The sequence below is a fragment of the Sarcophilus harrisii genome, chromosome 3 (genome assembly GCF_902635505.1).
Source record: "Sarcophilus harrisii chromosome 3, mSarHar1.11, whole genome shotgun sequence".
Lineage (NCBI taxonomy): Eukaryota > Metazoa > Chordata > Mammalia > Dasyuromorphia > Dasyuridae > Sarcophilus > Sarcophilus harrisii.
In genome coordinates this window covers 482,249,894-482,826,609 of record NC_045428.1, presented here as the reverse complement: position 1 = coordinate 482,826,609, position 576,716 = coordinate 482,249,894, and the positions used below count along the sequence as shown (strand labels likewise).

The window sequence follows — 576,716 nt, the reverse complement described above, 5'->3', positions numbered from 1 at the left end:
AAATTCATTTGGGAAAACAAAAGCTCAAGGATGACAAGAGAATCAATGAAAAAAAAGATACAAAAGAAAGCAGACACCACCAGATCTCAAACTGTATTTTGAATTGATAATTATCAAAACAATATGATACTGGCTAATAGAGGAATAAATCAGGGAAATAGATTAGTTTCAAATTACATTATGTTAAATGATCATAATAATCTAGTATATGATAAATCCAAAGATTCAAGGATTTTTTAAGTATAGACTAACATCTCACAAATATACCAAGTTAAGGTCAAAATGAGTACATGATTTACACGTATAAGGTGATAACATAAGCAAATCGAGAGAGTATGGAATAGTTTATCTGACAGATTTATGGATAAGGGAAAAATTTAGGACAAAAAAAAGATATAGAACATTATAAAATGCAAAATAGATAATTACAAAATATCAGTTTGACTAATATGAAAGAAAAGAAAAATGATCAATATAAGTGAAGAGGTAGGAACACTGGTACACCAATTCACTGCAGGTTGAGTTGTAAATCAATCTAACTATTCTGGAGAGCAATTTGGAACTATGCCCCCAAAGCTATAAAACTGTGCATATCCTTTGATTCAGCAATGCTACCACTGGGTCCATATCCCAAAGACATCAAAAAAAAAAAAAAAAAGGGAGGGGGCTATTTGTACAAAAATATTTATAGCCACTCTTTTTAAGGTTGTTAAAAATTGGAAATCAAAGGAAGACCTATCAATTGGAGAATGCCTAAATAAGCTGTGATTTATTATTGCAATGAGATATTATTGTGCTAAAAAATGACAAGCAGAATGATCTCAAAAACCTGGGAAAACTTACATGAACTGATGCAAAGTGAAGTGAACAGAACCAGGAGAATGTTATACATAGTAACAGCAATATTGTTCACTGAAGAATTGTGAATGACTTAGCTATTCTTAGAAATACAATCATTCAAGATAATCCTGAAAGACTAATGATGAAGTATATTATTTGTTTTTAGAGAGAGAACTGATATTTTTTGAATACAGATTGAAGCAGGCTATTTTTACTTTATTTTTTCTTGTATTCAAATCTTCTTGCACAATAATCACTAATATAAAAATGTTTTTTACATGATTACACAATGAAAAAATCTTATTGAATAAAGTGGAATGGAATGTGGGGAAAAAAAGGAAATAGAATAGTCAAGAAGAACATATTTAGAAGAGAAGAACATAAATTCGATTTTGAATATATTTGAGTCTGAGATGCCAATATGATATAAAACTAAATATGTTCTTCCAGCAATTGATGACAAAGAATTGACATTCAGGAAAAAGATTATATCTGGACATAAAAGTTTGCTAATAATATATAGAAAAATGGTAATAGAACCTATGAGAAAAAAGATCAATATGGGGAAGAGTATAGAAAGCAAAGAGAAGAGTGTCTAGGAGGTCAAAGAATTTCCAGACAGTAAGGAAAAGCAGAAGAGAACTTCTTAATGGGGGAAGGTAGGTAATACATTGAGTAGAGTGCTGGGCTTGAGGACAGAAAAAACAGTTTTCAAATCCTGTTTGAGATATTAATTAGGTATGTGACCTTGGATTTATTCTGCTTCCTAATATATAAATGGAAATAATGAGAGTAGTTGCCTCACAGGTTTGTTATAAGGATCAAGTGACATATACATACACATATATAAAATGTATATAAAGTACTTTACAAACTTTAAAGCATTATGTAAATTTAATTGCTCTGTTATTATAATGAAAGCTAAGGGAAGAGGAATTCAAGAAAAAAGTTAGATACTACAGAGAGTTCTAGTTAGAGGAGTAGAATGAACAGGACACTGAATGTAGTAGTTAAGAGATCATTGATAAGTATTGAAAGAAAGATGGGGTCAGAAGGCAAATTGCTCATGATTAAGAATAAAGTGAGTAATCAGAAAGGTAAGACACAGAGCACAAAACATTTTTCTAGAAATTGTGCCATCAAAGTTCAAAAATATAAACAGTGAAGAAGATATAGGATTGAATGAATAATTTCTTAAGGATGGGGATGACCTAAACATTTTATAGTAGAAAAAAGCTAAGTGAAGGGCAGAAATTGAAGATAAGAGCAAGGGAATGATGTATGCCATAGGCTGCTATAAGTAGGAAAACAAATTTTGGAATGTAGGCAGAAGTAGAGGGATTGATCTTATTAAGGAAAATAATTCCTTCTTTCTTAGTTGTTGGAGCAAAGGAGAGATGTTTTTTAAGAGAGGAGTGGGAGATGTGAGGTGCTCAAAGCAATCCCAATGGACAACAGAGATCATAAAGAGGTAGTAAACACATATTTTTCTTGTTTCTCCTACCAAGATGAATGATCTTTAAATTATTTATTGTTAGGAGATTGAAATCCAAAGGAGGAAATCAAAAAGACAATCAGGTATTGAAAGATATTTGTAGATAAGATTGCTGAATTTCTTTTGATAATAATAGTTCAAGGCCAAAAAGAAAAATATTGAAGAAATTGGTGAAAACATATATATGTGAATATAGTTTTCAGAACAATTACAAAATCATGGCAATTATCCCAGGTGAAAGTTGAGAGGTCACAGTGGGATATTAGAAATGGTAGTAAAGAAATGAAGTTGAATGCAATCTGTTGAGAAATTTGAAAGGCAATCATGGGACAATGTGCACTTATCTTGTTTGGTCCTAGAAGGCACAACTAGGAACAATGGATAAAAGTTCCTGAAAGGATAAATTTTGCTTGATAGAAAACTTCCTAAGGAAGATAAGATATATCATATAACATATAAAGTCAAGAAGACTTGTGAGGTTCCTTTCAACTCTGAGATCCTTCAAATTGTAATCCAGAAATAATACTAACAGGTGAAAGTTGTAAGGCTGAAAATTCTAACCAACTTTCAAATGACTAAAGTTGTACAACAATGGAAAAACTATTTTCTGAACAATTTGAGAACAGGAACTATTTTATTTTTGGATTTATATCCCTAACATCTAGAACAATGCTTTGATTAGAACCTTTTTTATAGTGTATTTAGTCTTAAGGAAGTGCTTAGAGCACTGAGAGCTTAAGTGACTTGTCCAATAAATATATCAGAAGTGGCCCTGGTTCTTCCTCTAAAACTGAAATCCTATTTTAAAAAGGCTAAAATTTTTAACACCACTAGGCTAAAATTCTTATCAAACAGCATTTGCCATATTTTGAGTAAGTCCTTGTGAACAATTGGTTTGACTCTTTTGATATAAACAAATTGGGTCATTTGTACTTGACTGATGGGTTGGCTCAATTAAAATGGATGACATATCTTGGGTATGATCAACAACCTACTTCCTAAATGGGAACTTTGTGTGTACTTCTTGTCTTTCCCATGACATAAATTGATAGGTAGCTTATGTAGATGTAGAATTAATTAGATTTAGAATTTGCATTTGAACAGACATAACCTTAAAGAGGATGGGTACAAGTTTATTGCTGCTCAGAACCTAGATTTAAATAAGACATAAGGGAAGAAGAGGCTGGAAACATAAAAGTAACACAAAATTAACACAGTGGCTACTGTAACAAACAAACAACATGCAACATATATCATCACACTGAGGAAGCACCAACATCTGCATTTCTTGACTGGGAGGACTCTTGATCACAGCTATTCAGAGTCTCAAGTGGGAGCCATTGCTAGGCAAGATGTACAAAACTTCTTAGCCCGAATCCTCAAAATCCCTTTCCACTAAAGAGTTTTTATATCTGACAATAAAGAAGGCACTAGGCTAAGTATTTTCATTTGATATGTGACTCTTGAAACGTACCAGCATCCTGGGTACAGGATGTTCCATCACAGAGGCCCCCAAGGAGAATATTTGTTCATTCCTTTAGGAGGATTGTTTACTTAAAGAAATGGACAGCTTTCCAGGATTAACACAAGCCTTCAATAATGGATACTCATTGATTAGTGCACAAGAAAGGATGGCCTTACAACTTCTTTGTGCTTTCCTGTTATTCTAACATGTAAACTACAAGTATGTTCTCATGTTCTCATCAAAAAAGTTATACAAAAGATATGGCCAAGACTTACTTAAGATTCCTTACTCATTATAACTTCTTACAGTAGGCAGATCGACAGATAGATCTACTTGTCATATTTATAGATAGATGTAGAGATGGATAGATAGATCTATAGATAGGAAGGTTGAGATAGACAAGGTATTAATAAAACATTGCAAGGTGCCAGTCACTGCACAGGGAAATAAAAGCAAGCAAGCAAGATAATCTTTGAGCTGAAAGAGCTTAAATTCTATGAGAAGAAGATTACATAAAGGGGAGCCAGAAGCAGAATTGCATGGAGATGACCAAAAAATGACATGCCTGGTTCTGGGCAACATAAGGTAAGAGCTGACCTGTCAGCACTTAGAAACACAGTGCCAGAATTCAAGGTTCTAGTGGGAGCTAAATGAGAAAGTGGACTGGAGGTCAGGCTGCACTGTGTGAGGAAAACTGGGAAGAATATAAACTGTTACTGACTAGAGATTATTTCATACTTTGTATTTGTACTCCCAGCACCTTAAACAGTGGGTCTGGCTGTAGGTGCTTAATAAATTTTTCTCGATTCATTTATAATATTTTTCACATGTAGTTCCTGTAATATTGTCTCCTCTTGTGTGAAAAGAAGAAATAAGAAAAGAAATTCAACAATGAGCTAGAACTGAAAAGGGAATTAGGCACAATGTAACTATATCAACTGAAGTTTTTTTTTTTTTTTTTTTTTCTTATAATAGCTATTGCTACCTAAAAGACCTTGTTTTGGCTTTAGCATCTCATCAACAATAACAACAATCACTAAAATTTATATAGTACTTTTACTATGTGCCAGACAGTTATATCTCATTTGATCCTCACAACAATGCTGTGAGGTAGATACTATTATTATTCTTTTCCCCTGTTTGTTTGTTTGTTTGTTTGTTTCTTTCTTTCTTTCTGTAGCTGGGGAAATTGTGGCAGAGTAAAAAAAAAAAATATATATATATATATATATATATATAGCCGAAGTCACACAGTTAATAAATGTTTAATTCTGGATTTGAATTCAGTTCTTCCCCATTCCAGGCCCAGTTCTCTTATCAGACTCTACTCACACAAGGACTTCAACTTTTGCCTCCTTTCCAAACAAGGTTTTATACTTCAAAGAATTTTTATATAGGTTGCTCTTTAGTTCTTTTGTTTCAAAAACTGTCCTTCACCAAGAGTTTTTTTTTCCTTTGGTGTTCTCTGTTTTTGATGATGTTTTATCACCCTATCATCTGATGTTTGATACCCTTCTTCCCTGTGTGGCTAGGAAGTAGCTATTACTCTTTTTGTTTCCTCTGAGGAGATCTACTGGCACTCATACTTCTGCTCTGCTTCTGAGACATGACTTATAATTTGCATAGGAATGCAACTGGGAACTGGAAACTGGGGAACAACTTGTATAGGAGCAAGAACTTTGTGTAAGATACAGAGCTGCAACTCCCTAAACTAAGTCTACTGTGGAAATCTTTTCACTCACCATACTGATCAGTAAGTGTCAAGAAGCCCAAACAGGTTAGGAAAACATAAGATAGTTTATAGATAATACTTCTTAGATGTAGGAGGTTGGCCTTTAAAACTTCCTTAAAGTCACAGAATCATAGATTAGCACTGGAAGGGATTTTAGAGACTTTCTCATTCAATTCCCTCATCCTAGAGAAAAGGAAACTGAGGCTTAATGAAAGTACAGTGACATGCCCAAGGCCATATACATAATAAATATCAAAGTCAATAATTGAATCCAAGTACCTTCAGAGCTAGTATACTATGAGTCCTAGAATTCCATCATTGCATGCTTAGGATCATAGATTTGGAACTAGAACCACATCTATTATTTTGTTTAATGATTAGCAAGGATAAATCAATATTGGAAGAATGCCCACAATAATAATTTGGAAGTAATACCGTAAATTCTTTTTTAATTGAAGAGATGAACTGATTGTTTCTAGTAGACTGCTTTCAGAACTAATTTCTTAAAAAGATTATACTTGTCTTTTTCAAAATTAAAAAAAAATTCAATATCAAATACAACCACAAGGTAGATGTGTTTAGTGGTAGCAAAAAGTCCTTGTGTATGTGTTTTTAGTAGTAACAGATCTCCAGAACAAATATTAATGGTATTGGTTATTCAGGCAAACAAGTTTGTCTGGCTAAAAGCCATATGTTCCAAATAGCCATATTACAAATTACAACGGGTAGTGGTCAAGAGGTGTACCTGATGAATTTTAGCTTGTTAGATGCTTAGGACCTACAATTACATTAATTGAGAGAATATTCTTTGCTGAAAAAAATGAAGTGCATACATTCTCAGGGGAGAAACTCATAGCCTATATATATATTATATATATGTATATTTTTTCCCCTTTTCTTTTCTTATTCTTTCCCTTTTTTTTCCCTTTAATTTTCTCTTTTTAAAATTTGAAATGGCATTTTGGATGAAAATAAATGGAATGGGGATGAAGAATAACCCCACATTAAAGAGGGAGGTCTGACTCTTAGAGCATAATTGCCATCTCTTTGATGTTGGAGCCCTGGAAATTTATGGTTCAAATGCCTTTTAACTTTGGATGTGAAAAATTGAATGTTGGCAAACCAGATATTGGTTACTATGGAAGAAAGTTTAAGATTTAAATAGGTAAAACCTGAGATAGTTAATTAGAATAAGTGTTGCTGGGGAAGGTTCTCCTTTGAAGTATTGCCAGGAGGTATGATTAAGGATTTAGAAAAATTAATTTTACATTCAGGGAAAGGTAAAAGATGCCCAGTGATTTCTTCAGTGCTTGTTAAAGATTTTTTGGCATCTGAGCTATAAAACAAAATAGCAACCATAGCTAAGTTATGTTCCCCTTCTTGTTTTCTAGTTTCTCCTGGAACTTCTGTTAGTTTCTCTAACAGATTCACCAGCTATTCTTCCTTTCACTTTCCAAAAGCTAAATTAATGACTTAAGACTGAAATGGAATGGAATTCATATATATGTAGAATAAATGGGTAAGATAAAGTAAGGTCAGCCAACTGTGCTAATTATGGAGATAGAAGTGTTGAAGTTGGGAAGGGGACCTCAAAACTTTGGGGTCACAGACAAATGTCATGAGGTATCTCAAAATACCTCTTTTGCAGACCTGAACTCATTTCCCAGTCAAGAGGCAAAGTTTATTGTAATTGTAATGCCATTGCAAAGCAGACTGAATTCCATTATGGAATATTACTGTTCTGTAAGAAATGACCAACAGGATAATTTCAGAAAGGCCTGGAGAGACTTACACGAACTGATGCTGAGTGAAATGAGCAGGACCAGGAGATCATTATATACTTCAACAACAATACTATATGATGACCAGTTCTGATGGATCAGGCCATCCTCAGCAACGAGATCAACCAAATCATTTCTAATGGAGCAGTAATGAACTGAACTAGCTATGCCCAGAAAAAGAACTCTGGGAGATGACTAAAAACCATTACATTGAATTCCCAATCCCTATATTTATGCACACCTGCATTTTTGATTTCCTTCACAAGCTAATTGTACAATAATTCAGAGTCTGATTCTTTTTGTACAGCAAAATAATGTTTTGGTCATGTATACTTATTGTGTATCTAAGTTATATTTTAATATATTTAACATCTAGTGGTCATCCTGCCATCTAGGGGAGGGGGTGGGGGGGTAAGAGGTGAAAAATTGGAACAAGAGGTTTGGCAATTGTTAATGCTGTAAAGTTACCCATGTATATATCCTGTAAATAAAAGGCTATTAAAAAAAAAAAAAAAAAAAAAAAAAGCAGACTGAATTCCAAAAGAAATTAGCAAAGAAACAGAAGCAAGGAGACATATTTATCCAGCTTTTTATCATTAATATGCTAATTTTATGGCTCATAGGTAGGATGGAGGAGTGGTCTCAGGAATTTGGTTCTCACTAACAAGATTATCAGTCAGCAATGAATTGGGGAGTTATCTGGAATTTGGTTATCACTGACCAACAGATTATCTATCTGATAGTCAGCAATGAGCTGAGAATTGGTCTATTCACTATTATCTCAGTAGTTTGATCCATGGGATTATCCTGAGGCCAGAAGCTATCTGCTTGAATCTGACAAGTCAGAACTAGTCAGAAATAGCCATTTCTAGGTTGGGTATGTGGGGGGCAAAGCCAGAGGATTTTGGAATCAGATTGCCAGAACAGAAGCCCTCTAAAATTGTTGAGGTCTAGATTTGGGGTACCTAAATGAAATTAGGGTTTTAGTTGATGTCTAGTGGCACGTTTGGGGTACAGGGAGTCAAATGGAGCTCCCCTGCAACCCCCTTGGATTCAGCACAAGGATATGGCGGTAAATGAGGTCTAGTAGCGCCACGAGTCCCCAATAAAAGCATTTATTAGTCTGAGAGCTAGATTGATAAAAGAGATTTATTATTGAGTTTAGAAGTAGGAGATAGGTGAAGGTAGAGATAAGGAGGGCACTGGACAGACGGTCCAGTGGACAGAGGGTCCTCACATGGCTAGCATGTTTGGAATCTCTTCAAAGAGGGGTTCCCAGCGTGGCCCTTTTATAATAGGAGACTTAGCTCGAGGGCCTTTTCTGTATAGCCCCAAAGTTGGCTCAGATCCCAATGGGGCTGGGACAGGTCTGGATCTTCTATTGGAATTCAAAGGGACCAGGATTTGTGAGTCAAAGGGCAATTACATTCACTAGAGGGGTTTGGAAATCAAAGATAAGAATCTTTTCCACATCAAAATCATTGCTACATATGCTTTCTAGAGCTCCCACCCTGGGTTGCCAAAATATGCCATCTGGACTAATTCTATGGAGGACCTCGGGACCACCTGGAGTCCTTGGTCTTAGTGGAGGAATGAAGAAGATCCATGAGGATGGTCAAAGATGGAATCCGTTTATTTCAAGTCCTCTCAGCCCTTAAATACCTTAGTACAATTACATCACTACAATACACTGAGCATGTGCTAACTATAGAACCATCACCTCACCACAGCACACTGCACAAGTACTAATTATGGTAGCATTACATCACCCTGCTATTAATAAATAAATGCTTCTCTTTACTGTAAGTATCTCTTGCTTCAAGTAGAACACAGGTGGTCATGCCCTCCTTGACTTCTCAGGAAGGGTGAGATCACCAAAGGGAGGTGAGGAGCCAAACCAGACATTGTCAGCAAGTTCCCTCTGGGCTGAAGGTCTTATACTTTACACAGAGTTCCCCCACTATCTGCCACTCTCGCTCTCAACATTCAGCAGCAGAGGAGTTGCTGCTATTCTCATCTGTGACTTTTAATTTGAGTACAATAGCTTTCTCAACCTATGCCCTCAATGGTTTTCTTCTTGGCATTAAAGAACTTCCATAATCTGGCTTCTTACTACCTTTCCAACCTCATTTCTCTGATACCTGGTCTCCTTTATGAATTTAATAGTGTAGCCAAATTAGATTATTATCAGTTCTGATCAATTGATTCTCCAAATCTTAACTACTGCTCTAATTTTACATAAACTGTCCTATAGGGCTTAGATTTCACTTCCTCCTCATTTCTGCAGGTTGGAATCCCCTAAAGGTTCAGCTAAACAACTGCCTCCTCCAGGAAATCTTTTCTGATTCCTTAAACTGTTCACTTTTCCTTCTCTATTTTACCTCTATTGTGCTTCCCTATATGAGAACTATACTTATCTATGTAAATAAATGGTAGATCCCAGAGGGAAACTTAATCTGCTTAAATTGACGATTGTTTGCAGCTTTCTAACCCTATCACTTGGCAGGGGGATTTGCACATAGCAGTCATTTAATAAATGCTTGTTTAACTGAATTGAAGTGAATGAAGAAATCACACAGAAATAATAACAAGAAAATCCTAGCCCTTTTCTGTACAGATGTCATTGTGCTTGTGTGAGGATTTATGGAATGAATAGGCAAGTGAACCTACAAACACCATCAAAAATAACAGAAAAACAATAGAGTAGGTTTTTGGTAGGTAATAGATGTCTTCTCTTACCAAACTACTCTGGGCTTCCTTAAGGTCCAGTTATCAAATGGCCCAGTAAAGAGATTATGGAAAGCAAGATTATTCTATGGGAGAAGCTGGTCATAGTCCAAAGAAGAAATGCTAGAGGGGCCAGAAGGAAGTTGTTGGTAATTATATCTCTCTGCATATGGGACATAGCTGCCAGATAGCTAACATTTATACAGCACTTTAAGACTTACAAAGCACTTTACAAATATTATCTCATTTGCTTTTCATAATACCTTGGCAGGTAAATGCTATTATTAATTCCCATTTTACAGATCAGGAAACTGAGATAACAGAGGTTAAGTGATGTCGTTAGGGTCACACCTTTAGATTGGAATTGTCTGAAATTGGATTTTAACTCTATTATTTCCTTATACTTAGCTGTTATAAGGAAGCCTTGTAAAACCTGTGGCCCAGAAGCTAGAGCTTCAAGCATTCAATTCCCAAATCCAAGTGAGCTCTGGAAAAGTTGTAATTTCAGCTAATCACACAAAAGATATTTAGGGAGATCTTTCAGAGATGTCTACATATGCAGCAAACACTACTCACATACATTACTCACTTTAGCTAAATCTCCTAATTTGTAGAAATCACTCACTTGCCCATAACCAGTCACTTTTCTTGGGGAAGGGAGTGGCTAATTACTTTGATCTGCATAGGGATTATGTAGAAATTGAGAAAGAGAAAATAGAGTCAAGTTAAGGTAAATAATTCCCTCCCTGATGCCCTCTATTTCTTACTCTGAAGATTGTGTATGTGTGTGTGTGTATGTGTGTGTGTGTGTGTGTGTGTGTGTTGCCTCCAGCCTCTCTCACTATGAATTGAACTATCTTGAGCACTTCTCTCAAAAATAATAATCTCTATGATTTATTTTTTCCAATTAATGTTTCTTTACCCAGGAAACAGAAGAAATTGCTAATTTCTCTCTCTCTAAAGGATTCAAGTTCCTTGCAAGAATTTGGACTAGTGCAATATAAAATAAATAATATGTTATTTAACCTGACATATGAGCAAACCTGACAACCTTTCTGAGTCTTAATTTGTTCATCTGCAAAATGAGGTAATAATTTTGTATTTGTTCAGTTGTTTTTCAGATGCATTTAACTTGTGTGACCCCATTAATATTGTCTTGGTAGAGATACTGGAGTGGCTTGTCATTTCCTTTTTTTAACTCACTTTATAGTTGAGGAAACTGAGGCAAACTGTCTAAAGTGACTTGCCCAACGTCATTCAGCTACTAAGTACTGAGGCTAGATTTGAATTCAGATCTTCATGATTTCTGTCCTGCACTAGAGTGTAATAATAGCTAGCATTTAAATAATTTAAATTATCATCTGCAATGCACTATGTTTACTAGTTTACAATTATTGTCTCAATTGATTCTCTCAACAACCCTGTGACAGAGGTGATATTATTATTCCTATTTTTCAAATGAGGAAGCTGAAGCAAATAGAAACTAAAGGACCAGCCCAATGTCACACAGCTAGATAGATTTGAACTTCTTCCTGACTCCAAGCCAATTCCTCTATCCAGTGTGATGCCTCTCATATCCACTTTGCTGTGGCTGATAATTGTAATGTTTTGGTTGGTTTTCTGGAGGTCTTGGAGCAGCCTTCATTTCAGCAGATTAATCACTACAAGAATAGCCAGGTGCTAAAGTCCAAATTCTTTATTGTCTCGTTGCCTGGGGCCTGGGTTAGTTTGGTCTCAGTAGGGAAATTCAGGAGGACTGGCCAGCCACCACAGTGGTGTGAGGTGGAGTGAATCTGTCTCTGAGTCTGAGGGCTTGTGCTCCAGCCTCCAGCAACCACAAAGGTAGGAAATGGAATGAATGATTCTCTGAGTCCACCTTGGCTGAGTTTGTCCCAGTTTATATGCTCTATTATAATTAGATCATTTATATTATACTGAGTATAAACCAATCATTATAGCACTAGGGAACCATCATTTGTTGTAAGATTAAATCAATCATACTGAACTAGAGAACTATTAAGCACCATGCTATACACATAACTATTGTCTTATCAATTCTACTGAATTAGCACCTTGTAAGAATCCTTGTTTCAAGTACAGAGTTCTGGCCCATAACAGATAATAGCTGTGGTATTTTTTTGACCAATAGTTGTACAATTTAAATGAGATAATATGTGGAGACAACTTTGTGAAACTTAAAATCATATTATGAGGCAGCTAGATGGTCTGGTGAATAGGGCTCCTTAGTGAATGTTCCTCTGCTATCTCAATCCTTCTTTCCTTGGAAGGTATAGATGATTTGATCAGTAAGCTGCTTTTCATGTCAGAAAACTCATTGATTTTATCACAAGTTGGAGCTTACCTGCCACACAGGTAATATATAGGTCACCAAACACAGAGGTTAATTATACATTATTATAATTATGATTGTGAGGGATAGAAAATCCTATCCAAAAATGATTACTCAGAGACCTATTGAAGTAAAAAGCAGAAAAGTTGTTTATTTAATTAATTCTCATGAGAATGAGCAATTCCACCGTGAGGAGGGAAAGAGAGAGAGAGCTCACGGTAGAAGGTCTAAAGAAGGGGATAAGGTATACAGTTTTTATAGGTTTTAGAAACAAAGGATTACATCATGAATTGGAGAACATTAAGAGATAGGTGCCCCCCCCCCCACCCCTTAATTGGATGTTATTCGTGCCAAAAACATGAGATTCCTAGTTCTGGGAGGAACCATACATCAGGCAACTAATTGGCCAGATGTTGGTAACTTGAACAGTGATAAATGTCATCATTTGAGGTTAAATACATATGTCTAAAATCAAAGTACATGTTGGCTACCACTCAACATACTCATGCAGGTCACAGAGACCTAGAGAAACTAAAAATACAGAAGAGGAAGTTAAATGTCCTTGGAAGTTCAGCTGCTGGAAGTTCTTCACCTTATCTTTACTACACACAGCTGCTGGAAGTTCTTCAACTACATACACACACATAATGTTACTATTACAGTAGGCAAGTATGTATCTGCTATAAATTTGAAGGATTTAGTTGCATGAGTATGGAGTCCTAATCTCCTTTTCCATCTTCTATTATTGAAGGTTTCTTTTTCTCACTAAAGCTCTATTTCTTCTTCCACATTTTTGTTCCTCCCCAACCCTTGGAGAGACTTGATTCTCTTTGGTGTTTGCATGGTTTCCAAAGCTTCTCTCCAGGTCTGTGCATAACCCAACACTTCTCTGTGTCTTTTTGTTCTCTCTCTCTCTCAGGAAAACATCACTAGAGTTTTTTGTTATCTTTTCCTTAAGGAGAGGATCACAGAATCATAGTTTTTGAACTAAAAAGGATTTTGAAATTGAAATTCATCCTCCTAACCCATTTTGCAGACTAGGAAACTGGAACACACCATGGTTGAATAATTTGCCCAAGGACACACAGCTAGAATGTATTTGAGGCAGTATTTGAAGGAAATGTCCTTAATGCCATTGTGCCTCTTTGATAGTCTAATCTGTCTGTGATTAGTATGTCTTTTTTGTCTCCCTCTTGTTGGGTCACAGATTACAGAATAATATTCTTTGAAAGGTCAAACCCTGAGACTGACCAGTTGAACTATGACTTATAGGAAGTCTTAAAAACATAGACACTATATATATCTACTTCATAAACAGACATACATGATAAAGACATAAATTGACTTATATTTCTATAGCACATATAGGTTCAAGGTATAAATTATTTCATTCAGTTCTCACAACACAATGATTTTAAAGTGGGAAATGCAAATATTTACCTTAGAATTGCAGTGTGAAGTCATTTTAGAGTCCAATGAATCCAGTGGTATCAAACTCAAATAGAAATGGATCCCTGCAGGCCCCAGATTGATCTAGAAAACACACAAATTAACATTATTTATGTTGCACTGTATTATTTATTTATTTTGTTCAACATTTCCCAATTACATTTTAATCTGGTTTTGTCCCACTAGGGAGTTTTCCAACTAGGGCTCTGACATCTATGATTTAGTCCACCCTGTACTTTAACAGTAATTTCCTTTTCAATATTCCAATAAGTAGTCATCTAAACTTCATTTGAAGACAGTAAGAAGGAAACCATTGTCTCCTGAGACAATCCATTTCATTTTTAGATAACTCTAATTGTGAATCTCTTTCTTACATTGAACCTAAATCAGCTTCTTCTGCAACTTGCCTTCATTGGTACAGCATCCACCCATCCTCTGAGGCCAAAATGAATGTATGGAAATCCTTTTCCACATGACAGGTTTACAAATTCTTGAAAGAGAATTATCTTGCTGATTATTTTCGCTTTATAGTTGAACAAACTGAGATTCAGAGGATTTATCATGGAGCTAGAAAACAAGTAAATTGGTATCTAAACCTAAATCTGCTGACATGAACTCCACTGTAGCACATGGCTAACACCTTAGGGATCATAACTATAATGGTCTCTTACCATATTGTATGTGTTCTCAACAGTATTCTCTTCATTGTAAATTGAGTTCACTGAGTTTAAATCTGTTCTCAAATACATGTTAGTTGTGTGACCCTGGGCAAGTCACTTAACTATTTATTTTAGTTTTCTCACCTGTAAAGTGAGCTGGAGAAGGCAAGGGCAAAGCATTCCAGTATCTTTTCCAAGAAAACTCCAAAATGGGATCACAAAGGGGCTGATATAATTGAAACTACTCAACAACAATTAAAAAGACTTATTAAGAAAGCTCCCTATGCAGTAAACTTACACATATAACTTTTATTCTAACTGTAAAAGAGAATATAACTTTTTACCAAATTAAACGTTCTCATTGTATTAGAAAATACATGTAAGTGAATGCAATTAGTAAAAATACTAATCTGACAAGTCATCAGGTTTTTTTAAAAAAAGAAACAATAGCATCAGTGTTCCGCTTAGAATGTGTTCTGTTGCTCTAGATGCCAATTAGTATAGTGTATAAATTGGTGGAACAAATGAGGAGTGTAAATGTCGGGACCATTAATTATGTCTTGCTTTTAATTAAATAGTAGATACATCATCAAGAAGACCCAGCATGTCCTGTAACAGTTATCTGAACCTTTGTATCCTAATTTTACTGCTTAAATAGAATGATCAGCATTTGTGGTAGCTAATGCTAAATATACACTGAAGCTTTATTATAATGCTCTCTTTGGGTTTACTTTTTAAATGAAACTATCTACCATAATGTCTTTTTGGGAATTCAGCAGCAAAAGTTCTCTGATTTGGTTTCAAATTGGATCAACCTTATCCTGAAATTTATTGTCTAAAAGATTGTGTTATTGTGAGGTCCTACAGAATAAGAGGATGCCATACCTGGGAATGAGCAACCTCCTAAGGACTTTGAGACATGATTCCCATGAAGGCATTTGAATGGCTTATGAAGCATCAAGATAAGCAAGTCTAGGTGTATGTACCATTCCAGGAAACTGGTAGTTGGCCCAAGATAGAGGGTCAGTTTAGAAGGTAGGAAAGACTTCTCGTTGCTTTTGGGAGTGTCATGAGCCAGGAAAACTCAAGAATGTAAAGGCAGAAGTCTTAAAAGTTCCATGGGAGGAAGGCCCAAGGAAGGCCTAGGTGATACTTACAATGAAAGTGTGCCTAGACTATTAATTGTGATATAGGAAAGGGTAAGGAAAAAGTTAGGGGATAGACTGAGAATAGGAATGTGGAAAACTTTCTTTGGGAGTTGTGTTAGATCTATAGTTTTATTATATCTATTTAAAGACAAGGTTTTTGTGCTCTCTAAACTTATCAAATACCCATTTTTGAAAACTTTTCATTTTACTTCTTTTTTTTAAGAGAAAAATGTTTCATCAACTATTGTTCTAGTTGAACTAAGAGAAGAAGGAAGGATTGGTTTATATTTTATCCTACAAAATCAGTGGTGAAAGAATATTTCCATACTAGATATATAATGACTATCAGGGAAAGGGACTGCCAACCCAAGCAGAACTGAAGGGACTGATTTATAAGAAAATGAGGAATACCTCAAGCACAGTAAGTAGAGCTCAGGAGTTTTCTTTCTTTGTTCTTCTCACCTAGTTGACTTAAATGAGTAAGAAGCAGTTTTGTGTAGTTCATAGATTAATAGACTTAGAATCAGGAATATTCTAGGTTTGAATCTCTCCACAAGCACTTGCTAGTCAGGTGGCTTTGGTCAATCCATTTAATCTCTCTCAGTTTCAGTTTCAGTTTCCTAATCTGTAAAATGGGGGTGATAATAGCCCTAATATCACAAAGGTTTTTTGAGGATTTAGTGAGAATATATATATATATATATATATATATATATATATATATATATATAACCAAGGTCTCCCACTGCATCCAGAGCCATCTCTAGTTGTCCTGATCTATATCTTGCCACTGGATCCAAATGGCTCTAAAGGAGAAAGTGAGGCTAGTAACTTTGCAGACCCCCCCCCCCCCCACTGAAATCCAGTTTACTTGCATGTCATAGTATCACCTCCCTGATGCCATAATTCTCTTCAAGAATAAAAGACAGCCAACAACAATGACATTTCCTTACAGTAATTCAGCCATATAGTTAGGTAACTAAAAAAACCCAAAACAAAACATAGAGCATGTCCAGCAGTCTTTTCTAGACTCTCCCCATGACATTATAATTTATTTATAAATAGGCAGTCTAAAGTGACTTACTCCACTTATGATTATTGATATATGTACAATAAAGGTGATAAAGGTGAAGTACAAGGTTTATCATTAAGAAATTGTGTAACTGATAATCACAGAAAGCACTTGCTATTGCTGGTAATTCTATGCTCTAGGAATACTCCTAACATGATTCAGTCTTGTTCTAAAAGGTCATAAGAGTGAGAATTTGGGGCTTGTAATTTATTGTTTTCCTGTTAGGCTTAATTATTTGGTATTTTAAATATTTCTAGTACCTGATTATTACCTTTTCCTATCATTGGCCTACATGGGACTTTTTGTTCATTCTTTGTTTTTGAAGTGAACCAAGGACATCATGGGGTGGTATTTTGACTTGTGCATGAATTATATTTGAGTGAGGTATTGTTGCATGAAGTCATCAGACTCATTTTTCCTGAATCATTAAATTCTAATGGCAAGGCAAAAGTCAAGATTATTGCTGATGATATGGGGTGAAAGTAAAAGAAAGGGAAAGATGAATTCAGTTTTGAACATCCTGAGTTTATGATGTTCACAGGATGTCCAATTTAAGATATATAATGTGGCAGTTAGATATACAAGACTAAAAGACAGGAGAGAGATTAGGGCTCAGTAAATAAATCTGCTAATCATCTGCATAGAAATGATAAGTGAATCCTATATCATGAAGCAAAATAGGGTGAAGGTGGAAGACAAGAGGATATTCATCATTAGTGAGCTTGATCTTGATGAAGGTCCAACAAGGAAGATTGATTAGAAAGTGGTAAGATATGTAGGAGAATCAGGATAGAGCAGTGGCACAAAAACTCTGAGGAAAAAGGGAGTCAAATAAAGAATGATCAACAGTATCAAAAATTGTAGAGCGGTCAAGAAGGATAAGGATTGAGAAGAGATCAATCAAGAGATCATTTTGTAATTTTGAAGACAGCTGTGTCAAATGAATGATGAAATTGGAAGCCAGTAACAATGTTCAGAAGAGAGAGTGAAAGAGAGGAAAGGATGTGTAGTCACCAATTGTAGATATTTTTCTCAAGGAGTTTAGTAAGAAAAATGAGTAGTCCCTTATAAGGGAAAATTTTTTTTCTGGGACAGAAGGGAACAATATGATTAGCTAAGCCAAAAATTAGCTATCTCAGTATGGACTTTAAATGGCTAAAGTTGGGCAGTAAAGACTGAGAAGCACTTGGTAGAGGAGACCTTTGCAAGGAAGAGAAGAGGGAATTTCTTACTATTTCCCCTACTCACATAAGCATGGTGTCTAGCAGCAACAAAGTAAAAGCAAAAGACAAAAGAAACAAATAAAATGAAGAAACAAAGAAGCCACCCTCTAATACCCAGATAAGTAGTGTACTGAGACCAAATTTAAGTAGGAAATTGGACTGGATCACATTTGGAAAAGTTAGAAGAATTCAATGATTCCAAGTTTGTTTTCTGTCACAGAACCCCATATCTTTAATGCCAATATTCTGTTGGTAGTGTTATATAGCTGTGGATCACAGAAATTCAATAAGCTGAAGATCAATGAGAAGTCACGTGCTAGGTATAAGTAGACAGCATGGTATGAGAAAGTAACTATCCAGAACAAGCAAGAATTTAGGGTGTGTGTAGGAATAGTTACAAACTAATATAATTGATTTTCTTGTTTATTGTCTTGCATGACACTAATTTCCTGTCTCTGGGTCTTTGGACTGATCAAGAAGCATTCCCTCATTATCTCCACTTCCTAAAATTACTGATTTCCTTCATGATTCAGGTTAAGAGCCAACTTCTTTATTGAATTTTTCCTGGTTCATCCTTCCAGCTGCTGGTGCCTTCCAAGTTAAGGCTGCCTTATATATGTTTTGTTTATACCTTACATATAATCTCCCCAATTAGAATGGAAGCTCCTTAATGGCAAGAACCATTTAATTGTCTTTATTTCACCAGTGACTAGTATAGTACCAGGCATATAAGAGGGTGCTTTGATAAATATTGCAGATGATTGATAATGGGACAACAATCTTAATATCACTTCAATGTGCCTTCAATGTATTAATTAGAAGGACCAAAAATAAAGAATACCTTGAAGGACTAAACTATGCTAATTGAAGCAGTACATTTAAAAAATCCATAAGTCAAAGAAAATCAAAACATGAAAATGTTTATTTCAAAATAAAATTCTAATATGTTTAATAATTATTTGTATTTAAAGTTCCTTTGCACAGATAAGAGAAAATAAAGTAAGTTATAGTTAGACTATGGAATTATAAATAAATTATATATAGTAATTATTTTAAAATTTATAGCAAACTACAGAAAATAGAATTAATTTATATTCTTGGTTCTTCTAGTATTAAAAGAACCAGTGGAAGACCTGAGGGAAGTTGGATTACTCCTTATGCAGGAGTCTCTCCATATAGATAAAAATTATGGATGAGGAAGCATGAAGAATATATGATTTATATCAGTGTAGAATTTACCCCCACTGATGAAATCATCAATATGTCAAAGTGTCTTCCTCTCCCTATTTTATAGAAGAAATCTTTGAATAAATGAATGTGACTGACTGACTGAATAAAAAAAACCAGTTATTAAAACACTGGGGATACGAAGTAGAAAAAGTTGCTTTTAAAGAGCTTATATTCTCATAGGGAAACCAATATGTACATGTATTTATACATGGACACATATATAATAGACTTAGAAATCAACATGTGCATATAAATGAACCACACATGTATGTACACAATGTTTGTATATGTTATGTGTCTGTACAAGGATATGGCATCCTAGGAAAGTATAGGCATTAGAGTTAGCCAAGAGATGAAAACCAACAGTTTTTAAAACAACAGTACTTGGAGGGCAATAATTGGTAAAATTGTTAAGGCTATATGTAATATTTATACAATGCTTGAAGTTTTATGAAATAGTTTACAGATATGATCTCATTTGATCCTCACAACAGTCCAGGGAGAGAAGTGTGGGTATTAATCTTATTTTATAGATAAGGAAACTAAGGCAAACATAGATTAAGTGTCTTGCCTAGGGTTACATAGCTAGTAAATATCTGAGATAAGATTTGAATTCAGATCTATCTGACTTTGGGACTAGTACTTTGTCCATGGCACTACCTAGTCACCAAAGGTAGGAAGAGCCAGCTTCTTTATTTAATTTGTTTTATGTAATGGGCTGAAGCTCGAGTTGATGCACTGAGGTCTCAAGCACATAAGGCTAAATAGCAATTGGACAATACTCTATTAATATATGCTTGGAGAAAGAATGGCCCCACCCACTCTGTACAAGTTTTGATGTGTTGTATAGGAAATGACGTAGAGACGATTTGGTGGGTGAAGGGAGAGAGGCAGAGGCACTGCTGGCCAGAGTTGTGGAGACTGCTCTCACTTCGTATCTCCATTCCCCTTCACCTCCCCAAAGAATAAAGCTCAAGGATTTTCCCTTATTCTGACTCCAGCTGATTTTAATATACTCTGGGTGCTAAACGCGATCATCACAGTTTTAAATGATATAAATAAAACTTTATATTTGATCCTGAAGAGAACAGAACTCATCGAAATGTATTGAATAGTAGAGAATTATGGTGAGACCTGTTTTTTAGTGGAAAAAACAAATTTTGGGTCAGAGTGAGGAGAAACTTGAAACAGGAATTAGGGAAATTATTGCAATAGTCCTGAAGAAAGTGGATAAGTGGATAAGAATCTGACTAAACTTCCTGAATAAAGACAATGAAGTGAAAGATATAATGGTAATGGAAAGACTAAAGTGATTGATTATGGATATAAGAAGAGTGAGAGGAGGAGGAGAAGATGATTTTGAGTTTAAAAATCTCGATAACTAGAAAAAATCACCATGCCTTTCATCATAATAAGGGAATTTGGAAGAGGAGTGGGTTGAAATAGAATCATTATGACTACTGTGCTTGTTATCTTTGAATTGCCTATAGGCTATTCAGTTCAAAATGTTTCTTAAGCAGTTAACAATCTGGGATTGTAGTTCAGAGGAGAGAATTAATCTATAGATCTGGAAATCATTATATGATAACTGAGTTACTGTTATCTAGAATGGTCACCAAGTGAGAAAATATAGATAAAAAAGAGAAGAGGACCAAAAACAGAGCCCAACATTTGTAGGTGTGAAATGGATGTTGATGATCCAGCAATGTTTTGGAGTTATGATATGAAGGAGGAAAATTAGGAGAAAATAGAGTCAGAAGAGGTAAAGAATGATGAAAAATAAGAAAAGATCTTAAAATTTGGCAAGTCAGGGATCAGTGACACTCTTAAATACCAAAGACTCCTGATGGAACCTACTCTATATTACATGCCTTTGGAAGAATGGGTATTCCTGAGAGTAGAAATCAACTCTGATTACTTGATCAGTAATGAGAAAATGAATATTATAAATAGGGTTGGATTTATTTTAATAAGAGTCTGTGGGATGTAAATTTGATCATTTAGACTTAGTCAGAGATTTATTTATACCTATGTCACTCTTTTTAGGATAATCTACACAAAAGAGAAATCCACTTTTTTACCCAGTCTTGTCTAAACACAACTCAATGGGCCAGAATCCATCAATTCACCTAAACTAAAATTTCTTTACTTTTTGAACAGATCTGAGATTTTCCTCTCATTCCTGCACTTCAAAGATTGCCTAAATAACCTACAAGGACTGATTCCTGAAAGATAAAGTAGACACTGTTATAATTTAATAATTGATTATTAATATGAAAGAAATGATAATTTATTTTGCTGATTAGAAAAAGCACTCTCGGGTAAGTGATGAAATTTAGGTGGTATTGTTCAGTCTCCTGGTTTTCTTGGGATTTTCTTGCCAAAGATACTAAAGTAATTTACCATTTCCTTCTCCAGCTAAACTTGCAAATGAGGAACTGAGGGCAACAGAGTTAAGTGACTTGCTGGGGGGGGGTCACATAGCTAATAATGTGTCTGAGGCCACATATGATTTCAGGAATATGAGTCTTCCTGACTCTAGCTTTAGAGTTCTATCCACTGTAGCACCTACCTGCCCATAACCTAACTGATATTTCTTAATGAGTTCTGTTTGGTTGTTGTTGTTGATCCTTTGTTTTTGAAGAGGAGCCATAATATCACTGGTGATATCTTGACTTGTATGAGAATTGGATTTAAGTGAGGTAGTGTTGCTCTATTTCCTGAATCATCAAAGAACAGTGGCAGGATAAAAGTCAAGATGATTGTCAATGACTGGCCCTGTTCAGTGGGCAGTTTAGAGTTCTCTACAGAATAGGATTTAAAAACAATGCAGTTATGTGCTGAGGAGAAATGGGAGAAAAAGAAAATGTATGATAAAATACTCATTACTCTTTCAGAGCAAAACTTATTCAATACAGAATGTCTGACTTTTAGAAGCTTTTCTTGTCTTCCTAAAGAAGATGCATTGGGGCAGCCTAGTATGTGGCAAATGATAAAGCCCAAATGTTACAAGAACAGTCTAAATAAAATAGAATCTTACTGCTTTGAAATGTAAAAAGATTGTTTCTATTTTTAAACTTGCCTTTTTATTTCAGATGTTCTTTAAATTTTTAGCATAATTCTGAGCTCAGAAAGATGCATATCAAAAAAGATATTGGGGAATAGAAAATGTGACTGTCTAGTCAAGCAGTATAAACAGACATCCATGGATAGAATTTCATTTAAAAAATTTACTTTCTGGCCCTTTAAATTTTTTCTCTTCTTACTTTATTAGCTGCTTCTCTTTTTTTATCATTCTACTTGAGCCTATATAAATAGATGGTTAGTCTTTCATATGTAGAAAGAGACATTTTCAATGTCTGGCCTGTACTGCTAAATATTGACTCCTGACTTAAATGAAAACAAAGTGATTTTTTTTTAGACATTTCAGTGTGATTCTGTATATCCCACCTGAGATTATGAAGTCATGCCCTGGAGAAGATCAAGCCTATGGTTTTTTCATATTCAAGGAAAAGTGTAAAGTAGATTAGCCTCTAATTTTGAACTCTATTAAAATAAATACAACTGTCACTTTATTAACCTGCATTTAAAATACTTTAAAACTATTACTTATTCTCTTGCAAATACATAAATAGGTTCTATAGGATCTCACTCCCATGTCCCAGCACAATTTTTCTTTGCATTGTAGACTGTAGAATTTCTATTTTACATCTGCTGCAATAGATTTCCTTTGGGAATGATGGGTCAATAAGATTGGAGTTAAGGAGTGGCAGAGAAGGAAAAAGAAGAAGAATTGTTTTTTTGGAGAAAGATAATGAATTATATTTTGGATAAGGTCAGTTTTGAACACTTTTGGGACATCCAGTAGGTAGCTGGTGATATGAGACTAGATTATTAGGAGAAAAAGTGAGACTTGATATGTAGATCCATGAGTCATCTGTATAGAGATGATAATCAAGTCCACAGAAAGATATGGGATCATCAAAATTAGATTCAAAATCTAGAACAAGGTGAGAACTCAGTGGATATCTTTTCAACTCCATCATTTTCCAAATGATATACTAAAGTCAGTGAAAGAACTCTGACCTTGAGTGCCTTGGGAGTCAGAGGACCTGAGTGAAATTCCATCTCTGCTCTTGTGTGGATGACTTTGGGGAGAACCACTTCACATTGTAAGGCCTCAGCATCCTTAGTAAAATGAGGGGTGCTATTAGATGTTCCCCGAGGTCCTTTCCATTTGTAGATCTTTGATCCCAACACTTGAGAAGAATGTTGATATGTAGCTTAAATACAACTGCTGCTAGGGGCCAAATATGAATGGTGAGTCTTTCTATGAGATAAGGAAAATTGGTCAGGAAGACAATGAGTTGAAGAAGCAAGAGAAAGTGTTACAAAAGTCCAAAGACTCCTACATTTGCTCATTTGATGATCTCACCAGCTAATAGTAGAGAGGAAAGATTGTCCAGAAGAAAACTATGTGATCTACAAGTCAACGCTGCCAAGTATTACAAAGTAGTCAAGGATGAAGATTGAGAAAAGGCAGTTGGATCTATCACTTAAGAGGTGATTAAGAGGTAACTTTGGAGAAGGCAGTTTTACTTGAATGATGAAATTGGTAGTTTCTATGTTGTATCTCATTCATGACATCAATGAATATTTTAGGTGAACAAGTGCTTCTGTTTTGTTCCTCATTGTCTGATCATGTCAATCCCTCTCTTCCTAATACCTTCTGGATTACATACTAATTCTTTTGTTTGGTATTTAAAGTCTTTACAACCTGCATGCAACTTACTTTTCTAAACTTATTTAATTATAAAAAGACACAAGATAATTTTTGAGCAGGAGCCAATAGTGGCTGGAGATATTTGGGAAACAAAGTCTAGACAGGACATCATGCCATCTATCATGGATCTTGTATTCTAACACTTTTGTACACAGATCTCCCAAGGTTTCAAAAATCTTTTCTATGTGTATAATTCACAGATAAATTTATTGAGCCCTAATCTTTCTCCTGATCTTCAGTTTCATATCACCCACTCCTTTGTGGACCTCATGAAATGGAAGTCCTATAGATAGCTCAAATTCAATATGTCAAAAATAGAATCCTTAATTTTTGTTCAAAATCTTTCCATCTCCTAAACTTTCCTATTAATCTCAATGGTATTACGAGCTTCTTACCCTAGTTTGTAATCTCAGCGTCATTCTTGACTGATAGCTTATACCCACTGCATTTATCTGTAGCAAATCTTGTATCTACATTCATAACATTTCTACTATATCTCTACTATAGTGTTTTCTTCTCTCTACTCTCAGAGCTATCATCTTGGCACAAGTCTTCATTATTTCACATCTGGACAATTACAATAGCCTTATGGTTGATCTCTTTACTTCAAGCCTTCCAAGGTCTTCTATCCAACTACAAAGTTAATCTTCCTAAAATAATTTTCTCCAACCTATAAACTTTAGTAGTCTATTGGAGATCTCTAGGATTAAATATTAAATCTTCTATTTGTCATTTAAAGTGCTTTACAAACTGGTATCTTCCTAGCTCTTTTCCATGCCTACTATAATCCATTAATATTAGCCTTCCTGCTGTTATTAGAACATAGCACTCTGTCTCAAAAATGTGTCTTTTAACTGACTGTCTCCCATACCTAGAATGCTCTTTTCCCTTATATCCTTCCCTCCTATTTTCTTGGCTTTCTTCAAGACAGCACAAGTCTCACTTTTCACAATTGATCTTTCCTAGTACTCTTCACTACAATTACCTTCTTTCTCATGTTACTTCCCACTCTTTCTCTTTCTCTGTAGAAACATGCACATAAGTATGTCAAAGCTGTTTGCATTTTGTAAGGGAAGGGAATGTTTTTCACATTTGTTTGTATCCATACAACCTGCCATACAGTAAGCACTTAATAAAGATTTATTGATGATTCATAAATTGTTTTTGAGTGAATGAATTTATGAATGAATGAAGATGTTATCATACTCATAGGCAGCAAAAAGGACTGTCCTTTGAAGATGTTCAGTTTACCAAATAGCATTTATACTACCCAAGCGAAAAAAAAAGATAGAGCTGCATCGGTGACATAGAAATATGGATTAAGTTGAAAACACAGATTGAATACAGACTCTTCAAAACATTAGTTTAGAATATAGGCATTTTAGATGACCTTGCTGTGTGTATTTTTCAACCAACAAAAATTTATTTCATCAAGAACTACACTTTTTACTAATATTCAGATGAAGCAAAAGAATTCACACCCTGAATGATATACTAGACAATGGGATATCAATCTGAATCATCTGAACATTGATAACTGATGCATTGGGTGCTTTACCATAATTTATTAGAAACAATGAGCTGTATCCTCTATTGGCCTCTGTTTAACAATGCAGAAAGTTTAAACTGATTGAAGAGTGAAAAAATTCAAAATCATCACCATTTGGTTTTGAAATTGGTCTAATGGGTATAAATGTGTTTTTTTTTTTTAATTCAATTTTCCTGACTGGGCAAAGGGATCTGGAGTCAGAGGACACAGTTTTAAATTTTGGTGAAACTCTTCATTTCCTTTCTGATCTTAAGTAAGTTATGTAACTATTCTGGAATTGAGTATTATCTGTAAAGTGAGGGAATTGGATATCATCTTCACCATAGCATTCTAGGACTTTAAGGTTTGCAAAACACTATACATTTTATCTCATTTGATTCCTGTTATCTTTAAGTTCTATCAAAATCCTAAGATTTTCAACATAATTTAAAATTATGAGAGAATTTTTTTTATTTTCATGTAATTTGATTTTTAAATTGAATCATTTAAGACTGATATATGTGTATATTTAGAAAAAATGCATATATATATATATGCATGTGTATATGTGTATTGTCTTTAATTATCTATTTTGTTTGCTTGCTATTTGGCAATCTCAATTTTACTCTAACCCATGATATACTGGGTTTGCTCTTCAAGGAGTAAGGTATGAGAGCACAGTGGAATGAGTAACACATTCAATAGGTTAGATTTATTATGATACTCTCAGGTTGCTAAAAGTGACACCCAGATTTGCAATCTAGGCATTGTCCTTGGTTTCTGACTAATTACACCCCAATCCAATCAGTTGCCAAATCTCATTGATTTTCTCTCCTTAAAATTTCTAACATCTCTTCTTCTCTTGATTTCTACCAAGGCCTCTCTAGTTCATTTCTGAATCTTCTCTCATCCATACTGTGACAATAGCCATTTTATTAGTCTGCCTACTTTCTGTTTCTCTTATCCTTAACATATTCTTTCTTGCTAAGAAATTAATCTTCCTAAATATAGATCTGAGCATATCAAGAGATTTCAGAGGCTCCCTCTTGCATATAGGATAAAATGTAAACCTTTGGGGAACATTTAAAGCCCTTTGCTTTTTGATTCCAGTTTACCTTTCCAGACTGATTACACATTATTCTCCTCCTACATTCTCAGATCCATCTAAACTGGCTTCCTCAGACATGAAATTCCATGTCTTCCCTCCCTTTCTTCCCCAATGTATACAATTGCTTGGGATGCTTTTCTTTCTTACCCTGGAAGCGCTATTTTAATGTTTTTGGAAATTTAATCTTAGAATTTTTTATCACTTTGTATATATTTTGAATATATCTTGTATTTACTTTCTATTAACATGCTATAGCTCCCAAATAGAATGTAAACTCCTTGAGTATAGTCTCTTTACTCAACCTTTTGTATTTGTATCCCCTAGTGTACAGAAGAAATCCTGGGGTATCATAGATACTTAACAAATGTTGAATGATTGAATGATAAATTGATAAAAATGCCCTTCCTTGCTATATAGATATCCTGGGTGGGTAAACTTTTTTAGTTCAATTTGTTGTTGATATATAAACATGGCCTAAGTGAACATTCAGACACTAGAGAATCCACTGAAATTGCCAACAAGGACATCAATTAGTACAAATTGTAGCAGTAATTGTAATGAGAATTTGTTTGAAAAAGACTAGATATTGCCAATTCATTTCACAGAACCTCTAGTGCATATAATGATGCTCAATGAGTACTGGCTCAGACATGAGAAGACAAAGTACAATTTTATAAACTCATTTTATCCAAGTATATTTGCTATTCATGATGCTGTTAGTCATGCTTTTGACATATGTTTATTAGGCATATTTTCTTTGTGTTTTACATAAAGGATATTATCTTCCTTCAATCTCTGATATTCTGTGCATCTCTTATTCTATGTGGTTTGGGAGATGGGAGGAAAACCATGACAGCTTAAGTTCTGAGGGAAGTAACTGAAGGAGAGGAACCAATCCAAATGTAAGAACATGATCAACCTTAAGTACTAAAGAGAAATCAGGGATGATGAGAAGAGAGAAAAATAAATTGAGTTATTCATTAGTGGCCTGGGAATAAACTGGTGGAGATGGAAGCAAGATTGCGAGAGGGTAAAGAATAAGTGAACAGAGTCAGTTAATATAAACAACTTTTCTAGAAGTTTAACAATAGTTATTAGGAAACAAGATGGCGATTTAAGTTGATAGCAGGATTGAAGGAAGATGTTTTTAGAATGGGGAAAACCTGATTTTATTTGTAGACTAAGGAAAACTTTCTAATAGAAAGATTCAAGAAAGATGAACTACACACACATACATAGACATGCAGAGAGAGAGATACAGAGAGAGAAAAAGACACACAGAGAAAGGCAGAGAAAGAGAAGGAAAAGGGATTTAAATTGAGTATTGAGTCAAGAGCATGATACATAAATCACAAAAGCTCATGAGATCTTAGGCTGTATCAAGAGAAGCATAGATTCCATGTATAGATTCCAAGATGAGATTTCAGTATTCTGTCCTGGTGAGATTACATCTGCAGTACTATGCTCTAAATCTACTTGATTTAGGAAAGACATTGGTAATCTAGTGAGCTGCAAGAGAAAGGCATCCAAGATAATAAAAGTCCTTGAGTTCATATGCAGATGAAGATTATTTGGATGCACTGAGAATAGTTGGCAGGGAGAAAGAAAGATTCTTGGTGGAAGGTAGGCATTAGTGTATTCTTCTTTCTGGATTAATCCTCAATTTAGTTTCTCACTGCACAGGGCCCAATCTAGTCACCCTGATCTATATCTAGCCACTGAACCCAGATGGTTCCAGAAGGAAAATGAGTCTGGTTAACTTGCACAGCCCTCCCTCATTCAAATGCAATTCACTTGCATCCATGGCATCCTCTTTCTCCACCTCACCCCCCTTCCACTGATGTCATAATTGTCTTCGAGAATGAAGGAGAAACAACAATAATAGCAAATACTCAAGTCAATACTCAATTTGTTAAGTTTATTTCTTTGAGGTCAGCCACTACTTTCACAATTTCCTGGATATATTTTTTTAAATGGAACTCTACTGTCAATAATATAGCTTCTAAACTTCAACTAGTATGCTTTTACCTTATTGCAATCCCAGCAGACAAATTCATTTTCAGAAAAGATATTTACTCAAATGGAATAGCAAGAACAGTTGCTAGAAACATTTCCCCATAAACCTGGAACATATCTTCTTAGAAATACATGTAATAGGCATAAGAAGAGTAGACTCAAGCTTAGTACATAATGAAAGCAATACAAACATTCATGTAGCCAGGGCAATTCTACCAGGAAACCAAATTAAACCCAATTATTGAGATAGTGCAAATGATTAACTCAGAACAAATGAGAGATTTAAAAGAATAGATTTATTTAGCCTATAATGATATAGTTGTTCAATACAGACCAATGTTACATGTTGACAGTCCTTTTTATTGATTTATTTTATTGATGGTCCTGGTTGCTACTAACTTCCCCATGTTTGCTCTTTACCCCAGTGTTCATTTAGATAAACTCACTATGATGACTAACATAACCTGAATAATATAGCAGACTCTCCTAGATCCGATGAGGCACTGTATCCCCTGCATTGGGTGGTTTTTTTTTTTTTTGTTTTTTTTTTTAGGTCTGCAAGATTGTTAAATATAACTTTACTAATGCAAAGTTTGCTTTCCATCTGCCTAGATGGCAAGAGACTAATACTGCTTATCAGGCCTCTTCAGCCCCCAGTGCCTTATACTTTCATGTGCTCTCTAGGTTGCAAATTTCTCCTTTGAAATTTTATGCATGGTAACTTAGGAACTCAGGTCTAATGTGAACTTGCTTTCTCCCTTGTCTAAATCTGAATATAACTTTTTCCCTACTTACAAAGAAGAGGGAAGACAATGTAGAGGTAATTTAGCCAAGGCTTCATAAGTTAACTAGCAGTAGAATTAGTTTTTTAAAGTCAATATCATATCTCTAGATCTATATATCTTTTTACAACAGATATAGGCAGGAGATGACAGCAAGGCAATAACAAAGAGTAAGTTCGAGATAATAATCCAGCTGAGGACTAAAACTCAAAATGAACTGAGACTAGTAAGGAAAACTAAGCACATCATTTTCTCTACATTGACCTAACCACACCTAAACTATCTTTCTAAATTATGAGTACCACTGTTTAAGAAGGACATTAATAAATTGAAGAGCAACCAGAATGATGAAGAGCTTTGAGTCCATGAAGCTCACTTGAAGGAATTGAAAATATTTAGCCAGAAGACTCAGAGTTGAAATAATAGCTCACTTCAAGTATTTGAAAGGTGGTTATGTGAGAGAGAGTTTAGATTTTGTAAAAACAGTTGGAAGAAGTTGTCAAGAGCCAATCTAGGTTTAATACTAGAGAAAAGTTTTTTTTTTAAACAATGAAAATTGTCCAAAAGTGGAATGAATTGAGAAGTCTTGTGAGTTCATAGGTTTCCCCTTTTGAAAGGCTTCAAACAAAGGCTATTTTATTAATTTTTATAATTGTCATAATGGAGACTTACCTTCTAACTTCGAAATTTGGTGACTCCATGAATTTGGATTCAGAATGGCTAGCATGAACAAGATAGAATTCCAGAATGTTGAGTCGAAAGAAACTTCAGAAACTATTGTTTCTGAACCCTTCATCTGGAAGCAGCTGCTGTTTGGTATTCTAGAAATGAATCTTTCAAGCTACATTTGCAAACAGAGAGTCTAAACATCAGTCATTAGGGATTTTTAAAAAAAATTACTGGAGAAACATGAGAGGCAGGGTAGCAGAATACATAGAAACCTGGCTGTGAATTCAGCTCACACAGAGCACACATTATAAAATATAAACGATATAAATATTGATTGGTTGTAGTCCTTTATTCCCAGAGGACCAATATGATATCACTATGTTAAAATCAAGTTACAGTATATCTGACTATAGTTGATCAGACCAATACAAGTTTAGAATGCTGTACCACACGCCAGATACAAATAGTCCCTTTGGACATTTGGGGCTAATTCTCTAAATTTGGGCATTTTTTATTTTTCAACTACATAATTCTGCTTTGTTCATAGAGCACAATACCTTTTCTTTTCTTTTTTTTTAATTAAAGCTTTTTATTTTCAAAATATATTTATGGATAATTTTTGATATTCACCCCTACAAAATCCTGTGTTCTAATTTTTCCCTTCCTTCCCCAGTAAGCAAATGATCCAATATATGTTAAATACGTGCAATTCCTCTCTACATGTTTCCACAAATATGCACAAGAAAAATCTGATTAAAAAAGGGAAAAAAAAAACTGAGAAAGAAAACAAAATGCAACCAAATAACAACAAAAAGAATGAAAATACTATGTTGTGGTCCACATTGTTTCCATTGTCCTCTTTCTGAGTGCAGATGGCTTTCCTCATTACAAGATCATTGGAATTAATCTGAATCACTTCATTGCTGATGAGAGCCATATCTATTAGTATTCTATCATCATATAATCTTGCTGTTGTAAAGTATCTTCTAGTTCTGCTTATTTCACTTAGCATCAGTTCATGTACGTCTTTCCAGGCCTTTCTGAAATCATCCTGATGATCATTTCTTACAGAACAATAATATTCCATAACATTCATACACCATGATTTATTTAGCCATTCTCCAACTGATGGCCAACCACTCAGTTTCCAGTTTCTTGCTACTACAAAAAGGGTTGCCACAAACATTTTTGCACACGTGGGTGTCTTTCCCTCCTTTATGATCTCTTTAGGATACAAGTCCACTAGAAAACTGCTGGATCAAAGAGTATGCAGTTTGATAGCCCTTTGGGCATAGTTCCAAATTGCTCTCTAGAATGGTTGAATCAGTTCACAATTCCACCAACAATGTATTAGTATTCCAGCTTTCCCACATCCCCTCCCAACATTTGTCATTATCTTTTTCTGTCATTTTAGCCAATCTGATAGGTATGTAGTAGTACCTCAGAGTTTTCTTAATTTACATTTCTCTGATCAATAATGATTCAGAGGACCTTTTTATATTACTAGTAATGGTTTTAATTTCTTTATCTGAAAATTGCCTGTTTGTATCCTTTGACCATTTATCAATTGGAGAATGGCACAATACTTTTCTGATGAGGGCACATCATTCTGGGTGGTCCTGTGTCAGTGTCTCTCACATTAGGCAATCAATTCTGAAGTGGTTTTTTGTAGATTATATATAATCTTTTAAAAATATATATTTCACATTTGTTGTATTGCACAAGAAAAATCAGACCAAAAGGGGGAAAACATAAGAAAAAAACAAACAAAAAAACCAAAAATGGTGAAAATACTATGATTCAATTCATATTCAGTCTCCATAGCTCTTTCTCTCTGGATATAGATTGCATTTTCCATCCCAAGGCAATTGGAATTGTCTTGTATCACAATATTGCTGAGAAGATCAAAGTTCATCATCACAGTTGATCAACATTTGCTGTTACTCTGTACAATATTCTCTTGGTTCTGCTTGGTTCACTTAGCATTAGTTCATGTAAGTCTTTCCAGGCTTTTGTGAAATCAGCCTGCCCATCATTTCTTAGAGAATAATAGTATTTCAGCATCATCACACACCACAACTTATTCAGTAATTTTCCAATTGATGGGCATACTCTCAATTTCCAATTCCTTACTACTACAAAAAAGGTGCTACAAACATTTTTGCACATATGGGTTCTTTTCCCTATTTTATCAGCTCTTTGGGATAGAGACCCTATAGTGGCAGTGTTGGACCAAAAGGTTTGTACAGTTTTATAGCTCTTTGGCTATAGTTCCAAAGTGCCCTTCAGCAATTCTGAAATTCTTTTTCTTAAAATAACTTTTTATTGACAGAACATATGCCTGGGTAATTTTTTGCAACATTATTCCTTGCACTCACTTTTGTTCTGACTTTTCCTTTCCCTCTCTCCACCCCCTCCCTTAAATGGCAAGCAGTCTTATATATATTAAATATGTTGTACTATATCTTAAATTCTGAAATTCTTAAGAGAGACCTTCAAAGTATTTTTGTATGGCTTTTTTTGACCATCATGTAAGTGCTTACCTTGAATGAGTTCTCTGTGAGATATTTTTTAGGCAAGCATATGTTGTGAAGTATAAGCTATACAATGGTCATCAAAACCATTTGGTACTGGCTAAGAAAAGAAGAGTAGTTGGTCAGTGGAATAGGTTAGATTCACAAGATAGAATAGTCAACGATTATAGTAATCTAGTGTTTGATGAACCCCCAACCCCAGTTTCTGGAATAAGAACTCACTATTTGACAAAAATTTCTGGGAAAATTGAAAAATAGTATAGTAGAAACTAGACACTGAGCAACACCTAACACCCTATATATATAGCAAGATGAGATCAAAATGGGTTCATGATTTAAACATAAGGAGTGATACTATAAGCAAAGTACAAGAACCAAGGATAGTCTACCTCTCAGATCTGTGGAAAATAAAGGAATTTATGTCGAAAGAAGAAGTACATTAAGAAATGCAAAATAGGTCATTTTGATATTAAATTTAAAAGGTTTTATACAACAAAAATTAAGTAAAATTTTATTGTGAATGCTGCAATGTTGGTGACCAAATTTTTCATAAATGATTTTTCTTATTGCATTTGGATGCATGATATGCCCAATACCTCCCCAAAAAAGAAGTTATAGAACATCTTTCTAATTATCCAAAAGTTCTTATAATTAGATAATCACAAATTTGGAAAGGATCTTAACAGCTATCTATTGCAATCAATACCTAAAAGGAATCCTCATTATGATAGATAAGTGGTCATCAAAATTCTGCTTGATGGTGTCCAATCAGAATGAATCCACTACTTCTCAAGGCAGATAATTCCATTTTGGAAAACTCTAATTGTTATGAAGCTTTTCTTGTGAGAAGACATTTTTGTGGCTTTTCATGTATTGCTTTTGGTCCTATCCTTTGAGGCCACACAGAACAAAATATCTGTGAGATAGCCCTTCTGATGTTGAAAACATCATGTTCTACCCTGAGTCTTCTCTGGATTAAACCTCTCCAGTTCCTTTAAGCATTTCTTCTATGACCTAGACTCAAGATTATCTACCAGTTTGATAGCCCTTCCCTGACTGTCATCTTGATTATCAACAACCTTTTTAAACTGTGGTATTCAGAACTGAACACATATTTCAGATGTAATTTGACCAGAATGGTAGAACTGCTATCTCCTTATTGCTGGAAGCAATGGCATCTTAATGTAGCCCCAAATGACACTAATTTCTTATGGCTCTACATAATGTCACATTGCTGACTCATATTGATCAATCTAGTGTTGTTCATAAAGATAAATATGAAATATTATTCCTGAATTCAAGAAATCAACTTCACAAGAATGGAGAGGCATAATGAGCAGTTTGTCTTAAAAATTATCATTTTTAGTGATCTAAACGTAATACTTAGAGATAAAGAAAGGAGAGTTTTGGTAGCAGCCTGTCAGAAGATAGAGCAGGGAGCAGGATCAAGAAGGCTAGCCTTAAGGAAAAGGGTTACATCTTTATCGAAACTGGAGTGAATGAAAAAAGATAATGGGAGATAACGTCAAGGGCTTTTGAGATGTAGAAAGGGAGAGAGGTAGTAATTCATGGCAAATGGCCTCTATTTTCTCCAAAGTATGAAGTGAGATAGTATGGGGAGAGAATGGCATATGAGGATTCAAGAGAAGAGGTTCAAAATAGTCTTCTGGAGAGTGTAATAGAGAATCAATTCTAGTGGAGTTAAGAATTGTCATTCTGCAGTGAGGGCCCAGCAGAGATCAGATGGACTAACTTTGTAATGGATCTAGTCTGTATGGTTATATGACTTCCATCAGCCACATATGAACAGGAGAAGAGGATGCAGATGAGAGGAATAATACAGGGTTGAGACTTGAGCTGGAATAGAATAAGGGGTAAAGGGATTCTGGGGATTTGATCCATATTTAGCTATATAGATGGGTCTCTGTGTGTTCTGTTGCGTGCAATGTCTTCTAAGTCCTTACAGGTATAGAGTATTATAGTTAGCAAATATAGGTGAAAGAAGCCAATTAAGAAACCCAGATTTTGCTCTGATCCCTCTCAAAATTAACAGAAGCATTAGAAAAACCTCATGATTTAGTTTGACCCAAAATGTGATAGAGCATCTATCTTGAAGATGGTACTTCTGAATTACTTGTGTGCCCCCTATACATACACATATATATATGTGTCTATGTGTATGTATATATGCGTATATTTAATCTAGGGTATATAAAATAAGGCTATTTATTATATACATATGTGTATATAAATATATCCATATATATGGATACATACTCTCACACATATATATGAACACATGCATGTGTGTGTGTGATCTTTAGCTATTTCCATATATTTTTCATATTTTACTTTCTTTGGTAGGTATCTGAGTTCAGTTCAACTGTTTAAAGAACAGAAAAAAAATTCCCTTAAATTGATTGGGGGATTGTGATATCGACTTTGATCTCAAAAGACATGTTCCCTCTAGCTTTTATTCTTCATTCTAGTTTATCTATTTTATGGTGATTTGTTGGCCTCTCATATGTAATAGTAATATGTCTCTTCTGGCATTTGTTGCAAAGATATAACTATCAAATTAGCAGTGTTTCTTCAGCTGGTTATCTTTGAATTGTAGTGGCATTTAGATCTCATTTCTAGTTCTCTCAGTACAATTTTAGAAAGGAAAAAAAAAATCATTGCACAATGTACTGTTACCAAGAACTAAGAACTTACTATCAATTTAAAGGGCACTATTCACTTTAGTCATCAAGTCTCTTCTGTTATAAATTACTACCCAGAGTAGTAATTTTAACTTTTTTCATTCCAGGAGAAGAACACTTAATGATCTTCAACAGAAAATGCACTAAATTTAACGTACTCATTTCAGTAAATCAATCAATTAACCAATCAGTAAACATTTATTATGTCTATATTGTGTTGGACAATGTATAAAGTGTTGGCGATACAAACACAAAAATGAAAAATGCTTCTGTCCTCAAGAAGCTTGTAGTCTAACTAGATAAAACTTGGACACATGCTTAGATATAAGACTATTTTGGTTGGAAGACATTAATCTTGGTGGCAATGAGGGTGAGAAAATCAGGAAAGGCTTCTTATATAAGATGACATGAATTGAGCCCTATAAAAAAATAAGGATTTTGAAAGATGGAGACAAGGAAGTGGCTCATTCAAGGAATGAGGACCAGGCAAGGGAAAGGCACAAAGACTAGAGATGAAATGAGAACAAAAAGCCTAGTGAACAAGCTAATGGTCATGAAGAGTCTCAGTTTCCTGATTGGAAGGCTTTTGGTGACACAAAGTATAATGCTGTATATGTGAGTGTAGCTAAACTGCCTTAGAATGGGAAAAGATGGAATTTAGACATCACAGATTATATAATAATGTGGCTTTGATCATGGAATCTCCATCATGTCCAGTTACCAGAGTCCTATATAATTACATGTTTATATTAGGATGTAGGTTATTTGTGGATTATCATGTGAAGCAAAATGATATATTTCCCAAGTTTGAACTCTTCTAAAGAGCTATGGATAAATTCTGGGAGTAACTAGCATTTTTTTTAACCTGGAGTAAGAGGCATAAAATGGGTCAAGAGGTCTTCAGATGACCAGAATGGGGTGGGGAAAATGTCATTTAGTTTTTATCCACTAAGAGAAGAAGCCTCTTGCAAGGTATTAAGTTTTGTTGTTAGCAAGTCAGTGCTAAAAGATGGTAAATGTTGAACTTCCACATGCTAGGGACATAGCCTCAGTAAGCTGGCCTAATTATGGCTCCTCTGGGTAAAATTGTACCTTTTATACACAGAAGAGAAAAGGGAAAAGCCAAAAGGAATGATCTCCCATTCCAGAAACTTTATCTGCTGGTATGCTATCATCATAGTAATTTGTTTTGTTTGTATAGGTCACCTTCCCTTGGCTTTCAGACATAGTATTCTCATTTAATAACAGTATTTATGTACTGTGTTAAGGCTTGCAAAGTCTTTCACAATGACCCTGTGAAGTAAGTACTATTATGAACCTCATTTTACAGATGGGGAAACTGACAAAGGGATTATAGGATTAACTAGAGTCACACAGCTGATAAGAATGGAAAGTACCATTTGCATTTTGGATTTATTGACCCAATTCTCTATTTATTGTGCCACTAGCTACCTGTATGTCATTTATCAGAAAATATATGTCTACTGAACATTCTGGATATATTAAAATATAGTAATGTTCATAATTAAATGAACCATTCTCATAAAAACTATGAATCTAGATCTTTAATGATTGTATATTGGGATAAATTTGATCTCTCTTCTAAAGATTGTTATTTTTGTTCAGTCCTACAGGATGTAAACAAATTGGGATGAGCCTAGGCAGACTTCCAGGGTCCTAAACCATTCCTGTCTTTTAGGATTCTCCAGGGATGAAGCTGGTCTATCTCAGGGCTATAAGTGAATGAATGAAGCAATTTGAGCAGAATACAACAAAGAATTGGAAAATGAAAGCGGACAGGTCTTGACTGCCCAGACAAAATGTACTAGTTGACATTATATTTTTCCAGGATCCAATTTTTACCTTTGATGGTGGGTGATGGTGGAGGATACAATTGCTCTGAAATCTGATTTAGATTTCTTGCCTTAATGTTTTCCAAGTTTGGACTTTGGAGTGGGAAGTTGCTATGAATCTAAATATGCTTTTCCTTAGAGCAAATCATTCAATTCTCTGCTAAATTCATTTATATGTAGGCTTCCACATATCCTATTTCTTTCTGTTTTGCTCACCAAAAATATCAGTGACAGCTTTTGTAATTAGTTTCTTTTTTCCAACTGGTTACAATTCTTATGAAATTAAATTTGAATAATTATAGCCTTTTGAGATTTATTTTTTAAAAAAAAACTTATGAAGTATCAAGCAAAAATTTGTAATGCCTCATTTAGTCTTGATGAAGAAAATCAGAGATATTAAAATATTTTGAGCTAGAAGTTGAGAATGACAGACACAAAAACCCCTTAGACACTGACTAATAATTATACATGTGTTCAGCATTAATAAACTAGGAGAGTTTACAAAGCCATTGAACTGGTTTTAATCACTAGGATTTTCCACTGAACAGCAACAATGCCTGTCTTTGGTTGGTTATGCCATTTAAGTCAATGAAAGCTTAGCTTCCCAAACCTGAGATTCTATTTGTCTTTTTTTTTTTTAAATTAAAATAAATTGAAATGAACTCAAACCCTCTTCAAAGAACTATGTATACTCCACATTAGAAACCCCCCCCCAAAAAAAAAATTCATGCTGTGAATCCACTGGTTATATGTATATCTTATAAATTCATGCTCTTGTATTGCATTCCTAAGTAGACCTTCAGTGCTATTCAGGAATCTTTTTATTCATCTCTATTGATCCTCAAAAAGAGGCAGTGTGCTATATTAGTGAGACCTAGGTCTAAGTATTGCTTCTGACATGCAGTCTGTTTTGACTGTAGGTACATCATTTAATTTCTCATTGTCCTCAGATTTCTTTTTTATACTATAAATTACTGATGAGTTGCTGATCTTTATTAGTGGAGGGAGTTTCTACATGGAAAACCACAACTGTGGAATGAAGTAGCTGGGGATGGGAGAGGTTATGTTTCTTATTGCAATTCTTATGTCAGTTAACTGAAGTCAGTGGTGGGATCTGGGTCTTAATAAATGCTAATACTTGTCACAAACTAATTGTCTTAGGTCATGTTGTAAATGCATTCTCACTATATATCCAAAGACAGCAATCAGTAGCATCTTTTCTGAGTTACCTACATTTTACCAGAGACATGCAGATTAGCCCTTTGGAATTCAAATGCCATGAAAGGGAACCAAAGTAATACAAGATTAAATTAATAAATGGGCATTTGCAGCCTCTGTATATAAGTTATCTATCTTGAGTTCTTGACCTTGTCGCATTCTATATATGAAGTGCACATTAGTGCTTCAGCTCTACTGGCTTTTTTGTGGTATTGCTTTCAATCATATTTCAGAAGGCAGCTAGCTCCAGGTTACTGACATTTTCCAATTGTTTGTGCACAGACTTTCTTTTTTTTTTTAACATTGGGAAGATTTTATCTCATTTTTAAAAATAATAACTTTTTATCTTCAAAATATATGCAAAGGTAGCTTTCAGCATTTACTCTTGCAAAACCTTGCGTTCCAAATTTTTCTCCTTCCCTTACCCCCACACTCTCCCCTAGACAGCAAGAAATCCAATAAAAGTTAAACATGTAAACACAGATCTTCTATGTTAAGAAATTCCTATGCAATGTTTGGTCAGTCTTGTTTTCGTGATAATACTTAGTAGTTCAACTGTAACAATCCACAAAACTGTTTAAATTCTCCTAAAGTCACCAGCTTTTTCCTTAGTCCCAGCCAATGATCTCATCTGTTTTCCTGAGAAAGTTGATGTCATCTAAAATAAATTATTTCAAGACTCTTTCTCCCTCTTTTATCCATTCATCCTTTGCATTCTTTGCACTTATTGTAGTGCCCTGTATTTAACTCTGATGAAGATTTTTTTTTTGATAGCCCCTGTGACCTATAATTTCACTAAATCTAAACCAATGTTAGTCCTTACTTTCTCTGCAATTCCTAGTCTTGGTGTTATCTGGGGGCCAAGGAAAGATTAAATTTCTTGACAAGACTCATGCAGCCAGCATGCATCAAAAATGGTACTAAATGCAAGTCTTCTTAACTCTGAAGTCAACTCTATATCTACTATGGCAAACTCTCTAACTGGTGAGTATACAAAGATAAAACACAATGCTAATGCTCAAAGAACTTGAAATTTAGTAGTGGTAAAACTACATGAACCTAAATAAATATAATACCAATTACCAGGAATATAACTATTAGGCTTAGGAGAGCAATCATTCCCTGCTTAGAGTGAGGTAGGAGGGAATTCAGGGAAATTTTTTAGACAAGTGACACTTGATACCTCAGAACTCTCTTCCTATCAAGAGGAAATGATGAGTCCTCTTTCTTGTCATGTTTAATCTATCCAAATAGAAATTGATCTCAAAGGTCATCAGTGATATGCCAGTCATTAAATCCAGGGCTTCTCTCTTATCTTCCTTGACCCTTTAACAGAGACAGCCAACTTCTTTTCTTTTCTGGAATGCCATTATCTTATTTTCTTCTTTATACTCTTTCTGTTGTCAATCTTAACCAGTCCTATGGCTTTACTATTAACTATTATTATTATTTTTTTTGGCTGAGGCAATTGGGGTTAAGTGATTTGTCCAGGGTCACACAGCTAGGAAGTGTTTAGTGTCTGAGACCTGATTTGAACTCAGGTCCTCCTGACTTCAGGTGTTCTATCCACTATGCTATTTAGCTGTCCCTTTCCTCTTCCTTTTTATCTTCCTCCTCCTCCTCCTCTTCATTATTATTATTATTATTATTAACAAACATGACATTAATCATTAAATAAAGTACATATTCCTTAAACTGACATTTAAGGCCCTCTATAATTTGGCTCCAACCTACCTTCTTAGCTTTATCTCATAAAATCCCCTTATGTGTACAATAAATTCTAGCTAAACAAGATGTATATCCCATGATTTCTTGAGTCTGTTCCCTTTACTATGCTCTTGTTTTCTAAATCTGTAATACTGTCCCTCCATTTCTACCTTTTGAAATTTTACCTTCTTCAAAGCTCACTCAGAGGCTATTTTCTCCATGAAGGCTTTCTTATTTCTTCATCTCAGGGCACTCTTCCTGCCTCCTCATCAATTTCTTTCTTTTTTTCATTTCCTCTTCCTTTCCTTCCTTTCTCCCACATCTATGTGAAAGGTCTATGTGGAAGACTTAAAAGCAGGAAAACCTGAGTCTGAATCCTTCCCTAGATACACTTATCAGCTGTGTGACCCTGGGCAATCACTTAGGCTCTTTCAGGCGCAATAGGATGCTATGAGGAAATATATTCAAATCAATGTGCAAAACTTAAAGGACTGTAGAAATGCTATCATCATCATCACCCATCATCATCTCTCAAAACACATTGCCATACTTTCTTATGAACTTAACACAATTTGCTTTGTAGCACAATTATGTGTATATGTCTCTTACTCTCCCCTACAAAGCTTTAATCTTAAAGGGAAAAACTGTATTTCCTTTGTCTGTGTGCCTTATTCATCACCTAGCACAATTCCTTACATGGTCTAGGCATTCAGCAAATGTTTGTTAAATGAATAATGTACTTTATAAAACTCCAGATAATATAATAATGGTCCAGAGTATTGTTCATGACTGAATTATTAAATGAAATCAACTATGACAGATGTGGCTGATCCCTGACAGCAGAGCAATCAATCCTGACTACACATGTGGTATATAATTGATTTGAACTCAAGGAGGTATTTGAAGTGGGAACAGAAAAGCCACTTGTTTAACTAGAGGGTAAAATCAACTAGACAATTGGGCAGTTTTTAATAGCAGGACTTTACTACATCTAAATGGCCAGGGCTTCATCAATGTGGGTGCTTCCTCCATTGATAAAAAAGAAAACCCTTGCATGCTTTAGAAGAGAGCCTTTATGAATAGCAATAGAAAAAAAAGTTATCCACTATCCAACCTCCTGGGGAGGAGTTACTTCTTTATAAATCCAAGATGGCTTTTGAGGTTTGGTATTGATTTAAGAAGGCAATACTTATTTAAAAAGAAGGCAGCAATTTGAACTATTGATAAAAGTAGACAAAACTGCTTGAGGAAGGAAATGGACTGGTAGCTATATGAAATTATAGAGAAAAATCCGACAGTAAACATGGGACAGTGGAACACAAACTAGGTTTAAATCTTGGCTCTCACACAACCTTTGACAAGTTGTTTTTACCTTCCAGTTTTCTCATCTGTAAAAAAAAAAAAAAAAAAAAAAAAAAAATCTCAGCTTTCCCATGTATAAAAATTGGCTAATAATACTAGTATTGTCTAGCTGTTGGGTTGTTTTGAGGAGATAATTGATATTAAATATTTAAAAGTCATAAAGTAACATACAATAAGATGTCCTACAAGTCTTAGTACAATTTTAAGCTTTAATAGGTTAGATCTATTTTCAGACCCTGTGTGTATGTGTGTGTGTGTGTGTGTGTGTGTGTGTTTTGTGGGTGCATGTGTGTAAATTAAGTGAGCTTCTCAATACTAAAATCTTCAAGAGAATAGATGTATAATATCATTAATATGAATATTTCATCCAAGAAAATGAAACACAATCCAACTATGCCTGACCATCCTGTGTGAATAGGATTCATTTAATTAAATTGAATGTTATTAAATGAAATTATTTACTTTATTATTAAATAAATTATTTGTTAATTTATTAAATTAAATATTAAGTTATTGAATTATTTATTTTGTCAAATTAAATATTAAATTATTAAATATCATTATTTATTTTATCATTCTTATCTAAAGAAGGTAGCATAGTATAGTGAATAGATGGCTCAAAATCAAGATCTGGGCCCAACTCCTATTTTGTACTTACACCGCTAATGTGTATTTAACCTTCCTTGCTAACCTAAGCAACTCTCTAAAACTACCATTTTCAGATAAAGGGCCAACCTAAATTGTCTTGGAAATGAAATGCCATGTCTGGTCCCTATTTAAGAATTCTTATCTATGAAGGATAAGTTCTGACTGAAGGAAGAGGAAGGAAAATTTGGAAAGCTACTTTAAAATTGGATATATAAATTAGGCTATTTTAGAAGCAAAGCTTATATTTTTTGAGGCAATTTGGTGGCCTAGTGGATGCTGGAACTGGAGTCAGAAAGACCTGAGTTCAAATTCAACCTCATACATTCACTAGTTGTGCCACTCTGGGATATTCACTTAACCTTTGTCAGCCTTAGTATCCTTAGGTATAAAATGAAAATAAATAATATCATCTACCTCAAGGATTGTGCTGAAGATAAAATGAAAAATATATTATAAGGCATTTTGCAAACCTTAAAATTCTAAATCATGCTATAAATAAGGATGATTAATATTACAAATAATGGCATTAATAATAAGTAATTATTATTATTTAGAATGCTTTGACACATAGAAATTAAGTCATTTGCTCAATATCAATGACATGCTATATATAGCCCATAGGTTTGGAATCAAAGGACCTGGATTAATATTACTTAATATAATTCTGGACCTTCCTGGGTCTCAGTTTTCTCATCTGTAAAATAATGGATTGGATTAGATGATATCCATCTAAGGTGGCTTCCAGTTTCAAATCTATGACTCCATGCTTGTAATCCTATTTCATTCCTGGATTAGGTCATCACTGTTCCTCTGTATGAGCTGTACAATTTGGAGAACACTTTTTATTCTGCAGTGGTATGTTGGCTTAAAGCTCCAAATATTGATTATTAGGTAGGTGCTGCAAATAGATGTGCCACAGGAAAAAAAAAAATGTCCCTAGACATTCATTTTTCTAAAAGACATGACCAAATTGGTCTACTTATCATTCAAAAACTCTCTAAAGTCCATTAAGCTCTCCAGGGCCTGTTTAGTGAAATCAATAGGACAGACCATATTATTAAAGAATTATGAAGGCTCAATTGAATGGCTGAATGCTTCTGGGTACGTGGCCAAAGACTTGGACAAGATGAAGCCAAAGGAATATTCTTTTCCTCTTTCTATTCTTAATGAATTGTGTCCCAGTAACCTCCATTGAGCGTATGCAGAAAAATTGGTAATAAAAAGAAATATAAAATAAATGCATCTAGGTCTATGCAACAGCCTTTAGTTGAAATGAGCTATATAAAGAGTTCCCATGAATCTTGTCAACTGTTGTAGACACTATTCTCTGGTATTGCCTTTTACTCTTACTGGCACATACTGTAGTATAAGTAATTGTAATGGGCTGAGGCTTGAGTTGATGCACTGAGGTCCCAAGCATGTGAGGCTAAATAGTAATTGGACTATACTCTATTAAGATACATGCTTGGATAAAGAATGGCCCCTGCCCACTCTCCCTGCAAGTCCTGATGTGTTGTATAGGAAATGACGATTTTGGTGGGTGGAGGCAGAGAGACAGGAAGAGAGGCTGGGGGAGATTGAGCCTGGGTTCCATGCTCCTAGCTGCTGGTCGTGTGGCTGCTGGTCTAGCTAGCTTCTTGACTCAGCTACACACATTGCTATCACCCATTCTCTTCCACCTCCAATCTTTCTTCACTGAGAATAAAGACTGACGATTTTTCCCCTAATCTGAATTCCTGACTCCGGCTGATTTTAAAATACTCGTTCTTCACAGTAACTCAGTCACTTTGATGAGTTTTTCAGTTGTCTGGCTTAAAGAAAATTCATATTCACATTAAAAGTAAATAGTTACTGTGTAATAGTTACGTGTATTTTTAAAATTTTAAAATTTTAATTAATTTTAATTTAATTTAATTTAATTAATTTTAAAATTAAAAGGTGAAAATCAAAAGGGGAGGTAATCTCTAAGGCTCTTTATCTCTGTGTTTTAAAGTTTTTTATTGATTTTATGAACATTTTGTTTGGGGCTTTCATATTATAAAACTATAATGTAGGATTTCCGCATCTGTCTCAGTGGAGATGTGGGAAGACTTACTTTTTTGTATGACCTTTCTTCCCTTTGCCTTGAAGTTGGGATGTAGGGGAGGGGGAAAGCTGTGTTGCCAGATGTAGGGTTAGAACCAATAGCTGCCAATTCAGGCCATTTGTGAAGTGTGAGTCAGAATGAACAAAAGACAAACAAAAATAGTTTGGTTTAAAAGGTTAAATAATCTGTTTGCAGTGTTGACACTTCTGTTGGAATGTGTAAAAGCTCCTTGGGTGTAGGAAAAAATGAAGCAGAATATTTAGACATTGTATCAAATGGTAACAAAACAAGCCGAACAATGTTGGAACTACCCTGTTAACTGTAATACATATTTTTTTTAAATTAGGGAAGTAATTAAGTAATAGAAGTTAACACTCTTTCCTCTTGTTAAATTTATCCACTCTTCCATAAGAGAAAATTACTTAGTTACAAGCAAACTGACTCAGAGGATTTCTATGCCATCTTCAAGAGCCCTTTGTTTTTGCCCTATCAATATTTCTATGCCCCTCTGTCCTATCGCTGTAGTTGGCTTGCAACTACTTTCCAACCTAGTGGAGACTTTCAAAGGTCAATTGTATATAACCTCCCTCACTGGAACATGTATTCCTTTATTTACCCAATAAGCATTTATCAAACATCTATTTGATATGATAATAAATCTATCATTAAAACAATAAAGCTGAAAATATGTTCCTTCCAGGACCCAGGAATTACAATTTAATAATTCCTGGGAAAGGAATTTTTGTTTTAGTATTTTTATTATTTTATTTTAGACTTCTTATCAAATCTTCCTTTTCAGTTAAAACTTAAATTAGAATAGTTAACATAAAAACAAGCCACCCAGGGGCAATTAGGTGGTGAAGTGCATAGAGTAACAGCCCTAAAGTCAGGATGACCTTCTGATCTCAGACACTTAACACTTTCTAGCTGTGTGATCCTGGGCAAGTAACTTAACCATAATAGCCTCAGAAAAAAAAAAAAAAAAAGGAAAAAAAGAAAAAAAGAAAAAGAAAAACAAGCCATCTCCCCCCAAAACAAAACAAAACAAGATGTTGAGCTACTTCCAAAAAAAAAAAAAAAAAAAAAAAGAAACATAATTAATTACATTAAATTAAAACCATGGAATTATAAAATTTATAATTGGAAGTTACTAATAGTAACATAGAACATGAATTCCTTTTTCCAACATCCAATATAAGTACTTACATAGCTTCTGCCTAAAAACCTTTAATAATTGACAAAACAGTCCATTTTTGGACAGATTTAATTGCTAACGAGTTTTTTATTTTAATTGAATCAAAATCTGTCTTCTAGTAACTTTCACAATTAGTCCTAATTCAATCTTGTAGAATCAAGGAGAATAAATCTAATCTCAATCCCTTTACCAAATAAAAGCTCTTCAAATTTTGAAAAGAATTATGGTGTCCTTTCAAATCTATACTTGGGCCAGTGAAACATTTCCAGGTTTTCAACCAGTTCTTACACAGCATGATTTCCTATTTCTTTATCACTCCTATTCTGGATATTATCTCATTTGTCATAGGCTTTTTTAAAATGTGGAGATGAGGTGATCAACTTCCAGTTGACCTTTTTAAAATTCTATAAGATGATGCTGTCAAAGTGCTACACTACAAAGTGCCAGCAAATTTGGAAAACTCAACAGTGGCCACTAGATTGGAAAAGATCAGTTTAAGTCCCAGTCCTAAAGAGAGGCAAGGCCAAGAAGTGCTCTAATTATTGAACAATAGTGCTCATTTCATGTGCCAGCAAGGTTTAGCTTAAGATTTTGCAACCTAGATTTCAGCAATATGTGACCTGAGAATTGCTAGAAGAGCAGACTGGTTTTCAAGGAGGCAGAGAAATTGGATTATGGAGACAGCAACAGAGTTCAAGAAAAACATTTACTTCGGCTGCATTAACTATATTAACTGTCTTTAACTGTATGGAAAATAACAAAATGTTGCAAATCCTCAAAGAAATGGGAATAATGGGGCATTTTACTTGTCTCCTAAAAAAAATATGTGGACCAAGAAGCAACAATTAGAAGCAAAACAACTGATTTGGAACAACTGATTGGTTTAAGATTGAAAAAGAAGTATGATAAAGCTGTACATTGTTATCTTATTTATTTAACTTTTATGCAGAATATTTCATATGAAATGACAAACTGAATGAATCAAAAGCTGGAATTAAGTTTGATGAAAGAAATATCAACAGCTGCTTCCATCACTTCTTGGAAGGAAATCTATATCAAATCTGGACTTCATACTAAAAAAAGAGAGACATTGACTTTCTGACAAAGGTTTGTGTACTGAAAACTAAGTTTTTTGCCACCCCAATAACAGCATATGGCTATGGGAGAGTTGGACTATACGAAAAGCTGAGTCTCACAGGATAGATGATTTTGAATTGTGGTACTTGAGAAGGTTTTTGAGAGTCCCTTAGAAAGCAGAAATCAGATCAGTCAATACTTAAAGAAATTAATTCAGACAGCACTGGAAGGTCAAATGGTGAAGCTGAAGTTGAAATATTTTAGCCATATAATGAGAAAATTAGAAAAAAAACCCAATGTTGGGAAAGACTGAAGATAAAAGGCAAAAGAAATGGCAGAGATGAGGTGGATATATGATATAAGAAAAAATGAACATAAACTTGGACAGATTTTGAAAGTAGTGGAGTAGAGAAGAGCCAGGTGTCTTATAGTCTATGGGATCATGAAGAATAAGAGTACTAATCAATAAAAACAAAAAGATGGGGAAAAGTATTCTTATTTTCTGTTTCTATATATGTATATTTGTGTGTGTTTAACTAGCTAGAATGTTATTTTCCTTGTTTTGGATAATTATAAGTTTTAAATTTGTCTTAAGTTCAAATGAGCTTTTTATAAATTACCATGTCACATTGCTAATTAGTTCTGAGACTGCAAACCACTAAAAATTTTCATTTTCTCCTCACAGAACTATTTTCTAGCCATAGCTCTTCCGTTCTACATTTGTGCAATTGAGCTTTCAAGCCCAACTATAAGATTTTACTTTTATCCTTTTAAACCTCCTCTGAAGTTTAGTCCAACTTCTCTAGTCTGACAAGATCTCTTTAGATTCAGTCATACAAAGTATTTGCTATGTCTCTCAGTTTTATGTCATCTATAAATTAAATCATTATGTGTTTTTTCCTCAATCATTGTTAAAAATGTTGATTAATTCAAAGAACAAATTATTGTATTCCTCCACTGAGAACCTTCTACCAGACTAATATTGATCCATTAATCAATACCCCTTGGATTTAGTCAGTTTCTCAATTTTGAACTCACCTAGATGTTTCATTATCCAGTCCATAAATCTACATTTAGTTATTAATACTAGTTTTTGTAGGATGCCTTTCTAACAGACAGTTTATACTTCATCTATGACTCCTCTCACTAGTCTAAAATGGAGAGGAGAAAGACAATAAGAAAGAAAAAATGAAGGCACTATAAACTGTTTAAACTTCTAGTTTAGTTGGGTACCACATGCTTAAACAGAAATTGGGTCTAGAGATTACTGACTCTCTCCTGCTGGAATCTTTACAAACTGTTAAGTCATTAGAGTTGATAGAGACAATAATTATCGAATTTAGCATGGTTCAGTATGATTAATCTGATCCTACAAGGAGATGTTATGGGCCAGAACTTGAAACAAGGTACTAAATACAACTGATAGACAATAATGCTTGTGTTCACACCTCCCTTGAAGTTCTTAGGGCCAGAGAGCACTCTGGGAGAGAACCCAGAATCCCATTCTTTCGGAGGAGGAGTTAACCTTTGGGAGATCATACATATAGAGGAAGCTCTTAGAGCTTCAAGAGACTTACTTTAGAACATTGACTGGGGTTGAAGAGGAGCACTCTGGGAGGAAGCCCATAAGCCCTCTCTCTGAGGCAAGAGAGATTCATTTTCATCTTCCACCTTGGTGCTGGCTGGAGGCTGAAGAAAGCAGAGGCAGAAGCAAAGGACAAAGCTGCAAGGGCTCTTAGAACCAAGCAGAGAGATGGGCTTCTGAGCTAACCGGGCTATATTGAAGGACATAATAAAAGATCTGAACTTTTATCAGCTGGCTGCGATTTTGGGTGATTATTTACTTGTAACTGAAATTAAAGCTGCCTCCCAAAAACCTCCCCGAGAAACCCTCTCTCCCAGAGAGAACTCATCTTATTATTTTAAAGAAGAAAAAACACCAACACTCTCCCACTTCCTCTGCCTCTCCCACCTTGTTTTTGAGTCATTCTCGTAGTCTGAGTTTAATTCTGGGTTATTTATTTGGAAAAGCAAATAAAGTTTGTCTACTTAGAGGGAAAGCCTGATCTCTCTGAGTTCTAAAAGCACATGGTGGTTTTCTGTTAGCAGAGATTTGGAATTAATTGAAAATTGCCTCTTATTCTCAGGTGGCAATGCTCTTTTCAGTGAAACCTCTTCCATAATTCCCTAGCAAGGAGTCAGTCTAACTGGGATCTATACAAACCATCACCCAGGTATTCTTTCATACACTGGGCCTTCATAACGTCCATGGATTCCTTTAACACATAAGATGATTCTACTGGAGGTTCAGATTTAAATTTCCTCCTTTCTCTGTGCCATAGGGCATCCAAATTTTCCCCAAAGAACCTCTTCTCCTACATCAGGGAAATCCAAATGGAATTCTAAGTCATCTATTAGTAGCATAAGTAGCTTAAATTAAAGGGAAAATAAAATTTTAAAAGCCCCAAAGAAGTGTTGAACTCCTCAAATGACATTAATATTTGGACTTGGATTGTCAGGCTTTTTTAAGATTGGCAGAGGAACTTTATGTACTATCTGCAGTTCATTAAGATCTCAGATCTTATTACATATTCTTAAACTCATATTATAATAAGTCAAACAGTCTAAGTCTGCTTAAAAGTAAAATAGAAAAAACAAACAAATATTAATAAACTGTTTCATTAAACTCTAAGTGAAACACTAGGCCTTTGTATTTTAAGGCTACAAAAATCAATCATGCAAATTCTAAGCTGTCCATTGTAGTTTCAACACATAGTTGGGCAATCTTGATCAAATAAAAAGAGTAGTACAACAAATATCAGAACTTAAGAATTCAAATATGCAAAGATTATCATCAAGAATCAGGTCAGATTTGTAAGGAATCAAAAGAAAAAATGTTGATTTCTATTCACTTGTAGTCTAAAAGAGAAAAAATGCAAAAAAGAGCAGGGAGCTAAGAATGAAAGTCCTAGAAGGAGAATCTCTCTGGTGTGTGCTTGCAAATGTGAAAGACTCTCAAATTATTCCACACAAAGTTCTTACAGTGTAGCATGTTCTTTGGGTCTGTTTCTTCAACTCCATTCTCATTGTAGGCTAATCAGTATTTCTTAAACTTTTTTTATATGTGATCCCTTTGTGCCTGAGAAATTTTTGACTCCTTGGAATATATAGGTATATTAAATAAATATACAAATCAAACATTTACTTATAATAAAGTATAACTTCATGACCTCCATATTCAATTATGTGACTCCATATGGGGTCACAAACCACAGTTTAAGAGCTTTGAGATAAGTCACTAGAGGTTCATTGCTATTTTCCTCATTCAGGATTCTATTATCAGAGATAATTCTGTTTAATATCTAATAATTCTATCATTGAGTAGAATACTGAGGGAAGATTACCTAGAATCCTGAGGGTTATATTAGTAGTAATGTTGCTCATCAAACCCCATAAGCATGCTTTCCATTGATTATCAATCAGACTTAATTTACTTTTAGAAAGTGTTTATTAAATAGGGTTTTCATGAGACATAATACAAGGAAAATATCCCAAATGTCTGGGGCACATTCTACCACAAATTCACATGGGATTCAAGGAAAGTGTGAGTACAAACTTAAAATAAAACAATTGTGAAACTCAGGTATAGAAAACATATGTGGGCAACATGTAAACTCATAAGATTCTTTAGATCATCTGATGAGATAAGATACTGGACACTGAGGTCCTTTCTGAAGTTTAATTGATAAGGATTCAACCCCTACTACACAGAGGGTAATTTTGAGGAGCTGGACGTATTGTATTATTGCCAAAAGTATGTTTGCTTAAAAGATTTTTTTTTTTAGGATAACTCACACAAGGCAAAGACTCACATAGAGATCAGAAGAAGCATTGCAAAAACACTCTCAGGGTATCTCTGAAGAACCTTGGGACTGATTTTGAGACATGGGAGATATGGGCACAGAACTGCCCAGCATGGTATTTTTACATCAAAGAAGGCACTATATGAGCAAAGCTTAAAAAAATATGAGATGCACAGATTTAGAGACATCTCCATTCCAAACGTTCATATGGATTATTTGTGTCTGACTTGTTATGGAGCCTTCTGATCTCATACTGGTTTGATCAATCACAGTTGGACACACTGTACATAGTTCTAAACATAGTGATATTATTTGGCTCTCTTTGACTGCACCTATCACCCACTTTTCTTGAGTCCATTGCCAGTTTTTTTTTCCTAGTGGGACATAGGAATCATGTTCCCTCAAGTTTATACTTTCCTCCACTGGCTGTCTTTCTGCACCTGTGTTTGTCCACAGTCCATCCTGTGGATGGATATTTGTTACTAGTTCATTCTCTGACGACATAGTCAATATGGAGTGTTCATGTGTGTGTATGAGTGTATACATTTAATACACATTTCAGACTCAGCATCCTCTCTTTACTCTTATCTTCTGGTATATGTATGAGGGTTTTTTCCTTCTCAAGGCAAGCCCAACTCAGACAGGAAGCTCCCTAAAATTGGACTGCCTTCTATTGAAATTCTAGGTATTTAAAGCCCCACAGAGGTTTGGTCACCTTGTTAAGTTAGCCAATTTAATGTTCCAAAAGAGCGACAATTAGCTAGTCCTTTCCTTATCCAAAGAGATTCATATCTCATCAAAGGATGATAATGTATAAACCATGCTGTTCATACATATAAAACTTCATAAAGACACATGAAAAACTATTTAAAATATTATTTAAAAACCCCTATAATTCTAAAAAGCTTTGTAATGAAATTACATTTTATTAATTGAGATAGGGGTGATGAATACCTATAAATACGGAAATTTTTATCTATAAAAAAGTCATTTGAGCTCAGTATTTCTGTAATTCCTTGATTATATTGGATTTAAACTCCAAATAGTGGGATCAAAGTCATGAATTTAATCTCTATTTGGTGTAGTTAGTATCATTTTATTATGTGGTCCCAGACTGCATTTTTACAACTGTTTTATAAATGTATCTTGGTGATTGTGTAAATGAGTGTGGAGGGATTTAAATAAAATAATCAGGAATTGCCTTGTAGAAAGCAATTTCTTTTAAAAATTCTTTTCCCTTGCTTTTGCACACTTCTTACTATTTCTGGAGTAGAAGTAAACAGTTTTTCACTCAGTCCTTTTTTGTGAAGTCAGAGTAAAGTTTTATTTTGAAGCACAATATGTATATAGGTGAGTACGCACTGATCCTAAAGGCAATTGAATTTGAAACCTAGCTTTGTCATTTATTAACTATGCAACTTTGAGCAAACCAACTTACCTTCTAAGTCCTTCATTTCCAGTGGCTAAATGAGGGGGACTGGAAAGCATGTTCTCTTAGGTTCTAGTTTTGAGATAAAAAACATATCATCTTTGTCACTGTCATCATCATCATCATTGTCATATCATCATCATTGTCATTGTCATCACCATCATTATCATTGTTGTTATCATGATCATCATTGTCATCATTATCACTTTAAAGATGAAGACAAAGCTTAAAATTTATGAGAAGCTATGTGGTGTAGGAGAATGAATCCTGGATTTGGAATCATAGAATAAGAGTTCAAATCCTTACTCTGCCCCTTACTACTTGTCTGACTTTCTGCAAAGCACTTAACTTTGGGGGGTTTCGGTTTCCCCAAATGTAAAATGATAGCATTGGAATAATGGTTCCAAAGTCTCTTGGAGCTTTAAATATATGATCCCATTATCCTGTGACTTTATGGAAAAAGAGCTTTTCTGAGCTCAGGATCAATTCCACTGAATCACCTGGCTATTCTTGTGGTGATTAATCTGCTGAAAGGAAGGCTTCTCCAAGACTTTCAGAAAACCAAACAAGAACACTACAGTCTCATCCTCTTTCTACTTCTCTTTTGTTTTCTTTTCTTTTTTCTGTGGGGTTCTTGATTTCCCTCCTTGCCTATGCAAACTGTGTTTTCAAGTTCTTACCTTTTCTACTTAGGAGGTTAATCCTGATAAACTCAATCATGCTGAAGAGCTCATGAATGATAAGGAGTTTTTCCATTTTAATAGGTCAATACCTTTACTCAAAGGAAGAGGTAATATGCTGTGAAATTTCAGGCATTATCTAGTACAAGGGAGGATTTGTTAGTGTATAGGAGAACCTCCCTAGACTGATATATTAAAGTTCTTGTTTATACTATATTCCTATACTAGAATATAAATTCCAGCAAAGTATTGAGAGGATAAACACCTTGCTCATAATCAAATAGTTGCTTTGTGTCAAAGGCAATACTTGAACCTAGCTTTTCTTAACTCTGAGGATGATTTTATTCATTATGCCATACATTATTATGTCACAAATCTTAAAACTATACATGTATGTAATTATTATAAAAGACCTAGGTTTTGGTAAAGGGCAAAGTCCTTGAGATCTATTTAAAAAGCATTTTGAGCTCCTCAAATGTTCTTGTTTTTGGTTAACATTTCAGCATCATTTTGATTTATATAGACCTTATTAGTAGTAATATTATGTACTTTTGTAGCACCATTAGGAAGAAGCTATTTCTTTTACCACTAAATCCCTGGGCAAACAGAACTTCACTGGCGATCATTGCCTATATCATCTTATCCCTATGTCTTCTAACTGTGTGAGTTTGGGCAATGCAAGAGGTACAGTCTCCCTTTCTTTGTCTGTGACCATAAAATATATAGAAAGATTAATGATCACCAGAGATGTATAATTATAAGGAGCTTACACTGATGTGGCATTATGGTATAGCCATGATCTTGGGTTCTTTAGGGCTAAATCAGCAAACTACAAGCTGTGGAAAGTCCTATCAAGTTGGCAAAGCTTCAAATACCCTAGAGATGAGGAGCTTGCAAGACAAGATCAGCCTAGCTAAAATTGGAAAATCTAATTACCAGATTATCCACAAATCATAGCAGGTCATGGAAACTGTCCCACATGATTCAGCTCTTCTCCTAGTCAAATTTTTCTGAGTTTTTGTAATGCTCTGGCTCTAGGTATCCTTTCTTCCTCCTATGGTTTTCAATTTCCTATTATGTGTTATCTTCCCCCATTAGATTGTGAGCATCTTGAGGGCAAGGCCTGTGTTGTATCCTTTTTTCATCTCCAGAACTTAGCACAGTGGTTGGCACATACTATCTGCTTAATAAATGTTTATTGACAAAGCATAGAGGGATTGTATTCTGTGTTGTTGGAGGGAATACCCACACTGATGTAAACATGTGTTTTTGAAGTACTAAAGTATTCCATTACTAAATACATTTTCATCATTTCCAGTATTACCAGTAACATTACTTTTTTCCTGACCTAGAAGCTTAAAATTTTTTTTCTTTTTTTTTTTAATTTTTATTTATTTATTAAATAGCCTTTTATTTACAAGTTATATGTATGGATAATTTTACAGCATTGACAACTGCCAAACCTTTTGTTTCAATTTTTCCCCTCCTTCCCCCCCCCCTCCCCTAGATGGCAGGATGAGCAATAGATGTTAAATATATTAAAGTATAAATTAGATACACAATAAATATACATGATCAAACTGTTATTTTGCTGTACAAGAAGAATCAGTCTCTGAAATATTGTACAATTAGTCTGTGAAGGAAATCCAAAATGCTGTCAGGCAAAAATATAGGGATTGGGAATTCAATGTAATGGTTTTTAGTCATCTCCCAGAGTTCTTTCACTGGACGTAGCTGATTCAGTTCATAATTGCTCCATGGAACTGGTTTGGTTCATCTCATTGCTGAGAATGGTCAAGTCCATCAGAATTGATCATCATATAGTATTGTTGTTGAAGTATATAATGATCTCCTGGCCCTGTTTGTTTCACTCAGCATCAGTTCATGTAAATCTCGCCTGGCCTTTCTGAAATCATCCTGTTGGTCATTTCTTACAGAACAATAATATTCCATAATATTCATATACCACAATTTATTCAGCCATTCTCCAATTGATGGGCATCCACAGTTTCCAGTTTCTGGCCACTACAAAAAGGGCTGCCACAAACATTTGTGCACATACAGATCCCTTTCCCTTCTTTAAGATCTCTTTGGGATATGAGCCGTAACATTGCTGGATCAAAGGGTATGCACAGTATGATAACTTTTTGAGCATAGCTCCAAATTGCTCTCCAGAATGGCTGGATGTATTCACAATTCCACCAACAATGTATTAGTGTCCCTGTTTTCCCACATCCCCTCCAACATTCCGCATTATCTTTCCCCTCTCATTCTAGCCAGTCTGACAAGTGTATAATGGTATCTCAGAGTTGTCTTAATTTGCATTTCTCTGATTGATAATGACTTGGATCATCTTTTCATATGGCTAAAAAGAGTTTCAATTTCTTTGTCTGAGAATTGTCTGTTCATATCCTTTGACCCTTTATCAATTGGAGAATGGCTTGATTTCTTATAAATTAGAGTCAATTCTCTATATATTTTGGAAATGAGGCCGGAAGCTTAAAAATTGCAATCACTCCTCAAGAGGCAGGAGAGAAAACATTGTATTAGTTGTATGATCTGTGACAAGTCACTTAGTCTCTCTGAATTTTAGTTTCTTCATAGGAATTATAATATTTGTAGCACTCACTTTACGGCATTACTGTGATTTAAAAATCTTTGTAAACCTAAGAAAATTATAGAAATGTGATTTGTTGTTAACCTCTACTTTCCTTGAAGACATCATTAAATCCTGCTGATTCTCCTTCAGTAATGTTTTCTGGATTTTCCTCTTTCCTATTCTTTTCTAGACAGGATCTTAGAATAGCCCTAATGAATTTAAATTTGAACTCTACCACAATAGTAAACTCACCAGGACTCTTAGGAGTGTTCTTCTATTGAAGATGCCTTAGTCCCAAATGAAAATAGCCTTTTATTTCTTCTCCCTAACTAAATATTCATGAAATAGTAAAGAAAACCTTAAGTAGAAGTGTTTGTTTATTATTGTGCCACCATTTGCATACAGGATGGCTATACACACAGTGTTCATCCTCAGTTGCTATTTAGGACCAGTTTTTTTGTTGACTTAAGAGAAACAAGTTTAAAAAAGATGATTCACCCAGTATCTTCCAGTATTCCTGAATCCCCATCACTACCTGGTTATTTATCATATACAGCCAGGAAGCTATAGTAGAGCAACTGATCCAAACCACAACTGGCTGGTGGGATGCAGATTGATAGGGTGGGAAAATGGATCACCTATCTAACTTAGTAAATATATGTAGTATAATGTAGTAAGAATACATGTTTTTATTTGACTTTAAGTTATAATAGAGATTCCTTTAATATCAAATTACTGTTTAGCCTTGACTGCTGCAGATCTCTAAGTGGTATTCTGTCTTTCATTGTCTCCAACAAACCATATGCCTTCGCTATATAATTCCAGAATCATCAATTCAGTGAAGCCTTTCCAGATCTTACCCATCCTATTTTGCAGGTATTTTAGTCACTGTAGTATCTGCCAGAATTTAGATACAAATAGAATCAGTTGTATGTTTCTGTTTCTGTGACACATGTTCTTGTGTTTTTAGCTGGTGTCTATCCCAACTCCTCAGATAACCCATTCCCTTTCAAAATTAGCTTTAACATAAACTGCCTAAAATTGTATTCCCCAAAGATATTCAATCATACTTGGGAAAAATGGCGTTTCTTAAAAGGAGAGGTAGAAATTAATGGGGTCAGTGGTCATCCCTAAGGGTAAGGACTCTTATCATTTATAACCCTGTATATTCTTATTAGAAATAAGATTGCTGTGCAGCAAATTAGGGATTGGGTGACTCATTTAAAGTAGGTGCATATATAGGCACAGCGTATTGTACATAGTAGATATTCAACAAGTGGTTTTATTTTTGAATGACAGAATGAGTAAGTAAATGAGTGAATGAATGGAGGTATGAATGAAAGAAGGAAAGAAGGAAGGAAAAATTTCCTTCAGAACTGTCAGTATCCATCCCTCAGTGCAGCCGGAACTTTATCATCATGCCATGGGTTATATCTTTCTTTACTTTTGATGAGCCAGATGGTATGCATATATCAAAGAGAATTGGGCTCGATATCCATTTGAGTCACACTGAATATATGCTTGGTTAAATATTTTTTCATTTTCTGAAAATCTTTCTGAGTATATGCTCTAGAGAGCACAGCTTTCCTTTCCCTCTCTAAAGCACAAGTCAAACAGTGAGAAGAAATACTGAAGTGAAGGGAATGAATAATGAGGCATGAAGAGGCCTGGATAGCCATTTGGAATAAGACTTCAAAGAACCCAAGCCTCATCCTGAACTGTGAGCTTCTCTTCACTATAATAGGCAATGGAGGTCAAGAGTCAAATCTTTGCAAAATGATGTTGCTTCTTAGGAAAGGCATTCTTTGACCCCATTCTTCTGTAGTTGCACACATTTTGTTAAATTGCATACGATTGAAGCAGGAAGTCCTTGGTGTTGGTGATGAAGATTATATTCATAAAAATATATTACATTTATAGAGCACTTGGGAACAAGTCCTTCATATTTTATTTCATGATCCACACAATCACCTTTGTCAAGGAAATTGAGCAAAGAACACCCACATTTTATAGATGAGAAAGCAAAAGCAGGGAAAGGAAAAGTGGTGAATTATTAAGTCACAGGACCAGAACTTGAATCCACATCTTAATGCTTAGGCCACTGTAATTTCTAAGACATCACAAAACTGTACTTAAACATTACAATGAATTTCCTAGAAATGAAGACTTTTTTGTTTCATTATTATTATGGATAGAGAACTTTATCATCTCTATACAACATTTTATAATATCTTTGTAATTTCCTTGACATAATTTTTTTCTTGTCAGATAAGTAAGTCAGAACATGAGTAAATATTTATTAAGGACCCACTATGTGTCAGACACTATGCTAAGCTCTGGGAATATAAGGATGCATAAACACCTGCTTTTTTAGATGCACCAATTTCTAGCTAAACAGCAATCAATACAACAGTAGAATGTAATCTATGAAGATGTGTTCCATCATTTAAATTGTAAATATTTGTAATTTTCCCATACAGAACAATTTGAATAAGTAAACATGTTTAACTAATATAGAGTTCATTTCTGAGTCATATATTTAGGAATGTATGTGAAAAATTTCACATCTTAATACAATTTTGTTTGGATGTTGTTCAGTCATATTTGGCTCCTTGGGACTCTTTTTTTTTTTTTTTTTTTTTTGGAAAATTAGAATGGCTTCCCATTTCCTTCTCTAGCGTACTTTACAGATAAGAAAATTGAGGCAAAAGTGACCTGGCCAGGGTTACATATCTGTAAGTGGCTGACGCAAGATTTGAATTAAGAAAATGAGTTTTCTGACTTCACAAAAAGTACTCTATTCACTGTGCCACCTAGAAACCTTTCCTGATAATAGGATATCCCAAAGAAGGGAACTACTTCAGTCTAGGCAGATTGACACCACTTATGACACTCTAGGTATGTCCTAAGGAACTGCCAGTGATACACAGAGATTATGCAATTTACTCAGAGCTATTATGCTAATCTCCTAATTAATTTTCTGACTCAGTTTTTCTCCTTTCAAATTCTTTATAAAGGCCAACAAAATAATCTTAAGACATGCCTGATTACATGTCTACTCTACTCAAAACTCTTCAGTGGTTCTCAGTTGTTTTAAAAATAAATAAGGATAGAGTTCTGGGATTGAAATAGTGAGTTCTATTTTTACAGCCAAAAGTTCTGATAAAGGCCTCATCTCCAAAACATGTAGAGAATTGACTCTAATTTATAAGAAATCAAGCCCTTCTCCAATTGATAAATGGCCAAATAATATGAATAGACAATTTTTGGATGAAGAAATTGATACTATTCCTAGTCATATGAAAAGGTATTTCAAATCATTGTTGATCAGAGAAATGCAAATTAAGACAACTCTGAAACACAACTACACACCTCTCAGATTGGCTAAAATGACAGGAAAAGATAGTAACAAATGTTGGAGGGGATGTGGGAAAACTGGGACACGGATGCATTACTGGTGAAGTTGTAAACAGATCCAACCATTCTGGAGAGCAATTTGGAACTATACTCAAAAAGTTATCAAACTGTGCATACCCTTTGGTCCAGCAGTGTTACCACTGGGCTTATATCCCAAAGAGATATTAAAGAAGGGAAAGGGACCCCTATGTGCAAAAATGTTTGTGGCAGCCTTTTTCACAGTGGCTAGAAACTGGAAATTGAAGGGATACCCACCAATTGGAGAAAGGCTGAATAAATTGTGGTATATGAATGTTATGAAATATTATTCTATAAGAAATGACCAGCAGGATGAGTACAGAGAGGTTTGGAGAGACTTACATGAACTGATGCTAAGTAAAATGAGCAGAATCAGGAGATCATTATATACTTCAACAACAATACCATATCCTCATTCTGATGGAAGTGGATTTCTTTGACAAAGAGAAGATCTAGCTCATTTTCAATTGATCAAGGATGGACAGAAGCAGCTACACCCAAAGAAAGAACACTAGGAAATGAATATAAACTGCTTGCATTTTTGTTCTTCTTCCTGGGTTATTTATACCTTCTAAATACAATTCTCCCTGAGCAACAAGAGAACTGTTCGGTTCTGCACACATATATCATATCCAAGATCTACTGTAACCTATTTAACATGTATAAGACTGCTTGTCATCTGGGGGAGGGAGTGGAGGGAGGGAGGGGAAAAATCGGAACAGAAGTGAGTGCAAGGGATAATGTTGTAAAAAATTACCTTGGTATGGATTCTGTCAATAAAAAGTTATTTAAAAAAAAAAAAGAACTACATTGATGAGATTAAAATAGATATATTTTCTAAAACAAAACAAAACAAAACAAAAAAAACAATACTACATCCTCTCTTCAACAATGAGAGCATCCAAATCAGTTACAATTGATCTGTAATGAACAGAAGCAGCTCCACCCAGAGAAAGAACACTGGGAAATGAGTATGAACCACAACATAACATCTCCACTCTTTCTGTTATTGTTTGTTTGATTGCATTTTTGTTTTTTCTTCTCAGGTTATTTTTATCTTCTTTTTAAACCCTATCTTTCTTGTACAAGAAGATAACTATATAAATATTTATATACATACTGTATTTAACATATACTTTAACATATTTAACATGTATGGGACTCCTGCCATCTAGGGGAGGGGGGGGAGGGAAGGAGGGGAAAAGTTGAAGCAAGTTTTTGCAAGGATCAATGTTGAAAAATTACCCATGAATATGTTTTGTATATAAAAACTATGATAATAAAAAACAAGAAATAGTGAGTTCTATATTTAAATCTGTTCCAATTAATTAAATTTTAGGGGTTAAGTGACTTGCCTAGGATCACACAGCTAGGAAGTATTAAGTGTCTGAAGCCAGATTTGAACTCAGTTATTCCTGACTCCAGGGCTGGTGCTCTATCCACTGTGTCATCTAGCTGCCCCAATTACAAATATTGTAATAAACATTTATTAAGTGTCTATTAGGGCTAACTTATGCTGGTCAGTGAAGATACAAAACCCCAAAGGAGGAAGACCCTACTCTTAGAGAGCATGTGTTCTCCTAGATGGATCTAACATGAACACGAACAATTAATTGAAGAAAATTTGGGGTGGGAGAAAGAAATAACATCTGGAAATGGTAATCAATAAAGATTTCCATTATGAAGTGTCAACTGAACTGAGTTGATAATTCTATGATATAGATATGAGGTGACTGAATCAGGGCAGAGGGTATTATGCAAAGACTCCATCCCCCAAAGGAGATATAATGCTAAGTTTGGTGAAAACTAGTAGACCAATTTGGGTTGATTGTTGACTATATGAAGGACAATAATATGAAGTAAGTATGAAAATGTAGGTGGAAGTTAAATGACAGTCTTAAATGCCAGACTGAAGAATTTATATTTAATCTTAGTAGCTACAGGGAGTTACTGAATATTTTTGAGTGGATAAATGACAGGAAGTTTTTTGGTAGTTGTCTGGAGAATGGGACAGCCTAAAAGCAAGAAAAATAACAAGAAAACTATTGAAATAGTCCAGGAGACAGGTAATAAAGACCTCAATTAGAATAATGGTCATGTAAATCAAAAGAAGAGGATAGACGTGAAAAAAGTAATGAAGCATAAGGCCAGCAAACTGTATTACTTAGCAACTGATTAAAGATGAGGGTTAGAGAAAATAAAGAGTCAAAAGTAATGAGTTACTGGAAGAATGATAATAGTGGTGTTTGATAAACCCAAAGATTCAAGCTTTAGGGATAAGAACTCCACATTTGACAAAAAATTGCTGGGAAAACTGAGCAGGTTGGTGAAAACAAGGCCTAGAGCAACATTTCACACTATATAGCAAGATAAGGTTAAAATATATAAATGACTTAGACATAAAGGTTGATATCATTGGTAAATTAGGAGAGCATGGAAAAACATGCCTGTCAGATCAACGGATTAAAGGAAGAGTTTATGACCAAAGAAGAGGTAGAGAGCATAACAAGATATAAAATAGATGACTTTGTTTACTTGACATAGAAAAGCTTTTGAACAAATATATCAATGCAACCAAAATTAGAAGGAAAATAGAAAACAGAATATTTTTACAGCATTTCTCTGATAACACTAGGTCTATATTTCAGAGAGAATCAAGAATAGGGAAAAAGTTTTCTGCAAAATTTTTAGAAACATATTTATAGAAGCTTTTTGTTGTGGCAAAGAATTGGAAAACAAAGGGATAGCCTTGGAATATTATATTGGGGAATGACTGAACAAGTTGTAGTATATGATTCTGACAGAATGGTATTGTGCTATAAGAAATGATGAACGGGATGGTTTCATAAAAATCTGGAAAGACTTATATCAACTCAGGCAAAATAAAGTGAGCATAAATAGGATATTGAAAATAGTGTTATGTTGTAAGGATAACCAACCTTAAAAAATTTAGCTAATCTGATCAAGGCAATGAACCAAGACAATTCCAAAGTACCCATGATGAAAAAATGCTATCTACTTTCAGAGAGAGAGAATAGAACTTTAAATGCAGATTGAAATATACTTTTCTTTATTTTTATCCTTTCATTTTATTAATTTTTGCAATATGAATAATATGGAAATGTTTTTGCATAATTTCACATGTATAATAAATATTGAATTGTTTGCCTTCTTGAGTTGGGGTGAGGGGGAGAAAGGAGGAGAAGATTCAGAACTCAAAATTTTAAAAAATGACTTAAAAACATTTTACATGTAATTGAGAAATATTTAATCAAGTAAAAATCATAAAAATACCAAAAAATAAGAAAAATTACAAATTTTTGATGGAGTGAATGTAAGTAGATAAGACTTCTTATAGAAGCTTCAAAGCAAAATGTCAGTTAAAAAAATTTGATGCATTAGTTTGAATTGAGAGAAGGTTAATGTCCAGAATAAGGGAGGTGATAGTCTCAAGGCATGCTGCCCTGTTCAAATCACTTCTATAATATAATGTTTAGATTTGTGTACTATGTTTTGTTCACAGTTTTGCAATGCTACTTTGACAAACTGAAATACATCCTGTATAATGAGTGGACTGGGTATCATACCATAACTATATTGGTTGAAGGAGGTTGGTATATTTAGCTTGGGGAAGAGTAGACAGGAGGAAAATAGAAACTTGCCTCAAATGTTTTGAAGTGTTCTTATATGCATATATTTAGCTTGGCCCTAGAAGGCAGAATTAAGTGCAGTATATGACTTTCAAATGGGCAGTTTTAATGTCTAACAACCAAACTTTATCAAAGTGGGTTGAACTGCTTCTGAGACAGTAGGGTCCCTCTCACTAGAGCCCTTCAAAAAAGATCTTGGAATTATGATAATAGAGATTCTATTCAGTTGTAATTTAAACTAGATGAGCTCTGAGATTCAGTGACTTATTATGAATCTATTGTATATAAGGCATTACATTAACCTGCTAGGCACTAGGCATATCAAAAAACAGTATAATCCCTGACTTTCAGGTGGGGCAGTGTTTAACACATATGAATTGGGTAGAAAGTGACACAAAGCAATGCTCCACACAAAGTGCCCAAGGGAAATTGGAGGAGGAAGAGATCTGTTTAAACCAGGAGGGGGGTGTGTGTGAGAGGATTCTGGGAAGATGGGAAGATGGCAGAGTAGGTTGGTAAATTTCAAGCTCTCCAGATTTCCCCCACAAATAGAACAAATTTGCACCTCAGAGCAAACATAGAATGGTGAAAAACCATTCGGGGAATGAACAGGGGTCTTCCTGATCCAACCTGAGAAAATCTGAAGACACCAAATTGGGGATTAATGTGTCTGAAATGCAAACACCTCTGAGCTAACTGTGCAGAAACAACAAGTGGGGGACCCCTCTAGTTAGCTGGGTATAGCTGAAGCCTCAGCAGGAACTACAGAGACTTTCACCTCCCAGACTGTTTGTGGAGTGGGGGTTTAAGTCCTGCTGTGTTGTGGAGCCACAGACTTGGGTGAGGAAGAATCAGTACTCCATGAGCGCAGAAACAACTGGTTAGGGACACTGCTGAATGCTGGCATTTGCAGGAGGGTGGAGCTCTTGGTTTGGGCTTCCTGATCAGAGGGGAGAGCTGCAGAGAAGCTTGAGACACCACCCTTCACCCCCTATTAAAGGTTCTTACACTAATACCTCTTATAAAAAAAATGAAACAGAAAAGAAGAATCCCATCATTGAAACATATTATGGGAACAGGGAAAAACCAGGGTTCATCTTCAGAGGAGGCCACTTTAGTGTAAAAAAAAAAAAAAAGCTTCTATTCCAAAGAGTAACATGAAATACCCCCTGCCCAGAGAGAATTTATAGAAGAATTCAAAAAAAGAATTTAAAAATCTAATGAGAGACATTGAAGAAAACTAAAAAGAAAAAGAAAAATCATTCAAAAAAAGATTATGAAAAAAAATTAAGCAACTAGAAAAGGAGATAGTCTTGAAGATGGAAATAATTCTTTGAAGATTAGAATTAGGCAAAGGGACGCCAGTGATGCTATTAAAGACCAAGAAATAACAAACAGATTACAAATAATGAGAAAATAGAACAGAATGTGAACCATCTTATAAGAAAAACAACAGCTAGATCAAGAAGAGAAAATATAAAAAATAATTAGACTACTTTAAAGTTGTGACCAAAAAAAGAGAATCTTGACACACCAATGCAAGAAATAATCCAAGAAAATTGTCCTGGAGATATAGAACACGAGGAAAGAGATTCTTTGTGGAAAACACGCAGAAATATTATTGCTAAATTTTAAAACCCCTAAATCAAAGAGAAAATTTTGCAAGAAACAAGAAAAAAGTAATTCAAATATGCTTCAACTATCTAATTGTACAATTAGAATTGTATAAGACTTAGCAGCTACAATAAAAGACCACAGGTCCTAGAATTATACCTACCAACCATCAAAAGAACTAAGCCTGTGGCCAAAAATATCATATGCAGCAAAATTATTTATAATTTTGAATGAGAAAAAATGGATATTCAATGAACTTGTAGATTTTCAAGACTTTCTATCAACCAAACCCAAACTTAACAGAAAAATTAACACATAAAAGCCAATATGAAAGATAAATTTTAAGATACTTAATATGAACAAATTGTTTAAACATGGATACATTATTTATGTTTTTAAATGTTTATTAGATGTTTAAGATTCACATCAACAATAGGGTAGCTCAAAAGAAAGATTGGCAGAGTTAAGCTAAAATTAGTGATTGTGTTATACAAATGAGGTGTAGAAGGACAATAAACAGAGACATTAGAGGAGGAAGAGGTCTCATAGTTCTGAAAACCTACTCACATCTGGAATGGGTTTGATAGGCAGCACTACATATATACCAGGAAGCACCCTCCAAAATCTATAAAAAATAATTTCAGGAGGAATGGATGGATAGGGAAACAAAGGGTGAGAGAAGAAGATAAGGAAGGAATCCTTGGATAGGGGAGGTTAAGTAATAGCAAGGCAAGCAATGGAGTAGAATTTAATTAAAAAGGCAGCAGGGACAGTGTTATGCCCCACTTTCCCTGCCTCAATTTCCCTGAATTGTTCTATCTCAGTTTTCCTGATGACAACCCTACCTTCCTGGCCATTAGGACTGAGATAATTAGGATTGTGGAGCTCTGGCCACTCTGGCATTCCAAAAACTCATAAAATTCCAGATGACTTAACTCAAATACTTAGATGGCCCCCCCCCCCCCATCTCCTGGTCCAGACTTCCTGTCTCTAGCTTCTTCACTTCCAACTTATCAGAATTTATGATCCTTCCTTCTTCCCCCCAACCTGTCAGAATTAAAAAGTAATGGTTCTTCCTGGAGTTTCTGCTCACCAGTGCTCTGCCTCCCCTTGCCTTTGTTTCCCTGAGAGTTGGAGCCCTATAAGACTCTCTGGAATCCCTCACTCGTGGATGGATGCTTTGAGACAAGAGTCCAATTCAACTGGCTGGCTGATTATGGCTAGTATGGCCGCCAGTCCAAACTTTCTACTATTAAAATATTTAAAAACATTCTAATCTCTGTCTTGCCTCAGTTCCTCCAGCATTACAATAGGAAAGACATATATATGTCTAGGGTGTGTGTGGGTGTAAGTGTATGTATGTATGTGTGTGTTTATATATATATACATATGTATACATAAATATCTTTTCTTAACTACTGCTTGCTTGGGGGTAGTGGTGGGGATTAAAGGGGGTAAAAAGAATAAAGTAAAAAAGGTGCATAGCAAAGAACCACAGAATAATTTATTAGAAAGTAAAGAAAAATGGACATTCATTAATATAATTTCTTCTACTAATATATATATATATATAATGTATATATTATATATATATATACATATGTACATGTATATATATACATATGTACATGTATATATATATATATATATATATATATATATATAGATCTGGTAATTTGTTGTTATATTTTTTGAACCTCCCTGATATTCTGCTGGACACATGAAAATGTTCTCTTGTTTTGTTTTATATTTCTTTTTCTGTTTTTCTTTTTTTTTCTTACTCTATTTTGATCAAATAAAATACAATTTTTAAAAAGCTAGGATGGTGATGGAAGACTTCACAGAGGAGACACTTGAATTGTAGCTTGAAGCAAGAAAAGAATTTCAACTAGTAGAACTAAGAATCTGGATTCAAGTCATGAATGAATCTACAAATATAGGAGAGAGCAGGATGAGATCAGGGACTGCTAATAGCCTAATTTGGCTGGAACATAGAGTTCATGAAGGGACAAAATGTAAAATAAAGTTAGAAAGGTCAGCTGGAGCTAGATTGTGGGGAAATTTTAAATGCCAGATTGAAGATCTTGTAACAAATAGTAATGTGATATAGTGGAAAAGTGGGCTACATTTGTCTTTAGGGGAACTGGATTTGAATTTTGTCTTTCTTACTATGTGTTACCTTTGATGTCATTTAACCTTTCTAGGTTCAGTTGTCTCATTTGTAAAATCAGTGAATTGCATTAAATGATCCACTTTTAATTCCTATTTTAGATACTAGCTACTGAAGATTTTGAAGTAGGAAACTAACCCTGAGATCACTCAGACCAGTTCATTAAGAAATTATAGGGCTAAGTAGTTCAAAGGTAATTTGAAAATCTGCTAAACTCTTATGGTCAATATTACTTGGCTGTTTGGCTGTTTTAGAATATAAAACTCAGGAGCTTCATCATGATTCATTGCAGTGCTGCTGTTTTCTTGGCTCTGTGCATTTCACTGCTGCAGGCAAGAAGTGAGATCAATGTGGCTTAGGTGTTTGTTTCATTGTTGATGTTCTGTGGTCTGTCACCTTTGTAGGACAAGGCATGCATACAGTAGACAAGGAGCCAGGGAAGATTTGGCACATGCCAGATGGGGATTTGTGATACAGTCTCTCTGGACAATGGGCACGACTAACTAAATGGCATGCTGAGGAACAAAGCATCTATCTACCTATTGCTGAGTTGAATTAATTACACTCAATCAGCTGCGTGCCAGCTAAAAATAGCTATTGATTTGACTACATTTCCATTTTGGAAGGCTTGATCTTTGCCCAACAAAAGCATCTTCTTTTTGCTAGTGTGTTTCTTAGAAAGTAATACAGGTGCTATCTCTCTAAAGGAGATACAAGTGAATTTTCAGCAAGACATTGGCATTTTTAATACATTTTTATTCCAAGAAATTTTGTCTAGTTGGTAGTGACTGAGCTTTTGTTGTCTTACCTAACATGTTTAACTGAGCTTTATAATGGGGTTTTATTTTGTGAGCAGTCTGTATTCTATGAGTGTTCAGCAAAATGGATTGTGAAACATTGCTTATTATTCACCATTATGTTTCATGTGACTCCTTTTTTTTTACTTAAAACTAATTTCTCTTAATAACTCAAGTATTATTCTAGTGGCTTCTTAATACTCATCCTAAATGGAAATAAATTATTTTCTTTCCCCATCTAGAATTTCTAAATAGGATGTTCATGGCTTCCCTCAGTGATTATAGAGAATACTTTTTCAGTCACCCCTCTTCCTTCTTCCTAAAACCTCGCAGTCATAACGAAAACATTATTTTTCTAAATTATTTATTTTTAATGAGCAATTTGACCTAATAAACATTTGTAATTTCTGAGTCTAAAAAGCTTCTAGATAGTTCAGTGGATAGAAAGCTGGGTCTGGAATCAGGAAGACCTCACTTCAGCCTCAGCACTCGCTAACCCCTAAATTCTAACTTCTGTCTCTTTCAGTTTCCTCAACTGTAAGATGAGGATCATAATTATAGCCATGTCTTTAGATTACTTACTGTCTGTTCATAGCAGCGATTAAATACTTGCTGCCTTCTTACCTAAGTACTCTAAACCACACAAATGTATTGGTTTCTGGATATTTAGTATTCAGTTTACTTGGAAAATTATTCAGATGTATATTAAAGCTTTTTCAAATGGATAGCACATGTAGATTTTTGTTAAGCTATTTTTCAAAGTTCCCCCTGCTTTTGTACCTACAAAATTGTAAATAAAGGGCATCAAAATTTTAGAATCCTACTTTGAAATCTTCAAATGATTTCAGATCACAGAGCTCAGAATTTATAGTCTAAATATTTTTCTTTATTGTTTTTAGTTATTTTCCAATTGTCCTTGATTTGGAGGGATCTCTGGAAGCATGATCAATTCTCTGGTGACTTCTGACACTGCTCTTTTAGAACTGGAGTGGGTCTTAAAGATCATAGGAGAAGGCAAAGTGGTATACTCAATAACAAACTTATATTAAGTGTATAATGTGTTCCAAGTATCATTCTAGGTACAGGGGATAAAACAAAAATGAAAAAAGAAAGAAAAGAAAAAAGAAACCATATCCGACCAAGAAAAATAAGACCATGGAGTTTAGAATAAAAGATGCTAGAGTTCAAATCTTATTCAATTTATTACCAGGGTGGGATCAGGTAAGTTACTTAACCTATCTGGATCTGAGTTTCCTTTTCTATAAAAAGAGAGGATTGGATGTTATGATTTCTATGATACATTTCAGATCTAACACTATGATGCTATCCTAGCTTAATCCATTGATTTAGCAGAGGAAGAGCTTGAATCAGAAGTTACATAACCAAGGTAACTTTCCAACCATTGACAATTAGAATTAGAATTTAGATCTTCTGGTACCCAAAGCTTTCCATTACACCATGCTTTTATTCCATATCAGCTTTGGTTTTGCTGAAAGCCAATGGTTTCCTTGGAATAATTCAGTTATTAAAACAGTGACCTTTAATAAATTTGTCTTTCCCTTTATAAAATATCAGGATTAAATGAATGTTTGTTAAAACCTGTTGTCAAAATCTAGCAATAAACAATATAAAACACTATAACTTGGACATACTTCAATATTACAATAAAAAGGAAATCTATAAAGCTCAGTAAATACATTAGAGTAAAATAGATTAAATACTGAATTTATTAAATTTCTGCTCATCAGTGTCATGTGCCAGTACTGTCTGTAATATTATTATAGAATCAAAAGACAGAAAGAAATCTTCCAGAATTATTTAGTGTATTCTCTTGGCCAACTGAAGTTGGGACTAGGTGAGGGGAGGGAGGGATGGAGGGAAAGAGGGAGACAGAGACAGAGACAGAGAGACAGAGAGAGAAAGAGAGAGAGAGAGAGAGAGAGAGAGAGAGAGAGAGAGAGAGAAAGAGAGAATATCCAGACTAGCTAACAGTCAAAAGCTGAAGATGACCTGTGGGTCATGTATTGTGATAAGACATTATTCTGGCTCTTATCCTACTTCTCTGATAGTTCTTTCTCTGTTCCCTTTAGAAGAAGAGAAAGCATACTATAATAAACAGCAGAGTCAGTCAGTTAATAAGCATTTATTTTTTACAGGTTATAATGCCTTTATTAAAAAAAAAACCAACAGAAGAAGAAAAAAGGAAAATGAGAAAGGAATACTGTGACCACCATGCTAACACCCAGGACACCCCAGAAACACTCGGAGTCAGGATAAGCAAAAGTCCTTAGTCTTTATTCTTGGTCTTTAGACACAGGATTGAACAGTATGGAAGCAGAATCTTCACGACCATCTTCTCCCTTGTCTACCGCCAAAGTGTGTTTCTGGCTCGTCTTACTTCACCCCCTAGTCCCACTTAGAATCCTCTGTATACCCCAATCATTGAGCCAGCACAGGATAGTGGAAAGGACCATTTTTCAAGCATATGCCCATAGGGTATTGTCCAATCAGTAATTAGCCCTAAGTGTTTGAACTGACCTCAGTGCAATGACTCAAGAGTTTCAGCCCTCTAGAGAATGCCAAAACAAAACAAAAGATAAGATTGCCATGTGTCCAGCAGAACATCAGAGAAGATTCAAAATATATAACAAATTACCAGTTCAAGAAAGTATATATAAATGTATATGAAATTATATTTATGAATAACCATCTTTTCTTCATTTCCTGGCAAATTGTTTTGTTGTTGTTGTTGTTGTTGTTGTTCTCTGCTGTGCACCTTTTTAATTTTATTCTTTCCTTCCCTTTCATCCCCCCCACTCCCAACCAAGCTATAGTTAAGAAAATATATATTTTTGTATAATTATGTAGATACATACATACACAATCATACATACACACATCCTGCTCCCCTCACATATCTTTCCTATCCCAGCTGACTCTTTGCTTCTGTTCCTTAACTTGCCTTGCTATTAATATCTTCTGAACCATGGATCCCTTCCTTGTCTTTTTCTATCACCCTTTGCTTCCCCAAGTAGTACCTACCTCTCCCTCCTTATTTGTTTGGAGATTTTGGGAGGGTACTTCCTTCAGGTTTTACATACACACACATATATACATATATATGTATATGTAGTGTTGCCTGTTTAACACATTCCTAATGTGAATAGGTTTTCAGAACTACAAGCCTTCCTCCTGCCTCTAATGTCTCTGTGTCTATTCTTCCTCTGCAACTCATCTGTATACATAATTACTGCTTTTATCTTAACTCTGCCCCAATCTTCCTTTTGAGCTACTCTATTGTTTATGTCAATCTTAAGCATATGATATACATTTCACACATATATATGTATAATACATATGTATATACATATATATGTGTGTCTGATATATATATACCTAAACAATTTGTCCATTTTGAGTTCCTTGAAAATGATCTTTGATATTGGCTGTTATGTTAAATTTTCTATTAAATTCAGGTTTGATTGACAGATTGATAGAAAAATCCTGAAAATATATGTTTGTTTTTATCATTCAATATTATAGATAATATTTCTGGATATGATATTTTGGCCACAGGCCAAGCTCTTTTGATTGTTGGTAGATATGATTCCAAGACCTTCAATCTTTTATTGTAGCTGCTAAGTCAAAGTTTTCTCTTTAGTCTGAGACTTTTTAAATTTGGCAATAATATTCCTGTGTTTTTCACAAAGGAATTTCCTGATTTGTCAAAAGTAAGGGTTGATTGAGTACTGTTTGAAAACATGGGCACCTAGAATGCTGCTACTACTGCTTCTGCTTCCAATGGATTTTAGAGATTAATTATCTATGGGGATGTATTAATAGCAGAGCAATATACGGCACTAATATAGCAATATTTAGAACTAATCAAAAAAGCAAGATTTTTCAGTAGGCAGTTCTTTAGTTATTGAGTATTAATTAAGTGAGGGGGGCAATGGCAAAGGAGAAAGAAAGAATATGGAACTTTAAAAAGTGTTGAAATTTTTTGTTTACATATAATTGAGAAAAATAAAAATTAAATGTAAAAAATATTAATTAAGCATTTATTATATGCCACATGCTTAGACAAGTACTGGAGTTACAAAGAAAGGCAACAGCAGTCTCTGACCTTAATGTGCTAACATTCTTATGGCAGAAACATGTAAATAATTATGTACAAAATACATACAAAGAAGATGGAAGTTAATCTTAGAACAGAAGGTAAAAGCAGCATAACCAATCTCTAGCACCCTTTCTTTTATTATGTATATACACAAAGAGTTTTAAGCTTTTAATGACCAGAAAAGTTCACTAAGATTTTTGGGACATCTGATATGTGTATGTATGTGTATATATGCATGTACATGTATACAAACTAATGTGTGCATGTATACTTATTGAGGGTAAAGACCCTGATTTTTTTCTTCAAATCCCCAGTGTTGGGTATGATGCTTGGTACCAAGTAGGTATTTAATTAATGCTTGTTGATTGATTGGATTGACCAGCATGTCAATACTCAACTATATTTTTGCTCTTGGAAAAGTAGAAGCAAGTATATTAACAACTTGGGATTTCCTTAATATGAATGTATAGATACTGTTTGAGTTAATTAATTGAAAGTTTAGCTAGAAGTTAGAGCTTTAGAAGGAATCATTTAGAAGAATTAAAATGTGTTTTTTAAAGGAGCATTGACATACGTGCAATGAAATGGAAAATTTGGAAATAGGGTCATACTTTATATGTTTCTATTCAACTATATTTGAATATTTGTTTGTTAAAGAATTTTTATGCCCTAATAAATGTGGAAATATGTTTAGAAGAATTGTACCTGTTTAACATATATTAGATTACTTGCTGTCTAGGGGAGGAGGGTGGGGAGGGAGAGAGAAAAATTTGCAACACATAGTTCTGCAAGGGTTAATGTTGAAAGTTATCTTTTCATGTATTTTGAAAAATAAAAAACTATTTTTATTTTTAAAAAGAATTTTATGCCCTTTTCAAATATGCTACTAAAGATATTCCGGAATTGCTAAGCAAATAGAGTTTGTATGATGGCAGATTAAAATTTAGCTAAGTATTGTTACTTAAAAAATATATCAATGAGAATAATCAGCAACTATTTCTTAATCGTGTACAATGTTCTAGGCCCTCTAGTAGATCCTGAGGAAATGCAGAAATGAAACAGCTCCTGGGCTTCAAAAGCTTATATTGAAATGATTCTATTTTGGAAAATTTCTCCAGTCAGTTCAAAGACAGTTTGCAAATAATCCCATTATTGACAAATAAATACAAAGACATAAAAGTGAAATTCTATTTATCCATGGAAGTGTTTGAGATGATGATTTCTTCTGAGAAGACTGTGTATATTTTGAACTCTCATTGTAATGTCTATTTCTGGAGCAAGGCATATAAATTCCCTTTTTTCCCTTCCAAGTTCTTCTACAGACACGGATGGGGTATGTGTACATGCAGCATAAGGACTGTTGTTGCTTCTGTACCTAGAATGATGGATAAGAAGTCCAACTTCTAGATAATAACAATTGTGAGTGACTGACACTAGCTCCAAATTATGTTGAGAGCCAAGATATCAATTATTCTCTGAACCAGACTCCTGGACTTTTCCCCAGCCTCTCCTCTTTTCCTTCCTTTCCTTCCTTCCTTCTTTCCTTCTTTCCTTCCTTCCTTCCCCCCTCCCTCCCTTCCTCCCTCCCTTCCTTTTTCCTTCCCTCTCTCCCTCCTTATATTTCTTTGTCTGTCTCTCTCCATCTCTGTCTCTTGTCTGTCTCTCTCACTCTTCTTTACATTTCTTTCTCTCCTTCCCTTTCTCTTTCCTCCTTCTTTCTTGCTAGGAACTCTATTTTTATTTCACAGTTTGTTACTCCAGTTACTACATGCTCTAGTACTTTTAGGAAAACCCTAAATTTGTAAATACATATGTAAATACACACACACACACACACACACACACACATATATATACACACACACACATAGAGATATAGATAGATATGTATAGATATATGTTTGATTTTTGTGTGTATACATATTACTTCTATAAATTTAACAAACTTTCTTCATCTGAAGAATCAAACCCATAAAGAATTTAAAAAGCTTGCCATCTTTTGTAAAATTTAGAAAAAGTAATTTTTATTAATTTCTATCACTTACACTCTATAGTATCTTACGTTATGGCTGCCATCCCTATGCTAAAGAAAGAAACAATAGAGTATGACCTTCTAACTTCTAAATCTGATGACATTATTTCTACTTTCCTATTCCTTGATAATATTGAATATAATTTCTTTTTTCATACATTTAGCTTCCTTACATGCTCTTATGCTTCCCTATTTACCTTAGTGAGCAGTATTTCTCTGTAGGTTTTCTTTTTTTGTTGTTCTTCATTTACCCCTTGCCTTTTAAGCATGGTTATTCACTTTGATCTCTTCTTTCTGTACACTGTCTCCCTTTGCAAGCTACTCACTCCCATGGCTGTTATCAATCTGTCCAGAAGATGCCCAGATCTCCATTTTCAATCTCTTTGCAGAGTTTCAGTTCCACATTTCCAACAATTGTTGTTCTTATTTGTGCCTGTCCTACTCTATGGATCCACCTAAATATTATGCTAGCAACTTAACTTCAATGTATCAAAGATGACCTCTTTTTTCCTCCAAACCTTTCCTTTTCAATAGTTACTCTATTTAATTGGATGGCACTATTGTTCATTGAGAAAACAAGACTCATCTCAAAATCATCTGACTTTTCTTTTTCTCACTTCTCATATCTAAACTGTTGCCAAGAACTGACAATTCTACTTCCACTATGTGTTTCACCTATCTCCCTTACTCTTTATCACAATCACTCATTTAGGCCCTTGATTTCTTTTTATTTCATTTTCTGTAATCACTTTTGAACTAATCCCATTACTTCCTGGCTTTCTCCTCTTTAGGCCACCATTCACAGCACTGTCCTTGTAATCTCCCAAAATGTACTGCCAATGATTATGTTGTTCTTCTAGTCAGAAAATATGTAGTAAAACTTCCCAATCCTGAGATGATAATCTGATTCCAATCATCCTATCTAACTCTAGCACATGTTGCTTCTCTCCACAGATTCTATTTCCTATTCAAAATGGACATGGGGTATACTCCCACCCTCCTTTTTTGCCAATTAGAATGTCTCCCTTTCTTTCAATATTTCAGTTATGTTTTGTCCTCCTCAATAAAATCTTCTCTGATCTTCTAAAGAGAAAATGATCCCTCAAATCATCCCTTAAAACTGTCATGCTATTTTGCCTGGATCTCATCTTTGTGCTGACCTCACTCTCTTTGTGATATAGTTATATTTATACTTGTCTTTCCCCATCAAAGTGTAAGTACCTTGAAGACAAATATCCATACTGTATTTGTATTTCAACCCCCAGGACCAACACATTGCTTGCATGCACTAAGTGAGTAATAAATATTGATGGATTGTATTAGACCTATACTGGTATGGTTCACCATTTACATTTATCTACATTAAAAAACAAGATCAACCTTCTATCAGAGTTCTCATATGTTATATAAGTGGAGTAAATGGATTGTAAATTGACTTTTTGTCATACTAATAATGCGGCAAATAAAAGAAACTACTAAGGAAAGTTTTATCATTTGTGCTTATCATGAAGACTATACATTTTTATTCATTTTCCAATCTATATCCATTCTGAAATGATTTCATAGCAATCATATTATAATTGAATATGAAATTCAGTGAAATCTAGTTTCCAAACTGTAGTTAATTCTCATTTTGCTAATTACATCTGAGTAATTACTAAATTCAGAAAAACACAATGGCCAACTTTTAAAATTAGATAAAAAAGTAATAACTATATTGTACAAGATGGGATAAGTTTCATTTAGCAAAAAGGTCAGGCCAGCCGAAGACAGTTCTAAATGACATTTCCAAGAACTGTGAGACTCTTATTGCCAAAGTTAAATGAATAAAAGACATTTTTCCATAATTGTGTACATCTAAAAATACATCTTTCATTCTTTTAACTGAATGTCCCTGATCATCTTGAATATTTGCCTGTTTAATAACTTTGTAAACTATTCATTTCTCCAAAGGCAGTAATTGTTGTATTGGGCATTTCCCTTTTCCTTTGGAGTGGCTTATCAAACTCTGTCTTTCAGAATCTTTGCTGCCTTTTTAATACTTAATGATCAGGGTCATCGAAGGAAAACCTCTGGTCCTCAGGCTACTTGGTAGCAGTCTTTTCTACTCTTCCCCAAGGGATCTCAAATCATATCATGAATTCTTTCTAGTATCTTCCTAGTGTATAGAGAGATAGGTGGGGAATCCTCACCCATTACTGTGCATTTAACTGCTCTTGACCTAAAAATGCCAAAAGGTGATGTCATTAGTGCCTACAGTTTCAAAAATACAATGAACTTTTAAAACCCTTAACTGCAATATCTATAATGACCACAAGATGGCAATATAGTTCACTGAAAGTCTGCACTACTTACTTTTCTGGGCAGGAATTCCAGAATCTTTGAAGGAAAAAAAAATATTATATTGAGAATATGTGTGTTTCACAACTTTATTATTTGAAATAATTTCAATATAAGATTATATGATCACTTATTCATTTAAAAAGTCTAGATTAAATTTTTCATAGAGCATTGCTAATACAAGATTTAGATTTTAGGTATTAGATTTTTGACCAAGAGCCATGTTGCATTTTTGCAACAATAGGCACAATGGACTATTGTGATCCTTTGTTGATGTGAAATATTTGCATCGAATTAAATTACTATTAAGGAAATAGGATTACTATGATTTTTGTTGTTGTTTGATATGAAATTTCTCATTCACTCTTGCTTTGTGTTTCTCTTCCCACCTTTTCTTTCCCCTCCCATTCTCCTCCTGGTTTTTATTCTACACTTCCCCTTATACTTCTAGAATTGACAATCTCATCAGTATATTGTTTACTGATCGAACCCACTCTTCTTTCTAGTAGATAGTCATTGTAAGATGACAGTTGTATTAGAAATGTGGCAGAAAAAAAAATTATTACCTGGTGGCCAAAATTCTGATCACTAATTTTTCCCTATATTTCTTATCTGAAGATGGATGCTTGTCACTGGGCCACTACTTGAAAACTTCCCAACTTAGTAGGACCTGAAAGAGTTCTACAATATTTTGTCTTTGAAAATAGTTTTTACATATCCATACCATATTAAGACTTTCAAACAAGATATCAGGGAAAGTGTTTCCCCTTAATTGGCAAAATATATTCCAAAATATGTTTTAAAGTAATTGGTTGGATAAAACTTTATTTTGTTTTTTAATGGTAACTAAATGAAGCATTTTGCATTTTACCCATTATCTAAAAAGAAAAGCAAATTCAAGTTGAAAAACATGTTTAATGGTTTTTTGTCTCTCAAAAGGTGTGTAAATGTGTATGTGTGATGTGTAGTGTGTGTGTGTGTATGTGTGTGTGTATTTTGGAGACACAAAATACTTCTGCTTTAGGTTTTAAAAAAATCAGTGTTGATAATTGGGGGCTGGAATTTTTGTAATAAAAACAATCTATTTGCATTACTACAATATACAGTTATATCAGGGTACAATTTCAAGGAATTTTTTAGATTATCTTTTCTATGCTGTGCTTGAAGCATGAATTTATTCTATAATATTCCCCACTGCACATCTACAATAATACCTCCAGATCAGAGAACTGAGTCTGCAATACTATCCCATTTAATTATAGAATCATAAAATCTCAGTGTTGAAAGGGGAGCTAAGAAGACATCTTATTTGAGTTTTTCATTAAACATTGATTTGTTTTATATCATTCTAGATTTAGGTTTCACTTAAAGACTTACAACAACAGGGAACTATGGAGGCAACCCTTTATGCTTTTAAATAGCTATAATTATAAGTAAACCTTACTCTGTGTTGACTTAAATCCTGCAACTCTGTACTTTTCACCTATTGGACCTGGTTAGCTTCTCCATCTCTACATGTTAATCTTTTAAATATTTATAATAATGACTCATATCTACAGGCCATAGATTTACAAAAAGACTTTCTTCACAATAAACCTGGGAAATTTGTAGTGCCAATATCATCAAGTTCATTTTATATGATTAAAAACTGAACTACGGAGAGGTTAAATTACTTGCTGAAAGTTACATGCTAACAAATGTCAGAGCCAGGCTGAAGTATAATTCTGGTTTCAAGATCATAGCTACTTTTACTACATTATATAACCTCTCATGAACTCCTTAAATCATTTTCTTTTTCCCTTTCTCATAAGATCATAAAATTATGGAAGTTATGGAAACTAATCCCCTCATTTTGCAACAAAGTCTGAGAAAGGTTGGATGATTTGTGCAGGGTCATACAACTAGTATCTGATATGGAATTAGAACTCACATTTTCCTGATTCAAGCCCAGCAACTCTATTTAGTGTCTCACCTACCTGTTATTTCTATTTTCTTCATATAATCTTTGTTCAACTAGTGTTTTATCCTTCTTAATTTAGTTTAAGATGTGGGGACTTTTCAATGGTATTTTATCTTTCTGATTTATTTGTCCTTATCTAATTTGATGAAAACAAAACTGGAAACATTTGATGTTAACTCAGATCTAGATTCAATTTTCTACATTCAAAGATCTAGACAGTGGATAAGATTGAAATAGTAAAAAAAAAAAAAAAAAAAAAAAAGGACAGAAAAAAATACTAAAATAAGAAAGGATGCAATATTGGCACACATTCCCAAATATGAACAGTACCACATTTGTTTTTCTCCCTGAATAGTTTGGGAAACAAGCCCCCATATTTTTCATAACTCTAGAATGTGTATGTATGCGGTGGGGAGGAGTGTGAAATCTTTCTATTGCTACTTAGAACTGTTCTTGCTTGTAGGTGCCATTTGTCTCTTACTTATTGCTTTTATGCTGTTACCTATTTGACAAGTTTCAAACACTGATTGTCTGCCCAGTCTTAGTTTCTTCCAGATTCTTGGGCTCATTTCTCTCTATATAAGGTCACAAAGCTCAATAGAGATTTAATAATTAGCATTTTTAACATTCTTCTTCACCTGAAAGTCTTCTTTAATACCATCAAATGGGAAAGGGGCACACACAACTCATGGGACTTGGGGTTCTTGTTTTTTTTTTTCTATGTTGAGTTAATTTCTAGGCCCATGCATCTTTGAAAATGTAACACTTTCTTCCACTTCAGTCCTTTTTGTTGTAGTCCTTTGATGTGTTTTCAAGGCCCCTCATTATCTTAATTGCCTTCTGTTTATTTTCCAGGACTCAGTGTCCCTTCCTCACATGAAGTTGTTGTTTCTCCTTTGCTAATTAATTTCCTAATATTATCTAAATAGTTATTAATTCATCAGTATCAACAACCTCATTGATATCAGTTCCATATGACTTAACATCAATTAGCATTTACAATGGAATATTTATTGAGAAGATATGGCTAGAACTAAAGCATAAAACCCTCCAAAAATGGGGACCCATTATCATCTATCATCTGAGTGCCTGAGAAGAGTGAGATGCAATTTTAGTGTTACAAACATTTTCCTCAAGTTCACTTTGGGGTGTAGCATGGCCAATGGGAGAGTTACTCTATTGCTGAAGGATATGGTGTTTTCAAGACTGGGTCAATTGGCTGTTTGGCTAGATAAAAGAAATTACTCCTAAGAACTGATTCCTCATTGGATTTAGCTTCTACAACTGTGTTAATCTCTATTGTACACCAAAGTTTCTGAACCTATAAAGACTGTTGACTCTTTGAAGGTCATAAATTCATTACTTGCTTTGTTCCATATCTGGTACCCATTTCCCTAAGAGCAAAAATCCATCTAGTCCTGGGATGTTTTTTCTTAGGTAGCTCATTTATGGCTTATTTAATTTCTTTTTCTAAGCTGGAGCTACTTAAGTATTCTAATTCCTCTTCTGTTAATCTTAGCAATTTGTATCTATTTTTAAAATATTCATCCATTTCTTTGAGATTATCAGTTTTATTGAAATATAGTTGGTTAAAATGGTTGGTAATAATTGCTTTAATTATATTTTCATTTGTTGTTAATTTACTACTTTCATTTTTTTGAGATCATTATTTTTTTCTTCTTTTAAAAAAATATCAAATTAGCCAAAGAATAATCTTTCTTATTGGGTTTTTGTCCATAAAACCAGTTTCAAGTTTTATTTATTAGTTCATTTTTATGACTTCTTGATTTTTTAGGATTTCTACTTTGGTGCTTAATTTTTTTTTAGTTGTATATCCAATATATTGATCTGCTTTCTCTCTCTTTTAGTGATGTAAGCATTTAGAAATCTAAAATTTCCATTAAATACTATTTCAGTTGCATCCCATAAATTTTGGTATGTTATTTCATTGTTGTCATTATAGTTAATGAAATTGCTAATTGTTTCTATGATTTGTTCTTTGATCCATTATTCATTAGGATTAGGTTATTTATTTTCTAATTAATTTTAAATTTATGCTTACATGGTCCTTTATTGAAAGTAATTTTTATTGCATTATAGTCTGAAATAGGTGTGCATTTAATTAGTCTCCTCTTCTGCATTTGTTTGTGAGGGTTTTTTGCCCTAATAACTTGTTAATGTTTAAAAAGTTTTCAGATAGCTCTTTCTATTCCCATTTACTATTCTCTAGGGGTTTGTCATATTTAACTTTTCTAAATTCTATTCATCTTCTTAACTATTTTCTTGTTTATTTTGTGGTTAGATTTATCTAGATTTGAGAGGAATAGATTGAGGTCTCCCACTAGAATAATTTTATTGTCCATCTCATTCTTTAATTCATTTATTTTTTTCCTTTAAAAATTTGGATGTTATATTATTTGACACATATGTTCAGAATTGATATTATTTTATTGTTTGTGATACCTTTTAGCATAATGTACTTCCCCTTATTATTTCTTCTAATTATGTTTATTTTTCCTTTTACGTTTTCTGAGATAAATTATTGCTACTTCTATCTTTTTAAATTTTGGTGAAGCGTGATAGATTCTACTGCAGCCCCTTATTTTAATTCTGTTTATTTCTCTTTGTTTCATGTATATGTATAAGTCTGGGGTTTGATATCTATAAAAGATGTGTGGTAAAATACATAAGCTCATTGATTGAAAGACCTTGTTCTTGAGGACCAAAAATAACAAATCAGCAGGAAGGTCTTTGATTGGGTAAAAGATGGGGCATCTCCATTGACTAAGTGTTCATAAGATGAATGGACTTCTCCTTAGATTAGATGAGGGAAGTTGGTATAAGCTATAGATATGTTCCAAGAACATATCATGGGGCACAAAGTTGTGTACTTTCCAAGTAGCTGACTTACCTCTGCTACAGTAGATTTAGTCACTATGACAAAGAGAAACAAGTTAGCTTCCTGTGATTAGGCAAATGAACTTACAATCAGTAACTCATAGCTTGAAGATCTAACATATATATATAACATAATCACTACTCCCATAAAATCATTGATTATCAAATTTGAATAATACTGAATAGAATATAATAGGATCCAAATGAATTATTTCTCACACTATTATGTTCCTGATTTTCATTTTGGGACCTTTTTCAGAAGGTTGTTGGTGAATTCTTTTAATTTATATTTTCTCTTCTGAATCTAAGCTATTTTGGCAGTTTTCCTTAATAATTTATTTAAATATAATGTCTAGACTCTTATTTTTGGTCCTGAGCTTCACGATAATCCTTTTGTTCCTCCTCAATTTATTTTTCAGATAACTTGTTTTCCTTTCTTCTTTGATATATCACAAAATTATTTGTTTCCACTTGACCAATTATAACTTTTAAAGAGTTATTTTCTTTAGTGAGGCTTTGTACCTTTTTAATTGTTTGATTTTTAAAGGATCATTTCTCCTAGTATTTTTGGTCCCTTATTCTGTTTGTTGTTATTGTGCAATAATTTTAGCTGAATTTAACCCAATTTGGGGTTTTCTTGGCAAAAAATACTAGAGTGGCTTACCATTTTCTTCTCCAGTTCATTTTTACAGATAAAAAAACTGAGGCAAACAGGGTTAAGATTGCCCAAAGTCACAGAACTAGAAAGTATCTGTCCTTCACTTATAAAACTTTCAATTCTCTTTTCATAGTTTTCTTGCATTGCTCTCAGGTTCTTTTTTGTTACTGTTATTATTTGTTCATTTTTTTGTATCTTATTTCTTGATTTTGGATTTCATGCTAAAATTGGACTTTGCTCATCTCTGAGGTTGGAGTTAGCAATGTGTGAACTGATTCTCTGTGTGTATGTGTGTGCGTGCGTGCATGTGTGTGTGTGTATGTGTATGTGTGGTAGTAGAATTTGGAGCAAACAAGAACAGAGATGTAACTAGCTTAAGGAAATAGTCATTTAGTCCACAAACATTTTTTAAGCACTTACTATATGTTGGGCTGGAGATACAGAAAAAAGGAAAAACATAGTCTCTACCTCAAGGAGCTCACATTTTAATGGCAGGGAATAACGTACAAATAGCTACATTTAATATATATACATGTATAAATAATCTATATTTAACTATATACATATAACTATATAAGTAACTATATAATTATACAGCCGTGTGTGTGTGTGTGTGTGTATGTGTATGCACATATACATAAACACACACACATATATATGTAACTTCAGCAGGAAAGGTACTAGCAGGATGAGAACAGGAAAAGCATGCTGCAGAAGACAAAAGTTAAGATGAATCCTAATGGAATTCTGATCCTTTATCTTATCTCAGGATCCTATAGAATTATGGGGTAGTAGTACTCCAATTGCTATCTTCAGGGTCTTGTCATCTTTATGCCCACACCTTAGGGGCCCTTCCCTCCAATCCCCATTACAGAAAAGGCCAACATTCTTAAGATGTCACTCCTTACTAATGTTACTGCACCTATGGTTAAAGAGACTTTTTTTTTTTTTTTTTAATGCCACCTCCAGTGAAATTTGCTCTCATCATAGTCAGATGTAATTATGGCTCTGGCTATGACTGTTACTTGCTGTGTCATTTTTGACAAGCCACTTTATTTTTCTGAATGTCATTTTTCTATTTTATAAGATGAGGTAGGAGAACTAAATGATCTCTGAGGGACCCATGATTTTCTATGATTCTATGATTTTGTAACAGTGCTTGGTTTCAAATGACCATTTCTAAGGTACAGCATGGATTATGAATTTCCAAAAGTTAGCATTTCAGATGTGACCTTTACTCTAATCACACTAATCCTATCCAATTCTTTTTATAACTGAAAGATAATCTTATTTCTTTATTTCTAAGTCGCAGATATTTTTATCCCTATTTCAGAATCAGCTAAATCTTTAACAGTAAAGCACATACTCCATACTGTGTCCTAAAATTCTTTATAAAATTATAGAATACCATAATTATCCAAGGATATATAATTATTTAAAACTATAGTTTCCAAGGATAGTCAGATTCATAGTTAGAGGCAACATAGTGGACTAGAAAGCTTAATGGGCTTGGAGTCTGCAGGATTTGAATCTGGACCTCTCAGACACTTCCCAGCTGGGTGATACTAAGCAATTCACTGAATTTCTCCAAGCTCTGTGTTCTTTGTCTGTAACATAGGGATAATAGGCAGAGCCAAGATGGCAGGGAGGACACACATTTCTTTTTGACCTCCTACCATGACCCTCAGACTAACTATGAAATCCAGCCTCTGAATTAGTTATGGACTGGCAGAACCCACAAATATTGGGGGGTGGTGGTAACAAATTACCAGAGGAAGATAATTTTGAAGATCTCCAGAAATGTCTGTTCCAAGCACAAGCAAATCGAACACAGATACTGGGGAGCACAGACAGCAACAGGGTCTGAGGGGTAAGGGGGATGTGGGCTCCACACACCAGAAAATCTACAGGGAGGAATCTATAGCAGTGTTGGCTATTCTGACCTGGTTGCAAGCCAGTAGATCAGCAAAGGAGTTATAAAACACCCAACACAAACACAAAAGGTAAATAGTGAACCCCCAAAAGGCCAGAAATTCATGGGAACTGGCCATGCCCATCCACCCAGCACCAGAAGTCAGTCAGCTTGGACTCAGTGCAGCTGCTGTTACTTGTAAAGGAAGCTTGGACAATTTCTCTTGTCCTAAAAACAGATCTCTCTCTTTTTTAAATGAGTAAAAAAAAAAAACAAAAAGAACTCTGACAATAGATAGTTTTAATGGTGAAAGAGAGGAACTGATTTCAAACCATAACGAGATTAAAAGCAGATTGTCTCCAGATGAAGCTCCCAAAGGGGTTATAATCTGATCCCCATCACACAAGGCTCTCCTAGAAGAAATTTAAAAAGATCTTAAAAGACAGCTAGAAGAAAAATGGGGAAAGGAAATGAGAACTTTGGAAGAGGGTTTGGAAGAGGAAACACAGAAATTATCTGAAGAAAATTCATTACAAAATAGACTTAGTGAAATGGAAAAAATAATATATAACTCCTTAAAAAATAGATTCGATAAAATGGAAAAAGAAAACAACTCCTTAAAAAATAGAATTTGTGAAATGAAAAAAATCCATAGAACAAAACAACTCATTTAAAAATTCAATTGGACAAATAGAAAAAGAATTTTAAAAAAACAAATGAAGAAAACAATTCACTAAAAATCAGAACTGAACATATGGAAATGAATGACTCAATGAAACATCAAGAATCAGTCAAGCAAAACCAAAAAAATGAAAAAATTAGAAGAAAATGTAAAACACCTACTTGGGAAAACAACTAACCTGGAAAATAGATCTAGGAGAGATAGTCTAAGGATTGTTGGATTTCCTGAAAACCATGATAATAAGAGCTTAGATATTATTTTTCAGGAAATCATCAAAGAGAACTGCCCTGATGTTCTAGAATCAGAAGGTAAAATAGACATTGAAAGAATTCACTGAACACTTCCTGAAAGAGACCCCAACACTAAAACTCCAAGCAATATCATAGATAAATTTCAGAATTAGCATATCAAAGAGACAATATTGCCACCTAGGGAAGGGCGTGGGGAAAGGGGAGGGGGATTGGTACACAAGATTTCTTAAGGGCTGATGTTGAAGAATTTTCCATGCATATGTTTTGAAAAATAAAAAAGCTTTAATAAAAAATAAAAGCTTAGTAGCATTATAAAAAAATCATTGGGATAATAATAATAATACCTATTTCATATTTCTTGTGCATCTTGATTCTCCTAGATGAATAATTTGATATAGATCAATGAAACAAGATACTTAATGTCAAGTGATAGTCAATATAACAAAGTAGGAAAAGTTGGCCCCACATTCAGAAACATTTGAATTCAAGTCCATTCTCTGTCACAATCATTGATGAAGTCATAGGTCTGATTTTAAAAAATGGAGCACTATGCGAGGATCTGAGGTTAAAAAGATAAAAATAAAATGGTCCCTCCCAACAATGAATTTATAGTCCATTGTCTATTCTATATCTAATCCTTAATGAGCTAGGCAGGTTAGTTTGAATTTCAATGACAATCATAACATTAAGAGTGTTAAGATAAGACAGCTAGAAAGTACAGTGGACAGAGCACTACCCCTGAGTTCATTTAATCTTTCCTAGTCATGTGACCCTGGGCAAGTCACTTAACTCCAATTGCCTCAGCAAAGAAAAAAGTATTAAGGTGCTAGCAGCATATAATACTTATTATGAGCCAGGCATAAATATTATTTGATTTGATTTTCACAAAATCATCAGAGGTAGGTGTCAGTATTTCCATTTTGTTGTTGTTTGGTTGTTTTGGTTGTGCTTGATTCTTTGTGATCCCATTTGAGGTTTTCTTGGCAAAATATAGGAATAGTATGCCATTTTCTTCTCTAGATCATTTTTTTTATAAATGAGGAAACTGAGGCAAACAGGGTCACACAGCTAGCATGCAAATTTATGAGGTAAGATTAGAACTAAGACTTCCTGATTCTTGGAGCAATTCTATACTATTCCACCTTTATTCCTTTGTTAAGTTAGCTGCATATTTGTATTTTCACATGTAGCAGAACTATTGTTATTTCTCAGTCAGTCTTTTGGGACTTAAATTTCTAGTCTTGCCATGCTGAGTATTATCAGGGAGCTACTACAAGACAATAAACTGAAGGATAACTTTTATGAACAATAAACAAAAGAGCTGTAATTCTCAGTGAAGGTTTTCTTTCTCAAGGCTGAACGAAGAGAAACTTAAACTTCTTTAGCAAAATTGTATTCTAAATATGGGAAGTGGGGATGATGCCTTATACAAAATGAAAGGGTTGGCCTCAGTGACCTTCAAGGTTCCTCCTAGCTCTAGTTCTATAAAACTAAACCAAGTATTTTAAACATGGGAGGGATTTTATTTTCAATTTATATCTTTGACCTTAGGGGAAGCTGGGTGGCACATTGAATAGAGTCCTGGACCTTGGCTCTTCCTGAGTTCTTCCCGAGTTCAAATCTGGCTTTAGCAACTAGTTGTGTAATCCTGGGCAAATCACTTAACCCTGTTTGCCTCATTTTCTTCATCTGTAAAAATGAGCTGGAGAAGAAATGGCAAACCATTCCCATTTCTTTGCCAAGAAAACTTGGAATGATTCATAAAGAGTGAACTGCACTGAAAAGACTGAACAACAACAACAATTTGATGGATATTAAAATGTAGTTTGACATATAAAAAAGTACATCATAGTATGGCTCAATGTTCTAATTCCTATTGCCTTATTTTCAGTGTAGATATCTTGCAAATCAGCTTTAATAACCAAGTGCTAAGTATATACACATTTTCTTTTTCTCCTTAAGATTAATTCTTTAGGGAAAGCATTGTTAGTAATCATGGTTCAAATATATATATATTTTAAGCTGCTGTTAGCAGCCAAGGTACACTTTGTATCTTGCCTCTGGAACTTTTATTAAAGATTAGAAAGACTGACTCACTTAGTGATTTTAAATCCTCTTTGAAATCGAACTTGTTCAGATTCTTTCACAGGGTAGGCATTTGTCTGATAATTGCTTAGAAAATGACTTATAATAAAAATATGGCAAGAAGAAAGAATTCTTACAAAGTCAGGTTTTGTTGGAAACACCCTCCTTTTGCCAAATGATTTTCTTTTGCAATCCTTATGTAGGCATTGCTGAGTGGGCCAGACTAGAGGAAGTGTCGACCAATTAATTTCACAGTAAGATACACTTTTGTTCATTTTTTGGAATAATTAATTCTTTTTTGGGTAAATATTTTCCAAACATATTTCCTGACCTTATAAACATCTTACTTTAAACTGCAGGTCTCTAATTCTGAAGATCCATAGGTTTTTACAAACTTTTCTCTTTCTCTCTGATTGGTTACTACTGTGCCTTCTCCACTCTCCTATATTTTTCTTCAATAAAATAACTCGACTCTATTATAATTTCATTTTTAAAAAATCAATCTATAGTGGAGAATTGTAGGAAGAAGGTGGAGTAGGTCAGTAAATTTCAAGCTCTCCAGATTTCCTCCAAATAAAGAACAAATTTCTTTCTTCTTTTTTTTAAATAAAGCTTTTTATTTTCAAAACATGCACGGATAATTGGACAACATTGCCTTGTGTTTCAGATTTTCCCTTCCTTCCTCTTATCCCCTCCCCTAGATGGCAAGCAATTCAATATATGTTAAACACGTTAAAATATATATTAAATCCAATATGTATAAGAATTTTTATACAATTTTCCTGCTGCAGAAGAAAAATCAGATCAAAAAAAGAAAATAAATGAGTAAATAAAAAAAATGCAATTGAACAACAACAGAAAGAGAGAATTTTGTGGTCTGATCCACATTCAGTTCCTAACAGTGCTCTCTCTGGGTGTAGATGGCTCTCTTCATCACAAGATCATTGGAACTGGAAGCAATCATCTCATCATTGGAAAGAGTCATGTTCATCAGAATTGATTGTCATATAATATTGATGTTGTCATGTACAACGGCTCCTGGTTCTGCTAATTTCACTTAACATCAGTTCATGTAAATTTCTCCAGGCTTATCTGAAATCATTCTCCTGATCATTTCTTATAGAACAATAATATTCCATAACATTCATATACCACAACTTATTCAGCCATTCTCCAACTAATGGAAATATGTTTTAAAGGATTACACATATTTAGCCTATATCAAATTACTGGCTGTCTTGGGGAGGGGAGAGGTAATTTTCCTCTGATTTTCCAGTTTCTTAACACTATGAAAAGGGCTGCCACAAACATTTTTGTACATGTGGGTCCCTTACCTTACTTTAAGATCTCTTTGGGATATAGACTCAATAGAAACACTGCTGAGTCAAAGGGTATGCACAGTTTGATAACTTTTTGAACATAGTTCCAAATTGCTCTCCAGAATGACTGGATCTGTTCCCAACTCGACCAACAATGTATTAGTGTTCCAGGTGTCCCATATCTCCTCCAACATTCGTTCTTGTCTTTTCCTGTCATTTTAGCCAATCTGAGAGGTGGGTAGTGGTATCTCAGATTTGTCTTAATTTTCATTTCTTTGATCAATAGCGATTTAGAACACCTTCTCATATGATTAGAAATAGTTTTAATTTCTGTACATGTATATTGTTCCTATCTTTTGACCATTTATCAGTTGGAGAATAGCTTGGATTCTTATAAATTTGAGTCAATTCTCTATATATTTTAGAAATGAAGCCTTTATCAGAACCCTTAAATATAAAAATGATTTCCCAATTTATTGCTTCCCTTCTGATCTTGTCTGCATTAGTTTTGTTTACACAAAAACTTTTTAACTTAATATAATCAAAATTATCTATTTGATATTCAATTATGAGTTCCAATTCTTCTTTAGACACAAATTTCTTCCTTTTCCACAGATCTGAGAGGTAAAATATCCTGTGTTCCTCTAATTTGCTTATAATAGCACTCTTTATATCTAAATCATGAATATATTTAGATATTATCTTGGTATGTGATGTTAGGTGTGGATCAAGCCTTAATTTCTTCCATATTAGTTTCCAATTTTCCCAGCAGTTTTTGTTAAATAGTGAGTTCTTTTCCCAAAGGCTGGGGTCTACTCTATTTCTTAGCCAGGAACAAATGGTTTTGATGACTGATGATTTATAATATGGTTTTTGGAATGGCACAGCTAGGCCACCTTCATTAGCATTTTTTAAATTAATTCTCTTGAAATTCTTGACCTTTTGTTCTTCCATATGAGCTTGTTATTATTTTTCCTAGATCTGTAACATAATTTCTTAGGACCTTGATTAGTATGGCACTAAATAAGTAGATTAATTTAGGTAGTATTGTCATTTTTAGTATATTCACTTGGCCTACTCATGAGCCACTTGATATTTTTTCAACTGATTAGGTCTAACTTTATTTGTGTGGAAAGTGTTCTGTAGCTGTGTTCATATAGTTCCTGATTTTCCTTTGATAGACTCCCAAATATTTTATACTATCAACAGTTATTTTGAATGTAATCAGAACAAATTTCTACCTCAAGGTGAACATAGATTGAAAAACCAAGAAGACTTGAGCCAGAACAGGAGTTCTCTTGGGTCAACCTAAAACCAAAAGAAAGATCTCTGGTTTGAGACTGATCAGTGTAAAATGAAAATACCTCCAGCCTAGCTCCCCAGAAACAGCCCTGGAGCTAGCTGAATTCAGCTGGTACCTCAGCATGAATGACTGGAACTTTCAACTCTTGAACAGCTTTGGGAATCAGGGATCTGAGGCCTGGAAGACCAAGAGAATCTCTATTGATTAGGAATGGTGGGCCCAGATATGCTGCAGTGACAGCACCATGGGTCAGAAGGAAATCAGCACACCCTGTGAATGCAGAGGTAGTAGGAAAAGAAAGCTGCTGGATGTGGACCCTTGCAATAGGGTAGAACTTTTTATTTGGGTTTCCAGGTCAGAGAGGAGAGATGAAGTGAAACTTAGAGGCACCATCCTTCCACCCCAGGATTAGAGATGCTAACACTAGTAATTCTTATTTTTATTTTAAATAAACAAAGAAGTCATGGATAGGAAACATTGGTGTTCATTTTCAGAGGAGGAGAGTGAAGTAAAAAAAAAAACAAAAAAACCTCTTCTATTGCAAAGAGTAATGTTAATTGACTACCTGCCCAGAAATAATTTATAGAAGATTTCAAAAAAGACTTTAAAAATCAAGTGAGAGAGAGACTGAGGAAAAACCAAAAAAAAAAAAATTAAGAACCAACAAGAAAAACAAGATGATAGTGGGAAAAAATTAACAAACTAGAAAAGGAGATACAGAATCTTAAAGAAAAAATAATTCTTTGAAAATCAGAATTGGGCAAAGAGAATCCAAGTGAAGCTCTAAGATAAAGAAAAAACAAAACAAAATGGAATGAAAAAAAAAATAGAACAGAACACAAAACAAGAAAAACAACAAACCTGAAAATAGATCAAAAAGAGAAAAATATAAGAATAATTGGACTACATGAAAGCTATCAATCGATCCATCTCTCTGTCTATTGATCTATCTATCTGTGCTTAACTGTAACCTGCTTCAGAGAGATGAGGGGGACTAAAGGGCCAAAAATAAAGTAAAAAGTGCACATCAAAGAACAAAAGAATAATCTACAAGCAAACAAATAATATAATTTCTTCTATTATTGTAAATGCTTTCTTGAAATGGAAATTTATTGTATATAATTGTTGGTGGAATTATGAATACATCCAACCATTCTGAAGAGCAATTTGGAGCTATGCTCAAAAAGTTATCAAACTGTGCATACCCTTTGATCCAGCAGTGTTACTACTGGGCTTATATTCCAAAGAGATCATAAAGAAGGGAAAGGGATCTGTATGTGCACAAATGTTTGTGGCATCCCTTTTTGTAGTGGCTAGAAACTGGAAACTGAGTGGATGCCCATCAATTGGAGAATGGCTGAATAAATTGTGGTATATGAATATTATGGAATATTATTGTTTGGTAAGAAATGACCAACAGGATGATTTCAGAAAGGCCTGGAGAGACTTACACAAACTGATGCTGAATGAAACAAGCAGGTCCAGTAGATTATTATATACTTCAACAACAATACTATATAATGACCATTTCTGATGGATCTGGCCATCATCAGCAATGAGATGAACCAAATCAGTTCCAATGGAGCAGTAGTGAACTGAACCAGCTATGACCAGCAAAAGAACTCTGGGAGATGACTAAGAACCATTACAATGAATTCCCAATCCCTCTATTTTTGCCTGACTGCATTTTGGATTTCCTTCACAGGCTAATTGTACACTATTACAGAGTCCGATTCTTTTTGTACAGCAAAATAACAGTTTGATCATGTATATTTATTGTGTATTTAATTTATACTTTAATATATTTAACATCTACTGGTCATCCTGCCATCTGGGGGGGGGGGGGGGAAGGAAGGGAAAAATTGGAACAAAAGGTTTGGCAATTGTCAATGCTGTAAAATTACCCATACATATAACTTGTAAATAAAAGGCTATTAAAAAAAAAAAGAAAAAAAGAAATTTATTGTATATATATATATATATTTTTTTTTTTTTTTGAATCCACCCTGATGTTCTGTTGGCACATGACAATGAATGGTGTTTTTTAAAATTTTCCTTTTTTTTTCTATTCTGTTTTTTAAATTTTGTATTTAGTTCAATTCAAATTATCTTTTAAAGAAAAATATAAAAGATTGATTTGGGAATAGCTAGGTGGTGCAGTGGATAGAGCATTAGTCCTGGATCAAAAGTTCTTGAGTTCAAATTTGGCCTCAGATACTTGACACTTATTAGCTGTGTGACCTGGGGAAAATCAATCAACCCTGATTATCTTGTCCCATCCCCCCAAAATGATTCATTTAGCCACATTTACTCTTATGTTGCTTAATATATATTTATTCATTTTTTGTTTAAATTTTATTTGCAGTTCCAAATTCTCTACCTCCTTTTACCCTTCCCTCAATTCATTGTGAAGGCAATAAATATGATTTCAATTGTAAATATATTTCCACATTCAATATGTTCTCCCCTCCAAAAAGCAAGCAAAATAAAAAAAAATAAAAAGTATTTTTCTATCTGTATACTGAAATCATCAGTTCTTTATATGAAGGTTAATAGCATTTTGCATCATGAATCTTGGAATTTGTGATAATCTGTTATATTGATCAAAACTTTTAAGTCTTTCACTGTTGATTACCTTTGCAATATTGTTTCAATGCTATAGATTTTTTTTGTCCTGGTTCTGCTTACTTCATTTTGTATCAGTTCATACAAGTCTTTCAAGATTGTTTTGAAACAATTCTTCATCATTTCTTAAAGCACAATAGTATTCAATTACATTCATATACTATAACTTGTTTGCCATGGGCATTCTCCCAATTTCCATTTTTTGGCACCAGAAAAAGAGTTGCTACAAATATTTTTGGATATATATACATCTATATCTATATCTAATCTATCTATCTATATACACATACATATTTTCCTTAAAAAATCTCTTGGGATATAGACCTGGTGGCAATATTGCTGAGTTAAAGTATAGATATAGATATAGCTTTATACCCCTTTGGGCATAGTTTCCAGAATGATTAGACTAGATCAGAGCTCTACCAATAGAGTATTGGTGAATATATATTTCCATACCCCCTTCATCATTTGTTATTTTCTTTTTCTGCTATCTTGGCTAATTTGATGAGTATGAGGTAGTATCTCAGATGTGTTAATTTATTTTTCTCTAATTGTTAATGATACATAGCAGTTTAATGTGTGTGTTGATAGCTTTGATTTCTTCTTCTCTTACCATTTATCAATTGGGGAATGATTTATATTTTCATACATTTGGCTCAGTTCTCTACATTTTTGAGAGATGAGATCTTTTTTTAGAAGCTATTTCTTGTTTATTATGTATTTTTCTCATATTCATAGCTCTGAGAGATAATTTCTTCCATGCTCTCCTAATTTGTTTATAATATCATCTTTATGTTTAAATTATATACCCAATCTAATTTATATTTTAATATATTTAACATCTACTGGTCATCCTGCCATCTGGGGGAGGAGGTGGGGGGTAAGAGGTGAAAAATTGGAACAAGAGGTTTGGCAATTGTTAATGCTGTAAAGTTATCCATACATATAACCTGTAAATAAAAGGCTATTAAATAAATAAAAAATAAATAAATAAATTATATACCCATTTTGAATTTATTTTGGTATATGAATTGAGATGTTGATTTATATCTCATTTCTGCCAGAGTACTTTCCAATTTTTCTACAGCTTTTTGTTCAAATAATCAGTTCTTATCCCAAATAACTGGGATTTTTGTGTTATCAAATCCTGTGCTATAGTCCTCATTTGCTTCTTTATCTTATATATCTTCCTTTTGGGTATTGGTGGTAACATATAGAAGTGCTGATGGTTTGTGTGGCTTTATTCTATATTATACAATTTTGCTAAAGTTGTTCATTGTTTCAACTAGTTAGTCAGTTAATTCTCTAGAGTTCTCTTATATACCATTATATCATCTGCAAAAAGCGATAATTTTGTTTCCTCACTCCCTATGCTTACTCCTTTAATTTCTTTTTCTTGTCTTCTTGTTATGACTAGCACTTCTAGTAGAATATTCAGTAATAAGAGTGCTTATGGACTTCCTTGCTTTATCCCCGATATTACTGGAAAGATTTCTAATATATCCAAATTTTGGATACAAATACAATTATGAATAATGCTTGCTCTTGATTTTCCAGATAATACATATAATTTTAAGGATTCTATTTATTCTTAAGCTTTCTATTGTTTTAAATAGGAATAGATGTACATTTTGTCAAGATTTTTCTGCATCTATTGGTATAACCATATAATTTTTTTGTCATCAATATGGTCAATTTTGTTTAAAATTTTTCTAGCATTGAACTAGTCCTACATTTCTGATTGAATCTAAACTAGTTATGATATATGTTCTATGTGATATATTGCTGCAATCTCCTGAAACAACATTTTTTCCAAATTCCATTTTCTAATCTATTCTGTTATTATAAGAATCTTAGTGATAACATGCATCTTCCCATATAGGAATGCAAACAGTTTAACACTAATGTAAATAATTTCTTAGGATTTCTTCCTGGTGTTTAACTTTTTATGCTTCACTTGAATCTTGTGTTTGAATGTTAAAGTTTCTACTTTGCTTTAGTCTTTTTGTTGCTATTGTATTTTTTCTCATTTTTTCCAGTCTATTTCTTGACTTTGAACTCCTTGTTAAAGTTGGGGTCTGATATTCTTTGTGGTATTTTGGGGGATATGACTTGCTTAAGCCCCAGTATTTTATATCCTGCTGCTTTTTCAGCTAGGTCTTGGGGCCTGTAATATTTTGATGCTTTCAAAGTGGTATTATTTGACAAGTGTTTTGATCCTTGCCTTCTATGTGCTAGTCTTTATTGACATAGGACTTCAGCTTCCTTTTGATTGCAGCTGTTTCTCTTCACCCTGGAAATGTTACCTGGAAATGGGCAATAGACAAAGGGGTTGCCAAATGATGCCTGATTCGATACCCAGTGCTAGCACAGAGGTCTCCTGGAGTTTCTTTCTGACTAGGTGTTCAGTCTCCTTACCATCTCTGTATACTGGATGCTCTTAATACTTTTGAAGTTGCTGCCACTGCCACCTCCAAGGCTCATATCCAGTGCACTTTTACTACATCAACTTTTAAGTGTTCACAGATCTCTTTCTGTCCTCCTAAGCTTCCTTGGAATGATTAGTGACTCACTGCAAAACTTTTTTGTTGGCAGTTTTTTTTTTATTGATATGGGGTTGAAAAAGGATATAATGGCAGAATTCATCTGGGTGATGTGAGATGGGAAGGATGTGAGAAGAGGGAGCTCCTGGTCAATGACCTAATTTCTTTCTCTAAAATATGAGACATGGTTTTCAGCTGAGGCAGTTAGAGTAGGAATGAAAAGAGTTGGAAAAACTGTTGTAGAAAAAAGTTTCTCCATATTAGATGAATTGGGGATGCTCTAGATAGAGCATATATACAAAATATGGTGTTAGACTAAGTTTTAAAGGAAACAAATTTACAGAAGTAGAGGTGAGTTGAGAATACATTCTAGAACTATGAGACAGTCAGTGAAGAAACAAGGATATATAATTATCTTTAATGGATAGTATCAAACATAATTTCTTATTCATGTTGCATCTTAGTATGAGAAGAGGAAGATCAAGAAGGTCAACTGACTGGGTAGTGTCATGGTAGAAGGAGATTAATATATAAAGAGGCCAGAAGGATAGATTGGATCTACATCATAAATATCTTTTAATACCAGATGGAGGAGTTTGTTTTATTCTATAGGCAATAGGGAGCTACTAGAGACTATTAAGTGGGAGTTGTAGGTTGAATATTATATGACCACATCTGAACTTTGGAAAAAAATCATTCTGGCATCTGTATGACAGATTGATTGGAAAAGACAGGGAAACCTGTCTAGAGGCTGTTGTAATCATTCAGGTAAGAAATGATGAGGTTCATAAATGGCATGGCAACTATGAAAGTGGAGAATAGGAGGTAGAAATGGAAAAAATGTGCATCTGTTGTGGAGATAGAAATGGAAAAAATGTGCGTCTGATTGAATATGTGGGCTGAGAAAGAGTGAGGAGTCATGAATAATGTTGAAGTAGCAAATCTGGGGAACTGGAAGGATGCTGGTGTCTTTAAAAGAAATGGGATTATTGGGAAGAAAAGCTGGGATGGAGTGAGAAGATAAAAAAAATTCTATTTTGAATATATTAAGTTTGAGATTTGTATATATAGCATTTCAAGTTTGAAATGTCCCCAACAAGCAGTTGGTGAAGCAGGATTGAAAGTTAGGAGAGAGATTGGGATTGTGTTCAACAGACTAATTCTCACTCAAGAAATATCTAGCTTGGGGAGGGAATAAATTGGTTTCACTAACAGTTCTAGGGCTGAACAGTCATCCATGTTTTGTAAGCAAAGCAGTTAACCAATTGCAGCCATGCTTTGCTGAGCTCCTTTATAAAGTGAAAATTTGGTTCTGAAAGGAATTTATCAAAAAAAAGTGCCAACGATTAATGACTAATGTGTCTTTTGATTTTCTATTTGTCATTTTGGTTAATGAAATGTCAAATAAAGTTTATATTTACTTTAAGAAGCTATTATCTTCAAATCCTTGGATGTACTCATTGTTTTGGAAGCAACTGCCAGTTGTCTGAAGAACATAGAACCCTGACTGAGCAAATGCTAATAATGTACCTAAAATAGATTTGCATTTTAATAAAGATTTGTAATATTTGAATTTATGAAAATTAACCATAAACCTGAAATGAACTCTGAATGGAAAGAATGATAACTTTCATGAATATAAGGAAGTACTTTTTAAAAATCAAATCAAATTAAATTTTGGCCTTATCTAACAAAAAGTTTGAAGTTAGTGAAGAAAGCATTTCAAAAATATTACAAGCAATAACTGAGATTTTTTTCATATGCTTAATAGGAAAGGTAAACATGAATATGCATAAGTGTAGAGGGCCACACATAGTGAGGGAACTCTGGTAAGTTATAAGACCTTTCAGCAAAGAGGGAACCTGCTGACAATGTCTGGTTTGGCTCCCCAACTCCCTATGGTGTTCTCATCCTTCCTGAGAAGTCAAGGAGGGTGTGACCACCTGTGTTCTATTTGAAGCAAGGAATTCTTACAGTAAGAGGTATTTACATCTCAATAACAGGGTGCTTATAGTTAGCACAATAGTGTGTTGTGGTGATGTAATGCTACTATTTTAGCACTTACTCAGTGTGATGTGATGATGTAATGTTCTCTAGCTGGCACATACTTAGTGTGCTGTAATGATGTAAACATACTAAGATATTTAAGGACTGAGAGGACTAGAAATAAAGTACTCCATCTTTGACCATCCTGGTGGCTGTCCTGCCTCCTTCACTGCTCCACTAAGACCAAGGCTGGTCCCAAGATCCTCCAAAGAGCTAGTTCTGATGGCATATTTTGGCACCCCAATTTGGGGGCTCTAGAAAGCACACTTCATTTTGATGCCTGAACAGGGACATCCAGAAGGTCACTACATTTTGGCGCCCAATGTAGGGGCATTAGATGTGAGGCTCTAGACAGGAGACCATACATTCAGCAGATTCACTGATGAGATTGCCAAGTTCATTGGAGAAGTCCCCATCTCCTGGAAATAGGGTGAGTACAAAAATAGACAAGCAGGAAACTTTGTTAAGGGCTAAACTAGTTACTTTAATTTTTTTTTTTCAGCTGAAATGGGTTAGGTTAATAAAGAAACAAGGTTTGTTGGTAACTCAGAAGCAGATCATTGGGCTCTTAAATATATTAGAGTGCACATTTCCTTGGCTGTCTAAGGAAGAAAAATTAGAACCAGAGATGTGGAAAATAGTGGGAGAACAACTAATTGAATATTACAAATCTGTGGGTCCTGATTCAATTCCTGAGGAAACATTCCTTATGTATAATATAATACAATTGGCTTTAAAGAATCCCACAAGTTTTAAAACAAGGAAAGATTTTAATGTGGGTAGCTAGACAAAGAAGTATAAGGAGAAAGAGCAGGAGGGGGATGGTACTGACAAAGCAGCTGGAGGGCATAGTCAATTGAGCCAAGGTAAGTACCTTAAGAACAGTGCTGATGAGCTTATGGGTGTGGAGCTTCTCACTTTCTCAGCTCAGTTTCATTTCCACCTAGACCAAAGTATGCACCTTAGGGCATTCCTTATCTCCTGACCCTCCCCCCTCAATTTCATCTTTGTGGGCAGAGAAAGGAGGAGGAGGAGGAGAGGCAGTGTCACCATCAGCACCTTGATGCAGCAGTTTTGCCCACCCCCCCATGTCACCATTACAAGAAGCATTAGTTAAAAGTTAAAGAGGAAGAACAATATACATCTGGTTTGAGAATAGAAGCATACCCTGTGAAAAAAGAGCTTGATTCTTCAGGTAAAGTCAGGAGAAGGTACACTCCTTTTAATCTGGAAATCATCAAAGATCTGGAAAAGGCTTTCATTCTTTATGGGTCTACATCATCTTATGTAAAGATATTTGTTAGAGAATTTGGCTTATGAAATCTTAAGCCCTAATGATTGGAAATCTATAGCAAAGACATGTTTAGAACCTAGACAAAACTTGTTGTGGCTTTTTGAGTATAATGAACTCTGTAGAATACAAACTCAATGAAATAAACAACCTGAAGTTAATATACCAGTCACCTTTGAACAACTATCAGGTGTAGGTCCTTATGCAGATACTTCAGCACAGATTAATTACCCTATAGCAGCATATGAACAAATTACTTATGCTGCTATCAAAGCATGGGGCAATGAAACAGAGAGGAAAATGAGATAGAGGGGAAACCTTCACAAAAATAGTGCAAGGTCCAAATGAACCCTTTGCTGATTTCATGGGATGTCTGTAGACTGCTGTCATATGAACTTTTGGTGAAAATGTAGCAACAGAAATTATGATAAGACAACTTGCTAGAGAAAATCTTAATAAGGATTGTAGAAGAATTATACTAGGACTATTTTAGGTGAGATCATAAGACACTGTGCCATAATGGACACAAATATCTTTTATGTCCATAATATGATGCAGACTTTTCAAAACTTGAACATAGGAAAACAGGGTCCCTCTTGGGAAGGGACTTCCAAAGAGACTCATCATGCTTTCAATGTGGTAAGACAGAGCATCTGAAAGCTCAATGTTGGCAAAAAGATAAAGTGAAAAAACAGGGTGGGAGAAAAAGACCCAAAACTCCATGTCCAAAATGCAGCAAGGTCTTCCACTGGGTGTCAGAATGCAGAGTGACTCAGGGAAAGTGGAAGTGGGGCTTGGCTCTAGGGCCTCAGGCAAAAAAAAAAAAACAACACATCTGGGTCATGATGGCAGCCAATGTTACACCCAGAGAGTCTTTAAAAGTTCAGCACTGTAACATGATCAGTCAGCCAAGAAGCAACCTGGTGGGGGAAGGGGATTGCAATTGGGGACAATAGAATTGTATGCAACTGGGATTACTGAGATATCCTCTGGAGAACTGAAATCTGTCCCTGTCCGGCTTATAGATCTCTTGCCTCCACAAAGAGTAGGCTTGACCGTTTCATCTTCTGAGAAATTTACAAAACAGTGTACTGATTTGGAAAATTGGGGAATGTGTAGCTAATATCCCAGTCACTAACATAGGGAGACAATGTGTGATATATCACGCAGGAGAAGTAGTGGCATCAGATCTACTGATACACACTCCTGATCATTAGATTTAAGGTACAGTCATTAGAGGTTTCAGTTGGCCCAGCCATTGACCAAAAATTATGGTAGACACCCATATGTCTGGTATAAGAGGATCAATAGCAACTGAAGTTAGTGCTACCCCTTTGAGATGGAAATTTGAAGATAAATTAGGAGTTTTTACTCCTTTTGTAGTTAAAAAATATCCCCATCAATCTGTAGGGAAGAGACATCTTATAACAGTTTGGATTACAAGTGAATAAAAAATTTAGGCCTTATTAGCTATAGTACAGGAGCAACTTGACCAAGAATACTTATAACCTTCTCTAAGTCCTTGGAATTCCCTTGTATTTGTTATAAAAAAGAAATCTGGAAAATGGAGGATGTTGACTAATTTGAGAAAAGTAAATGAACAGATAGATGGAAACTATGGGAACTCATCAGCCTGGATTTCCATCTCCTACTCAATTGCCTAGCGAATGGCCTCTTTGGGTTATAGACGTTAAGGATTGTTTCTATTCTATCCCTCTGGATAAGGAGGATATGAAAAGATTTGCCTTTTCAGTGCCCAGCGTTAATATATCTGAGCCTTATAAAAGATTTGAATGGATAGTTTTGTCACAGGGAATGAAAAATAGGCCTACTATGTATCAAATATATGTTGCTGGTGCTTTTACTCCAGTAAGAAAAGCATTTCCAAAAGTTATGTTATTACATTACATAGATGACATCTTGGGGTGTGCAACTAAGGAGCAAATGTTAGAAGCATATCTACAAAAGACTATAGAAACATATAGCCCCACAAAAATTTCAAAGGCACATTTCTTTTCAATATTTAGGACATGAAGTATATCCTAAGGTGCTTATAATACAAAAACTGTCTTTAAGAACAGAGAAGTCAAACACCTTAAATGATGTTCAGAAATTGATAGGAGATATTCAATGGATGCATCCAGTTTTTAGGCTTAACTCCCTATCTATTACAAGCATTATATAACATTTTAAGGGGAGATAGACTTACCATGCCAGCCTTCAAAAGAAGCTCAAGAAGCTTTGAGAGAAATTGAACTGGCTTTATCCAGTGTGTTTGAAAGAGTTACTCAGAAACCCTTGAAAATATCAGTTTTTGCTACAAAAGAGGCATCCACAATAGTCATTCATCAAGGAGACAGTGTGATCGAGTGGATGACCCTCCCAGTACAACCAGACCAAAACCTTACTCCTTATCCAGTGCTTGTGGGTAGAATTTTATTAAAAGCCATTAAGTGAGTAATACAATTATCTGGGATAAGACCTGACAAGATATACACCTTTTTTATACCAATGCACAAATTAATGTATACTGTGAAACCATTCCAGCATGGCAAATTTTATTGGCCATAGCTTCAAATTTTACACACAGGTCTCCATTAAAGATAACCAGTTATTAATTAATTGACAATGGATTTTTGAAGAAAAGATTTCTAAGGGTCATCTTAAAGGACCAACTATCAGAAAATCGGACTTCCAACCAAGATGGTGGAGAGAACGCACACATCTACTTAAGCTCTGTGTTTTCTCTCAGAATAATTTATTTCATGACAAGCCTCAGAATTAGTGCTCGACTGAAAAAAAACACACACACACACAAATAATTGCCAAGAGAAGATATCATCGAAATTCACCAGAAAAGGTCTGTCATTGCTGTCCTGCTAGTGTCTCGCTGCTGCCCCCTGCAGTCTGTAGAGGAAGCTTGGTAATACCATCCAGCCCTCCCCCCCCCCCCCAAAAAAAAAAGCAGACCATTTGTTTTTCTTATTAGTTAGTTTTTTTTTGACTCTTCTTTGACAAAATGAGCAAAAAATTAAAGTGCACTCTATTGATAGCTTCTATATGGATAGAGAGCAGACTTTAAACCCTAAGAAGACTAAAAACAAAATGTCTCCAGATGAATCCCCAAAGGAGGATATGATCTGATCCTCAACACATAAGACTCTCATAGAAGAAATTAAAAAGGCTCTCACAAGAGAGATAAAAGAAAAATGGGAAAAGGAAAGGGAAGCTTGGCAAGACAGTCTGGATAAGTCATCCCACACATTTAAAGATAGAATGGATAAAGAAATCAAATGCTTGAAAAACAGAATTAATGAGTTAGGAAAAGAAAATAGCTTTCTAAAAAATAAAATTGGCAAAATGGAAAAAAAATTCCATAGAACAAAATAACTCATTTAAAAACTCAATTGAACAATTAGAAAAAAGATATAAAAAAATAAATGAAGAAAATACTTCATTGAAAATCAGAATCAAAGAAATGGAATTGAATGACTCGAAGAGACATCAAGAATCAGTCCAGCAAAACCAAAAAATGAAACAATGGAAAAAAATGTCAAATACCTTCTTGGGAAAATAAAAGTCCTAGAAAATAGATCTAAGAGATCTAGACAATAGATTGTCTAGAAAGACAATCTGAGAATTATTGGACTCCCTGAAAAATATGATGAAAAAAAGAGTCTGAACACTATTTTCCAGGAAATTATCAAAGAGAACTGCCCAGAAGTTATAGAAACAGAAGGTAAAATAGAAATTAAAAGAATTCATCAATCACCTACTTAAAGGGACCCTAAAATCAAAACAATAAGAAATATAGTAGCCAAATTCCAGAACTATCAGATGAAGGAAAAAATACTGCAAGCTGCTAGAAAAAAATCAATTCAAATATAGAGGAGCCACAATAAGGATTACCTAGGATCTAGCAGCATCCACATTAAAGGATCAAAGGGCCTGGAATATGATAGTCTGAAAAGCTAAAGAACTTAGTATGCAGCTAAAAATAACTTACCCAGCCAAACTGAGCATCTTTTTCCAGGGAAAAAGATGGACATTCAATGAAATAAGTGAATTTCATCCATTTTTGATGAAAAAAACTGGAACTAAACGAAAAAATTTGATCTACAAATATAGAACTCAAGAGAAACCTAAAAAGGTAAAAAGAAATCTTGGGAACTATTTTTCTGCTATAAAGATATATAAAGAACACATGTATACTTTGTTCTAGAAACTAGAGGTGGAAAGGAAATTGTACATGGGAAAGGGTAAAGTGGGGGAACTACATTTCATGAAGAGGCAAAGGAAACGTATTATATCTGAGAGAAAGAATGGAGGGGGATGAACATAGTGTGTATCTTACTGCCATCAGAACTGGCTTAAAGAGAAAAATATTAGACATATTCGATTTATGGTGAAACTTCTCCCACCTCATTGAAAAGTGGGAGGGGAAATGTGAAAAGGGAAGGAATAAGCTAAGCAGAAGGGAATACAGAAATTGTGAGGAAAAGGGGTAAGATAGGGGCAGGAACTCTAAGGTGGGGGGAGGGATACTAAAAAGGGACGGTTGTGAGAAACAACTGGTGCTCACAAGTTTAATACTGGGGAGGGGGATAAGGGAGAAGGAAAGGAGAAAAGCATAAGCAGGGGTGACAAGTAATGACAAGTAATAGAGAATTGATAATTTTAACCATAAATGTGAATGGGGTAAACTTCCCCATAAAGAGGGAGTGATTAGCACACTGATTTAAAAGCCATAATCCTACAATATGTTGTTTACAGGAAACACACCTGAAACAGGGTGATACAGAGTAAAAGTTAAAAGGTTGGAGCAGAATCTACTATGCTTCAAGTGAAGTAAAAAAAACCAACGCAGGGGTAGCCATCCTCATTTCAGATCAAGCAAAAGTAAAAATTGATCTAATTAAAAGAGATAAGAAAGGGCACTATATTTTGCTAAAGGGTAGCATATGTAATGAAGCAATATCAATATTAAACATATATGCACCAAGTGGTGTAGCATCTAAATTCTTAAAAGAGAAATTAAGAGATCAGCAAGAAGAAATACACAGCAAAACTATAATAGTGGGAAATCTCAACCTTGCACTCTCAGAATTAGATAAACCAAACCACAAAATAAACAAGAAAGAAGTCAAAAAGGTAAATAGAACACTAGAAAAGTTAGATATGATAGATCTTTGGAGAAAACTAAATGGAGACAGAAAGGAATATACTTTCTTCTTAGTAGATCATGGAACCTATACAAAAAATTGACCATATATTAGGACATAAAAACCTCAAACTCAAATGTAGAAAGGCAGAAATAGTAAATGCATCCTTTTCAGATCACGGTGCAATGAAAATTACATTCAATAAAAAGCCACGGGAAAATAGACCAAAAAATAATTGGAAACAATAATCTCATACTAAAGAATGATTGGGTGAAACAGCAAATCATAGACATAATAACTTCAACCAAGAAAATGACAATAATGAGACGTCATACCAAAATGTGTGGGATGCAGCCAAAGCAGTAATAAGGGGAAATTTCTTATCTCTAGAGGCCTACTTGCATAAAATAGAGAAAGAGAATGTTAAATGTTAGAAAAGGAATAAATTAAAAATCCCCAGTCGAGCACTAAACTTGAAATTCTAAAAATAAAAGGAGAGATCTATGTTGTAATAGAGCCCTTTTCAGGATTTACTTTTGCAATACCAGCAGAAAAAGAGACTACTCGAGTGGTTACTGAATTCCTTTTGCAAGCTTTTGCAATTATGAGTGTGCCACAAGCAATAAAAACATACTATGGACCTGCGTATACTTCTAAATATTTTGCACACTTTTCCATACAATATTAGATTTTACACACCACTGGCATACCTTTTAATCCTCAAGAAAAGGCAATAGTAGAGAGGAGAAACAGATACATCAAGACACTCTTCCAAACACAAAAGAAAGGGGGAGCCACAGGTAACCCTAAATTTAATCTTAACCCTGTATACTATTAATTTTTTGATTTTAGATGAAGATGTACTGGCTCTGGCAGATAGGTTTCATAACCCATCAAAAGGGCAGTGTCCAGTGTGAGTAGCTCCACTATCACCTGGTGATATGGAAAGATTCAGAAAGTGATGAATGCAAGGGACCAGATAGGTTAACTGCTTGGGGAAGAACTTTTGCTTGTATCTCTACAGATGGAGAAAGAATTAGATGGGTGCCAATGAGCCGAATCCACCTTGTCCATCAGAGAGAGACAGAATAAAGAGAAGACACTTGAAATGAAGGAGAAGACCTAGGAAATATCTGGTGGTTCCATCTTTGACTACACGTGTCACTGAAAGAGCATGGTTGTTAACCCAATGTGTATGGTAATTGACTCATGAACACCAAAAATTGTTAATTGTTAATGTTGCAGGACTTCAAAATCTGCAGGAATTATTGGATTCTCTGAGATATGATAAAACTGTTGCAGGACTGCAAAGCCCACAGGAATCATTGGATTTCCTGACACATGAAGTATGGACAGTAGATTGGTTTTGGACTAACTCTTGGCTGCTGAAGATGTATGTGTGATTGTTATTTATATACCCTCCTTCTAGGACTCATGGAAATCTTTTATAATACTATGTTGATTCATATTGTTTGTTACATCACTACTAGCCTGTGTTATATTACTACTTACTTGTGTAATACCTCCCATGCTGATGGATTTATGCATACTGTTTCAACTAAAACAAAAGAAAGCAGGAGATGTAGAGGGCTGCAGATAGTGGGGGAACTCTGGGTAAGGTATAAGACCCTTCAGTCCAGAGGGAACCTGCTGACAATGTCTGGTGGTATTCTCACTTTTCCTGAGAAGTCAAGGAGGGTGTGACCACCTGTGTTCTACTTGAAGCAAGGGATACTTACAATAAAGGAATGCATTTACATATCAATAACAGGATGCTTATAATTAGCACTTGCACAGTGTGTTGTGGTGATGTAAAGCTACTATAGTTAGCATTTACTCAATGTGATGTGATAATATAATGGTTCTCTAGTTGGCACATACTTAGAGTGCTGTAATGATGTAATCATAATAAGATATTTAAGGGCTGAGAGGACTGGAAATAAAGGATTCCATCTTTGACCCTCCTTGTGACTCTCCTGGCTCCTTCACTCCTCCACTAAGACCAAGGCTGGTCCCCAGATCTTCCAGAGAGCTAGTCCTGATGGTATATTTTGGCACCTCAACTTGGGGGCTCTAGAAAGCACACTATATTTTGGTGCCCAAACAAGGGACATCCAGAAGTACACTATACATAAAAATGCTAATTTAACCCAAATTAGGACTTTAATCCCAAAATTATTCTTTCTCTTGATGATTCAGAAAAATGGGATCCTAACCCTGGTTTACCTTCTGTCAAACTATGAAAAGTACACAATTCAAAAGTGATAATTTTTCTGATATATCTTTCCATCTTTATTCTGTCCTCCTTTACTGTCTGTCTAAAAACATGTGTAAGTCTCTAATATCATTAAAAAATATCCTTCACTTTTCATCTCAAGCTATGATTCAGTACCTTTCTTCCCTTCACAGCCAATGCTAGAAAGAATAGTTTCTACTTTCTGCTTTCAATTAATTAGCACTCATCAATTCTCTATATTCTTATTTATAGATCCACTATTTGTATCAAAACTGTCCTGTCCTGGGTCACCAGTAGTTTTTATTTCCAAATCCAGTAGTCTTTTCTCAGTCTCCATCCTCTTTGGCCCTTTTATAGTATGTGCTATTCTGGTATAGCATGCTGGCCTTTGGGTAAGAAAGACATGAATTCAAATCTTACTATAACCACTTACCCATTGTACCTATGCCTGGATAAGTCATTTAAACTAACTGTATTTCAGTTTAGACACCTGTAAAGTGATAAGGTTTGACTCAATGACCTCCAGTGTTTCTCCAATGATAATCTAGGGTATAATCCCATGAACTATTTTCACCTTATCATCCTTGCCAATCTGATGAGATTAGTCTCAGTTGAAGTGTGCTTCAGAATGATTTTAATTTGCATTTCTATTATAGTTAGTGATTTGTGTCACTAACTATATTTTTTCAATTTTTCAATTTTTGGATAGTTGTTTCCTTGCTCATTTATTGGAGGAAGAATTCTTAGTCATATATTTGTGTCAATTCCCTATAGATTTTGGCTATAATTCTCTCATGAGAAATATTTAATGGAAAGAGTCTGTGAATGCATGAAGAGAGATTAAAGAGGACATAAGAAGTATATGAAATAGAAGAATGAAGAAAAATAGGTAGACAAAATGGGAGAAAAATGCTGGGGAGTTAACTTAGAAAAGAGAAGATTGAGAGAAGGATGTGATATGACAACTGTCTTTCAGTATTTATAGGGGTGTCACTTGGATGACTTGTTCAGCTTGACTATAGAGGAAAGAATTAGAAATAATGGATGAAAGATGAAAAAATACATTTAAGTTTATGATGGAGGAGCAAACATTTGCTAAGTGCCTACTACATGTCAAGTATCATGTTAAGAGTTGTACAAATATTCTCTTATTTCATCTTCACAACAACCCTTTCAGAAGTAGGTGCTATTATTATTACCATTCCCCTTTTGTAGTGGGGGAAACTGGGAGAGAGAAGTTAAGTGACTTATTTAGGATCATATAGCTAGTAAGTATCCAGGGCTCAATTTGAACTCAGTTCTTCCTAACTTCAGGACTGTATACCATGTGGCTACCCTTAGATGTAGAAAGACTTCCTCATTATCAAAGCTAATTGAAGTTCTGACCTGCCATCTATATTCTAGGATTATATTTACATTTATTTATAAAAGATTATATCTTGAATGTCCTAATTTTTTTTTATAGTAACTTTTTATTGACAGAATCCATGCCAGGGTAATTTTTTTTTTTACAACATTATCCCTTGCACTCACTTCTGTTCCGATTTTTCCCTCCCACCCTCCCACCCCCTCCCCTAGATGGCAAGCAGTCCTATATATGTTGAATATGTCCTAGTATATCCTAGATACAATGTATGTGTGCAGATCCTAACAGTTTTCTTGTTGCACAGGGAGAATTGGATTCAGAAGGTAGAAATAACCTGGGAAGAAAAACAAAAATGCAAACAGTTTACATTCATTTCCCAGCGTTTTTTTCTTTGGGTGTAGCTGCTTCTGTCCATCATTGATCAATTGAAACTGAATTAGGTCTCTTTGTCAAAGAAATCTACTTCCATCAGATTACATCTTCATACAGTATCGTTGTTGACATATATAATGATCTCTTGGTTCTGCTCATTTCACTTAGCATCAGTTCATGTAATTCCCTCCAAGCTTCTCTGTATTCATCCTGCTGGTCATTTCTTATAGAACAATAATATTGAATGTCCTAATGTTGCTTCAAATTCAATATTGGATTCATCAAATTGAACTTATCATCTAATCTTCCAATTATGCAACTACTATAAGTTGTATCACAATCCTTTGACACTTTGCATTCCTTCATTCAGAATATCCAATTGGCCACCAATTCCTGTCATTCTAGGTGTGAAATCTTTCTTAGACTTGTCTTTTTCTCCTCTCTCTCACTTCAACAACTCTCATTAAGGTCTTTATTACCTCATACTGAGATTATCAAATTTCTTATTTTCCCTATTTCCTATCACATCTTCTTTTTCTTCTGATTTAAAAAGTGAAACAAAAATAAGTACTTTCTTTGTTCACAGTGTAGACTCTAGACTCCTTATACTGGTACTCAATGCTCTTTGCAGTCTGGACTCCATCTATGTTTTCAATTATACTGTTTATTGCTCTCTAACATCCCTTTGCTTTAGCAAGAACAATGAATAGACCTTTGTTTCTGGTTACTTGACATTTCAACTAGTCGGAATTTTCTTTCTCTCTTCCTTTTTTCCTCTTTGATCTTTATTCATCCTTCAACTGACTGCTTATGTTGCATTTCTTCTATTGAAATTTTTATGACCCCTTTTAGTCCATAGTTTCTCTCTCTCTCTCTCTCTCTCTCTCTCTCTCTCTCTCCTTGTCATTTGTCAAAAATCTTGTCTCCTCAAGTGTTCAACACAATGCATGATACTTATTTGCATGTTCAATCATTTTTCAATTATGTCTGACTCTTTGTGACCTCATTTGAGGTTTTCTTGGTAAAGATAATAAATGGTTTGACATTTTCTTCTCTAGCTCATTTTACAGATGAGGAAACTGAGGTAAAGAGGGTTAAGTGACTTACCCAGGATCACATATCTAGTAAGTGTCGAGACTGGATTTGAATTCAGGAAGATGAATCTTCCTGACTTTAGGCCTGGCACTCTATCCACTGTACCCCTAGATACTACATTGTACTTAACAAGTCCTTAATGTTAGCTGAATGAATTCATCACAGCTAGACATGCAGTAGGTTTTCAACATTTTTCTTTCATGGCTCAATACAAAGTAAATTTTCAATAAATGACTGTTGGATGAATGAGGTAAGGAAGAAATGAATATGGTTTATATGCTTAATCAACCACAATTGGCAAGGTTAAACTAGATGGGTGAATTAGTGCATATTTGTCATCTCAATGGGAAAAACAACTCAGAAGATATGTTCTGCAAACCATAGCATCTTCTATGTATGTGAAAAATAACTGCCCTAGAGATATAAATGTTGTGCTCTATTATGAGAAAAGAGATCTCAGTTAATCAATCAACCTATCAACTCATGTTTATTTACTGTCAATAGCAAGGGCTTATAGAAAATCTTATCAAAATTTGGTACATCAGAGAAATTCATCAGTATAGACCTCAATTTCATGATGGCATGCTTGCCTGAATTCTGGAGAATGGACAATGCTCTTGAGTTTTTCCAGTCACCAATAGAGTGTGCTTGCTCCCATGACTTTTAATATGGTGTTTTCAGCCATGTTGTCAAAAGCCTTCAATGAGAATAAATATGCCATAAAAATCCAGTTACTGTACTGATAGTAAATTCTTCAACCTGAAAAGGCTACAAGCCAAAACTAAATAAGTAGTGTTGGTGCAGGGTTTTGTTTGTTTGTTTGTTTTTAGATGATGGTGCACTGAATGAAGTCTCTGAAACTGAGATGCAACAAAGTATGATTGATTCTTTGTCCCTTGGGTTAATTTGGGCCTAACAATTAACACCAAGAAAATGTCTTTCATCAGTTAGCATCACACCGTCCATATGTGGAGCCATTAAATGAAGAAGTTTTGAATGCTGAGGATAAGTTCATTTACTTTGTCAGTATATTTTCCAGGGATGTATATATCAATAATGAGATTGACACATACATTGTCGGAGTTAACTCCATGTTTGGGAGACTTCAAAAGAAAGTGTGGGAGAGAAGTATTAGAGTGACTACAAAACTAAAGGTTTACGTAGCTGTTATGCTGAGCTAATTGTTGTATGCTTATAAAACCTAGAGAATATGGCACTGGTGTGCATTGCCAGGAAAATGAATTCTTCCAATTGAATTGTCTTAGGAAGATTCTGAAGATCACGTGAAAGGATAAAACACAAGATACTGAGGTCCTTTCTTGAACTAAACTGCCAGGCATTGCAATTCTGTTACAGAGAGCACAACTCCATAGGGCTGGCCACATCATTTGAATGCCAAATGCACACTTGCCAAGAAAGACTATTTTATGGAGAACTCACATAGGGCAAATGTTCACAAAATAGTCAGAAAAAAGGGATTCAAAGACACTCAAAGTTTCTCTTAACATTAAAATTGCTTTATTAAAAGAACAAAGGATAGTCTATCTCTTAGATCTGTGGTGAAGGAAGGAATTTGTGGCCAAAAAAGAACCAGAGTACATTATGAAATGCAAAATAGATAATTTTGATTATACTAAATTAAAAAGGTTTTCTATGAACAAAAACTAATGAAGACAAGATTGGAAGGGAAGCAATAAAATGGGGAAAAATTTTTTTTACATCCAAAGGTTCTAATAAAGGCCTTATTTCTAAAATATATAAAATATTGACTTGTTTATAAAACTACAAGTAATTTCCAATTGATAGTCAAAGAATACAGACAATTTTCCCAAGAAGAAATTTAAACCATTTATAGTCATTTGAAAAAATTCTTTAAATTATTATTGATCAGAGAAATGAGATTAAGACAACTCTGAAGTACCTCTCAAATTAGCTGAGATGATAGGAAAAATAATGATGAATGTTGGAGAGGATATGGGAAATCTGGGACACTAATACATTGCTGATGGAGTTATGAACTGATTCAACCATTCTGAAGAGCAATTTGGAATTACGCCCAAAGGACTGTCAAACTGTGCATTCCCCTTGATCCAACAGTGTTTCTAGTGGGCTTATATCCCAAAGAGATCATTAAAAAGGTAAAAAAAAAAAAAAAAAAAAAAAAAACGTTCACAAAATGTTTGTAGTGGCAAGAACCTGGAAACTGAGTGGATGTCTATCAATTGGAGAATGACTAAATAAGCTATGGTATATGAATGTTATGGAATATTATTGTTCTACAAGAAACGATCAGCAGGATGATTTCAGAAAGGTCTAAAGAGACTTACTTAAGTGACTAGAATCATGATAACATTGTATATAGCACAAGCAAGATTATAAAATGATCAATTCTGATGGACATGCCTCTTTTCAATTGCGAGGTGATTCATGCCAGTTCCAATAATCCTATGAAGAAGAAACCCATATGCACCCAGAGAGAAGACTGTCGAAACTTGCTGTCTAGGGGAGAGGATGGGGGAAGGGAGGGAAAATTTGGAACAAGGTTTTTCAAGGGTGAATGTTGAAAATTATTTATGCATATGTTTTGAAAATAAAGTTTTAATAAAAAAACTTTAAAATTGCTTTTATGACATGGGAGATATTGGAACAGTACTGCCCAGCATGGTGTGCCATCATCAGAGAAAGTGCAATGCTCTATGAGAAAAGCAGAATTCAATTAGTGCAGAAAAACTTCAAGATGCATTGTTAGAGAATTCACCTCAAATGTTCATAGGGACTATTTGTGCCTGAGCTGTGGCACAACTTTCCAATTCATATTGGTTTGATCAACCACAGTTGGACACACTAACTTGACTTTAATATAGTGATATCATTTTGGTCCTCTTCAAGAACAAAGGACAATAAGCAAACTAGTATCTACAAAAATATCAGATATTGTGAGAAGTATTAAGAATATAAAGAAAGGCAAAAATAGCACCTAGCTCTCATGACATTTAAGAGTTACTTGAAAGCAAGGAAGGCTTTTGATCTTTCTTTGTACCCTTACCATTTAACGCAGTGCTTAGCACATAATAGGCACTTAATAACTGTTTATTGACTAACTAACCCTATTGAACTTGCATTATGAAATAGGTAAGTATAAGATAGAAGGTAACTTAAGAGAGGAAAACTCTAGTAAGTAGGGAATAGAGGGACTTCAAGATTTACTGCAGAAGGTGACATTTAAGAGGAATATTGAAGGAATTCAATTATTCCAAGAGAGAGACAAGGTGAACAAGAGCATTCTGAACATGAGGGAACAATCATTCTAAGAGAGGGACTGTAATTTGTGAAGAATTGCAAGTAGGTCAATATAGCTGGATCACAGAGTTTGTGGAGTAAAGTAAAGTATAAGAATACTATAAGAGTAGAAAGGGGACAGCTAGGTGGCACAGTAGATAGAGTGTTGGTCCTGAAGTCAGGAGGACCTGAGTTCAGATCTGACCTTAGGCACTTAATACTTCCTCGCTGTGTGACCCTGGGCAAATCACTTAATCCCAATTGCTTCAGAAAATTTAAAAAAAAAGTAGAAAGGCTCCTGGTTGTGAAGGGATTTAATGCTAAATGATGGACTTTCTATTTGATCTTGGAGGTAATAGGGAGCCACTGAAATTTGCTGAATCAGGTTGGAGATAACACAGTTCCTCCTACACTTTAGGCCATCACTTGGACAGCAATTGGAAAGTAGATTGTAATGGAAAATCAAATCAGGGAGACCAAATAGAAGCTACTGCAACAATCCAGGTGAGAAATGACAAGAGCAAGAAATAGAACAATGTCTATGTAAGTGGAGAAAATAGGGTATATGTGAGAAATGTCATGGAGTTAGAAATGACTAGATTTCACAGATTTGATCATATATATGAAATGAGAAGAGTGAGAAGTTGATAATGACATCAAGGTTGCAAACCCAGATGACTAGAAGGATGATAGCATTCTTGATAGTAATAGTAAAGATTGGAAGAGGAGAGCATTTGGGGAAAAATAATGAATTCAGTTTTGGATATGGTGGTAATAAAAATACATATAGATCATCCACTTCAAAATATCCAGTAGGCAGTTGAGTATTCAGAACTGGAGTTTATCTGCCTCAGTTTCTTCATCATCAAAAATGATACTTTTCTTTCTCTTCTGAGGTAGGGAAGTTAAATAATATAACTAATAATTAATATAACAACCAAGATTGTAAATGTAGATCTGGGAATTATCTGCATATAGAAATTAGTTTAACATCATTATTAACTTTATGAAGTAGTATTTTGTTTTCTCTTAAACTTCAATAGTATTTTATTTTTCCAATCACATGTAAAGATAATTTTCAACATTAAGTTTTATAAAATTTTGAGTTCTAAATTTTATTTTCCTTCCTTGCTCTCCCATGACCCTCCTTCCCAAGATAACAAACAATCTAATATAGGTTATATATGCATGATTATTTTAACCATATTTCCATTTTAGTGATGTTGTGAAAGAAAAATAAGACAATGGGGAAAAATAATTAAAAAAAGGAAATAAAAAAGTGAAAATTATTTGCTTCAATCTGCATTCAGTCTCCATAGTTCTTTCTCTGAATGCAGATGGCATTTTCCATCCAAGAATTTTTGGAATTACCTTGGGTCACTGAATTGCTGAGAAGCCTGTTGTAGTCGATCATCATACAATCTTGTTACTATAAACTATATTTTCCTAGTTCTGCTTGCTTCACTCAACATTAGTTCAATATACATTTATTCAACCATTCCCCAATAGATGGGCATCTGCTCAATTTCCAATTCCTTGCCACCACTAAAAGAGCTGCTACAAACATTTTTGTTCGTATGGGTCCTTTTTTTTACTCTTTTATGATGTCTTTGGGATATAGACCCAGCAATGACACACCGACAAAGGCTAAATACAGTTTTATAGCCCTTTGGCTGTAGTTCCAATTTACTCTCCACAATGGCTGGGTTAGTTCACTACTCCACCAACAATATACTAGTGTTCCACTTTTCCCACATCCCCTCTAATTTTGTCATTATCTTTTCCTGTTACCTTAACCAATCTGATAGGCATGAAGTGGTATCTGGGAATTATTTGAACAAGATAAAGTCATATCTACCTCAATTTCTCCTTCATCAAAAAAGATAATTTTATTTCTCCTCTGAGAAGTTAAATAATACAATAAGTCCTATCTCCAACTTCCCCATCTTTTCCCTAGATATTGTCAAGAGTTGATATTTTTTCATAGCAAATCACTAATTTATTTAAAAAGAGAAATCTTATTATTTAGAATTTCTTTTAGGTTTTCTTTCTTTTATAACAATAGTTTAAGAAATATTCCACAGATCTGACAGGTTACAAACATAATGACTTCTATGGCAATGAAACCATGCAGGATATGTAGAATAAGTACCTAAAGGTAAAATAAGCTATTGAGGGAAGTTGATGGCTAGAATCTAGTAGAAAATTCATGAAATGGAGCATACCAAAAATCGTAGAAACAATATATATACTTTATGTGCTTTATATAAAGCAATATACATATGTAATATGTCACATGAATATATTCTGCTTTGATATAATTTTATGTTATAGTTTTTAATATTGATTTAGATTTATGAAAATTTAAGAGAGAAAATATCAAAATGCTTACAGAAATATAGAAATGGCATGCCAAAGTGCATAAAGACTAAGTAGATATATATTTGTATTTGTTCTGTTTGCTACAGAATTAAATTAAAATTTTATTTAGATTATATATATCTATATATCTATAAAAGTGCACTTCCCTGGAACACTGAAGTAATTTGTAGTATGGATGGCTGAGGCCTGGAAACATGAATCTTTTCATTTCCATGTCATCAAGATGGTTCCACAAAACACAGGACAAGAGATTGTTTTGATCCTAGTCTGATCTGGTCACAGAGACCTTATCTCTAATTTTTTGTCAATAGAAAGAATAAAATAGTTGACATATCTCATCCCTAGTTGAGACATCTTTTGCAGATGCAGTAACAATATTTTATTCTACTTTGCTATTAGATTTCTGATTTTTCTTTTAGGAGAAGGACCCCCCTCCCCATTTAATTGATTTTGAGTTATACAAATATTTTTTTTTTGATTTAGTTTTGGACTCACCACTTCCTAAAGCTACTTGTGTCACTCTTTTCTTTGGAAATAAATTTAGTCCAACATTTAAGTATTTCAAGCAGAAAAGTAGCATGAGTAGCTTTAAGAATATAGGAGTCACTGAATGATATTGTTATATTCTGACAATTAAGTTATCTTTGTTTCATAGACTGAAAAAGAAAAATTTAATTGTCAAAGTATTGAAACTAATTAAAGCAGATTTTTCTTTATCAGAAACAGAAATGCTTATATTCTTAAAATTAATTATCATCAATTGTTTCTTATAATCTTTTACTTAGAAAATTAGCACTCTGGCTTACATTAAGCCAATAATGCTTAAACAATTACCATGTTTTCATGACTAACATTTTTTAATTTCCTTTTTATTGTAAATTTAATTATAAACAAACAAAAGTATTGCAATGTAAAATAAAAATTGAATTGTATATGAAACCATAAGCTGTTGTCAATAGTTTGGGTTTTTTAAAGTGCATATTAAACATGAAAATGCACATAAAATATAATATAAAAATCAGTGTTCATAAAAAAGGAAGACTGATTGAGAGTTGAAAATAGCCTCAGAAGTATATAGTCAAACCACTTCAGTTTTACAGATGTAGAAAATGAAGCCGAGGAAGGTTATGTCTTTTTCAAAATCCTCAAAATAGTAAGCACCAGAGGTGGATAGTACATTATTAACATTTTACTAATATAATCTTACTTTGTGTCTTGTGAAAAAGAATATAAAAGTTTATTCTTAATTTGCACACTTTAGAAACTTTTAGCAATTTTCCCAAATTGAATGTTTAGTAAAAATACAAATTATATTTAAATAATAGATAGTACATTTCCTACAAATTAAAAATATTTGAATAAATGTCTATTAACAAAGTTACAAATCACATTCTTATTGGTAATGAAAATTTATTATAAGTATTTGTCAAGTGTGTTGTTACAGTTGTTGAATAATAAAGACATAGCCACAAAGATGTGATTTCTTCCTATAATTGAATAGAGGAGACAGACGAATTAGGTTACAAAAAGACAGGGAGTTGGTGAGTAGCTCACCAAATACAATTGAGTTGAAATGTTTCCTTTTTTCTTCCATTAAATATTGTGGATTCTCCCCATGGTGACACTGGGCAAAGAACAGCCTCAGGTAATTAAAGAAAAGATTTTCAGGGGAATTAATTTTAGGGAAAAAGTTTTGCAGAGGAAAAGAAAAGTCACCCTCGTACATGTATGAGGAAATAATGTTTCAGAATTGGGAGGCTTTAGGAAATAATGCATGTACTAAGAAATGGGGATGGCAATACATACTTATTAAGCACCTAATATCAGACACTTATAAGCATTTTAAAGATATTTCATTTGATCCTCCTGACAAACTTGGGAGGTAGGAGCTATTATGATAGCCACTTTACAATTGACAAAATCAAGAGAGTCAAAGCTTAAGTGACTTGCCAAGGATCACACAGCTAATAAGTATCAGAGGTCATATTTGAACTCAAATCTTCCTGATCCTTACGCCACAGTTCTATCTACTGTGCCACATAAGTACTTAAATGGGCAAGGGAATGCATAGAAAGAAGGAAGAATGTGGGGCATTTGTTGGCTATTAATTATTAATGTGACCAACAACTGATATAATTATTTTATTTGTTCATATTCATTTTGAATGATGTGAAAAGCTAAAGGAATTGGGCTTATTAATCTGTAGAAGAGAAAGCTAAGGTTGTATGAAAAGTCCTTCATCATGGCAACTTGCTGTGGCAATTTCAGGTCCCTTCCCCTATGATAACACTTTGAACCGAGTCCCAAAGGGTAGCTACAGAGAAGATTATAATGGTATGGAAGGGTAGGGTAGATTATTTATGACTGCATTTGCTAAATAATGCTGATTTCATTTATTTTATAGAACACAATAATCAGTGTATGTGAGGCAGCTAGGGAACAATGTATTAGTCTAAGAATCTACATTTATGATGGGTTTTAAAGCCAGTGTAGCATTGATTCTTCAAGGAACAAATTATTAAATGAATTTTGGGACCCATACCCATAGTAGTTGCTACTGAAGATTCATCTGGGAGCAATTATACATTTGAATATGAGCTTGGTGCAACCAAAGTTGTGTGGAAACTGCATTAAATTTGAGCCCACTCTCCCAAGAGACTGAGGTCCCATAAGGGCTTCTTCAAAGCATTGCGGAGGGGGGATGTTTATACTTCTCTTCTTGCCATGCTTTTAAGGCAAATATACCTTTATAAAAATGAATTAATATTAACTTAATAAATGGAAGTAGAACATGAGTAGGGTGTCTAACAGCATGTGTGTATATGTGTGTATCCATAATGGGGACTTGAGCAATGGTATCAGAAAAAAATTACCTCTGTACCACTAAGGAACCTATCTACCCCTGAGAAGATATAGGCAGCCTGAAACAAGGAGCTCAGAGAGAGTACTTGCTGTAATTAATACAGTAAATTTTAGACCAGACTTTCAGTAGAATTTTTTATATTTTTTCTGAATTATGTGAAAACAAATAAAGAAAACCCTCTTCCCTTCATTACAAATGAGGGGATTTTTAGGAGTAGAATAAAATTAGGTCAATATTACTTGGTTTCACTAAACTTTCTTTTTCTTTTCTTTTTTTATCTTTATAGCAAGGGAAAGCTCATTGGATAATGGAGGAATATATCAAAAAAGCAAATGGGTTATAAAAACAAAAGGCATAAAACAAAAACAAAGAAAATTTCAAAAGGTCAGACTTTTCCTTTATTGTTGCTCTTCCTTTTATTTCTCTCCAACCATATAGTTACTACAGTATTCCCCTAAGAAAGTGTCCTGATATGGGGACAAAACACCTGGATTCTAGAATTGGCTTTAAATGTGTAGTTATGGGCAAGACAAGGCAATACACATTTATTAGGCACTTTCTATGCACCGAGCACTGTGTTAAGCACTGGGGACACAGATACGACCAAAAAAGAAAGGATTTATAATCTAATGGGAGAAGATGCACAAAAAGGTTGAAGGTAATCTGATGCAGAGGTATGGGAAATCTTTTGACATTCAGTAGGAAAATGAACACTGGTTCCCCTGAGCCCTTACCCAAAATGGAAGCCCTCAGGAAGACCTCACCAGTAGGAAAAAGGGAACAGTGTGTGGGAAGGGTAGGGCAGTTAGTAGGTAAAACACTAGAGTTGGGGTAAGGAAAACTCATCTTCCTGAGTTCAAATGTGGCCTTAAACACTTAAGTGGTGTGAACCTTAGCAAGTCCTTTAACTCTGTTTGACTCTGTTTTATAATTTGTAAATTGAGCTGGAAAAGTAAATGACAAAGCCCTCTAATATCTTTACCAAGAAAACCTGAAATAGATTCATGAAGAGTCAGGACTGAGTAACAAAAATTACCTAAAAAGTATGAGGGGAAAGATGTACCAAGGTGAGAAGTTTATAGAAGAACATGGATGTTCCAAGATTAGGAGGTTCCAGATACTGAGGGACATTCCAGGGTGAGACTACTACTCAGACTTGGTTTTGAATTCTGAAAAGTAGAACAGAAAATCACTTCCTTTGTGTGGGCCTCAATTTTCTTATTTCTAAAATTGAAGTTGAAGTGGGCAACCTCCAAATTTCCTTTTAGAATTAAATCTAGGATTCTGTGATTCTCTAGAGAAGAAATTCTTAATCTGGAATCCATGAGCTTAATTTTTAAAATTTTTAAAATTCAATATAATTGATTTTCCTTGTAATTCTATGCATTTGATTTTATACATTTAAAATATTATTCTCAGAAGGGGGCCATAGCCTGTCAAAGGGATGCATAGCACAAAAATGGTTAAAAGCCTATGCTCTGAAATCTATTTCCCATGAATGCCTAGGGCTTCCTGTGACATAAAACTGTTTTTCTACCAGATAAAAGGTTTTTTTTTTTTTCTCACAGAGGAGCTCTGTCTACCTCCCTAAAGACAGAACACGAGAACATGGTTCATGGGGTTTAGACAAAGGTTTTAGATGGAATGGGAGGATATACGCTGAAATCATACTTATTTTTTAAGAAGACTTGAAGATGTGCTGTTTCTTTCTTTCTCTCATACCTAGCATTGGAATTAAGTTCAATTTAAGGACACATTTCCTAGCAGTGAGAGTTGTTAACCATTGGATGGGTTACTAAGGGAGATTCTAATATTTTTGTTATCTCATTAAAACAGCATTGAAAATAATTTGTCCAGGATAGTAGAGAAATAAATTAGCTGACCTTTCAGACTCCTCTATTCCTCTCATCATTGAATGACTCCCTGAGGATTATGTAGGTGTGTTTGCTATTTCTCCACTAATGTTTCTTTTCTTTCCTTTAAAAATGTTAGGTGCAAGTATACATGTGTTATACAGAAATACATATGATTTATTAATTCAAGAAATTTTATTAAATATTTTAGTGTTACCTAGGGGCTGGGAATTCTGAATAGTATGTTTAAGTTCACACTAGAAAAGGGAACTGTATTAAGGAAAAGAGGAACGATTAAGTGGTGTAATGGATAGAGAGCTGAGTCTGGAATCAGAAATCAGTTCAAATGAAACCTAAGACATGTACTACCTGTGTGACTCCATGTAAGTCACTTAACTCTGCTTGCCTCAGTTTCCTCATTTGAAAAATGAGTTGGAGAAGGAAATGGCAAACTATTCTGTTATCTTTGCTGAGAATGTCGAGAATTGCTCAAATGAGTTAATGAAGGGTTGTATATGACCAAAAAGTGACTGAACAACAACAAAATTCAGGATGCATAAGATTATTTTGTAGGAAAGGCTTAAGGTGAGTTAAATGGGTTAAATTGGATGAGAGAGTTGGTATAGAGGGAAGGTCTTAGAAGCCAGGGTTCAAGTGTTGCTTCTGATGCCTATACTCTTTGACTACTGGTACATTTCTTAGTCTCTGAAAGCTTCAGGGAGCTTTCTTCTTAGAGAAATATAAATTACAGAGTTGAATTGTATCAGTGGAGGAAGTTTGAGGAAGTTTCAATACTGGGAATTTCCAAAAGAGGTGTGTGGGATCCTTGTCTTCCCATTCCCAAACACACAAAAGAATTAGACAAAAGATCTAAAAGATTTCTTGTATTTTGAGTTAATTCTTTAAAAAGGGTTTTTGAAAAAAATATAGATAATAATTGCACAAGATGAGAAGACATGGGCAGAGTACAGTCCGTACTAATCCAGAGGGGAGCCATGTTGGGGGGAATGAGTAAAGGGAAAAAAGATTTATAAAGCACCTATAATGTTCTAGGTACTGTGCTAAGTCCTGAACAGGTATTATTTTACAACAGCTCTGTGAGATAGGTACTATTATGATTTTTATTTTATAGTCGAGGAAACCTAGGAAGTCAAAATTAAAAACTTGCCCACAGTTGTACAGCTAGGAAATGTCTGAGGCTGATTTTGAATTTAGGTCTTTCTAACCTTATCCACTGGACCATCCAGCTACAATTTTTCTTTCAATGGGCTGAATGATTCATTGATCTACTTAAGTATTGAAAAAAATGGTAAATATGTTAAAAAGCCATAGCAAGGTCTTTCAAGTTGGTATATATTGGGGAATTCTGATTACAAGTACCCTTTTTGGAAATATAAAATGAATAATTGATCAGCTGATGAAAGATCATATGAAGGGAATATGTATTTGACAATATTTGCAATAGGATGGGATGAGAAAATCATCTTAGCTGAAGTTTAGGAAACTTTGTAATATTCTCTCTAAAATGTAATCTTCTCTCTAAAATGTAATATTCTCTTGTTGGGATTTTCTTGGGGTTCTCTGGGAACAGCCTTCATTTCAGTTTAGTAACCACCACAAGTGCAGCCAGGGATTAGAGTCCAAATCCTTTGTTGTCTATTTCCAAGTCTTGGTTCCTTTCCTGCAGCCTGGTTAGCTTTCTTATAGTCCAGATCCTTTATTATCTCCTTCCTGGGGCTGGGCAGCTTTCTGTAGAGCCTTTCAGTCGGGCCTTGGTTCCAAGAGCTTGAGCTCCCACCTGACTTGTCTGGCTTCTGAATCTCCCTAACTGAATCCTGGCTGAGGCTCCTAGCTTATATGCCCCACACTGAGTATAAACCAATCATTATATCACTAGGAAACCATTATTTGTTGTAGGATTAAATCAATGCTAAACTAGATTTAACCATTGTCTCCTCAATTCCACTTAGTGCCTTATTTCAAGTTCTGGCCCATAACATCTCCTTGTAGGATTAAATCAATCATACTGAACCATGCTAAATTAGATAACTGTTGTCTCTATCAATTTTACTGATTTAGCACCTTGTTTCAAGTTCTGGCCCATAACAAAACTTACTCCAGATAAGAACCTGAACAGTCAAAAAATTTCCACAGGAAACTTCGTTAATGTTACCTTCATATTTCCTATGGGTTGTTAGTTTTATATTAAGTTTGGATATAAGTACATTTCCTCATATACTGAACTTGTGGAGGAGCTAAACTGTGGAAGTACCTAACCAAATGTTTTTAACCAAGGGTTTTCTTGATAGGGACTTGAAATGGAATTAGAAAAAAAAAAGCCAGTTTTGTAATATAAAAAATTCTGGCCAAGGCATAATAGCAGTTTTTATTTAAAGCTGATAAAACAGATCAATTTCCTTCATACAAAACTAGAGCAATTTTTCTCTTTTAGAGGAGGAATGATCACCATTTTTAACAAGGTGAGAAAGGACTATTTTCCAAGACAGTTCTTCCCAAATGAGAAGATGATCAGGAAGAACATTGAATGTCAAGGCAAATATTCTGGATTCTAATTCAGCCATTTCCACTAAATAGATATGGAACTTTTATCAAGTTGTTCAGACTTTCAATTGTCAGGTTCTGCAACTGTGAAATGAAGGTTTCAATATATAAGTTCTAAATGTTATCAAATTTTAAGTAGATATTTAGATAATCATCAAAAGACAGGTTGGCATAGTAGAGAGAGAGCTTGGTCTTGAAGTTAGAAAGATCAGAAGTCAAGTTGGCCTCTTCACTATATTTGCTGTATAACCCTGGAAAACCTGTAAGGTTTCAAGCAACTTTCTAAGAATGTAAATTGCCAAAATGGTGCAGACCTGGACCTGCATTAATGATACAGTTACTCACTGACATTTTCTAGATTAACGCAGCTAGATATCTATTGAGACAGTAGGGAAGTCGATTCCAGTTTTTCCATTTTTAATGCAGGACAGTGTTTTAAGGAATAGTTTTCTTTACCTTTTATTACAGTAAACTCCAATAAGTCCAGAAGCTACTGAAGTAGTGAATGAGTTTCTGTTTGTGTGGTTTTAAGTAAGTTATATCTATATTTATATCTATGTATCTATCTAAAACAAGAGTCCAGGATATTAATTCACTCAGTCTTTTGACTTATTGATAAGTTTTTTTTACTTGCTTCTAGTGTTTTGACTCTATTTCCTATTTTCACATATTATAGGAAATTTTACTACAAGTGATGAGATTTTGAAAATATTTCATCAAGTCCTATTTCACAGAGTTCCCTCAATTATGATCTGTTTACTATGCACATCAACAGGATTATACAAGAAAAGAACAGGAACTATGTTTATCTTCCACAGTTCTCCATATATTTGCTATCAGAAGTACAGTCAAAAATTTTACTTTTCTGGTAAAATATATAATAATAACAGCAAATAATTTGACTTTATCTCCTTAAAAGTTTTGATTTAGCTGGTTTGTGTATGCACATATACATATTACTCACAGGTTCAGAGTTATTGTTGACAACAAACTTACCCTGAAGAGAAAGATTAGTTACTTAGAACTCTTCAATGATTAGAAACATGTTAGATTTATGACATTCCACTTAGTGATTTTGACTTTGAGAAAAACACTAAGATGATTAATTAAAGAGTCCCAGTTTTCATTTTAACCATAAGGTCAATAACCATTGTCATGCTGTATCATTTGTGTCCAAAAATAATCCACTGTATAAATGTGGAAGGCACAGCCTTTCTATGTGAGTATAAGATAACATGACAATTGAAGTTCATCACTCAGAATAAAAAAGGCAATTAAGGCCTGCAGGCTGCTGTGTTCCAGATGATATAGCACAGCAAGAAAATTCAACACTTTCCTAAAGTTGGCATTTTACTCTCTACTGAGGTTTTTTCAAGGCATCTATTTACAACTATTCAGCAAAGACAAAACCTGCAAACATTTTAAAATTTATATTGAAGCCTATTCTAACCATAGAAAAATATAGTTTATGCATGACTTTCATTGCAAATAGTACAAAATTAATTGAAAATAAAGTATATAGTAGTATAATAATTTAATTCAATTCTACTTTTAAATTTGAAAAGGATGAGCTTAGGAAAATTATTTCCCCACATTTAGCTCAAGACAGTATATCAGAGAGCAGTTGAGGTGTTATGGAAGGAACAAGAATAAGACAACCTAGGTTGGAGTCCTTGTCTTGCCATCTGCTGATTGTGTAGCTTTGGAAATGTCACTTTTAACATCTTAGTTTTCTTTGTTTGTAAAATGGAAATAATAATACTTGCATTAATTAGCTGAGAGGACCAAATAAGATGCATGCAAATACATTGCAAGCTCCAAAAAAGCATATATAAATATGAGTTATTATTGGCAAAGTCAGGCAAATAATTTTGTTTGCCAGATATGGTAAAGCAAACTTTTTTTTAATCCATAACACTTATTTCTGGGCCTTCTGATGGGGCTTTCTTCTCCTTGTTGCTGTTGACAATTGTCCCACCTGCTGAACTCTTCATGGAGGACACTCACTTATTTGACTGTAGTGGAAAATACTTTTCTTCACAGTCACCCCGATCAAGGTCAAAGTAGGTCGATGTTTTTCAGGGAGAAATGGAAAGCAACATTGAGCAGGTGCTTATTATCAGTGCTTGTTAACAATGACAAGGAAGTTTCGAGAGAAGTGAGTACATAACCAAGTGCGCAGTGATCAAACAGCAGTGAAAACGTTATCATTCTGTCTTACATTCACTGGAAACGCAAAGAGATTTTACCTGAGAAGTTAAAAAAAAATGAGTGACCAAAAAGCTCTACCTTCCTGGCCCCTCTTTCCTTTCTCCCACCTAGGAATCAGTGAACGTTATGGAGCTGTGTTCGATCTTTTCTCAGTGGCCAATGAAATCTGAGGCAGGTAGAAAATGGAGCTGTCCAGCACTTGTTCAGAGTGTGAGAGTCCCTGTAACGGCTTCAGAGCTCTTTCCCTGAAGAATCTTGCCACCCAAGTTAGGGCCCAGGTTTTGGCTCCATACCTATCCAGATCTCCCTCCAGCAAGACAAAGCACTGATTGTGGAACAATCTAGTCCCTAGCACAGGTCCTTGCCAAGAGTTGTATCACAGTGTTTGTTCCTTTCTTCCTTGTCCTGGGGTTCCACAATTTTAGGGGCGACAGGTGACTACTGGGGATATGAAAGTATCTTAAAGTGAAAAACAGCTTTTCCTTCTGCTTTTCTCTCACCTGTTAAGTGTGGCAGCAAGATCCCAGAAAGATGCAATCAAATGTCTACTTACTTCCAACCCAATCTAGTCTCCATTTAACTTTATTCACACATTAAATATTCCTTTTCTTGCCCCAAGAAAGTGTCTTCCTTGTGTCTTTTCAGATTCTCACACTCAATTCGAGGGATTTCGTTCCTGAGGGCTTTCTTACTGACGTTTTGAAATGGAGGGGATGGAAGTGGGGTTGTCAGAGGTTTGCTCCAGTGACTTTCCACCTAGTCCATCTCCATTTTATCCTCAATTCTTCTCCCCGCCCCATTACTTCTTTCTATGCCCTTTCCAAGAGTTAACTCTACTCCCGGAAAGTCTCTCCTAAGTAGGAATCCAGAGATTTTTTAATAATATAGTCAAGAGAAAATTGGGTGTGGGGTCGTTTTGTATCCCTTTTATCTTGAGGTTTGCACCCCACCCCCTCGTATCCCCAGTTTTAGCCTATCCAGCTGGGAGGGAAAAGGAGGAAAGCAGAGTTAAACACCGGGGGGTTGGGGCGGCGGGGAGGGAGAGCGTCCTCATTGCTTCTGAAATGTGGCGACAAGCTAGGGAAAGACTCCAAATGAGTCTGATGGCGACACGTGATACCGTCGGAGGGAGGGGGGAGAGAGAAGAGGGAGGGATGGGGGTGGGGAATGGAGGAGGAGGAGATGATAAAAAGAGAAGGAAGGGGGAGAGTGAGAAGAGGGAAGGGAGGAGAAAGAAGAAAAAGACTGGAGAGGAGATTGAGAAAAAAGGAAGACAGAAGGGTAGCAGAAGAGTCTGCTTTCAAAATCACAAGGTCCCCTAACCTCCTCCCGCCCCTTCTCTCACACACGCACACATACACAGGAGCGCGCGCATACACACACACACACACTCACACACTCACACACACACTCACACACTCCACACACTCACACACACTCACACACACTCACCCACCGCCCTCCCTCCCGCCCCCCTCCCCCAGAGCGCAGCAGCAGCCGGGGTAGAAGATGCGCTGAGGCTAAAGGCAGCAGCAGCCGTGGTGGCGGCAGCGGGAAGCAGAGGAGGAGGTGGAAGCAGGCGGAAAGCCCAGCTCCGGCACCCGCCACCATAGCTAGAGCCGAGGTACTGTTGAGCTACCGGAAAGGAGAAGGTGACCAGGGCTCCTGAAGTTCCCGCCATGAGCTGCCGATTTGCGGGGCTCTGCAGCCCCTGGAGTTCCTACTCGTCTGAGCCGGCTGGTACCTTGGCGCGGCCACGGCACATCTAGTTCTGTCAAGCAGGTTCGCGGTCCCCAGCGCCAGCCGGCGCCTCCGCCGCCGCCACTGCCATCGGCGCCTCAGCTGCCGCGCTCCCGACACGCTTCTGTACAGCGCCTTGGCTATCGCCGCAGAGGCAGAAGCAGAAGCAGCATGTCTCGAAGAAAGATTTCTTCCGAGTCCTTCAGCTCCTTGGGATCGGACTATCTGGAGACCAGCCCAGAGGAGGAGAGCGAATGTCCCTTGTCCAAGCTCTGTTGGAACGGCAGTCGGAGCCCTCCCGGCCCTCAGGAGCCCAATGCAGTCGCTACAGCCACAGCTGCCACGGCCACTGCCACGGCTACAGCCACTGCCTCAGCCACCGCAGGGGCTAGGCGTGCACAGCGCCGGAGACGGGTCAACCTGGATTCTCTGGGTGAAAGCATCAGCCGCCTGACGGCGCCCACGGTGAGCGCCTGGCAGCAGAGGGGTGGGGGCGGAGGAAAGGGAGGGAGGTGGGCATAGGGGAAGTGGGGAAAGTTGGCTGGGGCGGGGGTCGGGGTGGAGGAAGCGCTATGGGACAAACTTGGCCACTGGAGGGGGCAGCGGGACTTTTCATCCTGAAGTACTTTTGCATTGCTTTCCATCTCTTTCAATTTAAAAGCTTCTAATTTTGAAAAGATGGAATGATAGAAATTCAGGGAACATGATCATTGTTTTCTTGTCTCTCATTAGGCTCTTGGGCTGTTCTTATTTGCAACCCTTTTGAAATTTGTTACCTAAAGAGTTTGGTGCCCCTGTTCTTCACACCCTGCTACCTCTCTTAACATTCCAGGACTTCTGCTTTATCAACCCTTAAACTTTATGAGCTTTTCCTTAACTACTTCCTTCATCAAAGTCTTCTTACTCCACTACTCACTTAATTTCCCTATTGTTAAACATTCTTTTGTTAACATATCCACTATTAAACATTCTTCTCCCGAAAATCTTTTTACAATTCTTTACCATCCTATCTGTCAGTAGATTAACCTTCTCTTTTCTGAATCTCACACCTATTATACAGGCTGTTTTATTTTCCCAGGTCGTCACTGACTTCTCCCCAAATTACTTTAAGAAGTTGCTTCTTGTCCTGGAAATCTCTTATTAACTTATGTATAAGTCTGCCCACCTTCATAGTTCTCATTTAGTTGGAGACTCAGTGATAGATCTTTCTCACTCTTTGTTGGTCTCATTTCTGGTAATCTCCCCAATTTTTCTGATTATTTTTATGTCATCTCTCTCCCTTCATTCCACTTTCATTCTTATATCTTTTCCTCATGTCTCTCTGGATATGTCCTATATCTCCCTATTTTCAGATTCCTCTATCTTCCATCTCAAATTAACATCAGATTCTTCCTGGTCTCTGAAATCCTTAAAAAATCTATTCCGTTTTATGAAGAGTCTTCTTCCTTGGTCAGGGTCCTTTTCTTTCTGAATTTACCAGGTCTTATCCATACTTTCTTATTGGCAAATAACTCTAGATCATTGTCTAGATAACAAAACCTCCTGAATTATATAGTTTCTCTTAGTGTATCCACTCCTTAAACACCCACTCTAATGCAGCAAGGCAAAGAGAGAGAGAGAGAGAGATAACCCCATTCTGGTTTCCTTGAGTTTCCCAATGCTCTATTCAGTCTTTCCTCTCTTTTTCCCCTAATATTTACTTGTTTGTCACCTTGGCTTTGAGCACAGATCAGCCTCCTGACTGAAAAGAACTTTTCCTTGCTGTCCAAATACTTGCAGTTGCTTTAGAAGTTACCTGAGTGACCATAATAAGCCTGAAAGCTACATACATATACAATTTGGCTTAATTTAAGCCCTGTGGGAGGATGGGGAGCTGTGGGATTTGGATAATTGATGTAGGGCAACAGAGTATTGAGGAATCAGGGTTTCAGAGGTCTAGATTAGTCTGGAATCCAGGAGCTTCTGGTAATTCATTATAGAACTTCAAGCAAGGGGACATAATAAAGAACTATTAGAAAATTTTATTTAAAATAAAATTTAAAATTAGAAAATTAAAAAAAAAATTAATATAAAGGGAAGCATGAAAATGCTTCCCCTCCTTCCCCTTTATTTTTCTTTCTCTTAATTTAACTAATTTCCACTTCTGAAAGGAAAAGCTCAGACATAAAATCTAAGCAAGGTTATTTTCTCCTCCAGAATTAAATAAGTGTACAATTCTCAAATAGGAACATCAACTTAGTAGTGCACAGCCTTGGGGGCGATGTTAGGTCACAAATCAAAAGTGGAAGCCCAGAGAAAAGAGCTTAAGATACACAGATAGCAACATGTACTCCTGTGATTTATGCCAATACAAAGAGGAAATAAGAAAAACATTTGTTTTCTTTACACACTCTTCATAGAAGAAGTTTTAAATTTCCACAAAAGTAATAGATTTTTGATACAGTGATTTTACTGTCATTTTGATTAAGATAAATGTTTGACTTGGTTCAAAAGCATTTTGCCTCTCTACAGTTATCCCAGATTGCCTAGGAAGAAGGAATTTACAAAAGACTCAAAAGTAAGCCAAGACACTCTTACCTAAAACCATTCAAACAACTTCTTTGGGGTATGGAGAAATCAAATATTTAACAGAAGAATGAGAACCAATGGGAATCTTTAGAATTCATTATTCACTGACTTTCATTGATGCCAATGTAAATATATGTACCAAATAGGAAAGCTTTAGTATCAGGAATGTTTTTAAAATGCAGGTTTTTAACAAGATATGTATGACTATTTCATTAATGATTTAGTTTTGTTTGTGTTAGCAGATGTTTAGCAGCCATTTAAAGTCTCATTTGGAACATTAAGTCCTTTTGAATAATGGTCTAATCAGTATTAGTTGGCTAAAGGTGTCCCCACCAGAGTCATTGAAATTCAGTCATTGAATGAATTAGGTTTTGAATCTACTTTGATTTTGCTACTCATGCTCCCCTATTCCCTTGCTCTGCAACATGGAATGCATTGTCCCAAAAAGTTCTATTGGAGGTGTTAATGAAAAAATCATACAACAATTTAATTTTCCGACTCAGCCAGAAAACAGGATCTCTCTGAGAGACTCAGAGAAATCCCAGGCATTTTCTTTTTTCTTGCAACTGAGTATTCCAATGCTTCTGAATAATACTGATAACCACCTCACTTTTACTTTTGGATTTATACTAGGGATTAATGTGGTGGCACTACTAGCAGGCTCCTATGCTATGTTTTGAAATGATTGGTAATGGGCTCTGATAACTCTTTTCTTCCTCTAACAGATCCATACTGAAGAAAGCAAGTAGGTAAAAGGAGATGAGTTTAATTAGGATATAAGATAATTGAAAGTGGTTAATATTAGTAAATGATTCAGCAACATTTAATTTTTATTCCCAGGAGAGAATCTTGTAGATTTTTCACAGAAGATATTTTAGTAGCTTAGATTTTTATAGCACTTTCCAGTTTTCCAAGTGTTTTCCCATTCTTGATTCCTTTGCCTTTTTGCGCTTGATCAGTCAGTTATCTCCAGTTTATGGATGAGCAAACTGAACTGATCACAGTCATCTTGTTATTACTAATATATCATTGTGTAGTGGAAAGAGTACTGTTCTTGCAGTCAGGAAGACAGTGTCAATTGCTAGCTCTTTCATTTACTAGCTATGTGACTATTGAATTCACCAATCCTCTCCAAACCTTACTTTCCTCATCTATTAAATGAAGACAATATTATCTCTAGTCTCTAACTCAAGGTACTTTTGAGAGACTCATCTATAATTATGTATGTGTATGTGTATAATTGTGTAGTCATTGTTATTTAATTGATTAGATAAACATTCAAAGGTAGCACAGTCTTTTTATAATATAAACTTAGCTTTTTGAATTATTAAAGGGGTAGTCATAAATATAACTAACAAAGAACAAAATATATGCTCTATAGGGGGCAATGGTTCTATAGAATGATCTTAATAGATAATGTATAACATAATTTTGAGATGATTTGAGAAAAGATTGCCACATTGGCATGTTAATTGATACATTTCCTATTCATCTAGAAAATTGGTAGGCAGGTATATTATCCTCATTTTGTAGAGGAAGAAATTGAGGCACTGCAGAGTTAAATTATTTCTCCAAGGTACACAAGTAACTCATGATGGATCCAGGTCTTCCATCTCTTTGTCTTACACCATAAGTGTATCTTGCATTAAGGTGGCACAGTGGATTGAGTACTACATTTGGGGTTAGAAAGGCTTCAGTTCAAATGAAGTAAGTTCATGAAAAGAAAGGTGGCACAGTGGATTGAGTACTACATTTGGGGTTAGAAAGGCTTCAGTTCAAATGAAGTCTCCAACACTGTGTGACCCAGGGCAAATTTCTGAGGGTCTGTCTGCCTCAGTTTGTTTTGTAAAATAAGGGTAATAATAGCACCTAAATTCCATGACTATAGTGAAGATAAAAATAAGAAAATATTTGTAAAATAATTTAAAAACCTTAAAGCAATCTATAAATTCTAGTGATAATGATGATGAAAAACCCTATAGTTGTACAAATAACCTTCTATACTTGGTTAATCATGATTTCTTAGGGCACAGATATTATCGTTACCATCTTTGCCATCATCGTTCCCATAAAAAAATCCTACAGGACTGAATTAAAAATGAAAACTGAATTAGAAGTTATTTAATTTGAAATAATTTAATACTTAGGAACACATATGGAGAAACAGCTGGGCTTTTCACATCTAGAGTGAATTTAGTAACTCATTTATTCTCAATTTTTTTTTCTTTACAACTTAAGGAACTTTGAACATTGGCATTAGGCATTAGTTTTAGGTCTGCCCTACAGGGTCAGCTGGCTACTGAGAGATATTCCATGAGATCAGAAAAGGTTTATTAGGTACTCCTTGCAAGACAAAAACTAATAGTACTTTTGGTACAATACTGCCTAAAGCAGAGGGATTTAGGAATCATCAATGAAAAGATCTGCAGAAATAGAAGTATCATAAAAAGAAGATTGGCAGGTTGAGCAGGGCAAAGATGTCAATAGAGAAAACCCATAGAGAACATCCAAGAAGGAAAGATGAAAGCAAATTAGTATTGAAGGAGCAAAAGTCTTCAGCAGTTAGAAAAAGCAAGTTGCATTTAGTCAAAAATGGAAGGAAGGAATAAATAAGATCATATTTAGCCTCTCTTAATAGGAGGTATGAATAGATTAGCACCACCTGGAAAAGTAATATAGCAAGCATAGAAGTAATGAAAAAGTAACTTTAAAAACACATATTAGCTTATTTTACTGTATATTTAGAGTAAATCCAGTTTGAATTTTGCTATTTTGAATGTGAAATTTGATACCTAATTTCAGCAAAAGAATTGTTATACTTTGAAAATTTGGATAAGTTCTATTTTGGTGGATTATAGGTTTTTGGTTTTGTACATGTTGGAAGATATATTTCTAATATACACAAATGTATTATCTATCTATCATCACTTGCTATAGTGATTCTAAAAGAGATTGAATTTTATTAATTTAAGTCAATCATATTTGAACATCTTTAAATCATCTATTTCTTTTAATGTTTTTGAAAATGTATTTATTTAGCTATTGACTATTAAGATTTATAGAATATGTTAAAATCAATCAATCAAAACTATACACTCTGTGTACACACACATATAAATATATCTGTATATACATATATATATATAAACACATTAGAGACATAACATATACAGAAATATACCACATTTTAGATGGCATTGTGTTTCAATCAATTAACAAATTAACAATTGAACACTTTTTTATTACATTGTCTATTGCTATTATTTTTTAAAGGTTCAGATTCAAATATTCCCATCAAGCTACTGAAAAATAAACAAACTCATAAAAATAATTTCTACATTTTCTTTCTTAAAAATAACTAGGGATAGACATTTTGAAGAATGGATGTATTTTTAAAATAGCATAATATTGAATAAACATAGAAAAAAAGAAAATTGCTTACTTAAACTGCTTTATTACTCACAAAGTTTTTTTTTTTCTGTTATATACAAAATATTGTCTGTTCATGTTCAGGAAATCCTAAATTGTGAAAAGAAGCAATTACCCAATTACCTAGACTGATGCTATATGTGTTTTACATAAGTGTGCTATCCTGTGTAAGTATTTTCCTGTTAGATTAATTGTTAAGCCTTTATCCAGATGATTAATTTTGACATTGGAAAATGCTATAAATTAAATGAGCATAAGTTAGCATAAAGAAATGAGATGAATACATATTTTCTGCTAGCAGCACATAATTTATCTGCTTCGAAGGACTATGAGATGTGTGAGAAGAACATTTGTTCCATTATGTATTTTTTTCCTCCAAATCTTTATTGTCTTTTGTCATTTTTCATATTTGTTTTAGGATTATTGTCCATGAATATACACATGCATGTATATATATTTGTATATATATACATGTGCCACACACAGTATTCTAAAAAGGTTTTTGAATTCTCAAAACTCAAAACTGCACCAAAACTTTTAGGACAACATATACTGTTATATAAATATTTATATACTCATATATACACATCTGTATACACACACGGATGCATATATCATATCTTTTTAATATTGATGTATAATGTATATGGAGATGTTACATGAAGATGAAAGAAAAATAAAAAAAAAATTAAAGGATTTTGTTGTTGTTGAATATTTTAATAGGATTGTATTCTCACTATTATGGATAACCCTGCAACAAAACACATTGCAATTCATCTATGCCATTCTGTCTCATCCTGTGTAAAAGTTGTCCATATCAAACCAGAAGTCCTCTTCGTGATTTGACTCAGTAGTTCAGAAGTATTACTAGATATTGTATAGGTATCAAAGGAGCATACCAGCTCTCTATGCAATCATCATCCTTTACTATTGCTCCCCATTGGTAAAAATATTAAAAAAGATGATCCTGAGTTTCAGGGAAAAGCTTAAGGATATTAAAAGCATTTCTCAATTCCCCAAAGGTAATCCAGTTTACTCTTTGTTCTCTTCTATTCAACACTATGTCCAATTTATTATCTCTCCTCAGTCAGTGCCTGTCAAAGATCTATATGCTCATGTTCCAGCTCTATGAGACATCAATACAATGTAGACCATTTTCTGAATAGCATTCTTTTTTGACTTAGTTTTTCCTGTGTAGATAGTTACCTTTAACTTTTTTGTCATACTAGAGATCTCATTAGAATCCTCTGTAATGTCCTGAAGTTGCTGTAATCAGTATGTTGTGTTCTTCAGTTAGGAGTCTTTTTTTGTATCTCTAGTACTTACTACAGTGTCAGTAAGTACTTTATGAATGCTTCTTTACTGATGGTGGCTGAGGAGAATCTAAAAGACCTCATCATTTGTAAGGGATTACCCTTCCATTTGTACTCTGTTCTGGACACGCTCCATGAGAATAGCAAATATCTTTGGCAAATTTTTTGAATGTGGCAGTAAAATAATTGCTTTTTCTAAAGGAGTATATTGCCCACTGTATATCTTTAAAGAGCTTTAGTCATCCCTATTGGAATTATATACACATTTAGGAGCAATTTAAACATCATGTATTCCAGTACTAAGCTGTGAGAATATTTTTAGGTGCAACATGTGGCTGCCATATGGACTTCAGTTTTTTCCTCAGTTTTTGTAGGAAGTGTGATCTAGAGATTCAGCCCAAACCTTTAAGTTTCCACTTGAGAACCTTTGCTCTAACCTTGATTTTTATAGCAAAGCTTATTATCTTCACATTATTAAGGAAGTTTATTTAGTTTTACTTTTTATTTTTGCCCCTTTTATGATGTTTGGTTATGTCAAATACAGTATTTATATTTGCATTCACATGACAGGAGACATGCTCAAATGCTTAGGCCTGTTTTTTTAAGTGTTTTTTATTTTTTTTTAATTATAGCTTAATAATACATTATTAATTAATTAATACATCCACTTAGTTTTCAGTTTCTAGCCACAAAAGAGGGCTGCCACAAACATTCTTGCACATACAGGTCTTAGGCCTATTTTGACTTTATAACAAGAACTTTTGAATAGAATTTCAGAATAAAGTTTTTTTTTTAATAAATAATAAATTAAATAGTATCTTTTTCCTATTGGTCTTGAAGAACAGTCTCTTTATATTTATTATATCTTGTAAATGGAATGGAAAGTACTTAGGCATCATGAGGAGCTTAATATACCCATCTGGATGACTCGTATCTAGTATAACTTGGCTGAGGTAAAAGATAATCAAAGAGAGAAATCTTTGTTAGGAACAGGGCCATGTGAATTACAAAGACTTTCCTCAAATGACAGGGTTAGCAGATCTAGGATTATGAAGTGTAAATTTCTGTATAAAACCAACAAGAAGACTGCATGATTCAGTTTCTATCCCTGTCTGATTGATAAATTTTCTAGGGGCCTGTGTTTTATTAACTATAACATGAGCAGATATATACATTTAAAATTTTGATAATCAGTTTGCTCTATGGATTGGCACAGCTTTTTCCCTATTGACACTAAGATTTGTTGCTATCTGCACTCTCAGATTGTTACAGGCATGAGTTTGAATGTTATAAACGCTGGTTTCTTTGTGGTTCCTATAATCAACATGCAACAACAGCTTTCGGTTAATGGAATCAGGTAGGGAGAAAAGAAGGCAAAGTAAAAGAAGTGATGGATAGAATGGGAAAAGCAGTAGATACACACAATCAGAAGACCACTTTCCTTTAGTCTTTTTAGGGTAATGGGAAGTTCTACTCATTTGCTGTTGTGCCCTTCCATTGAGCAGTCACATAGTTCCCTCTTTTTTAAAAGGGGTATGTAGAAACAAAGGTTTATTTTGAATATCCTAGATCCTGTTTGAATAGCCTGGATCCTGTTGTAAGGTTACCTATGGTTATATCCTCAAATTAAATTCCATAGTGAGTACTTGAGTTGTGATTGACTGTCCCCTCTTTGATCAAAAAGTATGAGATGGCATCGACAAGTCCCACAGTATATTTTTCATTCTCTTTTTTTTCATGCTTATACTTTTTCCCATAGGGTGCAGAAACTATTTGGGAGCAGGAACTGTTTCTTTTTTGTCTTTGTATCTCTCCTGCCTAGGACAATCCTTGAACATAGCAGAGTTTCTTAAAATCTTATTGGATTGAATTAAAAAAAATTGACTTCAAATTTGTTAATTGTCAAATGTATATAAGACTAAAATAGTTTTTATAAATATTTATTATGTAATTAGTAATTATTTCATTTTTCCCCCCCACAATAATCCTTCATAGAAGGTAATTCAGATGCTGTTATCTTCATTTTTATAAATAAGAATACTCTTTATCAATGGATTTAATTAACTTTTCAATGATCCAATGACTAATCTATACTAATAAATAGCAGATATAGGCCTAACATGTGTCTTTGGATTTTAAAATCAGTCATTTTCTCACTATCATGAACAGTTCCTTAGCCTAGAGAATTCCCTTGACCTCTTGCAGTTCTTATCCATAAATGTGAATACTAACACTCTCAAAAGTTATACAAACCATCTCACAATATTTCAATGAGAGCTAAATGCAATAAAGTATGTGGAGTACTTTGGAGCAGTAAAGCACCTTTCCAGTATCAGCTATTATTAGTATTATTATTCTAAACTTTAAAGATCTATAATTTCAGCAATGTATATATTTCCTCTACTAATGCAAATAGTAAACCTTCTGTAAAATATTAGATGGTCATTTTTCAGAATTCTTAAAAATTTTATTTTAATAGTATGTTATTTTTTCAATTACATATAGATGGTTTTCAACTTTTATTTTTGTAAGATTTTGAATTCTAAATTTTTTTCTCCCTTCCTCTCTTACCTCCCTCTTCCCTGTACTAGAAAGCAATCTGATATAGGTTATATATGTATACTCATTTTTAGCATATTTCTATTTGAGTCATGTTGGGAAAGAAAAATTATCACAAAAAGGGGAAAACCACAAGAAAAGAAAAACAAAAGGCAAAAAAATATGTTTCAATTCACATTCAGTCTTATAGTTCTTTCTCTGGATGAAGTTGACATTTTCCATCCAAAGTTTATTGGAATTGCCTTAAATCATTGAATTGTGGGAAGAGCTAAGTCTCTCATAGTTAAACATCACAAAATCTTGCTGTTGCTGTGTACAATGTTCTGGTTACGCTCACTTCACTCAGCATCAGTTCATGTAAGTCTGTCTTTCCAGGTTTTTCTGAAATCAGTCTGTTTAACATTTCTTATAGAACAACAGTATTACATTACATTTGTATTATTAGATGGCCTTTAAGAATTACTTGATCAATTGATTTATCACCAATAGCCAACTTGTTACTGTTTTTCCAGATTTATCAACTTTGGTCCTTTGACATTAACATAGTGTCCTTTAATGGGTAAGTGCCAGAAGTCTGTCTAATTTTGGGCCTAATAGGCCTCTTGTAGCCTGATTTGAAGAGTCTACTTGGCTAGTGGCTAACACTGTTAGGAAGCATTGATGTAGAAATTTAGAAAAAGATTAATGATAATAATTCATTCTTATTAAACAGTATGATAAAGTAGAAGGAATATTGTGGTTGGAGCTATAGAGAATGGGTTCAAAGCCTCCCTCTGACACTTACTAGCTGAGTGATTGTGGGCAAGTCATTTCTGGGTCTCAAGCAAACCATTAAGGGTTTTAACAGAAAAAAATCTGGCACAGAGAAGGTACTTAATAAATGATTAGTAATTGATTTATTTAGCAAGTTGTTATTGGGTTGTGATCTGCATTAGTATAGAGAGCCCACAGTAAAAGTTCCTCAGTCTGATGAAATCACAGGTTTCTTAGTATTAATATTATTTATTGATAATAACTAATTTTCAATATATCCTGAATTCTACATTAGAGAATGTAAGCTCCTTGAGGGGAGGGATTTTGTGTTCTCAGTACTTATTCTGTCTTTAGGATAAAATTCATATTCCTCAATTTGGTATTAAAACCCTATACAATCACCTCCAGACTGTTTCCCAAGTACATACACATTCCTCTTTACCTTCTCCATGGTCCAGTCAAATGGATTTGCTTGCAATTACTTTTTTTATATAACAATAGCTTTTTAGTTTTCAAAATACATGTAAAGAAAGTTTTCAATATTCAACCTTGCAAAATTGTGTTAAATTTTTCTCCCTCCCTTCCCTGTTCCTTCTTGCCCTTGTCACTAAGTAATCCTATACAGGTTAAACATGTGCAATTCTTCTAAATATATTTCCATATTTATCATTCTGTACAAGAAAAATCAGATCTGAAGGGGGAAAATGAGAAAGAAAAAAATGGGCATTGCTTGCAATTCCTGCATAGTTCTCCATCTTTCTTCCTTTGTACAGATTGTCCCCATGCCTAGGGGACTTCTCCCTCTTCTATGAATTACAGTACTTAGTTCTGATCAAAACTCAGCTTAAGTGTCACCTTTCATATAATCATAAACTGCTAGTTTACTTTTTTCTCCACACCCTCTGGCAAGTTAAATTTTATTTATCATTATTATTATTAGTTTTATGACACCTGTGACTTCACTGGTATGATAAGCTCTCAAGTAAGAGACTCCCACTTCCAATGCAGATAACCTTGTAATTACTTTGTTTTCTGTTTTCTAATTGTGTACATGTGTTGTTGCCATTTGTAGAACATAAGCTACTGCAGAGCAGGAATTGTTTATTTATTTATTTTTGCCTCTTCAGTGTCTGGCACAGTACCTTACTGACATTTAGTAAGTTTTTTAAGTATTCATGAATTGGCCAAATAATTGCTTAGTCCCTGGTTGTTGAATGCTGAATGAGTGTTATTGGTCTATAGTCTACACACTATGACAACTTTCCTGCCTGGTTAAACTGATACTTTTGTTTTGGCAGCCCCATTGTAGCCTGTTTCTGTCCTTATATTAGATTCATCAGTAAGAGTGGAAATCAGTTCATCTATTATTATGACATTATAAAGTATAGTACTTTTAACTTTGCAAACACTTCCACATCTATTTTTAAAAATTTGATCATCATAATGACCCTGTGTTTGAGAAAGAGAGTACATAGTATTCTCCCCATTTGAAAGAAAAATAACTGAGCCACTGAGGTTATGATTAATTAACCAATCAAATATTTATGATATAATTCTTATATGTAAGGCATCACAACATTATGCAAAATGCTGCAGGGTATGCAAAAAGTACACGAAATCATTTCATTTCTCAAGTTGTTAACAGTCTAGTTAAAAAGATGACATTTTTACTCAAATGTAAAATGAGGGATCAGATATTTTCTAATGTCTTTTTCAATTTTAAACCCCTACAAACCTCTGATCTGATGTGAAAAGTTAAATAGCAATTTGAGATTAAATAACAGTTTTAAAAGACAAGAGAATAAGAATATATTAATAAGGACTTATTAGATTCTTCTCATGTGCCAGGGACTGTGGTTAGAGCTGGGGAAAGAAAAAACATCAAATGTCACAATTATATTCATTTAATTCAACAAATTATTTTTAAGTATTTTTAGTTTTGCAAATAGCATCAAGTAATGACTGTATTTTAAAGGTTTCATGATGATTGGATGTCCTTCTCCCTTTTATTGTTGTTGCTTAGCTGTTTTTTTTTTTTCCATTAGTCTTCTTGACTTCATTTGGGGTTTTCTTGGCAAAGGTATGGAAAAGACTTTGCCACTTTCTTCTTTAGCTCATTTTACAGATGAAGAAACTGAAGCAAACAGGATTAAGTGACTTACCTGGGGTCATACAGTTAGAGAACAGTTTTTGAATTCAAGAAGGTGAGTCTTTCTGACTCTAAATCTGGCGCTTTATCCACTGTGTTACCTGGCTGCTACACTTTCCCAGAAGATGTAAAAGGCTCAAACTCTGTAATGAAGGGGCATATGATAGGGCAGTTTGTGAGCTTATCTTACTCTACAAAGTGCCCCTGGGCCTGTGTAGCTACAGGAAATCTGGTCATAATAGCAAGTGCCACACTATCTTGGAACTGACCTAGAGATTTTGACTAGGGTCTATACTAATTCTGGTTTCTCTGATTTCCTTTAGTAAGTGAGGCAAGTCCAGAATTATCTTGGAAATTTGTAGCCTAATTTGAAGAATTTAAAGAAATGTTTGACCAAAGAATCCCCATAATTGATCATTTCATAAATTTGTATGGAACTCAAAGGAAAAAAAAGTTGAATAACTATTTCACTTGTTCACTGTACCTGGGTTGGGAACCATCTGAATTAGTAAAAGAAGTCTGCCTTTCCTTGCCTTTTTCCTACCATCTCGTGGTGACCTGGAGCACTCTTAGAAGCAGTGTGATGAAGTGATTGGAGTGATCAACTTGGAGTCGGGAAGATCTGAGTTTGAATTAAATCTCTGATACAAGATACAGACTGTTAGATGATATGGTGAATAGAGCTAGTGCTTAGAATCTGGAAGAGTCATCTATCTCTAGATAAGGATAGCCTCTTTCTTCATGTGTACTATGTAGTAAATTTGGATATTTTAAATATTTAAAATGGCTGTCACTCAAAATTCTTAAAACAATATTGTTATTAAATGTATACAATTTTGTCTTGGTTCTGCTCATTTCACTCTTCATCATTTTGTGAAAAATCTATCCATATTTTTCTAAGATCACTGACCTCCTGAATCTAGAGGGAAAAATGACAAATAGAAATATGTATAGAATGGTTTTACACTCAAATATTTATATTTAATGGTAGTCATCTCTAGGTTGGGGAAAGAGAAGAAAAGTAAGAAAAAAAGTTTAATATTTTATATTTAAAAGTAATAGCAAATTATGCATAATAGATTCGTAATTTCATATACAATCATCTTCTCTCCCCCCCCCCATTCTACTATGTAATGAAAATGCTTGCTTTATTTCTCAACTTCAGAAAAACATAAAATAAAATAAAGTTTAAAAGTACCTTGGGGGGAAGGAAGACTCATCTTTAGGAGTTCAAATTCAGTCTCAGACACTTATTAATTGTGTGACCCTGGGAAAATAACAAGACAAAAGAAACCCACTAGAATAGAGTCATTCAACCAATTGTACCAAATCACTTGTATAAATAGGCAAAGTTAGAGTTAAAAATTAATCAAAAGCATGTTTTAAAGACTTAGATGTAATATCAAAGTATCTGGAGATCTGTCATGTGGAAAATATTAGACTTGTCTTGCCTGATCACAGATGGTAGAACCAGGAGCAGAAAATGGCAGATTTAGATTTCAACTTGATAAAGAAAAATCCCCCCAAATTAGAGCTGTTTTAAAGTGACATGTGTTACCTCAGGATTTGGAAAGTAATTCTTCAGAGGCCAAATGATTGCTTCTAAGGGATGCTGTAAAAATTAGGATTGAATTAGATGAAATTCTGAGGTTCTTTCCAGCTCGTGAATCTGTGATCCCAGAGGACTAATGTGTATCTAAGCAGAATTCCTTATAAGATGTGGCCAAATGCAGCTCTGTCCTCTGAACACTTTCTGTACTTTGTAACATCTACACTTGCTTCCTATGCTTGGAATATCTTCCATCCTCTTCAATTATTAAATATGTCACATTTTTCCCACTCAACTCAAATGCTATTTTTTCCATGAAGCTTTCCCAGATGCCTCTGCCTATTAAATCTTTCATGTCAGATAATATATGACATTGTATGTCTCTTATGCACATATATGATATTGTATGTTATAGTTATCTATATTTTATTTCTTTTCCCTCTTTTAGACTATATATCCTATACAGACTGAGAATGGGCCTTATTTGATCTTTGTGTTCTCTTCAGCATTGTGTGTGCCTAATAGTAAATGCCTAATAAGTATTTATGAATTTAAAATGAATGAAGCCAAAAGGCTGCATATTATTATTTATTGTTAACATTAAACTAAAATTTACTGAATAACTATCACATGTATTACACTGTGCTAAGCGTTTTAGAAAATACCAGAGAAGTACAAGGTAGAATTCATAATTCCATAACTTTGGGCCTTCAATTTATTCAAGAACATATAGAAATGTAGAACATATAAATAAGAATAGGAGAGAGTATTTCATTAAATGTTGAGCTTAGAGGCACATACAGTAATATTGTAGGAGTACAGAGAAAGAGGAAATCCATGTAGGGAAGGGATGTTGATGGAGAGAAGAAATAAGGGACATTTCAGATAGGCAGTACAAGATGATCAAGGATATATAAATGTGAATTAGCATAATTCAGTCTGGGCATAATATGATGTATAAGATTAGTATTGAGAATAGTGGGAGATAAATAGAATAGTGAGAAATAAATGGTAGAATGATAGGCCTGGGCCAGATTGTAGATGAATTTAATTGTCAGTGTTGGAACTTTTATATCTTTTTTATGACATTTTCCAATTTTCAAATGATAGATAAGGATTCACTGAAGCTTTTCAGATGTTTAGGGAATGTCTAGCTCTTATTTTCTGAGTGTATATTTTTTCAGTTGATTTTCTTGCTATTTTAGACTAAATCTTTTTTTTCATAAACCAGAACCAAAAATCCTGATAATACTTACTAGTATTTATCAAATGGAGTTTGGGTTTTAGATTTAGATTAGTCTTTAAAAAGTGACAGGATGAAGTTTTAGGGATGATTTGCTTATGTATGATGATATATTTATTACACAAGTAGGATTAATTCATAAATCTAACGAGGCTGATTTGGTTCATTGGATATTCATTATATACTGTCTTTTAAGCCATTGTTTCTAGGAGTTTATATCTTTGATGATGTGGACCAGATAATAATACAATTAGGTGATTTGGAACTGGCTAGATGACTGACTAGTAATAATGATGATCCAGAGCAATGACCTAAGTTTCAGAATAATAAGACTGAAGAGAAAACACTGACAAAATACAATATACAGCATTATTTTTAAAAATTAGAGAGCATAGTAGTAAGTGGAGTTTTCCTTAAAATGATAAGTTATATCTATTTAAAACTACCAGCAAACATTATATGTAATGAGGATAAGATAGAAGCATTCCCAATAACATCAGGGGTGAAACAAGGATGCCCATTATCACCACTGTTATTCAATATTTTACTAGAAATATTAGCTTTATCAATAAGGAAACAAAAAAATTGAAGGAATTAGAATAGGTAATAAGGAAATAAAACTATCGCTCTTTGCAGATGATGTGATAGCATACTAGACAATCCTAGAGAAATAACTATTAGAAACAATTAACAACTTTAATAAAATTTCAGGATATAAAACAAACACACATAAATCATTGGGATTTCTATATTTGTTGTTACCAACAAAGCCCATAAACAATAATTAGAAAAAGAAATCCCTTTTAAAATAAATATAAACAATATAAAATATTTCAGAGTCTACTTGCCAGGATAAAGTCAGAAACTATGTGAACACAATTGTAAAATACTTTTTAACACAAATAAAGTTAGATCTAAACAATTAGAAGAATATCAATTGCTCATGAGTAGGACAAGCTAATATAATTAAAAATAACAATTCTAACTAAATCAATCTACTTATTTAGTGCATAGCAATCAAACTGCCAAAAGAGGAGGAAATAATATCAAAATTTCTCTGGAAGAACAAAATGTCAAGAATATCAAGGGAATTAATGAAAAAAAAATTAAAGGAAAGTAGCTTGGTGGTACCAAATCTAAAAAAACTATATTATAAAATGGAGATCATGAAAATACTTTCTCTGACCAGAATTTCTTTGGAAGATGTAATCATCACTGACAGATATTTACTGAGTTCTATATTTAGGGCATCATGCTAGAAACTGAATACAAAATAGTTATACAGAATCATCCTTGTGAAGGAGTGGTTTATAAACTTATTGGACAGACAAGACACATGTAAATCAACTAAAGTTAATATATTTTTCTTGCAAAAAAGGACCTGTATCTCTCTATCTTATCTATCACTCATCTATACCCATCCTTTTTGTCTAAAATGCTTTACAGTTAGAGACATCACCAAATAAAGTACTGGACATTTCAAGATTCCAAACATTGTTGCAACCTATTTGATTATATTTTAATAAGAAATAAAGGATGGGATAATTGGAATAAAAAACTTCAAATCAATCCCTGTCCCCTAAAATTTCAGAGACAGCATAGTTCAAATCCAAGTTTTCACCCCCATGATCTTATGTTTTTTAAAATAAAATGATTCCTTTTTAGAAATTCTACCTTTCCCTAGCTGTACCAGACCTAAACATATATTATAAAGTGTTGGTTATCAAAACCATTTGATACTGACTAAGAAATAGAGCAGTGGATCAATGGAATAAGTTAGACTTATAAAACACAATAATCTATGCTTATAGTGATCTAATGTTTGATAAAGCCAGAAACTCCAGCTTCTGAGATCAGAACTCACTCTTTGACAAAAAATTCTTGGAAAATTGTAAAATAATATGGTTGAAATTAGGCATTGACCACATCTAACACCTTTATCAACATAAAGTTGAAATAAGTTCATGATTTAGACATAGTGATATTTTAAGCAAATTAGTTGAACAAGGAATAATCTACCTCTCATATTTATGGAGAAGGAAGGAATATGGCCAAAGAAGAGCTAGAGAACATTAAAAATGCAAAATGGATAATTTTGATTGCATTAACACTAAATCAATTTTTGCATGAACTAAATCAATTCAGCCAAGACTAGAAAGCAAGCAAAAAGCTGGGGAATTTTTTTGTATCCAGTGTTTCTGATAAAGGCTTTATTTCTAATAGGGAATTGACTCAAATTTATAAAATACAAGCAATTCCCCAATTGATAAATGACCAAAGGATATGAACAGATAATTTTCAAATGATGAAATTAAAGCCATCAATAGTCATATGAAAAAATGTTCTAAATTACTATTGATTAGAGAAATGAAAATAATGACAAGTCTGAGGTACTATTTCACATCTCTCAGATTCACTATGATGACAGGAAAAGATAATAGTAAATGTTGGAGGGATATAGTAATCTAGTATTTGATAAACCTCCAAACTTTAGTTTTGAAATAAGAACTCAATATTTGACAAAAATTCCTGGAAAAACTGGAAAATGACATGTCAGAAACCCGAAATAGAGCTACATCTCATAGTCAAAATAAGGTCAAATCATGGATACATGATTTGGGCATAAAGGATGATACTATAAACAAATCAGGACAACAAGGGATAATTTACTATTATCAGATCTTTGGAGAAGGGAGGAATTTGTGACCAAAGAAGAACTAGAGAACATTTGAAAGGTAAAATAGACAACTTTGATTACATTACACTAAATTTTTTTTTGCCATTTTGCCCTTCCCCAATTGATAAATGGTTAAATGATATGAACAGACAATTTTCAAATGACAAAATTAAAGTCATCTATAGTCATATGAAAAATGTCTAAATTACTATTGATTAGATAAATTCAATTAAGACAATTCTAAGATACCAGTTCACACCTCTAGGATTGGCTAAGATGACAGGAAAAGATAATGATCAATGTTGGAGGGAGTGTGGGAAAACTGGGACACTAATACATTGTTGGTGGAGCTGTGAAATGATCCATCTATTCTGGAGAGCAATTTTGAACTGTGCACAAAGCGCTACCAAAAGTGTGCATATACTATGATCCAGCAGTTCCATTACTTGCTCTGTATGCCAAAGAAATCATGTGCAAAAATGTTTGTAGTAGCTCTTTTTGTGGTAGCAAAGAATTGGAAAATGAGTAGATGACCATCAATTGGGGAATGGCTGAACAAGTTGTGGTATATAAAAGTAATGAAATATTATTGTTCTATAAAAATGATGAACAATCTGATTTTACAAAGGTCTGGAAAGATTTATATGAAATGATGCTGAGCTAAACAAGCAGAACCAGGAATACACTGTACACAATAACAGCAAGAATGTGCTATAATCACCTATGAAAGACTGGTTTCTTCTCATTGGTTCAGTGATTCAAAGCAATCCCAATAGATTTTGGACAGAAAATGTCATCCAGAAAAAGAACTAAGGAGACTCAATGTAAATCAACACATGCTATGTTCAATTCTTTTTTCTCTTTTTAAATCTGTCCCATGGTTTTTCCTTTTTGCTCTGATTTTTTTCTTCCAGCATGATTCAAAAAGCAATGTTTAAAAGTAAATTTAAAAAAATGTTGGAGGGGATGTGGGATTGCATTGTGGGTAGAGCTGTGAACTGATGCAACCATTCTGAAGAATAATTTGAAACTATGCTCAAAGGGCTATAAAACTGTGTATATTTTTTGATCCAACAGTGTCTCTACTTAGTCTGTATCCCAAAGAGCTCATAAAAAAGTGAAAAAAAAAATCCACATGTGCAAAAATGTTTGTACCAGCCCTTTTTGTATGGCAGGGAACTGGAAATGGAGTGTATGTTCATCAGTTGGAGAATGGATGAATTAAGTTATGGTAAATGAATGTAGTGGAATAATATTGTTCTGTAAGACATTATGAGCAGACTGATTTCAGAAAACCTGGACTTATATGAGAAGCAAGAGAACATTGCACAGAACAGTGAGGTTATATGATCACCAGTTGTGATGAACTTGGTTCTTCTGGACAATGCAATGATTCAAGGCAATTTCAATAGACTTGGGATGGAAAAATGCCAAGTGTGTCCAGAAAGAGAACTATGGAAACTTAATATGTATTGAAGCTTAATATTTTCACCTTTTTGTTTGTTTATTTTTCTTTCTCATGGGTTTTCCCTTGTGGTCTTATTTTTCTTGCACAACATGAAAGATATGGAAATATGTTTAAAAGAAGTGCATATATTTAACCTATATCAGATTATTTGCTGTTTTGGGGAGGAGGAATTAAGGAAGAGAGGGAGTAAAATTTGGAACACAAAGCCTTACAAAAATGAATGTTGAAAACTATCTTTACATGTATTTAAAAAATAAAATACTATTGAAAATTAGAAAGAAATCATTTCATCATCAATCTAATCTATCATGATTTGTTTCATTCATATTTAACTGGATATATTCATATATATGTAAATGTAACTGGGTACATTTAACCTAGAAAAATAAATACACTGGGAACTTATTAGCTATCTTCAAATATTTAAATAGCTAGTATTTGGAATATGGTTGAGCCTCAAAAAACAAAATGAAATAGAGTGTAGAAGATTTCTGTCTGACTTAAGGAATAGCTTTCTAACAATTAGAACTATTCAGTAGTTTAGAACAGGAGGTAGTGTGCTCTCCACCAATGAAAGTCTTTGAATCAGGAACTCTTAAATTTTGTATCCTCAGTAGGTAGCACAATGCCTGACTCATTGTAAGTGCTTATTAAATGTCAGTTAACTTATCTTTGGCAGCCTATTGAAGTCTAAAGACCCCTTTTCAGAAAGATGTTTTTAGATGTATAAAATAAAATTGTTGTTGTTCAGTTGTGTCCAACTCGTTTTGACCCCATTTTGGTTTTTTTTTTTTTTTTTTGGCAAAGATACTGAAGTGCTTTTTGGTTTTCTTTTCCAGTTCATTTTACAAATGAGGAAACTGAGGCAAATGGGGTTAAGTGATTTGCTCAGCATCACAGATATAGTAAATGTCTGAGGCCAGATTTTAATACAAAGATGAGTTTTCCTGATTTCAGAATTGGTACTCTATCTACTGTACCACTTGTCTGCCCTTTAATAAAATATATAATATTAGAAAAGAAATAAATTATATTGAAATAGTTATTAAAAATGCAAAAATTATGATATGGTAATTTATCTAAAGGAAGATCTAATAACTATGTTCATTATAAAGCAGCAATCCATATTTTAAGATATGTGTAGCATCATTAATGTAATATAAAATATCTGTGATTGTTACTGGTCTAAGTTATAGGTACTGTTCATATTGCTATGATTTGTTGCCTACATTTATAAGTTAGAGAAACACTCATTTTAACTTAAGATCAGTGAAAGTAAAGATATATTTTTCTCTTCCAGATTCATAGAGTTCCTGAAAGCTATTGACCATTTTACAGATGAGAAAACTGAAGCAAACATGTTTAAGTGACTTTCCCAGGTTCACAAAACTAGTAAATGTCTGAGCCAAGATTTGACTTCAGTAGAAGTATTTCCTGACTCCATACTTGGACTACACCCTGCAAAGAGGATAGACTAGTTATCCTCCAAAGCCCCTTCCTGATAGGAATTTGTCTAACTCTATCAGTCCCTGACATTCAGTGTTGTGGGTAGTTTTCAGAGTCTCGATGTCATCTCCACCTGAATGTTTTAGTGGCTAATACTTTAGATTCAACAGATCCTACACTGAATTCATCATCTATTCTTTTCCAACTACCAGTTATTCCAATTTTTCCACCTTCTAAACACTCTCTGCATTAACTAGACTCAAAATTTTATGGTCATCTTTGTCTTTTTTCTTTCCCTAAGTTCCTATTATAGATATTCAGTCCAGTGCCATTCCCTCCAAAGTATATTTCACAACTTATCTTCTCTTTCTCCCTATATCATCTTCACAGGATTTCAGAGCCTCTTTACATTTGTATCATAGTTACTCTTCCTACAGACTTTTTCCTCTCCAATTCATGCTTCACATACCTATCAAAATTATTTCCCAGATGCCTCTGCTTTTCTTACAAACTTTCAGTGCCTTCCTTTTGCCTAGATAAAGTAGAGAACTCCTTGGCCTGTCATTCAAGGCCTTCTACAGTCTTACTTCTGCCTATCTTTCTCTCCTTATTTTACTTTACTCTTCATCCACTTTATATTGCAGTGGGACTGGATTCTTAGCTATTCCTTATCTTGTCTTGCACTTTCCTGCCTCCATAAATTGAACAGACTGTCATTCAAGAAAAAACAGCAAATTCAACCTCCTGGAAATGCAATGATATAGTTAACTGAGTTAGCATATGTAGATCAATTAAAGAATTATAATACGACGATGTATACATAACAGTAAACCTACAGTCCCTGTAATTTGGATTTTGTTTGGTGATTTTGAATTTTTTTTGAGATCTTGTAGTATCTCAAACTAACCTAACAAAAGTTTATTTAATTATGAGTCTGAAATATCACTGTAATTCAAGGACTGATAAATTTACTCAGAATTTACTATATTTTACATAATGTATATAGTAAATGGCACTCTGGTGGTCTACACAATTTAATTTGCCCTTTGTCTTGCATTCTGTTAATGGAATTATTTGGGCCTATGTAGTGGAAGTCCATAAAACAGGAGTCTTTATACGTTTGTAACTTTGTCTGTATGTACTTGTGGTGTTTATAATGTTTTCCTTGAAAAGTACTTTAAAACTTAATGATTTTTTTTTTTTTTTTTTTTTTTTTTTTTGCTGCAGCCTTTACACTGAATTCTGATTCTGGATGGTTTTGACTTGACTTTGGGGGAAGTGGCTATTCTTTTCTGTCCTTCTTTCCCATTTTGGCAATTGTAGAAAATAGCACTAATCTTTCATTCAGAAATGAATGTATAATAAGATGTGAGCATTGGCTTGAAGACTTTGTGTTTGCTATTGTTTTTTGTATTGCTATCTCATTGCATGAGGCTATAAAATATCGACTTGGTTAAGGATACATATATCCTCATTTGTCCTCTTCTCTCTATTTATAAACTCTGCCAAATTATGCTTTCATTTAATTTAATGCTCTGTGTATCTTTAGTGAGTCTTAGTCGATATATCTATGTTGTTTCAAGGAAACTTCCCAACAATTCAATATCTCATTCAGTGTTTTATGAATTTTTTCTGAATGTAGAACTATACTATTTAGTGAAGTAATCAGTAATGACAAAGCTTGTAAATATTGCTGTTTTTTTTTGTTTTCTTTACATTTCTAGTCATCAGTTTCATGTTTTTATGAGAAAACATCTTCAACATTTTTTTCTTATTTGAATATGTAGATATCCACTTACTGGTTGTTTCTTTGGCCTGGCACTAACTTGTTTTTGTTTATTTACTTATTTTTCATTCATTCACTTGTTTTTTGTTATGGGCTGAGGTTTGAGTTGATGCACTGAGGTCCCAAGTACATGAGGCTAAATAGTAATTGGGCTATACTCTATTAATATACATGATTGGATAAAGAATGGTCCCTGCCCACTCTCTGTGCAAGTCCTGATATGTTGTGTAGGAAATGATGAATTTGGTGGGTGGAGGCAGAGAGAGACACAGGAAGAGAAGCTGGGAGAGATTGTGCCTGGGCTCATACTTCTAGAAGCTGCCCGTGTGGCTGCTGGTCTAGCTAGCTTCTTGACTCAGCTGTACACATTGCTATCGCCGATTCTCTTCCATCTCTGATCTTTCTTCACTGAGAATAAAGACTGACGATTTTCCCCTAACCTGTATTCCTGACTCCTGCTGATTTAAAAATACGCGATCTTCACAGTTTTTGTTTATTTTTATATTCCTATTGATACAGGAGGCTGATGACTTTGTACAACTCTGCTTCACTTAAATCCAATTCACACATGAATGAAGACATTATTCCATGATATTATTGGTTCTCTTCGAAATGAAGAACAAACAAGAAGAAAGACTTTTCATAGAAATTTGTGAATAGTATTCTATTCACCACTGCATGAGCAGAGTCTTGGAAGAGGGATTGTGCATAGTATGTTTTGAGAACATTTAGGAGACTTGGCATTGCAATGTAGACTCTCATTTTGATGAAACCCATTTAATCAAACAGATCTGTTATTTATGATCAATCTTCTCAAACTAGGACTGTATTACAATGTTAAATAAATAGAAAAGGAAAGAAAATAAAGTCTATTTGCTCTACACAAGTCTTTCCAATAGACAAAACAAGAAATGGGTTGAATTTTCTCATTTTTCTCTTGAATAAATTGTCATTTAATGAACATAGCCTAAAATGAAAAGGAAAGAAGTATCAAGTGGCCACCAAGACATTGTGACATAGCATGAATAGAAGAAAGGGAGTATTTTAATCTTGGTCCTATTTGTTCTTGGTCTAATTTATTCTTGATCTCTAGAACAGTCACTGGTCTGCAATTATATATATGAAGTTAATTGAAAATGGCACAATGCATTGAATTTCCACATTACCTAAACTTCTCTGAACATTTTTTTCATCCTACTAATTACATTCACTTTTAAAAAAAAATGAATTCTGAAATTTTAGCACTTGGTTTTATAAAATTCTCCTTGCTTCAGTCATTTTATAGCCAAAGAACAAAGCTTATATCTTCCTATGAGTGCCTATATTTCATATCTAGCTTATGGTTGACTTAGACTTGAGTATTTTTCTTATCCATTTAGTGATGAAACCTATGCAAATTAACACCATATGGAAAACAATATCTTCTGAAGAGTATTTGTATTCAATTTTTCTCTTTCTTATTTTAAAGGTAGTTTAATAGTTTTCCCCACAGTTCACTGAATTTTCTTTGATATTATTGGTAGGGCCACTTAGGAAAGAGACCATGGAAGTAGAAGAGAATTGGGCTTGCTTTGCTGGTCTTTTAAATATGTAGACAAGTACAAAGGATATAAGTAGCCAATGGAGAAATCTTCTTATTAGATATCTTTTGTTTTGTTTTGGGAATTCTGACTGCTCCATTTCTTTAGTTTTTCATCTGTAAAATAGGGACAATTGTGAACTCTTTGGGCATCAAGTTCTTTCTCTGTAAAATAAAGGAGTAGGATTTGATGTCCTTTCAGATCCTTTTAATTTCTAAATTTATGATCCTGGGATCCATATATACCCCAGAGGGATACTGTAAAAATCAAAATTAAATAATAAATGTGAAAATGCTTTGAAAAAGTAAAAAAAAAAAAACACATTAAAATTTCCATCTAGAAATAATCATTTATTTATTTTTCCTCTTGTGATTTTCCAGAATCCTGGGGAGATGAGTATTACTTCCTTATCCCACCAAGATACCGTTGACTGAACACTAGATCAGACATAGAAACTCTGTGTTTTGTTGATCTGGGGGGTTAAAAGATGGCATATTGGACATGTGTTTTACTATCCCTGAACTGAATTGTAATATAATACTCTAAGTTAATGTTATCTTATATATATATATATATATAATATATATAAATATATATATGAATAGAATAATAATTTATTACAACCCACATGGATATTTGCGAATACACTATAAATGACCTAAACAAAAGATTTATTTTTGAAATATCTGCTTGTCTTTTTGTCTTTCTCTTTCTGTTTTTCCCTGTCTTTTTCTTTCTTTCTCTCAAGGCTAAATTGCATAGAAAGTGTCACCTAAAAATGGTAGAGAGCTATCCATATTGGCTCTGTGACTCTGGGCAAAGCACTGAATGTCTCAGTACTCTGACTATCTCTAAGACTTAAGTTATAAAGAAGGTGCCACTCTGCTTTGAAAAGGGCAATGCCTATCCCAGTGAAAATCAGAGGTATTGTCCTTATTTCTCCTCCTTTATTGGAATTTTAATACATTTTAGTCAACAACAAACAAAACAGTAAAGTTCATGTTTTTTATTATAAAAATAGAAAATAAGAAAAGTCAACATTATCTAAAGAATAAATTTTAGAAAACATCATATTTCTAATCTAAGAAGTATATATTAAATGCTTACTGTGTGCCAGACTCTGTGCTAAGCCCTGGAAATTCAAGGAAATATTAAAAAAAACAGTTCTTATCCTCAAGGAGAATATATTCTATTTTTTGGGGGAAGATATATGGTAAAGAAATAAAACATTTATTAAATGCTTCATATGATCCTAAGCCTGATTTAAATGTAATTAAGAAATATTTTAAAAATACAGATAAGTTATAGCATAAATGATATTAATTTGTGGATTTTTAAATCAATATACAGCAAGCATGGATCCCTCTTAATTTTTTTTAATTAATTAAAAATTTTTGTTATGCATGTGCATTATTCTTTTTTTAAACATATTTCTTTAAGGATCATGTTGAGAGAGAAAAATCAGAACAAAAGGGAAAACCCACAAGAGAAAAATAAAATCAAAGAAAATGAAAAAAGAAAGTGAACATAGACTGTGTTGATTTGCATTCACTCTCCACAGTTCTTACCCTGAATGTGAATGGTGTTTTCCTTCCAAAGTTTATTGGCATTGCCTTGAATCACTGAACCACTGAGAAAACCTAGTTATCCTAGAAACATCCTAGAAAACAGTTATCGTCCTGTAATCTTGCTGTTACTATGTACAATGTATTTCTGGTTCTGCTTGTTTGAAAGTTTACAATTCATGTAAATTTTTCCATCATTTTTATAGAACAATAACATTCCATTACCTTCATATACCACAATTTATTGCTGTTACTATGTACAATGTATTTCTGGTTCTGCTTGTTTGAAAGTTTACAGTTCATGTAAATTTTTTCATCATTTTTATAGAACAATAACATTCCATTACCTTCATATACCACAATTTATTCAGCCATTCCCCAATTGATGGAAATCTATTCATTTTTCAATTCTTTTCCATCACCAAAAGGGCTGCTTTTTTTTTTTTTTGCACGTGTACATCCTTTTCCTTCCTTTATTATTTTTTTGGGCTACAGACCCAGTACTGGCACTGCTAGATCAAAGAGTATGCATAGTTTTACAATCCTTTGGGCATAGTTCCAAATTACTCTCCAGAATGGCTGGATCATTTCACAACTCTCCACCAACAATACATTAGTGTCCCAGTTTTCCCACATTTATCATTATTTTTTCCTGTCATCTCAGCCAATCTGAGAGATGTAAGGTGGTATCTCAGAGTTGTTTTAATTTTCATTTCTCTAATCAATTGTGATTTAGAGTATTTTTTCATGACTATAGATGGGTTTAATTTCATTATTTAAAAATTCTCTGTTTATATCATTTGACCATTTATCAATTGGGGAATGACTTTTATTCTTATAAATTTGACACAGTTCTTTATATATTTTAGAAATGAGGCTTTTATCAAAAACAATGGCTGTAAAATTTCTCCCCAACTGTGTGCTTCCACTTATATTCTATTTAAAAGATATTTCATTTTAGCTCTAAATCAGCCTGCTAAATACTAAAGTCTTTCTCTCTCCACCTCAAGATTTCTGTCTTTCATTGAAAAAATATCTTTATTTTGACTAAATCCTCCTTGGTCTCTCATCACCTCTAGGTGCCTCTGCCAATTTCCTTTTTCATGTGATTTGCTCAAAGTATTTATGTGAAATGGCCTTTTCTTTATGTTGATTAATATTACATCTAAAATGGAGATGATGGAATAGATCAATGTCAGATGCATATACAAAGAGGGAAACACATTATGATTTCATAAGGGCAATGTATTGAGTTAGTTTTAAAGTATGATGTTACCTGTGTTTTATTGCATTTTTAGTTTTGTTAAATATTTCCCAGTTACATTTTCATCTTGTGTGAGCCCAGTAGGGAAGAACACTAGGGAGTATTGTCAGCTGCATGGGCTGTGTGTTTTCCACTTCTGGAATAGATGATCTGTGGGGTTTCTACCAATTTTAAAATTTTGTGGATCATATAACTTGTTCTTTGAATGCTTGAACTTAGAGAATTTGCTTGAGCTATCCTCTTTGAGAACTAGCATTAGAAGAAAAAGGGCAATTATCAAAACTCAGAAACTCAATGAGGAGACATTTAAAAAATTATGTTGTGACTCTTTCCTTACAAGATCATAGAGCTAGAAATAGGATGCACCTGAGAAGCTATCTAGTCCAATCTCTTCAGCTTCAGGAATCTGAGAACCTGGGGAGGTTAATTTGGAGGAGGGTTTGATCCTAGGTTTCTTGACTCTAGGTCCAATGCTTTTTTCTACTGCACCACACTGCCAAAATTTATCTTTATCCATGTAGAATATCCATACAGGATGCATATGATCACCCTTTCTTGCCTAAGCATGTGCTTTTCATAATTTCTATGGTAAAATATTTCCCTCCTTCCCTCCCTCTTTCTCTCTCTGTCTCTGTCTCTATATCTCTCTGTGTCTTTCTGTCTGTCTCTGTCTCTCTGTCTCTCTCTCTCTCTTTCTCCTTTCTCTCTTTTCATCTATCTATCAACCTTCTAGCAAAAACCTTTTCAGTAACATCTGGATCAGTCCTTGGATTCTGGTGTTGTATTCTTACTTGAAGTCTTTTCAACTTGGTTGGGCATAACAGATCTTGAATACTGAGAACAAATAGCTTTTGAGAAACAAACATTATGAACAAGCATGATGAGTAGAGCTTCACTAGAAGTAAGATAGCTAATTTTGCACAGGGTTTGAATAACAAAAGTAGCTGACTGCTAAGGACAGGAGGAAAAATAACTTGCTGTCATTACACTCTGAACAACTAATATAATTTCATAGAAATTTGGAGTAAGCTTAATTGTCCATTTCTAACCTTTTACAAAATTAGATGCATGTAATGAGAATATCTTTTAATTCTTGGATAAAGGAATCTTCATCCAAAAGCATTCATTGTATGAAGTCATAATGAAGGAATGATTGTGTTGTAATGGAGCAGAGAATTAAAGGAAGAGTAAATCTTAGTGCTATACTATTGTAATTTCATCTGAAGTTTCAGATAGAAATGAAGCAGTTTCTAGTGTGGTTGCTGGGTATGAGTGATTTATCCCCACTTCAAAAAATCAATACATTTTTTTGGGGGGGGGTCAGATAATAATGTTTGCAAGCTGGAAAATCTTTTTCTCTCCAAGCTAACTATAGGTGCCATTAAAATCACCTCTTCCAGAAAAGCTAGTCTTTACTTTTGTGCCTTAATGAAAATTCCTTCTTCAAGATGGGTTCTTATAAAGTACTCATCTAACTTCCTCTCTGACAAAGAATTGCATGGAATTTGCATTGCTCAGAGAAGCCAGTTAGCATCAAGTATAGTGTGCTAAACAGAAATCACCTCCTTCATTTGATCTTGGAATAGGTTCTGTCTTATTTAGGGATACACTTTAGGAGCGATACCAGCTTTAAATCAAGTTATAAGTGAACTTGCAATGTAAAAACTAGTTTTCGTTACAAACAAGATAATCCAAATATTCAGGTCTTGAATGAAGTCAGGGAATAATTTTATATTAGAATGGTCTGAATTATTTGAGTAATTGTCTCTGTCAATCTTCTTACTTCAGTCTTAGAAACCTAATATGTTATAATAATGATTACTAAAAAAAGATCATAATCACAATAATTATTAAACTAATGAAACTATTGGAACACATGCAATTGGAGGATACATAATTTTGCTTCAAATTATATCAATAAGCATAATAATTTCACTAAGATTATACATCTGAATTAGTTCTCAGTAGTGGAATGATAAAAAAATCAACACAATTACAAAATTATAAATTTATATTTTAAAAAATAACTATGGGCTTTTCATAGTTAGGGTCATATTAATGTAACAAAAGATTTTGTCCAATATATGATACTGTTTGCCACCTGTTATTGCAGCCTTGAAATTTATTAATTTAGTTGAAATATAGTTTACATACCTAATACCCTGTATCAAGATAAGGTCGAAATGGGTTTATGATTTAGAAATAAAAAGTGATATTATAAACAAATTAGAAGAACAAAGGATAGTCTGCTTCTCAGATCTGTGGAGAAGAAAGGAGTTTTTGATCAAAGAACTGGAGTATATTATGGAATGCAAAATGCATAATTTTGACTATATTAAGTTAAAACATTTTTGTACAAGCCAAAGCAACGTAGACAAGTTTTGAAGGGAAATAATAAACTGGGAAAACATTTTACATTCAAGGATTCTGATGAATGTGGCACTTTTCAACAATGAGATGATTCAGATCAGTTCCAAAGGTTTTGCTATGAAGAGAGCCATATTGTGTTTTCACTTTTTTGTTGTTGTTTGCTTGCATTTTCTTTTCTTTCTCATTTTTTGACCTGATTTTTCTTGTGCAACATGATAATTGTAGAAATATGTATAGAAGAATTGCACATGTTTAACATATTTTTGGATTACTTGCTATCTAGGAGAGAAGAATTGGAGAAGGGAGGGAACAATTTTGGAACATAAGGTTTTGCAAGGGTGAGTGTTGAAAATTACCTATGCAAATGTTTTAAAAATAAAAAAGCTTTAATTAAAAAAGAAATATAGTTGACATCTCAAAGTGATGTAATACCCAGAAAACTGAAGATTACAGTACATTTGCTATATTAAAAAAACAATTTATGAATTATTTCATGTAGTGTGAACTATGGAAAATATAGTTGACATTAGAAATTTCACAAGAAATTTATTAAGATAACTGAAATAAGTAGTATGTGATTCTGGCAGAAGAGCTAATGTAAAAATGGAAGCCAAGGAACACTGGAATTAGTAGTAACATTCTGATCCTTAGAATAATTGATCATTTGATAGAATAAAGATTAGAGTCTAGGAGAAATTGTGCAAGTAACCAAAATTTATCAAAATGTGCTTGAAATGGCATGAGATTTGAGCCATTATGCCTTAGTGTAACTATAAGTCAATACTTTAAGTCTCCCAAGGGTACTTGTATCCAACCTTATCTAATTGTGGATTAAAAGGATTTTTCCCACTATGAAAGGAATTCCAAGAATCAGTCAGCAGATGGAATATTTCTGTTTTGTTTTGGGTATGTGCATTTGTGTATGTGAAAAGGTTCCTAGTATCTCAAAATTTTTACTACTCAGGAAATTACCTATTCTGTCTTTGAATATGGCTAGCTTGTATTTATTCTGTAGGTACCTATTTATGTATAAATTCTTTCTCTTTATAGAATGCAAACTTCTTGGGGGCATGGCACGATTCATGTTTATCATTATATCCTAAGAGATCTTGGAGTAGTGGGTAGAGAACTATTCAGAATTAGGAATATCTAAGATCATATTCTACTTTTGACACATCCTAGTTGTATGACCTTAAGGAAGTCACTTAACCTCAAAGCGACCTAGGCAATCCCTAAGATTATAAATTACAGAGAAATTGCCACTTTGCATAGAGAAATTTCCTCTTCTAGACGTTCATGTCAATAAAAATTACAGGTATAGCTCCTATTCTGTATCTCCAGTGCCAGACATATAGTAGAGCTTTAATAAATACTTGTTGATTGATTGGTTACCCATATTTGACAACCAGATTTTAGACATATTTAGTGTTTATGATACTAAGAGCTTTTTAGAATATAAGATCATTGTAATGTTCTTGGCTAGTAGGGTTCCTGCTGTTATCATGAAATAATGCCAGTTCATCAATGGATAATTTTAGTTAGCATTAACAAATTATTATTTTACCCACCATAGACTGATATTTTAGTCATTAGGAACTACTTCAACTCCATGGGAGCTCATTGTGCTAAATGGGATTGAGGTTTTTTCAAAGGGATATAATATCGAGAGAATTTTTTTAGAATTACAGAGAATTTGCTATTTAAAAAATGAACAAATGAGTTCATGTGATGTGAACTATGGATACCCCTATGTTAGGTTCTCTAAACAACTTCCTTTTTATGGTTCTTAATATTTATATATATATATATATATTTTAATTTAATAGCCTTTTATTTACAGGATATATACATGGGTAACTTTACAGCATTAACAATTGCCAAACCTCTTGTTCCAATTTTTCACCTCTTACCCCCCCACCCCCTCCCCTAGATGGCAGGATGACCAGTAGATGTTAAATATATTAAAATATAAATTAGATACACAATAAGTATACCTGACCAAAACGTTATTTTGCTGTAGAAAAAGAATCAGACTCTGAAATATTGTACAATTAGCTTGTGAAGGAAATCAAAAATGCAGGTATGCATAAATATAGGGATTGGGAATTCAATGTAATGGTTTTTAGTCATCTCCCAGAGTTCTTTTTCTGGGCATAGCTAGTTCAGTTCATTACTGCTCCATTAGAAATGATTTGGTTGATCTCGTTGCTGAGAAGGGCCTGATCCATCAGAACTGGTCATCATATAGTATTGTTGTTGAAGTATATAATGATCTGGTCCTGCTCATTTCACTCAGCATCAGTTCATGTAAGTCTCTCCAGGCCTTTCTGAAATTATCCTGTTGGTCATTTCTTACAGAACAGTAATATTCCATAATTTTCATATACCACAATTTATTCAACCATTCTCCAACTGATGGACATCCATTCAGTTTCCAGTTTTTAGCCACTACAAAAAGGGCTGCCACAAACATTCGTGCACATACAGGTCCCTTTCCTTTCTTTATAATCTCTTTGGGATATAATCCCAGGTTCTTAATATTTATAAAGGAATTCAGCTTAATTTTTTTTTTTAAGGAAAATCAAATGATATCAAATCAATTTCTCATTCTTATGTATTATCAAAATCCTTTGTTTAGGGTATGTGTGTGTGCATGTGTATGTATGTATGAGTGCATATTTATTTACATACCTTATATGGTTTAGAGTTTGGTTGTTATATGTGAAGATAAAAAACAGGATGAGAGTGAAAATTGATTTATTGTTCTAAAGAGGAAAGTTTTGAAAAAGAAAAAGTTTCCATTTCCCATTCTTAGACAGCTGTTCTCAATCTCCTCTTTCTTACTCACATCCTCTCTCACTCCCCCTCTTCCAGTTACTAATTTTCCATTAGAAAAGGAGAGATAAACTACCACCAGTATAGTAATGGCTGGTTCAGATGAGACAGTATAGTAATGGCTGCTTCAGATGAGACCAAGTTTAATGGAGGTCTTTTCCTTTGATAACAATTTAAATTATAATGACCTTTTGTATAATTAAAAAAATGTTTTTATTAAGGAAATTTAAGGAGGATTCTGGATGAAGTGAGAGACCTTGGGCTTTTTAAGCCAAGTTCTTTAATAGGTCTGAGTTTGACTAAAAGAATTTCCCACTGAGTAATTAAGAGAAGGTAAGAAGAAATGAGACAAAGAAAGTCCTTTTTAAATATCAAAAAAAAAAAAAAATCAATCAGGAAGGAGATTTCTAGGCAAAACAGAAACAATTGCTATTTATTTTCTCCCTGAGGTAATTTGGCCCAAAGACCAAGTGGGGCTTTTGAACTATTCAATGAAAACCTGAGTGATTTGGGTTTAAGTCATGGTCCTTAAGAAAGATATCTAACCCAACCACTGTAATTGGGAGAGAACCCAGACTCCTTTGCAACTTAATTATCTCATCTAACTACACAAACCTAATAATATGTGATGTATAGAACCATTCTCTTGCTTTCCTTGTTTTTTCAATCTTAGACTTTTTTGAGAATTGATAAATAGTTTCCTGTTAGTTACCTGGTAAATATTCTAGTTTATGTTATTTAATTTCTGACTTTGCTGGGCATTTATGTTTCCAGCCTATGAATTGGGAGTGGTGTCCATTTTTACTATAATTCACTAAAGACTCTTTCAGAATGTTATTTCTACATGTAATACATCTTTTCCTTTGTCTATTTCTCCTATATAGGGTTCTAGGCATTGGATGAAAGAATATGAATGGTATGGTACCAGCCATCACCACTATTGACAGTTTGGAAGATAGTAGGAAATATAGAATGAATGAACAATGATCTTGGCAGGAGTTTCATTTATATGATCTATTCTAAATAGAAGGTTATGCAATTAATATAAGAAAAGGAATTCCAATTATAATATACTGGACAACTAATCTTTTATCTTTGACTTGAAGTTTGGCCAGAAGGGAGAAGCTACTACCTCTTAAGTTAGATCAATCTATTTTTGGATAGCTCCAAATATCAAGCATACTTTGTTGATATCAAGCTAAATTTGCTTCTTTTCTAGGCCATAAAAATGGTCATTTTTTTACAGTAGATTCTTATATGACATGGATTCAATCCCCTTCTTTAGATATTCTTCACCTTATTGATATTTTTCTTATTCAGTGATGCCCCAAATTGAACACAATTCTCCAGATGATGTTTGTAGAGGACAGAATTGACTGGGACCATCAACACCCTATTTCGGAAAGTCATACTTCTCTTGCTCAAGATGGCATTACTGGTTAACCATGACTTCCTCATTTTGTATTTATAAGTTGACTGTTTATAGCCATATGTAATATTTTACATTAATCCCTTATTAAATTTATTTTGTGAGTGTCATACCAAAAGAATGGAAAAGATAATATATAATATTTTAAAGAAAAAGGCAATAGAGAAAGCATAAACAATTATAACCCCAGTACTCCTGCTTTCCCTTCACTATAAGAATGGTCTAGGCAGGAATCAATGATAAAGAAAATTATCCATCCTTTGAAAGAGAGGTAAAAAATTAAATTCACAAAATGAGACACATAATGCAATTTCTTTTTCTTGACAATGTATATTTGTTACAAGTATTTTGTTCTCTTTTCTTTTTTCCCTGGTGGCAGAGGTAAGTGTGAGAAAGAAAATAAAAGTTTGATCATTGAAAAAAAGTCTAACTAAAATAATTTGTTAGAAAATATGTAGCTATATTGTGAAGACTGTGTATTTTAAAATCAGCCGGAGTCAGGAATTCAGGTTAGGGGAAAATTGTCAGTCTTTATTCTCAGTGAAGAAAGATCGGAGGTGGAAGAGAATGGGCACTAGCAATGTGTGCAGCTGAGTCAAGAAGCTAGCTAGACCAGCAGCCACAGGACCAGCAGCTAGGAGCATAGAATCCAGGCCAATTTCTCCCCGCCTCTCTTCCTGTCTCTCTGCCTCCACCCACCAAAATCATTTCCTATACAACACATCAGGACTTGCACAGAGAGTGGGCGGGGGCCATTCTTTATCCAAGCATGTATATTAATAGAGTATAGTCCAATTACTATTTAGCCTCACGTGCTTGGGACCTCAGTGCATCAACTCAAGCCTCAGCCCATTATACTATATGATATTTTAAAATTTTAAAATATGTGATATTTTCATATTGGTAGAAAATATTTATTTAAAACTGTAAAAAATATGACCTGTTAGCCTTCCTACTTTAGTTTCTTCACAAAGTTTTTTGCATTTGAGTGTGAGTTGTTGTTTATCTGTTGTTGATATCATGGGATAATGTCCCATGACTTAAATGAGGCAGAAGTGCACAAAGTCATTAGCCTTAATTTTTCTTTCAGGGTTATTAAAGACCAATGATATAAAGTGAGGGAAACATTTTTCCTGAAAATGCCATCTCAGTAATAGAGGATCAGAATTTATCTGTATAGCTGACATGGATGACATTTTGAAGATGTCTTTAGTATGATGGTTTCTGACTAAGTACAGTGTTTCCAAATTAATAGCTGACATTTATATGGTGCATTAAATTTTAAGCATTATATATGTTACACACACATAGCAGCTATACATAGACTATAGTATGTATATGTATGCACAGGTGTATATATGTATGCATATATATGTATATTTATGTAATCTTATTTGAACCTCACAAAAATTCTGAAGGAAGTACTACACAGGTATTACTAAATTCATTTTAAGATGAGGAAATTGAGGCTGAAGGCTTTAGTGATTTGCTCATAGTTACGTAGACAGTATCAGAAACTAAATTTGAGCACAATCTTCCATACAGTAGGTCTCCCCAGAACATTCAACTTCCATGTTTGAATTATTGGACTATTATTTAAGAGGTGTTTAAAGGGAGACCCAAAGGTGTTATAAGACTCTTGAAGTTTTGTATTACCACTGGGTTTTTTGTTTCTCTTTTAAAAAAATTAAATTTCTTTTCCCCTCAATCATCCAAAACCTTTTTTCTTTCTCTTTCACTTTCTTCTAATCTATTTGAAAAAGAAAAAAAAGAAAATTTGCTTTTAAGCAAATATATAATCACGTGTAAAAAATCTTCTACTAGTCTTGTTCAAATAAACATTTCAGTCTAAACTCTGAGTTCATCACTTATCTGTTGGGTGGTACTTTCACCATGAGTCCTTGAGAATCATGGATGGTCATTGCTTTGATTAGAGTTCTCAGGTCTTTCAAAATGGCTTAGGTTCATTGGTTGTCACAATGAGGTCATTGGGGAAGAGAATCATTTCATGGCTTTGTACTATCTTACAATCAGATTATGTTTTCTGTAAGATATACACAACTACATTGCTTGATTTTAGAATTGGGAAGTTGGACAATATATATCATACTCTATTAATATGTAGTATAATTAATTTCTCCATTCTCTATAGGCTGAGTCAGTCCTGGATCAGTAAAAGGATTTTTATTTAATCATAGTAGATTCTTAGGTAGAGAGGAATGGGGGGGGGTATTGGACTTCACCCATACCCCCAGAAATTAATATGGCTCACTGTTGAGAGTTCCTAGAACCAATCCATGGGAGTCCTTTATTGTTGAACAACCTGACTCAGAGAAACCTTTTTGGCTCATCCATACCTAGTTTTAGAACAACGCAAGGATCCTTAGGATGGGCATATCCCTTCATATGACTGATATAACATGAATGACTCCATTCTGTGCTGCAAAGAATGGAAAAAACATGGACTCTTTTAGCACAGCAAAGCCAAAATAGCCCAGAATACACATGAGCTAATCACTTCTAAATTGTCACAGGAAAAAAAAAAGCCCTCTTAGGAAAAGTTAAAGATATAGAGATGATTTAGTTTGGAGAATAAAAAGGTTGAGAAGTGCCATGCTAACCATTTACAAACATGGGAATAAGGCTTTATGCAGCTGTTTTCCATCTTCAGTAAGAGCACAAGAGGAAATGAGTCTAAGTTGGATCATAAGGGATTTAGGATTGACATACAGAAAATTTCCCAGACATGAAGGTTTTAAACATTGGAAGGAGTTATCAAGAAGTTTGTGATACTGTCTCTGAAAGTGTTTGCAAACAAGATAAGTTTTTGTAATCTGTTAGATTGGAACTGGTCTTGGGATCCTTGTTACCTAGGATAGTATTTGGCAGATATGAATATTTAATACATTTTTGTTGATTAGTTGATTATCTGTGACATAGTCCTATTTTGCCAAAGAGGGTAATATTAGGTAATATTTCAGGGTATGTCCCCTTCCTTTGTTACTTTGAACTTTCATAGAAGTTTTTGATGAACTGAATTGCACTGAATAGGGAGAGAACTAAAATGAAATAAAGGTCAAATTTTCAAAAACATTGACAGCAAAAAGAACTAAACATGGGAGAGTAGTTATAAAGTTGATACATAATAATTTTGTATCATTTGGAAAAATAAAATGATGACTTGGAACAGTTTTCTTAGCTAAAAGATCATGATTTTAAATCAAACTAAAATTGAAATTTTGGTCCCCCCATGTGTGCTATTTAATTTTGCCTTGTTTTCTGGACACAGTTGACATCTCCCATGCTTTTCACTTTTAACAGAAATGCAAACTACTAGGAATAGCAGGATTCAGGTTGATAATGTGAGTACATTACACTATCTATCACTACTCTTAGACAAATAGTTCAAAGAGAATGCTATTTTTTGAAAAAGGGTCAGTAGCCTTATTTTCTCATACCAAAAATAGTACATTTATTTTTTTTAATTATTTTTAAACAATTCTGAATCCTATTAGTAAGTTGCTACCGTCCTTTTAAATAGTGTCCCCAGGTTTCCTTCCACATAATGAGTAGTCTAATAGTTTTAAGAGATTGGGACCAATAGGAGAAGAATGTCATATTTTTTTAAATGCTCAGGAATTTTGTTGTAATTCTACCTCATCATACTCTGGGAATTATGAAAATATTTGCTAGTATTTTCCAGATGTGGAAGTGAAGGCATTTTCCCAAGGCTTGTTGGTCCCAGGTGAAGCTTTTTGACCCCCTGAAAAATTTTAAAAGGTCAATTACACAGCTGGGACTAAGACAGAGGTCCTGATTTCAAATGATATATGTAGTTAACAGTCTATATTTCCTTTCTTTTTATGTTGCAAATAGACTCATAAACTGGGAAAACCCAGAGGTTCAAAACATTAACCTACTTTGACAATTGCCTGTTTATTCTCATTTCAAAAAGTATTCAATCTACTGGTTAGATTGAATTGACTGGTATCCTAATGGGTTTTATTGATGTTTTGACTGCAAGTAATCTTTAAACATTAAAGCATTGCCCTAGCTCCACACAATGGAAACAGTTCAGCAATATAAAAGCTATTCCTATAAAGAATTTTGTATTTGGACTTATTTTTACTGCTATCTCCACTAAACAATTACTTACTTACCTAGGGGCAGTGAAGAAACTAGGGAAGAGTTGAATAAGGCATCACCTGAAGAAGGCAGGTCTGTGTAGAGTTCCACTGATGGTTGGGGAGGGCTTGGGGCAATAATAATGTTGAGAAATTGAGGAGAAAAAATGTTTTTTTGACAGTTGAAAAAGAACCAAGAAAATGAAAGTGGAAAGATACTGAAGACAAACCACCATTTTTATTCTTTAGTTAAGGATGGGCATACTGATATAACTTTGACTGAAATACCTAGAGGCAATCATAATGAGCTAATGATAAAGCACTCATGCTAAATATTTGTAGCAGTTTTGTGTATAATATCAATTTAATCATTTAATCTTAAGAAATAAAGCCATTGCTACTATACTTAAAGAAAATGACTTAATAAAGGTGTGTTAAATCACTTAATCTATCCTACTCTAAGAATATATGTTGTGTTAGGATATTGTTTGTATTATTTAAAACCAGATTAATTTAAGTGGACATTTAGCAAAGTCTAACTGAGTATTTGTAAGAATCAATTTTAGGGTTGAAAGATACATTAGAGCCTACCCCTTCATTTTCTAGAAGAGGAAAGCTGGCAAAGTTAAGTGGCTTGCCCAAAGTCATACAGATAGTAACCATCTCCCTTGCCTTTTTGATTATCCTCATATCATATTATGTGAAAAAAGCCTTTATTTAGGTGCACTCAATGTTCAAAACATGGTTACTTTCCTAATTGATAATATTTGCTTTCCGATTCACTTAGGACATCATACCTAAATCTATGTGCTAAAGAATTTCCAAAATACTTTCTTATATATTTTTCTATTTGCAATCATTTCAAAAATTTCTGGTAGTTAATTTTAATCATAATTACTCTACAACAACATAAAGAAAAGAAAGTTGTTTATTGTCTACAACTTAGAACTAAAACTATTTTAGTCACTTCAGTTTAAAAAATAAGCAAACATGGTTGTGATATATTGATATTATGATTTATGCAAATTGCTCTATGCTTATACCCCCTCATTATGAATAATAGTATTGTGAAGAGTCTGAAAGTGATAGTTTTTAAGGCACTTTTACAATTTTTTTCTCAGTTGAACGTCACAACACCTCTTCTATGTTTGAAAACTCATATAAACTCTTCTCTTCTGATGACCTGAATTTATTTTACTAATGACATTATAATATCTCTCTGCTCTGTGTCTTGCAATTGTCTGACTAGAAGCAATAGTAATTTGACTTATCCATAAACACTAGTACACTGAGTGGCAGCTAACATATAAGAAAAAATCTTTATGTGTCCCCTTCACTTATCTAATTCAATTGGTTTTTCCTTTATTATAAGGATGCATGTGACTGTTCGATAGGAAAACATTATTAACATTGAACAGTTAAGTTTGAATTTCCTATGTATTAGACTTACCAATAAGTTTCACTTGATTATCTCCCAATAAGAATACCTCAAATAAATGCTCAAGGAATGATTTAAACAAATATTTCTCAAAATATTTTACCTCAGACCATGGTTGGTTGATGTACAATTATTTTTTAGGGAGCTTACAAAATGGTACCTTAAAGGACTAATGTATAAAGCATGATTGTTGTAGTTTACATATTTATATGTCATAGATCAGGGGTCCTCAAACTACGGCCCGCGGGCCAGATGCAGCAGCTGAGGATGTTTATCCCCCTCACCCAGGGCTATGAAGTGTCTTTATTTAAAGGCCCACAAAACAAAGTTTTTGTTTTTACTATAGTCCAGCCCTCCAACATTCTGAGGGACAGTGAACTGGTCCCCTATTTAAAAAGTTTGAGGACCCGTCATAGATTATCATAAAATATCAGTTTCGGAACATTTCATCAAAAGAAAATGATTCTTTCCATGTCTTTCTGGTGTGTGTGTGTGTGTGTGTGTGTGTGTATGTGTGTGTCTATGTGTAATGTAAAACAGAAATACATGAGATTAGAGAATAATGGAGTCTTGTGCCTGGTTAAGTCACTTATTAATTTTCTGTTATTTGTTCTTATGTAGCATTTGTTTATAGTCTGTTCTAATGTCTGAATTCAGGTCATTATGCATTATCTATCTATCTATCTGTCTATCTGTCTATCTATACTAAAAAAAAAAAAAAAAAAGAATCATCACTAGGGATAGTTCCCTGCATTTGGAGTCAACACCTGGGTTCAAATTCTGGATGATATCAAATCTATGTGTTCTTGGAAAAGTTATTTCCCTAGTTTTCATTTTCCTTATCTGTAAAATTAATGGTTGAATTAGATGGCCTTTAAGGTCCTTTCTAGCTATAAGTATATTATGCTATCACCTTCAACAATTCTAAAAGTCATGAACCTATAAATATTTATAGTGGGAATGCCCAACACTTGTTAATAACAATTATAAGAGATCATTATTTGCTAGGCTTAAGCATGGGTCTCTCTCTTTGTAAACTATGGAACTCCCAATAAACATGCTAATGACATAAATGCATTTCTGGCTCACACAAGGTAAAATTGACTTGCTAAGCTAAGCCTCCCACCCAGAAGTTCTTCCTTTGGTGGGTTCTTGTATTCTAAGTGATTCATTGACATTCAGTTTAGTGTCCTTTCCTCTTACCTTGGGCTGCTTCTAGCTTTGCTGGAATTCCTAGAAAGAGGGTACACTTAAGAATTACTCTGACTCCTCTATAGGCTTCTGGACTTTCAGCTTATGCTTTTGAGTCATGATTCTGTGGATCTCCCTGAACAGAATGACAAAGGCCAGTATCCTACCTTTGCTATTTATAATATTTTGTAATCTTCTGCAATTAATTCTGCATCTATGTATCTTAATCTTATAATGAAAGGATAAGGTAATACATTGCTAATGTCTCTTCTAGCTAAACAAAAACCAAACCAAACCAAACCCTATAAAATGCTCAGCATCAGTTATTTCATCATTCACTGGATTAGAGAATGGTCTCCTTTTGTGGACTTTAATTGACTCTGATGTTTATTCTCTAGCTATTTTGGCAATCCTCTGCCTAGCCCCACTTCTCAGTTTCCCTTCCTTTCCCTGTAACTATTTAGATGTGGAACTGTGTAGAATATTAGGGGTTATTTTCCTTCCCTTTATACCAAAATAGAGTACATGACCTGACTGTACCTCTAACCTGAAGTCTCAAATCTTCATTTTGAGAATTTTTCTTGTGTAATCTTTCCTCTATTCCTCACCCCCACACCATGTTGGTGATTTATATGTGTCAGGAAAAGCTTTCATTCCAATTGTACCTATTGTCTCTATTCTTGGGCTGGTGGAATTGGTGCTATTCCCTTTTGAAATCAATCATCATCACCTTCATCATCATCATCATTACAATCAACAACAAGAAGCTTTCAAAGTACAGAGGCCAAAATTTTGGAGAAGCATGATGTGGCAATTGCATTCCTCAAATATGTATATCCCTATCTCTCAGTTTAAGAACCATATCAACTCTATCATTCATGGGAGAGAGATGTCAGCCTCTAATGGCTCCATTCACTATCTCTAGAAGTTTCTAAAGTTCCTCTCTATGCCATCCCTTTCTTATGTGTAGTGTCTTCCATTATTAAAATGTAAGATTCTTAAGGACAGAGACTGATTTCACTTTTGCATTTTTATCTCTAGGGCCATAGCATATACTGAATACTTAGAAGTTGTTATTCATTTACTTATGTCTCTGCGTCCTGTCTTTTAATGGACTTGTTTCAAGGATGTGCTCAGTGAACTTACAAAGATGAACTAATATTTTCATACTTTTATTCAAGTACAAAAAGCCATTTTGTAACTGGTTTAAATTAGGCAAAAAGTTTGATGGATTTTTATCCATCAGTGTAAAAGTTTGTGGAACATTGATAATAGCAGGATATCTCCTTGTTCCAGACAGACAGGCAGAGACAGAGATAGACAGAAGCACAGAGTGAGAACAAATTATCTGATCCCCATAAAAAGAAAGAAAACGAGGTAACAGCATCAATAATAGTTGATATATTTATAGTGGGATTTGTGAAATATTTTATATATGATCTCCCAATTAATCTTCATATCAACTTGTAAGGTAGAAACTAAAAATATTAGTCTTATTATTCAGATAAAGAAATTGATATTCAGAAAAACTGAGTGACATTCCATGTGATGTCAACAAGCATTAATAAGCACCTACTTACTTACTATGTGCCAGGAACTGTGCTAAGCCCTGGAGATACAGAAGAAAAAGCAAAAACAGTCCCTGATTTCAAAGTGCTCACAGTATTTCTCTAGGCAAGACAACATGAAAACAGCTCTGTGTAAACAAGGTATATACAGAATAAATTGGTCATAATCAACAAAGTAAAGACATTGGAATGAGGAGGACCAGAAAAGGCATTTTGCAAAAAGTGGGATTTTAGTTAAGGTTTGAAGGTAATCCAGAGACAAAAGGAGGAAGAACATTCTATACTTGGGGAGGCAGCCTGTTAAAATGCATAGAGTTGAGACATGTCTTGTATGGGAGTAGCATGAATGAAGTCAGTGTCAGTCCCTAGAATATTATATCTATTTCATCTGTATTTCTTGAATCTGCATCCATTTCTCCACTTACACAAATAGAACCCTAGTTCTATGGTTAAAATTTCACAATCTCTTCTCTGGACTTTTGCAATAGCCTTCTAAATGGTTTTCTGGCCCCAAGTTTCTACTATTTCTAATGTATCCTTCCTTTGTATTGGCTTTCTATGGTTGTAATGAACTCTCTTCTTACATCTCATCTTAAATTCCAAGTTTCTTTCAAGGCTCTTTTATAAGAGCCACCTTCTTTGTGAAGTCTTTCCTAATCTCCTCAACTTCTAGTGGCTTCCCTTTAAAATTATCTTGTATTCAGTTTGTGGAAGTCTATATAATTCACATGCTGTCTCACCCAGATAGACTGTAAGCTTCTCAAGGGTAGGGACAATTTCACTCTTTGTATTTTTAGCACCTAGCATAGTGCTTAGTGGATTGTGGGTACTCAATAAATGTTTGTTGATTGATTAGAGGTAAGAACTGTCCCTAACCAAGAGATTGTAGTTTATTTACATTTATTCTTTTGGCCAATTTTGCTCAGTTATGGAATTTTTTCAAATGTGAGAATTTTTCTTTCACTTAGTAGTCAGGTCCCTACACAGAGTGATCTTAAATCTTGAAAGGCCTCTGTGAAATGAACTTTGATAAACCAGGAGATAAAGACATTTTCTGTCTGACAGCAACCACAGAGGTCTATTGGTGCGTTGGAAAAGGCACACTGGTCCTGGTTAACCATAAGGTTGATATAGAATGGCTTGGATTACCTGAAACGCTGCAGAATGTTCCCAGAGAATATTTTCCTTTTAATGCATTTTAGAGGCAGCAAATTTAACTCCTGCTGAGAGCAGGAGTAATTGCTTTACACAGAGAAGAAAAAGTTCTTAAAAGGCTTAATTTTTCCACAGGAATGTGCTTTCTGACAACCATTTGAGTTTTAAAGATGGGAAATTCTTGGTAAAGAGAAAAAATTATGTTTTGTACAAATGAGGCTTGAGTAACTGACCCCATGTACTCTGGTATCTATTGCTACATATTTTGTGTCTAGACCTATTGCACAAGCCAATCTTGCCATGGTATTCTCCACCCTTCAGACATATTGCCAACGAGAAAATTATCTTGGCTTAGGAATTGTCAGTCCAGTGCCAGAGATCTCGGAATCCCAGGAGTCCTGCCAATGACTAATGATGGTTTGGTTTAGGTTATTCTTGAGTTAAACCATTAAGGCGCATTTCCCCCTACCCCTTCCACCCTCCACTATCCCCTGTACACTACTGCAAGTATTATTATGCTTATATCTACCCATTCATATTAAAATCTATAATACATATGACTGTGCTGCAGTAGCCAAAAATCTCCTCTTTAGGGTTATCTATAGTTTGGTTTCCATGTTTTCCATGTGTAAGGATGTCTTATTTGCCCTTGGTTTATTGCATGGAGCATAAGTTGAAAAGAACACTCTGCTACTCTAAATAGCAGGAAGATGGAACTGATGTTTATCTAGTTCTATAAAGATAAAAATGTTCTCTAGAGACACTATCTCATCATTTGGGTCTTAAAATAATCTTTTTATTACTGTTTTATAGATGAAAAACTGGGGTTAGAGAAGTTAAGTGACTCCCTTATGGTCCCCAAACTAGTAAGTGTCAAAGGAACACAGATCTTACTCCCAAGTCCATTACTTCAGTCACTACACTCTTTTTTTTTTTCTGTGTCCCTGACTTTGGTACTCAGATACTTTTCCAATCTTGTTTAATGAAATTAAGCTTCTATCATGGGAAAACTTTTATGGATTGATTCAGACTGAAATAATCAGACCCAGAAAAACAATATTGGAAAGAACTTCAATCTCATGCCCAAACTATCATCTCTTCTTTTTCATTTCACAATTTTGTGGGGATAGCTGAATTAGGAGGTGACATAAACTAGGGTATTGAGAACATCAAATCATAAGTCCCAAGATATTTACATGAAGCAAGTGAGCAAACTGTCGGTTGCTGATATATCATCTCCTCTCTTTCTACTGTAGTATTTTCCTGATTTTGCAGCAAGGTGACATTTTGTTGCAAGCTGCTTCAGCTTTTGACCTTTGCTCTTAGAATGATTTATTGACTTCCTGTTTGCTCGCTGGATCAGTAGTTTTTGTAAAGCCCTAGTTTTGGAGCTTAGCTGTTTCTTCATTCCTTGGTTCCTGTGTCTTTTCTGTATATCTTTAATTTCCATCCACAAATTGTCCACTATTCCCTTAACAAACAAATGAATTGATAACCCAGACAAACCCTATTATTTTCTGAATACATGATACAATGGAGAGAACACTGGGTTTTGGGGTAGAGGGTATGGGTTCAAATCTCTAGCTCTACTACTCATTACCTTTGTGATCTTAAAAATGTTATTTCATCTCTCTAAGCATCAGTTTTCCTATTTATAAAATGAAAGAACTGGACTTGATAAATTATTGGTGAACTTTATGATTATTCCAGAGTTTTTTGATACTTACCCAACACAAGCCTCAATAGTCTATGTAGAGAAAAATCATCCTTGTGACAAATCATTCATCTGATAGTTTTAATGACTGATATCATGATTTCCCCCCTCCCTCATTGATTTGCTCAATATTTTGCCCATCATTATTTTCAATTACTATTTTATTAGCAAAAATACTTTTTTCTTTTGTTCTATTTTGTTTTGAATGTTTTGTGATCTTTTTGCCTTTCCTATAGCTTCCTAGTTTTGAAAACCCTCCTTGAACTGAAGAATGTTAAGAAATTTATTGATTGTCATAGGAATTAAAAAAATTATTCTGAATTATCAGAGAGAGGAAGAGGATTATAAAGTTTTGTCAGGAATTATTTGGGAGTTGGTAGCAATTTAATGTCCTGCCTCCAAGTCCTTGTGACAGTCTCAAAAATTCTCTAGTGTTTTGCTAACAGCCCAATGAGCTTGAGAAAATTAGATTGGTGGTTACTCTCTGTTCATGAATAGGCAGGATCATTTAAAATGACCTTCTCCCCTTAGTCTTATGCTAGACTCATACTCCTAAAATTGATTTTCAAAGCCCTTTTATAATAAAAACAAACAAACAAGAAAATTAATAAATCTCTTTATAAAAAAGAGAATTCCTTTCATTATCTTATCTTCATCATCACCTCCTCCTCAAAAGAAACTCCATTCCTGGAATCATCCTGGCTTCTGATATTCACCTTATCTTGCTAGGCCATCTCACTCTTGTCCTATCTGCAGCCTCCCTCATTCCCACTTTACCTCCATTTTTAAAAATCTTTATATTTTATCTTCACCTATTAGCATATAAGTTCCTTGAGATCAAGGATCATCTTTTTCTTTCCTTGTAATTAAAGGCCTTAGTAAAGTGCTCAGCACACAGTAAATGCTTAATAAATGCTCTATCTAGTTGGCTATCATCTTTTGTTTATCTATTTCACTTTATTGTCTCTTGACTGAACAATCTTTGAAATTTTGGTTGAAATAAAATAGCAGGACTTGTCAGAGATCCCTACTGGATTGGACACCGTTTATTATGGTTATATGTCTCATTTCTTTAAACATATTGTTAATTCTTTGGGGGAACTAATAACCTCATCATCTCCAGTACTAAGCACATTGAAGGAATTCAATTTTGAATTAAATTGAGTAACTGAAAGAATCTTGAAGAAAACACTAGAAATATAATAGTGTATTTCACATGGAAACTGCCTGAGATGATGGAGGCCTTCTTTTAGTTCCTGTAGGGAAAACACATGGCAAAATGCAAAATGGGTAATATTCTAAAACAAACAACATTATGTGGTAAATCAGTAGCTACTTAGCTGTCTATGATGCTTGGACCAGGACTGGCAATGATTTGCTGATAATATCTTTTTTTAATTATTATTCTGCAGCCTCAGATTATACAGCAGACTCTCAAGAGGACACTACAGCATTATGAGCATCAAGTTATTGGGTGAGTAAAAAGGATTTTGGTGATTATCGGGAGGGGGGGTAGATTGGTGGTAAACTGCTCACTAATTGTTGAGCAAATGTTTTTCTGCCACCTAACCCTTGGTCTGAATGATGTGACCTATTTTCTGTTTCAGTTTCTTGATATGCCTATCTGGTAGTCAGCTATTATGGACAGTAGAAATGGATTTTTCTAGTGGTTTCTTTATTTCCTTGACTTATATTTAATCATTTGAAGATAAATTCCTTTGTAATATTACTTTTCCATCCTTCACATGTACCTCTCTCTGTCACATGTACCTCTCTCTGTCTTATCTCTTACTATCTAATATTTCATTCAGTGAAGTATATTAGAATCCTAGTGATGGTTTTTGGATAAGATTTTGTAATCTGATAATATACAATGATAGCAATTAGCATTTTATAGTATTTTAAAGTTTTCAAAATCCTTTACATATATTATTCCATTTGTTTCACATAACAATCTTTTTAGATGCTATTGTTAGCCCCATTTTACAAATGAGGAAGCTGAAACTGAGAGAAATCAAGACACTTGCCCAAAGTTACAAAATTGGTAAGTGTCATATAATTTGACTTGAGCATACATCTTTCTGACTCCAAATCTTTCACCCTTTCCACTGATAACCACTTACCAATGGAAAACCACACATGGACCTAACACAGTCCTCTTAGATAAAGGTAGCTTAGTTAAAGCTAACTCTCTTATATTATCATCTTTCTTTTTTGGTCCCACCTTCTCATTTTCCAAGTTATGTCCATAATGATTGTTAGCTCTTCCAAATGTATCAGAAACGCAACTGTAGCAAGATCTTAGATATTATTGGGAAATATAAAACAGTTCTGAAGTCTACTTGTTTATATATCATAGCTTTTTATATTTTACTTGACTAAAGCTAATGTATGCATAAATATACATATACATGCATATAAATGTATTTATAATTCACACTACAATTCAGAATCTATATTTCCACAGAGAAAATCCCTTGTAAAATTAAAACCCACTTGGTAGTAGAGTCAAAATTCAGAATGCACTTACTCTTTTTTTTCTGAGATTTGTAGCAAAGAACTTGGGAAAAGTCTTTGTGGTTGGGATAAAAAATATTTTTTCTGGCTTTTAGGGAGTTCTAATATTTAACAAGGAACTTATGAGAAGAAAATCTTCCAAAAAAAATCAAGAGAATGCCAGGGACCCTGTGGACATACTCTATAATGGTTTTAATGATTATGTTAGTTTTCATTATAGAAGGGATTTTTTGGGAAGTTGCTATATCAGTACTCTAGTATGTGCAGCTGGAAAAATGGCACAGTAAAAATGTTAATGGAAGAACATTAGATATTTTAAACTATATATTAATTAGAACATAGATCCATTAGACAACCCTATTAAGTATAAATATTTTGTCAAAATTAATCTCCCTTCTCACATTCCCAAATAAACTTGATCTCTTATATTAAGCTTGCTGCTTAAAGTATACTTTTCCACCTTTTGTAATACATCTACAATACTTGTTGTCCTACAAATGACATTATTCTGTTTATTGTAAAATCTGATACCAGGAGATGTTCTAGTTTTTATTTTGTGGCTGGATCTTTAAGGCAAATTAAATCAGATTGCTGATAACTTCAATAGCCATAGGCAGCCAATTTAAATTATTTTAATTAAAGCCAAAACCTATAAATTTTTTCCTGTATCACTATTGTCCATGCAACTCAAAGAAAGCAAACAAGGAACTAAACACAATGCAATGTGAGTATAGTTGACTGTGTGGTAATCATTTCAAAAGACCTAGTTTCTAGTATCTCCTAGCTCACTTGCTCCAAGTGATTTTCTCTGCTCTGGATACTAGGTATGCTCCATTTTCCTGCTTGCTTTGGCCTCTTCTTGCCCTTCTGTTTTTGGAAATTTCCATGTTACATCCTTGTCCTCTCTCTTTGGTCCAGTCAGTCTCCATGCATCAACTAGTCATCAGAATTTTTTTGTCTATGACAACAGAAGGACCCAGGTGAGAACTTGCCTTTATTCTACAAAACTTATCTCCTACAGTGGTTTCAACATCCTCTACCTGTAGTAGTGTTAAGGTGAAAATAATTCTAGCATCCTGCATACTAGGTATGGAAAGTCTGAGAAGTGCTCAGTGAAACTATGTGTGCTGAATTCAATTGCACTCTCTTCAAAGAGTCGTTGCTGCCTACCCTTCTTTCTCCTGCTGTAGCCTCCAGTCTAATAGTGACCAGAGTCCTGGTGACTGGTCTGCTTTTTTACCTTCTCTCATTGTCCCTGTTTCCCTCCCCAGTGAATGTCTATTAAGGATTTGACTCCACACTTCCCCCCCCCCCCCCCCCCCCCCCCCCCCCGAGACAATTGAGGTTAAGTGACTTGCCTAGGGTCACACAGATAGGAAGTGTTAAGTGTCTGAGACCAGATTTGAACTCAGGTTCTCTTGACTTCAGGGGTGCTTCTCTATCCACTGCATCACCTAGCTGCCTCAACTCTATACTTCTGTGAGTTATAATAATATCACGAAGGCCTGTTTCTTTATTCTTTATTGTTCTTCTGATTTTTTTGTGAAGCCTTGCTTAAATTTCATGCCTCTGTATAAGAACTGAATCACTAGTCAAAACTGCTTTAGCTAAATAGTTCTTGCTTGGTTGCATAGGAAAGTAGACCTTAGGATAATAAATATGGAGCTAGAAGAGACTCCAGAAATATCTAGTCGAACTGTCTTATTTTATAAAGAGACTAAGGTCCAGGGAGGACACCATGATGGAAGTACTTTTATTTGTAACTTCTGTCTGATCCTGCTATTCTACTGATAAGCAAAGCTAATTTGGTACTAATAAAGCTAATTTACATTACATTTAAATTATGTTATTTATTACATTATGTAAGGTAATTATATTACATTCTGATGTACTTGGTCTCACTTTTGTGCCCCTTTTCCTTCTCCTCATCTCTTCTAACCCATCCAATACATTATTTCTTTCCTACTAAGTTTCCTTCCAGAGGACAGTGCCTTTGAATTTTTCTTTTCCCCTTCTCCACTAATGCAGAAAAGAAACTGAAGTGATAATTTATGCTTTGTAATTCATTTATGCTAAAATGTTAATAATTTTAGGTATGTTTATTTTATTTAAATCTTTTTGTTCTATTGCAGAATATAAGTTTAGTTAAAAGGAAGTATATCTTTAAAGAAGATAGGTGAAATACATATCTTATTCAAACAGAGCAAGTTAGATAAAAGGGACAGTGACATTTTATATCAAGAAGAAATACACATACCTTTAGAAATTATTAATAACTGATAGTGATTAGTTTATCAAATATTATAAAATAATTTATAAATTATTAACTATTATTAGCAATTGTTAATAACATTTCTAAATCATTCTGACATTTACAAAAGAATTTCTCCTAAGCTTTATGAAATGATAGAACATATATTAATACCCCCATTTTACAGATGAATCAAAATTCAAAGGAGTTATGTGACCTTCTCCAGGTTACACAGATAATGAGTTAAAACTGGTATGTTAACCCAAGTCTTTTGACTCCAAATTTGTTATTTTTCCATCACAGCACATTAGCTGATATTAAAAGCTTGCCCTTATGTCCTCTTGCCATTCATTTAGTCTTGCCAGATCCCAATCCTGGATCTCTGCCACCATCTACTTTTCTCTAATCCTACTCACATACTGCTCAACAGAATTGGAGGAACTCATTAAATCATATTAACTGGTCCATTGTAAATTTATGTTCCATAATTTTAACTGAGGCTTCACAAGCAATCCTTTTACTTCTCCCTAATTAAATCTCTAACTTTCTCCATATAGTGACTGGTCCAAATCTTCTCTTCTTTCCCCAAGCTTCCCATGACAACTTTTCCTGAATCTCTCATTTAAGGATCTTAACTTCTGATTTACTGAGCAATCAGAAGTTATTCTTCCTTCTTTAGTCCAAAATTAAAGCTCCTTCTTTTTCTTTTCATCTCATACCTTCTTGGAATCATTCTCTATTCTTTAGACCAACATTTGATAAAGAGATTGTATGTTTTGCCAATGTTTTCTATGAGTACTTTTGATCCCCATGTTTTCTATAGTAAATAGCTCCCTTAATTATTTTCTCCCTCTCTAATGTTTAGTCTCTTGCTACTTATTAGTTGCTTCTAAATAGCCTATAATTACATTAAAGTCTTTTTTAATCTTCAGAATCTGCAGAAGTTTCTTCTATCCTCTCAAACTCTCATCCTATACCTCTTCTATCTTTCTCAGAAAAAACTTGTGCAGAAAATAAAGTGTCTACCATTACTGTTTCCATTTTTCTCTCATTCATGGGAGAGATTTTTTATATCCCAAAGGGAAAATATTAATAATGCCACTTCCTGGTACATTTTTATTCAAGGTACCTCTGGGGAAAATAGAAAACTAGAAGAAATGTGAAATAAGGAGCAGGACTTACTTCATGTTTTGGAGGATTCTGCAGGAACTGAAAGCTAATGATAATGTCTGACACACTTGGGATTACACATTGGGAATAGTCCATGAAGCTGCTACTCTTCCATAGTCCTATACAAGATGTAGCATTCTATAATTATATACTATACACATTGGACAGATGGAGAAAATGTAGATGAATTATGGAAACAAATTACAAAGGTGATAGAAAGAAAAGACGTTGTAATGGGAAGTTATTTTGGCTTGGGTGATAAGAAAAGAAACTCAATATGAAAATTTTCCTTTAAAGGGAATAGAGTAGAGTTCTGAACTACTTTGCAGAGCAGAACTGAGCCTGTTGTATGGAAGAACCCCAGGGTGGGAGAGAATGAAAATGACTCAGATTTTGGTTTAACATTAGAATTAAAAACAAATAAATAAACAAACTACTTTATTTTTATTTTTTTTAATTAAATAACTTCTTATTGACAGAACCTATGCCAGGGTAATTTTTTACAACATTATCCCTTGCACTCACTTCTGTTCCGATTTTTCCCCTCCCTCCCTCCACCCTCTCCCCAAAGATGGCAAGCAGTCCTATACATGTGAAATAGATTACAGTAGATCTTGGATACAATATATGTGTGCAGAACCAAACAGTTTTCTTGTTGCTCAGGGAGAATTGGATTTAGAAGGTATAAATAACCTGGGAAGAAGAACAAAAATGCAAGCAGTTTACATTCATTTCCTAGTGTTCTTTCTTTGGGTGTAGCTGCTTCTGTCTATCCTTGATCAATTGAAACTAAGTTAGATCTTGTCTTTGTTGAAGAAATCCACTTCCATCAGAATACATCCTCATACAGTATCACTGTTGAGGTATATAATGATTTCCTGGTTCTGCTCATTTCGCTCAGCATCAGTCCATGTAAATCTCACCAATCCTCTCTGTATTCGCCCTGCTGGTCATTTCTTACAGAACAATAATATTCCATAACATTCATATACCACAATTTACTCAACCATTCTCCAATTGATGGGCATCCATTCATTTTCCAGCTTCTGGCCACTACAAACAGGGCTGCCACAAACATTTTGGCACATACAGGTCCCTTTCCCTTTTTTAGTATCTCTTTGGGGTATAAGCCCAGTAGAGACACTGCTGGATCAAAGGGTATGCACAGTTTGATAACTTTTTGGGCATAGTTCCAAATTGCTCTCCAGAAGGGCTGGATGTATTCACAATTCCACCAACAATGTATCAGTGTCCCTGTTTTCCCACATCCCCTCCAACATTCTGCATTATCTTTCCCTGTCATTCTGGCCAATCTGACAGGTGTATAGTGGTATCTCACAGTTGTCTTAATTTGCATTTCTCTGATCAATAGTGATTTGGAACACTCTTTCATATGAGTAGTAATAGTTTTAATTTCATCATCTGAAAATTGTCTGTTCATATCCTGTTCATACCATTTATCAATTGGAGAATGGCTTGATTTCTTATAAATTAGAGTCAATTCTCTATATAGTTTGGAAATGAGTCCTTTATCAGAACCTTTGACTGTAAAAATGTTTTCCCAGTTTATTGTTTCCCTTCTAATCTTGCCTGCATTAGTTTTGTTTGTACAAAAACTTTTCAATTTGATATAATTAAAATTTTCAATTTTGTACTCAATAGTGATCTCTAGTTCTTCTTTGGTCATAAATTCTTTCCTCTTCCACAGGTCTGAGAGGTAAACTATCCTATGCTCTTCCAATTTATTTATGATCTCATTCTTTATGCCTAGATCATGAACCCATTTTGACCTTATCTTGGTGTATGGTGTTAAGTGTGGGTCAATGCCTAGTTTCTGCCATACTAATGTCCAATTTTCCCAGCAATTTTTGTCAAATAATGCATTCTTATCCCCAAAACTGGGGTTAAACAAACTACTTTTGAGGACAGTTCAGTTTGCTGAGTGATTTCACTTAGATTGGTCATAGAAGTTACATGATTGTCAAGAATGATATAGGTGGGATTTCCATACCAAGTCAGAGACTAGAATCCAAGGCCCTCTCCATCTCTAAAACTCTATGAAGCTATATAATTCAATAGTCCATGGTACCAGAGAAAACTAGAAGCATTGATGCTAATTTCAGATACTGGAGATCTAATAAAGAACCAAAAATATGGTTTGGCTGTAAAAAAGTAATATTAATTAAAGTAATTTTATATGACCTGTATACCATTTATATTTAATCACATTATAACAAAATAATGATTATGCATACCATTAAACATATATTCACATTACCCTTGTTGTCACTTTTATTTGCTTCCAAAGAGAATAATATTTCTATACACACAGGTTCACTTATTTGTATGTATTATTATGTATGCATAATTTGCTCATATAATATGATTATCTTTTCACAATCTAAAAAATTATAGAGAATATTAATTGTAAGTATAAATTTTAGGCTAGCATCTTGTAATCTTGGGTTTTTAAAAAACAAATCTTTTTTGAGAGTGGATGAATGGCATGAATGTTGAATAGGCAAAAAAAATAGATGCTACATAGATATATGAATAGATAGAACATTTGTCAGTCATTTACTATATGTCCGACATTATGCTAAGAATGCAATTATTCTATTATTACAATTATTATACAAGAATACCTTATGCTGTGGATACAAATAAGAACTAGAATACAGTCCTTCTCTCAGAGACTGGAGACTCAGGAATAGTGTTCAGGTTTGAAGTAGGAAAGATGAGAATAATGGTTAGAGTGAGGGTAACATGATATGGAATTGGTAAAGAAGTGGCATAGAATCTGTGTTCCAGATAAGATAACTCAGAAAAGAGGAAATATACACGAGGATAGACAAAACACAAGAGTTATTATAGGACTGGAATCTGAGGAGAGCCAGAGATGTAGGGATAATATGATTCATCATATTAATTGACTTCGTTAAATTACCATTGTTCTTTCTTCAACCTCTCTCACCCTTCAAACCTTTAAATCTTTTCAGCTTTGAGCTCTTTAAGCAGAATCCAGAAATGGAATCAGTTAGCTGCTTGGAGTCTTAAAGATGCAATAGTAGAAACTAGATATACATGTTCAGTATTTTCTCAAGCAGATGTCCACATTTGTAAGAGTGGTAGCTAGTAATTGGGTTTCACTGGCTGTAGCTTCCCTGTTATGGTCAAATGTGTGTTTAGGTTTCAGATTTCTCTATGTAAAATGGATTCACACTTCTCTTAATATGTTACCAGAACACATTGTTTTAGTTATTATTAACAATCAGCCCAGAATCTCATCTATGGACTGATTTCTCACAAAAATTCAGGACTGGTTACTGTTGAATCATGAAATCATAAGATTCATAAAGAATCTTAGAGTTTTTTTCTCATACATTACCTAATTTGACAGAGTAGGATCTTGAGGTCTATATTGGTTAAGTGTAGGCATCAATGAACCAAGATTTATTAGATTACTCTGTGTTGAGTACTTTGCTAGACAAAACATGGACTAACTCCTTTTTAGTACTGATTAGGAAGTAAGTACCATGAAGTCTGAAATGAACTGCCTTCTATAAAATTATACAGATATATTTCCACACTGAAACATATATAAGAAGATACTCAAAATATCAGAATTTATTTTCTCCTTTATACCAGAATAACTTTTTGCCTAGACACTAGAATTGCATCTGAAGCTTGAATTTTCTAAACTATGTCTTTGACAAGTGATCATCCACATTGTACTTATAGACCTTTCTTAGTGAACACATTATACCCAATATAATTGATTCCATTTAAAAATAACTTCAGTCATTAACAAATATTTCCTTATATGAACCAGAATTTTAGTTCTCTATAAACAGCTATTCATTAGTTGGTCTTTGTTTTTCCCTCTGGGAATAAATAGAGTCAGGGTAATATAAAGATGCAGATTATTATATTGGATAGAGGTCTGTCTTTGCAATCAGTTTTGTTTTGGCTTTCTTTTTCTAACACATACTGGATATGTAACAAATAATTTAGTCATCTGTGATAGTCAAGAGAGTTTGTGACTCTTTTTCATGGCAACTATTCAAATATTTTAAGACTGCAGTTTTTTTTTATGAAGATTAACACCTCTTATTCCTCTGTCCTGTTAAGAGTCATATAATCTCAGAGTTGGAAGGGACCTTAAAGGTCATCTAATCCAACCCATACCTTAACAGGAATTTTTTCTACAACATCCCTGACAAGTGATCATATAATCTCTGCTTCTAGTGATGGGAGACTCTTGGTTTCCTTCAGCTAAAGGAATTACTTCTAGATCCATTATCATCTTGATCATCCTATTCTGGAATCTTGCTTCATCTCATCAATCTTCTTTCCAAAATGGAGTCCTCAGAATTAAACACATTTCATCAGGTGTGTTCTGGGCAGCACAGAGATATATATATGTTAGACTCTCCCCTCAGTCTTTTCTGGGATTATAATTCTGTTCATGAAGTTCATCATCTGGTTAGCATTTTTGGCCACTCACCATTGTTGTACTTCATTTCAAGCTAGCAGTCTTCTATTTCCTTTTTATATTTATTACTATCTAGACATCTCTCTCCTTGTAATTTTGAAGTTAATCTTTTGGATTTAAGTATAGGCCTTTACATTTGTCATTATTAAATCACCTTAATAATTTAGAATAATGGGCCAAATATAATATAAATTCAATAAATTAAAATGTGTGAGTGTAAAAACCTAATGCATACACTCAAGCAGCTGCATAGATGTAGCATTGGGGAAGAATATAGATACAGTTCATGTGAAAAAGTTATTCAGCCATTTCTGAATCATCTAATGATGTCATCCAAACCTACCTGTCTATGATTCCCATAAGGTTACTCCTGTGAGATGTTTTGCCATTGCTTGCTACAACTATGGCATTTCCTAATCTACCAATCAAATAAATTTGTTTGGATAACTGAAGTTCCCTATCATAACTTTATTCTTTCACTATGCCAGCCTTGTGGTCTGCATGAGAAACTTTTTGTTCCATTCTTCCTTTTGATCAAAGGATTCATGTACTTTCCCCCCATTATATCATCTTCAGTTTGTGATACTTTCTTTTTATCTTTAACTATTTGCTCTCCTATGCTTACTCTTATGTTAGTGAATTTATACAAAGATATTTCTTTCCTTAATATATAGCACTCCTCTGATTTTTTTATCTAGTTTTTTTATCTTATTGACAATATCAATTACTTTTTTCTTGATATTCTTTTCATTTTAGATTTTTTTGATACTATTCTATCATGGTTTGCCTATCTATCTCACCTCTTCTTCTCTATATCTCCTTTTCTGGTTCTTCATCCATTTCACTTACACGAACAGTGTCTATTTTGGAACCTCTGTCCTTTTCTCCTTATATTATTTTTCACTTGGTGAACTAATCAACTCCCCTGGTTTCAGTGATGATTTATATGCCAAAGACTCTCAGATCTTTTTGTCTAGCCCTAATCTCTTTCTTATCCTCCAATCTTACAGCTCCATCTGCCTTTTAAGACATATCAGATCTATAAATATCTTAAACTTGCAATATAGAAAATTGAACCCATTATCTCCTCTCACTTCTTGCAGTTTCCCCTTTTTCTAACTTCTTTCAGACTTGCAACTCAGATGTCATTCTTAACTCTTTACTCTAACTCATGGATCTGAGTTAGATCCATCTAACTCATCCAAAGTATTACCAAACCCTGTCATTTCTACTTTTGTAACATTCCCCCTTCTGTCTTCTTAAACTGCAACCACTCTGTTCCAAGGCCTCATCATTTGCAATAATTTGTTGGTTGGTTTTCCACTTCAAGTATCACCCTGTTACAATCATGTTCCTTGTCAGTGTCAAATTGTTATTCCCACATTGCAGATCTGACCTTTATTAGCCCCCTTCTTAATAAACTCCAATGACTTCATGTTCCCTTCAGGATTAAAGATAAAACCCTCTAAATCTTTATAATGTTACATTTCTAGTCTTATGCTTTATGTACTCTATGATCCAGTAGCATGTGGCCTTGTCTTTGATGCTCTATCTCTTGACTGAGTATTTTTGCTGGCTGGCCCCCATACCTGCGATGTTCTCTCTCCTTGTCTCTGATTCCTGTTTTTCTTGACTTTTTTCATATCTCAGCTAAAATCCCATTTTTTATAGGAAGCCTTTGCTAGTCCTCATGCTTAGTGCCTTTACTCTGAGATGATTGCCCTCCTCCCATTTTTTCCTGCCTATATCTTGCTTGTTATTTGCATGTTTTCTGCCTTCATCAGTTTGTAGGATACTGCTGATCAGGGGCTATTTTTTCCCCTTTCTTTGTATCATCCATGCTTAGCACAGTGCCTGGCATATAGTAGATGCTTAATAAATTTTAGTTGACTGACTTTTGAACAATTTTTAATCACTGCTATATTCTATAGCTGTGTTGTGGGCATGGTATGCATCTGGTCAAACATTTAGCAGTTTACTATAATTTCATATTTGGTTTCTTGCAATATTGTTTTAATACAATGAATAATTTCTGCCTATTAGATGTTAGAGTGGAAAATATTTTCTCATTGCCATTTAAAATTAAGTCCATTATTCTTAGTATTACTGTGTAAAGTATTCAATTTCACACACTTGAACTTTTATTCTTTCCCCATTTTTAGTCAGTTTTTAGTTGGTCTAATTATTGTTTTATTTTTAATCCTTGATTTGTTCTCCAGATCTATTGTTTTTCTTACAATGTATCTCACATTCTCAGCTATTGTTTAATTCTTTATATTTTGTTTTATTATTTCTTCATTCTTTATAATTTCACTGGCTTCCCCTTGCCTAATTCTAATTTTCAGAGTCATTTTCCCCCTGATTCTGGATCTCCTTTTCTAAGCTGGTTGAATTTCTTTTCATAATCTTGTTTTTCTTGGGTTAGTCCTCTTCTTCTCCCTCTCTCTCTCTCTCTCTCTCTCTCTCTCTCTCTCTCTCTCTCTCTCTCCTTAATTTTCCCCTTAATCTCTCTCATTTGATTTTTAAAGTTTGTTTAGTTTATCTATGAATTCTTTTTGGGTAGATAATCAACCACTTAACATTATTCTGGAGTAGAAGGGTTTTTTTTTTTTTTTTTTTTTTTTTGCTTCTGTATCCTCCTCTAAAGATGAACCCCCCAGTCTTCCCTATACCCATAGTAATTTTCTAACATTGGGTTCTTTCTCCTTTGCCTGTTCATTTTTTTTTTTTTTTAGGAAGAGCTTGTTAGTGTAATTAATTCTAGTCCTGGGGTGGTGGGTGGGGAATGATGCTTTTGACTTTAGATTTTTCTACAGTTCTCCATCCTAGAGCGTTTCTTCTCTCAGGTTGTCTCAGGAGAACCACTGTTTTGCTCCAATTTTTATTTGTTTTTCATGCCCTGGTATGCAATTTTGTTTTGTTGGTGGGGGAAATCTGAAAAGCTTATAATATTCTGACTTACTCTGCCAATTTTCCAGAATGCTCTCTCCTATAAAGGATGGATTACATTAGGTTGATTTCAATAGGTATATTGAATCTATGACAACTTATTATAAGGATCATCTCTAGGTATTGCAGATAATAAGCAATGGACCTCTTTGATAGTTTGTTTAAATCTATGAATTCCATGGAATAATGTCTTTGAATGCATAAAATAACATCTATATGATTGTCAAGGAAAAAATTATATTGAAATATAGTTATCAACATACTTTAAAAAACAAATCCACATGGGAAAACTTTGAAACACATGGTTTTGTAAGGGTCATTTTTGAAAAATTATTCATGTATATGTTTTGAAAATAAAAAAAAACTTTAATAAAAAAAAATCCATAGACCCCAGGTTAAGAAGTCTGATTTAATTTACTCCATGCTGCTTCCATGTGATGAGACCTCCAAGCATGATTTTAGTGAGGTTGTTTATCTATGGGTATTTTCATTTATTATTCTTTTTTTATTTTTATTTTAATTTTTAAAAATTTTTAATTGCTTTTTATTTACAAGTTATATGCATGGGTAACTTTACAGCATTGACAATTGCCAAACATTTTGTTCCAATTTTTCCCCTCTTTCCCCCCACCCCCTCCTAGATGGCAGAATGACCAATACATGTTAAATATATTAAAGTATAAATTAAATACAAAATAAGTATACATGACCAAACCGTTATTTTGCTGTACAAAAATAATCAGACTCTGAAATATTGTACAATTAGCCTGTGAAGGAAATAAAAAATGCAGGCAGGCAAAAATATAGGGATTGGGAAGTCAATGTAATGCTTCTTAGTCATCTCCCAGAGTTCTTTCACTGGATGTAGCTGGTTCAGTTCATTACTGCTCCATTGGAACTGATGTGGTTCATCTCATTGCTGAAGATGGCCAGGTCTATCAGAAATGATCATCATAAAGTATTGTTGTTGACGTATATCATGATCTCCTGGTCCTGCTCATTTCACTCAGCATCAGTTTGTGTAAGTCTCTCCAGGCCTTTCTGAAATCATCCTGTTGGTCATTTCTTACCGAATAAGCAGGAAGAGAATTAATTAATTTTGATTTGATTAAAGTGGAAATGGTGGGAAAGTTGCAGTGATAAAGGGGCTGCTTGACCATCATTTTTTATCTCTCTGGGAGAAAACAACAAGCAGTGCTTTTTAGCACCAAAATGATGCTAAATTTTTAAACCAAATATGAAAGCATTTTTGCATCTTTGGAGGATAGCACACCTACTGAGACTCAATTTTTCTTTTTCCCTCTAGAAGATTTGGGAACCTCATTGTAAGGTCTATGCAGTATGGCTTAGATTTGCTAATAATTTAAATCTAATTCCACCCTACTTTCAGGAATGTTTGTACATCTGAATCTGCTTTTAAAACATCTGTTAGAGATTGCATCAACTTAGTTGTAAGAAATTAAACTGGCACTAATTAATTGGGTGATTGTGTTCACATAATATTTATTGTTAATTTTTTTCACAATTTATTGACTCATTTCTGTTTGATTTCCTTATTTATATTAAGCCAGAAAGTGCCCCCAAAATCTATGTGCTTCCAAATTCTTATTAAATATCTACCCACCTTGTCTGTTTAGCAAATGTCAGTTCATTCATTAAAGCTGTTTTCTGTAAAATTCTATTGATCATGTTCTTAAAAAGTCCTGAGTTACTTGCTTAAAAGGTAAGTCCCATCTTAGAGCAGTTTTGGTTATCTTGTAAGGAATAAATTGGTTTTAGGAATATCTACTTCAGTTTGGAAAGATTTATTGCCAGGGTATTGCCTATAGAATGAGAAATACTTTTGATAAGATAATTAATTAAGATAGATAAAACATTTATTAATAGCTTAAAATACCAGATACTGTGTTAAGCCTTGGTGAATAAAATACAATTAACTAAATTCAGTTCTTGTTCTCCAGGAGCTTACATTGTAATGGGGAAAGAAAATGTATATAAAAGAGATCTGGTAAAAGATGGAGAAGGTAGCATTATATGGGAATTGTCCTAGAAGCCTGGTTCCTGGCAAAGTGAGGCTTGGCTCATCTATGAGAGCCAAGTGTCCCAGGAGTTCAAGGTTTCCATTTAAGTTTCTTAGCAGAGAAGTTATGGGATACAATGACTAAAGAGAAGGCAATATGATATTGGAATTGGGAATTCAACTGTCAATAAGATATTAAAAAATTGTAAGGATGTGTTGTAAATGATAAAATCACTAAACTTTGAAGTACATACCTAGATGTGACAAAGAAAGAGAGAAAGAGAGAGAGAGAGAGAGAGAGAGAGAGAATAAAAGTCTATTTAAACCCACAAGATGGTTGTCAAATGAGATAAGATGTCTCTATCCAACAATGATGTCTCTGTCCAACAATGATCTGTGTCTATTTGCCCAATGAGACTAGGTTTTACCTCACAGATGCTGGACTCACCATCTCCTGCTTTGTATGTACCAGGCAACTTCACTAGATAATCACATTGCCAGCAGGGATGACGCACACAAATAGTGATGCATTTGCTAACTGCTAAATTTTGGTTTTCTTTTCTCCCCTCTCCCCCCTTATACTGTTGCTTATTAAGGAATGTCTCCAATTTCATTCCCATGCTGTTCATGCTGATGCTAATGGTGGGTTTTGTCAGAAACTATGTCTTAAAGCGTCAGTTATTTAGGAATGCTATTGGGCTAAAAGGAAGGAGTACAAGGGGTCTGTATGTTCTTGTGAATGCACTTTCAGAGATGCTTTAAAATTTCCATATGCTCATTTTTTTTTCCATTTTAGTTACAGGGATGCAGAAAAGAATTTCTACAATCTCTCTAACAGATGCTCCTATGCAGACCATTCCGGTAAAGAGGAAATTGAGGATGTCTCAGGAATTCTTCAGTGTACCGCTAACATGCTTGGTATATTTTATCATTTATGTTGAGAGAGAGAGAGAGAGAGAGAGAGAGAGAGAGAGAGAGAGAGAGGGAGGAGAGAGAGAGGGGAGGAGAAGGGGAAAGGGGGAGGGGAAGAGGGGGAGGGGAGGGGGAGAGGGAGAGGGGGGAGGGAGGGAGGGAAAGGAATGAATATATATATATGGTGAGGGTTGTTTCCTTTTCTTTGGATAAGAGACCTGGAGGGTAGTAAAGACTGAATCTGTGAGGTTGTCCTTGGAGACTTTTTCATAATATACTAGAAGTTGGCAGAGTGAAAATTGCAAATTCACTTAAAGACTGAAAAAGTTTATGATGAAAATTTTTTCCTTTGAGCTAAAGAATCCCTATATGAAATATTAACTTTGGATTCAATTATCATTCTGTGTCACTGGATTTATAAAATTCTGGGATACGAATTTGGACCTCTATTTTCCAGTGGAAGAACAAAGTTCTAGTATCAGGGGTCCTCAAACTTTTTAAATAGGGGGCCAATTCACTGTCCCTCAGACTGTTGGAGGGCCAGACTATAGTAAAAATAAAAACTTTGTTTTGTGGGCCTTTAAGTAAAGAAACTTCATAGCCCTGGGTGAGGGGGATAAACATCCTAAGCTGCCGAATCTGGTCCTCGGGTCTTAGTTTGAGGACCCCTGGTCTAGTTGGTTGTTTAAAGTAACAAGAATAGGATGCTGTTAGGAATTAAAGGATATACTAAAATTTCTTGTATCTCTTAGTCTGAGTGACTCCAACAATATTGGTTCTACCGAATTAAAAAAAAATACTTTTTTTTTGTAGAAGAAGCTCATGAATGGAGAATTATTCCATTTATAATGAACAAAGAATGAGGTGATATCTTATGGAATTTTGGGAGGGTATCTCAAATTTTAAATTATATAACTCCAAAAAGCTTTGCATGTGCCCTGACAAAGTGATTTCACCCTGGTTGCTCTCTCTCCTGCTTTCCTATTAAGATAAGGGCACCAAAGATTCTCAGGATTAACATGTTGAAATATACCTTATCACTAAATAATGGTAAATGCAAATACCTGAAAATTAAGTATTGCCAGAGAATCACAGATTGCATACAAAGAGTTCATGGTCAGATAATAGAGAAGAGGTTCTTTAAGAGAATTTCTTTCTATGTCTAAAGTGATTATAACTTTTTTTTCTCTTAAGTATTGTATCTGTTGAAAGTCTGGGCTCACTGGCAATACTTCATGAGCTACAGGTATAATCCTAGGATAAAAATCTGACCCCTTCTCTTCAGAAGGCTTGTCCAAAGTCACACACATAAGAAAAAATTAAAAATGAATGCTTTCTCCTGAATTGCTCCTTTCATAAATTCTTGGATGGCAACTATCTCCACTCCTACCCCTTTGTCAGTAGACCTTCAAACTTTACTGGGCCATTAAAAAAACATATATTATAAAACTGTATATATAAAACCATAACAAATGATTGAAAGATTTTTCATTTTCTTTCAGGCAACTTAAAATGTTACCAGAATTCTTTTCTTACTTTGTAGATAAACTGATAATATGACTGCTTTGGATTATAGTTTTTTGTTAGTTGTAGTTAGTATGAACATAAACTTAGCATTACTAATCTTTTTGATTTGTTCATGTAATAAAAATGATTCCAATCAACCTCTTTTCTTCTCTAGATATTGTAACCTCCACTCAAGGCCAAAGAACATTAAAGACACAGGATGCAAAAGAACACTGCTCTTATGCGCGGGCACTTGTGTGCTTGTGTGTGTGTGTGTGTGTGTGTGTGTGTGCGTGTGTGTGTGTGGTGAATGTGGTATTTAAACAGTGAGGAGGAAAACTGAGTGTGTGGGAGGAGGCTGTCTGTGAGGATACTAATTTTCATTCAAATCAAGCAGTATCTTCAATTTACAGATAGATTGTGCTCCCAAAGTTTATTTGTAAGTCAGCTGTTTTCAATTAGGAAAAGATTTTTCTTGTAGGAATAATGTTACATTTGTGGATTGTTTTTTCAAAGTGGCCTACAGAAATCTGTTTAAACCACATTTAAACTAAAACAATGCAGAAAACACCATAGTATACAACATATGCATATATAATATATCATACACATACACACATGCGCACACACACACACATATATACACACACACCGAGAAACAAAAGTAATAAGAGATGGAATTTTATTTTTAATCCTGGTATTCAAAAATATGAGTTTAATTTTAAAAATATTAAGAATTTATGTGGTAGATAGCAAAATTACCAAGGCAACTTTTGGGCATATTTTAAAGCTATAGAAGTAGATAGTAATAGTCCTTTTAATGTTTAAATAATTTTAAAAAATTATGACTTTCCTTATCCTGATACAGATAAATCATTTGTATTTCTAAGTCTAGGTTCAAAACCTAGTTCTGACACTAGGCATGTGACTATAATAAACAAGTCACTTAAACTGAGATGCACTTTTTTCTATAAAATGGGGATTATAACCTAGCTCACATAAAATAAAGTAGATGTAAGAAACTTTAAAGAGTTATATAAATGTAAAACTATTATCAACCATAATTAGCAGTTTTTAAATAATCAGGAGTAGAAAAGTAATAATTCACACTTTTGGTTTACATTTCTTATGATAAATATGTAACAAAGCTATGTATAATATTAATACGTCCATTTCACAGAAGAGCAAATAATATCTCAATGAAGTTAAGTAATTTCCCTGAAATCAAATAGCCAATAGTGTTGTTGCTGGAACTCAAATCCAATTGGTTTTGGCATGGTACCTTAATGCCTTCCTAAATGCATTCTCTTTATGGCATTCTCATCCACTTGGTCTAACAAGTCTGACCAAAAAAGATGTTTGCTTGATGAGAACTGTCCTTGATGAATTTATGTTGTCTCTCAGTAATTCTTGATTCCCTTTATAAATGTCTACAAACCATTCTTTTAAAAATATACCCTAAAATTGGTCAGAAATGGAAATCGAGCTTACTGGACTTTTTTTTTTATTGGGAAAAATTTTGCACATAATTTCTGTTTTTTAAACAGACAGCAGCTCTACAATCACATCTACAAATTCTTTCAGAGCTCAGAGATTTAGTTGATCTTGACCAGCGGATTTGAAATCATTGGAGGCCAATTGGTGCTCTTCTACCACCTTCTCTTTCTCTTTAGTTTTGATGTCTGTTAGTCACTTTGATTTTATCTTTCCAATCCCAATTTTTTTCCTTCTAAGTAGCCAAAGTGGGAGTATTTTAGAGTTCAATAGTTCTTTCTTTTCTCTGTCTATATTATCTCATCTCAGGCACCTGAAGCAACAGTCCAGTTCTTTATTTCATCTTTCTCTTGTCCTCAGAAGAGTTAACTTAAGTAGAATGAACATGATTATTTTAATGATAGGAGGTTAGTCTAGAGCCTGGATCTGCCCTTGATCCTATGCTGTTCAACATTTTTTAAATCAATGATTTAGATGAAAGGATAGATAGTGTGCTTGCTAATTTTGGAGGTGGTACAAGATTGAGATTAGAAGGGGAAAAGGATGAAAAAAGAGTATACTTCAGAGTAAAAATTGGGTGACATGGAGAGAGTAAGAGGCCAAATGGGTCTTCATAATAGCCAAAAGAATTATTTTCAGTTCAGCATAGCCTATTTGGTGTCCAGAAGGAATAGGCCTGACAATGGAGTATCTTGAAGACTAGTAGAGAGAACAGAGGCACTGAATAAACAAATGTCAAAAAATTTATGCTATTTTTCAAGTCAGAAGCTTATGATGACAAGAGGAAGAGGAAGAAATTTTTATATTTTTCATAGAACTAATATTTGCTAGAAAAGGTTGCCATTAAATCCTCCCTTCCTCCTTTCTTCCTTCCTTCCTTCCCTCCTTCCTTCCTTCCTTCCTTCCCTCCTTCCTTCCTTCCCTCCTTCCTTCCTTCCCTCCTTCCTTCCCTCCCTCCCTCCTTCCTTCCTTCCTTCCTTCCTTCCTTCCCATTTTTTGGACCAAAAAATCCATTTATTAAGCAGTTATATTTCTGAACTGTGTTGAACACTGAAATTATCGTTTTAAAGTGAAATAATATTTCCCTTCAAGGAGTTTATATTCTAAAAGATAACTTCGAAAGTTATAGAGATGGAGAATAGAATAATAGCACAATTTATTGACAATCATTTTTACAAGTAGTGATAATATTGATTTGTTCCCATTTCCTAGGATAAGAGGTAAGAGGAGGATATGCATGTAGAGGTAGGGAAGAATATGACTGGAATAAAAATATATGGTTATATGTTTGTAGACCATAAGTAGGTGAATTAGTGCTTTCTGGACCTGACAATTGAGGGTCTGATTTAGTTAATGAAGTAACCACAGTGGCAAGGAGAAGGATGGCTGAGATGAAAAAAGCATAGTCTCAGGCCAAGTGAGAGATGAATAGCTTAGTAAGCATGCTAAGGGCATAGTTGCTGGTGCTCATACAATCTATTTTTAGTAAATGGTGAAAGATAGTATAGTGCAATGGAGAGCACTGGATTTTCAATCAAGAAGAATTGGGTTTGAATCTCAGCTCAATCATTTACTAGCTTCTTGACCTTGTACCAATCACTTATTCTTTAAGTCTTTGATTAAAGCAACCTTTGATTTCTCATTTTTAAAATGAAGATTAAAAAGAGAAGCTATCCCATGGGATAATTGTGAGACTAAATGAAGGTAATGAATATAGAGTGCTTTTCAGACTATCATGTACTCTCCATTTGTGAGCTATTGCATGAGTTCTTTTAAATAATTAAAAATAAAAAAAATATTGAAATGAAAACTGGCTTTTGAAAAAGAAAATACTATGTTTTACACATTATTCCTTAAAGATCTGCCTGACTCCTTTGGACTCTCCTCCATGGTGAAACTTAAGCAGCTTTTCTAGACACAGCAAACAGAAGCTGCCTTTTTCCTGAGGCACTGAGCTGTGGTTTATTCTTGACATCCCTGTGCTTGATCTGTTTTGTTCTTGGTTGCCTTTTAAATTGCATGGTGTAACATATAAAAGAATTTAGAGATGGATTCAACCTCAAACAGGGTTAAATGAGTCAGAAATTCATTTTCTTTCGAAGTGGTGGAGGAGAGGGAAAAAGTAGAAGAAAGACTGATAAAAAGACTTAGAAATGTTTTCAATGGCCTGAGATCAGTAGTGTTAGGAAATAATTTCTCTGCTTAGAGAATTCTTAGAATATATGGATATGGTTATGGCAGCTGAAAATGAAGTCTGGGAAAACATTTTTCTCTCATTTTTTTTTAACTGCCTGGGTCTAACAGAAGTAGGGAAGATGGGGAGAATAACATGAATTTTTTGTTGGAAGTTGAACAGAAGGGGAAAATTGAACAGAAAGAAAATTATTTACTTCACTGCTGTTTGTCTCAGTTTCCTTATCTATAAAACGTGTATAATAAGTGCCTCTGTTTCCAAGAGTTGTTGTAAAGAAATAATGAGATATTTGTGAAACACTTTGTATGTCTCAAAGTGCAATATAAATGGTAGCTACTGTTATAATAAGAACTTTTTACTTGTACTAGCTTCTCCATTCAGTTATTGTTTATGGTGAATTGCCTACTTCAATTGAAGCTCCAGGCCAAAGATGAGGATTAGAGGGAAAAAAAAGGAAACTCAAAGGAAGCAAGTATATGATGAGTATGTAATACCCACACATCACACACACACACACACACACACATATAATTTTCACGCTTTTTATCACTCATATTCTTAACAATCAATATACTATGAGAGTTGTTAATTCATTTCCCTTTCTAAATTAGCCAGTATTTTGGTCTTTTAGTACTTTTCCTCTTTTCTTTAGGTGGATAGCTTTATTTTCTACCAAAATTTTTGCAGAATGGAGATAATAAGGTACTTGCTTTTTTGGGAGGCTTTGAAAATTGAATGCAACAATAAGCTACAGTATTTGTAAGAGGCACTTAAAGCTTTAAATCGGGATATTCAAAGAATAATTTGAAGCAAAGAATACCATCTTTGAATTCCAAGGTGACCTGATAAAAACTGTTGTTCAGTAAAGAAATGCTTGACTAGATCATATCGACATTATTAATACAAAATACATTTAAATTTTAGAGTAGCCTAAATTTGTGTGCATACAATTCTTTTTTCAGTTTTAAAGGTATTATAGTTAGTTTTCATTAAAGTAATGAATTTAATAGATTAGTATGATGGAATAATTGCTTCATCTATGTGAACTCTAAAAAACCAGGTGTTTGCTTTTGGAAAAAGACAATAGTTATTGAGGGTCTTCTCTGTGCCAGGCATTGTACTAAGCATGGGGGAAATAAAGATTAAAAAGACATAGTCTTTGCTCCCAAGGAACTTCCATTTGAAGGGAAAGACAGCAGTTTGCATATGTTGGCAAAAACAAAGTCAAGGAGATCATGTAGGCATCAGTAAGATGTTGGTTGGGGAAACAGGAAAGGTGATGAGGGATTGAACCAGACTGAGAGCTATATGAATGGAGAGAGGATTCTGTGAAAGGTGTGGAAAGAGAAATGAAAGGGATGGACAACTGATTGGGTAGGTGGGATGAGTGAGAAGGAACAAGCAGTGCAAGAGTTTTCATGTCCTTGACAGTAACAGGGAAGTCTCAAAGAGTGCTGGGTGCCATCCGGAGGAAAGATAATCATTTTCACTTTAGATGTGTTGAATTTGAGATACCTACAGACAGCATAGAATGAAAAATATGCAATTAGTGATAGGAATCTGGAGCTCAGAAGAGATTAGGAGTAGATAAATATATCTGGAAATCATCTTCATAAAGATGATAATTAATTTTATATTAATTGATCAAGTAAACAAGTGAGAGTATAGAGGAAAAATAAAGGAGGATCCAATTCAGATTCTTGGCATATAATCACTTTTAAAACTGTGATGCAGATGATGAATTGAAAGAAAATACTGAGAGGGAGCAGGCAGAAATGTAGGAAGAAAACCAAGAAAAAAGCACAATCATGAATACCTAAAGCATAGAATGTCCAGGAGAAGATTGTGGTCCAAGGTATCAAATATTGCAGAGGTAAAAAAGGATGAGGAGTGGGACAAAGCCATTAATTTGTCTTTGGTAACTTTGGAGAGAGCAGTTTTAGTTGAGTTTTGAGGTAGAGAGCTAAGTTGCAGAGAAATAAGGAGTGGCGTGCAAAGAAATGGAGGCTACAAGTGTAGAAACCCTTTTCAAAGTATAAGAAAGAGACAGAGAAAAGATTATAGCTAACAGAGATGATCAGGTCTAGTTATATTTTTATTGTTTAAAGACAGAGAAGCAGGCAGCAAGAGAGAAATCTAGAGATAGGGAGAAACTGAAGACCAGAACAAAGAATGGAAATGAAAAGCATTTACTAGTCATTCTATGTCACTTATTGTACCATGTTGACTCTTGTCTCAAGCAGAATAGTATTTTATATTTTTCAAATATGTATAAAGATAGTTTTAAACATTCATTTTTGTAAGGTAGGGTACAAATGTTTTTCCCTCCCTTCCTTACCTCCTCCTCTCCAAGATAGCAAGCAATCTGATATAGCTTATACATGTACAGTACTTTTAAACATATTTCCATATTTGTCATGTCATATAAGAAAAATCAAAACAAAATGGAAAAACATGAAAACATGAGAAAGAAAAAGCAAACAAACAAAAAAGGATAAAAATACTATGTTTCAATTCATATTCAGTCTCCATAGTTTTCTCTCTGGATGCAGATGGCATTTTCATCTTAAATCTACTGAAATTGTCTTGGATCATTGCACTGCTGAGAAGAGCTAAGTCTATCATAGTTGATCATCGCATAATCTTCCTGTTACTGTGTACAGTGTTCTCCTGGTTCTGCTCACTTTACTTAACATCAGTTCATGTAACTCTTTCCAGTCTTTTCTGAAATCAGCCTATTAATTTCTTATAGAACAATAATATTCCATTACATTCATATGCCAAATTGATAGACATTCACCCACTTTCCAGTTCCTTGCCACTACAAAAAGAGTGGCTACAAACATTTTTGCACATGTGGATCCTTTCCTTTTTTATGATCTCTTTGAGATACTTACCCAGTAGTGGGACTTATATATTGTAATGAGGAAAAGAACATATAAATATAAATATAAATAAAGAATCTACAAGAAATAGAAAAATTGGAAGGTGGTACTTGTAATGTTCTTGGTTGGTCTTCTGGAGAGCCTTTCATATTGGCCTTGGTCTCTGGGGGAAGTGCAGGAGGCCAGGCCAGCCACCACGAGGCTGGTGAAGATGGAATGAATGAATCTGTCTCTCAGTCCCCCAGGAGAGCCACTAGGAGCCTGACTGAAGATGAAATGAATCTTTTCCAGTCCTTGCTGGCTTATATACTCAATTATCATAGGTGTGAATCTTGTGGAACTATATTAAGTACTAAATACATGTAGTGAACTAGAGAACTATTAAGCATCATTCTAAACTAGGTAACCCTTATCTCATCAATTCCAATGACTCAACACCTTGTAAGAATCCTTGCTTCAAATTCAGAATTCTGGCCCATAATAAGTATTGAAGAGAAAATTATAAGCAATTAGAGCCTGGAACATCCTCTGGCAGAAGGTGGAATTTAAGAAGGGATAATCTGAAAAAGACATAATAGAATTAGATCAAGAGAATATTTGCATCTATGTTGAAATCAGATGTTGAAAGCTGGAGTTGGGGTTGAAGAGGGAGATTGAGAATCAAGTACTGAATCCATTGATAACAAGGAGTATATCTTTATACACACACACACACACACACACACACACACACACACACACTGTGATAGATTTAAAGTGAACCTCAAAGAAGAAAAGATTGATGAGTGATGGTGATAGTGGGAAAGTCTGGAAAAGACATTGAGAAGCAAGGAGTTGAGATTGGAAGGCAGCATGACAGAAAGAAAAACTAGTTCTGTAAATGATGGCCAGAGATTCGGTGTCATCTTTAGCAAGGCTAGGTACCAAAAATTGGAAAAACCATGAGAGAAAGGTCTAAAATTAAGGAAAAGCTGAACAAACTTACATGATATTTATCAAAACTGTGCAGAGTGGCAACTGAGATCATATATAGCACTTTATTGTGCCACTATTTGATCCTGGCAACAGCTCTGTGAGATATATATTATGGGTATTATTATTACTCCTGTTTTATACATGAAGAAACTGAGGTTAAATAACTTGCTTCTTATCACACAACAAATAAGTATCAAAAGTAGGATTTCAATTTAAATTTTCTTTCCTTCAGTATATAGTATGTTATTTTTTATCAGCCAATGAGTTTTTATTAAGCACATACTGTATTAAGTGTTGGGGATACAAAGAAAGGCAAAAGATAGTCTCTGCTTCCAAGGAGCTAACATTTCTAAGGAAGGACACAGTCTCATATAATTTGGCTTTTTATCAGGTAGGAAAAAAGTTTCGTTATGAATTTTTAAAATGTGTGTTTTGAGTTATTCCTGTAATTGCTGAACAAGTCAACCATGCCCTAGTGTAGCAACGTCACACAGGCAGAATCCCATATTTATACCACTATATTGTTATGTAAACATTGTGAGCTGAGATTTCACAATAAATTTCTTTTTTAGGTGACCATCCATTTTGAAAAAATAACTTTGTACAAATCTTTGTTATGGCATTTCATTTAAAATTTAAAAGAAATTTTATTGAATTCACTACTCATTATTGTGACTGTATCTTAGTAGTCAGAGACCAGTTGCAACCTTGGATTTAGATTTTAAACAAAGGATAAAACATTCTCTCTTGTCTCTGTTCTCATTCTTTCTTGTAATAATATGATGCTTCTATGTAGTGATAGATAAACATATTTAGGCAGTCAGATGAAGGCAGGTAGGCCTTCTTTACACAAGCACAAAGTTGTCTTTGATTTATTGTTAGAAGCATTTTCTGAGGCCATATATTTATTAAGGTTTTTGTAACTTTTGAAATTGTTGACCATTCTCATGGGTTGACCTTACTTTATTTCTTATTTTCCAAGATATAGTCTCCTGGATCTCCTATTATAGCTAACAACAACAATAATAATAGCAATAATAATTACCTTTTAAAGTTTTTTAATATATGCTAAGTACTGTGCTATTTTATGATTATCTCATTTCATCCTTACAACAGCCCTGTGAGAAAGGTGCTATTATTATTCCCATTTTTACAAATAATTAAACTAAGGCAGACAGAAATTGCTACTTATCAAGGATTACAACCTAGTAAATTGGATTGGACTCAGATCTTCCTGATTTTCAACCCTCTGTCCACTGTGGCCCCTAGCTCCCTCAGTCATACTACCTGTCTGATGCCTCCTTTATACTCTTTGCTGGTTCCTTTTCTTCCTTTCACTCTGTCTTAGTGCACTCCAAGATATTGCTTTTATCTTGCTTTTCTTAATGCAAAGCTTCTAATTTCTTATTTTCGTTCTAAGCTATTTCACACACTCCTATGACTTCAAGTATTACCTTTATATGACCACTTTTTAACACGTGGTAGGAACTCTATCTGCCCAAGTTTCCTCATTTACAATATGGGGATAATAATAGCACCTATTTCTCAGAGTTTCTGTGTAGATAAAATAATATTTGTAAAGTGCTTTTAAATCCTTGAAATACTATTTAAATGATATTTTTTACTTTTGTTTTCATTATTACTATTATTGTAAATGCAATTTCACTGACTCCATATAATTCCTAAATATGTTTGTACAACAACATTTTCTTCCTTAAGTTCCAAGTCTACATTTCCTACTATTTGTGGACATACCACTTGATTTTAAACAATATATTTCAAATAGAACTCAACTTTTCCCTTCTAAAACATATCCTTCCTTCAATTTTGCCTACTTCTGTTTGTTTTTTTTTCTTTTCTTAAAATTTTTTAATTTATTTTAATCACACATTGGTTTATGAATCATGTTGGGAGAAAAATCAGAACAAAATGGATAGACCATAAGAGAAGGGAAAACAAACAAACAAACATGAAGCAAACATAGCATTGTTGATTTACGTTCAATCTCCATAGTTCTTTTTCTGGATGCAGCTGATATTTTCTATTGAAAGTCTATTGAGATTGCCTTGGATTATAGAAACACTGAGAAGAACCAAGTCTCATAGTTGATCATCACACATCCTGGCTGTTATGGTGTACAGTGTATTCCTGGTTCTGCTTGTTTTGCTTAGCGTCAGTTCATGTAAATCTTTTCAGACCTGTCTAAAGTCAGCTTTTTCATCGTTTTTAATAGAACAATATTATTCCATTACTTTCGTATACCACAACTTCTTTAGCCATTCCCCAATTGATGGACATTTGCTCATTTTCAATTTTTTGCTACCACAAAAAGAGCTGCTACAAACATTTTTGCACAAGTAGGTCCTTTTCCCTCCCTGTAGGATTTCCTTGCGATACAGACCCAGTAATGCTACACTTTTTAATAGCCCTTTGGACATATTTCCAAATTGCTCTCCAGAATCGTTGGATAATTTCAGGAATTCCAACAATAATGCATTAGTATCCAAGTTTTTTCACATCTCTTCCAGAATTTGTCATTATCTTTTCCTGTCATCTTAGCCAGTCTGAGAGGTGTAAGATGATACTTCAGAGTCACTTTTTGTCAGTTTGATTGATATGGCACTGAATAAGTAAAACAATTTAAGCAGAGTAGTCATTTTTGTTATATTAGCTCAGCTTACCCATGAGCAATTCTTATTTTTTTCCAATTTTTTAGATCTATTTGTGTGAGAAGTGTTTTGTCACTGTGTTCATATAGTTCCTGGGTTTGTCTTGGCAGATAGACACCAAAATATTTTATTTTGTCTACAATTATTTTTAATGGAATTTCTCTTTCTATCTCTTGCTGCTGGGCTTTGTCAGTAAAATATAGAAATTTTGATGATTTGTATGGGTTTACTTTATATCCTTCAACTAAAGCTGTTAATTGTTTCTAGTAGATTTTTGGTGATTTTCTGGGATCCTCTAAGTATATCATCATTTCATCTGCAAAGAATGATAGTTTTATCTCTTCATTGTCTATTCTAATTCCTTTAATTTCTCTTTTATTTTCTTATTGCTAAAGCCAACATTTCTTGTATAATATTGAATAATAGTGGAGATAATGGGCATCCTTTTTCACTCCTGATTTTATTGGGAATATGTACAGCTTCTCTCTATTACAAATAATGCTTGCTGTTGGTTTTAAATAGTTACTGCATATTATTTTCAGGAAAACTCCCCTTTTACCTATGCTTTCTAGTGTTTTTTAATAGGAATGGATGTTGTATTTTGTCAAAAGTTTTTTTCTGCATCTATTGAGATTATCATATGATTTCTGTTAATTTTGTTATTAATATGTGTGATTATGGTAAAAGTTTTTCTGTTTTTGAGCCAGTCCTGTATTTCTGGTATAAATCCTACTTGGTCATAGTGTATTATCCTGCTAAAAGTTGCTATAATCTCTTTGCTAATGTTTTATTTTTTGTATCAGTATTCATTAAGAATATATGTGTGTAATTTTCTTTCTTTGTTTTGGCTATTCCTGGTTTAGGTTTCAGTACCATATTAGTGTCATAGGAGGATATGGTGGGACTCCTTTTTTTTTACCTATTTCCCCTAAGAACTGCTTTGACTGCATCCCATAAGTTTTTGTATGCTATTTCATTATTGTCATTCTCTTGTATGACATCATGGATTGTTTATGTAATTTGTTGTTAAACCTACTCATTTTTTAGAATTAGATTATTTAATTTCCAATTGGCTTTTAGTCTTTCCCTGGCCCATTATTTAATATAATTTAATATAATTTTTATTGCACGGCAGGTCTGAAAAGGAAACATATACTATTTCTGCCCTTCTGGATTTGATTATGAGATTTTTATGCCCTAATACAGAGTCAATTTTAACGTACATGCCATGTACTGCTGAGAAAAATATGTATTCCTTTCTGTCTCTATTCAATTTTCTCCAGTGTTCTATCATATCTAGGTTTTCTAGAATCCTTTAACCTCCCTTATTTTTTCTTGTTTATTTTGTGTTTAGATTTGTGTTTCTTTGATATCATCACATCAGAATCCATCCAACCATACTCTCCATGTATGAGGTACCCCCTCTTTCTGCCTCCAGAACATATAGTTCTCAAGAATTATAGATATCATTTTCCTATTTAGGAATGTAAACAGTTTAAACTTTAAATAATGTATATTTTCCCCTGTTTACCTTTCTATTCTTTTCTTTAGTCCTGTATTTAAAGACTGCATTTTCTGTTTAGTTCTGTTTTTTTTTTCAATAGAAATGATTGAAAATCTCTTACTTAATTGAAGATCTATCACCTCCTCTGAAAGATAATGCTCAGTCTTGCTGGGTAGTTAGTTTTTCGTTGTAATCCCAAGCCCTTTGCCTTCTGGAATATGTATTTCATACCTTCCAGTCCTTTATTGTAGAAGCTGCCAGATGCTGGTCATTCTGTCTGATGTTTTTTGACATTTGAATTGATTTTGTCTGGCTTGCAATAATTTTTCCTTGAGATTGTAGTTCTGGAATTTTGCAGCAATGTTCCTTGGATTTTCCTTGTGTGACCTCTTTCTGTAGGTGATTGATTGATTCTTTCAATGCTATTTTCCCCCTCTTTTTCTAGAATATTGGGGAAATTTTCCTTGATGATGTCTTGAAGAATGCCATCCAGGATCTTTTTTTTTTTTTTTTTTTTTTTTTGTCATGGCCTTCAGGTAGACCAATAATTTTTAAATTGTCCCTTCTAGATCTATTTTTCAGGTTGGCTGTTTTTCCAATGGGGTATTTTACATTTTCTTCTATTTTTTTCATTCTTTTTAATTTGTTTGACTAATTCTTGATGTCTCATAGAGTCATTAGTTTCCATTTACCCTGTTTTAGTTTTTAATGTGTAATTTTCTGTAGTTAGATTTTTGTATCTCTTTTTCTATTTGATTAATTCTACTTTTGAAGATGTTTTCTTCAATGGATTTTTTTTTTTTTTTGCATCTGCCCAATAATATTTTTTTAAGGAATTGCCTTCCTTTTTCCAAGATGTTGATCTTCTCTTGCATATATTTCATTTTCTCATATTTTTCTTCTACTTTTCTTATTTAACTTTTAAAGTCTTTTATGAGCACTTAGGCTTGAGACCAATTAATATTATTTTTGAAATTTTCTCTATGGACAGTTTGTCCTTTTTCTGATTTGTGTTTTGGTCTTCCTTGTCATCATAGTAGCTTTCTCTGATCAAGTTCTTTTTTGTTTCTCACTCCTTTCCTTTCCTTTCCTTTTCTCATTTCCTTTTTTTTTTTTTTAATTTTTACAGTTGAGTTCTTCTCTTGGGTTGGAAGGAGTGTTGTCCTAAGTTTCCTGTGCAGCTCAGAACCTTGACTTTGGGCACAGGGTCCCTTTCATTTGATGGGGGTAACTTTATCTGCTTTTTCCAGGAAGCAGCCTGACTTTAAAATTTTCCATCTGAGCTGGTATTGGAGACTGCCACACTGATCTGTTTCTCTATTGAGCCAGGACTGAGGGTCTCATTTGCTGATTTATTGTGATTAAGATCCTCTCACTGTTTTTCCCAGACTCCTGGGCTGAACAGTGAGTTCGGTGAGGCTAGTGAGACTAATCTTTCTCAAAGTTTTTCCAATCTATCTTGAGCTGGATGGTGGTTTTATTTTGTCAGACTCTGTTTAGAGGCTTGGTTTCCTGTGGTTTTCAAGGGAAACTGGGAGAGCTTGAGCAGCTTCCTGGCTTTACTTCACCATCTTGGCCTCTACCCCTGTAAGTCCCTATTTCTATTAATAGTTTTCTAGTTACTGAGACTGGAAATACCAGGGTACCATTCTTTTTTTTTTTTTTTTTAATAGCCTTTTATTTACAGGTTATATGTATGGGTAACTTTACAGCATTAACAATTGCCAAACCTCTTGTTCCAATTTTTCCCCTCCTTCCCCCCACCCCTCCCCCAGATGCCAGGATGACTAGTAGATGTTAAATATATTAAAGTATAAATTAGATACACAATAAGTATACATGACCAAATCATTATTTTGCTGTACAAAAAGAATCGGATTCTGAAATATTGTACAATTAGCCTGTGAAGGAAATCAAAAATGCCGGTGGGCAAAAGTATAGGCATTGGGAATTCAATGTAATGGTTCTTAGTCATCTCCCAGAGTTTTTTCTCTGGGTGTAACTCGTTCAGTTCATTACTGCTCCATTGGATCTGATTTGGTTCATCACATTGCTGAGGATGGCCAGATCCATCAGAATTGGTCATCATATAGTATTGTTGTTGAAGTATATAATGATATCCTGGCCCTGCTCATTTCACTCAGCATCAGTTTGTGTAAGTCTCTCCAGGCCTTTCTGAAATCATCCTGCTGGTCGTTTCTTACTGAACAATAATATTCCATATTATTCATATAAGGGTACAATTCTAACTCTTCAGTTCAACAAACATTTAATTTAGATTCTTTCCTCTATTTTGTACCATCTCACTCAATGAGTTCCTAATTTCTTCAGTTCGCCCTTTATATCAGAGTATTTTTTTTTAAATCACAATCTACCCTGTATCTTCTTTATCTGAGTATTCCTGTCCCTCTACATAGAATAGAATAGACGGGGCAGTTAGGTGGCATAGGATAGAGTGCAAGACCTGGAGTCAGAAAGACTCATATCCCTGAATTTCATTTCTTTCTCCTGACACTAGCTGTATGACCCATGGCAAGTCACTTAACTCCGTTTGCCTCAGTTTCCTTATTTGTAAAATGAGTTGGATTGGGAAATGCCAAACTGCTCCAAACCACTTTGCCAAGAAAATTCCAAATGGAGGTAATGACGAATATGATAGTATTTAAAAAGGACTGAACAACAAAAAAACAATTAGAATAGAAACTCCAGAAAGGCAAGGACTTTGTTGCTTTTCTTGTATCTCTGCACATTTACTTAGTGTATCAGTAGCTGCTGTATTCATCTTTGTGATTCTGGCCAAGCCACTTAACCACTTAGTTCTCTAGGCAACTCCAGATTGCAGAAAAAAAGTCTATCTAAACTAATAGAGGGAATTTTTTCTTCTAGTAGTTTACAATATCAAGAAAATCACAAATTTAGACTGGATCCCTTTTCTGTGTCTTTATGTCCAGTATATTTCAGTTCTATATTTCAGTTCTGCTCATTTAATTTCTCTTTTCAAGATCCTAAGAATCATTTTTGTTGCTCTTTCCCAGGTTGTTCTTATATATTCTATTTACTAGCTGCAAATATTTATCCCTTAAAAAAAATAAAACAAAAAAAAAAGTCCACCAAACCCAAAAACATTCTTCCCAACACATCTGCCAGAACTTAGAAGAGGCACCATAGGACAAGGAAGCTTAGCCCAAGGTCGTGCCATGAACTTGTGAGCTTAAGGGGAAAGCCTCTGAAGTCTGAGCCTGCTGGTTGGCTCACTGACCCTTCAGCAGAAGTATTTAAAAAAATATGTTAACACTAATTATTTTTGGTTTTCTCTGAGTCACACAGAAGATAGTTTGCCATTTTTTTGCTATGTGATAAGACTGGCAGTATTCCTCAAATTCTTAACTATTTTGACCTTTTTCTTTCGCCTTGCCATATCATGGAATAAACTCACAACAATTTGTCATGTGCATTGTCATTTTCATTCTATTTCTGATAATACTACTTTGTCAGTTTCTTTACTCCACTGGCTATTCATCTTTTTCCCTAGAGAGAGCTTGCATTTTTCTCAGGTTCTTGCAGTGTATGTATGTATTTTTGTATGTATGTATATATGTATGTATATGGATTTGTATTTTATCATTCCTGATAATTTAATTCTGGTCCTTTGTGTTATTTTTCTTTTAATTGCTTTTTGCCTTCTTTTGGATTAGGATCTTTTGGATCTTAATTAATTTGTTATTTACTTTTGTAATGCTGGAAAAACTGAGACAAGATAGAGATTAGAGAGTTATAATATTTTATTTATTGGAGAGCTATTTAATTGACTGGATCAGACACTCCTCTTCAAGTATCCAGTATGGGATATGAGATTCCAGAGATTCTTTATAGGATTTTAGTGATAAAAAAGAACAATGAAAGAAGGGGGCGGGGAGTAAGAGTGAGCACTGGTCATTCTGATAAGTTGGGAAGGTCTGGAGTCATGATGTCTAAGACAGAAGGTCTTTCTCCTTATCTGGATTAAATATTTACAATTTATAACTTTAAAATAGCCAGCCCTAAATTATATCAGTCCTAATGGTCAGGAGGGGGAGAGTTGCAAACAGGGGGATTGAGGCAGAACAATTCAGGGAAATTGAGGTAGAACCATTAAGGAAACTGAGGTAAGACAATCAAAGGATACTGTGGCATAACACTTAAATGATCTTGATTATTAATACATTTTAAAAATAAGATTAAGGGTAAATTCAACAACTCAGATATCATAATAGAATTGTTGGTATTGCCATTACCGTTTATTTCTTATCTTCCAGATCAGAAATTCCAGATTCTGATCTTCCAGATAATATTTAGTACTTTTGACAATCCAAGTCAATTTAGATTAATTTGAAAATAAAGGTGTTACTGTAATCAAGGCACTTTGTGTTTACTGAATTCTTTTCATTATCTCATCCAGTTGTTCCTTTCTTTAAAATTGTAAAAAAAAAAAAAGTCACAATTTGCTCCAAACCTTTTCAGTTTTGTCCTTAAATTTCTAACTGTTTTTTTTTTTTCTATTCTGCATCTATGGCCTTCTGAGAAGTATGGTAGATATCTTCTGTTTTAGTACCTGGCCCATTATATTGTGAGCTCCTTAAGAGTAGGGACTAGATTTTGACTCTTTGTATCACCAGGTTAGCACAAGCCCTGGCATAAGGTAGGCCTTATTTACTGATAGTAGAGATTAATGTTTATTTACTGATAGTAGAGATTTAAAAGACTTAACAATTCAAATTCCAAGTGGCTAAGCCCCAGAGGTACTGATTTTTCATTTTCTGACTTTCCTTCCCTAACCACTTTTTTTAAAATTTTTATTTCATTTTATTTTTTTTTAATAATTATAACTTTTTTATTGACAGAGTCCATGACTGGGTAATTTTTTTACAACATTATCCCTTGCACTCACTTCTGTTCTGACTTTTCCCTCCCTCCCTCCAACCCCTCCTCCAGATGGCAAGCAGTCCTATACATGTTAAATATGTCACAGTATATCCTAGATACAATATATGTGTGCAGAACTGAACAATTCTCTTGTTGCACAAGAAGAATTGGATTTAGAAGGTAAAAACAACCTAGGAAGAAAAACCAAAATGAAAAAGTTTACATTCATTTCCCAGTGTTCTTTCTTTGGATGTAGCTGCTTCTGTCCATCATTGATCAATTGAAACTGAGTTAGATCTTCTCTTTGTCAAAGAAATCTACTTCCATCAAAATACATCCTCATACAGTATCATTGTTGAAATATATAATGATCTCCTGGTTCTGCTTATTTCACTAAGCATCAGTTCATAAGTCTCTACAAGCCTCTCTGTATTCATCCTGCTGGTCATTTCTTACAGAACAATAGTATTCCATAACATTCATATACCACAATTACCCCAACCATTCTCCAATTGATGGACATCCATTCATTTTCCAGTTTCTAGCCAATTCAAACAGGGCTGCCACAAACATTTTGGCACTTTCCCTTCTTTAGTATTTCTTTGGGGTATAAGCCCAGTAGTAGCACTGGTGGATCAAAGGGTATGCACAGTTTGATAACTTTTTGGGCATAATTCCAGATTGCTCTCCAGAATAGTTGGATTCATTCACAACTCCACCAACAATTATAGCTTGTTAGTTTCAAAGAATTTCACAATCAAAAGGTGCTAGAAAGATCCCTTGAATAATCCCTTTATTTTACAAAAGAAGTAGTAGCAGGCCAGAGTTTAAGTGATTTGTTTAGTGCTTAACTTAGTGCCTGGGACATAAATGGGCATTTAATACATAATGCTTGTTGACTTAATTATTAGAGTTGACCTACCCAAGGTCATATAGTTAAACTTGGCACAAGTAGGAAGAGTATTGGTTCTGGAGTTAGAAGACCTGAGTCCAATCCTGTTTCTGATGCTTTTTTTCCTATGTGAACTTGGACTAGTCACTTAAGCTCACTTTTTTTATCTGTTAAATGAAGAAATAGGGTGGCTATATGGCCTCTGAGGTTCCTTCCAATTCTTTATTTATGAGCTAATGGTAGACCTACTATTAGAACCCAGTACTCCTGATCCCCAGCCACCCCACACTGTCTTAAGATTGGATTCTCTTTACACATATAATGATTCATTCTGTTTTTAAAGATCCTTATGGAAGAAGATTCTCCATCTTTTTTTTGGTAAATCTTCCTATCTTTAAAAACCTTAATTGTTAGGCAATTTTATTTTGTATTTAATCTAAATCTTTCTTAGTGATGTCTACGTCAATTTCCTTTATTTTCTCCTTAATGAAGATGAAAGATATCATTTATGGATTCTTCAGGAGCCCTTAAATAACCATTAAGTTGCCCTTGGGACCACCTCATTTCTAGACTACAAAGCTCCAATTTGCCCACAGGAACTAATTTCCCTTTCATCAAGTTCAAAGATCTTCTTTGAAACTGCTTCATTTGGGGAATTCAGCAGTGAACTCTAGACTTTGATAAGATCTGTTTTGTTCTATATTAATAGGATTATTTCCCTGAATTTCTATAGGACTTTCTGCTTGAGTATTGCGAATCAGGAATTTTTCATTTGGATATAATTTGAATCTTTCCTTTGGGGAGGCTTCAAAAATTAAATAAAAAAATCAAAGTGAGTGAGCCATCAGAAATATAAAATTATTCCTCACTTCTTTTGCATCACCAGTTAATTGTAATAAATCACTTTCATCCTGTAAAAATACATTTTGTTCTCAAAAGAGAAGCATCTTCTTTTACTTTATGAGGAGTTAACATCTTGTTAAAATGAAATAAATATTCCACATCTATGAAAGGAGCCATTGGACAAAAATTCCAAATAGAATTTTAATGACAAAAAAAAAATTCTTAAAGAACAGACATCACCTTTTTTCCCACTGCAAATGGTATCATTTCCCAAGGTATCAGCTACTTTTCCTTGTTTTTCTAGTGTGATTATTCACATTATTATGTTAAGATCTCTTGCTTCCTTTCTTGATCCTCCACAAAAGAGTATTTCATATGTCAGTGAAACATCTGTATTATCCTAATCATCTTGGGTTTCATTTGCTTGGTTAAATGGAGGCAAACCAAGGGTGATTTGAAAACTTTGTGAGGTGTGTGTGTGTGTGTGTGTGTGTGTGTATCTCTCTGTGTGTATCATTAATGTTTATAAATGACTTCAAATACATCACTTTGAACTTCACCGCAACAATAATAACAACAACCTTATGTAGTAGGTATTAACGGTATTAATTCCTCCATTTTATATTTGAGAAACCCAAGACTCAAAGAGGTCTGACAAAGTTACACAATGTTAGTGTCAGAAGCAGCTTTTGAACTTTGATCTTTCTGAGTTTAGTCTAGCACTCTGTCCTCCAAATCCCATTTTATTTTCTCTTTCAATATTCTTTCCTCAAGATCCATAATTTTAAATGGAGAATAATGCAAGAAAACCAGTCCCCTCATAATTCAACTTTCAGTTGAATATTCATGGATGTAAAGGGCTGAAACTATGAAAAGGTGTACTTGAATCAGACAACAGAGCACTTAAGGCTAATTACCTATTTGATGTGAGATAATGACTCTATTAGCATATATTTTGGGTAAATGGCTTTTCTCACTCTTTGGTGCTTACTCAATGTTTGATGTTAAGATAATCATAGGCAAGGATTAGAAGGTAGGGTGACAGAGGCCAGAGACTTACTTGGTGACAGGATGAGAAGGAGAAAGGTAGAGATTCTGGGCTCCAGAATGAAGAAGAGATCTTTGGCAAAACTCCTGACTATTTGCCTGCTTCTTTCACTCTTCCCCCTAAATACCAAGGACTTTTACTTATCCTGACTCTGACTGATCCTGAGACCTCCAGAGAGCTAGCCTGGACTTTATATTTTGGTGCCCAATGTGGGGCCCCTCCCTGACTTCTCAAGAAAGGAGGTGAAAATACCACAAAGGAAGTGATCACTCCCCGACCCCCGACTTCTTAGAAGGGAGGTGAAAGCACTACAAAAGAAATGGTCACACCCTCCCTGACTTCTCAGGGAGAGAGATGAAAAACACTAAAGGGTAGTGGGGAGTCAAGCCAGATATTGTTAGTGGGTTTTCAAGTCCTACAAAAATCTTATCATGTCTCAGGAATTCCAATGATTCCTGAGGGTTTTGAAGTCCTGCATCAATCTCATTAACATTTTTTGATGCCCATGAGTCAATTGCCATAACTGCCATGCTTTTTCAGTGGTGGGCACAATCAGCAATGGAATCACCCAATGTTTCTTGGGTCTCCTTCATTTCAAGGGTTTGCTCCATCTCTCTCTGATGGACAAGGAGAATATGGCAAGTTGACACCCATCTGATTCCTTCTCCATCTGTAGAGACTCAAGCAAACCCTCTCCCCCAAGCAGTTAATCTATCTGGTCCCTTCCATTCACCACTTTCTGGATCTCTCCATATCACCTGGCGATTATCTCAAGATAGTGGAGCTGCTTGCACTGGATACATGGAATTTATTGTTTGTTAGGTATAATAATTTGATCTCCCAAGTTCTGGAGGTAGGTAACAACTCCATAGTAGTTCTAATGTGTCTTGGTTTCTATGGGGGAGGCAGGAGGACCACTACGAAGGTTTCTGTCTTGAAGTCTGTCTCAGTCTGAAATCTTGTGCTCTAGCCTCCAGCCACTGTCTTCTCCGAGTCTGTCTCTGGGCCCTTCTGACTCTGTCTCTGAGCCCTTCCAAATCTATGTCTGGCCCTTCAGGAGAGTCACCAGGAGCCTGACCAAAGATGGAATGTCTCTCTCTATCTCTGTCTTTGTTGGCTTCTTATATATTCTATTATAATTACATCATCATAGGTGTGAATCTTGTAGAATAGGTGTTAATCTTGTAGAACTATATTAAGTACTAAGTTCATATATTGAACTAGAGAACTACTAATCACCATGCTAAACTAGATAACCATTGTCTTATCAGTTCCACTACTGAATTAACACCTTGTAAGAATCTGTGCTTCAAGTACTGAGTTCTGGCCCATAACACATATCCATAGTTATGAAACAAAAACTATTTCCATAGTTTTTTTTTTTTCTTTTGTTTAATTTATTATAGGACTTGGGTTATCAGTTTCCCTAGCACTTATAAGTCTTTTCACCTTACCATTAGTCAAATGGCAACAGTGAGGGAATACTTTCTAACCCAAGGTAAAAATATAGCGATAGAGTAGTTTGGTCCTACTATAGAACAGAAATTATGAAAGAGGGAAAAAAAAACCCACCAGCTATTTATGTGCTTAGCATAGGACAAGTCATTTGGACATTTTACATAGGTAAGGCAGAGAGGTGGTCCAATTTAGGACATAGCAGTTAGCTAGTTTTTCACTAAAACTTCCTCTTTACCACCAAATGTTTTGTAGTTCATTCTATCTTGCTTTCTTATGAATTGCAAACCTCTGCATTACCTCTCTTCAACTCTACTTCAACTTTCCTAATTCCTGATGTTTTTGAGTTATCACTACTTCTGTTTGCTGTTTCTTACCTCTTTGTCAAGCTCTTCCTCTCTACTTTATTAGCGTGTCTCAAAAGACCCCAGAATAAAGAAGGGAAAAGATTGCTGAAACATGTTACACATTAAAAACCATTTTTAGCATTCACCATCATATACACTGCTTTATGCAATTCTATGCTTAGATTCTCTTTCAGATGGCAAACTGTATGAGTGGAAAGAATCTGCCTTATTGTAAAACCTCATTAATTCTGGCCCATTAATTTGAAATTCATGATAATTGGGATTCATGCTGGGATTAAATTTATTTTTGTTCTATCTCTATAAAAATATAAGTAAAGCATTGTCAAGTCAGTTCTTCAATGGGTTTGAGATCTTCTCAATGTGGATTCTGAAAGACTCATCTTACTGAATACAAACTTGGATAAATTCCAACACTGTGGGTGAACTTCACTCTAGTTTGAACAAATGGTTTTCTAAGAATTAATGTGGCTAAGGATGGAAAGGATCCTTACCAGTAGTCTGGTCATTTGGGGATGACTTCTTGACCACTGCAACCATAGAACCAAAAATATGTAGCTCTTTGTCTTGTAGAAATAGAAAGTAAAGACTGATTTTTTTCCCTTTGTACTTTGAAGAGGACCAAAATCACCACAACGTGAGGGGCAATGTACAGTGTATCTAACTGTGGTTGATGAAACCAATTTAATCTCAGAAGACTCTCACAGATCAGGCACAAATAGTAGGAATATTTTGGAGGGAGACATCCTCTCTCTTTTTTATTATAGTAAGTTTATTTATTTTTAAAACACATGGGAGATGTCTCTAAATTTTTGCATCTCATGTTTCTTTTGAATTACTAAAATTCTGTTTTGTTGATCAAGCATAGTGCCTTCTTTAATGTGGGTTCACCATGCTTTGCTGTTTTGTGCCAGTGTCTCCCATGTCTTATGATACCAAATTTCTTCAGAGAGGTCTTCAGAGTGTATTTGTATTGCTTCTTCTGACCTCTTTGAGTACTTACTTTGAATTGTCTAATTCTTCTTTCTTTATGTGTACATAGTGACCCTTCAACAATTTGAAAAATAACCTTTAGGAGTTGATGTCTCAGGCAAAGTTGATCCATTGGTTAATTTTGGTGAATTGTTTGTCTCTTTTTATTTGTCTTTTAAAAAGATGGGTAGAGGGGGTAGGTTTATTTTCAAATGAAGATTATAACAAAAAAGTAATACTAATAAAAATTTACAACAGCTAAAGTGGCCAAATAATGATCATCCTACACATAACCTGGTGACAAGCCTCTTCAAACTTACCTAGTCTGGTACTTGGATGCCCAACATAAAGCCTATCACTGACTAGTACTTGAAGCCTCTTTATGGCCTAAATCTTGGCTGAATTTGTTGTCTTAGTATGAATCTAGGATCATTTCTAGATAGTGGAGTCCAATTAGTTATAAAATATTAATATACTAATTATAAAAATATGTTCATTCAAGTAGATCTGGCAGGATCTATAAATGGCAATAGTTCATGTTACTATAGTGATACCTCTAGGGAAGAAAATTTCTTGGATTCGTCTTTAGTCCAAAGGGAATTGAATAAATTACCTGGCGTTTTAAATATTCCATAATCTGTCTCAGTTAGATATGATTGTGGCCTCTTACAGAAAAGATTTTCTATTTAATACTTGCATTGACTGCAGCTCAATATGTTGTTATATGTAATTAGAGAAAAGGAAAAACTACATGTGAACCAGAACTGAGAGCTGTTTATTATGTGTATGCTATTTTAGAAGATGATATGAAGCCCTATAAATCTTGATATCACAATTATTGCCCAGATTGATATTCTTCTTATCCAAAATAGTGGAGACTATTTGAGAAGTATTGTATGGATATCTATTGTCAGATATCCTAGTTATCCAATAGTTTTGGTTTGAAAATAATAAGAACAAAGATCAAACCAAATAGAATGTTTAGACTATTATATATTGAGCTCCTTCTATGTATCTGCAGTGCTTAGTACGAGGCCAGGCATATGGTAGGCACTTAAACATATTTATTAATTACTTGAGAATAAGAACATTTTTAGTTATGGGAGAACTTCATGCAGTTATAGGAAGACTTCAAGTGCTTGCATTTATTGTGCCTAATAATTGTAAAAGATAGAATGAAAAGGGATGACAATGGTTTGTGAAAATGCATGGAGAAGGGAAATATGTTGAATTTAGGTGGCAAATAAGTGTCTGACTTGGCAGCAATGCAAGCACAATAATGTAACATAAGTTTGGAAAGGTTATTTAGAGCTGTATTGTGGAGGTTCTTAAATACCAGGCTGAGAAATATTTTCATTTTATTCCAAGGACAATAAATAACCACTGAAGGCCATTGGACAGTATCACAATATGCCTAATTGTCAGATCTAAGTTTTAGAAAGATTATTATTATCATTTTGCTTTATGAAAGATGACTTGGAGAATTAAGAGACTAGAGGCAGGAAGAAATGAAGACTCAATCAAGCCAAAATATATATATTGAGTTCTAGTGATATGCACAAATGTTTCCAGACACCATAGTAGGGAAACACTTGTCATTGCCCTTGAAGAACTTATAGTCTAATTGAGGGAGATAGTTAAGACTAAGACTAATGAAATATACATTGCTATATAAATTGTGAAGTACAAATAATAAGCATTGTATAAGGAGAGTGAATTCACATGAGGGCTAGAGTAATTTGAGAAAGCTCTATGAAAATTATTGAAGAGCTTTGTGGCACATTAGATAGGGCACTGGACTTGAAGTCAGGAAGACTTAGATTCAGATCTTGTCTTAAATTCTTATTATCTGTGTAATCATGGAAAAGTCACTTCATCTCTCTGTGACTTAGTTTCCTCATCTGTAAAGTTATAAGGTTGGACTTGACCTCTAAGGTGCCTTGTAACTCTAATTCTATGGTCTTTATGCACTGGGGCAATGAAGTATGAGTAAAATTTCCAATTTTGCATGAAAGTTTCTCCTTGAGACTTGAAACTGGGGTTTTTCAACCACTTTCAATCCCCTGGTTTTATTGCTTTATCAGTCTCTGAATGAAATTTACATACATTTTTCAAATAGGTGATATAGACCTGGGTACTTTCTCTTCCTTGCTTTGCATCCTTCTGCTTTGGCTCCAGTTTCTAATTTCTAACCTTGATTAAAGGCACAATTACATAGAACAATAGCCTGTTCATGTTCCTTAGCACTTTGAGGGCATGGCTTTTATTTGGAGATTATGCTTCAAAAACTAAAATTAAAAAAAAGAGAAAGCTTTTTGTTCAAGAGCTCATAGAAACATCAGAGTCCTTTTAGTAGAGAAAACCAGCAAATGAAAAAGATTGGAGTCGCTGTTCCCTTGGAGCATAATGAAGGAACTGAGGCTTATAATTTTCTTCCTCCCTCAATTTTAAAAGGTTATGATTTCCATTAGCTCTCACCTTTGTTGCCCTCAGCCCTTCTTCCAGGATGTGTCCCTGTGTGGCAATTACAAATAACACAGTGTGTGAGTGTCAGACGCTTTTCAGAATTGGCACAGTGGGAAAAAAAAAAAAAAAAAAAACTGCTTTGCTCCCCATGTTGTCTTTGACTTTGCTACTGGATTACATATAACTTCCATATGTGAAGGCAGCAATGTATCAACAATTCACTTTTGGACCTATGGATGAGAGGCAGGATTTCTCACTTATTTTTCTATAATTGATTGACATCAAAACAAAGGATATTGGGAGTACATATGCACTTTTATCAACATTATCATGGATGGATCCTAGATCAGGCTGCTACAATGATACATTAGCTGCACATAACCAATCAAATTCCAGTCACTGCCAGGATACTTTGAGTTACCCTACCCTCCCTCTCTCCTAAATGTAAGGGGAGTATGTTTCTCAGTAAACCGAACTTTTCAGGCTGGTTTTTACAAATATACCAGTGTAAAACAAGCAAAAAGGTGCACCTATGAATAGAGTGGTCATCAGTCAGTCAGATAAGAATATACACAAAGATTTAAATTAATTTCACCAACAAATATTAAGTATCAGGCATATTGTTAGGAGCTGTCTTTGAAGTATTAATGGACTTTTCAATAATTCCACTTACCAATTTAGTACTTTTCTAAGCCAAGGTGCTCTTCCCTGGGCCCCATAACCTATGTGTGTAAACCTCTATGATAGGGAGGTTTAATCTTCTTTGTTTCATAATTTTTTTGTGAAAGCCCAAAACAGCCTATGGGCCCCTTCTCTGAATGCCTTTAAATGTATAAATCAAATACATTAGATCATATAGAAAATTAATTATGTTGAAACACAGTTATCAAAATCGTTTTGAAAAGCAAGTTCACAAATCCAGATTAAGAACCCCTGTTGTAATAGAATATAAACTTCTTGAGGTCAGGAACTATCTGTACTTTTTTATTTGTATCCAGCACTGACACATAGTAAGCACATAAAATAACTTTTTGTTCATTTAATGTATCCTTCCCTGGTTATATAGTATTTAGAATATTGTGTGAGAATTTGAGCTATGCCAGATCATCTAAAGAAAATTTGTGGGTGAAGGTGGAAGAACAATAGAAACATTCAAAACCAGTTGTAACCAGAAATGGGGAATGAGTCAATCAACATTTGAACTTCTAGATCCTTAGGTAAGAAAATGACAATTGCTTAAGACACTGAAGTCAGGAGAAATGACCGTGTTTGACCAACTCTATGTGGAAGAAAACAACGCCAGAGATTTCATAGATTAAAAGGTGTCTGGAGATTGATTTTTCAAGGTATTTCAAAGTACATGTTTCCAAAAGTGTTTTTTACCCCATATTAATAATAGATAACTAAAAGATATCAACAACTACCTATTGTTATGCCTGAATTTCTCATCTCTAGAAAAATCTTTGAAAATAGTCAATGTATAAATCAAAGGTATTTTTGATAGAAACATGAGAAAGTAACAATAAGGCTTTCTTTTGTATTAGATTGTTTTCACAGTTGTTCAATTGATGGAGGGATAAAGAATATAAAAAGCCCACTGTTGTCGATTTTTTTTTAGCTTTTTGTTTTCAAAATATATGCATAGATATTGTCAACATTCACCCTTGCAAAACTTTTGGTCCTAATTTTTTCTCTCTCCCTTCCCCCATTCTTCCCATAGATAGTGAGGCAGCTCTTCTATACATCTTTCCACAATTTTTCATGCTGCACAAGAAAAATAAGATCAAAAGGGGAAAAAAAATGAGAAAGAAAACAAAAAACAAACATGTTTGTTGATTTAAAAAAAATTATCATGAAAGAAAAAAATGTTCTTTTAAAGACTCAAACAAGTCATATCATATGCATCTGTTAAAATAATACATGGTTTTGTGATAGATGCAACAATATATATGATTTTATTTGAGAAAAAGCTTAGTATTAATGTCCAAGTTGTTTACTGCAGTAAAATCTGTTTCTTCATTTTCTCAGTAATACTATATATGGATGCTAATAATGGAGGGGCAGCTAGATGGCCCTCTGGAAGAACTAAATTCAGATCTGGCCTCTGGCATTTACTAGCTGTGTGACCCTGAGCAAGTCACTTAACTCTGTTTGCCACAGTGTGCTTATCTGTAAAATGAGTTGGAGAACAAAATGGCAGATCATTCCAGTATCTTTTCCAAAGAAATCTCCCCCGCCCCCCCAAAAAACAGTCACTGTTTAAAATAGCTGAAAAACAAACAAACAACAAACACAAATAATGGAAAACAGATCTTTGAAGAGTAAAAATTAGAACTAGTCTAATGTATAGTGGAAAGTTTAGTAAGAGGTATAAATAGGCTGTATCATATGTTCAAGATTAACTCATATGTGTGAAATTTGGCAAGAACCAATATTCCATTGTTACAATTAAATGTAGAAATCAGTTGCTTTTTTTGTTTATTTGTTTTAATTTGTGGCTTCACATAGTTGTTGAACAACTTTTAATCAGTCTTTTCTTTCTTTTTGCAAAAGAAAAAAGAAAAAAAACTCTCCAAAGAAGATATCTCACAATCTATATAATTTTTGAAATTTAGTGACAAAATTATCTAGTATTTCAAATACTCAGAATAATAAAATCTTAGACCTAAAAGAACCCTTTGAGAAAATGTAGTCCAAAATTCTCATTTACATAAATGAGGAAACTGGAGCTCAGAAAGAATGAGACTTATCCAAATTCAAACAGCAAATTAGTGATAAAGCTGGTATAAGCACCCAGTTGTCCCAACTCCAGAAAACCTTCTGGTAGGCCTTTTAAATTATTATAATTGGAAATGGGCAAGGCATTAGGAAAAAAAAGGTTTCCTTTACCTTTCCAAAACACTTAATCACTCACTTTTTTCCCATTTCATAGACATTTGTATATATAACATCTCCTAGACTATACTAAAAACTCAATGGTGACAGTTACCAGTCTTCTTTATATTTCTCATGGCACCTACAGCATGATTCTACTTTAAAAAAGTATTCAATAAATACTTGATGAGTATGTGAAGCAATGTATAGTACAATAACTCATTTTAACAAAGATTTAGAAGCATAGAAAAATAGCTGAGTTGGAATGGTCTTTAAGAAACACTTAGCTTAAGGGGACAGGAAACTATAGTTTGTGAGTTATATTCTGCTGATCCCTGAGTTATCCCAGTTTCACTTTTAAAAAAAGGAAATAGAAGCCCAGAGAGATGGAAGGACATTTCTAAGATTACACTGTAAAACTTGACAGGGAAAGGGTCTTGAGAATCATCTTGATTGTTTTACATTCTGGAATTCTTTTTTAATTGTCTATTATCTGGAAGAACTGATTTTTTTTTTCTGTTGTATCCAAATAACCAGCTTTTGTAAAGTTTGTTTTTCCTAGATTTGTTTGATTGTCCATCATGTTTATTTAGACAATGGAAAATGAAAACATGTATTTTTCCCGCTCATTTTAGAAACCTGCCTTCTTTCTGTCATAAAGAAAATTTTCATTCATTACTTTCCTTACATATGTTCATTAAAAATATTCAGTGTCATAACATACTCGTTTAGCTCAGCAAACAACAAAGAATGGTTTTCTCCTAGTGTTTATTAGTATTCATATGGCTTATATTTTAAAATCTGAGTCTATTTTGAATATTTTGTAATCCCTTAATCCTACTGTGACTGCTCTGATTATTAAGCAAGGCTGTTCCTTTAGTTTATTCTGCTAAACTGCAAAACAGAAACCACTTTCACTACTTCATTTCTGGACCTCACATTTTATTACTTTCTTTAGAAAGAATAAATCAAATTAAGCATATGCTGTTGCTTTTCTGGGATCAGTGTCCTCTCTACTCTCGTTGTCAGAACGGAAATGTATGGCTTTGGAGAAAAAAAGTTCTTTTTATTTCTGTTTTCTTCCCATCTAGTCAAATAAACACTAGAAAAATTTTTTTAATCTTAGTTAGAGCTAGCAAAAAAGGAGAAAGAAAAAAAAAAAGATCTGTACCTGTAAAATATAAGACTTTTCAAAGACCTTGAAAAAAGTTTTAAAACTATTCTACATGGTCTAGTGGAAGGTTTTCTGGAGTTGGGACAACTGGGTGCATATATCAGCTTTACCACTAATTTGCTGTTTGAATTTGGATAAGTCCCATTCTTTCTGAGCTCCTATTTCCTCATTTATGTAAATGAGAGTTTTGGACTAGATTCTCTCAAAGAGTTCTTTTAGGTCTAATATTTTATTGTTCTGAGTATTTGAAATACTAGATAGTTTTGATACTAAATTTCAAAAAATATAGATTGTGATATATCTCTTTTGGAGAGGTTTTTTTTTTTTTTTTTTTTTTTTTTTTTTTTTACTTTTTGCAGAAGCAAAAAGAAAGAAAAGACTCTGATTTTAAAAATCTACATTATCCAGAGTGTCATTTATAAGGCATGAGAAATAAACCAATTTGGATTGAGCATGTAGGCTTTATCTACTGTGCCACCTAGCTGTTCCATTCAATGTGGTTTTTAAAATATAAATTTCACTTAAGGGCATCAAGCTATCATAAACTCTTACTTCATTGAAATCTAACTTCTTAGTCATCATCTTGTTTATAAATGTGTAATTTGGTAAAGATCATTGGTCTTGTATAAAGTAGTGAGTTTAGGTAGTAACTCTTCCACCTTTTCATAATATGCCTTAGCCTTACTTTCTCTTTCTATAAAATAGGGATAAAATTAATACAAGTTTCCTTATATTCCTTTTATTTCTTTCAAATATATATATATTTCCTTCAAAATATTTTCTTCAAATATATAAGGAATATATATATTCCTTAAATTTCCTTCAAATGAGACAATGGCTATAAAATGCTTTGTGATTATAGAGTAGTAAGCTATGTGGCATGGTAGATAGAGTGCCAGGTATGGAGACAAGTTCAAATCTAATCATCAGACACTAGGTATGTGAACCTCAACAAGTCATTTAGCCCCATTTGACTTACTTAGTTTCTTCATCTGTAAAATGAGCTGGAGAAGTAAATGGCAAATCATTTCAGTATTTTTGCCCAGACAACTGAACAACAAAACGATTATAGACTGTTATATGAAAAGATGACTATATTGTCTATTATGACAATTCTAAGAATTATTTAGTTAATAAACACATTTGTCTTGTCAGGAAAAATATTTTTTTCTAATAGCTTGTCCATTTCCATTAAAATAAGTTAAAAATCCCTTTTCAAATGATGAATTTGGAATGTTTTCATTTTATTATACTGATCAAAAGCCCTCAGACATCAATCAAGTTCATTCAGCCTGAGGAATGGCTCAACAAGTAGTGTTGAAAAACTGCCTCCAAATACACAGGGGATAGTGAGTGGAAATCTCTTTCTTAACAAAGGTGTCAGTAATTTGAAGGCAGAAATACTACTTATCTTTCTTTTCATGGTAGTAGATATTGAGTAATGGTAGTAGGTATTGGTAAATGTTATTCCTACAATCATTACTTCAACCATTGTACCTATGACCAGGCCATAAGCTCTTTCATTTTAGAAATAGAAGAGATCTTAGAGGAAATTGTATTCATTTTACAGATGGGGAACTGAGGTAGATAGAATTTAAATAATTTAGTCCAAATACTTATTATACATATGGATAACTCCTTCATTTAGTCAGTTAAAAACATTTATTCAGAGTCTTCTATGTGTCTGGCACTGAGCTATGAATTTTAGCTACAAAGAAAGCGAAAGACTACCTTTGTCCTCAATAATATAACAATTTAATAGGGAGAAAACATGTACCCATGTGCAGATAAGATATATACACAACAAATTGGAGAAAATCAACAGAGGGATGGCACTAGAATTAAGGAAAATTGAGAAAAGATTTTCCTGATAAAGTTAGGATTTTAGCTATGACTTAAAGGAATCCAGAGAAATTGGGAAGTAGAGATGAGACAGGAGAGCATTCCAGACATAAGACACAGCCAGGGAAAAATACCTAAGTGAGGAGTATAGAGTATTTTGTGTGCAGAACAATATGAAGGCCAGTGTGACTGGATTGTAGAACAGATATAAAGGGTAAGAAGAATGTAAAGGTGTATGGATAGGATAAGTTATAAAGAACTTTGGATGCCAAATAGAGGAATGGGGAGGCACTGGAATTGATTAAATAAAAGCATAATGTGTCAAACTTGTTCTTTAGGAAGATAAATTTGACAGCTAAGTACATTATGTATTTCAATAATAAACATCACTTAGTTTTTCTCAAGTGATTGAGAAAACACTTCATCATCTTGAAATACCCCAGGGTCACCTTTATAGTCTTAATTTCTATTGTATTGTTAACCCCAGAAGTGACTTACTAGTGTAATAGAAATTTCCTGTTAAGAAAATATGGGCTTTGTCAGTTTTTATTATATCATCTCTTACAGGTGCTTATTTTGTTTACTTAATGATGTTTGGGTAATGTTTTGAGCTGCCAGGGTAGGAAGCACATAAATGCTCTTCATTATCTTTATATTAGTAAGCTTTATTCAATTACTTCAGTGACACTTTAGTATTTTACAAAATATAGATAGGTTAAAAGTAGTTCTTCATTTCTCTCTTTTACCTAGAAGCAACATGCTTTCTAGCTGATGAGGTTGAGATCTGGCACCAAATGATGGGGTTCAGTAGCAATTCTTAGTTAAAAATAGGAGACACAAGGTACAAGGCACATGGTATATGTGAAAAATTTACAAGGGAATTCTTTCTGTCAAAAAGTACCTTTAATTTATGAGAAGAAGCTATGGACAAAATGAAGAGATAAACACTAGGAGTGATAAATATGAAATAGTATCAGGAAAGCATATAGTTGGTGAGGAAAGGGATTTTAGCAATTAACAATGGAAAAGACAGGTTCCCCATTGGAACTCACAATTAATCAGGAAAAAGGGAATACATGAGAAGATGGGAATACACCATTGACTGACAGGCTAATCCCATAGAAGAGATAAGGAGAAAGACATGAGGCCTGGAGAAGTGAGAAAAAAGACACCACGAGGCATGGAGGAGAGGGGTGAGAAGAAAGACACCATGAAGCGTTACTCTGTGGTGGGCTAACCCCAATAGTGATTCAGCAAGGATGGCATAGGTCATGGACAGATTTATAGAGGAAATTTAACTCCAGGGGGTTGACATAACTTTCCTTTTGATTGGATGCAGTAAGGAGGGGTTTCTGGAAAACCTCCACAAAAATGGAACTATAAAACTGAGCTGATCCCCATCAGTGGCTTTCCCTGCTTGCTTCAGGAAGTATTATAATCTTATCAATATTTCAGACATTTTTGCTAATACCACCTAGTATTCAGGATCTCATCATGATCCTGAACTTTGGATGCCAAATAGCTTTCTGAGCATCATAGTATTTGGAGATTCAAATGGTACTATTAAAATCAGAGGAACTTAATACTTTTGTGGGGACTTCAAATATGGCCAAAGATACTTAGTAGTTGTGTTTTTCTTGAACAAATAATTTAATCCTATTTGCCTCAGTTTCCTCAAATGTAAAATGAGCTGGAAAAGGAAATGGTAAGCCATTCCATTATCTTTGCCAAGAAAGCCTCACATAGGGACACAAAGAGTAGGACAAAACTGAAACAAATGAACAACAATAATATTTTTCTAAGAACCTGATTTTAATTTTGAAGAAATTCATTCAAATGCTCAAAAGTAATGAAAGAAACTATTATTTAAGAAATGGCAATTTAATTGATTTAAGATATATATATATTGCCCATAATGACATTGATTTCCAATTGAATTGTTAATTTCTTTAAATTCAGATTCCTAATAATGTGGTGACCTCAACATTGCAGTTTTTTTCTCCCCTTTCACATCAGATAACTGAATTAGACATTTTTGTAAAAAACAAGGCCTTTGAAATTATTGACAAGCAAAGATATTTAAACATCATTTAAATAAAATGGCCAGGAGATGAATGGTGGTAATCCTTTAAATAGGCGACTTTCCTAAATTGCCTTGGAGATCAAAGCTATCAAGCCAAAATGGAAAGAAAATAGTTTGTTCCCAAGAAACTTCCTTCTATTGACCTTTCCAGCTTTATTTTATGTTTGACTTTATGTCTTTTCTGGACACTCGACCCTTAACTCTTTCTCTCTATAATTTTGAATTTTTGTGATAGGGTTTTCCCAAGAAACATTTCCATTGTGAAATATGTGCCTATATATAGATTTTAGATAATAGTGATTCACACATATATTTAAGTAAATATATATATGTATATATAAATACATATATATATTAAATTAATAGTGGTGTAAATTTTTGTTTGCTTGTTTTGGCAATACTAAGGATTTTGTTTCAGGAAAGAGAAAAAAAGAGAGACTAATTGTGTAATGGAACCCTTTTAGGAGATGGGAAGTTGAAGTGTATGATATATTGAACTTATTTTCAGATGCTTTTGGTGTATTGATTGGCTATACTGAATTTTTCCCTCATAGTTCCCTTTTTATTTTGTCTTTAAAATATTATCTAGAATAGGAATCTAAGAGGGAGAGAGAAGGGAGACTGGAAGGAGACTAATTGTGAGACAAATTGTGATTACTATAAGAAGAATTAAATAAGAATGGCAAAGCTTCACATTAGACCAGATAATTGAGATAAGTTTTGTTGCTGATATGTTAGAGTTATTCATACCCATGAATTGAAATCAGCATCTATGGTTTAAAATTGAGGAAAGGTCATAGAATTAGGGTTGGAAATGCCTGAGAGGCCATCTTATCTGACTTCCTCATTTTATTATTGAAAATACTGAGGCCCAGGGAAGTGATGTGACTTAAGTAAAGTTGCAAAAATAGTAAACTTAGAGGCAATACTTTAACTCAGGTACCTTGACTCTTTTCACTGTACTACACTGGGCAATTTAATAATCTTTTACGAAAAAAAAAATGAGAAGTCTCTTTTAGAATACAGAGTGTTGTATTAAAAAGAGGGCTGAATTTGGAGTCTCTGTAGTTGTTCTTCACTCTCACTGTCAAAGAGGAGAATGATATCAGGGAGGTGATGCCATGACATGCAAATGAATTGGATTTGGACTTCCGGCCAAGATGGCGGTGAGGAGGCACACAGCTGTGTAAGCTCCGCATTTTCTCTCAGAATCCATCTCATTACAAGCCTCTGAATTAATGCCTGACCCAAAACCCACAAACAGTTACCAAGAGAAGACATCCTTGAGATTCTCCAGCAAAGGTCTGTTTTTGCTCAAGGGCGGGACAGTTTTAGATCAGGCACAGGCTGAGGGCAGCGGCAGCAGGAGCTCGGCAGGCAGCTCACAGACCGGAGGGGGTTGGGGTGTGATTTCAGCTGTCTCTGCGGGGAGAGCTTCACCACAGGATTGGATACTTTGCCCTGACAGCAAATCAGTAGCCCAGCAGAGAAGCTAAAAACACCAGGGATGAAGAATACAACCCCAAACAGCTGGAGTTTCTTGAGACCGGCCACCCCTCCCCCACAGCTTCTCAGCATGCTCTCAGAATCTCAGAGCGCAGGTGCAGCACAGTTCTGCTAGTGCCTCGCTGCTGCCACCTCAGTCTGTAGAGGAAGCTCGAACGCCACCCAGCTCCTCCCCAAAAAGCAGATTCCATTTGTGTTGTTTTTTTTCCCTTTTCTTTTACTATTTGTCTCTGATTCTTCCTGACAAATAGCAAAAGTTAAAAGACTTAACGATTGACAGCTTTTATACAGACAGAGAACAGACTCTAAACCCCAGGAGACCAAAAACAGATTATCTTCAGGGTAATCCTCAAGAAGGAGATCATCTGCCTCAGCACAGATGAATCTATAGGAAAATTAAAAAGGCTCTCACAAGAGAGCTACAAAGAAAAATGGGAAAAAGGAGAGGGAGGTTGCAAGAGAGTCTGGAGAAGTCATCCCACTCCACTTAAAGACAGAATGGATAAAGAAATAAAACTTTGAAAAATAGGATTAGTGAACTGGAAACAGAAAAATAGCCACTAAAGAATAAAATGGCGAAATGGAAAAACATTCCATAGAACAAATTGGACAATTAGAAAAGATAAAAAAGTGAGGAAGAAAACACTTCACCGAAAATAAGAATAGAACAAATGGAATTGAATGACCTGGGGCAAAGAAGAATCAGTCAACAAGACCAAAACCAAACAATGGAGAAAATGTAAAACCTTCTGGGAAACAACAGACCTGGAAAACAGGTCTAGGAGAGACAACTGAGAAATGATTGACCCCCAGAAAAATACGATGAAAAAAAAAGAGCCTGACACTATTTTCCAGGAAATTATCAAAGAGAACTGCCCAGAAGTCATAGAAACAGAGGGAAAATAGACAGAAAGGATTCACTGATCACCCACTGAAAGGGATCCAAAATCAAAACACCAAGAAATATAGGCCAAATGCCAGAACCCCAAACAAAGGAAAAATACTCCAAGCGCTAGAAAACCCAATTCAAATATAAGAGGAGCCACAGTAAAGATCACCCAAGATTAGCACTCCACATTAAAAGATCGAAAGGCCTGAAATATATTCCAAAGGCTAAGGAACCTCGGCATGCAACCAAAAATAACTTACCCAGCCAGAATGAGAATCTTTTCCAGGGAAGAAGATGGTCATTCAATGAAATAAGTGAATTTCACCTATTTTGTGAAAAACCAGATTAACAAGAAGTTTGATCTGCAAATATAGAACTAAGAAAACCTAAAAGGTAAAAAGAAATCTTGGAACTATATTTATGCTGTAAAGATGTATAAAAATACATGTATACCTTGTTCTAGAAAATCAGAGGTGGAAAGACATTGATCAGAAAAAAGGTAAAGTGGGGTACCTATATCTCACAAAGAGGCAAAGGAAACCTATTAATCTGAGAGAAAGAATGGAGGGGATGAAATAGTGGGTATTTAAGCCAAAGAATTGACTTTAAGAGAAAAAAACTGACATCAATTAGGTGAAACTCTCCCGATCTCATTGAAAAGTGAGAAGGAAAAGGAAAAGGGAAGGAATAAGCTAAGCAGAAGGAATACAGAAACTGAGAGGGAAAGGAGAAGATAGGGGAGAACTCTAGGGGGAGGAGGATACCAAAAGGAGGGCTGTGAGAAGCAAGTAGCTCACAAGTTTAATACGGAAGGGGGAAGGGAGAAGGAGAAAAGCAAAATAGGGTTAACAAGATGGCAAGTAATACAAATTGGAATTTAACATAAATGTAACGAACCCCATAAAAAGGAAGTAGCAGAATGGATAACCAGAATCCCACACAATGTTTTACAGGAAACACACCCAAGCAGGAGATACATGCAGAATAAAGTAAAAGATGGACAAATCTACTATGTTTCAGGTAAAGTCAAAAAGGGTATCATCCTGATCTCAGATCAGCAAAACAAAATTGATCTAATTAAAAGAGATAAGGAAGGCACTATATCTTTTAAAGGAGTAAATAATGAAGCAATATCAATATTAAACATATATGCACCCAAGGGCGTAGCATCAAATTTAAAGAGAAATTAAGAGAGCTGCAAGAAGAAATAGATAAAGCAAAAACAAATAGAATCTCAACTGCACTCCTAGAATTAGAACAAACAACAAAAAAATAAGAAAGAAGTCAAAGAGGTAAATAGAATATAAAAAGTTAAATGATAGACCCTGAGAAAACGAAATGGAGACAGAAAAGGAGTACACTTTTTCACCAGTTCATGGAACCTATACAAAAATAGACCATATTAGACATAAAAACCCCAAACTCAAATGCAGTAAGCAGAAATAGTAATGCATCCCTTTTAACCATGATGCAATAAAAATTACACCAACAAAGCCAGGGAAAGTAGCCAAAAAAATTGGAAACTAAATAACTCTAACTAAAGAATAGGTGAAACAGCAATCAGACATAATTAATAACTTCACCCAAGAAAAGACAATAATGAGACATCAATCCAAATGTGGATCACCAAAGCGGTAAAGGGAAATTTCATATTCTAGAGACTTACTTGCATAAAGCAGAGAAAGAGAAGGTCAATGAATTCACAACAAAAATGCTAGAAAAGGAACAAATTAAAAACCCCAGTCAAACACTAAACTTGAAATTCTAAAAATAAAAGAGAGATCAATAAAATTGAAGAAAAACCTATTGAATTAATTAAAAAACTAAGAATTGTTCTAGAAACCAACAAAATAGACAAACCCTTAGTAAATCTGATTAAAAAGGAAAGAGGAAAATCAAAATTGTTAGTCTTAAAAAAAGGAGAACCTGCCACTAAAAGAGGAAATTAGAGCAATAATTAGGAAATTACTTTGCCCAACTTTATGGCAACAATTAACAACTTAAATGAAATGGAAGAATACCTTCAAAAATATAGCTTGCCCAGATTAACAGAGGAAGAAGTAAATATCCTAAACAGTCCCATCTTAGAAAAAGAAATAGAACAAGCTATTAACCAACTCCCTAAGAAGAAATCCCCAGGACCAGATGGATTTACATGTGAATTCTACCAACATTTAAAGAATAATTCACTCCAATGCTATATAAACTATTTGAAAAAAGGAATGAAGGAGTCCTACCAAACCCTTTACGACACAGACATGGTACTGATACCAAACCAGGTAGGCTGAAAAAACAGAGAAAGAAATTTTAGACCAACTCTAAGAACATCGATGCTAAAATCTTAAATAAAATATTAGCAAAAGATACAGAAAATCATCCACAGGATAATACACTATGATCAATAGGATTTATACCAGGAATGCAGGGCTGGTTCAATATTAGGAAACATAGCAAATTACATATCAATAAGCAAACTAACAAAACCATATTATCATCTCAATAGATGCAGAAAAACATTTGATAAAATCCAACATCCATTCAATAAAAACACTTAATATAGGAAAAATGGACTTTTTCTTAAAATAGTCAGGAGCATATATTTAAAACCATCAGTAAGCATCATATGCAATGGCAAAAACTGAATCTTCCCAAGATCTGAGTGAAGCAAGTTCCACTGTCACCAATATTCATATTGTATTAGAAACACTAGCCTCGGCAAAAGAGTCCAGAAAAGATTAAAGAATCAGAATAGGCAGTGAGGAAACCAAACTATCACCTTTGCAGATGATATGATGGTATACTAGAGAACCCAGAGCCCTACAAAAGCTATTAGAAATAATCCATAACTTTACGAAGTTGCAGGTTATAAAAACCCATAAATCCCCAGCATTTTATACATCACCAACAAATCCAACAGCAAGAGATACAAAGAGAAATTCCATTCAGAATAACTGTCGACAGCATAAAAATATTTGGGAATCTATCACCAAAGGAAAGTCAGGAATTATATGACTAAATTACAAAAACTTTCCACACAAATAAAGTCAGACTAAACAATTGAAAAATATCGCCTGGATAGGTCGAGCTAATATAATAAAGATACAATACTCCCTAAACTAACTCCATTTATTTAGTGCTATACCAATCAGACTTCCAAGAAAAATATTTTAATGATCTAAAAAAAATAAAACAAAATTTATATGGAATAATAAAAGGTCAAGAATCTAAAAGAATTAATGAAAAAAATTAAATGAAGGTTCCTAGCTGTACCCACCTAAAACCATATTATAAAGCAGCAGTCACCAAACCATTTGGAAATTGGCTAAGAAAAGATTAGTTCAGTGGAACAGTTAGGTTCACAAGACAGAATAGTCAACTATAGCAATTTGTTTCACAAACCCAAAGATCCTCACTTTTGGGATAAGACCATTATTAGACAAAACTGCTGGGAAACTGAAATTAGTATGGCAGAATTAGCATGGACCCACACTACCACTGTATACCAAGATAAGATCAAATGGGTCCATGATTTAGACATAAAGAACGAGATTATAAACAAATTGGAGGAACATGGATAGTTTATCCTCAGACTTGTGGAAGAGGAAGAAATTTGTGACTAAAGACGAACTAGAGACCATTATTGATCACAAAATAGAAAATTTTGATTACATCAAATTAAAAAAGCTTCTGTACAAACAAAACTAATATAAACAAGATTAGAAGGGAAGCAACAAACTGGGAAAACACCTTCACAGTTAAAGGTTCTGATAAAGGCCTCATTTCCAAAATATATAGAGAGCTGACTCTAATTTATAAGAAACCAAGCCATTCTCCAATTGATAAATGGTCAAGGATATGAACAGACAATTTTCAGATGATGAAATTAAAATCATTACCACTCATATGAAAGAGTGATCCAAATCATTATTAATTATTAATCAGAGAAATGCAAATTAAGACACCTCTGAGATACTACTACACACCTGTCAGATTGGCTAAGATGACAGGAAAAAATAATGATGAGTGTTGGAGGGATGTGGGAAAACTGGACACTGATACATTGTTGGAGCTGTGAATGAATCCAACCATTCTGAGAGCAATCCTGAATTATGCCCAAAAAGTTATCAAACCGTGCATACCCTTTGATCCAGCAGTGTTTCTACGGGCTTATACCCCAAGGAGATACTAAAGAAGGAAAGGGACCTGTATGTGCCAAAATGTTTGTGGCAGCCCTGTTTGTAGTGGCTAGAAGCTGGAAACTGAGTGGATGCCCATCAATTGGAGAATGGTTGGGTAAATTGTGGTATATGAATGTTATGGAATATTATTGTTCTGTAAGAAACGACCAGGAAGATGAATACAGAGAAGCTTGGAGAGAGTTACATGAACTGATGCTAAGTGAAATGAGCAGAACCAAGAGATCATTATATACGTCAACAATGATACTGTATGAAGATGTAATCTGATGGAAGCGGATTTCTTTGACAAAGAGACCTAATTCAGTTTCAATTGATCAATGATGGACAGAAGCAGCTACACCCAAAGGAAAAAAAAAAAACACTGGGAAATTAATGTAAACTGTTTGTATTTTTGTTTTTCTTCCCGGGTTACTTCTACCTTCTGAATCAATTCTCCCTGTGCAACAAGAAAACTGTTTGGATCTGCACACATACATTGTATCTAGGATATACTAGGACATATTCAACATATATAGGACTGCTTGCCATCTAGGGGAGGGGGTGGAGGGTGGGAGGGAAAAATCAGAACAGAAGTGAGTGCAAGGGATAATGTTGTAAAAAAAATTACCCAGGCATGGATTCTGTCAATAAAAAGTTACTATAATAAAAAAAAAAGTTCTATAATAAAAACATATGTAATTAAATACATATTTTTTTTCCTCCTGTTCTATAATATCCCTTATTTGGTCATGAATTTGCTTCTATCTATAGATATTATTTGTCAATGATGTTATCTTTTATATCCAGTTAATGTACTAATTTAGAATTTATCTTTGAATAAAGTGTAAGAATTTGTTTTAATATAAAAAAAATGAATTGGATTTAAGTGAGGGAGGTCTGTGCAAGGTCATCTGTCTCACTTTCCTTTCCAGAATCATCTGGATCTAGATATGCATTGGGATGACTGGATAGAGTTGAACACCTTGCTCTTTTTTATGCTAAGGTCTTCAACAAGTCTCAGTTTGATGGAGGCCACATACATTTAGTGATTAACTTTAGGCAGAAATTGAGGTAAGAATGATCTCTTTACCTAGTAAAAACTACATCCAAAAAATTCCAAATAAATAAATCTGGGAGGGAAAATCTCTCATGGTTTCTGGACCAAACAGAAATGACTGTTATTTGTATTCATTCTGAGTCAATTAGGATCCAAACAATTTGACCACTTGGAGCTTGACCTGAGACCTATTGTTGGTCAATATAGGAGAGTTGAGTGGTTTTGGTTTAAGGCATGATCCTTAAGAAGGAAATCTAGCCAATAAACCCCAAGATATCTTGGGAAGGTTCAGAGATCTAAAAGAAAGAGAAAGAAAGTTTTTTTTTCAAATATCTTCTCTCCCTCCCCCTTTCTTTTCTTTTGGGTTTGGAGTCAGAATTAAATATACAGAAAACACTCCTATTTACCAAAATATTGATACCAGCAATTTTTTCTTGTGATGGAAAAGAATTGAAATCAAGAGAGATGCCTGTTGACTGAGGAATGAATAAACATTGGCACATAAATGTAATTGAATATTACTGTGCTATAAGAAATTATGAATGTGATAAATACACGGAAGTATAGAAAAGTCTATATGAACTGATATAGAAGAAAATAAGCAAAGCCAAAAAAAAATAGGTAAAGTGACTACAATGATGTAAACAAAAGAGCAATCACAAAAATAATCAAGAGGGAATATTATAAATTACAAAGAACAAGTATAGCCTAAAAGAATGGATGTGAGAAGACATCCTTTTAAAGGAGGTGGGAAGTTGATAAGTGTGGTTTATTGAACATATTTTCAAATGCTTTTGATGTATTGATTGGTTATACTGATTTTTTTCCTGTTGGGTTTTTTTTTTATTTTGTGTTTAAAATGTTATCTGGATCTCCCTGGGCAACAAGAGAACTCTTTAGTTCTACACACATATATTGTATCTAGGATATACTGCGACATATTTAACATATATAGGACTGCTTGCCATCTAGGGGAGGAGATGGAGGAAGAGAGGGGAAAAATAGGAACAGAAGTGAGTGCAAGGGATAATGTTGTAAAAAAATTAACCTGGCATGGGTTCTGTCAATAAAAAGTTATTACAATAAATAAAAAAAAAAAAGAAGAAAAAAATGTTATCTGGAATTGGACTCTGGGAGGGAGAGATATTGGAGAGAATTAAGAGAGATGCAAAAAATGATACCAATAAATATTTTAAATAAATAATATAAAAAGCAATTAATTCATCAATTATAATTAAACAATTTATCAGTGCCAGACACTATGCTAGCTGCTGAAAATAAAAAAAAAAGGCAGGGAGAGAACATAGTTCATGGCTTGAGAAAGCCTATACTCTATTATTGGAAGACCTTATATTTTCATGTATTCAGTACAATGCAGAACTAAATTTTTTTTTCTCAACTCTCCTTTCTATTCATGATATGTTATTTAATTTCCCTATGTCTCAGTTGCAAAATGAAAGGTTTGGACTAGTTCAAAGAATCATGAATTTGAAGCCATAAGAATCATAGGCCTATAGCTTAGAGACCATGGAGTACAACCTCTTCATTTTACAGATGGGAAAATGAGGAAAAGAGAAATAAAGTGATTTTCTCGGAATCAAATGGCTATTCAATATCTGAGCTAGGATTTGAATACAGATCCTCTGACTTAAAGTTCAGGGCTCTGTCTACCATATTGCATCTGAGAAGAGCTTTAGTATCCTTTCTACTTTTGTGACCTTCCTTGTGTTTAAGTGACTACATCCCCTTCTTTGTAAATAACTAAAAATTAGTGTAATACTTCCCCTACAGAGGGTAGTAATGGCCTGGAGCTTCTTAAATTTCTTGAATTTGAAAATTTAAAAATCCTCCAAATTCTACCAGTCTATTTCAGATATAGGCCATTCTTACTCCTCTAAGGTGACAACATTAAAATAGTTGCCAGGAAAGTCAAACATGCAGGTAGAGAAAAGAGCTTTTGCAACTTATTTCTCAGTTAATATCTATTCTCTTTTTGCTTTTAGGTTTGAAGTTTGAAGAAATGCAAGAAAGATTTGGGGAGGAATTCTTCAATATTTGTTTTGATGAGAATGAGAGGGTCCTTCGGGCCGTAGGCAGCACCTTGCAGGATTTCTTTAATGGTTTCGATGCTTTACTGGAACATATTAGAACTTCATTTGGTCGACAGGCCACTCTGGAATCTCCATCTTTCCTATGCAAAGAGCTTCCAGAGGGTTCTCTAATGCTCCATTACTTTCATCCTCACCACATTGTGGGGTTTGCAATGCCTGGAATGATAAAGGCTGCAGGAAAAAAGATCTACCGACTGGATTTGGAGGTGGAAAAAGTGACCCATGAGAAGCTGTGTTTGGAGGGCTCAAATCCAGGGAACTGCAGCTGTCTCACATTTGTCATTAAGGAATGTGAAAATTCAAACATCACAAAAAACCTTCCACCTGGAACATCCCAAACTCCTGCTGACCTCCGAATCAGCATCAACACATTCTGTAGAGCTTTCCCCTTCCACCTGATGTTTGATGCCAGCATGCTGGTTCTGCAGCTGGGGGAAGGACTGAGGAAACAGCTCCGATGTGACACTCACAAGATTCTGAAGTTTGAGGATTGCTTTGACATAGTTTCCCCAAAGATCAGTGCCACCTTTGAAAGGGTCCTGCTGAGGCTGTCCACTCCATTTTTGATTCGGACTAAACCAGAGGCTTCTGGTTCTGAAAATAAAGACAAGGTAAGGAGAAAGGAGTTAAAAGGGTTGTGAATTTTGAGAGATAAATGTTTTAGCAAATTATATGCTGACTTTACTTGGAATTATTTAGGGAAAAATAACTGAAGTGCCATTCAGAAAATCAAGAGGCCCTGGATGTATAGGAAAACATTTGGCCCAACTCCCAGCCAAATTGTATCGTCTCCCTGATGCATTTATATCAGTTTATGAAACAACAAGATGCTTAATAATGACAGCCATAACAAGAGTAGCAATCATAGTATTCATTTGATTTTCTAATTTTCTAAGTTTGTTGGAAGAAACTCATTGATTAAATTAGACAAACCTCATGACACATCTATTGAGACCTTTGCAAAAATTACCAGGGATTTGGTTATGTTGTCTTCATTGATCACGTCTTTCCCCCCCTAAAATTAAGTAAATTGCTGTTATCTTAGTGCAGCAAAATTTCAAATTTAATATTCTAGTCAAACTTCATTTTGGAATTAGAGATGTATTCCTCTTGCAAACTACTTTCTCCTAAGGCAATAAAATCATAATAAGTAAAATGCCTTTAGTTAGAGGAAAAATATTTTTCAGAATAGATAACACTAGTGTTGTAAAAAACCATTAGATATAAATTCAAAGTAGCTAGAGATATTTCAACTTGAATCTTAGAAATTTACTGTTGAAAGTAATGCAATCCTACCTTTCACCTATTTTGCAAATCCCTTTTATAAAGTAATCTTCTAGCTTTTGCTTGATCATTTACAATAAGAAGAAATCTCATTAGCTCATAAACTACTATTTCAGTGCCTTATTTCTCTTTCAGACAATTGTGAATTTTCTTTTTGATATTGATACTTAGCCTTTTCTTCTCTAACTTTTGTCCATTGGTCTTATTCTGCCTTTTGGAGCATCACTGGATGGATTTGATCTCTCTTTTTAAAGTATAATTTTTAAATTATTTGAATATAGCTATTATCTTCCAAGGGATTCATTTAAGCAATCGTGATATGGTAGAAAAACTTTGCTTTTCTAATCAGAGGACCTGTGTTCAAAATCTGTCTCTGTGTCTTATATTTGTGTGACTTTAGGCAACAATATATTGTTAGGCAACAATATAGGCATTCAATATATTACTTAATCTCTCTGAGCCTCAGTTGCCTTACCTGTAAAACCAGCAATTTGGATTATTGACCTTATAGGACTTTTCTGGCTTTCTAGTAAATGATTATCAGAGCTATGTGCATTCCCAGCTAATGAAGGTGTGAAATAAATAATGAGCTATTTTCTGATTGTTTTTGTTCCATACAGCTGTTGAATTTTATTAATAGGTATTTTAGTTAGTTGGTAAGAGTTGAAGTGATTGTATTCCATGTATTATCACTATATAAATGATGTTCTCTCTAGACTTGACAATATGTATTCCAAACTTCAGTGATTACCTTAATATGAATTTAAATCATTCTTAGCAGTGAAAATGAACCCTTTTTTTCCCTTTGCCAAAAAAAAGCATTTGCTAATTATGTAGTCATATGACAGTGAAACTGACTTTAGCTTTCATTTCTATGTGTCTGCATTCTCTGTGAGCCATTTTTATTTTACTGTACCTGTGATTTCATGGGTATAGGGAGTTCCTAGCAGGAAATTCCTTCTATCAAAGTAGATTAACACCTTTCTGCAACTTAAAATCTTAAATAAATTACTTGGGGCACTGAGATGTGAAATGATTGGGTAGCATAGTCTTTGTTTAACAGAATTAATACTGCCATGTATTCCCGAGATTTTTAATCCTGAAGTCAGCAATCAAACTGCCGTGATACTTAATAGGAATATAAATACACTATCCTTGTAAAAGAAAATAGTTTGTTAGACCAAATACTAGTGGCATTATGGCATTGCCTGATCATGGTAATAAGAATATTAAGTTTAAACAATGAAACAATCCTTTCTCAAAATGATTTTGCAAAATCAAATTTATTTACAATGATAACAAGTCAGGGGAAGTTTTCTGAGACTTCGTTGATTTTTGTCATTCATTCTTAAAGAGGACCAAAATGATATCATTATGTTAGAGTTGAGTTACAGTGAGTCTGGAATGCTCTGCCACAGGTCAGATACAAGTAGTTTATATCAACATTAGGAGTGACTTCTCTAACTGCACATCTTTTATTTCTTTTGGACTAATTCAATTCTGATTTGCATAATTCCTTCTCTAATGAAGCACAGCACCCTCTCTGATAGGGGCATGCCATGCTAGGCGTTCTTTTGCCTGTGTCTCCCATGTCATACAATCAATTCCAAGTTTGCAGATGACTGTCTGAGGCTCTAAAAATCAAGCAACTTGCCCATGATCAAGTATTTAGAAGATGGCTAAGACTTTGGATTTGAAGCCAGGATATTTATTTTTTCAAATTCAGCCTTCTGTCTACTAAATTAGGAGTTCTTAAAGATTTTTGTGTGTTATATGCTCCTTTGGCAGTTGGCTGAATTTGTGGACTCCTTAGAATAATGTTTTTCAATGCATAAAATAAAATACACAGCATCAAAAGGGAAACCTATTATGCTGAACTAGCACAACATTTTAAAAAACAAGTTCTGCTCTAGACAATGTTACCTCTCAATGTTCTTGTGGTCACAAATTAGCTAGACTTGTGGAGTAGCTACTCTACTCAGGACTTAGAACTCTTCTTGCCAATTTGGGGACATACCAAAGAAAAAGTTGTCATGCTTACCTTTGAGAAATTTATAATCTAACATAGGGATTAGCAGTCTATGGTTATGGGTCAAATCTAACCTGCCATCTATTTTTGTATGGTATATGAACTAGGAATGGTTTTTACATTTTAAATAAAGATTTTATTTTATTTTATTTTAACTGTTTTAAAAATATTTTAAATAAAATATATTATTCAAAAACATAAAAGTCATTCTTAGTTTGTGGAACACCCCCCCCCCCGCCCCCCACATACACACAAGAAATAATTGGTGACATTCAACTATTACTAATTGCATAAGTGTTCTTTAAGAGAAATATTTTACCTTGCTTACTATGCTTTTTATTTTTCCTGTTTCCTTTTTTAGTAAATTTTTAATCTGTATTTGTGACTTAAACTTATCAGTGACACACATTTTAATTTAGCTATTGGAGCAGAGAAAGAAAAAGCTGCTGTTGTAGGAGAACAGGAGGGTGGAGAGATTGGGCTGGAAGTTGCCGATTTCTGTTGAGTCTTGAAATTTGTCAGGTATCAAGAGGAGTGAGGGATTCTCTTTTGCTGCTTCTAAGAATTCCTGTATCTTTCAAACAAGCATTTATTAAGTACTTACTGTTTAAGTGCTAATATGCTAAGCTATGAAGCACCATTCTTTGTCTAAACAAAGACAAAATAGTCCCTCCCTCAGAGAGTTCTCATTCTAATAGGGAAGACTGCCCAGAGTAGCTGGATTGCATAATGCATGAAATGGGTAAGATATAAGAAATCTGGAAATATAGGAATGGGCCAGGTTATATTGTTTTAACATTTTGGTTGATGGTTTACCTCAACACCCTATTATAACTTTGTTTCCTTTCTATTTATTCTCCTTTCATTGAACAAAGATCAAATTTCATCCAGAGTCAGAAATAAAGATTAACTGAGCTAAAGAATGCATATGAATTGGTGCTATGGTGTTCAGTATGTTAACATTTAGGCATTAGCCTAAGAGCTTGAGTGCTTATCACATAAACTTTTTTCATGCCCTTGCCCATATAAGGTGCTTTAAGAAATATTTTTAATTGAATTGAAGGGCAGCTAGTAAGAAAAGCTTTTGTATTTTCTGATTTCTGATTTCTCATGAGGAGTTACTTAATTTCTAAGGGTCATTACTACTTTGTAGGGAATATATCTTGATTTATAGGGAAAGATTATGAATATTATAGGAGTGATAATTTTTTTCTTTTTATGATGTTGAGGTCCTACTTTCCAACTATGTAGGGCATATCCATACTATGTATAAATGATAATTTAACACTCATCTCACATATTACTTTCTGCATATAGCCTTACTTGAAATGTCCTCTCACTATCTGCCTCACTGTTAGTCTCCTTCCCTTGCAAAGGTTTCCTTTTGTATTTATCTGTATAGGTATGTATTTTATTTATATATATATACATTTATGTTATGTATAAATAAATCTATATTTACATATGGAAAGAGAGAGAAAGAAATTGAGAGGGAAAGAGAGAGAAGAGAGGAAGAGGAAAGGAGAGGAGAGAAAAGAAGAGGGAGAGAGGGAGAGGGAAATGGAGAGGGAGAAGAGAGAGAGAAGATAACTGTGAGAGAAAAGAGAGAGAAAGAGAGGAGGGAAGGAGAGGGAGGAATAAAGAAGAGAGAGAGAAGAGGAGAAAGAGAGGAAAGGGAGGAGGAGGGGAAAGAAGAGAGGGAAGAAAAAGAAAAGAAGGAGGGAGAAAGATAGGGGAAAAGGGAGGGGGAGGGGAGTGGGAGAAAGGAAGGGGAAGAGAGAGAGAAGGACAGAGAGAGGGAGTGAGAAAGGGAGGGGGAGAGAAGGGGGAAGAGGAGGAGGAAAGGGATAAGAAGAGAGGAAGGGAGAAAGAAGACTGGAAGAGAGGGAGAGGGAACAAGCACAAAGATAGATGGTATAATGTATAGAATACCAAGCTTGGGGTAAGGAAGACTTGGATTCAAGTTCAGCCTCGGACACTTATTAGCTGTGTGACCTTGAGGATATCATTTAACCACTATTTACCTCATTGTAGTAATTTATAAAATATCTCCAAGAGTTGTTAGGAACAAATGAAATAATAATACAAAGTGGCTAGTATCTGGCACACAGTAAGTGCATGATTGTTAGCTATTTTTAGTAAAATACACACACACATATCTGTCTGTCTATTTAAATTTGTCATTATATGTTTTTCTATTCACATTATTTCCTTGAGGATAGAAACTATTTCTTTTCTTTGTATTTCAAGCACCAAATACATGCTGGTCCTTGGTAGGTATGAAATGAATGTTTGTTGATTAATTGATTGATATCTGGGATTGTTGACTATTTCCCTACTTGCTCCCTCTTATCCTCTTTCCCTGTGTAACAGTTTTGAAAATTCAAGAGGAATTTCAAATCTATCCTGTAAAATCAGAAAACAATTAGTCTCTGATTTTTATTTTAAATTAGGTAGTATATAGATATCAACAATTCTACCCTTTATCATCTATTCTTGAGGAATTTTGAGTGATCCTGAAGTGATTTTGTCTAATTATATAGTACTTAATTTAACACTAAATGATCCTGTTCTATATTTACAAACTGTCAAAACTTTTGGAGACTCCATTTTAAAAATATTCTGTGCTTTACTAATAACTTTTGTGTTTGCTTATTTCAACTTCTTCTTGTGCCTGTGAGATCTAAAATGAATTGGTCCGGCTGTGTTAACAACAGTCAGAAACTGTGATGAGTTTTGAGAAACAGTAGATGATATGGATGTTTCTTCTTAATCTTACTAATGGCAATGCTTCAGAGAACTTTAATAAAGCTGTGAAATCAGTTCGCATTTTAAAGATATCCTTCCTAAGAGCAATATTGTTGTCAGTCATCTCTTCTGTTCTCAGTGATAAAGCTTGTGGAAAAGCATAACAAGAGTGAAAGAAAAAGAAAAACCTATAATTCCAAGAAAAATCCCTATCTTTTGTTGAATTAATTGAAAATTGTAGAAGTTGTCAGAAAGTAATTTTCAAGGTACAAAGTGGTATTGACCTTTGATTTTCTTTGGTTGAGTTCTCTTTTTGGTGATGCTTTCCCAGCAGCTGAATTCTCCTAAATACATTCCCTTTATACCAGTTAGTAATTTCTCCAGTTAACAGTGTTTATAAAGACAAAGACAAACATTTAAAACAAAGAAAGGTAAACAAACTTTCTCTCTGCTGAGAGAGAAAGACTTTAGCTTTTCATGATAGACCCAAAGGAGAGAAAGTCTATACAGAATTTCCCTGTTGCCATCTGTTATCTGGGGAATTTCACATCTGTCTCAACACTCCTTATGACTTCCGGCCCACACAGCCTCACTCTGGAGTGCTGACCACATTCTGACTTTTTCCACAAAAAGTTTTTTTGCTCCTCCAGTTCTATGAAGTCTCTTATAGTCCCCTCTGTACAAGCTTTGTGCACCATTTATACATATTAAACAAACAAACAAACAAACAACAAAAAAAAACCACTTCTCTTTGAGTCTGATTTCTTAGACTGATGAAACTGACTTTTTAATGTTGGAGGTAGGGAAAGACTGACCTATTCCTTTTCAATGCTCATCCCATTTTACCATTTTTCTAATTCACTTAAAATATTTTTTTTTATACTCTATGAAGAGATCTCAAGAAATTATTGAAATTTTATTTAGTAAAATAATATTTTTGTTGTTTGTCCTTTTTTTCTGAGATTATTTACTAGACTTTTAAAACCAATATCCTTGTACTTGTAAACAGAAATACTCAGTTTAGAACTTCCAGCTAATTCTTGTGGGAAAAGAATAGGATCAATTCTATTTGTTTTTGGAGGATAAAACCAGAAAAAGTTTGTGGAAACTGCAGAGAGGCAGAAAGTAGTAACTTCTCAATAATTACAACAGTATCAAAATGTAATAGTTTTCCTCAGGAGGTAGTGAGTTTCCTATCTCTGGAAATCTAAAAGCAGAGGTAGAATGATAATTTATTAGGGATTTTTGTGGCCTCGCCTAAATTGGGAATACAGACCACAAGACCCATGAAAACCATTCCAAATTTGGAATTATCTCTGTATTATTAATATCTTGCCATGTTAAAGCAATTTAATGTTATTTTAAGTTATTGTCTTTCTTTAGCACTATTTTCTAAGCTACTTTAATGTTGTCTGGGGAAAGTGGGGAAGCTTTGGGTTTTATTTGTGTGTACTAATCCAGAAGAGTTTTCCATTATGTCCTGTTTCTTTAGATCTAAAATCAAATTTGCATGTGAGCACACTGGAGACACTTGTATTGGACTCATGTACAATATTATGTGAATTTGACCATTGCAGTGCAGGATAATGAGAACAATAGGTCTGACTTGTCAGATGAATTGACTTCAGAAGAAACTAGAGACTGTCTACACAGAACCAGGCAAAAAACTAATGCACACACACACACGTGCGCGCACACACACACACACAGACATACACACACAGACATACACCACCTACGAGTGATGAATTATTATCAAATGATAACACTTTACAACTGGAAAGCTTATCTATTCCAACTCTTTCATTTAACAGTTTGATAAGAAGCATTAAGGTAATAATAAGCAGAGCTCAGATTCATGCTTTTTCTGCATGCAATTGAGACAACATTATTTCAGCACCTTTTTCCTTCCCTGCTACTGAATTTATTGTAATCTGAATTTTGCCTCTTATTTCTTGATAACTCCTTATGAGAATTTATCGGAGTTCCTTATTTTGGTTCTACATCCAATTTAGATGCTGCCTCCTGCCTCTGGACTATTTTTTTTTCCCTCAGATCTACAACTGATCTATTTGATCTGGTTTTGTTCTTTTGGCTCCATGATCCTGACCTGCCCTTAACTTGTACAAGAATTTCTGACTGCTCTCTTCTCTCTTCTCTCTGGGGATATAAACAAACAAAAAGAGAGAGTTTAATATAGATCATGGACCTCACTAAGTCCCTGCTCTTAATCCTCCCCAACTCCAAACCTGCACTTCTTTTTCTTTCTATACAATAGTATATCCACTGTTCTTACACCCATAAGGTTTTTAATTACCCACTCTGATGCCATGGGGGCAAATATAGCTTCGTTTTTGAATTACATATAGGGATTCTTTCAAAATGACTGAGCTATTCAATGCATAATATGAAACAGAACATATCATAGTTATTTGATTTCTATAAACAAAAGAAATAATAAACACAAAACTTACAGGAGTATATTTAACAAATATATAATAGGTTATCAGTAATTTAACTTCTAATTGTAACAGTCTTCATGGAAACTGATATTTAAATCTAATCAAAACATAAAGAAGTTTGAAAGAGTAACAATTAGGCATTTCATATTTCATATCTTCTCTGCACTGTCCAAGTGACTTGTAGTAAAAATCTTCTGCTAAAATGGCCAGGAAGGCTAATTATCTCTTTTATCGAAGTTTTCTCCAAGGGCACTAGAATAATTGCCAACCATTACTCTTCTGCCATCATTCAATTTCAACTCACTAGGATCAACTCAGAATCTCTTTAACTGACATGGTCAACTCCAAGCCTCAACTTGTGTAACTCATGGATATTCACTAAGATTGGGGGGGGGGGGGGGGGAGCAGACAAACCTGACAGATTTAGGTTGGACATTTGGAAGCTTCAGGGTCAGTTTTTAACCATATTTGACTCAGTAATATAAGGCTTATACTTTGAGGGTGATGAAAAGTTTTTTCATTGGCTCCAAAGCCAAGAGAGCTAATGGCCCAAGAGAGATATAAAACTGAACAACTGTCACGACTTTTATCCTTCTCTTTCTTTATGGCTGAGAACTACATGGAAAATGAATGCTTAACACTGATTTCAGAATGGATAGTGGGCAAGGGAAATCTTAATACAGCTTTCCCTAACACTAACTAACCCAGGCAGGCCTTCATGCAACCATAAATACAGGGTATCTAAAGTCCTTATTTTGCTTAATCAAGCTGCCAGATTTGTCAACTAAAAGTGAAAGTGAATTTCAGTCTGGGTGACTTCTTTCATTTTTTTTTTTTTTTGTGTTTTATTTTTAATCCTTATTCTCCTTATTTTTAAAAAGAGAACCAGAATTAAAATTTCACTTATAGGTGGCTACATTTTAATTCAACATTCCTTCTTCCCTCCAAGGCTAAGAATACCTGTTTTAAAAAGTAATGTGAAATAGCTTTTCATCTGATAAAAGGAAGACTGTTGTGAAAACTAAGAAAGCTGGTTAGTGTATATATCATCCTATAAATATAATTGATTCAGTGTTAAAAGATCATAGATTTAGAGTTGTAAGCTATTTTAGAAGGCATCAAGTTCAGCTTTCTCACTTGACCTATATGGGAATTCAATGTAACCCCAGCATTCTATCCACCAGAAGGGCTTCTTCAACTTTTTCTTCTTACAACCCCTTTTCACCCAAGAAAATTTCATGTGACCCTGGGTATATACATATATAAAATAGGTATGCAAACCACCACATTTACCAATAATAAATCATAACTTTGAGATTCTCACATTCAGTTATGAGACACGTTATTGAGTCATGAATTGCATTTTAAGAAGCTGATCACTACAGGACACAGGTCTACAGGTCTAATTTTACATATTATTTTGCTTCTTTTAAACAGGGGCTTTTTGACAATGGATCTGAATCAGTGTCAACTCTATTACTAACCACATGTGGAGTTCTGCCTCATTCATAAATTAGTTTCTTCATCTATAAAGACTATAGTTACAAAATTACATATAAATTAACTTTAAAAAAACATCAATAAACTAATTTTTAGATGAAAATAACTTGCTCTGAAAGGTTAGAGATCAATTGTAATTTCTAGATATAGGGATCTCTTACTAAGAAATTTACCCAATAAAATGGTTCTTTCTCTGTAATTTATAGTCTTATAGAGTTACCTAGAAAAGAAATATCAACCATCCAGCCCTCAGCCACTTCCAACTGTGGGATTAAGATTTAAATGGAATTGAAAAATATTTAACAGGATAAATAAAAATGCAGTAGAACACAGGTGGTGTTTGGATATGGTTTTTAAATTAATATGTGTCCATAGAGTTCATTATCTATAGTTTGGGGTCCTCAGTTTCCATTTGAATTTGACAGCACTTCCCTAGAGGACTAAAAGTTTAAGTGATTTATCTCTACTATGTTACATAGCCAGGATATTCTCTGAGGATAATTGTCTATTCACTACTCTAACCTGTCTCAAATAGCTAGGTCTGAAAGCTCACCTACAAACATATAGCTTATTTCTTCCAGTCACTTTTAAATCAAATATTTATTTTTCTATGATTGTCTGTTCTGGGTTACTCCATGTTACAAATGGCATTGTTATGCTTCATATGGCAGTGGAGCTGGGAATAATGAATGAACACTCTAGGAATCTGATTATTAAATATTTTAACATTATCTTAATTATTATGTATTCATTTGAAAAAAGTTAACTTAGAATATTTGTTGTTTTCCAGGGAAACATATAAAGTGAATTTCCTCTGAAAGAAATTAAATCTTTGAATAGTTAAAGCATTTTGACATTCAATTGTGAATTTCACATTCTTATTGAATATCTCTGGGGCTTTGAACAGTTATTTCCCATTCTCATAGAGGTATCTCTCTTCATTGCTTATGTACCATTCATTATGAATCTCTTTAACTATTATTTAATTTATTTTCATTTGTAGAATTTCTCCTAGTTTTCCTTTGTTTCATTTTGAACCAACTACTAAATAGATGAATAACATGTTTTGGTATATCTGCCACCCCCACCCACCATTGTCATTTCTACTTTAGTTATTTTGTTTGATTTTCTGCAATTTTATTCTCTTAGGGGGAAGATTTTGTGGAAAATTTAAATGTTCAAATTCCAATGGATTGAAGAACATTTCTATGCTTAATAACTACCTTGCTGACAGAGTCTAGGCCATCATACTTTTCTATTTCATTAAAGTCTTTAAACCACTGGTAGTTTAGGCAGGGATGGTATTTTTTGAATCAGTAAATGTTATTTATTATAGATATACCCATCATTTACTAATCAGAATCAGAAGCTTTTAGAAATGTAGAGGCATTCATTAACTTAGAGTAGGCAGTTTGTACATCAAAACTACATGAGCCTAGCAGATAGAGAAAGGGTCTGGGCAGCTTGAATTGGGCATAACTTTTCAGACTAGAGGGCCAATATACTAGTTGACATTCTTATCATTTGGTCATTTAGCAATTAAGTCACAAGACTTATGTTTGCCTGAAGATACTGGCTCTTCACTATAAAGATGATGACTCACCTCTAGGGTCCAGTCATTTGGAGAATGTTAGGGAAAAGATTATTGATATGTCAGTATTTCTATAGCAACACCACATGATGTATCACCACCCATGGAGACTTACCAGTGGTTACCTTAGCAACCTTCACCCTAGACATATAAAAAGAAGACTCCAAACCTTGACTGTTGCTGTGGTAACCCCTCAGTTATCCATGTGTTGAGAAGAATTGGTTCAGGTGACCATGGCAACTACTTCCTGTCTTTTGAAAGTATATGCCAGAAGGAAAAGGAATACCAAAGTTGTGGCCATGTCACTTTTTGTTATTCCCTTATGTAGTACCCTATTCCTCACCCTCTTTGCCCCCTCTCTCACGCCCTTCAAGGACAATACTACGTGGGATAAATAGGTACCGAAACCTAGATGACATGGCTACATTCTTTTTCCTCTATGAAACATAAACTTCAAGTTGCTGTAGAAATTCTTTGATAATAATTTGAACCAAGTACAAATATAGAACAATTTCCCCTTCTCCTTCTGTTAAATGGTTTTGATGATTTTATCTAATTTCTACATAGCTCATTGAAATAAGTAACTTCATGCTGAAAATAGGTTAGACATATTCCTTATCTAAATACACAGGGAGCATTGATGGTAAATAATGAATATGCATACAAATAGGACAATAATATTCTTAAGCAATAGAATCATCAGTTAGGTGCAGTCACCTGGGCTTAATAATCTGCCAATTCCAAAAACTCCATAGTGAGAACCACTTTTGATGTCTTTCTTAGTAGGCGTTTCCTCTTTAAATTTTTATATCCATGTCTCCTTTTAATTCATTCCCCAGAGCCACAAAGTGTCTTTGTAATATTTAACTTAAATTTAAAAGTAATTTAAATGTCATGTTTTCACTTCTCATTTTACTTTCACAAATAATTATAAACTTTTTTACTTCAAATGTTGCCTGTAAAATTTAGTTTTTATCTTGTTTTTCCATCAGGCTATAAAACTCTTAGTCCTTTTTCTTAATAATATTTTTAAAACATAGAAAACAGAGTCTCTTGTATGTAAGCATTGATCAACTATATTCCTAAATAATGTGAGCAGAATGTGTTTGGAGGGGGTTTCTGAATATTGTTACTAGAAGAGGGAAGATAAGAGGAATAATAGCTGTCTTCATTTAGGAGATATATTTGACTTATTCTTTGTATCTTGAGAAATTAGATATTATAGGAAAGTACTTCTTGACTCAGTATGAAAGGAAAAAATTCTAATTAAGGTTATGAAAAATAGAATGGGCAGTCTTGTGAAAGAAATAAGTTGCCTATCATTTGAATTGTTTGTACAAAAAATAGATGAATTCCTAGGATCAAAAATATAGAGAAAATGTGTGCATTAAAATGGTCTGAAATGAATTGTTCTTTGAAAATCCTTCCAATTTTATGATCTTATAATTAATAATAATGAAAACAATAATTTAATTCAAATATACAAATAATTATTAAACACTAAGCAGAATCATTCTAATTCTGGGAATGTAAAGACAAAAAAAGAGTTACCTTCAAAGACTTTGTATTCATTTGGTCAAGCAAGTTGTATAGAGATAAAATAATAAAAACTAACCTTTACTTTAAGGTATGAAAAGTGTATGACATGAATTATCTATTTTGGTTCTCACAATAGCTCTAAGTGTTATTGCCATTTAAGCTGAAGGACATTAAATTAAACCTTGAGGTTACACTAGTTATTTTGATTTCAAGTTCAGCCCTCTTTGCATTCTACTGCGCTGCTGCCATGTGTTTTAGCTAATGTAGAAGGAGAAAACATTTGGGGGTATTCCCCTGAGAGCAGACACCTAAAATATACCTTAGACTTTAAAAAATTATATTCTTCAAACTTTTTAAAGTTGTGATTCCTTTTCACTGAGAAATTATTCTGGGACCCTGGATCTATTGGTATATAAAATATTTATAAAAATCAAACATTAATGATAATAAATCATTATTATGCATTCTCCACATTCAGTTATAATACCCCATATAGTATTTCTTTGAAGCTTAGTGATTATGTCTTATAATTTTCACAAGCCATTCTGATCAAGTGTCATTAGACTAATTTAAGCAGATTATAATGGTCAACTTTTTTAGAGCATAGTGCCAAAATATTTTCAGGAGGTGGCATCTGAATTGAGCACGGAATGGAACTGAGAATTCTGAGTGAAGTAGGAGGATATTATAGGAATAGCAGACAACCTGTGTAAAGGTAAAGAGATGGAAGATGAGGTAAAGAATTCAGAGCCAGTTTGATTGGTAGATAGAGAATATGAAAAGTAATTATATGAATTCATTTTGGAAAAAGTAGCTTCGATCTCAACATTTCCAAAAGTATTAAATATCTTTGTATGTCCTATATTTATATTACATGTTAAAATGAAGATAATATCAAAGTCACAGGGACCTGGCCAGTTAAGTGAATACAGTGTTGGACTTGTAGTCAGAAATACTTGAATTCAAATTCTTCCTCAGACACCTAATAGTTGTAAATACCTGGTAATTCATTTAATCTTGGTATGTCTCAGTTTTTTTTTAATCTGAAAAATTTCCCAGAGTTACTATGAGAACAGTATTTTATGAATTTATAGTGCTAAATAAATGCTAATTTAGTAGTAGTAGTAGTAGCAGCAGCAGCAGCAGCAGCAGCAGCTAGTATTAGTATTAGTAGTATGTTTTACTCTGTCATAGAAAGTATGATGGGAATTATAAGGACAGGAATTTGATTTAGAAAAGCTGTCTTTGAACCCAGCAGCAACAAATAGCCTCCAAAGCAGGCCCATTGCACAATGTTTTCATGAGAACTTCTCTTTTTATTCTTCCAGATTTAGGTTTTTCTGTAACTGTGAAACTGGATCTTATAAAATGATGCCATACAATGATTATGAGGGCTTGTTTAGTTTCTTAAAAATTGAAAAGCTAATTTTCATATTTTCCATAGCATTAATGGTGAATTCTTTACTCATAAATCAGGACTACACTCTCATTTCTTTCACTTAAGAGAAGTATTTTGCTCATGAGCAATTAAGTATGTAGACTCTAGACTGAGCCCATTTGTCCTTGACAGATGGAATCTTTTCAACATTTCTCTCCAATGAGAGAACAGCACTAACATTTTTTCTTTCCTATAAAAAGTGCTAAATTTTCTCTATTTAAGATGTCTAGTGGTCATGGCTTGATTCTCCCCTTTCCCCTAGTACTTTGGTTGGCTGGGGACATTGTATTTGTTTTCATGCAGTCTCTGGAGAGTCAAAATCATATCTTGTTCCAAAGTAGAGGGAGAAAGTTCAATCTAAAGCTGTCCCTGCTCCAAGATGGTCTAAGGAATAGAGTTCTGGACAGGAAAGTTCTCTTTTTTGCCAAGAAATTCCAGTGTGACAGGATTGGGAGTTACTTTCAAGAATGCTGGTGACACCAAGTGTAACTCCATAAAAGGATAAAAAGGTTGTGATTTCAATAGTTAAATGTCTAGAGATGTTGGGTAGATGAACAGGGTTAAGGGACAGAGATAATTAAAAGTTGAGCTTTCCTCTAGAACCTCTATTGTAAGTACAATAATGTTTTTTGTAGCTATGAGGTGTGGTGGGTGAAAGATGAAGTGACTGAGAAGGCAAAGGTTTGATCTTCGGAATACATTGATTTATTAAGCAATACCTGTCACTTGTCCAACAAATTGAGACAAGACTCCTTCCTCAGCTTAGACCTGGATTCTGAATACAGGGAGAGACAGACTTTTATACATTAAAAGCAGTTAATTAAATAAGGTCAATTAATTGAAAAAGAAACAGTACAACATTAAGCAATCTGATTTCTAATTGGATGAAAGATTAGGAGCTTTCCAGATTGGAAGGGGTAGAGCAAACAGGTGCAATTCCCTGAATTTAGGAAAAAGACATGTTCTACTCCTTCCAAATGCCTGTGAAATGACTATAGATCATGTAAACATTAACTGATCAGTATGTTACCAGTTTTCAGATAAGACATATGGGATGCTTGAAATATGAAATTGTGAGAAAACTTGGATCAATCTTTGGATTTGACTGGATTTTTTGATTGGCATAATCTGTGTCTTTGGTTAAAGGTAAGTATCAGGGAGAGGTAATCCAACTTCCTAGCTACATTGAATCATGTTCAAACAATACAAAAAGGTTTTTTTTCCTCTGTCTCTCAATTGAATAAAGTTTTGTTACAAAGCAGAGGTAGGATTATACTCATAATTGAATAGAAAGGGAACTAAACTAGCTCCAGAATTGAGTCACAAGATGGAGCCAGTGTGATTCACTCAGTTCTTACAATTAATTCATTTGCTGTCGTAGAGTTCTAGTTTCAACCAACCATGAACATGAACAAAGATGAACTTTTTTGTTTGGGTCTCCAATACACAATCCTGTAGTAGATAAATGAAAACGTTTACTGCTGTCTCTAGACATAGGTACTTTGGAGCCCTGAAATCTAGGCACTGGCCTTAAAAAGCTAGTTTCTCTTTTTAGCTCTATGCTTTTATCCCAGAATTCTCCAAAATAAAAATTTGATTATAGTGCATGTCTAGGCTTCTGTTAGATATTCTGCTAGATACTCAACGTAAGACATGGGTTTTGAATGTGGGGAAGTCTTTATTTTATTCTTACAGAAAATGTCTAAAACGCAAAGGCTTGACAGCTCCTGAAGAAATGCAAACACATAAAACACTCAAATAGATTCTTAGAAGGAAATCAAATTTGAGATTATTTTTGAGGCAACACTTTGTCATTCAGATGAGTCTCTCACACAGTCTTGTATAATCTTCCCAAACCTTTTAGTATACCACCTTGTAGTTTTAGCTTCCCCCAGAATGTAAACATACTCTGAGAATGATGAACAAGACAATTGTGTGTATGTTTTTTTTTTTTTTTAACCAGATTTGTATTGTGTGAATAACTTTTTGTTTTTTCCTGCTTTATTTTTCTTATTACTTTTTGATGCCTTTCTCTTTGTGGTTTTCTTAGGAACTAGATCTCAAAGCATATCAGCTTCCTCCCACACTTGCTAATTAATAGTTCACTAGCCGGGGTTTTTCTTTGCCCTGAATGAATTCTTGGTGACCAGATCTGGCTCCAGCTAAATCTGTTGTTAATATTTCCCTCAGGCTTGGTGGAGTGCTATTCAGCCCCCTTTTATCTCCAAGGATGATTTCCTGCCCTTGTGACTGTCTCACTGTTTTTTTTTTTTTTGTTGTTGTTGTTTGTTTGTTTGTTTTGGTTTTTTGTTTGTTTGTTTTGTTTTGTTCGTTTGTTTCTCAGTTCTCTGATTTTGAGAGAAGTTTGAGAGTTGTGGGGACCCAGCAATGTCTAGTATGCCATCTTTTTTCTTCTGTGATATAGAATCCAACACATAGACATTTATCTCCAAGTAGATTGCTGCCAAGGAACCATGTAGACCATCATCTTCTTTCTCCAGAGAGTATAGTGCATCAGAATATGTTTTTCTACAGAAATCTGGATCTAATGCATAATTTTAAATAAAGGAATTGTTGAAAACATGGGATTACACTCAAAGAAATTCCTAAAGTTGTTCTGGAGATCTCCTTTCTCTGTATAAAAGGATAGATTCCAGGATCACTGGAAGGTTTCAAAATCTTATTTCCCCAAAATATGGATGGGAGATTGAGGATTAGGGACAATGTCATTGAACTCCTTCCTTTATCAGGAAATATGAAAATACAGGTTTACCACTGTCATGTGCTTCCATTGAAATCCTTCATCAGATGATCCTAAGGGAAGAAAGCTGCACATCAGAAATAACTTCTCAATTCCATACTTCCTTTGCAGGTCTATACTGCTTTGCTCCAATTTATATTTTGAGCATGAAGGATAGGAAAAGGAAAAAGAGAGAGAGAGAGAGAGAGATAAGGAGTGACAGAGAGAGACAGAGAAGAAAAGAGGAGAGTGAGAGTATGAAAGATAGAAAGGAGGACAGAGAGACAGAGACAGAGGAACAGATAGAAAAGAGCTACCTAATCAGTGTAATACCAGTCAACATGCTCATATTCTATTGGCCTCTGTAAATTATTACATCCATTGGAGAAACTCTTTTATTGACAATGACATTCTGTTCATCTCCTTTATACTTGATTGTCATTGTATACTGGATTCAAAAAATCTTTAGAAAGTAGACACATACTTCTTTGGTAGGTTATTGTCACATTTTCCCAAAAGAATCCATGTATGGTTTTGTGTGAACTCCCAATGTTCAATTTTTAAATCTATTTCTCACCACTATCATTTGTAAGAAAATTGTGTATAAGAGTTAAAATCTAAACATAAATGGTATAGGTTGTTTTGTTCATCCACTAATTCTATAATTCTATGGAAGGGGAGTGATTAAATTAGTCTGGTATGAAATATTCTTCATAACCTAACCAAAAGGCCTATTGCTTATGATTCTGTAAACTTGAAAAAGGAAAAAATCCTTATAAGTTTCTCAATGTTTTATGTTATTTTTGGTAGTAAATATTGACTCAAGGGAATTTCACCCTGACTTCTCATTTTCACCAATAATAATTACAGGCTTTTTATCCTCTAACATTTTTCTTGGTTTCATTCACCATTCTTTCACCACTCAGAAAGAAAGGGTAACCTAAGTTCATGAAATCTATCCATTCTTGTTTAGTGGGAACTGAAATAAAAATATAAAAAAAATGGATGGCTATTCTCAGACTTCATGTTGCTTTTTTTTTTTTTTTTTTAAAGCTAATTTATTGTTCCATTTGACCTCCCTTTTTATTACATTATGTGCATTCATTGTTTGGGTTGATTTTTCTAGACTTGACATATTTTGACTTAGAAATAATGTTATTTTCCTCATTTTGCTATTCCTGTCTCTTTTCTAAGACTTTAGAAAAAGACTTTTACTTTTTATTTTAAAACATTGAAAATAAATTTAATCCCCCAAATACATTCTTAGCAAAAAAAAAAAAATATTTGATTGAATGTTTATTTGCACCGATATAAATGTAAAAAAAAATGCTTCTTTTTCTTATCTGAGCTTATAAACTCAGAGATATTTCTCATTTTATAATTTTTAAGAAGTTTAGTTATGATATTTTAAAACTATTTAGGCATCCTATTTTTTCATTCATTAAATGAGATGGATCTATTGGTCTCAGTATTTTTCTCAGAAGCATAGGTTATCATCTTATTACTTCAGCATGATCCAAATTCATTTTCTTCCATTAATCCTCCATAGAAGAACTGGGTTCACACAAGTTGCTGGTGGTTTTCTTAATGAACTGCAGTGAAAAAAATTGGTAACCCATGAAATAATTTTTCTCCCGCTTCAGTTTATTAATTGGAACATTGCAATCTCATCTTCTCCTCCTCTGACAATCCCATACCCCACACCCAACCAAGCACTCTTAGCTTCTGATAGTTTAATTTGGCACTTGCCAGCCTTTTGGCACATTAGTCACCCATTAGACTTGAAGTTGATTTATAAATTTTGGTCTCATATACTCAAGGGGAAAGAGTTGGTGAAGCATGAAGGAACAAGAAAACCTACCCACTACTTATTCTATAAATATTATTAAAATCTTCCCCTCAAATAAAAAAGGAAAATTTTCTGAAAGAACATGTATTCCCTCCATTTGATTCAAATCCATTCATTCTGAAACTACAAAATTGATATCTGATCCAACCCCAGATTCTTGCTCCTTTATTTCATAGCTAAAAGCTTTAAATCATACTTAATTAAATAAAAATTATTAAATACCTACTATCTCCTAAGCCCTGTTCAGTAGCCTAAAGGAAATACTTCTTGTACTTCAAAGATGTTTATGATTTTCTTGGCAGTGAACATGGCAGTCTTCCCTTCCTCTGAACCTTAGTAGATGGACTGTTTTCTTGAATTACTGAGCTCAAAAATATCAATCCTTGGTAATGAATATAAATGGTAAATTCTGGTAATGAATTTATCTCAGCTTACTTTTGTGGGTCATCAGATAGAAACATTCCATCTATTTTCAGATGGATATGCAAAAGACATTCCAGCTGAATAAAACCTACCAAAATTTATGTTCCATTGGTGTATCCTTTGGGAATTTAGGGTCATTTACATGCCACAGTGAGGAATATGAATAGGACTACAGTAGAGAAGAAGGTAAGAAAGATACTAATATAAATCAGAAATGATCTTTTCCCTCCAAGAGCTTCTATTCCAAATGACTGCCAACTTTATATAGCTCTATCAAGATCATAAAGAACTACACATATATTATCTTACTTGATCCTCAAAATAATCCTATGAGATTTGGACTATTACTGTCCCCTTTTACAGATGAGGAAACTCAAGTTGAGAATAGTTAACTGTTTTGTCTATGGTCATATATCAAGTAAAAATGTAAGTGATAGAGTTTGAGCTCAGGGCTATCTGACTCTATTTTCAGCATGTTATCAGCCTTATCACCACCTAGTCCTCAAGCAGGAGAGTTAATACTTCAGTATAAAAATTTAGGAATATAATGTAGAATATAAATATCTAAGGGAAATACAAAGTCCTCTGCATAAATACTAATAAAATTGAGGAGATTAGGAAAGATCTCATGAAGGAGGCAATAAAAGCTCATGAAGGAGGAGGTTTGTTTACATTTATAAAATTCATTTCTAACAGTTTACATTTGTAAAATTCAGACATTCCCCCCCCCCAATCTGATTTCTGAGAAAAATAATGTTCTTTGGAGATATTTCCTATATTCAGAGGACCATTTTGTAATGTTTACATTTTTGTAATATTTATATTTTGTAATTTACAGTTATGGCTTCTAAAATTATCTCTGTCCTTTGCTCTGTGTAGCTTTTGTCCAGAGGATCTGATAATTAATACATTTCTGGCAATAGTATATAGTCTGAATTTATCAAAATCTCAAATGATTTCCAGGTATATGTTGGAGAAAAAATAATTCTCCCATTTGAGGATATTCTAAGGGTATTCTAAGATCATATCAATTTTTCACAATATATTTTTCTAGACTAGAGATTCTTAATCCTTTGTATGTCTTTGGACATCTCAATTTTCAATTATAGCTTAGTGCAAATGAAGGCATAATTTTTTTCCCATCTAAGTTTACGGATCCCCTGAAACCTATCCATGGACACCAAGTTCATAAACTCTACTTTGAAGTTTCTTAAATTTGTGATCTAGCATGTAAAATCATGATGTAGCATGTAAAAAGCTTCCTGTAGATTTGTGAGCAAGTCTTTTCATTTGTTTTGAAGACTGGTAGATAAAGAAATTTCTTTTCCTTTTCTTTTCAAAATAGGATTAAAAAACTAATTTTGCTTTCTTAATTCCATTTACTCTGAAAAATTTCTCCAAGGCTGACAGAGTTGCCATGGGATCACTCCTTTATTTTCCCTCTGACATATCCCCTCTTGTAAGATAACATATCATCAGACCTATAATGTGATACCCAGTCAGCATAATTTCAGCAGCAACCATCTTGACCATCTTCTCACTTTGCCAATTCTGACATAACCTGCACGGATAATGTGAACCATGCATTTGTGGAATAGACAGTAGGTTATTGTGTAACCAATATCCAACTAATGGGCATGTTTCTTGGTCATCTTTTTTCTTTAGTAGAGTCAACCTATGATCAAGTAACATTTTGGCTTTCTTTTCCTTCACAGGATAGTCCTACATTCCTAGATTCTTCTTCCTCTTCTTCCTCCTCCTCCTTCTCTGGCAATTGGAGTTAAGTGACTTGCCTAGAGTCATATAGCCAGGGCATGTTAAGTGTTTGAGACCAGATTTGAACTCAGGTCCTCCTGACTTTAGGACTGGTGCTCTATTCACTCCAGCTAGCTGCCCCTCTTTATTCTTTACAATTTTGGAAACTTTCTTCACTCCAAATAACTACCCAAATGCCAAGTCTTGTCAATTTTTACCTGTATAACATCTCTGATATCTGTCCTTTTTTTTCTACTCACATAAGCACCAAATTAGGTCAGGCCTTCATTAACTCTCAAATGAACTGTTGTAATAGACTTACTAATTGATTCTCCTTATTCTGTCTACTTCTGGCTCCCATTCTCTACAAAGGGGCAAACTATTCTTTTTAAAGTATAAGTATGTAGCATCATGTCATATGTATGCTCAAGAACCTTCATTGGCTGCTTATTGCCTCTGGGATTTTACATATAGATAATAGATAAAATCTAAATATATTATATATGCATATATTAAAGTCCAAATATAATTATATATGTATCTCTCTCTCTGTAGATTCTGTCTATATTATATATATATATATATATATATATATATATATTTGTTCATTAGTGGCATTTAAAATTTTTTACAGTCTGACCTCTGTCTATCTTTTCTGACTTATTTTACATTATTTTTCTTCATGATTTCTCAGTTTTAGCCTAAAGGAACTGTTTACTGTTCCCCAAACTTGGCAGTTCATCTGTTCTATACACTCCTGCCCCAAACTATGCCTTAGCACAGTTTGACTCCACAGACTTCACTTCTTGGAATCTTTAATTTCCTTTAAATTTCAGCTCAGGTGTAATTTCTTATGCAAAGTTGTTAATGATTTCCTTAAAATCTTTCTCATTCCTAAAATTAGCTCATATCTATAGTATACTGTAAGCTCCTTGGGGGTAGGAACTGCCCCCCCTTGTTTTTCTATCCTAATGTTTAGGATTTATTTTGCTTATTGAATTTAATTGAACTCATGAAATTGGCTTGTTCATTTTTGTATTTGTTGATGTTGAACAACTATTACCCCAAATGTCTCTCTTACTCTATTTTTCTTCAGATTTTTTCCAAGTTTTTAACTTTACTGTCCCATAATACATGAAATCACATTTGAAAAGTTAACCAATAACATAGCTTAAAATTACTATAGCTCTTATAAGGATCATTTCCTATTATTTTGCACTTTCTATGTTTTCCATCTTTTTAAAAACTTTGTTGTGTTTTTAAGATTTTTGCCCTGCCTATTTCTAAAAGTGACTTGAACTGCTTTATTTGTTAGTTGTTTCACAAAACAATTTTCCAATTGCATTTTAAACTTCTCAAAGGTGATTCAATGACTTTATTTTCTATTCCTTTTTTATCACTTATAAAGGCTTACTAGTGCTGGACAACCAGGAGGTGTTTGTGAATTAATTGAATTTAGAGAGTTGGTGATTTTAAAATAAATCAGAGGTTTTTTATCCTGAGACAGCATTCAGAGAATATATATATAGGGGGCTGAAAGAATGTGAATGTTACAATGACTAACTATTGATAAAGCTTAGAGGTGAAATTTGAGTTTATAACTGTTTGTAAAGAAGGAAGAGCCTGGTTTAGAGGAAAGAGCAGGGACTTCAATCTGACTCCAGGGCTATCTACCACTTTGGATATATAACCTTTTAGGAAAATCACTGAATTTACCTTGCTTCAGTTTCCTCTTTTGTAAACTAGGAATAATACACCTATTCTACTTGCTATATATAATTGTGTTGAGAACGTAAATATGATAATAGATTTGAGTTTTTAAAAATAAAAGCACTATAGAATAATTAGGTTAACTATTAGTTGTAGATTAGAAAGTTCACTGGATTTGGAATGAGAGACCTTTGGATTTTGAATCCCAACTCTGTTCCCTGTGACTTAGAACAATAATTTTGTCTTTCTGGGTTTTATTCCTTATCTGTAAAATGAACAAAAAAGGAGTACATGGCCTCTGAGATCCCATACCACTCTATAAAATCCTGTAGAACTAATTAAGCAAAGTCATATCTCCATTTTCCATGGTAATGGAGGTTACTTGAATTTATGTCTCTTGAATTCATAACTGTAAAAACAATTATAACTTAAAATATAGCCCATTTTTTATAGTTTACAAAACACTTTTCTCATAATAATAATGTGAAGTAGGTATGTGTTATCATTCCCACTGTACAGATGTCAAAACTGAGTTTCAGAGAGACAACATGAGCTGCCCTGCAACATGAGATCTAAAGCTCAATTCTTCTGATTGTAGGCATAAGTATCCTTTACAATAAAACTACAAATAAAGCCATAAGCAATTTATCCAATTTCAGTTCCCATTTAACAAATGAGGAAAATGGAGAAATTGCATAGACAATTAAATTTACTCATAGTAATGATGGAAAAGTGGAAACTAAGATTTCTTTCTCTTGAGCCCTAATTTAGTAAATCTTCCACTAAATCAAACTGTTTTTAAAAGCAAATTATATCAGGATAATGAGAAATAAAACTTATAGGATCAGCTAACCAACTTTTCCAAAATGATTATACTTGTTAGGATTAGTACTTAAAGATCAATAATTATCAAGTTTGTTTGCAGCAAGTTCTATATGTTACTGAGAGTTACTCAGAAGAGAATAAAATATTTTTTTTAAAAAAACATTCAGTTTTGTGATAGATGAAGACCAATACTCAATGAAAGGATTTGTGTTGAAGATGATTGTAGATTTGTTTGACTTCCTCACAGGAAAGGAATGAGAATTTTCCAATTATGTTTTAATTTTTTAAATTGTTCTAAATGTTTTACACATTTTTTGAAGGCTCTTTGGATCATGTTGGGTCAGTTCTGTCTTTAGTCTCACATTTCTGGCATAGATTCCTGGGAATATGAGGAAAGATCATCTCAGAATGTTCCAGTTGGCTGGAAATATGGAAACATCTGAGAGGTTTGCTGGTCAAGTCCAGCAGAAGCAGCAATCCTGCTGAAAGCTGATTTTTCAGAGTCATCTCAGGATATGGGAAACTGAGTTCAGTGAAAATGGAAATAATGATGAGAAACCCACAAACAAGTTTTAAAAATAGGTGACTTGCATGCCCTATCCCTGGCTTTTCCCATGGTGTCACATAATTTTAATAAATTGTGTGTTGCTTATGGTGAAGCAGGCTGATGTAACATGGGATTGTGTAATCTGACACCTCTGACAACTTTCAAGCATATTGCATGCATGTATACTTGATTTTTTTTTATAGTCAGACTATATCATTGTAACTTTAGGAAAGAATTCAGAAAATACAATAAATATCATTTATCAAAACTGACCTCTCAATCCTGTCAAATCTCATAAATTCTGGCAAATTGGAAAAGTTGTCATTATATCCAATTTACTGATGAGGAAACAGGCTAAGAAAAAAGTGAATTGTCTGTCTAAGAGTTTCAGAGGTAAAATTGAACTTAACTGTATCTGATGACAGTGTAGCACTTTGTTCATTATGTTGGGTAAAATCATCATGCTTCTATGTTTAATATTAATAACATTATTATTATATTGATTATATTAATATTTAATAACATTCCCAAATGAGTGATATCTTTTGGTCCATAACTGTATGAGGCAAAAGCATACAGTTATCCAGGGCAATTAAAAGATACAAAATCCAGTCTGGATTGTTTGATATATAAAACAAAAGTTATTTAATTAAGTGCATTAAGAAAAAAAAAAACTTTTCGGATTTTTTCCACTTTTTTTTTGTGGTGGTGGACAGTCCTAGTCTTTTTTAGACTAGCAGAATTCTCTTTACTACATAGTCACTTACCCTTTTGCCTAGTGCTTTTTAATTTTCATGTCTGTAATTAATCTATATTACTGTTACCTTTCTTGAAGTCCTTCTCTCATGCTTCCTTGAAGCATAAACGTGACCTGGTTCTCAAAGGCTCTGCCAGTGAAGATAAATATAATATATTATATATATTATATTATAATTATATTATATATATTATATTATATTATATATATATTATATTATATAATGAAGATATAGAGATAAATATAATGGCAATTACAATATGATCTTGCATTTGTATAATGCTTTATTGACCTGAAAAATGATTTGAGTACATTATGTCATTGGAACTACACAGCAGCCTTCTGAAGTAGGTGCTATTATATTCTTAGTTTTATTAATTAGGAAAATGAAACCCATAGAAGTTGAATGACTCACCTAGGATCACATAGTTTATATGTTTTTGAGGTCAAATTTGAACCCAGATCTCCAAAATCTGTCTCTTTTTAGCATCCTTTTTTTTTTTTGACATTGTCTATGTTTTATTATATTTTTATTTATTTGTTAAACATTTCCCTATTAGCAGAAACTATGCCATCTAAGAAACTAAGAGGCAACTCTAGTTAATTTTGACATAAGACCATTTAATTATTCATAATAATATCATTGAATTATAACAACTGTTGAATATATTATGTTAGCAAATATATTTTATATAGCAAATTTATATTGATATAATACAGTTTATATTATGTCATGTTATTTAATTAATAACATTGGTGAATAATTAGGTTGATAATTTGAATTGTAAGATATCAAACATTCTAGTTTCCAGTTCTGCTTACCTTTATCAGGCTGTCTGTGCTCTATGAGCAAAGCAGAATTTAAGTAACTCAGAAGTAAGGTGAGATGCAACTGGAAAATCTATCCTAAATATTGATATGGAATATTAGTGTCTGATCAATGGTAGAGCATTCTGAGCTTGTACTGATCTGATCAGCCACAGCTGAACACATTGTAACTTGGCAGACATAGTGATGTCATATTCGTCCTCTTTGAGAATGAAGGACAACAATCAACTATTCTTCCAGTTTAGCACTGTTCCTTGAATGTAATAAGAAGGCACTTACTAAATGCTTATGGCAGTATTTACTAAGGCCCAAAGCTCTGATAAACAAATGCAGTGAAATCAGATAAGGAGTAGTAATATCTATATGGAGGTATATTAGGAGAATTGGGAGGAAGATGAATCTTGAGTAGGTCTTCAATAGATGAGGAAGGTGAGAGAGGACATTCAAGGATTCAATAATTAGAGCAATAAATTTTATTCTAGAGTTAAACAGAGTACCTGAGACTGTGATAAATTGGGCCTTTGTGTCATTGCCAGAGCTGATTTGAATGATTATAGTTCTTGTGAAAGCTATAAATTCTATTTTGAAAAAACCCAACAAATAAAAAAGCCCCCAAAACACAAAACCCCTCAAGTTAATTTAATGTATTTCATTACCCACAGCTTGTTGCTCATAATTTGGCATAAGGCTGCAGTTTTTGTGTTTGCAAAATATAGTTCATTTGCTTTATACAAAGATAATTTTTAATGGCATATTGAAAAATTAGATACTATTAGTACAGTTTGGTTTCTTTTGTGAAAATCTCAGATATAAAACCCTTGGGGTTTTCTAATTTTAATTTCTACTTATAGTCAGCTCTTGCATATTCAGGACTGACAACCAAGTCTGAGAATTGCCTGAATCTCCTACTTTTCTCCTTCCATACTTAGCTTTGCACCCTTCCCCCATTGTTTATTTAGCTACTAATTAACACCTATCTGTGAGAGCAGAGAGTGTGAAACTTAAATCAGTCAGTTTTACTACCTGTTATCATACCTGATAAAAAGATTTTATTGAGAGGAGGTGGAAAGGCTCCAGCTGAAATGAGGTTTGGGATTTTCTGTGGCTTTCAGAGTTGGCAGTGTTCCTTCTGAAAAGAATTATATAGTAGCCATCTAGCGAGCTGGCCAACACCATCATAAAAACCATCCATTAAGTTTCTTTATGATGCATCCTTCTCTCTCTACTTAACACTAACTTTAATCACAGTTTGGAGGTGACCCTGGATTTTCAAAGCTGTGCCAGGTCCTAGCAAGCTGAAAAGAGTAAATGGTGAATCAAGATAGCAGAAGCTCAAGTACCAGATGATAACTTGTTTTTATCTCAATAACTCATGACAACAATCTTTTAAAGTTTGGAGGTATTGCAATTTACATGAGTAGAATGAACTGTGATGTTAATGAAAACATTTATTTTTTAAATGATTGTAATGATGATTAGGGTTGTTTTGGAATTTGGTGAACTATCTGATTTAGTTCCTTTTTCTTCCATTCACCCCTAATTTAAAAACATTCAGTAACTTAATGTTGTCCTCAGATTAGCTTAGGTTCTTTCCACTAGTGCTTTATTGTTTCCTTCCTGAGTGGGACCCCACTACTAGAGTTTTCTCAAACTCCTTTCCTCTTCTTTCCTTAAAATGCACCGGTTTCAGTCCCATTTCTTTAAGCTTCTGATCTCTGTGAGGTAACAGGAGTCAATATAATAGTATAGGATAAGATTTTTTCCCCTCTTGATTTGGAATTGAAATTTCATTGGCATAGGGAACTTCTAGAGAGGGAACTCCCTTTAATAGATTATCAATTGTTCCACAATTATGTTTAGAGTTGCCCCAGGTCACTAAGAAAATAAATGACCATAAAGTCATTGCTATGGCCATAAAGTCAATGCTAAGTAAGAGGCAAAGCTGGAAACCAGGTCTTCCTGACTCTAATGCAAGTTCTCTTTCCCATACTCCCTTCTACCTCTCCAGCAGGATGCATTAATGGGTATTATGTTAACACTTCCACAGGAGGTTTGTTTTGATTTTAAACAATTTTTCAATGACCTTTATAGGAGTGATAGTACTTATCACCTCCCCTATAGGCCATTTTGAAGATAACCTGTCCAACCCAGGTATTATCCTTCAGAATTGTTTTATAACCACTGGGAGAGATGCCAACAAAGTATCTACTGTAAAAGAAATTCTTCAATATTTGACTCAAATATTTTACCCTTATATAGTCCCATACTGATTCAACACCTATGTTGTTGAACAACAAAAAACACCTATGTAATCTGTGTGTTTATATTCACAGATATGTATACATATGTAGACATTCATATTCTTCTTGCTCCTTCTGAGCCCCTTTGAGGTGCACATTAATATATATCACAAAACATTAGCATGACTCCTATCTGGAACATCCAGTTTAGTCTGTGTCCAGACTATAAAAGTTTATAAAATCTTAGGCTGAAGTGAAAGGGACAAAGTGTGGGAGAAGGTGGTAGTCCTTTTGAATTTGGCTTTAGTCAGATCAAACCCGTAGTACTGTTGTTGAGGTGTAGATCGAATGTTGAGGTCTAGATTTGGGGTACCTAAGTGAAATTAGGGTTTAGTTAAGGTCTAGTGGCCGGTTTGGGGTACAGGGAGTCAAACAGAGTTCCCCTGCAACCCCCTTGGATTCAGCGCAAGGATACAGCGGTATATGTGGTCTAGTAGCGGCATGAATTCCCAATAAAAGCATTTATTGGCCAGGAGAGCTAGATTGATAAAAGAGGTTTATTATTGAGTTTAGAAATAGGAGATAGGTGAAGGTAGAGACAAGGAGGGCACTGGACAGAGGGTGCAGTGGACAGAGGGTCCTCACATGGCGACCATGTTTGGAATCTCTGCAAAGAGGGGTTCCCAGCATGGCCCTTTTAAGTCAGAGACTTAGCTCGAGGGGCTTTGGGGTGTAGCCCCAAAGTTGGCTCAGATCCGGGTGGGGCTGGGACAGGTCTGGACCTTCTATTGGAATTCAAAGGGACCAGGATTTGTGAGTCAAAGGGTAATTTACATTAACTAGGGGGAGTTGGGAATCAAAGATTGGAATCTTTCCCGCATCACTGTGATCCCTTCTGAGTACTTTATCATAGAAAAGATATATTGACAAACTAACAAAAACATATAAATGATTATGCTACTAGGAATCATATCATATTATGGTCTGCTGAAAACGTTGGGATATTTAGTCTAGCAAAGAGGAGTCTTTTTATTTATTTTTTTATTTTATTTTATTTTTTTAAATAACTTATTATTGACTGAACTCATGCCAGGGTAAATTTTTACAACATTATCCCTTGCACTCACTTCTGTTCCGATTTTTCCTCTCCCTCCCTCCACCCCCTCCCCCAGATGGCAAGCAGTCCTATACATGTTAAATAGGTTACAGTAGATCTTAGATACAATATATGTGTGCAGAACCGAACAGTTCTCTTGTTGCTCAGGGAGAATAGGATTTAGAAGGTATAAATAACCCAGGAAGAAGGACAAAAATGCAAGCAGTTTACATTCATTTCCTAGTGTTCTTTCTTGGGATGTAGCTGCTTCTGTCCATCCTTGATCAATTGAAATTAAGTTAGATCTTCTCTTTGTTGAAGAAATCCACTTCCATCAGAATACATCCTCATACAGTATCGTTGTTGAGGTATATAATGATCTCCTGGTCTTGCTCATTTCACTCAGCATCAGTCCATGTAAGTCTCGCCAATTCTCTCTGTATTCATCCTGCTGGTCATTTCTTACAGAACAATAATATTCCATAACATTCATATACCACAATTTACTCAACCATTCTCCAATTGATGGGCATACATTCATTTTCCAGCTTCTGGCCACTAAAAACAGGGCTGCCACAAACATTTTGGCACATACAGGTCCCTTTCCCTTCTTTAGTATCTCTTTGGGATATAAGCCCAGTAGAAACACTGCTGGATCAAAGGGTATGCACAATTTGATAACTTTTTGGGCATAGTTCCAAATTGCTCTCCAGAATGGCTGGATGTGTTCACAATTCCAACAATAATGTATCAGTGTCCCTGTTTTCCCACATCCCCTCCTACATTCCGCATTATCTTTCCCTGTCATTCTAGCCAATCTGACAGGTGTGTAGTGGTATCTCAGAGTTGTCTTAATTTGCACTTCTCTGATCAATACTGATTTGGAACACTCTTTCATATGAGGGGTAATAGTTTCAATTTCATCATCTGAAAATTGTCTGTTCATATCCTTTGATCATTTATCAATTGGAGAATGGCTTGATTTCTTATAAATTAGAGTCAATTATCTATATAGTTTGGAAATGAGGCCTTTATCAGAACCTTTGACTGTAAAAATGTTTTCCCAGTTTATTGTTTCCCTTCTAATCTTGCCTGCATTAGTTTTGTTTGTACAAAAACTTTTCAATTTGATATAATCAAAATTTTCTATTTTGTAGTCAATAGTGATCTCTAGTTCTTCTTTGGTCATAAATTCCTTCCTCTTCCACAGGTCTGAGAGGTAAACTATCCTATGCTCTTCCAATTTATTTATAATCTCATTCTTTATGCCTAGATCATGAACCCATTTTGACCTTATCTTGGTGTATGGTGTTAAGTGTGGGTCAATGCCTAGTTTCTGCCATACTAATTTCCAATTTTCCCAGCAATTTTTGTCAAATAACGCATTCTTATCCCCAAAACTGGGGTCTTTGGGTTTGTCAAACACTAGATAATTAAAGTTATTGGCTGTTTTGTCCTTTGAACCTAACCTATTCCATTGATCAACTAGTCTATTTCTTAGCCAATACCAGATGGTTTTAGTAACTGCTGCTTTATAATATAATTTTAGATCTGGTACAGCTAGGCCACCTTCATTTGATTTTTTTTTTCATTAATTCCCTTGAAATTCTTGACCTTTTGTTTTTCCATAAGAACTTTGTTGTTATTTTTTCTAGGTCATCAAAATATTTTTGGGGAAGTCTGATTGGTATAGCACTAAATAAATAGATTAGTTTAGGTAGTATTGTCATCTTTATTATATTTGCTTGCCCAATTCAAGAGCATTTAATATTTTTCCAGTTGGTTAGATCAGACTTAATTTGTGTGGAAAGTGTTTTGTAGTTTTGCTCATAAAGTTTCTGATTTTCCCTTGGCAGATAGATTCCTAAATATTTTATACTATCAGTAGTAAACTTTAAATGGAATTTCTCACAAAGAGGAGTCTTAATAGGTGCCTTTTGAGAGCCTGAGGGAACATCATATCCAAGAGATAGGGATTAGGTTAGGTGTTCTGTTGGGCACCACAGGACAGAACTAGGAATGATGGGTGGAAGGTAAAGAAAAGCAGATTTTGGCTCAATATAAAGAAAAGGCATTTAGAGAGTTACAAAAGTAGAATAGGCTGCCTTTGGAGTAGTGACTTATTATTCAGTAATTTAAAAGTAATTTAAAAGGCTTGGTGATCATGTTAGGAATGATGTAGAACTGATTGCTGTTGAAGTATAAATTCAATTGGGTGCTCTCTGATATTTCTTCTAGCCTGCATTCTTAAGTCTTGGAATGTTTAATGTTCTGGTAGAATGGGAGAGGGAATTTAGTATCCTGAAGAGAGGGCTACTTTCTTTTGAGCAAGAGAATTGTTTCAAGGCTCACATTCACTCAGAAGCAAAGCTCTTTCTTTTCTTTTTTCTTTTTTTACAAGAAAATGTCCTAGCAACAATCCCATACTAGTTAATCACATTAAAGTAGCTGAAGTCTGAAGGACAGTGGTCACGGCTGTGGTTTCTTCAAGAATGTGTTACATTTTTTTATTCCTCACTCACTTGTTTCAGTCTTTCTCAAGCAGTTTAACCATTAGACTACTGTTGAATATTAAAAGAAATCAATAACCCATCATGTGACTCATTGAGCCTGAATCCATATGGACTCATGCCAAATGGCACATATCATTTTTCCTTAACTCCTTCAGACTCTTCAAAAAGATAAGTGATAGTCACACATTCTGTGTCTTCCTTAACATACCTTATTTGAATCTGACCAAGAGATCAATCATGAAGCTACTGCCAGTATTTTCCATTTAGTCCCTTTTAGTAGCATAAAACTCCTTTGAGAAGGACTGCTATATTGCTCAGCCTTATGGTAGAGTCTTGTGTATCAGCATGCCCAGTACCTGGAAGTTGGGTCCTAACATATCTTGGATTGAAGAAAATTGAGCAGAACTCTTTGGTAATGGGAATGGACCACAGGGTTGTTGGTTTTCATCTGTTACTGTCTGCAAAGTTTTCAATATATCTCTACTCTTGTAAAATCATTCATATAAGTCACTTCTAATACCTAATTTGAACTCAAGATATAATTGGTTTTTCCATCAAGCTGATGCAGAGCTTAATCCAATTTGGTTAGGACTTTAACAATGGAAATTTCAGGCAAACAGAATAGTGAATGGGGTACGTGTGTGCGCGGGCGTGTGTGTGTGTGTGTGTGTGTGTGTGTGTGTGTGTGTGTATGAATATATTTGGGCAAGGGAGCATTTCTGTGCTCTTTAAATTGTGCTCCTAGATGACTGTATACTCTTCCAAAGTATAACTTGGTGATAAAAGTATATTCTTTTCCTTTTAGAACTAGGGTGGATGATAATCTTTACTAAAGCAGAATGAGCATTTCCAAGTATTATCAAGGAAAGGCCACATTAATCCCTCATGAAACCTAATTTATCTATTATGCTATCTCTAACCAACAGCAGTACAAGAGTTGCTGCTGAAGTAGTGAGTTCCTTATTGCTGAGAGTATTCAAGGAAAACTTGGATGATCATTGTTCAGGGACATTTTGAGAGGGAATTCTTGTATCATCATCATGACAATTATCATCTTTATAATTTTTGCAATGATGGAAAAATAATTTTGTAGGAATTCAGATTATATGCTTTTAAGGTCTCTTTCAAATCCAAAATTTTATGAGACATGGTACACTATTCAATATGTTTAAGAAACTAAGCTTTAATTATCAAAGCAATATAGAAAAGTGAATTATTATTATTCACTGGTATGTGAAATAGCTATAGGTTTATTTTTTAAACTTGTGAATAAAGGAGTTACAGAATGTCTGAGGAGAAAGATGACTGATTGGGGAGTTAGATTCTGGTCTTGTAAACCATTTTTTATTGCTTGGTAGTATCATTAATTAAAGCTAAGCAAAGCTCTATTCTACCACTCTTTTCCTCTCCAACTTGGTAAAAAAAAAAAATCTGGATTCTAATTTAGGAAAGGTCTGGGTTTGAACTCCAAAGGTGTTACTAATCAGCTCTTTCACTTGGGGCAAATTACTTAGTCTCTCTGAGGTTGATAATAATATATTCAAGGTATAATGTACATTTGTTGTTGACTCTTCATGACCCCATTTGAGGTTCTCTTGGCAAAGATACAAAGAGGATTTTGTCATTTCCTTCTCTAACTCATTTTACAGATGAGGAAACCGAGGTAAAAAGGGTTACATGACTTGCCCAAGATCACACAGCTAATAGATGTATGAGGTCAGATTTGAACTCAAAGTGTCTTTTGACTGAAGGCCAGAATTCTATGCACCATGGCCCTGGCCCTAACTATCTACCTGTAATGTATCTGAGAGGTTATTTAGTCCAATTTAGTTTTTTTTTTTATATTGGACATTGAGGCTCTCATTGTCAATAGAATAAAACTCATAGAAAAAATTCCTTAGTCAGATATTTCAAACTCTTCACTGTTTGAGATTCTGAACCACTCTTCTAGTCTTATGTCATGGTTCTTCCTTTATATACTCTCCATTGCAGCCAAATTAGACTTCCAATTGCTTCCTGACTTTGACCTGCACCTTCTACCCTCATGCCTTTGTATAGAGCATCCCTCATGCTTGGAAGGCATTTCACCATCTTCATTTACTGAAAACCTTCTCTTCCTTCAGGACCCATCTCTGTTTCTCCCTTAACCAAGAAGACTTTTCTGATTCTATCTACCTTACCCCAGGCAGGTCTGTCTTATTACATTTTTCTGGGACACTTTTTCTGGTCCTTTCCTTTATTCCCATCTTAGATCTTACACTGAATCAGATTTCTTTGCTCTTGGACCATATCCCTCCATTTGATTATAAAGGCTTAGGCTTTTTTTTTTTTTTTTTTTTTTTTTTTTAGATTTATGCTCTTTAGGCTCAGCACACTACCTGATACACTTGAAGTCTTTAATAAATGATTATTGAGTTGAAATTGTCGAGGGAGCTGTCTGATATCACAGCTAAAATATAATTCAGATCCAAGTTCAAATCCCAATTTAGTGATATATTTGCTCTCTGTACCTCTTAAGCTTGTCATGAAGATTAAATAACATGATGGTTTGTAAAGCACTTAGTACCCCAAAGTACCATATATTTATGGGAGCTTTTAATAATGATGATGATGATAATTTTCCTCTTCTGTTTGAGGTACCAAAGACATTTGCAGAATAATGTAAGAAAAAAAGAGAGAATGTGAAGTTATAGCTTATTTTTTCTTTCATTTTCTCATTCTATCACATAGCGTGTATGTGTGTGTATGTGTATATGTGTGTGTGTGTGTGTGTGTGTGTGTGTGTGTGTGTGGTGTGTAGGGCAAATTTGAATCTGATTGATAATCATTGAGCTATACCATGTGGATTCATTTAATTATTTGCTGGATGCTGGATTGGTCACAGACAGCATTGCCTGAAGGCGCAGGAGACTGAAATCCGATTAATCTCTATGTGCTGGCTAGAACATTCTGCTTTTTTTCAGTTCTTCATATGTGGATGTCACCAAAGGAGAAGACGAGAAGATTAGCATTGAATTACTGCCGGAGCATCCTTTTAGATAATTCTCTTGCAGCAAAATGGATTTAAATGGGGCTGTTTTAAAATCTTAGTTGATTAACACATGCCACTTTGTACTCAGCACCTCTGCACCACCTACAGCCCTTTGAGCCTTCTGAGTTCTATTATTTTGGGAGAGAGCTCTTTCTTTGTAGTTTGGTTGCTTAATATTCCCAAGGAAGTTTTCACTCTGGTATGTGAACTATTGAAAAGTCAGCTACTGTCAAGTGACAGATAAGGTCATAAGCAGCTAATAGCTTATTGGAAGTTTGAGTCCAGTGAAGAAATTCTGGGTAGCCAAAATTATGTTTGCTTTAAGTTTGATTAATTTGTATAGTATAAGTTTTCACTGCAAAGGGAACATATTTTTTTTCTTATAGATTCTAATCTGTAAGAGGTAGCCTTGTCATCAGGAGAACCTGTGACTCCAGGGGTCCTTAAACTACGGCTGCAGGCCAGATGCAGCAGCTGAGGACGTTTATCCCCCTCACCCAGGGCTATGAAGTTTCTTTATTTAAAAGCCCACAAAACAAAGTTTTTGTTTTTACTATAGTTCTGCCCTCCAACAGTCTGGGGGACAGTGAACTAGCCCCCTATTTAAAAAGTTTGAGGACCCCTGATGTAAACAAAACACTTCTCTTGTATATGCCCAAAGAAATCCTCTAAGATTATGAACTGCAGAATCAGTGACTTTGTATTAGTTGAGGTATTTTATATATGGTAGTCTTCTTGACCAACTGGATCAAACATCCAGATCTAGCCTACCCCCACCAAAACAGACAATATAAAGATGTAGTTAAAATTTTTAAATTCTCAGAAGAAATGCAAGTTAAAGGAACTGGCAATGTATCAATAAGTTAATATTTAATGATCACTTATGGTGTGCATAATAATGTTATAGCTAATTGGATGGATTATTACAAAGAATTTTTTAAAATGTTCCATGTATTTACTTAAATACTAGCTAGGAAATTAACATACATACTCATAGAGCATGGGCCAAGTTTGCTGTCACATCAAAGCAAACCCAGTTCATATCCTGTTTAAGTTTACAGGAATAAAGTATTCAAAATAAGCTAACAGAATTTATTAAGTGCCTGTGTAATGTGTGGAGCCTTGTAAAAAAGGTTTTGGGGTTGCAAAGACAAAATAGTCCCTATCCTCAAGTAGATTACATTTTCCTAAATGAATTCAGGCCATTCACATACGCAGACATACAGTATATATATGTGTGTGTGACAATTTGAGAAGCAAAAGAGGGAACACAAACAAAATGCATACAATTAAAAGGTAACATCAAGAATCACAAGTAACATTGGACAAATTGAATATTATTGTATTAAGGATTGCAGGGTCATTGATATGGAACTGGAAGGAACTTTAAAATTGCAAAGTGAAGAATACACATATACATATACCTATAAATATATGTGATTATGCAACATATATCTATATACACACACATATTGTAATATATACACACATCTATGAATGTGTATATATAAATCTAAAACTGAAAGGGACCTATGAGCATATCCAGTCCAACTGCCTCACTTAATAGAGGAGGAAACTGAGGCTTGATGAGTTGTATAAGGTCACCCAAAGAGTATCAGATTGTTGTTCAGTTGATTCAGCTGTGACCTACTCTTCATGACCCTTTTTGAGATTTTCTTGACAAAGATTCTTGAGTATATTGTTATTTCCTTATTCAGTTCATTTTACAGATGAGGAAACTGAGGCAAAAAGGGGTGACTTGTATAGGATCACATAGCTAGTAAGTATATGAGACTGGATTTGAACCTACATTCTTCTATCTCCAGATTTTGCATTCTTTCTATTGTACCCCCTTTCTATTGTGCTCTCTCTTCTAGTTGCCCTAAATCTTATACATAATTATTAGTCAATCATCTCCAGAATTCTAAGTGATAGAGGTACTTTTTCCACTGCATGATCTAGTCACTCTGAGAATATTAGAGAGTATCTGGGGTAGGATTTGAACTTAGAATTTAGAGTTTAAGTTCCTTGATAATAGGGACTATTTCATTTTTTTTTTTTTTTATATATTGTAAAGGTCTGAAACTCTGAATAGGTGCACTGGAATCAGACAACTGAGCACTTAAGGCTAATTACCTATTGGACAATACTCTATTAGCATATGCTTGGAAAAATGGCCCTTCTCACTATTCTGTGCTGGCTTTATCTTTTGGTATATACAGATAATCATAGGAGGGATTAGGGGGTGTGGAGTAAGACAAGCCAGAGTCACTTTGGAGGTGGATGAAGAAAAGACAGGTTGGTGGAGAGTTTGTGGCAGTTTTGTCCATCCCCTTCACTTCTCCCCCTAAATACCAAGGACTTTTGCTTATCCTGACTCCAGCTGATTCTGAGGCCTCCAGGGAGCTAACCCAGACTTCACAGTATGTGTATCCTCAGAACCTAGCATAGTGCCTAGTGCATATTAGTCTTTAATAAATGATTATTGATTGGTTGATCCACTCACTATAGGCCAAGGTTTTTTCCACTCTATCATATTGCTGAGAGTTTGTCAATGATCTGAGAACTAACGGAGTTGAATTTTTATGTGTGCCTAAAGGAGGTAGTGGATATCATTTTAAAGCATGGGAAAGGGCAATCCAGGTTGGAAGAATAGCATGAACTAAACTTTTGTGTATTTATGGGAAAAACACTGCCTTTTTTGTGTACCTCCTGCAGCACTATAGCTATCAAGATTAATCTGTTTACAATATTTAGCCCAGTGCTGGCTACACAAGAATGATTCTGAAACATTAATATTAAGTGAGGGATAATACATTAAGTAATATATAATGGCTCTCTGGGTTCAGGATTTTTATGATAAAAAATCCTTCTGGGAATGAGAACTTTGGTCTTGCCTAGAATTATGGCAAGAGCATCCCCTTACCTGCTTTTCTTTCATATATTGCTGTACCTCAGAGTCAGTTTGACAAACCATTAACTGATACCTAGTCTTTCAAACTATGACCAAGACTTTGTATTCCTTGGAAATGGCATAAGTCTGTGTATTTCTTAGAAGTGGCATTTTGAGCAACTTGTCTCTTGAGTTGATATGAATGATTCCAAATCTATCACTGATTTGTCTTCAGGATAGGTATTTGCTAGACTGGTTTCTTCAGATAAATTGTGAGTTCTAAAGAAAATATGAAAAAATTAGTTAAAGTACTGGAAATCTAGGGCAGAATGTCAGAAAGTATTATTAAGGAAAATGTTAATTGATTAATGTCCTTGGCCAATTGGTCTTGGTATAATATACCTAGAATTTAGAATACAGGGTCCTTGATAATAGGATATGCTTTGTTTTTTACATATGTTCTGGGTATGTTCTCTTCAATTTTGAAATCCTGTCATCCTAAAGAATGTTATCAAAATCCTTCTTGGAGTTGTCCTGATATTAGGAGTTTTCTATAGCCATCTCTACAAGACGAGAGAGAGAGCCTATTGTTAAATCTTTAATGTGAGTATTTACAGCCCAGAAATCAATTGCTACAACAAAATGCTTGATTTATTGTTTTGTTGATTCTCTAGATTTAGTAAATTGTTAACAATGTCAATTAAACATAGCAGTGTGTACATACATTCACTCTCCCTCTCCACCCCCCTCCGCCCCCCCCTGACCAGTAAGGTTAAACATTTACCAGACCACTCTTATAATGCTCCATATACCTTTCTTGGACTGAGAGAATAAAGTCATCACTAGATTGTCAGCGTGTTGATTATAGGCTAATAATAACAAATAGTAACTGTCAATTTATATAGCACTTTTAGATCTGCAGAATGTCTTATATTCATCATTATCATCATCATCATCATCATTTTTTTAACATCACAAAAAATATTGAAATAATAGATAATGGAGTTGAATGAGTTTTCCTATAAATATATGTTGGCCAGAGAGAAGCCTATGTGAGGGGAGTCCTGATTGGACTTGGAATAAAGTGATAAATTATTTTTGCTAAATTAGCTGTATGCAAATTAGCCTTTAGTTGATTTCTTCAATAACAAACCTTAAAATGTTCCTTGCCTTCCAAGGCTATTTAATACCCTTCTGAGATCTTATTGAAATTGTGGAAAGATAATTTTTTACATAAATAATTTTACTATATTTATTTCATCACAAATAAATGGAGTTATAGGGGAAAATATCATTGCTTATGAGGCATTGACCTAGAATTATATCTTTACCAAATTAAAAGTCTTAGAGGTTGTCAAGTAAAAATGATGCTTGAACAGGCATTCCTTCTATAACCTTCCTCAGAAACAGCCCTGAACTTTCATTGGAAGATCTCTAGTGATGAAAAACTCTCTGTGTATTATCACAGTCTATTCCTATTTTGGACCATGCAAGCTGTCTTCTTCCTTTTTTTTGGTATCCTCAGTGCTTGACACACAGCAAGTACTTAAGTAATGTCAACTGATTATAATTGTTAGGAATAGGCAATGCTATGAAGTGGGAAGTATGCTGGACCTTTTTGGCATCCTACTTCACTTACAAGCTTATATTAAATTTCCCTTCTGAAACTTGGGCAAGATATTAACAGAGAACTTTTTTTTTTTCATGTAAAATGTTAATAAGTAATGTTTGTACTGTGTAAAAATATTTTTTTTTAATCTTTAAAGCATTATAAAGATATATTATTTCCCCCTAAACAGAGTACCCTAAAAGTCTCAGTGCAGTTTTAAGGTATATAAATTGTATTAAAACTTTTGATACACCCTGAATTGACCTGAAATCTGCTTCTCTGCAACTTTCTTTCATCTTTCTTAGTTCTATTCCTTAGAACCAAGCAGATTGAGTTTGATTTTTTTCCCTCTAAATGAAAAACCTTTGAGATACATAATAGGTCTTATGTTTTTCTTAAATCTTCTCTTCTCCAGGATTTCCTTCAATTAGTCCCTTGTCTGGAATCCCAAATTCTTGTTAAATTGAAGATTTTATTATTTTTGTGAGTAGTTGAGTTTTCTTCTTGGTACTCAAGCCTGATTGCTCTCAGGATCCCCTAATTTTGGTATCAGAGTTATCACTTTACTAATTAAGGTTCTCCCAAGCAGAATGATGAATCAGCTATGCCAACAGAAGCTCTTTTTATAAGAATCTATTTTTGTACAACTCTATTTGGTATTAATTAAGGGAAATGTGGCCTAGGCTATATCTTACAATATTGACTCTATTTTAATGGATTACATGAAATGTCAATTACTTTTTAAAGCTACTCAAGTGCCATATGTTATGACCAAGTTCTATGTACTGTTAGCTTTTGTGCCTGTTTACTTTTAAGGATTTTCTGCTATTCTATAAAATTAGGTCAGCAGCAATTCTTGTTTCTGAAATGTAAAGCAGTTTCATTATTTCTCTCTCTCTCTCTCTCTCTCTTTGTCTGTCTGTCTGTCTCTCTCTCTCTCTCTCTCTCTCTCTCTCTTTCCTGTGGTTAGGCCACGATTAAAGAGAACCTAGTTTCAGAATCAGCCAGTAAGTGTTTTTCAGTCACTTTTCAGTTATGTCTAACTATCCCATCACCTTATTTGGGATTTTCTTGTCAAAGATACTGAATTGGTTTGGCATTTTCTTCTTCAGTTCATTTTATAGATGAGGAAACTGAGGCAAACAGGATAAAATGACCTCCTCAAGGTCAAACAGCTAGTAAGTGTCTAGGACTATATCTGAGCTCATGAAGATGAATCTTTATTACTGCAGCCAGACACTTTTTTATTAATTGTTATTTTCCCCTTACAGTTGGTGCTGATCCATTGTGGATCTAATGGGAATGTTTAATGGCATCTTGGTATTTCTCGTATCATTTTGGAGACTGCTTTCTCTCAGGTCAGGCATGTCCAATGTTTATTACAATTCCATCATAAAAGAAAACATGGAAATCAAAAGAAGAATGGTATTGAAGCTTAATTATTGAGCAATTAAAAACAATGATTTTAATCAAAATCATTACTGTGCAAAACTTACCAAATTCCACTATTTTAATTATTTGAAAGTTAATCTATTATCTATCCTTTCTTTCTCTTTATTTTCTGTTATTAATCATCTATCTTTCTATCCATCTATTTACTTTTACTCTCTTTTTTCTATCATCTATCTATTTATCTAATCTACTTACCTACTTATCTGTCTCTAATCACCTATTTTTAAGTCTGTATTTCCTTATGTTGTCCAGGCTACACCTGCAGTATTAGTCACTGGCTGTTTCCTCTAGGAAATACACAGAACTTCGACTTGCATTTTTTTTTTTTTGTTGTTGTTTTGAGACTTTTTTTAATGGAGAAAAGAAGAGAAGAGAGGCCAGAAAGAAGGCCAGATAAGCAGGACAGCTTTGAAAACTGCCGGCATGATCTTATGTTCTAAAGCAAGCTGTACCTAATAGAGGTCTGTAATTTTATTCACAATGCTATTTTTCTATTTTCCTACGGATATGCCCATTCTCTTTGATATTTGATAGGTTCAGAATTTTTAAAAATTAATATCAACCCCCCAACAAAATAGTTGTAAAATATATGAACTCAGTTGAACATGTCTTGAATTTTATATTTTCAAAGCTAATAATTTGGGCTTTTAAAAATTTAAATTATATACTTAAGTATTCTGTTTAGGTTTTTATCAAAGCATATAGAAATGTAATGGATATTATTTTAACCCTATTTTTATAGAACACTGCACAACATTTTTTAGAAGAGTGAACTTTTGTTACAAACATAAGGTATTCTTTTCCTTTACCTCAAATAAATTGGAGGTGGAAAGGAATTGAAAGTCTCAGCAGGAGGAATCTTATGCTGCTCTAGCTATCGAACCTGTTTGGCTAGTCAGAAAAGTATGCAAAGAGGTAAAGAAATTCGAGCTGGGAAGGAAGGATTTTAGAAGATCTCAATTCAGGGATTTTTAATTTAGATAACTATGAACTTTAAAAAAATATTTTGATAATCATATTTCAATGTAATTGGTTTCCTGTGTAAACCTACATATTTTGTTTTATGAATTTCAAAACATTACTCTGAGAAAAAGAATAGTTTTCATTAGACAGTCAAAGGGGAACCAGAACATAAAAAAGGCAACAAACCCCTCTATTCTCTAAGTCCCTTATTTCATTGAGGTGGTAATTGAAATCCAGTGAATAAAAGTGATTCACCCTTACAAACAGAGTGAAAATCCCTGGCTCATTATTCCTGCATGATATTAGCCAGAATAGGTAATATTCCACTGTAAGAAGCAGCTTGATTTTAACTGTACAGTAATATTTAATTTCTCTTCATCACCAAAGAAGTGGAACTGGTTTGAATCATCTCATTTTTGAAGAGAGCCATGTCCATCAGAATTGATTATCGTATAGTATTCTTGTTGCCATGTATAATGACCTCCTGGTTCTGCTCATTTCACTTAGCATCTATTTAGGTAAGTCCCTCTAGACTCTCTGTATTCATCCCACTGGTCATTTCTTACAGAAAAATAATATTCCTTAACATTCATATACCATAATTTATTCAGCCATTCTCCAATTGAGTGGCATCCACTCAGTTTCCAGTTTCTTGCTACTACATAAAGGGCTGCTATAAACAGTTTTGCACATGTGGATCTCTTTCCCTCCTTTAAGACCTCTTTGGGATATAATCTCAGTAGAAACACTGCTGGATCAAAAGATATGTACAATTTGATAGCTTTTTGAACATGGTTCCAAATTGCTCTCCAGAATGGTTGGATCTGTTCACAATTCCACTAACAATGTATTAGTGTCCCAGTTTTCCCACATCCTCTCCAGCATTGGTCATTATAACTTCCTGTCATCTTAGCCAATCTGACAGGTGTGTAGTGGTGTCTCAGTTGTCTTAATTTATATTTTTCTGATCAATAGTGATTTGGATTGCCTTTTCATATGATTACAAATAGTTTCAATTTCTTCATCTGAAAATTGTCTGTTCATATCCTTTGACCATTTGGTGATATTTAGTTTCTAGAATTTGTTCTTTAACTTACCCACTTTTTACAATTAAGTTCTTTAGTTGCCAACTAGTTTTTAAAATCTTTGTTTCAAAGACCTTTTATTGCGGGTAATTCTGATTGCATTATGGTTTGTAAGAAATTTGCTTAGTTTTTCCATTTTTCAGTATTTGTAGTATTATTTAATTTTATTTTGTGCATTCATATTTTGAGGATATGGCAGGAACCCTAGAAGATTTTTTAAAAGTATCTTTTCTTTGGGGAAACTTCCACTTCAAGAGATTAGATCAAAATTCTCTGAGACCAGTTATCTAAATTGTACTGCTGACTAGGCTAAACAAGGACAATCATAGGAAAGCCCTAAAGAATATTAGATAAAATGTTCTAGATTGGCGATAACGCTTAAGAAGACAGACATTTTACATTTACTTCACTCTCATCCTGACATTACTACTTCTAACTGCCAGCCACTTTGTGCCACTGCAGAGATGATGATAGAAACGAGGAATTTTGGTAGTGGAACAACACTGAGTTGGAAATAGTGTTTTGTCCTATTCAGTACAGCCCTCCATTTTGCCTGCCAAAACATTACTAGGGATGCCTCAAAGAGCTAAGTTTGCTTCCCAGCAGTTAGCCATTGATATCTCTAGGACCTATAATTTAGGGGTTTTTTGTTTAAGGTGAGCCTCAACTGAGGAGTCAATATTTTGACTAAAAACTTAAACTCCAATTCTGGCTAAGTTAAAACTGCTCTTCAGGAAACTCTAGGGGACAAAAGATTCATTGGATGTTGGATACTGAAATGTACTAATAGCCAAGAAAATTCTTAAGTAGAGATGGGTAGTCTGGTTTCTGTATTTTAATGTTTTGTTGTTCCATAATGGCAGTTTGAGACTCCTGGAGAACAACAATTTGATAGCCAGGAGATTCTTTTTAGTATGGTTCAAATTTCTCTAAAGGTGGCTTGACAAGGGTAAAATTTAGATTAAATTAATATAAGAAGGGACATACAGTAGTTGTTCTGAGGAAATTGGATATGGTCATACAGAATTAGAGTACATTTGAATTGACACTGACTGGGAAAACCTTCAAGAATAGACAATGGAAAATTTTTCTTGTTTCAGGAAAAATTTTGTTGTTAAATAATCCCTTTGTGGTCATGCCTACCCCTCTCCATTCCAAATCTTTTGGGCCTAGCCATTGAAATGTTATGAAGATCCTACCAGTCAGTTGAACTAGCTCTCTAAGGAGTTTAGAAAATCAAAAACTGAAAGGAGTTACCAGAGACATATAAAGCAAATTTAGGGCACATAAATTTGAAAGATATATAGCATTATACACCATCAAAAATGAGCACTGACAGTGAAATAATAGACTATTTTCTTTTATGCAACCTGAACCCTATCAATTTTTTCATTTATCTTATGATAATAGTTACATATACATAGTACATGAAACACTTCATTTCATTTGATCCCCCATACAACCCTGGGGCATCAGTGTTATTACTATCCTATTTTATAAATGAGAAACCTGAGGCTTGCCCAGGATCACCCAGTCAGTATTTTCAACAGGATTTGAAATGAGAATTTTTTGACTCCAAGTTCAATATATGATCCATTTTGACACTTCCCTGCCTTGATTATTGATTATCTATCACCACATTCTGGATATAACATATCTTAATAATCTGGTCCTGGCCAATATGTCTCCACATATGCTCACTTAATAAAAGCTCACTATGATGGTCTGTGCTTAGCTGAGAACTTGATTAAGATATAAGCCTCTGGGTCAGCTGGGAAGCTCTCATTGTGGATTGTAAACTATAGAGCTGTTTGTTTGCATCAAGAGTTATCAGATAAGGTAGTTGTAATGAAGACAGATTACTTCTTCATAATTAGACATACTTGATGGTTTGTATTAAATAATTATGACTAAGATTAAAACATAAAAGGTAAAATATTATTAACTATTACAATATTATTTTTAGCTAATTTTCAGCTTATTTTATCATGTGACTTTTATGAGTGACTAGATAAAATCATAAACATTTAGGAATTGTAGGTACCTTAGAAATCTCTCTTTCCAATCTTTCCTGAATGCAGGCATTTCTGTTGCAATATCTCTGGCAAATATTCATCCTCTGTCTCTTTAGCAAGCTAAATAATGAACTCATCCTGGACCCAGAGTCAGCAAGATCTAGCCTCAAGCACTTAAGAGTTGATGAAACTTGAGCAAGTCACTTGAACTCTCTATGCCTCTGTTTTTTTTTTTTTTTTTTTTTTTTTTCATCTGTAAAATGGGAATAATGATGGCACTTACTTTCCAGGGTTGTTGTGAGGATCAAATTAAATAATATTTATAAAGTGCTTTGTGAACCAAATGCTAGTTATCAACATCATTATTATTATCATTATAATTATTTTGTTCTTGAATACTTGTAATATTGTGAATCTCTCATTTTCACAAATTTTCATTCAGTCCTTGAAAGAATTAAATATTTAAAGAAATTTCCCACCCAAAATTAAGTTCAAAATCAAATTCAGTTTTCCTACAGCTTTTATCTTTTGTTCTTTGTTTAATTCATGGAAGTAATAAAGACTATTAGATAATAATTCCACATGACAACTCTTTAAACTGTTGAGAATTGATATCATGTTATTCCTGTCTTTTTTTCCTGAAAAATATTTCTAGCATTTCAAGCCATTACTCATACTCAGTGGTATGGTTTTCATGTCATTCTACAAACTGGTCATCATAATCTAAATGTTTTCCTCCTTACCTGTGAATTCTAGTTCTGAATTTTGTTATTCAGTTATTTCAGCCTTGTTTGACTCTGTGAGTCAATTAGAGATTTTCTCGGCAAAAATACTGGAGTGCTTTGCCATTTCCTTCTCTAGCTCATTTTACAGATGAAGAAATAGAGTTAAATGACTTGTTCAGAACCATAGCTAGTTAGTGTCTGAGATCAAATTTGAACTCGGGAAAATGTTTTTCTTTCTGACTCCAGGTCTAGAACTCTGTCTACTACACGATTTAGTGCCCTAGACTCGAATACAAGACTCCAAATATTATCTTACTAATATAAAGTAGAGTGGGGCATCATTCTCTTGTTTTGAACATTTTATACAAGTGTGTGCTTTCATGTAGTCATGGTTTATTTATAGGGAGAGTGTTGTTGGCTTCTTTTTATCTTGGAGGCAATTAAAATATCTATGTCCTCACCCCACCTTATGAGCTACTATTAATTCATTCAATTGAATTTTATTAACTAAGTGCATGACTTTGCATATATCTCAATTTCTTCTTACTTTTAACATATTCCAGTCCTTGAGTTTTTTTATTCTCATTATTCCATTCTACATATCAAACATTCCTCTTAACTTTGTTGTTATCTGCATATTTGATAAGAATGTTATCTATATCTTCATTCAAGTCAGATAAAACAGGTTGTGTTCATGCCATATTTCATACATGGGACAAAACCTTGTAGTCTCAGAAATTTCATTCCCAATTTATTTTCCTTGACATTAACTGTTGACATTTGTATTGGGTTTAGGCAGTGTGAATAAAATTGACGTAACCATTACATTAGTTGGTCCCATTTGCCAGAGGACTTCATAAGGCCACATCAGTACTGGGACAACTAACTATTATGAAGCTCATATTGATTGGGTTTTTAACCTGGTTTCATTTAGCTGTAATCACTTAGACATGGTTTAAGTTTATGCTAAGTCACAGAGGAATTGGTATTTCTATTTCACTAAGACTAAACTCTCTCCTTCTGTCTCTATTTTCTTTCCTAATTCCTCATCGAGGACCTTGCCCCATTTATTATACTCTTATTTCATGGACATTCAATCTGTTCTCAACTGATTCTTTCTTTGTATCTTTCTGCAAATATACTTAGATCTCTTCAAATCAGAAAAAAAAAGCATTTCACATTTGCCTTTATAGACTTCTCATTACTCTTCAATTTTTCTTCCTCTTCAGTGGAAAACCTCTGAAAAAAAAAACCCAGGAAAAATGAATACTTTTATTCTTTTCTACATTCTCTGTCTTCAAACCCTTAAAATTTGGGTTCTACACCCATTACTCACCAGAAGTAACTCTGTCAGTGATATCCTAGTCAGCAGATTCAATGGCCTTTCTTCACTCCTACACTGACTTTCATATAGCACTTGTGTCATTACTGATTTCTTACTGGATATACTTCTCATTTGGCTTCAGAGATATCAAACTCTCTTTGTTCTCCCACTCCTTTAACTTTGGGGTGTATATGGTATTCCAGAAGTTCTAGCACATTTTGTAGGGGACTTCCTAAGCTCTAATAATGGTTTATCCACTTTTGGGGTTCACCTTTCATCTAACTCTCATTTGTGGCTCTAAAAAGCTGTACATATGCAGTGGCCACACCTTGATAAAACATCTTGGCAGATGGGTTAAGCTAGGATGAAAGTGAACAACAGGTCTCAAACCCATCAGTGAGTTAGAGAGAGGTCTATCCCAAGCATATAAAGACTTTTTCTCATGGAATGAGCAGATGCAAACAACTTTGCATTCATTTTTGTATACATTGCATTTCAGGCAGTTGTCCTGACTTCTGTGTGGCCATTGGATTTCAAGGATTCTGGAAGACAGAATGAATGTGATGTCTGTGCAACTCTGTCTCACTTAATTCCAATTCATGTGCAAATCAAGACACCTGTAATGTCACTGATCCTCTTCAGAAATGGACAAACAACTCCTTTTTGATTGTTTTTTTCTCTATCTTCTCAATAATTATCACCATCCATAGGCTCTTTGTCTCTCTTCTCTCTGTACTCTCTCCCATGTTAATGTCATTTATTCCCTAAAACTTTACTGCACTTATGAAACAAATCCTGAATTCAGCTATACTCTCTTCTGAGCTATAAGCTTTCATCTTCAACTGCTTTTGGGACTTCTGAGCTCCTTCCATCTTTAAGACTCTATGATTTAAAATACAGGAAGAACAAAAGAAGAGCTAAAATTGTTAAAACACATAAATAACTTATTTTTTTCTTAAAACTAGTCTTACAGCCATTATGATAGGAGCCTTTATGCCAATATCGATATCCCTCTTAGCTTTGTTGTTACCTGCAAACCTGATAAGCATGTTATCTGTCTTCAAGTCAGATAAAAATGTTGAGTTCATGACATATTTTATAAATGGGACAGAATCTTACAATCTCAGAAGTTTTAGTTCTAATTTATTTTCATTGATGACAACTGTTAACATTTGTATTAGGCCCATGTGGTGTCAATAAATTTGACACAGCCATTAAAGTTAGTTGGTCCTATTTGCCAGAGGACTTCATAAGGATATATCAGTATTGGGATGTTCTAAATCATCCTTTTTCAGCCCCTTTTCCATCCTTTCAGCTCAACTAAAACATCCTCATTTATATAAAGAACTCCATTTCCATTTCTTGGGTAATGTCTTTACCCATTGAAACTAACTTTGGACTTTGAACTCTACTTGATCATCCTTCTGGTATATCAAACAACACATCTCAAACCAGTCATTACTTTTGACTTTAGATGATCCTTTGAGATTTACAACTTTTGTAAATCACACCACCATCAATTCATCCTATTACCCATTTTTGAAACTTTGGTTCTAGCTTTGAATATTTTTCCCTCATGTTTTATAGCCAAGCAGTCCTTTAGTCTTGTGAATGCCATCTCCATTCTTTTGCAGAATATTCATTTTTATTACTCTAGTAAACTTTACTACCATCATCCTGGAATATTACAACAGGTTTTTTTTTTTTTAAAAATCAGGTCTTTAATCCATGTTCTATTTACTTAAGATTAATCTTCTTTCTGTATAGATCTCATCATGTGACCTTTCTGTCCCCAAATCTTCATTAACTACTGATTACCTATAAAGGAAATGAGGCATTTATAAAATATTTAGCATAATGTCTAAAACATATCAGATACCTAATAAATATTTGGTTCATTCTTCTTTACCCATTACCTACTAAGTAAAATTCAATATCCTTTCCCTGATATGAATGGCTCCCACCATCTGGCTCCACCTCATCTTTTCAATAGTATTCTATATTACTTTCTTCCATGTACTCGATATTTCTATGTGATAACACCATTTTGTTTATCCTTCTTTACCTCACATTCTTTTCCCCCTAATTTTTCCCAATTCTATAACTTTGCCCATATATTTCTATGTGAGAGCTTTCAGTTGCTTTGAGACAGCTAGCATGGGGTTCCAAGTCTTGTCTTTTCTAGGATAAGCATATTCACTTCCTACAAAAGATCATAATGTGGTGTGAACTCATCATCCTTCATTGTAATAGGTAACCTCCTTTGGACCTTCTACAATTTATTATAATTTTCCTTTCTATACTGTGGTATCCAGAATTGAACACAATATTCCAAATGTAATGTAACCTGGCAAGGCAGATTACCTAACTCTCTGGGTCTTGATAGTATGCTCATTAATGTAGCCTAAGATTGCATTAACTTTCTTCATCATCATATCACATTGATAATTTATATTAAGTCCAATACAATTACCAGATTTTTTAAGGTTAACTGCTATTTAGACTTCTGTCTCCCATGTTGTATTTTTAAACAGATTTTTTGAACTGAAGAATAAAACTTTACAGTGATTCTTATTACCCTTCAGTTTTTATTAGATTCAGTCAGGGGCTCTAACCATTCAAGATCTTATTTGGATTATAATTATTATTCAAAGTGTTATTCATGAACCCCTAAGTTTATGTCATCTACAAATTTCAACAGCATATTAAGTAGCACAGAACCAAGCATAGATTCCTAAGGCATTTGATTAGAGATTTCCATATATATATTTATATATATGTATATATTAATAATAATGATATATAATAATTAATTATTGACATCTGCATTTTGGGGGTTCGATCACATAGCCAGTTCCGTAAGACACTTAACTATACATATCTCCCCTTTTTCTGAATGAAATGAGAGATTTTATCAGACATTTTGCTAAAATTCTAGTAAAATCTGTATATACACAAATATACATAGGTGGCACATTAGATAGAGCACTGGGCTTAGAATCAGGAAGTCTTCTTCCTGAGTTTAAATCCAGTCTCAGGCAATTACTAGTTGTATTACCCTGGGCAAATCATTTAATCCTGCCTGCCCCAGTTTCTTCTTCCTTAAAACCAGCTGGAGAAGTGATTGGCAAACCACTCCAGTGTCTTTGCTAAGAAAACATCAAGAGGGGTTGTGAAGACTTGGACATGACTGAAAAACAATATTGCATCTTTGTGTATACACACACAAACACACACAAGAATGTAATCTATCTGTCTAGCAACCATATCAAAAAAAAGGAAATTAGGTTAGTTTGTAATGACTCATTGTTTATGAAGTTATATCGGTACTTTGAGACCACTGTATCCTTTCTAAGGTGTTCACTAGAAATCACTTTCATAATATGTTCTATAAATTTGCCAGGAGTCGAAGTCAAGTTACTGTTTTTTTATTAATCCTTGAATATCCAAAATGTTTCATTTTTTTGGGGAAGCAGAATTAGGCTACTTAAACTCCTATCCAAAGGGTTCTGCCAGCCATCACTGAAGATTTCCAGTTAAAGAACTCAGTTTTTTCCAAATACCCTTTCCTATTTTTGGAAGTTTTAGTTATTTGGAAGGTTTCAGAATCCCAGAACTCAGAGTTGAGCAGGACCCTAGGGGCAATCTTCCACACATTCAGCCAAAGTTTATCTCATAGTAATTTTCACTTCTCAGTTCTAGCTTTGCCCTTTGAGGCCAGGCAAATTTGTAATAACAACTTACCTTTGTATAGCACTTTATTGCTTATGAAACATTTTCTTCACAATAATTAGTTGGGTAGTGTAGTATTATTAAGCCCATTTTACAGGTGAGGAAATGGAGGCTCTGAAGTTAACAATTTACCCATTATTACACAGATAGCTCAGGAATGTTTGAAGGTTAATTTAAATCCAAGACTCAAGACTCCAAGCCTAGCTTGCTGTCCACTATATACATTGCTTTACAATACATCTATTTAGTCATTCCTCTACAATAAGAGATTATTAATTAATGATGTCTTTTTTTCTATAGCATGAACACTCACTAGATCCATAGTTGCTTCACATAATTTTTATACAAAACAGCTGCTGATCTTTTTCATATTCTGGGTCTTCTGTATATCCCACAGCTTAGTCACATTAGTGACATTAGATTTAATCATTCCATTGCATGTTCTGAGAGGCTCAGTTCATTCTTTCTTATTTCATCCTCCTTTAATCTTTCCTATTCTTGTAACTTGTTAGGATCTGTTTTTTCAGTACAGGGAAATAAAAAAATACTGCAGGAAATCAGGACAACTGGCTTCTCATTTGGCCCTTAATCTGCCTGTGAGTTCAAGAAGTCTTTTAGCTTTTATTCCTTCCTCCCCTTCCATTTCTGTCAGTCTTTAGGGATAATAATATCTCCTTCAACTATTTCAAAGAATTATTATGAAGATTAAATTAGATAATAGATTCAAAATGGTTTTATGAATAAAACCTTTATATAAATTCAGGGTTTTATAGTAATCTTTAACTAGTCTTGAGCTCATAGTAGACACCTAATGAATACTTGTTAATTGATTGAAAAGCCATGATATGGAATTTCAAGCTTATAAAATAAAATATTTCCCAGTGATTATTTGCATTTAAAGCTTATACATTTTACCCCCCCAAAATCACAAAAATTTTATTATAAAAATGAACTACTTTTCTGGCATTAATCACATTTTAATTTATCAAAAGTTCAATTAAACACAACTTTTGAGGAAAGCATCTATTATATAAAGCAAGTTACAGCCAAATTTTGGTATATACCAGGGTCCTTGATAAACAATTAGACTGTCTCTGATTCTTTCTGGGCTTTGCTTTCATATTCTGACCCTTCTCTCTTTTATCTTCTGCTGTGTCTTTTTGCTTTGCTCCATGTTGTTAATTATAAAGAATTAAAGTAATTATTCAGGTGATTCAAACAGAAAAAAATCTCAAGGAAACAACTATATTTGCTTCACTTCAAATGATTTTCAAGGGAATTAGCTAATTATCTAAAGTCAATAATATGCTTAGAATGAAGCAAAACTATTCTTTCTCTGAAGTAATTACCTCAATTATTTATTTATTTTTTGTAATTATAGACATAGTATAAAATTTCTAAAACCATCAGATCTCTACCTTCAGGTTTCCCATTCCCATCTCAACATAAACTCACACATATTTTCTAATATTGCTGTTAATAATTTCTGCAATATTGACTACAAATATCATTCTATCTCCAGTGTTCAATGTTATAGATTGTAACTTGGAATACTGAATTCTCATTTGAAGAATCAAAACTTTGAACATATATTTAGTGATGAGTTGTTGGTTTGCATGCTTTATATGTAAGCTTTTTGTGGCTTTGCAAAATCCTTTACAATGTATGACTGAGAATGAATTACCTGTATTTTAAATATTGTTTTATCTTTATTTTAAAATAGCTCCTTTTGGGCGTCAGTTTATCCCTTTGTACATGTAAAATGTTTGAAAGTTGGTGATTTTTCTTCTTTTGATTCCTTCTATTTTAATATGAAATTGTTGTAGTAGAATCAAATTGATGCAAATTTTGATAACAGTATAAGACTAATATAATTTGATTCAATTACCTTATGGGAAAATACTATCAAGTTATGTACTTATATTTTATGTTAATAGAAATATATTTCTGTATAAGGGACTTAGTATAATGAAAGGAAATTTAATAATTCTAAACCATTTAAGTTCTAATTTTAACTCTGCTTTTTACAAGCTTTATACACATGAACAAGTACTTGATCTCTGAAGACATTTCCTCTATAAAACTGAGAGAATAATATTTACAATATCTATTCTGAAAACTATAGAGGGACACATAAATAATGATATGCTTTTATTGTTATCATTACCATTAATATAAATTGTATTTCAGTGAAAAGGATTAATTAGTGAAATATAATTACAAAAACCTTAACTTGTAGAGTACAAAGATGTCTCCTACTTCTCATGTTATTAATACTTTAAGAGAGCTAGAAGTTACTATACATTCTGAACAAGAAATAACACATAACAAAATCAAATTGACGATTTCTTAATAGGCAAAATGGTTGCAAATAAGAGTTATTTACAAATTAGTTTTCTGTGCACACTTAGGCCATAAACTTGTTAAAGAAAAGATAAAATCAATACCAAATTAGGTAAAAGAATAAAAATGAGAAAGAATCCTTCAATGTGATCTATTTATAAAAGCCACTGACAATGAAAAATAGGAAAGATCAACATAGATATTACAATTTCTTAAGGAAATTTAAGTGATTTAAGTCAATAGCTATAATTAAAAGAATAAAAACATTTAGAAATTACTTTAGCAAGTAAGCAAAATAAAACACTTGATCTCCTAAAGCTGAAAGAGAGATGGAAGCCAAGAGCAATACCTATTTTTTTTAAATTATAGAAATTTGTTGACACGGTGGTTCATGCTAATAAATTCTACTGCTGGGGAGACTAAGAATGCTAGAGCTCTTAGCTAAACTTATTGGTTGAATAATTGAACTTCATAATATGGTAAATTCTTGGGAGTTAAGGATTGAGGGAAGGAACAGTTGTCTAAAGGTAGAAGTGGAAGAATTAGTTTAGGTAGTATATGGAATAGGGAATGGGTTTAAGCTTGTGAGTAGCCCTTGTACTTCCAGGTAGGATGAGACATATATTTGTAAATATATATGCATACAGAAATACAATGTATATATGCTTACATATATATATATATATATATATATATATATATATATGTACATATGCAAGCATGTTTTTATCCATATTTATGCATGCTCACATATTTATGTATATACTTGCATACACTATATTACAAAATTCTTAGTAAAGTTTTAAGCTTTAATAATTTAAAAATAGATGTATATATATATATATATACATATATATATTTGTGCTTATATATGTTTATGTATACTCATGTTTATATCCCTACCATATATATGGGTGTGTATATATATACATAGTGTATATAGTTTTAACTAGACATACACACATACATATATACATATATATATACATACTATATATTTAGTGTATATAGTTTTAGCTAGACATACACACATACATATATACATATACATATACATATACATACATACATATATATCTTTGTATTTACATACATACAAGATATCCAAAAAATCTTTTTTAAGTTTTAGGCTGTAGTAACTTTTTAATATATTTTGTGATTCAATGTGTATGTATGTATGTATAAATTCATTCATAAAACCTTACAAAGAACAATAGTGGAAGCATTTTGAGCAGGATTATCTATCTTATTTAAAAAATAAGAAACAGAAGAAGAAAAAATGGGTCAATAAATTAAACTGGATCCTCCTTAGATCATTTATGACAAAACTAGAAGACTAGGAAACATGAAGAATGGAAAAAAATATAAAAAAATTATAATAACAAATAATTTCATCAAAGATTTTGAAATCAGTGTCTTTGGATTCTAACAACATAATTGCTAGTGTGTTACGTGAAGAAGTAGGAAGGACATTCAAAGGCAAAGTCAGGATCAAAGGTTGTACATAATCATCTTTTTTTTTTGTTTGTTTTGTACATAATCATCTATACCTAGAGGAAGTCTATGTTAAATATGTTAAATTCAATACAATTTTATATTCTTTGATGGATCAATTTGGAAAATGCTTGCAATAGACAAGGATACCAAAGGTAGGAGAAAAATCTTAAATGTTTTTACTATTAACTAAAAGATAATTGGGAAAATATTTGTGTGCTTGCATTCCTATTTTTACAAAACTACATTTCAAAAAAATTTCTTGATTAAAATATGAAAAGGTACCAGGCAAACTTTTAATAAATGACTTTTTTTAAAAAGAGTACATCTTTACAGTCATACAGTTGACTCAATAACTACCTATAAATAGCAAAGTCTATACAATTAAGATTCTTCATTTTACTTATATTTTCTATATGGATAATTAGATCAATTTCCTAATTAAGTTACATTGTGATACTTGGCATAGAAAAACTGGTCTTCCCCAACTTTAAATTTCCCAAATTTCAAGGTACTAGGGCAAATTTATTATCTGCAACTCAATTTTCCCATTGCCTCCTACAATATATTCATTGAGTGGGGATACATATTTCTGTTTGAAAAAAAATGAGGATAATAATGATTTTTGAGATTGATGAAAGCAACTCTTTAACTTTTGGAAATTAAATATAAATCTTGGAGGAGGCTACTGAGAAAATGAGTTGGAAAATATTTTTGGAAATATTTCTTGGGAAAATAAGTTTCAGTAAATAAAATAACAACAACTATAATAATAACCACCACTACTATTACCACCGCATTTACATAGTATCTACAAGATGACTGGCACTGTGTACAAAGTACAAAGTATATACTTTCCTATGTAATTCTCACAAAAATCTTGAGATAGTGTTGTCATTATCTCCATTTTATGTTTGAGGAAACAGAGGCAGAAGGCTTTCCAAGAATTATAAAATAAATATCAGAGACTTGATTTGAACTCAGGTCTTCCTGACTTGAAGTCTGATACTTTATCCACTATTCAACCTAGTTGCCCCAATAAAAGCAAATACCCATGCCCCAAAATGCCAAAGCTATTTCTTTAGAAGAAATGTAAATAGTAAATTAATTTTCTATTTGAATTACTATTCAAATACAAAGCTCTAGGTATAAGTATGTAATATATATATATATATATATATATATATATGCATGTGTATACACTTAGATTATACATACATGGATATACATAAATGTATGCATATGGGTCAGCTACATAGTTCAGTGGATAGTATGCAAGGCCTGAAGTCAGGAAGATTCATCTTTGTGAGTTCAAAACTGACCTCAAACTAGCTGTATAACCCTGAGCATGTCACTTAACCCTATTTGCCTAAGCTCTTCATCTATAAAATAAGCACAAGGAAATGGCAAACCATTTCAGTATCTTTGCTGATAAAACCTCAAATGGGGGTTTCAAAGAGTCAGACAACCAAAATGATGAAACAACAACAAAATGTTTGTATGTGTATATATAAACAAAGGTATTCATGTATCTGTAATTGAATTAACTATTATATTTTTCTTTATCAAATAAAATAGCTTCTATTCCCATGGATTTTGTTTATTTTTGGTGAAGATACTGTCTTATTCTTCATCTAGACATTTTAGCTATTGCCAAGTCTCATGTTAGGAGATTAAATATTCATTTAAAATAATCAAGACTCCAGATTGATGCTATACTTAAGGCTGTGTCTAAAAGAAGTTCTTGTTTCTGTAAATTCAGTGCAAAAACAGACTTCAAACTGGTTATTTAGAAAAGTAGAAATGGAATTGATTGCTTGAATTTTTTCTCTATTTAAATCATTGTTTTGACTTCATGTTGGCATAGCCCAAGTCCTTTAATTATGTCTGAATTAATTATGATACATGAATTCACCCACATTGCTCTATTTACCTCTCCATGGAAACACAACATACTTTGGGTTGCTATAAATTGTCATCATGTAAGACATTTCCACTTTCATATCCTCAGACTATTCTTCTCATTTAGTAGTTTTGACAAAATACTTTTTGTAAATGCTGTTTACTTTATTTTTATAAGCATATTTCAAATAAATTGTCTTCAGTCAACTTAACTTTCTTGGATTTACAAATTCAAATACCTAATTTTCTTCAAAAAGGATTCCTCAACATACCTCTTTGAACTTTTTCTCCACCATTTCCTGGCCAAATTTCAAAGCATCTTTTATGTAGCTAGTTCCACTATCAGAGAAAACAAGGGAACCAACAATAACAACAGCATTTGGTTTTTGTATTACTCATCCTCCAAATAATCAAAAGGTTTTTTTTTTTGTAATTCAATATACTTTAATATTTTTGTTCCGTTGGATTTTTCAAGTTTTGCATTTAGTCAAATGTCTAAGCCAAAATATTTTTAAATACATATCTATATCTATATCTATATAATAGATGGTCTCCATTTATCAGGCGCTCTACACATTTTCAGTCATAAGTAGGGCGTCATTGTGGTGTCATTTTCCAATTTTACACAGGATTCAGAAATGATTTTTGCAATGTTACTTAAATGCTTTTTGGAAGTAAATTTTTAACACATGTTGAAGCAAAATTGTGTTTGCAGATTACCCTTAGTGAAATCCACTGATTTTGGTGAACCATCACCAAATTTTATCATTAATAAAACTTGCTTAACCATAGGCAGAGAGATTTGTAAGTGCTTTTATTTGAAGGCTAAAGTATAGCATTTGTAGATGAGGAATTTCCAAAGAGTTAGTTATATTCTTTCTCCATGTTTCTGCATCATTTCTTCTTCAAAACATGATTGCTAAAATAGTGATGACAAGTCTGATTCCTTAGTGACTCAGTTATCTGACCCATTTTATCCATTATTTTTCCATTTCTCTAGGATAGAACTCTTTTGCCAATGCTATCCCTTCTGCAATGCAATTTTGTGATTACTTTCTTAAATCTTATTAACCAGGAGATAAATAGAAGTTCATAGAGAAGACAAATACATTTAAGGTAATAAGTCTATGAGAACACAGTTTTAAAGTCATTTTAGTTATATTCAATTAGTAGGGACCCCATTTAATATTTTCTTAACAGAGATACTAGAGTGGCTTGCCATTTCCTTTTCCAGCTCATGACTTGCCCAGACTCTGCTACTAATTTGAATTAAGCATTTAGAGAAAGATTGTAGTATTTAAAACTTCAGGTAGGTAATCTCTGTGGAGGCTGTCTATTATTTTCAGACTTAAGTAACATCTGTCCCAAGAAAGATTCAGGTAGGTGAAGGGAATCACATAAGAGAGTTTACCTGTGAGTATAGTTGGGCCTGAATTCCTCTTCCTTCCTATACCTTAAGATGTTGAAGGATATAACTTTAAATAAGAGTATCATGTAACCTGAGGGAAAAAAAGGAAGCCAAGAACAAGTGTCCTCTGTGGCTTCATACAAACAGATTTTAGAATCACAGGATGATAGATTTGGAACTGAAATTTAGAGATCATTTAGTTTTATCCACCTTATCTTCCAAATGAAGAAATTGAGGTTCAGAAAAGAAAAGTTATTTGCTCAGTTATACAGATAATCCATGTCAGAGGTGGGTTCTGAACTGAGGTCTTACTGGTTCCAAATCCAGAACTCAATGCACTATATTAAAAGGGAGGAAACCAAATCATCCCACTAATCTAAAGCTCTTATGCCTGTGTTTACTTGGGGGCAAATATGCTTTCAAGATACATCTCAAATTATTTACATGTTATAGGGTGATTTAGATATTGTTTCTTGGAGCAAAAGTTTCCAGTGGCCTGTGGTCCCTGAGTGGAGATATCACTGTCCCCCCAGCATTTTAGCTCAATTTCTTAATTCCCTTCCACAGACAATAAACCATGTCTAACCTTTATCACGCCTCTGTCAGGTGGTGAAATGCCTCTATATCTTCTGTACATTCCATCTTCCTCTTAGAGTCTCCACATTGGTTCTGTTGTTTCTACTTCTCACCTCCAGCAGCCTACAGGATAAAAAGGAGTCAGAGGATGGTGACTGGATTAAGGGATCACAGATCCACATTGTTTCCCCACATGCAGCTACATCTGACTAGCTGACTAGTAAACTAAGGAAAGATAAGGCAAAGAAAAGGGAGACCAGAATATCAGACAGAATTGAGGTCATTTGAAATTGAAGGTGAAATGGGTTTTGTAGCACTGCAGATAACTTTGCTGGTCTTGCCCTGCTATTTTTCCCCAGCCACTGAAATAAGGGTCTCTTTTTTTGTCTTTCATCCATAGGCAGACAGAATTCCTAATTAGAATGCTAATTGGGTATAAACAACTCAAATTTCCACTAAGAGAAAAAAGAATTTCTTAAACATTTCAAAAGGAAGTCTTAGGCTGTACTATAGTACTACAAAGTGATATGGAAATTTTAGTTATCTGGTTGTTCTTGTGTGAATAACACAAATATATAATACAGAGAGAAGAACACACTGGTATCAGCCACTGGTCACAGAATCCATTGGTTAATTGAGTGGATTGATGTAATTGATTCATTTCTGACTGAGCAAACAACCAAGTCTTTGTTATTTTATATTATTGGTGGGAAGTCACTATAAGTAGAGATTTTGAAGAAAGATGAAATGGGGAAAATAAGAATTAAGATACATTTTAGGTGAAAAATTGTAGTGAAATTATTTACTGCCTGGTTTTATATTTATTGTCCAATGGGTATTTGTGCATATTACAGACATAGAGTATGATTTGGTTCTCGATGTCACATAAGCCACACAATAAGAATCCAAGCTCCCTTAAGTGCCAGGCTGACCACTTTGATTCACTTTATTAATGCCTTGTCAGGAAATATTTGGAGCAGTATGTTGTCCTTGAAAGAGAATTAAACCAGGATTCAGGAGACTTGAGTTCTGGTTCTGGTTCTGACACTAATTGCTTTGCTAATTTTTATACAAAAATGGGTATCATATGAGAAGTTGATCTCAAAAGTACCTTTAGGTTCTAAAATTTTGTTTCTTTAATAAGATGGTAGAAGGTAGTGGTATTTGCATTGCAAACTAAACATCTTTTGCCTTTGTGGAGATTCTTTTATGAATAAGTATCTGCATATGTTTAGGCTTTCATTCTAAAACACTGTGTTGACTTTGTAAAGAAGTTTTGTATGTGTATTTTGTGTGTCTGGCCATGTGCTCAAAGATTTGAGCCCTGTTTAACCTTTTGAATTGGGAGAGTTTCTAAGGAAATCAAAATTGCATCCTTCAGCTGAGCTGCTTAAGATGAGATTTAATAAAATTACTTTGTTTCATAACTGATAAAGAGGAATGGTTTAAGCACAACATAAATCTTTAGCTTCTGAGTTTAATGGTATTATATAAGTTATAATATTAGCATTGTGGTTGCACTATGGTTCAGCATTAGTCTGGGAGTCCTTCTTCTCATTCCACCTGGTTGTTTGTCTTTAGGCAAATCTCTTAATTATTCCTAGACTCGGGTTCTTCATCTGGCCATTTGATTGAATGATTTATAAATTTCCTTTTAACTCTAATGTTCTTTGCATATATGAGATTTTGAAACTATGGAACTATTCTGATGGAGTTGAGAAGACTGGAAGGTTTGGAGAGAAGTCAATACACAGCAGGCCATCCAAGTGATTACATTCTGTAGACAGCAAGAAGTATGATACTGAATAGAGTGTGAGAAATCAGTACTGTGAGCCACTGAGTAGAAATGGTAATTGAAACTATCAACTCCTCAAGGGGAAGGGAAGTTTAAAGAGGCATAGATTGTGTATCCAGAAAAATAATTAATGGGGAAAAAGATAAGAGGAAGAAGCATAAGGTGACAAATAAGTACCTTGAAAAATCTCATGAGGATGGGGAGAATATGGTTCTTCAAGGGACAAGGTATGAAGTATTCTTGTCTTGGAAGAGAAAAATCCATAGAATCACACAATTGGAAGGAATTTTAAAGATCATTAAGTCCCATCCCCATTATTTTGCAGATGAAGTAACTGAGGTGCAACATTAAATGACTTACTACCAAAGAAACATAGCTAATTTATTGAAGATCTAGGATTGGAATTTAAATCTAATCTAAATCTAAGTCTAAGATAATTATTTTAGGGTAAGAGATAGAAATCCTGGCCTTGGAGTCAGGAAGAACTGAGTTAGAATCTTGCTTTGGACAATGACTAGCTATGTGATTGGGAAAGTCACATTATCTCTCTCATCCTTGGTTTTCTCATCTGTAAAATAAAGATAATAATAGCACCAACTTAACATTGTGATGATCAAATGAGTTAAAATGTGTAAAGTGACTTACAAACCTAAAAAAAACCCTATTGTTTTCTTCATTATCAACATCATATACCATCTTTCATAATCCTCTATTTTGTAAATAAAGAACCTGAGGTTTAAAGACTTAAGTCATTTTCCTCAGATCAGATAGGGGATAGAAAATGAAAATTACAGTGGAGGTCAAGTAATGGCATCTTTGAGAGGAAGGAAAAGTCTGCATGCATAAAGACAAATGGGAACGAGGCTAAGATAATGCTGATCAAGAAGTTCAGAGTGAAGGTCATTTATTGGCAAGTAGGAAATCAGGGTTACAAAACTACAAATACGTGTTAGAATATGGTAATCAAAGGAACAGTTCTTCCTCAGAAATTGTTAGGAAGTGTCATAGAAATGATGGAAAAATGCCATTTTTCACAGAGTAGATTAAATTATGGCACTATCCAAAGACTATTTAATCATCACTATAACATAGGGTATATGTATACATGAAGCTATAGAGTATTGCGCATTCAAATAGAAATATTTAATTTTGGAAATTATTTCAAAAGTTTAATTTGAAAATTTACTTAATTTATTTATTTTTTGTTGAAGTAATTGGGGTTAAGTGATTTGCCTAGAGTTACACAGCCAGGAAGTGTTAAGTGTCTGAGGTCACATTTGAACTCAGGTCCTTCTGACTTCTGGGATGATGCTCTATTCACTGCGCCACCTAGCTGCCCCTTGCAAATTTATTTTTAAAGACATCAGAAAACTGTTAAGGAATGATTCACATTATAAAAGGTTCTTTCTTGTTGACCTGTTTCTAATTGCATATATTTGTGCTTAGTCTTGAACTTATTTTAAGAATTAAATTTGCCTTTAGGTTTCATTCTTCCTACACACACATACACACAAGAGACAAAAAATCCATTATAAAAAGGAAAAAAAAGTTTGCACTGCATAATATGCTTTTTTAACCTTGTGAAAGGCATATATACTAATACAGACTTCTGCTTTTCCTGACACTACTCAGTAAGGATGTAAAACTTCATGCACAATATGTCACAGACTGGTATTGTAGGAAGGACTGGAATGCTTCAGAACAGCAGGAGGAAAGGCAGCTGAGACATAAGTAATTTGTCAGTCTTTTCAAGAGATTTCACAATTATAAAAACATACACATGCATTTTATATATGATCATATCAGTCTCATCCTTGCCATATACATCTCCCCAAATTCCAGAAATCCTATAATTAATTAGTAGATATTTCCTTTGTCTAACATGTGAACTGTGGCATTAGAAAAAAAAAGATTTTGTAATGAAAAATTCTTCAGGGAAAAACTTCCTATTGGTTGGCCAAATGTAAGAGGCAACATTTGTAATACTGTTAAGAGGAGGGTGGCTGACTTGATTTGTGAGCAAATACTTTCATTTTTACCTTCATTCTGGTCTTTTCCTATTAAAATAACAACTGCAATAATAATCATTTATATAACAGTATAAATTTTACAAAGTACAGATATTATTTCATTTTATTCTTACAATTACTCTGAGAGATAGACACTTGTTATTATTATCCTCATTTTACAAATAAGAAAACTGAAGCAGAGTTGGTGATTTTTCCTGGTATATAGTTAGCAAATATTTGTAGTTGAATTTGAACTCAGATATTCCAGGTATCATGAATAGAGCACTATCTTCTAAACTGCTGAACTATTTCACTACTTGGTCTCCTTTTATTATGCCTCTAATCTAACAGAAAAATGAAGTACAGGAACAGGCAAACATTGTTTTTCTTCATCTTGGAGGCATCTTGGAATCAAGTAGGACCTGAATTCAAGTACTACTTTTGATATGAACTGGAAGTGCAACTGTGAGCAAATCATTAAACCTTTCAGTGTTTCAGGCAACTTTCTAAAATTATAAGCTGTAGACAAAGACATTTCCTCACCTAAGAGTTCTCTACACCAATGAAAGCATAGATACATTTCTTCTAGGATCTTATTTGTGATGCATTTGATGGAGTTATCTTCTGGGTTAAATGACATTTTCATTCTTTTAGAAGGTTTTATATGAGAATAAAAGACAAATGACACTCTATAGAACTGTGGAAAACAAATAAAATGACTGTAAAGTTAGCTCTCATTTTAACATATGTGAATGACACATGGCAGCCCATGTGTCACCTAATTTCATTTGGTCTGATGAACAACTTTTATATGCTTTTTGATGAAGACTACAGATGGAAAAAAACTGACCTTTCTTTTTTAATCTTCACTTTGAAGATTTCTCATTCTTTGATAAAGTCTGAAGTGGGCATTTTGTACTATTTGTGGCACTTTTCACTTTTTCTATTGCCCCTCTCCCTGAATAAACATTTTAAAGTGAATTGTCCCATAGCAGTAAATGACCAAAGTGATAGGATACAAGAAAGTGGGTCTTTGGAAAGGAAATCAATTGTTATGTTATTTGATTAAAGGGAATATACAGCACAAAAGGAAATGAACTTTTCTAACTATCCATATGGGACAAGTAAACAACTACAAATAACCAGTTTCTCTCACAATCAGGAAAGATAAATTTAAGTCTATACTAAATCATTACCCTTGTTGTGGGACTAACACCTGTTGGCTATAAAATAAAAAAAATATGATCCCTTAAAGAAAGCAAAGGAATAGGGAAAATGAAAACATCTAGACTCCCTTTCCCACAGTACATGATGATGAATTTCCTATCCCAAGTGTGGTGAAATAAAAATAGGATGTTCATTCAGAATCATTTTTAGTGCTCAGCATCTTTAAAGGACTTTCACAGCTGAGCAACTTCAGAACTCAGCAGCTAGCTTTAGGCTATTACTCATTCTCTCTTCAAAGAGACCTTCACAGGCAGATTTTTAGAACAATTTGACCAGAACTGGAGAAGTAAAATGAGCTCTAGATACAGAAAAAGGATTAGGACTCTGACCCTATTGGCTGAAAGATGAAGATTACAATATATATTAATAAAAAATCACTAAAACATTCATGGGAAATCATATTTCATTACTTCAAGGATCCATGAATTTGTTAGTGTGGGTATTTGACTTCTGAAAATAATATCCCCTCCATGGGATATTAGATTAACAGATGGATTCTACTCGTTTCCATGCCCCACTATACCTCCACTCCCAATTTAGAACTCTGTGATAAAATTTGTGGTGATTAACCTCTACAGATTTAGCTAGGCTGATCCTTAGATGACATACAATGCCAAAGGTCCTTAGCTGAAATCTTCTCATGTCAATGGGACCTGTCAGAGACATAAACTTAGAGAAACCAGGATCATTTCCATGATAACTCATCAGAATAGAACTTTAATGAAGGACTGGTACAGGTAATAAATTTAAGATTTCTTCTGCATTCAGGTATAATTCCATGGTTTTTCCTTGGATGTTATGCATACTCAAGATCTTGCAAGAAATGCATTGTTTATTAGGTTTTAATATATTTATCCAAAGCTTATATCCTCTTTTGTTAGCAAGTTTTCTAAATCTTATGAACTCTTAGAAGAAAGTATAGCATAGTATTGGCCTTGGAATCAGGAAGACTTGAATTAACTGTGTGGACATACCCAATTTCCTTATTTTTTCAGAGTCTTAGTTGTTGCATCTTTTAAATAAGTACAGACTTCTGGCGTCAAGATGACAGGGAGCAGAGAACCTTCCAAAATTCTCCCCAATTCTCCTCCAAACAACAACAACAAAAACAGCCTCAGAATTGATCTAAGAGCAGAGAAGCAGTTTGCCAATAGAGCAGAAAGGATGTCTTTCACTAGAGTGGGAGGGAATGAAGAACAAGAGTTGTAGTTCCTAATAGCCTCACAGCAGGGGACTTGCAGCAAAGCTCTAGACTTGGGACAATCTACCCTTAGTTTTTCCCTTCTGCAAACCAGCAGCCCCTAAGCAAATAGTCTGTGCAGACTAGTAAGATCATACCCCAAAGATTCCACCCCCAGCAAAAACTACCAGCCAGGACTTGACCCAATTTCTGTAGTGAAGTCCCCTTCTTTGGTGGGGTCATGCAACAGCAACCAATAGTAGATCCACCCTAAGATCTACCAGCAGAGACATCATGTTTCCATAGCAATCCAGCAGCAGGGTCTCACATCTGTGGGAGACCAGTAACACCATTCCTCCTTCAGGACCAGCCACCAGAGAATCTGTTACCATAACAACCTAGCTGGAAGACCCCAAACCTGATCAATACCTAACTCCCACAGCCAAGGGAAGCCAACTCCCCAGTACAAGCCAGAAGGGAATCCTACCCTCCAGAGAAAGCAAATAATTAAGTCCAGAAGCCCAGTGAAAACCAGCAGTAATACCCAGAGCATTAGGAAAAATCTTGGGACAGTGTAGTGCTCGAACCAATAAAACCAAGTCACAAAAAAATAGGTAAAAAAAAAATGAGCAAAAACAAGGAGCTTGGCTATAGAAAGTTTCTGTGGTGAAAGGGAGGATTAAGACATAAACTTAGAAGAGAACAATAGTTTTAAAATGGCTACATTTGAAGCCTCAAGGGAAAAAAATGTAATTTGGCTTTAGGCCCCAAGAGAATTCCTGGAATAGCATAAAAATATTTTAAAAAACAAATATAGAAGTAGAAAGTGAGAGTAATGGAAGAGATTGATGAAAAATGAGTCAAATGCATGAGAAAAGATTATTTAACAATTTACTGAAAAAATAACTCTAAAAATAGAATTAACCAAATGGAAAAGGAAGTATTCACTGAAGAAAATAATTCCTTAAAAATTAGAATTGAACAAATGGAAGCTAATGACCCTATGAGACATCAAGATATGATACAAAAAAGTAAAAAAAAAGGAAAAAAATAGAGGAAATGTGAAATTTCTCATTGGGAAAAAACCAATTGTCCTAGAATATATAACTAAGAGAGATAATATAAAAATTATTGGACTACCTGAAAGCCATGATAAAAAAAATAAAAAGACTAGCCATCTTTCAACAACTATCAAAGAAAACTGCTCTGATATATTAGAACTAGAGGTCAGAATAAAAATTAAAAAACATATAACAATCTCTGCTCGAAAGAAACCTCAAATGAAAATCCCCAGGAACATCATAGATAAATTCCAGAGCTCATAGATCAAGGAGAAAGTATTGCAAGCAGCCAAAAAAAAAAAAAAAAAAAAAAAAAAAACAATTCAAATATCATGAAGTTACATTCAGGATTATTAAGGATTTGGCAGCTTTCACATTAAAAAGAACCAAAGGGCTTGGGATATAATATTCCAGAAGACAACAAAGTTAGGATTATAACCAAGAATTATCTGTCCATTAAAATTAAATACAATATTTCAGGGAAAAGTGGATATTAAATGAAATAAAGGACTTTAAGCATTTTTAACCAGAGCTGAATAAAAAATTTGACCTCCAAATGTAAGACTTAAGGGAAATATATAAAAAAGAAAAGAAATAAGAAAGAGAAAACATAAGAAATTCAATAAGATTAAACTATATTTCTATATGGCAAGATAATAGTTGTAACTTGTATTTTCATAGTAATTTTCAAGAGTAATCAGAGGAGTATATGTAGGCAAAGATGACTTTGAAGGATTGATACCCTAAAATACAAAATAAAGGGGTAAAAAGAAAATTGCATTGGAAGAAGAAGGGAGGAGATTGAATAGGGTAAATTATCTTACATAAAGGTGGCATGTCCAGAGAACAAAACAAAACCTAGAAGGAAAAAAAAGAAAAGATGGATATCTCTGAATATGGTGTTTAGTATTTATCGTATTGGCTTTCTTGAAACTGAAATTTATTGCTTTATACTTCGAATCTTCTTTTATATTCTGCTGTGCACATGTCCCCTTATATATTAGTAAGGGGCCTCATTTTTTTTTCTATTCTGTATTTAAATGTAAAATAAACCAATAAAAGGAAATGGTTTGAAAAAAACTATTATACGGGGAAGATAGGAGAATGGCAAGCAAAGCTTAAACCTTACTCTCATCAAAATTGACTCAAAGAGAACTAATATCAAACTCTGGTGGATGTAGAAATTTATCTTACCCTATAAGGAAGTAAAAAGGAACAAGGATAAGAGGGAGAAGGCAGGACTGATAAAAGGGAGGTTATATTGGGGAATATAGACAGAAATAAAATATTTATGTGGAAGAAAAGGGATAGGAGAGAAAGATGGCATAAACAAGTAAAAATAGCATAGAAAGAAGGAAATATTCAGTTATTTGCTATAACTATAAATGTGGATGGGATGAATTCACTCAAAATGGATAGCAGAATGGGCTAAAAAATAAAATCCTACAATATGTTTTATTTTTATTTATTTTTTGTTTTTGTTTTGGAGCAAGAAACACATATGAAAGAGACACACAGAAAATAAAAATAAAGAGCAGGGACAGAATCAATCATGCTTCAGCTGAAGCAAAGAAAGTATGGATTTCAATCATGTCAGACAAAGCGAAAGTAAAAGTAGATCTAATTAAAAGAGATGAAGGAAACTTTCTCTTGCTAAAAGTTAACATAGATAATGAAGTCATATAAATACTGAATATATATGCACCAAATGGTATAGTGTCTACATTTTTAAAGGAGAAGTTGAGTATCAAAGATGACTAGAATACAGAGTAGGGAAGTTGAAAAAGAATGATTTACAGGAGGAAATAGATAATAAAACTATATTAGTAGGGGATCTCAATTTTCCTCTCTAAAAACTAGATCAATTTGATTAAAAACAAAACAAGAAAAAAGTTAAGGAGGTGAATAAAATTCTGAAAAAGTTAAATATGACAGAAACTTGAATGGAAATAAAAATGAATATATCTTTTTCTCAGCAGTACATGGCAGCTAAACAAAGAATCGACCATATATTAGGACACAAAAACTTCACAATCAAATCCAGAAAAGAAGTACAAAATAATCCTTTTCAGATCATAAAGCAAGAAAATTGTATTCAATATTGGACAATGGAGAGAGAGACTAAAAGTAATTGGAAATTAAATAATCTAATCCTAAAGAACAAGTGAGTCAAAGGACAAATCATAAAAACAATCAATAATTTCATTAAAATGACAAAAAAACCTAACATTTATAGAATGCAAAGTAGTACTTAGGGGAAAATTTATATCTAAAATTTTTTTTTTTTTTTTTTTTTAATAGCCTTTAATTTACAGGATATATACATGGGTAACTTTACAGCATTAACAATTGCCAAACCTCTTGTTCCAATTTTTCACCTCTTACCCCCACCCCCTCTAAATGGCAGGATGACCAGTAGATGTTAAATATATAAAATATAACTTAGATACACAATAAGTATACATGACTAAAACATTATTTTGCTGTACAAAAGAATCAGACTCTGAATTATTGTACAATTAGCTTGTGAAGGAAATCAAAGATGCAGTGTGCATAAATATAGGGATTGGGAATTCAATGTAATGGTTTTTAGTCATCTCCCAGAGTTCTTTTTCTGGGTATAGCTAGTTCAGTTCATTACTGCTCCATTAGAAATGATTTGGTTGATCTCGTTGCTGAGGATGGCCTGATCCATCAGGACTGGTCATCATCTAGTATTGTTGTTGAAGTATATAATGATCTCCTGGTCCTGCTCATTTCACTTAGCATCAGTTCGTGTAAGTCTCTCCAGGCCTTTCTGAAATCATCCTGTTGGTCATTTCTTACAGAACAGTAATATTCCATAATTTTCATATACCACAATTTATTCAGCCATTCTCCAACTGATGGACATCCATTCAGTTTCCAGTTTCTAGCCACTACAAAAAGGGCTGCCACAAACATTCGTACACATACAGGTCCCTTTCCCTTCTTTATAATCTCTTGGGATATAATCCCAGTAGTAAACTGCTGGATCAAAGGTATGCACAGTTTGATAACTTTTGAGCATAGTTCCAAACTACTCTCAAAATGGTTGGATTCGTTCACAACTCCAAACAATGCATCAATGTCCCAGTTTTCCCACATCCCTCAACAATCATCATTATTTTTCCTGTCATCTTAGCCAATCTGACAGGTGTGTAGTGGTATCTTAGAGTTGTCTTAATTTGCATTTCTCTGATTAATAATGACTTGGAGCATCTTTTCATATGACTAGAAATAGTTTCAATTTCTTCATCTGAGAATTGTCTGTTCATATCCTTTGACCATTTTTCAATTGGAGAATGGCTTGATTTTTATAAATTAGAGTTAATTCTCTATATATTTTGGAAATGAGGCCTTTATCAGAACCTTTGACTGTAAAAATATTTTCCCAGTTTATTGCTTCCCTTCTAATCTTGTCTGCATTAGTTTGTTTGTACAAAAACTTTTCAGTTTGGTATAATCGAAATTTTCTATTTTGTGATCAGTAATGATCTCTAGTTCTGCTTTGGTCATAAAACCTTCCCTTCCACAGGTCTGAGAGGTAAACTATCCTATGTTCCTCTAATTTATTAATAATTTCATTCTTTATGCCTAGGTCATGAACCCATTTTGACCTTATCTTGGTGTCTGGCGTTAAGTATGGATCAATGCCTAGTTTCTGCCATTAGTTTCCAATTTTCCAGCAATTTTATCAAACAGTAAGTTCTTATCCCAAAAGCTGGGATCTTTGGGTTTGTCAAAGACTAGTTGCTATATTTGTTGACTGTTTATCCTTGAACTAATCTATTCCACTGATCAACTAATCTATTCCTTAGCCAATACCAAATAGTTTTGGTAACTGCTGCTCTATAGTATAGTTTTAGATCTGGTACAGCTAAGCCACCATCATTTGATTTTTTTTATTAATTCCCTTGAAATTCTTGACCTTTGTTTTCCATATGAACTTTGATGTTATTTTCTAGGTCATTAAAATAGTTTTTGGGAGTCTGATTGGTATAGCGCTAAATAAATAGATTAGTTTAGGTAATATTGTCATCTTTATTATATTTGCTCGCCCTATCCAAGAGCATTTAATATTTTTCAATTGGTTAGATCAGACTTAATTTGTGTGAAAAGTGGTCTGTAATTTTGCTCATAAAGTTTCTGATTTTCCCTTGGCAGATAGATTCCTAAATATTTTATATTATCAGTAGTTACTTTAAATGGAATTTCTCTTTGTAACTCTGACTGTTGGATTTTTAGTGATATATAAGAATGCTGATGACTTATGTGGGTTTATTTTATAACCAACAACTTTGCTAAAGTTGTGGATTATTTCTAATAACGTTTTGAAATCTCTGGGGTTCTCTAAGTATACCATCATGTCATCGGCAAAGAGTGATAATTTGGCTTCCTCATTGCCTATTCTTATTCCTTTAATCTCTTTCTCAGCTCTTATTGCTATAGCTAGCGTTTCTAATACAATATTAAATAGTAACGTGATAGTGGCAACCTTATTTCCTCAGATCTTATTAGAATGTTGCAGTTTGTCTCCATTACATATGATGCTTACTGATGGTTTTAAATAGATGCTGTATTATTTTAAGGAAAAGTCCATTTATTCCTATACTCTCAAGTGTTTTTAATAGGAATGGATGTTGGATTTTATCAAATGCTTTTTCTGCATCTATTGAGATGATCATATGGTTTTTGTTAATTTGTTATTGACATGGCCAATTATATTGATAGTTTTCCTAATATTGAACCAGCCCTGCATTCTGGTATAAATCCTACTTGATCATAGTGTATTATCTTGGAGATGATTTTCTTAGTCTTTTTGCTAATATCTTATTTAAGATTTTAGCATCAATATTCATTAGGGAGATTGGTCTATAATTTTCTTTCTCTGTTTTCAGCCTACCTGGTTTAGTATCAGTACCATGTCTGTGTCATAGAAGGAATTTGGTAGGACTCCTTCATTCCCTATTTTATCAAATAATTTATATAGCATTGGGGCCAATTGTTCTTTAAATGTTTGGTAAAATTCACATTAAATCCATCTGGTCCTGGGATTTTTTCTTAGGGAGTTGTTTAATTGCCTGTTCTATTTCTTTTCTGAAATGGGACTATTCAAGCAATTTACTTCTTCCTCTGTTAGTCTGGGAAGTCTGTATTTTTGGAGGTAGTCATCCATTTCACTTAGGTTATCAAATTTATTGGCATAAGTTGACAAAATAACTCCTTATTATTTCTCTAATTTCCTCTTCATTGGGGAAAGTTCTCCTTTTCATTTTAAGACTACTATTTCATTTCTCTCCTCCTTTTTCTAATCAGATTTACAAAGGCTTATCTATTTTATTGGCTTTTTCATAGAACCAACTCTTAGTTTTATTAATTAGTTCAATAGTTTTTTACTTTCAATATTTTTAATTTCTCCTTTTTAATTTTAGAATTTCCAATTTAGTATTTGATTGGGGTTTTAATTTGGTCTTTTTAGTTTTTATTGCAAAGCCCAATTCATTAATCTTTTCTTTCTCTGTTTTATTCAAGTAAGCCTCTAAGGATATAAAATTCTCTCTTATTACCGCTTTGGTGCATCCCATCAAATTTTGATGACGTCTCATCATTGTCATTATCTTGAGTGAAATTATTAATTGTATCTATAATTTGCTGCTTCACCCAATCATTCTTTAAGATGAGATTGTTTTAGTTTCAATTACTTTTGGTCTATTTCCCTAACTTTTTGTTGAATGTAGTTTTATTGCATCATGATCTGAAAAGAAAGCATTTACTACTTTGCTTTCTTGCATTTAATTTTGAGGTCTTTATGTCCTAATATATGGTCAATTTTTGAATAGGTTCCATGAACTGCTGAGAAGAAAGTATATTCTCTTCTATCTCCATTCAATTTCTCCAAAGATCCAACATACCTAATTTTCTAATATTATATTTACTTCTTTAATTTCTTTCTTATTTGTTTTGTGGTTTGAGTTTGTCTAATTCTGAGAGTGCAAGGTTGAGATCTCCTACTATTACAGTTTTGTTGTCTATTTCTTCTTGCAACTCTCTTAACTTCTCCTTTAGGAAGTTGAGGTCCATACCACTTGGTGCATATATGTTTTAATATTGATATTGCTTCGTTGTTTATGCTGCACTTTAGCAGGATGTAGTTACCTTCCTTATCTCTTTTAATTAGATCAATTTTACTTTTGCTTGATCTGAGATAAGGATGGCTACTCTGTCTTTTGACTTCACCTGAAGCATAATAGATTTTGCTCCAGCCTTTTACTTTTTACTATATGCATCCCTGCTTTAAATGTGTTTCTTGTAAACAACATATTGTAGGGTTCTGACTTTGATCCAGTCTGCTATCTGCCTCCTCTTTATGGGAGTTCATCCCATTTACATTTAGGTTAGAATTACTAAATCTGTATTTCCTGCCATCCTAATAACCCCGAGTTGCTTTACTTATTCTTGCCTCCCCAACCCTCTTTCCCCTTTTAAACTTATGTACCCCTCTTGTATCACGATACTTATCCCTTTGAATCCCTCCCTCCCCCCTTTGAGTCTTTCCCCTTCCTTTTACTCTTTTCTTTTCCTTTCCTCTCCCCGTTTTAATGGGGCAGAGAGAATTTTCTCTAAAACAAATGTCAATTATTTTCTTTGAGCCAACTCTGATGGAGTAAGATTCACACAATGTTCCTCCCTCTCTAAATTCCCTCAGATATGATAAAGTTCCTTAGCCTCTTTGTGGGATGTGGTTTCCTCTTTTTATCCCTCCTTCCCACCTTATTCTGCCATCATCCCTTTTCCATATCTACTTCCCTTTTTATGTTATATCAGTACAATCCAAATTATACATGTATTCTTTTTGTATATCCACAACAGAAATACAATTCTCAAGAGTTATCTTTACCTTTTTCTGCATCTGAGTTCTATTCTTGGAGATCAAATTTTTGTTTAGTTCTGTTTTTCTTCAGAAACAGATGGAATTCATTTGTTTCATTAAATGTCCATCTTCTTCCCTGAAGAAAATGCTCAACTTAGCTGGGTAGTTATTCTTGGCTGCATCTCAAGTTCTTGTGCCTTTCGGAATATCATATTCCAGGCCCTTCTTTCCTTTAATGTAGAGGCAGCCAGATCTTGGGTGATCCTTATTGTGGCACCTCGGTATTTAAATTGTTTTATTTGGCTGCTTGTAAAATTTTTTTCCTTAATCTTATAGTTCTGAAATTTGGCCACAATATTCCTTGGGGTTTTTATTTTAGGGTCTCTTTCAGAAGGTGTTTGATGAATTCTTTCAATGCCTATTTTACCTTCTGATTCTATTACATCTGGGCAGTTCTCTTTGATGATTTCTTGTAAAATAGTATCTAGCTCTTTTTTCATCATAGTTTTCAGAAAGTCCAATAATCCTCAGATTATCTCTCCTAGATCTATTTTCCAAGTCTGTCGTTTTGCAAGTAGATAATTCGTGGTTTTTCCATTTTGTCATTTTTTGTTTTGCTTGACTGATTCTTGCTGTCTCAATGAATCATTAGTTTCAATTTGTTCAGTTCTAATTTTAAAGAATTATTTTCTTCAATAGCTTTTTTACTTCTTTCTGTATATGTCCAATTGAGTTTTTGAATGTATTGTTTTGGTCTGTGGAATTTTTCCATTTCACTAATTTTTTTTTAGTGAATTATTCTTTTTCAATTCACAGATCCTACTTTCTTGCGTGTTCTTTGTCTTTTCCAATTCACGGATCCTACTTTCTTTGCGAGTTCTTTGTCTTTCCAATTCAGATCCTACTTTCTAGTGAGTTCTTTATTTTTTCCAATTCACATTCTTACTTTCCTGAGATTTTTTATTTTTCCAATTCACCAATTTTGTTTCCTGCACTTCCTGGGAATTTTTAACTTTTCCAATTGTATTTCAGGAAGTTGTTGCTCTCTTAAGGCTTCTCTTTCCTTTCCCCATTTATCTTCTAACTCTCTTTTGAGACTTTTAATGGTCTCTTCTATGAGAGCATTATGTAAGGAGGACAGTCTGATGCATTTTTGCTGTTTGAGGGTCTCTTCAGGTTTGCTGACCTGCTCTTTTTCTGCATAGAAGCTGTCGATTGTTCTTTTCATCTTTTTTATTCATGTTTGAGAAGCCTTTAGGGTGGTCTCCTAGGCAGGGGTTACCAGCTTCCTCTGCAGAGCAGGGAAAGATGTAAACCGATTTCCGCTCCGAGGTATGGAGTGCTCTGGGTGAGAGTTTTCCTTCCCCAACAGGAAGTGGATTCAGCACTGGCCGAGCTAACAAACTGCTTAGTAGGGCTGAGTGGATTATCGCTTGCCCTCGGCTAGAGACTAAGTGGTGAAAGTGTCACCGCCCAGGCCGGAACCTCTTGTGGGACTGTGAGTATTAGCAGCTGAGCTCAGACTGCAGAATGCAGACAGCCACAAAATCTGCCAGCGTCTCTGCCTGAAACAAATCGGCCTGGAAAGCTCTATGGCTAAGCCAGCTCCCCTGCGCAGATTGAGGCTAACCCGGCTGCGTCCTCCCTGCCGTGCAGGATCACAACTGCCCCAAGGAAAAGCCCCTTACGCGGGTTGGGGATGCGCGCTGTGCTGAGATCTGTGCCTTCACCCTCGGTTTGAGACTCTCCTCGGAACCTAATTTCTCTCCAGTCTCGCTGATCTCCCCTGGCCCCGAACCAACCTTTTGGCGAGACTGCAGATTTTCTTCGGCCGGTGAGTTGTTCTACTTCTTATCTTTACGAATTGTAGCAGTCAAGACTATTTTTGAGGCTCGATATAATATTGATAAAGAGGGTAAGAGAAGAGCTTAGAAAGACGCGTGTGTCTTCTCCGCCATCTTGGCTCAACTCAATTTATATCTAAAATTGTTCACATCAGTAAAATAAAAGAAAAAAGGTAGATCAATGAATTAGGCATGCAACTTAAAAAAAAAAACTAGAAAAAGAACAAATTGAACATCCCCAATTAAACACCCAATCGGAAATCCTGAAAATCAAAGCAGAGATTAATAAAATTGAAAGTAAGAAAAGCATTGAACGAGAAGCTGGTTTTATGGGAGAATAATCCACAATAAAATAAGCCATTGCTTAATTTGATAAAAAAAAGGAAAGAAGAAAAACAAATTATTAGTATCAAAAATGAAAAGGATGCATTTAACACCAACAAAGGAAATTAAGACAATTGTTAAGAGCTATTTTGCCCAATTATATGTCCATGTAGTATATATTAAGCATATGCAATTCTTCTATACATATTTCCATATTTATCATGATGCACAAGAAAAATCAGATCAAAAAGGAAAAAGAAATGAGAGAAAAAAGCAAGCAAACAACAACAAAAAGGTACAAATACTATGTTATGATCCACATTCAGTCCACACAGTCTTCTATCTGGATAGAGATGGCTCCATTGTCACTGGTCCATTGGAATTAGCCTGAATCACCTCATTGTTGAAAAAACCTAGTCTATCAGAGTTGATCATCACATAATTTTGTTGTCACTATATACAATGTTCTCTTGGTTCTACTAATTTCATTTCTCATCAGTTCATGTAACTCTCCAGACTTTTCTGAAATCATCCTGCTGATTGTTTCTTATAGAACAGTAATATTTCTTAACATACATATACAATAACTTATTCAGTCATTCTCCAATTTATGGGGAATTTCTCTCCTCTCAATTTCTAGTTCCTTGCTACACAATAAAGGGCTGGTATAAACATTTTTGCACATGTGAGCCCTTTCCCCCTTTTTATGATCTCTTCTGGATATGGACTCAATAGAGACACTGTTGGATCAAAAGGTATGGCACAGTTTGATAGCTATCCAGGAACAGTTCCAAATTGCTCTGGAGTATGTTGGATCAGTTCACAACACTAACAACAATGTATTAGTATCCCAGTTTTCCCATATTACCTCCAACAAAAAATATCACTCTTTTGCGGATGATGTGATGTTATACTTAGAAATTCCTATTTGAAATTGTTAGTAATGTTAGCAAAGTCGTGGATACAAAATAAACCCTCATAAATCATCAGAATTTCTATATTTCATCAAAAAAAAATCAAGGAGCAAAGGATAGAAAGAAAAATTCCATTTAAAATAACTGTAGACAGTATAAATCTTGGAAATCTGCCTGTTAAGACAAGTCTAGCAACTATATGAAAACAACTGTAAAACATTTTTCACATAATGTCAGATCTAAACAATTGTAAAAATACTAATTGCTCATATGTAGGCTGTGCCATTACAATAAAAATGGCAACTCAATCCAATTAATCTATTTATTCACTGCTATACCAACTATTAAAAACTATTTTATAGAGCTAGAAATCATAAAAACAGAATTCATTTGGAAGAAAAAAAACTTAAGAGAAACATTTGGAAAAAATGCAAAAGAAGTTGATCTAACTTTACCAGATCTCAAACTATATATTATAAAGAAGTAATTATTAAAACAATCTGGCACTGGCTATGGAATGGAGTGGTGGCTCAATGGAATAGATTAATGTACAAATTACATTATAGTCAATGAGCATAGTAATCTAGTATGTGATAAACTCAAAGATATAATATTTTGAAACAAAAACTCATTATTTGACAAAATTTTCTGGGAAAACTGGAAAAACATGGCAGAAACTAGTTATAAAACAATCTCTCACACCAAATACCAAGATAAGATCATAATGACTACATTACACATAGAGTATATTACACTTAAGCAAATTAAGAGGACATAGAATAGTTTATCTTTCATATTTATAAATAAGTGAAGAATTTGTAACCTAAGAAAAGAGAAGTAACATTATGTAATATAAAATAGATCATTTTGATTATGTAAATTTAAAAGATTTTGCATAAAGAAAATTAATGCAACCAAAATTTTAAGGAATAAAAAACTGAGGGGGGGATATTTGTAACTAACTTTCTTATGGCAAATATTATCTCTGATAAAGGTCTGATTTTTCAAATGTATAGACTACTGAGTCAAATTTATGAAAATAACAACAACAAAAAAACAGTCAATCCCCAATTGATAATTGGTCAAAATATATGAACAGACAGTATTCAGACATAAAAATCAAAACTATTTATAGCCATATGAAAGAAAGGATAAGTAGGATTCCAGGGACTAAAATTCTATACCGAAAGTTTGCTCAGGAGGGATGGAAGGTTTGAAGAATGAAATGCTAAAGTTATAAATAGAAATTATTTTAAAGAAGAAAAGAAACAAAATAAATTATATATACAAAGATGAAAGAAAAAATAACTGATGGCAGGTAAAGCTTTGTTTTATTATTTTTTTCTAATTCTTCTGAATAAGTACAATAATCTTTGGACTGGAAAAGATAGGTCAAAAGTGACCAATAAGGAACTGAAATATAAGATAAATAGGAAGATCCTTTAAAAAGTGCCTAACTGCTATTAATAACTTCAAGTCACAAGGTTCATATGAATTGTATCTCAGGCAACCAGAAGAACTGTAATTGCTAGAGTGGAAGAGATGCTGCAGGATGAGCAAAGGGCAATTGTTCCAACTTTCATAAAAGGAAAGAGTAAAATCTGAAAATTGTGAACCAAGGACCTTGTCTTCAATTCATGATAAGATTATAGGAAGAGTTGGTTTATGAACCTCTTGGAAAGGAAGTGGTAATCACAGATAGAGAGAAATCAGAGAGAACTTGATTTAGGCTTATTTTAAGGGAAAGTTCTTTACTATTTAGGGGAATAGAAAAAGAAAAAAAGAATGGTTTGTCTACAGAATAGTGAGGTTCCCAACACTTGAAGTATTCAAATAGTGACAAATTGTTAAGGGATATTATAAATAGGATTTTAATTGAGATACAGATAACCTTCTGAGGTTCTATCTAATCTAAGATTTTGAAATTCTGTGACATAATTATGTAGTAGTAAAGGATTATTTTCTCCATTTTCTAAATTAATAGAAATACATTTCAAAGGAGCATCTACTGTGTTCAAGTTCCTATCAAATTTTAGAGGACATGCACCTATAAATGAGACATAGTCCCAGAGTCAAACAGTTAGTGTTTTAGAAAGAAAGATACAACAGACACAGAAAACTATCAGACATAATATTATATGACAAAGATACAAACAAACAAAAATATCAGTTCACAGGAAGATGAATTTCATGCTAGGTGTTTCAGAGAAGGCTTCATGGAAGAGAAGGTATCTGAAATTGTTTTTTTAAAGTATAAATATAATTTCAAAGCAGAGATGGTTATAATAGGACAAAATGACTAATAGTGCTTTGTAGACCTTAAAGTTACACACATACACAGATGTTGTGATTCATGTGTTTTCAGTAATGTCGGACTCTTTGTGATCCCATTTGAGGTTTTCTTGGCCAAGATACTGAAATGGTTTGCCATTTCCTTCTTCAGCTCATTTTTATAAATGAGGAAACAGAGACAAACAAAGTAAAGTAGCTTGCCCAGGGTCACATAACTATTAAGTGTCTGAGGCCACATTTGAACTTGGGAAGATGAAGTCTTTTTTGATTCCACTTCAGGCACTCTATCCACTACCAACCCTACATATATAAAAGCTATTTTGTGTTGCTAAATATTATTAAGTGGAATGGAAACTTTTATGGCTTCTTCCAAGTAAGTCAAAATGTTGCTAGACTGTTAATTGCAGGAGAAATTTTCTTATACATATATACACAGTCATTTTAAGTCTAAAGAAATCTAAATAATCTAACAGTATTAATAATTCAAAGAAATATTGTTTATATAAATGACATAAACATAAACAAATACCTACTTACTAATCCTTAACTTTTAAAATAATTACTTTTTCTAGACTTTATCTTATGTTTTAGGTTGAGTAGGATACTCTTTTTCAATTTTCTTTAAATTTCTTACTTTGGAGTTAGAACAGTCCATGGGACAAATAAAATTTTCTGTATGACTTAGAGTAAGTACCCCAACGTGTGTGTAGAAAGGATATTAGAGCTCATTTAGTCTAATCTCTTTCATTTTTTGCAGATGAGGATATAAAGTATCCAAGTGGTCAAGCAACTTACTTATGGTCAATTAGCTAATTTTGTGTCAAAGTTAGGTCTAAAATATAGGTCTTCTGCTTTTCATTTTAGTGCCAGCTCTTTCTTTTACTATACTGTGCAAAAGGCTTAAGGCATCTGGAAGTGATCTTCCTTTTTCATGCACAGGCTAATATAAAGACTACTTAAAAGGCTTTAAAACAGAATTACAAATAGTTTCATCTCAATGGATATTCAGAGCACTTTTATTTCAATTATTGAAGCTCCTGATGTGCTTTATTTTCCCTGAATAAGTCCTGAGAAAATGGCATCCCTAAGCTAAACAAATAAAGGAACAGTTCCTGCCCTTCAATTACTTAAATAATTGTCTCAGAAAAAGCTATTTTTTAGTTCCTACACATTCTTCTTTGTCTAACTTCTTAGCTGTACAAGAAATTTTCTAAACATACTTTTGTCAATCTACTTTCAGAAAAAAAAATCATAGGACCTAGAGTTGGAAAGAACCTTAGTGGCTTATTAGTCCAGTACTCTCATTTTTCCTAGTCATATAGTCATATAGTCAAAGGAAGTTTGACTGAAATGACCAACGTCACTTAGCTAGTATAGAAGTTACATTTGAATCTAGGTCTTCTATTTCCAGAGCCATGAGGGAGACTGCCTTGCTTCCCTTGTTCTCTGAAAAACAAAATCATTTCTTCAAAACTGAGAGTGGGGAAAATAATTTGTTGAGGGGAGTTAGCAAGTAACTATATGATAAATTTATGACATTGTGAAAATCCAAGCCGTATTCTCTTTAAAGATATATCCATCTACCAGTCATCTTAAAATAATTAAAAACCAAAACTTTTTTTCTTTCCCTTTTTAGCAATTGAAATTTAGCTTTTGAGATGTGGCAGTGGATTTTCAGAGACAAATGTACATTTGTATGTATTATAAGAACATGATGCAGGGAGAGATAAAGATATCTAGAAATCTATTTACCTATTGGCTGATTTGGGATTTGTGTGTGAGTGGGGGAAAAAGAGAAAAGAAAGGTGAATGTCAAATTATCAGGATTCAAGGATGAAGCACCAAGTTTATTCTCAGCCTCTCTGGGATTTGAAAGATGCTATCAGGGCACACAACAGAATGAATATAAGTGGATAGTCATGTCACTTTAATCCACCTCAATAATAATTCACTTTCTTTGGATGCTTTCAATGTGTAATATCAAAGCCAAATATCAACTTTCTTTATCCAAACACAGACTTGTGTGTACATAGAGAAGATGACATAAAGATATTGAAAAATCTGCCTGCCCACTTGCTAATCATGACTCCTCCCCTCCAATCTTTACGTCCATATACCTTTGTGAAGAGAATCTTAATATGGGAAAGAAGAATTTTGGGCATCACTCTTTATGAAGTCACAGCTGCCTGTTTCTTAAAATGGCATTTCTGTTTAATAGTCAGAAAATAAGATCACTTTGTTAATGAGGTACCTTTCTTTAAAGGATATTGGTAATGGATGATAATGGTAATAAACACAATATTTGTTATGTGTTATTCTCACTGAATTAGAAATTATATTAAAATGCCTCCTGATGCTGTTGAATTCTAGCACCATTGCTCAGTCTAAGATCCATATTTTTTCTCTTGGGCATCATATTAAGTCCTAGGAGATGATCTGAATCTTCTTTATGCAGAAATTTTTCATCTTAAATCATGCACACACAGACACATCACATAATCACCTGGGTCTATAATAAAGCACTATAACAACTGTATTAAAATTCTCCCCTTGCTCCAATTTTAGTTGCTAGTTAACATTAACATCTTTTTAAATGCTTTGTAAAACTTTATTCTTTTCTGACAACCATTTTTATTTTTAAAGCTTTTTATTTTCAAAACATATACATAGATAGTTTTCAAAATTCACCCTTGCAAAATCTGATGTTCCAAATTTTTTTCTCCCTCCTTTTCCAGAATCTCTTCCCCTAGATGGCAAGTAATCCAATAATGTGTTAAACATGTGCAATTCTTCTATACATAGTTCCACAATTATCATTGCTATGCAAAGAAAATCAGATCAAGAAGGAAAAAAAAATGAGAAAGAAAAAATGCAACAAAAAGTGAAAATACTATGTTGTAAAACACATTGGAATCCCGACAATCCTCTCTCTGGGTGCAGGTGGCTCTTTCCATCTCAAGATAATTGCAACTGGCCTGAATCATTTTGCTGTTGAAAAGAGCCACATCTATATGATTAATATCATTAAGAATAAGCCAGACAGGTAAAGTAAAATAGGAAGATGGAAAATTTTGGGGGGGAAAATTTGATCAACATGAGATAACACATAAAAAATATTTAATCCAGGATTAATGTTCCCTGGACCTTAATTAACTGGATAATTTCCCCCAAACTCCAGTCAGTATATTTTGACACATTCTAAGTCTTCCCCTCTTTAAATATCATATCAATTATGAATATGAAAGTGGGAATCTGTCTTCTTTTTGACAATGTTTCATATCACTTATAACATGACTTACAAAGACTCCTCAGGACAGAAGGGATGTTAATTCTGGGTTCTCTACCATTCCTAATTACATAGACAATTATACTGAGGTTTTGATGGAGCCTTCTGATGGACATCAAAGAAAATATCACAAAAAACTTTGTGTTAACTCACTGATACTTTTTCAAAAGCTGCTCAGAGCGATCATCTATTTCCTCCCTGATATTTCTATTAAGTCATTATAAGAGAGAGAAATGAATCATCCTTTTGTTTCCTTAATCATGTCAATACTATAATAATAAAATTATAGCTTCTAAATATATAGCTAAATAAGGTTTACAAAATGTCTCCCATCTATTATCTTGCTTGTAAACAACTCTGAAGTACATAAATCCTCCTTTTGTCCACATTTTAACAGAGGATGAAACTAAGTTAAGAGAATTTAAATTACTTCGTTTCTAAGTCCAAATTCAGTTCTTTATCCATGTCACCTTGTTTCTCCTGGGCAGAATATACTAATCTATTTAAGACCAGTTTCATCTTAATTAATGTTAGTAACAAAATATGTATTTAAGAAAACTATTTCCAACCTTAAGTGATGTCTGTTTATTAAACCAAATTTAAATTAACTGAATTCCTAAATAATGAAAGAATGCGGATAGTCCTTTGGAGTTTGTTGTAATAAACATTTTTTTTCCTTTTTGGTTTTATAAATTTATTCTCTTCTTTAATTAATGTAAAGAGTACTGATCTAAGAATCAAGAAACCTACAGTGTGTTTCAATAAAAAGAATCAGAGCATCTGTATTTGACTCTTAACTGTGCTATTTATAGGATTTGTACTGTTGTTCAAGTCACTTAACCTTTCTGAGATCCCAGTTAGCTCTGTATCTGTTATCTACTTCTAATCTTCAGTATTTGAGCAAGTCACTTAAATTTTTTCATCCTTTGAAAAGAGAATGATTATAACTTGTCTAAAATTAGGAAGCTACATCTTTTTCTTCTTTATGCTGTATGATTCAGTGATTCTTTTGTTTCTAGAAAACCAGTACTATGTGTAGTATATGTCAATATGACTAAAACAGAGCTCAGGTTATCATAAGCTTCCCAATATTTTAAAGGTAGGAGAAAGCATTTTTAGTCTCAAGTATAACTATAAATTAAGGTATTAATTGCACATCCCAAATAACCACACAATTGTCAAATTCATGAAAGAATAGAAACATAAAAAGATAGGTATTCAAATATTCATTGATTGGTTAATGAAGACCTTTGATTACAGTCTGTATTTTCATAAATGTATCAAATTTCATACTCTTGATTTTGGAATAGAAATAATAGACTCTGTCAGTGCTAAGTATATATGTCTCATCCATTTTTTCATTTGCCAATATTCTTATTAGTTCATATCCAATAGGATAATAATATTAATTACTAGCATTTATGTAACATTTAAGATTGGTAATGTACTTTACACTTATTATCCTATTTAATGATATTAGCAGCCCTGGGAGGTAAGTACAATTACTGTCCTTATTTTATCAATAAAGAAACTGAGCTTAAGTGACTTATCTAGGGTCACACAACTAGCAAATATGTGAGGTAGAATTTGAACTTCTGTTTTTCCCATTCCAGATCTAGCATTCTATCCCTAGGAAACTGAAGCTGTCTACAAGCAAAGATGAAACTCAGTAGGGATAAATGTAAAGACTTGCATTTAGACTCAGAAATAAATTTCACAATGAGGAAGCATGTCAAAGTAGAACTTTATCTGAAATAGATACTGGGTTTGAGTCTATTACATGTTCTGAATGAATCCATAGTATACTAAGGAAGTTAAGTAGGAAAGCACAATCTTAGGTTACATCAAGAGATAAATGGCCTTCTGTAACAAAGGAGTGATGTCCCTGCTATACTCAGACCTGGTCACATCACGGTTTCAAAAGCATAGATCTTATAAGAAAGAGTATCCAGAAAAGAGTAATAGGGGTCATGGAAAGCCTTGAATTTATAAAATATGAAAATGGGTCAAAGGAATAAAGGATATTAGGTGTGGTACGATTTGATAGCTATCTTTGAATATTGGAAATGCTGCTACATGAGTGATTAAATGGGTTCTTCCTGACCTCAGAGAATATAGTCTGTATCGTTGTCTATTTTGCAAATTATATCTAATTAACTACTTTGAATATATTTGTATTTATTTACTTTATATTCATGCTGCATCCATTTTTATATGTATTTGTCTCCTCTATTAGCATATAATCTTAGTGTGAGTAGGGATTATTTCATTCTTTAATATTCCCAGTACCTGACACAGTGTCTGATACATAGTAGGTATGTACTAAATACTCTGAGAAAATTTGAAATAGGATAAGAATATAATAATAACAGCTAACATTTATAGAGTGCTTTAAGATTTGCAAAGCATTTTACATATATCTCATTTTAGCTTCCCAATAGTCCTGGGAGGTAAGTGCTATTATTATTACTGTTTTACAATTAAGGAAACTATGGCAGAAATTTAGTAAGTCTTCAAAGGTCAGGCCAAATTTGAACTTGGGCTTTCTTGATTTTAGGAAAAGTGCTAGAGCACTCTATAAATTGGGCCACCTATGCTTATACACTTTTCTGGAGAAAGTAAGGTCATCTTTTGAAAGGTAGAATTGGAACCTAGCTTCCTTTGAAGAAATAGAAAAGATTTTCTACAAATGAATATGACCAGGAAGTATGTCCCAGACAAAAATCTATACAAATGTGTAGAAATAGGAGAGATCAGGATGAGACTAATAGGCAACTGGGAATCCATTTTGAAAGACACAAAGCATGATGGGAGATTATTCACATACTTAATATTCATTAAAAACAAACAAGTAAAAGTAAACTCTAAGAACCATCATGCTAAATCCAATACAGAGATGTAAGAATTTTGTTTATGGCTATCATGTCAATTTAATTCTTTTCGTGGGAATTCTTAGATAGTCTTCTGTACAACTGAATTAATTAAAGAATCATAGTAATTTTGAGTTGCAGGGACTTTAGAAATCATCAAATGCAAATCTTTCACTTTATTAAAAATAAAAACAAATCAAATTTATGAAGTGATTTGCCCAGGATTAGATAATCTTTTCAATACAATATGCTTTTTTTAAATAAAAATATACATTATTTGATGATACTATATGCACATTTCTTCAAAGGGCATAAATTAATAAAAAATAATCCTAGAAGATCAGGAGTTTTTAAGCTTGGGTTTCCAAATATTCCTGGGATAGGTTTCAAGGGTTCTATGAATTTGGATGAATAAAAAAATTATATCTTTCTTTTTCTTAAACACTCATTGAAATTTAATATTTCCTTCAGTTATTTAAAAATATTAGTCTCAAAAGGAGGTCACAGATTTCAGCAGCCTGCCAAATAAGTACATGCCACAAGAAAGACTAAGAACCTCTGTGCTAGATAATTTTACTTTCCTAGGTTTAGACTAATATCTATAGTTACCTTTTTCAACTCTAGATTCATTTTTATTTTTACTTTTGAAAAGCAAATGAAGTTAAATGACTTGCCCAGGGTCACATAGCTAGTAAGTGTTAATTGTCTGAGGTGGGATTTGAACTAAGATCCTCCTTCCTAGCCAGCTGGTACTCTATCCACTGTGTCATTAGCTGCTCCAACTTTAGCCAACTCTATGAATGAAGGTACAAAGAAACAAAGAAACCTTTGGATTTTTGTTGTCCAAAGAATCTATATTTGTGAAGATCCTGAGCTACAGAATTTTCCCTATTTTTCATTAAATAAAAGCTGGCATTTATATGGCGTGCTAAGGTTGCCACATAGACTGCTGCTATAGTATCTGGCTAAGTATCTTAAATTTCTTGCATTGTAATTCTATCTAGCATATATTCTCCAATAAGTCACCAAATCTACTCTATGATACAGACAGATCTGCAGTTCATTCATAGATGTTTCTTTTTAGTACAACTTGTATGTACAAATCTTGTAGGGAAAAGCCCTATCATATTACTAACAATTCCAAAATGTAAAACTATTACAAAATCATGACTTTTTTTTTTGAAAACTTCACAAAACCCATTTGCCTATCAAATTTTCTCATTCCTGAAATGCTGAATTTTCTTTAGTTTTAAATGTCAATCAGTAGAATTGTCCCCAAACACTTTCACAACTTATTAGAGACACAGAATTTTCCCCAATAACATTCAAAAACTCTCAGGTTTCCTCTATGAGGAAATAAGTATTGGACAGTTCTTAATTGTTTGAGAAGGTCCAGCTTTCTTTGGATGCTTTTCCTTAGTAGTGTGCACTTGATTTCAGAAACCCCATCCTCAGGATGTCAAGCAATTCTAAAGCACAGAAAGATTGTCCATACTGACAATTGTCTGTCATAACCTCAGTTTTGGCCCCACCACCACAATAGCAAAAGACAGCAATGTTTTTCCTCCTGCCAAGAATCAAGAATTTATTTCTTCTTATTTATCAATAAGAATATGAATAGAGCAAATGGTAACATTCTCTTATTGATCAAGTAGGGGGAATGTGTATTTTTAAGTACACATATATGTATATGTATATACACACATATCATATCATATCATGTGTGTGTGTGTGTGTAATGACAGAGACAGAATGTACTTTTACTGAAATATCTTCCATGGCTCAGCAGACAGCATTTGTAGAACATTTAAGTACACAGCAGTGACAATCTACATTTTAATGGACTCATTTGGCTATTCCCTTTATGAGATGCAAAGCAGCAGAAGCCCAGGTTTTAGTCAATAAAGAGGAATATTTTATCATTACTCCAAGATTAAAAAAAAAAAAAAAAAACTAGCAGCACACTAATTTAACTTAGAGGAGCAACTTACTAGATAGTACTAAAGCCAAACTAAAACTGATCATGATTGATTGGCAATGACTCATTCAAAGACTCCTCTTTGGACCAACAAGAATATTGGATTCTTGAGTCTTTCTCTCTATGGTCCTCACTCCTGTCAAGTCTATTTATAGTTGCTAAGCAGGAAACATTTGTCTGGGAAGTAACAGTAAATTGTATGCCCTCTCTCAGACTGCTAAGGAGACATTGTGCTTCCTTGTACTTGAAATCAGAACTGGGTCTGAGTTCCTAATTTGCCATTTACTAATTGTGTGACGTTGGACAAGTTACTGAAACTTTCTGACCTTCTGTTTCCTTATATGAAGAGTAGATTAATAGTATTTATAGAGTATAGAACAACTCCATTATTATGAGATAAAATAATATAGCTTATTATGGACATATGTAAATATATCTAAATTCCCCAAATGTCAGCAGCGATATTAAATAGTAGTGATAATAAATACTTAGAATTGTCTTCTTTCTGTTGCCCAAGAAAAAATTTTGTTTAATTTTGCTATATTATTCATTCATTATTATTCAGCAGTGGAATTAATCAGCTCAGGAGACTAGACCAACTCATAAAGAAAGGTCTCATTTGGCAATTCAGGCAGGTAGATAGTCAAGTAGCAGATGCTTCAGTGGATAAATAGAGCATGGCACTGGTGTATCTGGAAACAGGTGATAGGGAAAAAAGTACAGTCAAGTAAGAGTACATCATCAGTGGAAGACAGGTATTCATATCAACAGATGAATGGAACATAGCATTGGAAGGGTTTGGTTTAGCAATAGGAGTTCTAAGCAGGCTCATTGTCAGTATCACAGTTAGGAAATTAGACATTAGGGAGTCAGTAATGAAAACTGAGTTTAAGATCTGGATCTCAGTTCCTGAGGGGTTCTTGTTATCCTTAAATGTACAATGAGTATCAGTTGAAGGAATATTGTTTCAAGAGAAACATATTAACTATTTTTAAATATTTGAAGGGCAAGCATGTAGAAGTAGAATTAACATTATTATTATTCTTGAGCCCAAAGAGAAAATGTAAGAATGATTATTGGAAGTTATTAAATGGCATATTATGGCATGACATAAGAAAAGGTTTTTTAATGATTAAGATTATCCAAAAATGGAAAGAACTGCCTCTGAAAATAGTGAATTTCCCATTCTGGAGCATCTTAAAGTGAAGGGCCTACAAGTGATTCTTTTTTCTTATAGATAGGATCAAATGGCCTCTGAAGTAATTTCAACTCAGATTTTTGTGATTCTGTATGGGATAACAAAGCAATGATTTAGGAGAACTTGGGTATGAGGTCATGGCTTGGTTAAAAGGAATACATTGAAGACCTTGTTACTGAAAACAAAGGTAAGATCAAAGAGGAATTAATAATAAGGTTGGCTAGATTCTAAATCTTTGAGCTTTGGAACAAAAACTTCTATCCCAGTTGCCTGAGGGCCCTATGTCCCAGGGTAGCTATTTCTGTGTGAAATGGAGGAAATAGAGGCAATGAGTCATGTTAGCCAAGACAACAAGGAAGACATGTACAAAAATAATTACAAGTATGTTATAAAGTCCATCTGAGTATATGAAAATCCCTAGCAAGATAGGATTTATAACTCTCTCTGATGTGGGATACTGTAGAAAGAACACTCAGTATAGAGTCAGAGAAGCTAGATTTGAATCCTGCCTTTCACTCATTTGATCTTGGATAAATTATTTAATTTCTCTGGTCCTCAGTTTCCTCATCTGTAAAGTGAAAGGATTTGAACAGAGTCCTTCCAGTTTTAAACCTGTGATCGATCCTATATCCTTTCCCTTCACGTTCTTTATTTTGGTTTGTTTGTTTTCTCTATCTTATTCTTATTTCTTCTTCCTGAGCGTGAAAAATCACCCTTTCTCTTTCCTGAATTGAAATGAGAATGAGATTTTTTTTCAAAAGGAACTTTTACTAGACTAACTAGGATAAAATAAAAACATAGAAATAGATGAGAAACTATGATTTCTTAGCTTAAGGTAGTCAAAGATTCAGTCATTCAATTTTCTTGATTTAACTCCATCTGGTAAATTCTACACAGAAACTGTCTTTTTCAATCATTTGGGCATTTCCTATTTTCTACTCCTTCCTTTGGCATTTCCACAGAATGCTAGCATTGTGGAACAAGCAATTACTAGTTAAAGGGCTATGTCTGGTTTGGAAAAGAAATCAGTAGATTCTCTAGAGAGGCATTAGCTTATCAATAAAAATTTTAGCTACCTAGATATACACTTAACAAGCTGGCTTCTCTCCTCTGTAGGAGGATGAAGATTTATTTTATCATATAGTGAAAACAGAAAGTTTTATAAGGAGTTCAGAAGAGGGAAAGAGCATTTCTCATTTCTGTGAATATAGGAGGTTTCAAGGAGGAAGTGACATTTAGTTAATATTGTCCTCATTTGCAGAAAGATGTTGTATGTTGAGTATGTGTATGTATGTGTGAGTGTGTATGTGTGTGTGTGATTTTTACTCTTCATTTTTGTGTATATTTAGATAGGGCATCTAAAATCTTATTATACTCCCCTATAATTGCTTGCTTTTCTATTTTTGGAGCTGAGAATAGGGCAGTGCTTTTGATAAGGGGAGCCCCAAAACTCTCTCTCATTCTCTTTCTTGGACTTTGGGGCAAAAGTTTGGAAGACTCCCTTAGAAAAGCTCTTCCCTGAGAGACCCACCCCAGGAAATCAAGATAAAATAGTTTCATTCTGTTATCTGGGTGGGACTAGTTGAGTCCAGGACCACTCCTACTTAGCCCAAACTAGAGGATCTAGATTTCTATCAAACTCTATTGAGTTGGAGATTAGTCCAGAGATATTCATTCAACTCCAATATTCTCTATTCTGATTCCAACTGAAACTGCTCTCAGCCCCCACTAAGAGCTACTCATATAACAAGCTTCCTTCAACTGAATTCCTAGTAGAGAGCCAAAAGCAGGGATCATGCTAAGGAACCTCTCTCTCCCCTTGGCATAGCTGTGATCCTCTGCCTTCTGAAAAGACATTCTCTTTTCAGTGTTACTCCCTCTTTATCTCTCTCCCCTATTTCCCTAACAGGACCTTATTCCTCTTTACTTTCTTTCGGTATTTCTCTGCCAGAAACTTTTTCTTTCTCTGCTAGAGGATTTCCCTGCTAGACTTTTACTTTTCTGTTAGGACCTTGCCACTAAGGAAGTCAGCCTGCAAAAGCTGATTTCTCAGTTCTAATAATAAACTTCTTTTGCCAGTTTAAATTTTCAGGTCTGTAAATTCATTTATGAAGGACCTGCATGGACCAGAAGGGAGTTCCCACAACTCCCTGTCCTGTGCTGAACCTTACCACTTTGTTTTTGGTCCTGCTTGATTGGCATTCTTATCAGTTAATTGAATGACAGATTGTCAATCAATCTGCAGGTGTTGTAAAGATGGAAAGGAAAGCTACTATGATGGAAGAAAGAATTGGAATCTCCAAAAATTTCAGCAACAACAAGAAGAAGATTAAATATGATAGGAATTAAGTTAATATCTTAGGGGTTTAAATATTAACTATACAGATGATTTCAGAAAAACTTGGAAAGTTTTTCTTTTTAAGTGATGAAGTGTGATAAGGTGAACAGAACCACAAGAATGCTATTCATAGAAACATCAAAATTGTTTCATAAAGAATTGTGAATGACTTAGTTATTCTCAGCAATACAATGATTCAAAACAATCCCAAAGGAATACTGTTGAAGCTTACTGTCTTCAGAGAAAGAACTGATATTGATTGTATACAGATTGTAGAATGCTATTTTTCACCTTTTTTATTTTTTCTTTCATTTCAGTCTTTTTGTAGAAAATGACTAATATGGAAATATTTTACATAATTGCACATGTATGACCTATATTTGATTGCTTACTATCTAAGGGAGAGTGGGGGAGTAAAGAGTAGATTTTGGAACTCAAAACTTTAAATAAAAATGTTGAAAAATTAAAAGAAAATCAATTGTAGATGCAGACTGGAACAGACGTGGCTAGATAACATGAAAAAAAAGTAGTAATTTTGGTGGACTGAAAAATAAATTAGCATACAGTAAACTCCTTGGGAGTAGTCAGTTAGTCATTAAGTATTTGTTAAGCACTTTCTATATCCCAGGCACTGTGCTAAAAGCTTGGAAAACAAATACAAGCAGAGAAATAGACAGTCCCTGCCATCCAGAATTTGCATTCTAATGGGGGAAATGAGTTAAGTCTGAAAAAGAGTGAAGTCATGATTAGCCTGGATCGTCTTAAAAAGGAAGTTCAGAGGGGAACAGCTAGCTACTCAGAGAGAGAGGCCAAAGTGTGAGGGTTTTGTCCATGTGAGAAGTAGGAGGGAATTAGCTTCCAGGGTGAAGATTGATTTATTTGTTGCATTGTATTCCTCTTTGTATTCTTCTTTTCAAAGAGCTCACATTTTAAAATAGAGAGAATATTGGAAAGCAGGTTATGTGAAGATTAATTGAAGGAATTGTAGATTCATTTATCTGAGGGAGTAAGGTGGAAAAAGCATGATAGCTGCCCAAGCATTTGAAGTTGTGTAGAAGAGATAGCATGCTTGCTTTGTTCAGACCAAGTGGAAAAACTAGGGATGATGAATGGAAATTGTGAAGAGGATTAGTTTGGGTTAATAATGAAAACCTTTTCCTAATTTCAAACTGTTCAATGGTCTTCTTAGCAAGATAATGAGTTCATGACCAGTCGTGACATTGGGAATTGGATCACTGCTTGTTAGAAGTGCTTTTTGTTGTTCAGTCATATCCAATTTTTTTTGCAAGTGCATTTGTTGTTTTCTTGACAAAGATATTGGAGTGGTTTGTCATTTCCTTCTGCAGTTCATTTTACAAATGAAGAGACTAAAGCAAATAGGATTAAGTGATTTACCCAGAGTCATACAGCTAGTAAGTGTATGAGGCCACATTTGAACTCAGGAAAATGAGTCTTCCTGACACCAGGCCTTGCACTCTATCCACAGTGCCATCCAACTGCACTAGAAGTGTTATACAAAAGATCATTCTTCAGGAAATAGGTCAAATTAAGTAGCTTCTGAGTTCTAGTTTTGAAATTCAAAAATTCACTAATAGGCCTGAGTACAAACCTAGTTTATCATATAATTTTATATTCTTATATGTTCTCTGGCAGCTAAGTGGCTCAGTTGGTTAGAGTAGAAAGAGGATGACCTGAGATCAAATCTGTCCCCAGACATCTTGGTAGAGTTCCTTAATCTTCTCTATCTTCTAGTCACATTTCCCCAAGTGACTTTTGCCATTATCTTTACCTCTGTCTCACATGTTTTTCCCACTCTTTGACAGGGCACAGCCTTGACATGCACAAGTGATCACATTCCATCCAGTCTTCTGCAAATTGGGTCAATAATCCTAGCTCTCTCATTTGTGTTCATTCCCTCCCAGATTACTTCGCTATTAGTTACAAACATATCCTCTGCTAAACTCTTTAGTTTGGTTCCTGACCTCATCATTCAACAAAAAGTTACTGTTTTCAAAGTTGCCAGTAATCTCATCATTAACAAATCTAATGGCCTTTTCTCAGTCTTTATCCTCTTGACTATTATGCAGTCTTTAACATTGTCAATTACCTTTTTTTCCCTTAATGTTCTTTCTAGGTTTAAGGGGCTCTATTTTTTCCTGTTTCTCCTCCTGCTTGTTTCACTGCTCCGTCTCAGACATTTTTGCTTGAACTTCAATAAGGTCTTGTCCATTCATCATGTTTGTGCCATAGAGATCTATTCTGGACGTTCTTTTCATCTTCCTCAATATTACTTAATTAACTAATAATTATTAGTTATTTCATCAACTTCCATGGCTTCAATTATCTACTCTATGATGATGATGATTCTTAAATCTACTTATCTAGCTCTGAATTCTAGTTTTGAATATGCAACTAACTCTTAGACTTCGTAAACTGGCATCCTATGAGTATTTTAAATTGAACTTGTCCAAAACTGAACTCTCCCATACTCCAAATCCTCCCTACTTCTTATCTTCCTTATTACTGTTGAAGGCACCATCATCCACCAGTCTCCCAGACTCTCCATTTATGTGTCATTATAGATTTTTCACTCTTTCTCATCCTGCATAACCAATCTGTTGCCAAACTTGTTGTTTTTTTACCTTTATAACATCTCTTTGTATAAGCCCCCTTTTCTTTTCTAATATTGCCATCACTCTGGTGCCGGCCCCCACTTCATTCCTGCAAAATTTCAATCGTCTGCTGTTTTTTTTTTTTTTTTTTTTTAATATTTCAGAAGTATCTCCACACTTCAATCAATCCATTCAATTGCCAAAGTGATCTGCTTAAGATTCAGGTGCTCTCCCCACCCCCAATTTCTTTCAAAAAATTCCAAATTTTTGTTTAGCATTCAAAGTCCTTTTTAACACATCCTTCCCACTCCCTGCCAACTTTTGCTTTACTTTGTCTCTACTCCCACCCTTACTTTGTAATCCAGTGACACTGTTGTGTCCTTACTGTGTTCCTTACTGTTTCTTGAATAATAAATTCCACCTCTACCCTTTTGTCACTTTCACTGGCTGCTTTCCTTCAAATCTTCTATGGGAGTCCTTTCTAATTTCTGCTAATTGTATTCCTTTCCTCTGTTGACTATTTCTAATTTATCATATACATATAATTTTATCTCATGTAGAAAGTTCCTTGCGATCAGGAATTGTCTTTTGCCTTTCTTTGTATTCCTACTATTTAACATAGTGCTTAGCACATAGTAAGTGCTTAATACATCTTTATTGACTGACTGTTTATAATATAATCCTGGACAAATACCTTAAATTCTTCTGTCTGCCTCAGTTTCTTCATCTGTAAAAATGGAAAAATAATGGCACCTGTCTCTCAGATGTGATGAAGATAAAATGAGATAAGATTTTTAATGTGCTTTGCAATCTAAGTTCTGTGTAAATGCTAGTTGTTATTCTTAATATGGTTTCCCACCCCCAAGGCACAGCTAATTAAGGGGAAAATTTTTCATGTTTTATAAAAACACTTCCCCTTTTTACATTGATTTATTATTATTATTATTAAAGCATTTTATTTTCAAAACATATGCATGAATAATTTGTCAACATTGATCCTTGCATATCCTTGTGTTCCAAATTTCCCCTCCTTCCCCCCAACCCCTCCCCTAGGTGACAAATAATCCAATATATGTTATACATGTTAAAATATATGTTAAATCTAATATATGTCAAGATATTTATACAATTATTTTGCTGCACAAGAAATATCAGATCAAAAAGGAAAGAATATGAATAAGAAAACAAAATGCAAATGAACAACAATAAAACAAACAATAAAAGAGTAAGAAAGAGTTATGTTGTGATACACATTCAATTTCCACAGTCCTCTCTCTGGGTTCTCTTCATCACAAGATCATTAAAACTGACCTCAATTATCTCATTGTTGGAAAGAGTCACATCCATCAGAATTGATCATTGTGTAATATTGTTATTGTTGTGTACAGTGATGTCCTGGTTCTGCTCATTTTACTTAGCATCAGTTCATGTAAACCTCTCCAGGCTTCTCTAAAATCATCCTGCTAATGTTTTCTTATAGAACAATAATATTCCATAACATTCATATACCATAAATTATTCAACCATTCTCCAACTGATGGGCATCCATCCAGTTTCCAGTTTCTTGCCACTACAAAAAAGGCTGCCACAAACATTTTTGCACATGTGGGTCCCTTTCCCTCCTTTAAGATATCTTTGGGATACAGGTCCAGTAGAAACACTGCTGGTTCAAAGAGTATGCACAGTTTGATAATTTTTTGACCATAGTTACAAATTGCTCTCCAGAATGGCTGGATCTGTTCACAGTTCCATCAACAATGTATTGGTGTTTATCTTTTCCTGACATCTTAGCCAATCTGAGAGGTGCAGTATCTCAGAATTGTGTTAATTTACATTTATCTGATCAGTAGTGATTTAGAGCACCTTTTCATATGATTAGAAATGGTTTTAATTTCTTCATTTAAAAATTGTCTATTCATATCCTTTGACCATTTATCAGTTAGAGAATGGTTTGAATTCTTATAAATTTGAGTCAATTCTCTATATATTTTAGAAATGAGGCCTTTATCAGAACCCTTAAAAACAAAATGTTTTCCCAATTTATTGCTTCCCTTCTAATCTTGTCTGCATTAGTTTTGTTTGTACAAAAATTTTTTAGCTTAATATAATAAAAATTATCTATTTGGTATTCAATTATGAGTTCCAGTTCTTTTTTGGTCACAAATTCCTTCCTTCTCCCCAGATCTGAGAGGTAAACTATTCTATGTTCTTCTAATTTGCTTGTAATATCTTTCTTCATTTACATTGCTTTTTTATTGAAGTTTTAAGGAATATTTCTATGAGAGTTGAGATTCATTTTTTATAAACATTTTTTGAATTGTCTTTTTAAAAAAAATTCCTGTTTGTTCAGAACAATTATGTAATTACCAGATTTCAGGTTGGAATGTACAAGATAATGAAGCAAAAACAAAATGGGAAGCATTTTCCCCCTCACATTTATTTCTACCCTTCCTATTTGTGACAGGACCTAGCTCTTTGGAGCACTCAAAGTTCTGAGAGCACAAAAGCAATTAGTTAACTTCTTTGTGTAGTTAGTGTTTATTGTATTAAATACTCAAACATTTCCCAGAGACTTGGAGGCTTCAGAACTAAAAAAATATAGTTACTCATCTGAAACATATAAATTGTATAGTAATAATAGCGGGAGATAATGGGGGACAGGACATCAGAATCCTTCATTTATTAACTCTCTCAGTTCTCTACACAATTATTATTAATGTAGCACAGCAGTTTTCAAATGCTTTGATCTCAGCACTCCTTGATATCCTTAAAATTATTGAAGACCTCCAAATGTTTGTTTATATGGTTATAACTATTGACAGTTTATCAAAAATTAGAGAACTTCTGTATTATTATTTGATCTTAGGGACCCCTTGAGTATTTTGGGAACCTCCAGGAGTCCTCAGACCACACTTGGAGGACCATTAGACTTGTGGAATGTAGAATAATATTTAAGATGGTATGGGCAAGCTTGAATAACCTTTTTATGGTACTGAGCCTGAATAAGTTCCACACCTTAAACTCTGACTTTTAGTCAAATGTATATGCCAGTTCCTGTTTAAGAATGTGATACAAAAGTTGTCTAAGGATCAGTTGATAAGTACTGTTTCCAGTTTCACATACAATCAATGTAGACATATGGTAGTGGTGGGGAAACCTTTATTATTCTCAGAGCATAGCTTCACCATGTACAAAAATCAGTGGGTACTGATCAACAATTCTGATGACCTTATAAAGGTTTTGGTTACTTAAGTTGGATGGGTACAAAGGAAATTCAAAGAGTAACAAAGGGAAGGTGATGATTTTCAGGCCAAAGAACAGATGACAAAGGTAAATGATTTATACCAGATCAAACAGAAAACTAACCAGCAAACACCAGAGTTACAGGTAATATCTAAACTTGGAATTTGCAGACAGAATTTATTTTAGGCAAATTTAGGGAAATTGATATCTCACCTTGATTTTGCAGAGTCTAGCTAGTTATGTGACTTGCTCATCTTAAGTAACTGGAACTAAAAAAGTTATTAGAAATTTTCTTGTCCCGGGAAGAACAGAAAGATGATGGTGCTTTGAATAGTGTGTATACTGAAGGAGAACTCCAAAAATAGGCCAAAAAGTCTTCAGAGCTTGAGCATGGTCAAAAAAGAATTCTCCAGTAGCTACCTTTATGTATCCAAAACAACACAGTTATCAACAATATCAGAAATAGCAAGAATAATAGTAACTCACATTCATATGGCAATTAATTTTTTAATTTAAGACTTAGAAGTCTTATTTGGTCAAAAAACCAACCTGATGAATAAAAGCTTTTTTTTTGTACTTGTTTTGCAGATGAGAGAGCAGGGGCTCAGAGATAAAATAATTTGCCCAAGGCCACACAGGTAGTAAATACCTGAGGTAGGTTTCATACTCAGAGCTTCCTAACTCTGCCTTTGTTACTCTCATCTACTGCCTCTCTCAGAAGTGTCATTGTGGCAGTGGCAGGAGTGACATTTGACATCCTTCTAGAACCATTTCAATAATTATAACTGTCTAGTTACAATATGAGAAGCAACATGGTCTTTACAAAAGAAAGACCTGGATTCAGGATCCCAAGATCCCAAGTACCATAATGGTTATGTAATCTTGGGGAAGTCAGTTAATGTATTGGTGTCTCAGTCAATTGTCTAAGATGATGAATTGCAGAAAAAAGCACTGACCTGCTTTGATGGGGAAATAAATACCTTCCTGTGAGCCCCAGGAGGAGCACAGAGGAAATCACAAGTCTGGCTTAAAAAATGTATATAAAATAATAACATTTCATTTTATTTATGTTGAATACCTAAAAATATCAACAATCCAGAATAGGCAGCGAGAATCAAGAAGTGGGCAAAGAAAGCTTATGATTATAAAAAAAGTCACAATTCATTTATTAAAACTCATGTATTTCAATAACTAAATGAGGGACTTTTAGGTTTTCACTCAGAAATAATATACTGTTACTGTAGGCCAAATTCTACCTATGATTGGCTGCTCACTTTTCTAGCCATGATTAGAAAGGATAAATTAGAAGAGAAAAGGGGGTGAGGAAAGGATTAAACAAGTTTACTTTCTTATAAAAAGGAAGAAGCAAGGAAGCAAAGAAGAAATAAACAAAAGAATTTAAGAAATTTAGTCTTCCAAGTCTATTTTGTGTCCGGACAAACTGCCTTACACGTCTTAGAAATTCCAGATGGCATTGCTATATTTTAGCACAATTGAGTAATGTTTGTAGTGTGACACTTGAGATAAGGCCCCAGCTGGTATTACCTTTTCCAGGAAGCTTTTCTTGATTATCTCAGCTGAAGTGATTTTTCTTTTGTATTATCTGATTAACTACAAATTTTACCTGATCTTAAAGAATTTTGTGCATATCTTGTCCCTCATTCATGCTTGAATCCTTTATAAAGTCTTTTATATGGTAGATGCATTAACTGTATATGAAAAATAGTGACTATTGAATCAAGGGAAGTTTTGTGTTTAGCACACTCAATTTAAGAAGGCAGGGAAATGTAATATATTTCATTTTATTGTGTCATCATTTTATAATTTTATTGATCATTTTTATGTCATAGTTCTTTCATGATATGCCTTTCCTTCCTCCTCCCCTCTATGACCCCAATGAACCCACACAGATCATATCTGAATATGAAAGCATGTGCAATATTTTTCATTTGTAGTAGCCTTCTACCTTTCCATAAGTTGAAGGAAATGTGTTTCATCATCTACTTTCATGACTGGTTATTATAATTATGTTGCTACATTTTTGAAAGATTTTAATGTCAGATTATTGTAAATGTTTTGGTACTTTTAAACCTCCTTTTCCAAACCAAGCTGTCTGCATTCAGCCATCACCCTCATTATCTCTACCCAAAAACCTTGTACTGTTCCTGGATTTACCCAATAATCTTTCTCTTCGTCTTGTCAGGAACCAGAGCTGCCACATAATTTTTCAGACTTTTCCAAACCATGCCATCATGCATGTATTTCACATCTTACCCCTTCTCAGCTCCCTCTTATGTGTTGTCTTTCCCTGTTAGACTAATGTAAGATCTTTGAAGAATGGGATCTATATTGGCTGCTTATGTTAGTTTCTCAGACTGTCACCTAGGCAGAGCCTGGCATATGGTGCTTAATAACTGCTTAATAAATTTTCTGTCCATCTACCTATCTGTCTATCTAAAAGCTTAAAGGAATATTTTACTTATTGAGAAATTGAATTGCACAAAACAACTCATGCTGAGTAAGTTAGTGGTGACTATAGAGTTTGAAGGACTTTTGATATGCCCACAAATCTTTTCCTTTGCCTACAAGTCACCTGAGGTATGGTAGCAAAGAAAGACATGGCTGATAATAGATGGTATATTGGACCCTGCCTCTTTGCTTTGAAACATCATTGTGATTCCTTCCCCCCTTTTCATTTTACAAGTAGACCAATTTAGATACCAACTATGGTCACTTCATCACCCCCTATACTCAATGATTTATCTACTTCAGACCCCACTTCTATCTTCCCTATAATCCCCTCACATATCCCAAGGGGCTGCACTCTCCTATTTCTGTCAGTGTAGTGTAAAAAAAAGAAACAGAGTAAAAAAAGTAATCTCACTATTGTTATCTATTCAAATTATTGTGGTAACATCCAAATGTCTTGGGCAATGAGAGATTAGATGATTTTCCCAGGATTACAAAGGTAATATTTGTTAAAGTCTTTCTTGATCCAAGGCCAATCCACTTATCCTTCATTACCCATGACCTCTCATAGAGGAGAAAAGATTATACAAATAACCATAATCAAAAAGAGAATTTGCAAAAGATAGTTAAGTAAAATCCAGAAGAATTTTGAGGAAGGAGAGATCACTCCTAACTGAGGTGGAGAGAAAGCTGCAAGGAAGAGGCAATGTATGAGCTAAATCTTAAAGGATAATTGGTATTTCCATGGTTCACTGGCAATAGATCACAAGCAGAGAGTTAATTTTGTCATATCCACAAACATATATATAGGACTATTCCCTTCCTTATGGCGAAATTAAAGGCAATTATTATTGCCAACCAGGCTGAGCTATTGATAATTACTTCCCCAATTCTGCTCATTGCTGTTGACAAAAGACTTGCAAGACGGTTCTAGTGCATAATTTCCTAGGTAACAAATAATTATCTCCATTTCTTAGATTTTGGAAAATTAAGAGGTCTTTACAATTTAAATACTTATATTCTCTAATATGCTACAGGCAGATGGGTACCTCTTTTTGTTTATGGCTGATTTTAGTCTAGGCAAGGTAGGATGAGAGCATATATTAAGGGATGGCAAGGATTATGCCTAAATGCTACTTTGGGTATTCTCAGAAGTTTTGAATGAGTCCTGCTGTTAGACTTTGCAAAATTTAAATTTCTTCTTGTATTTTACAACTAACCAGCTCAAGGCTAATATGTATGCTATTGGAGGGCATGGAACATAAATTAGGCATGCATGAACAACTTGATGAGTTATGTATGAGACAACATCCATTATTCTTCACTTATAAATCACTATACTTTGGGGGTGTTCAAATAGTCATTTTTAATGAATACAATATTTAATTCTTATTTGAATATGCCATTTTAGAAGTATCTTGATTTTTAGTTAGGCTTTTGATAATCTGATTTTAGATTGAAAATAGCCATAATTACTTTAATAATTTCATTTCTCATTTTAATTTATTAGTTAATTTTATAAAACATTGGCAGTGGGTAGGTTATTGTAACAATAAATTAGATTCCTTTAATACTTTGAAGAAAGGAGGTCAAGGCTAATTTTAATTTAGACATTGTAGATTTGTTTACAAGATAAAGTTTAAGCCCGGCATACCATTCAACACCCTCCATGATCTCTTGCCAACTTCTTGATCAGTAAATAAATATAAATTAAGCTTACTCTGTGCCAGACATTTTGATAACCACTGGGAAAAAGAAAGAGGCAAAAAAAAAACTAGTCTCTGACCTCAAGTAGTTCATAATCTAAGAGGAGAGACAAGAAAATATGTAAAAATAAGATAACTAGGAAAGTGATAGAATTAAGAGAGTTTGAGAGAAGCTCCCTAAAGAAGATGCAATTTTAGTCAGAACTTAAAGGAAGCCAGGAAGCCAAGAGGTGGAGTTATGGAAGAGAAACATGTAAGGCAAGGGGAATAGGGAGACCAGTGTTTTGGACTGAAGAATATGTATTAGGGAGTAAGGTCTAAGAAGACTGGGGAGGCAGGAGGAGGTTATTTTTCTGTTCAGATGGCTAACAGAGGATTTAATATTTGATTCTAGAGGTAACAAAGATGCACTGGAATTTATTGATTGGGGTGGTGGTACATGGCAGGACCTTCACTTTAGGAAAATCACTCTGGCAGCTGAATGGATATTCTCACCAATATCTAGTTGGACAAAGTTCAAGGAATGATAGAATCTCAAAAGTGAAACTTCTTTGTCTTAGTCACTTATCCCAGCTTGTTAAGTTTAAGTACAAAACTCATTTTTTTTTTTAAAGAACAGAATAGTTTTGATGGTAGGAAATGATAGAGATCTATTGCCTCAGCAAGATATTTCACTGAAATGTTTTATAGGAAACAATATGTCCATTTTTAGTTCAGGGAGCATTCCAGATAACATGCTTGACTTCTTTGAAGCAAGATAAAGAGGTGTCACTGTAGTCTGATGCAGTATTATTACTTAACAACTACTAGCTATTATCAGTTGTAAGCATATCAGTTTAGACACAGGAACCCTAACTTTTATTTTAAGTCCTATAGGATACAGACAGGAAGATAACAGAAGAAATAAAGAGATTGATGTTTTATCATCTGTCAGTGCTTCATGTCCTGTGGTTGCTGCTACTTTTACCATGGCCGGAATGAGTTGAAACCATAGGCACACCCCATTAAAACCTGACTTAATACCACCTCATCTTTGCAATTTGGAGGTTTTGCCACTAGATGGTGATGTTCTGTGTACCTATGAGAAAAATAGTCTGAAGAGGCTGAAACCCCCTATTTCTTGATCTTGCTGTGTTTACCTGTGACTCCACTTACAAGTTCCTTCTCCCAAGTGCAACAGATTAATTTTCTTCATATCTGAAGATACTGTTGCAGTGTAACTACAACACTGAATCAACCCAGCTCTGATCATTATTGTGATCACTATCTTTCTGGACATCAATTTCCTCAACCATAAAAGAAAGAAAAAGAAAGAAAGGGAGGAATTAGGAAAGAAATGACAGATGGAAGAAGTTAGGAAAGAAACAAAAAAGGATGGAAGGAAGGAGAGAGGGAGGGAGGGAAGGATAGAGGAAAGGAGGAAGGGAGGAGGTAAAGAGGAGGGAGAAAAGGAAGGAGGGTAGAAGGGAAGAAAAGAAGGAAGGAGGGGGGAAGGAAGGAAAGGGGCAGGGAGGAAGGAGGAAAGGAAGGAAGGAAAAAAAGGAGGGAAGGAAGTAAGGAAGGAGGGAGGGAAGAAATAAAGAAAGGAAGAAAAGAAAGAAAAAAGAAATAAAAAGGAAGGAAGGAAGAAAAAGAAAGGAAGGAAGGCAGTAAAGAAGAAAGAAATAGAGGATTTGAACTAGAATACTTCTAATGTCCCATCTAATTCTGAATCAATATTCCTACTATGGGCAATGATTAGTTCTCTCTTTTTCAATAAATTATAAGGCCATTTTAAATATGGGATTTCTAAAAAGAAACCATCTTTATTTTAAATCATTAAAAGATCACTAAAAAAGAAGAAAAAAACTTTGGACATTTTAACTGGTCTATACCTAAAACTTTGGTGGACAGGGCTTGATTTGGACTTTTCATCCCAATTATCTCATCTTTTCTCCTTCATTAAACAATCAAATAGATCACAATGATGGTTTGTCACTTGAAATAACCAATATTTTCCGTGGTGACAGCTCTAACTTTAAAGCATTTTAGACATAAAGATAGATAGATGATACATAAAATAGGTAGATAGAGCTTCTTTTTTTTTTTTGCTTGAAAAATTAACTTTAGTTGATTTAGGTGCCTGATTTGCCCACCCAATAGGTTTATAAACCTTTCTTGTGCAAGTGTGATTCTGCATACTTTTTGTATTCCCTGTTTCTAGCACAATGCTCTAAATATAGCACTCAGTAAATATTTGTCAGTGATAATACCATCTTCTAAATTTCTGTTTAGAGAAAGTATGTTGTACATATAAAACAAAATGTCTTCTATTGTTAGATAACAACAGTATTTGTCATATAGAATATTACAAGTAAAGAACAGAAAAAACATCCAGCATTAAGTAGTTGCACAAAAATGTGAAGGATTATTATAGGTCAGTAAAGTAAAGCTAAGACCATCCTCTAGAATTCTATAGCATCAATTTCTTAGCAAAATAATTATAATATATACACAACTTCAGGCTACATGTGATGTGGAAGAGAAAGGGAGTTCTACTTACTGTTAGGGAGAAAATACACAATAGAGTGAGAGGGTACAGTATAGATGCTTTAAAGAAAGCTCACCCAAAGAGACTGGACCAGAAACTTCTTAGAGTCCAAAGAAAGCATCTTTGCTGTTGACTTTGGCATGTCAGTAAAAAGAAATTAGCATCAGGTAAATTCACGAAGGAAGCATGAATTATCGATTCATTACATCATGATATTGTTCGTCTTTGACCTGATAATAAGAAATGCCCTCTAATGTTCTGGAATTCTCAATAAAATTACAAATCTTTTAACATTAACTTTCAAAAACTATGATTAACTAACAATAACACATATTTTAAAATGCCTGCATACTAATACCATTTCCCTATGTATGAGGTATAATTACAATTTTTAAAAGCAACACAACAGAAATTGTTGTTATTGTTTTTGACCCTCTTTCTTGAAGAGGACCATAACATCAAGAGGGTGATACCATGACATACAAGTGATCTAGATTTGTGAGAGAGGGCTGTGCAAAATCACCTGCCTTGCTTTTTTTCTCCTCTGGAGCCATCTGGCCCCAGTGGCAAAATACAATAATAACTAGCATTTCTATTGCACTGAAATTTTGTAAAGCAGTCTAATGATACTATCTCATTTTTTTTTCCTGAAATAAGCTTGGGATGTAGGTGCTATTATTATCTTCATTTCACAGATGTAGAAATTGAGGCATATAAATGTCAATTGATTTTCACAGGCTTATACAACTAGTAAAGTATCTTAAGCTATGGTGAAGATGGAAATAAAATAATTACTGGAAATCTCTGACTTTATTATAATTTGTTATATGCTCTGTCACAACCAAGGACCACATTTTACTCATTCTCTACCTAATGTATCTATTTTTTCTTTTTAAAGTTCTAGTTTCTGCTTGTAAAATTTCTACCCTTATTACTATCTCATTGAAAGGAAAAGTAAATCTGTTAGTTAGCTAGCATTTATTAGATACCTACTGTGTACCAAGCACTATACTAATTTCTGGGATTATAAAGAAAGGCAAGAACAAAAATAGAACCTTCCCCCCAAAAAAAATCCAGTCCCTTGTCTATAGGAGCTGACAGTCTAATGGAATGAATAATATATAATAAATATTATATAATTTATATCATTATATTCATATCCATATATATTTAAATTCTATAGATTTTTATTCATAGTATTAAGTTATAATTAACAATTAACTGCATAAAGTAAGCACTCCATGGTCATTAAAGTGAATCAGAGAACATTATTATTTGACGAGGTCATAGCTACTTACTAGGTGCATAGGAGTAGAACCTGTCATTAGGAAAGTCCAAGGAAATTCCTTCTGTTAATAGAGGTCAACACTGTTGTTTTAAAGAGAGCAGTAGTGTCAAATTTAAACCTAAATAGGGAGACACTACTAAACCACATATAAGAAATTCTGTGGATGCATTTTGATTTAGAAAATCACATATTAACATCTAGGTATTATTGTATTTTTATTTATCTTGTTAAATATTTTTCAATTGCATTTCTAACTAGAGCACTGAAAGATGAAGTCATATTGTCCAGGATCATTTAGTCAGCAGGTATCAAAGGAAGGCCTAGAACACAGGTCTATTTGGTTCCAAAGTCTGTTCTCTTATCTACTATACCATGTTTCCTTTTACTTAGATCATAGAGAAAGAAATGATACTCCCTCCATGAATTCTTTCCTTTTATGTCTCTAGTGAAAAGTGATTTCTCCTAATTTTGGGCTCCCTTAGAATTTTGTTTGAATGTGTTTTTTAGTACTTATCAAGCAATATATTGTACTGTAGCTATTTATGTACATATCTTATCTTTCTTACTAAATTTTATGCCCCCCTGAGAATGTGGGCTATCTTATCTCTTTTTATGGTCTTCAAGTGCCGCATGCCTTGTTTATAAAAAAATATCACATATTTATTGAGTGAATGAGCAAGTAAATGGTACCTTGAGGTTACATTTAAAAAAAAGGAAATTGTTCACTTTCTTGCACAGTTTGCAATTCAGACTCTTGATGGCTAACAGAAGAGACCATATAGATTACTATGTGATCACAATAAATATTGCTTTTATAAAAATTAAATGTAGGTCCTGAGGTTATCATTATGATCTTCTGATTTTGTTGTTTTTAGATAAAGGGAGACATAATTTCTCTGGATGACTAACTTTACTGGCTGACCATTACTCTTCTGATGTTTACTTGAGGGTCCAAGTGTCCCACCAAGATGAGGGAGGTGAAAACCAGAAAAGGAATAGGTGGATTATCTAATTTTTAAATATTAATCCAGCTTTTCTCAACCACTAAATAAGTATATCTGTTACATAATACCTTATGATGAGGTCATTTTCAAGGTTTTATCTTCTAATAAACTTAGACACCTTCATTAGCATCCTCTAGTTCTTACAAGTTACATCTGTCATAACACTGGTTCTTCATTTTATGGCTTTTAAGGAGATCTCTTTGCAGCTTATCATTGAAAATGTAACAAGAGAAATGTGATAGTAAAATCAAAATACAAAGGAAAATGACAAATTTTAAAAGATGTTCTCTCTAATTGTTTATGAAGTATCAATAGAGCCACTTCATAGACTCACAGCATCATAGAGTTAGATGAATACTTAATAAAGTATGAATCCTATCTTCAATTCTATCACCCCACCTGTAATCCCCACAGTGATTTTTTTATCACTTGCTAGAACACTTTTATTCGCCAATTGAGAAGATAGATGATTTCATTTTGAATGGCTGTCCCTTTTAGGAAGGCCTCTCTTGTACTTAACCAAATTCTGCTTCCTTTTATCGTTTCAATTCTTTGAACCTAGTCATATATTGTCAAGTCTCTAAATAAACGAGTTCTCGCTTCCACATGAGAGCTCTTCATATAATTGAAGACAGTGGTCATGTATTCCCTTTGTTGATGGATGTACTAGTAAAAGATAAATCTGATTATTATTCTTATGCTCATGAACTTCCGAGTGCTGCTCCTAAGGATAAAATACAAACTTCAGCATGACATTTAAAGTCCTTGACAATCTTGTTGAAGCTCACCTTTCCAGACTCATTTCATATTACTCTGCCTTCCACTATATCTTAAATGTTCAAATTTTACCTATTTAAAGGAACTTTGCCAAGAATTATGCACAGTAATGGAATCTTTTAAAAAAATGCAATGTAATGCAAACAATTACTTCTTTACTCAATTATAAGGTTTGTAAATGTAAGTTTTTTATAAAGTGGATGACAAAGTAAAACTTAACTATACTAGTTATATTGCTAGCATACTAATAAAGGACTTCAAACTTAATATTGGTTTATGTTAGCTATACCAGTTAGCATCATTTACCTAATTTCTTATTCCCAACATCTTAGTATAATGTCTTCCATGTACATAATAAGTACATAATACATGAATGTATTGGGTAGAAATAAATGTAATCAGAGGGTATGCTAGGACCAGCTCTTAAAAGGCAGCAAGAACTGATTGTTAAAATTTCATTGTGAACATTTGCATCTTGGAATTCAGTGAACATTACAAATCAGGATTTGTCCTGATTTCTATCTTGAAATTAGAAAGGAAATTTTTTATATAAACTTGAATCATATATTTATTTTAATTTGGCTTAATGATACATTTACATTCAATATCTATATATACATATACATATACAGTAGTGTGAACTATAAGTGTCCAAAAGGTGATGGATGTTACAAAGCAGAATAAGTAAGGCTTGTTAACTAATTGGAAATGAGGATGAGGGAAAGGAAAATATGACTATGACTAAGGTTTATCTCAACAGAAGAAAAAGTTTAGAAGAGGAATAGATTTGGAGAAATTATGACCAGTTTTGACCATGTTGAATTTACTTAAATGAATCCTTATTCAATGAATGTTCTCTCAGTAACTCCTCATCTTTCTCCTCCCAGTTTTCCTGTTTAAAACCCACCCTTAATGGGCCACGTCATTCTATCTCTTCTGCATTAAATAAATCCTTTCTTAGTCTCTCAATTACAAATGATCTCTTACCATATTTTGTTTTGAATTAATATTATTGTAGTTACACAATTTTTACCAATGTATTACATTCCCCCTTCTGAGTTATAACCTTTTTGAGGTCAGATACCATGTCTTGTTTTCTTCACGTCTTCCTCAAGAAATAGCATAATGCTTTTGCACTTAATAATTGGTTAAATTGAAAAATTCATAGCTTATGTTTTCCACTTGTCATATATATGTATATATAGATATTGAATGTAAATGTATCATTAAGCCAAATTAAAATAAATATATGATTCAAGTTTATATAAAAAATTTCCTTTCTAATTTCAAGCCTGACTCTATTTCTATGCTAATTTCTTAATAGAAAAGGATAGTGGGAAAGAAGTCTTTGGGCTGTGAAGGTCAAATAATAGAACCAGTAGTATTTCAAATATGCCTAGATATTAATTAAGAAGGCTTTTACTCATTTGCTTAAAAGGGGATTATTTCTTTTTATACAATGGTTACCTCTAAGAAACTGAATGTACCTTTAAAAATAATTAAGTATGACTACTTTTGTCTGGAAATTATTTGGTTTTAGAAATTTTAGTTCCTGCTTTTAGTCATATTAGAAGCTAGTAACAAAATAATGTTTAGAAAAGCAATAATTAATAGTAATAAGTAAGCAAGTGTAATAAATAACAGTAAATAGTAGTATTAGTAAATAGTAAATAACAACAGTAATAGTAAATAGTAAATAACAAAGGACAACTAAAGAGTTTAACAGTAGCTAAGGTAATTGATATAAATGAAAATTTAAAAATAAGACCAATTGCATGTTATTGTTCATTTATTTTCAATCATGTCTGACCCTTCCTGAACCAATGGAGTTTTCTTGCAAAGATATTAGAATGATTTTCCATTTCCTTCTCCAACTCCTTTTAAAGCTGAGAAAATTGAGGCAAATGCAGTTAAGTGACTTGCCCAAGCTCACACATCTAATAAGTATTGGAGGCCAGATTTGAATTCAGAAAGCTGAGTCTTCCTGGTTTCAGGCCCAGTGCTTTTTCTTTCTCACTTTTCTAATTTTCTTACATATTCCTTTCCTTCATATAATCTCCTTCTCCCAACTAGGTTGTTGCTCATCCCTCCTCATACAGTCTCCTGTGGAATTCTTCAGGTCACACCTAAAGTCCTACCTGCAAGAAGTTTTCCTCATTGCTCTTAATACTAGTGCCTTCCCTCTGAGATAGTCTTTAATTTATCCTGCATATGTTTTGCTAATATATAGTTGTTTGCCTATTGTTACTCTCAACATGCAAGCTGCTGGAGAGCAGAGAATTTTAGGTTTTTTGCTTGGTGGTCTAGGAAGAGGTCACTTAAGTTCATTCAGTATAGTTAATAAACATTTATTAAGTGTCTGCTATGTGCCAGGCAATGTGCTAAATGACATATGTGTGTGTGTGACCTTATAATCTAAACAAGATAATAAGTATGCAAATATATGCAAAGCAAGCTATATACAGAATAAATAGGAAATAAATATAAGAGGGAAGTGACTAGAGTTAAGAGGAGTTAGAGGGCCAAACTGATTTTTGAGGAGTGAAACATTTTTATACACCCTTGTGAGGTCTTCAATCACTGAAAATGCTGAACAGATTTTCTTTCCCAGCATAGGGGTGAGGTAGCTCTGAGCAGGGTCTTTCTTCACAAGTCAGGTGGTACTTCATTTTGTGTGGAAGCAATGGGAAGCCAGAAAAGTACAGGCAGGGTGAATTGTAGGAGAGCCCTTATAAATTCGTTCCCTCTTAATAGTATTTAAGGAAGCCCAAGACTTTGTTTTCTGGTAACCTCTAACAGCTTATCACTTACTGGGAAAGTCTTTCACTCCAGCTCCTCTATTTGACAGGCCTGTTTGTTCAAGGAAATTACATACAGGAAAGATTTTTTAAAATTGTTATTTTGAAAGCATGTTTTGATATATCAGTGATATGGGAAAATGGGAGGTGGAGTGGAAGCATTGAAATAGCTGTTTTTCATTTTTTCTGCTTTGGCCTCAAGCTTTAGCAATAAAGTTAAAAACCTATAAATATTGGTTTTGAGATATAAGAAATGTAATGTAAATATTTTGAAGGAATAACAAGTAAGAGGGTATGAGTCACACTTAGATGCTAGTTGAGAAACGATGTCTGAGCTTGAGATATAGAATAAAGTTTTAATAAGGCCATTAGGGAGGACCACTTTAAAGATAAACAGGAATAAATACTGACATACCTAGTCATTTAATGAATCTGATTAAAAAATGTCTTTCAGATTTTTTGTATCAACAATCTTAACTATTATGTAAAAAAGCAGAAAGTAATCTTTCAAAAATATTTTCTCTATTATATTAGTTATTAAACAATCATAGCTTTCGTTGAAATTAATTTAGGGAAATGGTAAACAATGAGATAAACTTACTCTAAAGTGCAATCTGAGGCCCACAAAACCTAGACCAAAGTGCATTGATTTGTTTTTGGTTTTGCAAATAAAATTATATTATTTATTAATATTTAAATATTGTTATTATTTTTGAACTATTTTTTTACTTTAGGATTTGTAGAACATTTCATAATCAAATGGTCTAGAGTGAATGCACATTTTTCAAGTACCCTCTCAGCCAATCAAAAAGCATTTATAAAACATCAGCTATGTGCTATATTGTTTTAAGCTTTGGGACTATAAAGAAGTGCTTGAGTCTAATGGCAACATGCAAACAAGTATGTACAAATAAGATATACAGGATAAACTGGAAATAATGAACAGAAGGATGGTACCAAAATTAAGATAGATTGGGAAAGTTTTCCTATAAAACAGTCAGTAACTAGAATTTGGAGATGGAGTATCTTGTACAAGAAACAGCAAAGAGACCAGTGTTATTGAATTGCAGATTATACATTGATGGGGGTGGGTGTAGGATTTACGAAGCCTGGAAATGCAGGGAGTGGAAGGACAGGGTATGAAAGCATTTGAATTCCTTATGGAGGATTTTGTATTTGATCTTGGAGAAGATAGGGAGCCAGTGGAATTTTTAAGTGTTTTGGAGGTGTGACATAGTCAAATCTGCATTTAGGAAGATTAATTTGCTAGCTAATTGGGGTATGAACCTGAAAAGAGAGAGACTTAAGACAGAGGACCAACCAGCAGGTGATTTCAATAATCTAGGCATGAGATAATGAGTGCCTGTACCATGGTAGTTACAGTGGCAGAGGAAAAAAAGTTATTTTTTTTTTCTTTTTGTTTCTTGAGATATTTTGTAAGTAATATCAATAGGCCTTGGCACCAGATAGAATGAGACAGAGGGAAATGACTAGGTGGATGATGATACCTTCAACAGTAACAGGAAAATATGGGTGGGAGGTGGTTTTGGGAGAAAAGAGTTCAGTTTTGAATATATTGAGTTCAAGATATCTATGGGATAGACGGTTTGGAATATGCTAGGCAGTTAGAGATGCAAGTCTGAAGGTTAGGAGAGAGGTTATTGCTGGATAAATAGGTCTTAGAATCATTAACATAGAGATCAATATTGAAACCTGGGAGTTGATGAGATTATCAAGTGACATAGTATATAGAAGGAGAAGGAAAATGTTCCCCAGAATAGAACCCTAGGAAACTTCCACATTTGTTGACTGTAGTATGGCAGTGGGTAAATAAAAAATAATAATAAAAGGAATCTAGCCTGAGGTTAAATAAGAAAATAGAATAGTTGCCTTCCCAGCTTTATAAATCATAAAAAGTCATTTCTGTAAATAAAGGAAGGTCATTATTTTATCATGCAATCACATTCAATTCTGAGAAATATTTTTTGAAACCTTTTTTCTCTCATACTTACTTTTCTCAAAGTAAAAATTTCCCCAATTTTTCTTTTCATAGTTTTTCTTTTGTGTAGGAGGAAACTGAACTATCCTGCTTATTTTGTATTGTTTGGCTCTACTCCAGTGTAATAGCATTTTTGTAGGAAATTAGTAACAGCACTCTTTATTAACAGACTTGGTAAAAAGATGGGCTCTCTTAATTGGCTGCTGCCAAAAGTAGGCACAGTAATTACTACAACATGTCATGTGGATTTCTAGGAGCATTTCACAAAGTTTACTGAGGAAAAGAACTATTCCCTAATGAAAAATTTTTCATTCTGTTTGCTAGTGATAGGCATGTATCTTCAGCCATTTATCTCCTCTGCAGCAGTGTGGTCCTTTGGCCTTCAATTTCAATGTTTCCTGAAAAGATAACCCAGCATCAATGTGTTTTTTTCTGACTGCAAGTCATCACAAGAATAAATATATAGATCCCCCTTTTGGACTGAAATCAATCATTTATTTAACTTTCACCACTTCTTAGAGATCTTAGTAACGAAACCCATCCTATGAGCCTTGTCAAAAATAGGGACAACTCTCGTCCATCTGTTTCTCAGAATTGTGGTTTTCTAGAATGGCTGTTGTTAAGAAACCATAGCTTTAGTGGACACAAACTTGAAAGAATGAGATTTGTTTTGGTCTTCTGAGATCCTAGTGAGCAGTCTATTCCTTTGATGGGGACCCTCCTAATATCATACCACTTGTAAAACATATAAGGAACTATTTATTATAATGTGGATTGCCTGACCCTCTCTAGGGTCAGCCAGATGATTCAGTGGTTCAGTGGTTCAGGTGATTCACTTGGCCTAAAATCAGGAAGACCCGAATTCAGATTCTGCCCCAGACTTTAGCTGTGCAAACTTGGACAAGTCATTTAATTTTGTCTGCTGAGGTGGCAAAACTATAGAAGGAAATAACAAACCATTGCATTATCTTTGCCAAGAAAGCCCCATGAACAGTGGTCATGGAAAGATGAACATGACTAAACGACTGACGACTAACAGTCCTTCTAAGCTGTTCACACAGTGTTATGTCTGGGTTTTCCAAGTAAAAAAGAGTATGACCACAGGATTATACAATAATTCTCTCAGTATCCTAGTGGCAACCTGGGAGGATACTCACATTACTCACAATGTTAATTAAACTAGTACTTCTGATTTAGAATGTGTAGATCTAACTTCTTTTAGCACTAATTATTTTTTTTTCTCACTGGAGTTTTTGGATCTAGTGTTGTTTCACTGTGTATGGTACATTTCATTCCTCTGCATTCTCTTTCCACTTGAGGAAAGCCCTTAGTCTCAATGGCCAATGTCTGTCATCAGCTATCCCATGGATTCAGTGTTTTCTCTGACTCTTCTTTCTTTCTCCTTAGTCCAGGTGATTTTATTGACAACAGAGTACACCAATTCTCTTTTAAGACTTAGCCAGAAATAGTAGAAAAATCTCTACTCCCATCTATCTCCTCTCCCTGCCCCATATGCTGGGGAGAGCCTTAATTCAGAAATTTCACTTGGGGCAAAAACTATTAGGGTTTGGTGCATATAGAGCAGAGCTTCTTAAACTTTTCCCACTCACAATCCCTTTATGCCTGAGAAATTTTTATGTTACCCCATCTATATAGGGGTACATAAAATAGATATGCAAATCAGACATTTTTACAATAAATCATAATTTCACGATCTCCCATTCAGTGATAAGACCCATATGGGGACAGAAATCACAGTTTAAGAAGCTGGGATATAGAGGATAATATGGTTGGGAGTAACGAGCAGGCAAAGGAGGAAGTTTGGCAGGGAGACAACATGGTAATATAGAACTCTGGACATGTGGGACTGAGTCCTTCACTCAAGTTGTTAACTAATGCATTACAATCTTACTACAGAGTCAAGTTAGTTATGTTAGACACTGTGGGACATTAAAAATAAATTAAAATGGTCTCCATCTTCAAGGAAATTATAGTCTATAGGAGAGGAAGGAAACCTGTACAGATAAGTAGAATACAAAATAATCCATAAAAAAGTTTGTGAAAGTGAAAATAAAGTAATTATGTAAACTCAGAAGGAGGAAAGATAATTGCCAACTGGGATATCAGAAAAAGATCATCAACAATGTATTGAAATAGAGCTTGAAATATGAAAAGTATTTAATCTAGCAGAGTAAATGAAGTTTTTTCCCCCACAAATGTTATATCAAAAATATGGTATTAAAAGCACAGGGTGTTATAAAGTATGTAAATGTGTATATTTCCAGACTTGTTGGAACATGGACTATGTAATGGAGGAAAGTGGCTGGAAGCTATAGTGGTATGTGAAGAAAAAAATAGCAACTAGTTTAAGATTTTCAAAGCCCTTTAAGCATTTTATCTGGTTTGATTCTAGTGATAATGCTGGGAGGTAGGTGCTATTATTATACCCATTTTACAGATGAAAAAAATGGAGGCACAGAGAAAAGTTATTTATCCATGGTCACAAAGCTGGTAAATGTCTAAAACTGAATTTGAACTCAGGGCTTCTTACTGCTAAACTGATCGAGCTGGCTACTATATCATTAGGCTGATGTAAATGCTGGGATTGCCTAAATAACATATCAACATTAATAGCCCACCTCATTTAAGTCCAGATGACAATCCTGGAAACCACTATTTTTATGTTTCCCTAATTCTTTTGCACAAAAGAATTTTTGCACAGCTTGAATTTTAGCATTTTTATTGAAAAATAATAGTTGAAGAACATGCTGAATTTATAGTACCAATGTATCAGTAACCTCTTCCAACTAGAGCTAAGAATATTCTATTTTTGTCCATAAACAGGGCAAATATATTCAGAAAGCTTTGTAGCTAGAAATAGAAATTGATTTCTTACTACATGAATAAAACGAATTAAAATCTAAGAAGTCTCTTTAAAAAGATACTCTGATTATATATTTGGCCTTTTAAAGTACCTCCTCCTAATCAGATTGCCTTCCATTTATGCTTTATTTACAAATCTCCACTATAAAATAAGAGCTTCCTAAGAGCAGAAAAGTGTTTTTGTATAGAAATCATGGCACATGGCATATATATATATATATATATATATATATATATATATATATATATAGTACTAAAGCTTGTTTTCAAGTTGTTTTCAGTTGTGTCTGACTCTTCATGACCCTATTGGTTTGTTGTTGTTGTTTTTGCAAAGATACTGAAATAGTTTGCCATTTCCTTCTCCAACTCATTTTAGAGATGAGGAAACTGAGGCAAACATTGTTGTGACTTGCCCAGAGTATTGTATATGTATGAGCTCTTGTATGTGTATTCAAGAAGGTAAGCCTTCCTGACTCCATCTCTATCCACTGTACCGCCTAGCTGCCTAGTGACATAATATAAGAATGATAGTACTTAATAAATACTCATTGACTACCCAACCGACTGATAAGTCCTTTAAACACATAGCTGTTAAATATGATGTAGGAACTTTCCTAATGCCTCTATCTGTTTTAACTAAGCATATTGAATTTTAGCAATTGTGAAAGGCCAGACATAGGGATGTCATTGATAAATCACTTTGAAATCCATTGTACTAAACCTATAACATATATGATGGTTCTGAGGTTAATTTGAATAACAGAAACAATATATTGGAAAAGTTCAAGCAAAATACATACACATGCCCCCCCTTTCCATCTGGAATGTTTTTTTTGAAACAACAGACATAATTTGTCATCATACTGCTTCACTTTGTGTCATGCAGACATAACCTGAAAGTATGGTCTTAGTTGTGGAGCTGAAAACTTAGGGGCCATTTAGTCAAGCTCCCTCATGAAGAGCCTAGATAAAAGATGAATTAATCAAATTTCCCAAAACAAGTATAGCTAGGTAGGTAGGATAGAGTGCCAGGTTTGGAGTCAGGAAAACATGAGTTCAAATCTGACCTCAGACACTTACTAATTACGTGATCCTAAGGAAGTCACTTAACTCTATTTGCCTCAGTTTCCTCATCTGTAAAATGAACTGGAGAAGAAAATGGCAAATCACTCCAATATCTTTGTTAAAAACAACAGCAACAACAAACCATGAGGTCACAAGGAGTTAAACTGAAGAACAAAGTTCCATAGGTAACCAGAACTCCTGTCTCCAAATCCAGTGTCCCTAATTCATTGCTTTGTCTATGTTTCATTAACAAATTAGTCTATCAAGTCATATTTACATTTTGTGGGAGAAACTAGATTTTTTTTTTTACTTTTTTATTATAGCTTTTTATTTAGAAGTTATATGCATTGGATAATTTTATAGCATTGACAATTGCCAAACCTTTTGTTCCAATTTTTCCCCTCCTTCCACCCACCCCTTCCCCCAGATGCCTGATTGACCAATACATGTTAAATATGTTAAAGTATAAATTAAATACAAAATAAGTATCCATGCCCAAACAGTTATTTTGCTGTACAAAAAGAATAGGACTCCGAAATAGTGTACAATTAGCCTGTGAAGGAAATAAAAAATGCAGGTGGACAAAAATAGAGGGATTGGGGATTCTGTGTAATGGTTTTTAGTCAACTCCCAGAGTTCTTTTGCTGGGTATAGCTGGTTCAATTCATTACTGCTCCATTGGAACTGATTTAGTTCATCTCATTGCTAAAGATGGCCAGGTCCATCAGAATTGATCATCATATAGTATTGTTGTTGAAGTATATAATGATCTCCTGGTCCTGCTCATTTCACTCAGCATCAGTTCTTGTAAGTATCTCCAGGCCTTTCTGAAATCATCCTGTTGGTCATTTCTTACTGAACAATAATATTCCATAATATTAATATACCACAATTTATTCAGCCATTCTCTAATTGATGGGCATCCACTCAGAGAAACTAGATTCTTTGAAGAAATAACAATAAGATAGTTTTTGAAGCTATTCTTTCTCTTTAGTGAATCCAAAGTGATTCAAGGTATAATAATATTAGCTATTATCTATTTAGCACTTTAAAGTATGGGAAATACTTTACTTATGTCATCTCACTTCATTACTGTAATAATCCCTACAGGTGAATAAAAAAAAAAAGGATCTGAACCCTTTAAGAAGTGTGGAGTCTGAAGTCCTCAAAAGCATCTTTTGGAGATTATCAGATGATAGAAATAGATAAAATAATTATTAAGCATATACTATATACCAACCACCAAGCTAAGCATTGGGGATATAAAAATAATTAAGAAAAACAGTTCAGGTTTTTTAGGAGCATATCTTATGATGGGAGACTACAAAAAAGTACACAAAGAGAGCAGGTGCAATGTCCTAGAGTCCTTGTTCCAAGTAACATAAGGCAACAACTCACCTTATCAGAACCCAGGGTGGTATTTGGACTGGAGTTCAAGACTCTTACAGCTGGGCAAAGGGGTGATGGTCAAAGTGAAAGTGACATGGTAGCCAGAAAGTTAATTAATCAAATTAAAGAATGAATGAGTTGATGCCCAAATGACATATCCTTAGACCTAACAATATCACTACTAGGCATGAATTTCAAAAAATATTTTTAAAAAAAGGAACAGAACCTATATGTGCAAAAATATTTATAGCAGCTATTTTTTCAGGGCAAAGAACTGGAAAATGAGGGAATACCCATCAATTGGGGAATGGCTGAATAAATTATCTTTTGTTTCCTGTGTGATTATGATGGAATATTATTGTTCTATAAGAAATGATGAGTAGGATGCTCTCAGGAAAAAACCATAGAAAGTCCTCTCTGAGCTCAAGCAGAGCAAAATGTGTTGTGTATAAAGTAATAGAGATGTGGTGGAATGATCAGGTGTGAATGACTTTGCCATTCTCAGTAACACAATGACCCAAAACTATTCTGATGGGCTTATGGTGAAAAATGCTGTCCATAACCAGAGAAAGAACTCATTGTGTCTGAATACAGACTGAAACATATTTTAAAATTTTTTTCTTGAAGATTTTTTTGAGGGACATCTATGTTTTCTTTCATAACATCATTTTTAATGGAAATGTTTATCATAATTTCTCATGTACCTTCTAAATGACAGGGGGAGGAAAGGAGAGAATTTGAAACTCAAAGTTTTAAAATTAACTGTAAAAATAGTTTACATGTGACTGAGGAAAATAAAAAAAATTACATTAAAAAAAAAAGAATGAATGAATCGATTGCTAAGATACCCTCCCTTATCAGTATTGAAAGACAACTTTAACCTTCCAAAGCAGATTATTCAAGGAATCAAGCAATTGATCAATTAATAGATATTTATTAAGCTCCTACCTAATGCCAGGTGATTAATCCTAGTAGTGAGTGCTAGGAAGAAATCTGGATAAGTGCTTGAGGTAGAAAGCATATACTGTTTTAGTCAATTAATGGAAATCTGGGTAGTTGGCATGGAGAAGGTATCTTAGCAGATGGTAGTACATGATGCCAGGACACTCAGCTGCCAGGTACTAGGCAGTGGTCAAGTCAGGTGGCATGTGGAAGGTCTGACACCAGCTGTCAGAGATCTAGTCACCAGAGCCCCAGTGCAGGACTAAGTGCCAGTCCTATAGCGACTGACTAGAGCAAAGTGAGATTAGTCTGATGGTCTGGGCCAAGGCTAAATTTTTAAGTATGGGTTAATTGGGTCCAGTGTAGGTGATGCAAAAAGCAGAAAGACAGTATAGTAATTCATCTCTTTCCTGATTGAAAAATGAAAATCACAGGAAACAAAAGATAATAAATACAAACTGCACATTTTGGGGGCTCTTTTTTCTAATAATAAGGGGAAGAAGTAACCATAAGAAGATCACCAGGTAGCAGATCTAATCTGAAGACTGAGGGAACAAGTGGAGACTGTCTTTATTATATATAAAAGTTTTTAAAAAGCTTTACTTTACATTTCATGTTTTAAGAAATATTTATATTGTGAGATAACAAATATTTATTAAGCACCTAGTATGTGTTAGATATTGTGGTAAACACTGGGGTACAAAGTAAGGCAAAAGATAGTCTTTGCATTCAGAGTTCAGTCTAATGATGGAGATTACATGCAAAGGACTATGTACAAATAAGCTACATACAGGATACATTGGAAATAATCAACAGAGGGAAGGCATTAGCATTAAAAAGAGATCAGGAATGACTTCCCGTACAAGATGGAATTTTACTGAATCTTGAAGTTAGGCAGGGAGAGCAAGATGTTGAGATTAAAAGGGGAGGAAAGGAAAAATGTGTAAAAGGACTAGAAGAGGTAGGAAGCTTAAGAAGGGCTTTGAATGCCAAAGAGAAAATTTCATATTTGATTCTGGAAGTAATAGGGAACCATTGAAGTTTATTGAGTAGGGGTATGTGTGTATACATACATAGAGTATGTGTATGTATGTATATATATATATATATATATATATATATATAGTAACAATATTATGATAATAAAATATCTCATTAATTTCTTTCATCTTTTATGTTTTTTTGTTTTCTTCAGTAATAGTATGAAGAAAGCAACTTTTAAAGAAATAGAAAGACCTGGATAGAGTAATTAGGGTAAGCAGGTGATCAAACATTTTGACAGCTGACCATTTAATCTAGCCTCTCATTAGTCCACAGTTAGGATTCAGTTCTAGCCAGGAGCAAAACAGACAATATTCAGGCAGTGGATCAGGAGTGGAGGAGAGAATGAATATATTCTGGAATTAGACTGATTAACTTGAGGTCAGAAATCATTTAGGAAAAAATGGGGGGATCATAATCAAATAAATGCTGATAAAATCATATGGTTAATTTAGTATCATTATTTACATGACCTAGTACTTTCAGTTGCTAAATTAATTTTCTTTCATTTTTCAATATAGTATATCACACAGACACATCCTGAATATTGAGTATAGTGTACATTACTCTTATTATTTAATTAAGAAGATTATGAGAATACTAAACTATTTTTTCACCATGATTTACCTTAATGCAAATGAAAAGCACAGCTTATATCAGGATAGAAAATGCTTTTGTTGTTATTATCACTGGAGTTGAACCTTTGATTATGCTATTCATAATTCATTCAGCAAATATTTATTTAGCATGGTTTATGCACTAGACAGATCTGTTCTTATTTACCATTTTAAAAAAGTGTATGTTAAATTTAATATAGTAGTAAAATATGCTATTGTTGCTCCCTTCTGACATGTTTTTAAAATTTTTTTCTAATAATAATTATAATAGTAATAATTAGCAATTATATAATTCTTTAAAATTTGCAAAATGATTTTCATGTGATATAGTATATATTTATATGTTAAGATAGGTGGCTCAATAGATAGAGTACTAGGTTTAGAGTTTGAAGGACTTAAGTTCAAATTTAGCTTCAGACATTTAATAGCTATTTGAGCCTAGACAAGTTACTTAACTGTGTTTGTCTCAGATTCCTCAACTGTAAAAGGACCTGGAGAAGGAAATGGCAGATCACTCCAGTATATCTTTGCTAAAAATAAATAAACACCAATAGGGTCACAAAGAATCACTCTCTATAAAGAACTTAATGATAAACTATATCGAGGAGAACTCTGTAGTCTTTCAAAATAGTTTTCCTTTCCATTATTGTGCTTATTATCAGTCGTATCACAAGCTTTTGGCAAAGGCTTTCTAGATGCCAGGCACTGTGCTAAATATTGTGAATACAAAGAAAAGCAAAAACTAGTCCAGCCTTAAAGAACTCACTTTGTAATGGAGGAAATTTGTGGTGAGGAAACCAATGCTAAGGTTATTGCAATGGTTGGTTGGCTGGTTGGTCATTGTACTTTGTTATTGAAGAGGACCAAAATGACATCACTGCATTAAAGTCTAGTTAGTATTTCCAATTATGACTGATCAGATAAATATGAGCTTGAAATGCTCTGCCACAGGTCAGAAACAAATAGTCCCTATGAACATTTGGGGTACCTTCTCTAACATTGCTTGCACATTTTGCATTTCTTCTGAACTAGATCAATACTATTGTGCTTATAGCATCTTCTCTGAGAAGGGCATATCATGCTGGACAGTCATGTGCCAGTGTCTCCCATGTTGTACAATTGATTCCAAAATTCTTAAGAGAGACTTTGAGACTATCATTATATTGCTTACCACATGAGTACTCCCTTGTGAGAATTTTCCACAAAATAGTCTTTTAGGCAAGTGTACATTTGGCAGTTGAACAATGTGGCCAGTGCATTGGAAGTTTGGCAGTTTATTTTGAGAAAGGACCTGAATATTGGTACCTTTCCCTGCCAGGTGATCTTCAGAATCTTCTTAAGACAATTCAAATGGAAGTGATTCAGTTTCCTGGCATAGTGCTGATAGACTATCCAGGTTTCACAATGGCAATGAGGTCAGCACAATGGTTCTGTAGACCTTCAGTTTGATCGTCATTCTAATATCTCTTCTGTCCCACACTTTCTTTTGGAGCCTTCCAAACCCTGAGCTAGCTCTGACATTGTGTGGGTCTAAAAAGTATACTGCCAAAGTAAGTGAACTTATCCAAAGCATTCAAAACTTCTTTATTTCCTGCAATGGATGGTTCCACATATGGATGGTGTGGTGCTGACTGATGGAATACCTCTATTTCTTGGTATTAATTATTAGGCCAAAATCAGCCCAAGCAGAGGAGAATTGATCCAAACTTTGTTGCATCTCAGTTTCAGAGGATGCACTGAATCCAACATCCAGAATAACATTTATTTTGTAGAAAAAAATAAAATGAACGTTCAGAGTTAACCAACCTATTACATTATTTATAAGACTTGAAAGTATTTGCAATCATGTGCATGTCTTGAATGTGAGATGTATTTTTTTTTCCAAAAAAAAACACTGTGAAGTTATTTTCTAATTCATTGTGGTTAATGCTGGCTTTATATTCATAAAAGCCTGTGATATATAGGGCTTTAGATACAGAGGAAAATTCTGAAATATATAGAACTTCCATTACTTTGCACTGAATGTTGTTCAGTTCCTTCTCTTTCATCATTGTTATCCTAATTGTAAAGTAGGGAGTTGACTTATAGAGATTAATCAGTTACAGAGTAGCTCAGCCTGTATTTGAGGTATTGCCAGAGACAAGCTGATTTAGGTATACCACATGTTGTATTCCAATGGTACTCAAAGTCTATGCCCAAAATCCACTGGTTCTCAAAATATACACCCAACTTTCAAATTATACAGAATAAATACATACATTTAATCTTGGGAATCTCTCAATTTTTTTTACAGTGTTACCAACTTAAATATTTTGTGTGCTGTTTTGCTTATGGTAGCATTTAAGACTATGATGTGAACATCAACAACAGTTTAAAAATGACTGATCTATTCCACAAATCCACAAATATATATGATGAATAGAATCAGTCTTGAGATCCTAATTATTCCTAATTTATACAAACAAGTTTTTACCTCTAGGGATTATAGGGTTTTAGACAGAGCATAGTCAGTCATACAAGGGTTAAACCAGACTACACAAAACAAGACAGTTATGTGTTGCTGTTACAAAGTTGTATTCTATAATTAGTTCCAAGTTATCAGTCCTGAAGAGCAGATAAAGAGAATGATAGAAAGTCTTATCTATAACTACTCAAGGGAAGTTCAATTATCAACAATTAATCTTAGACTGGTAATTGACCTGTATGTGTCCTATTTCTGTTTGAAGACTTCTTGCAGTGATTGTTTTGATAATACAGACAATGTGGCTATAGTGACTTTTAATCAATATTAATTACTGACACCAAGTTTTCAAAATGGTATATCATTAATTAGGAGAAAAAATGAGAAGGCAAGGAAATTAACTTATTAAATTTAATTTATTTTTCCTTTCACCTCCAGATCAGTACTTTCTTAGACAACCACAGTATTCTGGAGCTAGGAATTTGAAAAATCATATAATTAAACCTCTAGCTTTAAAATCAGTGACTTTCAAAACCATTCACGACATATGATTTGTTTACTAGAGTATGTGCACTCTGCAGTTTCCTACTGTGGAATATAAATCTCTTTAAGGCAGGGATTATTTATTAGAATCATAAAATTCTAGCTGGAAGAAATGTTAAAAAATAATTTCTTTCAAAAACATTTTACTGAAGAGGAAATTTAAGTCACATGGACATTAAATGACTTGTTAGTTAGTTAATGTTGAGGCTTTATCTTGCAAGATTCCTATGGTATAATTAATGCTTGTCATTGTGATAAACTCCTGGTCATAATGATAAAGATGATTTATCATTTTTTGGCTTTTGTTTCCTTATCTGAAAAATGGGCCTAATAACATGTGTCAGACCTAAGTTCTGGAATAATTTCTGCAACTAATCAAATCAGTTAATTGTTTTAAAACCAACTATAGTTGAATTTCAGAATTTAGCCATGTGCTAAAAATAATAATTATTTGACAAGGTGGGATATTTTATGATGATCATGAGTAATATGTCATGAATTTACTTGTCAATTTGACTAGCTAATGTTAATAAACCAGAACAAATCATAAAGAGTCTACTACACTCAGAGTATGGTATGCTCCACCAGCAGTTGATGGGGCATGTGTCATTTATAATTTAGCAAGCAATATTAATGCATATTTGAAACAAGAAAAAAGAAAGATGACTCTTCAAATATTATCTTTTAAAATGATTATAAATGTTATATATAGTAAGTCCTCAACTTTTATGCATAATTTTCCTATAGAATGATGTAAAAGTAAAAATGGTGGATATTGATAGATTGAACATATGGGAAACAGGAGAGCATTTCTTACAACTACCAAAAATTGTATTCTTTCACTAGAAATTGCTTAAAATACACTTTTCTGCATATAATTCTTTAATAATAATAACATTAATTATGACACTATGCAGTTTTCTTAACACAGTAACTCATAAAATAACGCATAAAATGCAAAATACAAAATAAAACTATTAACATGCAAAACATTTTTTCTTGATGTAATTCACTTGAATCCTGAACCTTTGTAGTAACATCTCAATTTTTAAAAATATGGCACATGAATTTCATACAATATTCATTTTTCATAACTCATAAAATCTACAACATCAAAGTAAAAATGAGACTACTAACAAAATCATACAAATACTTGAAACCAGGAAAGCTAAATGCATGAAGGTTGAAATTCATATATTATATAAAGATTATGTATAATAAATAAAGGAATTATCTTCTTAGTGCAGCTGTCACACTAAATCAAAGAATATTGTACATCAGGCCAGATAAGAGAATATAGAAAAAAGATGGAATCTGTTCTGTTCTTCCTCAAAATTCACTTTCAACAGTATTGTTGAAATAATATTTCAAAATAATAGTATCATAAAATTTTTCATTTACTTTGAAGTATAGAAACAATTTCAGTTCAACTACTCATTTTCCAAATGTAGAAACCAAGGATCAAGGGGATGGGATGATTCTTTCTCCCCAAAGCCATCCTCACCATTAATGTCAGAACCAAGACTAGAAGGCAAGATTACTGACTCCTAGTTTTCTCTAAGTTCTGTTGAGAGGCAGCATGGGATACTGAAAAGAGAACTGAATTTTGAATCATGAGACATTTAGAACTGGGTGAGCATTGCTAAGTTATTTAACTGATTGGGGCTTCTATTTCATTACCTATAAAATGCTGTTAATAACACTTATTTCCAAAAGATATTGGGAGACTCAGTTGAGATAATTATTTAAAGCACTTTGAAAACCTTAAACAGCTACATAAAAGTCAAGTGTTAATAATGGACAAAAGAAAGTTGTAAACTATTACATAGATTAGTAAAAATAATGAACTTATTGAAAAAAATGCAATGTTAGCCCAAGTCTTTCCAAAACATTTTTAGTAAGTCATAGAAGTCATTATAGCTCTTTTTATAAAGGGAACTTGTGGTATTTCTTTCAACTAAAAGTAAACATTTGACCAATTATATTTTTGTGTACTATTTTTTAATGAGAGCAAATTTTTGTAAAAAAATTGCATATTCTAATATTTTTAAAATTGAAATGTAATTGAGAACTTCTTAGCTATTTAATTGATATGTTAGAGCTTTAATATGTTTACATGTTCATAAATATAAAAAATTAGAGATTACTACTGCACTATTTTTAAGATTATGATTACATTTCTATAACTGGACTGGATGCCTAAAATAAACTATCCCAAAGTCAATTTTAATTTTTATAGTTATTTTATTGAGTTGTAGCACACATTCTCATTCGTCGTTTTTTCGACAACAACCTCTTGCATTTACCACATAGAGATTAAACTTCTAAAAGATCTCCACTTGATCAATCCATTAAATGACAATCAAAATTTTACCATTACCAAAAGCTTCATTTAAATCACATCATAAAGAGTAACATTTTTGTAAAAGGTTTTAATGGTCAGTATTATCTTTTATACTTAGTCTCAGTTTATCCTAATCCTGTTCAAGGTGAAAAAAAATGACAATAATAAAGCCCCCTTGAATTCATTCTGCCTTGGTTTCTGCATTGATCTTTTTAAAAAAACATTGCATATATATATGCATATATATGTATATATTTAACATTTGTGCACACACACATTTCCCCCATTATATATTAAAACAATTTTAATATTTTTTTTGTTTTGAGTTCCAATTTTTTACATTCCCCCTTTTCCAAAAGAGACAACCACCACCCTGAGACAGTAAACAAATATATAGATTACATATGCAATCATGTAAAACATTTCTATATTAAGTTATTTTGTACAAGAAGACTCATATAAAAGAAAATAAAAATAGCATACTTCAATTTATTCATGCAATATCACTTCTTTTTTTGAAAGTGGATAGAATACTTCATTATTAGTCCTTTGGGATTGTCTTGGATCATTGTATTGCTGAGAATAACTAAAAAGTTTTGGGACTTCCAAATGTATTTCCATACTAGATTTGATTAAATATGTCAAGTTGAAAAACAATTAATTTTTCAGACAAAAAAGTCAAAAAGTAAGATTATTGTTAGTCTTTGAAATCACAAAGAGATTTTGGAAGAGAAAAAAAAATCTGTTCCCATGTCTCTTACCCTGCCCCTAAGTCTAAAAAGAAAATACCATTCTTTTTTTTTTCCCAAATGAATAGAAGACAGGAAAAGTGTATCTGTTCTTCAGGTTGGCCATTTTTAAAAAAAATAGATATTATATAACACCTGAGATTACCATAAATAACTGGAAGCTTTTCTTGCTTTGTAGAATAACATCTTTCTGGTAATGCATTAAACATCTAAGGTTAGAGGTCAATATTCACTATGTAGATACCTCTTTACATCCTGGACATTATTATTATCAGTCTCCATTCTCCAGTAAATTTTTCTACATACCGTTGTTCTGTACTTGGACCAAACAGCAAAAACTAATCAATCAAAATTCACTGATACACTAACAAAAGTAACAAATAATAAAAATCATTGTGAGAAAATTCAGAAAGGCATATTCTGGTGTGATTTATTCTGCAAATACTTTATTAAGTATCTTATAAGTACAGATCCCTGTGCATGGCCCTGGGAGAGATAAAATGATTGTGTAATAGTAGAGTTAGTTTCATGGAACTTAATGTATAACCTGAAATATAGTACTTACACAGATAACATATACATAATATTGTGTGATAATACATATAAGAGAGATGCAGTCAACATGCTATATGAGCATGAAGGTTTCTGAGCAAGGAGGGGTTTTGACTGCAGACAATATTATGGATGATAGTTGTTCTGCCATTCCAGTCAGGTCTGACTCATTGTGACCCCAGTCGAGGTTTTCTTGTCAAAGATGCTGAAGGGGTTTGCTATATCCTTCTCCAGATCATTAAAAAAATTTAATAATGGTTTTTTATTTTCAAAATATATGTAAAGATAGTTTTCAGCATTTACCCTTGGAAAACCTTATTTTCCAATTTTTTTTCTCCTTCCTTTCCCTCCACCCTTTCCCCTAGAGAGCAGGCAATCCAATATCTGTTAAACTTATGCAATTCTTTTGTACATATTTCCACATTTGTCACGGATCTTTTTTTTTTTTTTTTTTTTTTTTTACAGATGAGAGGCATACGGGTTTAAATGACTTGCCCAGAGTCACACTGCTTTCTGAGGCCAAATTGGAATCCTGGAAGATGAATCTTCCTGACTTTAGTCCTGGCACTCTATCTACCAAACTACTTAGCTTCATATATCTCATTTTGAAAAGATTGGTGGGATTTGGAGAGACAGAGTGAGAGAAGAGAAAATTTTAGAAGTACAAAACTATGTGAGCAAAAGCTCAGAAGCAGGATCCACAGAACTTAGAGTTAGGGCCTCAGAAACCTGGTCTGCCAATTTTTAACTGAATAAGAATCCTCTATACAAGGCAGAGTATAGCAAGATTTTTTTTTTACTCTATAAAGCTTTACTTTCTCAATGCATTCACAATAATCTTAGCTTTCTTAGCTGTTATTGAGTCAGATATTTAACTTATGGTACAAGAAGGGAACTTTTTCACCCTCAAATTCCCATGATTTTAACAATAACCATTTCCTCCTTTTTGGCAAAAATCATACTCAGAATAAAGATTTCTTTTGCAGGTTATATCATCTTTTGAGGAATAATATTATCATTAAGATAAACAAAACAAACAAAAATGGCTATTCTGGTTTGGGCAAAGCACTCCAACAGATACCTGGATGATTGAAATCTCAATTATTATCTTATTGTGTCTCTGCCAGATTTATATTACATGTTTGCTAATCTTATCATGTAGTTCTTCTTTCTGCATAAGTGGTTTCCAGTGGACTATGTTATAATGTCAATTCTGTTTCTATCTTCAATAATTTTATCTTGTACTCCATAGATACTATATCATTACTCAAACATATTCTACATATTTGAGTTCACATTCTTATTATCTGGGTATATATATTTAAAGATATAATACTGTTCACTCTCTTTTACTCACCACCCCCAACTTTACTATCCCTGCCTTTTAAATAAAGTAGGATATCTAGGAGGTTATGCTAGTGAGCACATATCAGATGGGAAAGATCAGAAGATCAGGAGCTCAGGAGAAAGTTCTGGGAAAGACAATGAGATTAATTAAATAAATGAATAATTGAGATTATTAAGGGAGAATATATAGAGAAAAAGAGATGGAGGTAGCACTTTTGGTTGACCCACTTTAAGAGATCATTAGAAGAAAGAGAAACCAGCTAGGAAACAAAAGAAACATTTATAAAAAACAAGAAAATCAGGATAAAGTGTGATTTCTAAAGCCAAATGAGAGTAAAATATTCAAAAGGATAAAGTTTCTAAAAGTATCACAAACTGCATGAATTTGAAATAAGGATGAAGATTGAAAAATATCCAATAAATATGATAATTTAGAGGTTATCAATAACATTTAGAGAAAGTTAGATTACCTAACACAAATACTAGATTACTAGAGACTGAAGAGAGAGGGGAGCAGAGAATGGAATAAAGCATTTATTTACATAGCATTAGAGCTAAATAGAGGTAATGTTGAGAAATTTTGAGAGGACAGTGAAGGAAAACTGAGAGAGCTCTTGTCCCTTGGCCTTAACTGAAATCAGAGACTAAATAATTTGTTGCTCTAAATATGGATATGTGGAGTTATAATTAGGTTCTGGATCATAGAGGAAAAGAAGGAAAATAGTGTTTCTAAAGAATGTTCTAAGAAGTAAAAAAGAATGGGATAGAGTTGTTTAGTAGCAGTGATATATTCCACTGAAGCGACAGCCCAAAGACACTGAAGGATGGATGAATGGATAATAGTGATGGGGGTAGTATTTATCCAAAGTTGCACACACTCTCAAGAACTGGGGATTATATAATTGGGTTTGATTGACAAAATGGGTAGACCATAGAAGTTAAGGCTAGGAATGTAAGGAAATGAAATCTGAGTTGAAAATCCAGGAAGAAGAGAGAAGAGTTAGGAGATAAGAGGTCACAATTGGAGCATTTACTATGGGTAAAGGAGAGACAAAAATTTAGTATTCTTCAAGGACTGGAATTTCAAAGATACAGGGTCTTGGAATTAGCATAAGTATATGTCACATTACTGCCAATCACAAATTTTCCATAAATATATTCCAGTAATTTTCACAGGGGACAGAATTTTCACCGGGTTATGAAAATGACAGTATCATGACAAGAAAAGAGGGAAGACATGAAAGGTTGGCCTATAGGCATTTGGCAATAGTAACATAAAGTTTATAACTTTTTCTTGTCAGATTTCATGTGATGTGCAAATTATCATTTGTCTTATAAAATTGAAAAAATATAGTTTTAATTAAGACTGGATATGAATGCAATGAATTATAACTCTGGTCTTTAAATGATGGCCAGCATGCTGTAATGTATAAAGAAATAATTTTAGAGCCAGAAAGTTCTGTATTTAAGTGTCATCTTTGACCTATATTGGCTGTGTGACTGGGGACTTAACCTTTAATTGCTCTAGATAATTCTCTAATACTATAAATTACAAGGAAGGTGCTGCATTATTAGATGGTGTCTAATCATCAGGGAATCCCCAATTTCAAGGAAATCATAGGTTTAATTCTCATCCCTATTCCTAATATTAATTATATACAAAGCAAAAACTATGAACTTGGTATTTCCCATTAATGTAAAATTTTGGATTTCTTAAAGGGGAAAAAACAATTATACAATTTAAAATGTTGAACATAAGCATTTTCCATTTTAGAATTTGCAATGTAGAGTCCCCAAGCATTTCCTGATATATCTCCTTCAACTTTAAAACATAAACCTGTGGGCGGAGCCAAGATGGCGGAGAAGACACACGCGACTTTCTAAGCTCTTCTCTTACCCTCTTTATCAATATTATATCGAGCCTCAAAAATAGTCTTGACTGCTACAATTTGTAAAGATAAGAAGTAGAACAACTCACCGGCCGAAGAAAATCTGCAGTCTCGCCAAAAAAGGTTGGTTCCGGGGCCAGGGGGGAGATCGGCGCAGACAGGGAGAGAAATTAGGTTCCGAGGAGAGTCCCAAACCGAGGGTGAAGGCACAGATCTCAGCACAAGCGCGCAGCCCCAACCCACAGTACGGGCTTTTCCTTGGGGCAGTTGTGATGCTGCACAGCAGGAGGACGCAGCCCGGGTTAGCCTCCAATCTGCGCAGTGGGGAGCTCGGCTTGGGGCCATAGAGCTTTTCCAGGGCCGATTTGCATCAGGCAGAGATGCTGGGGCAGAGTTCGGGCGTCTGTGGTCTGCGGTCTGCGGTCAGCTGCTAATACTCACAGTCCCACAAGAGGCTCCGGCCTGGGGCAGTGACACTTTCACCCCTTAGTCTCTAGCCCAGGGCAATCGCTAATCCACTCAGCCCTACTAAGCAGTTTGATAGCTCGACCAGTGCTGAATCCACTCCTGTTGGGGAAGGAAAACCTCACTCAGAGCACTCCATACCTCGGAGCCGGAAATCAGTTTAAATCTTTCCCTGCTCTGCAGAGGAAGCTGGTAACCCCCTTGCCTAGGAGACCTACCCTAAAGGCTTTAAAACATGAATAAAAAGATGAAAAGAACGATCAACAGCTTCTATGCAGAAAAAGAGCAGGTCAGCAAACCTGAAGAGACCTCAAACAGCAAAAATGCATCAGACTGTCCTCCTTTACATGATGCTCTCATAGAAGAGACCATTAAAAGTCTCAAAAGAGAGTTAGAAGATAAATGGGGAAAGGAAAGAGAAGCCTTACAAGAGAGCAACAACTTCCTGAAATACGAATTGGAAAAAGTAAAAAAATCTCAGGAAAGTAGGATTTGTGAATTGGAAAAGACAAAGAACACTCAAGAAAGTAGGATCTGTGATTTGGAAAAAGAAAATAATTCACTAAAAAAAAAATTAGTGAAATGGAAAAAATTCCACAGACCAAAACAATACATTCAAAATCTCAATTGGACATATACAGAAAGAAGTAAAAAAAGCTAATGAAGAAAATAATTCTTTAAAACTTAGAACTGAACAAATTGAAACTAATGATTCATTGAGACAGCAAGAATCAGTCAAGCAAAAACAAAAAAATGACAAACTGGAAAAAACCATGAATTATCTACTTGCAAAAACGACAGACTTGGAAAATTGATCTAGGAGAGATAATCTGAGGATTATTGGACTTTCTGAAAACTATGATGAAAAAAAGAGCCTAGATACTATTTTACAAGAAATCATCAAAGAGAACTGCCCAGATGTAATAAAATCAGAAGGTAAAATAGGCATTGAAAGAATTCATCGAACACCTTCTGAAAAAAACCCTAAAATAAAAACCCCAAGGAATATTGTGGCAAAATGTCAGAACTATCAGATTAAGGAAAAAATTTTACAAGCAGCCAAAAAAAACCCATTTAAATACCGAGGTGCCACAATAAGGATCACCCAAGATCTGGCTGCCTCTACATTAAAGGAAAGAAGGGCCTGGAATATGATATTCCGAAAGGCACAAGAACTTGGGATGCAGCCAAGAATAAACTACCCATCTGAGCTGAGCATTTTCTTCCAGGGAAGAAGATGGACATTTAATGAAACAAATGAATTCCATTTGTTTCTGAAGAAAAAACCAGAATTAAACAAAAAATTTGATCTCCAAGAATAGAACTCAAGAGATGCAGAAAAGGTAAAAATAACTCTTGAGAATTGTATTTCTGTTGTGGATATACAAAAAGAATACATGTAAAATTTGATGGTACTGATATAACATAAAAAAGGGAAGTAGATATGGAAAAGGGATGATGGCAGAATAAGGTGGGAAGGAGGGATAAAAAGAGGGAAACCACATCCCACAAAGAGGCTAAGGAAACTTACCATATCTGAGGGAATTTAGAGAGGGGGAGAACATTGTGTGAATCTTACTCTCATCAGAGTTGGCTCAAAGAAAAAATAATTGACATTTGTTTTAGAGAAAATTCTCTCGCCTCATTAAAAACGGGGAGAGGAAAAGGGAAAAGAAAAAGAGTAATAAGGGAAGGAAGGGGAAAGACTCAAAGTGGGGAGGGAGGGATTATAAAGAGGATAAGTATCATGATACAAGAGGGGTACATAAGTTTAAAAGGGGGAAAGAGGGTTGGGGAGGCAAGAATAAGTAAAGCACAATCTGGGGTTATTAGAATGGCAGGAAATACAGATTTAGTAATTCTAACCGTAAATGTGAGTGGGATGAACTCCCCCATAAAGAGGAGGCAGATAGCAGACTGGATCAAAAGTCAGAACCCTACAATATGATGTTTACAAGAAACACATTTAAAGCAGGGGATACATATAGAGTAAAGGTAAAAGGCTGGAGCAAAATCTATTATGCTTCAGGTGAAGTCAAAAAGTAGGGTAGCCATCCTTATCTCAGATCAAGCAAAAGTAAAAAATTGATCTAATTAAAAGAGATAAGGAAGGTAACTACATCCTGCTAAAGTGCAGATAAACAACGAAGCAATATCAATATTAAACATATATGCACCAAGTGGTATGGCACTCAGCTTCCTAAAGGAGAAGTTAAGAGAGTTGCAAGAAGAAATAGACAACAAAACTGTAATAGTAGGAGATCTCAACCTTGCACTCTCAGAATTAGACAAATCAAACCACAAAACAAATAAGAAAGAAATTAAAGAAGTAAATAGAATATTAGAAAAATTAGGTATGTTGGATCTTTGGAGAAAATTGAATGGAGATAGAAGGGAATATACTTTCTTCTCAGCAGTTCATGGAACCTATTCAAAATTGACCATATATTAGGACATAAAGACCTCAAATTAAAATGCAAGAAAGCAGAAATAGTAAATGCTTTCTTTTCAGATCATGATGCAATAAAAACTACATTCAACAAAAATTAGGGGAAATAGACCAAAAGTAATTGGAAACTAAACAATCTCATCTTAAAGAATGATTGGGTGAAGCAGCAAATTATAGATACAATTAATAATTTCACTTAAGATAATGACAATGATGAGACATCATACCAAAACTTGTGGGATGCAGCCAAAGCGGTAATAAGAGGGAATTTTATATCCTTAGAGGCTTACTTGAATAAAACAGAGAAAGAAAAGATTAATGAATTGGGCTTGCAACTAAAAAACTAAAAAGACCAAATTAAAAACCCCCAATCAAATACTAAATTGGAAATTCTAAAATTAAAAGGAGAAATTAAAAATATTGAAAGTAAAAAAACTATTGAACTAATTAATAAAACTAAGAGTTGGTTCTACGAAAAAGCCAATAAAATAGATAAGCCTTTGGTAAGTCTGATTAGAAAAAGGAGGGAGGAAAATGAAATTAGTAGTCTTAAAAATGAAAAGGGAGAACTTTCCACCAATGAAGAGGAAATTAGAGAAATAATAAGGAGTTATTTTGCTCAACTTTATGCCAATAAATTTGATAACCTAAGTGAAATGGATGACTACCTCCAAAAATATAGACTTCCCAGACTAACAGAGGAGGAAATAAATTGCTTGAATAGTCCCATTTCAGAAAAAGAAATAGAACAGGCAATTAAACAACTCCCTAAGAAAAAATCCCCAGGACCAGATGGATTTACATGTGAATTTTACCAAACATTTAAAGAACAATTGGCCCCAATGATATATAAATTATTTGATAAAATAGGGAATGAAAATTACGGACCACTTTTCACACAAATTAAGTCTGATCTAACCAATTGGAAAAATATTAAATGCTCTTGGATAGGGCGAGCAAATATAATAAAGATGACAATATTACCTAAACTAATCTATTTATTTAGCGCTATACCAATCAGACTCCCAAAAACTATTTTAATGACCTAGAAAAATAACAACAAAGTTCATATGGAAAAACAAAAGGTCAAGAATTTCAAGGGAATTAATGAAAAAAAAAATCAAATGATGGTGGCTTAGCTGTACCAGATCTTAAATTATATTGTAGAGCAGCAGTTACCAAAACTATTTGGTATTGGCTAAGGAATAGATTAGTTGATCAGTGGAATAGATTAGATTCAAGGGACAAAACAGTCAACAAATATAGCAACCTAGTCTTTGACAAACCCAAAGATCCCAGCTTTTGGGATAAGAACTTAATGTTTGATAAAAATTGCTGGGAAAATTGGAAACTAATATGGCAGAAACTAGGCATTGATCCATACTTAACGCCGTACACCAAGATAAGGTCAAAATGGGTTCATGACCTAGGCATAAAGAATGAAATTATTAATAAATTAGAGGAACATAGGATAGTTTACCTCTCAGACCTGTGGAAGGGGAAGGTCTTTATGACCAAAGCAGAACTAGAGATCATTACTGATCACAAAATAGAAAATTTCGATTATACCAAACTGAAAAGTTTTGTACAAACAAAACTAATGCAGACAAGATTAGAAGGCAAGCAATAAACTGGGAAAATATTTTTACAGTCAAAGGTTCTGATAAAGGCCTCATTTCCAAAATATATAGAGAATTAACTCTAATTTATAAAAAATCAAGCCATTCTCCAATTGAAAATGGTCAAAGGATATGAACAGACAATTCTCAGATGAAGAAATTGAAACTATTTCTAGTCATATGAAAAGATGCTCCAAGTCATTATTAATCAGAGAAATGCAAATTAAGACAACTCTAAGATACTCACTACACACCTGTCAGATTGGCTAAGATGACAGGAAAAAATAATGATGATTGTTGGAGGGATGCGGGAAAACTGGGACATTGATGCATTGTTGGTGGAGTTGTGAACGAATCCAACCATTTTGGAGAGTAGTTTGAACTATGCTCAAAAAGTTATCAAACTGTGCATACCCTTTGATCCAGCAGTGTTACTACTGGGATTATATCCCAAAGAGATTATAAAGAAGGAAAGGACCTGTATGTGCACGAATGTTTGTGGCAGCCCTTTTGTAGTGGTAGAAACTGAAACTGAATGGATGTCCATCAGTTGGAGAATGGCTGAATAAATTGTGGTATATGAAAATTATGGAATATTACTGTTCTGTAAGAAATGACCAACAGGATGATTTCAGAAAGGCCTGAGAGACTTACACGAACTGATGCTGAGTGAAATGAGCAGGACCAGGAGATCATTATATACTTCAACAACAATACTAGATGATGACCAGTTCTGATGGATCAGGCCATCCTCAGCAACGAGATCAACCAAATCATTTCTAATGGAGCAGTAATGAAATGAACTAGCTATGCCCAGAAAAATAACTCTGGGAGATGACTAAAAACCATTACATTAAATTCTAATCCCTATATTTATGCACACCTGCATTTTGATTTCCTTCACAAGTTAATTGTACAATAATTCAGAGTCTGATTTCTTTTGTACAGCAAAATAATGTTTTAGTCATGTATACTTATTGTGTATCTAAGTTATATTTAATATATTTAACATCTACTGGTCATCCTGTCATCTAGGGGAGGGGGGGGGGGGTAAGAGTTGAAAAATTGGAACAAGAGGTTTGGCAATTGTTAATGCTGTAAAGTTACCCATGTATATATCCTGTAAATAAAAGGCTATTAAATAAAAAAAAATAAAACATAAACCTGTGTTCTTTAAATATTACATGAGCCTTACTTACTGTGATTTCAAAGGAAAAATAGCATCTAATCTTAGACCATTAAATCTGTGTGTTTATGTAGTTTACTATCAAATATCAAAACAAATTCTATTCACTGAATTCATAAATTCTTCAAATGATTGGAACTTTTACAAGTATATGTGCGTTCTCCATTTCGTAAATTATTTTTCCTCCATGCTTTAGCATACAGGTCTTGTTATGGCTAAAATTGTTCATGTTTAATGGTCCAGTTTTCTAATGATATATTATTCTAAGTTTATCTGGGATGGTTAGGAAGGGATGAGAGGTACAAAATCTACAGTTATCCCTACTTGAAATCTTTTTTGTTGTTGATTAGTAGCCAGGGCTTGGGATATACTGGCAGAGAGTCACTAAGAACCCAAGATCATTTCAGGATATGTCCTTGTTCATATTAACTGGCCTAGGCATCAAAATAATCTAAGCCTAATAATCCTGTCTTTGATATTTATTAAAAATTTAACCCTCAGCAAGTGCAGTTATGTAGCACAGTGGATAAAATGCCAGGTGAGGATCAAGGAATACTCTTTTTTTGTGAATTTCAATCCAGCCTCAGATAATTACTAGCTGCATAACTTTGGGCAAGTCACTTACCCTCTCTCCTCATCTGTAAAATGAGCTTGAGAAGGAAATGATAAACCACTCCAGTATCTCTGATAAGAAGATTCCAAATAAGGTCAAGGAGAATTGGATATGACTGGAAAACAACTGAATACAACAAATCCTCATGTAATTATCTTGGATAGCGTAACTTTTACTTTTAATATGAAATGCTTTCTTCATTCCTTAGGTTATGGTTTATAATGACCTCTTCCGTTCAATTCCTGAAACAAGGATTCTATTTAGTTTCCTGGATTTATCTTTAAAGGCTATATGGTATGATGGACAGAATACTAAGAATAAGAGTTAAAAGTCTTGGATCTGTTCTTTTCTAATTATGAGGCCAATGATGTCATATTTTTTCTTTGGATCTCAGTTTATATACTTATAAAATAACTGGGTTAGGTTTAAGAACCTACAAATTTGTTTTACTTCATTAGACTGCAGTTCAACAATTTAGCAATGTAGAGAAAACCATAGGTATCTTTTTTTAATTTTTATTAGATTTAGAAAAGGTTCTTCAATAAATTAGAAGATAAGAAATAGAGATTAGGTCTGTGATTTAATTTTCAGAGGAACTTTTGGATAAGGAAATTTTGCTAGTGTGAGCACTTTCTTTTTAACTTACTCTTATAGTTACCTAGACTACCTAAAGGCTAAGGAACTGAACTTAAAAACTTAGCTCAAGGTCTCCCATTTCATCCAAGGCTATTTCCAGTAATTTTGATCTATATCTTGCCACTAGATCCATATGGCTCTAAATGGGGAAGTGAGGCAGGTGATCTTACACAGCCCTTAAATCCAATATACTTGCATGTCATTATAATATCTCATTGATGCCTTGGTCCTCTTCTAGGATGGAGGACAAATATTCAAGAAGTGACTTGCCTAGGGTCACTGTATGTCAGAAGAATTGTGATCTTACATATGTAAGTCTCTTTTTTTACTCAGACAGATTTCAACTGTTATACACCCTATTAAAAGTGCTGCACTACGGCCAAATTTATGGCCAACATGACTCAGCTGATAAACAAGCAAAAGTTATGATTCATGCAAATCCTTTGACCTAACAACACCAATACTTGGCATGAATGCCAAAAGATATTTGGGAAATAAAAGAAAAATTATCTATATATCCAAAAAATATTTATAGCAGCTAGCAAAAAAATCGGAAATTGAGGGGATGTCCATCATTTGGCAAATGGATAAATAAACTGTACTGTGTGTTTATGATGGAATATCATTGTTCTATTGGAAATGATGAGCAGGATCCTCTCGATAAAAAACAAAAACAAACAAAAAAACCTGTAAAGTACTTCATGAACTCAAGCAAAGTGAAAGCAAAATACTTTGTATACAAAGTAATAGCATTGTCCCAGGATGACCAGGTATGAATGATTTTGTTATTCTCAGTAATATAATTATCCATGACTACTCAGAAGAACTTATGATGAAAATTCTATCCAGATGAGGAACTAATTGTGTATAAATTTAGACTGAAGCAGTCTCTTTCTCCCTCCCTCCTTTCTTCTCTCCTTCCTTCCTTCCCTCCTTCACTCCTTCCCTCCCTCCTTCCCTCTCTGTCTATCTCTGTCTTTAACTGTCTGTTTTTTTATCTGTCTCTCTCCTCTTTCTCTGTCTCTCTCTCTAACTTAATTTTTTCTTGAAGGTTTTTATTTTCAATAGGGTGGGAGATTTATGTTTTTTTTCACAACTTCATTTTTATGTAAATGTTATGTATAACTTCACAAGTAGTTTTTAAATTGTGGTTGGGGATAAGAGAAAGAATGTAGAACTTAAACATTTTAGAAAAAATGTAATTTTTTTGCTTTGAGTGTAACTGGGGAAAAGTATTAAATATGAATCTCTGTTTAAAAAAAGAAGTTTATGACCAATATGGCAAAAAAAAATAGATAAGGAATGAACATGAATAAAGAGATTAACAAATGAATAATTTAATAAATAAATGAATAAATAAATTAAATCCCTCATCTGGCACCCAGTCTTGGAGAATGAGCCCTTCTTAATTTATCTCAGCTATTCTTTTGATACTACTATTTGAGTAGACATTTATTATCTTCTCAGCTTCAGTTTATCAATGCCTCCCAGAGTTTGTGCTCCATTGATAGCACCTTTAAGAACGTGTGATCACTTTCACATTCTTTTTTCCTCCTCACACATATTTGCTGGATTAGCTTATTAGCACAATCAAGAGTCTTTCAAAAGAGAAAAAGAGTGATTTTTTTCAACAATGAGAAGATAAGTGAGGAATATGATGAAACCCAGAAAGTATTGTCTATCAGGAACAGCTTAGAAAGAAACTTGGATTAAAAAAAAAGATTTCAATGAAGAGTTTAAAGGATTTAAAAGTTGATGTTAAATTAATAATGAACTTCCTCAAAAAATAGAAAGTCAACTAGAGAATCAATAGAACTATACAGAATAAAATGTTTTTCATGAGAAGAAGGGGTAACCAAATTAAATGAATGAATTGTTTGCCTTATATATATAAGGATGTGATAGAAAGCAAGTTATACTAGAAAACTAGCCTCAGAATCAGGAATACCTGATTGTGACCTGCTTGTGACATATTCACTCACTTAACCTTTTAATGTGTTGGGCAATTTTCTAAAAAATGTGGGATTAAAAAAATATTTTTCTCTCTCTCCTAATTCCCTTCCTCCATCCATAAAGAAAACAGACAAAACAAACCAAAACAGAACTCATCACAGGACTTAATGCCAAACAACAACCCATAAAGAAAGCAAGAAAAAAATAATATCTCACTACAAATATGTTTAGTCATAAATAATGAATTTCCAAAAATCCATCTAGAAATAGATAGCATATTTATTATGAGTTTTCTGGGACTGTGATTTATTCCATTGTGCTAACTAGCATTCCTTAGACTTTCTAAATTGTCTTTTAAATATTTTCATTGCATATTTTTTTCTTATTGTTCTACTTACTTCACTATGAATTAGTTTATATAAGTCCATTCAGATTTTTCTGCAACCATCTCTTTCTTAATTTCTTATAGCATATTAAATATTTCAACATATTTATATAGCACAATTTATTCTGTCATTTTCCAATTAATGGGTATTGCCTCGGTTTTTCTTTGCTAATTATTTTCTACATTAATAATATAAAATTATTTCATAGTTTCTATATTTCCACAGTCATTGCAGATGCTATACATAGGCAATTGCTGACTTATAAACTGTCTGACAGGGAACAAAAATGCAGAACTTTTGAGACATCATCTAGCTGTTCTCAAAAATCTTGAATCACCTAGTGCAAAAAAAAATTATATCCCAGGATACTGAAAGAATAAGCACATAGGATCACTTTTGGGAAAGAATATTGGATTGGATTTCAAAAATCAGGATTTATTATTCTACTATTTGCAATTTGTATAACCTTGGACAATCACTTCATTTACCTGGGACTCAGTTTTCTTATCTGTAAAACGAGGAAGAAAGATATCAAGTCCTTCTTGTCCAAGGTCACACAAATTGCAAATAGTAGAATCCCCAAATCCCTTCTAGCACTAAAGACTTTGATTCCTGTGATTTTTAAAGAATGGTAAAGAATGACAAAGGAACTATGTGCTTGAAGATGGACGATTGTCATTATTTTCCAAAGGGATAATAAAATGGATTTTTCTAAATACAAGTTAGTGATCATGGGGAAAAATACTAAAAAGTATTGCTAAAGTTACAGTTTATAAGACTTAGAAAAGGAAGTATTAATTCATTTTTATTTGTAAGCATGGTTCTTTAAGACTCAATTGTGCTAAATTAATTTTACTTCATGTTAGAGCAAAATTTATACACTGGTAGATCATGTAAATGTTAGAAATAAAATATATCTGGATTTCATTAAGTCCTATGGTTAAGAATGGATAGATAAAGGTTAGATGGCAAGAAAGTTAAGTGAGTTAGAATAAAACCCCCCGATGATGATTAATAGTCTGGGGAGAAGTCTATCATGGAATGCAACACATTTATGTCACTAACTCTATTTCGTTCAACATTTTAAATTAATTATTTGATTAAAGAAATCATGGTATGCTTATTATATTTGGAGGTAGATTGCAGATTCAAGAAAAAATATTGTGGATAGGATGGAAAAAGTGGCTGAAGTTCATAAAATGAAATTTAATAAGTCTTCCATTTGAGTTCCAAATACCATTTGTACAAGTATAACATAGGAAAGACATGATTAAAGACTGTATTTTATTTAAATCTGTGAATTGTGGTGAATTATGAGCCTAAATGTCACCAGTATGACATGACAAATAAACAAAAATGCAATTTTGAATTTAGTGTTCAGAAGGAGGAAAATGTTACTTACATTGTCTGTTGTCACAGTCAGACTATATCTAGGCTATGTGTTAAGTCCTGAATGTCACACTTTTGGAAGAATCCTGACATGTTGGGAGTGAATTCAAAGAACAATTAGAAAAATGAGGGATAAAGGATGTCATGAAGATCCAATCAAGCAACCCTAAGACATTTAACATGCTTAAGTGAAGAGTTAGGTGAGATTTAATGACCATTGTCAAATATGAAGTTTTCTTATAGAAGAGGAATTTGATCTTCTCTACTTGGTCCCAGAGATGCCAATGAAAGTTATAAAGAAGCATAATTCAGCTTGTTAATACTTGTAGGTATCCATAAAAAGAGGAGGGTAGCTAATTACTAGTCCTGAAGGGCTTCATGTAGAAATTCATGATCATTTATTGAGGATATTGTAATCCTGACTCATTATTCAATCTGTGATGGATGAAATGATTTCTGGAATCTCTTTGAATTCTACAATTCTGTTTTTTAAATAGCTTTACTGTAAACTCTTAGAGAGCAGGAAATCATGTCTTTATAAACACATTAAATTAAATTCAGGTCATGTATTCAGTATGTACTTTCAAAAACAATTGCTTTTTAGTTTTCATAGAATGATCCATATATTATTTTAGTACTGTAATACAATTAAAGTATAATATTATTGTGTTTATTATTTTATGTTAATTTTTATTATATTAAGATAATACCATTGTCAATTTCCAAGAATTGATGATTAAGCATTTATGGTAGGATGAGGATTTTTATTCCCTACAGTTTTACAGAAAATTTAGTACTTTGTGCCCAGAGTCAAGTCTGCCTATTTCTTACATATTACAGTTTTTGAGGCCTTTTAGTTTTAAAAATTTTGCATATTCCTTTTGGTCTATTTCAATTCAGTCTTTGTATAATTTAAGATGTAAAAAGCCTAGAAAGTACCTTCTATTTTGAGCTCTGTTTTCCAAGATTTCATAACTGTATTCCTTATGTTAAAACATATCTATCCCATAATACACATTAAAACATTCATAAATTATATAAGGCATGCTTTATTTCTGACTCAAAAATTATAATTAGAGGTATAATGACTTCAAAATGAATAACATGATATTTTCCAATTAGAATTTACAAGACACATAAATACAAGACACATAAGTTCTACTTGCTCACTTTATAAATATGGAAAAAGCCCATATCTAAAGTTGTCCTTTAGTTATCTTGGGTTTTGGTTTTTGGGTTTTTTCTCAAGTGAAAAAGCAGGTATATTTTTTTCTTTTTTCATTAAGACTTACTCATTGCAAAAAAAAAAAAAAAAAACAAATTAAGGGCCAACCAACAGGTCACTATTAAATATTGCAAGAACTCTGCTCTACTCTATCCTCGTCAAACTACTTCTGGAGCCTCCTATTCAATTCCAGGTGTTACATCTGAGGCATGACATTGATAAGCTGAAGTATATCCAGGAGAAAGTGACCAAGATAATAAGGGGCCTGGAAATCATCAATGTGAGGATCTACTTAAAGGAAATAAATTGGTTAGATGGACAAAGTAAGACTAGCTTTCAGAGAATATTAAGTAGAAAGAATGGACTTGCTTTCCCTTGGTCCTAAGGAATGAATATTAGAGTGGATTAGATTTGATAGCATGTAAAGTAAAAAAAAAAATTGCTATAAATGAGAGCTTCTCAAAGTGGAATGGAATGGCTTGCTTGGTAAGTTAGCCTTCATGCAACATCTTCAACAGAGGCTGATTACCACTAATTAGGCATGTTGTAAAAAAGGATTCATATTCAGGGATTGATCATTCTAAACCTGAGTTTTTATGAGAAGTTATCAGTTAATTCAGGTGAGTTTTAGAGGCAGGCACATGTAAAAAGGAATTTTTCTATTAAAAAATATCCTGTATCGCATTTTTCCATGAGAAATCTTCCAGAAACATTTAGAATTACTCACCCCCCCCCCCTTTAAACTAAAATTAGAATTGTAAAGTGATTGCACTGGGTAACTCTCAAATCTAGTTTCCTACCAACTAATTTTCTAAATCCTTGGATTAAGCTTTGTGGGAATCTGGGATGATCTCAAGTGATTACACAAGTTGCATGTAATTGTTTTTAATATTTGGTTTGCAGCATGAACTAACATACAAGGATGAATTTTACTGTTCTGGTAGTTCTCTTTAGGTATATTGTTCTCATAGGAACATTAATCTGAAATATTGTATTCCCAAGAAGTTTTTCTTTAAGCAGGAGAATAAACATACTCTTGTATGGTAAGTATTAGGGTAGGAGCTATATCTGGAGGGAATGCACTAAAAAGACATCTGAGGAGGTAACAAGGGAATATATTTTCTTCTTCTTAGTGCAATTAATACACTAGATCATTTCTCATGTGTTAAACCTCTGTTTCCTAGAGTGAAATAAGTAATATCTCTCTGGAGGGAGATTGAGAACTGGAATGGACTTTTAAGTTATATGGGTTTCTTTATTCTTACTGCTTCGAGTTCCTTCCTGCTTCAATACAACCTCCACATACTTGTCAAAGTAATTTTCCTAAAACCCAGTGGAACTATGTTATTTCCTTCCACAATGAAATTCATTTACTTGCTATTACTTCTAGAATCAAACATAAACTATGTTTAGTATTTAAAGTCTTTCACATCCTAAATCTTGCCTTTCTTTCCAGTCTTATTATATATTACTTCCTGTAATATATATCACAGTCTAGTTAAACTGACATTCTTATTATGTAGGATATAGTAAGAATATATGCTGACACATATTGCATTTGTCTGGAGCTATCTATCAGTCTATCTATCCATAGTTCAATAAATATAGTGCAGACATTTTGAAAGAATATTTGGTTATAAATTCCTAGGTATGTTCATCTAGAAAAAAAATCACAATAATTTCTTGAACTGTCTAATGTAATCTTCTTGTCATAGTACAGAGACTTTTAAAAATATTATTTGTGATTTTTATCAATGTACAGAATTTTTGTTGTGGAAACTTCTTTCACTGCAAATAAAGTACTCATCCATAGCCTTAGAGGATTGTCCTTGGGGTACTGAAGGTGAGAGAGTTGCCTATAGTTAAGTACCTTCATCTAAGTAGGACCTGGTTTTTTTCTGTTTACAAGCTAGTCCTCTATATAATGCTGCTTGTCATTCATGCATAGCAGCTACAGTTTTCAAGGTTGTACTTAGAGAGTCATAAAAATTCATTTGAAAAGTTCACTTGATTATTTGTCCTATATAATATTAAATAACTGGGTTGGTGAATTTTTTCCATGTAGAGTGATTTTTTCTGACTAAATTTGTCACTTTAGCTATTTTCTGCCATGTGGACATAGGCAAAATCTAGTATTATATCAAATCCATTATATCTAGTATTTTATCAAGATCACTGAATATTTTTCATAATCCTGCTCTGAAATTAAAAGGGTTTTGAATGGACCCCACACTTTTTCTAATTCAGTTTTTTCTTCCTTCTTTTAATTTTAGCAATGATCCATGACACCAGTAGTTCTACAGAGGGACCAGTTTTGATCTTAGCTATATGCTACATTCAAGTCTGATGAAATTGAATTCAAAACTAGTAACATTTTGCATTGTCCTCTTAATCAACAATTACAGATTGTAATTTAGGGTTGTAAAAAAGTATCTTGTAAAAAAGAGTATCGATCTAAATTTCATTTTGATTTTTCAGGTGATGGAAGTCAAAGGACAGATGATCCACATTCCAGAATCAAATTCTATTTTATTTTTGGGCTCTCCATGTGTAGACAAGTTGGATGAACTCATGGGTCGTGGCCTGCATCTCTCAGATATTCCCATCCATGATGCAACTCGTGATGTGATATTGGTTGGGGAGCAGGCCAAAGCCCAAGATGGATTAAAGAAGAGGATGGATAAGCTAAAGGCAACTTTAGAAAGAACTCACCAGGCTTTGGAAGAAGAGAAAAAGAAGACAGTGGACCTTCTGTTTTCCATTTTTCCTGGAGATGTAGCCCGACAGTTATGGCAAGGACAACAAGTTCAGGCCAGAAAGTTTGATGATGTCACCATGCTCTTCTCTGATATAGTGGGTTTCACAGCTATCTGTGCTCAGTGTACTCCTATGCAAGTCATTAGCATGTTGAATGAGTTATACACCAGATTTGATCACCAATGTGGATTTCTGGACATTTACAAGGTAAATATGATTTTAGTTACTTATATCTATAAATCCCATTCAGAGTTCATCATGACAATGCCTCTTTCCATGTCAAAATGCCTTATCACAATGCTGAAATTTTCAGGTTAGAAAATGTTTCTTTTTGACAAAATAGATTTTTTAATGATCAATAATGTTCTAATTAAGAGAGCTTCATTTCAAGTACTATGGCTTAAAAAAAAAACTATTCCTATAAATCTACCTTTATTAAAAGTTGATTTCCTTCATTTGCATATATAAATATAATTTTACTCCCTACTGATATTGCTCAGGAATACAGATTCTTCTGTCGGTCAGAATTCATTAATATAAAAAAGAGAAACTTCTGATTTTTGCCCAAGTCTGACTATTTATAACTTTGTGGTGGACATTTTTTAGAAAGCGGGGGTTTTCTACAATATAAACTAAGCATTATATAATCTGATTGCTAAAGAAAGAGAAGCAGTGATGAAGCATAGTGGAGTATACAGCTAAATCCTAGTTAACCTGCAGTTGGCACTTGGAAGGTTAAATAGTTATTAGCAACAAATACACTGTAATATTAGAGTAGGATGCCCTCTGAATAGCCAACTTGTGCCAACTAGGTTATTACTAATGGCAGCAGCAACACTATTTTCCCTATGGGATAAATGAAAAACATTTCACGATGTACATTAATCAGCTGTTGATCTGATAAGAAGGGCTCTTCTTCTCCCTCCTATCAAGTTGTATTAGTGTCATGTTGCTTTCAGTCTCTCACTTGTCAAATCAGTGCTCCCATATTTTTGTGCAGAGAATTTCATGTGGGTTTCTCCCCTTCAGTGACTAATGTTTTGTTTCAATGGGGGAGAGCAAGTATTTGAGTGGGGATAAATAGTAAGTCTTTCCTCCTCTTCCTGCGTTACCAATCCACAGAGCTGCTCATTTCATTTTATAGCATTTTTTATGTAAAACAGCTTTCGATGGAATCCATGCATTTTACTTTGTAGCCTTACATCTTTATCCAGAGAATGTTAGATAAGACATGTTATTGAGTCTCCTTGGGAGAAAGTCATAATGCTGTTTGTTTTTTAGCTCCATTGTAGAGCAAGTCAGATCAAAAGGTTTCAGCTGGAGCTCTTCTTAGGTGTATGCATACTATGTAAATTATGCATGAGAGAATTGTTATACTACACAAAATGAGTTCGAAATTAATTGCAAACCTTTTAGGCTTTATTACTATATAATGGTAGCAGGGCTACCCCGCTGATTGACTGAAGCTAAGCAGCCATGTACACACAGACAACCCTCCCCATGACTTAGGGACACCTATAGTGAGGAGGGTGGCTTATGAAAAATCTGCCAACATTTTCTCCTATGCTCTTTGGAAATTTAAGGAATTTAGGGCTGCCAGGCTCCTCCCTACACCCAATTCAGGAAACTTTTTATTTTCCTTCTTTTCTCCCTCTCCCCTACATGCACGCAGGGACTTCTAGGGTCTCTGTCTGCCAGGAATACACATCATTAATAACTCTGCTCTATGATCCTAAAATTCAGGGGAATGAAAAATAATCCTCTTCTAAAGAAATGGTTGAGGAACCCTTACTTAACAATAACCTGTCAGTTAGGTTTTGAGGAAGGAAGGAAGGAAGGAAGGATGAATCTCCTGAGGCTACCATCACAGCTACAAGATAAGAATGTAATTAGAGTTCAATGACATCAGCCTTAGATTCCCCAGAGATGAACTCAGGTTTTTCACAAAGCAAATCAGACTGTTAAAACAACCTTTCCATGAGGTAATAAATTTTTATGCATATGATGCATTGTGGAAAAGGTAGTAGTCATAGCAATAATACTAGAGATCAAGGTCTGAAAGAGAAAATAACACCATAGAAGATCTACTCTCTGTCACAATGGATTATGTTTTTTACTTGCTTCTCCCATTCTACAAAAGAAAAATAAATGATACTGGACCTAAGAATCTTTTAAATCTGACTTATTTAAAGAACTGTCAGTCAATATATGAAATGACAAGATTTTTGGACACATAGTATACTGGACATTTTTGACCAGTATACTATAGTGGAGAAGAATTGGTTTGAGTCTTGACTTTGATACTTAATTTGCTGTGTAATCTTGGATAAGTCGTAACTTCTTTGGGCCTCAATTTCCTCATCTACAAAATCAAAATATTATCATATACAACACAAATGTTTTCCTATAAAAAGTAAATCTGTAAATTTTAAAACATTATATAAATGCTATATGAGCATGAGTTATTATCATCTTAACTATTAAACCCATTACAACGGTAATCGTTGTTCATATGGTAGGAATTGGCTTAGAGAGAAAATTCCTATGAGTATTTGCATATTTAGCTCATGTAACAGGCACTGTGCTAAGTGCTAAGCATACAAAGAAAGCCAAAAATAATCCTTTTCCTTCAAGGAGTAGACATTCTAGTGAAGAATGGTTAGAGATGATCTTAGAATTGAGACATACAAACTAAAAGATGTACTTAGAAGATGATATGACCAGAGAGAAAAGGGTAAAATGGGAATGAAGAAGAAGAGGAAAAAGAATAATAATAATAATAATAAGAACAAGAGCAACAACAACAACAAGAACAACAAGAACACAATAATAATAACAACATCAACAAGAACAAGAACAACATCAATAAGAATAAGAACAAGAAAAAGAAAGGAAGGAAGGAAGAGAAAGGAAGTAAGGAAGGAAGAAAAAGAAGAGAAAGGAAGAAAGGAAGGAAAAAAGAGAAAGGGAGGAAGGAAGAAAGAGAAATGAAGGAAAGAAGGAAGAAAAAGAAAGAGAAAGAAAGAAAGAACTGAATAGAGTTTAAAAATACCATCTATATGTGAAGGATATGTTTAGGGTTGCCTTTGGTGGGGATGTCATATTAATTCAGGAAGGAAGGACAGGCCTGAGAAATAAAGGATATTGAAATTTTAAGGGATGCCATTGCTATAATATCTAGAACTACACAAAACAAAACAGAACAAAAAAGCCTTGGTTTTAATTATTTCTTATTTTCTTGATGAGGAAATTACCAATTGTAAAGTTCAAAGATTTTCCCTTTGATCAAAGCTTCTTAAATTGTGGGTCACAACCCTGCATTATATTACTGAATTGGGGAAATCAGGATGTTATGATTTATTATCAGTAAATGTTTGTTTTATCTATCTATATTTTACAAAACTTAGGGTTGTGTAAAATTTCTTGGAGGGGGTTATGAGTAGAAAAGTTTAAGAAACCTTGAGTTAGGTAATATAAGGGAGCAAGGATTCAAACTAGATTTTCTGACTTCAAATCTACTTCTCTTTCTCATGGAAAAAGATCATACATCTACAACCGGAAGAAACCTCAGAAGTTGTCTGATTTAGTCCCCTTATTGTAAAGATGAGGAAGTTTAGGCTCAGCAAAGTTAAATGCCCAAGATTCCAAAGACTCTACTCAGGATCATAAATTTATTTTAAAAATTAATTATAGGCTTTTATTTTCAAAATACATGGAGAGATGATTTTCAACATTCCCCCTTGCAAAACCTTGTGTTTGAAATTTTTCTCCCTTCCTTTCCCTCACCTCTCTTCCCTAGACATCAAATAATCCAATATGTTAAACATGTATAATTCTTCTAAACGTATTTTCACATTTATCATGCTGTACAAGAAAAATTATATCAAAAAGTAAAACAAATGAGAAAGAAAAAAGCAACTATATAACAACAAAAAGGTGAAAATATCATATTGTGATCCATATTCCCCATTGTCCTCTTTCTGCATGCAAATGGCTCTCTCCCTAACAAGTATATTAGAATTGGTCTGAACCACTGCATTGTTGAAAAAAGCCAAGTTGATCAGAGTTGTTCATCATATAATCTTGATGTTGCTGTGTATAATATACAAACATTTTTGCATATGTGGGTACTTTTTCTTTTTTATGATCTCTTTGGGGTACAGCACCAGAAAAGACATTACTGGATCAAAGGGAATGCACAATTTGATAGAAAGGGAGATAGAAATCAAAGTACAACAACAGCCTTTCCATAGTATATGAATTTATTTTTTGGCTAGGCAATTGAGGTTAAGTGACTTGCCCATAGTCACAAAACTCATAAGTGTTAAGTGTCTGAGGCCACCTTTGAACTCAGGTTCTTCTAACTTTAGGGGAGGTACTCTACTGCACCATTTAGTTGTCTCTTGTATATAAAAATTTAAGTAATTCTATTTTCATGGGATCTAGAGATAGAAAGGCCCTTAGGTATCGTCTACATCAACTTTCATACTTTTTATAAATGAGGAAAGGGACTGGAGAGTTATGGGGATTTGGCAAGGATTTACATAGGTAGGAAGTGGCTGATTCAGGTTTTATTTTTTAATAGGATTTCATTTTTTTTTCAAATAAATGCAAATGTAGTTTTCAACATTCACCTTTGCAAAACCTTGTGTTCCAAATATTTTCCCTTTCTCCCTCTCTCTACTCTCCCCAAGACAGCAAGCAATCTGACATAGGTTAAACATGTGCATTTCTTCTAAAAAATATTTCCATTTTTGTCATGCTGCACAAGAAAAATCAGATCAAATGAAGAAAAAAAACAGACAAAAAAAACCCCAACAAAAACAAAAAAAAGTTTAAAAGTACTATGCATTGATCGACATTCAGTTCCCATAGTTCTCTCTCTGAATGTGGATGGCTCTTTCCAGCATGTCTATTGGAATTGTCTTGAATAAGATCATTGCTAAAGAGAGCCAAGTCCATCACTCATCACATAATCTTCTTACTGTGTATAATGTTCTCTTAATTCTTCTTGTTTCACTTAGCATCAATTCATGTATTTCTCTCCAGGCCTTGCTGAAATAATTCTGATGATTGTTTCCTATATAACAATAATATTCCTTAACATTAATATACCCTAACTTAATTAGCCATTCCTCTACTGATAAGCACCCTCTTGATTTCCTTCCTTACTACAGCAAAAGGAACATTTACAAACATTTTTTTGTACTTGTAGGTTACTTCCCCTCTTTTATAATGAAATTTTTAAAAAATTATGTTTAATACACATTACTTTATAAATCAATTTGGAAGAGAAAAATGAGAGCAAAAAGGAAAAACCATGGGAAAAAAGTGAACCTAGTATATGTTGATTTACATTCAGACTTCATAGTTCTTTTTTCTGGATGCAGATGGTATTTTCTGTCCAAAGTCCACTGGGATTGGTTTGGATCACTGAACCACTGAGAAGAGCTATGTCTTTCATAGTTGATCATCACACATTCTTCTGTTGTTGCATCCAATGTATTCTTAATTCTGATCATTTTGCTAGCATTGGTTTGTGTAAACCATTCCAGCCTTAGGAAAATCAGCTTGTTCATATTTCTTATAGAAGAATAACATTCCATTATCTTCATATATCACAACTTGTTCAGCTATTCCCCAATTGATGGAAATCTATTCATTTTCCAATTCTTTACCAGAAAAAGAGCCGTTACAAATGTTTTTGCACCAACTGGGTCCTTTTCCTTCTTTTATCATTTTCTTGGAATACAAACCCAATAATGACACTGCTAGTTCAAAGGGTATAGCCCTTTGGGCATAATTCCAAATTGATCTCCAGAATGGTTGGATCAATTTACAACTCCATCAGCAATTTATCAGTGTCCCAATTTTCCGAAGTCTTCTCCAACATTTATCAATAACTTTTCCTGTCATTTTAACCAATCTGAAAAGTATGATGTGGTGCCTCAGAGTTGTTTTAATTTGCATTCTCTAATCAATAGAGAGTTGATCTCTAATCAATAGTTATTTAGAGCATTTTTTTCATATGATCATAGATGGCTTTACTTTCATCATCTGAAAATTGTTCATATTTTTTGACCATTTATCAATTGGGGAATGATTTGCATTCTTAAAAATTTGACGCCATTTTCATATTTTAGAAATGAGACCTTTATCAAAAGCACTGACTGTAAAGATTTTTTCCCCAGCTTTGTACTTCCCTTTTAATCTTGTTCGTTGTTGGCTTTGTGTAATACCTTTTTAATTTAATGTAATCAAAGTTGTCCATTTTGTTTTTCTGTAATGTTCTCTAGTTCTTCTTTGGTCTTAAAATCTTCCCTTTTCCAAAGATCTGATAGGTAAATTATCTTTTCCTCTCCTAAATTGTTTGTAGTATCATCTTTTATGCCCAAATCATATTTTTTAAATCTTACTTTGTTATGGGGTGTGAGATGTAGATCTATACTGAATTTCTGACCTATTATTTTCCAGTTTTCCCAGAAATTTTTGTCAAATAGTTCTTATTTCAGAAGCTTGAATTTGGGGGTTTATCAAATATTAGATTGTTACAGTCTTCAATTATTATGTTGTGTGTATCTAATCTATTCCACTGATCTATCATTCTGTTTGTTAATCAGTATCTAATGGTTTGGATGACTGCTGCTTTATAACATAATTTTAGGTTTGGTACTGCCAAGCCACCATCCTTTGTATTTTTTTATTTATGTCCTTGATATTCTTGACCTTTTGTTCTCCCAAATAAATTTTGTTATTTTTTCTAGCTCTATCAAATATTTTTTGTCAATTTGTTTGGTATGACACTGAACAAGCACACCAATTTAGGCAGAATTGTAATCTTCATTTTTATTACCTGGGCAATTACCCATGAGCAATTGTTATTTTTCCAATTGTTTAAATCTGACTTTATTTGTGTGAGAAGTGTTTTGTAATTGTGTTCATATAGTTCTTGTTTGTCTTGGCACGTACCCTCAAGTATTTTATTTCGTTACAGTTATTTTAAATGGAATTTCTTTTTCTATTTCTTGCTAATGGGCTTTGTCAGTAATATATAGAAATGCTAATGATCTTTTTATTTATTTTGTTTATTTTATATGTGGGTTTATTTTATATCTGCAACTTTGCTAAGGCTATAAATTGTTTTGAGTAGGTTTTTGGATGATTTTCTAGGATTCTCTAAGTATATCATCATATAATCTGCAAAGAAAGATAGTTTTGTTTCCTCATTGCCTATTGTAATTCCTTTAATTTCTTTTTCTTTTCTTTTTGCTAGTCAGCATTTCCAGTATAATGTTGAATAATTGTGGTGATAGTGGGCATCCTTGTTTTACCTCTGACCTTAATAGGAATGCATCCAGCTTCTCTCCATTAGAAATAATGCTTGCTGTTGGTTTTAGATAGATATTGAAACATGTTTTAAACCCAAATCTTTTAACTCTTTCCATTAATAGTTGTTAAGTATCCCATGTAGTGGGTGCGTTGTGAAACTGAAGTGAGCCCTTATCCTTTTTCATGGAGCTAACATTCTGGTTAGGTGAATATAGTAGATACACCTGTTCCCAGTCATTAAGTTTTATACAGTATTGAAATGTTTCCAGCTCTGTAGCTACACAGTTACTTAAGAATCACAAATTTGTTATGTAAGAAAACAGAGTTGTTTTTCTCCTCCTCCCAGATTCACCAAGATCTTAAATTTTAATGTGGGACGAATAATATAGAAAAAATAATTTGCTACCCACTTATTTTTCAGGTTACTGTTAAAAAAAAAAAGGAAATCAAGTGAAGATTTGTAGCCAAGAGGGATAATTTGAGATTGCGCTTCATATAATGCATTCAAAATCTGCCATGACAAAATAATATGCAAGTGTTTAAATTTATGGTTGTCTCTCCCTTGGTTGCCTCATTATTCTGTGCCCTCTTATCATTAGAGAGATGATACAACAACTAGTTGCAATGGTAATGGTAGATGTTAGCTAAATTAGGCTGTAATAAAAAAAAGTTTCTGATAAAATCTCTAATCTACTGATTTTGCAAGAGGATAGAAACAGGATGTTGATAATACTATGCATATTTTATACATGGTGAAAACATGAAATGTTTAACTTGCTTAACTATAAAGATTAAAAGTGCGTGGATGAATAGGATTAAGACAAAATGAAGCATGGTTTATGATTTTCTTGAAATTTTCTTGCAATTAGGAAAGAATGAATTCAGTAGTGCCCACTATGCTAATAGAATTTTAAAAAAATTCTCAAGGACTAAATATTGAAGTTCCAGTGGAAAAAAAAATATAACTATTTTCAGTTCAGTTTAAAAAAAAAAAAACAAAAAACCTTGGTTTCACCACTATCCTCCATACATGCAGATTATAATTCCTCTGAATCTTTGTAGATGAGTTGTTTCATTAGTTGCTGTAACAAAGATTGCAATCTAGATCTGATTCTGTTTCTTCTCAAATTTATCTAGCAAGTTACACAAACCATACTTGAAGCTTTTCCAGCTTGCTACAAATTATATTTTTTCTCCACTAATACTAATTCTTAGACATTTTCACGTCTAAATATAAATTGGTCATTGGGTCTTGAAGGGGATTCTGACTATTTACAAAATATACTCATGTTTATACAAGTCAGTTAGATGATAAAAGAAAATCATTTCCAAGCAATACTTTATAATCAATTTTATTTTAATTGAAGACATGAATAGTGCCAAGTATACTCAAAAAATCTGTTGGCTAAGGGTCAATCTAGCTGGCTTCAGAGAAACTAATGTCACAAAGATTGGTTGCCACTAATTAATTTCATTTTGCCCCAGCATCTTTCAGACACATATATGATTAGGGGATAGAGTTGTGGACTCACTGCCAGGGTTCTTGAATCTGGGTTTATGTCCTGATTCTGACACCCACTGGCTTTATAACCCACATGTGAGCCATTTAATGGTGAAATTCTGAAATATTGTACTTCTCTAAAACTAGAAATTTCAGAGAAGATATTAAACTACAGATCTACATTGCTTAAAAGTGATTTCCCCTTTGGGAAGTTTCTCTAGTTAGAAAAACACCCATTTTTACCATTACCATTTATTCCTATCATTCACTAAAACAGTACTATATTTTTTAAACAAAATTTTATTTTTGTAATCAGTAAAAATCTACTTTCTTTTCTCATAACCCCACTTTTCTCTAACTGAAAATGAAAGAAAACAAAATCCTACTAGAAACAGGGATTTTTTTTATCATTCAGTCCTTACTAACTCTTTGTGACCCCATTTGAAGTTTTCTTGACAAAGATGCCTGAACAGTTTAATATTTTATTCTTTGGCTCATTTTACAAATGAGAAAACTGAGGCAAACAGTGTGAAGTTGCCCAGGGTCACACATTTAATAATGATCTGAGGCTCTATTTGAAGTCAGACCCCTTCTGAAAAAGGTATACTCAAGTAAAACAAATTTCTGTGTTGTCCTTGTTCAAAATGAAATTTGTGTCTGTGTGTATGTATGATTCTGCACTTTAAGTCTTTCACCTCTGTATCAAGAAACTTTTATCATATTTTTATCATGATTTCTCTGGAATCATGCTCAGTCATTATACTGATCAGAATTCCTAAGTTTTTCAAAGTGGTTTGTCTTTACGATATTGTTATTGTGGTATAAATTTTCTCCTGATTCTGTTCATTTCACTCTGCATCAGTCTTCCCAGGTTTCTCTGAAACCACCCCCTTCATCATTTCTTATAGTGTTATAATATCCAATCATATTTATAAACCCGGACTTGTTCAGTCATTCCTCCAGTGAAAGATACTCCTTCAGATTCCAATTCTTTGCCATAACAAAAAGAGCTAAACATATTTTGTACATCCTTAAATAGTTTGTTTTGCTTAAGATTAATATCTTTCCTATCCTACTTTCTGATTCTGTTTCTTTTTTTCCCCTTTCCCTATTACCCTGTTGTATGATATACATTTCATTATCCAATTGTGTGTTTCTATATTCTTTCCTCTTTTAAGAAGTTTAGAAAAGAGTGAGGTTTGAGCATCAGCTAATTCATTCCCATTTGTATATACATCAATCTGTATACCCATGTTAGATAATTTCTCCTAATTTCTCTACCCACTTCCAATCTCAATGTATTTCTCTTTTTCGATGCATTCTTCTTTGAAAAGCACTTTAGATACAGAAGTACCCCTAAGCTTTCTGTTGACTGAACTTCTTTTATGTGGTCTAAGAAAAATAGACATATACATCATTTCCCCCATATTAGAATTTAAACAGTTTATACTTGTTTTGTTCCTAGAGACTGATCATTAGTGGTTACCATGTTATATTTCTTTTAACTCCTGTGTTTGAACTTCAAAGTTCCTAATTAGTTCTGGTCTTTGGGAATGCTTGGACATTCTCTACTTTGTTATTTTTCCCCTGTAGACTTATAGTTGATATTTGCTGAATAAATTATTATTGATTGCTAGACTATATCCTTTGTCTTCAGGAACATCATATCCCAAGCTCTCCAATCACCTATGATTGTGGGAAAGGCAATAAGTATTTGCATAGCATTTATTATATGCTAAATGTGTTGTGTGATGTGCTATTATATTAATTTAATATTAATAATGATTTAATTTAGCTATAATAATAAAATAATATTAATTATTGTCTCATTTGATCCTTTTACAGTGTGGCAAGATATATTTATTTTACAGTTAAGGAAACCAAGGCAAATAATTGTTAAATGAATCAGAGTCACATAGCTAGTTTCTATGGCTGGTTTTTAACTCAGCCTTTCCTGACTCTAGGCCCAGTGCTTTACCATAACAAATAGCTGCTTTTAAATCACCTGTGATCTTGACTGTGATTGCTTGCTACTTGAATTGTTTTTTTTACTAGCAGCTTGTAGTATGTTTTTCTGATATGGAAACTCTGGAGTTTGCTTGTACTATTCCAGGGACTTTTCATTTGGGGGTATCTTTCAGGAAATGGATGGTAGTATTCTTCCATTTCCACTTTGTCCTCTGACTCCATATTTTCTCTTTAGCTCTCTCCTTCTATTTATTCATTTTTTAAAAGCTTAAAAAAAACCAACTCTTGGTCATGTCTACAAGGAATTCTAGTTGAATTTGCCTAAATTGTGTTTTCTTTTGAAATTTTGAGATTTTTCTTGTTGATATTTTGGTGTCATTCTTTTCTTCTTGGGTTATGTCCAGAATATCCCTGTCACTATAATAACTTTTAATATGGAATTTTTTTTGATTGCTCCTTCTTGCAGCCTGCTTTCTGATTCCCGACTTGATATTAGGGACAGGCTCTATGTACCTCTGGAAGGAAAGTCTGGATTTGCTATTCTTGTTGCTGCCTTCTTGAGTTTTTGAGTGTTAAGTTATTCTGTGCCCTCAGGCTTAGCTCAGGCTGGGAAAGAGCAAACTTTCAGTGGTTCCAAAGTGGTTTGATACAAGGCAAAGTCTGAATTCTGCCATCCTGCGAACTGTGCAACTTCCTACTTAAGTATGGGTCTGAGCAACTATTCAAGTACTATTGCACTCACCCCATCACATATCTGGGGAACACTGATGTAAAATGATGTGCCCTTTGCCTGAAAAGCATAAGTAAAATCTCTTTTATTTCAAGCTATATATTAAGAATGAAATTCAATAGATACAATGGTTTTTGTACTACAGAGACTGGAGAGATTTATTGAAGAGATTGGTTTTAGTCAAATGTTTAGTGGGAGTTCTAATCTAAGTAAACTGAAAGATAAGCAAGCTCTTTGTTTTTAGATCTCAGTAAGGGCTGCTTCTACTTTGTTTAATATTTGTAGCAGATTAATATATAAATTGGATGAAGGAACTAAAGCAGGCTTAAATCCCTTTTGGGATTGTTTCATGATAAAACAGGATACCCATTAAAGAATCTACATGCTATGGATATTCTTGGCAGTCTATAAATATGTGTATATCTTCTTAATTCTATCTGCTTGCAAGAGGATGCCAGTTTCACTTGATAAACAGTGACTGGGCCTTTTATCCAAGATATATAAATATATTCTCTGTAACAGTGAACACTTGTTTCAACATTTTAAAATGTTATGAATTTATATTAATACCTTTCAATAGTTTCCACCAATGTTGGTGCCATTTAGTTTTACCTCAGTATCAATAGATCTGAAAGATTTACTCATGCATAAATATGAAAAAGAAAAAAAATTCATAAATTAAAATAAAACAACTAATGTAGAATAAATACAGAATACCATATTTGAAAAATCACTAGAAAGTTTAGAGACTGGTATTTATATTGAACACAATTAAAATGAACATTAAAAACTTAGATTGTAGAGTGGAAAATGCAGATTAATAATCTGTCCTAACATTTTTTTTTTCTGCTGGCAACTAAATTGCATTTTGTGTCAAAGCACTATGATGACACTAATTCACTAGTTGAGAAGGTTTTATCTCCACTCCATTTTCTGCATGTTTCATTCAAATTGGCCATCTTTGCTGCTAAGTATGATCTTAGCTCAGGTGAACTTTTTAGGAAAATTTAGGAATTTTTTTAGAAAAATAAATATTTATTTTAAGAGTATTGCCATTTTATCTTCTAAAGGATAGTAGAAACTATGGATAGATTAATGTTGATAATTTTTTTTAATACTAACTGGGGTTGGACTACTAGTAAGAAGACTAGGAAAATTCCCATGGTATTAAATAATCCAATTATCTCTCAATCAGAATTTGCAAATATTAACTATGATGATTTTGCAATCATGGAGATTGGAAAGGCTTATATAGGATGTTATTCAAAGGGTACCAAGTACTAATGAGAAAATAATAAAAATGTCATTTTCTGAACTTTTTGAAAGCCACTCAAATTCTATGTGTCTTATAAAAATACAGTATGTTGTTTTCTTTCACAAATTGACTAGTTTATACTATTCCAAATGGTATGTATTAGGTACACTGCACTAAAAAAGAATTCAATATAAATCAACAAATATTTATTAAATACCTATTGTGTGAGAGCAGCACTGTGGAAGGCTGGGGAAGATAACAAAATTTAGATAAGTTGCCTTCAGAGCTATTGAGTAGTATTTGAACTCATGGAGAATAGCACTATTCCTTTTAGTAGCAGCTTATGAAAAGTCAAGGAGAGTCTACCATCAAATGTGTAAAGCTGGACTTAAAGTGTTTTAAAATTTCAGTCTCTACTATGATCTCTTGAAACAATCGCTATTGCTATCCATAAGCTTTTCTGCTTTATTGTTATGATCAGTTAGTTCCCCAATAGCTAGCAGGCTGACATCCTTGCAGTGGTCAACAGAAATCCATGTTGATGAAGTGTCTTGCTCAATTTATGAAACTAAAAGTTTGATGGTTATTGTTTTAAGAGTATTGCCATTTTATCTTCTAAAGGATAGTAGAAACTATGGATAGATTAATGTTGATAATTTTTTTAATACTAACTGGGGTTGGACTACTAGTAAGAAGGCTAGGAAAATTACCATGGTATTAAATAATTCAATAGAATTTACCAGGCAAATTGACCATTTTTCTTTCCTACCTCCAAATAGTGTCAAAGAGTTAAATTACTCTATGTTTTCCACAGCATATATAAAATAGCTTGCTGGGCCAGTTCTATTTATATTTGCACTATATACTCTTTTTAGAACCACTTGGTGTAGTCAGATTTGAAAAGCCTGTGTTCAGAGAGGTAAACACACATTAATTCCCAGAATGTACTACTAGAGTACAAGGGGCAGTGGTGATATATATTTTCCCTCTGTATAAGTGTATAGAGTAAGAGATATACCACTCACACTGTGTAATTACTACATCATTTTAGCTGCATTAGCATTTCTCATTAAGGGAGGTCCACTATTTGTGAATGAGCTAATTCAAGGCAATGGAATACCTTATTTGGAAGTTGGCTATATCTTAGTGAAGTAAATGAATTTTTCTGCCTAGCATTTTGTCTACTTTCTAAACATTATAGGGCCAGCAACAAAGCTATGATGGACAAGCTCAAAACAAAGGAAGAAAGTTGCCTAATCCTAATAAGCAGAAATAATAAGCTTTACTTTTCATTTAAAGCCTGAACCCCAAGGGACCAACTAATTTTTAGCCTGCACAGATTTTGTTCTTTACAATTTTTTATGGCAAAAAATCTACATCCACAAGTAGATTATTGGAGGCAAAATTATTTTAGGACAGTATGTCTTTAAAACATATTATTAATAATTCATTTTTTTGGTTTTAATATAAAAAAAAGCATAAGAGGTCAGGGTCAGAGATATCTGCCGAAAGTTTTATTCTCTAAACATAAAACTTGAAAGCAAAACATGTTAAATTTGTAGCCTAGGCTCTTAAAAGTGATATCAGTTCCCTGAGCCTCCATTTCCTTATTTGTAAAATGAATGTACTGAACCAGAGGTCCTCTGAGGTCCCTTCCAGTTCTAGATCTAGAATCCTTAGGAAAATTATTTCCCCCTCTGAACTTTGATCATCCCAATATTGAGATAATAACACTTGCACTATTTCCCTTACAATAATTTAATGTTGTGAGCAAAACACTTGGTAAATTACAAAGAGCTATATAAATGAGATTGGAGATGAAAGGAAGGAAATAAATGTTTGTGTAGTGCCTACTAATTGTCAGACCTTATGTAAAGTGCCTTACAAATACATCATTTAATTGAAACAACAACCCTGTGAGGCAGATGCTATTATTATCCTCATTTTCCAGTTAAGAAAACGGAAACAACCAGAGGTTAAATGTCTTGCCCAAGATTACAAAGCAAGTAGTTGTCTGAGTTTGAATTTGAACTCAGAGCTTTCTGATTCCACAACTGCTTTCTATCCACATCATTATCTAGTAGTCATTATCATTATAGCTGATACTATTGTTCATTTGATTCTCCTCTTTTTCAGGGAGTTCTGATAGAAACAGTAGTGGAACAGGCTGCTTTTATTCTTTTCTATTTAACTTTGTAGTTGCTACAGCACAGGTGGAACAAAAAGTATTTTAAGTTGAACAAGAGTATATGGAATTAAGCTTATCTTCTCTCAATTTACCAGACATATTTTTGGGACATCTCAGCAGGAGAGAAAATAACAGATTTGGTGTGTACTTTATCCTGTCCTGACATGGTATCAATTTCTTCTCTAAGTCTCTATATTTTGAAAGCTTTTCATTCTACAAAGCATGGTGTTTGGGATGGTGATATCTATTTAAGTGTACTTAAGTTATTCATAATCAATGTAGTGTTCAGATGGTTATGGACAGTAATATTTTGGGGGTGATTATGTTCCAGACAAATTGAGTTTATTGAATTCCTAAGGATCTTTTTGGAATATGTATTTCCAGCATGGGAGTCTCAATATATAATTTTAGCTACAAGATTGTATTTGGTGTTTTGCTAAGCATTCAATAGGTATTAAATTTTTGCCACCTATGAAAAAGTGTTTCAAAGTTGCTACTGATTCTTTGTAAAACCCTTATTGCTTGGTAAATCTATCCTCCTTAAGGATAACCCTTCTATAGTTTCCAGTAATATTGATCTGATCTTGAGTTGCCATCGTAAAATCTTGTATTATAAAAAAAATTGCATGCCTCAGTTATGTTGAACACATGTGATTTTGTCAATATAAAATGGTTTTCTGATGGGGGTTGCAAAGCTTAGGAAATGGCTGAGGAAAGAAGGTAAGTAAGAGAGAAAAGAGCAAAATAAATATGCAGCTGTATGAAGAATTCCAGAGAATAGCAAGGAGAGACAAGAATGTTTTCCTAAATGAGAAATGGAAGAAGAACAAAGAAAAACAACACTAAGAAGACAACTATGATGATGACAACAGAATAGGAAAGATAAGAGATCTCATCAAGAACATTAAAGATTTTGAGGGAATGTTTCATGTAAAAATGGGCATGATAAAAGACAAGAGATGGTAGAGACTTAAAAGCAGAAGAGATTAAGAAGTGACAAAAATTAACAGGGCTATTCAAGAAAGGTATTAACAACACCAATAATCACAATGGCATGATTCCTGAGAATGAAGTCATGAGCCTTGGGAAAAATTGCCAACAATAATGCAAGTGAAAGTGTTAACATTCCAGTTGAGCTATTTGAAATCCTAAAAGATAAGGCTGTTAAAGTGCTTCTTTCAATATGCTGGCAATTTTGGAAAATTTGACAGTGGCTACTGGATTGGAAAAGATCAGTTTCCATCCCAACCCCAATTTGAATATCCCTGTGTTTAAGTTACTGAAAAATTGTACTCATTTCATACGCCAGCAAAGATATATTTAAGATTCTGTATGATTCAGCAAGAATTACCAGAAGGACATTCTGATTTTCAAAGAAGCAGAGAAACTAGAGACCAAATTGCCAACATTCTTTGGCTTGTGCAGAAAGCAAAGAAGTTCTAGGAAAATATATTTCTGTTTAATTGACTATACCAAGGTTTTTGACTGTGTGAATGACAATATTTGAAGAGATGGGATCAGCAGATCATTTTACTTGTCTCCTGATAAAACTGTATTCAAAATCAAGAACAAAACATGAAACAACTTATAATGTCCTAGTTAGCTTTCTGGAGGTTTCAGGACCATCCTTGGTTTCAGCAGAATAATAACCAGGAGAATAGTCAGGGATAAAGTCCAAATTCTTTATACCTCCAGTCTGTCTCCTTCCCCTGGGACTGGGCTAGCTTTCTGGAGGCCCTCCAGAATGGGTCTTGGTTTCAGTGGAGGAATGCAGGAGGCAGGAGAGCTACCATGAAGCTGATCAAAGGTGGAATCCTCAAAGAGCAGGAGACAGGAGAGTCACCAGGATAGTCTCTATCTTGAAGTCTGTCTTACCTCCCAGATCTCTTAGCTCTCATATACTCTATTACAATTACATCATTACAATACACTGAGTATAAACCAATCATTATATCCCTAGGGAACCATTATTTGTTGTAAGATTAAATCAATCATGCTGAACTAGAGAATTCACATGCTAAACTATATAACCATTGTATTATCAATTCAACTGAGTTAATACCTTGTTATAGGATTAAATCAATCATACTGAGCCTTAAGTATATTTCTCCAACATTCCTGCCCTTTCCAACAACTGACTGCTTTTAGATTAGAAAAGTTTATATGTAGAAACATGTAAAAACATCAGCCTGGTTGAATCAAATGCTGAAATTAAATTTACTAGGAGAAATATTACAATCTCATATGTGCAAATGATATTACCATGCTGATAGAAGGTTTAAAAAAAGAATTAAAAAGTCTCCTGATGAGAGTGAAAGAAAATAGTGTAAAATAGCCTGGTTCAAGGTTTAACATCTTCATCCCCAACAAAATCCCTAAAATCAATTGGAAACCAAGGTAGCAGAGAGTACACATATTTCTTTCTCCCGCAACCCTCACATTAATTATTAAATCCAACCTCTAAATTAGCTCTGGCCTGGCAGAATCCACAAATATTGGGAGTGTAACAAATTACCAACAGAAGATATTTTGAAGATAACCAAAAAAAAGTCTGTTTCAATGGAGCATGAAAGGAGGCAGGCCAAGCACAAGCAGGCTGAACATGTATGCCAGTGCAGGCTATGCCAACACTAGGGCTGTGGGAACTATGTGCAGCAAAGAATCTAGGGGAAGGAATCTAAAGCAATGTTGGCTACTCTGCCCTGGTTGTAAGCCAGTAGATCAGCAGAGAAGTTATAAAACACCCAAAACAAAGACAAAAGGTAAAATGTCAACCCCAAAATGCCAGAATTCCACAGGACCTAGCCACGCCTTCCAGAAACAGGAGTGTGTCAGCACAGACTCAGCACAAACAGCACTGACCCAGCACAGCTGCTGCTGCTTATAGAGAAAGCTTGGACAAGCTTTCTTGCTCTAAAAACAGATCTCAACTTTTAAAAAAAATGAATAAAAAAGCAAAAAGAACTCTTACCATAGATAGTTTTCATGGTGAAAGAGAAAAACAGATTTTAGACGCTGAGGAAACTAACAACAGATCGTCTCAAGATGAAGCCCCAAAAGGTGATATAAATTGGTCCCCATCACACCAGGCTCTTCTAGAAGAAATTAAAAAAGATCTTAAAAAAGAAGTAGAAGAAAAATGGGGAAAGGAAATGAAAGCTTTGCAAGAAGGTTTGGAAAAGGCAATACAGAAATTATCTGAAGAAAATTTGCTACCAAATAATCTTAGTGAAATGGAAAAAGCATATAACTCATTAAAAGATAGATTTTAGGAAATGGAAAAAAGAAAACAAGTCCCAGAAAAACAGAATTTGTGAAATGGAAAAAGAAAATTACTCCTTAAAAAACAGAATTTATGAAATGGAAAAAAATTCATATTACAAAACAACTCACTGAAAAATTCAATTGGAAAAATACATAAAGAAGTAAAAAAGTAAATGAAAAAAATAATTCACTAAAATTCATAAGTGAACAAATGGAAATGAATGACTCAATGAGACATCAAGAATCAGTCAAGCCAAACCAAGAAAAAAGAAAAGAAAAAAAAAAATAAATCATGTAAAATACCTACTTGGGAAAACAACTGACCTGGAAAATAGGTTTAAGAGACACAATCTAAGGATTATTGGACTTCCTGAAAACCATGATAAAAAAAAGAGCCTAGACACTATTTTTCAGGAAATCATCCAAGAGAACTGGCCAGATGTCATAGAAACAGAAGGTAAAATAGCCATTGAAAGAATTCACCAACTACCTCTTGAAAAAGACCCCAAAATTAAAACTCAAAGGAATATCACAGCTAAATTTCATAATTATCAGACGAAGGAAAAATATTACAATTAGATAGAAAAAAAAATTCAAATACTGAAGAGTCACAATAAAGATTACCCAGGACTTAGTAAAGCACATTAAAGGATCAAAAGGCCTGGAATCTGATATTCCAAAATGTAAAGGAACTTAGAGTGCAGCAAGAATAAACTACCCACACTAAATTGAGCATTTTCTTTCAGGGAAGAAGATGGACATTCAATGAAACAGGTGAATTCTATTTATTTCTAATGAAAAGACCATAGCTAAACAAAAAAACTGACCTTCAAATACAGAACTCAAGCAAAGCATGAAAAGGTAAAAAGAAAAGAACCCTTGAGAACTGTATTTCTGTTATGGGTATACATAGAGAGTGCATGTATAATTTGATTCTACTGTTATAATATAAAAAAGAAACGAGGTGGAAAGGGGGTTGTACTGGAAAAAGGGGAAAGTAGAGGTAAAATAAGGGGAACTGCATCTCAGGAAGAAGCAAAGAAAACCTATTATAACTGAGGGAAAAAATGGAGAGGAATAAACATTATATGAATCTTACTTTCATTAGATTTGGCTCAAAGAGACAATTTTAAACGCATTTTGTATCACAGAGAAACTTCTCTCATTTTATAGAAAAGTGGGAGGGGAAAGGTGAAAAGGGAAGGAGTAGACTAAATAGAAGGGAAAATACAAAGTAGGAGAAAGGTATAAGAAAAGAGGAGAGACTTTAAAGGGGGAGGGCTGCTTGAGGCAAGTGGTACTCAGGAGGGAAAGGGGAAAAGGAAAGAGAAAAGTATAATTTGGAGTTAATAAGATGGCAGGAAATACAGACTTAGTAGTTTTAACTATAAATATGAATGGGGTGAACTCTCCCATAAAGCAGAAGCAGGTAGCAGACTGAATTAAAAGCCAGAATCCTACAATATGTTGTTTACAAGAAACCCATTTTATAGAGTTAAGGTAAAAGACTGGAGCAGAATATATTATGCTTCAGGTGAAACAACAACAACATCAAAAAGCAGGAGTAGGCATCCTGATCTCAAATCAAGCAAAAGTAAAAATTGATCTAATTAAAAGAGATAAGGAATGAAACTATGTTGCTAAAGTGTACCATAGATAATGAAGTATTATCAATACTGAACATATATGCACCAAGTTATATAGCATGGAAATTCCTAAAGGACAAGTAAAGAAAGCTGCAAGAAGAAGTAGACAGCAAAACTATAATACTGGGAGATCTCAACCTTGCTCTCTCGGGATTAGATAAATCAAAGCATGGTATAAATAAGAAAGAAGTTAAAGAGATCAATAGAATACTAGAAAACTTAGATATGATAGCTCTTTGGAGTAAATTGAATGGAAATAGAAAGGAATGCACTTTCTTCTTGGCATGGAACATGTACAAAAATTGACCATATATTAGGACATAAACACGTCAAAATCAAATGCAGAAAGGCAGAAAAAATAAATGCATTTTTTTCAGATCATGATGCAATAAAAATTATATTAGAAAATAGACCAAGAAGTAATAGGAAACTAAATATTCTAATCCTAAATCATGAATGGGTGAAACAGCAAATCATAGACACAGTTAATAATTTCATGCAAGAGAATGACAATAATGAGATAATATAACAAAATTTGTAGGATGCAACCAAAGCAGTAATAAGGGGAAATTTTATATCTGTAGATGCTTACTTGCATAAAATAGGGAAAGAAAAGATCAATGAATTGGAAATGCAACTAAAAAAGCTAGTAAAAGAACAAATTAAAACCCCCCAATCAAATATCAAACTTAAAAGCCAAAGAATGAAAGGGTGGGGGAGAGATTAATAAAATTCAAAGTAAAAAAAAAAAAAGAACTATTGAATTAATAAATAAAACTAAAGTTTGGTTTTATGAAAAACAATCAACAAAATAGATAAATCTTTAGTTAATTTGATTAGAAAAAGGAAAGAGGAAAATTAAATTGTTAGTGTCAAAAATGAAAAGGGAGAACTTTCCACCAATGGAGAGGAAATTAGAGAAATAATAAGGAGTTACTTTGCTCAACCCTATGCCAATAAATTTGATAACCTAAGTAAAATAGAGTGATACCTACATAAATATAAACTGCCAAGATTAACAGAAGAGGAAATGAATTACTTAAATAGTCCCATTTTAGAAAAAGAAATTGAACAAGTTATTAATCAACTCATTAAGAAAAAATCCCCATATGTAAATCCATATGGATTCTACCAAACATTTAAAGAACAACTAACTACAATACTATATAAACTATTTGAAAAAACAGGGAATGAAGGACTCCTACCAAATTCCTTTTATGACACAGACATATTATTGATACCTAAACTGAGTAAGATGAAAACAGAGAAAGAAAATTATAGTACAATCTCTCTAATGAATATTGTTGGAAAATTTTATAAAATATTAGCAAAGAGATTGCAGAAAATCATCCCCAGGTTAATGTACCTTGACCAAGTAGAATTTATATGAGGAATGCAGGGCTGGTTCAATATTAAGAACTCTATTAGCATAAATGACTACCAATAACCAAATTAACAAAACCATGATTATTTCAATAGATGCAGAAAAACTATTTGATAAAATCCAACATCCATTCCTTTTTTCTTTTCATAATTATAACTTTTTATTGACAGAACCCATGCCTGGATAATTTTTTACATTATCCATTGCACTCACTTCTGTTCCAGCTCTCCCCCCCCTCCCCCCGCTCCTTCCATCCCCAACTCTAGATGGCAAGCTGTTCTATACATGTTAAATATGTCACAGTATATCCTAGATACTATATATGTGTGCAGAACCAAACAGTTCTCTTGTCGCACAGTAAGAATTGGATTCAGAAGGTAAAATTAACCTAGAAAGAAAAATAAAAATGCAAACAGTTTACATTCATTTCACAGTGTTCTTTCCTTGTCCATCATTGCTTCTGTCCATCATTGATCAAATGAAAAATTAGACCTTTGTAAAACTACTTCCATCCGAAATCCTACAGTATCATTTTTAAAAAAAAATCCCTGTTCCTAATTTCACTTACTTGTTTTCCTTTAAGCCTCCCTTTCTGTATTCATCCTGTTATTTCTTTCAAAATATTTCATAAATTATATCCAAATTTCCTTTATTTTGTTCTTTCATTTTCCAATTTCTAACCACTAAAACAGACTCCACAAACATTTTTCCTTTCCCTTCTTTAGTATCTCTTTGGGTTTAAGCCCAAATAGACTTGGTCAAAAATAAAATTTAAAAAAACAAATTTTAAATTCTTCAGAATCTGATTATTACAATTAACAAAATTATCAATGTCCCTTTTTCCCACATCCCCTAATTTCCCATTATCTTTCCCCTGTCATTCTACCAACAAAAATGTGTTCTCAGAAATTTTTAATTTATTTTTATTAAAAAATTTAACCTTTTTCATAAAAAAATTTTATTTCTTAGCATTATTTCATATCCTTTGCCATTTATCGTGGAAATGCATTTCTTATAAAAAATCAATTCTTATATTTTAAAAAACCTTTATCAAAAACCTTTAACAAAAATTTTTAATTTATTCTTCCTTCTAATCTTTCTCATTATTTTTTTGTACAAAAACTTTTTCATCAAAAAAACTTTTTTTTTTCATAAATTTTCTCTTCCAAAGTCACAAAACTATCCTATTCTTCAATTTATTTAATCCATTTTTATCCAAATCATAAACCATTTTAATTATCTTTTAATTTAATGGGAATCCTAATTTCTCCAACTAATTTCCCCCTTTTTCAAAATGTTTCTTATCCCCAAAAAGGCTTTTAAATTTTAAAAAAATTTGGGCCTTTGCCAAATTATTTTAAACTATTTCGCCAATCCAAATGTTTTTATAACCCCATTTTTAATTTAGATTTTACACTAAACCACCTTCGTTTTTTTTTCAAACCCGGGCCTTTTTTTCCAAAACGGACATCACAAAAAGATTTTGGGAATCTAATTGCTATAGTGCTAAATAAATAGGTTAGTTTAGGTAGTATTGTCATCTTTATTATATTTGCTCACCCAATCCAAGAGCATTTAATTTTTTCCAGTTGGTTAGATCAGACTTAATTTGTGTGGAAAGTGTTTTGTAATTTTGTTCATAAATTTCTGATTTTCCCTTGGCAGATAGATTCCTAAATATTTTATACTATCAGTAGTTACTTTAAATGGAATTTCTCTTTGTAACTCTAACTGTTGGATTTTGTTAGTGATTTATAAGAATGCTGATGGCTTATGTGGGTTTATTTTGTATCCTGCAACTTTGCTAAAGGTGTCTATTGTTTCTAATAACTTTTTAGTAGAATCTCTGGGGTTCTCAAAGGATATCATTACATCATCAGCAAAGAGTGATAATTTGGTTTCCTCATTGCCTACTCTAATTACTTTAATCTCTTTCTCAATTGTTATTGCCAAAGCTACCATTTCTAATACAATATTAAATAGTAAGAGTGATAGTGGGCAACCTTGTTTCACTCCTGATCTTATTGGGAATGGTTGCAGTTTTTCACCATTGCATATGATGCTTACTGATGGTTTTAAATAGATGCTGCTGATTATTTTAAGGAAAAGTCCATTTATTCCTACACTCTCAAATGTTTTTAATAGGAATAGATGTTGAATTTTATCAAATGCTTTTTCTGCATCTATTGAGATGATGATATGTTTTTTGTTAATTTGGTTATTAATATGGATAATTATACTGATAGTTTTCCTAATATTGAACTAGCCCTTCATTACTGGTATAAATCCTACTTAATCGTGATGTATTATCCTAGGGATCATTTTCTGTAGTCTTTTTGCTAATATCTTATTTAAGATTTTAGCATCAATATTCATTAGGGAGATTGGTCTATAATTTTCTTTCTCTGTTTTCAACCTATCTGTTTTAGGTATCAGTACCATGTCTGTGTCATAAAAGGAATTTAGTAGGAATCCCTCATTCCCTATTTTATCAAATAACTTATATAGCATTGGGGCCAATTTTTCTTTAAATGTTTGGTAGAATTCACATGTAAATCAATCTAGTCCTGGGGTTTTTTTTCTTAGGGAGCTGATTAATAGCTTGTTCTATTTCTTTTCTGAAATGGGACTATTCAAGCAATTTACTTCCTCCTCTGTTAATCTGAGAAGTCTATATTTTCAGAGGTAGTCATCCATTTCACTTAGGTTATCAAATTTATTGGCATAAAGTTGGGCAAAATAACTCCTTATTATTTCTCTAATTTCCTCTTTATTGGTGGAAAGTTCTCCCTTTTCATTTTTAAGACTACTAATTTCATTTTCCTCCCTCCTTTTTCAAATCAGATTTACCAAAAGCTTATATATTTTATTGGCTTTTTCATAGAACCAACTCTTAGTTTTATTAATTAGTTCAAAAGTTTTTTTACTTTCAATATTATTAATTTCTCCTTTTAATTTTAGAATTTTAAATTTAGTATTTGATTGGGGGTTTTTAATTTGGTCTTTGTAAAGTTTTTTTTTTTAATTTAATAGCCTTTTATTTACAGGATATATGCATGGGTAACTTTACAGCATTAACAATTGCCAAACCTCTTGTTCCATTTTTTCACCTCTTACCCCCCACCCCCTCCCCCAGATGGCAGGATGACCAGTAGATGTTAAGTACATTAAAATATAAATTAGATACACAATAAGTATACATGACCAAAATGTTATTTTGCTGTACAAAAAGAATCAGACTCTGAAATATTGTACAATTAGCTTGTGAACGAAATCAAAAATGCATGTGGGCATAAATATAGGGATTGGGAATTCAATGTAATGGTTTTTAGTCATCTCCCAGAGTTCTTTTCTGGGCATAGCTGGTTCAGTTCATTACTGCTCCATTGGAAATGATTTGGTTGATCTCATTGCTGAGGATGCCCTGGTCCATCAGAACTGGTCTTAAAGTTTTTTTAGTTGCAAGCCCAATTCATCGATTTTCTCTTTCTCTGTTTTATTCATGTAAGCCTCTAAGGATATAAAATTTCCTCTTATTACTGCTTTGGCTGCATCCCACAAATTTTGGTATGATGTCTCACCGTTGTCATTATCTTGAGTGAAATTATTAATTGTGTCTATAATTTGCTGTTTCACCCAATCATTTTTATTTTTATTTTTATTTTTTTTTTTTATTTAATAGCCTTTAATTTACAGGATATATACATGGGTAACTTTACAGCATTAACAATTGCCAAACCTCTTGTTCCAATTTTTCACCTCTTACCCCCCCCCACCCCCTCCCCTAAATGGCAGGATGACCAGTAGATGTTAAATATATTAAAATATAACTTAGATACACAATAAGTATACATGACCAAAACATTATTTTGCTGTACAAAAAGAATCAGACTCTGAATTATTGTACAATTAGCTTGTGAAGGAAATCAAAGATGCAGGTGTGCATAAATATAGGGACTGGGAATTCAATGTAATGGTTTTTAGTCATCTCCCAGAGTTCTTTTTCACCACCCAATCATTTTTAAAGATGAGATTATTTAGTTTCCAATTACTTTTTGGTCTATTTATCTGTAACTTTTTGTTGAATGTAGTTTTTATTTCATTGTGATCTGAAAAGAAAGCATTTACTATTTCTTCCTTCCTGCATTTAATTTTGAGGTCTTTATGTCCTAATATATGGTCAATTTTTGTGTAGGTTCCATGAACTGCTGAGAAGAAAGTATACTCCTTTCTGCCACCATTCAGTTTTCTCCAAAGATCTATCATACCTAATTTTTCTAATATTGTATTTACTTCTTTCATTTCTTTCTTATTTGTTTTGTGGTTTGATTTTTCTAATTCTGAGAGTTCAATATTGAGATCTCCCACTATTATAGTTTTGCTGTCTATTTCTTCATGCAACTCTCTTAACTTCTCCTTTAGGAAGTTAGATGCTATACCACTTGGTGTATATATGTTTAATATTGATATTGCTTCATTGTCCATAGTACCCTTTAGCAAGATAGTTTCCTGCCTTATCTCTTTTAATTAGGTTAATTTTTGCTTTTGCTTGATCTGAGATAAGGATGGCTACCCCTGCTTTTTTGACTCCACCTGAAGCATAATAGATTCTGCTCCAGCCTTTTACCTTTATTCTATATGTATCTCCCTACTTTAAATGTGTTTCCTGTACACAACATATTGTGGGGTTCTGACTTTTGATCCAGTGTGCTATCTACCTCTACTTTATGGGAAAGTTCATCCCATTCACATTTATGGTTAAAAACACTAATTCTGTATTTCCTGCCATCCTAATATCCCCAGATTTTGCTTTTCTTTTTCTTGACCCCCCCTTACCCTCTTCCCTAGTATTAAATTTAGTGGTCCCCCTTGCGTCATGCAGCTCTCCCTCTTTAGGATCCCTACCTCCTCCCTTTGAATCCCTTCCCCTTTCTTGTACCCTTCCCTTATTACTCTTTTTCCTTTTCCCTTTTCCTCTCCCACTTTTTAATGAGGTGAGAGAGTATTCTCTGTAAAACAAATATGTCAATTATTTCCTCTTTGAGCCAACTCTGATGAGAGTAAGATTCACACAATGTTCCTCCCCCTCTCTAAGTTCCCTCAGATATGATAAGTTTCCTTTACCTCTCTTTATCATCTCCCCTTTTCCATTTTTCTGACCCTATTCCCTTTCCATTTCTACTTCCCTTTTTTATGTTATATCAGTAAAATCAAAGTATACATGTGGTTTTTATGTATATCCACAACAGAAATACAGTTCTCAAGAGTTCCTTTTACCTTTTTCTACTTCTCTTGAGTCCTATGGTTGGAAATCCAATTTTTTGTTTAAATCTGGTTTTTTCCTTAGAAACAAATGGAATTCCTCTGTTTCATTAAATATCCATCTTCTTCCATGGGAAAAAAATGGTACCTCTATTGCCTTATTTGTAAATTTAACTAAAATAAAATTATTTTTCCATATTTCCCAATTCACCATTTGAGGTAAATGTTAAAGCATACTTACTCCATTAAAAAATAAAAAAGGGAGGAATAAAAAAATAGAGGCATTGAATGCCCTGTGAATTCCATCCATAAACTTCTGACTCTTTCAAAGTTCTCATATGTAAAATTGAAGAGAAGGTTGGAATGGATGCTCTTCCAATGAGAATGTTGAATTAGATGATTTAGACCTAGTAAGATACAATTCTATATATTATTGTATTAATACATTTATTGTATGTAAAGTACATTGATTAAATTGCTAGTTTTCCTTCTAGTAATTTTAAGATATAGATGAAAACACACATACACACATACACGCATACACACATATATGTGGCACTTAGCAAGGTTATCAGCTCTCTCCTGGATACCATGCTATTATTAATACAGCCCAGAGTTGAATTATCTTGTTTGGCTTCCACTGATGACTTTTATTCTATTAAAATGTCTAGGTATTTCTTTTCAACTTTAATTCCTTAAATTTCTGAACTTAACAAGCCAATTGCTTATTTTAAAAACACAGAAACTTGTTTTCCAAAACTATTTCCACAAATTCTGAACTTTGGTAATTGATTTTTAAAAACCTGAATGTATTGCACACACCACAAAAATCTATAGTTTTCTTCTGTAGAAAATATAACATTCTTTTGGGTGCAAAATTGTTATAAAAAAGAATTCTGATAGACTCTGGTTTCATATGAGAAAAGGCTAAGTCCTTAGTGAATGGACTATCCTTATGGACTTTCAGGCTCCTAAAGGCTAGTTTGAAAATTAAAAAAAAAATAGTTTACACAATCTAAAAGTAATGGAAGATGCAGTGCCTGCCAATCAAGAGGCAGATAGGGAGTTTTCTGAAATTCTGAAGAAATTGATTGAAGAGAATGTCTACAAACCAGAACAGATATTAAATTGTGATTATACTGGTCTATATTGGGGAGAAATGCTTCAGAAGACATATATCAGACAAGAAGAGAAGTGATCCTCAGCTTTTAAAGCTGCAAAAGATAAGATAACTCTGCTCTTTTGTGTCATTGATGTGGGATTCCTAATAAAGATAGCCTTGATATATAAAGCTTCAAACCCTTGAGTTTTGAAAAAAAAGGACAAATACCAACGGATTATCTTCTGGAAAACACCTTTCCTTCATTGGTTTCATTAGTGTTCTATGAAGGACTTCAAAAATGTTTTCCCAGCAAGGTGTGTTAATGTTTTTGGACAATGTCCCTGGCCACCAAGAACCCCATACATTTCATATTTAGAGTATTGAAGTCATCTATTATTATCTTCAAATTTATTTCATTATTTTTTTTCATATTTATTTATTTTTAAATTTCTTTTTCATTCAGTTTTTTACTTAATTTTGACCTACGTATATTTCAGCCTATGACCAAATTCTTGACCCAAATTTTACAATAAAGTACTATAAGCACCTTACAAAAGAAAAAGAAAAAAAATGACACTTCTCTTGTGCAAAGGGATATCATTTTCTTAACCCCTGTGATGTGAAAGGGAAACTGTCATCAGAAATAGCAAACTCCCCATCACAAAAATTATTCAAGCAAAGACTTGATGATATCTATCAAGAATATTGTTAAAGTAATTCTTGTATTGGATGAACTATTGCACAGATCAACATCAAAGAGATAAGAAATGTTTCTTTTGTTCCTGTCCAAGATCAAAAATGGAGAAAGAACATGTCATGGATTAGATTTGAGTTTCTTCATTTTATTTGCTGAAGTTTCTTAGACTATAAAGTGAAAATAAAGGACTAAAGTCATAATATTTCCCAAGTTGGGAAGAGCAAAACATTTCTGGCCACTGTGGAAATGGAATTAGTTTCTAAAAATATGTTGTATTGAGCTGAGAGTTCACCAAAAGATAGTGTAGTCTAGATGTGATTCAAAAATCAGCATCTGCCTCAAATAGTATTCACAGAACAAATAGAGAGATTTGGTCTGAGAAATAAGGGTAAAAATTCTATTCTGGAATAACATAGAAGATCTGAGTTCTAAGCAAAACACCTCCAATTTGCATTACTGATTTTTTTAATGGACTCCTGCCTTTTGCTTAATTTACTCTATGCAACTAGCTCCACATTTTGGTTTTCTTTAAATTAGGATAACTGGACAACTCTGACAGCAGTATTTCTTTCTAAGGAAATACAAGATTAAGATTTAAAATTTTTGGTTACTGATCATGTATGATTCATCACATATGTCCTAAAAAGCTATACTTTCTGCCTTGTTATCAATAGTTTAATCTTTTGTTTTGATTTTGTAAATAGCTGGAGTTTTCCTTTTGTTTTAGGTAAATTAGGTAAGATCATTTAAAATGAGAAAAATTCTTGTATTTCCTGTATCTTAAAATTCAAATTTAACTAAGTTCAGCAAACATATCTACTATACTCAAGATGTTATACAAGGTTATGGCTAATATGTAAGCCAATATTCACAAATTTATAAATGTTTTAACGTAAAATCTATTAATTTGATTTAAAATATATTGGAAAATCAGAGAAATCAAGAAATCTCTATAAATACTAAGCCTGCTGCATTTTTAAAAATCATCTTTTTTTAACCATTTCCCAAAATGATGCTATCTTTGCATGGCAAGGCCAAATTATTTTTTGAGAGTCTCAAAATTAGAATTTTAAAATTCTACTTTAAGAAGTATTATAGAAAGAGTATCATTTAAAATCAGAGAATTGTATTTTAATTATGGCTCTATTATTTATTACTTATTCGTCCTGGAGAAAGTCACTTAATTTTTCTGGATTTTAGTTTCCTTATCTCTAGAATAAAGGCACTAGACTAAGTGGCTTCCCTTATTCAAATAAAACTATAGCACAAGTCTAATAAATGCCTGTTTTATTACTTTAAAAAAACCTCTGAATGGAATAATGATGGGGGAATATAGTTAACAATAGTAATTGTAAAAAGAATTTTGAAGTAAGTTTCTCTGATAAAGTCTTATTTCTCAAACATAGAGGGAACTAGTCAAATTAAAAATAAAAAAGCCATGGTCTAATTGATGATCAAAAGATATAATCTATGTCCAAAGGGCTATAAATATATAGGGCTTTGCCCTAACAATATTACTTGTAGGCATGAATACCAAAAGAAAATTTTAAAAGGGGGGAAAGGAAAAGGATCTACATACACACACACACACACACACACACACACATATACATACAAAAATATTTTTGCAATTCTTTTCTCAGGGCAAATAGTTGGAAATTGAGAGGATGCCCATCAATTGGGGAATGACTGAATAAATTGTCACATGTAATTGCCATGGAATATTGTTGTTCTATGGACAGAGCAGGATGCTCTCAGAAAAAAACCCCAAAAACTTGGAAAGTCCTTCATGAATTCAAGTAAAGTGAAATGTACTATATACAAAGTAATAGCAATGTTCTGGGCTGACCAGTTATAATGATGTTACTATTCTCAGCAGTGCAGTGATCCATGACTACTCTGAAGGACTTAAGATAAAAAATCCTGTCCATATGCAGAAAAGAAACTGATTTTGTCTGAATACAGATTGAATCATTCTCTGTCTCTGACTCTGTCTGTCTGTCTCTTATTTTTCTTGAGGGTTTTTTATTATGGTGAGTGATCTAGGTTTTCTTTTATAAAATGATTTTTATGGAATATTTTGCATAATTTTACATGTGATTTCTTAATGGGAACTGGGGATGGCAATAAGGGAAAGAATATGTGCTCAAAATTTTTTTTAAGTTTAAAATTTTGTTTTGAATGTACTTGGAGAAAATATTAAATAAATAAAAAAGTGAAAAAAGAAATATAGCACAAATAAGAAAATAAAGGAAAAGAGGATAATAGAAAAAGAGTTCTGAGCGATCAGTCTTCAGATAATAGGTACAATTGTTTACTATGGTTCAAGGCATAGATTTAGATAAAATATAAACTTTTGAGTCTCACTCTTCATTCCCTTCTTAATCAGTCTCCAACCTTCCTTTCTAGCTATACCTTCCATGCCTCCATTTTACATGGTCTATATCATAGATAAAGTCAGTGAGTGTACTCCTTGAGTGCAATGTATCTGTCTTTGACAAATCAACAACTACACTTAAATCTACTTTAATTAGCACTTCTCCAATTGAAAACCTTCTTTTCCTTCATAACTCCATTTAGGTGCTACCTCTTCTGTGAAGTTTTCTCTAAATGCCACCTGCTGAAAATATTATTTTTTCTTCTCATATTTTCCTAGTGTACTTTATCTGGACCTTTCTTTTGTTTTTTATCATCCTTTACCTTATTTTATCTGCTTATCCCCTATTATAATTTAAGGTAATTTAAGGAATTGTGTTATTTTTTACCAATGCTTCTGTTGTCTGAGTGTGTCTTGTACATAGGGAGAGCTCGGGAGATATTTGTTAAATCTACATTGTTAATTGAATAAAGATTCTGTGACACAGTGAACCATACACTGAACTCAGAGTCCCTGTATATGAATTGAAGTTCCAACACTACCATTTATTTACCTTTGCCATCTTGAGCAAGCTACTTAATTTCTCTAGGCCTTCATTTTTGCTCACCTCTTAAAATAAAGGGATTAATGACCTCTTTGGTCCTTTGGGATTCAAGAGCTATAATACTATGAATAAGTAAAATTGTTTTGATATTAGTGAGAGAAATATATTCTGCATATTGTGGGGGGGGGAGAGAAAGGTTTATTAAATACCTACTATGTGCCAGGCACTGTGGTAAGTGGCTTGTACTTGTTTTATTTTATTGTTGTATTGTTTTGTAATGCATAGTTGCAACAACTATCTGAAGACGAGCCCAAGGACATAAATGACTTCATGAGACAAATTACTGCAAGGGGTCAAAATAGCAATAATAGCAAGCGTATCAGTATAACACCTGAAAATCACCAATGTATGACTGGAAAACTAGAGTTCAGTTAGGGCTCTTTTTCTGTACTGTTCCAATCAGTTTAATAACTATTAAGTTTAACTCACTGTGATGGTATTGGGGGAAATACAAAGTTGAAATAAAAGATAATTGTTACTTTAATGTGAGACTTAGAGCATTGACATGGCATATGAATACATAATTGTAAATAAAAATAGCATATGATCAGTGCAACAGAAAGATATAAATGAATTCTATATGAGGTCAAAGAGAGGTAAAATTTATAGTTATATGAAAACAGCAAGCAGATTAATTTGACAGGGAAATATGTGGAAAGAAGTAAGATAGGAAAAGTAATATACCATCAAATTATGAAGGGCACTGGGTTCTCAACAAAGGAGTTTGAACTTAACATGGTGGATAATAAGGAATCTTGTAGGACTGTAGGATTTTAAATCAGAATGCAATTTAGCCTTTGAAGTTTGGACTATTACAGGGCTGGGGTATTGTAATGGCTGGCTAGTTGTTCTTCCTATCTCAAGACTCTTTTTTTTTTTTTTTTTTCCAATTCATGTTACACTCAATGGTCAACCTGATCTTCTTAAAAGGCATCTGACATTGGGGCAGCTAGGTGCAGTGTATAGAGGATTGGCCCTGAAGTCAGGAGAACCCGAGTTTAAATCTGGTCTCAGACACTTAACATTTCCTAGCTATGTGACCCTAGGTAAATCACTTAACCTCAATTGCCTTATACAACTACTACTACTAATAAACTATATAAGACATACGATAATCTATTCCAGTGGTTCCCATCCTGCCATTTATATTGATCAAGTATAAAGTCCTCTTTTTGGCTTTTGAGATCTCCCTTATTCTGTCCCCTTTCTGCCTTTCCAATCTTATTAACAACTCATTTCTCATTCCTCCCCATCACCATTCTCTGCAATCCAATGATACTGTCTTCATTTTCTCACTTAAGACACCCCATCTCCTACCTTTAAACATTTTCACAGGCTGTGCTCTATTCCTGGAACTGTCTTTCTCTTCATGTCTACCTCTCTGACTGTTTTCAAGTCTCAGCTATTGCCCTACCTTCTGTAAGAAACCTTACTTGATATCCCTTAATGATAGTGCCTTTGCCATGTTAATTAGCTTCAATTTTCCCTGAATGTATCTTGTTTGTACATAGTTTTTATATCTTGTCTTCTGCATTAGATTGTAAGGTCCATGAGACAGAGACTGTATTTTGCTTTTCTATGTATTCCCAGTAGAATCTTAGTCAATTTTAGTAGGACTTGGTAAATTGTATGGAACATAATAAGTGACTTGTTGCTTGACTGAGAGGTTTTGAGTAGAAGAGGAATATTTGGAAGTAAAGAAATACATCTAGTAGAAATGGGATATATTGTTTGGAGAAGGAAGAGAATAGAGGAAGAAAATTTTGTTAAAATATTTCTGATGAATAATGAGTGTCTATATCATATGAGTACAGAAGTAGACTAAAAAATTATCACTAAATAGAACCTATTAGACTATAAAACTCATATGTGCAGAAATTTTAGTTTCACATGTCCCTCAGCATACTGGTAAGCATATTATAAGCCAATGTAAAAGATTTGATCATAGGTTTCAAACATGAGCAATAAGGTAAATCATTTTTTCTACTGAAGACAGAGGAGGAGAAATTGAGAAAAATAATAAGTATGATTTTGAAAGAGTTGCGTTTTAAGAGCTGATAAAAGATTTTGTCAGCATGTGAGGCTCAGGAGAAAGTGATGGGTTTCAATATTGATAATAATATATTTTTGAGTGATTGCTGATGATGTAATTGCCAAGGTAGAACACAGAAAGAAGGAGAAAAGGTTCAGGACAGAATCTTGGGGAATAACTATATTAAGAGATGAGGAAAACTGTGAGGAGCCAGAGAATATGGTAGGAAATCAATAGTACCTTAAATTCAGAGACTATTAAAATAATTGTAGTAGGAGGGACCTACAGTCAAAACTCTTATAAACAACTGGCTATTCATAGAGGAGGATGAAGAATAAAATTTGTTCATTGGATTTGATAAATATGAAGCAGGGAAGGGGAACACACATTTATGTAGTACCTGGGCTAAGTGCTTTGCAAATATTATCTAATTGTGTCATTGTTTACATCTGAAAGAATAGTTTCCATAGAGTAGTGGAGACAGGGACTGTATTAAAGAGAAGTAATAAGGAAGGTGAAGTATCAGATATACAGTTTGATGAATTTCATAGAATTCTTTTAAATGATCCCTTGTTTGAGTCAATTTCAACAAAATTGTCTTTAAAATGTTTATTTCCCAACTGGTGATCCTTATTGATTTCACTTGTTTATTTCAATAAATTTATTTGGATAGAAACAATATGACTGACTTCATATTTCCATGTTATATAAAAAAACTGCTTTAATTGAGGACAAAAGTTTTCAAATATTTAATAGGATCACAGAAATGCAGTAAAAAGAGACTTCAGTGGCTATGTAGCTCAAAACTAAAAGAGAATCTCTTCTACAGCCTACATAATCAGCCTTTGTTTGACTTCTACATCATGAGGTAACCCATTCTACTTCTGGATACCACTAAAGTCCTAAGAAGTTTTTCAAGCTTAATAGGAATGATTTAAGAAAAAAATAATAAAATGGTTTTTAAGATGAATGGTGACTTTATTTTTTACATACATCTTCTAGTCTAGGTTCTTTATGCTAATATGCTAGTATTTATACAGCATTTTAGGTTTGCATAGTGCTTTGTAAATATTACCTAATTTTATCCTCACAATAACCTTGGGTGCTATTTTTATCTTTATTTAACAGATGAAGATTCTGAGATTAGTGACCTGAGGAGGATCATACTTATAGTAAATTCCTGAGGCTGAATTTAAATTCTTAACCTCCTGATTGCAGGTCCAGCACTTTATCTATTGGGCTACCTACCTGCCACTATCATTAATAATAAAATGATCATGCCCACTTCTACATTTTACTCTGTAATTTACAGGGTATTTTCCTCGGCAATTCTATGAGTTAGCTAGTGAAAATACTTTAATGTTCATGTTGCAGATGAAGTAACTGAATCTCAGAGAGAGATTTGCTCACAGTCACATAGTAAAGCAAGGCATCAAGCATTCATTGCATGCTTACCAGATATCAAGCATCGTGCTATTAAATTTTGGAGCGAGGAATCATTAAATAATATGTCATCTATGAAAGTATTTTCTAATATTATTAATGAGATTTTCAAGCCATATTTTCCATTTTTCATATTTGTTGATATTTAGTTGCTAACCATTAAGTTGGAGATGTTTATTCTGTTGACTATTGTTTTAATATACCTCTTTTGCCTGCATATCACATTATTCAATATAACTTGTTATATACATCAGCCTTAACCAGAGCAATTAAACATGATAATTAAGTTATCTGGGAAGAAATTGATGTTTATGTTAATAATAAGTCAAATGATTTTATCAAATGGATATGTCTTTACTGTGTAAGCATTTAGAATTCATTCTTTCTCATTTGGGAGTAGTTTTAGCTAAATAACTATGCTATTTATAGCTATGTCCTCTTTTCCATAGTTGTGCCGGTTCAAGATTGTTGATGACACCCTTAAGAGAAGTTGCATTTGGGTCAAAAAAGTCAACTAAAATTGTCCTCTAGCTTTTTCTGAGCAATGCAATTTTTTGAAGTCACCTTCCTTTAAATTAACAGTAAATCTTTAGTAAAATCTGTTTTTGAATTATGTACATTTTTAAACATAGTTATGATATGCCCTAGTATTTGTGGGGCATGTATTCCAAAGTTTTATCAAGTATGGAATTCCCTCAGTGTTCCCAGCTTATAATAAAAATTAAGAGAAAAGTATTTGATAAAGATGTATGTAGGTTCTCCTGATCTTTTTTCTCCTTTTTTCCTTTTATCTTATTTTCCTAGGTAGACATAGAAATGTAGAGGTTTCCATATGCAAATCAAAATGGATGTCCTAAGCTACATTGGTTAGAAAACCTGAAAAATAACATTTTCAACCTTCCAAAGTAATGTCACATCTTAACTCAGTAATGTGCCTTAACTTAGGCACAGGCAAGCTAACCTCTGCCTAGAGCAGAGACTAAAACTCTAGCTTTGACAAGAGTAAGACTTGAGTTTAAAATCTGCTTCAAATATTTATTATCTTAGCCTCAGTATCCTCATCTGAAAATGGGAATAATAATTATATCTTCACAGGAGAGAGGGGTGAAAAGAGGGATGAAGGGGAGAGGGAGAACACTATCCTACTGTAACCAGGACATAATTAGAAAGTCTTTGTTGAACCTCCGCTTCTCATATTGAGCTTCTCTACTTACCATATACTTCCTATCCTTATAATGTTCTCCAGTTCTCTAGAGATTTCTAAACTGAGTTCTGTAGATTGCTGCTGGGTTTCAATCTTATTAAAATACCAAATTCACACAAGGTGTTAATATGGCTTAATGAGCAGGGTATATTTGCATTTTAAACACATTTGTTAATCCAAAGGCAGCTCTAATTGGTGATGTGTCTTTATCTCTCAGTTAACACTACTCTGTTCTTTTTTCTCTCCTGGATACCCTCTCCTTCCAGGGAACAAAGTAAGTCCATGTTTCAAATTAAGAAAAGAATTAATGTATCAAAAACAATATGTTAGACAAAATGTATAAATCAAGCCTAAAATACTCTAATTTTCTCTTACTAGGATAAAATGGATAAAAGTACACTTATTTTTCATTTTAATGTGAAAGTGGTATCATAAATTAAGTAAAAATTAAGTAAAAACAATAAAATTGTGGAAGAAATCCACAAACTGAAAACATATTTTTAATAAAAAAATTATCAGTGAACCCAAAGTAAAAGTGCATTCTGAAGGTGGGTAACATAATGGTGATGAACTGATTTCCATTGTTTCCTTTGGACCCATGGAAAATAATAAGATCCAACTCTAACTTAGATCTGCTTTCCTTTTCTAAATAGTGTTTAAATTTAGTTGGTTACAAACAACATGGAGCACCCAAACACATGAGCAGTCATCTTGGACTGCTGGTTAGGACCTGGATATTTGGTGATTGAGAATTTATAGCAAAATAATGTAACAAGGTTCACAACTTTATATATTTCTCTATTCATGGAGCAGAATGAAAATTAATCTAGACATAAGGAGAGTCAATTAAGTTTTCAGCAGTAAGGGGATTTCTTTGCTATAACAAAATTTATCTTCATTAATTAAAATTGAATGGAATAAAATGCTTAGTTTGTTATAACAAAAATTCATTAGTTAGGATTTCATAATTTGAAAAGAACAGGAGATAAGCTTTGCAGCTACATAATGACCACAAAGAGCATTAGTTTCTATTATTATTCCCTTCAATTTACTGTAGCCTGCAGCTCATGATCAATTGACCTTTTAAAATTTCTTTTGCCTCTTTGTTTCCAATCCCCACCTACAACTTTATACAAATGATCTTTGCTTGGATGGAAGACAAGGAAAGAACACAGTGGTCAAATCCAAAGTAGTCAAACCTTATGACAATTTTTTCATCTGGGATAAGGAATGGATGCTACTGACTTGTGAGGTGTGATCATTGTTAGAGAAAGAGTAGGGTCCTGGAAGAGAAGAATTGATAGGTGAGAAGATGAGTGGAGAATAGGGAAGTATATTCTGAATAGTCCTGTTCTTAGAAGGAACATTTTTTCTTCTTCTATGAATTTTGTCTCTTATGAGCCTCCACTGATGTATTTCCCATTAATAAATCATTCACCAAGATGTGGTTAACATTAAACAAAACTTTTACAGAAAATGCGAACATATATTTACGTGATATTATACCCCCAAATTGAATTACATTCCCCACCAATGCAAAAAAAATCCCTGTGAGGAGAACGGTTATATTCTAGAAACAAAAGTGCCTGTCACTAGTAGCTTCAACTTTAACAGATGAATTCAGCTGAAGTAGTATTCTGTTCTTTTGGAGGAAAGGCAGCAACCTTTAATTTATTGACAAAACTGTTTCCAACCATGCTTCTTTGTCAGGATTCTTCTCCCATGTCTGAATAACAACAGGTTCAATTATCTTTTGTCTTCTCATCTCTCTTCTCAGGATAAGGTAGAAATATACCAACATATACTTCACCCAAGTCAAGCATAAATAATGAAAAACTTCTTCTCATGTACCGATCAGTAACTATTATTTCAGAACACTTGGCAATAATTTTAAAATTTAAAACAAACATGCCCTAAATGAGTGAATTATCATCTACTTACAATTGGAATTAGAAATTTTTTTTGTCTTTTTAAAAAATTATTTATTTTTAATACACCTTGCTTTAATGAATCATGTTGGGAAAGAAAATAAAAACAAAGGGAAAAACCATGGGAGAGAAAAAAAAAAGGAAAATAAAGAAGTTAGCATAACATGAATTGATTTACATTCAATCTTCATAGTTCTTTTTCTGGATTCAGATGACATTTTCTATCCAAAGACTATTGGGATTACCTTGGATGACTGAATAGCTAAGAAAAAGTAAGTCTTTCATAGTTGATCATGGATAAAAATTTAAGATATTTTCCACTCCAAAATATCTTCAACTTTTACAATTTAAGGGCCTTGATAAACTAGGTAGAGAGTCACAGCCTGCAGAATGAAACATGGGAAAGTCCCCTTGAGGAAAGGCCAAGGCACAGGAGCCCTGGAGATTAATTCTAGAAGAAAAAGTTGGAAGACAACACAAACAAATGTTTCTTATTTAATCCTGTTGCCTAGGGTTCATCCCAAGTGAGAGGATAGAAAGTGTTTCTGTGAGAACTCTCAATGCATTTAGAAAGAAAGAAGGACATCCTAGCATCAAACCCATTTAATACACTGGTAGCAAGATAGACAAGCTGTACAAGTCTGAATTAGATTATAATACATTTAGATGGATTCTGGCCAACCTGAACAACTGGTCTAAAGGCTGGTTAGATATTTATTTGAAAGATATAATCTGTTAATGGAATCCATACTTAATCTTACTTTTCTTTACCCATGACTTAACATAAGGCATCAATGCCATGCTTGTCTATTTGCAGATGACACCACACTACAGAGGGATAATTCATGTTTCATGCCAGCATCCAGGTTCAAAAGGTTTTGACAGACCAGAACAATGGCACAAATATTTGAAGATGAAATGTAATAGTTATAAACATTGAATAGTGTTTTTTAAAAAGGAAAAAAAAACAAAAAAAAACCCCTAAATATGCAGAGACAAGATAAAGTAAATATGCTTAGATTAAAAGTTATAATTAAATATCTTGGGTTTGCAGGAGGATTCTAATTATAATATGTATAAACACTGTGAGATGACAGACAAAACAAATGAGACAGTTTTGAACTGATAAAAGAATAAGGTGTTGAGCAAATCCATTTCTATTTTGTCCTGGTGAAACTATATCTGAACTTTTCAAGTTTCCTTAATTTCTGGAAATGTAAGCAAAGAAAAGTCAATGAAATTCCTAAAGATTACATAAGTTCGTCTGACTCCAAATCAAGCATACTTTTCATTACAACACATTGAGCACATTTAGCTAAGAGAACTGAAGATTTAAGGAAGACATGGTAGTTATTTCAAGTAATTGAAGTAAGGTTTAGGTTAAAAAAAAAAAAAAAACTTTTGGAGACTAAATTAGGAGCAATGGGTGGGAGCAGCAGGAAGATATTTTTTGGCTTGATAGAAGAAAAAACTTTCTAAAAATTAGATCTATGAAAAAGTGGAATGGGCTACATTGGCTGAGTTCTCTGTCATTGGAGATCTTCAAGAGTATTACTGCAGTGCTATAATAAAATCCTTCCCAGGTAAGGGTTGAATCAATTTACCTGACATTTCTTCTAACTCTGAGATTCTGTAATTCTGTAAAAATAGTCCCCAGATGTATAAATCCTCAGCCGAGTTTTAGTTGCACTTAGAGTGTGGGTGAATTGCTATTTTTTAGACTGCTGTGACACTGGATGGGAAACATTATTTGATACTTCCCTACATCTAGAAATTAATATAATGATGTTGATAGGAAACTTTGACTTCTACATATGAAAGACTTAATATTCATATGAAGTAGTAGCATTGTTATATTGCTCAAAATTACTCTGTCTCATTACCTTTTAGCTCTGCAGACTTTATTCTTGACTTCACCTGGAGGAAAATGCAAGAGCTGTAGACTGTATCCCTAATTGCATTAAGATGTCTGGTATTATTTCTTGAATTATAACATTGAACTGTAACAAAGTGACAGTGAGTGGCTAAAGAAAGTCTGTTGCAGACAGTAAAATTGCAATTTAATTTAATCTGCTCTACTAGATCATAATATCACTACATACATTTGCAGGTATATGCACACATATGTACATATATGCATGAATACATTTATTCATTGCTATTTAGGAAGACTGGTAAAACGATGCCTCATTAAAATTTAAACAATCTTATATCTGTATACACATATATGTGTGTATATATGTATGTGCATATGTATATGTATATATGTATGTGTGTGTATATATATATATATATATATATATATATATATATGTGTATGTATGTGTATCAAGTAGAAATTTCAGTTGAACCAGAAAAATCTAATCCATGTAGAAAGTGATGTTCTCTAAGATGATTATCATGCAAAAGGCAAGGAAAAACTCAAGAAAGGCAGCAAATCAATAGCTATGACAAACTAGAATATATTATTTCTACATCAAGGATAATTTTCACTGTTGAAAACTGTTGAGACCTATATGGAACTGGTGGTTTTTTTTTTTTTTTTTAATTATTTTGAAAAAAGTAATCTATTTATCCCAAACATTTAATTCTGTTTTGTTTATAATGCCTTATCCTGCATATCATCTTCTTACATTCTTAAATTTTTTGAAAAATATCATAAGGTTTACAGACAATTGTATCTATAATATCTTTTTGTTTTCATGCTTAAGCCTCTTAATTGACTGATCCAATAAACATGCACTAAGTACAGGCCTTTACATCATCACTATGTTCATGGCTCGGAGGCTTGCTATACTGGCAGAAGACAAGCTCTGGAAGATTTTATCAGTTGGTGTCTCTATATATGGGCCCACTGATGATCTGCATGTTTGTTACCCAATTAATAGCCTCGCTAGTGGAAACCTAGAGAAAGGCTTTTCATCAGATGAATTTTTGGTTATTGCAACCCATGGGGACTATTGTCTAAAGCAATGGTTCTCAAAGTATGGTCTAGAGAATCCTGGGGATCTCTGAAACCCTTTTAGAGGGTCTACAAATTCAATAATAGTTTTTATTTCCAATATGGTAAATGTCTATAAATATAATCCAGATAAACAAAAACTCTTTGGAGAGATCCTCAATAATTTTAATAGGATAAAGATACTGAAAACAAAATTTTGAGAACCACTGGTCTAAAGTGTAATAAAGTTATAATCTCTACCAATAGAGAGTAATTTTAATAAGAAGGGGAAATGTTTGATGTTCACTATCTTCTTTCTCTTATAAAGCCATGAATACTGGTCATGATGAACTGGAGCCAGTAAAACTTCCAGGTACACTGAAATCTACTGAATTTTTGTAAGACTGATAATATTGCTAAGTAAAAAGGGAGAGATAATTCTTTGGTGGTGAATCTGTAGTATTATTCCTCTTGGTGTGAATATAAAGATAGCATTTTTTTTTGCTGAGTTTAGCTTAAAGATTAAGTTAAAGATTTTGGAAGAAAAGTTAAACATCAAAACATGTGCATGTGCAATCTACATACTATCAAAATTCATGGATATTTTGAACAATTCAAATGATTATATATTTCCATGTATTTGTAGATTTCTTCTCTTTTTTGGAATAAAATTAAAATTGCTGCCACAGTTTGCCTTCAATTTAATTCAACAAACATACACACACACACACACACACAACACACACGCACAAATATATATTTATATTTGGTTGTGTATTACTTTAGGCTCTGGAGATTTAAATATAAGAGGTATCAAAAGAATATTTGCAAATACCTGAATTTTAAAGTTGCATATACATAAATAGTTTAGTAGTATTCACATAACTCTGATGTATTTTTAAAAATTAGATTTATTAACTATAAAGTAGATGCAAAAAATAGATATAATCTTAACAGGTGTATTTTAATTATATATATGAATAAAATTCCATAAAATATACATAATTTATACTTTAATTGTATGATTTATTATGCAATGTAGTTATATATATATATATTCAGGCATTATGCAATTTGTTCATCTTCAAGAAGGTACTTTCCAGTCTTAAGTGCTTTATTTACATTGGCATGTTACTTTCCAAGATTTATTTGCCCAGTGGATTGTAGCTTTGAAAGTCATGGAATAGCATGCATTCAACATGTACTCATTGAATTTTGATTTTATTGAACAATATGAAGAGGGTGACCTAAAAAATTCTGAGGAGGCTAATGTTTCGAGAGTTTTGCAACAGAAAATAACTTCAGAGATATGATTTATGAAGTAGAATTAACGTTCTATGAGCTAGTGATTTTGTCACTTAAAAATAAAGTCTTTATCTGAGGCCAGGGCAATATCTTACCTAGAATAAGGTATTGATACTTGTTGTGAATAGTATTTATAAATACTGTCATGGGAGACATGCAAGCAATTTCAAATTATAGAGTAAATAGTGTTCTTAATTTTTTTAAATGACAGTAAGCTTGAACAGATGAGAAAAATATGAGTATTAACAAAAGTTATTATGTTAATACAAAACCAACATCAATCATCATCATCATAATAGCTAAAATTTGTATACCACTTTAAAGTTTGCAAAGTGCTTTGTTTACACCATCTCATTTGATCTTTACAAAAGCCCTATAAACTAGGAGCTAATTTTATTCCTACTTTACAGAAGATCTGAAGCTGAGAGGGATTAAGTAACTTTTTCAGTTAAGAAGTGTCTAAGGCTAAATTCACATTCATTTCTTCCTGACTTTTTTCCCTTTGTGCAACCTATAGATGTTAAAACTTAAGATTTTGGAAACTTGCTATTTCCAGGTTTCATTCTCCAAAGAGAATTGCTTTGAGACTCTTTGGAACAAATTCTGTACAATTTGAGATTAGATTTGATCCTTAAGGGACAATTACATTTCCCATCATCTGGCATAAAGAATCTGATTTTTCTGAATACTTTTTTTTAATAAAATAAAATTTGTGTTAAAGCAACATTATAAATCTAAATAACTATTTACAATATTTGCTTTATTTTATGATTTAAAGTCTAATTATGAATCCAATACTGCATGAGAACCATGACACAATGGCACATGCATAGGAAAGTACAAAGGAATCCCTCAGAGCAATGTCCTTTATCCTAATCCAATTTGATTAATACTAAAAGCCAGACATAGTATTATCTCACAGACTAAAATGGAATCAGAAAATATTTTGGTAATATCCATTTGATTTCTTCCATCTTAAGAAGGCATTTCTAGTCTGTAATAGAGAACTTATAATCTAAACTCAACTCTGTGCATGACTTGTTATTTTCTTCAGTCAAGCAGAAAAACTAAGCACTGTAGTCTATTATTTATGCCAGCTCTCCATACAACATGGTCTAAGAGATATTTTAAATACCCTACATATGAACAATATGTAATACAGGGGAGAAAAAAAGCAAATTGGTTTAAGTCTAAAATCAAGAATTTTAAGGTTGGTCCAATTTTCAACTGCAGAATTATTAGGGAAAACAGGAGGGGAAACTGTGACACATAATACTGAAGTTCTTATGTAATTTTGGTTGCTGTGATTTTTTAAATGCTAATTCAAGCATATAACTGTATGTAGCACATGAAATTTTATACTGCAAAGGTAATTATGAGCCAACACATCCCCATTTTAAGTCTTATGATGTATAAAACTGTTTAGAAGCAAGTATTTCCAGGACAACAGAACCCAGGTACTCCAAGTGCAGACTCTGTATGCATAGTAGATTCTACAATATCATACTTCACCCTTTGCACCTATCATGTCATCTTCTATATTGTTTCTAAGTGCTGAGGCTATCTCTTGCCAGAGTGCTCAATGACTGTGAAGTGCTATATTAGGAAAGTTAGTTGCCTAAGAATACTTAATAAGGCATTTCTAAATGTTTTGTTGGATTCCTAGGTTGCAGAGCTTTAAGCCCAACCACAAACAATCCTCCTTCCTCCTCACAAATATTAAAGTGAAAAAGTCGATTGTATTTCAATAAGATCATTTTATAATCAGTGATAGTGGAGAGAAGGGATGAGATAAAAAATGACATTGCAACTTCAACATTATACTATTTGTGCCTCCAACAGTTTAATTTTATCTTGAATTTGATTCCCCTATAAAAATACTGATTATCAAGATTGAAACCTGAAATTGTTTTAATTATCAACCTCCCAAGATTATTGAAGTTTAACAAGAAGATGAAAGGGAGATAAAGGGTGCCAGTGAATCCTTCATCAATTTTCAGCTACCATTTCAAATTCCCACTTCAGACTTCAAATAAGCATGCACATGTACTTGACTAAATATACCAACTCACTAGTTGTGCAACATCCATTTTGCTGCCTACAAAATTCCACAACAATGCAGGCAATCCCAATTAGGTTCCAGCAATGTGTATGTATGTATATATATATATATATATATATATATATATATATATATATATATAATCAATATATAGCAGATACTGCATATCCATTTTGAAAACAGAGCCCACAGAACTGTTCTAGAACTACTGAACTCTAAAACATATGAGTTACTATTATTTTTCTCAATATTAGAGATTTCTCAGGACACTAGTGGCGGATAGAACCTAATGAATGGCTATAGAACTTGTCCCAGAAAGAGTTGCAGATATTTTCTACTTCTTTGTTTACAATCTCTTCTACAAGACAAACAATATGAGGAAGGGTCATGATACCTGAAGGATGACTTCTGGGTATGACATCCATCATCCACATATTCATCAATGCTTTCACTGGAGAGCTGGTCTGCAGTTATCATTTCACCAGAGTATAGTAGTTCTGCAGTATCAGTGGCATAAATTGCTCCTCCTTATGTGTGTCCTGGCCATGTTTTCTTATGTTCCTATGTATATATGAAATGGCTGTGTCCATTTTTCTTATTGATAACATGTAGACATACTATGTATATGGGTGCCCTAGGTTTATTTGGGAAATAATTTATTACTAATTTTAATTTTACTACAAATGCCTTTGCTTTGAATTAATTATATTTTGTCATTTTGCCAGTTCTGGTTGAATATTAAAGGAAAATTCTTCTACAGGGGCTAATGAACTCTGTGTTTTCATTGGGATTCGGACTCCCACGGTACCTTGAACCCAAGGTTTCCTTGTCAAGGGGATCTACCCCATGAATCATGAATGATTTCAGCTGCTATATATTATTTTTTGCACATCTGTATTCAGAATCTGTGGTTTAATATTCATGAAATGGGTATAGATTGGCATGGGGTTTGGGGGGCAGTTGTCTTATCTACAAGGCTGCTTCTTAGTAATATAATTCATAATCTTAATTTATTCATTCTGATTTTCATACATTTCTCTCCTCACTATTGATTCATTTTGGCCAAAAAGACACATGGAGTTCCAGGTTCCCTTCTCAGATAACCCTCTATCAGCTTTAACCCTGATCAAATGTGTAGAGTATTTTTTCTTTTTAAGATAGTATATACTTTTTGTTTATTTAAATTTTCTTGGGTCTAGGTTTGCCTACTTTTGGACATCCCAATGTTTTAAAACTTAATGTCAGGCTACATTATCCCTGAGTCTTAGTGAAAGACATTTTTTAATGGTCCAATCAGTCAGTTGGTCACAAGATATTAAATGCTCATTGTTTTGGGAAATTACCATTGAAGTATGGCTGACATATTATCATTTGAGAAATGACCTTGAAATTTCATAAGGCTAGTTTAGCAAAAATCCAGATTTAGGTTAGTGACAAAGAGAAGGAATGCATGGAAATTAAAGGACAGATTATAATCCTGCATATATTCCTAAAGGGCAGTTTAATGTAGTAAATAGCTGGTTTCAAAATCATAGTAACCTGGATTTATGTACTGCCTCAGACATATACTGGCTATGTCATGCCAAGCAAATCATTTCAGTATCTTATTCATGACAAGCTCATGAGAAACCTTTCCTTATCCATTCAGGTATTAGTATTCTTTCCCAAATGTCATGTCATTATTTATCTTTGTATATATATGGATAATATTATTTCCTTCACAAGATTATGAGGATTCAATGAGACAACATATGCATAGCACTTTACAAGCCTTAAAATTCTATATACATGTTCTTATTATTGTTCTTATTACAACTTACATCCTTTCCATAGAATATAAGATCCTTGAGGACTGGGACCATTTTGTTTTTGTTAATATAATCATAGCTCCTAACACAAAAGATAATTTAAAATGTTGAACTGAATGGAATTGAATATGTTATTTGTTGGGAGAGACATGAGAACAAAATCCATGTATGTATCAGAAAATAGATGCATGGCTAATAAAAAAAACCTTATGTGAAAATTTGTAGTAGATAAAATTTATCTCCCTTATTCCTCTGTCTTCCCTCAACATATTTCTTTTAAAGCTTGCACTGCTAAATGTTCATGCTGCTTACTAGCTTCTTCACTGGTGTGGGTCATTCATATTTGTCTACCATCCCTAGGCAGGGCTCCTGATAATTGATTGATGTTTTTTCTTGCTCACCATCAAAACTTATCTTTGTTATATTCCATAAGGGAACAGTGCTAAACAAATGCATGCCATTAATATAAATCTCTTCTCAGGATATTTAATGTCTTAAAGGAAGAAATGGGAATTGACTTCAGTCAAAACTTTAGTATATTGGTAGACTAGACTAGCTGATATGTTGTGGTTGTAAGATCTTTTACTACTTAAAGCTTCATGGAGATCTCTACATACAGAACCAATGAGATAGGAAAAGAAACAGGAAAGGAACAAGCATATATGTAATGTCTATTGTGTTAGACTGCTTAACACTTTACAAATATCTCATTTGATCATCAAAACAAACTTGTTTTCTCAATAGTATTTTTTTTCTAAACACCTGTAAAGATAGTTTTCAACATTTGATTTGATGAAACTTTGTGTTCAATATTTTTCTTCCTCCCTCCCCAAGAGAAAAAGCAATTTTATATAGGTTAAATACTTTTATATAAATAGGTGCAATCTTTTCAGACATATTTTCATATTTGTCATGTTATACAAGAAAGATTAGACCAAAAGGGAAAAAAAACATTAAAAAGAAAAAACAAAAAAAGTGAAAATACTATGCTTCAATACACATTCAGTCTCTATAGTTTTCTCTTTCCACCCCAAATCTATTGGAATGGCCTTAAATCATTGCATTGTTGATAACTAAGTTCATCATAGTTGATCATCACATAATTGTGTGCTTACTATGTATGATGTTATTCTGGTTCTGCTCACTTCACTCAGCATCAGTTCATGTAAATCTTTCCAGGCCTTTCTAAAATCAGCTTGTTCATCATTTTTATGGAACAATAATATTCTGTCACATTTATATACCATAACATATTCAGCCATTCCTCAATTGTATGGTATCCTCTTAATTTTCAGTACCTTGCCACTACAAAAAGAGCTGTTACAAATATTTTTGTACATGTGGGTCCTTTCTCCTTTTTCATGATCTCTTTGGCATGCAGACATTGCTGAATCAAAGGTATGCACAAGCAAACTTTCTAGCTAAATGCTGGATTACCCCCCATTTTTAAGGAAACTGAAGCAAAGGTTATGTGATTTGCCCAACATCACACAGCAGGCATTAGGTCCAGTGCTCTCTGTTCACTGCTCTACCTAGCTGCCTAGTTGACAAAGAAGAAAGGTGGCTGAATATTGTTGTGCTAATGCTGACAGTAGAAATGTGTCCTGCTGCAATACAATACAATTCTATCTTCTTAAAGGGTGATTATATCACATTCTAGTAGTTCATGATTTTAATTTTTTTCAGAAGTGATAATGATGATGAACAGTTATGGAGCCAAGATAGCAACATTTGATTCAGCCTGTTTGTAAACTTGTTTATAATTATGTGCAGTTACCTAATTGCTTAATTTATTAATGTTTTGCTGACTTTATTTTTAAAGCAATGTGTATGATTGCAGGTAAGTAATCATTTTGATGCTGGCTCATTATCATATGTTTGCATTTGATTCATCTGATTGCTGCAGGTGGAGACAATAGGTGATGCATACTGTGTTGCAGCAGGACTGCACAGGAAAAGCCTTTGCCATGCGAAGCCCATTGCCTTGATGGCCTTGAAGATGATGGAACTTTCAGAGGAAGTGCTGACACCTGATGGGAGACCAATTCAGGTAACTCTCTTAACCATTCAATGGGATGAATCTTACTGACGGGAACAAGTCATGGAGTTTCTCCATTCTTTTCAGGAGTTTAATCATGCTACCATTGAAATGAGAGACACTTAGAAATTTGCCCATAGAACATGATAACTTTTGAAGGCTTTGGTACTCTTTGGCTTTTGGTAATAAGAATAGAATTTGGATCTTGAGGTATCTTTCATTGACATCTAGGACTTTCAGTCTGCAGAACAGATGGGATTACCTGATTTTATTTCTTCCATAATTCTTTGGTGTTTTTCCATTTGAACCCTGAATGCAATTATTTTTGCTGTGGATCCTCATGGTATAAAATCCAGGTCTAAATATAAACAGCAGACAATGGGACCCCTAGCCTAACATCAGAAAGCACTGAAATTGGTGTTTTTACAGCTCAGCTAGTGATGGGCCATTCATCATTTTAATTAATGCTCAGTGCTAGGTAACATCTAGGACATACAGATTATTGGTATTCTTTGGGGGATGGCAGGTGAGGAAATCTTAGAACAGCAGTTTTTGTACTTATGGGATGAATTCATCTACCATCATTCAGGCTGGTGGTTAAACTGCAAGCAAACTTCAGGACAAACATAGTTCAAACGTACATGCCACTCACGTGTAAAAAGAAATTGAGAATAATTGTCAGAATAACTTAAGTTAATAAATGACTTTCACAAGATTTTTGCAATGGGAGACTATTTTAAAGCTTTTTTAAGGTTGAAAGCCTATTCCACAAGACTATGGTGAAATTTTCAAATTTACCATCTAGCCAGCCTTTTTATTTGGGCTCCTTTTCCATGTTTGCTTTAACCTTTACAGTAGCTATAACCCATTTATTGATTTCTTTAATCTATAGTTTACATGGTCTACAAATGGGATTCCTAGAGAACAAAACCCTGGAAATTACAACTTCCAAAGAGCTTATCAATATTATCATTTATTATATATAACATTATAAAGCTCTGACATAATGTCCTATGAATCAGATAATGTAATTAAATCCAAAGAGGAAGTTTCCATAAACATTTAATAAGGATTAAGAAGGAGAATGAAAAGTAATAAAACTATATAATAATTTTAGTATCATTACAAATGTATAATGTTTGCACAGTATTAAGTTCCTTGCCAATGTCATGATTTGTTTCTTGGTTTTGTTTTGTTTTTTGTTTTGCATTGGCTTTTCTCTGGTGTCATGGGAGCATTTCAAAACTTTGTACCTTATTATGAAAATCCGTCACCACAGAGAACTGTGTGTTGTTATAATAGAGTTGATATGTAATCAGTTGTTTGTTTTTCCCAGGATGCATGCTAATTTTCCAGGCTGTTTTAATTAGTTATTTTCAGTTACCATAAATAACATAAATAACTACTACAAACTGTGGAACTCAACCAAGCCTCAAAATCTTTTAAACACCTTTTCATGATGAGTAAAAGGGAACAATTTCCACACATTATACAACTAATCTACGGTATTTAGAGATAAACATTTTGATATTATTTCTTACTACAGGCTAGCATTCCTTAACTTGATATTTTTTTTTTTTGCTTTTTGAAAGTAACCATAACATTTTTACTAATGCATTTTACTAATGTAAGTGCTTACATAGATTATAATTCTAAAATTAATCTTAGGTCAATTCTTTAAAATCAGAATTGAGACAAATTCTGGAGACTCTCAAGAATCAGTCCAAATGACTCAGGCCCAGATGACTTTGGTCAAGATTTAACTTTTGCCAGAGGGAACTATCACTCCATTAAACTAATTTATACAATATGCTAATATTCTCTTATTCTGAAAATACCTCATTATTCCTAGTTCCTCTTCATCCCTAATTAAGGAATTTTCATTTTCTAAATTACAAAAGCTAGAAAATGAAGATGTGAACATGTCAGCAGTATATCTCCACCACAACCCACTTAAAACTTACTAGAACTAACTTTACTATCAAATTGCACAAGCCACAGCCCTCCTTTGGCCATATGTGCCAGATCTTGACATATTACTTAAAACATTGTCACATTTAGGGATAACATAGTAATTTTAAAGATTCTTTGATCATTGAATTAAATGGAAAAAAAATCAATTTGATCCAAATAAAGTGCCTACTATATGAAAATCATTGTGTTAAGCAGGCCGGAGGGAGATGTAATCAAATCTGATTCAGTTGTGTTAAATACTTACCTACCATTCAATGCATTATTAGATTCTGATGATGGAAAAAAAAAATGACACCATTCCTGGCCATGAGTAGCTTATAGTCCAGTGAGAGCATGACATGTACACTGATGGGTATAATACCAGAAGAACAAAACATGATTATGCATGATTATAGCAAATGGAGAAATCAAAATATCTCTTTAAAAATTTAAGTTGGGCCATCACATTTTAGTTGTAATGGTCAGGAAAGGTTTTTAGTTAGAGGGATGAAGCTCTCCCTTGAAAGAAGAAAACAATTTCAGTGATGAAAAGGTACAAGGAATAGTAAGTGAGACAAGAGACAACAGGTTGATTTCAATGAATAGCTAAGTCCAGGTTAGCTTGAATGTAGAATAAGAATAATATTAAATAAGATTGGAAAGATAAGTTGAATCTTAACATACCAAACTAAGTTTAGTAGGGAGCCATGTAAGGTCCAATTATCAAGGAATTCACAGCCTAGTAGGGTGAATAAGATATGCATACAAATGAATATAATTCAGGTTAAAATAGTTAATTATTTATATAGAAATCAAACATTGCTATAAGTTATTCAAGAAAAATTTGAATACTTCTAAGAAAGGAGAGAGAGAGAGAGAGAGAGAGAGAGAGAGAGAGAGAGAGAGAAGAGAAAAGAAAAGAAAGAGAGAGAGACAGACAGAGACTGAGAGACAGACACAGAGAAAGAGCTATACATATTTGGTGATAATTAGGCAATCCATCCAATTTGACTAAAACTAAGCCATAATGTGAAATAAATATGGAATAAGTAAATTGTAATCAATACATAGATGGCCTTAAATGCCAAGGCAAGAGATTTACTCTATTGACAATGGAAAACCAATTGACGTTTTTGAACATGACAGTGACACTGTCAGAAAGCTATATTAAGATAAGTAGATGTGTAGGGATGAGGAGGATAGACTGAAGTGAGCAAGAGGAGTGAAGATGAAACCAGAGCAATCAGACCATGACAAAAGTCTAGGAGATGAAAATTCAAGTGGGAAGAAGAGATCATATTATGGAAGTATAATTATTTTGTAGTTTATTGTGGCAGTCATTTTTAATTACAGCTAACTCTTCTTGATCACATTTGAGTTTTTTTTTTTTTTTTTTTTTTTTTTTTTATAGCAAAGATACTGGAGTGTTCAATCATTTCATTCTCTAGCTCATTTTACAGATGAGAAAAATGAGGCAAGTAACATTAAGTGATTTCCTCAGAGTTACACAGCTAGTAAGTGTCTAGGATAGATTTGAAATCATGAAGATGAGTCTTCCTGACTCTAGGCTCAACACTGTATCCATGGCTCCACTAACTGTACTCAGTTGGCAACTGATTGGATGTAGAAAGCACAAGCTGTTTCTTTAACTCAACATTCCATTTTTCAAATCTGTGCTTTTGTACTGTCTGTTCCCTATGCCTCCTCACCTCTACCTCTTAATTATCCTGGATTTATTTTAGTCTGAGATCAAATCTCACCTTCTTCAGTAGGCCTTTCCTGGTACTTCTATCTGTGAATGCCTCCCCCTTTCAGATTATCTTTCTTCTACACTGTATATATCGTGTATGTATCTTATAATTGTTATACTGTTTCACTCCTTTAGAATGAGAGTTCTATGAGGAAAAAGACTATTTTTACCTTTCTTTGTATTCCTAATGCTTAGTGCACAGTGTCTGGCTCTTGATGAGATCTTAATAAATGCACTCCGATTTATTTTATAATTGAATAGGATGGGGGAGTGGAAGAATAAATACAGAGCTGAGAATTTGAGATTGGCCTGATGTTGGTCACCTGGGAGAACAATTTCACCATCAAGATAAATAAAGGAATTGAGATGACTCAAACAATCCCTATACCATCAGAATGTACTACCAATCCAAATGAGCAGATCAGAAACAGATAATATTTCTTCTGTTGTTCCTGGAATCTTAATTCTGTTTTCCTTACCTATTGCTTTCCCATCATGATTTGTACTTCCTTAGATCCCTGATGTGGCCTGGGGATAGTATTTTTAACTTCCTATTAGGGACTTTAATCTCACAAATTCTTATTTGTCTTCTTTCTTTTTGCAACCATGAACTGTACCTTCTGTTCTCAAAACTATATTTTTCAGGGTCTTCTCCCAAAGAATCTTATTTCTATTGTCTATTGATCAAGTTGTGGTCAGTATAGTAATGATCTCTTTATCCCTCCTGAAGAAGACTAGAGTAACAAATGATTATTTTTATAGCCCAAAAGCCAGTAGTTCAATCTAATCCTATTCTAGCAGAGTACTGTTTTTCACCAGCAGCTGCATAGTAATTGTTTATGTATATATGTAACAATCCTCAAAGAAGAAAACATAGTTTATATCCATAAGCAGCATCTTTAGTCTCTGATTCTATTTCTGACTCACTGAAAATTTGATAGTGCATGTAAATAAATTCCAACCTGATACTGCTCCAGGAATTTGGACCTTGAAAATTTCTGTTTGGAAATTTTTACCTTATTTTTTTATTAGAATATTTTTTACTACTTTACCTAGACATTCTAGAACACTTTAGTCAGACCTTCTAGGCAAATATAGTCAGTAGATTCATGCAGGATCTCCCTCCAACTCTTTCTCAGCATTGTTTAGTCCTTCAATTATCTTGAACCACAAGCATATTGGAGAATTATAATTATGGCTTACCCAGTGCAACGCATAGACTGTTTGAAAGTCTTTGTATTATGAATAGACTGACAGGATATGATTCTTTACCAAAACTAATTATAATGAGCTAGTTGATGGAAAGGATGGAACAAGAATATTCTAATTTAATGTGGGTTCTCATAGAAGCAGTCACTTTCCTGCATTTCCACTGCTTACTGTTAGCATATTCTTTTTTTTTTTTTTTTTTTTTTTATTTAATAGCCTTTTATTTACAGGATATATACATAGGTAACTTTACAGCATTAACAATTGCCAAACCTCTTGTTCCAATTTTTCACCTCTTACCCCCCCACCCCCTCCCCTAAATGTCAGGATGACCAGTAGATGTTAAAATATATTAAAATATAACTTAGATACACAATAAGTATACATGACCAAAACATTATTTTGCTGTACAAAAAGAATCAGACTCTGAATTATTGTACAATTAGCTTGTGAAGGAAATCAAAAATGTAGGTGTGCATAACTATAGGGATTGGGAATTCAATGTAATGGTTTTTAGTCATCTCCCAGAGTTCTTTTTCTGGGTATAGCTAGTTCAGTTCATTACTGCTCCATTAGAAATGATTTGGTTGATCTCGTTGCTGAGGATGGCCTGATCCATCAGAACTGGTCATCATCTAGTATTGTTGTAGAAGTATATAATGATCTCCTGGTCCTGCTCATTTCACTCAGCATCAGTTCGTGTAAGTCTCTCCAGGCCTTTCTGAAATCATCCTGTTGGTCATTTCTTACAGAACAGTAATATTCCATAATTTTCATATACCACAATTTATTCAGCCATTCTCCAACTGATGGACATCCATTCAGTTTCCAGTTTCTAGCCACTACAAAAAGGGCTGCCACAAACATTCGTGCACATACAGGTCCCTTTCCCTTCTTTATAATCTCTTTGGGATATAATCCCAGTAGTAACACTGCTGGATCAAAGGGTATGCACAGTTTGATAACTTTTTGAGCATAGTTCCAAACTACTCTCCAAAATGGTTGGATTCGTTCACAACTCCACCAACAATGAATCAATGTCCCAGTTTTCCCACATCCCCTCCAACAATCATCATTATTTTTTCCTGTCATCTTAGCCAATCTGACAGGTGTGTAGTGGTATCTTAGAGTTGTCTTAATTTGCATTTCTCTGATTAATAATGACTTGGAGCATCTTTTCATATGACTAGAAATAGTTTCAATTTCTTCATCTGAGAATTGTCTGTTCATATCCTTTGACCATTTTTCAATTGGAGAATGGCTTGATTTTTTATAAATTAGAGTTAATTCTCTATATATTTTGGAAATGAGGCCTTTATCAGAACCTTTGACTGTAAAAATATTTTCCCAGTTTATTGCTTCCCTTCTAATCTTGTCTGCATTAGTTTTGTTTGTACAAAAACTTTTCAGTTTGGTATAATCGAAATTTTCTATTTTGTGATCAGTAATGATCTCTAGTTCTGCTTTGGTCATAAAGACCTTCCCCTTCCACAGGTCTGAGAGGTAAACTATCCTATGTTCCTCTAATTTATTAATAATTTCATTCTTTATGCCTAGGTCATGAACCCATTTTGACCTTATCTTGGTGTACGGCGTTAAGTATGGATCAATGCCTAGTTTCTGCCATATTAGTTTCCAATTTTCCCAGCAATTTTTATCAAACAGTAAGTTCTTATCCCAAAAGCTGGGATCTTTGGGTTTGTCAAAGACTAGGTTGCTATATTTGTTGACTGTTTTATCCCTTGAACCTAATCTATTCCACTGATCAACTAATCTATTCCTTAGCCAATACCAAATAGTTTTGGTAACTGCTGCTCTATAGTATAGTTTTAGATCTGGTACAGCTAAGCCACCATCATTTGATTTTTTTTTTATTAATTCCCTTGAAATTCTTGACCTTTTGTTTTTCCATATGAACTTTGATGTTATTTTTTCTAGGTCATTAAAATAGTTTTTTGGGAGTCTGATTGGTATAGCGCTAAATAAATAGATTAGTTTAGGTAATATTGTCATCTTTATTATATTTGCTCGCCCTATCCAAGAGCATTTAATATTTTTCCAATTGGTTAGATCAGACTTAATTTGTGTGAAAAGTGGTCTGTAATTTTGCTCATAAAGTTTCTGATTTTCCCTTGGCAGATAGATTCCTAAATATTTTATATTATCAGTAGTTACTTTAAATGGAATTTCTCTTTGTAACTCTGACTGTTGGATTTTGTTAGTGATATATAAGAATGCTGATGACTTATGTGGGTTTATTTTATAACCAGCAACTTTGCTAAAGTTGTGGATTATTTCTAATAACTTTTTAGCAGAATCTCTGGGGTTCTCTAAGTATACCATCATGTCATCGGCAAAGAGTGATAATTTGGTTTCCTCATTGCCTATTCTTATTCCTTTAATCTCTTTCTCAGCTCTTATTGCTGTAGCTAGTGTTTCTAATACAATATTAAATAGTAACGGTGATAGTGGGCAACCTTGTTTCACTCCAGATCTTATTGGGAATGGTTGCAGTTTGTCTCCATTACATATGATGCTTACTGATGGTTTTAAATAGATGCTGCTGATTATTTTAAGGAAAAGTCCATTTATTCCTATACTCTCAAGTGTTTTTAATAGGAATGGATGTTGGAATTTTATCAAATGCTTTTTCTGCATCTATTGAGATGATCATATGGTTTTTGTTAATTTGGTTATTAACATGGCCAATTATATTGATAGTTTTCCTAATATTGAACCAGCCCTGCATTCCACTGTTAGCATATTCTTGCTTCTGAAACTTCTAGAAGTCCAATTTCTATAGCTTCCTTGATTAAATTTAGTCATCTTATTCCCCTTAATCATCTCCAATATATTCCTCAATGTGCATTTCTCCTCCCCCTTCTGCCATTGGTCAGTACTTCCTACTGGCTATATTTTTATGGAGAGCCTCAGCATAGCCTGGTTGCCTTCATTCCCCTCCTGTCTTAACATCTTTAGACTTCAGAACTAAATCCCCTCTTTTCAGCTTCTTCTTGCATCATTTCTTCTTCCATTAGAATGTAAATCCCTCAAGAGAAGTGATTTTCTTTCTTGCTTTTATTTGTGTCTTCAACATTTAGTATAATCCATGAAATGTTATAAGTGCTTAATAAATTCTTATTGTTCTTTTCTTCTTTTGGCTCATGAAGGGGTCAGGATATTAGATTAGGTAAGGGAACCTGGTTTGGATATTATCTCTGTGACTTCATGCAAGACATTTAGTCCCTTTGTCTTTAGTTACTTCATGAATAAAAAAAAAGACGTTGGACTAGGTGACCTCTTTTCTTATTATGCCTTGGGATAAATCCTCCAATCCTAGGGCCACATTTCCTAGGAAATTTATAGTAGAGAGAAACTGTCTTGGGGTCATTACTTAGGTACTTTTCTTTCTACATTTGCTTTCTAGGAATTTCCATATGAACATTTTTTCCTGCTGATAACCATCTTGTGATTTCTAGGTAGAGAAGAATAGATAAGTTTTTGGGGAAAAGCTGATGAATCAGTGCCAGATATGCAAATTATTACGTGAGTCAGTCAAGTGTAGATGTCCAAAGGCAGTTGGAAATGTGGTTCTAAAGTTTAGAGAAGAATTAGAGGATAGAAATGAACATGAGAGAAGTCTGTGTGAGATGACAATGGAAGCCATAGGAGTAGGTATATTACCCAGGAGAGATAATATATGGAAGAAAAAGAAGGGTGACTGGGGCATATCCTTGGGGGTTACTCATCCTTTAGAGATGGTAGTAAGGAAGAGGACTTCTCTATTGTACATTTTTTAAAGTGATGGGTACTGGATAATAATAAAGATTCTTAGACCTGAAGAGAAATTAAAAGTTATCTGCTCCCCCTCCCACTATATATATATGGAAACTGATGCCTAAGGAGGCAAAATGATTCATTGAAAATTACATCATTAGTGACAGAGTATGGACCCAATCCTTGATCCCTTGACTCGAACCCTCATTCTGCCACACAACTCTTTCTCTGTCATGTTATTCCTTAGTTGAAGTATTAAAATGCAGAGAACAACTTCCCAAACATATTTTTGCAGGAAGGACCAAAGCTCATTTTCCTGCCATTGATCATTTTGAATAAGATTAAATTAAGGGACACTCTCACCATTAAGTCCAAATAAATTTTTCATTTTCATTTTATTTTTTGCCTCTAATTTGTGATTATTTTACAAAGACTTTCTATGTGTTTTGTAATGAGAGTATAAATTCAAGCCAACTGCATTAGTTAAAAAGGAGTACATTTAATAAAGTAGGTCAATTGCCATGGTTATATGATGAAACAGAGTTAAAAGACAATATATAATCATATTGTAATACTAATGTGCTCCACAATTTCAATTGCAATCAGGAAAATTCTAAAAATTTCAATGAAACACCTCATTCAGACATACTTTCTATCATGAATTATATATAATATTGAATTAAATTGTAATTCACTAATCTTCAGTTTTCACTAATGAGTTGATAGGGATATTTTTTTTTAAAGATTATACAATGATTCTTCTCAAATCACTTTTCCCATAGCTAATTTTATTTACAAAGAGAAAATGATGTCATGTTATTATTTAAAGGAATTTCCCTTCCAGGAGTAATTGCAATGCTCAACCATCCTTCTTGAGTATTATAGCCTAAAACTCTGTTTAGAAATTAGTAACTAATTGTTTAATCACTTGATTAATTTTGAATGATTTCTTTGATGGATTATTTGTGGAATTTTAAGTAGCACACATTTGTTTTCTTCTTTGAGATGTCAACTCTAAAATGAGAGCTACAATAAAAAGGGAAAACATAAATTAATTTTAAGAAATGCTTTTGAATCTTTTTGGGTCTAAACCTGTGATATTATCAGTGTAAAGATTTTCCAATATGGAAGTTCTCATCACTGATGCAAATTTGAAATTTATCTACAGCTTAGAGTATTTATAGTCATAGGAAGTAGCCTGCAATGTTGGGACCTTATGTGATTTATCTATGATCATAAAAATAACATTTTTAAGAGCAGAATTTGAACTCTGATAGCAATCCCCTAATTCCTGATTTTTTTTCCTTTTATACTACATTGGAATAGTAGATAACACTAATAAAGCAATTTAAGATTTACAGAGTATTTTTGTATATGTTATCCCATTTGATCTTCACAACAACACTATGAAATGATGCTATTATAATTCCCACTTTACAGGTGAAGAAGCTGAGTCCTAAAGAAGGTAAGTGACTGGATGAGGTCACATAGCTACCTAATTATCTGAGGCAGGATTTGAACTATGTTCCTGACTCTACATCCAGTACTTAACCTATTATACTGTACACCTGCCTTAATAGTTTCATTTCTGTGACACTGAACTTTCTTCTATATTTTTTCTATAAACTTTCTGAATTTTTATTATACTCTTCATCCAGATATTTCAACTTTCTATCATAAATGATATATAATGTGATAAATTAAATTGTAGTTCATTAAACTTCAGATTTCACTAATGAGCTGATAGAGGTATTTTTTAAGATTATAAAATGATTCTTTTCAATATAAATAAATCCTACAAACTTCCTCTCTTTCTACAGCAGGAACTTTTAGAAGCCAGATTACCTTTTCCAGGTACTTTAGTAAACTGTTAGGTTTATTCTTATACTAATTAAAAGAATTTGTAAATATTACCTTATGGAATCTACATGTAGATTTATTTCATTACATTCTTTAAGTGTTTTTATATGATTCAAATGAACATATTTTATTTATTTATTTATTTATTATAATAACTTTTTATTGACAGAACCCATGCCAGGGTAAATTTTTTTACAACATTATCCCTTGCACTCACTTCTGTTCCGATTTTTCCCTCCCACCCTCCACTCCCTCCCCTAGATGGCAAGTAGTCCTATATATACTGAATATGTCTTAGTATATCCTAGATACAATATATGTGTGCAGAACCAAACTGTTCTCTTGTTGCACAGGGAGAATTGGATTCAGAAGGTAAAAATATCCGGGAAGAAAAACAAAAATGCAAACAGTTTACATTCATTTTCCAGTATTTTTTCTTTGGGTGTAGCTGCTTCTGTCCATCATTGATCAATTGAAACTGACTTAGGTCTCTTTGTCAAAGAAATCCACTTCCATCATAATACATCCTCATACAGTATCGTTGTTGAAGTATATAATGATCTCCTGGTTCTACTCATTTCACATAGCATCAGTTCACATAAGTCTCGCCAATCCTCTCTGTATTCATCCTTCTGGTCATTACTTAATAGAAAAATAATATTCCATAACATTCATATACCACAATTTACCCAAGCATTCTCCAATTGATGGGCATCCATTCATTTTCCAGTTTCTAGCCACTACATACAAGGCTGCCACAAACATTTTGGCACATACAGGTCCCTTTCCCTTCTTTAGTATCTCCTTGGGGTATAAGCCCAGTAGTAGCACTGCTGGATCAAAGGGTATGCACAGTTTGATAACTTTTTGGGCATAATTCCAGATTGCTCTCCAGAATGGTTGGATTCATTCACAACTCCACCAACAATATATCAGTGTCCCAGTTCAAATGAACATATTTTAAAAGGATGTAAATTATTCATGTAAAGGACCCAAAGCTAGACTTCTACAGAAAATATGGTATCTATGTATTCTCTTCTGTGACCAAAGACTGCCAGTATATATAATTTTTTCAACTTCCTTGCAGTTAGTAGGGGGTGAGTGGTTCAAAAGTGTCAGTAGGTCTATTTATGTTATTATTTTTTTATCAGAAAATGGCTCAAATAATTTGTTCTATTGGTTGTTTTTCTGTATAAAGCTAAAAGAAATTAACAAAGTTCATCTCGAAGAACAAAAGATCAAGAATTTCAAGAGAATTAATGAAAAATGCAAATGAAGGTGGACTATCTTAAAAAGCAGCATTCATCAAAACCATTCGATACTGGCTAAGAAATAGAATAGTTGATCACTGGAACAGGTTAGGTTCACAAAATAGTCAATGATTGTGGTAATTTAGTGTTTGATAAACCCAAAGACCCCAACTTCTGGGATAATAAGTCATTATTTGACAAAAATTGCTGAGAAAATTAGAAAATAGTATCAGAAACTAGGCAATGACCAACACCTAACACCCTATACCAAGATAAGATTGAAATGGGTTCATGATTTAGACATAAAGAGTAATAGTATAAGCAAATTAGAAGAACAAAGGATAGTTTACATCTTGGATCTGTGGAGAAGGAAGAAATTTGTGGCCAAAGAAGAACTACAGTACCTTATAAAATGCAAAATGGATAATTTTGATTATATTAAAGTTTTTATACAAACAAAATGCACTATAAATGCATATATAAAGGACTATATAAATCTTAGCTGTTCATAGAGCTTATGATCACACTAACTTTTTGGCTGCCATGTTATGTTATTGACTCACTAAGTTTGCATTCCTTTGAGTCCCACAGATGCTTTTTTTGTGCAAAACATTGTCAATCATGCCTTTCCTATCTTGTACTCAGTTTTTATGCCTTCAGTAGCACTTTACATTTAGTGACATTCAGTTGAATTTTATCCACTTTGACACTGATACATTATTGGTGGAATTGTGAATGCATCTAACCATTCTGGAGAGCAATTTGGAACTATGCTCAAAAAGTTATCAAACTGTGCATAACCTTTGATCCAGCATTGTTATTACTAGGCTTATATCCCAAAGAGATCTTAAAGAAGGGAAAGGGGCCCATATGTGCAAAAATTTTTGTGGCAGCCCTTTTTGTAGTGTCTAGAAACTGAAAATTGAATGGATACCCATAAATTGGAGAATGGCTGAATAAATTGTGGTATATGAATGTTATGTAATATTATTCTGTAAGAAATTCTGATAGATGTGGCCTTCTTCAACAATGAAATGATCCAAATCAGTTCCAATTGTTCAGTAATGAAGAGAACTAGCTATACCCTGCAAAATAACTATGGGAAATGAGTGTGGACCACAACATAGTATTTCCACTCCTTCTGTTATTGTTTGCTTACATTTTTTTTTCCTTCTCAGGTTATTTTTGCCTTTCTAAATCCTATTTTTCTTGTGCAGCAAGATAACTGTACAAATATGTATACATATATTGTATTTAACATATTTAATATGTATTGGAATGCCTACCATCTAGGCGAGTGGGTGGGGGAAGGAGAGGAAAAGTTGGAACAGAAGGTTTTGCAAGGGTCAATATTGAAAAATTATCCATGCATGTTTTGAAAATAAAAAGCTATAAAAAACAACAAAGGACAAATAAAAAAAATTCTTGACCCACTTTTTAAAAAGTCAGTTATCCAATACCTACTTTCTCACAGCTTTGTGTCTTTTACAAAGATGGTGCACATACCATCTATTCTTTCATTTGAGTCAATGATTACTATCTTAAACAGGGCAGGATAATCCACAAGATTTCTGGGACGCTGCACTACAGACTGCCCTTCAACTTGGCACAGATCCATTGACAAACCTTTATAATCCTGCCAAATTGAACTAAACTATATGCCATCTCTTACCTATGCCTGGACCCTTCTTACTACTATATCTTTCCTCAAGTTCTTTGCTTTACCTCTGTTATTTTTATGAAGCACAGGGCTCTGCACATCTTTGTTGGACTATTAAATATCCAGAATGATGATTCTGAGTAATTAAAAAAATTATTTAGTGCTATTCTTTATCATCCATATTTAAAAGTTGGGAATTATAATATCCTTTTAAAATATTAACATTCAAAATTACAATTTTGAAATTATTCATATGTATGAAAGAGGCAAATTTTGATTATTTGGAAAAAAACTAAATATGTATAACACACTTCCCTCTCATTGAGGCAGGTCAGCAGATAGAATGCTGTCCCTGAAGTCAGAAAAACCTGAGTTCAAATCTGGTTTTAGATACTTATTAGCTGTGTTATCTTGGGTAAGTCATTTAATAGCTATCTGCTTCAATTTTCTCAATTATAAAATGATTATAACAGCAGTGCCCTTTTAGGGATTTTGTAAGGATCAAACAAGATAATATTTATAAATAATGTTTAACACAATGTCTAGCACATAGTAGATATTATATGAATGGTTGTTTATATCCTCCTTTCTATTGTTGGATGAATTGAGCTATTTGGTGTACCATCAATAGAACATTGAAAGTACTTATTGAGAATGGGTGGCTCTACTGATCATTTTGTAATATGACTTACTATTTAATTATCATAATTTCCCAGTGACTAAGATAAATGTGACCATGAAAATACCAACATATTGATTTGAAACTTTCTCATTCATTGCATTTAAAGGACACTATTTCATTTAAGTTTTGCATTTCATCTTTCATTGTCTCTTTATTAAATGTGAATATAAATTCCCTTTAATAGCTAGACTTAATCTTACAGTATTTTATTTATTTATTTTTATTAGTGCTTTTTATTTACAAAACATGTTCATATAACTCAAACCTCTTCTTTTCAACCCATTTTCTTTTTTATTATTATTAAAGCTTTTTATTTTCAAAACATATCCATGGATTATTTTTCAATATTGACCCTTGCAAAACCTTGTGTTCCACATTTTCCTTCCTTCTTTCTATCCATCTCCTCTTTTAGATGGCAAGTAATCCAATATGTGTTAAGTATGTTCAAATATATATTAAATCCAATATATGTATACATAGTTATACAGTTATCTTGCTGCACAAGAAAAATCAGATCCAGAAGGAAAAAAAATGAAAGACAAAATACAAGCAAAGAACAACAGAAAGAATGAAGATACTATGTTGTGGTCCACACTCAGTTCCCACATTCCTTTCTCTGGGTGCAAATGACTCTCTTCATCACAAGAGTTTTGGAACTGATCTGAATCATCTCATTGTTGGAAAGAACCATGTCCATCAGAATTGATCATCATATAATCTTCTTATTGCTGTGTAATATAATGATCTCCTGGTTCTGCTCAGCATCAGTTCATCTTACAGCATTTTAAATAACTGTACAAAGCTTTCCTTTCAGAAACTTTCATTGCCCATTTCTCTCATGGGAATATGCCTGATTTGTAAAATTTGGATATTGTTCATATCAATAGTATTTTAAGCTATATCAGATATGCCAATAAAGAAAAATTAGTACTATTTAGCTTTTATTTTAAAATTTAAATCATTATTGTCTACCATATTATGTTATGTAAAAATGTGTTATATTTCCAGTAAACAGAAAAAAATAGCTTTCTAGGCATATTTCTTCCTGAATATTTTCATGAAACACATTTTTTTTAAGGGAAGCATTCTCCAAAATGATTTACATGGTTTTTTTTTCCCAGCAGGGAAAAGAGGCACCATTAGGTTAGTGAAGAAGAAACAAAGCAGAGGGATGGGGAAGAAAGTTAAACTAATTTGCATGGAACTGGTAAAACAAACTAAAATTATGCAGCTTGATGTTTTGAAGTAGGGTTTATGTCTTCCATATTTTCTGAATCCCAAACATTCTGAAACGTGTTATTGAACAGAGACATCTGTTAAGTGTTTTGTTAAATTGCAGTGTTAAATATTAGTAAAATAAGGTATAAGTGCTTTCTAAAAATAGCCTCTATATCTTTTCTTCTTTAATTTTAGTCTTTGTTTTCCTAGCATATAAGTTTTTAGTGTAATCTTATGTAGAGGTTAAAAATAAAAGTAAGGACTGATCTAGACCAATTTTTAGGCAACCCTTGACTATATGCCATATGACTGAGATGACAAGAGTTCTTTAAGTGAAAAAAAAAAAACCTCTACCTGCCAAATTATTGGGTTAGCCATTAAGAATAATTACATTAATATAGTCAAGATGGGTCTTTCCTCCCTATCCTTAAGTATATGGTCTATCTCTATTGACACTTGAAGGAAAAATTTTTTTTTTTTATTAAAAGCTCTTTTTAAGTGTAGCTTGGAAACACACATTGACATTAGTATGGAAGACAGTGTAATAACATTTGAGTTCAGACATATTTCTGGGCTCAAAACATATTTTTTAAAAAAAAACCACATTATATATGTACACATGCACATATATATCTATTCAAGGAAGCATACTTTTTAGTTTTTTGTGTATGAATGTATATATTTGTTTGTATATATGTGAAAATATTTACATTTATATCATTTTTGCCTCATAGTTTAATACTGTACATGTTATTTTATTAGTTCAGATTATTCCTTCTCTGGAAAAGTCATCCATCAGTGCAGATGAGTAACTTTTTTTTAGCTTAAAGACTTAGACAGATGTGTAGATTCATTGAGATTTTACTTCATGATAAGTTCATGGTCCCATAGTTAGTCTATGCCAGAGGACCCAGATTTTTCTGGCTCCAAAGCCAACCCTTTACTACATTATGTTTCCTTTCTGGGACATAAATAATATATTTTGAGCCATTCATGCAAGGACTTTGTAGTTCCTAGGTAGCATTTTTCATTGTTTTATAGGATTTATAATGTTGTATTTTCCTTCCCTTAAGCTGAACTTTTATTTTATTTCAGGTAAAAACTAAGATTTTAATCACCTATGTTAACAGTGTTGGCATTGATCAATTAAGTGCTACAAGATTCTCTTTTAGATTTACTAGCCTGGGATGTTCACATCCATAGCATCATGTCAAATAAATCATAATCATCTGAGTCATTACTGTAGCATTCTTTGGATGATGGGTTCATAATAACTACTTCTTTTGCCTATTGTTTACTTTTCTCTTTATAAGTTCATGATTTGTCTTTTTGCAGGTTGGATGATTCCAAATGTGAAAGTGCCATTCTGTGCACAAAGAATCCAATTTGCACGTAGATTCTGTGATAAAAAAATTACATTTTTATCAGTTGCCTTTTGTGTGTTAGTCTAGAAGTTAAATCAGCCATTTAAAAAAGTACAGACAAACTTTATTTGATTCAGATCCCATTCATGGAAATAGCAGTAATTCAGGCAAGAATCAAGTTATCAGGTACTTCCTAGGCATCCCAGTCCCAATGGGCATGGTTTATTGTCTCATTTCATATTGCTTGTGGGAATGTACTAGTCCCAATGTGAGAAAACAACTCCTAGAAGGCAACAGGAAGTTGCCTACAAGCAGTTAAGTGATATGATGGTTTTGAGTGTCAGGCCTAGTGCCAGAAAGATCTGAGTTTAAATCCAGCTTCAGAGACTCATTAACTTTGGTCATCTAGATAATTCACTTAACCTCTATCTGCCTCAGTTTCTTCAGATGTATGATGATGATAATAACTTTCTTCCCCAGGCTTGTTGTGAAAATGAAATTATATTTCTAAAGCACCTGGAACATAGTAAGCACTTAATAAGGGCAGCTTCTTTCCTTTCTTTCTTCAAAGAATTGAAATCTTTCTTCTGACTGATATTAGTGATGTGAATTTAAATATCTCTGTTTTACATTTAATCCTTTCACTGTTTAGGCACAATGCATTTTCCAATGTATACTCCTTGTTGGAAAAAAAAATTACTTTTTTTTTCCTCTCACATTTGTCCTTGGATCCCTAATGTGTAAGCAGTATATCTGATACAGTAGTTGTTTAATAAATACCAGTTGATTGATTTACTTATGGGCTACTGGTCACTTAATTTCATTGAGTCTTGATTCCTTCTTTTTTCAAGAGAAGGATGGAAGTAGACAGTTTCCTTGACTCTGTCTATCTCAGTGTATGATTCTGTGAGCTGACTGCACTTGAGCTGAGCTTTGAAGGAACTTAGAGATTCTCAGAGGCAGAGGTGAGAGGAAAGTATCTCGGATATGTGAACAGCCTATGTGGAAGTACAAAAATGGGGGGGGCAAAAATGCTCTGCATGAGGAACAACAAGAAGTCCAGTTGATTAATGGATAAAAAAGCTGGAAATATAAACATAGTCAACACAAGTCAGGAGTATATAAAAGCAAAAGGTCATTTTCATAAATTCTGAAAACATTTCATGACCTGTCCTCTCCTTTACTACAGCTGTTGGTGCTTACCCCAAAATTATTTTGTACTTACTTATTTTATAAACATTTTATATAAATCCCTTTGTGTACATATTGTTTCTCTCCAGTAAAATGTAAGCTCCTCTCACGATAGAATGTAAGATTACTTTTTAATATTTACATCCCTCTCCTACAAAGTAGGGAACATGGAAATTTAATAAATGACTTTAGTATTAAATCATATTGAATCTCCAGGGAATTAGAAAGTTGTGAATTGGGTAACCAAAAAGCCAGGTATGTGATTAGCAATAAGAATCATAGGATCATCAATCTAACATTGGGAGGCCTTTAGTATCATCTGTTAAAACTTCATTTTACTCGAGAAGAAATTGGAGTCCAGGGATAGGAAGTATCCTGTTCGAGGACTTCAAAAAGTCCTGGAGAAACTTACATGGACTTATGCTAAGTGAAGTGAGTTGAACCAAGAGAACATTGTACAGAGCAACAACAAGATTATATGATGAACAATTCTGATGAATATGGCTCTTTTCAACAGATTCAGACCAGTTCCAATAGCCTTGTGATGGAGAGAACCATCTGTACCCAGAAAGAGGACTGTGGGGACTGAGTGTAGATCACAGTATAGTATTTTCAACTTTTTGTTATTGTTTGCTTGCTTTTTGTTTTCTTTTTCATCTTTTCCTTTTTGATCTGATTTTTTCTTGTACAACATGTTAATTGTGTAAATATGTATAGAAGAATCACACATATTTGACACATATTGGATTGCTTGTCATCTAGGGGATTTGGGAGGAAGAGAGGGAGAAAAATTTGGAGTAGGGAGTTTGCATGGGTGAATGTTGAATATTGTTTATGCATATATTTTGAAAATAAAAGGCTTTAAAAAAAAGTAAGTGTCCTCCTCAATGTTAGAAATCTCCAGTGGCTAATGAACTAATGGCATAATGTGGATGTTGTATCATAACAAAGGAGAGTCAGTGATCCATACATATTTTGATTTTTGAGGCTATTCTTCTTTTCTACCTCTCTTACATTGGAGATTACTGATTTCAAGGAATACTAATCCATCAATCCAATCCATCAATCCAACCATCCCAATAAGTGGTGATGAAAAACTGTAATGAGCCAGTTAACTTGGTAGACTGAACACTGGAGCAATCCACAATCCTCTGAGCAACTTCTTTTTTATTTATCAATAAACATCTTAGACTTATCTCAACATCCACCTAGTAATAAACCAGTAAGTAACCTCTTTTCATTATTGTCTTTAATGTTTGCCAAACACCTTGAGGTCTTCTAAAAGAATTTTGGACCATATTCAAGATATTATTGTTTTATTGATTAGAAAACAAAGACCCAAGAAGAAAGTGAATTCCCAAGGACACATGAGTCTTAGCAGCAAAGTTAGTATTTGAATTCATATCTTCTTGTTCTTTTTAGCCCTCTTTCAATTACTGAATTGAACTTTCTTTTTCTAAAAAAGGAAGCATGATACAATAAGTTCTTAGGATCTCTTATAGCAAAAGTTTCTGCATAGAAACTATTTTTGTGTTTGTAATATTGTTTTATATGTGTATATAAAACTAATTAATAAATCCCTATGAATATGTGTGTGTTTGTCTGATAGCACATATACCTATCTTAGTATCTAGATCTCAGGAGAAATAGCAAACTTGAGCTTTTTAGCACAATTCTTTGAAAAACCCCACAAACATAATAGGTACTATTCTAATATATTTAATATCCAGAATCTGGTTACTTATTCAATAACTTTATTACTTTCTTAAAGGAAATATTATTTCAGTTTTCAAAAAATGGAGGCTTTTTGATAATGATACACTGCAGTATCTTGATGACAGCATCATTTGGAGGAAATGGCATAGACTATTACTGTTTATGTAGGTGTTGTAATAATAAGAATAATTGTATTTGAATTCAATATAAGGAATCAGAACCTGATAGTTGTTTCTTTATTGTTTTATAGACTTTGAGGGAAAAGATTGAGTATAATATTGCAGGATTATTTTCTCAAATGAGTTTCTCATAGGACAAATAATAGTTGATGTTCCTATCCCATTAGGTGCTATAATAATCAACCACAAGATGAGATTCATAACAAGAAGCTTTCCAGCAATGTTAATCTGTCAATATGTTCTCTTCATCCTATTGAGGATGAAGTTAATAAAATCAGAACAGTATATAATAATAACCTAAGTGTATTAGGGCAAAAATCATCCAAATAATTTGACCAGGAAACAAGCATTTATAAAATGATTCCTTTGTGTAAATATTCACAGCTATGGTGCATATCATCCAAATGCCACAAAGAATCAAGTTTAATTTTGGTCTTTGACTCATATAATAATAATAACAATATTTCAAGGATCTATAATTTCATGAATCTGAGTACTCTTAACAACACAGATTATATATGTATAATAATGATGAAGATCATAAGGGTAATGATAATAATATACATCCATTCACTTTAATATCTTTAATAGATTTTTATGTCATCTCATTTCTACCTCATGACAACCCCATAAAGTATATATCCTTTTTATAGGTAAGGAAACAGCGTAATCTCTGAAGAAGTGAGGTCCAAAATCAGGTATTCTTAACTCTGTATTATATTCTATTTACACAATTAGACAATGTGAGAGTTGTAAGAGTGCTCAGCAGTCATCTAATTCAATTCACACACAAAAATAATCTGCATTATAACCTGGACCATTGTTTTTTTTTCCATCTCTTCATGAAGACTTTCTAAGAGGGGAACCCCACGACCACTGAAAACATTTTATTACACTTTTGTAATTTCTAGTTTTGTCATCTTGAACTTACCAGAACAATTTAAATGTCTCCTCTATGCTATCCCTTCAAATATTTGAAAATAGCTATTTATTGCCTTTTCATCTCTGACACTAAGTAAGGTTGGTTCCTTTGGCAATTCTGGTATGACATGGATTCCAGGCCCTTCATCATATTGGTCTCTATAGTCTAGAGTTTATGAATGGTCTTTTTAAATTTTGGCATCTAGAACCAAATACGGTACTCCTATAATGATCTGAAGAGGGAAATAGTATTATCTTCACCTTATTCCTAGAAACTTTGCTTCATAGTGTAGATCAAAAGTGCATTAGTGTTTTATTGATGTTGGAACACACTATTGATTTATATTTAGTCCACTAAGCCATTTAGATCTTTTGTCAAACTAACTAACCATATCTCTCCCATTTCATACTTGTGAAATTTATTTTTTAATACACTAATGAAAGACTTCACATTTATCCCTATTGAATATCATCTTCTGTGACTCAGCCCAATGATTTTATGTGACAAGACCTTTTTGGTTTCTGGCTGTCATTCACTGTCATTATCAAAATTGTGTTATCTGAAAATTTAAGGGACATATCATCTATTCCTTATATCTGAGTCACTGATCAAGCACAGATCCCTGAAATTATTTGAAAGGAGACTTTTATGCCATATTTGTATTTAACTTTTAATAATTGTTCTTTGAGTCCATATAGCCATGTTCTGAATCCATTTCTTTTATAATTCAGTTCATATTCAGTCTCTGTCTTTTCCACAAGAATATTATAAAACATTTTATAAAAAACCCTAAAATCTAGCTAAATATATATATATATATATATAAATATATATATATATATATAATAGTCTTTTAGGGTTTAGTTTAACAGTTCTGTTAAAAATAGAGAGGATGAAACATTTCTAATATGACCTGTTTTTATCAAAATCATGCTTATTTTCAATAATCAAAATTTGCCTTTTTAGATAAATCATCTTTTTAATGATCTAATTCAGAAGCTCCCTGGGAATCAAAGTCAAGCTCACTAATCTATAATTTGCAGATTCTTCCCTCTTCCCTTAAAAAGTCGTGCAACATTTGCTCTTTTCCAGTTTTGTGACACCTTTCTCATCTTCCATGTCTTTCACATTTCTTGCTTGTAATCTTGACTGCAATGATTTCACCCCTAAATTAAAGAAACAGATCATTTCCTCTAATATAATTGATAGCCTATGTGTTAGGAAAAGCTGTCATGCCTTGGAAGACAGGGGAATACTATTTAATATCAAGTATTGATTGGTATTCTCTTCCATACATTTCTTTGTTATGGGCCAGAACTCTGAACTTGAAACAAGGATTCTTACAAGGTGCTGTCAGTGGAATTGATAAAGACAATGGTTAGTTTAACTTGGTGCTTAGTAGTTCTCTAGTTCAGTACATGTACTTAGTACCTAATATAGTTCTATAAGATTCACACCTATGATAATGTAATTATAAAAGAGCATATAAGCTGGGACAAACTCAGCCAGAGTCAGAGCCAGAGAAGACAAGCAGACTGGAGGTGGGAGCTCAAGCTCTCAGAGCCAAGGAGGGGCAGATTCATTCCCTCTTCAGCAGCCTTGTGGTGACTGGCCTGGACTTTTGCACTTCTACACTGAAACCAAGATTTCAAAAGGCCTCTAAGAAATCTAACCTGGGCTCAGGCAAGGAAACTAGATTGGGGAGATAATAAAGGATTGGAATTTTAACACCTGGCTATTCTTGTGGTGATTACTCAACTGAAATGAAGACTTCCCCAAGACCTCAAGAAAACATTACATTTCTTTGTGAAGTAGACATGGAAGAAAACAAAATAGGGACAATGTGTTAGGATTCCTACAAGGTACTAAGACAGTGGAATTGATAGAGACAAAAATTATCTAATTTAGCATGATTCAGTATGATTGATCTGATCCTACAAGAAGATGTTATGGGCCAGAACTTGAAACAAGGTGCCAAGTCACTAGAATTGATAGAGATAATGATTATGTACTTAGTACTTACTAGAGTTCTACAAGATTCATACCTTTAAGAGAGCATATATAAGCTAGGAGCCTCAACCAGGATTCACTCTGGGAGATTCAGAGCCAGGATTCAGTTGAGGAGATTCACAAGCCAGAGAAAGCAGCTTAAGTTCTCCAGAAACAAGACTATTGAAGGTCTCTAAGAAAAACTAGCCAATCCCCAGGTGAAGTAGATAAGATTTTGAAGGAAACAATAAAGGATTTGGACTTTAACTCCTGGCTGCATTTGGGGTGATTATGACACTGAACTGAAACAAAGGCTGCCTCCAAAAGTCCCCCCTCCCCCAAGAAACCTGCTCCCAGGGAAGATTACACTTTGGAGAAGAACATTACAACAATGCACTATGTCTCATCTCAAGATAGAACAGGAGATCACCTGGATCATATATTCATCTTTGTATTCTAGTATTTTAGTCTTAGAAGTATCCCCATTATTCTATATAATGGCTTGCTTATGGTAGTTGCTTGCTAAATGTTGATTAGATTACCATTTATTTAGTAAATACTTATTGTATTAAATGGGATTTTGCTAGTTGTTAGGGAAAAGAAGAAACATCCATATAGTTATTCACACTTTTGTAGCAATTGTTTCTGCCTCTTTATATGGCTAAATTCTGCTCTGTGATTACTCCGTGAATTAGTCTTAGTTTGATTCAGATTGAAATCTCTTCACTGATAATATTTTTTGTATTCTCTTATTTTCTATGAACATAGAGAATGACTAGAAAAAGTATATTTCTCTTTTTTTCATTTTTCAGAAACAAATTTAATTTATATTTCCTCTTCAACAGCAAATAATCAATTTCTGACAATAAAATTATTGTTATTTTAAAATATCATTTTGATGAAAAAACTTCAATAACTCCATGATCTCAATGGTTTGTGGATTCATTCCAATGATATCGATCACACAGACAGGACAATCTCCCACATTCACCCTTTTCCATTCTTGCCCATCCTACTATATGGTTTTTGTCCTATCTAGGGAATGGAGCAGAAGTTCTACTAAGTTTTTTGGAAATATTTCTCATTGATCTTCATTGGTTGTTGGTTAGAAAGATTTACATGAACTGATGCTGAGTGAAACCAATAGAACTAGGAATACAGAGTATAAAGTAGTAGCAAAATTATGCAATGAACAATTATGAGAGACTTCTCAGTGACTCAGTGATCCAGAGCAATCTCAATAAAAAGTATATTTTTATATTATCAGAATATTTAAATAAGTCAACCTTCTATCCATTTTGGAGTGTCCTTTTCTTTTCTCCAGCTCTGAGAATTCTTGCAATTTGTCTTTCTAGAACAAGCAGGGGAATTAATGGGACCATAGTCCCTGAACTTGGAGGAGCCCCAACACAAGAAAGCAAAATACTTGTACTTTGCCCATTGTTAATACTATGAATTGTTCAAATAATACAGTTCTGATAGGTAAGGGTTCACTGATCTGGCATTCACAAATATACTTTCTTTCCAGAAAAGTTAAAGCATGTGACTAGGTGTTATATGGAGTCCTGGAGATGAAATGTTGAAGTATTGCCACTCTAGTCTCTCCTAGAGAATTTTCCTTATGAGGATTTATTCTCATTAGGATAGTATCATAAGGATGATTGTCTATGGTTCCCAGAAGGAAAAGGAGAGTTTAGTCTTTCTAGACATTTCAAGTCCTTCACAATATGAATCCAAACCACAAGGTAGTTTTATGAGTCTGTAAGTTTGTATGACTCTGAGGAAGGCTGTTGCCTAGTGAAATCGGAAGGAAGAGAGAAGAGAATAACCATTTTAGAAAGAATCTACTATGTATGAGGCGTTAAGCTAACTTTTTACAAATATTTCATTTGACCCTCATAATTACCCTACAAGGTAGTGTTTTGTTGTTATTCCTATTTTATAGGTGAGGAAACCTAGGCAAAGGGGAGTTAAATAATTAGCCCAGAGTCACATAACTAGTAAATGTACAAGACCAGATTTGAACTTCCTGACTCTATGCCTAGTGCTCTACAATTGTGCTATATTGATTATTTATATGCTAGATTTTTTATGTATTTTCTGCATTTTCTCTGGAGTGCAATAAAGGATATATTTTCCCCAGTATACTCTGGTGACCCTTTGACCAACAATTATGGAGAATCATAGCTAAGTTTTATTTGAGATACATTCTGAGACTTACTAGAGTAACTATGACAGCTAAGTGGCACAATTGATAGAGTCAGCAAAACTCATTTTTATGAATTCAAATTTGACCTTAGGCACTTACTAGCTGTGTAACTTTAGGCAAGTCACTTAACCATGTTTGACTCAGTTTCTTCACCTACAAATTGAGTTGGAGAAGGAAATGGAAAAATCACTCTAGTACATTTGCGAAAAAAAAATTCCAACTGGGATCAACAAAGAGGCAGAGATAATTGAACAACTGTAGATGGGGACAACAGGATATAAAATATAGATGTATATATATATATATATATATATATATATATATATATAAATAATTTTTTGGAATTGTCCCCAGGAAGGGATTCCAATTTTATTGTGAACCCAGAGACTGGGGCATTGGGTTACAAATTACATCTCTTTGAAGAGATCACTTGATTTCTTGTATATTTAAATCCATGTGATATTTGACTAGTGGATCTTATGACAAGGTTCAACTGTATAGTATTTTATCTTATTCCTCCCCCTTTTTAAAAAAAATGTATGTTAGGGATAGTAAAAAAATACACATCTTTACAGGGCAGCAATAGGCATATATTTTTTTTTTCAAATACACAATAGCGAACCAGGCTAAGTCTAATATAACATCAATGAACAATCACGTTTCTCTGACAAAGGCTTCTTTTGTCAGGTTATTGAAAGGTTATGTTTCTTCCACTGAAAGTATTGTCTCAATGATTCATTAGCATTCAACTGGAAAAGTTCTTCACATGTTTCAAATGGATAGGCATTTTACTCTGAAAAAAAAAAGATGTATCCTGTTTCTTGAGACAAGACAAATAGATTTCCATTCTTCTCTACAGCTTTACCTGAATGGAAAAATGTTATCTGAGTTTAGTTCCAAAGCTGTTTGCTTGTTCCAACTACCCAAAAGGGTCCAGATGTTCTCAGATCTGCTATAATTCTATTTGGCAGAATTTTGCTTTTCTCCAAAAAAGGGTGGAAATGGCACAATTAAAATTGATTCCTATCTAAATTTTGTTATTTAATTTTTTTCTGCATGTTCAACTCAATAAATAAATAAAAATACTTATTAGATATAGAATTTGTATGAAGCACTGTGATGAGGGACAATGCAGACCTGGGGAAAAAACAGAGTCCTAGCACTCAGAGAGCTTTTATTTTACTTGAGGAAAATTAAGTAATAAAATACAAATACACAAATTCTAAATTATATACACATATAACTTTACTACGTATATACTGTCTTTATATGTTACATACACATATAAACTAAATATAATACCATATGAATATAGAAATGTGTGTGTATATGTGTGTAAGTTGGTGGAGCACTGATAACAAAAAAAAAATGAAGATTTCAATGTATGATAAATGAATTTCCTTCTGCTTCTAAATCTATGGTCCAAAGTTGATTCCTGGAAATTCATTTTGTAGAATAGTGAATATCTTGTGCAAAGTCACAGTCTTTTAGTGGTAGGATCAGAGCTAGAAAACAGGAGTCCTAAGTCACAATTAAATTTTCCCCACTGCTCCATGTTGCTGAGGGAAAGATTACTTCTCTTGACTTTGCCTTTACATTATGAATATTGTCTCACTATTACAGAAATGCTGATATGTTATAGTACCAAACATCATCCTTACATGATAAAAACAAAAATACTGAAGTAGTTTGCTATTTCTTTCACCAGATTATTTTACCATTGAGGAAACTGAGGGAACAATAATAATTCACTTGTCCAGGTGACTCAGCTAATAAGTGTCTGAGACCAGATTTGAAATCAGGAAAATGCATCTTCCTGACTCCAGATTGGGGCTCTATCCACTGTACCATTACATCCATCTACTTTAAAAATAGGGTAGGAGTTTTTGTTTTTAAAGTTTATTGTTATGTGAGATACTGTAAAATTGAAGACCTCTTTTTTTTACTTTAAAAGCCTTGTCTAACACTATGAAATATCCTTTTGGCTTTTAGATTCCTTTACCAGTGTTTTCATAAAAACGAGAGCATTTTTCAATTATTTTTAATTAACTATTAAGTACTAGAACTACATTTAATAATATCAATGAAAACACTGACATATTGCTCCTGACAGGCAATTCTAGCTTCTTGATTTCACAATCTATCTAACTTTGTTATGCAATGAAAAGAGCATAAACTTTTGAGTCAAAGAACTTAGGTTCAGATCATACTTCTGTTGCTTCTTGTCTGTTTGACCTTAGATAGGTTACTTGGATAGACCTCAGGTCTTAATTTAGAAAATGAAGGAATTTGAGTTTTTAGTTCCTGAGATTCTTTCCAGGTCTAGATTTATGACTTTCTGATCTTATGAATCTTAAGACATAGAGACAGTATAGTAGATAAAATTTAAGCTCCCTGAGAATGATTATTTCATTTTTGTGCATGTGCTTGGGATATAGGAGGTATTTAATGCTCTTTGATTGACTAATTGATAGGGAACAGTCAGTTGTGGTGTCAAGTATACTTGGGCTCAATTCCCACTTTTTACTTTTATTATGTGTTCTAGCCAAGTCATGAAATTTCTCAGTAGCTCCAGAAAAATCTCTTAAGATTATAAATTGCAGACATGTTTCTATTCAACATTGGTGCAGGAAATTCCCTGAACAAGAAGTTCCTTGTGCCACTGAAATCACAGCTCCAGGGGATCCTGCAAAAAGTGATATTTGCATATAATGATTATTTGTGAAAGTAAGATAGAAAGATCTCTATAGAGATAGAAAGTCTATAACTGACTCACTTTATGGTGGCATTCAGGTCTTTTGAAGGAAAATCCCCTTGGAAAAGAGAATGAGAATGTGTCAGGATAAGTGTAGAAAAATACATGTCCAACACATATGGACCTCTTGCCTAGATGAGTATTTGAATATAAACATTGTCAAGCTTTATAAATGGGACTGGCTTTATAAATCAAGATGGATCATACAAAATCTTCTTGCCATGTTTCTTTATATTACACATTTACAGATTCAATACATATGGATTGTACTTACATTAAAGGCTAGTTATTGATGAACACATGTCAAATTCATTTTCTGCTGATTTTATGGCTGTTTGAATAGTCCAACTGTGCTTCTTTTTTTTTGACACATACAGGTTTGTGTTTTGTGACTGAGAAAGGTCACTTCTAATATTAATTAAAATAATCATTAATGTTCATTTGATTAAGAATGACTTGTGAGCTTTGATTTTATTATTATTCTTTTATTTTCTCTATTATTACTTATTTTATTAGTATAATCATAATTGGAATAATCTCTTTTATCCATATTTAAATTAGAGAAATACAGATTGCACTGGTCATTGGAGTTAGAGATTATTTCTATGAATTTATTCAACGAACAATCAATTTGTGGTATTTCTTTTTAAAGGGGGTATTACTCAGAAGAATAATAAGTTCTTTGATGAGGAAATTAATTAGATATTAATTTGTCCTTTATATGTTAGTCATATGATGAAATTCTTAAGCTAAAAATTCATTTGCAAAAGTCAAATTTTAGTAAAATACCTGATTTTTATTTTCTAGTCAACAATCTGCTTGGAAAGTATGACCATTCAGGTCTGATATGTTCATAAATCAGGGAAACTTTAAAAAAAATGATTCTTCAGAAAAAGGAAAAAAAATTTAAAAGACATTAAAAAAGACATTAAACAATATTTTAAGAAAGAATATAAATTTGTTATAAGAGTTGGTTCACTAGATACATAAGACAAAGAATGCATTCTGAAATAAAGGCAATATGAAAAGAAAAACCATCAGTATAAATTTGATTATATAGATATTAAATATAGGGGAAAAGTATCTAAATTCAAATCCTGATTGTCTGACTTATAATCTAAGTGACTTTAGGAAAGGTAGCATAGCCCGAGAAAATAAAATACCTCTGTACCAATTTTTTTTCTTTGTCATTTGTAGTGTTCTTTTTTTCTAAAATATAATTGTTCTCTGGGAGCAGGTTTCTTGGGGAGCTTCTGGAGGCAGCCTTAGTTTCAGTTCATAGTAATAATCACCTCAAATGCAGCCAGTTGTTAAAAGTTCAGTCTTTTATTGTCTCTTCCAAAATAGCCCGGTAAGCTTTCCTTGGTTCCGAGAGCTCTTGTTGCTAGTTCTTTGCCTCTGCCAACTTCCAGCTTCCAGCTCTCTCTGAATCTCCAAACTGACTCCTGACTGAGGCTCATCCTTTTTTATGTTCTTTTAGAGGTGTGAACTCAAAGGTTGACTCCTCCTCTGAGAGAGTGGGATTGTGGGTTCCTGACTTGTTAATTTCCTCCACTGAACTTTTGAATCTCATACAGAATCCTGACTTGTGAATCTCAAAAGCTAATGTGTGAACTTATGTGTGAACTCTTAAAGGTGTGAAAAGTGTGAACTCTTAACTAGAGAACTGCTAAACACGATGCTAAAATTAGACAACTGGCTCATCACCTTGTAAGAATCCTAATAGTCATTGGACAATGTGCTCATTCTTTCATTTTCTCTTTAATTGTGCTTTTGACTTTTAGCATGTCTCAATCTTTCTGATCCCAAGTTTCTTCAATGATACAATGATGGGCTTATAATATATAACATCTAAATCTTCTTCCTGTAAATCTATGAGCTTATGATTTTATGGGGATTAAAACATATTCATAAAACAAACTCTGAAAAATAAATGTTTTCATACTGGGCTAATAAGACCTAGCGAGATGACAAGTGAAGTACAAGTCAATTGAGGAGGTAGGACACCCAATAAGTAAATGTGAGAAAGTATGTCAAGAAAGAATAGAAGGGTTTGAACTTGAATCTGGAGATCAAATTAAATGAAAGAGAGAAGGAGATACCTACTGATATCTATTATCTTCCTTAGGCATGGATTAGTATCTATTTTAATTTTTGCTTTTTTGTTTTCACTTTTAACAGCTTCCTTTGTCATTTTGAATCTAAACTTGAGAGGCTATTACATTTTCCAATTACAACTTAAATTTCTATCTATAAAAATAAATGAGAACTGGTAATATTTTGCTATTCCCTATTGTTACTGAAAGCATCCCTGATATAGATTAAAAACATGACATTTCATTCTTCTTCCATAAATATGGAGAAAAGAAGCTGGGAAAGATGCTTCCATTGGTCAAAAGAAATGATTTTCTAGGTAGAAGGGGATCTTGGTAACTAAATTACTCTGCCCTCAAACATTCACACATCATTTCCCCCTTCCATTTCCATTCTTTATTGGAGGTCTTTATAAAAACCTCTCACAGCATTTTCTTGCAAATAAAATAAATTCATTCATATTACATAAGGATGCAGATATAAGGGTGATCACTTAAGAATTAAATCTGGAGATCCAATAAAATAAAGGAGAAAGCAGATTCAGATATCTAATTTTTCCTAGACAAGATTTATTCCTTTCTTTTTAGCAGCATCTTTTGTCATTTTGATTCTAAACTTTAGATACTATTACATTTTCCAATTGCAACTTAAATTTTCAATCTATAAAAATAAATGAGAAGTGCTAATATTTTGCTATTTCATATTGTTACTGTTAGTATCACTGATGTAGATTAAAAATCTTAAATGATGTATCTTAAAAGATCCTTAATTTTCCTTATTACTAGATTTAGCATCTATACCAGGGGTCCTCAAACTAAGACCTGAGGGCCAGATGTAGCAGCTGAGGACATTTATCCCCCTCACCCAGGGCTATGAAGTTTCTTTATTTAAAGGCCCACAAAACAAAGTTTTTGTTTTTACTATAGTCCGGCCCTCCAACAGTCTGAAGGACAGTGAACTGGCCCCCTATTTTAAAAGTTCTCTACCAATGTAAAGATAATTTCTAAGAAAATGTAGTCAAATTAATCTCTAGGGCATAATATATTGTCTGAAACACAAGTGCTATTCATTCAGTATAGAAGTACCACAAATAATTTACTACAACTTAATCTCTATCCCAAACTGGAGCTAGGAACTAGGAAATAGGCTATCTTGAGAGCAGAAGCTATATGGTTTTCTTTTAGATCATATTATCTCCAAGCTCTAGCATTAAAAGGTTCATGATTTCTCATTTAGCCCAGCTTGTCCACTGAAGGAATGCCCACTCTGTCATACCTATCAAGTAGACCTTCGATTTCTACTTAATGACTTCCACTGAGGGAAAATCCTGCTAATTTTCAAGGCAACTCATTTTAAGTCCTCAAACATATACCTCCCTGAGTTTTCTCTTAATTAAACTCAGCATGATTAATTTTGTGGACTGATCTTGCTGGATTTGAGACCCTTCACCTTCTTGGTTACCCTCTCTATATGTTTTCTAATTTATCAATACCCCTCTTTAATTGAAAGCTCAGAAATGAACACAGTGTTCCAAATGTATTGTGACCAGGACAGAGGTTTTTTTTTAGTAATATTTTATTTTTCCAAATAAATACAAAGTTTCCAAATTCAACTTTTCAAAAACTGGTGTTCCAAATATTCCTTCCTCTCTCCCCCCCCCCCGTTCTCCAAGATAGCAAACAACCTGATATAAGTTGAACATGTGCAGTTCTTATAAACATATTTCAATATTTTTCATGATGCAAAGAAAATTCAGTTCAAAGAAAGGAAAACAACAACAACAACAACAAACAAACAACAACACCAAAGATGAAGATACTATGGTTTGATCCACATTCAGTCTCCATAGTTTTCTTTCTGATGTACATGGCACTTTCCATCAAATCTATTGGAATTGCTGGGCAAAGTTTAAAGGAATCATCATTTCATAATTCCTGAAAACTTTTTCTTAATGTAGCCCAAGATCACATTAGCATTTTTTGCCATCACAAAAAAAAAAAATCACATCATCAGTTAAACAAAACTAGATAAGAGGTCTTAAATATCTATGGGATAGGATTGCACACATAACAATAATTACTCAACCCATGCTTCATGCATGGGGATGGAAAGAAGATAGATAAGTAGAAAAAACTCTAGCTCTAATGATATAAAATGAGAATGGTTTGTTCCTTGAACCCAATACAGTAGTTATGAATGTCTGGGAAAAAATCTGAAACATTGCTCATGGTTATACCATTACTTGTAGTAGCTTCCTGTTTAGCATGAAGTAACTTTTGATGAATTGAATAAATAGATGAGAAGAAATAGGGTTGAAGATTGGTCCTGTTCAAAGCCATCATGATTATCTTGCATGGTTGATAATCATGAAAGATGAAGGAGTGAATGACAGCCCTTAAAGTTCTGATAGCAAAAGAAGGAAAACTTCATCAAAACAAATCAGAAATAGTAGTATTCTATCTACTGTTAATGCTTTGATTTTGAACGCTGATTTGGCCAAAGCATAAATGTTTAGGTAATGGACTGAGGATATTAATGCTTTTATTATGCAATAGTACTGCTTCCTAACAAAACGGAAACATCATATAGGTGTAGACAGAGGCTTTGTAAAACTTTTGACCAATGACATTCTTAGTTCTGAGTAAAACCATGTATTATAGATATGTTACAGGATAATAGCAAGAAATTACTTCATTCCTAAACCCTGATTATATTAGGAGAACAAAATTTGATGTTGCTAAATTCTGAAAGGGAAAAAAGCTGAATATCTTCCACACTTTAAAAATTATACTTAATACCAACCTAGAAACACTACCTAAATGTAGGACAATGGATAGAATACAGGGCCTACTGTCAGGAAGACATCAAATCTGACCTCAGACCATTATTAGTCACTGGTCAAGTCATTTTATTTCTGCTTGTTTCATTTTCCTCAGCTATAAAGTGGAAGTAATGGTAGTATCTCCTTCCCATGGTTGTTGTAAAGATCAAATGATATAATGCTTATAAAGAAACTATCATATTGCCTGGTACATAATAAATATTTAATTAATATGTATCTTTTTCTTCCCATCTAATAAAGAACCCATTGTTTTGAATGACATTTGAAAAGGACATGAAAATGAGAATGAAATTTCAAGAAGTTCTTTTTCTGTTTGATGACAGGAATTATATTGCTATTATATAATTTTTGAGAATGTATATGTATACATATATGTAAATATATACATATATCTTACATATATGAGGAGTCAAAAATACAAAATAAGCAGAAATATAATTCAAACTCATTAAAGAAAAATATTGAAAACATTAAAGAAGCTTGAGAAATAAAGAAATTAAATGACAGTATCCCTTCCCATTTTCAACCTTGTGAAAAGAGCATGTAAAAAGTTTCTGGTCATTTTCATAGTTTCAAGAATCATTATGCAACAAAAATATAAGTTATAACAAACAAAAAATAGAAAGTATATAGAATGTGTACATTGAATGATAGAATAATTACTTTAAGAAAGGTAATTGACAGGAGGATGATTTTAGAAAGGCCTGGAGAGACTTATATGAACTAATGCTGAGTGAAATGAGCAGCACCAGAAGATCATTATTTACTTCAACAACAATATTATATGATGATCAATTCTGATGGAAGTGGCCCACTTCAACAATGAGATGAACCAAATCAGTTCCAATAGAGCAGTAATGAACTGAACCAGCTACACCCAGGGAAAGAAACTCTGGGAGATAACTTTGACCCACTACATAGAATTCCCAATCCCTCTATTTTTGTCCACCTGCATTTTTTATTTCCTTTGAAGGCTAATTGTACACTATTTCAAAGTCCAACTCTTTTTATACAGCAAAATAACTGTTTGGACATGTATATTTATATTGTATTTAATTTATACTTTAACATATTTAACATGTATTGGTCAACCTGACATCTAGGGGAAGGAGTAGGGAGAAGGAGGGAAAAAGTTGGAACAAAAAGATTTGCAACTGTCAATGCTGAAAAATTACCTATGCATATATTTGTAAATAAAAAGCAATAATTAAAAAAAAAGAAAGGTAATTGAAATCCTAGTATTTTCTCAAAACTAGAATTGGACAGGTTCTGATAAGGTCCATAAAGTTGTATCTCAAATATTTCATGATGGCATATGAATTATTAACAAAATATTTTAGCAGAGTTTTCTTCAACCATTCTGAGCTTATATTCTTAACAAAATTCATTTAGTATATATTTTTAAAAATATGAAAATATCAAGGGATCCAGTTGAACATAGACTGTATATGTACAAAACGTATATATGCAAAAGTATCTCAATATTTACACTTCCTCTTTTGATTGCTATAATACCTTTGACTCAGTTCTGTACTCATGTCTCAGCATGTACTATAATTATATAAAATATATCTAACCATAAATGGAGAACTGGAATAATTGATGCCCACATAAAAAGTCTTCCTCTATTTATAGTCTTTGATAAACATAATCATGTCAAGAATGATTGATATTAAATGTGACATCTTCTAACGAAATAAGGTAATCATACTATAGTCTTGCTTTACTTTAAACATGTTATCATGACCCTTGAATAGATAGATATGAGTATGATCTTCAAGTTAAAGAGGGTACTATACTAAAACATGGTGTTTTTTTGATATCTGTTATAACAATAAATAATAGGGCTTCACTGAAAAAATACATTAAACAGCTATTTTATCCCATGGGATCTTTATCCAATAATAAAATATCATTTATAATAAATATGTATAAAATTCTTAATGTATGCTCAGGAAGAATAGATACTGAAGTCTTTGCATTTGGAAGTCAAATTAAACTAGCACATAAAAAACAATGCTTACTTCAAATGAGCGGCTATCAAGCAGAAAGCTGCGAGTTTTAATGCTAAGAGATTGGCATTTTTGAAGTAAGAGCTTAATGGAAATAGCATATCTAGAATAATTAGCACCTGTACAATGTCAATCTTAATATTTACTTTTGGTGGAAGAAAAATGGAGGTCTAGAAAGTACCCAAATAAAAACTCATACAATATTCATGAAACATTGTTCTTTACTACAAAACAGCTATTAAAAGATCAACACTTCCTTATCAAAAGAAAGGGAAAAGATTGATAAATGTTCTCAAATTATAAGATAAAGACATTACAATTTACATAGGCAGTTTTAGAACAAAATAAAAGCAAAGGCTTATGATGAATACTTATGACCTGATTTGTTAAAGATCATCCCAGAAAATGATTTATTTCCAGATAAGAGAATAGGGAACTATCATCCAAGAGTAGAAACATTTTATGGGTGACAACAACCAATACATATTGCTGGTGTTTAACCAGTGATATATTTATAAAGAAGCAGAGAACCAAATTCTGAGTCATGTAGAATCACATGTGGAAACAAAGGGACCTGTGATAATGATTAAGATTCAATTTATTCAAGATATTTCATAATGGTCATCCTTAAGGAAACCAGATTTATTAAATGATACAGATTACTGTTAGAGTGGTGGAAGTTATGGAACACATTGATGTAGTTTGAAAAAAAAAAATTAGATATCCACCAAATATCTAAAAGAGCATGATTAGGTGGCTAGAATTATAGACAAAAATATCACTGTCCATTATGAATTAACAAATGACACACCCCATAGCATGCAGACTTCAAAGTAGGCTTCAAAATTCAATAAATAAAGCATGTTGGAACTAAACTTCCTTTGATAAAAGAGCTTATACCTATTATCATTCAGATGTGATTTTGATATGCAAAGCATTCAAGAGCAATGAATATTATTAATAGAAATAACTATATCAGACACATAATTAAATTAAATGAAAAAATTATAAAAATACAAAGCATAGTACAATAAATCAGAACCATGTGGGAACAAGATAAGGCACATATTGGCCATATCATCATGCATGCTATTAGAATTATTTCGGAGATGGTTTCATTCATTACTACAAATGTTGAACTTATATCACGATACTTATTCAATTAAACCAAAACACTATAATTTTTATCCATCTGTGCAATAATCCTCAGGGTATTAAATATAACAGGCTAGAGGTATCCTTAGGACATTTATTTACATCTGAGCCTCATCAAAAATGAGAAGACTGAGATGATGATGATGATGATGATGATGATGATGCGATGATAACAATTGTGGTGGTGATGGTGATGGTCCAGACTTGTAACTTCATTGCTAAAATTAACTCCTGGAACAGATATAGCTTCAAACAATGCACAATGACAAATCATCTGTATCTTAAATACTTAGTTGCCTAGAGAACTGATTTATTCCTAGAATCAGAGAAAAGACATGAACCCAGATCTTCCTGATTTTAAGCATAGCTCCCTACCCATCATTCCATGGTACTTCTCACAGTATTATAATGATGATAATAATCCAGATAATTGCAGTACCTTACAATTAAGTGATTTCCTCATAACTTCAAAACAATGTTGTATCTTCCTTTTTCAAACAAAAACAACTGAAGTTAATAGAAGTGTGAGAACATAGATATAGAATAGTAAGAACCAGATAAACCATATAATCCAGCCCACTCCTTTTCAAATGAGGAAACTGAGGCTTAGAGAACCAAGTGATTTATCCAAGTTTACATAACTAGCAAGTACCAGAGTTGAGATTTGAATAAAATCCTCTATGTCCATATTCATCATCATTTCTACTATACCACAATGATATTGAAATACATAGATAGCTAGTAAGCAACAGATTCCTGAGATACTAACTTTGACTCCATACTGTCCTGCCTTTCCAAGATCTGAGTTCTACATGCTAATATTTCAGTTTGTTTATGTGAATTCTACTCAAATTCTACTTATGTGAATTCTACTCAATTCTACTTATGTGAATTCTATTCAAACTTTGAAAAAAAGTCATATATAGAACTTTCTAGGAGAATTGGCAGGGGGTGGGCAGAAAGGTACAACTGTCCTTTATCTTTAATGGTTTTGATTCCTGCTCTCATAATCATGGATATATTGTGATAATTCAGGTATGAACATTCACTTCACATATAAACACACATGTGCTATCAGATATGCCTTGCTCTATCAGGATGGGGATGACAGAATGCTATTGGATGGATTTTTTTTTTGGCATTTTATATGTTTCCAGTGTTCTGTTATGACAGCTGTCATTTTAAAACATTCTTTCTTCCACAGAGAAAGAGATTTTCAGTCTCTCAAGAGTAGAGATCTATTATCATAATCACCTTTTGGAAAAGAGAAAATTGCCTGTAATTTTTGTGCTCTGAAATATATTATGATAATTTCTTTCCTTACACCCACCTTACCCTCAAAGTCAGTGTATGTGTATGTGCTTTAAACTTCTTTTTGTTCCCTTTTGTTTTTACCTCTGCTTTGGTAGAAATTAGGTCTGAAGGATATGTCAATTCCTCATCCTTGAACAAGCAAAGAAAAGTGTCCTCATCATCCAGACTCTGAGATTTGTCTGCTTTCTTTTATTGCTATCTGAAACACACTTTTTCTTTTGAAATATGCTGCCAGAATGACCCAGGAATACTATAATAAGTTTGTAATTGCATATTCACAATTTCACTAGGGATAGAGAAAGATTCTGGGAGTTGACCATATTTATATTTGGGAATCACAGATTTGGACAGAGTGATAAAAGAAACTTTCAGAGAAAAAAATAGCCTGTTATTCCATAGTTTATTATTGTTGTACCATATGAAGCTGCAAAAGGATGAAAATTTTCTTTTTCTTACCATCTCTATGTGATACTTTCTCCTAAAGGATTTAAAGAATTTTGTAATTGTACTGTGAAGATATGGAGTGGAGATATGTGTGTATATGTATATATGTGTATATACATATATGTACATATATAATTTATGTGCCTTTTTAAAACATGCTAACATTATTTCTGTCTCTAAATCATCTGTACTTATATAAATGATACCTATCTATACAGGGTATTCCAAATTTAAGTAATTAAATCTGTTGGGTTGGGTGGATATAGACAAAGCTAGATATACATAGGAATATGTGAGATGAGAGGAAGAGAAAAAGAGAATCAAGACATGGCTACAGAAGCTCACATCATTATTTTTTTCCTTCCATTTCTTATCATTTACTATTCCTGATCTCTGTTTTTCTACTTAGTGACTCAATTTCTTTATTTGTGTGATGAAAATGAATAAGGTAGTTCATTAGTTCTATTATAAGGAAAAATTGCTTTGACTGCTATGGATACCACAATAATAGCTAGAACTCTTAATCATAGCTGGCATGTTCTCATTGGTTCTTTAAAAAAATCTGTAATTGTCCCCAATTTGCAGATGAGGAAACTGTGGCACAGAGAGTTTAAGTGACTTGCTCAGAGTCACACAAATGGCAAGTGTCTGATATACTTGGCCATATCATCATGATTTGAATTCAAGTTTTTTTGACTCAAAACCAAGCACTGGATCCACTATCTATAAAGCTCCCTGTTGGAAATGCACAGGCTTTTAAAAATACACAAGTAAAAGGGCATTAAAAGACCTCTGAGATCTTTAAGTTGAAGCTGAATGGTCTCCTATTGGATGTGTTATAGAAGGGATTCTTGGTCAAGTTTGTGCTGGACTCAAAGACCTTCCCAAAACTTACTTCTCCAAAGCATTCACTAAACTTGCTATATTCTAGAGTAAATCTCTTTGTTATAAAGTAGAAAGCCAATGTTAGGCCTTAGAAAAACCTCAAGGACCCAGCACATTTGCTTAAAGAAATGCTATAATGACATCTCTAGCTAGCTAGTGACAGCAGACAGCTTGTGTTGACATACATCAGTCAGTTGAATTGAATTTGTTCAGAACATCTTTGTGACCATGAAGTCTTGGACAGGAAGTAAATTGTGGAATTTAACCGACCAGTAAATTCTGATGCATTTTATAATTAAATTACTAGAATTACATTTCTCACAAATATATTTAGAGGTTAGACTGTTGAGTAGCTTAAGTGAAGAGATACAAGTACTGAAAATTGTCTACTGTTCCAAAATTATAGCTAAACAATCTTTATAAATTGGCAGACAGTTATATAGGTGATGCACCTATACTTTCTACATCTCCAATTCATTCTCCAATTATCTGACAAATTGGTATTACTTAAACTTAGATTTGATCATGTTAACTTTCTTGCACAAGAAATTCTAATGATTCCCTGGTGCCTATGAACTAATGTGTATACTCTTCTGTTTGGCATTAAAACCCTGTGCAACTTGAATGTTTGATTCTAGCTTATCTTTCCAGGATTAACATACTTTTTCATTCCTTACCTTTCAGCACTATATACACCAATCAACTGTCTAGCTTCCTCTTCCTTTAGGGCATTCTTTTTCCTTTTTCCATACCTTTCCATAGGCTGCTGTCTATGACTGGAATTCTCACTCCTTATCTCAGTTCCTTACTCCTAATATCTTTCAAATGTCCTTTAATGTAACTTATTTCAAATAACCTCTTCTCAATTCCATCAGTTGTTAGAGCCGCCCTCCATCTTTAAGCAAACAACTTTAGTGTTATATCTATATATTGTTATATCTATATATTTTATCTATCTATATATTTTATATTATATATAGTTATCTATATATCTCTATATATTTGCTTATCAAAGAATATGTTGCATTCTTTCCATTTAATACAAGTTCTGTGAGGGTAAAGACTTTTGAATTTTTGTCTTTTTCACATAATATCTTTGATATAGTAGATGTTTAATAAATTATTACTGATTGATATCCATAATGGTGGTCCAAACCACCTTCAATAAGCAACAATTAACTTCTTTAAGGCTAGAACCAAGTGCTATTGGAAGGCAAAATGTGAAGGAATGTGGGATAACTAAAACAGTTTTCAAAAGATTTCCGTCTCTCTTTCAAAAGATAAAAGGTACAAGTCATAGCAGACCTTGAAAGATGGAAGGAACCTTAGAGATTTAGTCTTCCCTTCTCCCCCCATCGTGTAGTTGGAGAAACTGAAGACCACAAGAGAGCAAATGATTTGTCAAAATAACAGAATTAAAGGAAGATCAAAGATAAGTTTCCTGTTTGTTGATGTTCAGTCAAGTACTCTTTTAATTTAATTCAATAAAAAAAATAGTGAAATGCCTATTATATCTAAGGAACTGTGCTAAATGATGTGGATAGGAAGATCACTGAGACATTCTCCATGAGTTTACAACATAATAAGAAGATTAAAATGTATGTTGTAAATGTGATACAAGGCTGATTATGCTGTAGTTGAAAGACAACTCTATAAAGACATTTACTAATCAAATTAATGGGCAAATAGAAGGTGGGTTTTTTGGGTACCTTTCCTCCATCTCATATTAAAAAAAATACCTTTTAAGAAAAAAAAGTAAAAAAATGAAAAAAGAAAACAATCAGAAATACTAATCAGTTTAATGAGAATATATGTAATGTTTCATACCATGCTCCTCTCACCTCTGCAGAGGAAAAGGAAGGAGAGATATCTACTCATATCTTCTTTGGGAGCAAGCTTGTTCTCATAATTTTCCAATATTCATTCTGTATTACTTTTTGATTATTGAACTTTTCATTTACACATCTATGGTCACTGTATATATTAATTTTGTTTTTGCTTTGATTACTTCCTTTTGCATGAATCTGGTTTCTTCATGCTTCTGTGTCTCATCATATTCATTGCATCTTCCTACACAACAATATTGCATTATATTCCTGTAAAACAAGTTGTTTAGCTATTCCCCAATCAATATGCATCTGCTTTATTTTTGGCTCTTTGCTACTATAAGACATACTACTATAAATAATTTGGTGCATTTTGAATCTTCCTTTTATTTTTTGTTTTTTAAAATAATTTTTATTAATAACCCCTGATCCATATCATCACAATTTCCCCTAGCACCTCTCTTTTCTCAGAAAGTCATTCAATAGAGCAAGTAGCATTTTTTTTCAAAGACAGAAAATAAAAAAGAGGAAAAAATCAGCACTCAACACATCCAAAAAGTCTGAAAATATGTGCAATGGACAATATCCATGAACCTTTGGGGTTTTTCTCCTTGAATTACAAACTCTATAAAGTTCTTCAAAAATGTTTGTGTGTGTGTGTGTGTGTGTGTGAGAGAATCTTTAAATTTTACAATGTTGTAATCATTCTATACATTGTCTTATTGGCTCTGTTTACTTCATTATGCATCAGTTCACATAGATATTTCTAAGCTTCTGTGTCTAGATTTTATTCATCATATATTATATCACAGGAATGTTCCATTCATGTACCATTTTTAGACATCCCTTTATTGATGGGCATTTATTTTCAATTCTTTGCTCTTTAAAAAAGTGTTGTGAAAAATATTTTGGAATACACACATTCACAAGCACACACAAAATTTCTTCTTATTAATAATCCCTTTGGTGTGTAAGCCTGGTATGGACATTTTAGACTCTATCTGAATAATTTCAAAGTGTTTCCAAAATGGATGTGTTGATCCACATCTTATCAACAATGTACTTGTGTTTGTAGATACACAACCTTTCATCATTGGCTAATTTATTGGTCATTTTTGCCAATTTGCAAAATTTGAGGTGAAATATTAGAATTGTTTTGATATGCATTTCTCTTATTATTAATGATTTGGAGTTTTCTTTCATATGGTTATTAATAGTTGTAGTTCTTTTGAGAATTCTTTGTTCATATCCTTTGTTCAAATCCTTTTATGATTTTTTTTTTCTTTTTGGAGAATGGCCTTTTCATGATCACTTCTATTTGACTTTTACTTCCACATTTATGCCTAGTATTCATTTAGAAAAAAAATATTTTAGTTGTCTCTATCTTGCTATTTTATCTTTGTGATTGGTCTTGGTTACTGTATGTATTTAATCTTGTATTTCTGTTATCAAAGTTTTTTTGGAAAGCAGATGTGTTTTGCATCTTATTGTTATTCCATGTCTATTTTAAACACCTATTTTTTATTGAACATCCTTTTTTTTTCATAGCCAGAGTAAAGATTTGAATCCAAGTCATCTCTAGTATTTAAAATTTGAGTTCTTTTCAACATGTCATTTTAGTCACTTCTGATCTTAGTCAACTTCCAGTGCATCAATTATCAAAATACTCTGCAAGATTTTCCCTTCATCTCTTACTTTTCCACTAAGGATAATTTGGATGGTGGATATCATGATTTGTTTATGACCAACATTTATAAAAATGACCCTAGTTACTCAGATTTTACTATATAAGATTTTCATTTTCCATTCTATATGTTATTCTAGAAACGGGAAAGATGCTGTTTGTACAATGTAAAGAGCACTGGATTTGCAGGCCTCATATATATTCTTTAATATTTATTATTCATTTGACCTGTGGCAAGTTCCTAAGTTTTCTTGGACTTTGGTTTCATTGTCAAATAATGGAGTTGGTTTAAATACCATTGAGATCTATCTCTAATTCTATGCTTCTATGATCCTATTAATGAAAATAACTTTTCTTCAATAATTGAATGAATCGATGATTTTTTTCACTGATATTCTTCTAAGTATGGGTGTATTAAACAATTTATATCTGTGTTTTTCATCTTGTGTACTTCCATATATAAAAAACATAGATGGCTGAGCTTTCAGCACCGGGCCTAGAGACAGGGAGACTCATCTTCCTGGATACAAATCCAACCTCAGACACTAGCTATAAGATCATTTAACTTCATTTGTCTCAGTTTCCTCATCTGTAAAATGAACTGGAGAAGGAAATGGCAAATCACTAAAGTATCTTTGCCAAGAAAACCAAAAATGAGGTCACAAAGTCAGACACAAGTGAAATGACTCAACTAAAACAAAAACAACGAAACATTTCCATATTCTCTCATAGAATTAGAATGCTTGAAATACCAGAACACTTCTAACTTCTCCTTTTTTTGTCTTATGTTTTGTGAGGGATTCCATGATGCAAGTTATTCTAGATATTTATGTCCATGTCTTTAACCACAGTTTCTATGAAAGCAATAATTATGCTTCTCAGAATTTTGTATTATTCCCAGCTTCCAGCAGAGTATATAGTATGCAACAGGAACATAATAAATGTTTGTTTAAGTTAATAAATATTAGCCTTTAACATTGTTTAGAGAAAATGGTCTCTTTTTTTTTTTCAAAAAAAATTCCCAATTTCCTAGTTTTGTTTTCATTTTTTTTTTTTTTTTTTTTTTTTACTTTCCAGAAGTAGTTGGACATTACATATGGAGAGAATCAACTTATATTAGGTAGAGCTTAAAATTCAGAAACATCTCTCACAGTTTTGTTGTATAATGCTCAACCTTGAAATGTGTGGTTCTTGGCTCATTGGCATTCTATGATGCCTCTTAGTACCAGAAATCAGGAGCATCCATTTAGTGCAAGCAAGTACTTGATGAGGATGCTGTAGTGGTACTTCTCTATACTACAGCCTATGAATGTGAGTGGGTAATTAGAGATGGTACTAAAGAGAATTTGGGACTAATGTGCTTGTTTACTCTTTATCAGGGCCAAAAGACAGTGATGATGTCTAATGAGGAATACATATTATAGTGGTCTAATAAAATAGCCAATAAGCAACAATTTATTCTTCAATTAGGAGAAAACCAATTAGCCAAAATCTTTATTTTTTTCCAGTTAAGTATTAGGAAATCCATTTATCTCCCCCACCCCCACCCAACTGTGAAATGAGCTTTCTATAAAAGCCATTGTGAGATTTAAAAAGACTCTATCTTAATGTCATTAAACACCAAAGATTAAAATTTCTGAACACAGATATTGTAAAAATTTGGCAGATGCTTATCTCATTACTATGAACTATTTTGGAAATTTATGTTCTTTCTAAATAATTGATTACTACTTTGTATTTCATGTCTAGATTTGTTGAATGGTAGTGAATTAAATTTGTGATTTCTTTGTGATCATTCATTCCTCAAACTTTTAAATTTTTGAGTATTATTAAAGTACTCAAGAGGCAGCACAGAATAGTGAAAAAACATCTGCATCAGCAACAAGAAAACCTGCAGATTATAATTTACCATGGAATTGCTAATTTTCGATGGTGGAAGTTGATGACATATGGGAAGTTCTCCCATATAGGAGTTTCTTACACTGACAAAATCACAAGGCAAGACTTTTTTTTTTTTAAACAAGGAAGTAGTTATATCTTGGAGTTAAAAATTATAATTAAAAAGGGTTATAATCCTTTGTGAATTGGATTGGGGGTCATAAAACTTCAGATTTAATATTTGGAAGGCATAAAGAAACCAATAGTCTGCTAGGACATCAGAAATTCAAAAGAAGCATTGTTGATGAAAAATACAGTAATTAGTTGGTTTTATACAAACTAAGAAAGAATTCAACTTATTTTCTTACATTTGGAAAATCCTCAGATTCTCATTCTTGCACGTGTATTCTCAGTTAACTATGTGGTTATGCAATGTACTATGAAATATCTATATGATAACTATACTTTATAGCACTGGATTTAGAAACTTTCCCATGCAAGGTTTTTTTTTTTTTTTTTTTTTTTTTTTTTTTTTTTTTTTTTTTTTAACTGAAATAACATCTTTTCTTGAAATATAAGGAAATGTGAGAAACAGAATATAGGTGAAAAGAGGAGGGACATGATGTTTAATGGCAGAATAAATACTATGCTAGTTTAAAACTACATTTATTTTGACAATCACACAGAAAGACATTTACTACAATGAGAGATTCCAATGTTTATTAATCATCTTTAGTATCATTTTCAAATCCAAGGGCTAGGAAACAGTATTTCTGTTACATAATACAATGATGTGTGGTAGATGAAGATAATGTATAGTTCAATAATGCTGTATATTGCACAACTTTGTTCTCGGTATTTCATTTTTGACCTAGTTTCTCATTTAGAACATGATTCATCTAAGGTTGGGGGTGTTTTTTTTTTTTCCCCAACCTGAAATTTAAAGCAAAAAAAAAAAAAAAAAAAAAAAAAAAAAAGCTTCAATGCCCAGTTTTCTGCATATTTTTATGAAATTTGTGGAAGATTATTTCTTACTCTAGGCATCTCCAGAAGTCTCATAAAACATAAAAGAGGCATCTTGAGGACTTGCTGATTTTGTTAAAGAAATGTTAATAATACTATGTTAACGAAACTACTAAATAGACTGAACTCCTTTTTAAATATAATTATCTTTTTTTTTTCTTTTGTGAGGCAAAAGTGACATCCAGGGTCACACTGCTACAAAATGTTTAAGGATCCCTGTTGCCCCAACTGAACTAACATATATTCTGTGCATGCGTGTATGTGTGTGAGACTGTATTTGTCTCTGTCTATCTGTCTCTCTGTGTCTCTCTCTCTCTCTCTCTCTCTCTCTCTCTCTCTCCCCCCTACTCTTTCTTCTTTCCCCTCCTCCCCTCTCACTTTTCCCTCTCTTTTTTTCTCCTTTTTAGTATAAAAATTTGGAGAGTCAAGATGTTAGTGTAGGTAGACATACTTGAAACAAGGAAAACCTGGATTTAATTTCCACTCATTACTACACTGTGTTCAGTTCCTTGACACTTTGATGGCTATGTGATCCTGGGGAAGTCATTTATTTAGTTTTTCTGTTCTCTGGGGAACTTCTTAAGACTATTAGTTGCAGAGAAGCTGTCATCCTACTTTGGTAGAAGGGATTTTTTCAATCAGAAGTTCCCTATGCCAATGAAATCCCACATGTAGTTCCTCTTCTGTACAATTAAAACCTAAAGAAACTCTAAAGAGCATGACATACCAAAATACTTAGAATAGCTTTCTTTATCCAATCATTCTGGAGAGCAATCTGGAATTATGCCCAAAAAGTTATCAAACTATGCATATCCTTTGATACAGCAGTGCTACTACTGGGTTTATACCCCAAAGAGATACTATAGAAGGGAAAGGGACCTGTATGTGCCAAAATGTTTGTGGCAGCCCTGTTTGTAGTGGCAAGAAACTGGAAAATGAATGGATGCCCATTAATTGGAGAATGGTTGAATAAATTGTGGTATATGAATGTTATGGAATATTATTGTTCTATAAGAAATGACCAACAGGATGATTTCAGAGAGGCCTGGAGAGACTTAAATGAATTCATGCTATGTAAAATGAGCAGAACCAAGAGATCATTGTATACCTCAACAACAGTACTGTATGAGGATGGATTTCTATGACAAAGAGAAGATGTAACTCAGTTTTAATTGATCAATGATGGACAAAAGCAGCTACACCCAAAGAAAGAACACTGGGAAATGAATGTAAACTTTTAGCATTTTTGTCTTTCTTCCTGGATTATTTTTACCTTCTGAATCCAGTTCTTCCTGTGCAACAAGAGAACTGTTCAGTTCTGCACACATATATTGTATTTAGGATTTACTGTGACATATTTAACATGTATAGGAGTGCTTGACATCTGGGGGAGGGGGTAGAGGAAGGGAGGGAAAAAGTTGGAACAGAAGTGAGTGCAAGGGATAATGTTGTAAAAAATTACCCTGGCATGGATTATGTCAATAAAAAGTTATAATTATTAAAAAAAAAAAAAAAGAATAGCTTGTTTTTTTTAAATAAAAAAGGGCAAGGAGGAAGCTAGGTGATGTAGTAGATAGAGCACCAGCCCTGAAGTCAGGAGGATCTGACTTCAAATCTGGCCTCAGACACTTAACATTTCCTAGCTGTGTGATTCTGGGCCAGTAACTTAACCCCAAATGACTCAGCAAATTTAAAAAAATTTAAAAAAAAAATACTTATAATTGAAATGTACCAGATAAATATTTTATTTTTTTTTTATTGTCTTCATTTTTAAAAGGCATTTTAATAAAGTTTACAATGTGATAGGATAACCAAGGGAGGTATTTATTGAAAATCAACAATTACTGTATAGTAAGAAAACAGGATACGTGTTCCACAGTTCCTTTGTCAATTTAAAAACTATTAGGCTGAAACAAGTTTGATTATCAACTTGTTTTGCCATTCTCCAATCAATGGATATTTATGTCCATTGGACTTTGTGTCTAGTTATTCCTTTCTCCTAGTAAAGTGCTGCCATAAATATTTTGAAAAAGTGGTACCTTTGCGTTTTTGTCATTGATCTCCTTGAATTATATTGGCTAGCAGCACAATCTTTGTAACTTACTATAGACATGTTTGTCACTTTCTTAGCAAAATTCCAAATTGTTTCCCAGCAAAGTTGGATCAATTCCCACCTGATAGTGAATTAGTAGACCTGTCTTTCCAAAAGCCTTCAACATTGACTATTCCTTTTTTAGAGTTATTTTTGCTAATTTAATGGCTATAAGATGAAATTCCAGAGATATTTTATTGAATATTTCTCTTATTAATGATTTGGAACAATTTATCATAGTTATTCATGGGGTTCTGTTTCTTTGAAAACCATTCATTTTCTTTGACCACATAACTTTTGGTTTCATATTCTTCCATTAGTTGCCCAATTAACTTACATATTGGGCCATTAGGAAAGCTGTTTGATGCAAAGATTTTTCCCAGTTAGTCTGTTACCTTTTTCCAGCTATATTAATTTTGTTTATGAAAACTCTTTTAAATAAATGTAAATCCAAGTTATCTGTTTTATCTTCTGTAATTAATTCTAGCCCTCTTTGCTTAAAAATATATCTTCTTGCTATAGCAAAGTATCTAATTTGTTTCTCAATATTGAAAAGGTATCTTTATTGAAAAGGTATCTGTCTTATTGAAAGGTATCTAATTTGTTTCTCTCTGACTTTTAAAAATATTATCTATAAATCCACCTCATACAATTTCATTTTGAGCTTATTTTGGTATATGGTATAAGATGTTCTAAATCTAGTTTCTTGCTTGCTTTGAAATTTTCCTAAGAATTCTTATTTTTCTCTAGGTAATTTATATTTAAGTGTTTATTTAATTGAATTCGATTGTTACTGATTTTCCTTTATGTAACTTGTTCCATTGGTCTATTTTTTCCCAAAGAGAAATAAACAGTTCTGATGATTCCATTTTATGATATAATATTGAGGTTTGGAATATTATACACTGTTCATTCTTCATTTTTTTGGTTTTACTTGATATTTTAAACTCTTTATTTTTGAAGATGAATATTGTAATTGTTTGTCTTGATCTGTAAATATTACTTTCTCACTTTCATCTAGCATTAAATCTATAAATTTTGATAATTTTGACATTTTTATTATATTGGCATGGCCTAAGAGTAAAGACAATTTCCTCCCAGTTATATGTCATTCTTTATTTGTTCAGGAAACATTGTATAATAATATCTCTACTGAGGTATTTAATTCAATTTTTGTTTAATTGTGTGATAGTAGATTGATACCTAGCAGTTTGATATATTTTGTACTTCTTTTGAGTAGAATTTTCCTTTCTATTTTTGTCTCTTGGATTTTATTATTACATAGAAATGCCATTTATTTTAATTTGTTTTTTCTTCTACTATTGTGTTGGAATTTTTGCTTGTTTTAAAAATGTTTCTTTCGTTATCCTCTAGAGTTTTCTAAATAAAGAATCTTGTTAGAAAATAGGAACAGAAGAGATTTTTAGCTTCTATTTGACTGTGATAATTAAATGGAGAATAAGAACAAATGTCAACTTAAGACTCATAAAGACTATACTTAATTGATAGTATAACTGGAGTTGAAGGTAGAGTGTAGAGGAGAGGAGTGAGTCGAAACAATAGAATGAAGTGAAGCAGAATATAAAAAAAAAATTCTAGTTTTAGAAGTCTGAAAACTAAACCTGGTTCCATTTTCTCAATCTATGGCCAATCTTAAAATATAGGCAAAAGTATTTCTTTGACTCATTTGGTTTCCTTCCTAGATAATTGTTTGACCCAGAAGGATGCTTATTTTTGTTGGAATTGGAAAACTCAGGGTTAATCAGATCTCTGGGCCTTAGAGTAGAAGGTTTGAACATGGCATATGCATTAAAGAAAGTACAAGTTCATTACCACTAAAATGAGAGCATAATTTTGTATAATTTATTACCAGTGTAACAGTGAGTACTCTGGCCCCTAATGGCTGAGGTCCAGATGTCTTGCATTTTACCCCTCTCTCAAAGTTCTCAGGAAGATAGGCCAGATTTCTAATTTCTGCCATTGATCCAAGTCCCTACTGATTGTGATTTCTCTACTTCTAGGGGTCCAAACACTCCAATTCCATTTAACTACTTAAGAAGTCATATTAGTTTTGAGAGAAAAAAATATTTTATAGTATAGCCAGATCAAAGATATAAAAGATTTCTCCTCAACTACTCTGAGAAGATGGGGAGGGGAGAAGAATTCAATCCATAAATTAATTGAGTTTCTTTATGTAAAGGTGTCAAAAACCCAGTTCAAGAGCCACATGTGGCATATGATACCCCTGAGTATGTAAGAACGAGATTAAAATGTAATTGGGAAATATTGAATTAAATATTGGTTGTGTCTCTTTCAGGTAATAAAAATATAATATAGGTAATGTTAATATATGTTTTTAAGTAAATATATAGTCCATAAAGATCATTATGCATAATTTAATGGACTCAATTTTTGAGTTTGAACTCTTGCTTTATAGCATTAATGCCACTAAGTTCCAAGTTTGAAACCCCACCTAAACTTGTGTCTAGGATTCTCAAGACTTCCTGGTGAATTTGTTGCATCATCTAGCTGGTCTCCCCCAAATAAACCCCCTAAACTTTCAGCACATAGAATTTAGGCTCATCTATTCATTCAAGAGCCATTTATTAAACTTCTGCTAAATTGAAATACAATACTAATCTGTAGAAGAGAGACAAAGATAAAAAAAATTTTGTCAGAGAGCTGACAATATAGTAAGGAAAATACAACACATATTCAAGGTCCTTAACTTTATGTTAATAAACATTTTCTTTTATATTTTAATATCAATATTCGATATAATTCATTCTTTTGTAATTCTATATGTTTTATTTTACATGTTAAAAAACATTATTCTAAGAAAGAGTTAATAGGCTTTAGCCATCTGCCAAAGGAGTTTATGACACAAAAATGTTTAAGATCTTCTTAAACTTCTTAAACTTCTAACACGCATAACTATCCAATACCCTATAGTAAGTGTGTAATGATTATAGTGCTGGTTAGATTGCAATAAGAATATAAATGGTAGAAACTGTCATATAATATTAGAAAATATATTTTTCAATTACAAGGAGTCAGTAAAAGCTTTTTGATTAAAAACAGAATCAATTTATTTGCTAGAACATGGAAAGCCGTATGATAGTTATCTATTATGTGCATGCTCTTAATAATCTCTGTATTACCAAATCTATTTTATTACTATTATTTATTATTATTACTATTATTTATTTTATTATTCAGTAAGTGCTCTTACTGAAAGTGGGATATCTTGGTTCGTGTCTTCTAGGGATTGCCTCATGATTAGATAGATAACCAGATAGATAAATATTTTGATGAAATACTCTCTTATTGATGGTAGGTAACAGTAGTTTTGTACTCATAATATTACTCTTCTGACTCCAATAAGCCAGAGACATTCAAGGAAATCTTTCACTTCCTTAGTGGCTATTCTGAAATACTTATCTTATCACCCAGAGTGGATTACTGCCTAGATACCTATCTTACTTGCTAAATAAGCCAAAATTTTTTTTTTGTTGTTGTTGTTTCTTTAAATTTAGTGATTAGCTTATCTGTTAAATTAGACTGGAAGACAAACTTCTATCTATTCTGCAAATGTGTCTATTAAAATGCCTATATGTTGCCTCTTCATTGGAATGTAAGCTCTTGGAAGTTGGGAATTTTTTGCTTCTTCTTTGAACCAAGTGCTGAGCATAAGTGCTTGAAATTTAGTGAGCTCTAGATAAAGGACTGTTGGCCAATTGATTCATCTTCCCTCTGAACAGTAACTTTCTGAGAGCAGTGATTCAACATGGCTGCCCAAAGAAAGGACATTTTGTATGGAATGGATGGGAAGAACAATTCATAGAACTCAGGAGAAAAAAAACTTTAGAAAATCTAATACAAGCCCTTCAGTTTATAGACAAGGTCACTGAAGCAACAAGGGCTTTAATGATTTGCCTAAGGTAAAATGTGCACTAAGTAGCACTTAGGACTCAAAATCAAGTCTTCTAACTCCAAACTCTGCATTCTCTCTACTATGTGAGCTTGTCTGTTAATCCCACAGGAAGATAGCTTTTTACAGTAATTTTCCCTTAGGCAGTTATTATAGCTCACACTGGCATAGCCTCTTAAAATTTCCAAAATATTTTCCTCATAACCCTGTGGTTATGAGGAATATGACTATATTTTTATCCCTACCTTGCACCCCACCTTAACAAACTGAAGTCAAGGGAAGTTATGTAACTTTACTATAGTCATAGAATTATGTTTCAAAGCCAGGGATTAAATTGATGTTTTAAAGACATTGTCTTATTCCATGCCTGGCACTTTTTCTTACATAATACTACTTCCCATAATACTTTGCTTTTCTGTAGCACTCTGATATTTGCAAAGTGATTTCCTCAACAATTTCTGTGAAATAGGGCAAGCATTATAATTTCCACTTTATATGTTAAGAAATATTCTCAGAGAGGTTGTCGCTAAGGAATATTGGTATATATGTGTGCATTCACTTGATTCTGAATCTTAAGAAACACATCATACTTATCTCTAATCTAACTCATCATTTATTGATAGCATTCCAACAATCAGTGAAACATTTGCTTTCACAGAAAGGATACAAAGAAATATGCCTCTATTTTTTTTTTTTTGGGAGGGGGGATAACTTTTTAAAGTTAATTTCAAATTTAAATATAAAATAAAAACAAATATTTCCATGTGCACAATAGAATGTAAGAGGATTCAATAAAAAGAAATAAATTTTCATTTCAAGAAAATTTAAAAAATAAATGCTAGACTGTTTTCAAAGCTCCTCAGCTTTACTTTCTTCTAGGTTTTCTTTATTCTCTGATGTACTTTTTATTTTTTTCTCCCTCCTCCTGCTCCTCAAATTTTACAACTGCTTGTGGATACACACATCCATACACATAAATATATGTAACATAAATTTACACACATATACACATATAGCTACATATATATATACGGAAGAACATACTAGGCATATATCTACTCATCTCCTTATCTGGAGTAGAGAGCACCTTCTTTCATAAGTCCAAGTTTTTCCATGTTTTTCTAAATCAAACAATTTATCATTTCCTATACTATAGCAGTAGACCAACATAATCATATCCTATCTAAGATATTGTCTGTGAAAGATTTCCCCCATTTTTCAGCATTCCTTTTATTCCTAACTACATTGGGTTTTTTAATACAAGAAATTTTTAAATTAAAATAATTGAAATTAATCATTTTATACTTCAACAATGCTCTCATTCTATAATATAAAGTCTTATACTGCTGAATTTCATTCCTTTGCATCTTTTCTTCCTACTTTCTTTGACATTCCTAACCTTTTGTTTTTTTCAAATGAACATTTTAATTATTTTTTCTAACTCAGTAAAACTATTTTTAATATTTTAATTGGGATGGCATTGAATAACTAGGTAAAATTATAATTTTTTCCCATTATGCTGGCTTTACTTATCCATGAACAATAAATATTACTCCAACTATTTAAATGACATAATCTGCATAAAAAGTGTTTTATTATTAAGTTCATATATAGTTCTTGTGTCTGTTTTGGTAGATATGCGCTGAAGAAAACATGCTTCTACTGAATCCTACCCTCATACTTGTTCTGGAAAATGCAGCTTCTCATGTAGTTATTAGTCCTTTTATATCTTGGAGGTCATGGCATAGCCACAATATGGAAAATCCATTTAAAATTTCTTGACCCTCCCTTTGTATCAGAGAAGAAGACTGAAATTTTGATTTTTTTTTGATAGGATATATACAGTATTTTATTATAAAATTCCAGTTTTTTGTTACTAGGCTTTTTAAAATTCAATGTTAAATAAAAATATTAGCATTTATATGTCATCTGCTGGCTTTTTGCATTCTTTTCTCAAACTTTAATTTTTATTTATTTTAACTTTAAAAAAGAAATTATGTATGTTTGTGGCATTAAAAGATAAAATATGGTGATATTAAACAATATCATACATTTATGCTTTGCTGAGTTTCTAAGCTTCTGTGTAATCTACTGGCCTTTCTAAGTCAACTACAGCTTCTTCAAACCTCCTCTCAAATCCCCATTTAATTTTTTGGTGCCAGTCCATGATATATCAAGGACAGAATGAGGAAAGTCATGATGTAAAAGGAATAATTATAATTGCAACCAGTGCAATAGACTGTAGGGAGATAATAGACAGATGTAGATGGATCTATCCAGTAAATTAAGATTTCTTTGTTCTTAAACTGAAGTTGACAAAGGACACTGGTATCTTATTATATAAATGGACTAAGCTAGTGTAAACAGACAGCATATATCTTTGAATATACTCTTTTTGTTGTTATTCATTCCTTTCATTATATCTGACTCTGTGACCCCTTTTCTGATATTCATGGCAAAGATAGTAAAGTGGTTTACCATTTCTTTCTTCAGCTCATTTTCAGTTGTGGCAAACAAGGTGAAGTGTCTTATTCAGTCATATAGCTAGTAAGGATCTAAAGTCCAATTTGAAGTAAATTTTCCTGACTCCAGGCTTGGTACTCTATACCACCTAGTTGTCCCCTGAATATGCTAATTGTAAAAAAATCAGATAATGATAAATTCAGGAACTATGAGAATTCTGAGGTATCAGGGTCCTGATGTATATATATATATATACACATCAGGACCCTGATACCTATATATATATATATATCAGTCACTCTCTCTCTCTCTCTCTTTGTGTGTGTGTGTATATATCCTTTTACATTGTGAGAGAAGAAACCCAATCTAAATAACCTCCATTGACCAACTGAGCATATTTAATCAATTAGCATCAATGAGACTATTTATATATGATCCTTTCATATAAACATTAGAGAATGTTTGGCAGTCCTGTCTCTTTCTTAAATTGGTTCTTTAAAAAAAAAAACATAATATAAAAAGCATTAAAATGTCCAAATGCAATGTAAACCACTGTTACTTTTTTTTCTGTCTATTCTGACAGTGAAACTTTCTGCATGGCTGCCTCTATCTTTATTTGATTTGCCTTGTGGGGACTAAATCTTTGCTTTCAACATTGTTTTATGGCAAGAGAAAAAGAAAAGAAAAATAAGGGATCTGTTGCTGTGACAGTCTAAGCTATGTTATCCTCTGGTTGGTTCAACAATCTTTTCCTAGCTGGATTTTCCTTGGCCCAGAGATCAGCTTCTGAAGGAACAACTTCTTCATCCATTGACCTTCTATATCTGTGTCCACAAATGAGCCAATTATTTTTCATTCATCAGAAACTGTCTTTACTAAAGGCAGAGTGGGAAGAAATGTCTTCTCTGCCAAAAATCGACTTTTCCCTCAGCCTGAGTCTATTAAACATATCTAGGCCAGTTAGAAATAGCCTTTTTTATTTATTTTAAGAAAATTCACTGGTTTTCTACCCAATTTTTTTGAGAAGGTATGGATGGTGGGGATAGAATCTAAACACTGACTGGCAATATGGCAATATATAAGGAAATAGGAATTTAGGTATTCACTTATGGAAAAAAATTTTAAAAGATAGCTAGATATTTCATATAACTGCTATTTTTCTCTACATATATGTATATACATTCATTTATATACATACTCAATGAAAATATGAAATGTAATTTAAGGTCAATTCTATCTTGTGGCCACTTATTTGATAAGATTCTTCCTAACTTAGGTCTATTTAAGAAAAAACATTCTGGCTCTCCCTTATTAGGATATAAGCACATAAAAAGGAAGGATTGTCTCATTCTTTGAAATTGTAACCCCAGCTTAAGGTACCCGCTAGACACTAAATTACTATTTGTTGATTGATTCTCAAGTTATAATAGTGAAGTACATTAATTTCCATTTTCTTAAAGGTTCTGGTGACTTTTCAGTTCTGGTGAGAGTGGGGTGGTAAACAAAAGAAACTCTTTTGCTTTTTTTAGGAGTGACTTTTCTGATGGTTTTGCAAATGATATGACTCAGGCTTACCCATGTAGAAAATTATCTGTAATTAAATTTCACTGCACTTCAAAAGAGCAGGCTTTTTGCTTTGGTAAATTACCAGAATGGCTTCATTAGCCTTTCTTTCTCTTAGCTTAGACTTAGTTCATTAAAAAAAAGATGTAGATGTATAGAAATACACACATATTCTCATACATGTGTGTATATTGCTATCTCTAAATTTATCTTATATATATATATATAAATTATCTAATATCTACATATGTGTTGCCTTAGAGTTCTTCTGACATCGACTTCTTGTATACTCAATGACTCTCTATTGGATTAGTGATGTTTGTCAAAATAAGAATTATGACCTCTTGCAAACCTTGGCAAGTTTTTCAAGTATGCTTGAAAGCAGTTTAGAAATAGAAAGTTCTGAATACCAGTTTGGTGATAGTCATTAGTATTTTTTTAAATGGCCTCATGGGGAGGATTCTGGGAAGATGATGAAGTAGATTGATAAATTTCAAACTCTTCTGATTTCCCCCCACAAATAGAACAAATCTGGGTCAATATAGACTCGTGAAAAACGAAGAAGATTTGAGGAAGGACAGGGATCCTCCTGACACAATACAAGAAGATCTGAAGAAAGAATCCCCTAACCTAGGGATTAACCAGTGTGAAGTATAAACCCCTCCAAGTATGACTTCATTGGCCTTTCTTCCAAGTTGGGGAACCCTGGGGCTAGCTGGGTCTGTCTGGAGCTTCAGCAGGAACCACAGAAATGTTGACCTCCTCTACAGCATGAGGAGTTGAGGGTCTGAGTCTGGGAAGACTGAGTGAAACTCAGCTGATTAGGAACATCAGGCCCAGCTGTGCTATAAAGACATGACCCTGCACAAGAAGGAACCAGCATACCCCGAGAGTACAGAAGCAGCAGAGCAGGGACACGGCTGGCTATAAGTACTTACAGGAGGAGAGAGTTTTTGGTTTGACATTCCATGTCAGATGGAAGAAATGAAGTGAAACTAGAAGCATCATTCTCCTACCCCACAATTAGAGGTGTTTACACTAATACTTTTCATAAAATTAAAAAAAAAAATGAACCAGCAAATAAGGAAACCCAACCATAGAAACTTTCTATGGGAATAGAGAAGACTGGGGCTCATCTTCAAAGGTCAGTTAAGTAAAAACAAAACTTCTTCTACCTCAAAGAGTAATGTCAAGTGGCTCCCTGTCCAGAGAATTTGTAGACCTAAAAAAAAGAATTTAAAAGTCAAAGGAGAGACATTGAAGAAAAACTAAAAAAAAAAAAAAATTAATTTAAAAAATCCTAAAAAAATTATGAAAAAAAAATAGCCAACTAGAAAAGAAAATACAGAGTCTTAAAGATGAAAATAACTCTTTGAAAATGAAAATTGGGTAGGGCAAAGACAGTAAAATTCTAAGAGACAAAGAAATAACAAAATAGTATAAAGAATGAAAAAATAGAACATAATATAAAACATCTTACAAGAAAAAACAACAGATCTGAAGAACAGATAAAAAAACAGAAAACATAAGAATGATTGGACTACTAAAGTTATGACAAAAAATAAATAAATAAAAGAACCTTGACATAATAATGAAAGAAAGAATCCAACAAAAATGCCCTGGAGTGATAGAACATGAGGGGCAAGTAGAAACAGAAAAAATCCACCAATCACTACCTCAAAGAAATCATTTGTGGAAAACACATAGCAATATTAAGGCCAAATTTCAAAACCCCCAGATCAAAGACAATATTTTGCAAGAAACAGGAAAAAAATTGCTGGAGCTATAATTAGAATTGTACAGGATTTATTAACAGCCACAATAAAAGACTGCAAATCCTAGAATCATATGTACTGACAATCAAAAGAACTAGGCCTGTGGCCAAAAGTATCATATCCAGCAAAATTATCCATAATCCTGAATGAAAAAACAAAGAGCATTCAATGAACTTACAGATTTTCAGGATGTTCTTTCAACAAAGCCCAAACTCAATAGAAAATTTAATATATAACTTCCAATATCCAAAATTAATTTCAAGAAACTTAATCTAAATAAATTGTTTTTGTTTTCCCATGGAAATACATTCCACATATTTAAGATTGATATCAGTAATTAGATAACAAAAGAAAATTTTATACAAATGAGGGGCAGAGGAAGAATAGACACAGAGGTATTAGAGAGGGTGGAAGGCTCATAGTTCTGAAAACTTAATCATATGGGGAATGGGTTAAATGGGCAACACTACATATACATCATAAAGGATATAGTAGCCTCCAAAATTTATAAAGAAATGAGGGAGGAAGGATGAGCAGAGAGGAAAGCAAAGGCTGGAGGAAGAAGACAAAGTGGGGATCCATGTTTGGGGGGAAGATTAGGTACTAGCAAAGCAAGTTAAAAGAGCAGAAGAGTTAGCAGGAATAGGAAAGAAGAGATATATACAAAAATATAGACAAGATACACACATACACACACACATATAATTCTGATATTGTCTAAGCTCAGTTATTACTAGCAATATTTTTTGGTATGATCCTGTTGTAGTATATATATATATATATGTGTGTGTGTGTGTGTGTGTGTGTGTGTGTGTGTGTTTATGTCTGGGTAGGGGTGTGTGGATATGTCTACATGTATGTGTGTGTGTGTGAGTATATGTGTGTGTATATATCTATTAAATAAATATGTTTAATTATAGCCTGCTTGGGGAAAGTGGGGGATAAAAGGGAAAAGAAAGAATAAAGTAAAAACAGTGCACAAGAACAAAAGAACAACCTACAAGGAAGCAAAGATAGATACTCATGAAATAATTTTTTCTACTATTATTATCCTTTCTTGAACCAGAAATTTATAGTTATAAATTTTGAACTAGTTTTTTTCAATAGAGCATTCTTATCTTCCCCTAATTGTTTTAAGACAAGAAAAACTCTCTATCACTGCTACATTCTTTTTTATCTATATTTAATATTTTTCCACAGTTACATATAAAACATTTTTATCTTTGATTTTAAAACTTTGAGTTCCAGATTCTCTGCCTTCCTCCCCACCCCAAAACTCTTTAAGAAGACACATGTGAAGTTTTGCAAAATATTTCCATGTCATGTTGTGAAAGAAAATATAGACCCTTCCCTCTCCCCCAAAAAAACCCTCAAGAAAATAAAGTTCAAAAAAATGCTTCAATCTGTATTTAGACACAAATTCATTATTTCTATGTATGGTATGTCTATCCTAAGTCCTTCAGAGTAGTCATGGAACATTGTGTTCCTTAGAATAGCAAAGTCATTTCTAGCTGATCATCCCACAACGTGACTATTACTTTCTACACAGTCTATTTCATTTTGCTTAAGTTCATATCCTTCTCAAAAGTGTTTTGCTTCTGACCACTCCCTTCTCCAATATGCCCTCTCTTCTAATACTCTCCCACCTCTTCTTTTATGACTTTCCCCTCCTACTTTCCTGAAATGTAAGATAGATTCCTATACCCATATTGAGTGTGTATTTCCTCTTCTGATGAGAGTAAGGTTCATTCACTCCCTCTCTCTTCCCATTCTTCCCTTCCACTGTAAAAAAAAAAAAAAAAAAAAAAAAAAAAAAAAAAAAAAAAATTGTTGCCTCTTTTGTAGCAGGTATTTACACCATTCCAACTGTCCCTTTCCCATTTTCTCAGTACAGTCCTCCATCACCTCTTAATTTTATTTTTTTTAGATATTATCCCTTTATATTCAACTCACACCTGTTCACTCTATTTTTACTCCTTTTAATTGCTGTTATAGTGAGAAAGTTCTAATGAATTACAAGTATCATCCTCCCATATAAGAATGTAAATAAACATAATTTACTAACTGGTTTTGCACACTTCCCCTACAATCTTGATGAAAGTATTTGGTTGTACTAGAAACAATCACTCTAACTCTTGGTCAATTTCTCTATCTGGGTTTTGATCCTTTAAGCTGCTTGGAAATATGAAATAAAGATGTTGCTTTACCTCAGAGATTTTTAAGTTAGTCTAGATCATAGGACACCTAAAACAGAAAATAGAAAACACCCACACAACAATGACATAGGAACCCTTGAATATCAATAAAAGGGATTTCATTCAAGCCTTTACTTTTACCTCTTGTTTGGGCAGTAAGGATGCTTGCCTTGGACATTAGAAATTATTCTTTTTGATAACTTCTACAACACCTGACCTATTATTAATTTGCTTCAAGCTCTATCTTTGCAAACATTTTCAGTGTCACTGAAAATAATCAATAAAGGATTCCAATTGCAATAGAATAAATTAGTATTTGGTACCTTGGTAAATAAAGCGCCAATTTAAGAGAAATAATAGCTAATAGAATGGAAAATATTCAAGGGTTCCTTCTCTCAGGTAAATTAGTATAAGAAATGCAATCATGACAATATGTTCTCTAGTAGTAGCTATTTATGTACTATATTGCATCTCTGTGGAGAAATTACTCAAGAGGCATCATATATTTATCTAGGGCCAGAAGAGTCCTCTTAGCTAGGTCCCTCATTTTATAGATGAAGAAACAAAACAAATCTTGGGAGAGATCATCAGAAATGAAACTCCTCTCAATCTTTAAAGAAAGGGTGTGTAAGATCAATATACTGGCAAAATCTTCTCTCCTCTCTTTTTCTCTCCTTTTCTCTTTTCTCCCTCCTTCCAATCCCTTCTCTCTCTTCCCCTCACCCCCTCTCTCTTTCATCTTTCTATATTTCTTAGTATAGAAATATAGTGCCAACTCATGGACCAAACTCATTATTGACCAGAATAGGAGCTTTTATCTAATCTGTTTCCAAAATAAGCTGGTTTGGAAACTAGTCAGCTCTTCTTAGGTAGCCTGATGCACTGTTCCTTGGGTTGGAAAGAAGTAATTATAGACACTTGACTTACTTTGGACTCACAATTAGCTGTAATCCACTACATCTCAGAACTCCTAACTTCAAGTGATCCATCATTCTAACTTTCCTCAGTAGAAGGGGATATCATACTTGATCCCTATTCTTATTTTAAGATCTGTGGGAATATGTAGTTCAAAAATTCTTCTTGTCACACTCAAAGAACTAGGAAGAAAATCTGTAGACTTGAAGAGATGGTTTGAAGTAAAGATTCCATATGGCAAAACTTACCCTTTTAAAATGTGTTTTCAATGTATTCAATAAACTACATGACCACAGTTTGTTGAATATATGAATTCTATGAATGTGGGAATTGTGACCAGAGAGAAGAAAACACAAACAGACAGAAGTTAGGAGAAACTCTCAAACTATAGAAATATATATATATTTTCATTTTGGCTAATATTCAACCTCAGATATCTCTACACTTAGTTTGGATCTGAATGGTATCACACCAAGGTGCAGAATAGTCTAACATCATAATCTCTAGGAAGTTATTCTGTGCTATAGATAACCTGCAGTGTTTTCTGTGTTAGCAACATTAGGAGAGTGATATCTGATGATAAACACGGATATTTTACTTCCTTGCTTATTAATATAGTGACCTACTGCTTTTTGGTAAGCATAATTATGTAAGACACCAAAAAATAAGTTTAAAATATTGTTACAACTGGAGTGCCCTAGGTGCCACATTTGGGACAAATAGTAATCACATTCTATAAAAAATAGTTTATTACTCTAATGGAAGTAGCCACATTGGATCTTTTTCAAGGGACTTCATTATAAAGTGGTCTCACAGTATGTTCCTTTAAGACAATTACCAACTTTTATCATATGCAATTGATTCAGATTTTAAACAATTCCATCACAGATATTACTATATATCAATAAGAAAACTAAATATAAAACAGATAATAATCTTTGTTCAATTTTAAAGTGAAAGAATTTTTCTCTAGTGTTTTGTAAGCTTTAAAAAAATTTTAAAACCTATGCAAGGATAATTTTTCAACATTGACCCTTGAAAAACCTTGTGTTTCAATTTCTTTTTCCTTCGCCCACCTCCTCCCCTAGATAGCATGTAATCCAATATATGTTAAACATGCTAATATATATATTAATTATATAATATATAATTATATTATACATATAATTATATAATATATAATATAATTATAATATAATATATATATATATTAAATCCAATATAGGTATAAATATTTATACTATCTTGCTGCACAAGCAAAATCAGAATAAAAATTTTTTAAAAATGATAAAATAAAATTCAAGCAAAGTACAACAAAAAGAGTGAAAATGCTATGTTGTGATCTATCCTCAGTTTCTACAGTCCTCTCTTTTGGCTCTCATCATCACAAAATCATTGGAACTGGCCTGAATCATCTCATTGTTGATAATAGTCACATCCATCGAAATTGATAATTGTATAATCTTGCTGCTGCTGTGTACAATGATCTCCTGGTTCTGTTCCTTTCACTTAGCATCAGTTCATGTTTCTCCAGGTCTCTCTGAAAACATCCTGCTGATCATTTCTTATAGAACAATAATATTCTATGACATTCATATACCATAACTTATTCAGATATTCTCCAGCTGATGGGCATCCATTCAGTTTCAAGTTTCTTGCCACTACAAAAAGGGCTGCCATAAATATTTTTGTACATGTGGGTCCCTTTCCCTCCTTTAAGATCTTTATGGATATAAGCCCAGTAAAAAATATTGCTGGGTAGGGGACAGTTTGCTAACTCCGTTGGCATAATGCCAAATTGGTCTTCAAAACGGTTGGATCATTTCACAATTCTACCAGCAATGTATTAGTGTTCCCGTTTTCTCACATCCCCTCCAACATTCATCATTTTCTATTTCTATCATCTTAGTTAATCTGAGAGGTGGTACCTCAGAGGTATCTTAATTTGCATTTCTCTGATCAATAGTGGTGTAGAGCACCTTTTAATATGGTTAAAAATGGTTTCAATTTCTTCATCTGAAAATCATCTGTTCATATCCTTTCACCATTTATCAATTGGAGAATGGATTGAATTTTTATAAATTTGAGTCAGTTCTCTATATATTTTAGAAATGAGGCCTTTATCAGAACCCTTGAAAGTAAAAATCTTTTCCCTTTTTTTTTTTTTGCTTCCCTTCTAATCTTCTCTGCATTTGTTTTGTTTATACAAAAACTTTTTAAAATTAATATAATCAAAATTATCTATTTGCTGCTCAATAATGATCTCTACTTTTTCTTTGGTTAGGAATTCCTTCCTTCTCCAGATCTAAGAGGTTAAACTATCCTATGTTTTTCTAATTTGTTTATATCATTATTTATGTCTAGATCATGAACCCATTTCCACCTTATCTTGGTATACAGTATTAGGTGTGGATTAGTGGTTAGTTTCTGCTATATGTTTCCAATTTCCCTAGCAGTTTTTGTCAAATAGTGAGTTCTTACCCCCAAAACTGGGGTCTCTGGGTTCTTCAAATCCTAGATTACTATAGTAATTGAATCTACTGTAAATCTAACCTATTCCAGTCATCAACTACTCTCTTAGACAGTACCATGCAGTTTTGATGACTGCTGCTTTATAATATAGTTTTAGGTCTGGCCCAGCTAATCCACATTCATTTGCATTTTTTTTTTTCATTAATTCCCTTGAAATTCTTGACCTTTTATTCTTCTAGATGAACTTTGTTATTATTTTTTCTAGATCTATAAAATAATTTCTTGGAAGTATGATTGGTATGTCACAAAATAAATAGATTAATTTAGGTAATATTGTCATCTTCATTATATTAGTTTGACCTACTCATGAACACTTGACATTTTTCCAATTAATTAGATTTGACTTTATTTGTGTGGAAAGTATTTTGTAATTGTGTTCATATAGTTCCTGACTTTGCCTTGGCAGATAGACTTCCGAATATTTTATATTATCAATGGTTATTTTAAATGGAATTTTTCTTTGTATCTCTTGCTGCTGGACTTTGTTGGTATTATATAAAAATGCCAGTGATTTATGTGCATTTATTTTGTATCCTGCAACTTTGCTAAAGTTTCTAGTAGTTTTTTTAGTTGATTCTCTAGGGTTCCAAGTTGATTCTTTAAGTATACAATCATATCATCTACAAAAACTGATAATTTGGTTTCCTCATTACCCACTCTACTTCCTTTAATCTCTTTTTCTTCTCTTATTGCCAAACCTAACATTCCTAATACAACATTTAATAGTAATGGTGATAATGGACATCCTTTTTTCACCCCTGATCTTATTGGTAATGGTTCTAGTTGTCTTCATTACATATGATGCTTGATGATGGTTTTAAGTAGATGATACTGATCATTTAATGGAGTTTTCCATTTATTCCTATACTCCCTGGTGTTTTTAATAGTTTTTTAAGTGAAAAATTTAAGAATAATATACACTTAATTAAAGAAACTGTGGTGTGTAAGACTTTATATGATCATGCTAACATCACTGTGTTTGAAAGTTTAAAGTTCTGATTCATTATCTATTTCATAGTAAAGTTAATTTATAATATGTATGAGAAATAGAATTTATATCTTATAAGATATATTCTGTAGATATATTCTCTATTTTATGCAAGTAAGCATTTAGAGATATAAAATTTCCCCTTGTAACTGCTTTAGCTGCATCCCATAAATTTTGGTTTATTGTCTCATTACTGTAATTCTCTTGCATCAAGTTATTGATTATGCCTATGATTTGTTGTTTCACCCATTCATTCTTCAGGATCAGATTATTTCATTTCCAATTAACTTTTGGTCTATTTTCCCTTGGCCTAAAAAAGAACAAATTAAAATTAAAACCCTGCCCCAGGATTCAATCAACAGCTAATGTCATGAACTAGAGCATCTTTGATAGTCTCTGTAAAGGATTAAAGGTAGAAGATGGAGGGAATAAATGAGGTCAAATGGGAGACAAAGTTGCCTTGCTTCCAATTTCTTAATTCCTTTGGAGATATTCCCATAGATCTCTCAATTTATTACATCAATTATGACAATAAGACATTTCCATCTCCATGATTACTTTAACTCAAGGCCACAAGATTACACAATCAATAAACATTTATTAAACACATACTCTGCCAGTCACTGTACTAGACTCTGGATATATGAAGCAATCTCTAATCTTGAGGATCTTATACTCTATAGAGGGGCACAACATATATGTGAGTATATTTATACACACATATATACATATACACATGGACATATTATACATATACATATAAATTATATATGTGTGTACATAAATAATAAATATAAACATAAAGAGATCAATGCAAGGTAGTTTGAGATAATATTGTTTAGGAGGGCATGAACAATTGGGTTTAAAAAAAAGTTTCATATGAAAGATAGTCTGGAAAAAGCAGAGGGGTTTTCTGGAGCAAAGATGAGAAGGGGATAAATTCCAGGAGTATGTTGGAGGATGATGTTAATCAATGCAAAGTCATGGAAAAGAGAGAGAGAGTTTCTTTTTTTTAATTAAAGCTTTTTATTTTCAAAGCATATGCATTGATAATTTTTCAACATTGACCCTTGAATAGTCTTGTGTTCCAGATTTTCCTCTGCTCCCTCTCTACTCCCTCCCCTAGAAGCAAATCCAACATAAGTTATACATGTTAAAATATATGTTAAATCCAATATATGTAAACATATTTATATAGTTATCTTGCTGCACAAGAAAGATCAGACCAAAAAGGAAAGAAAATGAGAAAGAAAACAAAATGCAAGTGAACAACAATTAAAAAGAGTGAGAATGTTATGTTGTGATCCACATTCAGTTCCCATGGTACTCTCTCTGGGTATAAATGGCTTTCTTCATCATTGAACAATTGGAACTGGTTTGAATCATCTCATTGTTGAAAAGAGTCACATGCATCAGAATTGATAATCATATAATATTGCTGCTGCCGTGTGTAATGATCTCCTGCTTCTGCTCATTTCACTTAGAATTAGCTCATTTAAGTCTCTCTACACTTTTCTAAAATCCTCCTGCTGATCATTTCTTATAGAACAATAATATTTCATAAAATTCATATATGATAATTTATTAAGCCCTTCTCCAACTGATGGAAATTCACTCAGTTTCCAGTTTCTTGCCACTACAAAGAGGGCTGCCACAAACATTTTTGCACATACAAGTCCCTTTCCCTCCTTTAAGATCTCTTTGGGATATAATCCCAATAGTAAGACTACTAGATCAAAGGATATGCACAGTGTGATAATTTTTTGAGCATAGTTCCAAATTACTCTCCAAAATGGCTGGATCCATTCACAATTCTACCAATAATGTATTAGTGTCCAAGTTTTCCCACATCCCCTTCAACATTCGTCATTATCTTCTCCTATCATGTTAGCTAATCTGAGAAGAGTATAGTGGTATCTCAGAGTGAGACAGAGTTCCCAATGTGAGAAACAGAACAGACCAATTTGGCTAGATGGCATGAAGGAGAATAATATGTAATGAGACTAGAATGACAGGTTGGAGACAAGTTATAAAGGGCTTCAAAAACTAAAGGACTTTATATTGTATATTAGATGAAACATGAGATCCTGATATTTATTGAGTAGAAGAATAAATGGTCATATCAGCACTTAGTGAAAATCATTTTGACACATAGGATGCTGTAAGAAGTCATTCCCATATTAATACATTGTTGGTAGTGTGAATACATCCAGCCATTCTGGAGAGCAATTTTGGAATTATGCTCAAAAAGTTATCAGACTGTGCATACCCTTTGATCCAGCAGTGTTTCTACTGGGCTTATATCCCAAAGAAATCTTAAAGAAGGGAAAGGGACCTGTATGTGCACGAATGTTTGTGGCAGGTCTCTTTGTAGTGGCCAAAAACTAGAAAGTGAGTGGATGCTCATCAATTGGAGAATGGCTGAATAAATTGTGATATATGAATATCATGGAATATTATTGTTTGGTAAGAAATGATTAGCAGGAGGATTTCAAAAAGGCCTGGAGAGACTTACATGAACTGATGTTGAGTGAAATGAGCAGGACTAGGAGATCATTATATACTTCAACAACAATACTAGATGATGATCAATTCTGATGGATGTGGCCATCTCCAGCAATGAGATGAACCAAATCAATTCCAATAAAGGAGTAATGAATTGTACCAGCTACACCCAGTGAAAGAATTCTGGGAGATGACTATGAACCATTACATAGAATTCCCAATCCCTATATTTTTGTCTGCCTGCATTTTTTATTTCCTTCACAGACTAATAGTACACTATTTCAAAGCCTAATTCTTTTTGTACAGCAAAATAACTGTTTGGACATGTATACTTACATTGTATTTAATTTATACTTTAACATATTTAACATGTATTGGTCAACCTCCCATCTGGGGGAGGGGATTTTGGGGGAAGGAGGGGAATAATATTGGAACACAAGGTTTGGCAATTGTAAATGCTGTAAAATTACCCATATATCTTGTAAATAAAAAACTATAACAAAAATAAATAAAAAAACCCCAAAAAACAAAAAAGTCTTTCCCAGTGTCTTGTAACCATAATACCTTTCCTTTTTAATTATTTTCTAATATACTTGTACAAACACCCATATACACATGCACATGCACACACACACACACACACACACACACACAACTTGTACATATTTGTTGTTTCCCTTATTAGATCATTAGCTCTTTGAGGGTGAGAACTATCTTCTTGTTTTTATTTTTCTAAGTTCAGCACTTAACATAGTGTTGACAGATAGTAGGCTCTTACCAAATGCTTATTGACTGATTGATTGTATACAGAATTCCCATTCAGGTCATGTATATTAGATGAACTCTGAAGTCCTTTCCAATTGAAGATGTTATAATAGAGGCAATAGCAGTAGCAGTCTAGAGAAAGAGAGAGAGAGAGAGAGAGAGAAGCAGGCAGAAGAGGAAGAAGAGAAAGAAGAAAAAGAAGACAAAGAAGAAAAGAAGAAGAATGCATCTTAAGTCAAATCTCATCTTTATTTTTAATCTGTTTCCCCTTCTATAAAATGGTTTTGGTTGACTGATCTCTAAGATCTGATTTTCTTCCACATGACAGCAATTAGAGCTGTTCAGAATAGAATAGATTGCCTGATAAGATAATGAATTCCTTTCACTGGAGATTTTATTTCTGTAGTGTAAACCACTGGAAGTAGGGAATCTTTTATTTTGCCTTTTCATAGCCAAAGCTAATGCTTTGTACATATTGAAGGCTGAAAATATGCCTGTTGAATTGGATGGAATTGGTGAATGAACAAGCAGCATATGGTGATTTGTATGATGAATGAATTAATTATGGATGTCAAGTATATAAACTCTGTGACCAATGAGACAAAGAGAATGCCATTTAGTGAAATTTTTTTTAAAAATGGAAAATTTAAGAAATGTGTTATCATAAATAAAAGCAATCTGCATTTTCCAGTTCAAATTTGTAACATTTAATTAGCAATATTTTTATTTTTTACTACAGTCTGTAATAACTAGCATTCTGAATCACTGAACAAGTTGTTCCAGTGGCTATACTTTCTATAGGGATTTTTTTTTTCTCAAATAGAGCAACTACTATAGATAAAATGTAAAATCTGAAGTCTTCCTCTAATATATCATGCTTTCCATGTGTGACACTGATGTGTATTTGTTTGTATGGGGATTATGATGCTTATATTTTAGTATGTACTTGTAATGTATCTTTTTCTAGTTTCTATGCTTTGCAGACTAAGGCTTGACTTGAAGTATCGATATTATGATTACAAGCAACCATATTTTGTCAAATACATATGTATTTATCCACATACCTATACTATATACATATATATTTGTATATGTATAAATGCACACACATATATTCATCTATGTAAATAAACATACACATTTGTGTCTTTTCATGACTGTGTAGCTCCCTATTACATACATACATACATAAATAAATAAAGAAGAGATGAATTAATAGAGAAAAGACATTAGCATTAAGGTGGTAGTATGGGAAAAACCTTTTTGTAGGAAGGAAGAATTTAGCTGAGGCTTGAAGGAAACCAGGTATGCTAGGAATCAGCGATAAAGAGGTTGAGAATTTCAAGCATGACAACCAGTGAAAACACATGGAGTGAGAAGAAGGAGTGTTGAATATGATGAAAGGAAGACAGCATTGCTAGATCCCAGAGCTTAGCAAGGGCAAGAAGAGGAGAGGAAAAGAGAATAAGGTGTAAGAAGATTGGAAATGTGCTATTTCTTCCAAAGATTCATACATAGAGTTTTTGTTTTGTTTTGTTTTGTTTTTTAAACCCAGTTTAGAAAAAAAGTTCTGAAAAACCTAAATTGATTAATAGCTTTTGTTTTGTTAGAAGTAGAAATAGAGCGATCCGAGGTGCAAATACTAGGTGAGAACAACATGGCCCTCCCTTCATCTCATGTCTTTCCTTAATTGATGGCTGAAACAGTGCAACAGGGTAACAGCTTGTGTGATCAGAGCACTGAAGGAATCTATGCAAGGAATCCATGCAATGAGCTAAGATCAGACAGCTAGCTCTTTTGCTAGCATGACAGAATAATTACTTAAAGAGATTTTTTTTTCTTGAGAAATCAAAGGGAAGCTATCTTAATACAGGGCTATAAAGTATTCAGTCTAGAAGGAGTTTTAGAGAATATCTAATCTAACCTCTCCATTTTACAGATGAGGTAAGATCCTGATTTTTATTCTACTATCTGGAAACCAAGGCTCTGGATAAAAAAAGGAGACCTAGGGATTTGCAGTATGATAATCTGAAGTTTATTTAAAGAGGGCTCTGTGCTAACTGGGAGCATTCTAGTTCAATTTGTAGACAATAAAGTAGTTAATAAAATGATTATTTACAATTATTAGAATCAGAATCAGAGTAGGAACGGATTTTAGAAGTCATTTAATTTTCTCATACTGAATATGAGGGAACTTAGAAGTACAGAGATGTTAAATCAATTGCTCAGTCAAATATGGTGGAACTGAAATTCAAACTTACTGTGCCTAGAACATAGTGAATTCTGCAATAAATGATTAAATGTTGTTAAACTGATTGAAGTCCAGGCTATCTGCTTCCAGAGGCACCTCTCTATCTACTGTACCACACCGTATCTCTATTTAACCAAAAAGTTGGTGGCAAATAACTGTTATTTCATTTTAATTTTCTTTAGTAATGAAAGATGGGATATTCCAAATAAACCATTGTTTTAAGGGGAGCCACCTTTATGAAATTCTCCATCAATAAAATGAACATAACTAGTGATAAATGCATGTAGCACTGGTTATTGTGAGAGGATCTACAAAACCCACTGGATATCAAAGCAGAGATTAGTATGTAGAAATATCTGTCTCTTTTTATATTATTTGTATTCCTATTTTCAGTAGTTATTTAGAATCTTAGCCTTTCATATTTGTAAAAAAAAATTTGAATCAATTTTAAGCCTGAATAGAATAATTTCTCTTGTCTCCTAAATTTGATAAAACTGTGTGAATTATTAGCCTTGAAGATGACTGGGGGACAGCAGAAACATCAACTATCATTTGTAATCAATATCATTTGTAACATCATTGCAATAAGTTGTACAAGTAATCTGTCACCATGGGGTGATGAAAAGAATATTGAAATGAGAAGCCTGGATTCTAGACTTATATCTACTGTTTATGGCTTTGTCAGATTTTTGAGTCACTTGTGTCATCCTGTGTGACTTGGATCTGGAGTCTTACCTCAAACTCCTGTTTAGTAGCTATATTATCACAATGCCTAGCACAAAGTAAGCATGTAAGAAGGTTCCTTGCCTTGGGTTATCATCTGCTCTTTAAATTTCTTAAATTAAAGCTGTTATGTAACTCCTCCTTGCCTTGCTTTCCTCACCTATAAAATGGGTTTTTCAATGATACCGCTTAGGCAGTGTTAAAATTAGGAAATCTAAAACAGAGGTTCTTAAACTTTTTGCATTCTCAATCCCTTTTCATCTAAGAAATGTTTTTGCAACAAAGAGTCTATAAATATATAAAATAGATTCACAAATCAAATATTTACTGATAATAAATCACAAATGTGTGACTCCACACATGTTATGTAATCCCATATGGAGTAGCAATTCACAGGTTAAGAAGCTTTAGTCTAAATTATGATCAACATTCAAAAAATGGGAAGGGAACTTAAAAGGTAGATTTCAGAGGGTTAGTGAGCACTCACTTTTGATTTCTCATGTATTTTTCTTTAATAGGTTTTACTAGATTACCAAAGTGTTTTTGACATTAAAACAAAAGGTTAAGAATCCTTGTTACCAAGGCCTATATCCCCATTTTACAAATGAAGAATCTCTCCCTCACTAATAAGATTAAAGTAAACTTTTAAAGGGCAGCTAAGTGGCACCAGGCATAGAGCATTGTACTTGGAATTAGGAAGACCCATTTTCATGAGTTCAAATTTGGCTTCAGAATCTCATTAGCTATATGAAGCCACTCAAGACACTTAACCCTGTTTGCCTCAGTTCCTCATCTATAAAAGGAAATAGAAAACCATTCTAGTATCTTTGCCAAGAAAACTCCAAATGTAATCACAAAGAGTGTGATGTAACTGAAACTAGTGAATAACAAAAGCAAGCTTCTTGAGAATTTTCTATGAAACCATTTATGCCCACCATATCACAATATTTATGAATGTAGATAAGTTAAATTTCTCTGTAAGCAGTTTTTTTTTTTGACATCACAAATTTGAGTTTGACTGTTGTCAAAGGACATTTTCTAATAGGGAACTTTTATTTTTATAAAGGTTTATGAGTAGAAATTAGAAAGGAGGAAGAGGTTGCATTATCATATTCAAAAACTTGAAAAAATAAAGAATTGGCTGATTAATAATAAAACTAACCTAAAATTATATATATTTGAATTATATTAATATCATTAAAAGCCTAAGATTGCTATTTTTCTTCAAAATCTGTGCAGACTTAGCATTTCAGTTACCCTTTACCAGGATTCAAATTAAGAAAGGAATTCAAAGAAGGCAAAAGATATATACTTATTTTCTAGTTATATATAGCTATTGTGGGCTATTGGTTGGTTGTATTGACTGTGCTTCTAAATAACTAATAAAATCTCATCTATCAGTGTAGATATGCCAGTTGAAACTGTTTTGTTTGTATTATAATGCCAAAATCTTTGTTCGATTACCTTATTTTCATAGATATAATGATCAGATTTTAGTAGTAGAAAATAATTTTCAGGATATATGCAGCTATAGTATTTTGTTTTTTAAAAGTGTTATCTGAATATTTGTTGAAATTTTCATTTTTATACAATAATATCCTCAGTGCATAGGGAGGCTCAGTTAATAACATTTTTCAGTCACAAAATAAGAATTTCTAGGACCTTCAAAAATTTAATTAATTAACTGAGTTTGTTTAAGATACTTATCTACAAGGGTAACTATTAAGAAAATAATAGAGATGGAATTCATTTGTATAGCATAAAATTAAGGATCACAATGTGTTTAATAATAAAGTTAGACATTTGAGAATTTTGCAGTGTTCTTAAGTGATATGGCATGAAAGTTAATGCTATTTTTTTAAATAATAGCTTTTTATTTTCAAATGTATGCAAAGTTAGTTTTCAAAATTCACCCTTGCAAAACCTTGTGCTCCAAATTTTTCTCCCTCCCTTTCTCCACCCCCTTCCCTAAATAGCAAGTAATCCAATATATGTTAAACATGTATAATTCTTTATAGGTATTTCCACATTCATCATGCTGCACAAGAAAAATCAGATCAAAAAAGAAAAAAAAATGAGAAAAGAAGCAAGCTATGTTGTCATCCCTATTCAGTCCCCACTGCCCTCTTTCTGGGTGCAGATGGCTCTCTCCATCACAAGTCTATTGGAATTGGCCTGAATTACCTCATTATTGAAAATAACTACATCCATCAGACTTGATCATCACATAATCTTGTTGCTGTATACAATGTTCTCTTGGTTTTACGCACTTAGCATTAGTTCATGTAAGTGTCTCTAGAGCTTTCTGAAATCTTCCTGCTCATCATTTCTTATAGAAAAATAATATTCCATCACATTCATCTACCATAACTTATTTAGCCATTCTCCAGCTGTTGGACATATACTCAGTTTCCAGTTTCTTGCTACTACAAAAAGGACTGCCACAAACATTTTTGCACATGTGAGTTCTTTCCTCTCTTTTATGATCTCTTTGGGATACAAACTCAGTAGAGACACTGCTAGATCAAAGAGTGTGCACAGTTTGATAGATCCTTAGGCATGAAATCTAATGTTATTAATGCTATAAGCAATCAGAATAAAAAAAACCTCAATATAGCACTTAAAATTATAATTTTCTTGAGGGCAGGGGCAATCCTTTTGCCTCTTTTTGTATCCTTGGAACTTTGCAAAATACCTGGCAGGTAGCAGAAAATTAAATCGAATTGAGAAATGTGGTTGACTAACCAAAGATCAGGCCAATGGAAAAAAATGCAGCTTTAAACCAGTTTCTAAATTAAAATAAAACACTGACGGAGAAAAGTGAAAACTTTTCTTCCACTCCAGCAATTTATCTTTTTTTTTCTTCCTCCTCCATTATCACCATAAATAGTTCAGATCTATGAAATGTTTGATGCCTTGCTAGGAATTTAATGTTCTATATATTGGATTGTCAAGAAGAAAATAGCTTTTTTGAACTGCTAAATTTAATAATAATGATTTCTAAATAATATAAGGACAGATTTTGGCCACACTCAGAAAGAGAACAGAGTCTTGAAGATTTGTTACTTAAACAGTTAGCCAGAATCCTATGTTTTGCCCTTGATGCTGATCTTGAAATAAGGATAATGGAGAGCAGAAACAAGAAGCCAATGCAAATAAGAAGCTGGAAGAGGTGAGATACATGAGAGGAGCCATTAGAAGGGACTACTGTAAAAATTAAGCCACAAAGACCTGACAAAGGAATAGCAGAATCATGACTATATTACACTTGTAGATAATTCAATAGGAATGGCACAGATCTAGTATTACAATCAAGCATAAAAAAGACAAGCAGAACCTGGGATTTACTGCCCCAGGGTAAGGAAAGAGATATTTAACTTAGTTGGTCCCCACCTAAAACTTCCTCTTTTCTCTTCCCTTCTCCCACTTTCCACCCCCAGAAACCATTCTCCAGGAATTTGATGATCCCTTTTATCTCTTAAAATAAAACCACTTAATCTTTCTTCTGCCTTCTGATGAAAATAGATGGCAATATTCACATTTGATTATTTTTCATCTTTTACTTTCTGTTTAAATTCTTTTTATTTATCTTCCACAAGATGCATTGTCATAAAATTCTGACTTTGTACATTAAATATGCTTCCCAGAGCTATTCATTTAAAAGACATGACAGTTTTTATGTTTTTAATAAGTACCCTGAGAGTGGACTGATATACCTGATAAATAACACAGTCCCAGGACCAAAAGAAACAGGGAAGATGGAGGTCATCTATTTTCCTCTTCCGCTGGAAAGTAGAGATGGAGGGGGAGTCAGTTCCTCTGGAATTCTATCCTTACAAAGGGAGGGTTGAGGAGTTCCACTAGTAATAAGTGTTTGATGGCTTTAACTTCTGTTGCTTGTCAGTAGCAAGAGGGTTATGTACATTTAACCAGGTTCTGCTAATATCTACAATTTCTGTAGTATGTTAAGAATCTGCCAAAATTACATCTAGTCTTTCAGGTTATGAGGGTTCTCTTCAATTTGTCTCTAAAAGTTCCTGAGGGATAAATGTATTTAATCACATATGTAGTATACATATGGGAAAATTTTCTGATGTTGCTTTGTCCAATGGCTAAACTTTAGAACAATGTAATCTCAATAACAGCCCTATGAAAGGATGATTAACTATGAAAGACTTAGCTTTTCTCAGAAAATACAATGATCTAAGATAATTTTAAAGGACTCATGATGAAAAATGCTATCCATCTCCACAGAAAGAACTGATGGAGTCTGAATACAGATCAAATGACACTATTTTTCATCTTGTGTGTGTGTTTGTATTTGTCCGTGTTTTCTGTCACAATATGACTAGTGTGGAAATGGTTTCCATGAGATGTATAAACGTGTATATACACTACAGAGTATATACAGAGATGTGTATATACACTACAGAGATACTACAGAGACTATTTGGACTGTATAATTACCCCACATGAGTATGAGTTCTCATCCCTAATTGCATCTCATAATGTATTTCTTATTATAATTTATGGCTTCTCTCCATAAGTTTTATGTTCCTTATTCCACATGGAATAAGGAACGGAACCTAATCTTCAGATTTCATTTCTTAGGTTTCAATTTCATTTTTTTTTAATGATTTAACTTTCATTTCTCTGCATTTCTCTAATTTAAGTTTCATAACAATGGAAACTTAACCCTCATCTATTTCTCACAATATCATTTTTAAAAATGTGTAACCTGAAGCAGAGTACGTGAGTTAGCTAGATAGGACAGTGGGTAAAGTGCCAGATCTGGACTCAGGAAGATTTATATTCCTAAGCTTAAATCTGACCTCAGACACTTACTAGCAGTTTAACACTGAGCAAAACACATAACCTGTTTGCCTCAATTATCTCATCTGTAAAATGATCTGGAGAAGGAAATAGCAAACCACTCTAGTATCTCTGCCAACCAAACCACAAATGGGGTCACAAAGAGTTGGACACAACTGAAAAATGACTCATCAACAAGAATACATAAAGGGTTGTATGGTAATAATGTGCCTGTCTGTCTACATAATGGCATTTATAACCTACTAAAAATAAAGATAGGCTTCCTTTAGGGTTTTAAAAGCTAAGATTTTGACAAAAGAACTATTTTTAGAATAAATTGGATTTGAAATAGATACATCATCTGTATATTAAAGATCATTTCATGAACAAATTTGGAAATGAGAAGGGCAAAGAATTTATGACCAGAAAAGGGATGAAAAGAATCAGAGAAGATGAAATGGTTTGATTGGTTAGTGAAAGTTTTAGAAACTTTAGTATTTCCTTTCATTTTATAAGGCAACTAGATGGCCTAAGATTTGAGTCAGGAAGTCCTGACTTCAAATCCACCCTGAGGCACTTATTAACTATATACCTCTGGCTAAGTGACTTAACTTCTATTAAACTTACATTTATTTTCTATACAGAAGAATAATAGCATCTACCTCAAAGGGTTGTTATTAGCATCAAATGAGTTAGCATGTTAATTATTTATATTTATATTACTTTTGCCATTATTACTCTGTTCTTGGGTCAAATAATTTTATAATGTAAATTATTGTGAATACGCCTACAAGTTGACCAATTGAGAAAATTTTTAGGGAATTAGTATGTTTAAATAAGAATACATTTTAATGAAGGTCCTTTCCACTCAATTCAACAAATACTATTAGTCTCTGGGTTGTCATCTATAAAATGAAAATCCCAGAAAAAACTTTCCCAGGTTTGAAGTACTCCATTTATCAGCACCTGCTCCAAACTGTACTTTATAAATAAGAATCTAAATTAAAATGCAAAACGACAATATCACGGAATTGTAAAAAAAAAAAAAAGTGATTAGAAAGAAAGCATTTCCTCTCCCATTTCCCCATCTGCTTTTCCCATGTTACCATGTGCATACACGGAAGGAATAAACAGGGAACATATGTCAGCAGGAAGAATATTCAAGGGAATGGATATAGCATGGAATGTGTTGTGACAGAACATATATTGACTGTGCAAGCAGATCATACATTTGGAACATGTTATGTATGAGGGAACATGTATATGTGGAAAAGATAACACATGAGAGAACACATATAACAAGTATGTTTGGTCAGAACACACATTTGATAAAGCAATTCACTCTTCCATTGCTATAGAGTTGCTATTGGTTCACTCATTCATTTCATTCTGGATTTCATTTCTGATTTTCTGATCTTTCTCTACTGTGAGTCAACACAGTATATACTTTATACTGGATCATTATTCTTCCTTTGAGGTCCCTTCCTCAGTTTCTCCTAGAACCTTTATTTTAAGTAAAATAACTTGCCAGCCATATTTACTCCTTCATTCCTCTCTGGGCTTTCCTTCTGACTCTGGACTTCTATCTTGCTTGGATGCCTCATCCTTCCCCATCCCCAATCACTTGAAGCTTCTTTTTACAAGTTGTATCCCCATTTAAAAGGTAAACTCCTACAGATCAGAAACTCTTTTTTTGTTTCTATTTATATTCCAGTGTCTGGAAAGTTGTGTTCAATAAATGTTTGCTGATTCAACTTGCTGTTTTCCTCTTATATCATCATGCCCTTCTGGGCACAGGTCTACTCTACAATAAGTATATGATTCCTTCAACTCCATTTTACTATGTTGTAGAATCTGAGCTTTAGCTCTTCAGCTTTATCTTTGTGCTCTTTTTTTCTTAAGTCTCTAGATGGGATGACAAGAGAGCTTCTTTTTGACAATGGTGGACTGATATCTTTTTATTAATAACCTAAGATAGTAGTCAATGCATATGAGAGGGTGTAGCTGAATGAAAGTGAACCAGAATGCCCAAAGCTGAGAATGATAACAACCCTAATCATCATCATCATCATCAGCAGCAGCAATAGCAGCAGCTTTTATATAGCACTTTAAAATTTGCAAAAAGCTTTATATCTCATTAGATCTTCTTAACAATCTTATGGGGTACTCAGTAAGGAAACTTTATTCTCATTTTACGATTTTTAAGAAACTGAAATTCAGCCAAATTAGATGAATTGTTTTCATGCTAATATTAAGTCCATGGTCTCTATCTTACTTAAGATTAGAAAGATTCTTATAATCCCCATTTAATTACTGATTGGAATAGCAGCATGAAGAAGGTAAAATCATTCCCCTTTGTGATTGTGACCTGATTTCCTGTTTCTTGTTTTTTTTTTTTCCTGTGTACCCATCAGTAGCAAAAGTTCGTTTATTTTTGCCTTGGCTATTTTCTGACCATCAGAAAGGACTAGTCTTTCTGTTGTTGTTTAATCAATTAGTCCTGTCTGACTGTTTGTGACTCCATTTCGGATTTTATTGGCAAAGATACTGAAGTGGTTTTCCATTTCCTTTTCCAGCTAATTTTTTGTTTGTTTGTTTTACACTGAGGGAACTGAGGCAAACAGGATTAAGCCATTTGCCCAGGTCACACAAGTATAATAACTGAGGCCTGATTTGAAATCAGATTCTCCTTATTCTATCTAGTGATCCATCTAGCTGCCCTACTTACTTTTGTCTTCCTTCTTGTGTTTTAGGCATCTGCTAGGAATAGAGCACTGTGGTAATTTCTAAAGATAGACGCAAAGTTTAGTTGAGATGAAACTCCTCTAGGTATGAACTGATCCAATCATTTTGGAGAACGATTTGAAATTGCACACAAAGGGTTTATAAAACTGTGCATACTCTTTGATCCAGCATTGCTATTACTGGGTCTGTATCCCAAAGAGATCATAAAAGACAGAAAAAGAACCACATGGACAAAAATATTGGAAGCAGCAATTTTTGTGATGGCAAGGAATTGGAAGTTGGAAGGATGCCCATTAATTGGAGAATAGCTGAACAAGTTGTGGTATATGAGTGTAATGAAATATTATTGTGCTATAAGAAATGATGAGCAGGCAGATTTCAGAAAAACCTAGAAAGACTTATATGAACTGATGATGAGTAAAGTGAGCAGAACCAGAAGAATATTGTACCCAGTAATAGCAACATTAAGAAATGATCACCACCCAACTCTTTTCAGCAATTCTAATTGCTGAGATATTTCTAATATACTTGTGATGGAAAGTACTATTCACATCCAAAGAAAGAGCTATGGATATTGAATGCAGATCAACACATACTATTTTCACTTTTGGGAGGATTTTTCTTTCTCATGGTTTTTTCCTTTTTGTTTTGTTTTTTTTCTTTCACAACATGACTAATACAGAAATATGTTTAAAACAGTTCTACATGTATAACTTTGCTTGCTGTCTTGGGAAGGGGGATGGGAAGGAAGAGAAGGAGAAAAAAAAAATTGGAACTCAAAATCTTACAAAAAATATGTTGAAAACTAGCCTTACATGTAATTGGAAAAAATAAAATGCTATTACATGAAGAAAAAAAATGAAGTTGAGACTTCACACTCATAGACTTTACCAAAAAGGAGGGAAAGTATACCATAGGAAGCTAATTAGAGCATGCAATTAATACCTAAGTTTTTGAGTGAGTGACTACAGAGAGGTAGAAAAGGAAAGGCTGAGGATATGAAATAGAACTTGTGAAGATGGTGACTTCAAGTAAGGAGGATAGGAATTCTAGATGAGGAAGGTATGATGAGGAAAATCCCTGTATAGTGGCACATTTCATTATGGGGTGAAATTGACTCTGAGTTGTCAAAAGCTAAGCCAGTGAAGTACAAGTTTTGACAGGTTCTATCACACTAGAAAGCCTCTGAGAGCTTCTATCGACTGACTGCAGGCAATTCCAAGCAATAAGAGGGGCTAGTGTCCTCACCAAGGTTATTGTTAACACCTGCTGGCTTTTCCAGTCATAGTTCAATTTCTCTGCCTTCTTTATTGTAACAATACTGAAAAAAGATAATAAAATCTTATTATATTATAGTTCCACATGGTTAGCTCCAGATTTGTGAAGACTATGGAAATAAAACATAAGCTCTGCATGTTTTACTATACTGAGGAGATATGGATAGAGAGAAGTAGACAGATTGCTTTCCAAAAACAAGCCCAGTTAAGTATGTAAAGTTTCATCACTACCAGCACATTTGGCCCCTATGGGTGATGAATTATTTGATATTGCAAGATAGGAAGTAAAGACAATTACAAAAAAAGGCCCACATGCTTCCCTTATACTTCTGCAGTGATGGTAACAGAATAGTGGAAAAGGAAGTTGAAGATGGAAAGAATTGAACTGCTTTTGGACTGTCAATGGACAATTTTAGTGATTAGCATTCAAGATAGGACATATTTGTCCAATGAGTACAAGTGAACATTGTATAAGAGTAACTGAATCATACTCATCTTGTCAGCTGTGGTATTGATAAAAATAAAAGACAAAAGGAAGATGATTTCAAATAATCACACAAGTTTATTTTTAAAGAATGTTATAGAATCTACAGAAATGCATAACCAGAAAACAGAATAGAAAGAATAAGACATAACTGATGGATAGCTCCAGTGTCCTATTGGTATTCTTGAAATGTTAAAAGAATAAAAAACAGATCTCAGAATGATCAAAAGACTAGTATATGGCATGTATTTCTGGGAGCATCTATGCAAAGGTAGCATAGGATAGGCAGACATAGATAGGCTGTGACCTATATCGCTGAAACAAGTAGTTCTTTCAAGAAGACCTTAGATCCATGAGATTATTAGACTATTGCATAGGAAACATATATACATAAAATGTTTCAAAAAGAGTCCATGATGGCAGTAGAAGAAGAGATACATGAAATGACTAGCTTTCCTTCATAGCCTCCGGCATTTCTTCAGAATTTCCAGCTATATTACAGTATCTTGTTCCAGGCTTCCATTTCTTTTGGTTTTTTTTTTAGCTTAGAAATAAAATATAATTTTTTTTACCATACTTTCTATGTAAAACAATTTGTCTGTAGAATTAGTGTTCAAAACAAACCAGCATAGTCAAAAGATTTGGTGAAGGGATTTTTTTGTTCACACATATGGTGCAGTCCAGTAATTTGCTGGTAGATGCAAGGCAGGTCCAGCTGCCTGTGGAGAAATGTCATACCTGCACAGGAACTCTTCTAGGTGGTCATTTTTTCTGAGACTTACAAAAAAAGAGCAATCCTAGATTGTATGTTAAAATTGAAGAGATTGTATTCTTTCTGAGAATTCTAAGTTTTTAAAACTAGAAAAAAATGCCTTTCAGTTCAAAATGCACAAGCCAATGAAACATTGATGAATTTGTCTTATCATAGCAGTACGGTCAACAATGAGAGACTCAGACAAGGGAGGTGAAGATACCCTATTTTTATTGTGGAACTGAAAGATACCAGGTTTATTTGGGAAGAAATTATAATTAGATTTTAAGATGCTTATTGGTCAAGAACTATGTTTTATGCTTTTCATTCCAAAATAACAAATATAGGGCGGAGCCAAGATGGTGGAGAAGAGACACGCGACTTTCTAAGCTCTTCTCTTACCCTCTTTATCAATATTATATCGAGCCTCAAAAATAGTCTTGACTGCTACAATTTGTAAAGATAAGAAGTAGAACAACTCACCAGCCGAAGAAAATCTGCAGTCTCGCCAAAAGGTTGGTTCCGGGGCCAGGGGAGACCGGGCAGACAGGGAGAGAAATTGGGTTCCGAGGAGAGTCCAAACGAGGGTGGGCACAGACTCCAAAGGCACAGCCACAACCTGCAGTACAGGCTTTTCCTTGGGTGACCTGCAGGCAGGAGGACCAGCCGGTTGTCCAACTGCGTGGGGAGCCGGCGGGGCCAAGAGTTTTTTCCAGGGGCCCGAGCACGGGCAGAGACACTGGGGCAGAGTTCGGGGCGGCTTTGCAGTCTGATCTGGTGGTCTCGTGGCTGTGGTCTGCGGTCTGCAGTCAGCTGCAATACCACAGTCCCAAAGAGGTCCGGCCTGGGGGTGACATTCACCCCTTAGTCTTCTAGCCCAGGGCACCGCAACCCACCAGCCCTACTAAGCAGTTTTATGCCCCAGTGCTGAATCCACTTCCTGTTGGGGGAAGGAAAACTCACCAGAGCACCCCATACCTGAGTGGAATCGGTTTTCTTTCCTGCCTGCAGAGGAAGCATAACCCCCTTGCCTAGAGACCCTAAAGGCTTTAAAATGAATAAAAGATGAAAAGAATGATCGACAGCTTCTATGCAGAAAAAAGAGCAGGTCAGCAAACCTGAAGAGACCCCAAACAGCAAAATGCATCAGACTGTCCTCCTTACATAATGCTCCAGAAGAGACCATTAAAAGTCCAAAAAGAGAAGAAGAAAATGGGGAAAGGAAAGAGAAGCCTTTAAAGAGAGCAACAACTTCCTGAAATAAAGAATTGGAAAAAGTAAAAAAAATTCAGGAAAGTAAGAATTTGAATTGAAAAAATAAAGAATTCACTAGAAAGTAGGATTTGAATTAAAAGACAAAGAACACGAAGAAAGTAGGATCTGTGAATTGAAAAAAAAAAAAATTACTAAAAAAAAAATTAGTGAAATGGAAAAAATTCCACAGACCAAAACAAAATTCAAAAAACTCAATTGGACATATACAGAAAGAAGTAAAAAAGCTAATGAAGAAAAATAATTTTTAAAAATTAGAACTGAACAAATAGAAACAATGATTCATTGAGACAGCAAAATCAGCAACAAAACAAAAATGACAAACTGAAAACCATGAATTATCTACTTGAAAAATGACAGACTTGGAAAATAGATCTAGGAGAGAAATCTGAGGATTATTGGACTTTCTGAAAACATGATGAAAAAAAGAGCCTAGATACTATTTCAAGAAATCATCAAAGAGAACTGCCCAGATGTAAAATAGAAGGTAAAAATAATTGAAAGAATTCATCGAACACCTTCTGAAAGAAACCCAAAATAAAAAACCCAAGGAATATTGGGCAAAATTTCCCAGAACACGATTAAGGAAAAATTTTAAACAGCCAAAACCCATTTAAATACGAGGTGCCACATTAAGGATCACCCAAGATCTGGCTGTCACATTGGAAAGAAGGCCTGGAATATGATATTCCGAAAGGCACAAGAACTTGAGATGGCCAAGAATAAACTACCCAGCTAAGTTGGAGCATTTTCCCAGGGAAGAAGATGGATATTTTGAAACAAATGAATTCCATTTGTTTCGAAGAAAAAAAACCAGAACTAAACAAAAAGTTAGATCTCCGCATAGAACCAAGGATGCAGAAAAGAAAAATAACCTTGAGAATTTATTTTTGTTGTGAATATACAAAAGAATACATGTATAATCTGATTGTATGGATATAACATAAAAAAAGGGGAAGTAGATAAGAAAAAGGATGACAGAATAAGGTGGGAAGGAGGGATAAAAGAGGGAAACCACATCCCACAAAGAGGCAAGGAAACTTATCATATCTGAGGGAATTTAGAGAGGGGAGGAACATTGTGTGAATCTTACCTCATCAGAGTTGGCTCAAAGAAAAAATAATTGACATTTGTTTTAGAGAAAATTTTCCGCCCTCATTAAAAACGGGGAGAGGAAAAGGGAAAAGAAAAGAGTAATAAGGGAAGGGGGGAAAGACCAAAGGGGGGGAGAGGGATTATAAAGAGGATAAGATTGATACAAGAGGGGTACATAAGTTTAAAAAGGGGGAGGGTTGGGGGAGGCAAGAAAAGTAAAGGCCCAACTTTTTAGGATGGAGGAAATACAGATTTAGTAATTTAACCAAATGTGAATGGGATGAACTCCCCAAAAGAGGAGGCAGATAGCAGACTGATCAAAAGTCAAACCCCCAAATGTTGTTTCAAGAAACAATTTAAAGCAGGGGATGCATATAGAGAAAGGTAAAAGGCGAAAAATCATTTTGCCTAGGTGAAAGCAAAGGGGTAGCCATCCTATTCAGATCAAGCAAAAGTAAAACTTGATCTAATTAAAAGAGATAAGGAAGGAAACTACATCCGAAAGGGTGCATAAACAACGAAGCAATATCAATATTAAAAATATGCACCAAGTGGTATGGCACTCAACTTCCTAAAGGAGAAGTTGAGAGTTGCAAGAAGAAATAGACAACAAACTGTAATAGTAGGAGATCCAACCTTGCACCCGGGAATTAGACAAAACAAACCACAAAACAAATAACAGAGAAATTAAAGAAGTAAATAGAATATTAGAAAAAATTAGGTTGGGATCTGGAGAAAAATTGAATGGAGATAGAAGGAATATACTTTCCTCAGCAGTTCATGGAACCCATTCAAAAATTACCCAATTAGACAAAAGACCTCAAAATTAAAATGAAGAAAGCAGAAATAGTAAATGCCTCTTTTCAGATCATGATGCAATAAAAACACATTCAACAAAAAAGTTAGGGGAAATAGACCAAAAGTAATTAAACTAAACAATCCATCTTAAAGAATGATTGGGTGAAGCAGCAAATTATAGATACAATTAATAACATAAGATAATGACAATGATAATCATACCAAAATTTTGGGATGCAGCCAAAGGGAATAAGAGGGAATTTTATATCCTTAGAGGCTTACTTGAAAAACAAAGAAAGAAAAGATTAATGAATTGGCTTAACAAAAAAAAAAAAAAAGACCAAATTAAAACCCCCAATCAAATACTAAATTGGAAATTTAAATTAAAAGGAGAAATTAAAAATATTGAAAGAAAAAAATTATTGAACTAATTAATAAAACTAAGAGTTGGTTCTATGAAAAGCCAATAAAATAGATAAGCCTCTGGTAAATCTGATTAGAAAAAGGAGGAGGAAAAAAAAGTAGTCTTAAAATGAAAAAGGGAGAACTTTCCACCAATGAAGAGGAAATTAGAGAAATAATAAGGAGTTATTTGCCCAACTTTATGCCAATAAATTTGATAACCTAGGAAATGGATGACTACCCCAAAAAATATGACTTCCCAGACTAAAGAGGAGGAAGAAATTGTTTAATAGTCCCATTTAGAAAAAAGAAATAGAACAGGCAATTAAACAACTCCCTAAGAAAAAATCCAACCAGATGGATTTAATTGAATTTTTACCAAAATTTAAAGAACAATTGGCCCCAATGCAAATAAATTATTTGATAAAATAGGGAATGAAGGAGTCCACCAAATTCCTTCTATGAACAGAATTATGATACCTAAAACCAGGTAGGCTGAAAACAGAGAAAGAAAATTATAGACCAATCTCCCTAATGAATATTATTAAAATCTTAAATAAGATATTAGCAAAAAGACTACAGAAAATCATCTCCAAGATAATACACTATGATCAAGTAGGATTTATACCAGGAATGGGGTTTGGTCTATTAGAAAACATCAATATAATTATGTTAATAACCAAATTAACAAAAACCATATGATCATCTCAATAATAAAAAATTTGATAAAATCCAACATCCATTCCTATTAAAACACTTGAGAGTATAGGAAAAATGGACTTTTCCTTAAAATAATAGCAGCATTTATTTAAAACCATCAGTAACATCATATGAATGGAGAAAACGCAACCATTCCAAAAGATCTGGAGGAAACAAGGTTGCCCATATCACCGTTACTATTTAATATTGTTTTAGAAACACTAGCTACAGAATAAGAGCTGAGAAAAGATTAAAGGAATAAGAATAGGCAAATGAGGAAGCCAAATTATCACTTTTGCCGATGACATGATGGTATACTTAGAGAACCCCAGAGATTCTGCTAAAAAAGTTATTAGAAATAATCCAAACTTTAGCAAAGTTGCTGGTTATAAAAAACCCACATGTCATCAGCATTTTATATATCACTAAAAAATCCAACAATAGAGCAAAGAGAAACCATTTAAAGTAACATGATAATATAAAATTTAGAATCATCTGCCAAGGGAAAATCAGAAACTTTATGAGCAAAATTAGAGACCACTTTTCACACAAATTAAGCTGATCTAACCAATTGAAAATATTAAATGCTCTTGGATAGGCGAGCAAATATAATAAAGATGACAATATTACCTAAACAATCTATTTATTTGTGCTATACCAATGACTCAAAAAAACTATTTTAATGACCTAGAAAAAATAACAAAAAGTTCATATGGAAAACAAAAGGTCAAGAATTTAAGGAATTAATGAAAAAAAAATCAAATGATGGTTTACTACCAGATCAAAATTATATTATAGAGCAGCAGTTACCAAAACGTTTGGTATTGGCTAAGGAAAGATTAGTTGATCAGTGGAATAGATTAGGTTCAGGATAAAACAGTCAACAAATATATCAACCTGTCTTTGAAAACCAAAGATCCCAGCTTTTGGGATAAGAACATGTTTGATAAAAATTGCTGGAAAATTGGAAACAATATGGCAGAAACTAGGCATTGATCCATACTTAAGCGACACCAAGATAAGGTCAAAATGGGTTCATGACCTAGGAAAAGAATGAAAATTAATAAATTAGAGGAACATAGGATAGTTTACCCCTCAGACCTTGTGGAAGGGAAGGTCTTTTGACCAAAGAGAACTAGAGATCATTACTGATCAAAAATAGAAAATTTTGATTATAAAACTGAAAAGTTTTTTACAAACAAAACAAGCAGACAAGATTAGAAGGGAAGCAAAACTGGGAAAATTTTTACAGTCAAAGGTTCTGAAAAGGCCCCTTTCCAAAATATATAGAGAATTAACCTTAATTTATAAAAAACGCCATTCTCCAATTGAAAATGGTCAGGATATGAAAGACAATTTTCAGATGAAGAAATTGAAACTATTTCTAGTCATATGAAAAGATGCTCCAAGTCATTATTAATCAGAGAAATGCAAATTAAGACAACCTAAGATATTCACTACACACCGTCAGATTGGCTGATGAAGGAAAAATAAAGAGATTTTTGGGGGATGCCGGAAAACTGGGACATTGATGCATCGTTGGTGGATTTGAACGAACCAACCATTTTGGAGAGTAGTTTGAACATGCTCAAAAGTTATCAAACTGTGCATACCCTTGATCCAGCAGTGTTACTACTGGGATTATATCCCAAAGAGATTATAAAGAAGGAAAAGGACCTATTGCACGAATGTTTGTGGGCCCTTTTGTAGTGGCCAAAACTGAAACTGAATGGGCCATGTTGGGAGAATGGTTGAATAAATTGTGGTATATGAAAATTATGGAATATTACTGTTCTGTAAGAAATGACCAAAGGATAGTTTCAGAAAGGCCTGGAGACTTACATGAACTGATGCTGAGGAAATACAGGACCAGGAGATATTATATACTTCAACAAAATACGATGATGACCAGTTCTGATGGATCAGGGCCTCCCAGCAACAAGATCAACCAAACATTTCAATGGAGCAGAAGAACTGAACATATACCCAGAAAAGAACTTGGGGATGACTAAAACCATTACATTGAATTCCCAATCCCATATTTTAAACACCTGCATTTTTGATTTTTCCCCAAATTGTACAATAATTCAGAGTCTGATTCTTTTTGTACAGCAAAATAATGTTTTTATTATACTATTTGTATCTGTTATATTTAAATATTTAACATCTATGGTCATCCTGCCATTTAGGGAGGGGTGGGGGAAGAGGTGAAAAATTGGAAAAGAGGTTTGGCAATTTTAATGCTGTAAAGTTACCCATGTTATATCCTGTAAATAAAAAAGGCTATTAAATTAAAAAAAAAAAAAACAACAAGAAAATACTTAGATGACCAGTTCTGATGGATGGCCATCCTCAGAACGAATAACCAAATCATTTCTAATGGAGCAAATGAACTGAACTAGCGCCCAGAAAAAGAACCTGGGAGATGACTAAAACCATTACATTGAATTCCCAATCCCTTATTTATACACCTGTTTTTGATTTCCCTTCACAAGCTAATTGTACAATATTTCAAGTCTGATTTTTTTCTCAGCAAAATAACATTTTGGTCAGGATACTTATTTTTCAATTTATATTTTAATATATTTAACATCTAATGGTCATCCTGCCATCTAGGGAGGGGGGGGGGAAAGGGAAAATTGGAACAAGAGGTTTGGCAATTGTTAATGCTGTAAAGTTACCCATGTATATATCCTGTAAATAAAAGGCTATTAAATTAAAAAAAATAACAAATATAGTGCTGAGTAAATCATAGAAAAGATTGAGCATATTTTAATCATTTTTAAGAATGTAACTAATTGTGGATTTCATTTTTCAATAATTTAAATTTTAATCCAATAAATTTAGCTGTATATTCAATATGATTAAGTCTTAATGAAATAGTCTGAAATTAAATATTTACACAATTAATGCATTGTGTCTGAGAAAATGATGGTGTTGCTCAGAAACCAAAGTTGTCTTAAAAATCTTCAACCTGCCTTGTATAAATATAGAGTGCTACTGCAACAAATGAGGACTTTTAATGACTTGTTTGTTGGATGAACCAAAACTTCTAGTATTAGTTAATTTATTTATTTTTATTCCTGAGAAATCTATGAAATATTACTAAATATTTACTGAGTGTCTTCTATGCCAGAGTATTCTAATAATTTCTCAAGAGTATGATAGGGAAAAAAGAAATTGCACAATGACATATAAGATATTATTTGTCCTCTTAATCTAGTTGAAAGATGAGGTACATATACTAATTGGATAGACAACAAATGCTATCAAAGTTCAGCAGAGGTAGAGATCATTGGTTTTGTATGGTCAGAAGAATTTTTTTTATGATAGTTTTTTATTTACAAGATATATATATATATATATATATATATATATATATATATATATATACACACACACACACACACACACACACACACACGGGTAATTTTTCAGCACTGACAATTGCAAAACCTTTTGTTCCAATTTTTCACCTCCTTCCCCAATCCCCTCCCCCAGATGGCTATTTGGCCATACATGTTATATATGTTAAAATATAAATTATCTTCTGGCCAAGATGGCAGAGAGGATGCATTCAGCTGTGTAAGCTCCGAGTTTTCTCTCAGAACTCATTTCATGATAAGCCTCTGAATTAATGCTTGACTAAAAAAAATCCACAAAGAGTTACCAAGAGAAGACATCCTTGAAATTTGCCAGGAAAGGTCTGTTTTTGCTCGAGGGCAGGGACAGTTTTAGTTGGGGCACAGGCTGAGGGCAGGCAGCAGCAGCAGGAGCTCGGCAGACAGCTCACAGCGAGCAGACCAGAGGGGGGTGGGGTGTGATCTCAGCTGTCTCTGCCAGGAGAGCTTTGCTGCAGGGTTGGATACTTTGCCCTGGCAGCAAGTCAGTAACCCAGCAGAGAAGCTAAAAACACTAGGGGTGAAGAATACAACCCCAAACACGCTGGAGTTTCTCCAAGACCGGGCCACCTCTTCCCCACAGTGTCCCAACATGCTCTCAGAGTCTCAGAGCACAGGCGCAGCACAGTCCTGCTAGTGCCTCACTCCTGCCCCCTGAAGTCTGTAGAGGAAACTCAGTAACACCACCCAGCCCCTCCCCTCAAAAGCAGATTCCGTTTGGGTTTTTTTTTTCTTTTTTTCTTTGCTAGTTTGTCTCTGATTCTTCTCTGACAAAATGAGCAAAAAATTGAAAAGGACCTTAACCATTGATGGCTTCTATATGGATAGAGAGGAGACTCTGAACCCTGAGAAGACTGAAAACAGACTGTCGCCAGGTGAATCCCCAAAGGAGGAGATCATCTGTTCCTCAGCACAGATGAATCTCATAGAAGAAATTAAAAAGGCTCTCACAAGAGAGCTAGAAGAAAAATGGGAAAAGGAGAGGGAGGCTTGGCAAACGAGTCTGGAGAAGTCATCCCACTCATTTAAAGACAGAGTGGATAAAGAAATCAAATCCTTGAAAAATAGGATTAGTGAAATGGAAACAGAAAATAGCTCTCTAAAAAATAAAATTGGCAAAATGGAAAAAAATTCCATAGAACAAAACAACTCAATTGTACAATTAGAAAAAAGATATTTTAAAAAAAGTGAGTGAAGAAAATACTTCATTGAAAATCAGAATCGATCAAATGGAATTGAATGATTCGAGGAGACAAGAATCAGTCAAGCAACCAAAAAAATTAAACAATGGAAAAAAAATTTGAAACACCTTCTTGGGAAAATAACACACCTGGAAAATAGGTCTAAGAGAGACAATCTGAGAATTATTGGACTTCCAGAAAAATATGATGAAAAAAAGAGCCTGGACACTATTTTCCAGGAAATTATCAAAGAGAACTGCTCAGAAGTCAGAGAAACAGAGGGTAAAATATACATTGAAAGAATTCATCGATCACCTGCTGAAAGGGATCCTAAAATCAAAACACCAAGTAATATAGTGGCCAAATGCCAGAACCCTCAAATGAAGGAAAAAAATACTGCAAGTGGCTAGAAAAATCCAATTCAAATATAGAAGAGCCACAATAAGGGTTACCCAGGATCTAGCAGCATCCACATTAAAAGATCGAAAGGCCTGGAATATGATATTCTGAAAGGCTAAGGAACTCCACATGCAACCAAAAATAACTTATCCAGCCAGAATGAACATCTTTTTCCAGGGAAGAAGATGGACATTCAACAAAATAAGGAATTTCCATTTATGAAAACTAGAACAAAAAAGTTTGATCTACAAAAAGAACTCAAGAGAAACCAAAAGGTAAAAAGAAATCTTGGGAACCAATTTTGCATAAAGATGTATAAAGAATACATTAATTTTTGAAACAGAGGTGGAAAGACATTTTGCCAGGAAAAGGGTAAAGTGGGGGTACTAATCTACGAAGAGGCAAAGGAAACCTATTATATCTGAGAGAAAGAATGAGGGGATGAATAAGGGGATCTTTTCCATCAGATTTTTGGTTTTAAGAGAAAAATTTTAGACATTCAATTTAGGTAAAAGTTCTCCACCCATTGAAAGGAGAAGGAAAAGGAAAAGGAAGGAATAAGCAACAGAAGGGAAATGGAAACGGGGAGGAAAGGAGAGATGAAGGAACTTAAGGGGGGAGGATTTAAAAAGACAAGGCTGTGAGAAGCAAGGGGCCGAAGTTGAATATAAAAAGGGGGAAAGGGGAAAGAAGGGAAAAAAGCATAAACAGGGGTTAACAAGATGGCAAGTAATACAGAATTGGTAATTTTAACCATAAATGTGAATGGGCTAAACTCCCTCATAAAGAGGAAGCAGTTAGCAGAATGGATTAAAAGCCAGAATCCTACAATATGTTGTTTACAGGAAACACACCTGAAGCAGGGAGATACATGCAGAGTAAAGATAAAAGGTTGGAGCAAAATCTACTATGCTTCAGGTGAAGTCAAAAAAGCAGGGGGAGCCATCCTGATCTCAGATCAAGCAAAAGCAAAAATTGATCTAATTAAAAGAGACAAGGAAGAGCACTATATCTTGCTAAAGGGTAGTATAAATAATGAAGCAATATCAATATTAAACATATATGCACCAAGTAGTGTAGCATCTAAATTCTTAAAAGAGAAATTAAGAGATCTGCAAGAAGAAACAGACAGCAAAACTATAATAGTGGGAGATCTCAACCTTGTACTCTCAGAATTAGATAAATCAAACCACAAAATAAATAAGAAAGAAGTCAAAGAGGTAAATAGAATATTGGAAAAGTTAGATATGATAGATCTCTGGAGAAAATGAAATGGAGACAGAAATAAGTACACTTTCTTTTCAGCAGTTCATGGAACCTATACAAAAATAAACCATATATTAGGACATAAAAATCTCAAACTCAAATGCAGGAAGGCAGAAATAATAAATGCATCCTTTTCAGACCATAGTGCAATAAAAATTACATTCAACAAAAAGCCAGGGGAAAGTACACCAAAAAATAATTGGAAACTAAATAATCTCATACTAAAGAATGATTGGGTGAAAGAGGAAATCATAGACATAATTAATAACTTGATTCAAGAAAACAACAATAATGAGACATCATACCAAAATGTGTGGGATGCAGCCAAAGCAGTAATAAGGGGAAATTTCATATCTCTAGAGGCCTACTTGCATAAAATAGAGAAAGAGAAGGTCAATGAATTGGGCATGCAACTAAAAATGCTAAAAAAGGCACAAATTAAAAACCCCCAGTCAAACACTAAACTTGAAATTCTAAAAATAAAAGGAGAGATCAATAAAGTTGAAAGTAAAAAAAAAAAAAAAAAACTATTGAATTAATTAATAAAACTACGAGTTGTTCTATGAAAAAACCAACAAAATAGACAAATCCTTAGTAAATCTGATTAAAAAAAAGGAATGAGGGCAATCAAATTGTTAGTCTTAAAAATGAAAAGGGAGAACTCGCCACTAACGAAGAGGAAATTAGAGCAATAATTAGGAATTACTTTGCCCAATTTTATGGCAATAAATTCGACAACTTAAATGAAATGGAAGAATACCTTCAAAAATCTAGCTTGCCCAGATTAACAGAGGAAGAAGTAAATAGGCTAAGCAGTCCCATCTTAGAAAAAGAAATAGAACAAGCTATTAACCAACTCCCTAAGAAAAAATCCCCAGGACCAGATGGATTTACATGTGAATTCTGCCAAACATTTAAAGAACAATTAATTCCAATACTATATAAACTATTTGAAAAAATAGGGATTGAAGGAGTCCTATTAAACTCCTTTTATGACACAGACATGGTACTGATACCTAAACCAGGTAGGCTGAAAACAGAGAAAGAAAATTATGGACCAATCTTTGTAATGAATATTGGTGCTAAAATCTTAAATAAAATATTACCAAAAAGATTACAGAAAATCATCCCCAGGATAATACACTATGACAAAGTAGGATTTATACCAGGAATGCAGGGCTGGTTCAATGTTAGGAAAACTATTAGTACAATAGACTGTATCAAAACCAAACTAACAAAAAACATATGATGATCTCAATAGATGCAGAAAAAGCATTTGATAAAATCCAACATCCATTCCTAATAAAAACACCTGAGAATATAGGAATAAATGGACTTAGGCATCATATGTAATGAGGAAAAACTGGAACTTTTCCCAGTAAGATCTGGAGAGAAGTAAGTTTGCCCACCATCCATCATCATTATTATTCAATATTGTATTAGAAACACTAGCCTTCTCATTTCCAAAATATATAATTAACTCTAATTTATAAAAAATCATGCCATTCTCCAATTGAAAAGTGGTCAAAGGATATGAACAGACAATTCTCAGATGAAGAAATTGAAACTATTTATAGTCATATGAAAAGATGCTCCAAGTCATTATTAATCAGAGAAATGCAAATTAAGACAACTCTAAGATACCACTACACACCTGTCAGATTGGCTAAGATGACAAGAAAAAATAATGATGATTGTTGGTGGGAAAACTGGGACATTGATGCATTGTTGGTGGAGTTGTGAACGAATCCAACCATTTTGGAGAGTAGTTTGAAACTATGCTCAAAAAGTTATCAAACTGTGCATACCCTTTGATCCAGCAGTGTTACTACTGGGATTATACCCCAAAGAGATTATAAAGAAGGGAAAGGGACCTGTATGTCCACGAATGTTTGTGGCAGCCCTTTTTGTAGTGGCTAGAAACTGGAAACTGAATGGATGGCCATCAGTGGGAGAATGGCTGAATAAATTGTGGTATATGAATATTATGGAATATTACTGTTCTGTAAGAAATGACCAACAGGATAATTTCAGAAAGGCCTGGAGAGACTTACACGAACTGATGCTGAGTGAAATGAGCAGGACCAGGAGATCATTATATACTTCAACAATAATACTATATGATGACCAGTTCTGATGGACCAGGCCATCCTCAGCAACAAGATCAACCAAATCATTTCTAATGGAGCAGTAATGAACTGAACTAGCTATGCCCAGAAAAAGAACTCTGGGAGATGACTAAAAACCATTACATTGAATTCCCAATCCCTATATTTATGCACACCTGCATTTTTGATTTCCTTCACAAGCTAATTGTACAATATTTCAGAGTCTGATTCTTTTTGTACAGCAAAATAACGTTTTGGTCATGTATACTTATTGTGTATCTAATTTATAGTTTAATATATTTAACATCTACTGGTCATCCTGCCATCTAGGGGAGGTGGTGGGGGGGTAAGAGGTGAAAAATTGGGACAAGAGGTTTGGCAATTGTTAATGCTGTAAAGTTATCCATGTATATATCCTGTAAATAAAAGGCTATTAAATAAAAAAAAAAAGAAATAAAGAAATGACCAACAGCATGATTTCAGAAAAGCCTGGAGAGACTTACACGAACTGATGCTGAGTGAAATGAGCAGGACCAAGAGATCATTATATACTTCAACAACAATACTATATGATGACCAGTTCTGATGGACCTGGCCATCCTCAGCAACAAGAAACCAAATCATTTCTAATGGAGCAGTAATGAACTGAACTAGCTATGCCCAGAAAAAGAACTCTGGGAGATGACTAAAAACCATTACATTGAATTCCCAATCCCTATATTTATGCACACCTGCATTTTTGATTTCCTTCACAAGCTAATTGTACAATATTTCAGAGTCTGATTCTTTTTGTACAGCAAAATAACGTTTTGGTCATGTATACTTATTGTGTATCTAATTTATATTTTAATGTATTTAACATCTACTGGTCATCCTGCCATCTAGGGGAGGGGGTGGGGGGGTAAAAGGTGAAAAATTGGAACAAGAGGTTTGGCAATTGTTAACGCTGTAAAGTTATCCGTGCATATAACCTGTAAATAAAAGGCTATTAAATAAAAAAAAAAAAAAAAAAAAAAAAAAAAACACTAGCGTTGGCAATTAGAATCGAGTAAGCAATGAGGAAACCAAACTATCACTCTTTGCAGATGATATGATGGTATACTTAGAGATCCCCAGAGATTCTACTGAAAGCTATTAGAAATAATTCATAACTTTAGCAGAGTTGCAGGATATAAAATAAATCCCCATAAATCTTCAGCATTTTTATTCATCACCAACAAAATCAACAGCAAGAGATACAAAGATAAATTCCATTCAAAATAACTGTTGACAGCATAAAATATTTTGGAATCCATCTACCAAAGGAAAGTCAGGAATTATATGATCAAACTTACAAAAAAACTTTCCACACAAATAAAGTCAGACTTAAATAATTGGAAAAATATTAAGTGCTCTTGGCTAGGCCAAGTGAATATAATAAAGATGACAATACTCCCTAAAGTAATCTATTTATTTAGTACTATATCAATCAGACTTTCAAGAAAATATTTTAATGGTCTAGAAAAAATAACAACAAAATTCATATGGAATAATAAAAGATCGAGAATCTCAAGGGAATTGATGAAAAAAAAAAATCAAATGAAGGTGACCTAGCTGTACCTGACCTAAAACTATATCATAAAGTAGCAGTCACCAAAACCATTTGGTATTGGCTAAGAAATAGATTCGTTGATCAGTGGAACAGGTTAGATTCACAATAGAGAATAGTCAACTGTAGCAATCTAATGTTTGACAAACCCGAAGATCCTAACTTTTGGGATAAGAATTCATTATTTGACAAAAACTGCTGGGATAACTGGAAATTAGTATGGCAGAAATTAGGCATCAACCCACACTTAACACTGTATACCAAGATAAGATCAAAATGAGTCCATGATTTAGACATAAAGAATAAGATTATAAATAAATTAGAGGAACATACACTAGTTTATCTCTCAGACCTGTGGAGTAGGAAGAAATTTGTGACCAAAGATGAACTACAGACCATTATTGCTCACAAAATAGAAAATTTTGATTACATCAAATTAAAAAGCTTTTGTTCAAACAAAACTGATGCAAACAAGATTAGAAGGGAAGCAACAAAGTGGGAAAACATCTTCACAATTAAAGGTTCTGATAAAGGCCTCATTTCTGAACTATATATAGAGAATTGACTCTAATTTATAAGAAATCAAGCCATTCTCCAGTTGAGAAATGGTCAAAGGATATGAACAGACAATTTTCAGATGATGAAATTGAAACTATTACCACTCATATGAAAGTGTTCCAAATCACTATTAATCAAGAGAAATGCAAATTAAGACAACTCTGAGATACCATTACACACCTGTCAGATTGTCTAAGATGACAGGAAAAAATAATGATGAATATTGGAGGGGATGCTGGAAAACTGGGACCCTGATGCATTGTTGGTGGAGTTGTGAAGGAATCCAACCATTCTGGAGAGCAATCTGGAATTATGCCCAAAAAGTTATCAAACTGTGCATACCCTTTGGTCCAGCAGTGCTGCTACTAGGCTTATACCCCAAAGAGATACTAAAGAAGGGAAAGGGACCTGTATGTGACAAAATGTTTGTGGCAGCCCGTTTGTAGTGGCTAGAAACTAGAAAATGAATGGATGCCCATCAATTGGAGAATGGTTGGGCAAATTGAGGTATATGAGTGTTATGGAATATTATTGTTCTGTAAGAAATGACCAGAAGAATGAATACAGAGAGGCTTGGAGAGACTTACATGAACTGATGCTAAGTGAAATGAGCAGAACCAGGAGATCATTATATACTTCAGCAACGATACTGTATGAAGATGTATTCTGATGGAAGTGGATTTCTTTGACAAAGAGACCTAACTCAGTTCCAATTGATCAATGATGGACAAAAGCAGCTACACCCAAAGAAAGAACACTGGGAAATGAATGTTTGCATTTTTGTTTTTCTTCCTGGGTTATTTTTACCTTCTGAATCCAATTCTCCCTGTGTAACAAGAGAACTGTTTGGTTCTGCACATATTTATTGTATCTAGGATATACTGTGACATATTTAACATATACAGGACTGCTTGCCATCTTAGGGGAGGGGGTGGAGGGAGAGAGGGGAAAAATCAGAACAGAAGTGAGTGCAAGGGATAATGTTGTAAAAAATTACCCTGGCATGGGTTCTGTCAATAAAAAATTATTATAATTATATATATACATACATATAGGTATGTGGCTTCAGTAATGCTGCCGTTCTACAAACAGCAAAAAAAAGTATAAATTAAATACAATAAGTATATATTTCCAAACAGTTATTTTGCTGTACAAAAAGAATCGGCCTTTGAAATAGTGTACAATTAGTCTGTGAAGGAAATCAAAAATGCAGGAAGACAAAAGTAGAGGGATTGGGAATTCTATGTAGTGGTTCATAGTCATCTCCCAGAGTTCTTTTGCTGGGTGTAGCTGGTTCAATTCATTACTGCTCTCTTGGAACTGATTTGGTTCATCCCATTGCTGAAGATGGCCAGGTCCATCAGAATTGATCATCATATAGTATTGTTGTTGAAGTATATAATGATCTCCTGGTCCTGTTCATTTCACTCAGCATCAGTTCATGTAAGTCTCTCCAGGCCTTTTTGAAATCATCCTGCTGGTCATTTCTTGCAGAACAATAATATTCCATAATATTAATATACCACAATTAATTCAGCCATTCTCCAATTAATGGGCATGCATTCAGTTTCCAGTTTCTGGCCACTACAAAGAGGGCTGCCACAAATATTCTTGCACATACAGGTCCTTTTCCCTCCTTTAAAATTGGTCAGAAGAATTTTTAAGGAGGCTCTGAGTTCTAAGCTGAAGTTGGAATAAAACATAGGGATCAAGAAAAATAAAAAAATGAAGGAAGAGGACAGGAAATGAGTAAAAGGTCAGAAACAGGAAAACTCATGAGATATTGGTGAGGGAGACAAACAACAAACTATCATGGGGTCACCATATTATAATGTGAAATTTAAAAGGGATTTCCCAGTTCATTTAGTTCAATGCATTCCTGAACAAGAATCCTGTCAAAAAAAAAAAATCCTTGAAAAGAATTCATCCTGCTTCTGCATCAGGGATGAAGAAACCCCTAATTCTTCAGGTGGCCCACTTTACTTTGAGATAGCTATCATTGTTAGAAAGTTCTTTTTTCTTGCATTGTTCCTAAATCTGTCTCTCTGAAACTTCTGGCTAATGTTCCCACTTCTCCCTTTCTAAACCAAGTCTATTCCCCCATCATTTGGCAAAAATACTTGAAATATTTAAAGTTGGCTACTACTTGCTCCCCACATCCTCTTCAAACTTCTCATCATTTCCTTCAAGTAGCCTTTCAACAGACAAGGTCCTCCTCTAGATTTGTCAAAGCATTTTCTAAAATGTGGTGTTCAAATCTAAACATATTATTCTAGATTTGGTCTCACTAGATCACCTCTCTCATTTTGATGACTGACACTATAGGTAAAGTTCTTCTAATAGAAAGAGCCATCAAGCCTGCCTAGTGCAGAGAGTGTATTTTGGGGAATCATCAAAAATAAGATTAAAAATGAAGACTGGATCCTGTTTTTAACAGGATATTGAATATTGAGGATTTGAATGGTTTTCATAGCACATATTAAGAGATTTGGATTCTTGGCCTGGTTCTTCCACTAACAAGCTATTGTGAATTCTTCTATTTCCTACATTTGGACCTTATATCTCTAATTTGTAAAAGATGAAAAAGATGCACAAGATAATCTCTAAGATTGAGTTATTTCTATACCATGACCTACAATGTAATTATCCTGGTTCATTAAAAAGTAGAAAACTTTTATTTCAAATCACTTTTTTTCTTTCTAAAAAATGTATGGTTCTATTTTCTGACTTTATATAAGTAATAAATAGAAAACAGTGAACAAAGCTTGATTGAGTACCTGTGACTCATGGTCATTGTTCAAAACATTGGCTTTCATTGTATAAGATAATATATATGTGTTAGAAATTAGGCTGAGTACTAAATCTAGGTTTTACCCTCTAAGCTTTTGGGGGAGTATAGGGAAGAAAAAAAATTAATAACTTTTTATTGACGGAACCCATGCCAGGGTAATTTTTTACAACATTATGCCTTGCACTCACTTCTGTTCCGATTTTTCCCCTCCCTCCCTCCACCCACTCCCCCAGATGGCAAGCAGTCCTATACATGATAAATAGGTTACAGTATATCCTAAATACAATATATAGGTGCAGAATCAAACAGTTCTCTTATTATACAGGGAGAATTGGATTCAGAAGGTATAAATAACCCAAGAAGAAAAACAAAAATGTAAGCAGTTTACATTCATTTCCCAGTGTTCTTTCTTTGGGTATAGGTGCTTCTGTCCATCCTTGATCAATTGAAACTGAGTTAGAACTTCTCTTTGTCAAAGAAATTAACTTCCATCAGAATACATCCTCATACAGTATTGTGGTTGAGGTATATAATGATCTCCTGGTTCTGCTCATTTCACTCAGCATCAGTTCATGTAAGTCTCTCCAATCTTCTCTGTATTCATCCTGCTGGTCATTTTTTACAGAACAATAATATTCCATAACATTCATATACCACTATTTACTCAACCATTCTCCAACTAATGGGCATCCATTCATTTTCCAGCTTCTAGCCACTACAAACAGGGCTGCCACAAACATTTTGGCACATACAGATCCCTTTCCCTTCTTTAGTATTTCTTTGGGGTATAAGCCCAGTAGAAACACTGCTGGATTAAAGGGTATGCACACTTTGATAACTTTTTGAACATAATTCCACATTGCTCTCCAGAATGGCTGGATGTGTTCACAATTCCACCAACAATGTATCAGTGTCCCTGTTTTCCCACATCCCCTCCAACATTCTACATTATCTTGATAGGAAAGAAAATTAAATGCTTTATATGGACTTGTTCCTTCTCCCTCCTAAAAGTGAATTGGAAAGTGAAACAAAATACTCTACCTCAGGAGATTCTGGCCAATTTGATCCTGATAACTTAAAAATTCAGATTTTTGCCATGTTGAAGAAAGATTAAGCTTACTTTTATTTGCTTCAAATGGCAGGAAGATATCCAGTAGTTGGAAATTATTGTGAGGAAGATTTTTAGTTCAATATAAAGAGGAATTTCTTAATAAAAGCTGCCTTCAAAAGTCATACATGAATGACTATTCAAATGGAGATTAAATGACCACTTGCTGGGTATGTTGGTTTGGGTAGGACTTTGGCAAGAAGATCTCTCAAAGATCCTTTCTAACTTCATAGACGTCCAGTTTATTTTATCTTGGATCACTGAGTTCTCATGAGCTGTCAGTGGATTAGGTTAGGACCAAATCAACACTTTTTAAGTGGAAAGGATTTTTTTTTTATAGCTAGAATTAGTCTAAGAAGACCTCAGTCTTCAGGCTGGTGGAAATAAACACCTTCTGGTATTTAATGTTGTTTCAGTATATTATTTGGAAATTTACCTGCCACCTGAGAGAGTTAATGATTTTCTGTCATAAACATCTTTCTAAGGAAATCACAGTTAATTGTTTTTTTTTTTAATGTAGACTGATGATTCAATCTGAAAGGGATTTAGTGGGGTCTCTCTGTTCTCCAATACAATTGTATTTCAGTATCTCATCTCATTATAGTTTATTGTGAAGACCGTGTATTTTTAAATCAGCAGGAGTCAGGAATTCAGGTTAGGGGAAAATCATCAGTCTTTATTCTCAGTGAAGAAGGATCAGAGATGGAAGAGAATCGGTGATAGCAATGTGTGTAGCTGAGTCAAGAAGCTAGCTAGACCAGCAGCCACACGACCAGCAGCTAGGAGTATCGAACCCAGGCCCCATTTCCCCCAGCTTCTCTTCCTGTCTTCCTCTCTGCCTCCACCCACAAAAATCGTCATTTCCTATACAACACATCAGGACTTGCACGGAGAGTGGGCAGGGACCATTCTTTATCCAATCATGTATATTAATAGAGCATAGCCCAATTACTATTTAGCCTCACGTACTTGGGACCTCAGTGCATCAACTCAAACCTCAGCCCATTACAGTTTATGAGTATGGATTACTTGTGACCTCCCAGGGATTATGTTCTCTTGAATATCCTTTTTGGAAATGGACTAAAGAAAAGAACAAAACTAGCTTTCTCCCCCCCATCCTCAGGATTCTCCTCTTCAGTGTCAGCTCTGGGACATCTTTCTTTCTGTCAGATGTGATAATAGGAGCCTCCTAGCTTTTAGTAAAAGACATAGGTGTGTATTTAAAAATGAAGAGCATAAAATAATGAGACTATCAAAACTGTGACTGCAATGTTCAATTATTCTACTTTGTCTCCTGTTTGAAAAAAATCTGTAATGGTAAGAAGTCCCCATTGATAGCCTTGGCCTTAGAATTCTGAGTTTCCCTTAGGCAGATCTGTATTGCACAGGTTAATTTGGCACAGGAACAGGCTAGTGTATCTGTGACTGAAAATGGAAACACAGGATAAATATAATAAGTATCCATTATTTTCTTGACTCTAAACAAAGGACTATGTAATATTCTCTCTAAAATGTAATGTTGAGGTTTTCTTGGGGTCTCTGGAGGCAGCCTTCATTTCAGTTCAGGAATCACCACACAAGTAGCCAGGGGTTAAAGTCCAAATCTTTTATTATCTCTTTCAAAGTCATGTCTACATTTCTGGGGTCCAGTTAGCTTTCTTAGAGGCCTATCTCTCTCCTTAGTTCTGAGAGCTTAAGCTCCTGCCAAAGGACATCGGAGTCATTTGTCTCCGAATCCAAAGATTTGTGCTTCAGCTTCTAACCACCACAAAGATGGAAGATGGAATGAATCTGTCTCAGCCTCCGAGAGCTTCTAGTGCGCTTGTCTCTTCTGGCCCTGAGAGCTTCTAGATTATATGTTCCACACTGAGTATACACCAATCATTATATCACTAGGAAACCATTATTTGTTGTAGAATTAAATCAATGCTAAACTAGATTTAACCATTGTCTCCTCAGTTCCACTTAGTACCTTATAAGCATCCTTTGTTTCAAGTTCAGAATTGTGGCCCATAACAGTACTATATGAATATGTTTTTAAAGTACTTTTTTTCATTCACTCTTCTCCCTGTCCTTACACTTATCAATGCTTTTCACCTTTAAACATGTTAGAAATACTTTATCAAAAATAGTTCTGAATTTTGTAGGTGTCTGATTTTCTTAGGGGGAAAGAAAGGAAAAGGTGTGGATAGGTTTTATTAATCAGAAAATATGATTTACATAAAACAAAATATTGAATAAATGCATAATGACACTAGGAGCTATAGCTAGGCCACAGCCAACCTTAGTGAAAGAAGGATTTTTTTTTCACTAGGTAATTGTCCCAGGACCCATGGATATGGAGTTAAAATGTATTTATCCTTCATTTGGTAACTGTCCTATCAAAAATAGGGGTAACAAAGAATATAGAAGCTATGTACCTCTGGATTTGTAAATTCTTTTTAATACCAATAGTTCCCCCTTTTATCTCTGATGATGATGATAGTGATGAAAGTTATAATTCAAGGCTTGCAACACATTGTAGATACATTCTTTCATTTGATTTCTCTTAATAATCCTGTGAAGCAAGCATTATTATTATCACCATTTTACAGATGAGGAAACTGAAAATGCTAAATGTTAAGACTTACCTATGATCATACAACTAACAAGTATCAAGGTCTTTGAATCAGATATTCCTGACTCAAAGTCCAATACTCTACTGAATCACCCATCTGCCTTTCTGCCACATTTACTCCAGTGGACTGAGAATCTACAGTATCCCTTTTCTGCTTTCCTCATCCCATAGTCTCAGCCAATCTGGAGCACCTGTGACCAAGCAATTGAGTCCTACTTCTAATCCATGATCTATTTTTGATTACCTGCATAATGTAGCTTAGTCAGGGAGTAGTTTCCCCTATTTTTCTATATAGTTTTATTTATAGGGAACTTGTAATTTTATAAAATACTTTTATAAACACTGAAATAGCTCATTGGATCCTTGTAAACCTATGAGATAGAAAGAACATATTATAACTATTGTATGGTATGGGGAAACCAGGGTTCAGAGAGGCCAAATTGATTTACCCAAAGTCACATAGTCAGTAATGAGAATTGAAGTAGGGTGATGTAATGGGCTGAGGTTTGAGTTGATGCACTGAGGTCCCAAGTACGTGAGGCTAAATAGTAATTGGACTATACTCTATTAATATACATGATTGGATAAAGAATGGTCCCTGCCCACTCTCGTGCAAGTCCTGATGTGTTGTATAGGAAATGACAATTTTGGTGGGTGGAGGCAGAGAGGGAGAGGCAGAAAGAGAAGCTGGGGGAGATTGGCCTGGGTTCCATGCTAGCAGCTGCTGGTCGTGTGGCTGCTGGTCTAGCTAGCTTCTTGACTCAGCTACACACATTGCTATTGCCCATTCTCTTCCACCTCTGATCTTTCTTCACTGAGAATAAAGACTGATGACTTTCCCCTAACCTGAATTCCTAACTCCGGCTGATTTTAAAATATGCGGTCTTCACAGATGGAAGGAAATTGCAAATTCAGCATATTTCCCATGATAGCAAAGGCAAGGAACTTCCTTTCTCAGCAATGCCGTTCATTATATTTTATTTCTAATACATCTTCCGAAAAGGGAAGTCATCATGTTTGTCTTAGTAGGAAGTCCATGTATATGTATGTTGAACAGAAGATGGAGAAATATTTTTGTCCTTGGAAGATATCAGATTTTTAGGACTAGACAGGACCTCAGAGATCATCTAGACAAATCTGCTCATTTTTCCTTTGGGCCAGAGAAGATAAATTATTTGTCACCTAAAGACATATAGATAGTAAACGTCAAAGCTAAATTAATAGATCTTCTAACTCAAAATATGGTGTTTTTCTCATTGTTCTACACTGTCTTTGGCTTATTCTTTTGTGACCTGTCAGCACTATAAATCTTTAAGGCAAATCCCCAAATTAAGAGTTAGAATCTGGGAGAAGATCCAGCTGTAATTGAGGGAGAGATGTAGTTGTCATAGCCACTGAATTACTTAACAGAATCTGTCCTGTACTTTGAATTCAGTCCTGGATTTTTGTGCAATCATTCTCTTGGCTATTTTCCTATCTATATGGTCACTCTTTCTCTGTCTCCTTTGCTATATCATAATCAATAAGCTACATCTTTAAAAAGTAGATGTCCCCAAGCTTCAATTCTTGTCTTTTTCTCTCTCTCTCTCTTTAAACTTTGTCTCTTAGTCACATCATCAACTCCCATTTAACATGTTTATGCTAAATTCCAAATCTAGATTTCTTGTCATAACAGATCTACTGGGCTTCAGACCTTCATCACCACAAACCTATTGGATGTGTCCTGTATACATTTCAAACTCAGCAGTTCCAAAAAAGAGTCTACTTTCTTTCCTCCTCTCTATTTCTATTGAAAATGTACATCATTATTGTTTCAGATATCCAGGTTCAAAATCTGAGTCATTCTGTTATCTATAGATAACCTTTTCTCTCACATCCAGTGAGTTTCCAGGCTTGTTTTGTTGTCATAGTATGGCTTCCATTTGCACCCTTTTCTTCATTGAACCTATTCCAAGTCCTTATCAGTTATTGTCTTATTTCAATAGTCTCGATTGGTTTCCTTGTCTTAAGTTTTTCCCTTTTAGAATCAATCATCTTTATGACTACCAAATTAATATTTATAAAATATAGATTGGTCACATTGGTCCCTTGTTCATCAGGCTTTCATGTTACCCTATTGTCTCTAGGAAAATATAAACTCTTCTGTCCAAAAATTAAAGAGAAGGCTGATACAAAATAAATCCACATCAGCCATTAACATTTTTATATTATCACTAGCAAAATCCAACAGCAAGAGATACAAAGTATAAAACATTTGGGAATCTATCTGCCAAGGGAAAGTCAGAACTTATGTGAGCAAAACTACAAAACACTTTACACACAAATAAACTCAGAGCTAAACAATTGGGAAAATATCAAGGGCTCTTGGATAAGTTGAGTGAATATAATAAAGATGATAAAACTACTTAAACTAATCTATTTATTTAGTGCTATACCAATCAAACTCCCAAACCTAGAAAAAATAACAACAAAAGTCATCTGGAAGAATAAAAGTTCAAAAGTTTCAAGGGAATTAGTGAAAAAAAAAATCAAATGAAAGTGGCCTAGTTGTACCAGATCTAAAACTGTATTATAAAGCAGCAGTCATCAAAACCATTTGGTACTGACTAAGGAAAAGACTAGTTGATTGGTAGAATAGGTTAGATTCACAGGACAAAATAGTCAATAACTATAGTAATCTAGCATTTGAAGAACCCAGAGGCACCAACTGTTGGGATAAGAATTCCCTATTTGATAAAAACTGCTGGGAAAATTAGAAACTAGTATGGCAGAAACTAGGCATTGACCCACACTACTATATACCAAGATAAGGTCAAAATGAGTGACATAAAGAATTTATTATAAATAAATTAGAAGAACATAGGATAGTTTACCTCTCAGATCTGTGGAGGAGGAAGGAATTTGTGACCAAAGAAGAACTAGAGATCATTATTGATCACAAAATAGATAATTTTGGTTATTTTAAGTTAGAAAGGTTTTGTACAAACAAATCTAATGCAGACAAGATTAGAAGGGAAGTAATAAATTGGGAAAACATTCAAAGGTTCTGATAAAGGTCTTATTTAAAAATATATGATTTATTCAAATTTATAAGCATTCAAGTTATTCTCCAGTTGATAACTGGTCAAAGGATATGAACAGACAATTTTCAGATGAAGAAATTGACACTTTCTAGTTATATGAAAAGGTACTCCAAATCACTACTGATCAAAGAAATGCAACTTAAGACAAATATTAGGGGTCAGAGCCCCAGCTCCCAAATGGAACAGGCCTTATGTAACCAGGACTGCCTGTCCACTTAAATGGCAAAGACTATGACTAATGAGGGATGAGATCCAAGTGTGAGACTGCTTTAGTACAAAGACTTCAAGTCCTTTTATCTCTTTGGTGCTTGCTAATATCTACATCATACGTAAGCACAATGTAACCTATAGTAAATATATAATTTCTACAGGAAGCTAGATGTATATATTGTATGCATTCTTTTCCTAATAGAGATATTCAAGGTACTCCCCTCTAAGGTCCAATATGCCTCTCTTGGGAATTGCCACATTTCTTCTTTTGGTGGGACCCCTTCTCCCAATGCCATCTTGTTCACCCTTATAAGGCTACCCTCAGATTACCTAAGCCATGCCCTGTGTGATGTCCAAGACTGGCGGGGGATTGGCAAGTCCTCTTACAGACAACTCTGAGATACCATTGTCAGACTGCCTAAAATGACAGGAAAATTTCATGATGAATGTTGGAGGGGATGTGGGAAAATTGAGACCATGATTTTTGTTGGTGGAACTGTGAACAAATCCAATCATTCTGGTGAACAGTTTGGAACTATGCTCCAAAAACTATGCATACCCTTTGACCCAGCAGTGTTACTACTGGACTTCTATTCCAAAGAGATTTTAAAGCAGGGAAAGGGACCCACATGTGCAAAAATGTTTGTGGCAGCCCTTTTTGTAGTGATTAGAAATTGGAAACTGAATGGATGCCCATCAATTGGAGAATGGTTGAATAAATTATGATGGATTATTATTCTCTAAGAAATGACAACAAGATGATTTCAGAAGATCTGGAGAGACTTACATGAATTGATGCTAAGTGAAATGAGTAGAACCTGGAGATCATTATAGTCGGTAACAAGAAGACTATACAATTATCAATTCTGATGGACGTGGCTCTGTTCAACAATGAGATGATTTTAAACCATTTCCAAATGTTCAGTAATGAAGAGAGCCATCAACACCCCAGAGAGAGGACAATGTGAACTGAATGTGGACCACAACATAGCATTTTCACTCTTTTTGTTATTGTCTGCTTGCATTTTTGCTTTCCTTCTCAGGTTTTTTTCTTATTAGATCCAATTTTTCTTGTGCAGCAAGATAATTGTGTAAATATATATATATATATATATATATATATATATATATATATATACATACATATTGGATTTAATATATCTTTTAACATTTTTAACATATATTGGGCTACCTGACATCTAGGGGAGAGGGTGGGGGGAAGGAGGGAAAAATTTGCAACAGAAGGTTTTGCAAGAGTCAGTGTTGAAACAATGCATATGTTTTGTAAATAATAAGCTATAATAAGATAAATAAAAAAATAAAAATAAAAATAAGGCAGATGTTGCAGTGGATAATGTGCTGGTCCTGAAAACAAGAATCCCTTAATTCAAACCAAACCCCAGGCACTTACTGTTATGGCTCTGGGCAAATCACTTAATATCTGTTTTCCTCAGTTTTTTCAACTATAAAATACGTATAATAATAGCATCTATTGTCCAGGTTGCTGTAAGATTCCAATGAGATAATAAATGTAAAATGTTTAGCACAGTGTCCAGCACATAGTAGATGCTTAATAAGCGCTTATTTCCTTGTAGTTCAAATGGTACTTCATAATGGATATATCTGGATATCCCTCCCTCAAAATTGCTAATACTATGTCCCAAACTTATCCTTGTTTCATTGTTGTTGTTATTGTTGCTTTTTTTTTGTAATAACACTAATGAAACCATCTTTCTAAGTCAGAGAAACATTTCACTCTGAGTAATTTCATTGGAGAGATTACTTACACCCATGAAATCACAGATGTTTTGAAGTATTAAAATATTCAAGAAAAGTAGGGTAACTACTAATTACTTTTATGTTCTTAAGAACTACCATAAGGTCATTCCAAAATGTTAGTCCTCTCCCCATATTGAAGCTGCTGTGTATATATTTAGTGTATACTTATATGTGTACATCTGTATTCTTTGATAGAATGTATACGTCTTGAGAACAGGATCTGATTCATTTTTATCTTTCTATTCTTAGTTCTTGGACCAGTATTTACCATGTAAAAGGTGTCTAAAGTAAATGTTGTTTGAATTTGTTAACTGAAATTAGAGCATAACTGAATTTGAGAAACAACAAAGATTTTTTTCAATATTATTTTCAGTAATTAATTATATTTCTTATTCTAATGCTCACAGAAGAAAATGAAAATTTACATATGTTTTTTCTCTCTCTCTTCTATGTATGTATCTATTTCTCTTATTCAGATGAGGATAGGGATTCACTCAGGGTCTGTCCTGGCTGGAGTTGTTGGTGTAAGAATGCCAAGATATTGCCTGTTTGGAAACAATGTCACCCTTGCCAGCAAGTTTGAATCAGGCAGCCATCCACGACGCATCAATGTTAGCCCGACAACTTACCAGTAAGTGTGACCAACTCATCCATCTGGTCTAGGGTAGTTCCTCAATCTGCTATCCTGCTCACCATAATACTCTGAATCCATTCCTTCTGCTATTTTATAGGTGATATAAATAGATCAACCCAATGTTTGAAGAACAAAAATTCTGACAAACTTTTATTAACATTGAAAAAAGGCAAACTGGAAAACTATCTTGGCACAGACCTAAACATAGGCTTGTTATTTATTGTTTGTTTTATTTTTGGTGAAGCTTAGATATTTATGCTAAAGATGAGCACATGATTGTAGATGTCAGAGCTACACTAGGAAACACAACTGGAGGAAAAGAGATTCTAGACTTAACAAATGGTTCCCAGTATTTATTTTAACATTTTAATAGATGTTTGGTTGAGGATGGGCTTTGCTATCAATGTAGATTTCAAGTCCTTGTTGCCTTATTTGATTATTTGTCAGAAATGGATAAGGCTGAAAAATTCATCAGACAACAGTAAACTTGGAAGGATTGTTGCCAAATTAACTAGGCTGGCTTTGGGATAACAGAAAAATATTCTATCATCAGATGTCTGCCAGAAGCTTCCCCAGTCTCATAGGACCTGCCACTGCAGAAGTTCCATTTGCATAGCTTTTGAGAATGTAGATTTATCTCTATGTTAACACATGTGACCATGTTTATTTGTTTTCTTCCTAAAAGGTATGTTAGAGGTCATTTAGTTGAAACCCTCATTTTATAATTGAAAAAAAAATCTTTTGAAACCCAGAATGGTTAAATGATTGACCCACACACAGATCCCTTGAATTTTAATTTATTTCATTTGATTTAAATGTGCCACATTTTTTGGTATTGATATGACATAGTACTGAAACATCTTAATGTTAAAGGAAATGAAAAGCACAAAGATAGAAAAGGATGCTTGTAAATAGGTAACCTTTTGGAGAATATCTGCAACTAAGCAATGAGTCCTATGACATTTGGGGGGAAATGAATGCTGATCATTATTTTAAAGATATATGTGTGTGTGTGTGTGTGTGTGTGTGTGTGCGTGCATGTATGTATGATATGTGTGTGATATATGTATCCTTACATATATGTAAATATGATTCTGCTTCAGTTGTAATTTTTTAAAAGACCAATCAGCAAATATTTGTTAAGCACCTTTTACCAGGCAATGCTCTAGGTGCCAGAAATATAGCACCTTTCTTACCTTCAAAAAACTTAACTTTCTGTTAATTTTACTATAGAATAGGATCTGTTTGGAGGATTGTTTTTACATTTTCTTATACTTGAGGGTTATTCAGCTGTGGCAATTCTATTCAGCTATGCCAGTCATTTAATTACAACCATACTTTATCTAGTTGTAATTCTTAATTTCTATTCTCAAAAAAAAAAAAAAAAAGACTACTGAAAAACCAGCGCCTTTGTACATGAAAATTAAAAAAAGAAATTTGGAATAATGAACAAAAGAAAAATGGTAGAGCTGTGTTGATACATTTTGTAAGACAAAAAAAGGGAAGTAAAACTTTTTTTTTTTTTGCAAACTCCAGATTGCTTGAGTATAAAGTGGAGAGCAAATAGAGGGTATGCTTTAAAATAACATTAAAAATGACATTATGCTCATCTGTAATGATGACAGGCATTGGGCAGTATTGACAGTATGCTTCAGACATTTTCATTTTGGTAGAACCAGCTGGCAAAGATTTAAGGAAGCTAAAGTGATGTCTATGTCATGAAGAGACTCTGGAATACTATTGAAAAAGGTGATAGTATAGAATGTTTCTCAATCCTTTTACATGGTGGCTTTTTTTTAAAATGTTTACATATTATGATTTTTTTTTAAAATGTGAGACCTTTGTTCAAATATCAAGTAATAGCTTTAGTTATATCTTCCATTTGTCATGGTACATAGATAGCTATTTTTTTTCTTTTTACTTAAACAATAAAGTTGAGTTATGATAGCTAATAAGAAAAAAGAGATTCATATTTATATGAAAAGTATGAAACATAAAATAGCTATAAAATGAGATAATCAAATTAAAGTTATTGATGGGCTGATAAAAGTAACAGAAAGATTTTGAAACTTAAAATTTCTAACTCATATATCAGAGCTTTAGCAAGGCTGCTTGGACTACAGAAGGAAGTCTCTCAATTTCTGCAATGAATCCCCAGTTACTTTACTGCTAATTTTTTAAACTTGTCCAAGAAACTTTTCTTAACTCTAATATTAACCCGCCCCCCACCATGAAGCAACCCAAGCAGGTATTATCATGCTTTTTGTTTTATTAGATATGAGGAAACAGGTAATGTGATCTTATCAATGGTATTCTTGAATCAGCTCATACCAACTTGGGAGACAGTTGTTAAATTTTCAGTGTAACTATTTATACCTCAAAAATTGGCAGCCACAACAAATCAAGGTTTTGTTAATAATCTAGAATTAAGAAAATGATTGAGAAAATGTTAATCATGTAGATTAAAGTTAAAAAAAATGTTATGCCTTTTACACACCAAAAACAGGTCATTAAACATTTATGATTATATCCCCATTTATTAACCTTAAACCACACAATGAGTAGACACAGAAATGTTCACCCCTTTGGTCTTCTGGGCTAGATTTTTTATATGCTTATTTTATAGGTACTGTTGATTTATTGCCTTGGCCCAAGATATAAAATTTGAGCACCTATTCAGAGCATGATTGTTTGGAAGCTTTAAGATTTATAATGGCTGTTTATAGACTCTGCTATAAAATGTGATTTAAGGTACTCGAAATTCTTTGCAAACATTATCTAATTTGAACTTCATAAAGATCCTGAGTAATAGTTATTCTAGATACTATTATATCCAACTTATAGAGGTGTAAACAGGTTCAAAAATGTAACATGCCTTTGTCTAAATAATTTGTGAGTGTCAGAAGCAAAATTTGAACCCAATTCTTCCAAACTCCATGTTTAGCTCTCTATCCATTATACCAGGCAATCTTCCTTGACCTGGGAAACTAAATATAACAAGCAATAGAATGCTTAAATATAAAAACAATGATAATTCATTTACAATAGTGACCTAATGCCATTTAGAAACTTGGATATTATTATTTTCTGATATATATTCAAATTTTGTTTCTACCAGCTTTCATTATTCAAAGGTATAATTAAAAATGCTCACTTTTATACGTTTTCTTAAAATATTTTACTATCAATTCTATGAAGTTCATCAATAAAAATGTTCTAGTCTCCATCCTAAAAGGTGATTTAACAGTTTAAAAACATCAAAGATATTGAATCTTTCATTTCCTTCATTTCATTTTCTGTAAGATATAAATGAAATGAAATTGTATAAAATAGCACTTCCTTACGAAAAAATTAAGAAATGGAAATAAAAATGAAACTATTAGGTTTACTAAGATGAAAAAATTCCATTTCCTTCTGTGAGAAAAAAACAGATAATGCATGAAATAGGTAATATTATTTGGGCATTTTGAAATTTCTATCTAGTTTTTTGCTAGTATGAGACTGATCCTTAAAAAGATAGGTTGAATCAAGAGAATGAGATCATATCTTCTCTACCTTGCTTGCCTCTACATTTGATTATAAAAGCACATTTTGTCCATTTGATTTTCATTTGTTTAGACACAAAAGAATATTTGCCAGTTAGCTCTGTTCTCATTGTATTTTATTCTGTTTTCCCTTTGTCCTCATTTCTTTTGACATTCCTGGCTTTTTTTTTTTTTTCACTTTTTTTTCCCTTGTGATTTTGCCTGTAGTCAAGTATAACTGTGTTAAAACATGTAAGGTATTGTAGAAAATTGAGACAATGTTCTGAATTCATTCAGTCCAAAAACAAACTATACTTGAAATATTTGAATAACTAAAGCAAAACTATCCTGAAAAAGAATCAATGCCTGAATGAAGTGAAATGAGTAGTCACTCTATTACCTCATTTTATAGTCAGATGACTTGCCTTACATTTTTTTTCAATTACCTCTTAAATCTATGTTCATGTTCTGAGTTTTCTGGATTCTTCAGAACATTTTCCTTCTAAATTTATCCTACAGAATATTTTGGGTTTTTTTGGTTTTTTTTTTTCCCTTAGAGAAAAAATGTTATGTTTTCAAGTGCCTATACATGGGATAAGGTATTATAGTGGTGAAAGAGTCAGTCTCAAAGCCCATAATAGTTAGGTTTGAGTCCTGTTTGTAAATTCATTGTGTAATTCATCTCAGTAGCTTCAGGGAATGCTATAACACTACAGGATACAGTAAAATTGCTGATTTTCTTGAGTAGAGGGCGTTTCCACAGTAGGAATCCTATACCTCAATGAAAAGCCCAGATCCAAATCAAATAAGAAAGGAGACAGAAATAGAAAAGGAAGAAGAAAATTTAATAATCAAAAAAGCCAATACAATAACAAGCCCATACATCCAAAAGTTATGCTAATCCAATCTCATCTCCTTTTTATTTTTTGATATAGTAACATGACTGATAGATCAGAGAGATATTATACACATAGATTTTAGCAAAACTTTCACAAAATGGAGAGATGACATTTTATCAGAGTAAAATTAGCTAGATTTGAAAATGATTGAATGACCAGACCTAAATAAATATTGTGAATGTTTTATATAAGCATGGAGATGAATCTCTCCCTTTTCATTCTTTGAAAACGATTCTGATTTGTAAGATGCAGTTATTTTCACAGTGATTTCTTTACAAATATATGCAATGAGCATAGAAATAAAAAATGAAAAAAGTTGCCCTTTCACCATGATAAAATGTTACCACTTGGCCATTTCTATACACATTTGAAAAGAGAACATTTAAAATATAACATACTTTTTAATCTAGGGAAAAATAAACCAAAAAAAAATCTCTAGGATAAATTCATGATTTTTTCTAACAGGGAACATAATATAGGAGGAAAATATGTGCCATGCTATGATATTTCTTGTTCCATTTGGGCACATGTTAAAATCCAGCCCACCAACTGAGTAGGAATAGCATTCAATTTCTGTGATAAGAAGTGATTTTAGAGAAGGTAATGGTATTAGAACCCTGAGGTGGGAAAAGTAGGCAGAAGATATTCTTTTCAATGAGGAATTAAACTCTCATGTAGGTAAAGTACACTTATGGCAAAGATTCTATATTCATTTTTTTAGAAGGATAGTAAGTATCTTGGCCATACAGAGACCTTCTGAGGATAGAGAATTCATGGACCACTGGGAGTTTCCAGCTGATAGAAAATGAGGAGACATTAAGTCCAAAAGTGGCAACATTATCTATGAGATAGGCAAATTATAAACTTGAAGGCATAGATTTGGACAGGACCCTGTAACTTGGGAAACTACATCTCTTAAAATAAAATATTGGTTCATTTATGAATTAATATCTCAAGATGGTAAGTCTAACCAGAAAAAGACTCCCCAATGGCAGATAAAATTAAATAATCAGGCAAACAAAGGAGGGGAAAAAACAGTAAATATGATACATCCATTGTGCTAACAGATGGTTGTGGAAGAAAAAAAAAAAGAAAATCCCTCCTCTAGAAGCTTTATTTTATATGACCTACATAGAGAGGATAAAAGAATGACATGTATATTTTGAATTATTACTCTCCTTTTCTCTTCCTCATTTAACCTTCTCTTCACTATTCTTTCCCCAAGTTTAAGGTATATCTGGCTTATTCCAAACCCCATCTTGAATGTATCCCCTTTATATTCATTTTTCCCCTCTTCCTGTTCTTATCTATATGCCTGTTGATTTGACAATGTTATATGAAACCACATTTCCAATTTATGCTATTTAAAATACATAACAAATTATACATATTACTTTTTAAAATAACATGTAAACACATAATCCAGCAGTGGAAACCTACATTTCCAAACAGTTTTAAAAAGGAAATAAATTACAAATGAGAAAGAAGTAAATTAAGAGATCTTAGAAATTTATCTCTGTTATAAAAATGCATAAGTAAAGACATACAGAAGGAAAAATGAAGAATTGGAATTAAATTTTCTATATTTGTTGATTGATTAAACAAAGAAATTAGACATTCAATCATGATATAACATAACTAAAATTTCACAAAATTAAGAGGAAGAAAAAAGGAGCTAGCTGCTACAGAGTAAATGCTTGTTTGTTGATTATGATCCTAATCTGAAATCCACCATAGATGTGATATAATAATACCATATATACATGTCCTAAAAAGCATGATAGATAAATTCATAAAAGAAAAGGTGTCACATTTGCAAAATTATTTATATAGAATTACAGAAATCATAGATACATTTAAGATTATTCTTTCAAAAATAAATTAATCCAATAAAAATAGAAGCAAAGCAAAGCAAAGAAATTACAGAGAAGTGACTAAGGAAAAAATATATTTTAAAGACATCTAGCACCCATTGTTTGAAAACTATAAAGAAAATACTGATTTTAAGCATGCCACAGTACTCTTCCTCTTCCTCCTACTATAACAACAATAGTTGGCATTGATATGGGGTTTTTAGGATTTCAAAGTGCTTTACAAACATTATCTGTTCACAGCAATCCTGAAAGGTAAGTGTAATTATTAATTTTCCATTTTATAGTTCAGAAAATTGATGTAGAATTTAAATGACTTATCCAGGACCACAAAGCTGATAAATGAGTGAGATTAGTTTGAACTCGTGTTCCTGATTCCAAGCTTTATGAGAAAAGAAAAAAAAAGAAAGAAAAGAATGAAGGAAGGAAAGAAAGAATATCCAAAAACACAAAAAAAGGACCACACTAAAAAATAAAGAAGCACTATTACCTGCAATGGTCAAATAATGAGGGTTTTCCCTAGAATTTACGGAGAAAAGAAGGGATAGCCTCCTATTTAAAGAAAAGATTTCCTTCTATTTGCCATGATTTTATAAATGCTAACTGTAACAATAAAGGAAAAGAGAAACTAATGGTGTAAATATTGATAAAAAGGAGATAGATGTATCCCCCTTTCTAGACAATGTAGTGGTTTATGTAGAAAATCCCAAAGAATCAGTGAAAAACTAATCAACATGTTAGTACAATAAAGTTGCACAATACAAAATAAATGCCAAAAAATTATCACTACTTCTATGTAGTATTAATAAAAATCAGGAAAAAAATATGAGAAACTCCTTTCAAAATTTCTATAAATTGAAAAAATCTTGGAATTATCCTGCTAAATTATAATATTTCTTTATATAAATAAAGAGATATTTAGACAGTTAGAATTTATTTTTCAGGATTATATTGTACCAATACAATAACAATGTCTATACTATCCAAATTAACTTATTGACTCAATACTACAATAATCAAACTGTCAAGGAGTTGCATTTTCAAATTAGGGGGGGAAATTCATTTTGAAGAATACAATGTCTAATTTCTCAAAAGGTTAAAAATAAGAGAAAAAGATACATACAAAGACATAACATTACCACAGCTAAAATTTTAATAATAATCTTCAGAACTATTTAGTACTATTTTTAAAAATGAAAAATTGTTCAGTGGACTAGATTAAACAAGACTTTTAGATGCAATCTTCAATAGCAACCCAACATTTAATTAGCTAAGGAACATAAAATATGAGATAAAAAGACTGTTTCATAAGAATTATTTAAAAAACTAGAAGATAATTTGGCAAAAATTAGGTATTTTATTCTTTATGTAAAGCTTTACCTAAATGTTAAAAAGTCATATAACTTTGATGGAGGCTAATGAGAGAAGGTGTTCTTATTATTTCTTACTAGTGGGAGACTTAACTAAACAAGGAATAATAAAGATAAAAAATTAATCATTTTGACTACATAAAAATAGACTTTTTTTTTGCAAACAAAATCAAGCTAGAATAATAAGAGAAGCTGCCAAATGGATCAAAATGTGCTTTAATTAATTCTGATAAAAGTCTGACTTTTATGAGTAGTATATATATTTATCAATTTTTTCCCATCACAAGAGACCTTAAAAGAGAGGATAGAATATTGTCAATGATGTTCTAGAAGAGATAATGGATAAGGAATGGATTTAACTAGTTGTGCTTTTAAATTGAAAATGGTTTATATGAACACATATATATGACTTGAACCTCTCTGGACATATCCTTTATTATGACTAATTACACACATAACACACATACACACACACACATACACACACACATGCATACCACAATTACTTTACCAGACATTGTACTAAATGCTTTACAAATATTATCTCTTTTGATTTTCACAACAATCCTAGGTGGTAGGTGCACCTATTATCCCCATTTTACCATTGAGGAAGCTGAATCAAATAGAAGCTAAGTGACTTGCTCCAAAGTCACACAATTATTAAGATTCTGAGGGTACATTTGAATGACACTCTGAGGTTCAGGAATCCATCCTGTGCCACTGTGTCATTTAGATAGATGTCTTAGAGATAAGAAGTCATTTTTGCCCTAGCTATTTAAAAGAAATTCTTTCAGATGGTTCTGAAATATGATAAGTATGCATTATAAATTAATGACATATAAACCAATATATGCATTTTGTTAAAATTCTTCTTTTTTTATTTTAAAACAAAAAAGCATAAATGCATTAGAAATATACATGCATACACATTTTACATTCCTAGATAACTTGAAAGACTAGAGCCAAGTGAAGTTAGTCTTAAAAATCTATCATTATACTTTCCATCATATTTGCTTTGAATTTGTGGCATAAAACATTTCCAAAAGAATCTTTATTAATCCAGACTTCTAGCTAGTGAATAATATTGCTATATGTGTGTCTGAATCATTTCCTTTTGGAAGTGTTCTGTTATGTTTTATTTCCATGGGAAAGAGTGTGTTCTGTGCATGTTTTTGTCTTTGACCAATAAATGTGATGTTTATAGCCATCTTCATTCCCATTCATTCCAAATAAAAAGCTCTATGCATTACTAATAGTTTGTAAACATCATTCCATTGGACTGTGAAACTGAAGTAATGACTTATATTAGGGATAATTGGAGCAAATTTTGAATCTGCATGAATAATAGAATGATTTGCTAGAGCAGAATTAATTACTCTCACTTATGATATGCCCAGAAAAAATACAAAGGGATTCTTTTATCATCCTGATGTGAAAATATACCTAGCACCAAAAGCTTTTTGTTTTTGTTAATCTGCAGATGGTCTTCTTTAAGATTTTATAGGCTCTTCATTTTTCATTTCATCAACTCTTTTCTAAGCTATGTTAAATACTAACCATGAATACTAAGCACAGAATCAGATAAAAAGTTTATAAAAAGATATTAAACACATATGTGTGTGTATTAACTTTTTTCCCATAAAGCAATATAATTCTTCATTTTCTGACTCAATTCACAAACTTGCTAAGCCTTCATCAATAGGGAAGATAGTGCTGCTGGAAGTTTTGAGTAAAATCTTAGTTATGAAGCTTTTATTAGGCACTTATGATGTGCCAGATCCTTCTAAGTCTTAGGAATACAAGGAAATGCAAAGCCAGTTCCAGCTGTCAAGGGGCTACGGCACAGTTTGAAAACAGTTTCTGGGTAATGTAATCATTTTTAAAATAATGCCAGCATTTTATTAATAAAAGGATTGTCATTTGAGCATCTTTCATAGTCCAGACACCCATAATGGCCTTGGAGTCACAGTTTATATGTCCTTTGAAGAGTTGATGTTTCTGGGTGGTGTCAATCAATTCTGATTGGTTAACATAATGGGAGGTGAGACGCATTAAAATGAGAGTCTTGACATACATGACTTAGATCACCCAGATATTAGTCAAAGAGATATTAATTTCCATAACATTGATCTTGACAATAGGGAGACTCAACATTTTCCCAGATCTGTCTGAACAAACACAAAGAGCAGGTGTATACTCAGTAGCTCAAATTTATAATTCATTTTACTATTTCATCAGATTTTGGGTTAAGTAAATCTTTAAGGTAGATTTCTCAGACTGGTTGATTTCTGAAAGAGGAAGAAGAAAAAAGGAAAAAAACCTTGGTCCTAATACAGTAACTTTAGTTATTAAATGCAAGAGAGCAAGTTCTCTCAACTGATTATCATATATCCAAACACTTTCTGATTTTCAATATCTGTTTATTCTTAAGCTTATATATTGAAACCCATTGAAACCCATTGCTGAGTATAATATTCCAGATGTGATCTGCTCAGGGAAAAATGCATCAAAACTCTCATCTCCCTTGTCCTGTGTACTCTAAGTCACCCAAAGCATCAAAAACATGAATTAGTCTTTGGGGAATTATTTCATTATGTTGTTGAATTACATTGAATTTTTAGTTCATTAAACTCCCTAGCAAACTTTTGCCTAGCCATGCCTCCACCATATTGGACTTATGAAGATGATTTTTTTTTCAATCAAATTGTTAATGATTTCCATTGATCACTATTAAATTTCACCTTGACCTTGTCAAGTTCTTTTTGAATCCTGACTGTTATCTAGTGAGTTAGCTATTCCTCTCAGCTTTGTGTCCTCTGCAAACTTGATAAGCCTGTTATTTATTCCTTTAGGCATGTGCTTTTGTTTGCTTGGGTAAATTCAGTGTAATGGTAAATTAGGGCACATCCTCTACCCCTCAGTCACTTATTTATTCACCTTAATCATAAGCACTGACACTACCATATTACCACTAATGACCAATAACTCTATAACTGCATTTTTATTTCAATCAACAAATATGTATTAAATGTCTTCTGTGCACCCAAAAAAAAAATATGCTAGAGATAGGTCCTTAAGGAGCTTACATCCTAAGGGAGATTATATATACATAAAGGAGTATATGCAAAATAAATATAAGATGAAGGGAAAGGCAGTAACTAGGTGGATAAAGAAAGTCTTCATGTAAAAAATAATGCTTAAGCAGAGTGCTGAAGGAAAAAAAAAGCCAAGAGACTTTAAGAAACAGAAATGAGGAGAGAATATATTCCCCAGACTACCTGCTATCCACCACACTACAACTCAGATTTTTTAAAATAGAAATCATTGCCATATAGAACAATAAATAGGCATAGATCAGGTAATTGATTTAAAATATAAAAAGCAAAAATATAAAATCTACATTATTTATTTAGTATAATAGAGATCTATACTGAAAACTAGCAAGTTACTCCTTATGGGGAAAAATAACCAATGGCAGATAAAGTTCCAAACAAATAATTTTTAAATAGGGGATAACTAGATATAATGAATAATAATAAAAGTAAGTTCTATAAAAGTTCTAGTTTTACACATTATACAAAATATAGAGGTCAGTGTGGCCCTTTGAGCCAGACTCTAGGCATAATTGGTAGACAGTAGAATTGGCTTTGTTTGAAGTATAAGAAACCTAGTTTAGCTTGATCATACACACAATAAGAGGTATACTGTACAATAAAATTAGAAAGGAATTCAAGGTTCAATAGTAAAATACTATGAGTCAAACAAAAAAAAATAATATTTGATCTTAGAAACTAAAGGGGACCAATGGGGATTTTTGAATAGGAAGTTGCGGTAAAACTGAGCTTTAGGAAAATTACCTTGGCAGCTATGTTAAGATGGATTAGATTAGAGTCAGATGAGATATGAAGAGAACCTGAACTAAGTAAGTAGATGTCTGAGTAAAGGGAAGAGATCAGATATAAAAAATATTATGGAGGTAGAAAAAAAATGATGATCTGGCCTCAGACACTTAACAATCACTAGTTGTGGGACGCTGGGCAAGTCACTAACTCCAATTGCCTCACATACACCAAAATACAAAATAAAATAATAAAGGTGGTACCAGGGTTGAAAACCCGATTTGACTGTAAGAATGGTAGTACCCTTAACAAAAATAGAAACCATTTTTAATAGGGGTAAGTTTTCAAAGAAAGGAAAAATTCAATTTTGAATACATTGAGTTTGAGACATTTGTTTTGACATAGGCACTTGGAGTTAGCGAACCAGAACTCAGGAAAAGACTAGAGTTGGATTTATAGGTATGGAATTTTTCTACATAATAATGTTAATTCCATGGGAGCTGATGAGATTGCTAAGTAGGAGAGTATAGAGGCAGAAGAGAAGATGGTATCCTTATCATATAGCAACTCAAAAAGAGTTGTCAAAGTTTTGGACATTTTAATTTGGGAATACGTTTGACAATATTGTACAAAATTCACATTTAGTGAATATGACTTGGAGAAAAACAAAATGATTCGAGACTTCAGGAATTGGAAATGAAGTCCCAACAATGACATTTAGAACCACTGTTATTTAATTCATGAACAGTAAGATAAATGGAATTACTTTTCCAAAGGTATAGAAGTAGATAAAATCATCAAAGGAAAGAGAGTAGAGAGAGCTTTGGAAAGGACCTTGGGAAATATCCATCTTTAAGAGATGATAGGAAAATGAGGGAAAGAAAAGGAGACAAAGAAAAAGGGGTCAGAGTAGTATGAGAACCTTGAGAATGTTAAGTACCATGTGTGGCTTAAAGGGGAAAATAGCAGCTACTTAAAGATAGAACCAAAGAGATGTGTCTTGAAAGTAATTTTGTAAATAAAACCTTTGGATTATAAAGAATTACAAGCTTTTAGTGTGAAGAAGCAGTTATAGCTGCCAAACTATATTCAAACGAGGGCAACGAGAATGGTGAGGGACTTGAAATCATGTCATGTTTGAAGAAACAAAGATGTTTGAAAGAAAAGATATATATATATATATATATATATATATATATATATAGAAAAGATTTAATGGTAATAAACTATTTGAAGGATTATCATGTAGTTCTAAGGAAGCTGTTTAATTCTGTTTTACATATAGCCAGGAGAAGGCAAAATTAGACATATATGTAGTACCTCTAGGGAAGCAAATTTTGATTCAATAGAAGAAAAAAAAAATGCTAAAAATTACAGTTGTCCTGGAATGTAATTGAATGGATAGGGGAGTAATGATGAGCTTCAAGATGAGGTAGAACTCTGGGATGAAAATTGGTATTGGAAATAACAGTTATTCTAGTGAGCATGGTGGAGCTGTATCATCATCTGTAATCTAATTAGTAAATTCTGCTAATTTGGAAAGTAATATCAGTAGAGTATTCCCAGAGACACATGACTATATTAAATATTGCATTTATATATAGACTGTACTCTAATAGAAAGAACCCAGAAGCAGGAGTCAGATCTGATGTTTTTATCTGTAGTTCCCCATAAAATGAGGATAACAACACACTGTCTACCTCACATGAATGATTGAATAAAAGCACTCTCCAAACCCTAAAGTATTACAAAAATGTGAGTAATTATTATTATTATTATTACTATTAACCATATAATCCTAATTTAATATTATTTGAGCTATAAATTTTTAAAAAATGAACATAAAGGGAAGAAAGAGAAAACCTCTTAAATAAATCCTATTTATATTTGACTTCTAATAATTGTTCCAATTTACCTTAGGCACTCTCAAACCAATTCTTTTCATCCATGAGCAAAATCAATACTTATTTCAAGCACAGGAGTGTGTTGTGTGTTGTGTTTTTAAAATTCAAACTGGTTTTATATTTTGTTTAATGTTCTATAGATAATAAGTATGAACTACAAGATGAACCATTTCTCCATACTTACCTCCATCTTCAGGTAATGGCTGAGAGATGATAAAAGGCTACTTGTATCCCAAGCCCAAATGTCTCATACTCTTATAGCCACAGGGAATTCAATTCAATAAACACTGATTAAGATCCTATAATTGCAAAAAATGCATGATAAAGAACCAGGGTACAAAGACAAAATTCAAAGAATTTACATTTCCTAGAAAAGTCAAGTAGGTTAACCTTTCAGAGCCCCAGTTTTTTCTACTATAAAAGAGACATAATTAACTGTCTCAGAGGACTGAGGATAGAGTTCTTTGAACCTTGAAGTGTATTAACATATGTGCATGTGACAGGATGATGATGATGGTGATGATATTAAGAAGTGGCTACTATTTTGTTCTATTTTGTTTGATTTTTCCATTATGGTAATAACATTGATGAGGTGAAGGTTACAGCCAGACTCTCCTTGTACAGGGCCACCAAATGATGTACAGAAATGTTGAACCCCCACAATATATGGGGGTTTCAGGACTCTCCTTCAACTGTTCATCAAATTCTGGGGAGTAGAAGTTAGAGTCCAAAAGCATGTTGGGATTTTAGGCCAGGGTCCAAGGAATTTCAAAAGAATTTATAGGTTTAGACTTTCTCTAAATCAAGAGGCAAAGATTTTATTATTATGCCACTGATAGGGCTAAAACTTCCAAAAGGGAATGTTAGCAATTGTGAAACTTAGTAAGCCTCTAAAAAGAGTTAGCCATTATGATGTTTATTAAGTGTGATAAAAGAAATTAGATGTAACTAGAAAAAAAGATAAATCTCTAGTGAACTTGCTGCCATAATGTGGGTAGTTCCTAATGAACCCACAATGGCATAAGGTGAGGTAAATTCCTAAATAGCAAATGGGGTATTATATCATTGACTGGAAGGCTAACCCTAAAAGGGTTTAAGGTTGTAATAACAAGTTAGCAGGGGATTAGGATGCATAGACGCAGACTTTTTTTTTTTTTTTTTTTTTTTTTTTTTTTGCTGAGGAATTGGAGTTAAGTGACTTACCCAGGGTCACATAGCTAGGAAGCCTTAAGTATGTGAGATCAGATTTGAACTCAGGTCCTTCTGACTTCAGGGATGGTGCTCTATCCACTGCACCCACCTAGCTAGCCCCAACTCTTTTATGGGGAAAAATGACCTTGGAGGTTGACATCATAACTTGGCCTTCTAATTGGATAATTGTAGAGTTTGTCACTGCAAGGAATTGAACAAGGAATTCAATGAAGGCCCATGCAACAAAGGCCTCCTTAGGATAACAAAAGGCCTAATTAAATCAAAAGATTGAAATAATCAATACTCCTCCCTGCTTGCCTCAGACTATAGTTTAGACAGTAAAATTTAGGCTCTTTCCAGATAATGCCACTTCCTGCTACCAAACCCAGGGATTTTAACTCCCATCAATGTGATTTTTTTGGGAAAAAAAAATTGCAGATGCATGTTACAAAGTAGTTCTCTTATATTGATTGTATTTTTTATTAGTAGACAATAGAAATCCAGAGGCCTCTTTCTGAACATGTTCCCTTAGGACTCAACAGTTACCACTGGGAACAATTTTTCAGGTAAAGTAGCCATCCGATATTAAAATAGGAACTCATAAACACCTGTTTCATTTTGCTTATCCTGAGCCAAAAAATTTTCCCTAGAATGGCATTTCTAATATATAATGAAAGCCAAGGTAGACAGGGGAAAATTAGGATTCCATATAAAGAAGTTTACTTTACACAAAGCTTTGCATGGATATACCTCAATTATCTATGTATTAAGGTTTCTCTGTAATTACTGAAATGCAAGAATATATAAACTTATACATAGTTTAAGAAAACTTAAAAAACCAGTCTTTTTGATAGTTGGCAGTGAAATCAGATATCAAAATCTGAGTTTTGCATGATCTATTTCATAGGTTCTTGTGAGGAAATACTTTTTTTTAACAAATTATATTTTTCATTCCTCTCTTTTTTGCATATTGAGGCAGAGCAAATCCATACCTCTATAGCTTTAAATAATTGTATTATAAAAATCTTCAGTCTAGAATATTAAGGGGTTTTAGGAAACACAAATGTTTTAGACATTTCTCTTCCCATAAACATATAGATAAGGTTGTTGCTTGATATTTGATTGAATTGTTGGTATCTTCAATCTACTTATATTGATTATCTAATCTGATTCCCCACAGACACATACAAAAAGTAAATACTATCTTTTTAAAAGAGAGAAAAAGAATCACCAAAGAAAAATGACTTAATATGCTTTCCCTAAAGCATTTCCCTAAAAAATTGAGGTGTTCTTTAAGAGTTATGTTCCTATTTTTCCAGTTACAGAAAGCAACATTAATATTGTCTTTTAAGTGCAGTTATAAAAGTCACATTGAGAAAAAAAGTAAATGAGCTATTTGCCTCATTTAGATTCTTTCTTTTGTTTTTTTACTGATTTGTTTCTTTCCTCTCTTTCTTGATGAGTAGAATATATTGTCCCAAAATGCATTTTTTAAAATATCCTAGGGCTTCATGGAATACTTAAGAATATCTCTAGCCCATCTTCCTTCCATCAACAAGTACTTTCCCTCAACTTTTCTAGGCACCTTCTAGCAGAATAGAGGAAATCTCTGCTCTTTGTCAATATTTAGACCTTAGGTTTTGTTTTATTTTTTCTGACACTGCTTGCTCCTGAAGTGAGGTTTGTGTTTATTTCAAACAGAGATATTTCTATATACAAGAGACATATTACAGTTAGGATGATAGTTCAGACACTATTAAAATTTTTCATTTGTTTGTCCAACAAATAAACTTAGTTAGATATAACCATTACATTCCCAGGAAACTGGAATTGAAAAAGCACTTGAATGGGACTGATTGGATGAAGTATTTCTCAGGATCAAGTCACATGATTCCTGTTCCCAAAACTGAGACCCTGGAGAGTCATTTGATCTCTGGAGGGATGAACTTTGAATGCTGAAAAACAGGAAATTGCAGAAAGTGATGTGACCTGTGGGAAGCAGCCAGCATTGGTGACCATTGGTTAAAGATGGTTATGTCCTTTTAGTCTATTCAATGAGAAGGCTCTGGTCTTTTGCTTTTAAACCCTGAACAAGTCGGAAGCTGGCCAGGTTCCAGGAGCACATGGTGGAGCTGGGATGGCTCCAGGTGTGTCTGGGCCTCTCCTTGCAGGGATTAAATAAATGCTTTCTCTTTGTACCTGATGATGTCTCTGATTATAATTGAGAAGGGGGTCTTGCACCCAACCTGTTCCACACATGCTTAATTGTCTAGATCTGTTGTAGTGTTAATTAATATATTGTGTGTGACAGGTTTGGCATTTTTTTGTGTTTGTATCATTCATAATATGAATAAATTTACTATTCAACTGATTCCTTTGAGGCTAGTATTTCCTGACCAAGTATTCAGAAATAAGACCCAATTCATCTAAATACTTTATATTGATAAGTGATTTCTATGATTTTTAATAGTGATTTGTTTGGCTTTGGTCTTCAGGTCAACATATAATAAATAATAAAAAGAAAGCAAGATTTAAAGTAAGAAGGATAATTGAAGCCATCAGTCTCTTATTTTGTATCTCCATTGATTATTACTGCAATGTTTATTTGTTTAAAGAGCCTCAAGATAAATGTACAGTATTGAAAACATCCTTTTATGAACTTTGCCTGAATGCCCCTGTAATTTTGATATACTACTGAGAATAGCTATACAAAGTGTTCCAAAGCCCTCAGTAATATAAAAGTACATTAAGACTTTTGAGCCATGTCATAGCAATGAGTTATAGTAACAGTTCAAACTACTTTTGGTTAGTCTGATCTATTTTAGTTTAATCACTTAATCTACATTTTGTGCCTATTCTGTACAAAAAGTAAAATTTTTTGTACTTCCAAATATTTTCCCTTTTCCTTCAAGTATTTAGTAATCTAGTCAGTAAGAAAAGATTTAAACATGTAAAACTATTAAATAAGTAATTATCATCATTATATTACATAAGTAAATAAAATTTCAAAGAAATATTAGAAGTATCAGAGAGTAATACATTGAGTAATGACCAGTTGAATTATATAGACAATTAGAGATATTAACAAAAAGTTGGAACTTAAATTGGAACTTAAATAGTCATCTAACCTTTGCTTAAAGAATCAAAATCATGTAACCGTAGCAATCTCACTACTTTCAAAAGCATTCCATGACACTTTGGGACAACAATTGCCACAAAGTCCTTCCCTAACAACCTAAATTTTGCCTCTTTCAAGTCAGTCAGTAAACATTTGTTAATTGCCTACTATATGTCAAGCATTGTGTTAAGCACTGAGGAAGGTGAAAAATAGCACTACTCCCAAGGAGCTCATGATTTAATGTAAGAAGACAATGATCATTCATTATATTCTTTCTCTTGAGTTGTTTTAAATACACACACGCACACACACATACACACATACACACATACAAAAGAGAGAGAGAGATAGTATTAGTATCAAGGAAGATCTAAAAAGTATAGAGGGAAACCTATAGGCAAAATGAAAAAATTTCATGCATGGTCAAGAGCTAGTAAAAATGTCTAGAATTGAGAGATGGAGTGCATTTTATGAGTAATGCAAGGAGGCCTATGTCATTGAATTGCTGAGTATGTGAAGGGGAGTAGGGTTTAAGATGACTGGAAATAAAGAAAGGAGTAAGATTATGAAGAGCTTTAAAAATCAAATAGAAGATTTTGTATTTGATCCTAGAAGTTAATGGAGAGCACTGGAATTTATTGAAGAGGGGTTCAGTGACAGGAATGGTGGTATTATGTGGGACTTGGGACCTGCGTTTTAGAAAGATCATTTTGATAGCTTTCTGGTGAATGGACTGAAGTGAGAAGAAATTTGAGGCAAGAACATGAACGAATATAATCCTTCTCTCCTGTGATAGCCCTTCAAATGCCAGGAAATAGTTACCATAATCCATATAGCCCTAAAATCTTCTCTTTCTTGTTGTTTAGTCATTTCAGTCATGTCTGACTTATTGATGCTATTTAGTTTTGGGTTTTTTTTGGTTTTTTTTGTGGGGGGGTTGTTTGTTTGTCTGTTTTTGGCCAAGATACTGGATTGGTTTGCTAATTCCTTCTCAAGTTAATTTTACAGATGAGGAAAATGAGCCAAAGAGAGTTAAGTGACTTTGCCCATGGTCACATAACTTGTAAATGTCTGAGGCTGGGATTCTACTCAGGTTTTCCTGACTCCAGGCTCAGTGTTCTATCTACTGCTCTTCCTACCTACCCCAAACTCCTCTCTCCCCTTGGTCAAACAATTTAGTTACTTTAGCTACTTCCTATAAGATATAATCTCCAGATATAATCTGGTTTCCATCCTCTGAATGCTCTCTATATTATCAAGTTCTCTCCTAAACTATGCTTTCTAGATTAAAATAGTACAATCTACTTGTTTGTTATTTAAAACAATAATGAGTTATAGTAAACTGAAGAGTTCCAGAGAATGAGTAATTATAGATAATGTTTGAGGTATAGTTAAGAGGCTTATGGTGGAAGATCTTTAATAGTAAAGGAGTTTGAACTTTCTCTTATAAACAACAAGGAACTACTCAATGTTTATAATGATCAAAGTAAAACTTAAAGAAAATTATATTAGTTATGTTGGATAGGTTAGATTTAAAGTAATCATTGGGGAAAGAATATTCAGGAAGCTACTGAAGGTATGAAGTGAAAAATTTCTGAATTGCAATGCTTTGGCAGTAAAAAAGAACAATTGTGGTATTTTTTTTTTTTTTTTCTGAGGCAATTGGGGTTAAGTGACTTGCCCGGGGTCACACAGCTCTGAAGTGTTAAGTGTCTGAGGCCACATTTGAACTCAGGTTATCCTGACTTTAGGGCTGGTACTCTTATCCACTGTACCATCTAGTTGCCCCTGTGGTAGGTATTTTTAAAGAAAAATGAATAAGAATTGATTTGGATGAATTGGATATGATTCAACAGAAAGGACTAGATTGAAAGAAAATATTTTGATCTAAATAACACAGAGGCAGTAGTAGAAATGGTGATGAACTTGGGACTTTATTTCAAATCCTTGCTTTGTGACCTTAGACAAATCATTTCACTTCTCCTGACCTCAGTTTCCTCACCTATAAAATGAAGAGATTGGACTAGATAATCTTGAAGTTTTCTTCTAGCTTGAAATTTGCCAACATTATAAATCTATGAATTAGAAAAGTATTTTTCTCTTCTTGCTTACAGTGTTCACATTGACAGGGATTTCCTCTTCTCTTTTCCTTTTGCTCATTCATTTCTTTCCATTATTAAGTTTTTAGCCAATGCTACTTCCATCAAAATTTCAAACTTAGAAAATAGAGAATTCACCAAATTTAATTCACAAACCTTCAACACATTTGTAAACTTGAACATTTCACTTTATCTTCAGGATCCTTGATTCTGAATGCTGGAGGTGAACTTTTGTTAATAGAAGCTATTCTACTGTGATTGGGACCAGTCTGGTCTCTCCCAGAAGCCATTTGTGATCAATAATAATTGTCTCTTGTTTACCAGCTCATGGGGGTATTTTTATCTCCTGGGAATTCAGGATTGTCAGATGTGATGGCTGCTGAGCCAAACCTAAAGAATAAGGCCCCATTTCCATAATGCTAAGGACTAAGAAGCCTCTTAGTCCCTCAGGGCTATTGATATGTGAGTAGTAATAGCATGAATGCTTTGATGTTTGTAGGTCTATCCATGGTGCTCACTATTCTTTAAAAATCCCTCCAACTAAAAGAGAGTATTGAAGTTTGTAAAAATGAATAAGGATACACTAAGCTGACATTTCCATGGTTTCTTAATACTTATAATTCATACTGCTAAATATGTACATCAGCAAATCAACTACCCTGGGTATTAATTTATGTTTATGTAGAATTTAAGTTTTCCTGGCAGTCCTTTGCTGCAGAAAAGGTGGATTGTATTATAAAACAGAGCAACAGAACCAATAGGGGAACTTTTGACTTCATAATGTGCTTTTGATGCTACAAAGGTGCCTGAATTGATCAGTGTCTAAATATACAATCTCTGAATAAACATTTAATCATTTGTTCAAGTTCATGATTTAGATATCCTTTTTTCATCAGGTATACTATTTAAAGAAATTCCCAGCTTACTCACATTGTCTTATTAGTTTTAGGATGAATATTTACACTTCTAGCCTTCAGGAGTATATTCCATTGTAGACAGCATAGAAATTCAAGAATAGGGTTAAGTTATCCATTAGGTCCTTTTCATATCCTCCTTCTTCCCATTCCCTGTGTGCTCTCTTCTCTTCTCTTTTCTTTCTTCTTTTCTCTTCTCTCTTTCTCTATTTCTTGGCACTCTCATTTTTTTCTCTTACTTCCTCCTCCTGTCTCCTTTTCCCTTCTTCCTTTTCTCCATATTTGTCTCCCTCTTCTTTCTTCCTTTTTCTCTTTGTATTTTTTTGTCTCTTAAATGGAAATGATTTCTATTCAGTTTCATCAATAACAAAAACTTGTACTCCTTAAACAGCCTAACCAATTGAAGACCATATGGGATGATTATCAGTGCTGTATATTTAAGGTTTTAAGATATAAATTTATTGTAAAGGGATTTTCTTTTCTGCCAAAGTGCAGAGAGCTGAGGGAAGGAAATGTAGAGGGATGGGGATGAAGAAGGGAGACAACCAACTGATGCCATTTCTAAGGAGGAACTGGCAGACAGAGAGTAGAAGTTTTATAACTGAAAATCCTGTTCCCCTCTTTATTGCTGGCCTATGGATTTACATTACACGGCAATATAAGAATTTAAGTAACTATATATTGTGGAAGAAAGAGAAACTTAATACCACTAAAATAGAAATTTTACCTCATATTTTCTTTTTGTTGGATTTTCTTTTTTATTTTAAGGAAACATAGTAAAAGATATTGCTTGTAGTGCATTTACTGACCATTGTAGCCTATAAGGTGGTCAGAAAAGGCATACAAGGAAGGATACTCTCAAAATCTCTCTTAAGAACTTTAGAATTGATTATATGACATGGGAGAGACTGGCACAGGACTGCTCAGTATGACATGCCCTAATCAATTGAATTATCAGAAGAAATACAAGATGCACAGAGTTAGAGAAGCCACCCCAAATGTTCATATAGACTATTTGTGTCCAACTTGTGGCAAAGGATTCCGAGTTCATCAGTCTGATCAGCTGATCTGTATAGTAGAACACACTGCAACTTGACTATAATATAGTGATATCATTTTGGTCCTCTTTGAGAATGAAGAACAACAATAAACTTCCTGACTCCTAAAGAATTTAAAATTATGGAAATATTAATTAACACCAATTCAGCAAGCATTTATCAGATATACATCAAATACAAGGCACTATACTAGATACAAAACCCTAACAATCCTACTCCTCCAAAGCTGTGTAATGGAAAAGTACAAATAGTTTCATATTTGTGTATCTGTATTTCAGTGCCTATCCCAAGGCCTGGAATATAATAGGAGCTTAATAAATGCTTGTTGATTCACTGATCTTAGTGTAGTCTAATTTTGCATTAGTTCTCTTGGATGTTATATCTCCCTGTTGATTTATTTTGAATTTAAACTCCTTCACATCTCTAACTTTTTTGGGTATTAATGTCTTTCTAGACACTTTCTCCATGGTATTATACTTGTGTAGTTAGTTTCTTTTTTTCAAGTGGGAAAATTTAAATTTGTCCTTATTAGATTTGTCTCAGTTTGGGAGGTGTGATAGCCAGCCACTAATCAGATTTAATCTTGAACTATTTGTCTGAATTGGTATTTTTTTTTAAACCCTGTAGCCTTTGTAGAGAAAATAGGAGAAAGCCAGAGCGAGAGAAAGAGAAGCAGTGAAGGAAAATGGGTAGAAAACTGGTCTCGGAGTCAAAAAAGGCTGGGTTTAAGACCTGTTTCTGATGCAGATTTTCTCTGTGACCCCTATTTAAGTCAGGCGTAATTAACCTCTCAATTGTCCCAGATAACTTTGTAAAGCTATAAATTGAAGAGTAGGCCCTGATCTGCTTATAGGTATAGAGAGCTTCTCACTGAGAGATCAGACTCTGTGGTATCAAACTCAGAAAGAAATGGAGAGGCACTAAATGCCTTATAATAATAATAAAGTTCCCTGCAGTTATGGTCTGACTTAGAAAACCACATACTAACATTGTCTATATTCTATTGTATTTTTATTCATTTTGTTAAATATTTCTTAATTTCATTTTAATCTGATTTGACCAAGGATATTGGGGAGGGGGATGTGTCTCCTGTCTGATATATATGCTCTGCGCTGGTGAAATCAAAGAGAAAAAAGGAGGAAAGTTGTTAAAGTGAAATAAGATCCAGGACTTGGTGTATGAGCTTGAGAGTAATTATGGCACTGACCAATGATATAACTAGGGTAATGTCTTCACTTGCCCATGAATTGAATTTAAGCAAGGCAGAATTCACTTAAATTTGGATATTTGATTAATTGACTACAAGCTCAAAACACTTCAATAGGGAGACAACAGTTTGTGCTTTTTTAAACTAATGCAATTTAGGTTAATGAACAAAAAAATGCAATATTGAGGAGAAAAGAAACAAGTCTTCATCACTTCAATAACCAGATAAAATCTAAAATCACTTGTTTAGGTCCAAATAATACATACAGAAGAGGAATATCTAATTGAGGAATAGCATTTCAGAGGCCATTGTTTAAAGGAATTTTATAAGCTCAGTCTGAAGAAAAGTTAGAGAGGACATGAAATCTGTCTTTATTGTGTAGTGGAGTGAACTAATTTGTTACTTTATTTCTAAAAAGCATAAACTAAGTTCAGTGATTAGAAGTTTCATAGAACTGGATTTTGGCTTAGGATAAATGAGAATTTCATAATAATTATTATTGAAATGAAAATGAGCTCTGTTGCATAGTGATGAAGAAGACTGATGACTATGTTATAGAAAAAATGAATGTTTGTTTAAGAAAAAGTTAGATTGAATTAGATTATCTCTAAGATCCCTTCTAACTTTGTTTTTGTTTTGTTTTATTTTTTATTTTATTCTGTGAAACTGATTTTTAGTTCTTATTTAATTTGTTTTTTCTTCTGAAATGTTTACATTTCATATTAATATTACATATTTTTATGATTCAGCATGGTAATGATGTTTTGGTATTGATTTTAGTATAATAAATTTTTTCTTTTAAATTTATCTTAATTTAGGTGCTGCCTTCTGAAGTCTTTTCTTGACACCCCTAGATGTTAATGCTTTCTTACTACTCAGAATAACATTGATCTGTATAAATAGGTACCTCAATTTTCTATTCTGTGAAATAAAAATATTATCTGTCCTATCTCTCACATTGTTATTGTGCAAAGGAAATAAGAATGTATTTGAATGCCCTTGAGGCATACAATGTGTCTTACTTCCTGCATTTTTAAGGTATATTATAGAGTTAATTGAATCAATATGTACTTTTGGAAAGAAATTTTAAAATCAATTTTATTGTACCTTTGAGGAGTACTAAATATGAGAAAAATATTGACTTATCATTTTATGAGAATCTTTGAAATAAGAGCTCTACCAACAGTTGCTTTAAGGGGCCATTTTATATTTTATCAAAGATAAATAGAAGTACCATCTTTCCACTTTGATTTCAGAATGCCATTGACCTTCATCATTTTCCTTATAGTGAGTTATTAGAATGGCATACTTTCCCACACATTATGTAATTACATTCCAGGAGTCCAAATAGTTCTTTTCTTGCCAAAGGTGAGGTTAGTGGTTTTGTTTCCTCCCCTTAGGTTTATTGAAATTGGGACTAAAGGATTTCACAGTATGTGTTAATGCACCTTGTAGCTTAAGAGGAAGAATTCAGTTATAAAATCAGTAGAAAACAGTAGGTTTAGAAAATATTTCTGAACAAGCATCTGTAGGCAAATATCCCTTGACTGCTTGAGAAGTGGTAGAAAAATAGGTATGTGGTTTTGTGTGAGACTGAATTTGTACCAGAGATTAAGCTTTTGAAGATGATTGTTATTCTTCAGAATATGAAAGAATCTCTCTAGAAACTGGACATGATCAACAATTGGAAAGGTTTCCCAAAGCATTTCTCCAAGCCTGCATTTTCTCATTTGTAAATAACATTTTCTCTATCTACCTCACAGTTAGTTTTAGAAAAGTTTTTTGTAAGCCTTAAAAATATAGATGTGTATGTGTGTGTGTATATATATATATGTATGTATATATGTATATACATATATTTATGTATGTATATCCTCATGTACATATGTATAAATATATGCAGTAATTATTTATGACTGCAAAATTATCAGTTTTAAGTAACATGTAAAATTGTTTATTATTCCTAGCATCAAATTTGTCAAAAAAGAGAATGAAAATATTTTTGAGTAATATTATCAAATACTAGTCAGACATGCAGTAAATACTGTGCTAAAAAGGCTACCCACTATGTTAAAGAGACAAAAAATAGTCTCTGTTCTCGAGGAGCTTATAGTCAATAGAGTAGAAAGACACTAAGGAAATAAAAATGTACAGACAAGCCAAATATAGGATAAATAGGAAACCATTAAAAGAGGAAGGCACTAGAGTTAAAGGGTTGGAAAAAGTTTCCTATAGGAAATAAGATTTTCAAGCCATTCTCCAATTGAAAAATGGTCAAAGGATATGAACAGACAATTCTCAGATGAAGAAATTGAAACTATTTCTAGTCATATGAAAAGATGCTCCAAGTCATTATTAATCAGAGAAATGCAAATTAAGACAACTCTAAGATACCACTACACACCTGTCAGATTGGCTAAGATGACAGGAAAAAATAATGATGATTGTTGGAGGGGACGGGAAAACTGGGACATTGATGCATTGTTGGTGGAGTTGTGAACGAATCCAACCATTTTGGAGAGTAGTTTGGAACTATGCTCAAAAAGTTATCAAACTGTGCATACCCTTTGATCCAGCAGTGTTACTACTGGGATTATATCCCAAAGAGATTATAAAGAAGGGAAAGGGACCTGTATGTGCACGAATGTTTGTGGCAGCCCTTTTTGTAGTGGCTAGAAACTGGAAACTGAATGGATGTCCATCAGTTGGAGAATGGCTGAATAAATTGTGGTATATGAAAATTATGGAATATTACTGTTCTGTAAGAAATGACCAACAGGATGATTTCAGAAAGGCCTGGAGAGACTTACACGAACTGATGCTGAGTGAAATGAGCAGGACCAGGAGATCATTATATACTTCAACAACAATACTATATGATGACCAGTTCTGATGGACCAGGCCATCCTCAGCAACGAGATCAACCAAATCATTTCTAATGGAGCAGTAATGAACTGAACTAGCTATTCCCAGAAAAAGAACTCGGGGAGATGACTAAAAACCATTACATTGAATTCCCAATCCCTATATTTATGACCACCTGCATTTTTGATTTCCTTCACAAGCTAATTGTACAATATTTCAGAGTCTGATTCTTTTTGTACAGCAAAATAACGTTTTGGTCATGTATACTTATTGTGTATCTAATTTATATTTTAATATATTTAATATCTACTGGTCATCCTGCCATCTAGGGGAGGGGGTGAGAGGGTAAGAAATGAAAAATTGGAACAAGAGGTTTGGCAATTGTTAATGCTGTAAAGTTACCCATGTATATATCCTGTAAATAAAAGTCTATTAAATAAAAAAAAATAAAATAAAATAAAAAATAAAAAAAGGAAATAAGATTTTAATTTGGATTTAAAGAAAGCTGGGAAAGCCAATAGGCAGAGATGAAGAGGGAAAGCATTCCAGGTATGGGGAAGAGTTAGAGAGAATGCTTTGAAAGGAGAGAGATAGGGTGTCTTGTTTGTGGAACAACAAAGAGGTCAGTATCATTGGATTGAAGCTTATGTGGTAGAGAGTAAGGTATAAGAAGACTGGAAATATGGAATGGAATGAGATTATGAAGAGTTTTTAGTGCAAAAAAAAGAGCATTTCTTATTTGATTTTGAAGATGATGGGAAGCTACTGCAGTTTATTGAGTAGGGAGAAAGTAGCAGCAAGGGACATTATAACAGAAAGGAAATGTTATTTCCAAACATTAATTCCAAAAATGAAACACACCATCTCTTGATTCTGGGCATTCTTGCTCTGTCCCCAATGGCTAAAATGCCCTCCCTTCTCCACTCTAACTACTGAACTCCTTGGCTTCCTTTAAATCTCACCTAAAATTCTACCTCCTGCAGGAAGTATTCCCCAATCACTTTCCATTCCAGTCCCATCCTTCTGTTAGAAAATTTTATTTATTGTGCACATACCTTGCTTTGTTTATATGTTTTCATGCTGTCTGTCTCACATTAGATTTTAAGCTCCTTGAGTTTAAAGATTGGCTTTTACCTCTTTTGAGTCCCTAGCACTTAGTATGGTGTTTGGCACAAAGTAGAAGCTTAATAAATTTTTACCGAATTGAATTGAAGATTCATTGCAGAAAGATTCCCTGGAATGTCTACATGAGTTGTTCAAAGTCTGTGCTTTTCTTTGTTAGTATGTTGTTGACATTCCCTTTCCATTGTCACCAGATTATTGAAGAGAGAAGATAGTTTTACCTTCATTCCTCGATCACGTGAAGAACTTCCAGACAACTTTCCAAAGGAAATCCCTGGAATCTGTTATTTTCTGGAGCTCACAACTGGTCCCAAGCAGCCAAAGCCCTCAATCTCTTCAACTCGAATGAAGAAGGTTTCCTACAATATTGGCACCATGTTCCTTCGGGAGACAAGCTTATGAGACCTGCTGCAGATCAAAGACTCATCACAAAAGCACAAGCCCAGAACCTGGGTCTGGACAGAAAAGTGAGGAGAGATCCTTTCTCCTTCACTGCATCATTCTGGGCAAGCAGTACAATCTCTGTGTAATGTCATGCAATAATACTAGAATAAGGTGGGTGATGGCTGTTAGTAAACAAACTGGAGGGGAAGACAATTAAGGGAATCAAATGTGTTCACCCCTAAAAGAGGTATAAACAAATCAAATTATAATCATGATCCCTTTATCAAATAAAACCTAAAACTAAACTCCTTGGGTTTTCTGTTTGATATCCATGAGGTGACATGACCTTAAGAATTTTGCCCACTGAAAAACATAAAAGAGCCAGTGTGGAGTCTGCATTCTTAGATTCAATGTTATTCAGTAAAGGAAGTTTTATAATTTTTTGGAAGAGACATTTCTTACAGATACCATAGAGGTTTGGTCAACTTCCCAACCAGAGAAATTGTAACTGAGTAAAATATTTTAGGGATATTACCTATTTTTATACATCTTTCTCTTTCTGGATAATAACATTTCAGATAACAATTGATCTAGCTTTTCAGAGTATACTACTGTATATTTGGTGTATTATATAACTTTAACCTAATAATCTAATGTGGTTACACTTATTTAGAGGGATCAGTATCAGATAGACATTTCATATGTGCAGAAAAACCTATCTGCCTACTAGACATGTCTTTCAAATGTAATTAAGGTAACTGAAATTTAAAAGAAATGGAGTTCCTAGAAGCCAATTAAAAATAAACAAGGAAAAAGGAATCTTTTCCTCTTTTTGCTGAAAATTTTCAGTAATTTACGAAAGAAAATTACTTTGGTCCCTTAATGGTTTTTATATAGGCACTTTAAAATGTAGGTAGATATTGGAACATGCTAAATTATGCCCTTTACTATAATATTTATTAAGTATCTGCCATGTGCAGAACACTGCATGCACATAATGTGCTATATGTCATCTCTGTATTTCCCTCCTTTCTGGGTCAGTGTTAATGACTGTAGATTGTTGCCTCGTAAAATATGGTTCAGGGTTATTTACTTCTCTTGTAGCTGCTTTCAATAAATGTGGACATTAGTAAGAAGTTCAAAATTTTGCCAACATTAACAATATTTAATTGGTCTATTTTCTAGTATAACATAAAATAGAAAGAGCTTCCAGTTGTATGATTTGGAGAAATTTAAACTAAAAGCAAGTTCTATAGTTTGATTGATGTTATTTTTAACAATATGTAACTCCCCATCATGGAAGTTTGAATAGGTCTACTATATTCAGACCTGGTGAATCCCCCTTGCCCACAATCACTACAGTAGCCTGCAGGTTTTTAATTGCATGATTCCCTAAAATTGACCCTTTCTCTCTAACCAACACTGCATGAAAAAAGGAATCTACATCATTACTGACCTACCCTGAAATCAGGGGCACTCTGCTGCAAGAACAGTCAGAGTTTGGAATCAAGATAAATCAAAAAGCCTGTTCTAATTTATGATCTGGAAGGATTTATTTCTGTAGCTCTATTGTGATGTGTGGCTGTTTCCTTACTCCGTGGTTTCTTATTATTCTCTCTCCCTTGCCAGTGATTACTAATGAAAGTATGTTTAATTTTTTGTGTATTTTTTTTCATTTTTACAGGTCAGATATTTGAGTTATAGTGTGATTGGTCACTACTATAGCACAGCTGAGCATTACAGATTTAAACTGTCTTTCTATAAAAAATAATTTCCTAATTATGAGGCTTAATAAATGCTCCAAAAGTTGTCCGAACTATGTAGATGGTAAGCCCTTTTAGAAATATAAAGTATGTCTCATATGTCATTGTTAATATAATTGTTGGGCTCTAATCTCACATTCGAGTGGGGTGCTGGCAAAGTACTCTTCCAAATGGAGAGGAGAAACCATATTTTTTTACCCTTTTCTGTGTTCCCCACTTCCTCTAGGCCAAGGACTTTGCCTTCTACCATTTAGAGGAGAGAATGCTAAGACCATCATGTCAGGGCCCTTCCATACTTGATTCTGGGGTGCTTCAGACTCATTCTAGGCCTCATGGCCTGTGTAGACAGAGAACTCAGGAGTCACTTTCTCAAGGTAGGAGATAGCTTGGCTACCTGAGAGCATATAGACACTTAAGGATAAAACTCAGTTCATTATAGGATAGTTCTTCTATTCATATATGGAAACAAGATATTGCCAAATGACTTCTCTTATATTGACAAACATTTTCATTTAGGAATAAGAATGAATATATAATTATATTGTATGTGTGTACATACATATATTCATCACATAAATTCATATACATTATATATACATATATTTTCATATATGTGTGTGTATATAACCCTATGGCTACAAGAAATTTCTAGCATCCATTCAATCCATTCCTTTGCCTTTTGTGATACTTTTCCCCTAAACATTCAAAATAGAGAAATGACCATATTGGTTTAAGGCACAGTAGGAAAGAAGATTTCAAACTCTCCTATGTAACCATTGTTCAATAGGGAGAATTAGATCAAGTGAGAAAAGAGTCATGTATAGTGCAAATTCATTTTATCAGAATCAACTAATTTCACATTGGTTTATGCAATTCACTTACAGAAAAAAATGGAAATGTATATTAGTATATTCATTCACATATGTCAAATTAAGAAATTAGCATAGATCCAGTTATATGTATATATGTAGCTATATCATACTCAGGACATGAATTTATATATTTTCATGCAGTAAAATTTAATCTTGTTCTATGGAGCTCTGTACTGAAACAGTGATCCACTTTGTCTCCTTGTTGCCTTTGTCTTGTAATTGATTATTCTAGTTCCTATGTTGCTATCTGTCTTTCCCAGGTGCTGTAAGCATTATCTATGAATTTCATTAATAACCAAGGAATTAAGAAACTGCAAAAAGCTGTATATTTCTATTACAGGGCAATTAAGCCTAATGTTGCCACATTTTTCTAATTAGGAATATGAATTGAAACAGTTGGGTAAGAATTTTGATGAGTGGCTCTTTGTCTTCTCTATATTGAATTTACTAATTCAGACTAATGTCTGCACGGACATTTCATCTTGTAAAAAAGATTTTTTCACCCAGAATGTATCAGAGGACATCAGACTGATATGGAAGTGACTAACCTTCATAGAATCTGATAATATTATAGTGTAGAATAGATTTAAAATCATTTGTTACATCTTAAGCTTTATTTGTAAAAAAAAAAAATTATAGTTTCAGAAGATAGTATCTATAGTATGATTCTCCTAATGTACTCACAAGGAGCTAATTTGAAGTGACTTGATAATCATAGCCCTCAGTACAAGAAATTGATGTCAATATCACCATGGAGATAATACCCATGTTGGAAAATATACTCAAATGGAAATGCAACAGTTATTTAGTGAAATCATAATCCATGAACATATGTAAAGAACCTACTGAGCATACTCACTATAACACTGAAAAACATCAAATAATTAAAATCATTGATAGTGATTCAAAATAGGAGATTCTGTGTTTTTGCATCATGGAAATTAGGTAATTAAAGGTAGCTCTCTAAGAAACAAATTTACTTAAGTCAGTTCTGAGTGAAAATGTTGGGAGAAACAAAACTGCTAATAGATTTCCCAGTACTGTCATCCACCTCTGTACTTAAATTTTATTTGTTACTAATCGATTATGGTTTAAATTTTATATTGTTTTCCCCTTCCAATATGTGGGACTCTGTGATCTATAGACTGACTTTGATTTGGAGAGTAAATCTAGTGTTTGGCACTTAGTGGAGATACTGAAAACTCATTATTTTAAATGTATGAGGCTCATTTATATAGCAATAAGGTATCTGAAATCAGTGTTTTATTAGGAGGACATATTGGTGTCTAGTAGACAATGCCTTAGTGGGCACTTTTGACCAGTATTTAGCCTCCCTTTTACACTTAATCCCTCCAGTGTCACTCTATTATATCAAATATTTCCAACTTTCTTTCTTTTGTGTCCACATCTCCTCCAGGCAACAGGGGCTAAATTATAGCTTACTAAAAGTATCAAGCTTCATCTTCCATTGTTGTTGCTTTACTAGCAAATAGTATTCTGTCTTATTCTATATGTTTAGGTTTGCAATGACAGATAAAAACACTTCAGAAGATACAAAAAAATAAAATATTTATCATAGCTACAGACATCACTCTCAAATTAACATATTTATTAGATATCACATAGTTACATATATGTAACATATTTGTATATGTGATATACATACATATGTGTATATGTCTTCAGTGTTCATTTCATTAATTCCTTCCTTGGACTAATTCATTTCATATGACTTTTTTGAACTGTCTCTTAGAATTACTCTTGATTCAGAAATTCCAGGTGTTCAGTAGTTCTAAGGACTTACCTAGTTATAACAAAAAATCCAAATCAGAAATATAGATGGTAGATCACTAAGTAAATTTACATCAATAGACTATTAAAACTGCAAATCTAGCACCTACTGCATACCTAATATTGCTTAGAACAAGTACTTTGAGTTTTCAGAACAGGTATCAGAAACTATAAAATTTTAATTTGCTCCTGAATTATTATGCTGTACTACACAGTGTGTTAATGATCATTTGATTTGGATCACTGTTAAAATATACAAATTAGAATGACATTGTATTTCCAGATATTAAGATGATTATCTGGCACAAAGTACCAACTTCATGTGGCATGAAATATGTTAACCTTTATTGTTCACATTAAAGACTAACTAGAACCACATGAATATGTTATTGTTTAATAAGCAAAATGTATGTGGTTAGCTTTAGGATCTCTCTTTGTAGCTTTATAAAAAACACTATGACATCATCTATAACACTAATATAAATTTGATTACATATATTGGACACTGGGTTTTTTGTTTTGCTAGAGACAATTAACTATTGGTAGTATTCTAATTCAAGATGTAGCAGAGTTGTAGCCAAACTTATCTTCTTGTAATGCTTCTATATGAACCTATTATGTTCTAGTTATCACTTAAAAATTAATATAAATAAATGGTAGTTCACTGAAGCCCCATTAGGCTTGGAAAGGCAAAGGAGGTATAAGAAAATTGATATAACCATTCTATTACATTTAGTTCATATCCACCTTAAATATTTGGTAAACAGAAAATAGTCTCACACGGCAATCTATGCAAAATGGAAGGTGTCAGTCAAGTGCCTCATGAGACTTCACATCCATATTAAGGGAATCATCTGGTTGACAGTCAGGAAGAGCACTCATGGATTAGCTATGAAATTTTGAAAACTGAGTGAATTACTAGGGATGGAGTAAACACTGACAATGAATAAGAAATGCATCATTCTAGCTAGAGTTATTTTCCCAAAGTATTTCACTTCAGGCTTCAGGGATCCTCATATAATGGCTTCCATGAGAATTAAAATCACTTCAGTTTTAAATTCAGGGATTGTATTTTCTAAGCATGATTCTTGATGTTTGACAAGAGAATTCAGTGACACACAAGGGAAGACTGTTGCTCCCTAGTATCAGTTTTTATGTTTGATTAGTAAAAGATTGTATATTTAGTTAATGCCAAATGCATGTAGCATAGAACAAGGTTTACTGGACCACAACACAGAGGGAAAGATCTTCAAGCTTATGGACATTTTTGAATTTGCAGTAGGAACTTTCATAAGGAATACTTTGACACTAATGAGTGGAAAGTCATGACATTAGCTATGGTTGTCACTATGTGTTTTTAATATTAAATTGTACATATGTCTAAAATTTATTCCCAAGCAATACCTTCTAATGCTAACTTTTAAAGCAATAACTTAAGCCATGGTATTGATAATACATGCAACATACTTCTATGTGAGGTAATCACCAAAACCCTGGAAAAATGTTGAAACTACGTACAAAAGCAATAACAAAGCATGGTGTAGGTTATTTAAAGTTCTCTCTTCCACAGTCACCAGGGTGCCATAATAACTGAGGTACAGAACACAGCAGATGAGCTCTTTAATCTATCTCAGATGTCACTGATTTGCCAATCTGCTATAAAGTAATTATTGTCCTTTGCATAATTATTCCTGGAATCTAAATAACAAACATGGAGAATATCTCTCATACCATGATTTTTTTTTTGTCTCTTTTTTTTTTCTGGGAAGTTTGGAGATTTGTTGAAGATAAATAGAATAGGAACAGTTGTACAATGGACACTCTGATGAGATAGTAGATTTTGTAGAAACAAGGAGGGGTCCTTGTAGTGATAGCTAACTAAAAGTTACTACATGGTTAATAAGGTTTTGGGAGAAGAAAGACTGAATGGGCAAGGTTCATTTCTTTAACATCAGATTTGTGATTCTACCAGTAAAGAAAAATCTTTGAGAGGAAGCTGATCTGTAGCTTCTTTACAATTTAGTATTAGAGAGTTGCCTGGGGCACTGAGAGGTTGTCATTGGCCAGCTGCAGAGATGGAACATGAACACAACTCTTCCTGACATCAAGTCGATATCCATATCACTGCTGTGACTCATTAACAACTCTTATTATTGATAGCAATTAGGGATTAAGAAGTATTTATATAGTGTTATGTAAAAGTGTTTATGATAATTGTTTTTAGGATGTGAAGCTAGTTTGACTCAACTAGATATTATCTCCTCCAACCCATTATTAATCTGGGGTAAAAAAGGGAAAATGAGCCAGTGCAAGTATATGTGATTCTCAGAAATAGGGCATGAGAATTATAATTTATCACCATTCCTAGGAAAATAATCTGCCTAACATCCTCTTGTCTGGGAAGGAAAGACTCCTCATCTGAAAAAATGAATTAGATTCCTGTTTCACTCAAGATATTCAGCAAGGCTCCCCTCCCCCACCACCACACCACACCACACCCATACACACACACACACACACACACACACACACATACACACACACACACACATACCTTAAATAAAAGTTATTAAATGCTTATCAATTACTATATATGCTATCAGTTTTTAATAAATATTAAAAGTGCTGAATTAATGTTAACCTAGTTACTTGTATATAGGACACTGTTTTTCAGTATTTGCTAAAGCCATTGTGACTAATTAGCTGGAAAATCCAAAAGAGAGGAAAGCTAAGTATAAAGCAAGCCCATTTTGGATAGGTTTTGATTTCACTGGTGGAAGAGGGAAGAATTTATGTTGATTCAATAACCTGATAGATAGTATAAGAGGGACTGGGACTGATTCTGTCTTAGTGATGAGAAGAGTGCTTCTTTCTCGGTACCTCTATCTTTCCTGATGACATATCTCTTGTATTATTGTCTAGCTGCAGTTCCACACTCAATAGATGTATGAAACAGAAAAAGATGTTGGAGGTGGAGGGAGGAATGATGCAGGAAACTATGAATAATGACAACCATAGCTATTGCATTCTCCCCTTCCTTTTAGAAGATGTGGGTAGTATTAGGAGAGTGACAGCTCCTATGGAGAGCTCTACTGATTTAATGAAACCCAAATGGTTTCCCAAACTTATTGTTCTCTCTTCTTCAAAGACACAAACTTCACAAGCTCCACTCTTTCTCAGGAGGCAGTGCCAACCTCTTGGCAGCTGCACATTTCATCAGTACTGGGATTAGTTGTTCAGGGAGCTCTAAATAGAAATTCTGTGAATGTGGCAGATAAGGCTAGACTGAGTTACAGTGGTGAAGGTAAATCAGTGTCAGAACATCTGGAATAATGGCACAAAGAAAGCTGAATGCTGAATCTAGCCACATGCCTCAGGAGGATGAAGTAAAATTAGCACAGGCCAGTAGACTACTGAAAGAAAAATGATCTTTAAAAACAGTCCTTCCCTTTCTTCACATGCCTGAATTTCTTATTCAAGCAACTTAAACAATTTGTGTTCATGTTGTACAGGATTTTTAAAGGTTGATCCCTTGCATTTAGATTTTTCCAGATACCTATTTCCCATTTCAGAGAAATCCTTTAAGTAAACACTACAGTATATAAAATGGCTTTTTAGCCCATTAATCATCTGACCAGCTATAACAGATTATAATTTCCTTTTTTTATCTGGTGCTTTTAGTTTTAACAAATTCTTTGAATTGACTTTTAAGTTAAGAATTGTGAAATAATTTTGAGCATACTATATTTATTTATCTATGTGTATATGTATTTGATGGGCTTCAATCTGCCTTCCACATATTGTTCTCAATTTGGTCCTATGTCATTGATGGGTTAGGTTTCTTAGGCTACCCTGAAGACTGAAAAGAGAGCAGGGGTAAAAACTTAGTTCATGAGACCATAGTTTAAAGGAAGAGGAGGTGGGAGGAAAGGAAGGAAGGGAGGAAGGGAGGGAGGAGGAAAGGAAGGAAGGAAAGAACGGAGGGAAGGAAGTGAGGAAGGGAAGAAAGAAAAAGAGAGAAGGGAGGGAGGGATAGATCTTAAAAAAATAGAAACAGAGAGACAGAGAGAAGGAGAGAAAGAGACAGAGAGAGAGAAAGAGAGAGAGAAAGAGAGAGGGAGAGAGACAAAGACAGAGAGAGACAGAGAGACAGAGAGAGAGAGATGGAGAGAGAAAGATGGAGAAAGAAAGGAAGGAAAAAGAAAAAAAGACTGGCAGAAGGAAGGAAGGAGTCAGGAAGAGAGAAAAAAGGGGGAAAAAGAAAAGAGGGAATGAAGCAGGAAGGAAGGAAAGAAAGAATACTTTATCATTGTTATAAAGTAGAAAAATACATTGGGCCCAAGATGTATTGTTGTCAAACAGCTAATTTCACTACCAAAGCTGTTTCCACCATCACTACTACTCCATCCACATAATTTTTTAAGGCTTATCAAAATATGGAATTTTTTGAGCCCTTCTCAGAAAATACTGTGGTCATTTGGCACTATTTTAAAGATATTATTTCCTGGTCCTAAGATTAATTTTCAGAATTTTTATGAATTATGGATTCTTTCTTATCTTTCACCAATTGCTATATTAAAGTTATTAGGTCTTATGAAGGTACAAAACACTGTATCCTGGAGACTGGCTTAAATTTTATAATGAGGACAATGCTTATAAAACTATGCTATTATTTAAGCAATATTTCTGGGCTCAAAATTGATAATGCTACCGTTTTAAGTAATACAGATAGAATATTTTCTAGTAAGATTAAAATATGTAACAGACTTTTATTTATTTTCCAATTTGTTTAACAATGGTTTTCAGAAATCTTCACCTAAAATGTAGAACTAAATACTGTAAAATTTCTGAATTAAATGAAATTCATGTCATTTTTTTGGAACAGATTACCCGAATAACACATAAGAGCCTCTGACATTACTCCATCTAATTCTTGGCTAATGGGAACCTCTATGTGACCAAGCCCAAAGAAGTCTCCATTTGAATAGGAACACAGTTTTTTTTTTTTGTTGTTTTTTGTTTTTTTTTGTTTTTTGCCTTCCAGGAGGCACATTATTGTGGATTCTGATTCAAACTTTCAGCAGAACTTATAGTGTTCATCATTGGACAATGTCCATTTAAACTAAAATGTTGAGTAACCTCAGAGATAGAAATTTAGACAGAATGGGAGGAAACATCTGTATTTTCCTGTTACAATAACCAATTTCTTTAATACTAAAGAAAAGAAGCTGAAAATACTCACATTTGTATATGTATTTCTTGTTGTATGAGATGCCACAGCAAATATTAGCTAAAGTTTACATTTTGAGCATTCTGCATCACCTAAAGGTATATAATAACTGTTGGTTGCTTTTTTTGACAGTCAAGGCACAATATTTGTTGAGGCACAATATTTTGATATATTGAGACACAACATAATGCTGGATCTGGTTAAGACTTTAAGAGATCTTTTAATCCAGCCCACTCATTTTACAGATAATAAAACTGAAGCTTAGAGAAGGTGTTTTTTCTCAAAGTACATGATTAATACGTGCCAAAAAATAGGACTTGAATCCAGGTGTTCTGTCTCGAATTTCTATACCCTTTTCACAATGTCAAGTCTTAGAAACCAGCATATAAGATATTTTCATCATACATGTGAATGTTTCTCATAGTTATCGAATCTGTGTGACAAAGGCAAAAATATTCAATAAAATTTTCACAACATTTTTTTAAGTTGCTTGTATTTCCATCAATACTTTAAAGTATCTACAGTACTGTAGATAATATTCTGCTATTCTATGAAAGGAAGTTACTTTTGAAATTTAATATCTAAGTGAATATCATTTAGCTGTTTTGAATTTGCCATGCTTCATTATTAAAGATATCATTTATCTTTATAGGACTTTAGCCATAAATATGTTCAAGAATGGTAATAAATGTAAAGCAGTTTGTAAAACTTAAAGTATTATATAAATGTTTCCTTTTTTAACTATTATTACTATAGTCCAATATATATCACACAGTAGAATCCATGGTAATTTCACATAGAACACAAATAGAATGAACAATAGAATCATTGCTTTTAGTTGAGGTATAGTCCAGGGAAATCTCAAGAGATCTCTGTGGTAATAGTCATTAGCAAGATGGATTCTAATTAGAGCACAAAAGTCCCATGTAGATGAACTAATTCCTTCTAAAATCATTTTTTGCCTTAACTCGATGTGATAATCGTACTAGATATTACTATAGAACTCTCCAAAAATAAGGGCCATTGAGTTGGCTAAAGAAATTAATTGTCATACACCCCAACCCCAACCAGTATACACAGAAAAACAAAAATTTATTTGTACTCTGAATTGCCTGGATAATTCCTCCCAAAAATTCACTTTAACTGGACTCTGCTTAATTACTTAAATTTTCTGCTTTGGTTTGACTTAGCAACAAAGTGTACAAGCAATTGAAGAACAGAATGTTTTGTTTCCTACACATAATTGTGTGGTTAGCTGAATAATGCAAATAATTGCCTGAAATATGTTTAGCAAGAAAATATTTAATTTAAAGAAATTAAATTTCATTATATGAAATATAAATATAAACATTTATTTATAAGAATCCTTTATGTTTAAGAATTTGCCCGTTAATGGGGGGAAAGTCTATTACAGAGGGAAAAAGACTTTAGATATTCTTTGCAACCACCAAGCTGAATTTGATTTTAACCAAAGAACTTAAGTATTTACTAGAAAAGAAAATCATTATGTTTGTTTATGGATCCAATGGAGATTTACTGTATGATAAAGGGAATCCCATCAGACTATGTGGGAATGAGAAATCTTATAAGGATGCATATGTATTCCTGGCTCTAACATTGAAATTTGATATTGTTATTACATAGTACATGAAACTGTAAAAAATTTAAGCACTACATATCTGGTCAAATATCTAACCACCTAAGAAATCTTAACATTTGTAAGACACAATTCCACTAGCATTAGTTACTTTTTTTTTTTTTTAGCTCATTGGACTTCATGCAATCTTCCTGATATTAGGCATTCTGTTGGATTGATCTGAGACTAGTGAAATCTATGAATGATAGTCCTTTCAAGGCAACATACCTTTTCCTTTCCCATACTTTGAGTAGCCATACAGTGAGATAGGGAGACCTGGGCAAAGACCAGTTTTGAAGAGAGATATTACTTGATGGAGAGGAATGAAGCTTTCGATCTCAGAGCCATTTGTAAAGAGAACTTTGGAAGATTTGAGGGCTATGCTACCAAACTTATTAAACTTTCTTAACAAAAAGTAAGGACAGCTTTTTTTTAACAGCCACTGACAATCTCTCTGTGTCTCTGTCTTTCTGTCCTCATTCTCTGTCTCTCTTCATCTTCCTATCTGTCTATCTTTCTTTCATAGGTATTATTAGAATATAGTAGAAACCTGGCAAGGTTTAAAATAGAAAATCAGTTCCTTTTGTGAAAAATGAATTTTCCTCAAAATGGTTTTGTAGCAAGGAGAACTTGGGATAGTTATGTATGGGCAAGGAAATTTTGTGTATCTCTTGATTAGGTTGGGATAATTTAATTACCATTTGTTCTATATCTGAGAATATACATACTTTCTGACTGTCTCCTAACTCAGTGTTTTACAGAGTATTAAGTTTTGTTTTATGTTTGAGAGTTGTTAAATCCCCACTTCTGCCTTAGAGAAGCCTCATGTGTTACTAAAGCAATATCCAAAATGCTCTAATTGCCCTAGTCCTCTAACCCTTTGTAATTATAGACTGCAGATAAATCAGCATTTATAACCAAAATATAGTTTTGACACACTTCATGAGATCAGGTAGATAGCCATACTCAAATCCCCTAATATAAAAGCAAGATTTTTATCACAATTTCCTCTCAGATGATTAAAATAAAATAAAAATTATGAAGCAATCATTTATTCTAAAATTCCAATCCAAAGCCATTTTGTTTTCAGGAAAATCTGAATTAATCAAGGTGTCTTATTTAGCATGGAAAAAAGATATCAGATATCTTAGCACAGTAGCACTGAGGAATCTATGCAGAGTTTATGGCCTTCAATTTTTGGTAAGCACCCTAGACTGCCACAACTTACAGAAATCTTCCAATTCTCTTTCATTATTTATTTCTAGAAAGGCATTAAAAGATTATGGTTTTTGCTCTTCACATTTGGAAAGTGAAGAAAAATTTTTCTACTTCAAAATGGTCAGATGCCAGAAAGGTAGAAATGACATAATAATAAGAAATGTAGTAGAATTTTTAACTTTTAATTTCAAAAAGTAAAGTTTTAAACCAATTTCCTTAATATTTTCAGTAAAAACAGTCTTTATTTTTTACTCAGAGTAGTTAATTCTCATCTGATCTGTAAGAGTTCATTTCTATTTGCCCAGAAAACATAGACAATGACTTTTTGCTCCTTTTTAGAAGTCTATACTTTAATGAGTTAAACACCATTTTTTAAAAATTTCCACCCTTTCCCATTGCATAACATTGGAATTTCTCTTATTTGTACCTTAGGAATAATTCAATATGAATAGTTAAGCAGGAAAAAATTCTGGAATGGGTGAAGGGAGGTAATAATAAATATTACATTCTTGAAAAGCTATCAATCATATTTCATTTTGTCTTGTCATAGTGAAAGTTTTCTTTGTTAATTAATAGAAATAGGCAGTAACCTTCAATCAACTGAGCAACTGTAAAAAATTGGTTTTAGGAGATTAAAAAGTATTAACTAGGAATAAAAGGCAATCCGGTACCAAAAGACTGAAAGAAAAAAATTCTATTAGACTTTATGCTCTTTTTTCTTTTTTGTAAATAACTACTTTTAATAATAATAAAAAAAGAAGAAAGGCATTGAAAAATAGGAAATTTAGATGAAATTTGGTATCAGATATGATCAGAGATGCTTTTCTTATACTTCATTTTACGTATTTCTGCTGAGGAATTATCAAAGGCTCAGGTCCAGTACAAAGATTGCAGTCAATTTATGTCAGGACAGTTTTTCTATTTAGCAGAATTGAACCCTTACAATATTATAAGTAAATTTGAACTACAAATTCATGCCACAAGATTAGATTGTTAGTACTAAGAAAGAGAAGCAGCATACCACAGGAAACAGGATCAGTGGAGGGAAAATTATTTGTTTGTTTTTCTCTTAGATGGTTAATCAATCATTTTCTTTGTAGGAAAAGAAAACACGCAAAAATACTGAGTGTTTTCCCAGATACACAAGGTTCTAAATTTTCAGGCAATGTGAATAAACTTTATTACTTTAAAACGTACCACTAAGTAACAAAACCAATCACACACACACACACACACACACACATATGTATATGTGTATGCACACACAGGCATACATACCCACACATCCCAAACCAAAACTGATTATTTTAGTTTCTTTTTTAAAAAATGCAACCCAAAGTTCATTTCAGAATCATGCAGGTAACAATTCTTCATTTCAAATGATCTACCTGAATTTTGACTCTTTAACTGTCATTAATCATTTTAAGAACCAAAGGGTCTCACTTTCCAAGTAGTACTTAGGCATCAGGCATAATCATGTGCTCATTCACCTGTGATAAAAAGGTCAACACATTTTCACCTAATTTTTTGGACCACAAAGTCAATATTTTTTGCAAACTCATATATGAAATATACATGATAAATGACTGAAAAGCCTTCATTAGTCTCCTCTGCATGAGGCTATTTTATGTTTAGCCATGCCCCTGATTATTTCAACATTCTAACCAATTTGTTTGCTGCAGTTTTATGGGGCTAATTCTTTGGTTTGTCTTACAATGTAAATATTATACATCTGCCTCTTTAAGATCCAAATATTCTTTGTGTATCATTCCTTTTTAAACTCTAATAATATTCAAACTTAAATGACAATATTATCAAATAATACCAGTTCAATATCCTAATATCTGTATGGCATGATTTAATTGCTTATATTTTAAATTAATCAATTTAATTTAATGTTTTCTAAAGATGAATGCAACTATAAACCTGTACAGTTCCAAAAGATTTTTCCGATAGTGTTTCATATTATGTTAAATTTTTTTTTGCCCTTCTTTAGTAGTACAGGAATAGAAATTAATATTTCCTGATTGAAATGATAAAATATGTATTATGTCACTAGAAATTTGAGATTAGAAGTATATGTACAAGTATATAAGCATTTATAGAACGATAATCATTTTTCTTTTCTTGCATTGACACATTTGAATTATTTTGAGTATTTTTTATTTGTAATTACTCTTTGTCATGCACAGTGTAAATAGCATGATTCATTATGCAACATTTCTATGTATTTACAGGGTATAGAAAAAAGTGAATTTGTACAAGGAAAATGAATTACAGTAGACTGGAGCAATTATAAAATAAAATGTGATTATATGGGTGTTATATTTATATAATTCTGTTTAAATCTGTTTAAGAAATGCATTTTATTTACCATATAATGTCCAAAGTCATTTACACGTACAAAATATTTAAATCAATAAATGATACAAATGAAACAAATTAGTGGAATATTTTTTTTATTATAGCTTTTTATTTACAAGATATATGCATGGGTAATTTTTCAGCATTGACAGTTGCAAAAGCTTTTCTTCCAAATTTTCCTCTCCTTCCCCCCACCCCCTCCTCCAGATGGCAAATAGACCAATATATGTTAAATATGTTAAAGTATATGTTAACTACAATATATGTATACATGTCCATACAGTTATTTTGCTGCACAAGAATAATCGGACTTTGAAATAGTGTACAATCAACCTGTGAAGTAAATCAAAAATGCAGGTGGACAAAAATAGAGGGATTAGGAATTCTATTAATGGTTCACATTCATTTCTCAGAGTTCTTTCACTGGGTATACCTGGTTCAATTCATTACTGCTCAATTGGCACTGATTTGTTTCATCTCATTGTTGAAGAGGGCCACATCTATCAGAATTGATCATCATATAGTATTGTTGTTGAAGTATATAATGGTCTCCTTGTCCTGCTCATTTCACTCAACATCAGTTCATGTAAGGCTTTCCAGGCCTTTCTGAAATCATCCTGCTGGTCATTTCTTATAGAACAATAATATTCCATAACATTCATATACCACAATTTATTCAGCCATTCTCCAATTGAGGGGCATCCACTCAGTTTCCAGTCTCTGGCCTTAGTGGACTATTCTTAATAAGTTTGCTGAGGATATGAATGATGATGATCATAATTATGATTAAAGATAAGAAAAAAAGAAAATGGAAGAATACAAATTGCTGTCCTATACTTTTGAAGATATTATGGATTTGTTTTTACAGGAGAAAATATTTAGTTTATATTATACATAATAATTGTATATTTAAAAACACAATTAAACATACCTCTAGATTGTCACACCATAATTCTTTCTTTTATAAACAGATTACTTTATATATACTTAGCAGTTATGTTGACTCTCAGCAAATCACTTAACCCCTGTCTATTTTTGTTTTCTCATGTACAAATGGAAATAATACTAATGACTTCCTCCCAGGGTTGTTGTTAAAACAAAAAAGAAATAATTTTGTAACAACACTTTGAAAACCTGAAAGTAGTACATAAATGCAAGATACATATATTTTGCAGGTTTAAATTTTACTTCAAAATAATTTCTAAGCAGAATCCAAAATTCTACTTTTCATGACCAAGAAAAAATAGGTTAACTCATAAATAGTGTATAAATCTGAAGCTGAGAGACACTCTGAGATTTTCTGCTACAAGCTTCTCATTTTATAGATGAAGAAACTGAGGCCTAAAAAAGTTAATTCAGGTCTACTGACTTAATATCCAAAATGCTTTCTACTGAACCATACCATATGTGACAAACTTTCACCTATTTTAAAGCAGTCATCATGCCTCTCTAGCATCTCCTCTTCCTCAATTCAAAAATATTTTGTTCTTTCAAATGATCTTTGCATGATTGGTATGAAATGGAATATATGCATTCACAAATAAAAAAACAAACTAATCTATTATTCTTTCCAAGTATTATAGAAAACAAGATGGTCATCATCAACATCATTACCAAATTATAAAAATATTTGCATTTTATTCTAGACAATACATTTTGTGATAGTTTCTGATAGGTAGGAGCCATACGAGAATCATCAGTTTAAGGACCCGGAAAAAATGTTATATGAGAATATAGAATATATGAGGATATAAGAATAAAGAAACTAAATTCATGTTTTTCATGAGACAGAGAAGACTGTGAATTGGGGGGAGGGGTATCAGCGTATGACAGCTGTCTTCAATTATATTTATTTTCAAAATTTTTAAAGCTACATCAAATTTAAAGGGCAATGTCTCCAGGTATGGCACATTCAATATATTATTTTATTAGTAGTACATAATTTAATGTATTATGTTTTGAAATATCATTTAATTTTGTTTCCTAATGACTTCTCTAAAGCTGAGCATTTTAAAATAACACTGACTCCTTAAACATGGGAGGAAAGCTATTTATAATATGGCCCAGTTTGCCATTAGATGATAGACTAATGAGTAAATTCAATACCTCACACTAATCACTAAGGCTGTCTATAGAGAACAGGCTTCTAAGCAAAAGATTCCTTCGCTTTCATTTGGAATGGAATTATGGAATATACTAGTTAAAGTTAGCAATTCAATTTCCTGCATCAAGGGGATGAAGTTTTATTAATAGCAGATACAGAATCAAATGGCATTTTATAATTCAAGGCCTTTGAAGTAAAAACATCAGATTAATCCATAAAGGAATAAAGGGAGTGAAAAAAAATTTATAAGCCTGATATGATTTTAAAATAAGAAAGTTCTGATCTCTCCTTTCCTGGCAACATGTACAGACTATTTACAATAAAGCTTTCAAGCTCATATTGGCTTGAACAGCCACAGTTAGACATACTGTACCTTGACCTGAAAATAGAGATGTCAATGGCCCTCTTCAAGAATCAATCAACCAACCAGGAGGCAGAGCCAAGATGGCGGAGAAGGCACACGTGACTTTCTAACCTCTTCTCTTACCCTCTTTATCAGTGTTATATCGAGCCTCAAAAATAGTCTTGACTGCTACAATTCATAAAGATTAGAAGCTTAACAACTCACCAGCCAAAGAAAATTTGCAGTCCGGCCAAAAAAAGTTTGTCTTTGGGGCTGGGGGGTGAGTGGGGTGGGGAGAGATCAGCACAAGTAGGGAGAGAACTAAGGCTCAGAGCACAGCCTCAAATCGGAAGTGAGAGCACAGATTGCAGCACAAGCCCTCAACCCCAACCTGCAGTATGGGGCTTTTCCTTGGGACAGTTGCAAACCTGCACAGCAGGAGGACACAGACCGGGTTAGCCTCCAATCTGTGCAGTGGGGGGCTTGGCTTGGGGCCATAGAGCTTTCGCAGGGTGATTTGCATCTGGGCAGAGACTTCCGGTAGAGCCAGCTATCTGCTGGTCAGCTGCTAATACCACAGCCCTATAAGAGGCTCTGACGGGGGCAATGACACTATCAGCACTTAGTCTCTAGCCTTTGGGCAGTTGCTAAACCACACAACTCAACTGGGCACTTCAATAGCTCAGCCAGTGCTAAATCCACCTCCCGTTGGGGGAAGGGAAACTTTCACTCAGAGCACTCCCATACCTGAGAGCCGGAAGCCAGTTTACACCTCCCCCTGCTCTGCAGAGGAATCTGGTAAACCCCTTGCCTAGAAGGCATACCCTAAAAATTTTAAAAAATGAAAAGAACGATTGACAGCTTCTATACAGAAAAAGAGCAGGTCTGCAAACCTGAAGAGACTAATAGCAAACAGGCACCAGACAATACCCCAAAGGGGAATGATACCTGTCCCCTTTTACATAATGATCTCATCGAAGAGACCATTAAAAGTTTCAAAAGAGAGTTAGAAGAAAAATGGGGAAAGGAAAGAAAAGCTTTACAAGAGAGCAAAAACTTCCTGAAATATGAATTGGAAAAGATAAAAAATTCTCAGGAAGTTCAGGGAAACAAAATTGGTGAGTTGGAAAAGACAAAGAACTCACAAGAAAGTAGGATCTGTGAATTGGAAAAAGAAAATAATTCACTAAAAAAAAAATAGTGAAATGGTGTAATGGGCTGAGGTTTGAGTTGATGCACTGAGGTCCCAAGTAAGTGAGGCTAAATAGTAATTGGGCTATACTCTATTAATATACATGATTGGATAAAGAATGGTCCCTGCCCACTCTCCGTGCAAGTCCCAATGTGTTGTATAGGAAATGACGATTTTGGTGGGTGGAGGCAGAGAGAGAGAGGGAGAGAAGCTGGGAGAGATTGGGCCTGGATTCGATACTCCTAGCTGCTGGTCGTGTGGCTGCTGGTCTAGCTAACTTCTTGACTCAGCTGCACACATTGCTAGGAGAGATTGGGCCTGGGTTTGATACTCCTAGCTGCTGGTCGTGTGGCTGCTGGTCTAGCTAACTTCTTGACTCAGCTGCACACATTGCTATCGCAGATTCTCTTCCACCTGCGATCCTTCTTCACTGAGAATAAAGACTGACGATTTTCCCCTAACCTGAATTCCTGACTCCTGCTGATTTAAAAATACGCGATCTTCACAAAATGGAAAAAAAATCCATAGAGCAAAACAATTCATTTAAAAATTCAATTGGACATATACAGAAAGAAGTAAAAAGAGCTAATGAAGAAAATAATTCATCAAAAATCAGAATTGAACAAATAGAAACTAATGATTCATTGAGACAGCAAGAATCAGTCAAGGAAAATCAAAAAAAAAAAATGACAAACTAGAAAAAACCATGAATTATCTACTTGCAAAAATGACAGACTTGGAAAATAGATCTAGGAGAGATAATCTGAGGATTATTGGACTTTCCAAAAATTATGATGAAAAAAAGAGCCTAGATACTATTTTACAAGAAATCATCAAAGAGAACTGCCCAGATGTAATAGAATCAGAAGGTAAAATAGGCATTGAAAGAATTCATCGAACACCTTCTGAAAAAGACCATAAAATAAAAACCTCAAGGAATATTGTAGCCAAATTTCAGAACTATCAGATTAAGGAAAAAATTTTACAAGCAGCCAGAAAAAACAATTTAAATACCGAGGTACCACAATAAGGATCACCCAAGATGCTGCCTCCACATTAAAAGATTGAAGGGCCTGGAATCTGATATTCCAAAAGGCAAAAGAACTTGGAATGCAGCCAAGAATAAACTACCCAGCTAAGCTGAGCATTTTCTTCCAAAGAAGAAGATGGATATTTAATGAAACAAATGAATTCCATTTGTTTCTAAGGAAAAAAAAACAGAACTAAACAAAAAATTTGATCTCCAACCATAGGACTCAAGAGTTGCAGAAAAGGTAAAAGGAACTCTTGAGAATTATATTTCTGCTGTGGATATACAAAAACACTACATGTATAATTTGATTTTACTGATATAACATAAAAAGGGAAATAGATATGGAAAAGGGATGATGGCAGAAAAGGTGGGAAGGGGGATAAAAAGAGGGAAACCACCCCATGAAGAGGCAAAGGAAACTTATCATATCTGAGAGAATTTAGAGAGGGGGAGGAACATTGTGTGAATCTTACTCTCATCAGAGTTGGCTCAAAGAGAAAATAATTTACATACTTGTTTTAAGAGAAAATCCTCTCTCACCTCATTAAAAAGGGGAGAGGAAAAGGGAAAAGAAAAAGAGTAATAAGGGAAGAGTACAAGAAAGGGGGAAAAATTCAAGGTGGGGAAGGAGGAATTCTAAAGAGGATGAGCGTCATGATACAAGTGGGGCACATAAGGTTAAAAAGGGGAAAGAGGGTTGGAGGGGCAAGAAAAAGTAAAGCATAATCTGGGCATATTAGGATGGCAGAAAATACAGAATTAGTAATTTTAGCAGTAAATGTGAATGGAATGAACTCTCCCATAAAGAGGAGGCAGATAGCAGACTGGATCAAAAGTCAGAACCCTACAATATGTTGTTTACAAGAAACACATTTAAAGCAGGGAGATACATAGAGTAAAGGTAAAAGGCTGGAGCAAAATCTATTATGCTTCAGATGAAGTAAAAAAAGCCGGGGTAGCCATCCTTATCTCAGATCAAGCAAAAGCAAAAACTGATCTAATTAAAAGAGATAAGGAAGGAAACTACATCTTGCTAAAGGGTAGCATAGACAACAAAGGAATATCAATACTAAACACATATGCACCAAGTGGTATGGCATCCAACTTCCTAAAGGAGAAGTTAAGAGAGTTGCAAGAAGAAATAGACAACACAACTGTATGAGTGGGAGATCTCAACCTTGTACTCTCAGAATTAGACAAATCAAACCACAAAACAAATAAGAAAGAAATTAAAGAGGTAAATAGAATATTAGAAAAATTAGGTATGTTAGATCTTTGGAGAAAATTGAATGGAGACAGAAAGGAATAAACTTTCTTCTCAGCAGTTCATGAAACCTATTCAAAAATTGAACATATATTAGGATATAAAGACCTCAAAATGAAATGCAAGAAGGCAGAAATAGTAAATGCTTTCTTTTCAGATCATGATGCAATAAAAACTACATTCAACAAAAAGTTAGGGGTAAATAGACCAAAAAGTAATTGGAAACTAAATAATCTCAACTTAAAGAATGATTGGGTGAAAAGCAAATTATAGACACAATTAATAACTTTACTCAAGATAATGACAATGGTGAGACATCATACCAAAATTTGTGGGATGCAGCCAAAGCAGTAATAAGGGGAAACTTTATATCCTTAGAGGCTTACTTGAACAAAATAAAGAGAAGGTCAATGAATTGGGCTTGCAACTTAAAAAGCTAGAAAAAGACCAAATTAAAAACCCCCAATCAATTACTAAACTCAAGATAATGACAATGGTGAGACATCATACCAAAATTTGTAGGATGCAGCCAAAGCAATAATAAGAGGAAATTTTATATCTTTAAAGGCTTACTTGAATAAAACAGAGAAAGAGAAGATCAATGAATGGGGCTTGCAACTAAAAAAAATTAAAAAAAGACCAAATTAAAAATCCCCAATCAAATACTAAATTTGAAATTCTAAAATTGAAAGGAGAAATTAATAATATTGAAAGTAAAAAAAAAAACAATTGAACTAATTAATAAAACTAAGAGTTGGTTCTATCAAAAAGCCAATAAAATAGATAAGCCTTTGGTAAATCTGATTAGAAAAAGGAGGGAGGAAAATGAAATTAGTAGTCTTAAAAATGAAAAGGGAGAACTTTCCACCAATGAAGAGGAAATTAGAGAAATAATGAGGAGTTATTTTGCCCAAATTTATGCCAATAAATTTGATAACCTAAATGAAATGGATGACTACCTCTAAAAATATAGACTTCCCAGATTAACAGAGGAGGTAGTAAATTGCTTGAATAGTCCCATTTCAGAAAAAGAAATAGAACAGGCTATTAATCAACTCCTTAAGAAAAATCCCCAGGACCAGATGGATTTACATGTGAATTCTACCAAAAATTTAAAGAACAATTGGCTCCAATTCTATATAAATTATCTGATAAAATAGGGAATGAAGGATTACTACAAAATTCCTTTTATGACACAGATATGGTACTGATAACTAAACCAGGTAGGTTGAAAACAGAGAAAGAAAATTATAGACCAATCTCCCTAATGAATATTGATGCTAAAATCTTAAATAATATATTAGCAAAAAGACTACAGAAAACCATCCCCAGGATAATACACTATGATCAAGTAGGATTTATACCAGGAATGCAGGGCTGTTTCAATATTAGGAAAACTATCAATATAATTGTCCATATTAATAACAAAATTAATAATAACCATATGATCATCTCAATAGATGCAGAAAAAGCATTTGATAAAATCCAACATCCATTCCTATTAAAAACACCTGAGAGTATAGGAATAAATGAACTTTTCCTTAAAATAATAAGCAGCATCTATTTAAAACCATCAGTAAGCATCATATGTAATGGGGAAAAACTGAAACCATTCCCAATAAGATCAGGAGTGAAACAAGGCTGCCCACTATCACCATTACTATTCAATATTGTATTAGAAATGCTAGCTTTGGCAATAAGAGTTGAGAAAGAGATTAAAGGAATTAGAGTAGGCAATGAAGAAACCAAATTATCACTCTTTGCTGATGATATGATGGTATACTTAGAGAACCCCAAAGATTCTACTAAAAAGTTATTAGAAATAATCCACAACTTTAGCAAAGTTGCAGGATACAAAATAAACCCACATAAGTCATCAGCATTCTTATATATCACTAACAAAATCCAACAGACATAGTTACAAAGAGAAATTCCATTTAAAGTAACTACTGATGGTATAAAATACTTAGGAATCTGTCTGCCAAGGGAAAATCAGAAACTTTATGAGCAAAATTACAAACCACTTTTCACACAAATTAAGTCTGATCTAACCAATTGGAAAAATATTAAATGCTCTTGGATA

General features: G+C 33.6%; 1 protein-coding gene across 1 annotated transcript; it reads left to right on the top strand.

Moving 5' to 3' along the window:
- The first annotated feature begins 124,010 nt into the window (after positions 1-124,010).
- On the top strand, positions 124,011-554,174 carry GUCY1A2 (guanylate cyclase 1 soluble subunit alpha 2). Its single transcript, XM_031961090.1, has 8 exons — positions 124,011-124,327; positions 170,448-170,509; positions 185,234-185,355; positions 229,126-229,844; positions 371,515-372,000; positions 419,730-419,873; positions 526,301-526,455; positions 553,634-554,174. The coding sequence occupies exons 1-8, from the start codon at positions 124,034-124,036 to the stop codon at positions 553,839-553,841; spliced, it is 2,190 nt and encodes a 729-aa protein (XP_031816950.1). The 5' UTR covers positions 124,011-124,033; the 3' UTR covers positions 553,842-554,174.
- The last annotated feature ends 22,542 nt before the right edge of the window (positions 554,175-576,716 follow it).

Bases quoted from the DNA above. Each gene is read 5' to 3' on its own strand.
- GUCY1A2 (XM_031961090.1), top strand. From the start codon at position 124,034: ATGTCTCGAAGAAAGATTTCTTCCGAGTCCTTCAGCTCCTTGGGATCG. The intron at 372,001-419,729 runs GTAAATATGATT...TGATTGCTGCAG, and splicing joins GATTTCTGGACATTTACAAG to GTGGAGACAATAGGTGATGC. The intron at 526,456-553,633 runs GTAAGTGTGACC...CATTGTCACCAG, and splicing joins GTTAGCCCGACAACTTACCA to ATTATTGAAGAGAGAAGATA.